Source organism: Schistocerca cancellata, chromosome 4 (genome assembly GCF_023864275.1).
Source record: "Schistocerca cancellata isolate TAMUIC-IGC-003103 chromosome 4, iqSchCanc2.1, whole genome shotgun sequence".
Classification (NCBI taxonomy): Eukaryota; Metazoa; Arthropoda; class Insecta; order Orthoptera; family Acrididae; genus Schistocerca; species Schistocerca cancellata.
The window spans coordinates 473,917,113-474,493,828 of NC_064629.1; the positions used below are offsets into that span (position 1 = coordinate 473,917,113).

Consider the following 576,716-nt stretch of genomic DNA (forward strand, 5'->3'; position numbering starts at 1 on the left):
TCTTTGCCCCAAAGGTACAGGATAATTTACAGCTGTCATGGACTAGCAAAGCATCACCCGATGCATTAATTAACGAACTGTTCTCTAGCCCATACAATGTGCCAAATTTAAAGAAACAAGTCAGTCATAAACTTTAACTATCATGTTGGTCCTATACTATGATGTTGTCTTCTTCAGATGAGGTCACGAACTGGGCAACCTCTGGCTAGCTCAACACTATATTGACCTCAATGTGAGGGCACTGTAGAGCCGACAGGGGAGGCATGGTCTTCAGGAGAACCTCCCATACATCACTGCAGATTGCAGCAAGCCCTCGCTAATTTCTATGCTCTCAATTCACGGTGTCAACTTTCGTGTGGCAACACAATCTCTGTATGACACCACAGAAATCATTCACCCAGAAGAAGCTCACAGGTTGTACATGTGTCATGCTCTGTGATGACACCACATGGCCAGCCTTATAACCGCCTATACCAAACAATTTTGGGTGTTGAAGTATGACAATCACACCTCCGACATTGATACAAACGATACTTCTATGATGGCCTCCATCAACAGGACGATCCAACTGCTCTGCAAGGCAATGCTTGCAATGACTCACCCACACCTGGCTTGTGACTCGTGGACAAGGGATAATTAGACACTGGACCTATGGTTGAAGCTACCCATGCATCTGTGGATGCCCCATCCATGTCAGTGCTACCCAATTCCTCCTTAACTTTAATTATCATTAAATGTGGATTTTGCAGTGTGGCAGAGCGGTTCTAGGCGCTGCAGTCTGGAACCGCGCGACCGCTACGGTCGCAGATTCGAATCCTGACTCGGGCATGGATGTGTGTGATGTCCTTAGGTTAGTTAGGTTTAAGTAGTTCTAAGTTCTAGGGGACTGATGACCTCAGAAGTTAAGTCCCATAGTGCTCAGAGCCATTTGAAGCATTTGTGGATTTTGCTGCTTGTTCCTCCTGGCTTTCTCAGGCAGGCAAGCTCACTATTACCACAGCGGCTACATGTCTGAGCCTCTCGTCAGACGTAGCTATGCCACTGCTACCCTCACCACCAATTCATGATCCACCACTGTGGACAGCCGATGCAGAATTGCCTCCATCACCCACTACCTCACACTAAAGCCGATCCCATCGCCTCCTGCCAAGTCTCACACACCATCTGTACTCGATTTACAGGTAACAACCATTGATAAGTACCGTACCAACAGAGATTTCCATTCGAAGATATCGACCTCACAACACACCCTCCAGTGCTCCGTATTCCGTGAGGTGGGGCGGCTTTGTGGGGGCACCACTACAAATAACTTTTCTGACCAGCGTTCTCATGTAGAGGAGTGGAAAGTCTGTGACTGAAGCTGGTGATTTGTTCTGAGACATGTAATGTGCTGTACACTTGGTATTGTGTTGGAAGTGAATAAATGATTTTTACCAAAATATGCATGCATGAATCTCACCATCCTTGAGTAACAAAATGGTGTTCAGCTATGCATGCACATTAGCAATACCCAATGAAACTCTTAAAATGTTCCATTCTTAATACAAGTGCCTATGAGTAACAGTCACATTGTATAAACATCAAACACACTTGTTCCAGCCCTATTCTCACACCTTGAACTCAGATCGTTATGTATGGAGTTCCTCATGTATCAGCAGTAGAAATATCTTTCTCCATTCTTTATAATACATTGCCTGACAAAAAAAAGTGAAGTATTCAGAAGAGAAAGAGGAAACCCATTGAATCTTCATGTACTGATAGAACATGTGATGCTATTTCAGTGATTACAAAATTGAGTCGAATTTACAAAGGACTTGTCAGTATGAATACACTTATCGGTATGACAATGCACCTCCTCTGACCTCTGAGTACCCATTGATTCTGTTGGACAAGGTGTCATAAAGCTTTTGCATCCTCTCCTGAGGCAAGCTGGCGCACAACTGCTGTAAGTGGTCATTGATATCCTGGATTCTGGCACTGGGACTGAGTTGATGTCTGAGGTGGTACCACATGTGTTCTACCAGGGACGGATTTGGAAATCTTGCTGCTTACAGAAGTGCCTCAACATCACGCAGAAGTTCATATGTGAAGCAGCAATGTCCTGTTGAAAAATGACATCACAATATTGTCGCATGAGAGGTAACACATGAGAATGCACTAAGACCATGACATACTGTTGTGCCATCATAAATGCCTCAATCACTACCTGCCATGACCTGAGATCATACTGATGGCTCACAATGCCATGACACCAGGAGTAATGTCGCAGTTCATCTCCATTACAATGGAAGAACAGGAACTCTCCCCAGGTCACTGCTATTGCCCTTGCCAACAATGGTCATCAGGGGTAGTACAGAACCAAAATTAATTGTTGAACACAATGCAATGCCACACATCATCAGTCCATGCTACCCAGCCATGGCACAACTCCAAATGCAGCCATCTATGTTGTGTTGTTAACAGCAACCTATGTATGGGATGGTAACTTCCTAGTGTGGGTGCTTTTAGTCTCTGTAAATTGTGAGAGATAACACAGGACGTTGTAGGTAGTCCATTACTTATTCTCAAATGACAGATGCTCATGTGAAGGGATGATGATGTGCTTGGTGTTCAGTGAGGCAATCCTCCCTTGTCCTCCTGCAATACGATGCCAGGCCACTGTCACATTCAAATAGCCGTCAGTTTCAACCAGACTTTCAAACTGTCAGGTACTGATAACACTGTCTCACATGAGTATGTGACATCTCTCTGTTCTTCACATTTATCACTCAACATCTGATGCTGTTCACATTCCTTATCTATTCTACCAGGCCTGGTAGCAACACTAAACACAAACAACACTAATACTCTCTGGTGGCCGTTCTACCTATGACTGAGAAGCGCAATTCAGTCATTTACATACACTATGTGATCAAAAGTATCCGGACACTCCCAAAAACATGCGTTTTTCATGTTAGGCGCATTGTGGTGCCACCTATTGCCCGGTACTCCATATCAGCGACCTCAGTAATCATTTGAAGTCGTGAGAAAGCAGAATGGGGCACTCCGCGGAACTCACAGACTTCGAATGTGGTCAGGTGGTTGCGAGTCACTGGTGTCATACGTCTGTTCACGAGATTTCAACACTCCTAAACATCCTTAGGTCCACTATTTCCGATGTGATAGTGAAGAGGAAACGTGAAGGCACACTTATAGCACAAAAGCGTACAGGCCGATCTCGTCTGTTGACTGACAGAGACCGCCGACAGTTCAAGAGGGTCCTAATGTGTAATAGGCAGACATCCATCCAGGTCATCACACAGGAATTCCAAACTGCACCAGGATCCACTGCAAGTACTATGACAGTTAAGTGAGAGGTGAGAAAACTTGGATTTCATGGTCGAGTGGCTGCCCATAAGCCACACATCACGCCGGTAAATGGCAAACGACGCCTCACTTGGTGTAAGGAGCGTAAACGTTGTACGATTGAACAGTGAAAAAACATTGTGTGGAGTGACGAATTACGATACACAATGTGGCGATCCGATGGCAGGGTGTGAGTATGGCCAATGACCGGTTAACATAATCTGCCAGTGTGTGTAGTGCCAACAGCGAAAGTCGGAGGCGGTGGTGTTATGGTGTGGTCCTCTTCTTCATGGAGGGGGCTTGCACCCCTTGTCGTTTTGCGTGGCACTATCACAGCACAAGCCTACATACATGTTTTAAGCACCTTCTTACTTCCCACTGTTAAAGAACAATTCGGGGATAGCAACTGCATATTTCAACACGATCGAGCACCTGTTCATAATGCACGGCCTGTAGCGGAGTGGTTACACGACAGTACCGTCCCTGTAACGGACTGGTCTGCACAGAGTCCTGACCTGAATCCTATAGAACATCTTTGGGATGTCTTGGAACGCCGACTTCGTGCCAGGCTCATCGACCGTCATCGATACCTCTCCTCAGTGCAGCACTCCGTGAAGAATGGGCTGCCATTCCCCTAGAAACCTTCAAGCACCTGATTGAACGTATGCCTGCGAGAGTGGAAGCTATCATCAAGGTTAAGGGTGGGCCAACACCATATTAAATACCAGCATTACCGATGGAGGGCGCTACGAACTTGTAAGCCATTTTCAGCCAGGTGTCCGGATACTTCTGATCACATAGTGTATGTGTTAATGATGTGTATATGTATGAAGTTACATTAATATTCGATCATGTCTTCTGGATGGATCACCTTTTTGTCAGGCAAAACGGTCATTTTTATTACTTCTTCAAAAACCATCATCAGATATTGTGGCCCTTGTATCATGTACAGATAAACGTGAAGCATAAGACTGACGACAGTTTTCCAAGATAATGAATATTTGTCATAATAAATAAAAATTATCGTTGTAACACAGGCATTAAAAACTGTTATAAATCATAAGGTGACACAGTCATTAAAAACTGTTATAAATCATAAGGATCACTGATCCCATGCCACTATGTCACAGTTTTCTTCATTTTGTAGCTGACTAATATGGCTTTAGTAGTAGGTGTGACAGTGTTAGTGTTCGCTTATAGAAAAGACAACTTTAGTAGAAGAACTAGGATTATGAATCTTTCTAAATTGGAAGAGGCTGATAAATATTTCAGTTAGGCTAAGCGCAAATTGAGACGCCTATAGCACGTGTGGCGCGGCGCAGAGCAGCGCGCATTTTTGTAACTTAACAGGTGCAGGTGAGACCGCGCAAATTGCGGTGCGGCGCGACGTGACGCAACTGGGACGCGACACGCGCCTGCGCCAGGTCGCACGGCATTGTATTTGTGGCACAGTTTCTCGCGCCGCGCGCCACGCGAGGACTGTGGGATGGATGAGGCGGGGAGCGGGAAGGCGGTCCTGCCATATGCTCACTTCGGCATAGCGCATTTGGGGAATGCCCATCCGAAAAATAAAACCTTACGGTATACTGAATTTTATTGTCACTGAGTGGTGTTTCGCTTTTTGCCATTTCAGCGCTCCATCTCTTTTCGTTAGTACATAATAGTTTTCAGTTACATATATCTATACAATTCTTTTGTTTTTTTTATTCTTTTGTCAAGAACAACGCACAGTTCAATAACTGGTGAACCATTAGTCACTGGGATTATATCTTCTGCCTCCACAATGTTTTTAGATCGTAAGAAGGGACAGATGATTTATCGTGAGGGTAGTGAATAAGGAAGTAAGGAATATTATAAAATCATGTGATCTAGAAGCAAGGCAGGAAAGTAAAACAAGGTTATCTACTTCTTGCCTCTTATGCTGACGTTTCTTTACAATCCGTTGCAAAAAGTCGAAAAGGCATAATTTCCACAGGTATGACGACTCTGTGCTTCTGGTAAAAGGCGTGCAAGATATGAAGTACGTAAGTTTCACTATCGTTACTTCGATATGGATGTAATAAGAGACATTATATTATGCACATGTGGATATCACATTTCCACTGCATGCTAGAAACAGTCGAGAAGCCCTCACGAATAAGAATATTTTAATTGGCTCGCCGAGACAAGAAAAAGCATTTCAATGGTTGCATACACACTAGCAGCATTAATAAACTAATTATACAACAGGCTACACAAATGAAAAATATGGTCGGTATTATTGCGAACGTATGAGTATCCTGAAAGAGTTTGGTGATTTGATATATTTAATTTGTTGAAACGTATTGCTGACAAAGGCATATCTACTTTCATGACAATGATTAACAACGTGAACTCCCGCCCACAAGGCACACGTGGCTAGCTTAAGCATACCTGTCGCGCGCATTATTCCCAGCTGCTGACAATACACTGACCATTGTGTTGTGCGACAGATCAGTTATTTTTCTGAATAACAACTGTTTTATTCTCGAATCACACATTGTCAGTTTGGCAAGCCATAAGTTAGTAACCAGCATCTGGCGTGTGCCTATCATTCCGGCTGAATGGAACGCTCGCCATTATTTTAATACTGCTAGGGTCAAGAAAAGGAATAAAATCCTTTGGTAAGTTTCCAGTCCAGTCGTTCAGTGTTAAAAATACGATGGGTTACGAGGACTCAACCAAAATTCCAACAGAACTGGCAATTTATTTTTGTGCGAATTGTTAACCTTTCCTCATTCAAGGAAGCATCACCTTTTATGATTAACGGCCACATTTCCCTTGGTGACAGGATTAATTGTACTTCCTTTCCCAAAACACAGCCCAATTTGCACAAACTCATCTTGCAGCAGCTACTGCGACAGAATTCTGAAACAGAGTTCCTCATTAAACAAGTAATTGGCAATCAGCGAGCTGAATAGCTTACAAAAAGCCTCATAGTGTCAGTTTGCAATAACATAAGAGAAGAAATTTCATGTTTATTTTCATCCTAGGAAACTCTTGTTTCACTAGCTGTTGATAACTCCTAAAAAATTGCAGTCATTGGAGTGAAAAAAAAGAAGTAGTACTATTAATGCATCGCCATAGATAAGAAGGTTCCATGTGTGTATGAATTGGCAAAATACTCTCCTCTTTGTTTGCTATAATTCGCCAAAATCTCGTTTAGATCTCTCGAGCGGTTTAGGAGACATGAGGGATGTTGTGAGTAGTTGGACAGAGCAGCTGCCACCCCAATCTCCATTGTTGCCAAATTTATTCAAGATGGCAGATCCAAAATGGCGATGATAGATATGGAAATGTCGCAATGACATCATTGTGGGAAGTTCAAATTTTGGCAGGAAGATAGGTCCACTGGGCTACCTCCACTAACCTATCCCCTCCCCACTCCTCTCCTCAGAAAATGGCGGGAAGTTCAAATCCCATCAGGACAATGCAACACATCATGGCTACCTCCACTAACCTAAGAAAATGGTAGAAAAAAGGGCACTTGGGCTACCTCCATTAACCTAAGTCATCCGACCGCCACCTCTTCCTAGGAATTGACGGGAAAAGGACTCAGCCTGTGCTGGATGGGATGGGCATAAGTCTTTATTTTCAGTCTTTATTTAAACACTTACATCTATTACCTTCATCCAGTGTCTTCACCATGAGGTCTGGAGTCCAACTGACTTAGTACACAGTACTGCCACCAGAGGGCACTGTCATCCCTGCTGTGACATAATCCAAGATGGCGGTCTAGGGAGGAAAATGGCGGGAAAAGGACTCAGCCTGTGCTGGACTGGTGGATAGGATGGATATAAGTCTTTATTTTTAGCCTTTATTTAAACAATTTGAGACAGTAGTTCCATGCACTGTGTCCACCATAAGGTCCGGAGTCCAACTGACCTAGTACGCAGTATTGCCACCAGAGTGCACTTTCATCCCATGGCGGTATGTGGGAAAAATGGTGGGGAAAATGACTCAGCCTGTGCTGGTTTGCTGGAGAGAGGAAGGAGTGTACTTTATTTATTATGGAACAAACTATTTAGGGGTGGATTTGACATAGTACATTTATTACACTGATACAAAACACTTGCCCTGATGTTCTTGGGGTCGCAATACACAGCCCACAGACCTGCAAACTACTTGTAAATAATTGTGTACACTGATGTGCAGAGATGCAAACAACTCGTAAATTGTAAAAATAATGTATGTATAATGCTCTGCAAACATGGCTGCCAATTGTCAACTGTCGAAATACACACCAACAATGGTAAACACATGTGGCCAGGGATGTCTTGTGTATGGGACAAGCATGAGTGCGCCTTGGATTTCTTTAAGGATACAGTTCGCTGGTCTGTCGCGTTTTTTACATGCACTAAGTGTCTGTGCAGTGCATTATTTTCGGCTGTTTAAGCATTCGAGCATGGTGGCAGAGCGTTATATATGCATTATTATGGTGATTTACGAGTTGCTTTCGTGTCTGTAACATTATTTTATGAACAGATCTATAGGCCGTTCAAAATGGTTCAAATGGTTCTGAGCACTATGGGACTTAACTGCTGAGGTCATCAGTCCCCTAGAACTTAGAACTACTTAAACCTAACTACCCTAAGGACATCACACACATCCATGCCTGAGGCAGGATTCGAACCTGCGACCGTAGTGGTCGCGCGGCTCCGGACTGTAGCGTCTAGAACCGCTCGGCCACTCCGGCCGGCTCTCCGTAGGCCATGCAATGCATGATTTCAACAATTGAAGATTAGCAGATGTGATTGCAGAGCATTATACGTGCATTATTTTTACAATTTACGAGTTATTTGTGTTTCTGCACATCAGTGTACACAATAATTTACAAGTAGTTTGCAGGTCTGTAGGCTGTGTATTGTGACCCCAAGAATGTCAGGGTAAGTGTTTTGTATCAGTGTAATAAATATACTATGTCAAATCCACCCCTAAATAGTTTGTTCCATAAGAAATAAAGTACACTCCTTCCTCTCTCCAACAGCCCAGCACAGGCTGAGTCATTTTCCCCACCATTTTTCCTGCAGACCGCCGCCATGGGATGAAAGTGCACTCTGGTGGTAATACTGTGTACTAGGTCAGTTGGACTCCAGACCTTATGGTGGACACAGTGGATGGAGATACTGTCTCAAATTGTTTAACTAAAGGCTAAAAGTAAAGACTTATGTCCATTATATCCAGCACAGGTGGAGTCCTTTGCCCACCAATTCCTAGGGAGAGACTTAGCTTAGTGGAGGTAGCCCAAGTGCCTTTTTTTCCCACCATTTTCTTTGGTTAGTGGAGTAGCCATGGTGTGTTGCATTGTCCTGATGGAATTTGAACTTCTTGCCATTTTCTGGGGGAGGGGATGGGGGAGGGGGGGAGGGGAGGGTGTTAGGTTAGTGGATGTAGCCCAGTTGAACTATCTTCCCACCAAAATTTGAACTTCCCACCTTGATGTCATTGCGACATTGCCATATCAATCGCCAGCATCTTGGATCCGCCATCTTGAATAAATTTGGCAACAATGGAGAGTGGGGCGGCGTCTGCTTTCTCCCACTACTGTTGTGAATATTTCATTCGCATGGGCGTGAGATCAGTAGTGAGCGCGCTACATAGGATCCATCTTGTCGAGATCGGAGGGAGATGGAGACCTCCTCCCAATTCTAAAGAAAAATTAAAATGTTATCTAAATTTCATATGCAGCAACATATGATACAATACGCACCAAACGCCAAATTACAGCGACCCCTATTTTCCAATGCAAACTTATCGAATTTTGCGTAGCATCTTACTAAAATATGTATATCACAATAAGTATAACCATTTGCAAGATGATGGGCACTTCGCCATGAGGCTGACTTACAACGCTACAAGCGAGGCAAAAATCAAATATTTTTACTGAATAGTTTCTGTAAAATCGTTTGAGAAAGATTTCTGGGTGTGCGCTCTTCGTGTCTGCCAGCGCAGAGCATCGCCAACTGGTGCATGCTAAGTATGTGTATGTGTCTCAATGTGCGGTGGACCAGCACGACACGTGTGGAACGTACGTGTCCCGCTGTAGTGTCGTGTCATGTAACACATCCTATATGTGTCTCAATTTGCACTTTGCCTTAATACAAACAAAACAACATACATGCAGATAGAGGCAAATAGATCGCTACAGTCACATAATATCTGTCTCTATCTTTTAAAAGAAGTACAGAGCCATAAAGTCCTTACTGTCATAAACTAACATATTACTAATTCACATTTATTTCATTTTCTACATAATTTATTTACTCCACTACAGTACCAGCACTCTTCTGTTGCTTTGAACTGCTGACCACATTTGCAAATTCCTCACTGTATGCATCAATCTCTGGCCTTGATAACCAGAAAATTGAGTTCACAACTTTCACATATTTATTTATTGTCACCTCTGCATTAGTGTTTAGAGCATGTACATCTGCTAGCCACCTCTTCATAATAAACTTTATTATAAATATGTGAGCCTGCAATTTCACCAGTCCATAAGCAATACACTCACTACCTACATCTGCAGTAGTACCAGATAATCAAAAACATAATCTGAAGCATTATTCCTAACATGAAAATCTTCAACATCATAAACATTGTCATTCACTTCATCTGCACTGTTTCCTTCCACTTATACACCAGCATTAACAATTCCACCAACAGCACATTCAACTTCAGGAACTTTCTTGAGAAAAGCTTGATTTTCAACACATTACGATCTTCATGAAATGTATCTTCCTCCCACTACACATCAGTACCAACAACACTTGAAACAGCACATACAGAAGCAGCCACTTCCTCAGCATTTTTCTTGCTTCAGAGTAGAATCAGTATATGTAACTTAAACATCTGATTTGATATTTTCATTTTCAGCACAAACAAAATTCACATTCATTAAATTATTCAAATTTTCGTCAGTATTACTGTGTACATCATAATTCTCAACATTCAGTCCCTCATTTGCTGTTGCAAATAAGAGTTTTCACAAACGGAATTGAATGAATCCACACTCATCAATAAAATGTAGTAAATGAGATGAATATGCGAATGGAATGAAATGTCCCCACATTCGGTTCCAAAATGTAAGTGTAGGCAGTATTAAAACGGGGAAAGGGTGTAACAAAAATTTCATTTATTACAATGCATCACTTATAAACACAGATTTCTCAGGGCTGATTTGACTGGGCACAGACAGTACTTGGTGATTCAGCATGTAAGGGGGGGGAGGGGGAAGGGCAGGGGGAGCTGCACTGATCAACCATTTTATCTCACTACATGTTGGATTTAGAGGTGCATGAAGCATTATGACATAAGCAGATGGTATGATGTGAACAAAATGTGTGCCGGCCGTGGTGGCCGTGCGGTTCTGGCGCTGCAGTCCGGAACCGCGGGACCGCTACGGTCGCAGGTTCGAATCCTGCCTCGGGCATGGGTGTGTGTGATGGCCTTAGGTTAGTTAGGTTTAAGTAGTTCTAAGTTCTAGGGGACTTATGACCTAAGATGTTGAGTCCCATAGTGCTCAGAGCCATTTGAACCATTTGAACAAAATGTGTCAACTCTAGGTGAACTATTACAGTGCCACATGGCCATTGGTTGACATCTGGCGGTTTTTATCTCCACATCTCCTTGCGTCTGCAGCTTTATGGGAAACACTCAGAGCAGTGTAACCTTCATCTTGTTCATTACTTCCTGCCTAATGATTTTCGTTGTAAAACCAACACCTGGCCATGCAGTGTCATGCAGTGACACTTATCTGCGGTGATTAGCCAGAAGAGGTGGTGTCCAAGCTATTTTTGAAGGGGAGTTAGTTAGGTGGAACACAGCTGAATGTTCAATGATTCAACCATCAGACTGAAAGAAAAACTACGATATGACATCGAAGGATGTCACAGTATCACAACAGACATTAGTATGAATATGGAAATTATACTTAAGGTCAGAAAACTCAGTACAAAAAAAGACCTGTTCCCATTTTACAAACATTGTCTTTTCTGAAATATGTAATGCATCACTAAATCCAGGAAGATTTTCCAGAAAGACAGACATATGACATTTCAAACCCCTCCATGACAAAGAAGGTAGGAGAGAATTCTATAACTACTGACCCATTTCACTACTGACGTCATTTCCCGAAATTTTGGGAAAGTGATGTATTTTATTATCCCACATGAGCAACAGCAATATCCCAGTAAAGCACAGTTTGGATTTCAGAATAACTGCTCAACTGAGGATGCCATACACACGTTTACTCGGCAAATTTTGCAAGCATTAAATAAAAAAATACCATAAACTTTATTTTCTGTGACCTATTTAAGGAATATTACTGTGTGAATCACAATATTATCCTAGATAAACTGAAGTTTAACGGCACTGATGGTACAGCCAATCAAAGGATAATATCATATCTAACAAAAGTTGTACTTAGTAAATTAAAAAAATGTAAGCAGGGGAGATTATTCTGAGTGCTGAGGTCACCTTCGCGGTTACACAAGGCTCTGTCTTAGTTCCACTATAATCTGTGGTCCTCACCCATGATCATCTTGTGGACATTTGTTTAAGGAGTTCAGACATTTTGACTACTTCTTCACAGTATATTTATTCCCTCCTGAAGTTCGTTGTAAATAATCCACTGCAGTTCAAAAGGAACAATGATATACAGGGTGATTATAATCAAAGTGTAACTTTCAAAAACCACTGTAGAAATAACACCACTGGTCAGAATGACGTCAAATTGCAACGGGATATTATCGGAGAAGGGGGAAAATGTATGGCAGAAGAAAAATAGTTACAAAATAAAGCAATAGATAGCGCTTAAGCATTATAATAAAATAGTGGTCGACTACAAATGCCAAATGGATCACATAACAATGCCTAAGGTGTACGTTTGACGTTAAACAAACTGTACTACTCAGTGTGCATGGGTGTACAGGTGTACGTGAGCCCATCCACCACGACAAGGTCATATCACATCAGATGGGTAAAATCGGTTTTAACTGTCCTAAGGCCAAACACGGCATAAAAAGAATCACTTGCATCGATTTTTAACTGTCCGGAGGCCAAATACCACATAAAAAGGATCAGTCACATCGGTTTTTAATTGTCCTGAGGCCAAAACCAGCATAAAAAGCATCAATCAAAATCAAATCAGATTAGTAATTTCCGTGTGACTGGCGCTAAATACGTTCAGTATGCTACCCACAGTTTTCTGCAACAAGTTGAAATCGAGAAACAGCATGTTCCACAACTGTTCGAAGTGTGCGTCCAATGCAGCTAAGTTTACAATCGCAACACTGAACACAACATCTTTCAGCTAGCCCCACAGCCAGAAGTCACACGGATTAAGATCAGGTGATCGGGATGGTCAGGCTGTAAGGAAATGGTTGCTGATAACTCTAGTATTTCCGAAATGGCGCTTCAGCAGCTGCTTAACTGGATTTGCAATGTGTGGAGGTGCGCCATCTTGCATAAAAATTATCCCATCCACACATCCATGCTGTTGGAGAGCTGGAATGACGTGGTTGCGCAAAAGACACGCATAGCACTTACCAGTAACAGTACAGGTAACAGGACCGGAAGCACCTGTCTCTTCGAAAAAATGTGGCCCTATGATAAATGATGCATTAAACCTGTACCACACAGTGACCTTTTCAGGATGAAGTGGTACTGGTTGATTTGCGTGTAGATTTTCCGTTGCCCATATTCGACAGTTCTGTTTATTGACATATCCTGTTAGATGGATGTGAGCTTCGTCTGTGCACAAAATCTCCCACAGCCAATCATTGTCAACTTCCATGCGAGCAAGAAATTCTAAAGCAAAGGTTTCTCTTGCTGGCAGGTCAACAGGAAGCAACTCGTGCACATGGGTAATTTTGAATGGATAGCAAAGAAGAATGTTTCATAGGATTTTACGCACCATGCTCACCGGTATGTCCAATATTCTGGCAATTCTCCATACACTACACGTTTGCGCACCACCACTCGTCTCCTGCATTGCTGTGGCCGCTGCTTCCACTGACGTCAAATCAATTCGTTTTCTCCCTCTACCAGGTTGCACACCAAAAGAATCTGTCTCTTAGAATTCCCGAATCATTTTCTCCAGAATCACGGCAGTCATCGGACCAACGCCTTTTCTCAAACCCTTCAGAGTCCGGAACTTCTGCAGAGTGACGTATGCACAGTCATAATTCTTGTAATTCAGCTTTACAAGCAGAGCGCGATGCTGCATTTAGATAGTCATGGCGAACGTCGCAGATGCGAAAAGAGGGAAAGCCGTGTACTGTGTGTGTGAAATCTTATGGGACTTACCTGCTAAGGTCATCAGTCCCTAAGCTTACACACTACTTAACCTAAATTATCCTATGGACAAACACAAACACCCATGCCCTAGGGAGGACTCGAACCTCCGCCGGGACCAGCCGCACAGTCCATAACTGCAGCGCCTTAGACCGCTCGGCTAATCCAGCACGAAAAGCCGTGTACCCAGCTTATTTGTACCAACTTCAATGGGTCATGTACATGACAGGTATTTTCATTTACGTATTCTGATACATACAGTGCTATCTACTGATCAGTTTTCACACTATTTTTTTCTCCTGTCATACGTTTTCCCCCTTCTCCAATAATCTTCCGTTGCAATTTGACGTCATTCTGATCAGTGGTGTTATTTCTACACCGTTTTGAAAGATTAATTATAATCACCCTGTATGTAATTACAATACCGGAAGGAAAAAATACATTCACTACTCCACAATAAGGCTGTCTTTAGCAAAGAAAGCGGTACACAACGCGGTAAATAAAATATTTGATCATGTACCTAGTCAGCGGTGTGGATCTCCTGCATCGTCCCCTACGTTCCTCGGAGTATGGGACCTCATCATCATCATCATCATCATCACCCAGTGACATCAACTGCCTGACCATGACCAACTGGTGGCCACTGTCTGGCAGAGAACGTAGTTAAATTTTGAAACAAACACACACACTTTCTCCTTGGCAACTCCTTCCATTTCACAGAAGAATTTCTGTTCTTGTAAATGGTCAGTATGTAGCCATATTTACAAACGAACGTATAATGTGAATGTAGAACTCGTTCCACATCATTACTATTAATCGTATCAATGATCCATGGAACACGAAACTAACTAGCTAAATTATCCTCTGGAGCATTCATGGTGTGGATCACCACTCTATATGCTCGATGGAGATGTGAAAATACAGCACTGGATACAGAATTCACTTTACTGTCGTAGAAACACAACATGTAATAGAAGCAGAATCGAAGGTTAATACACGAGAGCAAAGCCTTAAGTCAAAGATCGTAGCTTGTCATAGGAATAGTTTGTTTGGTTATCAATAATCGCCCCCTCTGCCCCCAGCAGTGCTGAGCACAGGGGAGAGAAAGTATGTGTAGGACTGGTGGGAAGACACATAGGAACCGCAGTGCAAGGTTATGTGACCAGCCGTGTCATGGCCAGTCCCTAAGTAGGCACTGCTGGATCATTTCTCAGAGACTGGGCGAAGCAGGAGTGTGTATCTCAGCTATCATGTAGTCCTGCAGCCAACTAGGGGGGGCAAAGGCATCAGCCTGTGTGGGAAAGTTGGACATCTGGCGATTGTGCTTGGCTGAGGTGGAAGCAGTGCGACAGTGATTGATATGCTGTCATTCTCGCTGATAGTAGCTGCAATGTTGCCTTCATTAGCACTGCCCAGTATCTGAAAGGAGCGAATGAGGATAATGTGGGGGGTAGATGGGTTATCATAAAGCCAAAGGGGAGTGGCTATCATTGAGCTGGATAGGGAGGTCTGTGACACTGAAATTGGAGACATCAACTGATAAGATGACTGCATTCATAGATGAAGGCTGCGCGAACACAGGCGAATCATGTAGCCTGAATATCTCTGCTGGAGAAGCTCCACATGCAGCACTTGAGTAGTAAGGCAACGGGGACACCACCCCACTCTGCATTTTTGCGAAATTTATTCATGATGGGGCATCCAAAATGGCGGCCACAGATGCAGCAACATCGCTCTGATGTCATGGCACGAAGCTGAAATTTTGGTGGGAAAATTGCTCAGTTGGGCTACCTCCACTAGCCTAACTCCACCTCCCTTCCTCTACCCCGTCCCCTTGCCTCTCCCGTCAGGAAACTGGTGGGAAAAGGACTTATCTTGTGCTGGGCTGCTCGATAGGATGGATGTAAGTCTTTACAAAATGCAGTGCGGTATATAGTTTATTTAAACAACCTGAGCTACCATTGATGGCGCACTAGACAACAGCTTCATCCAGTGTATTCGCCTTGAGGTCCAGAGGCTAACTGACCTAGTTCACAACACCACCACCAAAGGCGCTGTTGACCCTCACCCACTCCCCTCCCCCCTTCCTACCCTCCTGTGATGTAATCCAAGATGGTGGTCCAGAAAAACTAGGTAGGAATCAATAGCAATGCTGAATCTGGTCTCCTAATAGGCTTCAGCCAATAGGATGGAAGTATCTAGTGACATCATCAAAGGATATATAGGGCGAGCTCAGCAGCTCCATGGCCTCAATCTCAGTCAGCAGCAGAAGAACCATGAAGTGTCAGCAGCAGCATTCGAGATCCAGCACAGTCCTGCACAACAGGAAGAACCTAAAAAGTAAGTATCCTATATCACATCTTTGTCTGTAGTTAGCATTGTTATTGGTTGTTTTCCCTGCATTGGTCTGTATTTGACACTTTCTCCTCCTTGTTCAGTGGTAGGCTTCGACATGTCGAGTTCTGCAGGGGCGAGAAACAACATGTCGATTTTCGACACATCCAGACCCACAGCAACCTCAACCACCATCTTGTTGAGACCTGCACTGACCTCTAGACCTGCAGCAGCAACAACCTCTTGCATGTCTGAACCTGTAGCGACCATGTATGATCTTGTAACGCACATTTCCCACATACTGAAACAGAACAAGAAGCTGTTATTGTCTGTTCCACCCATTGGTTTGGGTGATGAGGATGCCTGGCTGTTATCCATGTCTCGAATGCTACTGGTGGTCCAAAGCAACTGCAACATGGAGGTCAGTACTAGTCACTGACATATGACCCATCCCACCGGAACATACCTGTGGTAGCAGAGGGGGAGAGTGCAGATTCTGTGGATAAGAAGGTTCCTCACATAGCCCACTTGCTGGAGCAAGACAAGGAACTGTTATTGTCTGTCCCACTCATCAATTTATGTGATGAGGACATGTGGTCTGGACAAGAAGCTGTTATTGTCTGTCCCACTCATTGATTTGAGTGATGATGATACACGGCCTGTTCCTGATGTCTCGAATGCTACTGGTGGTCCTAAGCAACATATCGACTGGAGAAGGGTTCTACTGGTGGTTGTAAACAAGTACTGGTCACTGACATATGACCCATCCCAGCAGGACATCCCTGCGCTAGCGTAAGGACAGAGTGCAGGTGCTGTGAATAAGTAGGTATCAGGTGTGCCCACGTTCTTCAGTTCTACATACAACTTAACTCCTAGTGGTACTAAACATGTAAATGTGTGTACAGAAGCACATAATGAATGAGGCTTGCATGTGAGGGTAGAAATTGAAAACGCATCGATAGGTGTTAAAGTGCCTTCTAAGTTCTAAGCTCGACTGACGAAATATGTCATGCAGAGCGCTACATCAATCAGCAGATGACCACACAGACCATTATCCAACTCATACCTCCCCTCCCCCCTGGAAAATCACCTAACTAGTGTGACAATATTTATTAAAATAGTGTATGAACACTCTGCACTATGTATGAAATTGGTGACAAGTGTGTTTGTCTATGGCACACCTCAGTTATGAATGTATACGAAGTGGGTACTACACTAACCCTTGCACTGGAGACAATGCGTCGATGGTTGCCAGGCATAGACTCCGCATACAATGATGTTGTAAACTTTCTACGTGTGCACAGTGCACATGTTGATGATTTGCAACAGTACCTATGTTTCGGCATGAACGCAGAAAGAGAAACAGGTTAAATATGCATGTGAAAAACCAGAATATTGTGAGGTGCCCATCGGTTTGAAGGAGATATGTATGAAATTTACTGCATATCAAAAAGCTTTATTTGGGATATATTGTACAGGCACTAAGAAGATAAAGAAAAAGTCAGATGATTTTTTTGAAATACTTCATCTGATATTCAAATAAATAATGTGTATACATAATCTCAAACTGTGTTTGTGTTTTATTTCACACCTCTCTCATTATAGTCCAAGCATTACACTTACTAATATGATTATTTTCAATGCTGCATCTATAATCATGAAGCTGTGTGCAATTGCCTCAAACACCTTGTCACCAGTTATTATCAAACTGACAAACTGAATGATGCAGTTACTTTTCATAGGTATGGCTACACATATTATTACCATCCTTAGAAGTGTGTCTTTCTATATATGCCAATTACTTGTTGGTACCTGACATAGTCGGTATAATGGCAAAGTGGGTGAAACATCCTTGTCACAAGGACTTTGTTGTAGGTGACTGGTCACATGAAGATGCAACAGGAGACCTGAAGAAGAAGAAGAGGAAGAAGAATGGAATTTTTATTGTTGATAATATATGAGCAATTATTGTAGGTCAATACTGCTGTAGTAAGCCTAATGTTCTCATGTCGCTACTAACACATGCAGACAGAGTCCGATTTCAATATGTTTGTGTATTTTCAAAAACACTGTTTCAGCTTAAAATAAAGTGTCAGCTAATACAGGAGATACTGCGCAGTGTAAAAGGCATTACATACACGACATTCAGTGAAAGCAGTGATATTCCCCACCTGAAAAAGTAAAGCCAAACACTGTGTTCCTATTTGACGATGTTGCTGTGCAAAACCAAGTACAAATTCGAAAATATTTTTGTTGCGGTCGTCATATGAGTGCTGATGTATTTTTCTCTAAGCGAAACATATTCCAGAGTCCCGAAACAATTGGTTAGGGATAAAGCAAACCTCATCATAGACTTCAAACAAGACAATCTCAATTTAAAACACATTTATCAAGCACATGAAGAAACTGACATGTCGTTCAATGATTTTGTAAAGATATGTGCTGATTGCTGGAACATTCACAGTATGGATTTCTCGTTATTGGTGAAACAAGAAAACTGGGTATAGGCGAAATTTGGGTTTCTGGATACAAAGCCTGGTAAGAGGGGTGAGTGCATCAGTATACGCTGCACCATAAACAAATTCGCGCGCATGTCTGGCTCCCAATCCTAGAGAATGGGTGTACACAGGCAGAACATTCGCTTGTACATGGATGCGAAAATTCATGCTATCATGCATAAAGTTGGAGGTGTGCGTGGGGAGCTATAGACGTATTACCAGACTCTTCTGAGAAAGATCGACGCATCAAATGAGTTAGTTAATGAACTCAGTATGAAAGTAACTGACTTAACTGAAAAGGTTGAGGCTATTGAGGGGAAAACAGATGTAGAGGTCCTTGTTAGCAAGTAGAGGGAGCAGCCACATAATAAAAGGAAGAAGAGTGGATTTATAAAAACCTCGATATGTCACCGAAGCAGAAAGTCATTCAGGCGTGGAAAGCCATTCGAGAGAAATTAATGTTGCTAAGGTTAGGGCATATGGATCGACATCAAACACTGAGAGAGATCTTTAAGCGTGTTACTGGATCTCTCAGGCAGCTCTCAGCAAAAACAAAACCACACAATAATGATGGTGCTGACATTGACGAATTCGTTATCCGTTACGCCCCTGGCCAGATAGATAGAACATATAGAGTCAGCAGGGGAAGACTGTACATTCTGGGAATGCAGTCTATAAATGTAACTGATGATACAATACAGATTGGTGATGGGCAGTTTGACAGAACATCTGGCTTAATTAATCTTATTTTCCTAAGACCCATGAAAAAAACATAAATTATTCAGTTAATGATAGAGAAATGTGCAGTGAAATACTGCATTTGACCAATGTATGTAAGATCGCAAAAAGCCAGAGCAACAAGAAATATATAACCATTATAAAACCAATAGCAGCAGCTGTGATGGTATTGAGATTGAGCATAAAGCAGTGAAAAATGGCATCCTACAAAAAAATGCATATATTATGACGACCCCAATGAGCTAATAGATCGACTATGTCTGCTCATGGGATCAGCTGCTGCAGATAATACAGCTCATTCGAATGAGGTTGTTTTAATAACCTTCAAGCTTAGAGAGAGAGGTGTCACTGAATAAGTATGGAGACAGTAGTTCAAGAACTACACAAACCAGCATGCAAAACATACCCTCATAGAGATGTTACGGTTAAAGGTATAGATGGCTTATGGTAGGCTAATCTTGTAGCTATGAGGGAGTACTCACACAAGAATAATGGATTCAAATATACAGTATTTTAATGGTTATTGATGAATACTCCAAATTCACCTTGGCATTACCAGTTAAAACAAAAATGGGGAGAAATTCCGTGGATTGTTTGAGTGTTTGTTGCAGACAGGGATGAACTGATGCCTGGACAACCTCCAAACGATCACGATGGAGAGTTTTACAATATGTATTACAAGACCATGATACAGCGGTATGGAATACATTGCTAGTCACCATTCACACATCTGATATCTGAATAGAAGAATAATAGATTAAATGTGGACGCATTTTAATCTTTACAGCTCATGCAAATGGAAAGATATCCTCCCAGAAATAATTATTCAGTATAACCGAAACAAAGATAGCACAATGAAAATGAGACCAATTGATGTTCGAGATAATGGAGTCATGGATACTATCACAATAAAATGCTGGGTCCACAAAAACAGAAATTTAATGCAGGTGATTTGGTATGTATCTAAAAATGGAAGATAGCATTTGAGAGTAATACCTCCCAAACTGGTCACAGAGATATTTACAGTTTTCAAGGTGCAAAGAACTACTCCTAGAACTTATATCTTTAAGGATAGTAAAGGTGAAGAAATTGCAGGTTGCTTCAAAAACCGAAGAGATGCAGAAAGCTCAGAACCGAATGTGTTTCTCATGGAGAGAGTCATAAGATGTCGAGGAAATACAGTGCTAGTCAAATGGATTGGTTTTCCTGCTACACAAAACAGTTGGACTGAGACTAACGATTTGCTATATAATGTGGCGTGCAGACCACAACTACTGTAGAAGCATAACATGTGTGCTAGGAGACACATTAGAGGAGGTGCTGGTATTCTAGACAAACTGCCAGTGGAATTACACATTCTATTATATGGCTACTGTGGGCCCAGAACAAAGCCTCAAAAACGCTTGGCACAAGGTGACAAGGCGATTAATCTGCTCAACAAAGCGTGTATGGAACGCGATATTGCACATGCTGCAAATAAAAATCTCCCATGTCATCACATTGCAGACAGGGTTTTGGCTAATAAGGCTAAGGCGATACGCAGAAGAAAGGATATTGCTATAGGTCAACGCATTGAAGCATTTGTAATTGGTAAAACCATGCATCGAAAAATTAAGTTGGATTTAGGAGTGTCGAATTTCAAGTGAGTTATGAATGCCGCACATCGTGCCATACAGAAGAAGAAGAAGAATGGGAAGGAAAGGTGTTTGAAGAACTGTATTCTGACAGCAATGTATGCAGCTATAAACGCTCTGAAGCAGAAGGCAGCAGGAATAAGAGGAGGATTGGTTAAAGCACCTCAAGGTCTACCAATACCTAAGATATCTGGTGATACTCTTACATTCCTCATCCCAGTCCTCTCCGCTCTCTCAGAGGTAGGGAACCTTGTTGGTGGCGCTGGAGCTATTACTCGAACATTGAAGGACACGCAAAACATTCCAAGCGCAGTTAGAAGAAGCAAGAAGACATAACTGCATGATGGAAGCCACAGCCATCGGAAAAGGACTATACTTGAGATCGTACAGGAAAGAGCTTGGTGTATTCACAAATAAAACAAAAACCCTACCAAACTGGCACTCACAAATACTGATCTACTCAAGTTTGTTCGAAAAGAATTCAAGATTCCACTGTGTTTTATGTGGGGTATATTACTGAAGACTATGTGGAAAACTGGTGAATGTGGTATTGTGAATTTAGATGTTGCTGGAGGTCCCAGCACCCACTCGTTGTCATATCTTATGAAAAATGCAAATACCGTCTACTACTTCGACCGCACAAAGAAATACAACAATACTTCACTCGCAGAAGACATGTGTTTTGGCACTATCAGGACTTTAATACACACCTCTATGGACATCTATGTATCATGTTTCTCTTGCTTTTACAAAGAAGAAGAATATATATGAGGAAGAGCTTCAAACATTCCTTCATCAGTTGAGGTTCAGATGCAATGTCATGCACTTTGTCTTTAAATGAACGATCATCTGTATTACATACAAATTACTTTCCACCAATTGATTTGAGCAATGGTGAATGGAGTATTGCATTGACTGGACTGGAGACATATAACAGAATCCCAAATATCACCGAGGATAACAGCAAACTGCATCTGGATATTAATGGTGAAAAAGACATTGTGGGAATAGAACCTGGTACATACGATATCGTCGATTTAAATGAAGTTTTAAAACAGTCTGAAAAAGGTATTGAGATATGTGCAAACATCAATACACTTAAATCTGAAATATGGAATGTGAATGCAACGATTGACTTAAACCAGAAAGGTTCAGCAGGGCGCCTACAGGGTTTCACAAAAGGACATGTTTTGAAGAAGGATCCTAGTAAATTTCACAAGTCAGGCCAGACTGTGGACATACTGCCTGTCAGCACAATCCGAGTTGAGTGTAACATTGCAACGAACTCCTATCTCAATGACAGTCTGGTTCATGCTATTTACAGACTCTTCCTCTCTGTTGCAACAGGGTATAATACTGTTGAGACTTCCACCAATGCAGTATACCTTACAGTGACAGTTCAGACATTGGACTATTTGGAGCTGCGTATTGAGTACCAGAATAATCAACTTGTTGACTTTCATGGTGAGGAAATCATTGTGCAATTGCATCTAAGGCAGGATGGCATTCGGTACACAACCAGTGCACGCAATCCACAGGACGTTATTTCACTGCTGAACTGTAAAATAATAACACGTGCAAAATATGAGTTTCTTAAATCAGTTGGCTTGAAACCTCGCAATGAAGTTCTCACCCAATATAACCAGTCCAGCAGAGTATGATGAGCGAATTATACCTCAGGAATACTTCTCACATAAACCTTATGCTTCAAACACATTTAACAAGAATGGTGAAATTGACTGGCTCTGAGCACTATGGGACTTAACATCTGTGGTCATCAGTCCCCTAGAACTTAGAACTACTTAAACCTAACTAACCTAAGGACATCACACACACCCATGCCCAAGGCAGGATTCGAACCTGCGATCATAGCAGTCGTGCGGTTCCGGACTGAGCGCCTAGAACCGCGAGACCACCGCGGCCGGCTGGTGAAATTAGAATTGTCATCCACCACCAGGAACGTGCACACCCTTCCATGCAAAAACTTCATATATTTGGAGGGATCATTCAAGAAAACCTATGGCAGCGCTACAGTGGGATCCAAGCTTACACATAATACTTTAGCATTCCTGTTTGAAGAGATGTGCTATGAACTCAACAGGTCTGAGATCGATGGTACATACAGTTTTGGCATAACATCAACCCTTAAAATATATGTCTTTGCATCACCCACAGATCTGAATGGTTTAGAAAATGCAGGATGGTTTATAGACGATCTGGTGGTTAGAACAGTTGCAGAGTACAAACGATTTACTGCATTTGTATCTCTACTTTGAGGACATGAGGCAGATTATTGTAAATGGTAAACAGGAATCCATTTTGGTACAGAGTGTGATGAATAATAGCTCATACATTCAAGGAGCTCGAGAGAAGAATATGATGACAATCAGCAAGATAATGTGGAAAATGCTTCACATCAGTGTATCAGATACGGAGCATTTGAAGCTTTTAGAAGTTCTGAATTCCAATACATATCTATCACTAACATTCCACTCCTGAGAGGTTTTCGAGTACCCAGTACTACCAACTGAAAGCAGACAAACATGGGCTATTAACCCTCTTTGCAGCTAGACTCCTACATTCATCATAATTGCATTTCAGACTGATAGAAGAGGGAATATAGCAAATGATTCCCCTGTAGTTTACAACTGCCAGTTAACTAATGTCAAAGTCTATATGAATTCAGAATTCCACCCAAATGACAATTTACACCTGCAGTGGGATGACAATGTACAAAGTCTAGCATATGACATGTATGTGAGGTTTCATGCTTCTTACTATGAAACTGCTGAAGAAGAAGGAGGGTGTCTACTCAGTCCAAGGAAATTCAAGGAGCTATCACTGATCATTGTAATACATTTCTCAAAACGGAATGAGATAATTAAGCCTGGAGCTATAGATGTACAAATTGAATTTAAATCTTCAGCAAATTTCCCAGAACACACTGCAGCATATGTTCAAGTTCTACATCATAGTGTCATTAACTACTGCCTGCTCACCAGTGTTCTGCAGTGACCTGTACAAACGAAAAGATGCTGTGTCATACCCAGAGCATTCCACAATGTTATCTGAAAGTGTGAACACCATTGCAGAGGCTCAGGGTTTCTATAATGGTGAGTGTAGGCAGATCATATTTAAAGATGTTGCAGTTGTAACATACACAGAAGTTGCTGGAATAATAGACATTCTCAGCAACCACTGTATTTACTGAGGTCTTTCAAGGATGTGAAGTGCGCTAAAACATGGAAGAGTGCAAAGCGGTTAACACATTTCGACCACTGAATTCACTGGGACGATCCTGGCATGTCCTATAAAGATACTGTGAAGTCGCTTCGATTATTCGACCACATGGACACCATCATCTAAGTGAAGGGGAAGGAGAAGATCTCATGGATGTGTCGAATCTTCAAGTTTACTACTATTCAAAATGGGTTTCCTGCTGTCCATCGATGCAAGAAGAAAATGAGTGAAGATAGTGTAGCTGGGTCTGCTTATGAAAATGCAAAATTAGTTTTAAGCTGGATGAGAAATAAACGAATTTTTATCTCATAATATGTGTATGTATTCATACTGTTTCCACTTTGACAGTATACAGTTCTGTCCAGATACTATGTCTGTGGTTCTCTTCAAGCACATGAGATATAATTTTAGACATGTTTGCTATATGTCTTTGGAAGCACACATGGTCACGTGCCTCCTTCTCCCATGAGCCAATTCATCCTGCACGATAAGTGTAATCCCATGAAACCATTCTGTATACATTTTGTTATCAGTCATCCTAAAATTCACCTCCTTAATAGCACTCATCTTCAGAAAATCTAATTCAGTTGTGTCATGCACATCCCTTACACATACACACAATGCAAAAGGGCATAGTTTTTTAATAACAACAACAAATACGTACAGTAACGATTTTTTCATTTATTCAGTTCACACAGATACAATTCAGTTCATGAGATACAATACAGTTCTTGAGACACATTTCAGTTCTCGAGGTACAATACAGTTCTTCAGGTACAGTATGGTTCTTGAGGTACAACATAGTTCTTGAGGTACAGTTTGACTCTGATATTCCAATGCAGGGACACTTTTAACTTACATACTATAACAGTGACACTCGTTGAGAATACATTTACAAGTGTTTTTACAAACAGCACTGGATGAGAATGCTTACAATATTTCCAAATATACAAATCTATGCTAAAAACTAACATGGGGATACTTTTTTTACTTCTACAACAAAATTCCACAATCCCAGAAGCATAGCTTTTACAATAATTTTGATTTAGTGTGTACACCTAGAAACTAATTTCCACGGCCCAATTACCAAAAATTTTACAAAAATTCTGAGGGACTGTGATATATATATATATATATATATATATATATATATATATATATATATCACAGTCCCTCAGAATATATATATATATATATATATATATATATATATATATATATATACACTAAACATACATTTTTCTTGTTTTTTGTGCTTTTTTCCATACATGGTGTGTGTGTGTGTGTGTGTGCACATGTATATAGTGCACATAAATAAATATTTACACCACACACACACACACACACACACACACACACACACACATACACACACACACACACACACACACACACACAACCACTTACATTATGATAAAGGGGTCACACTACTACTCTGCAGACTCGCTCTCTCTCTCACTCTTTCTCTCTTTCACTCAATCAGAACCGCTCCCCCATCCCTTCTCTCGCTACAAGTGAGAAGCAAGTAGTGTGATTATGGGTGAGTTTCAATCCCATCACAAATGACCCTTTTATCAATATGAGGCAACAGGCCGATTTTAGTCTGCAGCACAGTGTACACTCCATGTCCTCTCGATAGAATACTAGTTTGTCTTATCACATGCACTGCAGACACTGATGTACAGGCACTGCAAATAGTCTTCGACAGAGAGGGTACACGATGCCATGTGATGCACACCCTTAGCCCACCTCTAGGTGGCACCTTCCAATGTGCGATTTGCTTACATTTTTTTATCACAGACCTACAAACTCCACAATTTGCTATCCATTCTCCTCGTCTTTTATACAGCTGATAAGCTTGTTCTGTGGAAGAATGCCACAACGATTATTGGACATGTATGAGGACACATCGAATTCATCACTGTGGTACCTCATTACTTCATATGGATAACAATTCTTCACCCAACAGATGAAGCTGTCTGTATCCATATACAGTAATTTAGGATCTGCAAAATGATTTTCGCCAACTCAGAATGAAAGTGGTACATGTGGAGTTTGGATAGGTCTTGGCCGGCCGGAGTGGCCGAGCGGTTCCAGGTGCTTCAGTCCGGAACTGCGTTGCTGCTATTGTTGCAGGTTCGAATCCTGCCTCGGGCATGCATGTGTGATGTCCTTAGGTTAGTTAAGTTTAAGTAGTTCTAAGTTCTATGATAGGTCTTGTATGCATATCCCCACATAAATAGGTTTTGTAAACTCTGCTGTAGTGTTCACCATCTCCACAACAACCAAGTTCTTAAAAAAATGGCTCTGAGCACTATGGGACTTAACTTCTGAGGTCATCAGTCCCCTAGAACTTAGAACTACTTAAACCTAACTAACCTAAGGACATCACACACATCCATACCCGAGGCAGGATTTGAACCTGCGAACGTGGCAGTCACACGGTTCCAGACTGTAGCGCCTAGAACCGCTCAGGCACACTGGCCGCCATGACTGAGGAGGATCTATTGGGTCAGGCCAGTGGGAACAGCCTGGCTGTACCAACAGCTTCAATGCTGATGCTGCTGTAGGCCTGACCCACTAACCTGACAGGTGGTAGCTTATTGTTAAATCCACAGATGCGGTGCTGGGATGATTGTGGCAGACAAGGTGTTGGCTGTGGCCTCTCACACGGCGACTAGCTGTGTTTTTGCCAGTGCAGCATGGTTCACCAGATGCCACTTTGATTAGGTAGGTTTAGCCCCCACTGCTACCTACATCACGCTCTGCTGCAGCTGTGCAGATGTAGCCAGTGTAGAAGAGATAGAATAACGAAAAAAATTAAGTACAATGTTCCACAAATTGCTTGCTGCTGCTGTAAGAAATAAAAGAAAGAATACAGACTGCATTGTTACATAAGTAGAGTTAATAATTACATTTCACGCTCAGGGTCCATAGCATGAACATTTCATTGGCATTATCAGGTATCTCTACCACCCCTTCAGGGAAGCTATCCTCCTCTAAAAGGGCCACGTCACCCTGCCTTTGCAGCTCTTCGTCTAGAGCCATTTCCCTGACCCTTTCAGGTTTCTCATCCTTGTCAGGGTTAATATGGTGCCTCCGATCCATCTCACCTACAACAATGACAACAACAAAAAGATATATATATACACAGATTTGTTAGAGAAAAAGAAAAATATTCTATACTACAGACGCAAATTACAAAAGGCAGAATTCTTTTTCTCACTTACAAAACTGCTCTGCTGTCTCACTGGGTGCTGGAGACTGCTGCTGCAGTTGGTGAACAGCCTCCAGCTGCCTGTCTAGGAGGTCTAATCCCACTAGAATTGTTGCTGCAGCAAGACGAAACATTTAATTACAGAGCTACTACTACACAAATATCTCTTTTTTTTAATACTTATTTGACTGTTGGTGCTGTGTATTTGCTGCTGGAGGCTGTTCAACAGCGTGTGGGTGGCGTATTTTGTCAGCTTCCAGCATTGCCTCCAGCTCAAGCAGCATTTTCACCATGTGAGCTATAACAAGAACAAGCATGAAATAAGAAATAAACCAACGATATGAAAACAGGTTACTCTACTACCACCATTAAATTTTTTAATACTCACATAGCAGTTCTAGTTGCAGGCTTTCCAAAGGAGGCTGGACCTCAACAGGGAGAGTTTCCTGTGGCCTAGCGCCCTCTTCCTCCTCCTATCTGCCCCTTGCAATCTAGGATAAAATCCTGGAGTTGCATTGTAAAACAAGGAAACGAAACTGAATTACCGATGAGAATTTTTTAACACACTAATTTTTTTTCCTGATTTCTACACAATAACCACATATTTACAAACAAACAAAATTATTTACATATGTGGCAATCCATATTCTTCTTCTTCTTCATCATCTTCTTCTTCTACAATTCTATGTCGTTTTCTGCCCACAATGATGGTAGTCGATGTTGCTGAACGCTTCATTTTCAACAAACTGACACACACAACTAAGGAGCAACCACACTGGCCAACTGACACTGGCAAAATGAGACTGGGTGTGGAAGGGGTAGGGCAGGAACCAGTTAGGAAGCGCGGTTGATGGAAAGCCCAGAACAATATTTTCAGGAGCCAATAGGAGTTCATCATCCCCCCCCCTACCTGCTGATGAGATGAATGCTTGTCTGAGCATGCAGAACAAATTGATGCTGGTCTTACAGCCACAGATTCCATGCACTTTTGCATGTGGGGTTCTGGAAATACCAACTCGTTCCACCGATCTGTTCTTCATGCTGGATGCACTCATTGATGCAGTTGTAGTGTCCCCGCTACCAGTCGCCAGTTCACTCTATGGCGAGCTGCAACTGCTGACAGACATGCCACTTCGCGAGTCCTGGGTTACAACCATGCCACATGTAGCAAACTACTTTGATAATGTATTTAACAAAAATTTTTACATGATGTAGGATCATCTCCAAAGTTTTCACATGGTGTATTTGCGCTTATTTATCTTAGTTTCAATGTATAAACAATATTCCTGCATGATGTATTTTCGAATGTAATTGCATTCCTTTTTTTACACACATTATTTCTGTTCCATGTGCATCTGTGAAGACAGTGCAGTATTTTGTGTGTGAGTGTATTTTAAACAAATTGTTTAAAGAAACATTTGCAAATATACTGAGAGGTCAAATAATTTACCCAATTTGTTTATGCACACAAATATTTCAGTCCAGTTTCGATCTTTTGCAAATGTACTGAGGCTTCAAACACTTTATCTAATTTGTTTATACATGGAAATATTCCATAGAAGTGTCGATCTGTAGTTGTAATTAAAACTGCCTACAGTGCAGGTGTATATTCAATTTGTGAAAGTCATCCCAGCAAATTGTTTGATGATTTATTTATGACACAGCTTGAAGCAAAGTACTGTGCAGCAACCATTTTGAAAGTTTATTTAAAGACACATTCAATTGGATTTAATATCTCCTGAAGCAGCTTGTGTTGGAGGACAAGGGAAGGATGTGGTGTTTCCCACAAAAGAGCGCATAAGTGTCTCAGGAAGGAAGCCTGGGAGGTTTCACAAACGTGTCGCAATCTTTTTACGGCCTGTGTTCAATTGAGGTGGTAAGCATCGCAAAACTGAGGCAAACTACTGTGCAGTGATCTTTTTGAAAGTTTATTTAGAGATATATTCAGTTGGATTCAATAACTCCTGAAGCAGCTTGTGCTCAAGGGCAAAGGAAGGATGTGATGATTCCCACAAAAGCGCTTGAAGTGACTCAGGGAGGAAGGCTGGGAGGTTTCACAAGTGTGCTGTGATCTTTTTAGAGTCAATGTTCAAGTCTGACGGTATTCCTCAGAATAAAACATATAACTACAATGCAAATTGTTTAAATATGCTTGCATCATCTGTAAAGCTCTCTCTCTTTGTGGAGTGGTACATTTAGTTCCTGTGAGATCTTCAAGATAAGTGTGTGAAGATATTCCGCACATTGCTTAAACACCAGATTTAATAACTCACGAGGCAGTTCGTGTTCAGTGACAAGGGTATCTCTGTGCCACAAAGAATGAACATGCGCCAGGGATGAGGAAGGCTGTGGATATTTCCAGCATAACAGGATGTGCTTAGCATGGCCACCATGCAGTTGCTGGTGGCTTGTGTAGAGCGGCCGAGATCATGGAGACTGCACAAGGAAGGTTTTCAGGTGTGTTTAACATGATCTGTGAGAGTGTAACTATGTGGTTCCTTTCACTATCAGAATAAAAAAAGTACCACAAGTGTTTAACATCATCTGAATGGTTTAAAACAACAGCATCAGTTTCGAGGTGTATTACAATTTCAGAAATAAATAAGAATTATTCTTAAACAAATTGTTTGAACAATGCCTTGTGCATGGAATATTAGCCTACAGTCGTGATATCCTCCCAGTCCAGCAGACAGACACAGACTGAGCGAATTCCCGCCATTTTTCCCCAGACCGCCATTTTGGTTTACGTCGCAGGAGGGGGAGGGAGGAAAGTCATCACTGCCCTCTGGTGGTGGTGTTGTGAACTAGGTCAGTTGGCCTCTGGACCTCAAGGTGAACACACTGGATGGAGCTGCTGTCTAGTGCTCAATCAATGGCAACTCAAATAGTTTAAATAAACCATATACCGCACTGCATACAAAATAAAGACATACATCCATCTGATCCTGCAGCACAGCAGAGACAGAGTCCTTTTCTTGTCAATTTCCAAATGGGGGTGGGGAGGAGTGTGGGGTTAGTTTTAACTTTCAGCCATGACATCAGTGTGGCACTGCCACACCTATTGCCATAATCTTGAATAAATTTGGCAATAATGCAAAGTACGGTGGTGTCCCTGTTGCACTACTACTCACTAGGGTCGTGTCGTGCACTGGAAGGGGCAGAAGATAGAATAGAATCGTCATTGCTTGCAGCAAGAACATGGTGATGTGTGTGCTCCAGAGTTGAATCTGTGTTCAGACAAGGGTACTCGTCAGTGTCCAAGCTGATTTAACCCTGTTAACAGAAACGGCTTTATGTTTCCCATTAAGAAGGATTTCAATTGTGTTACTTGCACGGCTGAGTACCCTATGCGGAGTCGAATATGGAGGATGGACAGCTGCCTGCACTGCATCTTGTAGCATAATGAAGTTACAATGTGCCATATCGCTATGTATGAACACTTTCGGCAGTGTGTGAGGATGCAGGGCTTGTGTGTGTACAGTAGCGATGTGTGAGGGGGCATGCTTGACTAGAGCAGGAAGCTCATCCCGAGATGGGAGTCCAGTGTCCTTGACGAACTCTGTAGGTAGCACTAGAAACTCACCACAGAGGATATCAGTGAGAGAGGCATTTCGATTGTCATTGTGAGCTGGGCAGATGACGAGTATGACATACAGCAAGGCCTCTGACCACAAGCCACCTGGCACATGAGAGCTGTTTTAAGTGTACAGTGCCAATGTCCAACTAGTCCACTGCTCTGCAGGTGGTATGCAGTGGTATGGAAACAGTAAACACCATACAAGGTACATAATCTGGCGAAGAGTGGAGACTCGAACTGGCATCCCTGGTTGGCAGTGATGGAAGAAGGACATCCACAGTGTGAAATCCAGGCAGAAGCAAAAGTACACACAACTGAATCAGAAACCATGTCTGAAAGAGGCACGACCTCTGCCTGTATTGTTACCTGATCTATGGCAAAAAGGATATATCTGAACCTCCTGGATGAGAGGAGGCAGCCCACGATGTCGAGGAGCATAGTACGTTGACTTTACCCAGTGAATGTTGAGTATGCTGGCTGACCTTGTTTTGTTGACATGGTATGAATGCATGAACAGTTAAGCAGTAATTACTCTTCATGCTGGATCAAACAAAAAAATTCTGTAAAGAGGCAGATGTAGCCTTGATGCCTAGGTGTGTGGGGGAAAAGCAGTGGAAAACAAAGGTCAGCGCCGAATTAAGGTCCTGTAGAAGATTTTGAAGTCCTGCATCGTCCACTTGGAGATGGGCCAGTTCATCCAAGTCCAGTGGAGAAGTGATGGAATTCACTCGTGATAGATAACCCACAACCATTTTATCTGCCCCGCATATGCACTGAATGTCAGTGAGTGGTTTATGATATGCAAAAATCGTAACTTCGCGCCCTTCAGTGTCATCGCTGATTTACCATAAGACCTTGTAACCTGCGAGTAATTCACAGTGGAAAGCTGATGATTTGCATTGAGAAGCAGTGAGTTTCGTCTAGAGAAACCAAAGGGACTGTTTTGTACCACCAACATGCTGTTGTAGAACTGCACCAATTGAAGTGTTAAGATGGTAGTGTTCAAAAGTGCAGTCTTAAGTGTACTGAACACTTCAATCATTTCATCCGATCACCATATCTTTCATGTCTCAGAAGTGTTCTTGCCTGTCAAGGCATCCATCCACAGGACCTGGAGAGAAGCAGTGTGAGGCAGATGCCGCCAGAAAAAAATTACCATTCTGAAGAACAGTAGCAGATCTTGGTAGATCTCGAGTAATGGCAGGTCACTGAAAAATGCAATGCGGTCCGACATCAGACAGATTGCCTCAGCACTGACGGTGTGACTGAGAAAGGTAACACTAGTGTGGTGCAATTGTGATCTGTCATCGTTAATCTCCACACTATGGTCAGCGAGTGCTTTAAGGACCTGTGTCAAATGTTGTTCGTGCTCCTTGGTAGAGGTGGAGTAAATGAAATGTCCTCAAGATAGGTGTAGCAATAAGCCAAGATATATAAAACAGAGTCAATGAACCTTTCCCAAATCTGATCCACATTTCTCAGGCCATAAGGCATAAAGCAGTATTCAAAGAAGCCAAACAGTGTAATTATTGCTGCTTTGGGGATGTCATCTTCAAACACAGGAATCTGGTATTATGCTTTGTGACAGTCAAGAAAACTAAATGCTCAGACCCTGTTAAGCTATTGGACAAAGTCCTGAATGTGTGGGATGGGTAATTGTCTGTAACAATAAGGGCATTAAGTTTCTGATAGTCACCACACAACCGAAACAAACCATCCTCCTTAAGCACAAGCTGGATATAAGCAGACCAGTTACAGTCTGAAGAGCTTACAATGCCCACACCTAAAAGCTCATAAATAAACACTTTAGCATGATGTAATTTTTTGGTGGGGTGAGGCATCATGCTTTGTAAAGCATGGGCATCATCATTATCCTGTGACAAGTATCGTTAGTGACAGCACATAGTTGTGCAGCTTGAATATGCAAGGAAAGAACACAATTATCATCTCACAAAGAGTTGACACAAGGAGGCAAAACACTTGGAGGAGGGATGGCAGTGACCTTAGCTGGTGGAAGCAGAGGCTCCAGAGGGGATGTGGCAGTTGCAGGGGTCATTTTGGTGGTATGTGTTGGCTGTGAACCAGCAAAGCGGCTGAGTCTCTGTTGAGCACACTCCACTTTCTGCAATATGTCATTGATAAGGTTTGTGAGCTTGGCATTGTGCATGCATACAGCGTTGATCTTGGCGCATTGAGTAGTGAGCTTGAACAATGAGTTAGTGAGGTGAGCCATCAGCGTTGAACACTCAGATAGAGCTAAGAGAAGCTGATCGGATCTCTAGGAAGATGTAGCAGCAGAAGGGCTGAAGGAGCCTGGGATGTGACTTCCTGTCGCATGATGAATCAGTGACGCTGTCTGCAGGTTGAGAGAGAGAGACCAAAGTTTCTTAGCTAGTCAATACCAGGAACTGGGCTATCGATGTCCGCAATGCCAAATGTCCAATTGAACTGCATCTGCAGCGAGCGCTGGAGCCAGAGTTCCACTGTGGTGCAAACATTGATGTGTGAGCTGTTAGCTGTGCAGAGAGCAAGTTTCACAGGAATTAACTGAGTGAACGCACAAGAGGATGGAATGACACTGGTGTCCTCTCCAGTGTCCATGAGAAAACTCATGTTATTGTACTGTGCCGAGACATACAGTCATACGCATGTTGTGGCTGCCATATTCGATGACTGTAGTCCAAAATGGCATCATGCAGGAATGTGGCGAGCCATGGGGCCTAGATCAGTGTATGCATCGAGTTTCTGCAAGCACAGGGAGGGCGACAGTTTCTCACTGCATTACCAAAAGTGACGAGGAACCAGCAGAGTGGGTACTCTGGGTTTGAAAGCAGTGGGGGGAAAGCAGTTGTCAACTGTGTCATCTGTTGTACTGCACTGTGGTTTGCTTCTCTGCCCAGACAGTGAGTCAGAATGACTCGTCAGTGTGCAGGAATCTGAAGCTGGAAGTGTCTGGCATCCGTTGCTAGGTGGCTGTGAGTTACTTTGCTGTGGCATGTCGGCTCTTGCGTGAACTCTACCAGCCTAGTGCATCAGTGCAGTGTGGGTAATGGTGCTGCTGCTACCAACTTTCGCATCTGCTGGAGCATTTGTAGTTGGAAGTAGTTGCCTGACAATTCTGTACACCTTGTCTGCCATTCGAAAGTTGCTGTCCAAAGGCTCGGCGGAGTGGGAGAGGAGTTGCATTTGGAGTTCATGTGGTAGCTTAACGAGCCATAATGTCCAGAGCGCAAAGTCAGGCATGACTTCAGGTCCTACCTGTTCCCATAGGTGCCTCCACAGCTGCGAACGCGATCTTGTGCTGAGGTGTTCTTCGTGGATTTTGTGATGTACAGCTGCCGGTGGACATGACAGGTGTTCAATGATTCTTGCCCTGCTGTAGCACATTTGAGCTGTGCTGTTGGCCCAGTAGTAGGTTGCTGGTAAGATCTGTGTGATCATGTAGGTGACTAACGAAGAAAATAAACCGAGCATCATCATCCAGCATTCCATGCAAGTCTAGAAGGTCGTCCACAAGGGCGAACCAAATCTTTGGATTTCCCTTTTGTAGTTGAGGCTGCTTGGGAAATTTGATTGTGGGAGCATGTTGCATAGCCAACAGTTAACCTTCCATATGCTGTGGAGTGGGCTGTGTTGTAGATGGCTACACTGGTACCTCCCTGGTGGATGATGCAAAATCTTGATTGATGGTGCCATATGAAGTAAGATGAGAATGTGGTGTGTCGCCCGAGGTTCCACGACGCGGCACGAGCGGATGAGAAAATTACCGGCGCGGGTAGAACGACCGTGGTCGCTGAAGGACGAGGCGGCAAGTCGGAAAGCCAAACGGAACATTGCAACACGAATCTGGTATAATTGTCCATCTGTTGTGAACAAGATGTGTCGAGACAAGAGGTTGTGGTATGAATGCCTGTTTCAACTGTCGTGATCTGGGACGACAGAAGGAACATGGTAGCCGCCATCTGGACTGTAGCTGTAGTATGCGGATCCTGCTGTGGCACAGACGAGGTTAGATCAATTCTCGTGTAGCAGACGAGGTTAGATTCGTTGTATGAAGGCCGGTATGGCTAGCACATCCATAACCAATTCAAGCTGGTACTTGGAATGTCGACGTTGCCTGTGCTTCGCAGTCAAAGTCCAATATGTAGGAATGAAAAGCAGGGTCCTAAACACTACACCGTGGGCGATCCATTGTTTGTTGGCCAGTAACGAGTAACTGCAACGCGCGAAACGAAACGGATAATTGCGATCGAAAACGTATTCGAGGGCACCACTATGGATTATAGCTCTCTATTCTCAATGGAGATACAGAAGACACTACTTTAGATACAGAATTCACTTTATAGACGAAGAAACACAATATGTAAACACGAGCACACGTGAAAGTTAATACACGACGGTAGAGACTAAAGTCAAAGATCATACCTCGTCATTGGCGTAGTCTGATTATCGATAGTCGCCAAAGTGGATTCCATTGCAAATTTTATGGAAATCTCTTCTTCAAAGCAGAAATGGTAACTCATGGTCCCATTAGCTTATCTTTATTTTCATTAGAGGCTAAATGTAATTGCTATTAATGAACTGCAATTATTCTATTCAACTAATAGGAGGAAATTCTTCACAATGTGTGGCGTATAGATACAATCACGTTCAAAACTTCCTGTGGAAACAAATATTATATGCTCTCTCCCTAGTTCGATCGGGTAGCGCTTCCTAGTCGATGTAGATGTCCAATATTCGGCACTTATTCTTAGCATAACAATCCAAAAGCTTCTCGTCTATACTGCTCATCGTGCTTATTTTACGTACACGCACGATTATATCGGTACCAAATATGAAAACGTTCACTCGCAAGCAAAAGGCGCTTAACAGCCACTGGACAATAAAGATAGATAGTAATAAATAGGCCAATTTGGATCGAACTAATGAAAAACTTACTTAAATAATAATAACAGTAATAATAATAATAGTAATAATAATAATAGTGAAACGCAGACATTTTAATACCTTCTGTTTCCCGGTTTTCGATGCTTAGGACAGTAATGTTGTTTGACGAAAGTCTATATTTTTACCAAGGTACAAATAGCCGTCAAGCACTCGGACAGTGATGAATGAAATGTATCAGATGTTAGTCATTTTAGTCAGTTAGCACAAAGACCATTTCTTACTTCTTGCTTTGAAAAAACCGCGTCAGCGTGTACACTTCCCCGTAATCTGTGCAAACTGCAAAGGAGCATCTGCGATGTTTGGAAATGAAAAATAAAACAAAATTGTTGCGACCGCACGTTTTCAATTTTGACGCTAATAGTGATGAGAGATAATATAGATGTCATAAAAAATGCCGTAGAAGCTAGAAACTTGCATGAGGACATAAGGTTAACAAAGCTTTGTTTGGTGAGAAAGCTGTAGTCGTGATAAGCTAGTATTAGCGACGTTAGGTACGATGCAGTGTCAAATATAATGCGTTATTGACACGCAAAATTTTCCAATAGTTTCTGTAGGTAATGTAGCGTGAACAGACAGTGATATGGAGATCATGTTCCTCAATACTGAGATGAATGTTACTGAAACAGTAGGTTATGTAAAACTGTTTTGATGTATTTAGCATCATATAATGATGCCCTGAAAAGAATATAAGTGAGACAGTGTTATGAAGATAAAGTTTTGGTACTTTTAGCTGACGTTGGCCAAGTCTGTGTGCTACAATACGCCGTTATTCAATGTTTTACAAGAGACGCTGGACATCTCTTCAGCAGAATGAAGGTAACCTTCCTCAGTATTAAGTTTAGTCAGTATAGTTTTGCAAAAGTGCCACCTACCTTTTTTATAAATGTAATACTAATTTTAATAAATCTACAAATGTTTTATAGTCGATTTCATTTTATACAACGCATTCAGACAGGAGTCTAATTATAGTGGTCAAAAAATAGTTTGGACTGAGGTGAATTTACAATGCAAGCACAAGTACCAAAATATACAGATACACAGAATGAATAAATACCGGTATGCTTTTATGAAGACGAAACCATCTCATCATTTGCCAGAAATGATTTAGAAAAACCACAAAAAATCTGGTTCAGGGTGTTTTGAGAGAGCAAATTTAGTTCTCCCAAATATGAAGTCAATTTCTTGATTGTTGCTCTACTTCATTTAGTTGGTTCCTGTTGTATAATGCTCTTTGATCTACACTAGGTTTGTCCCAAATAACTTACATTATAATAGGCTACATAGTTTTGCCCTTCCTCACTGTGCACACTGAGGACAACTGGTGACTTTTGGACTACAAACCTGTTGCTATGTCGCATTCACTAACTCCAGTCTGTTCAAAAAACTGCCTCAAGCCCAAGTTGTTTCTTTAAACAACTATGCCACATACATGCTGTCATGTTATCCCCTGATACCACCTAAAAATGGAGTTAGCATACAACTATGCCACATACATGCTGTCATGTTATCCCCTGATACCACCTAAAAATGGAGTTAGCATACACTCATCATACTGAGATGTTGAGCTGAGGAGAATGACAGGACATTACTGCCATGCATTATAGACCTTTCCATGTGATTTTCTCGTAGAAGCATTACATTGTGATCATGTTTTGTTATGAAACAGGGTGCTGGAGTTATGCTCATTCATTATCAACCACTAGTAAGAGTCCTGTAAGAAATCTTTAATTTGTAATATTCAGTATGTATGAAGAAAATTCTAGCTGGCATGTTTTCAGACAGATGAGTTTTAGTAATCTGTGTCATCTCCTAGACAATTTATCATACAATTTTATTCCATCATTTAAAATGCTCTTTTGAAGTCTTTTTCTTGCTCTCTTTGCTAAGTGAAAGTCCAAACAGGTTCTTGTTCATTGATTAAGTTTAGAACTGTTAGTGAAATAGGCTACTTTGTAACATTATTCCTGATCTACACACTTGAGGTGTACTCACTGTATAGAGTAAGGATAAGAGGAGTTTTTTTTAATAGGTATTCACAATGAGCAGTTTAAAAATGGTGTTCATATTATGTACCTTCGATCCCCCAAAAAAGACATTGGCTGGTACAAACTACTAATAGACCCCGTAGAGCATAACAGGCTGACGACTTACTTTTTGACAGCATCTTTGTGTGTTCAGTCCATGTTAAATGACAGTCAACATTCATCCCTAAAAACTTTGTGCTCATTTCTGAATATATAGATTGATCAGCTATGCTTAATACAGCAAAGTTTTTTTTCCCTCTCTTTATGCAGAAGTGCATACTGTTGACTATTTTATGTTCACTGTTAATTTTTGAAATAGTGTTCAGTTATCTGAATGTGTACGTCTGGTACTCCTCTCCCTAGTGCTTGCAGTGCAGTATAAGTGGGAAAATGTCCATAATACATTCTTTCAACATTTCTGTATCCACCATACATGACATTTTATTCATTAAGAATATATTTGTATTTAATGCTGAACAGACCTTATCAGTGTGGTTTTCCCATGTCAAAACTGTGTCCACTTCTATTATAGTTCACTTTCTCTAGGTCCGCATTTCTGATTCTCTCTATAACATCCTCAAGTTGACAATTCCCTTGGTTTCAAGTTTTGTGTGTTGTTTTCTTACTGTATAGGCCTATCAATAGGTTATTTTCTCTAAAATATCTTTTTGCCATTTGCATGTCTTCACTGGCTGCCTTTTGCAAATTCTTTACTGAGTCAGTACATAGTATTCAAGTTGTGTTGGCGGCATAAATGATCACCTTTTCATGTACTGCAATGGACATCTGATTTACATACAAGGTAGAGAGCAGAGGTCCTTTGCTAAATCCTGAGCTACTATATATTTAATATCCAGAAAATTAGACAGTTCTCTTAGTACTTCTGCAGTTAAAATTTTATTTCAACACAGGTGCCTGTGTTCATCATAGTTTTTTTTATTTTATTTATTTATTTATTTATTTATTTATTTATTTTTTTATTTATTTATTTATTTATTTATTTATTTATTTATTTTTTTTGTGATATCAGCTGCTTTTCCTCTTATACCATAGCAGTGTAGGTTTTAAATCATCCAGGGCCTCAGTTATGTTTGTTATGAACTCTGGCACTTCAGTCTGTGTGAACCTGCCCTTTCTGAAGACATGTTGTGCTTCGTATAAGATTTTCGTATTCTCAGTGAAAGTTTGTTATTGTGTCTTTATTGTTTTACACTATTTTAGAGAGAACAGTTATGATAGTTATGGGTCTGTAGTTTCCTCGATCTCCTTTATATCCTTCTATTACAGACAGGCTCAGTGTTGCTTCTTTTTAAGCAGTTTGGGAATATTCCTTCCTTCATTACTAAATTTATCAAAAATATCAAGGGTTTGCGAGATACCTAGTGCAGTGTTACGACATTTTTGTTGATATGTCATCCAAACCTGCTTTATTTCTATTTTTTAGTGCTCTAATATATGTGAAACTTCCAATTTGTCTGTAAGAAGTAGATATAAACTGTCAGCCACCCATTTGGTTCTTCCAATGCTCTGTGCTAATTCTATGCTTTGTTTTAGAAGTATGAGGGTTGGAACTTAAATAGTGGCAACTATTTATTCACAACCAATACAAAAGTGTTACATGTTTTCACCTGTTACTGTCCTTCAAAGTAGTCACCAGCATTGTGTAGAACCCATTGCCAGTGATGTGGAAGGTGTAGTATACCGTTAGCAGAGCCGGTTCTGTTGATGGTGCGAATGGAGCGGTCTACTGCCTGTCGAATCTCTGGAACGGTTCTGAAGCGAATGCCATGAAGAGGTTACCTTATCTTTGGAATCAAATCAAAGTCACAAGGACTTAAGTCCGGGCAGTATGGTGGATGGTACAGTGCTTCCCAGTCCCATCGACCGAACAGAGCAGCCACAGCTTGCACTGTATGCACCTGCACATTGTCGTGCAAAATGATGGGTAGTTTGCGCAGAAAGTGTCACCGCCTCTTTCGCAAAGCTGGTCGCAGGTGATGCTCCACTAATGAACAGCAGTACGACTTAAGTCCTTGTATCTTTGATTTGATTTTGAAGATGAAGGAACCACATCGTGGCATTCACCTCATAACTGTTCCAGAGATTCAACTAGCAGTAGACCGCTCCATTCTCACCACCAACAGAACAGACTGTGCTAATGGTATACTACGCCTTCCACATCGCTGGCTACGGGTTCTGCACAGTGCTATTGACTGCTTTGAAGGACAGTAACAGGTGCAAACATGTAACTCTTTTGTATCGGTTGTGAATAAATAGTTGCCACTATTTATGTTCCAACCCTCATATATCCATCATAGGTATACAGTGCTGATTGAAAGTATTACACACTTGTGGATCTGTTACTCATGTCCCCTCCCCTGTCGATATAACTGTTTTAGAGTTGTTAGAAATAGTTTGTATTTTTAATTTTGGTGGCTAGCCTTTCCTTCTCTTACCTTACTAGCATATGAATTCTTCTTGCACCTGTAAGCTTCATAACCAACTTGTCCTTTATTATTCTGGTAATTTTCATATAGCACAGTCAGTTCATATCTTGCTCTTTAATTTCCATAGTGGTCAGTTTCTTCATTCATTATGAAAATAATGGATACTTCAGTGATTTTTTTTTTACGATATTGAACTTTTTAATGCAGTGTTCTTAAATATGACTTTTGTTTTAAGTGCATTACTTTATTTGTTGTGTTTCTTTTCTACCTCCGAATACCAAAAATTTTTGTCATTTTGTGTGGGTTTGCTATGCTATTTCTGATACTGATGATTATTATGCTGTTTCTTCATTTTCCACTGTTGCTTCTGATGCTTCACATGCTGGTGCTTATGTAACTTCTTCCTCATGAGATGCAGCCAGAGATACTTCTTTCTTATACACTGCAAATGCATCCTTGTTTTCTTTTGGAATTAGCGTCGAATCTGTTGCAAGTTTCATTGCTGTCTACTTCTTCAGTTGTTTTATCACTGGGGAATTTCTTTGCCAGCATTTTCTTGCCTTCATGGTTTGTGTGCATGCCCTCCGACAGAACTGGTTGCTTCAGTGAAAGTTGTATGTACAAAACTGCTACAAATCGTCCAAATTATCCTCAATTTTCATTTTGTTCCAACAGTTTCTCTGTTTATACAAGAGTTTTCAATTAAGTCACACTTGGGAAGGGGGGGGGGGGGGATATAAAAGAGAGGAAAAAAGGAAAATTTTGCAAGACAATTTTTTTCTGAAAATTATTTCAGTGTTCTTACTGCAAGGCTACTTTCATTTTTATACACATCATTTCCTTCTCTGATTATGAAACAGTTATACAGTGCTTTTCACTGCAGTTTCACAGCTTTTTAGCCCTGCTCATATTGTAGCTCCAGGTTTTGTAATTCCATTCACTTTATACTTTGTCTGGATATTAGACATGATGGTGGTTAGAAGTTGTTTGTGCAAAGTTTCTACACCTCTGTCCTGGAGAATTTTTGATGCTATATTGTATGCCACTGGCAGAAGTAACACTCCTTTGTAATTGTTGACATTTTGTTTGTCTCCCTTTTTATGTGGTGAGTGAGTTAATGCTATATTCCACTCTTTTGGAATCATTTCAGTTTTCCAGATGTGCTCAAAAAGCATATGTAGACATTTATAATCTATGGTTCTGGCAGTTTCAACAGTTTTGCTGTAAAGGAGCCTTCACCACTTACTTTGTTTTTCATAAATTTCTTGCTCTGTTGGTGGGAAATCTTCCTCCAAATTTTTGTGGTGTTACTAGAAAGTCCAGTTTAACTGTTAGAACTAGATAGTTTAAAGGCATAGCATAAAAAATGGGGTCAACAGAAACATCCGATCTCACGCGTCGGCTTTGACCCGTGACGTAAGGGTGTTGTGGTGCGTGACGTCATTACGGCGTGGAGTTTGGCTTGTGAGTGTGGCGTGTTTGTAGATGTTGCCTCGTTGACGTTACCTTAGTAGGAGTTTTAGGGCCTGTAATATATAGTTTACCTTTTTACTATACTTTTTGTTTTAACGTCGTCTATGAGGCTTTTATCAGTTTGCCATTAGATTGTTCAATCTTTATGGTCTATATGTTTTGTCGCTACTCGTTATGTCTAATGAATCGATATTGTTTTTTTCTTTTTTTTATTTGTTTCTTTTTTTATCTTTTGATTGACCTACACATTGATCTGTAGCGTAGCCCTGAATGCGAGGTTAGGTTGGGAGTTTTTTTTTGGCGGGGAGGGTCGGGGGGGGGGGGGCGCAGCCCCCCCCTGCCTGGGCTTGAGTACCACTTGTTTATTATTATCTTTGTTTGCTATCAATGTTAGCAGATTGTTCTTGTGAAACCTTTGTGTGTGTTGTTTTTCTATGTGTTTTCGTCTTTGTGATACGTATGCAACGTTTTTATATCCGCCATATTGGAATTGTCGTTTATGGTTGTTTCCGCCATATTTGTGACGTCATGGGTCAAAGCCGACGGGTTGGATCGGACGCTTCCGTATTTCCAAAAAATGCTAGTATTTCACAATTTTTCTTTCTTTATTTATTTATTAGAATAACACTTTTTTAGGGTACGATAAATCAATCTTGGTTTTCCTTCTTTGTGTTTAGTTTTTGTTGCTACCAGACTTCTTTCATCTGTAGAGAGTGTCGTTCCTTTTCTACCTGGGTCCCCTTTATTCCTTTTGCAGACCTTTTTCGTTTCTGAAATCCTGCTTTTTGTGTTGCTTCTTTAAAAGATATTTTGTTACCTATTATATCCATTAGACTTCCTGAGTTTTTCATATCTTTGTCAATTTCAGTAAACTATATGGGCTTATTTTTGTAGCTGTTTAGTAAGTTGAAAATCTGCCTTGGTTAGTCTGGTTTTGTCGATTCAGTATATGTGGCTATAAAACTGCAGTTGTCTTTTCCTCGTAACAGTTAGCTTTCCCATTTCCAAATAGAACTCTCTATTTGATCTTAATTTGTGTTCAACATTACTATTACTTCCAGGTCTCAGTATTTTCCTTAGAACTTCAACTTTTCCCAGTTTTTGAAGATCCTCAAATCTTATTATTTAATCCTGTGCTGCCATTATGATCTTTGAAACAAATACTTGGTGCCTGATACCAATTAATTACATGTTCAAAAGTTTGGTAAAAATTTCTAGTATTATTGTTGGCAAAATTTTCTTGTATCTCCATAAAATGAGAATTTTTGAAGGTTCTTTTGATTTTCTGTATTATGTTTGACATTTATTTTCTTTGTTATCTGAGTTGTTCTAAATGATCTCTATTTGACCCTCTCCATTTTTGAGCTCTTTGTTCTGGTGCTTCTTCACACTCTTCATTCCACCTTGTGTTCTATTTATTCTTGGCAAATTATAAAGTTTTCTGTTCTGCTACAGTAATTTTTACATGGAGTTCATGCCACTCAACCTTTTTTTTGTCTTGATTTCTTTGCTTACATTTTTTTGTCTTTCTATTGTAATATTAATTTTAATGGATTCGTATCTGATTACTTTCTTGGTTGTGTTTTTTGTTTTATGTTGAAGAAATCATATTACAATCTTAGAGAGATAATGATCTGAATCAAATTCCTGACTTCTGATTACTTCAACAGTTATAATTTTCTTGATATCCCACTTAGACATGGGCACACGATACTAGATTTAGATTTGCATATATATCCAAGTTTTGGCTTTTTTTGATAGTTTGTGAAAATTGTGGACATCAGTTTTAACTGTAACATTTTGCGTATATTGATCAGTTTTTCTCCATTTCTGTTTGTTCTTAAGTGCGCTGGATATTCACCTGCAGTATTCTTAAATTTCTTTTCCGTCTCAACTTTCATATTGAAGTTGCTGAGGAGTGTTTTGATGTTGTTTTTATGTATGTTGCAGATGAAATAGGACTGGAATTAATAGATTTATAGATTTGTTTTGTGCTTTCAAATTCCTTTATTGAGGCACTCCACTGAAATACATTTCAAATAGCACCATTGTGGCTGAGACAGCCAATCATCTCCCTTGTGTGTGTGCGTGTGCGCATGACATTCCCCAATGCTGATAGAGCATGGCTTGGTCAAGCAGTGGTGTAAAACCACTGGTTCTATCAGTGATGTCCTCTGGGCTTGGCGGCTAAGGCAGTGGCAGTTGAGGCATGGCTGATGTCTCCAGTGACATGGCAGCCATGACCCACTGTAGGAATGCTATGGCTGGTGCGCTGTGTCCCAGGGTTGACGGGCCCCATGGTGGCTTCTTTGTCTTGCCTATCAGAGCAGCCTGCTCTGACACGAGGCCAAACTGCGGACCCCATACAGCATTTTGATGGTACCCCAAGTGTCTCAGCCCTGTTGTGGTAGTGCTGCAATACTAACACAAGAATATTGCAGCACGAAAGTGGTTCAGTATTTTTATGCTCATGGGCTGGGCTTGGTTGGACTTTGCTACACTTTGCGGCATGCGTACTAAACACTTCTGTGGTTGCTGGTGTAGAAAGGCTTCTGCCTACTTCTTCTTAGGTGTTGCTGTGTCAACTATTTCTGCACCCTTCCAGGATGGTTTGCCTCGTACTGCACAATGGCTTTGCTGTGTTTTGTAAGACACATCTGTACCTGCCTGAAGCAGACTTGGCTTAATCCACTTCCTACTTTGTGTGTATGATTGAATATGGTCATTGCTCTATGTTGCCCTCTCTCTTAACAAGACTTGGCCTCTCGTATTGCCTTAACTAAACTGTTCTCACACTAGAATGACAAATCCTGATGGCTAGCCCAATTGGCTGTGTTCCACTTTTCAGGATTACTTGTACCAATAAGTTCCCTTAAACACTTCTGATCCTAGGCCCCTTAGTTTTCTGCTCAATTCAGTTTATAGCTGCAGCTTGTCCTCTGCTGTCTCTGAGGCTATGGGAATCCAATGGACTGGAATTTGAACAGTGACTGGGTGTGGACTTTCTCTTGTGTTTTGCTTTTTGTACATTGTGTTTTGCTTTTTGTACATGTAAACATGGACTACAGTTAGCAGAGTATCTCTGCAGTAGTTGGTATGACAATGATCAATGTTGTTTCCCTCCAGTACTGACACTCTCTGTACAGACTCACATACTCCATCAATGTGTCCAGAAAGATTTCCCTCTCCTGCTCGCTAATGAGTTTTTGTAGAGTGCATTAGCTAGGGTCCCAAAGTCTGGTTTAACATAGTCAGATTCACAGGGAGGAGCACTTCTATGTGTCCCTCTGGCCAATACAATCCAGGCTGTGAAATTCTGAAAAGGGTTACCCCCTAACTGTGGCAGGTAGGTGGAAAGCAGAGCAAAATTATTTCAAATGAAATCCCATTTACCAATAAGCCACTCCCATCTAACTCTAACCTTTTTGATGTCATGAGTTTCCCCTGCTCGAAACTACTGGCGGCGGCTGCTGCTGCTGCTACTGCTACTACTACTACTACTACTACTACTACTACTACTACTACTACTACTACTACATCGAAGGTTGAGTACAACCAATATGCTGTAAGTTCAACTCAGGCCTAATCACTTCCTTCTTGCATTCCGTCTCTGCTTTCTGACCCATTAGTAACTTCACTGCACAGGACTTCTGACCCTTTCTCACTACTCTGTTTGGAAAAACCGTAATCACAACCCTGCAACACTTTCGTAACTCCGTATCTTTCATTTTTACATATTTACTCTTGTTTTATGCATCTAGTAACAACCGTTGTAACTTTACCTGACAAACTTCTTTAACATACCCAACTTAACAGGATATAATTGAATACATATAATTGCTAGACTGGAAAGGAAACTGAAATGCACAACCTTGCCCCATCTGGCCTTGCTTCTTCTGTGCCTAACTTAAAATCAAAGGGTAAATTTTTATGATTAGATTCTAAGACCAACCATAGTTCTGGTGGTAGCTCGTTCTGCACTTCCTGTAGTAGCCCTTCCAGGTACTGTTCCAGTGATGACAAGTTCACTTCTAGCTGGCCCAATACAGCTTGCTGCATAGCTTCTCGTAGCTCTGCTACCTCTCCTGGCACTTCCCACATTCTGGCCTCCAAGGGCTGTAACAGTTTTGTTACCACTACTTCCATGATTCTTCAGCAGTTTCGGCATAGCTCACCACTTCTTGAGGCAGCTAGCACATCCTTCACCAAACTTGCAATTTACATGGTGTGCCACTCACGTGCTCCTTGTTTCCTTTCACCAGTTGTTTTATTACTTCTGTGTGTCATTCAATCTCCTGATGTCCTCCTCATCAGCTGTCCCAAACACAGTTTTGATAAGTCGGCTTCCCACATTGATCCAAACTCTCCTTGTCTTTGTATGCGATACAATCCTGAGGACCTTAGCCATCTCGTCCCTCAACTTCCATAAGACCCGTGTAATCTCATACTCTGCCTCCTGTCAAAAACGGTTGAAGGATTCTTCTAGCTGGCTCACCTCATTTGATTCTCCATATGTTAAACACCATCTGTATCACAGAGCAATGATTGGTGATAATCTCGTCCTTTTGCTAAATGAACAGCACTCCTCCTTCCAGGTGCTGGTTCCACAATGTTTCCACCCTAATGATGACCAGTAGTCCGGTTATGACTCACATCATCTTGTCTCCTGGCGTATCTCACCTGAGGCCAGGGCTACCTATTACCCTTTCCTCTCTATAAAGTTCTCTGGGGCCCCACAGCAGCTAATTTCACTTAAGCTACAACTATATCTAACATGTAAAAAATCACTTAGTCTTATCTCCTAGGTCTTAACCCATATGGACTTCCTATTGTTGCTTTAAATATAACCTCTTGTCTGCTCCTCTGCACCTCCGCACCTCCTTTTCCAGTTTCCCTTTCCAGTCTGTCCCTCCAGTTCATGGGTTAACCTCTGGGCTCCCTCGAAGAGGTTTCAAACTCCTATGTACACAATTGTTTTTATCGTCAGCAACTGAATCTTGCTATTCACTGGACACTTATTTGCCTCGACTTGATATGGCCCTTGATACTTCATAAGAAAATTCTTTGTCTTCCCTTTTGGAGTGTATGAAGTTAATTACATCACTGATTGGCCAACCTTGTGTTGTGGTATTCTTGCTTACGGCTCAGTGCTACCTCTTGCTTTTCCAGTGCCCATGTATTCGTCATGCGTAAACTTTCCAAATTTCCCTTGGGACCCATGCAAACTCCTTAACCGAATCTCCTGTCTTCCCCTTCTTGGTTTTCAACATGTCAAAATGGCATTTTATGACCATGTACCATCTCATATGGTGGCAGTCGCGCGCGCGCGCGTGTGTGTGTGTGTGTGTGTGTGTGTGTGTGTGTGTGTTGAGTTGTATAATATCCTAGCATCTTTCCTATGCGTCTGTGCACTCTTTCGGTTCTCCCATTAACTTGAGTGTCAGAGGACTCATCCTCAGTTTCTTCACACATAACAGCTCACACAGTTCCTTGAACTAATCCAACAAAATGTTGGTTCCCTAGTCTGTTATCATTTCAGGTACCCTGAACTTCAGTATCCAATTGTTTACCTGCAGTTCTGCCACTGTTGCTACCTCTTGGTTTGGTATTTAGACCATTGCCACATATATTGAAAACTGACCTGCAATTGTAAGTACCTGTTTATTCCCTACAGGTATTTTCATAAAAAAGACCTAAAACATCAATCCAAAGAAATTCAAACCATGCTAATGCTTCAGGTAGTCTCCGCAATGGTACTCTTGTTCGACACAAATCTGCTTTATGTGCACACTGTATACAATTCTGTACATACTGGTTCATGTCCATCTTCCTATCCTTCCACCAATACCTCTATGCTACTCTCCTGTTGGTAGACCTACATCCTCCATGAGTTGCTAACACGTGACCATGTGTGTCTTGTAGCACTCTATTCCTCAACTTCACTGGTACCACTGCTTTTGGTCACAACTTGGTTTGTCTGCACAGCAACCAATCGTGCATACAAAACTGTGATTATTTACTATACTGCTTAGACTCCTCATCTGTGCTCTGCACTGTATGCTATTCCTTATTCTCATTGCCACCTATCTGCCACACTGCTAGTTTCCTACTTAAGTCCTCTATGTTTCCATGTTTCATTCTAGGTTTATGTACGACCATAGAATCAAACTTGCTCAGTCTTACCACCCATCATGTCAACCTATTAGATGGGTCCTTCAATCCCAGCAGTCATTTCAGTACTACATGATCTGTTATCACTCAAAACTTTTTCCTGTAGAGATAAGAATTGAAGCATCTGATTCCATAGAGAAGACTCAACATCTCTGTTTCCGTTGTGAAGTAATTCCTGTCTGCTGAGTACAGCTGCCTTGGTGCATAGGTTACCAGGTGCTCTACGTCATCTGTTTCTTGAGACAACCGCACAGCCAAGTACATAGTTGGATGCATCTTATGACAGAATTAATTCTTTAGTGAAATCTGGGAACACTAAGATTGGACTTGATGTTAAAGCTTCTTCAGTCTCTCAAAAGCACATTGACAGTCCTCTGACCAAACAAATTTTGCACCTTTCTTCACTAATTATGCATACAGTCTGACAACATCCACAAATCCCTTTACGAATCTTCAGTAATAGTTTGCAACTGGATGGAATGATTGTTGTTCCTTCACTGACTCGGGCAGGGAAAATCATGTATAGCTTTAATAAACCTTGGGGTCTGTCTTAACCTCATCCCTACTTATTATCTGACCAAGGTATGCCACCTCTTCCAACACAGAATTTCACTTTTCTGTATTCAACATTAAATTTGGTGCCCTCAGTCTCAGGAATACTTACCTTAAGCACTGTATGTGCTGTTTGATATCACTTGTATAGACAATTATATCGTCAAGATACACCAAGCATTGATGTTGTTTCATTCCTCTGAGAATTCTATCTAACAGTCTCTGAAATGTTACAGGTGTGTTCTTTAATTCAAAAGGAATTTTCCTGAATTGATAACAGCCCCATGGTGCAGAAAATGCTGTTTTCGGTCCATCTTCAGAGTGACTTCTAGCTGATGATAGCCACATCTTAAGTCATCACTAAAAATTTTTTTGCACTGGTTTTAATAGTCAACGGTTTCCTTAACGCTTCTGAAAGTGTAGGCGTCCATTATAATCTTAGCATTTAGATGTCGATAATCACAACAAAACCTATACTTCCATGTTGCACTGTTGATTTTTTGGTACAATGACAATTCCTGTCCCTCCCCACCCATCCCCCACCCCAATGGACTATTACTCTCCTCAGTAATCCCAGCCTTCAGCTACTGATCGATAAATTCTGTCAGAACCAGCTGCAGGTACCGCAGAGCTCTGTACGGTTTGCAGTAAATCTGTGATTCATTTCCTGCGTAATATGCATAGCTGGCAATGACCCTTTTGGAAAAAAGCCCTAAATTATAAAAGGAACTCTTCTATTTGTTCCCCACTACTTCCCTTTAGGTGCTTTACCTTCCACCATGATGCAGTTTCAGTGGTGTCTACCAATTTTCTGTGGCTGTTGCCCCTTGTTGTCCTACTTTTCCTCCTCTGGGGTATCCACATTAGTGATCAGCAACCTCTCCATTAACCTTAAATCTGTGATGCTAAAATTATCCACAAATACAGATATCATTTTCTCACCATTTACCTCTTGTATGCATACATCACTTCAGTTTACTAAGCATCTTGCCTTATCCAAGACCTCATTTACTTTGAATGGTTCCACAACACACAAAATTCTTACCAGTAATCTAGACTCAACATTAACGCAAAGTGATCTCCCGGTACCCTCAGGCACAAAATTGTGTGAATCAAGTCTTTGAGTAATTAGTCACAGTTTAAATGGTTTTTCATTGCGATAAACTCACTTTGTGACATTGCTACACTGACAGCATATTTCACCATATGCTGCGAAAAATTGGTTTGGGCACAATGATGATGCAAGAAATCCTACCCCAGAATCATGTCATAGCCCTCACTCATGTGTGGCACAATCTCTGCATATTGCTTGAACTGAACTGTGCCCAGGAAAAAATCAACATGCACCAATCCCAACAGCATGAAATCTTTATCCCACACTCCATGTAATATATACTGCAATGGGTTCCAGTGCTTATGTTCCACCAGATCACAATTGGCAACCGATACATGTGCCCATATGTTCAAAAATATCCTGCAATTCATGTTTCCTACTATTCCTCTGACCGCACAATCCACCTCTGTGATTGACTTCATAGAATCTAATCTTAATGGGAATGGCCATAGGCAGACGTTGGGTTTCCTTTGCTGTTTAATCTCTGGTTCTTCCTTGGTCCTCTACCTCTGAAACTGCTGTGACTTCTGCCTCTATTCCCATTATCCTGAGGCTAGTGACATTGCCTCCTCACATGCCCCATTTGCCCACACCTATAACACCTTATATTGGTTGAGAACACTGTACTTCGGTTTATATGTAAATTTCTTCACATTCTGTTGACAATGTGACAGCTGTGGGCAAATCAGTTGGACCCCGTGTCCGTACTTGTCTTGACATCTCCTGAAGGTAATCCTCTTAAAAACATGTCAAATGCCCTCTGCTCAGCCTCTTGTAAAATAACCTCATTTACCACAGTATTCTGTCCCAACTCATAAGTACACCCATTGATCTTTCTTCTCCTATCTGCAAATTCTTCCATTGATTCCACATGCTTCTTTGTTACCATCACCAACATTTTCTCTAAAATGTCTTGCACTATTCTGTTTCACATACCTCTGGGCTAACCCCTCCTTAAATTCATCAGTCCCTCAATCTAACTCCCTTGAGAGTCTCCGTATACTCTGCGTAAGTTTTTGCTTCCACTGCTAATCTCAATTTTGTGACCCCTAAAAGTTCTGCATCAGACCATCCTTCCATTTCTGCCAAATTTTTAAGATATCCCACAAATGCTTGTACACCCTCAGTTGATTTCCCAGGGAAAGGAGCAACAAAACATGCAGGTGATGAATCTGTACCTCACTGTGGCAATTGCGACTCCATTAGAACACACAACTCCTTATTAACTGCTGTCAGCTGAGATAACCATTCCAACATTATGCAGACTGCCTCTGGTTGTGATACACCTTGCGTCTCTGTCTCTGCAAAAGCCTTGTTCTCTCCAACACTCAGTTTGAAACACCAGTATTCATGAGACAGAGAAACTAAAATATATTAGCCCATTTTGACGGGGCACTCCTAACCATATGTATGTAGCATCTACATGTGAAACATACTGCTGGTACTGATTCTGTACACTGAATGACCTTCTAAATTACAATGTGTACATTTAACAGGTACTAATCAATTGTGGCTCCCATTACCTCTGCAGTGCAACAAATCTACTGACATTTTACTTGTAAAACAATCCACCTTATAGGAAGCATGGCAGCAAGCTTTTTTTTTTCATGAATAAACATTCACCAACAAGTAAATTTTCTGGGTTCAATGTACCATAGACTGTAGGTTCAGACGTTGCTGCAGAAAGGTGACGCCAGTGTCCTGACATGAGTGAAATAGGACTGGAGACGGCAAATTTGTGCTTTCAAATTCCTTTATTGTGGGTCTCCACCGGTACACATTTCCTTCAGCACCAGGGTGGCTTAGGCATCCAATGCCTCCCTCTCGTGTGTGTGTGTGTGTGTGTGTGTGTGTGTGTGTGTGTGTGTGTGTAACACCACGGCTTCCATTAGTGATGTACTCTGTGCTCTGCAGCAGAGGCAGCAGTGGCTGAGGCACAGCTTATGCCTCCAGTGCTGTGGTGGCTATGACCCACTGTAGGAGCACTGTGGCCACGTGCTGTGTCCCAGGGCTCAGCAGGCCCTGCGGTAGCTCTGTGTCTCATATCTCAGGACAGGCTACCCACACATGAGGCCGAGCTGCGGACCCCATACAGCATTCTGGATGGTGCTCCAAGTTTCACAGTCCCATGGTGGTAGTGCTGCGATACTGGCACAATAATATTTCAATACAAAAGTGGCTGGCCTTGCTTCGACTTTACTATGCCTTGTGACACATACACTAAAAACTTCTGCAGTTAATGCTGTGGAAAGGCTTCCACATACGTGCTGCTGTGTCAGTTGTTTCCAGATCCTGCTTGGCTGGCTTGCCTTGAACCGTGTGAATGCTTTGTTGTGTTTTGTAAGGCATAACAATCATGCTTGACTGCAGCTGGCTCGGCTGTAATTTACTTCCTACTTTTGCATTTCTGACCAAGTATGGTTGGTGCACTATGGAGATTTCAGATTCTGAAATATACCAAAATTAATTTACTTTCTGCAGATTTCTTCTGTTGTTATTATTCATGGGTTCATGACAATTTATAAGGTTATAGATTCTGTTCTTGCATGTATTTGTTAACAAGGACATTCATTCTGATTTCGATTTAAATTCTGCTATACTATCCGCAATTTTTTTGTTTACATAAAATACTGTTCCAAACACTGGCATGTTTTCCATTGTTCTTATTGCTAGTTTCTGTTTGTAAAATCTGTTTGTTGTGTATCAACTACGTTCTCATCTAAGAATCTCGCTTCCTGCTCTGCTAAAATTTGTATTTGGTTCTTCTGTGGAAATAATTCTAATTCTGTCTGTTTTCCAATTTTCAGAAGAGAATTTACATTTAATGTTCCAAAGTAGTACGTCTTCTTGAACTAAAACGTAGAAGGTTTTTCAGTATATTCCATCTCTGGGACTCCCCAGAGCCTTAGGTCCCAATGTATTGCAAGAGGTAATGGTGGATACCTCATCAGAGTTAACACCAGTGTAATGCATCCATTGCGTGAACTTTTCATTTTGCGATTTGAAGTAGAAGCAGGGAATCCAGGATTATCCCTGAATTCCCAAAATAAGAACAGGTTGTCAGACTAGATTCTTACTGATTCAACCACCATTAATGTGTGGAACAGGCACTGTTAGGCTACCACCAGTAATATGCTGAACCATCATGCCATCTGCCCATTTTAGCCTTGGACAATAGGCTACCCATTTTGCCAGTTCTGCCATATCCAAGTCCATTATCTCCATCTTTGCTACCATCGAGGTGTTCTCTGTAACCCTGGCAAGGAGCTCTTACATGCTGCTATCAGCTGGGCCTTTTGAACTTAGGTTTTTTAAAAGGTGATCAGCACCTGCTTTCTTTGGACTTGGATTTATTATATTCCTCTTGAAGTCTGAGGGCATTTCACCTGTGATCTTCACTGTAACCCTGGCAAGGAGCTCTTACATGGTACTATCAGCTGGGCCTGCTGAACTGAAGTTTTTTAAAAGGTGTTGCTCCTCTTGTCACTCCTCTTTTATCCTAGCTTATGGCAAACAACCTTGGAACCTTTACGACCCAGGTTGGAGGAGTTTATTATTATCATTATTATTATCATCATCATTCTGTTGTTGTTGTGGTCATCAGTCCAAAGACTAGTTTGGTGCAGCTCTCCATGCTACTCTATCCTGGGCAAGCCTCTTCATCTCCGAGTAGCTACTACAACCTACATCCCACTGAATCTGCTTACTGTACTCATCTCTTGGTCTCCATCTACAATTTTTACCCAGCACGCTTCCCTCCAGTGCTACATTGGTGATCCCTTGATGCCTCAGAATTTGTCCTACCAACCGATCTCTTCTTTTGGTCAGGTTGTACCACAGATTTCTCTTCTTCCCAATTCTATTCTGTTCTGGCATAACCACAAGTGCCGGAACAAAGATGAAGAACCCAAGAGAAGTGAAGGCGATGAAACGACATCAGCCAATGGTGCGCTGATTAGGACCGCACCACAATAGGAGCGGCCTCTACAAGAGGAGAATATAAGTGCTGCTCCTGTCAGCCTTGGACACTTGGTATTTGGACAGTATTAGCATGGCATAGCAGAGTGTGCTACGATATAAATTATTTGTGATCCATATCAATTGCTTACTTGTATACAGCAAAGGACTGTGACTTGTTTGCAAGTTGCCCATCTTTTACGAATCAATTGTTAATCTGCGGTATTGAAATAAAACTACTAATGTTGTTTGCTTGAATTATTGCATAGCATTCCGAGAACGCAGCATCCCTTAGGCACCCTATATGCAACCAGTGGGCAGGACCCCACATATTCAGTACCTCCTCATTAGTTACATGATCTACGCATCTAATCTTCACCATTCTTCTGTAGCACCACATTTCAAATCTTCTATTCTCTTCTTGTCTAAACTGTTTATCATCCATGTTTCACTTCCACACACATGACTACACTTCATACAAATACTTTCAGAGAGGACTTCCTGACAGTTACATCTATACTCAATGTTAACAAATTTCTCTTCCTCAGAAACCATTTCCTCCATTTTCAGTCTACATTTTATATCCTCTCTACTTTGGCCATCGTCAGTTTTTTGCTGCCCAAGTAGCAAAACTCACCTACTACTTTGTGTGTCTCATTTCCTAATCTAATTCCCTCAGCATCACCTGATTTAATTTGACTACATTCCATTATCCTCAGTTTGCTTTTGTTGTTGTTGTTCATATATCCTCTTTTCAAGCTACTGTCCATTCTGTGTAGCTGCTCTTCCAAGTCCTTTACTGTCTCTGCCAACATTGCAATGTCATTGGCAAACCTTAAAATTTTTGTTTCTTCTTCCTCAACTTCAATTCCTACTCCAAATTGTTCTTTTGTTTCCTTTACTGCTTGCTCAGTATACAGATTGAATAACATCGGCGATAGGCTACAACCCTGTCTCACTCTCTTCTCAACCACTGCTTCTGTTTCGTGCTCCTCGACTCTTGTAACTGCCATTTGGTTTCTTTACAAATTGTAAATAGCTTTTCACTTCGTGTATTTTACCCCTGCACTTTTAGAATTTGAAAGAGAGCATTCCAGTCAACAATGTCAAAAGATTTCTCTAAGTATACAAATGCTGTAAACATAGGTTTGCCTTTCCTTAACCTATTTCTATGAGAAGTTGTAGGGTTAGTATTGCCTCATGTGTTCGTACACTTCTCCAGAATCCAAACTGATATTCCCTGAGGTTGGCTTCTACAAGTTTTTCCATTCTTCTGTAAAGAATTCGTGTTAGTATTTTGCGGCTGTGACTTGTTAAACTGACAGGTAGGTAATTTTCACACCTGCCAGCAGCTGCTTTCTTAGGAATTGGTTTTATTATATTCCTCGTGAAGTCTGAGGGTATTTCTCCTGTGTCATGCATCTTCCTCACCAGATGAAAGAGTTTTGTCATGGCTGGCTCTCCCAAGGCTGTCAGTACCTCTAATGGAATGTTGTCTGCTCTCGGGGCCTTGTTATCATTATATTGTTGTTGTTATTATTATTTACTTTGTGGCATTCATTGGACCACTCTAGCCAATTATACAAAGGTTTATACAATTTAGCTCAGTGTTAGTTCAATAAAATAGTTCAATAATACAGTGATTACACAAGGATTATTGTAATTTATTGTTATTTAAAAGGGGATTTTGCTCATCTCTCTGCCCAATATTTCTTCATTCTTCCAGATATTTTCTTTCTTTTTTTCACCTGAGATCACTCTGCCTGTACTCCTTTATTAATCTTCATTTGTAGTATGGTTTGTGTGTCTTGCAGTATTTTGGTTTTCTCTGTTTTATTTTTTAGGTCTCATTTTGTAATTTGAGGTTCTCATACATCTTTACTATCACAAACAGTCTTGCTCACAAATTATTTAATCAGGTGACTGGTTTCAACCACAGCTGTGGTCATCTTCAGACCAATGAGTAAGAACCTCCTTCTGGTGGTAATCACTAGTAGTGAGCTATTCCTCTATGCCCATTTACTTGGTATTGTTTATTTATACACATTTTCTCAATTTCTGCTGTATTTCTTGTTTTGAAGATGATTTCAGCTGCATATGTTATTTCTGGTTGTGTTTGTGTGCTAATGTTGCTCTTGTAGATAAGTTTTTTGTTGTTGTGTGTGTTTTTGGTAATTTGCTTCATTCAGTTCTTTTATTCTGCTTAGCCATGTTGGTTACTCATTTAGAGTGTCTGGTATGATTTAGCTTAAATATTTAGAATTATCAACGATTTTGATTTGCTGCTCGTCGACAGACATTTTGTGTACAAGGGGTGGATCAGTTAATATAATCTTAAGATCAGCAGCAAATACCAAGCAATTTAAACTTATATCTTTTTCTCACTTCCAGTTCTTATATTGTTTGGGTTATCCTGGTACTTGTCTCATTATATATTCCAGTGCACAATTGAACAATAATGGTGATAGACACTCACCTTGTCTTAAGGCTGTTTTTGTGAGGAATGTTTCAGAAATTTCTCCTCTAGATTTGACTTTTTATATGGTGTTGATTAGATTATGTTCTGTTAGTTTAATTAGTTTTGATAATATTATGAAAAGGATAGTTGCTATTCAAACTATAGCAGAGTTGCAGAGAGCACAACAAGAAGTCTGTCAACAAGAAAGCTTCTGGCCAGAAAGGCACACCCCTCTTGCATGTACGCACACACGCACGCAAACGCAACCACAAACACAAACGCAACTTACACACACGTAACCAGAGACTCTGACTGCTGAGACCATGATTCCATCGTGGATTTACCATTGTTTAGTTAGTTTTGGACAGAGTCCTAGATTCCTAAGAACATTTAGTACTGAAGGTCTACAGAGTCGGTCTTATGCCTTCTTAAAGTGTAAAAAAGTTATTGCCCGAGGTTTGTTACATTTCTTGTATTATGCAATAGTTAGTTTTAAACCAGTTATTTGCCTGCACTGCATCTCAATGGTGTGGAAACTCCTGTTCTAGTTGTTCACGATTCTTCTGTACAAGATCTTGGATAAAAATCTTTTAGGTGCAGTCTAGGAGAGAATTTCCCCTGTAGTTGTCTGGATTGCTCTTACCCCACATCTTGTGTAGTAGGTGGATGATGGTCATGGTTCAGTGCTCAGGGCATTGTTCCATTATCCAGACTTTCGTTAGAGCCATATGTAAGGTTGTCTTGATGATCGTGCCATTTGAATCTTTCCACATTGCAACAAATCCTGATCTTCTCCACAGGCTTTATAAATTTTTTGTCCTTAGAGTGCTTTTTCCATTTCTTGGAAAGTTGGAAGATCTAATTTGTTAGGTTTGGTTTTTATTGGGGTACTGGTGTTGATTTGTGAATGGTCTTTGAAGTTCAGAACAGTATTAAATGCTTTTACTAAAATTTCAGCGTTTTCTTTGTTACTGTGTGCTCTTCTTCCACTTTCATCTTTCAGTTCTAATGTAGAGGGCTTATAGTTGTTTCCATGAAGATTTTTTAGCAGTTCCTGAAACTGGTTTTTTGGTAATTATCTTCTACAGAGTTTATTATGTCTTTATGGAATACACTCTTGATCCTTGTAAAGTTTTGTGTGAATTTTTTTCCTTTCATTTTTCAAGTTGATGGCTTTTCCTTCTGTTTTGTATATTTGAAAATTTAACCATGCTTGGTGTTTTTCTTCATGGAAATTATCTCATTCTGTTGTCCGTTGTGTATGTTTTCTTCGTGTGTTCAATGGGGCTACTTTCTCAGCTTGTTTCTTGAGATTTGGTACTAGTTCTTCTGGATCATCTGTTAATATAATGGTTTGTGTAAGTTGTTGGTATTTGTCATTTTTTCTTTCATTAGTTTTTTAACGGAGTGAACTTGATTTTAATTTTAACTGTATAGTGGCCTGAGTCTGTGTCTACTCCTCTCAGTACTTTAACATTTTATATTTCCTTATCAGAATTTCTTTTTATTTGTTCTGTTCACAGTTTGTTTGAGAAGGTCCCTAAATGTATCTGCCTCTTCCTTTGTTTTTGTTAGAATCTTTTTTTTTTTTTTTTTTTCATTTATAGGAGCATAAGTATTTATTAGTGGGTAAGTTTTATTCTTTGTTTTGAAAGTTAAGAGTTGCAGTTCATGGTGATAGTATTATAAAATTGGTTAATCAATCTATTATTTTTATATTCACTATAAATCCTATTCCAAATTGGGAATGTTACATCATACCATCATTATGGTTTCCCATTATAAATTCTGTATCCTTGTGATTCATATTGGTCCTCTATCGTGGTTCTCAATTTGTGGAGCCCCGCTAGAAAATTTTTTTGTTCATTTAAGTCATGTATGAAGTTTTTGAGTTTTCTGTTCATAAGTTGTGAGTTTATGTGTTATGTTGCTATATAAATTATCTGCTTCTGTTGAACCTTTTTTATTTTTGTTAATGTGACTCAGAATTAGAATTTTATTGTGTTATGACATACATACAAAGATTATTGATTTAAGGTACAGGAAACCAATCAGTATAAATAACGTAACAGAGATACATACAAAGTTTCAAAACTAAAATCAATCTTAATGTATAAAAATAATTATAAATTTGTTTCATTGCTCTACACAGGAATCTTCGCCATTCAAAAATGAGTGAATAATAATATTTTTGCACTAGGATGGTGCATAATTTTATCGTCAATAAGCCTATTTCCATACTGTGAAAGTTTTCCGTTTTTAATTTATTATAAATTTTCATAGCCATGTCTATATTGAGAAGTCTGGGAGTAAAGTTTTAGTATATGAGATGGCAACATGATAATATCTATGTTTCTTGTTTTATATATATGTTGCAAATGGTTTTCTATAAATAATTCTGGATTGGTACGGATAAAGACAAACAGTTCATAAATGTAAATACATGGAATGGTTAAAAATTTTAGATCCCAGAACGAAGGTAGTCAAAAGTCTCTAGGTTTAGTATTACACAGTTTTGTAATAATTTTTTTTTTTTGAAATAGTAATATTCTATTTACAGTACTTGCTTTCCCCCCAAAAGATAATCCCATATCTTACAGTAAATTCAAAATATCCATGATAAGCAACTATGCTAGTGTCCATGTCACTTGTGTAGGATAATATTGTCATTGCGAATGCAAGACTCTGTAGCTTGTTTGACAAGTAGCTTATATGAGAAGACAAGGATAAATATTTTTCTAGAAATATGCCCAGGATTTTGACAGAATCTGCTTCCCTAAGTTTCTGATTTTTGTGGGTAGTTTGGAAGTCACTTGATTTTGATTGTTTAGTTTTAAACTGTGTAAGTTGTTTTTTGTGTGTTTAATTTTAATCCATTTACATCAAATGAATGTTTTGCACTATTTATGGTGTCAACAACTGTGGGGAAATTGTTCTGTGGTCTCACTTCCAGTGAGCACACATGTCATCTGCTAATAAACCTGAGTGGGTGTTATATTTGGAGGTAAATAATTTGCCTAAAATAAAAACAAGATTGAACCTAAGATGGAACGTTGTAGGACTCCCTTTGACATAATTTTTCATTCTGAAAAACAGTTCCCTGTAACTGACATTTAATCTACCTTTTGCTTTCTATCTGTTAAATATAAGTTGAACCATTTCAGATTGTTACAGTTTATTCCACATTTTTCTAATTTGTGCAATAGTAGAGAGTGGTTTACACAGTCAAAAGCCATTGTAAGATCACAAGAAAATTCCTGACTTTTTGGGATTTGACCATACATAAGCAAATTTTCCCAAAAAATTTGTTGATGACACATATTGCACTCCTCTGTTTCTGGAACCTGAACTGATTTAATGTGATGATCTTATATTTTGCATGAAATTTTGGATCTGGATTGCAACAAATTTTTCAAATACTTTTGAAACTATTGGCAGATGATTTACTGGTTGGTAGTTTCCTACATCTTCCTTTGAGTCTTTATTAGATGATTACTTTACTACTGCATACTTTAGAGCATCTGGCAAGTATCCTTCTTCATATGATTGGTTTCTTGTTTCAGATGTGTGCCCTGATACTATAATAGAAACTGTTTTAATTTCTCTCATAGATATTTCATCCCATTCAGTCAAATTTTTATTTTTGAGGGAGACTACTGCTTTTTATACATCTTCAGCTCCGTAATTTGTTCAGATTTGTTTAGTACTGTTCTGTCATTCTGATGGAAGATTGAAAGCCTGAGACTGCAGTCGTGTGTGTGTGTGTGTGTGTGTGTGTGTGTGTGTGTGTGTGTGTGTGTGTCGCGCTCGCACGCGCGCATCTAATGTTTACAAAGGCCATTGGCCGTAAGCTTTAAGTCTGAAACACTTTTTGTTGTGCCTGTCTGCGACTCATCATCTCCACTATATGGTGAGTAGCAACTTTCCTTCTCATAATATTGTTACATTCCATCCTGGATTTTCCATTGTTTCATTGAAATAATGTGATATTTCTGAAGGGTTTCCAGTGGTTTTCTCACATATCTTAATTTTGGAAATTGTAGATTGCCGACCATGCTACCAAGTTCAGATTTTATGACTAACCGTACTGTCTTTGATTTAATTGTATCATCCAGAATAAATGTTTTGTGTGCCATTTCTTTTGCTGCCTTTAGCACCTTTCTAAATACAGTTCTATACCTTTTTACACTGATAAGCCAGAACATTGACCACCTGCCTATTATCTGATATGTCCATCTCTGGCACAGATAACAATGACATCCCATTGTGGTGTGGAAACAATGAAGCCTTGGTAGGTTGCTGAAAAAAGTTGGCACCACCACACAAAGCAAAACCAATGTGGTTTCTTGGTGTCAGAGAGGTATCTTTTTTAGGTTAGACTCAGGATTCAGGCACCCTGTTACTATAGAAGTTAAATTTAGGGAAAAACCCCACAAAATGCTTAAGAATGCACAGAAAAGTGAGGTTAGCTTATTTCATCAGAATATTATTGGATTGAGTAATAAGGTAGAAGAGCTGCTTGCCTGTTTGAAAAATTTGGAGAGCTCTGAAAACATAGACATCCTGTGCATATTTGAGCACCACATACCATCAGTCCAAAAACATTGAGACAAGTAGATTTTGTAGTTATCAGCATATAGAAGTATGTGTTTGTTAATTAATAAAAAAGAATAATTTACTTTTAATTGTAGGATGTCCAGTGAAGGAGTCTCAGATTTAAAAACTAAATATCTTAAAAACTAAGATCAATGGATGAGTGCAACAAACGATACATTTATTATAAGAGCCATTAGAATTTTATGCAGAAGTTATACAAAACAGTTTGTTCTGCTAACAGATGGCACTGTAATTGCAATATGTAATGCCTAGAATAGTGTATTGCAGCTCTGAATGATCATTTCCACTGTTGAAATGTGAAAGCAGGTCAGCATGCTAAAGGAAGAGGTAGAAATCATGTATTCCAGTGAACGGCATGTTTTTCTGATACTAAAATACCACAAGGTAGAACACAGTCCTATGGGAACAAGGCACAATTTTCAGACACAATTTAATGTTCCAAAAGGACCTGATGCGAAAACTGGTCACAGCTCTTCACCGAATTCCATTGGACAGACAGGGTGGTTGATGATGTAGCGGGTCTGATGATCTAGCGGGACATGTTGATCACGAGCAAACTGTGGCTACCCCTGAAAATGTTGCCACAGTTTCTGGAATTATTCAGCAAAATCCAGGGAAATATATTGAAGAAATGCAGCTGAAACTGGTTTGAAGCATTCCAGCATACAGAAAATACTGAGACAGAACCTACACATTTGCAATCAAAATTCAAAGCCTCGATCCATACCTGTACAAGCTGTGTGTCAGAGGGCTGACTTGGCGAACCAGATTTTCATGACGATTGATAATGAAGGATTTCATGTTAGTGGCATCTGATTCACAGATGAAACAAACTTCCACCTGAATGGCCCCATGAATAAACAAAACTGGAAATTTTAGGTTTCCAAAAATCCACATTTGTGTGAAGCAAAAGTATTGTATTCTCCCAAAGTTACTGTTTGGGCTACAGAGTAAAGCAGAGGCATCATTGGCCCTTTTTTCATGTGAAAAATGATTACTAGTTATCATTATGTTGCAGTTTTGGAACAGTTTGTTGCCACATTGGAGAATTGACTAGGAACCAAGTGGTGCATGCAAGATGGGGCCAGACCCCATTGCACTGAACATTTGTTTTGCTTTCTTTATGAATACTTGGGAACAGTGTCGTTCCACTGGAGTATTGCAGATTTACTGGTGTAGGTATGGATTGCACTCAATATTTGCCCAATCTGACTCCTTTGGATTTCATTTTGTGGGGCAAATTGAAAGACACTGTCTACTGGAACCCTCCCTCTATGCTGGGTGAGATGGAATTGGCAATCTGTGTCGTATTTGAATCCATTTCCATTGAGTTACTACAGGATGTAATGACCAATTTCATTGTTCATTTGTGCCACTTCCATATGGCAAGTGGTGGTGTGATTGCAGAGATTGCCTGCAGAGAATGAGTTTAATTATGCACACTGATACTGTAAGAGCCACTCAGTTTACAGTGCTTTATGTCAACAGCTTTTCAAACTATTTTGAAACTTTTGTACAACTAACGTATAAAATTCTTACAGATTTCACAGTAAACATACCTTTTGATGCACTCATCTATCAGTCTTAGTTTTCAAGATATTTTACTCTTGAAATCAGGGTCACCTTTGCTAGACACACTGTAGATTCTCAATGGTAAATTTTGAACTGCTTGTGAGAAATACACTCCTGGAAATTGAAATAAGAACACCGTGAATTCATTGTCCCAGGAAGGGGAAACTTTATTGACACATTCCTGGGGTCTGATACATCACATGATCACACTGACAGAACCACAGGCACATAGACACAGGCAACAGAGCATGCACAATGTCGGCACTAGTACAGTGTATATCCACCTTTCGCAGCAATGCAGGCTGCTAATCTCCCATGGAGACGATCGTAGAGATGCTGGATGTAGTCCTGTGGAACGGCTTGCCATGCCATTTCCACCTGGCGCCTCAGTTGGACCAGCGTTCGTGCGGGACGTGCAGACCGCGTGAGACGACACTTCATCCAGTCCCAAACATGCTCAATGGGGGACAGATCCGGAGATCTTGCTGGCCAGGGTAGTTGACTTACACCTTCTAGAGCACGTTGGGTGGCATGGGATACATGCGGACGTGCATTGTCCTGTTGGAACAGCAAGTTCCCTTGCCGGTCTAGGAATGGTAGAACGATGGGTTCGATGACGGTTTGGATGTACCGTGCACTATTCAGTGTCCCCTCGACGATCACCAGTGGTGTACGGCCAGTGTAGGAGATCGCTCCCCACACCATGATGCCGGGTGTTGGCCCTGTGTGCCTCGGTCGTATGCAGTCTTGATTGTGGCGCTCACCTGCACGGCGCCAAACACGCATACGACCATCATTGGCACCAAGGCAGAAGTGACTCTCTTCGCTGAAGACGACACGTCTCCATTCGTCCCTCCATTTACGCCTGTCGCGACACCACTGGAGGCGGGCTGCACGATGTTGGGGCGTGAGCGGAAGACGGCCTAACGGTGTGCGGGACCGTAGCCCAGCTTCATGGAGACAGTTGCGAATGGTCCTCGCCGATACCCCAGGAGCAACAGTGTCCCTAATTTGCTGGGAAGTGGCGGTGCGGTCCCCTACGGCACTGCGTAGGATCCTACGGTCTTGGCGTGCATCCGTGCGTCGCTGCGGTCCGGTCCCAGGTCGACGGGCACGTGCACCTTCCGCCGACCACAGGTGACAACATCGATGTACTGTGGAGACCTCACGCCCCACGTGTTGAGCAATTCGGCGGTACGTCCACCCGGCCTCCCGCATGCCCACTATATGCCCTCGCTCAAAGTCCGTCAACTGCACATACGGTTCACGTCCACGCTGTCGCGGCATGCTACCAGTGTTAAAGACTGCGATGGAGCTCCGTATGCCACGGCAAACTGGCGGTGCACAAATGCTGCGCAGTTAGCGCCATTCGACGGCCAACACCGCGGTTCCTGGTGTGTCCGCTGTGCCGTGCGTGTGATCATTGCTTGTACAGCCCTCTCGCAGTGTCCGGAGCAAGTATGGTGGGTCTGACACACCGGTGTCAATGTGTTCTTTTTTCCATTTCCAGGAGTGTATGTAGTCCTTATATGTTATCTGTCAGTCTGCACCAAACAATAATCGGTGGTTATTTCAGTGTTGATTTTTTAAAGGATTCTGATAGGAAAATGATCTGGAAACCTTATTTGGATCCTGAAATCGAATCTCAGTAATAAACTTTTCAAAAGGGTGGATAAAGACAGTAGGACCCAAACTGACAATGTTTTCTTTGACTAAGCTCAAAACAATGAAGTACATGGCCCAGTCACATTAATGTGACCACCTATAAAAAACCTGATAACTGCCATTTGCAGTGTGGGCGTGCAGAAAGAGTATCAGCGAGGTTCTGGAAGGTACCAACAGGTTTGTGGAGCCGTGCCAACTCCAGTGCTGTAGCCAGCTGTGCTATGTTTCTCAGATGAGGATCATTGGCACGAACAGCTCAATTGAGTTGGTCACACAGACTCTTGATTGGGAATAAATCCAGGGAGTTTGGTGGCCAGAGGAGTACGATAGACTCGTGCTGATGCTCTTCAAACCACACACGTACACTTCGAGATGTGTGACATGTTGCATTGTCCTGATGGTCAGTGACATCATGTAGGGGTGTGCATGATCCCCAAGGGTTGATGTGTATGTGTGTTGATCCATTTCCCCTTCCAGAATGATGAGAAATGCAGAGAATACCACAAAAACATTCCCCAGACCCTTCCGACGATTGTTGCGGGGCCATACACGCCAGTGGCCATCTGTCCAATGAAGCATAAAACATGATTAATCTGAGAAGGCCACCTGTCACCACTCGTTGAATGTCCGGTTGGGGTACTGGCGTGCAAATTCCAGCCTTTGTTGCAATGTACAGCAGTCAGCATGGCTGCATGAACCAGACGCCTGCTGCAGCAACATTCACTGAACAGTCATTGAGGAGACACTGTTGATAGTCCCTTGGTCCATTTTGGTGATCGGCTGCTCAACAGTTGCATGTCTGTTTGCCTGTACACATCTCTGCAGCCATTGTTCACTCCTGTCATCTATGGCCCTTGGTGCACCACACTTGCCTTGGCACTGGTTTTGGATAGCACCATTTTGCCATGCATGCTATATGTTAAACATGTTTGTGTGCAAACCATTTACAAATTTAGCCAGTTTGTAAATACTTCCTCCCCTGGTCCAAAAGTCAATGATCATACCCTTTTGGATGTCCTGCATTGAGACAATGACTGCTCTGTTTTCTGCATCCCCCTGACATGCTTTTTGTACCCTCCACTGCTAGTGCAGCCACCTGTGGCATCTGTGAGTGGTTACTGCCCATTGACATCAATTATAGGTGGGGGTCACATTAATGTGACTAGACCATATAACTGTAACAAATGCTCTCTCTTATCATGATGCACAGTTAGGATAAATAAGATAGTGTTTTGCAGTATTGATACTCTTCAGTAGAAGTCAGTTAAAATGATTAATGACTCCAGGACAAATGTTTCCAAGAATAGCTTAGAAGAGATGACCTGGGATAAAATTTAGAATTTACCAAATGTTGACATAAAATTTAATCTGTTCTATGATAGAATCATATCATTATTGAAAAAATAGCTTCCTATAGAAGCTAATCAGAAAGGATATTAAACAGCCATGTAAAAAACTACAGCTCACTAGAGGGATTAACATACCTTGCTAAAGGAAAAGGGAGGTGGATCTGTTGTCAAGAACAAGTAGAGATTCTGCAGTAGTTGCACACTACAAACCTACTCAACAATTACTAAAAATTCAAGAAACATGTACATTATGTCAGATTACACGATGCTGCGTGAGAAAACTCTGGCCAGCACGCACCGAGCGAGGTGGCGCAGTGGTTAGCACACTGGACTCTCATTCGGGAGGACATCGGTTCAATCCCACATCCGGCCATCCTGTTTTAGGTTTTCCGCAATTTCCCTATATCATATCAGGCAAATGCTGGGATGGTTCCTTTGATAGGGCATGGCCGACTTCCTTCCCCATCCTTTCCTAATCTGATGAGACCGATGATCTCACTGTTTGGTCTCTTTCCCCAAATCCACCCACCCCACTCTGGCCAACGCTATGGCTCTGCTGCAGGACAAGCTTTGAACTAGTCCGTTCTGAGCTTTTATGGTGTATATATGTTTTCACGTGTGTATCTCTGCATAGTAATAAAAGTGTAGACTCACAGTATTTGCACTCACCTTTATTTAACTTGGAAATTCCTCACCTACATGTTTTCTGTAAATTATATTGAAGGTGAGTCACAGGTTGTAAATATGTTTAATAATCATTTTTTAAATGTAGTAAAAGTAAAGGGATAAACAGTTCAAGAGAAAAATCACAGCTCTATGTTGAAAAGCAATTCTCATAAAAATTAAGTTATATGAATGTATCACCAACATCTTCTGATGTTAAGAAAATTGTATATTCTCTAAAAAAATAGAACTCGTGTGGATTTGATGGTGTTTCCATCAAAGTACTAAATATTTGTTCCCATATAATAAACCCTGTCGTTTCTGACATATGTAATGCATCAGTCACTAGTCATCTTTTCAAAAATATTGAAATATACCATTGTTAAACTCCTCTGTAAGAAAGGTGGTATGGGAGATGTCAATAACTACCAACCTGTTTAACTGCTGACATCCTTTGCCAAAAGTTTTTAGAAGGTGATATCTTCTAGAATAGTATACCACCTGAGCAACAATAATATCCTCAGTAAGTCACAGTTTGGATTTCAGAAGAGGTGTTCTACTGAGAATGCCATTTACATGTTCACTCACCAAATTTTACAAGCATTAAATAACAAAAAAGTGCTGGCTATTATTTTCTGTGACCTATCTAAGACATTTGACTGTGTCAGTCACAGTATTTTTCTGGAGAAACTGAGATTTAAGGGGTTGATGGTACAGCCAGTCAATGGATAATATCCTATCTAAACAAAATAGTACAGAAAGCTGTACTGAGTAATTCAACCAATGTAAACATGGGGCTCTATTCTGACTGGCAAAAAATCATGTATCGGGTTCCCCAAGGCTAAATCTTACGTCCGCTATTGTGCGTGATCTACATCTACATCTACATCTACATCTACATCATACTCTGCATACTATGTGGCGGAGGGTACTTCCGGTACCACTAACTGATCCCCCTCTACCCTGTTCTATTCTCGAATGGCACATGGGAAGAATGACTGTTGGTAAGCCTTTGTACTGGCTCCAATTTCTCAAATTTTCTCTTTGTGGTCATTACACAACATGTATGGGGGAGAAAGTAATATGTTGTTCAACTTCTCCTGGAAAGTACTTTCTCAAAATTTGAATAGTAAACCTCATCCTGATGCACAATGCCTCTCTTGTAATGACTGCTAGTGGAGTCTGTTGAGCATCTCAATAATGTTCTTCAGCTGACTAAATGATCCCATGATGAAATGCGTCCTTCTTCATTGGATCTTCTCTCTCTCTCTCTCTCTCTCTCTCTCTCTCTCTCTCTCTCTCTCTCTCTCGTATTAGTCCCAACTGATAAGGATCCCATAGTGATGAACAATACTCAAGAATCGATCGAATAAGTTTGTTATAAGCCACTTTCTTCATGGATGAGTTAAATTTCCTTAAGAGTCTTCCTATGAATCTTAGTTTGGCATCTGCTTTTTGTAGTATTTTTTAAAATGTGGCCATTCCATTCAATGTTGCTCTGGATAGCAACTCCAAGATGTTTTACAGTAGGTACTGGTTCCAGCAGTTTCTCATCAATAGTGTAGTCGTACAGTATTGGCTTTCTTTTACTCTGTGTGCGCAGTATGTTACATTTATTTGCATTCAGGGTTAGCTGCCAGAGCCTGCATTATTAATAATCCTCTGCAGGTCATTCTGCAAATTGATACTGTCTTCTGGCATGTTTATAAACAACTGCATCATCTGCAAACAGACTTAAAGAGCATCCAACTCTTTCATCTAGGTCATTTATTAACAATGTAAACAGTAACGGTCCAGTCACACTTCCTTGGGGTAGTCTGGAAATTATCTATACATCTGTCAATTTTGTTCCATTGAGAGCGACATGTTGAGTTCTACCTACAAGAAAGTCTTGAATCTAGTCACGAATGTAGTCCAATACTTGGTGAGCTAATACTTTTTCACTAAATGACAAGTGCCGGATGGTGTCAAATGTCTTAGTGCTTGTGGAGGAATAGAGCAAGCTGAGTTTCGCGTGATCGCTGTTTTCAGAAGATCTCTGTTTGCAGAATCTATTTTTATTTTTATAGAGGTGATTTTCACTCTCCAAAAGTCATTATTCTTGAGCATAAAACATGTTCCATAATTCTACAGCAGATGGACATCAATGATATAGGTCTATAATTCTGTGCATCTGTCCTGCGACCCTTCTTGAAAATTGGATTTACCTGCACTTTTTTTCCATTCACTAGGTACCATTCATTGCTCCAGCAATGTATGATAAACTGCTGCTAGAAGGGGAGCAAGTTCTTTCATATAATCTTTGTAGAACCTTGTAGGTATCTCATCTGGCCTTGTAGTTTCCTTTCTATTCTGCATCAGTTTTCTCAGTATCTGCCATTTTGACATTTGTACAATGCTTGAAAGGAAGGCTGTGTTGTGATCTTCATCTTCCAATTTTGTAAGACTGAATTCAGTATTTCGGCCTTCTCTGTGTTATCTTGTTTTGACGCTCTCCTTATACTCATTTGCTCTTTGTTCAGCTTTTGTTTGTCAGTCAGGGTATGTCTTTTCTTGTATTCTAATGTTGCACCAACACTATATTAGATTTTCGTCAACCAGGTTTTAATTAGCTTCAAGATGAAGGCAAATACAGACACACTGAAGGACATTGTAAGTAGAACAAGCACATGAAATTGTGTGTTACGTAACTGCACAGTTTAACGGTGAAGTGTTCTTAGCCACTAAAAACATTAGAGTGGCCAAAGCCCCAGCGTGCCAGCTTATACCACTGTTTGCACACAGTGCACTGCTTGCTGTGCCGTTTGTAGTGGCCACTTATGCTGGCTATGCAGGCGTGTGCTGTTTAATTATGCATGCTTACTGTATAGGGTTACAACACTCCATTCCCTTTGGGGAAAAACTGTATCCACTTATGGTGCTGGCCAAACCTACAGGCCCAGACGGTTAAGCCTGGATTGAACAGCTACGAGGCGGGCACTGGCAGTTGGCCGGGAGTAGGCTGGAGTAGATGAAGCAGCATACCAGGCTGGTGGCCCTCAAGCAGTTCCCCCTGGCTATGGTCACCAACGGGAGTGAACCTGTTGAGGGCTTCTTTGGGAGAAGACTGCATGATGTGTTTTTTCATCTGAGTTTTGAAAGTACAGACCAGCTGCTTTGCCTCACCATTTGGCTGAGGGTAAAATGGAGGGGCCGTAACATGCCGAATGCCACTCTTTGTACAAAAAGCTTCAAAATCCTAATGCACAAATTGCGGGCTGTTGTCTGTCACAAGGGTGTACAGTAATCCTTCCTAGGAAAAAGTCTTTGTGAGGGCCATGAACGTAGCCGCTGTGGATGTGGTTGGGCAGCGAACTATATAAGGAAATCTTGAGAAAGCCAAAAGCAGTTACGGAAAGGATGCACATCATCAGGGTAAATATGCTCACAGGAGTGCTGGGCAGTGGGCCACAAGGAAAGAGAGGACCCTGGTGCCATCTGATGGGTGATACATTGTGGCCAGGTTGACACAACATGCATGATTTCATTGTTGGTACCCAGCCAAAACACGCCAGTGGGCTAGCAATTTGGTATGAGAAACACCCCAGTGGTCCAGATGGAGAAGGTGTATGATGTCCCATCACAATGTGAATGGGATCACAACCCAGGGAGCTGACCTTCAGAAGCCAACAGTAACACACTGTCAAGAACTGAGAAGCAATGGTGGAGAAAATAATAATCACACAAAGGATCCAATGCTTGGCATGGTGGTTTATCCAGCCAGCTGTGGTGGGCAAAGTGAACAACCTGATGTGGGACAGGATCAGCTGTGACAGTCACTGAAATTTGAGAACTGGCAGTGGGAAAACCATCCACAATGTTTCAGGCATCAACATCTAAATAGAAATGCCACAGTTCATCCTGATCAAATGCAGGATCATGGCCAATCGGCAACTAAGAAAGAGCATCTGCATAAGCGTGTTGTACTGTGGGGCAGAGTGAACCTGGTAGTTATAGCATGACAAAAATAGAGCCCAGCATTGCAGACGATGGGCCACTTTGTCCAGAAGAGATGCCGAAGGATTTAAAAGAGAAGCCAGAGACTTATCAGTAATCAAATGATACTTAGAACCATAGAGAAAGACATGAAATTTTTTGAGTATGTACACAGTAGCAAAGTCTTCTTTTTCTATCTGGGTGCAAAGTGGTTGTGTCTGATTCAGGGTTTTGGAAGCCGTATGCAATAGGGCTTTCAGAACTGTCTGCCTATCTGTATGCAAGAACAGTCCCAAGATCATACTGGGAGGCATTCATAGCCAAAACCAGATGTTGGTCTGGTTGGAAGATAACTAAGCAACGTGGCGCGTGTAATTTTGACTGCAACAGGGTAAAAGCATACTCACAGCTGGACAGCTAGTGAAAAACAACCCCCATACGTAAGAGAGTATGAAGGGGCTGAGCCACCGTGGCTGCATCAGGAAGAAATTTATCATAGTATGCAATCTTTCTGAGAAAAGCCTGCAGCTCTTTGACATTGATAGGACACAGCAAAACTGTAGTGGCATTGATATGCTGCCGTAAAGGCTTGACAGCAGCATGGAATACTTTTAGGCTTTGAAGCTGCGATAAGACGATAGATAGCTGAAAAAATTGTGATCTGTCCAAGTTATATTTCAACCCATTGGCCTACAATGCCATGAACAACACACGAAGTTTCTGCAAATGTTCATCTGCAGAGGAACCCAAGACCACAAAATCGTCCAGGTAGTTAATGCACCCCGGCACGGAGGCCATGAGTTGCTCTAAAACTCATTGGAAAATTGCAGGGGCACTAGGTATGCCAAATGGCAGGTGCTGATATTGGTATAACCCGAAGGGTGTATTTACTGCAAGGATATGTTTGAAATCATCATCCAGAGGCAGTTGCAAATAGGCTTAATCCAAAGTGTATTTTGTAAAAATATTGGCCCCTAGAAATCTGAGCTAAGAGTTCATCCTACCATGGTAAGGGATAGGTATCAAAAACAGACTGTGAATTCACAGACTTTTAAAATCCCATAGAGCCAAAGGTTACTGTTAGGTTTTTGCGACAGTTACCATCAGAGTAGACTATTCAATAGAGGAGACAGATGTGACAACACTGTAGGATGTAAGTTGACTGACATCTGCTTTGACGTGCTCCTGTAAAGCAATGGGGATGGGACAGGCATGAAAGAATTGGGGGGGGGGGGGGGGGAGACACATCATCATGTTCATTCTGATGTGAGTCTCTAAGTTGGTAGCACACCCTAAACTGTCCAAAACCCAAACAACTGTTTTAGACACTACACCAGTAGAAAACTCTTCCAGCACGGATATTTGTTGTTAGCTGTAACTCACCAGAGAGACCGAGGACAATGCGGGTGATCTGAGATCCACATAAGTTTTAGAATTTAACAGAGTCACTGCTGCACCCTATCTACTTGCATTTGTAACTTCTTGTCCATAACTTGCACGTCAATATAAAGTTTGTTTGGGGTTACCATCACTTGAGAAACACTGTTCACATCCATGATAACGTCTCATGCATGAGATTCACAGTTGCACACAAACACAGTATGTCCCTCTTTTTGCAGTGGTTGCACATTGCCCGGTGCTTTTGCTGTGGACACGTGGCCCGCTTATGTTGAACTAAGCAATAAGAGTACAATGGGGGAGGTGCATGTGACCGATATTGTCACTGCTGCTGCTGCTGCTCAGCATGATGCTGTCCCATGTGATGTGGAGACTCCGGCTGCATGGCTGTGACATCATCTTTCTCCCATGAGCTAATTGACAGTGGCTGAGGAGGAGATGTAACAGCGACTAGTTCACACCAAGTGCCTATCTGATACTCCTGCTTCCCTAGATACTTCAAAAGACTAGGCAATGTTCAAAACCTCTGCAAGAGATGGGTTTTCACATTGTAAAGCCCATTCACAAACTTCTGTACCAAGGACCAAGTGTATTATAGCATCATGAACCATCGAATCAGCATGTGAGGCCCGGTAAGGGCAAATAGGCAATGATGGCTAAGCCCATGAAGTTCCATTGCCCAAGTTCTGTACAACTGTTGTGACCACTTTTGACAACAGTAGAACTCAACATGACCAGCAATAACATAAGTATGATTACAGTCATAATTAGAGAGCAACTGACACATTTCATCAAAAGAGAGACTAGCAGGTTCCTTCAGAGGAGCTAGCTGACGTGGAAAATGATAGACATGAGGAGAAATCCATGAAAGAAAGAAAGCCTTAAATACGTTAGGGTCAGGGACACCAAAAGCTTAGATATGTTGGCAAAGACATTTTTCATATGCCTCCAAATTCTCTACGGATCATCAAATGGAGAAAACAGTGGAGGTGGCTTAAACAGTAGTGAACCCTGGCACATCAACAAAGCTGCCAAATTGTTTAGTGCCATGAAGAGGGCCTGCTACTGGCTGGTGAGAGCTCACTACTCTTCAACAAGAGACTGAAGAATTTCTTCCTGTGACATATCGGTCACAGTGACCCAGAATTGAAATATGTGAAGTAGAATGCCACATTCATCACCAAAAATATTGTCATGTTCCACAAACTCTGTATTAGAATTCCCACCAACCAACTTTTAATTTGCTTCCACATAAAGGCAAATACAGAAACACTGAAGGACACTGTAATCAGAACGAGCACACAAAATCACATGTTGCATAAATGCACAGTTTAACGTTGAAGTGTCCTTAGTCACAAAAAACATTAGGTAGGACGCCCGAGGGCCCGACATGCCGGCTTATATACTGCTGTTTGCACAAGGGCAACACCATCTGTGCTGAGTGAGGCAGCCTCTTTAGGTCGGCCATGCAGTCATGCACTGTTTAACTATGTGCACTCACTGTATAGTGTTACAACATCTTGAATCTGAGATGAAACTCTCTTTCTTTACAGGGCAGTTTTGGAAAATGGCTATTAGATGACGGTGGCTCTTTCCCATCCCTTAAGATCTTGCTTCATACATGTAATCAACACAAATGTTCGATATGTGCCCCTTTAGTGATTCGGCAGACATCAAGCCGATAATCAAGTTCCTCCCACACTCGGCGCAGCATGTCCCCATCAATGAGTTCGAAAGCATCGTTGATGCGAGCTCGCAGTTCTGGCATGTTCCTTGGTAGAGGAGGTTTAAACACTGAATCTTTCACATAACCCCACAGAAAGAAATCGCATGGGGTTAAGTCGGGAGAGCGTGGAGGCCATGACGTGAATTGCTGATGATGATCTCCACCACGACCGATCCATCGGTTTTCCAATCTCCTGTTTAAGAAATGCCGAACATCATGATGGAAGTGCGGTGGAGCACCATCCTGTTGAAAGGTGAAGTCGGCGCTGTCGGTCTCCAGTTGTGGCATGAGCCAATTTTCCGCGGGATACGTGTGAAACTTGCTCGCACGCATTCAACCGTTTCTTTGCTCACTGTAGGCCGACCCGTTGATTTCCCCTTACAGAGGCATCCAGAAGCTTTAAACTGCACATACCATCGCCGAATGGAGTTAGCAGTTGGTGGATCTTTGTTGAACTTCGTCCTGAAGTGTCGTTGCACTGTTATGACTGACTGATGTGAGTGCATTTCAGGCACGACATATGCTTTCTCGGCTCCTGTCGCCATTTTGTCTCACTGCCCTCTCGAGCGCTTTGATGGCAGAAACCTGAAGTGCGGCTTCAGCCGAACAAAACTTTGAGTTTTTCTACGTATCTGTAGTGTGTCGTGACCATATGTCAATGAATGGAGCTACAGTGAATTTATGAAATCGCTTCAATCATTTGTAATAGCCCTGTATAATCATTGCAAATCTTGTGGAGAGTCAAAGTAGTAAGTTTGTATGTTGTACGGAATAATGTTCTGGGATAAGTCATTTTTAAGGAGAGAAGTCTTGTTGTCTTGTGACAGCCAGAGAGAGAGCACCAGCAGCAGCGAGTACTGTTTGTATAAAGCGTTTTTGTACTTATTTGCTGCGCTTAGCTTTTAAACAGTTTTTCTGGGAAAACCTAGCGTAGTTTTCGCGTCTCGTATTTCAGTGAGTGTTTCTTGATTATCAGAGCAGCTCATCAGAAGATTATCTTGGGAATTTGTCACCGTATAGGGTAGGGTAAACATAGTCATGTGTAGGGACTGTGGTTGTTGTGAGCGGACGCAAGGAGAATTGGCCACTCTTCGGGGGCAGGTGGAGGCTTTGTCTGTTAGGCTCATCGAGCTCGAGGCGCGGGCGTCGGCTCGTAGTGGCGTTGGGGCAACTGTGGTGAGACCTATGCCTACTTCGGTGGCCTTGGAATCACATGGAGCCCCTGATGTCACTGCGTCTTCCGGCAGTGAGCATCTTACCGGTCAGCCATCACTCCAGGGTGAATGGCGGACAGTGGTGGGCTCGCGCGTGCCTGGCCGAAAGGCGAAGGTGGGATTTGGCCGCGTGGCAGCTGCCTTACCCCTTTCCAACAGGTACGGGGTGCTTCCTAGTGGTGATGACATCATTTCCGAGCCACCACAGGATGCCTCGCCTGTTGGGCCAGTGGCCGATTCTCCGGCAAGGTCCCGACAGTCACAGAGGGCGGGCCTATTAGTTATAGGGAGCTCCAACGTTAGGCGGGTTATGGAGCCCCTCAGGAAAATAGCGGGTAGGTCGGGGAAGAATGCCAGTGTGCACTCGGTGTGCTTGCCGGGGGGTCTCGTCCGTAATGTGGAGGAGGCCCTTCCGGCAGCTATTGAACGCACTGGGTGTGACCGGCTGCAGATAGTAGCACATGTCGGAACGAATGACGCCTGCCGCTTGGGTTCTGAGGCCATCCTAGGTTCCTTCCGGCGGCTGGCTGATTTGGTGAAGACAACCAGCATCGCACGCGGAGTGCAAGCTGAGCTTAATATCTGCAGCATAGTGCCCAGAGTCGATCGCGGTCCTCTGGTTTGGAGCCGTGTGGAGGGTCTAAACCAGAGGCTCAGACGACTCTGCGACTATAATGGTTGCAAATTCATCGACCTCCGTTATTGGGTGGAGAACTGTAGGGCCCCCCTAGACAGGTCAGGCGTGCACTACACACCGGAAGCAGCTACTAGGGTAGCAGAGTACGTGTGGCGTGCACACGGGGGTTTTTTAGGTTAGAGGGACCCCCCCTTGGGCGAAACGATAAAATACCTGACGGCTTACCAGAGAGGACGTTATCATCGTTGATAAAGAACGTCCGTCCTCAGAGACCAAAAACAGGAAAAGTTAACGTAATATTGGTAAACTGCAGGAGTATCCAGGGCAAGGTTCCTGAATTAGTATCTCTTATTGAAGGAAATAGTGCGCATGGTTAAAACCGGAAGTGAACAGTAACGAAATCCTAGACACAGAATGGAATATATACCGCAAGGATAGGATAAACGCCAATGGTGGAGGAGTATTTATAGCAGTAAAGAATTCAATAATATCCAGTGAAGTTATTAGCGAATGCGAATGTGAAATAATCTGGGTTAAGCTAAGTATCAAAGGTGGGTCAGATATGATAGTCGGATGCTTCTATAGACCACCTGCATCAGCAACCGTAGTAGTTGAGCGCCTCAGAGAGAACCTGCAGAACGTCGTGAAGAAGTTTCGTGATCATACTATTGTAATAGGGGGAGACTTCAATCTACCAGGTATAGAATGGGATAGTCACACAATCAGAACTGGAGCCAGGGACAGAGACTCTTGTGACATTATCCTGACTGCCTTGTCCGAGAATTACTTCGGGCAGATAGTTAGAGAACCAGCTCGTGAAGCTAACGTTTTAGACCTCATAGCAACAAATAGACCGGAACTTTTCGACTCCGTGAATGTAGAAGAGGGTATCAGTGATCATAAGTCAGTGGTTGCATCAATGACTACAAGTGTAATAAGAAATGCCAAGAAAGGAAGGAAAATATATTTGCTTAACAAGAGTGATAGGGCACAAATCGCAGAATATCTGAGTGACCACCATCAAACGTTCATTTCTGAGGAAGAGGATGTGGAACAAAAATGGAAAAAATTCAGAAACATCGTCCAGTCCGCCTTAGATAAGTTCGTACCGACTAAGGTCCAAAGCGAGGGGAAAGATCCACCGTGGTATAACAATCATGTACGAAAGGTACTACAGAAACAAAGAAAGCTTCATCATAGTTTTAAGAGTAGTCGAATCATAGCTGATAAGGAAAAGCTGAACGAAGCGAAAAAGAGCGTAAAGAGAGCAATGAGAGAAGCATTCAACGAATTTGAACATAAAACATTGGCAAACAATCTAAACAAGAACCCTAAAAAGTTTTGGTCATATGTAAAATCGGTAAGCGGATCTGAATCCCCTATTCAGTCACTCGTTGACCACGATGGCACCGAAACAGAGGACGACCGAAGAAAGGCAGAAATACTGAATTCAGTGTTCCGAAACTGTTTCACTGCGGAAAATCGTAACACAGTCCCTGACTTCAGCCGTCGCACGGACGCCAAAATGGAAAATATTGAAATAAACGATATCGGAATTGAAAAACAACTGCTATCACTTCGTAGCGGAAAAGCATCCGGACCAGACGAGATACCCTTAAGATTCTACAGTGATTATGCTAAAGAACTTGCCCCCTTTCTATCAGCAATTTATCGTAGATCGCTGGAAGAACGTAAAGTACCTAGCGACTGGAAGAAAGCGCAGGTCGTTCCCATTTTCAAGAAGGGTCATCAATCATATGCGAATAATTATAGGCCTATTTCGCTTACGTCAATCTGTTGTAGAATAATGGAACATGTTTTGTGTTCTCGTATTATGACGTTCTTAGATAATACAAATCTCCTTCATCATAACCAACATGGATTCCGCAAACAGAGATCATGTGAAACTCAGCTCGCCCTATTTGCCCAAGAAATTCACAGTGCCGTAGACACTGGCGAGCAGATTGATGCCGTATTCCTGGACTTCAGGAAGGCATTTGATACGGTTCCGCACTTACGTTTAGTGAAAAAAATACGAGCTTACGGAATATCGGACCAGGTTTGTGATTGGATTCAGGATTTCCTAGAAGAAAGAACACAACATGTCATTCTTAACGGTTCAAAATCTGCAGATGTAGAGGTAATTTCGGGAGTACCGCAAGGAAGCGTGATAGGACCTTTATTGTTTACAATATACATAAATGACTTAGTTGAAAACATCGGTAGCTCCGTGAGGCTATTTGCAGATGACACTGTTGTCTACAAGAAAGTAGCAACATCAGAAGACTCGTACGTACTCCAGGAAGACCTGCAGAGGATTAATGCATGGTGCGACAGCTGGCAGCTTTCCCTAAACGTAGATAAATGTAATATAATGCGCATACATAGGGGCAGAAATCCATTCCAGTACGATTATGCCATAGGTGGTAAATCATTGGAAGCGGTAACGACCGTAAAATACTTAGGAGTTACTATCCGGAGCGATCTGAAGTGGAATGATCACATAAAACAAATAGTGGGAAAAGCAGGCGCCAGGTTGAGATTCATAGGAAGAATTCTAAGAAAATGTGACTCATCGATGAAAGAAGTAGCTTACAAAACGCTTGTTCGTCCGATTCTTGAGTATTGCTCATCAGTATGGGACCCTTACCAGGTTGGATTAATAGAAGAGATAGACATGATCCAGCGAAAAGCAGCGCGATTCGTCATGGGGACATTTAGTCAGCGCGAGAGCGTTACGGAGATGCTGAACAAGCTCCAGTGGCGGACACTACAAGAAAGGCGTTACGCAATACGGAGAGGTTTATTATCGAAATTACGAGAGAGCACATTCCGGGAAGAGATGGGCAACATATTACTACCGCCCACATATATCTCGCGTAATGATCACAACGAAAAGATCCGAGAAATTAGAGCAAATACGGAGACTTACAAGCAGTCGTTCTTCCCACGCACAATTTGTGAATGGAACAGGGAAGGGGGGATCAGATAGTGGTACAATAAGTACCCTCCACCACACACCGTAAGGTGGCTCGCGGAGTATAGATGTAGATGTAGATCTAAAAAGCAATAAGTGGTGCTTAATCATAACCATATTTTAGACATCTGTTTAAGGAGGAATTTTGACTATTGCTTCAAAGTATATGTATTCTCTCATGAATTTTGTTGTAAATGATCCACCTAAGTTCAAAAACAATGAAGATGTAGGGCCTACATAATTACAATACCAGAAAAAAAATTTGTTATGCCACATTAAGGTTGTCTTTAGCACGAAAAGGGATGCACAATGCTGAAACCAAAAGTTTTGGTCATTTAATCAGTTATATAAAATGTTTGACAGACAGCAAAGAAAAATTTAAAATCAAGCTGAAAATGTTTCTCCTTGACAACTCTTTAGTATTCCGTAGAATAATTTCCATTATCGTAATGTATAAAAGATGGTGGGTAGGAATTATTAACTCACATTGTATTTAAAAAAAAAAAAAACTGTAAATGATCGGCACCTAACCATATTTACCAAAAAATTTGTGATGTGAATATAAAATGACTTGCTCCACATAATAATTACAATTTATCGTGCACTTGATCCATGGAATATGAAACTAGCTATCGCATTACTGGCCAGTTTCACCCTTGACCATTTACAGATGTCTCTGAATACAATACCAAAAGAACAGTAAACAGGTACGACTGAATGGTGAACATCATTTTGCTTGTTAAATGACTTATATGGCGTTGCTGATGTGTGTGTCATAATTAAAAGCTGTTTTGTGCTAATTGTTCACTTTCACTTAGTACTGCTATGTCAGTAGTATCTGTGTATTATAAGTTTTCTTTTTTCAGATAAACAACTCCCAAGTGAAACCTTATTGTTACTTCAGTATACAATGAGAGAAATGCTTTCTGTTGTTTAAATAAAGAAGCATTTTTTCTTATACGTTACCAATACCTGGTTTTTGAGTTGATGCAGTAGGTAGGGCCTACATCCATGGGCTCATTGTGTAATTGTTTTGAAAAGTTTGTACAGAGGTTATGGTTTACATCAGTTTACAGCTATAACATTAAGGGATATTACATTTTATGTGAATTATCATGCAGCCATGCAGGTGTGTGACTGTTTCTCATTTTGTTTTTTTCTGGCAGATTATAGAAAGAATTCCTACATTTGAGATTCTGTGTAGTCTCTTATACATTTTTCTTGTTTCATTTGATAGCTATATGGTTACTTAAACAAGCTAACAGTGATGTACCTCACCAATCCTTGTTCAGTCGTAGTAGTATTACATCTTTGATGATCTTGGCATTGATGAGAGATTACACTGCAGGAAATCTTATGGCAGTTATCGCAGTAACTGTTGTAATATTGTGCAGTAGCATTTGATGTGCTTCCTCCATTATTCAGTGTTTATTTATTCACTGTAGACAAATGCTAGATTTGATGTCTCAGTTTTTCTGTTCCTGACTGATTAATGGTGTGCTTTTGGAGGGTCAAATGAACCTACTAGTACCAGATGTTCACTTCATCCTGTAAGTAATCACATAGTGTTGTGGGCAATATTTTTCATTGTCAGTGTTAGTTTTTGGAATGTAAGTTGTAATGGCAATCTGATGTGTAGTGTAGCCCAAGGTATAGTTGGTGACGGTAATGAATTTGAACAGGAAATCTTAGTTCTTATGAAATACTGATCTGTAGCATAGCCCAAGGCCTACACAAAGCTAAAACGTAACTGCTTGGTTGTGAGTTAGTGAAGTGGTCTCAGAGGCTTCAGTTAATATCTTTCAGATGTACATCTGAGTTATTGTTTGCACACAGCTTGCAGAGCCTGAAGCAGACAAATTGGACAGTTGTGGAAATATTGTGCTTAAAAATGGAATGGACAGCTGTGCTGTACACCTAAAAGCACACCATTAAATGCAAGATTTTTGCTAACATTGAAAAAAAAAAGGCATATATCACAAGTACTTACAGGCCTCAGAAATATGGCACAGAAATGAGAAGATAATCTACTTTTCTGAAAAGAACTCCCTAAGTGCCATTTCAGATCAGTTTCATATTAAACTTTTCAAGTTCATTGGAAATTGGTTGTTCAGTTAACATCAGTTTGATACCTGTGCAATAGGGGCTGTTGGTGCACATTTTACATTATGCCTTGCTAGAGGATTGTCGCTGTCTTTACTAGTGTTATAAATATGTACATTATTGTACTTTAAATTGAGTTGTCTAGTTTTGAAATGTATAGTGATGCCAATATAAGCAATTTCTCAGTCTTCAACAGCATTTTATGTGACTCACTATATTTCAGATTGCACAGAATCCTTACTGCTTTATCTGGGTAAATTCTCTATTCACATGTTTGGCTACAGCACATGATATTTGCATTGGTGGGCCACTGAATTACACCTACATCCCATCTATTTTCTTTGATAATTTATTGGAATAATAGTCAGTCTGATTTGGAATAATGAAGTTTCAGAAAGAGGAAAACTCCTGATGTATAAGAATTATTACTTCCCTATTGTCACCTATGGTGGAGAAACATGGACAATGAAAGAAAGGTACTGGAGCAGACTGCAAGCAGGGGAAATGAAATTTCTCAGAGCAGTTAAGGGAAAAACAAGAATGGACAGAGTAAGGAATGTAGAGATTAGAAAGGACCTCAAACAAGAAAGTATGAGAGAAGAAATTGAAAGAAAGAGATTAAGATGGTATGGGCATGTTAAGAGGATGCATGGGCAGAGACTCCCCAAAATTATGGAAGAACTAAAGATGGATGGGAAACGACCTAGAGGGCGCCCAAGAACACGGTGGAAAATGGGAGTGAGAATATCTGTTGAAAGGAGAGGTGTGACCTGGCAGCAAGTGGAGGAAGAAAAGTGGTGGGAGGACCGAGCCAAATGGAGAGGACTCGTCAGCACCCAGACCCGGCAGTAGCTGGAGCGGGATTCGGATATAGATAGATAGAATAGTCAGAAGTTGCACAATGACATTTGTTGTGCATCATCACTCTTTGACATAATCTTCATTCCGTAAACATATTTTCCTAATTTTTGGCATAAAATAACTGTATTCTCAAGAGAGAGGACTGTCAAATATCACACGAAGGAAGGCAATTGTTATCATTCAATTTTATTTCCATACCATCATCAGATGCAACATCCCATTGAACTCCATCAGGCTGTTGGTTTGGTTGGAAGTACAGAGGCTCATTTTTACCACCAAGGTTTAAGCTTAGGCAGTGGCTTTCAGAATAATTCCTCAAAACATGTTAGACAGCAGAACAGTTCACTGCTAGACCACCTCATTTAATCCCCAGCAAACATCTATTGTTATCCTATAGTTAATTATGCCACAATTGTGCACTGTGGGTTGATCATTTATGTGGAGAGTGAATTTTCAATGCAACATTGCTTGCAGAAGGTACTGACAATTTGCTGACATGAATTTCTCTTCCATTTTTTTGTGTGGACAAAGATTTAGTTCATAATTAACGTCAAAGATTATTGTTTGTAGGGATGACCTATGGGTATAACCTGCAGCTGGAATTGGCAGCCGCATGCTGATGTTGAAACTTGCAGCTATGCTAGAGAATTCCTGGTCCAGTTTGACAATACATGGTGGATGTGTACAGGATAAGTACACCAGATTTGCTTGACGACACTTGCCAAATAGTGCTGCCAATGAAGCCTGGAGGAAGTACTGCATTTCCAAAGTTACCACTCTCTTTCACTTGGTTCACTGCTGAAAATTTTTGTACATTTTCTGACCAAAATGCTATATTTGGACAAAAAAACTTCATGAAATCTTTTAAATGTGGTAGTATAATGTATGATGTAATTAGTTTTATGTTCTTCCAAATTGTCATTTGTGAGCCACAGAAAAGTAGCAATAGCTCTGTAAATAATGAAAAATAGTGCATACCAGTAGCTTTTCTATTCCTTTCAGTATTATCTTTAAATTATTACTTTTTTTGTATACCTTGAAAAGTCATCCTGTAGGTATGAAAAATGAAGACCCCAGAATTGTTCCTTGTGGTACTTAACACCACACTTTCCAGTATGATTTAAAGCCCCTCCCATGCAGATTTATTTATAGCATAATCTATGATTCAGGTTAGGTTGGAAGCTGTAAATTTGATTGTCAGTTTGTGGAGACAACAAATGTGAATAAGAAATAAAGTTTGTACTAACAGATAGATTTTTAGTGTAGCCCGAGTACTTCATTTGTCATTGGGTAGATTTGCTCTATGTTTAATGTGCATTATTGCAACAGGGTGTGAATTCTGCTGTGTGGCTGGTTGGTTCAGCCATTTCTAATTTTGTTATGAAACTGTTGTAGGCAACATTCACTAGATATTATCGCACTGTTCCTTAAAAGTATCTAAAACTGCAAGGTAAATTCAGAAATGCTTTAGTTTATAATAGATAAATATGCTACAAGTATTTTTGCTGAAAATTATGTACATGTATTGTACGTAAAGTAAGAAATATTAAGGAGGATCCAATACATAACTTGTGCTTCACTTTACAAGCACTGTATTTATAAACATCAGCTTCTCTGTGTTGTTTTTTTAGGCATGATTGTAAGAAACTTAGCTATTTATGCAACACGATGAAGTTGCCAATTTATTAAGGAGGAGTTCATAATAAAACTTCGTTAAAGGCACATAATAGATACATGAACAAACATGCACTGCTTTCCTTGCTGTCCTGCTTCAGTGTATGTGTTAGATCACATTTAGTGGATAATGCTAAGTGCTCGTTTCTAAATCATGTTATTTTTTGTTAATACTTCTTCTTTGACAATTGGCTTCTCATTTCAGTCCAGTAATTCTTAAAGCACTTTATATAAGATTGGAATTGAACTGACTGGTCAGTAGTTTTCAACTATGTCTGCACTACACTTTTTGTGCAGTGGCTTGACTGTTGTGGATTTTAATTTAGATGGAAGCATGCATTTTTTAAACTGTTCTTGAACAGGTGACTGACAAGGGGAATGAATGAGCAATAACATCTTATTTTATTTATTTATTCATCCAGGAATTATCACACAGTGATGTTGGATTTGTTGTAACAGTACAGTGTACATACATACAGAATATAGAAGTATGCTTTTATGAGGGCAGGGTGGGTGGTTAGCCAGAAAATCTAAATCAGGGTGGCCAAGCAGAGCAAACTTCATCCTTCCAGAATCTCATTCAGTTGGTCCCTGTTGTATAAAACATACTTTTGCACTTCATCACTGCCCACACTAAGGACACCTGCTGGTGACTCCTGGCCACAAACATGTTGCTATGCCCGTTGTTCAGAAAAATGACTCCAGGTGCCTAAATACACAACTATGCCTCACACAAGTTGTCATGTCCATGTCGTTTGTCCACCTGAAAAACTGAATCAACATCTCCCATGATGAGTGAGATGTTGAAAATAGCTCTGAGCACTATGGGACTTAACATCTGAGGTCATCAGTTCCCCTAGAACTTAGAACTAATTAAACTTAACTAACCTAAGGACATCACACACATCCATGCCCGAGGCAGGATTTGAACCTGGGGCCGTAGCGGTCGCGCTGAGATGTTGAGATCAAGAGAAAGACAAGATGTTACTATCATACACTATAGATCTTCGCACAAGATTTTCTTGTAAAAGCTTAACATTGTGTCCGTGTATTGTAATGTGACAGTGTGTTGTAATTATCCTCTTCTGTTATAAACCCCTATTAAGAGTCCTCAAAGTAATCTTGAGTTGTGTAGTATGCATTATTTATGAAAGATGTTTCAGCTGCCTTTTTAAACAGACATATTTTAGTAATCTTTTTTCATCTTCTTGGACAATTAATTATGTAATGTTATTTCATCATTTAAAATGATGTTTTGAGTTTCTTGTTTATTTTTCTGTGGTAAATCTAAGTCCAAATTGGTTTTTGTTGTATGATTATGTATAGAATTGCTAGTGAAATACTTAGTTACGGTTTCCCTAATTAGCGCAACAGATTTGGTGATGATCCCTCTTAGGATCATCTGTGAATAATTTCTCACAACAAGTGGGCCACTACTTCTAGTTATTATTGTCACAGCACTTTTCTACAGTTTAAAAATGCTGATCATATGTTGTGCCTTCAATCCCCAGAAAAGACGTTGGCTGCTATTCCTCATACACCTAGTGCATCTAGCTTGTTTAGTAGTATTGTGTGGTCAACAACTCCCAGAGCCTTGGAAAAGTCTTAGCATATGCCTGTAACATGGTCATCCTTGTCAAGAGCTTTAAGTACCACTTTCACAAACTCTTTAATGGTTGATATTTTACTTCTCCCACTTAGGAAACAAACAGTGCTTCATTAAGAATGTTGTACTTATTCATGTAACTCACTAGTCTATCTTTCATGATTAATTCAGTTATTCTTAAGAATGCAGGCAGTAATGAAACAGGTGTACAGTTTTCAATACAATCCACATTACCGTTTCTTAATAAAGGCTCAACTTATGTGTGCTTTAGGTATTCTGGGGAAAAACACCAGAACTAAAGGAGATATTTATTATGTTTGTTAATGAGGCTTGTATGCTGTCTATAAACACTTTTGGAACAGAGACTGGAACCTAATCTGTGCCTGGTGGCTTCTAATTTTTTAATATCTGTATTGCCTTCCTGACTTCAAGCTCTTGTTTTGGGGAACATCATTGTGCTTGATGTGTAAGTTGTAATGAGTGCTATAAGTGTTTTAAGAAGACAGTGTTGCAACTTCTCCTCATTACCAGAGGAATAGTCATTTAAAAAATTTCCAACTTCCTGAGGATGTTCTGTTATTCTACCCCCGTTTTGATTTGTTTGTTATACTTGCCTGCCTTTTCCAGTTTCATGTGTGATGACAGCCCATACTACTTTTAAAAAATTTGTTGAATATAATGAGGTAGATGCCAAATGCATCAATTTCCCAAATCATTTCTTAATGGTTGTACAATGGTTTTCTTCCTGTTTTTGAGAGCTTCATTTCACAGCGATGCAAGTCATCTTTTTGGAATGTCTGTGCCAATTCTTGGAGTTGTCATCATCTCCGCTCACTTTTGAAAATCCCACCCATATTGTTTCTAACTTTCATTCCTGTACATAATTTCTCTATTTAGCGTACTTACTCTTCATGCACCACATTTCCATTTTGTCTTCCAATGTGCTGTAAATTAAGTTAGTGCCATTAATTCACATATGTCTACTAGAGATTGCATACTGAATTTAACACTGAATGAAACTTTCTTCGACTCCTTAGCACAGTATCACTACAGGCCCAGACTTTTCAGATCACTCTGAACATGCAGCTGCCACTCATTGTTCAAAAGTATGAAGTCCTCAGTCATATATGAAAGTTTTGAGAATTCTGTGAACAAGAAGATAGGATGTTTGACTGAAAAATTAATAAGTATGTTGTCAAAATATAAGCGGCAATCAAATGCAGATGAGACATATAGAAAAAAAGTAAACTATTCATGCATTGTTGGAGACTAGTGAGCTGTCATAATTTTTATATTAAGAATTGAAAATCTTCGAAGCCAAGACTGCAAATAAATTTTTGTTTCAATGACTAGTTTCAGCTATATGTGAGCCATCTTCAGATCCAAGATATGTAATTGCACATGAGAATACAGCAACTTACAGAAATCACATGTGTATAATACAAAACTCCACATAAATTTGTTGGAAAGTTCAAAAGTAAGTAAGTAATTACTGGATAGAAACCATAAAAAACATTCATCATTATTGTCATTGCCATGACAGCTCAACACATCATTAAAATCTGTTTTAAAATTGAAAACATCCGCACAGAATGTATAGGTAAAACAACTTTACATTGCTTGTAACCGGACGAGTAAAATGAAGGTCATAAAAGTGAAAAAATGTACATAACGATAGTGTAGAGGCAGTGAAAATGAGAAAATATTTACGTAAGTCAAAACTGTGCACTAAAATGAATATGTATGTAAAACATATCATATTACCTAAAGGATTATGCTGTTAAAACTTGGTAACTGACACAATTTAACCAGTGTTATCTCATAGTAGAGACCATTATGAGTGCATTATTACAATGTGATATATGATAACAATACTGCAGTTATTGACCATTACAATGATCAAGAAATGCACATCATGTAACCAAGTGTGACCAGTTCTGCAAGAAGAGGAGACATGTCCACTAAGTTCGATAAGCAGCTTGAGGTGATCATCACTAGATGGTGTTAGCGGTTGGCTACGTAACGTACATAACGACTATAAAATTTAATAGAAATACAGGATATAAATGTATTTATAACAAAATTGTAACCATCTGCACAGTTCACCATAGAACTGAACCAATTGGTCTTTAACTGATAGCATCATGACATGATAATAACAGCCTGCCAAAATTATATAAACCAGGTGTTCCAATTTTATGTAATATTCTACACAACAGGTAATTTACAATCATTAACCATTGTTAGCCATAGTCTCACGATGTTTAAACAGTAAATTATTTACCTTCGTAACAAACCAGAATATAAGGACTATTGTTAACATACAAAATTATGGATCATAAGTGAAGTTGAAATAACGGTACCACAATTTATGTCATAATGATGATAACAAGTAATAACAGATTACTCAGTTACTGAAAAGAAAAAAGATACAAAATATGGAATAATACAAATGACATATTATTAAAGTAACCAAACTGCATATAGCTCAGTAGCTATATACCTACCAAGCACATACATAAAGGTTGCAGAACCTAGGTCAGTGGAATGTATCTTAATCTTACACTCCAGAAAACAATGGCAGTCATTGCTTGAGGGCGAGATGTAATATTGCTCGGTGTCTAACCACAGAAATATAGTTATTGCAACCAGTATCGCAACACAGTCCACAACAAGGTTAACAATCTCAGTTTTTATGTGTATAGACAGAAGTGGCGAGTGAAATTTTGTGCCAAGACCAGGGAACAAAGCCAGGTCTCCTGCTTACTAGGCAGGTGTGCTAGCCACTAAGCCACCTTGGCACAGCGGTTCGCACAACTGCTCGGATTACCCTTGCATGTCTCCCTCCTCGATCCAGATTCTCACTGCCGACACAGTCTAATTTAAATTCCCCCTTATGCACTAACAGAATTCATGGCCTTGGGTACAAATTTTCACTCACCATTTCAGTCTATACACACAAAAATCATATATGTTTGAGACCAGTAAAGTCTCTGAAATTGTGTCATTTCCTTTCTATATGTAGTTATCTGCTATGCAGAATTAACCTGTGAAAATGAGTCTTAGTAGTCATCTAATTCTAGGTAGTGATGTTGCCCGAGGCTAGGTTAAACAGATATAAGGCGAGAACTAATAAGACAAAATATAATGGTATATTGCTGTAGTGTACATAATGTACATGTGTCTGAAAAGAACATGTTGATTATTGGAGAGCTAGGTGTGACTGCACTGATACCTTGATTATTGGCAATTAATGAATAGTAAATCTATTATTAGTGTGCTTATTGCATTTCTGAGCTTTCACAGCCATATAAAACATATGAATACATACTATATGCTGACAGCAGCTAGCACTCGTGAAGATTGATTAAAGTTGTCACTCAGGGCTTAGGTAGTAAGGTTACCCGAAGATCTACATTACCTGTATGAGTGCTACCTGCCTATGAAAACTCAGCAATGTAAATAAGCATACAAATAATATATTTCATACTATGGTCCTCCATTTAACATTTGCCAATAGCTAAAGTATCAATCTATGTTATATCTGACACACACTGCTACTGGATTCTTTTTAAACACATGTACATTACATACAATGCAGATTTACAGGAGTATGTTGTTATACATGGTCCTAGACAAACAAATTAATCATATTAGTTCCTAACTTATACTTGAAATAACGTAGACCTTGGGCCACACCACTGCTTAAAATTAGGTGACAGCTATGACTCATCTTTATGGTTGCTTCGTATATACATATACAAATATGTATATATGTTGTCCTAGGTAGGAGTTTATTCGTATTGCTCTCCTGTTATGTACCTGTTACAGCATACACCTCGATTAACCTTACTACCTATTCAGAGGCTTCCTTTACTAGGATACAGATTTAAAAAAAAAAAAAAAAAAAAAAAAAATCCATCTGAGTCCATAGATGTATCACGGCACTGCACTGAACAGATATTTGAATGTTATGCAGGGACAGTTGAATTTAATGAAACTAAACTTCTAATTTTTGTTGTTTATAGGTCCTCTAACTCTAACTTCAGAGCATTTCTTCTCAAGCTAGAGAGGGTTCTTGTTCCACTTTATAGGAAGTACCAGAAATTAGTTATATGTGGTGACTTCAATATTAATTTTGTATATGATTGTGCAAGAAAAAGGATCCTGGTAGATCTCCTAAATCCATATGATATGACGCAGATATTGTGTTTTTCCCAACTAGGGTGCAGGGGTACAGTAGCACAGCCATAGACAATATTTTTATTCATTCTTCTTTAGTAGATGGGCATTCTGTTTGTAAAAGGGTGAATGGCCTTCCAGACCATGTTGAACAAATTTTAACACTAAAAGACCTTTGTACTCAAACAGGTGTCACATATAATTAATTACTATGTAGGGAAGCTAATCCAACGGTAACAGAGAGTTTTTCAAATCTCGTCAAGGAACAAGAGTGGCAGGACGTTTATGGTGCCCATTACATAGATCACAAATATAATGCTTTCCTTAACACATTTATCATGCTCTTTGAGAGATGCTTTCCACTTGTACATTCTAAACAGGGTACTAGCAGTAAAAGGGAGCCTGGGTGGCTGACTAGTGGGAAAAGGATATCATATAGAACAAAGCAAGAATTATATCAAAATGTTAGAATTAGTCACAATCAAGCTACAGTTGCCCATTACAAACAGTGTTGTAAGGTGCTTAAAAATGTTACTAGGAAGGCAAAGAGTATGAGGTGCACAAAGAGAATAGCTAATTCACAGGATAAAATTAAAACCATATGGCCAGTTGTGAAGGAAGTGTGGGGTCAGCAGCACAAGGTCGACATATAAAGTCAGTTCGTAGTAAAAACTGATAAATCAGATATATGTACAGTATTTAACAATCATTTTCTGAGCATTACTGTTGAATTAAATAAAAATTGAGTTTCTATGGGGAATCATATAACTCTCTTGGCAGATGCCTTTCCAAGATTGATGTCTGAAATACTCCTCTGTGATACAGACAAGGGGGAGATTGAGTCACTAATTAAATCACTGAAGACTAAGGACTCTCACGGATATGATGGAGTGCCTAGCAGAATATTAAAGTACTGTGCTGCACATGTTAGCCCTACTTAGTCATATTTGTAATTTTTCCTTTATGAAAAGTCAGTTTCCTGAACGATTAAAGTACTCAGTAGGAAAGCCGCTTTATAAAAACGGAGAAAGGGACAATGTAGACAATTTTAGACCTATTTCTATGCCATCAGTGTTTGCTAAAGTTTCTGAAAAGGCAGTGTATGTAAGTATAATTCATCATCTTATATCACATAATTTGCTATCAAATGTACAGTTCGGCATTAGAAGCCATTTAACAACTGAAAATGTTATATTCTCTTTCCTCTGTGAGGTACTGGATGGGTTAAACAAAAGGTTTCGAATGCTAGGCATTTTTTTATTTTTTTTTATTTAACTGAGGTGTTTGATTGTGTTGATCACAAAATATTGCTCCAGAAGTTGGACCATTACAGAATACAGGGAGTAGCTCACAATTGGTACACCTCTTATTTTAACAACAGACAGCAAAAGATTATTATTCATAGTGTTGAGATGGCTGTGATGTAGAGTCTGAGTGGGGTACGGTCAAATGGAGGGTGCCCCAGGGATCAGTGTTGGGGCCACTCCTGTTCCTTATTTATATAAATGATATGCCCTCTAGTATCATGGGTAACTCTAAAATATTTCTGTTTGCTGATGACACTAGCTTGGTAGTAAAGGATGTTGTGTGCAACATTGGCTCAGTTTCAAATAGCACAGTTCATGACATAGTTCATGGCTAAACTAACACTAAATCACAGTGAGACTCCGTTTTTACAGTTTCTAATACACAATTCAACAAAACCTAACATTTTAATTTCACAGAATGGACATACAATTAGTGAACCTGAACAGTTCAAATTTCTAGTTTTTCAGATAGATAGTAAACTGTTGTGGAAAGCCCAAATTCAGGATCTTGTTCAAAGACTTAAATGCTGCCATTTTTACTATTTGAATGGTATCTGAAGTAAGTGATTGTTCATCACGAAAGTTAGTCTACTTTGCGTATTTTCATTCGCTTGCGTCATATGGTACTATATTTTGGTGTAACTCTTCCCATTCGGAAAGAATATTTTTGGCTCATAAACGGGTGGTTTGGGCAATAAGTGGTGCAAGTTCGGGAATCTCTTGTTGACCCCTGTTCGTAGACATAGTCTGGGTATGTTGACATTGGCCTCTCTGTATATATTCTTTACTGTCATTTCTTGTTAACTATATCAGCTTATTTCCAAAAATAAACAGCTTTCACTCACTTAATACACGGCTGAAATCCAACTGGCTTTTGGATCAGACTTTCTTAACTCTTGTGCAGGAAGGTGTGCAGTATACTGCTGCATCCATTTTCAGTAAGCTACCACGAGGATTCAAAAACCTTAGCAGTAATTCACATACTTTCAAATCAAAACTGAAGAGTTTCCTCATGGGTCACCCCTTCTATCCTGTTGAGGAGTTCCTTGAAAAATTAAGCTGATTCTTATGTCATATTATTGATTGTGTTTACTGAAACTTATGGCTTGACTTTTTTTGGGTTCATAAACATTTTATTTTTATCTGTTATTACTTTTATGTTGTAATTTCATGTTCTGACACATTCCATGACCTTAAAGATTTGCTCCTCAATTTGGTCCTACGGAACTTGATGTGCAAATAAATAAATTAAAAAAAAAAAACAAAAAAAAACCTAACTCCTGAGTGACAATTTGACTCGATCTTTAAAGCTGCTGTTAGTGCACTTGGCAGGCATCTACCTACTGAGCTATATACAGTTTTATTACTTTTATAATATGTCATTTGTATTATGACACATTTTGTATCCTTTTCCTTTACAGTAATTCAGTAATCTGTTATTATCATCATTATGACGAAAATTGTGGTACCATTATTTCGACTTCATGTATGGTCCATAATTTTGTATGCCAACAATCGTCCTTATACTCTGCTATGTTATGACGACATGTAATTTAATGTTTAAACATCCCGAGACTGTGACTAATGATGGTTAATACTTTTAAATTACCTGTTTGGTAGAATATTACATAAAATTGGAGCACTTGGTTTGTTTAATTTTAGTGGGCTGTTATCGTCATGTCATGTTGTTATCAGTTAAAGCCCTATTTGTTCAATTATGAAGTGAACTGTACTGATGTTTACAGTTTTGTTATAAATACATTAATATCCTCGAGGCATCAAGATTTTGTAACTAGGAGTCTAAAAAGCTGACCTTGCCTAGGGCATTGGACGGGTCACAGGTGGCAGATAGTGAATGTTCTATCAGATAAGGCGGACATCTGTGAATACAGAATAAGCAGTCTCGAACCAAGACAAAACAAAACCAAATCCATATTGCGTCTGTCATGTAGCAAGCAGCAAACTGGTAAGCGTCTGTTCACAAGTGGTGCACCTGAAATTTATATTCTGGAACTACAACCCTTCTAGTCTCAAAAATCTGAGTTCACTCAGTGAGTCTACTCAACTCCTCCTGACTCCAGGTACAATCATCATGGAGCATTCGGTAATCACAGTATTACCCCAGGTGGTCAATCCACCACCAGTATTACTGGCACAACTAGTCTTTCGGATTCTTGGGCAGCCAGGTTAAAACGCAGTATGATCCAGCAGAGGAAGTCGTAGTCCTCTGGTCAACTTAAAAACAAATACTTTTTTGCAACACTTAACATATAAGCACTTTCACAACCAAGTACACTTCATAAATTGAAGATATATTAAAAGAACAGAATATTCAAATTTTGGCACTTCAAGAAACATGAATGATGGGCTACAACACCATTGATTTCAGCAATTATCATCTTTTTAAAAATAAAACTGATAAAAGAATACTTAATTATACACCACATCTGGGAGTTACTTTTGCAGTCTCCAAAAGTATTTTAAATTCAATAATGGAGGTAAAACCCATTAATAATAGACTAATGACAGTGTCTCTTAAATGTGCAAAATAAAGCATACACTTTAATCAGTTCCCATACGCCAATCAGTGAGGATAACTGAAAAAAAAAAACTGAAAAAGTTGATAATTGATAATGCTCGGGGAACATGAGAAAGCATCCTCTCAAAAATTCCCTCAAACTAAGGTAAAACTTTAATGGGTGATTTTAATGCTCAATTAGATAAAGAGAAAAAATATCAGAAAACAGTGGGTGGATTTCCTGTGCATAAAAGGACAAACCAAAGTAGTCAAAGACTTGTTGAAGCATGCAAATATTTTACCTTAAAATTATGTCAAGACATTTTAAGAAGGACCCTTTGAAACAAAACAACTGGCAGGCACCCAGTACATTTATTGGGGAATTTTAAATCGATCATGTAGCAGTTTTGTACCTTAACTACAAAGAAATTTTAAATGTCTGAGTTAGGAAAGGAGCTAATATTTATTCTGACCATTATGTAACGCAAATACAAGTAAAACTTCAACATCAATAACTCTTCAAAACAAAAAATGTTATCCCAAAATTTGACACTGTTGAAATAACCCCAACTCTTACAAGCAAACTTGACAAAAAAAAAAAAACAATCAAACAGTTGGCAAATCCTAAAAGAAAAGTTCATCCAAACAGCGGAGAATTTAATTCCGCTTCAAAAGAAACAAAAACACCTTTTGTGGAACACGGATTGTGAAACAGCAGTTAAGTCTCGGCATGAGACATTCAAGAATTGGAATAGTAACAAAACTGAAAACACGTACAACATCTTTCTAATTGTAAGAAAAGAAACATCTAAATTAATCTGACAGACTAAAGGAAACTATGAAAATGCCCAACTTTTAGAAATCGAAAAAGACTTCCAAAAGAACAACACAGTAAACTTTTTATAAAACATTCAAAGCAAAACTAACCAGTTTTCAACATCAAAGTCTTTGCTTCAAAAATGAAAATGGCAGTTTGGCTCTTAACAACCAGGAAAATTGTAAGGTACTTGCTAATTACGTTGAAAAACTATTAAACTGTCCAGAACCAGCAAATAAATTTCAACCGCAGCAAACTAACAACACAATCAAAATAGCTAAACAAATTAAGAGACTTAAAAACAATAAAGCATCTGGAGGAGATGGCATAATTGCAGAACTACTAAAATCACTACTAAAAACACTGTAAAAGAGATCACTCAAGTAATAGGACATATGTAGCAAACTGAGAAAGTACCTGAGGACTGAAAAACTACCCTAATTGATGTACTGCATAGAAAAGGGGGTAGAACTGATGTTAATAATTACGGAGGAATTTCTTGTCCCCCGCTCACACACAAAATTCTCTCACGATGTTTACCTGATTGAGCCCAAGAACAGTTAAAACCTAAAATTGGTGAATACCAAGCAGGCTTTAGACCAAACAGATCCTGTCCGGAACAAATTCTTAATTTAAAACTAATCCTTAGACTACAAAGCATTTCTAGTAACAATATTGTACGTATATTTGTGGATTTTAAAAAGCCTATGACACAGTATACCATGAATCTCTCTTCCATATTTTAAAGGAACAAGGGCTAGATAATAAAACTCTAACAGTGATTAAGGAAACATTAACTGACACTTGAAGTTAAATTTGTGGCAGAAATTTTGGTGTAAAGACTGGTGTTAGACAGGGAGATGGACTGTTCCCATTACTGTTTATCTGTGTTTTGGGAAAGATAATTACAGAAAGGTGAGAGCAAAAGTCGAGTCAAAATATAGATTAATCAATCAATCAAGTTAGGTAGAAGTAATATTAGAGAGTAGATTGCCCAGCCTTTACAGATAATTTGGCAGTTTTAATTAGGGATTTTACCACAGCTCAAAAACAAATTGAATTTGTTAAAGAAGTTGTGGGAAAAAGTAGGACTAAAAATATCATTAAAAAAACAGAGTATATCACAGGCAACAAACAAACACCAAAGTTTTTGAACATAAAATATGGGAAAATGAAAAGGGTTTCTCAGTTTAAATACTTGGGGGAAATCATACAAGAAGATGGTCTGGAAAAACCTGCAAATTAAGTTTGCTGTCAAAAAATGGCAACTGCATTCAGTCCAGATTAACACAAAATATTTATTATAAAAAAATCACTTTGTAAATTCCGTAAACTTAGGCATTATAGCACTGTAATCAAACTTAAATGTCTTTGTTGGAGCAGAAACTTTAATTTTAAATAGAAAAAGGGATATTTAAGAAATTCAAAAGAAAGAAAGATTATTAGGAAAAAATTAGGCCCCAAAATTACTGATGGAGAAACTTGCAGGCTGAGAAATAATAAGGAAATAGAAGAATACAGAGACATACATGGTGACATGAGAAAACGAAGACTTAAATTTTATGGGCACATTAAAAGAATTGCACCCTCTACATTGACAAAACAAACAGTAGAATTCTACGAAAACATAACTAAGGCCAAAACTCTGCCAGTTAAATAGATCAATTTGATTAAGGAAGATCTTAATGTAGCCGGTATAATTCAGGCAGACGTTACAGATAGAAAAGACAAAAGATATTTGATTGGAAATTTGGTCAAAGGGAAATTACAAAACAGACTGGAACACCGTGGTCTGATGAAAGAAAGAGATCTCATTCTGAAAGGATGAAACAAATTTGGACACAAAGGAAGGCCAACCATCAAAATCAACATTGATTGATTGTACCTTACATGGTCATATTGGTTCCATATGTGAACAATAAACAAACATTTATACCTTGTATTGCTATGAAATTTTATGAGAACTTTAAGTTTTTATGTAAGTTACATAGCACCTAGCTATCATCGCCTCAAGCTGCTTATCGAACTTAGGGACCATCAGTCCCCTCTTAACTGCAGAACTGGCTACACATTTACATGATGTGTATTTCAAATGTTGTCTCGTGATCTTTGTAACAGTCATCAACTGTAATATTATCCTTGTACGCCACATTCTAATAACATACTCATGGTGATCTTTGTTATGAGATAATACAAATACTAATTAAATTGCATCAGTTACAAAGTTGAAATGTCATAACACCTTAGGTAAGATGATACATTTTAAATATGTACTCATTCTAGTGTATAGTTTTTGACTTATATAAATATTTTCTCATTTTTACTGCCTCTTCTATATCTTAAAAATTTACAATTTTTTCAGTTTCATGACCTGCATTCAGCTTGATCGGTTATGAACAATGTAAAGTTGTTTTACCTATACATTTTTTGTGGAAGTTATCAGTATTAAAAAAAGATTTTAATGATGATTTGAGCCATCATGATAATCACACTAATCAAGAATGCTGTTACAGTATGTATTCTGTAATTACTTTTTTACATACTTGTGAACTTTGCTGTAAATTTAGGTGGAGTTTTGTATTTTGGATTTGTAATGCTGCTGTAAGTTGCTGTATTCTCATATGCAATTTTATATCATAGATCTGAAGAGGGCTCATGTGTAGCTGAAACTAGTAAGCAAAATAAAAATTTATTTGCAGTCTTGACCTTACAGATTTTCAATCTTTAATATAACAAATATCTTTCTTCAGGGCACCAAAAATATGGAAATTGCACAGGACTGCATTAAGGGTGTGCAACAGCTTTCCAGCAAAACTTCTGCAACATGTTTGAAACAACTTTGGCAATACATGAAGAAAGACATACATGGCCGTCTATTTTCTGTGGATGAAGAGGTGCACACCTGGGTACAATCGTGGTTCTGTAGGCAACCACAAATATTTTTCCATGAAGGCAGTGACCGTTTTGTCTCCCAGTGGAATAAATGTATTAACAGTTATTGTGATTACTTTTGAAATAATAAAAAGTTTATTTTGTTTCCGTATGTCTTGTTTTCATCTGATTGACCCTTACAGTTACATTCAGTTAAATCCTGTGGGCTGTATTCATGACAACTCACTATGATGTAGAATGAGCCAGTAAATTTATAAATAAGATACATAATCTCTGTGAAAAAATGGCTGCTTGGTGGCCATTTACATAACTGGATATTATTCACATTTTTTACCTATACCGAAATTCATCTACATCTACATTTATACTCCGCAAGCCACCCAACGGTGTGTGGCGGAGGGCACTTTACGTGCCACTGTCATTACCTCCCTTTTGTGTTCCAGTCGCGTATGGTTCGCGGGAAGAACGACTGTCTGAAAGCCTCCGTGCGCGCTCGAATCTCTCTAATTTTACATTCGTGATCTCCTCAGGAGGTATAAGTAGGGGGAAGCAATATATTCAATACCTCATACAGAAACGCACCCTCTCGAAACCTGGCGAGCAAGCTACACCGCGATGCAGAGCGCCTCTCATGCAGAGTCTGCCACTTGAGTTTGCTAAACAACTCCATAACGCTATCATGGTTACCAAATGACGAAACGCGCCGCTCTTCTTTGGATCTTCTCTATCTCCTCCGTCAACCCGATCTGGTACGGACCCCACACTGATGAGCATTACTCAAGTATAGGTAGAACGAGTGTTTTGTAAGCCAACTCCTTTGTTGATGGACTACATTTTCTAAGGACTCTCCCAATGAATCTCAACCTGGTGCCCGCCTTACCAACAATTAATTTTATATGATAAGTAGAATCCAGCTACATACTGTACATACTATTTGTTTAGAAATTCATTTATGGAGTAGGAGGAGTTGTGCTGAAATGATTTAAAACTTTCATTGCTTGCCAGCAACTTTAATTCACAATTTCTGTGGAAGAGTAAGGTTAATTTGAGAGTATTAGAAGCTAGTTTTGTCCATGGTGTTATATTTACAAATGCTACAATTATTTTCAAATTATGACTGATCCTTCAGCAAAAACTTTGTAAGAGAGTAAGTGTAATGTCCCCCCATGAACCATGGACCTTGCCATTGGTGGGGAGACTTGCGTGCCTCAGCGATAGAGATAGCCGTACAACCACAACAGAGGGGTATCTGCTGAGAGGCCAGACAAACGTGTGGTTCCTGAAGAGGGGCAAGAGCCTTTTCAGTAGTTTCAGGGGCAACAGTCTGGATGACTGACTGATCTGGCCTTGTAACACTAACCAAAACAGCCTTGCTGTGCTGGTACTGTGAACGGCTGAAAGCAAGGGGAAACTACAGCCGTAATTTGTCCTGAGGGCATACAGCTTTACTGTATGGTTAAATGATGATGGCGTCCTCTTGGGTAAAATATTCCAGAGGTAAAATAGTCCCCCATTCAGATATCCGGGCGGGGACTACTCAGGAGGGCGTTGTTATCAGGAGAAAGAAAACTGGCGTTCTACAGATCAGAGCATGGAATGTCAGATCCCTTAATTGGGCCGGTAGGTTAGAAAATTTAAAAAGGGAAATGGATAGGTTAAAGTTAGATATAGTGGGAATTAATGACGTTCGGTGGCAGGAGGAACAAGACTTTTGCTCCGGTGAATACAGGGTTATAATTACAAAATCAAATAGGGGTAATGCATGAGTAGGTTTAATAATGAACAAGAAAATAGGAATGCGGGTAAGCTACTACAAACAGCATAGTGAACATATTATTGTGGCCAAGATAGATACGAAGCCCACGCCTACCACAGTAGTAAAAGTTTAGTGAAAGGAGATGAAAATTTAATGGTCACGGGTGGCTGGAACTCGATAGTAGGAAAAGGAACAGAAGGAATCATAGTAGGTGAATATGGAATGGGAGTAAAGGGTGAAAGAGGAAGCTGCCGGGTAGAATTTTGCACAGAGCATAACTTAAACATAGGTAACACTTGGTTCAAGAATCATAAGAGAAGGTTGTGTACATGAAAGAAGCCTGGAGATACTGGAAGGTCTCCGATAGGTTATATAATGGTAAGACAGAGATTCGGGAACCAGGTTTTAAATTGTAAGACATTTCCAGGGGCAGATATGGACTCTGACCACAATCTATTGGTTATGAACTGTAGATTAAAACTGAAGAAACTGCAAAAAGGTGGGAATTTGAGGAGATGGGACCTGGATAAACTGAAAGAACCAGAGGTTGTAGAGAGCTTTAGGGAGAGCATTAGGGAACGATTGACAAGAATGGGGGAAAGAAATACAGTAGAAGAAGAATGGGTAGCTTCAAGAGATGAAATGGCGAAGGTAGCAGAGGATCAAGAAGGTAAAAAGACGAAGGCTAATAGAAATCCTTGGGTAACAGAAGAGATATTGAATTTAAGTGATGAAAGGAGAAAATATAAAAATGCTGTAAATGAAACAGGCAAAAAGGAATACAAACATCTCAAAAATGAGATCGACTGGAAGTGCAAAATGGCTAAACAGGGATGGCTGGAAGACAGATTTAAGGATGTAAAGGCGCATATCACTAGGGGTAAGATAGATACTGCCTACAGGAAAATTAAAGAGACCTTTAGAGAACGAAGAAACACTTGCATGAATATCAAGTGCTCACATGGAAACCCAGTTCTAAGCAAAGAAAGGAAAGTAGAAATGTGGAAAGAGTATATAGAGGGTCTGTACAAGGTGATGTTCTTGAGGACAATATAATATAAATGGAAGAGAATGTAGATGAAGATGAAATGGGAGATATGATACTGCGTGAAGAGTTTGACAGAGCACTGAGAGACCTAAGTCGAAATGAGGCCCCGGGAGTAGACAACATTCCATTAGAACTACTGACAGCATTGGGAGAGCCAGGCCTAACAAAACTCTACCATCTAGTGAGCAAGATGTATGAGATAGGTGAAATACCCTCAGACTTCAGGAAGAATATAATAATTCCAATCCCAAAGAAAGCAGTTGTTGACAGATGTGAAAATTATACCGAACTATCAATTTAATAAGCCACGGCTGCAAAATACTAACACGAATTCTTTACAGATGAATGGAAAAATTGGTAGAAGCTGACCTCGGCGAAGATCAGTCTGGATTCCATAGAAATGTTGGAACACGTGAGGCAATACTGACCCTACGACTTATCTTAGAAAATAGATTAAGGAAAGGCAAACCTACATTTCTAGCATTTGTAGACTTAGAGAAAGCTTTTGACAATGTTGAGTGGAATACTCTCTTTCAAATTCTGAAGGTGGCAGGGGTAAAATACAGGGAGCGAAAGGCTATTTACAATTTGTACAGAAACCAGATGACAGTTATAAGAGTTGAGGGACATGAAAGGGAAGCAGTGGTTGGGAAGGGAGTGAGACAGGCTTGTAGCCTTTCCCTGATGTTATTCAATCTGTATATTGAGCAAGCAGTGAAGGAAACAAAAGAAAAATTTGGAGTAGGTATTAAAATCCATGGAGAAGAAATAAAAACTTTGGAAAAGAGGATATAAGATGAACATCAACGAAAGAAAAATGAGGATAATGGAATGTAGTCAATTTAAATCTGGTGATGCTGCGGGATTTAGATTAGGAAATGAGACACTTGACGTAGTAAATGAGTTTTGCTATTTCAGGAGCAAAATAACTGATGATGGTCGAAGTAGAGAGGATATAAAATGTAGAGTGGCAATAGCAAGGAAAGTGTTTCTGAAGAAGAGAAATTTGTTAACATCGAGTATAGATTTAAGTGCCAGGAAGTCGTTTCTGAAAGTATTTGTATGGAGTGTAGCCATGTATGGAAGTGAAACGTGGACAATAAATAGTTTAGACAAGAAGAGAATATAAGCTTTCAAAATGTGGTGCTACAGAAGAATGCTGAAGATTAGATGGGTAGATCACGTAACTGTGAGTAGGTATTGAGTAGAATTGGTGAGAAGAGAAATTTGTGGCACAACTTGACTAGAAGGAGGGATCGGTTGGTAGGGCATATTCTGAGGTATCAAGGGATCACCAATTTAGTATTGAAGGGCAGCGTGGAGGGTAAAAATCATAGAGGGAGACCAAGAGATGAATACACAAAACAGATTCAAAAGGATGTAGGTTGCAGTAGGTAATGGCAGATGAAGAAGCTTGAACAGGATAGAGTAGCATGGAGAGCACCAAACCAGTCTCTGGACTGAAGACCACAACAACAAGTGTACTGTGAGACTGTTGTTGATATGCATAATACTTGTAAACTGTTGCTTACTTGAAGATTGAGGATGGGTGCCAGATATTTTTACAACATGTTTATGAGCAGTGAATAGTCTGTGCTTTGTGAAACTGCCCACAAAATTATTCCATGTGATATCAATTAATCGCCGTGTACAAAATGAACTAATTCCATTATGCTTTCATGTCCAAAAGCAGCAATTACACCTCAAGCAAATGTTGCAAACACAAGTGTTTGAGAAAATCTGTTATATTTGAGTTTTAGTTCAAGTTATTATGTACATTTACATGCAGGAATTTTGAAAAAACCAATTTTGCATAATTAGTTTCCTCCATACTGTATTGTTATTGATGAAGATATATCATGTGTTGTACATAACTGAATGAACAGTGCTTTTTCTAAGTTAAGCTTATTTTCTAACCACTAATCAGTAAAACTTTTTCTGGCGTAGTCAACATTAACTCATTCTGAAAGCCAAGAAAACTCTACAAAAATAAATAAATTAATTTAAAAAAATTAGCCATGCAAGAAACTAGATTGCCAAATGAAATACATTGCAGATGGCTCAAAAGTAAAAGAGGCAGAAGAATTCTTAAAAATATGTCCCATCTGGGAGTTGCATTTTTAGTTTCACCAGATGCTTTTAGTGCCATAATCAAATTAAAGTGTGTCAGCACTAAATTTATGACAGATTCCTTGGAATGTGCAAATAAAATTTCTGCAATAGTTAATACCAATGAACCAAGAAAATAGATTGTTTATTCACCATTGACCACCTGAGGTGGAATAGGTAATTTACATGGATATCATATAACATTTTCCTTGAATAGTACCTTAAAGCTAAATGAGCATTGCAAATAGTGCCCATAGATGATAACGTACACCATAACATAAGATAAATACATTCAATGACATCACATAATGAAATCCTTAAAAATTCATGTCGATTGATTTTATATTCATAAATTCTGTTATATTGTAAAAAGGACTGATTAGTAACCAGTTTAGTAGCTTGCTCCTGAAGCTACTTATGTGAGCCGACTGAGAAGAAAATGGAAGTTTATTAAATATTTTTAGACTATTGATTAGATGAGAATTCCCTGTTCTTGCCAGCCTGTGTCTAGGTATGTCTAATTTTGTTTTGCCTCTGGTATTATGGTGGTGTATGTTTTCCCTCATTTCAAAATCTGCTATATTGTTTTTTGCATACAATGCTGAGGCGTGTATATAAAGATTAATAACTGTTAATATTTTCAGCTGAATGAACAGTGGCCGGCAGTGCTCTGATCTACCAGAATTGCTCATTTCCCTTATCACTTTCTTCTGAATTTTTAGAACTTCAGTGATGTGAAGAGAGAATCCCCATATCAGCAGTCCATACTCTATATGTGACTAAAAGGGTCCAAAATAAATAACTCTTAAATATTCTTTTGTCATCAGGCTCCTCAGTTTCCACATTAAATATGTAGCTTGAGACAATTTTGTGCAGGTATGGTTGTTGTGTGTTTCCCACGTTAACTTAGTCGACATGAATTCCTAGAATTTTACTGCTTTCACCTCCACTTCTTTTGACAATCCTGGTACAATCTGTTGGTTTTTATCAGGATTGCAAAGCAGTGTATTTGATGAGAACCAATTTAGTGCTGCTTCCAGGCCATCTTGCATCATATCTTGCAGAACTGTTATGGTCTCATGCTGAAGAAGCAAAGTTGTGTCATCACCATAACAAATAACAGTGTTTCAGATGCAATGGGGTAAATCATTGACTGCAATTATAAAAAAGAAGGGCCCAAGGACAGAACCTTGTGGGACTCCTGTCTAAACTTCTAGCAATTGTGAGTCTATGTTTCATAGAATTTGAGTTTAGCAAGTAAGATGATATGAGAAATGCAGTCAAATGCTTTACTTAAATCACATAAAAGAAGTGAGGCTTTATTTTTATTCTCAAAGGCTGTTATTACTTCATTCACAATTGAAAGAACAGCAGTGGTGGTATTTCTTCCCTTGCGGAAGCCAAATTGACTATTAGAGAGTAAGTTATGTGACTCAAAGTAGTAGGTTAGTTGGTTATAAATAAGAGATTCAAATATTTTCAAGAGAATGGGAACTATTGAAACTGGTCAGTAATTTTTGAGATCATGTTTGTCCCCTTTTTTATACACTGGGATAACTTTCGATATGTTTAGAGTTGTAGGGTAGACTCCAAACTCTAGACACCCATTAAACAGAAAGGCCAGTGGTTCACTAATTATATGCACTGTTTTTTTAATTATGTAATTAGACAACCAAGGGTAGTCCATGCTATTGGAGTTTGAGAACTTTGCCACTACCTTTGTAATCTCAGTGGGTGTAATTGTCCTCCATTTAAAGGTATTGTTTGCAGGTTGTTGTTGCTTAAGTAGATCACTTGCATTAGTGTTTGTTGTTTCAATTTTGTTCCTAATATCACTTACAGAGTCCATGAAAAAGAGATTAACTTTATCTGGGTCAAGAGCTATGCTATGTTCATCATTCCTGCAATGCTCTTGTGTAACAACATTCCATGCAGCTTTGCACTTATTAGGAGCCCCTTCAATGTATCTTTCGTATTCTGTTCTTTTTGCCATTCTAAGCTTAGTTCTGTAGGTTCTCTTACATTCAAGATATGCTTTGTACAATTCATCTTTCTGCTCCGTTCCATATTTAAAAGCATTTTTTATACATGTGGTACAGCGATAACATATTTTCCCTCGTATTGGTAAGTTCATCTGTGTACCACTTTATGTTTTTCTTTATAGGTTGGCTTTTATGATTGATTTTTATAAGATGAGAACAACAATACCACAAATCTAAATAAATTTTAATGAAGTTCTCAAAAACAGTTTCAGTTTTATTTATTCCCACTTCACATTATATATATCAGTCCCATTTAATATCTCTGAGTTTCTGAATGAACTTGTTTGCTAGTCTTCCTTCTGCCGTCTAACCCACATTACCTTTTCCTTACCATTGGCACCAGTGTTGGAGGGGAGTCGTTCAGTTTTTGTTTTGGTTGAGTGTGAGGAGTATTGAATCATGGTCTGCAAATCACCCACCTACAATACTGACAGTGTACGAATCCCTATCAAAGTTAACAATGATGTTATCTATACATGCTCCATCACGTGAGGCATTTCTATTGCTACAATATAGATTGAACATTCTGAGGAGGTTGAAAAAATTCTTTGTGTCTTGCTCACAATCATTTCCCATTTCTATATTGAAGTCCCCACAGATAACAATTTTTGATTTAGGTTTTAACAACTTTTCCATTATTAATTCAAATTTCTCAAAGAAAACACACATCACCACTTGGTGATCTGTAGAGACGTACAATAATTAGGTTATGATCCACAAGATTTACACAGGTGAATTCCCAATCCATTTCAGAACAGTATGGGCTAATTTCAATTTTTCTGAATATTGTCCCCTCTTTAACAAAAATGCCTGCCCCCCCCCCCCCCCCAATTTTTTTTCCACTTCCCGACACATTATATCTGCAGCAACATATCCTTGAGGGATAAAGCAATCTACCTCATTACTTCTCAGCCAGTGCTCTGATACACAAACAACATCTAATTTCTTATCAGTGCAGAAATGCTCCAGTTCCAACAATTTATTCCTAATGCTACATAAATTCACTTGCATCACAGTTAATGTTTTGTTAATATGAGAAAGTTTTTTAGTCATATTCTGTGTCATGTCTGGTTCTGTGTCCTGGCGAGGCTCCAAAAATCCTTGAGAAGCTTCTACATTTCGATTACTTTCACGATTTTTGTTTAGAGAAGATATTTTTGATTTGTCACTCCCTACAGACAGTATCAGTTTCCCTTATTTTTAATTAGTTTACAAATATCAATTAGCATTTTACTAAAAGTCATTGAACCAAGTCCATTTAAATGAACACCATCCCTACACAGACATTTGTCACTCAGGAATTTGTTTGGGTCAACGAAAATTCCACCAAGTTCATTGCACTGTTCCCTAATGCCACTGTTTAAATTGTCTATGTGAGTATTACTCACTGATCTTCTTTGTAAAATTCCACTGATTACCAGTCTTGAGCCTGCATAAACAGTTTTAGCACAGCGAATTACATTTCGTGTTTCATTTATTATTTCTTCCTGGCTGTTGCTTCATAATGAATTTGTCCCTGCATGTATTATAACAGCTTTGAAATTTGTCTTAGCACCACTATTATTTCTGGAGTTAGAATCATGCTTTTTGATATTTTTAAAATGTTTTGCGAGTTGTTGAGGTTGAATGCCAGGGCGAACATCGATATCACAGTTCAGAATTACCACATTTTTCAGTATGGAGTCGCCAATAACGAGAAATTAATTTTTGTCAACCTGTTTTGATGAGATACCAGTATTTTTGAGTTTGTTCTTTTTCATGTACGTAATTGTTTTCCAAGTGTATTTGTTTACAGATTTTCCACTCGTTAAGTCCTCTGCATCTTTTTTCACTGAAATTTGCACATGATAATTGTCCCTTATTTTGTATTGTACTTGACAAATAATTTCCACATACACAAGAAACTGTTTCACTTACCAACTTTGCGTTTGCATCTTTCAGAGATTTAATCTCCTTTTTCAGAGATTCAATATCACTTTGTAGCAATTTTATTATTTCATCTTTCGACTTTATTGTACTTAAAAGTTTGACTGTTTCACACTGCAAACAGTCGGAGCAAGACTATGGCAGATCGTCACTTATGAATTTTAGGTTCACTCTAGCGCACTTTTCATGAAGCCAATAGTTGCACTTTACACATAAGATTCCTTTCATAACACGCTTTTTACACTGTTTGCACAATGAACTGTTGTTTTTACTATTTTTGTACGCATGTGATGTGTCATTACACTGTTCAGTCGGCCCCATCTTGTCTCTAAACAAACCCAGGAAAAGTAAATAAATCATGGGAAGTGGTATAAAATACAACCTCTAAAATTTCATGTGAAAATTGTCATAGGCAGTTTTAGTGCACAGCTAAGGAAAGAGAGAAAGAAACTGTTAGAATTTTGTAGAAATTTGAGTCTCAAAACTCATGTCAATCCATTGTAAGAAAAAATCTTTAAAAAAATGGCAATCCGCAACAAGAACATAGTGAATTCCATAATGACTATATTACAATCTGGTGCCTACATCACAAGGAGATTTTTAAATGTTCAAGTATGTAAAGAAGTAGATATTGTCATAGACCGCTAACTAACATAGGTAAAATAAAATTTGAAGCCTCAAAAATTATGACCTTGTGCAAGCTGGGGGGTCCATCAGAGAAGAAGTTATTTGTAAGTACTAAATTTGATACTAATAAAATGCAACAAATACTGTTAAAAACGAATTCCTATCTTTGTCTGCAAGAACTTCACTTTGTAATCTTAGGAAGAATTTCCAGATAGTAGTTCTCCCTGTGGACAAAGGTAACACAACTATTTTTCTGCTGGGAGAAGACTACATAGAAAACATATACAACTCACTTGGGGACATGCTATATTGTAAGATTGACAAGGAACCCACTGCTTGTCTTCATAGAAAAAACTGTTTTGCTTCCCTAAGTCCAGCTGTCTACCCAAGGATGTTGTCCACAGACAAAAGGGATGCACCTCCATGTCTCCCATATTAAATGACCTTCCCAATGTCCATAAAGTAATACAAAAACAAATAAATGGTTCAGAAGAAAATGGAAATCACAAACCATTCTTGGAGCATATACTAAAAGCACTGACTTCTAGACCAGGAGTGATTACTGTAATTACCCTAGTTATTGACTGACCATACATATTTAGCCTCAAAAGTCAAAGCCTTTTGTAGGTAGATGAGAACATGATCTCTATAATTTAACAGATTGTATTAGTTGGTTAAGAGACTTAACAGCTCTGATTTACTTGTTAGCTTTGACATTATACAAGGTGTGATTGGAAAGTTTTAAGAATGGATCCACTACTGCTTACTGGTTTGGCAGGCAGGTACGTGGAGGGTGAGGAGTGAGTCATTGCCTTGTCCTTGAATGCCCTGTGACAGGAAACTGCATTTCCTTTATTCAGTTTGTTGTGGCTGCTGGTTGAGTGCAGGTCTGTTAGGGCTTGTTGCCAGATTCTGTCTGTATGAGAATGGATGTAAAAACAGAGCTACGAGTTTGTGTGAAATTTTGTTTTAAAACTGGGAAATCAGCTTCGGAGACTTACGAACTATTAAAAATATCTTTTGGAGATAATTGTATGAGCCAGTCAAATGTTTTTGTATGTTTCAACAAATTTAAAAGTGGCCGTGAATCGTTTGAAAATGATCCACGGTTCGGCAGTCCTTCCACCTCAAAAACGAATGAAAATGTTATGAAAGTTCGCGACTTAGTGTGCTCTGATTGTCAACTTACAATTAGGGAGATTGCTGATGAACTTAATTTAAATTTCTATGCAGTTCAGTCAATTTTAACTGAAGATCTGAACATGCATCGAGTGTCTGCAAAATTCATTCCAAAAGTGTTGTCAAATAACCAGAGACAATCCCGTCTTGAAGCATGCCAAGAACTGATTAATTGGACTAAAAATGACCCAGATTTGTTAAATAGGGTAATTACAGGTGACGAATTGTGGGTATGTGGATATCATCCTGAAAACCAAGTGCAGTCTTTGCAGTGGAAGACTCCAGGTTAACCACGACTGAAAAAAGCAGGGCAAAGTCAGTTAAAGGTGAAGACAATGTTGGTGATTTTTTTCAATTCTACCAGTATTGTGCATCATGAATTTGCCCCTGGAGGACAGACAATTAACCAGGAATACTACAAATGTGTCCTTGAGCATTTGCGTGAAAAGGTACGGAAGAAAAGGCCTGCGTTGTGGAAAGACAGGAGTTGGATCCTACACCATGACAGTGCTCCGGCTCATCGTGCCTTCTCCATTGAATTTGTGACCAAATTCAAAATTCCTGTGCTTCCACAACCGCCATATTCCCCTGATTTGGCCTCGGCGGACTTTTCACTGAAAAGGAAGCGATTTTACTCAATTGAAGACATCCAGGCAAATACGGAGAGTGTCCTTAACACACTTCAGGTAAAAAAATTTCCAGGAATGTTTCCACAAGTGGAAACACCGCTGGAGTCAGTGTGTTCAGTCAGAAGGGGACTATTTTGAAGGAGATGTATCACAGTAGCATGTAAGTACCACCATTGTGCAATTACAAGCCGATTCATAAAACTTTCCAATCACACCTCATATTCCCTTCTTGCTTAAAGTACCTACTGTTGACTGTCAGTGATTAGCGGCAGGATTGAGGAAGACAACCAAATTATTGAAGCATGTGCTAACTTCTTTGTACTGTTTATTTGATAACCAATATTTTGAGCATATTGATGATGCCCCCACAGGTACCCCTCTCTCACCCATGGTAGCCAAGTTATTTATGGAGGATTTTGACAAAAAATTGCTCGAATCTGCAGTTTTAAAACCTACAGTGTTCTGGATATACATCAACGAGCTATTCATAGTTTGGCATGAAGACGACGTAAAACTGATGGAGTTCCTTGGGCATCTTAACTCTATTCATGAAAATATCAGATTTATCATGGAACATGAAATGAATGGCAGTGTATCAATCTCAGATGTATTAGCTCGACACAAAGAGAATGGATTTCAGGGGCACAGTATGTATTGTAACCCCACTCATACTGATGCATACTTGTAGGCATCTAGCTGCTGCCATCATTCGTAAAATATGACCATATTTAAAACATAGTACATAGGCCCTAAGCCATGCAGTGTCCGATGCTGACAGCAAACAGGCTGAGCTGGTACCCTGGGAAGAGTTATTCAGTAAAAATGGGTGTACTAAACCTCAAATTAAGAGAGCTCTGCAAGCAAAAATACCTGACTAATGAAAGGAAGTGCAAGAAGAAAGTAATGTACTTCATGCGGGAAATGATTCTTCAAAATTGCCAGAATAATAAAGAAGCATAAGGTTGATGAGATCTCCGTACCACCGCCCCAACTCTTCTGGGATTTGTGAAAGATGCTATGCTTGTACAAATATGGAGTGTGTATGAAATTCCTTGTGAGTGTGGTAAATGGTACTTAGGACAAACCATACACACTGTATAAGAACAGTGCATCGAACATGAGTAATACGCCCACCATCTACAGCTCAACAAATATGCAGTGGCAGAACATTACCAGGAGTAGAAGTATGAAACCAGAATTTCCCTACAGATGGTGATAGCTGTCAGTGTATGGTCCATGAGACCATGTCTGCAGCATCATCTGCTTCCTGTAATGGCTGACGACTAATGTCAACGCACAGTAACCCAAGTTCCATACATTGGTATCTGTTTCAAACCTGTAAACATCTCGAGTTTTGTGCCTACGAACTACAATTTGCGGACAGCATTGTTTTTCTGTTATCATTTGAAGAAAACTGCTGCAGACTCACATTGAATGCTTCTCGAAGCTTTCGGCGAACATGTACTTGGGAAAACACAGTGTTTCGAGTGGTTCAAAAACTTCAAAAGTGCCAATTTTGACACAAGAAACGACAAGCATGGGAAACTACTGAAAAAGTTCAAAGACAACGAACTGCAGGCTTTATTGGATGAAGATGATATTCAGACTCAATAGGAACTTGTGGAACAATTGAATGTGATGCAGAAAGCTGTTTCTGTTCGGTTGTAAGCTATGGTAAAGGTGCAGAAAGTAAGAAAATGTGTTCTACATGAACCGATTGAAAGACCACTTGGGAAATGCTACCTGCCAGATACAAAAAGTCATTTCTCCATCAAATAGTTACAAGTGATGAAAAGTGGATATATTCTGAGAATCATAAGTGCCGTAAGTCATACGTGAATCCAGGCAAATCATAGTCATCCACTGCACGACCAAATCACTTTGGAAAGAAGACAATGCTGTGTGTTTGGTGGGATCAGAAGGGTGTCATCTATTATGAGCTGCTAAAACCTAGTGGAACTGTTAACACTGTTTGCTACCAACAGCAAATGATCGATTTAAATCTAGCATTACGTGAAAACTAACCGGAATAGGGAAAAAGGCAGCACAGTCATACTGCTCCATGATAATGCCCCATCACACACAGCAAAATGGGTCAGGGAAACGATTGAGGTATTCAGATGGGCAATTCTAGAGCATGCGGATTATTCTCCAGACTTGGCTCCATCTGATTATCATCTATTTGCATCACTGGTCACACTCTCACTGAACAATGCTTCAATTCATATTAAAGATGTGGAATGATTTCAAAGAGATAGTATCAACGGCAATTGAGAGATACATACCACGTAAATTAGTAAGTGATAGTACTGATCCCCCATGGTACACAAAACAGGTCAGATCACTGTTGCAGAAGCAACGAAAAAAGCATGCCAAATTTAAAAGAATGCAAAATTCCGAAGATTGGCAAAGTTTTGCAGAAGTTCAAAATATAGCACGTGCTTCAATGCAGAATGCTTCTAATAATTTCCACAATGAAACTCTGTCTCAGAATCTGGCAGAAAACCCAAAGAGATTCTGGTCATATATAAAGCACACCAGTGGCAAGACACAATCAATACCTTGACTGCGCGATAACAACGGTGAAGTCACTGATGACAGTGTCACCAAAGCAGAGTTATTAAACATGGTTTTTCTGAAACTCCTTCACCAAAGAAGATGAAGTAAATATTTCCGAATTCCAATCAAGAATAACTGCGAAGATGAGAAACATTGAAGTAGATATCCTCGGAGTAACGAAGTCGATATGCTCGGTGTTGCAAAGCAGCTTAAATCACGTAATAAAGGCAAGGATTATGGTCCAGATGGTATACCAGTCAGGTTCCTTTCAGAGTATGCAGATGCAACAGCTCCGTATTTAGCAATTATATACAACCGCTCGCTCACAGGAAGTTCCGTACCTAAAGACTGGAAAGTTGCTCAAGTCAAACCAATATCCAAAAAGGGAAATAGGAGTAATCCACTGAATTACAGGCCCTTATCACTAATGTCGATTTGCAGTAGGGTTTTGGAACATATACTGTATTCCAACATTATGAAGTACCTCGAAGAAAATGATTTACTGACACACTGTGAGCACGGATTCAGAAAATATCATTCTTGCAGAACACAACTAGCTCTTTATACTCGTGAAGTAATGAGTGCTATTGACAGGGGATGTCAAATTGACTCCATATTTTTAGATTTTCAGAAGGCTTTTGACACCATTCCTCACAAATGTATTCAAACCAAACTGTGTGCCTATAGAATATCGCGTCAGTCGTGCGACTGGATTCACGATTTCCTCCCAGAGAGGTCACAGTTTGTAGTAATAGATGGAAGTTCATTGAGTAAAACAGAAGTAATATCCAGCGGTCCCCAAGGAAGTGTTATAGGCCATCTGTTGTTCCTGATCTGTATTAACGATGTAGGACACAATCTGAGTAGCCCTCTTTGATTATTTGCAGATCATGCTGTCATTTACTGTCTTATACAGTCATCAGATGACCAAAACGAATTGCAAAATGATTTAGATAAGATATCTGTGTGATGCAAAAAGTGGCAATTGACCTTGAATAAAGAAAAGTGTGAAGTTATTCACATGAGTACTAAAAGAAATCTGCTAAATTTTGATTACGCTATAAGTTACACAAATCTGAAGGCTGTAAATTCAACTAAATATTTAGGGATTACAATTACAAATAACCTAAATTGGAACAATCACATAGATAATGTTATGGGTATAGCAAACCAAAGACTGTGATTCATTGGCAGAACACTTAGAAGTTGCAACAGATCTACCAAAGAGACTGCTTACACTACACTTGTCTACTGTATTCTGAGGTATTGCTGTGCGGTGTAGGATCTTTATCAGGTGGGACTGATGGATGATATTGAAAAAGTTCAAAGAAGGGCAGCTCGTTATGTATTATACCGAAATAGGGGAGATAGTGCCACAGACATAATACGTGAACTGGAGTGGCAATCATTAAAACAAAGGCATTTTTCTTTGTGACAGAATCTTCTCATTAAATTTCAATCACCAGTTTTCTCCTCTGACTGCGAAAACATTCTATTGGCACCCACCGACGTAGGGAGAAATGATCATCATGATAAAATAAGAGAAATCAGGCCTTGCACAGAAAACTGTAAGTGCTCGTTTTTCCCACACACCGTTCGAGAGTGGAACGGTAGAGAGACAGCTTGAAGATGGTTTATTGAGCCCTGTGCCAGGCACTTAATTGTGAATAGCAGAGTAATCACATAGATGTAGATGTAGAAAATGTACAAAAGTGGCTCTCTGACTGGTTTGCTTCAAAAGAAGAACTGTGTCTTTGGCTTGGCATTCATAGCCTGCCGGAGAGGTGGGAGAAATGTATAAATAGCAATGGAGATTACTTTGAATAAAATATTGTTTATCAGTTTCAAACAACGGATGTGTAATTATTGCATCCAAATTCCGGTTTCATACTTCTACATCTGGTATACTTCCACTGGCCATGCCATGGAATACGGGAAGTTGGGATACTGAACACAACCTCATCCTGTTGGGATTCAGTGGTCAAGAAGTTATGGAAATACAATTAGTGGACAACCTGCTTGTCCAAGACAAGAGTTTCCAGCTCAACATATCATGGAAACCGCTCATTTCGCATCTGCGTATTCAGAGGAATTCTAACACATACCATCCATTTCAGTAATTAACCACACAATTTGTAAACACTGTGCTTACTATATTTTGTTCTTAGACACGTAATGTTAGCTGTGACTGACGTTCTTGTTGCCATAAGTGTTATCTGTGAGGCACTTGCTTTTATGCCACAGCATTGTATTGAGTGGATTTAAATCTGTCACTGATCTACCTTGAAGATGGCTCTATCAGCCAGAAGCTGTCCTAGATGCATGCCAAAAGATGATGAAATAAATAGAATTTAAATAGAACCTTGACACCAAAACTAAATTGTTTGACAAAGGCAGAAAAAACATCCTTGGCGGAATGGAGATTGTGAAAAGGCATTAAAACTCAACACTAGGCATTCAAAACATGGAGTGTTAACAAATGAGAAAATTCCTATCATGTTCTGGCAACTAGAAAAGAAACTACGAAATTAATTATATGAATGTAATTACAATACACTCTGAAATTGAAGACTTATAAAACTTTTAAAGCAAAGCCAAATAGGTACTAGCCTCAGCAGAATCTCTTCTTTTAACAATGAATATGGATAACTGGCACTTAACAACCAAGAAAAGAGCAGAGAATTTTGCAGAGATTTGAAATGAAATTTCTAAATTGCCCTGAGATCACTGAGAGATTTCCACCAGAGACTTGCCTAAAACCCAGTCCACTTTAACAAGCACCAAATGAAGAGGAAACTTCTGGATAAAAGGTTAACAATTACAAAGTGTCTGGTGAAGATGGTATTATTACAGAACTACTGAAATTAGCTGGCCCAAAAAAGGCCGGCCGTGGTGGCCAAGCGGTTAAAGGCGCTACAGTCTGGAACCGCGCGGCTGCTGCGGTCGCAGGTTCGAATCCTGCCTCGGGCATTGATGTGTGTGATGTTCTTAGGTTAGTTAGGTTTAAGTAGTTCTAAGTTCTAGGGGACTGATGACCTTAGATGTTAAGTCCCATAGTGCTCAGAGCCATTTGAACCATTTTGGCCCAAAAAACTTAAAAGAAACTACAATGATCACGCAGAACATTTGGCAAACAGAGAACATTCCATATGACTGGAAAACTGAATTGATATATCCACTATATAAAAAGGGAGCCAGAGTGAATAAATAATAATTGAAGGATAGTGAACATTAAGTCTCTTCCAGATTCTGGAAGAAAAAGGTCTGAACCTCACTCAAACCACTACAGTTATTAGTGAAACAGCAAATAGTACAAAATCTGAGGTAAAATTCAGGGGAAATATGTTGGAACATTTTGAAATTAAAATTGGAGGAGGACAAGGTGATGGACTCTCTCTAGTACTTTTCTAATCTCTCTCAGAAAACTAGGCCGTGAGTGGCGGGGACTAAAATCAGAGCTGAAAATTGATGAACCAGTCAAGTTTGGAAGAACCAATGTTAGGGTAGACTGCTTTATTTTTGCAGACAACCCGACATTTCTATATCGCGACATTTATATATCACGACATTCAAACAGAACCAAAAACAAAAAGAAGTTCTTAAAGGAATAGCAGGAGGAGCAGGGCTGTAAGTATCATTTGGAAAAAGAAAATCATGTCTAGAAACTACTTGACACCCAAAATTCTAAAAACTAAATACAGGAAAGTTGAGATAATTCCTCAATTCAAATAATTAGATGAAATCATTCAGGAAACTGACCTGGAAAAGACTGGTTGTGAAATTTGTTCTTACAAAATGAAAACAGCCATCAAGCTTACAAAATCCTTCTATGACAAAAAATGCAGTTTAAAATACACCAGACTGAGATACTACAAGACAGCTATAAAAACAGAGTGTCTTTACAGAGCTGAAACACTCATTTTAAACAGAAAAAAGGACACTGAAGAAATCCAAAAGAGAGAACAAAAAGTGTTCATGAAAATTTTGGGACTGAACTTTATTGAAGAAGGACCAAACAAATTAAGATCAAATGGCTTTCTGCAGTAAAAGAAGACAAGAAGGAAGTTGATGTAATACAACTTGATATACCAGACAGAAAAATGTTGAGGCAGCAAATTCATGACTGATCAGTTGGCCTGCAGGCCGGGGTGGCCGAGCGGTTCTAGGCCCTACAGTCTGGAACCGCGCGACCGCTACGGTCGCAGGCTCGAATCCTGCTTCGGGCATGGATGTGTGTGATGTCCTTAGGTTAGTTAGGTTTAAGTAGTTCTAAGTTCTAGGGGACTGATGACCTTAGATGTTAAGTCCCATAGTGCTCAGAGCCATTTGAATCAGTTGGCCTGGCAGAGAAACCCGAGAAGACTTTGAACAACTTGGTTTGGCAAGTGATAAAGAGCCCATTCTGAGAGAGTGAAAGTGAGGTTTTTTTTATTTTACGTAACCACTAATATAAGTAGCAAAACATGCTTCTAGGAGTTTCAAAATTTATGTTTTTTCCTTCTCCTGGAAGGTGAAACACAGGCCAGGTCATTTCTAACCCTATTCTGAAAGAAAAAGGTCTGAACCTCAAACCACTGCAATTATTAATGAAAAAGGCCCCAACATACTTACTTTAGAAGCTCCTCTCTGGTAAGAGATTATGCAGGATTTTGAGTTCACCTGCTTCTTGTTAATCTAGCAGCTTTGTACAGGAATGAAACAGCAGTGGGGTCAAGCTGAGATTTTTCAAGTCTTTGTGATTGGAGGCAGTACAGAAAGACATGGATGTCAGGCTGAAGGAGATAGATATGGTGTTGGTAGTGTTGGTAGGGTTCGCTTGCTGGTCTGTTTTTTATTTCTTCTTGATGCGTTTGCAATGAAATTCATTCATTCATTCATTCATTCTGTTCACAGAAGCTGTACACAGTTGCACAGTTGAGGCTTACTAGATTCTCCAGTCACTTACCAGAACAAAGGGTCCTGTGGCATATAACTTTAAAATTCAGGCATACTCAGCAATGTATGGTGCTACAGACCCTGAACTATGAGAGTGCCAGGTTCTGTTGCTTTAATCGAACCATCGGTTCAAGTACACATCACAATGTAAGTGACATACAGACATAGATAGGTACATGTAGACAGATGCACAATGCAAATGAATAACCATAGCCCAGAGGTATATACAGGCAAGCTTTACAAGTCTTTCTTAGTGCACAAAGTTAATGGAGTCTGACTGCTCACTTAAATAGTATCTGCTGTAGGCCAGTCCATTCGAGGCTGCTGTCATTCACTGGAACTCTCGAACTCTACTTTGTGTTTGGGGCTGTTTGCTTGTAGATGGGATGTGACTGCTGCTTTTTACCACCAACTTGTGATCAGTGATTGTGAAACCAGCAGTTTCCAAATGTGTGAGACCTTTTAATGGGCAAACAAAAGCAGCTTGCACTGTATGTCTCTACCCAAGTTGCTAGTCTTTTAGCTAATATTCATACTTACATAATTTTTCTATTTTGTCAGGCAATCTTTCATGATTCAGCCATTACAACCTATTAAGGGGGGAGATCTAGTATTGTCACCAGATTTTTACATGGATAACAAAATGAACACACCAGCATTGGCCATTCACAGTTGTATGGTTTCATGTCTCCACCACGGGCAATGGGGACAGTGTGTTACCTGGACAGACTTTTTGGCTGCATAGACAATGAGGAAAGTGAGCGCACTTTCCTCATCCAGTTATGTTTATGTATCTGAAGCTTTCTGGTTGCTGACATTACTATTCACGCACTGAGAGATGCTTGTTCTTGGTCTTTTTGTCAGTTTGCTATTCAGGTTTTGGCTTCACATTTGATTTCCTCTCAGTTCTCCTTTTAGATTTATGTACAGTTAGCCACCATCTACTCAGTCTTCTTTGGCTACTTACCATGTTCCCGAGAAACCAAGTTGTGGCGCTCCCCCACTGGGGTAGTCCATTACAGATTTGACGATGAAGCAAAATAGCTCAGAACAATGGATCAACAGTTTCTGGAGCTTTGACAACATCAGATAAAGCTGCAGGAGGAACAGGTACATCTGCAATAACTACTACAGGAGGGTGCAGATGCAGGAGCTGATCAAGCAGACTGTGAATTTTGCACGAACCGTGGGCATGCAGTCTGCTGGTCTTTGCTCACCACCCCTGCCATTTCCTGTGTTTGACAACATTAGAGACTTGGGAGAAACTACCTGCATAGATTTATTCTGCATTGCAAGATAAAAGACATATTAGGTCCTGTAGTCGTGAGCACTCTGTTATTTAGCGGTAGTAGTAGCAGCAGCAGCTTTTATGAAACTTTTCAAATGCTGCGTCCATGCATGGGCCCTGAAGCATTGGAATTTACTGAACTGTGTGATCTGCTGAGTGAACAGTTTTGCCATCAAACTCATATTGTGGCAGCACAGTTGCAGTTTAACGTATATGGGAAGCATAGTGATCAGTCTTGTATGTCCTGGATAGCATATTTGCGAAGTCTCACCTGTAACTGGAATTGTGAATGTATGAACTGTGGAGTCTTGTAAGCCAATTCTTCAGTCGGAGGCATAGTTGTTAGATTGGTGATGGGTGAGAAGGTCCAGTCTAAAGCTATGGAATCATCAGACCCCAAGTTAAGCACAATCACAAATATTACCAAGACATTTGAGGTGTCAACATCAGCTCAAAATGTGATGATTACAATGATTAAAATTATTCTGTGTGTTGCACTGCATCATTATATAAAATACACTAATTATAATTATGTCAGCTCAAAATATGTTTTTGGATAGTTAGCAAATAGCTGAGCCTTCTGCCATGTGCTGGCAACTTAGTCACTTGATGATGCTCAGGTTACGAGTCCTGCATAAGGGAACACTTCTTGCTCCTACGTAGATTGCAGTGGACTTAGTAAACAGACAATACCTAGCCACACGTCTTAATGTAGATCACATTCTATAGGTGATAAGTAAAGTTGCCCCTCAGTGTCGTATTCACCCAATTTGTACTTAAAGTTGCCCCTCAGTGTCGTATTCACCCAATTTGTGCTTAAGTTTTCTTCAGACTATTGGACACACCATGAGAGTCATCAGCTCCCACATTTTTGACACATGTTACATGTCACATGTGACAGCACTTAGCAGCAGTGTGACTGGGCAGGAAAACAGCACTGCAGGCCACTGCACCGGTATTCGTTAATACACAGTGAGCAGTAGAACCTAACCAAGAGTCAGTGTTTGCTTTCACTCCAGTCTGCACAGAACCCAGCCAAGTGCCTAACAAACTCCTAATTGAGTTGGATATCAATGGCATTAAAACCCAATTTCAGGTGAGTAGGGGAGCTGTAGTTACTCCAATTAACCAGGGAACCTATCAGTGTTTGGACAACCCTATCTGGAGCCGTGGCAGTGGCACATAATTTCATATAGACAACGAAAGATTTCTTTGCGAGAGATAATTACTGTATGGGCAAAATACAAGAACTTGGAAGAGCAAATCTCGTAATTAGTCATAAGTTCACAGTTGGATGTAAATATTTTTGGGTTAAATGCATTTGACATGCTTAGTTTCCAACTATTCGATGAAGTGAACCTGGTTTTCAGCTCAGTACCATTCCAGGATCTAGAATTATTAAAGCTATAATCAGTTATTCCAGGCAACATTGAGTTGGGCCAAAGAGTTTGAAGTGTCACTTTTACTCCAGCTGTATGCTGAGCCTAAGTTCCATTGTTCATGGCCAGTTACATTCACAATGTGTGATGCAGTATACATAAAGTTAGAGACATTACTGGACTTGAAGCTCATTGTGCCAGTGTCACTTTGTCAGTGGGTGACTCTCACGGTCATTGTGAAGAGCTGAAATGGGTCCATCAGAATTTTCAGTGATTTTAAGGTCACAAACAATGCGCAAAGTGAGATCAACATTTATGCAGTTCCTTGGCCAGAGAAACTTTTAACGAAGTTAACACGGGGCAGTGATTTTCAAAAACTGATTTGAAGGATGCATACTTGAAATTATTTCTTTGTGTGGACAAGCAGAAAATCCTGGTACTAAATAAGATTTACAGAATGTATGAATACAAGAGGTTGCCTTTTGGAGTTACTTCAGCACCAAGCTCTTTCCAAAGCTATGCAGTGCAACTAACCCTTGAGAGTCTGAAGTGCATAATCTATTTGGGTGAAATTTGGGTAATGGGTACTGCTAGAGAAAAGCACATTCAAAACTTACAAATACTTTATCTCAGCAGTGTGATGTACAGAAATGCAAGTTCTCTGCATCATCTGTGCATTGTATGTGGCATATCTTATGCAGCAAAGGAATTACACCAATGGCAGAGCCGATTGATCCAATCAAGAAGCTGCCAGCCCCGAAAAACTTAAATTAAGTACAGTCATTTCTGGGGAAAGTGAACTACTAAACAGAATACATGCCCCAGGCAGCTCACCTCACCTGACATTCGTTAAGCCATTTGAGGTAGAAAGAAGTTCTGTTCATTTGGTCTCCCGTGTACTTGAAGCATTCTCACTGTTGAAAACATACCTGAAGTCGACCCTGTGCTCAAGTGAAGTTCCCACCAGGCAAGCAACTGACACATCACAATGCGGGGCTGTGGCCGTTCTCTCGCATACGGATGCTGATGGTATGGAGCACTGCATTGCTTTGGCATTTAAGATGCTTTTGCAAGCACAGCAAAATTATTCACAAATTGAGGTGGCAGTGGCATTGGCCACTCTATATAGCATTAAAAACACTCCTCGTTTTAATATATGAGAATAAGTTCCTGTTACTTACTTACCACATACCCCTCATTTCCCTTTTTGATCCATGTTGTCACCTTCCAGACAGAATGGTGCAGTGTTTGCAACATTGGGCTCTGTTCTTGAGCAATTTCTGTTATGACACTCTTTTTTACAATTACTATTATGACACTATTTTTCAGCCCATTGCAGGGCAAGCAAGTGCCAGTGCATTATCATGTTGAGTTTGACCATCCAGAAGCAGTGTCTTTTGCCCTAAACATGACTGTGCACCGCACCTTGTGAGATATCCTGATCACTGCTGGTGAAGTAGCATTGGCTACCAGCCAGGACCCCTTGTCTGTAGAGCTATGTCAGTGGTGCAGATTGGTTGGCCAGAGTGCCTCCTAAAAGGATCAGAACATTGTTATGAAATTATTTTCCAGTGAAACATAAGATGAAAGCTTTAGCGTGGCACCACGTTTATTGGCCCAGGACAGATGGCACAGACCATGTAGTGCATACATATCAGGCCTGTACTTGAACCAAGCATTCCCAATCAAAAGTTTTTCCCCATTGCCCCAGTCTGAACACCTTTGGGAGAGGGTGTGCATCAACTTCTCCAGTTCTTTTTAGGGTACAGTGCGGTTGCTGGTGGTGGATGTGCTCTCTAATTTTCCGTATCTGGCATGCATCTCTTCTGAGAGTGCACACACTGTGATCAGAGCATTTGCTACTATTTTCACTTTTGAGAGAGCGCCCCCCCCCCCCCCCCCCCCACACCATAGTATCAGACAACAGACTTCAGTTTGTTTCGGCAGAATTTAAGACATCCTGCCAATGCAATGGAATGCAGCACCTGACGATCACCTGTTTCCTCTCAGTGTCGAACTCAGAGGTGGAGTGGATGGTCAAAACCTTCAAGATATAAATGAGGAAGGGACTGATGTTAGTGCCCATTGCTGAGCCCTTAACAGCATGTCTTGCAACCTATTGGTCCACCATGGTCAGTGGACAAAGCCTGGCTTAGGTACTGCACAGGGGCAGGCTGCGAGAGCTCTTGGATCCCTTGTGCCCTGCTCTGTAGATCACAAGCCCTGTTTGCATACTCTACTAACAGCTAGGTGCCACTCTTTGGGCTCGCATGATCGTCTGGAAATCGGGGTGTACACCAGGCATCATCGTTCTTGGGCACAAGGGGTGTCAAATGTTACTCGTCACGCCTGGGAAGGAACACCTATTTCATCACCAAAATCAGTTGTGTCCATGACAAATGCTGGAGCCATCCCCACTCCTCAAGCCCGTGCATGGCTCTTCCAAACTCACTGTTTTTAACGACCACATTTTCTGGCCATCCATGCATACTACTGGTGGTTCTAGGTTCGCGCTGTGGACGTGGCCACAGTGCTGTTCCAGCCTGTGCTCACATCATTATTACCAGCAGCAGCAGATGACTGAACTGGTACAGGACTGGCAGCTCATGTAGATTGATTCACTTCCTCCAACATTGACCTCACTGACAGTCTCAATGTCTCAGCTGCAATTGCATCATCCTGTGGAACAGGCAGTGAATGAACAAGATGCCGTGGGGATGTAAACATATGAAATTGAGGTGCCCATGGGAGCCACTGGCAGGCCTACTCACACAATGCTCCCCCTTGCCTCAGCATGCAAAGCACAGGACGTGTCATTTCTGACCTTAAGCACCTATTAAAGAGGAAGTGATTTAGTATCATTACTGGATTCAGTTGTTGAATCCATCAGCATTGGCTGTCTAGAGTTTTAGGATTTCATAGTTGCTAGGAGGAAAGAGAGCTTGCATTTCTTTATCAGTTGTGCTTGTGTGTCTGAAGCTTTGAAGTTGCTGACATTACTATTCACATATGGTGACACATTTGTTTTAGGTAATTTTGTTTGTTTGCTATTCAAGTTTTGTTCATATGCTCTTGGTGATTCTTTTGGCTACATGTTTGGCTTCCTCTCAGTTGTCCTTTCAGGTCTTCAGGACTGTGTATGCTGAGCCATCGTCCACTCAGTTTTTTTTTCTTTCTTTTTTTTTTTGGCTACTCACTGGTATTCATGAGAAACCAGATTGTGGCACTCCCCCACTGGGGTAGTGCATTATGATAGAAGAAACATGCTGTGGTTGAAATCTAGGTTTGCAGAAAACGAAACTGTGATGAACATCCACAACCAGTTATGTGCAATGTATGGTAAAGGTGCAGTTGATAGGACAGCTAGGCAATAGGTAAAGAGAGTCAGTGTTTGTAAGTGCTGAAACTAAGATCACGTCCTGTCACAGCCACTGCTCCTGACATTGTGAATCACATGGCTACCATTCTATTCCATCTGTTCAGACTATTTAAGAATCCTTTACATGGAACACACTTTGAAGTTGATGAAAGCATAATTCATGCAGTGGAAATGTAGCTACAGACACAGGGGAATTGCTTCAACCTTCAGGGAATACATGCTCTTACAGAACACTGGCATAAGACCATAGAAGATGATGGAGACTATGTAGAAAAATAGAAAATAGTACATGTAGAAGAAATGTTGACAGATATCACCAAATTCTAACCTTCAAAAATAGCTATATTCTGAGAAAAAGATGATGGGCTATTATTTATTGAAGGACACTCATACGAGGGGCACGAAGGAAAGCTAAAAACCAATCTGCCGCTTGTTGTACATTGCATGTTACAGAATTATGCAAATATTATTATTATTATTATTATTATTATTATTATTTTGAATACTTTGTTTACTATCCCATCTGTTGTTGCAGCTCTGTTGGATTTGATTATGATGCTTGTATCATCAGTGAAGAGCATTATTTTTGCTTTATCAGTGTAAGATGGGAGGGTAAATTCAATCTCCACTGGAAAAAATTATGAGATCGTTGAGGGATATTTTCTGAGTATTTTGGTGAAGGGGACCTGTGATCTTCCTTCATTCTTCACAGAGTAATTGCATTTAAGGGGACCACAGCCTGCGTATCTAACCCATGTTAATTTAGGCAAGTATTTGACCCATTTCTGAAAAAAACTATTTGATGCAGGACCTTAATATTTTTACTGTATGTTACATGATGCTAATAGAGTCAACTGTACTAAAATCTACTTTATCCATTGTATAGTTTTTAAGAAATACTTTTTTAAATTTATTTACAAAAAACATTTTCTGCAGAAAATATTTTTTTTGTGAACTTCCTAATGGGGGAATATTAATGAATGTAGTACCAGAGGTGGCTTTTATGTTATGCAGAGTCTCTGAAAATTTCATTCATTTATGTATGATAGTTTCTGATTTAATGGGGCATATGTACTGAAGATTTTAGTTTGTGGGAAATTGACTTTAAAGAAAAATTTTTTGAAATTTGTTACTTACAGTTAATTAAAACTGTCCTGATGATGGCCCTTCTTTGGCCTCTAACAGGTCTTCCATCTTCTTTTTCACCTTCTTGGATGTTTGTCTTGCTTTCTTGGCCATATTAGATGCAGACCTGTCTGCATTGGCTATCCTCATTTTATCGCAATGTTGCAGCTCAGTGATCATATTTTCACCAGGATTAATTCCCCGCTTTTTCTGTACCCAACACTTTCCAATATTACCACAGTTGAATGTAATAACAGCATCATGAGCTCCTAGTTTCCTTGTATGCATGCCAACAAATACAGTTTTAGGAAGGTGGTTCCAAATTATGCTGTTGAAACATTTTTTTCGGTTCTGTCTCTGCCCACACAGACATTTCCTTAGAAGGTCAGGATGAGCTAAGTCTCTGAAAATAGGTTTAATTGCTGTAATAACAGCAGCAGGAAGAGAATGCTGGTGAGAATAAGATTCTCCAGTTGCCTGAGCCCTATTGTATTTGCACCACGAATTTTCTCCTGGTGGACACAATCCATGACATGGCTTATCATCAGTAGAGGACTTATGGACGAATATGGCCCAAGCATCTCTCTTCATTGCTTCCAGATTTTCTTTATTTCTCCTAATTGCCTGCTCATAGTATACCTGCAAGCTTTCTATGACAACTACTCGCAATCACACTTGAACAAAACTAACCGCGTGTTTGAAAGCGTGTTGTTTACAAACAGCAGAAACAAAAGAATACTGACCGTTGCATTCCAAGGATAGCCAACACACTTAGGAGTATGGGGAAAAAAAAAACCCTAATGTGCAATGTAGAGGATATAGATCTCAAATATATGCAGAAAAGTGGGTGACAGAAAAGTGGACATGGCACATAAACACACGAGGTAGGAAAACGCTCTTTAAATACATGACAAAATTTTTTTCAGCAAAATCCTTTTCGGAGTACTTACATAAAACCTTACTCTATCAAAATATGATGAAAACCGAAAATCAGATTTTTTTTTCAACCTGAACCATGGTGTGGTCCCCTTAATTTGATATCTCACCTCCCCCCCCTCCCCCCCCCCGCCCTCCCCGCAATTTATTTTGATAGTATGCACTGTGTGTTTTCAGAATGAGATTTTCACTCTGCAGCGGAGTGTGCGCTGATATGAAACTTCCTGGCAGATTAAAACTGTGTGCCCGACCGAGACTCGAACTCGGGACCTTTGCCTTTCGCGGGCAAGTGCTCTACCAACTGAGCTACCGAAGCACGACTCACGCCCGGTACTCACAGCTTTACTTCTGCCAGTACCTCGTCTCCTACCTTCCAAACTTTACAGAAGCTCTCCTGCGAACCTTGCAGAACTAGCACTCCTGAAAGAAAGGATATTGTGGAGACATGGCTTAGCCACAGCCTGGGGGATGTTCCCATCCCTCTCCCCCTCCCCATCCCTCTCCATCTCCCCCTCCCCATCCCTCTCCATCTCCCCCTCACCATCCCTCTCCCTCTCCCCATCCCTCTCCCTCTCCCCATCCCTCTCCCTCTCCCCATCCCTCTCCCTCTCCCCATCCCTCTCTCTCTCTCTCTCTCTCTCTCTCTCTCTCTCTCTCTCTCTCTCTCTCTCTGTCTCTGTCTGTTTCCTACGGTCTTTTGTATGTTAACAGTGCTACACAGCAGTTTGGATAGGTTGAATAATGAACACTGGCCGATATACACCTTGCTTATGGGTTCACTGAATGCTGTGCTAAGCTTTTACTGCAGCAGTGGCAACCAAATCACTGTATGTTGTATCTGTACATAGATGCCTATGAGAAGCTGTAGCCTTCTGTCATAGAATGATTGCATATTACAGATTTTTCACTGTTTTGAAGGTATTTTCACAGAAAGAAAGTTAATTGCGGCAGCAGGAGAAATCATAATTATGTTTTAGCTCTGTAATGAGTCACTATAGACCACATGTCCCTTGTACAAAAGTACTTAGAAAATATCCCTGAACAACCTTGAAATTTTTTAATGGAGTTTGGGTTCACCCCGTATATAGCCAGGGGTAGTCCCTGAATTGAATCCAGTTCAGAAGGCACATAGTGGGAACTGCATGAGCTTTTTAACATGATGCTTTGCTGTGTATCATTTAATATAAAGTGAATCACATCTCATTATGCCTCGCAAGCTACAAAGTTTGTTTCGCCAAAAGAATGCTGTGATTTGCCATGTGAAGGCAGATCACAAAAAAATCCCAATAGGTGAAATGTTGTTATTCGTATATTGTAATACATGTTCAGTGAAATGGTAAATGGCAGGTTTGTGGAGAGACCCTTCCAGAATCCAGATTGTGACTGACTCAGAATCTTAAATTTTCAAATATCCTCAACCATTCTTAAATGTTGTTGATGTTGTTGTGGTCTTCAGTCCTGAGACTGGTTTGATGCAGCTCTCCATGCTCTATCCTGTGCAAGCCTCTTCATCTCCCAGTACCTACTGCAACCTACGTCCTTCTGAATCTGCTTAGTGTATTCATCTCTTGGTCTCCCTCCATGATTTTTACCCTCCACACTGCCCTCCAATACTAAACTGGTGATCCCTTGATGCCTCAGAACATGCCGTACCAACTGATCCCTTCTTCTATTCAAGTTGTGCCACAAACTTCTCTTCTACCCAATCCTATTCAATACCGCCTCATTAGTTATGTGATCTACCCATCTAATCTTCAGCATTCTTCTGTAGCACCACATTTCGAAAACTTCTATTCTCTTCTTGTCTGAACTATTTATCGTCAATGTTTCACTTCCATACATGGCTACACTCCATACAAATACTTTCAGAAATGACTTCCTGACACTTAAATCTGTGCTCGATGTTAACAAATTTCTCTTCTTGAAAAACGCTTTCCTTGCCATTGCCAGTCTACGTTTTATATCCTCTCTACTTCGACCATCATTAGTTATTTTGCTCCCCAAATAGCAAAACTCCTTTACTACTTTAAGTGTCTCATTTCCTAATCTAATTCCCTCAGCATCACCTGACTTAATTCGACTACATTCCATTATCCTCGTTTTGCTTTGGTTGATGTTCATCTTATACCTTCCTTTCAAGACATTATCCATTCCGTTCAACTGCTCTTCCAAGTCCTTTGCTGTCTCTGACAGAATTACAATGTCATTGGCAAACTTCAAACTTTTTATTTCTTCTCCATGGATTTTAATTCCTACTCCGAATGTTTCTTTTGTTTCCTTCACTGCTTGCTCAATATACAGATTGAATAACATCAGGGAAAGGCTACAAGCCTGTCTCACTCCCTTCCCAACCACTGCTTCCCTTTCATGTCCCTTAACTCTTATAACTGTCATCTGGTTTCTGTACAAATTGTAAATAGACTTTCACTCCCTGTATTTTACCCCTGTCACCTTCAGAATTTGAAAGAGAGTATTCCACTCAACATTGTCAAAAGCTTTTTCTAAGTCTACAAATGCTTGAAATATAGGTTTGCCTTTCCTTAATCTATTTTCTAAGATAAGTCGTAGGGTCGGTATTGTCTCACGTGTTCCAACATTTCTACGGAATCCAAACTGACCTTCCACGAGGTTGGCTTCTTCTAGTTTTTCCATTCACCTGTAAAGAATTCGCGTTAATATTTTGCAGCCGTGACCTATTAACCTGATAGTTTGGTAATTTTCACATCTGTCAACACCTGCTTTCTTTTGGATTGGAATTGTTATATTCTTCTTGAAGTCTGAGGGTATTTCGCCTGTCTCATACATGTTGCTCACCAGATGGTAGAGTTTTGTCAGGACTGGCTCTCGCAAGGCTGTCAGTAGTTCTAATGGAATGTTGTCTACTCCCGGGGCCTCGTTTCGACTTAGGTCTTTCAGTGCTCTGTCAAACTCTTCACGCAGTATCATATCTCCCATTTCATCTTCATCTACATCCTCTTCCATTTCCATAATATTGTCCTCAAGTACATCGCCCTTGTATAGACCCTCTATATACTCCTTCCACCTTTCTGCTTTCCCTTCTGTGCTTAGAACTGGGTTTCCATCTGAGCTCTTGATATTCATACAAGTGGTTCTCTTTTCTCCAGAGGTCTCTTTAATTACCGAGCGAGGTGGCGCAGTGGTTAGCACACTGGACTCGCATTCGGGAGGATGACGGTTCAATCCCTTCTCCAGCCATCCTGATTTAGGTTTTCAGTGATTTCCCTAAATCGTTTCAGGCAAATGCCGGGATGGTTCCTTTGAAAGGGCACGGCCGATTTCCTTCCCAATCCTTCCCTAACCCGAGCTTGCGCTCCGTCTCTAATGACCACGTTGTCGTCGGGACGTTAAACACGAACCACCACCACCATCTCTTTAATTTTCCTGTAGGCAGTATCTATCTTAACCCTAGTGAGATAAGCCTCTACATCCTTACATTTGTCCTCTAGCCATCCCTGTGTAGCCATTTTACACTTCCTGACAATCTCATTTTTGAGACGTTTGTATTCTGTTGTGCCTCTTTCATTTACTGCATTTTTATATTTTCTCCTTTCATCAGTTAAATTCAATATCTCTTCTGTTACCCAAAGATTTCTACTAGCCCTTGTCTTTTTACCTACTTGATCCTCTGCTGTCTTCACTGCTTCATCCCTCAAAGTTACCCGTTCTTCTTCTACTGTATTTCTTTCCCCCATTCCTGTCAATTGTTCCCTTATGCTTTGCCTGAAATTCTGTACAACCTCTGGTTTAGTCAGTTTATCCAGGTCCCATCTCACTAAATTCCCACCTTCTTGCAGTTTCTTCAGTTTTAATCTACAGTTCATAACCAATAGATTGTGGTCAGAGTCCACATCTGCCCCTGGAAATGTCTGACAATTTAAAACCTGGTTCCTAAATCTCTGTCTTACCATTATATAATCTGTCTGAAACCTGTCAGTATCTCCAGGCTTCTTCCATGTGTGCAACCTTCTTTTATGATTCTTGAACCAAGTGTTGATTAAGTTGTGCTCTGTGCAAAATTCTACCAGAAGGCTTCCTCTTTCATTCCTTAACCCCATTCCACATTCAGCTACTACATTTCCTTCTCTCCCTTTTCCTTTCCCATTCTTAAATATGTTAGCTTTTAGAAAATGATTAAGAAAGAAGTTACTGTTGAAATAGGTTGATGGTTACTAACATTAACAGGGGTCTCTCCAAGGTATACTTGGCTGTAAAGATACCATGTGAAAGTAATTCGTCAAATATGTGGCTAGCTATGTCAGAACAACATGCATTTAATATTTTGCCTGAAATGCATTCAATACCATGAGAACATTTGCTTTGTGTGTGTGTGTGTGTGTGTGTGTGTGTGTGTGTGTGTGTGTGTGTGTGTGTGTTTTTAAATGTGGGTCAGAAGTTAATAAAATAGTAAGAGTTTTGTAGTTCTAGCTCAGAATTAATTTATTTGTCTGTTTTTGTTTAAGGGTTTCAAAGTATCTGATGCTAAACGTACCAGGAGAGTGGGTGTTGCTTGCTGCTCTTTAGACGAGCTGAAGAAGAAAGGTCGGCTGAAGTTAAACGTAAGTTGAAAATATGATTCATTTTGTATACTTGTAAAGGAACTTGGGGTTATCATTTTTGAGAAACTGAGAGAGAGAATATTTGATATTTTTATGGCAGTAGGAAAAACATTTGTATGAATTTTTTCAACAGATAAATTTCTTAGTTATGTCAAATATAGTCACAACTGCCACCACCACCACCAATACCAATTTCATTATTTTTTACACCTAGCACTTGTTTGCTGCTTTCTACCAGAAAAATGTCCTCCCAATTAATTACCTTGTTTTGTTCATTTCTGTCAGCTTGCCATACTCGTTGTAGGGCACCCATAGTTACAACTGAAACCTGAGCATCACAACTTAAGGTTCCTAGTGAACATATAAATTCAGTAATCTGCATTCACATTCATAAATGCCTCAATGTTGATCATCCTTGTTTAGAACAAGAGAGAATTATTGCATGGGAAATAAACATAATATGCTCCAGGAAAGTGTGTGTTATAGCTTCTAAACCTACACCACTTTCTATTAAAACAGCAGAACCATGAATATGGCATGCAACAAACCTAAAACTGGTGTGAAGTGTACTACGTGTTTGGATATGCAAATGATTAGCACTTCAGTTCAACTGAATAAAGTAGGTAGATGTAACACCATCTATATACATTGTATAAAGAAATATTACATATGAAATTCCCTAATCAGAAATAGCATTAGAATGCTGCTCGTATTTAAGGATACTGTATTATGCCTCATCTGTGAAGGAGAAGCATCTTCCAGCACATTTCTGAATTCAACAGTCCAAGCTGGTGGCCTATTGAGACTGCTGTTTATAATATTGAAAAGGAAAACACTTTGTAATGTTATGCAAAATTAGATCTATTTGCTCACGAACCGACTTTTGGCTTCTCAGGCCATTTTCAGGTGTCACCTGAAGGTGGCATGAGAAGCCACAAGCCAGTTCTTGACCAAATTAATATAATTTTGCATAACATTAGAAAGTGTTTTCTTTTTAAAAGTATTACCATGTTCTGCCAAGTACCAATGGAAAATCCAGTTACTGCTGTTTATTGTTGCGTAGTATTGCAGCTCACGTTGGTTGGGCTCCCACAGCGGTCATTCAAACATGGAATTAATGGTTTCAGAGGAGTCATATTCATCTCAATGCTGGACCTTAATGGTGCCAAACAATTAACACCTGAGAGGGCATATAGTTGTTTTCGGACATTGCAGGATGGCACAGACACATCGCATACCTTGAGTTAGGAAATGAGCTTGTTTGCAGCAAGATAAGTATCCATGCGGACAATGTGACAATGTCTATAGAAACACGGACTTTCACCATGATGACCATCATTACTGCTTCTTTTGAAAAAAATAGTTATTTGCTATCCTCCATGAGGGTCCAGTTTTTATGGCCAGCAGTGTATTTTGGTAAAAATATATGCCACTAAGTAAAGAAGTTACCCACAATTTGACATAAAGTCTGAATCGTGTATATTAGTCAACCGCAGTATTATTGCATCTGAGAGTGAGGGCGCTTTGGTCAGGTTATTGTTAGTTTCAGTTGTGATATTTCACGAGGACATGCTGAATCACTTGATAATATATGCCCAACTGTCCTGAAAGTATTCACAGTGCTGTTTGTTTTCTAGTCAGTACTGTACTTGTTTACTGTAAAGTCACCACATGTTTGGATAAAGGCCACAGGAGGCCAAGTGCAATAATATGTGGCAGCTAGTGTGGACCTTGATGATGATGATTATGATGATGATGATGATTATGATTATTATTATTATTATTATTATTGTTGTTGTTGTTGTTGTTGTTGTTGTTATTTCTACTACTACTACTACTACTAGTACAAGTAGTAGTAGCAGCACCAGCACCACTATTTACTAAGTTGCCCACACAAACGGAAGTTGGTTCACTGCTTCACTCTTCAGCCTAGTCCATGCTCCTTTGAGTTCCTGTTACGTCTGGGGCTTTCTTGATGACTTCCATCAACCTCAGTTTTGGTCTCCCAAGGGCCCCCATCCCTTGTATTTTCCCTTCTAGCACTGCCTTCACCATTCTTTCTTCTCTTCTCAAGACACGCCCCAGCCATTCAATTCTTCTGCTCTTTATTACAGTTTTCACATTTGGTTCCTTAAACACCATGTTGATTTCCATTTTCTCCTTCTAAAAATTACATATTATGACAAATCCAGAGTTTTTTTTTAACTCCTTATTTCCAAAGGTCTTAATTGTTCTCTTTGTTAAACTACTTAAAATAAATGTCACAATGATTTTTTTGTCTCCCATTATAGCTTATTGTGCAATCTGTCCAGGTAGCTGCACATGTTACTGCGACTGCTTCCATGATGGGGAGGTATGCTGGCCCCAGATCAAATTCGCCTGGCAGATTAATGACGAAGGGTCAGGGTGTTGGTCAGCCTGGATGTGGCTTTTCAATGGTTCTACATATCCTGTACATGTATAATGGACTAGTCTCCATGTTCTGCCCTAGAAACATGCTATGCAAATGTTTGGACAACCTTCTCACACTTGCACATGGAATTTTCTGTATAGGATGAACGTTAATAAAACCAACAAACTGCTGGGACAGATTCCTGATTGGAAATTGAGGAGAAAAGTTCCTATGAACATGTGTCTGGAAATACAAATTTGGTAGATGTCGCTGGTGAATGACAGTTCATCTGTCCACATTCCATCTGTTCCTTGTGTGTTGCAGGTTGTGTGATTGATGCAGCATACTGCAAGCAGCAGAATGGTCCAGTATTCATGTTGTGAACAAGTTGAGATGGTGTTTGTGTATGGCCAAGTAGGTGGAAACGGTTGAGAGGCAGCACGGCTATACCATAACAAGTACCCTCACAGACACCAGCCACATCACACAACATTTCAAGCCCTATTTGGGCATTTGTGCAATCAAGTGTCCTTTCAGGCATGTGAACCTACTGGGCGAAGGACTGTGTGTACACCAGATTTGGAGGACCGGGTTCTACAGGATATTGAGATGAACCCTACTACAAGCTCCAGGCAAGTGACCTGCCAACATGGTGTAAGCCAACATACGATTATGTGTATCCTGCATGACAACCACTACTATTCCCTTCACCTGCTATCCCATCAAGGCCACTTTGAACGAGGCATGGGTGCACTGCAGCTCTGTGCTGTGTTCCTGGATGATTTGTTGTCATTGCATGCACACCATCCATTTCCAGTCACGTGTTCGTAGGATCTTTTTTCCTCCATTTCCATTCAGGAATCAATCAATACAGTTTGTTGGTTTTATTAATGTTCACCCTGTATACACAAACAGATTGGGTGTGCTGGTTCTGTCCTAGGGACTGAATACGACAGGGATGACCTTAGCTGTTTCATCTCTGTAAACACTTAGTCAGCATCAGCAGCTTATTGAGCAATACTTTTCATGCCTTTAGAGTAAAATGACTAACTTATAGTCAAACTCCCTCTCCTATAGGCAAAAAGAAAATTGTAATTTAGGTCTACATAAGGTTTTAGTAATGTTTCTAAATGTACAGGGTATGAGGAAAAATGGAGATGGGCAAGCGGACACAAGATACATGACACTCATCTTTGAATGCAATGAACAGTCAGGTGTGAACATACACACAAAACTGTACTTGCTATTCCTGACTTTATGTATTAACTGAATTTAATTAGTTGTTCTGTGTTGTCTGGTATGTAACATGTCTGCTAACATCATTCTTGAACTGCATGGATTCAGGTGACACTTGCTTAGAAGTTATTTAACCTTTTAAATGTCTTAATAAGAAAATTAGGTATAAGGTCTGTGAACTTACCCAGAATGGCATGAAAAACATCAATTTATTAGCAGCTGCAGCTGCTAACTGTAGGAATAAGAGTGGTGCCAGCCAGTACACATTTTTCTTCTTACATGTAGGTAGGCAACACACCAGTTGCACTTACCATTTGGGGCAGACACTATTATGTAAACAATGAGAGTGGAGAAAATATGTAATGTGTTTTTTGCACCTAAATTTAAAGTTTTTGATGTTACCTGTAGTTTATAGCGTAGTCTCTACCATTTCACGGAATGTTATATATGTAATGTAACTTGGTGCTTAGTGTGAGGCAAACTGGAAGTGGAGAAATAACTGGCACATATTCCAGAAACCAGTTTATTCGTACATTGAATATCCTTGTGTTTTATTGTGGTTGAGACATGAACAATGAGCTTCATTTTACTGCCACAAAACATTTAGTTTGCTGGATATTTCTTTTATTGGCTACTTAATTTGAGCTGTTAAGATAGTCCCCTGCATTCTGTTCCTGCCTCACTATGTGAACAGTCAACATTGCTCTGTAAAGTGTACAAATAACAGCACTCTCCTATTCTTAACTTTTACCACTTCAGTTGATGGTGGTTGAAGATGAAGTAGATCTCCAGCTGTTTAGAATCTTGGCAGTTCCTTTGTTGACACTTAATATTATAAAAGTTTTGTGTGTTGTGTTTTATACCTTCCACCCTTGTTGATGGTGAAGTTCTGAATGGCCTTCCCTTTGCAGTGGAAGATTAACATTCATAAATACATTAAGGTGGTTATTACGTGAATGTCTATATGATTTACTAATTTCCTTGTGATTCCTAAATTTTGAGAGCTTCTTTCACTCAGTGACGACAACACATGTACTAACAGTCCTTGAGAAAGAAGGCATTGATTGCATCTATTTTAGAGTCGATGTGTGTTACCAGTTTTGACTTATGGCAGTGAGACTCAGACTTATTGGGAAGAACATTCAAATACCAAGTGTTATTTAGCTGGAAGTGATAAGACACACATTTGGATGTACTAGGAGAGACAGGAAAAGAAACAAATTAAAAAAAAAAAAGAAGACAGAGGTGATGACCCAGTGGAAAGTGGGTAGATGACATTTGGAGACATGCAAGAACAACATGAATGTGAACAGCTGGGTACTGTACTGCATATACAAATGTGCAAGAAACCATTATCCAACAGAAGATGTCAATGCTGCTGCTGCTGATGGTGGTGATGCTGGTGAAGCTGTGAATTGTTCAGTTTAATATACTTCTACAGAGTAGTTTTCAATGATGCTTGATACTCATATGGAAGAAGAAAAATAAATCATTGAGCAGAATTCATGGGTTACTGAGAGATAGGTTATAACAGCAGTAGTCTTACAAACTAATAAATTTGAGTAAAAATCTCTCGGTGTACATGCCATGTCAATTCAGGATAAAACTCCAAGCTTTCGACCACTACCTTCATGGTCGTCGTCAGGGCTAAAACTGACTGTCATAAACTAGCGAGGCTGCCACTTTTATATGTAAAGGACAGCTTCTGATTGGCTGGAATATGTCATAGCAACAGCGATATGGTGTGTTGTGAAGTGGTACAGTCCTGAAGACCATGTGATGTTGACCAGCTGCTGTGTCATACTGTGCCATGTGATGTCATTTGGACATGGCCTGGAGGGGCATGGGGTCAGCTCTCCTGGCTGTTGTTGACATTGAGATCTTTGAGTCACTAGCTCTCAGTCAGGTAGCTCCTCAATTGGCTTGTTGTGACTGAAAGCAACCTGGTCCAGTCCTCCCAACAAAGAAAAATGCTTGGCAGTGCCAGGAATTGAACCACAGTCTTCTGCATGGCAACCATCTACACTGACCACTCAGCTGCAGAGGCAGACACACTTCTTTGGGGCGTGCTTGAATTTACCTCTTCGTCAGTTGACTTGAAGCTACTGTACTTTCCTAGAATCTGAAGAGCAGTACCATAATCTGTGATGATTCTCAGTCCAAGGTATGATACTCTGTTCCTCTTTAAAAATTTTCTCAATTAATTCATGAATATTGTTTAATTCTCCTTATGATCATACTTCTGTTAATAAACATTGGTTTGGTACTGTGTAAAATGCTTTTTGGATAGACATCCTAATTATGTTTGAGTTCAGAATGTGTCCTAAGTTATGACAACAGGTGGACATCAATTAAATTGAGTGGTAGATTTGTGGATCAGATCTGTTACCATTCTCATAGACAAGTGGGGCAGTAGTTCCATATCTTCCATTGTAAAGAAACATCTATTGTAAAGAAATGAAGTTCAGCACTTCTGCTTCTGCTTCTGCCTCTGCTTTTGCTGTTGCTTTGCTACCCTCAGTTGTGGCACCTGTATCATTCATGAGAGCCTAAGCACTTACTTTGATGTCACTGACAGCCTTCACGTATGACCAGAATTTCTTTGGGTTGTGTGGGAGGTCTTTTGGTAAGATTCTGCTGTGACAGTCATTGAAGGCTTCATGCATCACCTTGTTTTACACCTACTGTGCAGTGGCCATTATTTCATTAGAAGTTTCTTTACAGATCCTTAATACTTAAGGGATCAGCTTCATCGTGAACTGTTCTAATAGGTACATATGTATCCAGTTATCTGTTTTCCTAAACTTGAGCTGCAGTTCCCCAACGTATTCACATGCAGGGCCAACAGTTTCGAGCTATTCCTTTAGATATGACACTTCTGCCTCTTTACGTAGATTATTGAAAAGTCTCTCTATTTGTGTTAGTTGCCCTTTGTATTCTGGTGATAACTGTTGCTACAACTGCCTAATAGTCACTGATGCCACAACTGCCTAATAGTCACTGATGCCAGTTTCAACATGGACATCCTAAGAGAGATCACGTGCATTTGTTGCCATTATATCCAATGTATACCTTTCCTTATTATATTTGGTCTAGGTTGTTGTCAAAGAATTCATTTAGTAATGTTTCACAAAATGTCTTATTACACCCAACACTTACAAAACTGTAATTATCCTAACTGATTGTTACATGATTAACGTCATTCCCAATAATAACAGTACAATTTGGGAACATACATACTAGTGAGCTGAGAGTTTCTCTATATCTTTCAGTTACACATGTGGTTCAGTCTGGTGGTCGTAGAAGGATGCAATTTTAAACTTAGAAGTATCCTTAATAACGAGTGTAGGCCAAGCAATTTTGCATGTGGCTTCAGTTTCTATATCTGTGGATTTACGTGTGTTGGTCATCATTTCAGTTTTTAGCTCAGGTGGTTGCTGTGTTTGCAGACAAATTTACTGGGTATCAGTTCCTCTTGTTGTGCAAATAACTGTTTCTTTATATAAACCCAAATATTTTTCGGCATCTTGGGCCATTGCCAGTACACATTCTTTATTCAGTTCTGTAAAATCTAAATGAATTTTAAGTAATAATTATTCTAACAAAATTAGGTGTGAAACCAGTTTTTGCACATTACCCTATTGTGTAGGATGCTCTGTACACTATTGGATTTTGGTAGCTTGTAATGTGTAATTAAATGATATGAATGTTTTTGTCAGTTTTGTAGCCAAGTTACCAAATCATTTTATCTCTTATTTTATAACACTGTTTTGAGATTACTTACAGTTCATTTCCAAATATCCTTTTTCATCTGTTTCCTCACCTGTTGTAGAAATACAAAGTACCCCCCGCCGCCTCTGCACGTACACATGCACGCGAACAGGGCTGGTCGCACAGAAGCAATATTTGTACTGTGTTTTGTAAAGTGCAAAAGTGTTATTTGAGAGTGAAGTTCAGCAAAATATGTGCACTTTCCTACAATAGGTGAGAGAGCAGATAGAACAGGATATTTCGAAACAAACTGGAAGTAGTCTAAAAATATAGTTACAAAATATTTTTATACAACCAAATTACATTTAGAGATTAAATGACTTGTTAACTCACCAACCAAGCTGTCAATAATATAATTTAATTTAACAAGCTACTGATATTCAGCAATGTACAGAGGATCCTACATAATCTAGTTATGTAGAAAAATTAAGGTAATGACAACAACAAGCAAAACCTTTTTTTTTTTTTTGGACCTAATTTTGTTACAATAATTATTATTTAAAACTTGTTTATATTTTACTGAACTGAATAAAGAATACCTACTGATGATGCCACAAAGGTGCTGAAAATTGTTGATGTTTGCATAAAAGGTGGAACTGATACCCAGTAATATTGAGACTCCTGTCTGCTGCAAGAAATACACCAGCTCAGTTTTCCCATTAGTTTATCCTTTTGAGTAATACATACAATTTTTTTCTGAAAGGAGGATGGTTTTATTCAAGATTCCAATACACTATATTATTACCCACTCTTTTGGCTACAAAAACGTATTTTTCAACGTAATTCCGTTCAATGTGACAGCCTTATTCCACCTTACAGGGAGGACTTCTGTGCCCACATGGTACCACTCTACTGGTTGTTGCTGCATCAGTAACCTCCCCATCATCTACATACTGCCCCCCACAGAGCACGTCCTTCATTGGGCCAAACGGATGGAAATTGGAAGATGTGAGAATCGGGATGTAAGGTGGATCAGGAAGGACAGCCCAGTGATGTTTTATGAGCTGTTCTTAGGTGGGCAGTCTTGTGTTAGGCCTTATGTTGTCATGGAAAAGGAGAAGTTTGTTTGCATTTTTGTGATGACAAATACACTGAAGTTGTTTCTTCAATTTCCCGAAGGTAGCACAATACACTTCAGAGTTGATCATTGCGGGGTGCGGCTTTGTACTTTTTCTCTGGAGGGGAGGTGGTGCGGCACCATTCCATGGATTGCCATTTTGTTTGTGGCTCCAAGTGATGAACTGATGTTTCATTATCAACAGAGACGTCCAGTTGTGCAGTGAGGTTGATTGCCTCAAAGGAGTGTGTCTGCACATTCCAACATTGCAGGAATGACAGCTGTGTGCAGCCAGCTGGCATGTGGGAGATTGGACAGGATTGCATGATCTTGTTGTGATGATGACAGACACCTCATCCAACAACTCACCATGCTTTCGTTCACTGTCAGGTTTCTGTAGACATTCTGCAAGTGCTTATGAATATCTGTGATGCTCTTGTTTTTGCCAAAAGAAACTCAATGACAGTTCTCCTCTTGGAATGCACCTCCATTACAGATGCCATTTTGAAGGCTAAGTACAGTGCCACCATCAGCTGGAACTTCACGAAACTATAGGAGCTGAAATAGGAATGCTCCACAATGTACAACTACACATTTCACATTTTTCAACCAAAACTGGGTGAGGAAAAAAAAAGTGTTGCATTACTTATTGAACGTCCCTCTTCTACTTAGTTTTATCCCAGAAATTTCAGTTGTATCTGTTTAGACCGTTAGTCAGCTTTCCATACCTTGGAGTGTTGCATGGTGGATCGGTGATGGTTCTCATAGGTATAGTTAGTTAATAATAATGCCCACTGTTGTGCCTTCTTATCAGGATGTTTCGATTGGGGACTGAACAGTGAAATGAGGGGCCCATGATGGGCGATCAGGCAAAACTTTGTGTCATAGACATTCATGTGAAACTTACTGACACCATATGTGATAGCCAGCGTTCCTTTCTCAATTTGAGAATAATTCCTCTCTGCTGCATTTAATGTTTTAGATGCAAATGCAATGAGCTATTCCAATCTGTTGGCATATTTTTGGGACTCCACGGCACCAGTGCCACAATCTGACATGTCAGTGGCAAGCATTAAATGTTTGCTAGGATGGAACATTGGTCAACAAGGGGCTGATCTAAGGCCCTTCTCAAGTTGCAAAAAAGCCTTCGTATGCCTCTGACCACACAAATTTAACACCTTTACTTTGTCAAATAATGAGTGTAGTTTTCTGAGGTTCTTAGGAGCTGGTAAGTTAGTGACTGTGATCACATGATCCTGTGTGGGTGTGAGCCAATCTTCGCTTAATGTATCGCTTAATGTATGTCCCAGGCAGTTGACACTCGGCTCAAAGAAACTACATTTGTCTAGGCGACAATGCAGCCTGTGTTCATACAGCCACTCTAACATCATTTGTAGGTTTTGCAGGTGGTGCTCATATGTGACCCCAATAATTATCAGTAATTAGTAAGTAATTAACACAGTTGGGGATACCTTGGATGAGTTGTTCAGGGTACCTAGGAATATTGAGGGAGTGCTTGCAACCCCAAATAGCAACCTGTTTTGATGATACATGCTGAATGGCATATTAATCACTAAAATCTTTTTCACCTGATCAACTACAGGCAATTGAAACTAGGTGTCAGTGAGGTCTATCTCTGAAAAACTGTGGCCTCGTGTCAATTTTGCAAAAACAGTGGCCTCTACTCAATTTTGCCATTAATTCCTCCAGCCTAGGAAGTGGATACACATCGATATTTGCTTAAGTGTCAACAGTAGACTTAAAATCACAAATTCTAAGTGATCCATTTGGTGTCCTAACTATGACACTGGGTGTACTCCACTGGCTAGACATTACAGGGGATAAACTCCCATACTTGGAACTGATCTAGTTATGCTCACACATGGCAAAAGACACTGGACGATCTCTACAAAACCTAGGCATAGCAAATTGCTTTAAGGATACTTGGGCCTGCAACCCTGTTGCACAGCCTTGTAGGTTCAAACAGCTTCTTAAATGGTGCACGTAATGTATGAAGCTATGTGAATGGTATCACAGTTGAAACTAGATTCAACTGGTTCTGAGTTTCAAAACTGAAAAGTGCAAACATGAGTAAGCCAAAAATGTTAGTTCTCATCCAAGGATTGACTACTATCAAGGTTAGGTGCAGAGCTATTTTGATACTTGGCTCGGACTATTATCTGAACTTGCAGTGGGATCAGCTGGCCTTTGTGCATCACCATTTTATGCTGAGAGGACCTCAAGTATGGGGAGCCAGTATGTTGGTACAAGCCCTCGTTAATCATAGATGTAGTTACGCCATCATTTCATTAATGTCCAGTTGCAACATGAGCCTCTGCATCCCATCTGTTGCCGCATGTTGTGTGTTGATGGCCCATGATATTGAAGTATGCCAGCTGAGGCAGACACTTGTTAGATGCTCTGGTTTTCAACATGCAAAGCAGATGATGTCATGGAAGGGGCAGTGATGCTATTGATGCTGTGGGCCACAATCGGGACATTACTTGATGGCATGAACTTTATTGGGATCCTTTGACAACAATGGGGAGCAAAACATTTTATGAGCCCCCACTTGCTTTGGTACGTGCTGATGGTGAACAAAGCACATCTGTCAGTGTGCACCTACTGTCAATGAGGCCAGGGTATTGCTAACTACTGTGCTACTGAATGCCATGTCGCTGGACTGCTGGATGAATGAGTGCTTGATAAATTGGTTGATGATGATGATGATGATGATGATGATGATGATGATGATTGGAGGCCATCAGTTGATCATATGATTCAAAATCCTTTGTACTAACTTCTCTGTCAGCAGCAAGCCATGTAATAACATCACGAATTGAGGAATCTGCATAAGATGCGCCACACAGTTTACAGGAAACATCACACTCGTGTGCCAAGCCATGCAATTCTGCAGCCCACCCTTATGTTGCTCAGCATATTGATTAACCTTGAGCCTAGTTGCAGCGAGATGGGTTTGGTGACTGTAATAGTCAGCAAACCACAAACAATAAATAAACTCATACTACTGGGGTCTGAGAGTGGGGGTGGTTCTTGCATAGCTTTTTACTGTTTAGTATGAGAAGACAGTAGGCGTAGACACTGATGCTCAGGGCCATTATTTGATTTATCTTCGTGTGAAGACTAAAACAATGTGAATAGACCTTCCAACTCTACTTGGCATCATTGAAATAAGCAAATGGTGGAGCAGAAACTAGGAAACTGTAGCTGTTGACTGTTGTTGGTTTTGCATCAGTTGTAACAACAATTTCTCCTGTTGCTTGTGTAATTTCCACTGTTTTTCTTGCTGTTGCTGTTGTCGTTGTTGCTGCAACTTCTGGTGCCACGACTTTGGAAACTAGGGCTTCACTGGAATAGTTGCACAGTGAGAAACTACTCATCACCACTTTTCTATACTACTTTATATAGTTTGAACACAGTTGATGACCACTTATACTGGTGGTAATGCAGAGGCAGTGGAACAAACAGGTAATTCCTGAGGTTGATAGCAGAGTTCACAAAGTGAATGACTAACAGAAAACAAGTCCACACATAGCAAAGCTGTTTTAAACATATACGACAGTCCAGGGGGCAATCCAAATCATAAACAAAAATCAGGCAAGGTCAAAATTCTACTGTTCAGTAATGCATAACTGAAGTCTTCAAAGACAAACAAGAGACTGACTTGTAACAGCCAGGCCATGATATGCATGGGCATACATACATCAGCAGCTGGTGTCAGGCAGCTGCTCACTGTGGCAGTGGTGCCTCGCATGGGAGCAAACTGTGACAGTAGTGTGTTGTAGCCTGGGTATCTGTGATGTGTTATCGCTATCAGTACTTGGTGTAGTGGCAACTCCTGACACCGAATGTAACAGCAACACCAAATGTAGCAGGAAGAGGTAGAAGGCACTGCATTAAGACTCATCCAAGCTTTCCAAGTGATTTATTGTTTCCAACTACAGTGCCCCTGTTCCTCTCGATCTTCACTGGGTCCTGCAATGCTGAGGACACCACTTTGCTGTCTACAAAACGGCTTGGTGTGGGATGGCTGCCTGAGCGACCCATGCACGCACTGCTGTGAGTCGGCCTTGTACGACAGCGGAGTTGCAGCATCATCAGGATGCCGGCATTTGACTCAGCGGTCTGCAACCCTGCTGACTCAGTCTCGCTCAGTGTGAGCCGCACGTGGCCAGCTGCATGCTTCTCGCCAGCGTGACTAAGATCGCAGCGACAACAAACACCTGCAATTCAGTGTCCGAATCTGCAGCCCTCGACTCGGGATGCCTCCGGCATGTGTTGGAAGCCAGAACGCCTGTCCACGGTAGCGAGCTGTGGAGTGGCACGCTGCTGTCTGGCTATGGACCCCGTGTCAGCCTCAGAGGGTTGAACCAGTGACCTGCTGTGGACTGGAATGCTGGCGCCCCATCTGCTGCTGCGTGTAGCTGGTGGTGTGACATGCCCCACCAACCAGGAGAGCTGCCACACTTGAATGAAGCTCGTTAGAAACCCGTACCTATTTATATGCAGCTGTGCACCTCTGTTTTGCCATACGTGCTGCTTTGCGTCATGTACTCATAACACACTAGGTTGGTCAGTGCGCCCCTTCTGCCTGTGATTTGCGACATGAAAAACCGCTGTGTATACTGTTGCAGCAATTTGACGGCCCTGTGGCCTCTATTCTACTTTGCAACTGTTGGTATGCGTAATTCACTGCAATCTGGCCCGCACCTGGCTGTAACTTGTGCTCAGAATGTTGCACAAAATTAACTTTCCCATTTCCTAAATGGTGGTGCCGCTACATCCGGCTGGGTGGGAGTCTGAATCACTATCTGATGCTAAAAGTGCCACCAGTCCTCTTATACTGTCAGCTGTGAGCATACTTCAGTGACCATTGTTAGCTGTGACAGTGGAGCATAGTTTATTTTGTTGAACAGAGATCTTGGTTTAATTGTCTGAGTCACAAGGAAGGTACAAATATAGAAAGAAAAAAAAACCCTCAAGCTAGGTGCCAATGAGGTGGATGGCCACAAGGCAAAAATGTTCCTTAGCTGGCAGCCTCTGGGGCATCTGCCATGCTTCAGTTGTATAAGGCTTTCTTGGTAAATGTCATAGATGCTCATGGGATTGTAGCATAAAATCTTACCAGAAATACTCATGACTGGAATTGGGTGCCATCAGACAACACCTACTCCCACCCACAAAGAGAGCTCAGGTGATTAGCCAAATTGAGAAGATGAATTAAAATGATGATAACAGGGAACAGGTTTGCCATAATACCTTCATAGCAATCAACATGGCAGCAGGACCTTAGAAAAGACCTCCCCTTGCTACATTCACATAGGTGTGGAGGGAGTTGCTAAGTCTTTAAAAGGTGTAAAATGACTTCATAATGGTATGCTACTTGCCATCTCCAGCAGTACACTTGAAGAATCAGTAACCCTTTAGACGGAGAGACATAGCATATCTTCAAGGCATTGCCTCCCAGGACTTCGGCCACCAGTAACAGGTAAACAGGTAGACGGTAGACGGCAGGACAGGCGCCACAAGAGGTCCTCCTCGCAGGGGATCTACTTCCCTCTGCTGAGTCACATATGCCAAAATAGATCGTCAAGTGTACATGTGCACTCCGGGTATTGATAGTGGCACAGTTTCACTCATTGACAGTTCCCCACCAATGCTATGGGCCATCTCGTGCCAATTAATCCTAGCTCGTCAGTCAGAACCCAGTAGGAGCTACTACAGCAGCACTTGGAGGACCTCTCCAACACCAACACCAAAAAATATCTCTGACCATCTTCTACTGAGTACACGCTACTTCTTTCTCATGGGAAACTTGGTTGGATTAGTCTCTATGTCCTATGATTGTAATTAACATTGTTGTTTCCAGACACCTGCCTGATAGAAGACTGAGAGGGTTTTGTATTAATTTTTGTGAGAAGAGGTTTTTTTTCTCAGTGTCCTGTTGTTTTGTTAATAAGACTTTCTCTCATTGATCTGAAATGTGTTCTTTCTTAGGCATCTCACTATGTGAGAGATAGCACCACTAGCAGGGACAACCACGTCACACCAAATGTGTAAGCTTCTAAGGAACAGTAATAATAAATTAGTCAACTATTCCATAATGACCAAAGTCCATAACACTTTTAATTTTAGCGAGGGGTAGTTAACTGTATGGATATAATAGAGACGGTTGCCAAAGAATTACAAGGAATGGAAAAATGTGTGTGTCACGGAAGCTAAAAACTATGAGATAATAGTAAACTGTATGTTGGAAAATATTATAACAAGAACATTTGAGTTTAAATTTCAGTACACCTGTATTACATCGACGTATTACTTTGAAAAAGTATGAAGTACTGTCTTTTTGAATCCCATTGTAGGTGATGCACACTGCAAGAAGATAGATGTAACCAAGAACAATAAAACTTCATTTCTGATATGGAGGATGCTCTATAATGTTAGTTTCTGAATAGCAACTGAACAGCTCTGGAATGAGTGCAGCTGAAAGACAGTTCTGATCTGATGAGAAACTGAACTGCTGGATAACAGTTCTTGAAAGTACAGTTTGAGTACACTGTCTGTCACACTAAGGAAATACTGCCATTGGCACAGTCTGTATCTGCTACAGTATTGATGTTTGGGTTCTGACTGGCATGGACTATGCTCTTATGAATGGCACTTGTTGCACACTGATGCTGAATAAGTTAACTGGAACTGAAACTCGCACACTCAGAGACTGACTAGTGACCTGCTGGGTGGTACGTTATAAAGCTGTCTGGCAGAGGAATATTGAGAAGCCGTGCTTGTGTCTCATGGCCTGCAGAGGCGAGCTAGTGCTGGCAACAGCAGCTCTGTGCTTCCTTTAGATACCACAGGCACGATGAATTGCGATTGAATTGCAGCTGCCTTTACAGGGTGCCAACCTGGGGCAGTCTGCTGTGCACTTGGTAGCTGGATTGGAAGGTGTCGGCTACGAATAACTCATCCCTCTTTCATATGGAGAAGATAGATATGTTGTTGGCGGCTGTGTTGTAGGTGACAGCTGAGCACGCAGCATCCCTTTCTCCTACGCAGGAGATGGTGGAGTCATCTCACTGGAGCTGGCAGCAGCAGTAACCTAGATGACATCCATAGTTTTTGCATCGATTCTTTCACAAGGGAGAGACAGTGAAGCCATCATGGGGAAGAAGTGCCTCCTGGAGGAGGGAGCATGTCCTGGCATGAGACAGTAGATCAAGGAACAGGTGCTTACAGCAGGGAGCACTGGAAGCAGTGTCAAAGGCTGGTGGAACAGAGCTAGCCACAAAGAGAAAGACCCAGCCAGTGGAAAACAGAGAGGGGCAGACCTGGGAAATAAGAGACATGCAGGGTCGTCATCAAAAGAGGAATGTCCATGCTGCCGAAGCCGATGTGACCTGATGAGGCCAGGCTTGTGGTAAAACTTCCACAACCAGCAAACCGGAGTGTTAGATAAATGCAACTGAAGATTTGTGAGGCTTTGCAGACCAAAGTCCCAGAGTAGACATGCGGCACACCTCGAGAAGGTGCCTGTGAGTGATGAAATGTGTGACACATTCTTCATTGGGATGAAGCACAAGAGAAGAAGCAGGACTCCAAGGATGTAGGCTGAACATCAGCAACAGGCAGAAAGAATGGCTGAACTGGGGCTGTGTGTCCAGAGGGGCAAGGTGTGGTCAGCAAAAACGGCGGAGGACAGAGTGATGTCACCCTCCGAACAAGAAGGTAAGGTCACAAAGAGGACAGGAGTTGAAGACACAAGAAGCATGAGGGCAGGGCTGATAGAGGAGAGTGTCAAGTAGTTCAGCGGCATGCTGACCGGTGGCGAGAAGGGCACCAGTGGTAGTGGTGCCTGAAGAGGCGATGAGGGTGCTGGCGATGCTGGAGCCAGTAGAGGTACTGTGGCTGTCAGTGATAGTACCAGTGATGCTGGAACCAGAAGAGGAGCCTGTGCCCATGGTGAGAGCACAGACAGTGTAGGAGTAGGTGGCACAGGAGTGGGTGGTGCTGCAGTGGGAGGTATCTCAGCCTGTGGGGCCAGCAATGAAGGGGATGGCGGTGCAGGGGGCATGGGGGCAGAGTCAGAGGTGATGGAACTGGAGGCGAGTGTTCTGTAGGCAGTGGGGTCGGGAGAAAATGTCAGGAACAGCAGAAAGTTAGAAGAGGCGGCCCAGTTCGGCAAGGAAGGCTGGTCAGGAATCCATTGCATTGTCGAACTCTGAAGGGAATGGGGAGGGGGGAGTGTAACTGAGTCCTGGTCTTGGGGAGTGTTAGGACAGGCAAGGTGCTGTTGAAGTTAGTCGGTGGTGCACAGAAGCGAATGCTGTCCTGGGTGAGACGGTGCAGCTGCTGGTCCCATAAGTGGATAAGCTGCAGGAACAATAATTCTGATGTGGAAGTAGCCAAAGAAAATGGGCAAGCAATACCACTAACAAAACACAAAAGATGATCCAATATTGTCAAGAAGCAAGAGAAGTTGGAGCGTGCAGTGAAACAGCACAAGCAAAAACACAGAGACAAAGAAATGAAGCTGTGCTAGCACTACACAGAAATAAGGCAAAACAAGTAAGAATAATACATAGAATCACAGAATGTGAGAGAGCAAAAAATGTGAACACACAAAAGGCAAGGATACCAAGTAAGCAGCCAACTACTACTGGTGGATGCCAGAATGTGTGACAGAACCACAAAACACCGTGTGGAGGGTACATGAACACCGAGGGGAAAACTACCTGGTTGAGCACAAGATACTGGGGATGAAGGCCTAGAAGCAAAACAGTCCTCATACAGACAAGAGTGCTACGGAAAAAGAAACGTTTACCTCTTCACCATTTTTGGATCCCATTGTGGGTGGTGCATGCTACAAGAAGAGAGATGTGCCCAGGCAACCAAGAACAATAGAACTTTGTTTTTGACAAAGAGAATACATTGTAATGTTAGGTTCTGAATAGCAACTAACAAATGCAACTGAAATATTGTCATAATCGGATGAAAAACAGGACTACTTGAGAACAGTTCTTGAAAGTACAGTAAGTGCAGTAGAGTACACAGTCTGATATAGTAAGGAAACACTGCCATAAACAAAGTTCGTATCTGCTACATTATTGATGTCTAGGCTCTGACTGGCATGTTCTGTGCGCTGATGCATGGCACTTGGTGAATGTTGATGTTGAACTCCCAAATGGGGACTGGAATTTGCACACTCGCAGACTGAGTGGTGAGCTTCTTGGTGGCGTATTATGAAGCTGTCCAGTGAAAGAATACTGAGAAGTCATGCTTGTATCATATGCCTGCTAGAGGTGATCTAGTATTGGTAACAGTGGCACCAACAGATGCCAGAGTAGCTGTCACAGGCAGGATGAGTTGTGGGTGCTTTGTCAGGGGGCTACCTGCAGCTATCTTCTGTGTGGTTGGTGGTCAGATCGTAAAGTGCCAGCCACATTTACTACATTCCTCTTTCCTATGGAGGACATGGTGAAGTAATCTCACTCTGTAGTCAGCAGCTGTGTCCTAGGTGACAGCCAAGGATACAGAACTATCCATTGATTGATTTATGTACTTTATTCTTTGTGTAATCTTTTATGAAGAATCGCATAAGCATCCATAATGCTGTAACTGCTTTCGACCAGCTAGTCGGTGGTCATCATCAGCCAGTCAGTAGATTAAAAAGTGAGACAGTCATTATAGAATCTATAAAATCTGCTGAGTGGCCATTTACATAAGGATAAAAGAGAAGAAAATCATACCAAAGGCACATGCTGCAATGGTTTCTGTTGCACTGTAAACAGACTGAAGATAGAGATCACAGTTTTGCAGTCAGATTGAAATCCCCTCTTTGTCTATTAATGCGTGTTTACATTCGTGAAAGAAATATCTACTTCAGCACAAATTTTATAGTTGCATTCATTAGAGAAATGTGATATGATTTTTCTAACTGGTTTTAAGGAAGTTTACAAAATTTAAAGGTGGTTCATAGACATATGATGATGTCGATTGACTATACAAGGAAAGTACTGGCTAGGAGTATTTATGATGTATACTACACCAGTGTAGAAAAGGAGTAAAATAATTAATTAGTTGCATTTGTGTTCCTTAGTAAAAATCAGTATGAGGTGCTTGAAGGTGTGTAGGTGGTGTTATGTTTGTCATGATGTGTAGCTGTTAAAGCACTGTTATCCTGTAGCATGATGGACTGGAGATGATGAGACACAGCAGTTGGATACTACAGCTGCGCACTAGTGGGATGCCAGGAAGGCAGTGCAGTGTGTGTTATGTGAGCAGTCCATCATAGATGTTCAAATACATATTAATGGAGATTTTTTTCTGTCCATTTCATGTTTTATGAGGTTCCTTTCTTCTTGGAAAATCCAATCTATATATTTCATGGTGGTAAACATTCTTGGTTGGTAACTTAACTTTCTTTTGTAAAGTTCAAAAAGTTCATTTGTTTGAATAATTTAGTTATGTACAAAATTGACTATTTTTTAATCTTATTCAGTATTGTGGGCAACCAGTCACATAATGCTGAGTTCCTTCATTATTTGTGACTGCTCTAAGGAAAGGCGAAGAACCCTATGGATACTTGAGTAGAAATAAGCACGTTTATGCCACAGAGGATGACAAGATTAGGCATTTATAATAATGTTGGTACATGTTGGTTTCCTGAATATTTGAAAGGTTTACTTGCCATTTTTCTTGCATATAGTGAAATCACAAACATTTTTTTGTCCTTGTTCTGTTGTCCAAATTATGACTTAGTCTTAGTTTTTGTTAATAAACTAAACATTTTCTTAGTTAGATCCTCAATCTGTGACTTTGAAATAATTATAGAATTGTCTACTTTTCTTTTGTAACGACTATTTATCAGGTCAGATTTTTGTCTGGAGAAGGCTTTTTCTAGGTTTTTAATGAAAAATCTTGGTGAAGTTCCCCACAAGGTAATTTTCCATGACAAGCCCTTCTTTTGTCTGTATTAATTGCTAGTGAACTCAGCAATGCTTTGCAATAGCTAAATATGTATGGGAATTATATATATGTTCTGCTCTCCCCTCCTCTCTCTGTCCACCTTGTCTTCTCCACATCTATCTCTGCCGCCTCCTCCCCTCTCTCATATGTGTCCATCTCCTCCTTCCTCCTCTGCATGTCCATTTCCCTCCCCCTTTTTGTCCATTTTCTCTTCCTCCCTCTTCCTGACCTTGAGCATTGTTTTCATTTTATAGCCAGTGAAACCTTGATTGAGGACAGACGTTTCTTAAAATAAATGGGTAAATCAGTTGGGATCATTTGTTTTTGGGGTATGAGAAATATCTCCTGCTGTTGGATCTGTGAGGATAGTAGCTTCAATGACAGTATTTAGCATAGTTTTAATCTATGAATGGGTAGGATTAAAAGGTTTTGGACAATTCAGGTTCTGTAGAAGCATTCTAATCATAAGCCAGTAAGACATAAATTCAACTTTCCTGTTTTCTGTTAAAGCTGAGTGTGAGGAAGGAGAAAAATAGCACATAGTTTTGTATACAATTTTTGTTTGAAATTGTATATAAGGAGAAAGACTATATGTGGGAGAAACAATTTGTCTAATGGTTGAAGTGCTCTCCTATCAAAATGAAATCTGACAGTAAGAAAGAAAATGTAGTTGCACAGTTTCACAGCACAGCATTTTCTTTCTTATCGTCAGTTTTAAAAGAATACCTGTACTTTGTTGGTAAAAAAACACAGCTTTTGTCTATCTGGACATTTACTAGAATATTGTTTAAAAATTTCAAGTAAATCAGTCAATAAATGTGTGAGGTGGTCGGTAGCAACATTTCCCCCTTATGTAGTATACATGGTGATTCTTGTTAATGTTTGAAAACCCCCAAAGTGATGTGAATGATGCCGAGACAAGTAATTTAATGTAAGGCACATGGGGCTGCAAACGTTGAGAAATATCTGGAAAGTGGATGACAAATGTTGAACATGTGACATTACTGGATGACATACCTTGCCTCGTGCAGTAATTCAGCTTATTGGTCTATCACACCTGATCATCGCAACCCAAGTCAAGTATTTACATCAGTGTGGCTGCGGGCCTATGTGCGTGGCTATAGCTTGAGAGGATCGGAGTTCAAATCTTCCATGTGGCAGGAAGTATTTTGTTAAAATTTGGGTTAGACTATTAGGTGTTTGCATGAGGTAATATTTATTATTTCATTTACCAGTCTCACGGAGCCCGGTGGTTTATTGTAAAGTACAGTGCAACAAAAAATTACCATATTGCATCACAAGTAAATGAGTATAAGCTTTCTAATTGCATTGCTACCAGTAAATGACCTAAGTTTTGTTTACTAAATAAATTCTGTAAACAAAAGGAAGATGAGACAAAAGGAAAGAAACACAAACTAAGAACAGATTTTGCTTGGTTACAGCAAGGACAATAATTTTGTGACTTTTATGTTTACAACATATCAAATTTATAAAGATGTTTGAAAAAAAAAAAAGGGTAGCCTAGCAGTGCAATGTGCAGCTCTGCCCTCTACCAGTGAAGTTAGGATCAACAAGTCCAACTGCTGCACATGCATCATCTGGTGGTCTCACATGTTCAACATGTCATCCACTTTTCAGGTATTTCCTGACATTTGCGGCCCCATGTGTCATGTATTAAAGTAATTGTCTCAGTGTCATTTATGTCACTTCATGTAAAAATTTGAAGAAAGTGAGTCAAGAATTTTTGGGGATCTTTTCTAACAACTTTGCCCATTTATGCAGTACATATATGTTTATATATTGTGTATATTTAAAAAAATGTAGCCTATGTAAGTAGCGGGCCACTTCCCTGTCTGCATCTCTAGACATTGCAGTCTGCTGTATTTGTGAGAGGCTGGATGGATTGTCTCCCAATATGTAGTGGTTAACCAGTTATGTTGAACCTATCACCCATTTGGATTCATGTGATGCTTGAGAAACTGTGGACTCATACTTTCTGCTTCCCTGCATCATTTACTCATAGACAAGGGATGTTTGGTCCTGTCCATGTTGCAACTTTAATGTCATGATTCACCATATTTAATGTGATGATATGGCTTCTAGGCTACAAAACCACTTGTTAAATAAATTGTTTACAAGAGCAGCCAAGTGGTTGTTATTCAAGATATTATTAAATTTTATAATCATGTTTCTTTGAAGAAATGAAATGTGTATGCAAGTATATATATGTAAATGAACATTTTCTTTGCTGTTTTAATGATTCTGAATGATCAGCTTGTTATTTTATGTGTAAAAACTGTGTTAAGAATGTAATTTCATTTTTCAAAAAGTGAGTAGTGCATTTTATTTGCTGAAAAAAGTAAATTACAATGGTACATGTAATAAAAGAAGTTACCTAATGGTTGTGGTTGCAATATAGTTGTGATAAATTATGTCTCGGAATGTTTTATATATTTTACCCTCATGATTCTGTTACGTATCATGTATATTATTGAGTTTTCATTTTGAAGTTAGTTTTCATTTGACACCTAACATTTTGCTCACATAGTCAATCCCAAATTCATGTATAGTGTGTCAAAAGTTTGGGTAGTTCTAAATGCAAAACTCTTTCCAGATTGATGAGGATGTGACAGTCCAGCTAGAAGATGGTACAATTGTTGATGATGAAGACTTCTTTCAGACTGTTAAGGAGCAGTCACTTCTTATTTTACTTAAAGACGGAGAAGATGCCATCACAGGTATAAATGAGATCTACATTTATTGTATGTATCATGAATTATGTAAACCAGTATGTGATTTGGTTCAAATCTGGAAAATAGCTAGGACACACTACTTTACTAAGGAATAAAATTTTATAACTTTTGAGAAATTTATATGAGAAACACATTTTCCTTTTCTGTGTAAGTAACATGTCTATGGAGAGTCATCTACCTATAATATATACTATTAATTGAAGCCAATTCTTTTTGTAGATATCTAATACTTTTGCATAATGAATTCAGCTTGTTCTTCAGGAAGATTATTTTTCTTCTGAAAGAATTGGGTGTGTGATCAGCATTTTGTGGAGAAGAGCTTGTAGAGACAATTAATTATGTGTTGTTTCTTTTTTGTGGAGGTGCTCTCTGCACACTGTTGTGCAGAGATGTGTGTGTTTTGTATGCACAAACATTATTCTGAGGTTTTCTTTATGTTGTTATTGACCACATATTTTACTATTTGTGTTATATTTAGTTTTGTAAATATATTATTGAAGCTACAGTCGAATGAAAAACGTAGCTCCCTTCACTGCTCATTCTGATGATGCTGGTCATGTGGTTGAGAATGTCAATTCGGTAGAGAACTTCATTCAGCAGAAAAATAGTTTGCTTGAAGTTGATGATCTGTCTCTGTGGCATGTAAGTGGTGATAAATATTTTTAGATACCTCCTTATTTTGAAAGTTATATATTTCACTGTCTCAGGTTGCCAAAAAGCAACTGGGACTTTACTTGAAAGTGTCTACTTCACCAAGAAGAATTGCCCACTTAGCATGGTCATGATAATTAGTCAAGATGCGATGGCACAGAGGGGTCTCAGAAACCTAAGACATGGCAAACGGATAGTTAATTGAAATAGAAGGTTCCAGAATTCAACATACAGCAGCATACTTCTTCAAGCATATCAGGTCAGTCATGAAGTATCTTGAATGATACAGAATAAATTATTATGCAATATAGCACAAAAATTCTGCTGGGGAAGGAAAAAAGCAAGCTAAGATTTTCATAAGGTTACACTGAAGACATTCAGGTCTTTGAACACAACTGTTCAACAACCTCTATTATTCCAAAGCACTTGCCAGGTGTAAAATTCCTTTAGTAATGTTTAGTTTTGTGTTTTCCTGTTGCTTATTATTGTATGACATCCTTGTTTTTATGTGGGGCAGTTTACTTTTTTGTATGACTTTTGTAAAGGCTTACTAAATACCCATAAGTTTAGCAAAAGGCATTTAACCCCCGATTCCTGAATCCTACATACATCAGTAAAATCAATTTTTTTTTCTACTGTGAGTGGTAGCATTGAGATAGTCAAGAATAGAAATCCCTATTGCATGACTACAGATAGATTAGAATTCCCATAGCTTTATTTCTAGTTATTATCTCGCCCCCCCCCCCCCACCCCCTCGCCCCCTTCCCTTTTCTCTGTCTCATTCTTTCACTCTTCCTTCCTTCATCTGTACCTCTGTCTTTCTTCATCCTTTGTCTTTTCCATGCCTCTTTATCTTCTGCTGATTTTGCTATATGCATTGCTCCTCTGTCAGATTTGTTTACAGCTTTCGTACACAATCATGGTATTCTTTGGATGATTGTACACACTGCTCTCAACATAGCCTATGTTACATCACTCTGAGCTAGGTGCCTTTAAGACACTCAGCTAGTATTTAGATAAAACAAGATCCAATCACGCTTCTAGCAATCATCATGTAGATTTTCCATAACTTCTCGAAGTTATCTCACTTAAATATAAGAACTGTTCCTTAAATGAGTCTATCAGCTATTTTCTCCCATGTTCTCCTCTTTTGACCTAATGCTCTCTCTCTAAATGGCATTAACTTAAATAGGACATAACTTTAACTAGCTGGCCTCTACAGAGAAATGCAGTTTCACAGTCAAATGTTTTAAAATACAAGTTGAAAATTATTTTTAAATCTGGTCAGGCAAATACAGAATTGGTTCTTTATATAAACACTTGATTATTTTCATCCAAAGTTACTCATCAGGACTGGGGGCGTGCTTCATCTGTTATTGATGTCTTTGTTGAGAGGAAGCAAAATAATAAGGAAACAAGAAGGACCATCTGCACACATTTTTGTGCTGTTAGATGTTGAAGCATTTTTTTCTTTTTAATTCACCTATTTGCTCTTCTCATGTCTTTCTTACAGTAATCATAATCTCCTTCAAGGGACCAAGATTTCAGTTATGCATATAGTCTGTGGCATATCTTATACTTTCTAGTCTGTCTTCACTCTTTAAGTTATTACATTAACAATTCTCCTGTAATCTCCCCTTGTCAATTGATTGTCACACATTTAACATGACCATTATCATGGGTTTTCAATTTTTTCCTGCTGTTGATGTGTATTCATCTCTGCATTATGTATGCAGTGTTTAAGTGAAAATGAAGTTCATTTTCATCTGTGTTGTTTCATGGTAATCTGTTGTATGTAAAAGCAAAACTAACCTACAACACTAGTCCTGTTCATCATGTTTACTGTAAGTGCAATGGTTTTTTAATACCTGTAGTTAGATACTTAAATTGCCTCTAAGCACGTCTTAGTGTCATTGGCCAGACAGAGAGTAACTGCATGTACTGTGTGTGTATCTCATTGAGAAGCATTCTTCCAAACTGCTGCAGAAGGGTACTGCAACTGCCTATGTTGCAAATGGTAACATGTTCTAAGATGGTGATGTTGTACTTAAATAAATACATTTCCTAGGATTATGTGATCAAGGAGTCAGGATGAAGAGATTTTTATGTTAATACGAGGTTCATTCAAGTTCTAAGGCCTCCGATTTTTTTTCTAATTAACTACTCACCCGAAATTGGTGAAACTGGCGTTACTTCTCAACGTAATCACCCTGCAGCCGTACACATTTTTCACAATGCTGACGCCATGATTCCATGGCAGCGGCGAAGGCTTCTTTAAGAGTCTGTTTTGACCACTGGAAAATCGCTGAGGCAATAGCAGCACGGCTGGCGAATGTGCGGCCACGGAAAGTGTGTTTCATTGTTGGAAAAAGCCAAAAGTCACTAGGAGCCAGGTCAGGTGAGTAGGGAGCATGAGGAATCACTTCAAAGTTGTTATCATGAAGAAACTGTTGCGTAACGTTAGCTCAATGTGCGGGTGCGTTGTCTTGGTGAAACAGCACACGCGCAGCCCTTCCCGGACGTTTTTGTTGCAGTGCAGGAAGGAATTTGTTCTTCAAAACATTTTCGTAGGATGCACCTGTTACCATAGTGTCCTTTGGAACGCAATGGGTAAGGATTATGCCCTCACTGTCCCAGAACATGGACACCATCATTTTTTCAGCACTGGCGGTTACCCGAAATTTTTTTGGTGGCGGTGAATATGTGTGCTTCCATTGAGCTGACTGGCACTTTGTTTCTGGATTGAAAAATGGCATCCACGTCTCATCCATTGTCACAACCGACGAAAGTCCCATTCATGCTGTCGTTGCACATCAACATTGCTTGGCAACATGCCACACGGGCAGCCATGTGGTTGTCCGTCAGCTTTCGTGGCACCCACCTGGATGACACTTTTCGCATTTTCAGGTCGTCATGCAGGATTGTGTGCACAGAACCCACAGAAATGCTAACTCTGGAGGCGATCTGTTCAACAGTCATTCGGCGATCCCCCAAAACAATTCTCTCCACCTTCTCGATCATGTCGTCAGACCGGCTTGTGTGAGCCCGAGGTTGTTTTGGTTTGTTGTCACACGATGTTCTGCCTTCATTAAACTATCGCACCCACGAACGCACTTTTGACACATCCATAACTCCATCATCACATGTCTCCTTCAACTGTTGATGAATTTCAATTGGTTTCACACCACGCAAATTCAGAAAACGAATGATTGCACGCTGTTCAAGTAAGGAAAACGTTGCCATTTTAAGTATTTAAAACAGTTCTCATTCTCGCCGCTGGCGGTAAAATTCCATCTACCGTACGGTGCTGGCATCTCTGGGACGTATTGACAATGAACGCGGCCTCATTTTAAAACAATGCGCATGTTTCTATCTCTTTCCAGTCCAGAGAAAAAAAATCGGAGGCCTTAGAACTTGAATGCACCTCGTAATCACCACTGAACACAATTGATTTTACCTTGATGTGTGTTAATTCCAAGATTATTCTTTCATTTGGGTTTATCACTCATTATGTTGTTTTCACAGAGTGAGTACCATGCATCCCTTTCCATTAACATCTGAGCCAGCAGCCCATCTTCAGTCAACACAGAAGTAGCTTGTGTGGATTTGTGTACCTTGGCATCCCTTATATATTTGAAGAAATACTTCAGAGCCATTATCACATTTAAATATTTATTTTGAACTGAACACAGGTTTCAACAGCACTTATCTGTCATCTTCGGATCTGCAACAAGACATACACAAACATTGCATTTGTAAACATATTTTCTGTGTCAAGGTAGAAATGAAATATATAAGTATAATAGTTTACATAATGTTAACATACCTCATCTTTTTCAAAATTATGCCATATATTTTGACAATGTTTAAAAATTTAAATAGCTTGGAAATGCAAGCTCTACCAGCAAACAGATCACAACCAATCAGTATGTCATCCACTAAAGTAGTAACATCAGTGTACAATCAGAACATCCTGACATAACATTTCAACTTGTGTAATATAATTATCCAATGAACAATCTCTAAGACTATATGTTACTTAATGTGTATATGACATCATACAACTTGTAAATTTCATTTTTCTACATATGATATTATGATAGGGCTTTACACGACTCTCATGTTTCCTCTTTTATCTGTATATTTATTTTTAAAACTTGCAAACTTCACAGGTGAAAACCTCTTTTAAAAATGAGACAGACCAAATACGACATGAAAATTTCCTTGTTGATAAGTAGTGTCAGAGATTTCCGGACCAATATATAAACGAGAAAACATGAGATTCACGTAAAATCCTATGGTAAGATCATATTAAGAAAAAAATTTTTACATACTGTATGATGCCATCTAGGTATTACATGACACGTAGTCTTGGAAGTTGTTAATTGTCAGTGAAGTGTTATGGCAGGATGTTGTGATTGTACACTGATGTGCTTTAGTGGTTTGTGATTTTGTGATGCAAGGTACCATAATGAAAAATGATGATGTCACACTTAAATAACATGTGCAAAAATGGGTGAATTGTCAAGAACAAGAAGCTTTAGAAATAAAACAAAGAAATCATGAGAATAAAAATTTGCCTGCCTTATACTATAGTAGTATTTTTTTTAAATTTATACAGAACTTGCAATGTGCAGTGACAAATACATGTAAACAATTAAAAAAACTTTATTGGATTGCTTTTGGATAAATATGACGTACATAACAGCATAAATTTTTTTAGCAGTGTGTTACTTAAATAATGATATTGCTCCTTTATGAAAACTTGTATATTGAAATCTATTACTACTGTACAATCTTTATGGAACATGTGTAATCTTCTTTAACTCTAGATGTGGAGTGTTTTTAATCACTGTACAAATTTCTAATAAACAAATTGTGTAATTATTTAATTTAAATGCAAACAGTAACATCTATTACCATGCTGCCATGTAGTGGACATAAGAGGTAGCTTTTCTGTCACAATCCCCAACTTAGTAGACCTTCAGACAAGCATGTGTGTGGTCGCATGTGATCGGTGAAAGTTGCAGGACAACGTGTTTGTAAATACTATTTTTGTTAATGATATGCTGATTGGTTGCAATTTACCACCCGGTAGAGCTTGCATTTCTGAATTATTTAAATTTTTCAACAGTGTCAAAATATTTGGCATAATTTTGGAAAAGATGCGGTATGTTAACAATATGTAAAATATTACTTATCTACTGGCATAGAAAATATGTTTACAAATGCAGAGTGTGTGTGTGTGTGTGTGTGTGTGTGTGTGTGTGTGTGTGTGTGTTGCAGATCCAAAGATGACAGCAAAATGCTGTTGAAACTGGTCATCAATTCAAAATAAATATTTAAAGTGATCTTGCTTCTGAAGTATGTCTTCAACTATTGCGATCTGTAGATCACTCCTTGATCAGGTCTGTAATATATTCTGCGTCTGTTACTTTCCATATGTTGTAATTTATGTGCCGAGTAGATTCACCTGTGATTTATTATAGAAGTTAAAAAAAATAATGAACTTCCATTTTTCTTCTAAAGATTTAATAACAGTTTTAGAAAGAAACAGAAATCTTTAATTTGTGGAATTAGTCCATCCCCAGAAGACAGTGAAAGAAATTGAAGGAGAGAGCAGGTATTAGAGCTTTGGGTCTAATAGGAAAGGAAGGTCATACCTGGCAAGGGAGACAGAGCGACTGGCATTCATATAGTCACACAGTGTCCTGCAAATGACAAGACCGACAAAGTCGTGGGAAGTCAGTGAGACACTGATGAGAGGTTAAAGATGGTCAATGATAGTAGAATGTGGGGGAGGGGGGCATGAAAAAGCAGTAATTAAATACAATCCTAACTTCCACAATTCTCCTCTGTTGCAGTGTGATCCGTGCTTCTGTTCCTTTCTTCATGCTCTTTTCTCCTTCTCTATTATTTCCTCATTTACAGTACTGCCCTACTTTTTTCAAATTTCTACTTTCTTCTCCTCCTTCCCATCCCATCTTTATCTATATTCTGTCCTCTTTTTGTATTGTTTTCAGCTTCACTAAGGCTGTTTGCCCTTCCTCTGCTAGATTATTCCTGTATGGTATGGCATATTTGCCAGATAGGATTGACGGAGAACATCGAAAAAGTTGAAAGGAGGCAGTTCATTTTGTATTGTCATGATGTAGGGGAGAGAGATCACAGGTATGATACACATATTGATGTGGAAATCATTAAAACAAAGGCGTTTTCCATTGCGGTGAGATCTTTCCATGAAATTTCAGTCACCAACATTCTCCTCCAAATATGAAAATATTTTGTTGACTCTCACCTACATAGGGAGAAACAGTCATTGTAATAAAACAAGAGGTCAACAGGAAGATTTAAGTGTCCATTTTTCCTGTGCACTGTTTGAGAGTGAAATAGAAGAGAACTAGAGTGAAATTGGTTTGATGAACCCTCTGTTCGGCACTTTAGTATGAATTGCAGAGCAGTCATGTAGATGTAGACGTAGGTGTAGAATTTCTCTGGATTTCAGGTGTCAAACTGTTGGACTTCTCTTTGCATGTGAAGTGTCATATAAATGTCTTTTACCTTTTCTGTCAAATCCTCATAATTCTTTTGTTGTAGTTGTCTGTTAAATTAGCACACTCCTACATCTGTCTTCATTATGTTTAGTTGTGCTTGTGGCTCTGCTCTTTGCTTGTATAATTATGACTACTTGTATTGTCTATTGTAATACAGCAGTATGAGTAAAAAATAGATACGCTAAGAAACTGCCCATTAACTGATGTGGGTCCTCTTCATAGTTTCCTTTTCTGTTTCACTTCCAACATTTCTCTCTTTAACTCCTTCTCTCATTTTGTTTATTATTGTGTCAAACTACATGTCTTTGTTCAGATTTATTAACAGGAACATCAAGAACATTATCATATTATTTGACACACACACACACACACACACACACACACACACACACACACACACACACACACACACACACACACACAGAGAGAGAGAGAGAGAGAGAGAGAGAGAGAGAGAGAGAGAGAGAGAGAGTCATGAGGTAGTAAGCATTATTTGAGTGTTACAGTGGAAATGAAAGGTTTTAGCACTGTTACATGGTGAAAGATTTGCCAGCATCATTCGACACAGTTGAAGTTATTAGTGAAGGTGAGTTCAAGGGTAGAGATCTCATATGTGCTAACTGATTCAGTACTGTGAAGCTCTTAACCATCAATTACAACAGTGATCAACCCAAGAACATATTCTTGATGACTGTGGATCTCTTGCTTGAAGTTAGTGCCCCCTGACTCACACTTCTAGGGACTATTTTACCTCCATAATACTATACAGAGTGTTTCTGTAAGAATATGCAAAAAAGTAACAGGACATAGAGGATGCTCCACTGAACAATTTTAATTAGAGAACCTGGGGTCAGAAAAGTCAGCTTATGGAGATATGGAAGTAAATTTGCCTATTGCTTTGTCTAGCATTACTGTTTTCTAGTTTATTTACAACTAACATGCATACAAGTTTACACATACTGTGCTGTTTACTTACATGTACATTCTTTATTTCCTGCAAGGAAAGAAGGACGACGACCCTGATTACTGGGATGTAATGTTGCAGGTTTTGTTTACTTTATTTGTCCATATGATGGCTCTGTTATACTGTATTTCCATTGTCCCCTTCACTGTTTGTGAGAGTATGTGGATATAACATGATGGTGTACCACCTGACTTCAGTGTGGACGTCCGCAGTCATCTCAGTGCTGTTTTTCCTGGATGCTGGATTGGAAGTGGAGGTCCTATTCCATGGCTTGCAAGGTTACCTGACCCACATCCACTTCATTATTTCCTATGTGTGTGAGACCTCCGTGGATATGGAGATGGAATTAGTTGCCAGAATTGTAGCTGCCTGTGATGGGATTTGTACACACCAGGGATATTTGTCAGGGTGTGTCAGGATTTTGTTTGCCAATGTCGTGCTTGCACTGAGGTTGATGGCCATCAATTTCAGCACATTTTGTAAGATACAGTACAAATGGTATGTTCATTGTGTCAGTGATGGTATTTGCAGTTAACTGTAACTAACATAAATAAAATAGTACACAGTAATGTGATTTTATTCCTATCCCCTCAGGCTGGCTTCTCTGATCCCAGGTTCCCTACCTCTAATTCTTCAGTGGAGCATCCTCTATGTGTTGTTAAATGTTTACATGCTCTTACAGAAACACCATGAATACAGTGGGTTGCTATCACCATTAAGCCATAAAGTAGAGCTGTGTGTCCTCATGAAATGTAATAATTGTAGTTTCCCTTTCCTTTAAGATGTTCTGCTGTACCAACACGGCATGGCCATGTTAATGATTTTTAAAGCCTGTATCAGTCTATTACATGGACTATGGTCCCTGCAACTACTGAATGGCTACTGCCTCTCTACAGAATCTGTATACACTCTCTGATCAAAAGTATACAGACACCTATTAGGGGGCATTAATATGGGATGTGTCCACCCTTCACCTTTTTGAGTGCTTGAACTGTTCTGGGGACATATTCAGTGAATGTCTGAATATCTGGGGAGGAGTGGCAACCTATTCTTTCACAAGAGCCAAAACCAGAGAAGGCAGTGCTGTAGGATGCCATAGTGTGGGGCAAAGTTGATGTTCTAACTCATCCACAATATGTTTCATTGGTTTCATGTCAGATCTCTGGGCAGGTCAATCCTTTCCAGTATTGTAACTGTTCACAATCTATTGCCTCACAGATGCTGTGTTATGACAGGATGCACTGTCATGCTTATACAAACAGTCATCTTGTTCAAACTGTTCCACTACTGTAAACAGTATACAATTGTGTAAAATGTGTTAATATCTTTCCACACTTAGCATTTTCTTAAGCACATTAAGGGAACCATACTCGTAACAATTGACCCCCCCCCCCCCCCCCATACTGTACCACCACCTTTTCTGCACTTCACCGACAGCACTACGCATGATGATGGGCAACATTCTCCAGGCATTTACCAAACCCAAACCCTTCCATCGGACTACCACAGGATACATCATGATTCATCACTCCAAATCACTTTTTTGCAGTTGTCTACTGTTCAGTGGCATCACTTTTTATACCATCTCAAGTGCCCCCTTAGCATTGACTACAGATATGTGTGGCTTATGTGGAGCTGCTGGACCATTGTACTCCATTTTTTTAATACCCTACACACAGTCATTGTGCTAGCTGGGTTGCTCATAGCACTTTGGAACTCTCAAGCTAGTCCTTCAACTGATATGCGATCTTTTACATCCACCCTCTGCAATACTTGACAGCCCCAGTCAGTTAGCATGTGAGATCAGCCTCATTCTGGTTTCGTTTTGTTTGTTTCTTCACATTTCCGCTTCACAGTCATATCACCAACAGTTGACTTGGGCATCTGTAGAAGAGTTGAAATGTCCCTGATGGATCTGTTACTCAGGTGGCATCCAATGAGTACTCCACTTTGGAAGTCACTGAGCCTTCCTGACTGACCCATTCTGCTGTTACTGCTTCTCCAATCACATCACAATACTCACCATCTCCTTTTACACTGGCAGGTCTGCCTCTTGTGCCACCTAGTGGTAAATTCCACATTACACTGGGATGTCCAGATACTTTTGATCAGACAGTGTACTAGTTCTCTCTCTCTCTCTCTCTCTCTCTCGCTCTCTCTCTCTCTCTCTCTCTCTCTCTCTCTCATTTCTTTGGTTGTGGTTGTACCTGCAGTACTGCTGTCTATATCACCGAGGTGAAAAAAGTGGATGTTTGAAGTGTGAGACTAGTTTCTGCACAATCTCTTATGATAGTTTGACTAATGATAATCATTTTCTGATGTGGAAGTATAATTCTGCAAGGAATATTTAAAAACAAAAATTACTACACATGGAGGCTTAATCATACCATAAGTTTTAGATATGTAATATTTTTTATTACTTTATACTTCTAACTTTTGCTTTATATTACTGTAAATAATAAGTGTACTAAATTTCATCCCAGCAACATAGTTACAGTTTCAATCTGATGATTATTGACAGTATGATCAGTGGCAAACTTGTAGTGCTGACCAGGACCTCCTGGTAAAGTAAGAATATGTATCATACTTGCTTGTAGAAAGCCATTTCTGCTAATTAATATTGTCATTTGGAATATGGCAACATGTTCACCATTCTGGAATTTTCATTTAAATTACCAAAAAATTGATACATACATATATCATTATTCCTGTTAATTTTATTCAAATAATACTTAATTAAATCAGAAAAAAATCGGACATCATAAATTCATATAACATTCATTCAGACTAGTTTGAATTGAATTTGGGAAAGTTATTTTATTTGCTAATGTATACACAAGAAAGAGTGAGTTTACATTCGTATCGATGTAGAACCAATGATTCAATACATTAAGTTCCTATGTGACTCATAGGTTTATAGAAAAAAGAGATCATAACTTGTGCCACCATTGTGTTACAGGGGCAGAGCTACTGTACAGTGCATTGAAGATGGTAAATATTGAGTTATTACAAGTAGGTGACTTAGCAGAGCAGTTCTTGTCAGAAAACCTTAAGGAAAAAATGCATGTCCTGACATCAGCTGTTGAAAAAGCCAGAAAAATGCAGACCGCAAAAGAACGAAAGGAGAAAGTGGTGAAAAGTCATCGAAAAGATGACCCTGATTGGTTCGTAGGTGGGTAATAACTGAATGTCAGGGTATCTGATTGACTCTCTATAATTTCTTATTCTTTCTTATGCTTACCTAGTCAAATATGGTGAGTCGAGTGTTTCATATTAATTTCATTTCAAATTGGCTTCAAACTGTATACCAAATGGTGTTTATTTTGCTGAGGCAAATTCCCTGTGTGAATAAGAAATGCTAATTTCTTCTAGCATAAATTAATTTGTTATAAACAGCATTGTGGCTGTCTGCTTATGAAAGAATATTAAAATTTTTATTTGAATTCACAAGTCATTTGGTTGTAGTTATTGCAGACAGATTGTAAAGAAATATCAAATCCTTTGTTTCACTGTAATCCAAAGTCTTTGTGATAATTAGATACACGAAGTCTTAAAGTCAGAAGATAAATATGTTTCATAAAATACTGCTGCTTGTAAATTATTTTTTGGATACTTACTACATTAGATAGATTATAACAAGCAGAATAGAACATATACATGGTGCTTGAAACCCACATACAGGCATTTTTTCTTGGGAATGATGCATCAGATCTTTTCTAGGCTAAAATGAGTTTTAGACAAATCAATAAGGGTGAACAGAGTGGTGAACTTTACTTCATGTCGAAGGTACTGCAATATGGAAAAAATAAAGAATTTTCAGAATCTCAGGTGGGAAGATAGGAAAAATTAGTGCAATTGAAAACAGCCCTCAAAACAGATAATTTGTTATTAAAAAAGTAGTTTCGTATTTCATGTCATTTACCAATATTAAATACCAAAAGGAGGAAAAAGAATTTCAGTGCCCTTCTTAATAGAAGATAATATGAAAATCATTTCCCAAATGTTGTTTCAAATGAACCAGTGCTTCAGATGTTAATAAAGAGTATGCTGCAGGAGACTAAATGTTCATTTGAATTTGCTTCTTTGACATTGTTTGATCAGGATCTGAAAACATTTTTGAACAGAGCTAATCTTTGAAGAATACCATTTATTGATTCATTTTTATTTAGTCTTCTAAAATTACATTTTGTACAAAGATTGTACTCTAATGTAGGACAAGTCAATGAATACAGTATTATATAGGCAAAAAGAGAAGAAAAACAAGCAATACCCTAAACAATATAAATACAAGCTACACAATATTGCATTCAAGGTGCAAAAAAGAAACAACAGTATTGCCAACAATGTACATATGAGATACACAATATTATGTACATTGGCATACGAATTACATCATTTACAATATAATACATCTTTTACAAATGTTATAGATCTATAAATTCATTTAAATTATTTACAGTATTGTTTATAAGGGATTGTTTCACTTTTTTCTTGAATACATGAAGGTTGTCAATATAATTTTTTATATTCACTGTGAGCTTATTGTAAATTGTTATATCAGCCTGGATAACTCCTTTTTGTACTATATTGAGAGTAGCTGAGTCTTTCTAAAGGCTTTGCTTCTGTCGTATGTTATTATTGTAAATACCATAGTTCGCTTGGAAAAGTTTTTTTGTCGTTGTTTACAAATATCATCAATAAGTAGGGTGTACTGACTTGCGAGTGTCAGTATCCCAAGTGTCTTGAATAGGTGCCTACAGGGTGTCTGATTTGGAACATCACTGATCAACCTAACATTTTGTTTTTGTATTTTAAAAAACTTTTCCCCTTTTGAAGCATTTCCCCAGAATATTACCCCATTGGAAATCAGAGTGTGGAAATATGCAAAATATGACAGAATTATTGTTCCTCTGTCTCTATGTTATATAATTAATATGGCAAAATTAATGTGTCATAGTATATTGGTGGCAGTCAGAGAATAATACTTTTAAAAAGTATTGTTTGAATTTTGTAGTATCTGATGAGTGCCATCAACATTTAAGAAACTGCCACAGTTATATGTTATCCACATTTCTAGTAGTGTGGGCAAAGCTCAGTGGGAATTGTGTGACTGATCCTCCGCTAAACAGGTATTAACATTTTCATTTCAACCCCAAAGCAAATGTGGATCTCTGTACTGTAAAAGAATTGGTATCACCATTCCCAAATATATTAAACTTCAGCCATTCCCCAACAACTAACTTATGGTCTACATCTACATCTACATGGTTACTCTGCAATTCAAACTTAAGTGAATGGCAGAGGGTTCATCGAACCATTTTCATACTACCTCTCTACCATTTCACTCTCGAATGGTGCATGGGAAAAAGGAACACCAAAATCTTTCCGTTCGAGCTCTGATTTCTCTTATTTTATTATGATGATCATTTCTCCCTACGTAGGTGGGTGTCAACAAAATATTTTCACATTCGGAAGAGAAAGTTGGTGATTGAAATTTCGTAAATAGATCTTGCCGCAATGAAAACCGCCTTTGTTTCAGTGACTGCCACCCCAACTTGTGTATCATGTTAGTGAGACTCTCACCCCTGTTGCACGATAACACAAAATGAGCTGCCCTTGTTTGCACTTTTTCTATGTCCTCCGTCAATCGTACCTGGTAAGGATCCCATACCGCGCAGCAGTATTCCAGCAGAGGACGGACAAGTGTAATGTAGGCTGTCTCTTTAGTGGGTTAGTCACATCTTGTAAGTGTTCTGCCAACAAAGCACAGTCTTTGTTTCAGCTTCCCCACAATATTATCTATGTGGCCTTTCCAATTTAAGTTTCTTGTAACTGTAATTCCTAGGTATTTAGTCGAATTGACAGCCCTTAGATTTGTGCGATTTATCGTATACCCAAAATTTTTCGGATTTCTTTCAGTACCCATGTGGATGACCTCACACTTTTCTTTGTTTAGTGCTAATTGCCACTTTTTGCACCATACAGAAATTCTCTCTAGATCATTTTGTAATTGGAACTGATCATCTGATGACTTTACTAGATGGTAAATTACAGCATCATCTGCAAACAATCTAAGGGGGCTGCTCAGATTATCACCTAGATCATTTATGTAAATCAGGGACAGCAGAGGGCCTGAGACACTACATTGTGGGACACCAGATATCACTTCTGTTCTGCTTGATGATTTACCGTCTATCACTATGAACTGTGACCTCTCTGAGAAGAAATCACGAATCCAGTCACACAACTGAGAGGATACTCCATATGCACGCAATTTGATTAATAGTCACTTATGAGGAATGGTATAAAAAACCTTCTGGAAATCTAGAAATATGGAATTGATCTGAGATCCCTTGTCGACAGCACTCATTACTTCATGGGAATATAGAGCTGCACAAGAATGATATTTTCTGAATCCGTGTCAGTTATGTATCAATAATTCATTTGGGGATAAAGAGTTGCACAAGAATGATATTTTCTGAATCCGTGCTAGTTATGTATCAATAATTCATTTTCTTCAAGGTGATTCATAATGTTCGAGTACAGTATATGCTCCAAAATCCTACTGCAAATTGAGGCCAGTGATATGGGTCTGTAATTCAATGGGTTACTCCTATTTCCTTTCTTGAATATTGGTGTGACCTGTGCTATTTTTCAGTCTTTAGGAACAGAGCTTTTGTCAAGTGAGTGGTTGTATATGATTGCTAAGAAAGGCGCTATTGTGTCTGTATACTCTGAAAGGAACCTGATTGGTATACCATCTGGACTGGAAGACTTGCCTTTCTTAAGTGATTTGAGTTGTTCTGCCGCAACACATAAGATATCTACTTTTATGTCACTCATGCTAACAGCTGTTCTGGTTTCGAATTCTGGAATCTTTACTTCATCTTCTTTCGTGAAGGAATTACGGAGAACTGTATTTAGTAACTCTGTTTTAGTGGCACCATCATCGGTAACATTTCCATCGCTATTGCGCAGTGACGGTATTGACTGTTTTTTGCCGCTGGTGTACTTTACGTATGACCAGAATCTCTTTGGGTTTTCTACCATATTTTGAGACAATGTTTCATTTTGGAAACTATTAAAAGCATTTCGCTTTGGTGTTCGCACTAAATTTCGAGCTTCCGTGAAACTTAGCCAGTCTTGGGGATTTTCCGTTCTTTTGAATTTGACATGCTTTTTTCATTGCTTCTGCAACAGTGTTGTGACATGTTCTGTGTACCATGGTGGATCAGTCCCGTCTCTTACTAACTTATGTGGTATGAATCTATTTATTGCTGTTGATACTGTATCTTTGAATTCGAGCCATATCCGGTGTGGCAATGGAATGTTGTCTATGTTATGGACTTCTTGATGTGCTTTATTAAATGAAATGTTATATTTAAAATACGATGGACAGTCAAATGAATATAATACAGATGGAAAAATAGTAAGTGGACTGTTCATTATTTCAAAAGTAATCACTGCAATTGTTAATACATTGGTCCTACTGTGGGACAAGATGGTAAATTCCTTCATGGAAAAATGTTGGGGTTGCCTATGGAACCTTGATTGTATCCGGCAAATCAACAGCCACAAATATCTTTCTTCGGGGCTCCAAACATGTGGAAACTGCATGGAGAGAGATGGGGAATTAACAGAGGCTGTGTAAGGGCTTCCACGTGAAACATCTGCTGTCGTGTCAGGTTAATAAAAGGTGTCTATACAAGATATTACATGACACTTAATATTTTTAATTTTGTGTGTGTGTGTGTGTGTGTGTGTGTGTGTGTGTGTGTGTGTGTGTGTGTGTGTGTGTGGGTTGGGGAAATTATCCACTTACTACATCCAAAAATTCATCTAATGAGTAGAAGGAGTTACCATTAAGAAATTCTTTTAATTTTCTTTTAAATGCTATATGGCTATCTTTCAGACTGTTGATGCTATTAGGTAAGTGACCAAAGACTTTTGTGGCACCATAATTTACCCCCTTCTGAGCCAAAGTTAGATTTAACCTTGAGTAATGAAGATCATCCTTTCTCCTAGTGTGGTTGCCATGTACATTGCTATTACTTCTGAATTCGTTCAGATTGTTAATAACAAATTTCATAAGTGAATAAATATATTGTGAGGCTACAGTGAAGATCTCTAGCTCTTTAAATAAGTGTCTGCAGGATGATCTTGGATGAGCTCCAGCAATTATTCTGATTACACGCTTTTGTGCAATGAACACTCTTTTACTCAATGATGAGTTACCCCAGAATATGATGCCATACAAAAGCAGAAATAAAAATAGGTGTGGTAGGCTAATTTACTCAGATGTATATCGCCAAAATTTGCAATGACCCTAGTAGCATAAGTAGCTGAACTCAAACGTTTTAGCAGATCCTCAGTGTGTTTTTTCCAGTTCAACCCCTCATCAATGCATACACCTACAAATTCTGAATATTCTACCTTAGTTACCGATTTCTGATCGAAGTCTATATTTATTAATGGTGGCATTCCATTTACTGTGTGGAACTGTATATACTGTGTTTTGTCAAAGTTTAATGAGAGCCCATTTCCAGAGAACCACTTAATGATTTTCTGAAAAACATCGTTTACAATTTCCCCAGTTAATTCTTGTCTGTTGGGTGTGATAGCTATACTTGTATTATCGGCAAAAAGTACCAGCTTTGCACCCTCGTGAACATAGAATGGCAAGGCATTAATATATATTAAGAACAGCAGAGTACCCAAGACCGAACCTTGCTGCACCCCATTCTTGATTGTCCCCAGTTTGAGAAATCACCAGTTTTTTGCATATTGTGTGAACTGCTTACTTCAACTTTCTGCACTCTTACAGTTAGGTATGATTTAAACCATTTGAGAACTGTCCCATTCATACCACAGTACTTGAGCTTATCTAGAAGTATTCCATGATTTACACAATCAAAATCTCAACGGGTGACTTCCGGTTACTCGGAGCATTTAATATTTCATTAGTGAAAGTATATATAGCATTTTCTGTTGAAAAACCCTTCTGGAAACCAAACTGACATTTTGTTAAAACTTTATTTTTACAAAGGTGTGAAGCTACTCTACAATACATTACTTTTTCAAGAATTTTGGATAAGGCAGTCAGAAGAGAGATTGGGTGGTAGTTGTTGACATCAGACATATCCCCTTTTTTATGCAGTGGTTTAACAATGGCATACTTCAGTCTATCTGGGAAAATACCCTGCTTCAGAGAGCTATTACATATGTGGCTAAGAATCCCACTTATTTCTTGGGAACAAGCTTTTATTATCCTGCTGGAAATGCCATCAATTCCATGTGAGCTTTTTTTCTTGAGAGAGTTTATTATCTTCCTAATTTCAGAAGGAGAGGTGGGTGGAATTTCAATTGTATCAAATGGTGTGGGTAAGGCCTCTTCCATTAACAGTCTTGCTTCTTCTAATGAACATTTAGATCCTATTTTCTCTACAACATTTAAAAAATGATTATTCAAAATGTTTTCAACTTCCGGCTTGTTGTCTATCAAGTTTCCATTCGCTTTGATGGTGAAACCATCCAACATCCTGTACTCTTTCATCCTGTACTCTTTCATCCTGTACTCTTTCATCCTGTACTCTTTCATCCTGCACTCTTTCATCCTGCACTCTTTCATCCTGCACTCTTTCATCCTGCACTCTTTCATCCTGCACTCTTTCATCCTGCACTCTTTCATCCTGCACTCTTTCATCCTGCACTCTTTCATCCTGCACTCTTTCATCCTGCACTCTTTCATCCTGCACTCTTTCATCCTGCACTCTTTCATCCTGTACTCTTTCATCCTGTACTCTTTCATCCTGTACTCTTTGTTGTCCTGTCTCCCTTGTAATAATATTCCAAATTGTTTTGGTTTTGTTATCAGAGGTATTAATCTCAGACATGATGCACATGCTTCTGAACTTTTTAATAACCTTTCTTAATGTAGCACAGTAGTTTTTATAATATTTGGCTGTTTCTGGGTTATTACTCTTTCTTTTTGTTGGATACAGTTCCCTTTTGTGGTTACAAGATATTTTTATTCCTTTAGTAAGCCAAGGTTTTTTTGCATGGTTTCTTATAATTAGATTTAACTACTTTCTTGGGGAAACAGTTTTCAAATTCTCTTACAAGTGTATCATGAAATAAGTTATATTTTAAATTAGCATCAGGTTCCTTGTTCACCTCATCCCAATCTAACTGCTGAAGATTTTCTCTGAAATTTCTAATTGTTGAGTCATTAATTGACTGCACGACTTTGGAGGGTAGTTTTGAATTATTGAATGGAGCTATGTCTTATACTGTAACTAGCTGAGCATCATGATCAGAAAGCCCATTCTCAACACGACAAGAATTTATGTTTTTAAACCTATCTTGGTCTATAAAAGTGTTATCTATCAATGTGCTGCTGTCCTTTACTACCTGAATAGGAAAATTAATGACAGATGTCCAATTGAAAAAACCGAGCAAGACTTCCATGTCATTCTTCCTATTAACTCTTTCAGTGAACCAGCATTGAAGTCCCCTATTTGACAGATAGCACAACAAGGCATCCAAGTTTTCCAGGAATAAATGAAAGTTTCCTGAAGGGGACCTATATACTGTTACAATTATAAAAGAGCCCTCCTTCAGTTCAAGTTGACCGGCACATGCTTCTATATGTTGCTCTAGACAAAACATTTTTGTATCTAAGCTTTCTACACAATGATAACTTTGGACATACACTCCTGGAAATTGAAATAAGAACACCGTGAATTCATTGTCCCAGGAAGGGGAAACTTTATTGACACATTCCTGGGGTCAGATACATCACATGATCACACTGACAGAACCACAGGCACATAGACACAGGCAACAGAGCATGCACAATGTCGGCACTAGTACAGTGTATATCCACCTTTCGCAGCAATGCAGGCTGCTATTCTCCCATGGAGACGATCGTAGAGATGCTGGATGTAGTCCTGTGGAACGGCTTGCCATGCCATTTCCACCTGGCGCCTCAGTTGGACCAGCGTTCGTGCTGGACGTGCAGACCGCGTGAGACGACGCTTCATCCAGTCCCAAACATGCTCAATGGGGGACAGATCCAGAGATCTTGCTGGCCAGGGTAGTTGACTTACACCTTCTAGAGCACGTTGGGTGGCACGGGATACATGCGGACGTGCATTGTCCTGTTGGAACAGCAAGTTCCCTTGCCGGTCTAGGAATGGTAGAACGATGGGTTCGATGACGGTTTGGATGTACCGTGCACTATTCAGTGTCCCCTCGACGATCACCAGTGGTGTACGGCCAGTGTAGGTGATCGCTCCCCACACCATGATGCCGGGTGTTGGCCCTGTGTGCCTCGGTCATATGCAGTCCTGATTGTGGCGCTCACCTGCACGGCGCCAAACACGCATACGACCATCATTGGCACCAAGGCAGAAGCGACTCTCATCGCTGAAGACGACACGTCTCCATTCGTCCCTCCATTCACGCCTGTCGCGACACCACTGGATGTGGGCTGCACGATGTTGGGGCGTTAGCGGAAGATGGCCTAACAGTGTGCGGGACCGTAGCCCAGCTTCATGGAGACGGTTGCGAATGGTCCTTGCCGATACCCCAGGAGCAACAGTGTCCCTAATTTGCTGGGAAGTGGCGGTGCGTTCCCCTACGGCACTGCGTAGGATCCTACGGTCTTGGCATGCATCCGTGCGTCGCTGCGGTCCAGTCCCAGGTCGACGGGCACGTGCACCTTCTGCCGACCACTGGCGACAACATCGATGTACTGTGGAGACCTCACGCCCCACGTGTTGAGCAATTCGGCGGTACGTCCACCCGGCCTCCCGCATGCCCACTATACGCCCTCGCTCAAAGTCCGTCAACTGCACATACGGTTCACGTCCACGCTGTCGCGGCATGCTACCAGTGTTAAAGACTGCGATGGAGCTCCGTATGCCACGGCAAACTGGCTGACACTGACGGCGGCGGTGCACAAATGCTGCGCAGCTAGCGCCATTCGACGGCCAACACCGCGGTTCCTGGTGTGTCCGCTGTGCCGTGCGTGTGATCATTGCTTGTACAGCCCTCTCGCAGTGTCCGGAGCAAGTGTGGTGGGTCTGACACACCGGTGTCAATGTGTTCTTTTTTCCATTTCCAGGAGTGTATATGGCAACTCCTCCTCTCACCTTATTCTCTCTACTCATATGTGCAGCTAGTTTATAACCACTGATATTTACCTTTTCCATATCAGACACAATGTGATGCTCAGACAGGCTAGTATATATATTACATTATCAGATTCAATGTCATCTAAACAAACCAGGAGGTAATCTACTTTATTCTTCAATCCCGGAATATTTTGGTGATATATGGTAACATTATTTTTTACTTTACTTTTGTAAGAATCTACTTTTTTCTTTAATCCACTAATATTTTGGTTAAATATGGTAACATTATTATTTACTTTCATGTTGTGAGAATTTGTGAGTTTTGGACCTCTTTAGCACCTGCCTGCCTGAAATTCTCATTGGACGCTGATATTGGTCTAAAAAAGAGGTACATCCGTGAGTACTAGTGTCCCCCCTTATGGATTTTGCTAACAACCCTGCCAGTTTACCCTTCCCTTTTCTATTGAGGTGTAGGCCATGCCTTGTGAAATCCCCCCATCAATAGCCTTGTCAGGAACCAATCCAATGTCTGACAGAGTGGCCACCCTACACAACTGATCAAACTCCATATTTACCCTCCTAGCCATACTATAATCAGGCATGTATTCTGCCTTGAGTAAGTAGTTAATTAATAAGAATGCATTTTTTCCTTTTAAAATTTTGGAATGAGTCTTGAAAGCTTCCATATCCGCAGATTTTGTACATCTGGAGGCAGGTGCGAAACTAATCTTTAGTGAAGAATTTCATCAATTTCATACAAAGTGAATACAGTAAAATGGGAGTGGAATTGATTAGTTGCCTTCTAAGTGTGGTGGAGCAGCGACGCTGTGTTCCAGGCTGACAGGGACCACTTTTTAAAGGTGATTTAGGTGGGGGACAGTCTTTGGTTTATTGAGCAGCATAGTCTGCCTCCTTAGCTGAATAGTCAGAGTGTCTGATTGCCATGCAGTGGGCCTGGGTTTGATGCTTAGCCAAGTCAGAGATTTTCTTCACTCGGGGACTAGCTCTTGTGTTGTCCTCATCATTACGTCAATATCATCAGCACGCAGGTTGCCCTATGTGGCATAAATTGAAAAGACTTGCAACTTTTCGGCCGAATTTTCTCCAGGCGTGGATTCCCAACCATCAATACCATGTTATCATTTCATTACATCTGGACAACATAAATGTGCTGGCATCACAATCAAGAAGTCAGGATGCGTAAGACACACAAGCCTGTCCTTTACACATCCTAACAGTCATATGTCTGATACTTTTCTGTGTGTTTGGACATTTATATCTTTGTAAACAACTTTCCTTCATGCTGTATGCTGTACTGCATCATCTCTAATCACCTTTGGGTGAACACAGGGACTTTGAACGAACTGAAACAGAGTCTGCAATTGGTTTCTTTTGCTTATGGAAATAGCTGTGTGTATGTTCAAGACTTCTTGTGAAATGCTAATAATTTTATCACCTTATGAGGTTGGTTGGGTGTCACTATGGAACAATAGCCAACATGGGTGTGGCTTTTGTTATTTCTACTGAATTGTTTCAGAAAAATTTGGAATATATACCCCACCATAAAACTTTGTTACTGTTTTGTCTTACATTGGCAGTCCCTAAATATGTCCATTTGCAACAAAGTAAAGCCTAGTTTTTACAGCAACACTAAGTTGCAACCGACTGTGCTACGAGCCACAACTCATGCTCATGTTTGTGCAACTTGTTGGTGAAACTAAACACTTCTGGCTTGTTTCGGCATTGGTGACAGTAGTTACACAAGTCTTGGTGTTAGGTTTGTTGATAAAGTATAAACAAACTGAAATATGAAGTGGTTATGAGGAAATTGTTCACCTTTTGGGTGGCTGTGCTATGTGTGGGTGTTGGTGGGAGTTGGGTGGAGTTGATGACAGAAACATGCAGTGATATGTTGCTGCACTTGAGGCCATCATGCATGACCTGAACATGTATGGGTTGGCAGTATCTGAGCTGCAGAGCCGGCCACGGTGGTCTAGCGGTTCTGGCGCTGCAGTCCGGAACCGCGGGACTGCTACGGTCGCAGGTTCGAATCCTGCCTCGGGCATGGGTGTGTGTGATGTCCTTAGGTTAGTTAGGTTTAAGTAGTTCTAAGTTCTAGGGGACTTATGACCTCAGATGTTGAGTCCCATAGTGCTCAGAGCCATTTGAGCTGCAGAGCAAAGTTTGTTCAGTTAGGAGTACCTATATAAATGACTTTTAAAAAAATTACAGGGAGCAAAACATTTGGTTGTGGAACAGCCCTCATCTACAAGACTAAAATGCTGTGGTTCAAGTTGGCTAGTTCTTTTTTAAGGAAAATAGTTGACAAGAGGAGAGGCTACAGAAATCTGGAAAGCTGAATTATCTGTTCAATATTCATTTATTTAACACAACACAGTAGTGCTTCCCATTCACAAATTGTAGTCTAGATTATTAAAGTAACATCTAGGGTCTTTAAGTACAACTCGTTTCAGCAAGGTCACTGAGCAACAGAGCTGATGTCTTTTCTCTATCCAGCCATGAAACCAAACTTTTTTTTTTTATTCTTTGTTCTTAGACAGCAGTTTCATGCAAACAAGCATGAATTCTTCCACAACTCGTACAGCTGCCAGAACTTTCATTTTACCTATGAGTACAGCATCACAAAATGGAATTCACATTGGTGTTGCCATGTGTACAGAGATGTACAAAACCATTTACATGAAACTCTTTTCACGCAACAAGTGGTGCAACCCAGTGTAGTCGTGCAAAGTAGGCTGAAGCGCATACAATTTTCTCACTGTTTTATCTGTGTGTTATTATAGTGCAGCTGTATCCTATCACCCCTGATGATGCTGAATTCAACCTATGAAGCAGCTGTTGACATAACTGGAGATACAGAGATTTATGTTCCTTGGTTAGATATCAGAATCACTGATTAAAATTCTTGGCATGTGGAGATAATTCAAATGCCAAGAATTGCATCCACTCAGGGTACTGATTTACACTATGATTCACTCTGTAAATTAGAAAAAAGAAGTGTACATGTCTTTGTACTGTTGCTGACAGCACAGAAAAGATGGTAGTTTTGATGCAGATGATTATACTCATAATATGGGGAATGTTGGAATCCCATCTGTGCACTTGCTACATCCTGAGGGATTAGTCTGTTTCTAATATGATTTGTCTCAAATACATACATCAGCTCTATGCACAGGAGTGGTTTTCAGATGAGAATGAGATTTAACTTCTCAGCTGGCCTCCTCCTGTGCCAGACCTCAGTCCCCATTGGAAACATATAGACGGAGATGAAATGAACCATTCCAATAATCTGTGATGACCTTTGGAATGTTTCCATAGTTGCCTTGTAGGAGGTGGCAGAAATCAAGAGATTTATTACTCATCTAATAGAGTTGCTTTCTCACAGGATCCAGGGATGCAGAAAGTCATTGAAGTGGAAGGCCTTTGGACAGGATGTTAAGTGGTAAAGAAACAGCATGTAGTGCGCTTTGGAGGGCTGAAAAATCTTGTTAAGAACCCTGAAGTGTTTGTTCTGTTGATTTCATGTTATCCATAGGTTAAACAAATTAATGCAGTAAAACAAAATATTATTTATGAAAGTGAGATTCAGTTTGAATCCTGCTATCGTGCAGTTGCTTGTCAATATGCTAGCTACACCATTGAACTACGAAGTGACTGTTTTAAGTGTAGAGATTTCAGATATTTCTTGCTGCTGTTCTGCCACTGATTCCACCTCACAGCTTCAAGATCATTTCACATCCTAGGAATGAGAGGGAGCAGGTTTTCTTGCTTGCTTTTTTTTAATTGTGCACATGATGAGTGTCAGGCCTAACTTCCTCAATTGCACTCACAGTTACAAGTGTCATTTACTTTTATGAGCAGTACTGTACACTCTGTAATGTGATTGACTGCTGTGTAACATGGTGAGCAGTTCAAATTCAGCCACTGCCACATTTAGTGCAGTTAATAAGACATAACTTCGTAAAAAGTCTGCAGTGAAACAAGGTAATAATAATTTAGGTCTCTCCTGAAAGCTTTAGTATGGGGTTGTTTTATGATACAGTTTTTAAATACAGTGCTAAAAAAAGTTTGGAATACTATCATAAGATGTAGTCTGCAATACTAGAGGTCTCATTGACCTAGGCACTTCATGCGTTACCTGCATTCAGTTAGAGCTCACATACTGGACAGTGTTTATTGCCAGCATGCTTTGTGGCCATTTCTCTGTCATGTTAACATACCACTACCACAGTGGCACACAATGAGCAGTTTGGTATCAACAGCAGCTTCATTCAGTTTGTCTTCACCACCATAGTAACATGCCATGTAGAGACACATAACACTTTGATAGTTAGGTTAGTGACTTTACTTTCAGCAGGTCATACACAGCAAGATGTTGCCAATTGGTTACATTTCACTCAAAGTGGTGTGTCTAAGCTGGGGCGAAAGTACAGAGAGATTGGAAATGTGAACACTATTGTTTGCAGTGGTCGTCCTCATATGACAACACCAATGCAGGATCGTTTCCTCCAACTGTAGGCTCACAGACATCCAAAATCAGCTGCCAGACCAAACAGTGTGTAGAAGATGGCGTCAGGGTGGTCTTCTTTCCAGAAGACCAATGAGATGTTTTGCACTGAACCAGAGGAACCGATTCAGTCGAAGGACCTGGGCTCTTGCATCAACAATGGACCATTTCAATGCAGAATAGAGTAATTTCATGTTTGCCGACAAGACCAGGAATGGTTTCCAAATGGACACTAGACATGTTAGGGTTTGGAGAAGCACCAGGCAGCACCAGGAAGCAGATACATTCAGAAAATCCATCCATTTGCTGGTCTAAATGTAATGTTCTGGGTGGCAGTAATGCTGGGGTGGCAGACCCCTCTGATTCCCACCTACGACAATTTTACTGGTCCCCAGCACCTTCAAGAGAAGGCCCTGCAGATGTGAAGTCGGTGACAGCTTCGTCCTAGTTGATGACAATGCAAGACTGCACCATACTCTAGCAATGTCTTGGTATCTTCAAAGATGCAGCATCAACCAAGTGCATTGGCCAACACAGTCGCCAGACATGAATGCAATTGAGCATGTGTGGGACCTGTTGAAGGTGGCCACTGCACAGTGTCCGAATCCACTTAACAATCTTCATGACCTCACTGAAGCTGCCATTGAGGAATAGGACCTTATACTCCAAGATAAAGTTGATGGTCTCATCCAGATCATGCCTTGCAGAGTGAAAGAACTCATCTGTGTGGAAGGAGGACATATTACTAAAGACTGATAATCATCGTGAGGTAAAGATTTTCACCTTTATTTTTCTTTTCAAAATGTATACTGAGGTGAGAGCCTGCTTTGTTTTGTAATGATTTTTTGTAATTAACCTATATCATTCTTGTTTTCAGAAGGATTTGTGTTTATCTTTGTACAAACTTCAATGGGTTTACTATAAGAAGTCATTGTAATAAACTCTATGATATCCCAACTTTTGATGAGGCATGTGTATATACAATATATGGTGAAAAATCCATCATTTGAGATGCGTTACATGTTTCATAGAGGATGTTACTAATTAAGTAACAACTATACATTATGGTACTCTGTTGTAAATACCAACAAGTCCGTATGAGATTTTATATTTGAGAAATTTATTTCATTTGGAAAATCCTTCATGAGTTTTCTGCTAAACGTTTTGACCATATTGTGTCTCTCATGTGTAAAAATTGATTGTTAAAAATTCCTCCTGCCTCTGAATTATTGTTTGTAATCTTACTGTTTATATCAATAGAGATTCACCTTATTGAGCAACATGTTGTCCTGGTATTTGTTTCTACAGTTAACAATATGCTGTTATTTCTGTTGTCCAAATTAATTACTTCTTATATAATGTGCTTGCTTCTAGATGTTTTAATAAATTTGAGCAATTTTTGTAATATGCACATAAACCAGGTGTTTATTTCTCCTTCCTACAGTAACACTTCAGTCTTCTGTTCGAAAGAGACCCATATCACACTAGGAATTAATGTTCACTTTTTACATGACTTTTTAATGTATTTTCAAATTATTTTACCTGGAAAGCTATTTTAATATCATAACAGACATATCAAGGAATGTGTTATAATTGACATTGGCCTTTATTTTTCTATAAATTTAATCTCTGGCTGTCTCTATTAAGCTTTTTTTTTTTTAATCTTTTGCCTTGGAGTTATTAATTATGCTGTCTTTTGCCATAGTGATGTCTCCATAGTCTAAGTTATTTATGTTAACTAGCTTAGCATCATAATTTAAGAGTCCATTCACTAACAAGTAAGCATATATTTCATTGCTTTTAACATTATTGGCTATGACTGATTATGTCATGGTGGTTCCTTGATCTGCACACCATGAAGTATTGAAACCAAATTGTGTGAACCAAATATTGTTTCTAGTTTAATTATCTTCTCAGAATCTGTTAGAAACTATACAATGAAATCACCACAAAATATTAACTTCTTTTTTATGAAACAGATTATAGATATTACATAGAATTGAGATGTCCAGTAAACTGCAAAAATTTCCGATTACAGAATACTCCCTTTTTCAATCAGCTCACAAGTAAGTTCTGATATGTGCTGAGCCATGTTAAATTTACTTTTCTAACTTTTCAAAACTTATTTGTTTTTATACTTGTGACAACCCTTCTCATTTTCTGAAATTCATTCTCAATGAAAAACTGCTATTATCGCCTCTTATTAGAGTGAGGAACAGTCTATTGTTACATGAAGCAAGGCATATGCTGTGATGAAGATGCTGCAGTGTTTTCTACCCAGTACTTGTAAATTTCCTAAGAGTTCTGTGGAACATTTGTAGAGAATAATTATTGTTTCTTCATTACAGTTTTAGTATTAAGTGTACCTGTACTGTTTATGGGATTTGAAGCAATTCCCTGCAATCTCCATTCAGTGTACAACTTTGCTATTCCAGTTAGATGTTTCCAGTGCTATTGCTGAAAAGTTCTCTTAGTAACTTCCAGATCCACCTGAGAATGTGGATTTGATAGGATACCAATATCCCATAAACAATGCTCAGCAAATGGTCAGACATAGACAGACAGACAGAAGAAGATGACTACCATTATCTTAACAGATCATGATATTCACACAGATATCAGGTATAGTTATAATGGGTTTAGCAAGACATTGAAAGTGAAATTACACCCTTCTCGTAGCTTTTGGCTTCACTTTTTGTACATATGCAAGCCATTTTTGAAAAAGAATCACTGTAAACATCTACAACAATGTTGTTACACTCATATTTAAAAGTGGTATTGAACATCTGTGTTCCTCTAAATCTGTAACGGGAATTGTGTGGATGGTTCCTTTGGAAATACTATGGTCAATATTCTTCCTCATTCTTGTTCTGTACAAGTTTGTGCTCTTTCTCAAATGATCACATCATCTGTGGTAAATTAAACCCTAATCTTGGTTTCATAAGCTTTCCTGGCTAAATGACTTTTGATGTCTTTGTTAGGTTTGCAGCCGGATCTTCAAGTCAAGTTGGCACTCTGACAGCTTGACTTGGAGATCCAACTGAAAACCTGAGACGAGTATAACAGACTTAATCTTCCTTTCCTTTTGTCTTTCTGTCTTTATTCCCATATTTCTTTTCCGTTCTCTTTTCTGATGGTTTTTGGTCTCTCAGAAGGCTCATTTCTCTCCCTGTGATCTTTCTTTCTTTCATATAGAGAGATAAGAGGTATAACAATGATAAGCAGAAAAATTGCAGAGGCACATCTGATACATCAAATTTATGTTTCAGGTATCGATACAAATGCTGATACAAAAGAGAAGTTCTTATTTCAGCGTTCTCAGGATCGAATTAGAGGTTACTTTTACAAAACTCAGACTGCAATTCAGAAATCTGAAATTTATAAAAGAAATAAAGTAGCACGGTCAAAATTAATTGATGCTTGTACAAGTCTTACAAATTACTTGAAGCAAAGACAGTACTTTGGAGTCTACTTTGATAGAACTGCTGAATCAACTCGTCTCTGTACAACATTTGGTGACTTCCAATGTCAAGGGTTGTTTTATTCACCGTGTTGCTCCTACAGTCATGTTATTAACCCTTATGAGAGCAGAGAAGCAAGAATTATGTTTTCAACATGGAATCTTGATCACAGGTGGGCATTTTAGCTGTTTGATGAGGTGTGTGGACTGTTCATTCAATAGAGTTATAACATTGTTGTTTAATTTCTGCAGAATTGAACGCAGCCGAGAGATTGTGCCTGGAATGTTAAAGGCAGCAAAGATAGCAGCCCGAGAAGGATACATGATAAATTCAGAGTATTTTTTTACACTGCTGTTTACTTTAGACAATCTGAAACTTGTGCACGTCTTGTGTCATGACAAAGGCAAACATGAAATGGGATGTGATGAATCTAGGATTGTAATAAAAAATAAATAAAGCGCAAACTGGTCATAAAGAGCAAGTACTGTGTTTATGAAGTGACTCTGATGGTTCAGAATTAAGAGTTATTTCTAATTTATGGAAATTTATGTGAATGTTGTGTATATCTTTCAATTAAAAGTTTTAAAGAAATTTCCCACATTACTTTTTTTATGTATTCCATGAGTGAAGTTCATTTTTTTACTGATTTACTCTACAGATATTGTAATTGTGTATTGGCTGAAATATTCCAACTTATTTATAATGACACTATAAAGGGTGACAGCCCATATAAAATAATTTTCATGTGCTGCGTTGTGTAACTTTGTCCTGTATGTCAACCATTGACAATACAACAATAACTGCAAATCAGTGTGATTGTTTCATTTTTTGTAATGCATATTAGCATAAGTTAGTTGTATATTCAGGTTTCAGGCAACAAAAATGAACTGGTATCACAACTAGATTTAGACCATTATTGGCTGCTAAACCTGTGAAATTCATATGTGTTATAGTGAGAGAGCAACAGGGTGGACTATCCACTGTTTAGAAGTATCGGGAATGTCAACATTCTGGGCCTGTAGCACATAGTGTCTTGTATCTTGTTGACATTTGAGCAGTGTAAAGTCACATTTGGTGGCAAATTTTTTCTTCCATTTATAGTTAAAAATTTCCACTCATTGTGAGACTGCAGTGGTAGTATGCTGGATCTATGTTTTTTTTGTGACTGTACTGAGTGCCCAAGCATGCTGTCTACTGAATTGTTTCATGAGGTCAGCACTGCTTGGCTGGAATGTTTACCAGTTTGAAAGGTTACAGCTGCAATGTTATGAATGTATGGAAATTGTAAAGGAACACGCTTGGCACCCCAGTTGTTATGGTGGTTCTATGCATGTTCCAGAATGAGTATGTAAACAAACAAATTATCTCCTCAGCCTCTCAATTGGCTTGTATCAAGCGAGGTGGCATAGTGATTAAGGTGCCAGACTCGCATACAAAAGGTGTTGGGTAAAAGTATGTCTGGCCATCCAAACTCTTGTTTCCAGTGGTTTGTTTAAATTTCTTCAAGCTGGGATTTTTCCTCTGTAGAGGACAATGCCAACTTCCATTCCTGTCTGTGTTCAATCCAGGGTTGTGCTCTGTTTAATGATCTTGTCATAAATGGAATATTAAACTTTCATTTCCTTTCTTTTCATTGAATGAAACAGCACTGCTGTTCTGTGTGTATTACCATGTAGGTGCATTAAAATGAAAAACTTGTTCATAACATTTGTGTTATAGTCTGCTGCAAAAGACTGTGTGGGATCTTTTTATAGCAAGCATCTATGCTATGCTTACAGGGTGGCATACATAGTGCCCAAAGACATATTGATAATGTTTGGTGAAGTTTGGATTGTGTCCCAACAACAGTCACCTAGATGGACTTTGCCAACTTTCAAACAAAGTTAATGTGAATCCATTCAGAAGCTTCCAACAACATTGGCCACTACCTAAACTGCGGGTTAGAAATTGACTGGTATTTGGCACTACTTCTACAGCACCTGGTTAAAACTTCAGTATCAGTAACAGCATCAATGAGCTAATTACTTCATTCAGATAATACTCAAACGGATTTGATGAAAAAGCATCCATCATGTGACTTAGTGATGATGTTTTACTACTTTCTGTGTATGCAATATAAATTGTTTGTGTCTCTTGAAACACCAAATACTTCCACGACTTTGGTTATGGTAGCACCTCCATACCAGTATCAACAATTTGCCCACATTCGAATTCACGTAGCTCCAAGATAATGCACTAGAAACTAACAGAACACTGCTCTGACCATGACGGGCATGACAATGTCTTGGGGACATTGCACAGATGCCCTTTGTGGTCAAATACAACAGCGCAACCTACAGGTTTGACTAGCATCTACAGGGTTATTACAAATGATTGAAGTGATTTCACAGCTCTACAATAACTTTATTGTTTGAGATATTTTCACAATGCTTTGCACACACATACAAAATCTCAAAAAGTTTTTTTAGGCATTCACAAATGTTCGATATGTGCCCCTTTAGTGATTCGGCAGACATCAAGCCGATAATCAAGTTCCTCCCACACTCGGTGCAGCATATCCCCATCAATGAGTTCGAAAGCATCGTTGATGCGAGCTCGCAGTTCTGGCATGTTTCTTGGTAGAGGAGGTTTAAACACTGAATCTTTCACATAAACCCACGGAAAGAAATCGCATGGGGTTAAGTCGGGAGAGCATGGAGGCCATGACATGAATTGCTGATCATGATCTCCAACACGACCGATCCATCGGTTTTCCAATCTCCTGTTTAAGAAATGCCAAACATCATGATGGAAGTGCGGTGGAGCACCATCCTGTTGAAAGATGAAGTTGGCACTGTCGGTCTCCAGTTGTGGCATGAGCCAATTTTCCAGCATGTCCAGATACACGTGTCCTGTAAGGTTTTTTTTCGCAGAAGAAAAAGGGGCCGTAAAATTTAAACCGTGAGATTGCACAAAACACGTTAACTTTTGGTGAATTGCGAATTTGCTGCACGAATGTGTGAGGATTCTCTACCGCCCAGATTCGCACATTGTGTCTGTTCAGTTCACCATTAAGAAAAAATGTTGCTTCATCACTGAAAACAAGTTTCGCACTGAACGCATCCTCTTCCATGAGCTGTTGCAACCACGCCGAAAATTCAAAGCGTTTGACTTTGTCATCGGGTGTCAGGGCTTGTAGCAATTGTAAACGGTAAGGCTTCTGCTTTAGCCTTTTCCATAAGATTTTCCAAACCGTCGGCTGTGGTACGTTTAGCTCCCTGCTTGCTTTATTCGTCGACTTCCGCGGGCTACGCGTGAAACTTGCCCGCACGCGTTCAACCGTTTCTTCGCTCACTGCAGGCCGACCCGTTGATTTCCCCTTACAGAGGCATCCAGAAGCTTTAAACTGCGCATACCATCGCCGAATGGAGTTAGCAGTTGGTGGATCTTTGTTGAACTTCGTCCTGAAGTGTCGTTGCACTGTTATGACTGACTGATGTGAGTGCATTTCAAGCACGACATACGCTTTCTCGGCTCCTGTCGCCATTTTGTCTCACTGCGCTCTCGAGCGCTCTGGCGGGAGAAACCTGAAGTGCGGCTTCAGCCGAACAAAACTTTATGACTTTTTCTACGTATCTGTAGTGTGTCGTGACCATATGTCAATGAATGGAGCTGCAGTGAATTTATGAAATCGCTTCAATCATTTGTAATAGCCCTGTATATTTAAGTTCAAGTGTAGATTTCTCGCAGTGTTCCCATGTTTCTGTCTAACTCCTGTATGTACCTGTTTGAAATACCTCTATGGTGGGCCAATACTAGAATTAACTGCAAGAGGTATATAGCATGTAAAATAGAGCCAGTGAAATAATTCAGCTGCCATCTATGTTTGACTGCAAGAGGACTATGCCCTGTTGAGCCTGCAATTGGTACCACACCATAAAAAAATCAAAATAGCAGTTGCTAGACTTACTGTTTAACTGAAGCCCACTCATTGCCCTCAGTGTTTTGCACACAACCTCTGCACCAGTTAGTTGCCTCAGTCTGAGCTAATTGATTATGTTCAAACTTGGCCAGTGTCAGAATTCTCTCTAACTCTTGCATCCTGCACAGGCTGACAAAATCTCAGAAAATTTGCTATTGCAATTAAAGTGTATAAGAAGAGTGGAATTAGTGTTGCACTTACCATAATGTATTTCTTTTGCCAAAAACGAAAAAAAGGTCATTAGAAAACAAATTGTAAAGAATTGGTAGGATGGTATGCACTTTCAACTTAGAATATATGAAGGGCTTATGTCAATAGTGGTACAAGTCCATTTGTGTTCATTCTGAGATACAGAGTCCTAAAGTTAAATTAGCACTGAAAAATCTGCATTCAACTTTCGGAACTTGTATCTCAGCATGAACAAAACTGGACTTGTACCACTATTGAAATAAGCCCTTCATATTGTGTTTCCAAAATACAACAGTGATGAGCTGCATTAAATTCTGACTTTTCAGCCAGTATGATATTTGACACAGTGCATGAGGCAGGCAACAGTGGGAGTAGTTCAAAAGTCAAACAGTGGATTAAACAAAATTAAAATTAGCATCACCAACTGAGTCGTACAGACACCTGAACATTTATCATGTGAACACTCTGTTGCCATAAAGATGTCAGTGGTATGAAACCTACCAGGAACTAAATTGTGAGCAAACTGTGCCAACTGCGAGGTGTCATGTAGAAATTACATAGCAACATCAGTAAGTAAACCCCTTAACTTAATGTGCAAGTCATTGTCCGTGCATCTGAGCATTATACCTAGCTTTGCATTAGCCCATTAAATAAGTTGCAGAAATGGAAATAAAAACTTAGTTGTATATCCTTTTGGCATCTTGGTGTACTGTCAGCTTGGTAGATGATTTTGTTATATTTGTGACACCAAGCCAGGCCAGCTCTGGTTCTGATTAATGACACAATGTATTTGGATCCACCCAAGAAATTGAATGGCTATGGGAATACAGCCTTTCTTGGGTTAAAGTGCTCCAGATTTTCCAGCTTCACAAAAAACATTGGCAACTCTGTGATCATCCAGATACGTTTCTGAATTACTCGGCAGATTATCTTGATGAAACATGCCGAGTGATTCTCATATAAGATATGTCACTGAAGTAGCATATGTATTTTTCCAACTCTGATATAGTTGTCTGTCTTTGTAGTAATCTGACAAGAGAAAGGGGTTCATAATATCAGATATGCATATGAGTACTGAATTGAGCTGTGTCCAAACCAACTTGCACACTGCATCTTCCATTTACAGGCAACTACAGTGCTTGACAAAAAATTGAAGCACTCAGAATATGGCCCATTGGCTTTGTAAATTATTAAGAATTTCAATTCTTTGTGACAGATAGAATGGCCATCAGAGTGCATTAGTTATTGTTGTTACCAGGCTGGGTAAGGTACGTAAGGGCTACGAACAGTGTCAGACATTGAGTGATAAGAGTGAAGGACATAGAGATGTTGCATACTCGTGCAACACTCTGTTATCAGCATCTGACATAGTTTGAAAAGGCCCTGGGGACCTCATTGTAGCTCTCCATTTGGCCTACAAGCTGATTTGTGCACTATCCAGATTTGTTGTGCATTTGAATGTGATAGTTAGCAATGGACTCCCTCCAGCATTCTGTATCGTCCCACCCTACTGATCAGAGACTAACAGCGACTGGACTATGGAATTATCATCGTATGCATAGGCTGTCGTTAACATCACTGTTTTTAGTGTCGGAAGTTCCATGCGGCTTTTCGCAGATGATGCTGTAGTATACAGAGAAGTAGCAGCATTAGAAAACTGTAGCGAAATGTAGGAAGATCTGCAGTGGATAGGCACTTCGTGCAGGGAGTGGCAACTGACCCTTAACATAGACAAATGTAATGTATTGCGAATACAGAGAAAGAAGGATCCTTTATTGTATGACTATATGATAGCGGAACAAACACTGGTAGCAGTTACTTCTGTAAAATATCTGGGAGTACGCGTGCGGAACGATTTGATGTGGAATGATCATATAAAATTAATTGTTGGTAAGGTGGGTACCAGGTTAGATTCATTGGGAGAGTCCTTAGAAAATGTAGTCCCTCAACAAAGGAGGTGGCTTACAAAGCACTTGTTTGACCTATACTTGAGTATTGCTCATCAGTGTGGGATCCGTGCCAGGTCGGGTTGACGGAGGGGATAGAGAAGATCCAAAGAAGATTGGCGCGTTTCGTCACAGGGTTATTTGGTAAGCACGATAGTGTTACGGAGATGTTTAGCAAACTCAAGTGGCAGACTCTGCAAGAGAGGCACTCTGCATCGCGGTGTAGCTTTGTGTCCATATTTCGAGAGGGTGCGTTTCTGGATGAGGTATCGAATATATTGCTTCCCCCTACTTATACCTCCTGAGGAGATCACAAATGTAAAATTAGAGAGATTCGAGCGCGCACGGAGGCTTTCAGACAGTCGTTCTTCCCGCGAACCATACGCGACTGGAACAGAAAAGGGAGGTAATGACAGTGGCACATAAAGTGCCCTCCGCCACACACCATTGGGTGGCTTTCGGAGTATAAATGTAGATGTAGCACCAGTTGCCTACATCTACATCTACATAGATACTCTACAAGCCACCATATGGTGCGTGGTGGATGTTACCCAGCACGGGAAAAGCAATTGTCTATATGCCTCCATATCAGCCCTAATTTCTCGTATCTTATCTTTGTGGTCCATATGCGCACTGTATGTTGGAGGCAGTAGAATGATTCTGCAGTCATCTTCAAATGCCAATTCTTTAATTTTTCTTAATAGTGTTTCTCAAAAAGAATGTCACCATCCATCCAGGGATTCCCATTTGAGTTCCTAAAGCACCTCTGTAACACTTGCATGTTTTTCAAACCTACCAGCAACAAATCTAATAGCCTGCCTCTGAATTGCTGCAATGTTTTCCTTTAATCTGAGATAGTACGGATCCCAAGCACTTGAGCAGTACTCGAGAGCAGATTGCGCTAGCATCCTATATGCGGCCTCCTTTACGAATGAACCACAATTTCCTAAAAGTCTCTCAATAAACCAAACTCAATCATTCGAAACCCCCCCCCCCCTCCCCGTTCTCCCCACCACCACCACCACCACCACAATCCTCACATGCTTGTTCCATACCATATTACTTTGCAACATTACACCCAGATATTTAAACAATGTGATTATGTCAAGTAGGACGATGCTAATGGTGTATCTGAACATAATGGGATTGTTTTCCCTATTCATACAGAATAACTTCTTCTTCTTCCTCTTTTTATATATATATATATATAAGGTAAGGTGGGTACCAGGTTGAGATTCATTGGAAGAGTCCTTAGAAAATGTAGTCCCTCAACAAAGGAGGTGGCTTACAAAGCATATATATATATATATATATATATATATATATATAGAGAGAGAGAGAGAGAGAGAGAGAGAGAGAGCTAGCTGCCATTCTTCACACCAACTAGAAATTTTGTCCAAGTCATCTTCTATCCTACTACAGTCACTCAACTTTCACACCTTACCGTACACCACATCATTATCAGCAAACTATGACAGATTGCTGCCCAAGAGAATAATAATGGTTGGATCACCCTTCCCTGGGGCACAATTTTCTTGTCTCTGATGAACAGATTGACTAATTCCAACTTCTCAAAAGTGCCCACGGTGTACTTGGAAGTCCCCAACCACTGACACATCAGCAATACCGTAGACACTGGAAATGAACAGATAATATCAGTCTATAGTAAGGGCATCAAATTTGGTTTCCGTATGATGTGTATGCTACAGCTCTTATTACCTTTCACATTGTGAGCTATTTGTCTTAGCCACAGTGTCTATGAAAGTGTGTTTACTGCTGTGGTACCTTATTAATGGTACTGTTGTGCAGAATGAAAGTAGACTCGCTGGTAGAGTGGTGGGTTCTTGGTTTCCTCTGGGAGAAGATTGAGTGGAACTTTCACACATAAAATACTAGTTCACTTTATTACAACATAGAGCTGAAGATTTACATAACTTGGTGCAGTCCATTTCCACTGGAATGTTCTCAATATTTACAACTGTGAATAAAAACTATCGCTTGATACAAACAGATTTAGAAGACTCTTCACATGAAAAATCACTGACATAATGTTCACATTTAGTTCTGCCTAAGATGTTTAATAATCTGGTGGCCTATCTTTGACGATGCTGTCATCTTGATTGCTGACTGTTAATTGAGTTGAGTGGTCCTCGGGTCACCCATATGTACATCACTGATTGCAGTGGCATAGCAAAGGTCTAGGAGGCATGGCTACGCTGGCATTTCTCACTTGTCGATGTTGTATGCAGCAACTATTGTTTTTTGTGGTTTTGTTGCTAGGTGCGAACCTTGCTGTGACACCCCGTTCTTTGGACCACACCACATGATATGATGTGCTGGGTGCAAATTTTTAAAGTTTGATTCTAGCTGCAGCAAGGCAAGGGAGGCCAGCTTGGTGACATGCTAACCAAGTAAGCCACTGGGCAGTACTGTTGACATTATGTTAAAACAATCCAGCTGGAAGAGCCAAAGCGCATAGAACAGTCAATGTCGCAACACAGTGTGACAACGAGTAAAGTAACATTTTGTAAGTCAGAGCACTTTGCAGGCTACCAAGAAACACACACATTGTAAATCTAGTGGACTTGCCCCCTCACTCCGATCCCTCTGAGTTTGCCTGTGCAGATGCATAGCCATAAGGGTGTAAATAATCAAGCTTAAAGGCTCAAGACATTCACTCATACTGCCATCCTATCTGCATCTTGAACTGGAGAGAATGATGGGCTTTTGAGAGTTAGAAGAAGCCTCAGCTAATCCCTTGTGATGAAGATCTGCCAGCTGCCAGCCCATTGATTAACTTATCAAGTTCAGGCATGAGACATGCTATCCCTGTGGTGTGGCTGTGGGACTTGGGAAACTTCACCAGTGCAGGGAGTTGGTGTACACCTAGCCTCCACCCTCTGAGGTACTTTGGCTGATGGCCTGCAAGCTGTCTACATTCTGGCTAGGGGAGACATGCCCATGTGACCACCAAGCCACCTAGACATCATTGGCCATTGTCCTGGTTGACCCATGGTGGGTGACTGAGGTGTTGCTGCATGTTATCAAACACCTAGTGTTGCCAATTGCACCTGAGCACATGACATGGGGACCATGAGTATATGTGGGTTTGCATAGCCAGCACAACTCCAGAAGATGTGGGTGGGCCTTGCTCATTCTTTGCCTACTGGCAACCCATTCAGCACTGCGAAAGCTGCTGGCCACTACCCAGGACAGTGGACATCATAGGTGCCATTGGGGCATCAGCATATTCCGCAACCAGCTGCATTTTCACGGACACAGGGTGCCTCCAAAGATGGTCACCATAGTCTACAAGGCTGCTGGAAGTAAACATTTGTTAACGCTATCACTGTTTCACTATATGCCTCTCTCTCTCCCTCTCTCTCTCTCTCTCTCTCTCTCTCTCTCTCTCTCTCTCTCTCTCTCACACACACACACACACACCATTTCTGTCAACCATAATGACACATAGCAGCATGGAAATAGGCTGGATCATTACAGATGGTTCCTTTGGTTGTTGCGTTACATCTCCCCCAACAGATTTGAGTAAGTTTTTTTTTTTCATTTCTTGTTTATTCAGCATGATGTGACCATTGGGAATTTCAGTAATCAAATCTTAAGAAAATCTCACTGTGCATAAAGTCTGCTCATGGATAATATTTTTAAAGGAAAAAGTGTTTCATATCTTATTGCTTCTTAATGTTTTGTACCCCATTTCTTTTGTAGTTATTTATTTTGTCATCATAAACATTTGACATAAAGGAATCATCATAAGTGAGTAATTTGCATGAATGTGTTGATAATTTTTTTATCATAGTGGCATATTATGTACTCCAAGCTATAGTCTACCTGAGCAGTTGTCACATGACTAATTTTGCAATTACTGTTTTTAAATATTTTGGCTGTGATAGTCAATTCATACCATATCGAGTTGTCACATAAAGTTCTTCACAAATTTATTTAAGAATGTAAATATTGAGTGGTCCATCTGGAATGTGCACCGCTTGCTACACACTCCATTTATCACAGTCATTTTCCATAGAACATCTAACAACAATAATAAACAGGTCCCAGCACGGTGAAACAGAGGTAGTCACTTCAATGTTAAAACCAGGGTAGCAGCTGGTGGTAGCTACTGTGTGGACGGTAGGCTCAAGAGCCCTGAAGATCAATTTGTTCAGGCACAGACAGACAGCAAGGACAGTTTTCAGAAGAGAACTTCCTCTAAAACCTGATACAACCTATGATGTTGCCAGCTTGTGTAGATTGCTTGATTCAGAGAATAAGGACAGTTGGCATGTTTTGCCATGTTAACGATTCACTAAGAATACAACAGCAAATTGGTGACCCAGTTTAGTGAAAGACAGCACATATTTGTGCATCTGTTGAAGCACTGAGCTGAAGTCTGTTTCTTTTGTGACTGGTGCAGCATCACATAGAAAACCATTAATCATTATTGGAGGGATTCTATCTAGTAATGCAATATACAAACTTATTGAAAGGTGTGACAATACATTGGCATTTTCATGTGTGATGGTGGAATAGTGATGTATTTCTAATGCCAGGATCGTAGCTTAGTGTTAGAATCTTGAGCATTGTATCTTGTAACATTTCAAGCTTGATTGAATATTACTATTAGTGGTTTGTGATTTGTTAGTAAATATAATTTCACTTTATAAATATGTATGTGGAACTTTTTCAAAGCATAGGTAATGCAGGGCAATACTTTCTTGATCTGGGAGTAAGTTCACTGTATTTGTGACAGCATATTGGTAGCCAATGCTGTGGGGAAGCAGTCACCATTATGTTGGGTACTGGGTGCGTAGGAAATCAGGGAAACAAATTGGAAGATGTAGCAGCATGCATGTGCAGCAATCACATGGCTTAATGTTCCATCTTATTATACACTACCACTTCATTGTGGAAGTACAGAGCCATGTATCATTAGAATGAAGAGTTGCTGTAAGTGGCATAAAATAAGTTGTGGCTGTTTAAGTACAGTATTCATTGGTATTGTGTCTCATTTCACACTGATGGAATAACATACTTTTCACTCACAAATGAGTAAGGCCATCTGATGATCCATAGTTTCCTGGTGTGGTGAAGGTAGTTTCCAGTGTTTCGTAGAAACTAAATATCGTATGGCACATTTGAATGGGAGACACCGGATGGGTTGCTCAGTTGTATAATTGAACAGTTTTTCTTTCTTCTCACACAGTGGCACCTTTACTGCATGAAATGTGAGAGTTGTGTCATAAGTATATCTGTTCATTGTTGATGACTGTGATGATGCATGTGTCTAGTGTCATATTTTGTATCTGGTGAGGAGATAGTGAGTGAAACCAAATTCTAGTATGTAACCTACTCAACTTGAACAGCACCCAGGAGGCCACCCAGCTTAACAATTTCATCTAACAGACAGATAACTATCAACAGTGTCACATGCCTTTTCATGAGATATTTATTTCTTACATTATGGCATATGTTAAACAGGTTATATTCATTATTTGCTACATTTTTAGCTGGCTCATACCAAAGACACATTATACACTAATGCTACAGTGTTCATCTATGGGACAATAATGTAGTAGGTGTCACAAAACCAGCTAAGTGCAAAATCTGCACATTTCACATTTTTATTTATGTATGTAAAGAAACACATGGTATTTCCTTTGTGTCAGACAATTCACTTCTGAAACCTAGATCTGTAAACTACACATAAAATGTAATGGGGTAGACAAGGGTAAAAATTTTTTCAGGCTAATTTTTTATTGGCTGAAAATGTTCTATGGAGAGTCTATTTTTAAGATGTCTTCATATAAAGTGTGCCATAAATGTTAAAATATGTTAAAACTGTGATTTACTGCATGGGGGTTTGGTGCATCTGAGTGCTCGAATGCAACCATTGTAATACTATAATAGTTACCGATGGAATAGGGGTCCTGTTAGTTTCAGATAGTATCACAGAGGCCTTTAGTATGAACTAAAATACTATTTTCTGCAAGATTTCTCTTTGTAACATGGTTTGTTTGTGGCAAACAGTCTGAAAGCAAGTGCTTGTCTCATATCTGCATCTAAAAGAGACAAGTATTTTTTATATTATTTTAGTTAGTGCGTGTTATCTCGGAGCAATACAATGAGTTCGTCCGATTTCAACGAGAGTAGTAATAGTATTTCATTATTGAGCAATGAATCGTTTCCTCCGAGACAGATCATTAACAACCAAGCTATCCGTCGCTTAAATTTTGAAAGTGACAGTGATGGTGACGATGAACTATCTCATATTCGCAGTAGAGAATCTGATGAACAGGTTTACTCGTCGTTGTGCAGACTGGGCCGCATGTATTGATGAAAAAGTACCTGTATCTACAAAAGACTTGCACTACGGTGGACAGACAATAGTATAAAAAGGTTTGGGATGGCCAAGCTGTTTATTTGATAATGCAGTAATGAAAGCTTTACCAAATACAACTTGTTGTTGTTGTTGTTGTTGTTGTGGTCTTCAGTCCTGAGACTGGTTTGATAGAGCTCTCCATGCTACTCTATCCTGTGCAAGCTTCTTCATCTCCCAGTACCTACTGCAACCTACATCCTTCTGAATCTGCTTAGTGTATTCAATTCTTGGTCTCCCCCTACGATTTTTACCTTCTATGCTGCCCTCCAATACTAAATTGGTGATCACTTGATGCCTCAGAACATGTCCTACCAAACGATCCCTTCTTCTGGTCAAGTTGTGCCACAAACTCCTCTTCTCCCCAATCCTATTCAGTACCTCCTCATTAGTTATGCGATCTACCCATCTAATCTTCAGCATTCTTCTGTAGCACCACATTTCGAAAGCTTCTATTCTCACTTCCATACATGGCTACACTCCATACAAATACTTTCAGAAATGACTTCCTGACACTAAAATCTATACTCGATGTTAACAAATTTCTCTTCTTCAGAAACGCTTTCCTTGCCATTGCCAGTCTACATTTTATATCCTCTCTACTTCAACCATCATCTGTTATTTTGCTCCCTAAATAGCAAAACTCCTTTACTACTTTAAGTGTCTCATTTCCTAATCTAATACCCTCAACATCACCCGACTTAATTCGACTACATTCCATTATCCTCGTTTTGCTTTTGTTGATGTTCATCTTATATCCACCCTTCAAGACACCATCCATTCCGTTCAACTGCTTTTCCAAGTCCTTTGCTGTCTCTGACAGAATTACAATGTCATCGGCGAACCTCAAAGTTTTTATTTCTTCTCCATGGATTTTAATACCTACTCCGAATTTTTCTTTTGTTTCCTTCACTGCTTGCTCAATATACAGATTGAATAACATCAGGGAAAGGCTACAAGCCTGTCTCACTCCCTTCCCAACCACTGCTTCCCTTTCATGTCCCTCAACTCTTATAACTGCCATCTGCTTTCTGTACAAATTGTAAATAGCCTTTCGCTCCCTGTATTTTACCCCTGCCACCTTTAGAATTTGAAAGAGACTATTCCAGTCAACATTGTCAAAAGCTTTCTCTAAGTCTACAAATGCTAGAAACGTAGGTTTGCCTTTCCTTAATCTTTCTTCTAAGATAAGTCATAAGGTCAGTATTGCCTCATGTGTTCCAGTATTTCTACGGAATCCAAACTGATCTTCCCCGAGGTCGGCTTCTACTAGTTTTTCCATTCGTCTGTAAAGAATTCGTGTTAGTATTTTGCAGCTGTGGCTTATTAAGCTGATTGTTCGGTAATTCTCACATCTGTCAACACCTGCTTTTTTTGGGATTGGAATTATTATATTCTTCTTGAAGTCTGAGGGTATTTCGCCTGTTTCATACATCTTGCTCACCAGATGGTAGAGTTTTGTCAGGACTGGCTCTCCCAAGGCCGTCAGTAGTTCCAATGGAATGTTGTCTACTCCGGGGGCCTTGTTTCGACTCATGTCTTTCGGTGCTCTGTCAAACTCTTCACGCAGTATCGTATCTCCCATTTCATCTTCATCTACATCCTCTTCCATTTCCATAATATTGTCCTCAAGAACATCGCCCTTGTATAGACCCTCTATATACTGCTTCCACCTTTCTGCTTTCCCTTCTTTGCTTAGAACTGGGTTTCGATCTGAGCTCTTGATGTTCATACAAGTGGTTCTCTTATCTCCAAAGGTCTCTTTAATTTTCCTGTAGGCAGTATCTATCTTACCCCTAGTGAGATAAGCCTCTACATCCTTACATTTGTCCTCTATCCATCCCTGCTTAGCCATTTTGCACTTCCTGTCGAGCTCATTTTTGAGACGTTTGTATTCCTTTTTGCCTGCTTCATTTACTGCATTTTTATATTTTCTCCTTTCATCAATTAAATTCAATATTTCTTCTGTTACCCAAGGATTTCTACTAGCCCTCGTCTTTTTACCTACTTGATCCTCTGCTGCCTTCACTACTTCATCCCTCAAAGCTACCCACTCTTCTTCTACTGTATTTCTTTCCCCTGTTCCTGTCAATTGTTCCCTTATGCTCTCCCTGAAACTCTGCACAACCTCTGGTTCTTTCAGTTTATCCAGGTCCCATCTCCTTAAATTCCCACCTTTTTGCAAGTTTCTTCAGTTTTAATCTACAGGTCATAACCAATAGATTGTGGTCAGAGTCCACATCTGCCCCTGGAAATGTCTTACAATTTAAAACCTGGTTCCTAAATCTCTGTCTTACCATTATATAATCTATCTGATACCTTTTAGTATCTCCAGGGTTCTTCCATGTATACAACCTTCTATCATGATTCTTAAACCAAGTGTTAGCTATGATTAAGTTGTGCTCTGTGCAAAATTCTACCAGGCGGCTTCCTCTTTCATTTCTTAGTCCCAATCCATATTCACCTACTATGTTTCCTTCTCTCCCTTTTCCTACACTCGAATACCAGTCACCCATGACTATCAAATTTTCGTCTCCCTTCACTATCTGAATAATTTCTTTTATTTCATCATACATTTCTTCAATTTCTTCGTCATCTGCAGAGCTAGTTGGCATATAAACTTGTACTACTGTAGTAGGTGTGGGCTTCGTATCTATCTTGGCCACAATAATGCGTTTACTATGCTGTTTATAGTAGCTTACCCGCATTCCTATTTTCCTATTCATTATTAAACCTACTCCTGCATTACCCCTATTTGACTTTGTGTTTATAACCCTGTAGTCACCTGACCAGAAGTCTTGTTCCTCCTGCCACCGAACTTCACTAATTCCCACTATATCTAACTTTAACCTATCCATTTCCCTTTTAAAATTTTCTAACCTACCTGCCCGATTAAGGGATCTGACATTACACGCTCCGATCTGTAGAACACCAGTTTTCTTTCTCCTGATAATGACATCCTCTTGAGTAGTCCCCGCCCGGAGATCCGAATGGGGGACTATTTTACCTCCGGAATATTTTACCCAAGAGGACGCCATCATCATTTAATCATACAGTAAAGCTGCATGCCCTCGGGAAAAATTACGGCTGTAGTTTCCCCTTGCTTTCAGCCGTTCGCAGTACCAGCACAGCAAGTCCGTATTTGTTATTGTTACAAGGCCAGATCAGTCAATCATCCAGAGTGTTGCCCTTGCAACTACTGAAAAGGCTGCTGCCCCTCTTCAGGAACCACATGTTTGTCTGGCCTCTCAACAGATACCCCTCCGTTGTGGTTGTACCTACGGTACAGCTATCTGTATCGCTGAGGCACGCAAGCCTCCCCACCAATGGCAAGGTCCATGGTACTTATAAATTATTTACTAGGAATGAAGAATTTGAAAGACATTTTAATTGGAGTGCTATCCCTTTTAGAAGATATGATCATTTTATATGAATTTGTTCTTTAAAACATAAAGATTTAATAATGTGGACACTATTTGATACAATGTGTAAATTACGATATAGAATTAAAATTGTTAATGTAAATTATAAATTATTATCACTTAATCAACCACACAATTACTATCGTAGACATTATAACCATATGCATAAATCTGTTCTATATAATATATTGTGCACAAATTGTTATTTGAATGTTACTGTTAACACTCGTGATGAAGGAAAATTATGAATACTAATAACCATTTTGTAAATACACCTAATAATGTATTATATGTAACTGAGCAACTGACTCAGGATCATTATGGATTTAATACTCAAGAAATAATTTGTATATCAAAGGCTCATTATTTTGAAACTATATTACAAATGAGCGAGATTTTATTTTGTAGAATATGTTTAACTGCTACATTTGCAGAAGGCATTGAAAGTAGTTTCACTAAAGATTTAATACATTCTGTAAATCAAGGAACACAATGTGATTTGTAAAATACTATAAACATATTTTTCTTTTACAGATCTATTGCAGTATTCCAGTTAAAAAAAAATGCTATTACATCCTGTTCATGGATCGAGGACAAACAACCGTTTTATATGATTGCTCAATTTTATTCAACTCAGACGATAAAACATATCAACAGGTCTCAATGGTGGAGAAACAAAAAGAGGTAAATGAAATTGTATGTAAATCCGGATTCAAGCCATTCTTACTTGAATCAAGCTGTAAGGAATCTAATAGTAACATCACAACAACATCTCTACAGACTTACGAAAAGTGGACAACAGGTCCCAAAAAAAAATTTCCTTTGATAACTCGTACGTGTAGTAAAAAATAATTTGACTGTACCAATAGAAATTTTTATGTGGAGATCCGATATATCACTTCATACACTTAGTGATAGATTGTTAGCGAATGTCATTAAACATATTCAAATTGAAACAAGTCATTTGAGTGTACTTCAACTTTATGAATATATATGTAAAGCTGATTGTATTTATTTTGAATCTTATGTTTCTAATTTTAATGATTATTATTATTATGAAAATATTAGTGGAAAAATTGTAAAAGATCTGTTGTGATATCAATTTCAAGATGATGAAGAAGTTATAAGACATTTTATCATTACATTATTTCATATACTTAATAGAAGAAATGGAAAAAGGAATTGTTTAAATTTAATAGCAGAACCAACTTCATTTAAATTCACATTTGTTCAAATGGTTGCATCAGCAATGTTAAATACTGGTTGGTGTAATAAAAATAATAAATATGTATTATTTGGATTACAAGAATGTGCTAGAAAATGACTAATTGTCATGGATGATCCAAATTATGACCCTGGATGTTTTGAACAATTAAAAATAATATTTTCTGGTAATCCTACCAACATACCTATTAAGTTTGAAGGAGATTATACACTAGCTAAAACTCCAGTTATTGTATGTTCAAATTGTGATTATTTTAAAGGTGAGGTATGGGATGAAAGGATTGTATAATAATATTGGAAATCATGAAATACAAGAATTGTCAAAGAATTAAATCCTTATACATTGTATAATTTGTTTATTGAATATGAGTTGCAATGAAAATATACAATAAATGTATTTAATTACATCAATGATGAGTGTCTTTATTTAAATCTTCTATTTCTATACTTTCCACATCTCTATTTTCATGTACTTTGTGTCTTTTTCTGTGGTGCATCTAATACAATGTTGGCATTACCAGTGGTACCTGCAAGTTGCTACTCCTGTACCAGAATCAAATGCTATACCACTGTAAATTGAAGTTACAGTATCACTATCACCTTTCATATAAAGTTCTCCAGAGTGATCTAATGTTTCTACTAAAGTATTGTATGTTTCTGTAGAAAATCCTATTTCAATTGCTGTAGTCATTTTTACAATCACTTTACAATTGACATGACTATTTGAATCTCCTAGTGCATTATTGGGAACTGGATTAATAGCCAGTGTAAAACAAGGGATTAATTTAACACTTGTAGGTCTATTTAAGTGATAACAAGATGAGTTTTCTCAATACCTTGATCTTTATTAAAATAATTAAAATGAACAGACAAAGGCTTTACAGATTGTTGTGCAACTTTTTTCAAATACTCTACTATCAGTATTACAAAAACATCCTGGATAACCATGAGTTCCGAAATAGTATTGTGTTCCATTACCATCAAATCTGTAGGCATGTTTTCTACTCTTAATAATACCAATAGTTGGTTCATATTCATAATTAAATGATATATTTTGATCAACAGCTTTTGAAGCAATACCTACTTCATACAACTTATGTAAATGGTGAACTCCGAATACTTCATGAGTAGCAAATAAATTTCCATTATCATCAGATTTACCATGTGGCATTATAAAAGAATCATAGAAATGCCAATTACATAGAACAGTGAAACATGTAGGATAATCATTCATTGAACTTGAACCCATAAGATATTTTGTATATGACCTTTTGCTGCAATACTATTAATACACATTGGTCTTGTTTGATCAGTGGAAACTTTAACTGATTCATGAGCAATTGCAAGATTTGCACCTTTATTACAAATTAACACTGTAACATGGGTAATACTTCCATTTGCACTTAATGTACTTCCAGTTTGAAAACTTGCTTCTAAACCAACAGGAGTTAAAGATATCCATAATTTCTTTACACATGAATTTTGTGGTGATGAATCAAATTGTGCTTTACTCATATATTGCCTTAATTCATTGGTCATAAACTGGGCTTTAGATGTAACTAGTATTTTAGATACAACTTTGTTATTATTATCACAAGCAACTACATCAAACCATTTATATGCATAACCCCACACAAAAAATATGTGTGTATGTGCTGCAGATTCCTCGACTTGCGCCATAGGGTGGTGGGGTTTCGGGTTCCGCTGGATAGGTCAGGAGTCCACTACACGCAATAAGCAGCTACACGGGTAGCAGGGGTTGTGTGGCGTGGGCTGGGCAGTTTTTTAGGTTAGATGGCCTCGGGCAAGTGCAGAAAGGGCAACAGCCTCAACGGGTGCGGGGCAAAGTCAGGACATGCTGGGACCAAGCAGCAATCGGTATTGTAATTGTAAACTGTCGAAGCTGCGTTGGTAAAGTACCGGAACTTCAAGCGCTGATAGAAAGCACCGAAGCTGAAATCGTTATAGGTACAGAAAGCTGGCTGAAGCCAGAGATAAATTCTGCCGAAATTTTTACAAAGGCACAGACGGTGTTTAGAAAGGATAGATTGCATGCAACCGGTGGTGGAGTGTTCGTCGCTGTTAGTAGTAGTTTATCCTGTAGTGAAGTAGAAGTGGATAGTTCCTGTGAATTATTATGGGTGGAGGTTACACTCAACAACCGAGCTAGGTTAATAATTGGCTCCTTTTACCGACCCCCCGACTCAGCAGCATTAGTGGCAGAACAACTGAGAGAAAATTTGGAATACATTTCACATAAATTTTCTCAGCATGTTATGGTCTTAGGTGGAGATTTCAATTTACCAGATATAGACTGGGACACTCAGATGTTTAGGACGGGTGGTAGGGACAGAGCATCGAGTGACATTATACTGAGTGCACTATCCGAAAATTACCTCGAGCAATTAAACAGAGAACCAACTCGTGGAGATAACATCTTGGACCTACTGATAACAAACAGACCCGAACTTTTCGACTCTGTAAGTGCAGAACAGGGAATCAGTGATCATAAGGCCGTTGCAGCATCCCTGAATATGGAAGTTAATAGGAATATAAAAAAAGGGAGGAAGTTTTATCTGTTTAGCAAGAGTAATAGAAGGCAGATTTCAGACTACCTAACAGATCAAAACAAAAATTTCTGTTCCGACACTGACAATGTTGAGTGTTTATGGAAAAAGTTCAAGGCAATCGTAAAATGCGTTTTAGACAGGTACGTGCCGAGTAAAACTGTGAGGGACGGGAAAAACCCACCGTGGTACAACAACAAAGTTAGGAAACTACTGCGAAAGCAAAGAGAGCTTTACTCCAAGTTTAAACGCAGCCAAAACCTCTCAGACAAACAGAAGCTAAACGATGTCAAAGTTAGCGTAAGGAGGGCTATGCGTGAAGTGTTCAGTGAATTCGAAAGTAAAATACTAGGTACCGACTTGACAGAAAATCCTAGGAACTTCTGGTATTACGTTAAATCAGTAAGTGGCTCGAAACATCATGTCCAGACACTCCGGGATGATGATGGCATTGAAACAGAGGATGACAAGCGTAAAGCTGAAATACTAAACACCTTTTTCCAAAGCTGTTTCACAGAGGAAGACCGCACTGCAGTTCCTTCTCTAAATCCTCGCACAAACGAAAAAATGGCTGACATCAAAATAAGTGTCCAAGGAATAGAAAAGGAACTGGAATCACTCAACAGAGGAAAGTCCACTGGACCTGACGGGATACCAATTCGATTCTACACAGAGTACGCGAAAGAACTTGCCCCCCTTCTAACAGCCATGTACCGCAAATCTCTAGAGGAACAGAAGGTTCCAAATGATTGGAAAAGAGCACAGGTAGCCCCAGTCTTCAAGAAGGGTCGTCGAGCAGATGCGCAAAACTATAGACCTATATCTCTGACGTCGATCTGTTTTAGAATTTTAGAACATGTGTTTTGCTCGAGTATCATGTCATTTTTGGAAACTCAGAATCTACTATGTAGGAATCAACATGGATTCCGGAAACAGCGATCGTGTGAAACCCAACTCGCTTAATTTGTTCAGAAAATATTAGATACAGGCTCCCAGGTAGATGCTATTTTTCTTGACTTCCGGAAGGCGTTCGATACAGTTCCGCACTGTCGCCTGATAAACAAAGTAAGAGCCTACGGAATATCAGACCAGCTGTGTGGCTGGATTGAAGAGTTTTTAGCAAACAGAACACAGCATGTTGTTATCAACGGAGAGACGTCTACAGACATTAAAGTAACCTCTGGCGTGCCACAGGGGAGTGTTATGGGACCATTGCTTTTCACAATATATATAAATGACCTAGTAGATAGTGTCAGAAGTTCCATGCGGCTTTTCGCGGATGATGCTGTAGTATACAGAGAAGTTGCAGCATTAGAAAATTGTAGCGAAATGCAGGAAGATCTGCAGCGGACAGGCACTTGGTGCAGGGAGTGGCAACTGACCCTTAACATAGACAAATGTAATGTATTGCGAATACATAGAAAGAAGGATCCTTTATTGTATGATTATATGATAGCGGAACAAACACTGGTAGCAGTTACTTCTGTAAAATATCTGGGAGTATGCGTGCGGAACGATTTGAAGTGGAATGATCATATAAAATTAATTGTTGGTAAGGCGGGTACCAGGTTGAGATTCATTGGGAGAGTCCTTAGAAAATGTAGTCCATCAACAAAGGAGGTGGCTTACAAAACACTCGTTCGACCTATACTTGAGTATTGCTCATCAGTGTGGGATCCGTACCAGATCGGGTTGACGGAGGAGATAGAGAAGATCCAAAGGAGAGCGGCGCGTTTCATCACAGGGTTATTTGGTAACCGTGATAGCGTTACGGAGATGTTTAACAAACTCAAGTGGCAGACTCTGCAAGAGAGGCGCTCTGCATCGCGGTGTAGCTTGCTCGCCAGGTTTTGAGAGGGTGCGTTTCTGGATGAGGTATCGAATATATTGCTTCCCCCTACTTATACCTCCCGAGGAGATCACGAATGTAAAATTAGAGAGATTAGAGCGCGCACAGAGGCTTTCAGACAGTCGTTCTTCCCGCGAACCATACGCGACTGGAACAGGAAAGGGAGATAATGACAGTGGCACGTAAAGTGCCCTCCGCCACACACCGTTGGGTGGCTTGCGGAGTATAAATGTAGATGTAGATGTAGAATTATAACACTGTTTTGTTTAATTTGTTCTACTGACTTCCATAACTGAAATGGAGTCGATTGTCCAGAACTTATACCATCAGCTGAAGAATCAGTATTACAAGTACCTTGATGTAATTGTTGAGCAGACTGTGGTTGTTATTCTATATCCATTTCCGTGGATGCAGAAGTACTCGGAATTTGTGATCCTTGATCTTGTAACTCGTTATTTATTAAATTAGGTTGATTATCAGATCTTGAAGAAGGTCCTGGTGTAGGCTGGTAGTCTTGTTTAGGATGTTTTGTTTCAGATGGAGTCACACCAAATAATTCAATTAAATGAGGATCTTCTAAAGCATCAAAAAAATCTCTATCTTCAGTAGTTAACTCTAAAGATTCATCTAAAATATCTCTCTTACGTTTTGCGGCATGTTTACAATTAATCTCTTGTATTGCTGACCAAGGTAATTGTTTTTGTTCACCATGAGCGGTATACTTTATAAACTTCCCACGGTTTGACTCCATAACCCATCGTTAACTAAGTAGAACTGACCAGAAGATCCAACAACTCCACTTATCACTTATATACGTGCTCGTGGCCTCACTTGCAATGCAAATTAAGAAATTTTCATAACTGATTACTTGCCAACAACCCCCTGCCACCCACCGACCCTCGGCCATAAAAAATTGTGCCCAATACATTATAGAGAACAGGTTTATACGCATATGGTTATAATGTTTAAGACAGTAATTGTGTGGTTGATTAAGTGATATTAATTTATAATTTACATTGACAATTTTAATTCTATATCGTAATTTACACATTGTATCAAATCGTGTCCACGTTATTAAATCTTTATGTTTTAAAGAACAAATTCGCATAAAATGATCAAATCTTATAAAAGGGATAGTACTCCAATTAAAAAGTCTTTCAAATTCTTCATTTCTAGAAAATAATTTATAAGTTGTATTTGGTGCAGCTTTCATTACTGCATTATCATATATAGTGCAAGTCTTTTGTAGATACACGTTCTTTTTCATCAATACATGCGGCCCAGTCTGCACGACGATGAGTAAACTGTTCATCAGATTCTCTACTGTGAATATGAGATAGTTCATCGTCACCATCACTGTCACTTTCAAAAATTAAGCGACGGAAAGCTTGGTTATTAATGTTCTGTCTCGGAGGAGACGACTCATTGCTCAATAATGAAACACTATTACTCTTCTCATTGGAATCGGACGAACTCATTGTATCGCTCCGAGATAATGTGCACTAATTAAAATACTAAATAATACCTGTCTCTTTTAGACACCCCTGTTTGCAAGTAAACATTTCACTACTCAGCCCAATGACTAAAGCACTTGTTCATCAGGTACTGACGGAAATCGTTATACACTTCCAGTGACTCCGCTTATATACCTGCTCGTGGCCTCACTTGCAATACAAATTAAGAAATTTCCATAACTGATTACTTGTCAACGACCCCCAGCCACTCACCGACCCTTGGCCATGACGTCATGGCCGCCACATAGTGCTACTTCGTGCCTTCGGCAGTGGCAGCTGTGACGTCACAGCCGAGGGTTGGTGGGTGGCTGGGGTCGTTGCCAAATGAGGTCAAATCTTGATACTGTGCCCACAGCAATCGTAACTGAGTATGTCATTGTGTGAACGTGGTACCATGTAGGGGTTGTCTGCTGTAAAGCCCCATATTCAATGATGTGTGCTGAATGGGATGCTCCAAACACTTGTGCATGCTCCAGCATTTACATTTATCTTATCTGCCACTGATCAGAGCCTAGCCTGCTTCATAGAGCAGCGAAGCGTGTGACCTCCACATTGGGTGATGGAATGTGGATGTCCATCACCTTACTATAGCCGTGCTTGTTCCTAGGTGCCAAGCCATATCAATCTGACCCTCATCAAAGTCACTTACATAAGTGGTTTTCCCCATTTCCAGCAATGTTATTGCTAGAATGATTCCTCTTCTCTGTTCCAGTTACATAAGTTCCTTATGACATCACACTGTAATTATCACTAGATGGCATTCAGTCTCGAGCTGGTCAGTGATGATAATGTTTCATAGCATTAGTGTATACACTGAGATATCATGAGATAGTGATATGCACATATACAGATGGTTGCAATATCGCATACGCAGGGTATAAAAGGGTGGTACATTGGTGTAATTGTCATTTGTACTCAGGTGATTCATGTGAAAATGTGATTATGGCCACACTACACAAACTATCAGACTGTGAATGCAGAATGGTTATTGGAGATAGGCACATGGGACATTCCATTTTTGCAGTTGTTGGGGAATTAAATATTCTGAGATCCACAGTGTCAGTAGTGTGCCAAAAATAATACTTTTCAGGTATTATCTCTCATTACGGACAATGCAGAGGCCAGCAGCTTTCACTAAATGACAGAGTAGTGGCATTTGTGTGGAGTTGTCTGTGCTAACAGACAAGCAGTAGTGTACAAAATAACTGCAGAAATCAATGTGGGATGTTAGGGCAGTGCAGCGAAATGTAGTGCTTGTGGGCTATGGCAGCAGACAACTGACGGGGGCGTCTTTGCTAGCAGCATGACACCAACCGCAGTGTCTCTCCTGGTCTCAAGACAATATCAGTTGGACCCTAGATGACAGGAAGAATGAATCCTAGTTTCAGTTGGAAAGAGCTGATAGTAGGCTTTGAGTGTGGCACAGACACCATGAAGTCATGGACCCATGTTGTCAAGAAGGCACTGGTGGTGGCTCCGTAATGGTGTGGGCACTGTTTACATGGAGTGGTCCAGTTCCTCTAGTCCAGCTGAACCAATGGAGACTATTTGCAGCCTTTCATGGACTTCATTTCCCCAAACAATGATGGATTTTTTATGGATGACATAGTGCAATGTCATCATGCCACAATTGTTCACAATTCATTTGAAGAACATTCTGGACAATTTGAGTGAATGATTTAGCCACCCAGATTTCCCAACATGAATCCAATTGAGTATTTACTGGACCCACTAGAGAGGTCAGCTCGTGCACAAAACCCTGCACCAGCAACACTTTCACAGTTTTGGATGGCTTTAAAGACAACATGGCTCAGTATTTCTGCAGGGGACTTCTAGTGACTTGTTGAGTCCATGCCACATTGAGTTGCTTCACTACACCATGCAAAAGGCTGTCTTACATGATATTAGGAGATATTCCATGACTTTTGTCACCTCAGTGGATTGTGAACTGAAGGAACATATCCGTTATGTTTATAGTGGAATCAAAAAACAAACACTGTTGTTTTTAATTTATTTCTGATTTTTATTCTTATTTCAATCTTTGCTCTTAAAGGCAAAATAAACATTGCAATTCATTGAAAAATATACACTTTAAGCTGATTAAAAAAGAAAGTTGTCACATAACTCTCAGTATTTTATCTATATTTGCTTGTCAATATGTGAAACTAGTTATACCAGCATATAATTTGTAACAATCAGTATCACCTTATCTCTGAAATTTTTGTATTTAATGTGACTGTGATTCAGATGACTATGCTTGCAATTTATTTGTCCATATTTCCTAGCATGTTCACAAAATTGAACAGAGAACATTACATATTGTACTTCTATTAAATTAACAGGAAAGACTCAGAATTTTTTACAAACCCAGAGGTGTATAATAAGTGTTTTAATATGTGAACATACTATTTTGGATATTGTAACTGCACACCTCTATCCACTGCACTATGCTAAACTGTGACTTGTGATAAGTGCCTTTTATCTAAGGATTTCCTAAAGGCCTTTGCCACTGATTTGTCAGTAGCAGACATTTAAATATAACAAATTGTTCAAAGTGATGTGTTTGTGATAAATCTTCAGTGTGCTGTTGCCTTGAAACAGCTTAGTGTCATAATACACAAATTATGAAATGAAAACCGTCAAATACATAGGTAAAAATGACGAAAGTTACTAGTTGAGATTCCATGCATTTAAGCATTGCCACTAAAAAGAAAAATGTAAACTTAATGTCAGGCAAAGTCTCTGTCTCTCACACATTTTTCTCATCCCAGAAAATTTAGGTAATTTCTACACACTGCTGATTTTGTTTTACAATTTTGCCCAGTCAGCAGTATACAGGCTCTCCCTTCTAAAGAATCATTAGTTGCGTTTTATCTGGTGTTTCAGCAGATATTTGCAGGTTAGTTTTTGCAGTGTGAAGCTAGAGTCACTCCAAACAAATTCTGCTCATCACATCTTTCATGTGACACCCATTTTCAATGGAAACCATTGGTACATTTCACATTACAATCAAAATAATTTTTAATGCAGACAGGAAGAATAATCAGCATTCCAGCAGTGACTGAGCTGTGCTGCTGCATGGCGGTAGCAGTCAACACAGGTCAGGGCAATACACTGAGTTATGATATCTGTAAAAATAATTAATGAATTTAAAAAACAAATGAGTTTTACACTTACATAATCATTTTATTTACAACTGGACAGTACGTCAATGCTCTGTGAAAGTAAATCTTTTTCACTTTTTCAGAAAAAACAGGCTTGAAAGTTATTAACCAGTGTATTTTATCACAAATCTAGTTACTTTTCCTTCAGAGATAATTGGTTTAGTATATTTGCATCTAGTTTTCTTTCTGTGGGCAAAGACATTCAGCATGCTCACTGCATAAGCCATACTAGTCTATAATAACTTTTGTCAGTAATAGCAAGTGTTTATCAAGTGACAGTTTGTCTCATGTGGGCACTCATGTCCAGAAATAGTTTATGTTTACATACATACTCTCAATTCACTAAGCATTAAATCAATGGAATTCTGTAGATGTACATATTGCTCCACTTGGAAAATCTAGAGCCCCATTTGGACATTGACGCCACTAATTGGCCTAGGATGTAGCATGCAAGTATCAGATATAGCCCTGACATAATCATATGGCATTGTAGAATAAAAGTTAGGTGGTGATGGAAAGAACCACACAGCTGAGACATATTTTACAGGAAAGACAGAAACCGACATGATGATTCTTCATTTATACCTGATACAAGGTCTACTGTTAAGCACTGAAATATGCTCTTCATCTGTGTCTGTGTAGTTCTTCTCCAAGGCCTTTATGACATAATTCATGCAACTACTTTACTGACTGTGCCAACAGTTTTCCTCCTGAAGCAACTTAATATTCTAGCTGCATTGCATGTTTAGTCCAGACAGAGTCTTTTAATTTTTCCATGATATGAACAACTGTGTCATGAAGTGGTACGTCTGGACTGAGGGAGAATATCTGTTGGCAACACTAGAAAAGAAACAGATGCTTAAATTAAGAAATTTAGAATAAAAATGCACCAAAAGTATTGCTACTTTCTGGAGTCTGGCAATGTAGAAAAACCTTACAACATAACTATTAGCACACAGCCCAACAATTGTATATGAACAAATGAATGATTTGTTGCGTAGTACAATATTCACTTGATAGTTTACCTCAAAGGTAAACACTGAATGTACAGTGCAATGACAGTTGCCATGACATCAGCTGCCAACAGCAAAGGAAAACCAATCTAACATAAAATTCTGTCAAATAAATAGATGTCATACAGTGAAAGATCACAATAATTTACTATCCAACTATGATACACTGAGGTAACAAGCCATGGGATACATCATAATATCGTATTGGACCTCCTTTTGCCCAGCGTGGTGCAGCAACTCGATGTGGCATGGACTCAACATGTCGTTGGAAGCCTTCTGCCAAAATATTGGGCTCCCCCCATTGGAGGTTTGAGTCCTCCCTCTGACATGGGTGTGTGTGTGTTGTCCTTAGAGTAAGTTAGTTTCAGTTTGATTAAGTAGTGCATAAACTTAGGGACCGATGACCTCAGCAGTTTAGTCCCATAAGACCTTAACCACAAATTTCCAATTTTTTCCAAAATATTGAGCCATTTTTCCTCTATAGCTGTCCATAATTGCAAAAGTGTTGCCAGTGCCAGGTTTTGTATGCGAACTGACCTATTGATTGTGTCCTATAGATGTTTGGTGGGATTCATTTCAGGTGGTCGGGGTGTCCAAATCATTGGCTCTAAATGTAGAGAATATTCCTCAAAACAATCTTGAACAACTGTGGCCCAGTGACATGGTACATTATTATTCATATAACATTCATCACTGTTTAGGAACATGACATCTGTGAATGGCTGAAAATGGTCTCCATTGGTTCAGCTGGACCAGAGGACCCAGTCCATTCCATGCAAACAAAGCCCACACCATTATGGAGCCACCACCTGCTGGCCCAGTGCCTTGTTCACAATGTGGGCGCATGACTTCATAGGGTCTGTGCCACACTCGACCCCTACCATCAGCTCTTACCAACTGAAATTGTGATTCATCTGACCAGGCCACAGTCTTCAAGTCATCTATGGACCAACCAATATGGTCATGAGCTCAGGAGAGGTGCTTCAGGCAATTTTGTGCTATTAACAAAGTCTGCTACCATATCCCATTAACGCCAATTTCACTGCGCTGTCCTAACTGATATGTTCATCGTGCATCCCACATTGCATTCTGCAGTTCTTTCACGCTCTGTTGCTTGTCTGTGAGGACTGTTAGCTGTACACAAATGCTGCTGCTCTTGGTCGTTAAGTGAAGGCCGTTGGCCACTTCATTGTGTATGGTGAGAGGTAATACCTGAAATTGGTATTCTTGGCACACTCTTGATGCTGTAGACCTCAGAATATTGAAGACCATAAAGATTTCTGAAATGGAATGTCCCATGTGTCTAGCTCCAACAAGCATTCTGCATTCAAAATCTGTTAATTCCCCAATGAAATGCCCTTTTATACTTAAGTGTACACAATACTTCTGCCATTTGTGTATGTGCTTTTCTGTATGCCATGAAATTTGTCACTTCAGTGTGTTATTGCACTTGGCCTCCCATGGCTATTATCGGAAACCTATGTTGGTGGTTGCAGTAAACAAGTACAGTGGTGACTAATGAAAACACATTGCACCATCAATGCTTTCAAGTCCGTTTGGTAGCACTGTGATCAGTGTGGCTGATTGTCAACCAAAGGGTCCCAGGTTCAATTTCCAGCCATGTCAGAGATTTTCTTTGCTTGGGGACAGTCTTGTGTTGTCCTTACATTTGTATCATCATAATTTACATTCAACTGATGGCACGGTTGTAAATGCAAGTCCCGAAATCCAATATCTTAAAGGTCAGTTTTGTATACACTACTAAGAGGTTCAGCATGTCCTCATGAAAATATCATTAGTAGTACAAAGCAGCATTATGCTTAGTCCTGAATATCCCCGACAATGGAAAACGGAGGAAGATGTCATGAAAATGGACACATCAAGGTGAAACAGAGAGCTTATATTCAATGTTGTACACCTAGGCAGAAAGCAGACCTTTACAAAAAGCAATCTTATGGGTGGCAAAAATAGTAGCGAAGTCAGAAAGGACAGTAAAGTACATATTTAAAGGCTATAGAAAGTGGAAGAAACTGGGGGAAGAAGTTAAAACTCTTAGAAAACAAAGGCATTATAAAAAATAGTTTGTCTATATGGCTAAAATGGTTCAAATGTCTCTGAGCACTATGGGACTTAACATCTATGGTCATCAGTCCCCTAGAACTTAGAACTACTTAAACCTAACTAACCTAAGGACAGCACACAACACCCAGCCATCACGAGGCAGAGAAAATCCCTGACCCCACCGGGAATCAAACCCGGGAACCCGGGCGTGGGAAGCGAGAATGCTACCGCACGACCACGAGATGCGGGCAGTTTGTCTATATGACTTTGATAAAGCACTTTCTTAAAGAAAATATTTGGAGTATGATGAGCGGAAAAAAATAACCCCCCATGTTGAGAAAACTGCTTACCATGATAAATATTCAGGGGAGGGGAGGGGAAGGGGATATATTTAGGAAAATTTGTAAGATGGAATTTCGTTTCAAAAAATGTAAAGACAAGAGAAACGACCAAATTGAACGTTCCAGCATCATTGCAAAGTATGCCAAATAGTTGAGATCAATTCAAAATAATGAAAAAGGGTCAAATAACACTGTGGTATTCATGGTGGAAACATGGATACATACACATTTCATAATGAAAAGTGCTTGCAGCAGGAACCAATTTTATGTGTAATTGCTAACAGCAGTGCAAGGCCAGACTATTACCATCCATGCATGCGATGGGTACAAATTAGCTGCACATGTAAGTAGAGATAATATGATGAGAGGAGGAGTTGGCATATATGTCAAAAGCTTCCACAGTGTAAAAAATTTAGAAACTAAAAAATTTTGTGTAGAGCAACAGATGGAAGCATGTGCCACTGAACTTAAACTAAATGATGGCACTTTAATAATTGTAACAGTGTATAGGTCCCCCTCAGGGATTTTCCAGCTATTTCTAGAAAACTTGGATGCTTTGTTGTGCTATCTGTCAGACAGGGGGAAGCAAATTATCATTTGTGGGGATTTCAATGTTGATTCCCTGAAAGAGTGTAATAGGAAGAATGACCTTGTAGTATTACTCACTTCTTTCAATTGAAGCTCCATCATTGATTTTCCTACTCAGATAATAAAGAACAGCAGTACATTGATAGATAACTTTTTTATAGACCAAGATAAGTTTAAGGACATAAATGCTTATCCTGTTGAGATCATGGCGCACAGCTAGTTACAGTACATGACATAGCTCCATGCAGTATATCAAATCAGACTTTCAAAGCAGTGCATTCAATTAACAATATAAATATTGCAAACTTTAGGGAAAGCCTACAGCAGCTAGACTGGGATGAACTGTATAAGGAACCCGATGCAAACTTGAAATATAACTTATTTCACAATACATTTTTAAGGGTATTTCAAAATTGTTTTCCCAAGAAAATAGTTAAACATAATTCCAAGAAAACATATAAAAAACCTTGGCTAACTAAAGGAATAAGAATATCTTGCAACTGTAAAAGAGAACTGTATCTAACAGCAAGAGGGAGTACTGACCCCGAAATTGTTCAATATTATAGAAACTATTGTGCGGTACTAAGAAAAGTTATTAAAAAATCCAGAAGCATGTGTATCATGTCTGAGATCAGTAACTCTGATAATAAAATTAAAGCAATTTGGAATGTTATTGAAAGGGAAACAGGGCAACCAAGAGCACAGGAAGACTTTAGTGCCATAAAACTGAATGACAAGTGCACTAACAAACAATCAGAAATTGAAAATATTTTCAATAATCATTTTTTAAATGTTGCGGAGAAAATAGGATCTAGATCTTTACTAGAAGAGTCAAGCCTACTAATAGAAGAGGCCATACCTGTGCAGTTTGAAACAACTGTAGTTCCACCAACCTCTCCCTCTGAAATCAGTAAAATAATAAACTCACTGAAAAGTAAAAGCTCTTACGGAATTGATGGCATTTCCAGCAAGGTACTTAAAGCTTTTTCCCCACAGATAAGTAGGATTCTCGGCCACGTATGTAATAGCTCTTTGGAGCAGGGTGTTTTCCCCGATAGACTGAAATATGCCATTGTAAAATCATTGCATAAAAAGGGGGATACGTCGGATGTCAACAACTACCGCCCAGTCTCTCTTCTGACAGCTCTATCAAAATTTTTTGAGAAAGTAATGTATTCAAGAGTAGCCTCTCATATTTGTAAAAATGAAGTACTAACAAAATGTCAGTTTGGTTTTCAGAAAGGCTTTTCAACAGAAAATGGTATATACGCTTTCACTGATCAAATATTAAATGCTCTGAATAACCAGACATCACCCATTGGTATTTTTTGTGATCTCTCAAAGGCCTTTGATTGTGTAAATCATGGAATTCTTTTAGATAAGCTAAATCATTATGGTTTGAGTGGGGCAGTGCACAAATGATTTAATTCATACTTAACTGGAAGAATGCAGAAAGTTGAAATAAGTGGTTCATGTAATGTTAAAACAACAGCTGATTCCTCAAACTGGGGGACTATCAAGTACGGGGTCCCACAGGGTTTGGTCTTAGGTCCTGTACTGTTCTTGATATGCATTAATGACTTACCATTCCACATTGATGAAGATGCAAAGTTAGTTCTTTTTGCTGATGATACAAGTATAGTAATAACATCCAAAAACCAAGAACTAAGAGATGTAATTGTAAATGATGTTTATCACAAAATTATTAAGTGGTTCTCAGCAAATGGACTCTCTTTAAATTTTGATAAAACACAGTATATACAGTTCAGAACAGTAAATGGCACAACTCCAGTAATAAATATAGACTTTGAACAGAAGTCTGTAGCTAAGGTAGAATTTTCAAAAATTTTAGGTGTGTCCATTGATGAGAGGTTAAACTGGAAGCAACACATTGATGGTCTGCTGAAACGTCTGAGTTCAGCTACGTATGCTATTAGGGTTATTGCAAATTTTTGTGATAAGAATCTCAGTAAATTAGCTTACTATGCCTACTTTCATCCACTGCTTTCGTATGGCATCATATTCTGGGGTAATTCATCGTTGAGTAGAAAAGTATTCATTGCTCAAAAACGTGTAATCAGAATAATTGCTGGAGCCCACCCACGGTCATCCTGCAGACATCTATTTAAGGATCTAGGGATCCTCACAGTAACCTCATAGTATATATATTCACTTATGAAATTTGTTGTTAATAATCCAACCCAGTTCAAAAGTAATAGCAGTGTGCATAGCTATAACACCAGGAGAAAGGATGATCTTCACTATGCAGGGTTAAATCTGACTTTGGCACAGAAAGGGGTAAATTATGCTGCCACAAAAGTCTTTGGTCACCTACCAAACAGCATCAAAAGCCTGACAGATAGCCAACTAACATTTAAAAATAAATTAAAAGAATTTCTAGATGACAACTCCTTCTACTCATTGGCTGAATTTTTAGATATAAATTAAGGGGAAAAAAAACTTAAACATTAGTGTCATGCAATATTTTGTGTAATGTAATATCTTGTACAGACATCTTTTATTAACCTGACACGTTCCACATCAATACGAAGTGTCGTATTCATGATCTATGGAACAAGTATTAATCTAATCTGAGGAACAATGGGTTTCATAGAGGGAGCAGAGTTAATTTATGACTTGAAATCTAATGCCCAAGATTATCACCATGATATGAATTGGGAATAACTGTCACAAATGGTAACAAGAAATGAGCTTTCACAGATTGTGTATTATAATAAACTGAAGCCTATTTTTAGAGCAAACCAGTATGCAGTTTTAAAGTGTAAGGACTATACTAGGGCTCCCACCATACCACTGTAATTTGAACCATACATAGCTAATTTGGAATACAATGAAACAAAAACTTGCTGACAAAAAACATTTCTCCCAATAACTTAACTACCCTGTAACAAATAACCAAAGAACCTCTATCTAAGATTACCCAGAATGATTGTTTAAGAGCTTGCAAACATGTAAAAATAATTGAAAATGAATATTGGTGCAGAGATGGGTTAATGGAAGGATCAATAGAGAATATAATAATCAGTGTTGGTCTGGAGTGTGAAGTGAATATGAAGCATGGGATGATGACAGTGATATGGAGACTGACATGATGGATGAAATTGGGGTAGATTCCGCTGCAACAGATAGGCCTACAGCAATAAAGAACTTTGCGCCTACGTCTTGTTTGCCAGACCACCCACATCGTAACTCTAATCACCAAAGTTAGTACAGTTTTCTTTGTATAACTGCAGTTGTATGGCCTCCATTCCCTCTACAACCCTTATTATGTGCTGATGCACAATAAACTGACCAAAGGGCCCTCACTCCCAGGTGCAAGAATGTTGTAGTGTGCGCCCGCAGGGAGGAACCATTCGATATGGACAAGCTTTACAAGGATCACGTAAGGGCTCATGGGAGAACATACTTCGATTACAGTCAAACTGGCAGCAAGTGCTACGCCACAGTTAAACACCCAAACTGCTAATAGCACAGCTTAATGCTATGCGGAGTATACTTGTAAATTCGGAGCTCCCACGGGTCCTACGTGAACTAAAAAGTGACATTCTGTGCATACAGGAGCCCTACACTAGACAAGGGCATATCCCCAACTTTCCTCCAAGTGCGGTGACAGTTGCGGAGGGGACAGGCTGCATGGCATCTGTCATAATCCTAAACAAAGAAATACATCCAGTCAAAATTACAGAACTCTGTTCCGAGCACCTAGTTACAGTTGAAGTCACACACAAGGGGGATACTTGGATCATCGCGTCGCTTTACGCCCAATTCTGTCATTGCATCAAACCATACGCAGACCTCATCAGAGATGTTGCGCAATACGCTGGCAACAAAAAACTTCTCATCTGTGCAGACATAAATGCCAGATCAACCCTGTGGCATTCAGACAGAACTGACGACAGAGGTAGAATAATAAATGACATCATCCAAGAAAACAGACTACACGTACTCAACAAGCAAGGACATCACCCGACTCACATCGGACACAATGGTCATTCATCAAACATAGACATCACCCTCGTTAATAACGCCGCCATCAAATACGTACGAGACTGGACCGTACATGACCAGATCACTGCTAGTGACCACAGCATCATCACACTAACCTTAAGTGGCACACCAAACGCCAACACAGAAACACTACCAAAAAGACTATTATTTGACAAAACAGACTGGGACAGGGTCAGACAAAAAATACATGAGCACATACCGCAAGACATCACCGGCAGTGTTGATTACAGAGCACACATGCTGACAGATATCATCACACACACACAGAACACCTGCATACCCACACAAAGAATGACAAAACACCAAAATATTCCCTGGACTACACAATTAACACGACTCAAACAAGACTCAAAACGTAAACGTAAACTTTACCAACGAGCAATTTCAGATGGAGAAAGACAATTACGACTACACGACTACCAGCTTGCCAAGGATAAATATAAACTTGAGCTGAATAAGACCAGGAAAGACCATTGGAACAGCCATGTAGCAGCACAAACACAACTAAACATTTGGGGGGAACCATACAAAATCGTGACAGAGAAAATTAAGAGCCCACTGGTTCTGGGAACGCTGCGACAGGAGGATGGTGAGATGACTAAGGGCTGGAGACGCACAGCGGTGTTCCTGCTGAGCAAACTCCTGCCTGACGACATCGCAGACACAGACACACCACAACATGCAGCGGTGAGACGCGAAGTAGACACAGTATACACCACACCAACCGTCACCTGTCCATTTGCGCAGGAAGAAGTGGCGACAGCGATCTCAGAACTCAAAAACAAAAAGGCGCCTGGACCGGATGGTATCCACTTTGAGGTACTGAAACAAATTGCACCGCAGATCATCCCGTTTCTCACAACGTTGTTAAATGATGCATTAAGGCTGGGCCGTGTGCCTGCAGTGTGGAAGACCTCGAAGGCGGTTATCATCAAAAAGGCTCCAGACAAAGACACATCAGACCCCAAGTCATACAGACCAATTTGCCTTATCAATACACTTGGTAAAGTACAAGAAAAACTACTCTGCAAAAGACTACAAGCACACCGAACACTACGGGGACTGACACCACACCAATATGGCTTCAGGGAAGGGAAATCTATAGACGATGCAATTAACAGAGCACTCCAAATAGTACACGACACACCCTCCAAATACACACTTGCAATTATGATAGACATCTCAGGTGCCTTCGACAACCTCTGGTGGCCGGCCTTGTTCAAGAGGCTCAGACACCTGCAGGTACCGGAGTCTCTGTCTAATAGTTTCATGGACTACTGCAGAGACAGAACGGTCGTTTGGCAAATGGACAACCAGAAAGTGATTAAACAAATTACAAAAGGCTGTCCACAAGGGTCGATCTGCGGCCCCATCTTCTGGGACATAGTTATAGAACCGCTCCTACTGTTACTAGAGGAGCACATCTTGACAGATGGAGCTGTCGCTTATGCTGATGATCTACTCGTCGTAGTTTCAGCAAATAACCGTGCCCAGCTAGAAGAAAGAGCCAATGGAACACTTAGGACAATAACCCAATGGTGCACAGATAATAAATTAAAGATAGCAGGAAACAAAACAACTTATACATTGCTAAAGGGTATCCTGCGCAGGAACCCAATAGTCAAAATCGGGGACACAAACATAAAAAGACTAGCAGTCACACGCTATCTAGGAGTATACATTGATGAACGATTGAACTTCCACGAACACATGCGAATATGCACAAACAAAGCAGAAAAGATACTACACAAACTGGCTAGGCTAAATTCGGAACAATTCAGACTACCCCTGTTAGTGACACGAACATACCATTGCGCTCTCTTTGAGTCAGTACTATGCTTTGCTGCCAGTACGTGGGCCCACAGGTTAAATCTCTCAACCAACAGAACCATTGTACGTCGAGGCCAAAGAAGTGTTCTACTTCGACTAACAGGGGCATTTAACACAACATAAAATGACGCACTATGTGTCGTCATGGGAATTTTCCCCATAGATATCACCATCAGGTACCACGCAGCAATATACTGGCTTAGGATGGGGAGAATAGACCAGGTTCGGCAGATCACTGGTGTACCGATTGAGACAACACGCCAACTCAGAGCATGGCGAGTGGATACCTGGCAGAGCGAGTGGGCCAACAGCGATAAGGGCCGCCGTGTATACAACTTATTCCCTGACATCCGGGAAAGACTAAAACTAAAACATATTGATCCCAGCCACGGTATGGTACATTTCATCACAGGACATGGCCCTTATCCCATGCACCTGTACCGCGTGAGTCTGCAGCAGACTAATAGATGCACATGCGGGGAAGAAGGTTCCCCTGAACATACTGTCTTCTTCTGCGGACAACGCACGAACATAAGACACACAGTACACATAAATCGCCTGAACACACAGAACGAACTACATGCCATAATATGCGACCCGGAAAGGTGGACTGAACTCAACAAACTAACGGACGAAATCTCGAAGATCCAACAAATAGAATACTTGCGCAACAGACCCTACCGAAGGCAAGTCGGTCCAAACAGATGTCACGATGCCCAGGGGGACACAGATATGATTAGCACCACGAGTGATGAAGAAGAAACAGATACAGACCAGGACACCAACACAGATATTGAAGCGTCCAGCGCGGATGATCCATAGTGTCAACCGAGTTAAATTCAAAGAATAGAGTGGAACAACCGACAAGAGGTGCACAAGTCACACACAATCCTAAAAACAGATTGCACCTTATATACAAACAGTTAACAGCATCTCCATGTTCAATAAGAGCTTAAAGCTAGGTACCTCTTCAAGGGACCTACGCCTTCCGTTAAGAGGCAGCACACAGTCTGTGTGGAAGGATCTTAATTGTGGTCCCTCTCTTTTGAGCCCAACCCGACAGATACCTATGGTAGATCGGCGAAAACCACCGCTCAGGCTGTGTTGCTGGCGGGGCCGGAAGGTGCTAACTGCCACACCACGTATCATTGTAAGTCTCATTGGCTCAGTGTGAACTGTTTGTACAACTAACCTACACAGCCTATACCTCAACCTCCACTATACTAAGAACTTCTCATCTGAAGCTTAAAGTTGGGCGCCTCTTCAAGGGACCCACACCCCCTGGTAAGAGGCGGCGCACGTCCTGGATGGAAGGATCTTAATTGTGGTTCCTCTCTTTTGAGCCCAACCCGACGGTTACCTATGGTAGATCGGGGAAAACCACCATTCAGGTCGTGTTGTCGGCGGGGCCGGGAGGTGCTTGCGCCTGATGTACTCTACTAGGAGCCTTGTAGGCTCAACACAAACCGTTAGCATCATTACCTTACTACTTTTACTACGAGTACCCTTTCATTAGCAACTTTGAGCCAAGCACAAAATCAGTTACTCTTGTGGAGAGTCAAAGTAGTAAGTTTGTATGTTGTACGGAATAATGTTCTGGGATAAGTCATCTTTAAGGAGGGAAGTCTTCATATCTAAAAAGCAATAAGTGGTGCTTAATCATAACCATATTTTAGACATCTGTTTAAGGAGGAATTTTGACTATTGCTTCAAAGTATATGTATTCTCTCATGAATTTGTTGTAAATGAAGATGTAGGGCCTACATAATTACAATACCAGAAAAAAAAAATTGTTATGCCACATTAAGGTTGTCTTTAGCACAAAAAGGGATGCACAATGCTGAAACCAAAAGTTTTGGTCATTTAATCAGTTTGACAGACAGCAAAGAAAAATTTAAAATCAAGCTGAAAATGTTTCTCCTTGACAACTCTTTAGTATTCCGTAGAATAATTTCCATTATCGTAATGTATAAAAGATGGTGGGTAGGAATTATTAACTCACATTGTATTTAAAAAAAAAAAAAAAAACTGTAAATGATCGGCACCTAACCATATTTACCAAAAAATTTGTGATGTGAATATAAAATGACTTGCTCCACATAATAATTACAGTTTATCGTGCACTTGATCCATGGAATATGAAACTAGCTATCGCATTACTGGCCAGTTTCACCCTTGACCATTTTCAGATGTCTCTGAATACAATACCAAAAGAACAGTAAACAGGTACGACTGAATGGTGTGTTAAATGACTTATATGGCGTTGCTGATGTGTGTGTCATAATTAAAAGCTGTTTTGTGCTAATTGTTCACTTTCACTTAGTACTGCTATGTCAGTAGTATCTGTGTATTATAAGTTTTCTTTTTTCAGATAAACAACTCCCAAGTGAAACCTTATTGTTACTTCAGTATACAATGAGAGAAATGCTTTCTGTTGTTTAAATAAAGAAGCATTTTTTCTTATACGTTACCAATACCTGGTTTTTGAGTTGATGCAGTAGGTAGGGCCTACATCCATGGGCTCGTTGTGTAATTGTTTTGAAAAGTTTGTACAGAGGTTATGGTTTACATCAGTTTACAGCTATAACATTAAGGGATATTACATTTTATGTGAATTATCATGCAGCCATGCAGGTGTGTGACTGTTTCTCATTTTGTTTTTTTCTGGCAGATTATAGAAAGAATTCCTACATTTGAGATTCTGTGTAGTCTCTTATGCATTTTTCTTGTTTCATTTGATAGCTATATGGTTACTTAAACAAGCTAACAGTGATGTACCTCACCAATCCTTGTTCAGTCACAGTAGTATTACATCTTTGATGATCTTGGCATTGATGAGAGATTACACTGCAGGAAATCTTATGCCAGTTATCGCAGTAACTGTTGTAATATTGTGCAGTAGCATTTGATGTGCTTCCTCCATTATTCAGTGTTTATTTATTCACTGTAGACAAATGCTAGATTTGATGTCTCAGTTTTTCTGTTCCTGACTGATTAATGGTGTGCTTTTGGAGGGTCAAATGAACCTACTAGTACCAGATGTTCACTTCATCCTGTAAGTAATCACATAGTGTTGTGGGCAATATTTTTCATTGTCAGTGTTAGTTTTTGGAATGTAAGTTGTAATGGCAATCTGATGTGTAGTGTAGCCCAAGGTATAGTTGGTGACGGTAATGAATTTGAATAGGAAATCTTAGTTCTTATGAAATACTGATCTGTAGCATAGCCCAAGGCCTACACAAAGCTAAAACGTAACTGTTTGGTTGTGAGTTAGTGAAGTGGTCTCAGAGGCTTCAGTTAATATCTTTCAGATGTACATCTGAGTTATTGTTTGCACACAGCTTGCAGAACCTGAAGCAGACAAATTGGACAGTTATGGAAATATTGTGCTTAAAAATGGAATGGACAGCTGTGCTGTACACCTAAAAGCACACCATTAAATGCAAGATTTTTGCTAACATTGAAAAAAAAAAAGGCATATATCACAAGTACTTACAGGCCTCAGAAATATGGCACAGAAATGAGAAGATAATCTACTTTTCTGAAAAGAACTCCCTAAGTGACATTTCAGATCAGTTTCATATTAAACTTTTCAAGTTCATTGGAAATTGGTTGTTCAGTTAACATCAGTTTGATACCTGTGCAATAGGGGCTGTTGGTGCACATTTTACATTATGCCTTGCTAGAGGATTGTCGCTGTCTTTACTAGTGTTATAAATATGTACATTATTGTACTTTAAATTGAGTTGTCTAGTTTTGAAATGTATAGTGATGCCAATATAAGCAATTTCTCAGTCTTCAACAGCATTTTATGTGACTCACTATATTTCAGATTGCACAGAATCCTTACTGCTTTATCTGGGTAAATTCTCTATTCACATGTTTGGCTGCAGCACATGATATTTGCATTGGTGGGCCACTAAATTACACCTACATCCCATCTATTTTCTTTGATAATTTATTGGAATAATAGTCAGAAGTTGCACAATGACATTTGTTGTGCATCATCACTCTTTGACATAATCTTCATTCCGTAAACATATTTTCCTAATTTTTGGCATAAAATAACTGTATTCTCAAGAGAGAGGACTGTCAAATATCACACGAAGGAAGGCAATTGTTATCATTCAATTTTATTTCCATACCATCATCAGATGCAACATCCCATTGAACTCCATCAGGCTGTTGGTTTGGTTGGAAGTACAGAGGCTCATTTTTACCACCAAGGTTTAAGCTTAGGCAGTGGCTTTCAGAATAATTCCTCAAAACATGTTAGACAGCAGAACAGTTCACTGCTAGACCACCTCATTTAATCCCCAGCAAACATCTATTGTTATCCTATAGTTAATTATGCCACAATTGTGCACTGTGGGTTGATCATTTATGTGCAGAGTGAATTTTCAATGCAACATTGCTTGCAGAAGGTACTGACAATTTGCTGACATGAATTTCTCTTCCATATTTTTGTGTGGACAAAGATTTAGTTCATAATTAACGTCAAAGATTATTGTTTGTAGGGATGACCTATGGGTATAACCTGCAGCTGGAATTGGCAGCCGCATGCTGATGTTGAAACTTGCAGCTATGCTAGAGAATTCCTGGTCCAGTTTGACAATACATGGTGGATGTGTACAGGATAAGTACACCAGATTTGCTTGACGACACTTGCCAAATAGTGCTGCCAATGAAGCCTGGAGGAAGTACTGCATTTCCAAAGTTACCACTCTCTTTCACTTGGTTCACTGCTGAAAATTTTTGTACATTTTCTGACCAAAATGCTATATTTGGACAAAAAAACTTCATGAAATCTTTTAAATGTGGTAGTATAATGTATGATGTAATTAGTTTTATGTTCTTCCAAATTGTCATTTGTGAGCCACAGAAAAGTAGCAATAGCTCTGTAAATAATGAAAAATAGTGCATACCAGTAGCTTTTCTATTCCTTTCAGTATTATCTTTAAATTATTACTTTTTTTGTATACCTTGAAAAGTCATCCTGTAGGTATGAAAAATGAAGACCCCAGAATTGTTCCTTGTGGTACTTAACACCACACTTTCCAGTATGATTTAAAGCCCCTCCCATGCAGATTTATTTATAGCATAATCTATGATTCAGGTTAGGTTGGAAGCTGTAAATTTGATTGTCAGTTTGTGGAGACAACAAATGTGAATAAGAAATAAAGTTTGTACTAACAGATAGATTTTTAGTGTAGCCCGAGTACTTCATTTGTCTTTGGGTAGATTTGCTCTATGTTTAATGTGCATTATTGCAACAGGGTGTGAATTCTGCTGTGTGGCTGGTTGGTTCAGCCATTTCTAATTTTGTTATGAAACTGTTGTAGGCAACATTCACTAGATATTATCGCACTGTTCCTTAAAAGTATCTAAAACTGCAAGGTAAATTCAGAAATGCTTTAGTTTATAATAGATAAATATGCTACAAGTATTTTTGCTGAAAATTATGTACATGTATTGTACGTAAAGTAAGAAATATATAGGAGGATCCAATACATAACTTGTGCTTCACTTTACAAGCACTGTATTTATAAACATCAGCTTCTCTGTGTTGTTTTTTTAGGCATGATTGTAAGAAACTTAGCTATTTATGCAACACGATGAAGTTGCCAATTTATTAAGGAGGAGTTCATAATAAAACTTCGTTAAAGGCACATAATAGATACATGAACAAACATGCACTGCTTTCCTTGCTGTCCTGCTTCAGTGTATGTGTTAGATCACATTTAGTGGATAATGCTAAGTGCTCGTTTCTAAATCATGTTATTTTTTGTTAATACTTCTTCTTTGACAATTGGCTTCTCATTTCAGTCCAGTAATTCTTAAAGCACTTTATATAAGATTGGAATTGAACTGACTGGTCAGTAGTTTTCAACTATGTCTGCACTACACTTTTTGTGCAGTGGCTTGACTGTTGTGGATTTTAATTTAGATGGAAGCATGCATTTTTTAAACTGTTCTTGAACAGGTGACTGACAAGGGGAATGAATGAGCAATAACATCTTATTTTATTTATTTATTCATCCAGGAATTATCACACAGTGATGTTGGATTTGTTGTAACAGTACAGTGTACATACATACAGAATATAGAAGTATGCTTTTATGAGGGCAGGGTAGGTGGTTAGCCAGAAAATCTAAATCAGGGTGGCCAAGCAGAGCAAACTTCATCCTTCCAGAATCTCATTCAATTGGTCCCTGTTGTATAAAACATACTTTTGCACTTCATCACTGCCCACACTAAGGACACCTGCTGGTGACTCCTGGCCACAAACATGTTGCTATGCCCGTTGTTCAGAAAAATGACTCCAGGTGCCTAAATACACAACTATGCCTCACACAAGTTGTCATGTCCATGTCGTTTGTCCACCTGAAAAACTGAATCAACATCTCCCATGATGAGTGAGATGTTGAAAATAGCTCTGAGCACTATGGGACTTAACATCTGAGGTCATCAGTCCCCCTAGAACTTAGAACTAATTAAACTTAACTAACCTAAGGACATCACACACATCCATGCCCGAGGCAGGATTTGAACCTGGGGCCGTAGCGGTCGCACTGAGATGTTGAGATCAAGAGAAAGACAAGATGTTACTATCATACACTATAGATCTTCGCACAAGATTTTCTTGTAAAAGCTTAACATTGTGTCCGTGTATTGTAATGTGACAGTGTGTTGTAATTATCCTCTTCTGTTATAAACCCCTATTAAGAGTCCTCAAAGTAATCTTGAGTTGTGTAGTATGCATTATTTATGAAAGATGTTTCAGCTGCCTTTTTAAACAGACGTATTTTAGTAATCTTTTTTCATCTTCTTGGACAATTAATTATGTAATGTTATTTCATCATTTAAAATGATGTTTTGAGTTTTTTGTTTATTTTTCTGTGGTAAATCTAAGTCCAAATTGGTTTTTGTTGTATGATTATGTATTGAATTGCTAGTGAAATACTTAGTTACGGTTTCCCTAATTAGCGCAACAGATTTGGTGATGATCCCTCTTAGGATCATCTGTGAATAATTTCTCACAACAAGTGGGCCACTACTTCTAGTTATTATTGTTACAGCACTTTTCTACAGTTTAAAAATGCTGATCATATGTTGTGCCTTCAATCCCCAGAAAAGACGTTTGCTGCTATTCCTCATACACCTAGTGCATCTAGCTTGTTTAGTAGTATTGTGTGGTCAACAACTCCCAGAGCCTTGGAAAAGTCTTAGCATATGCCTGTAACATGGTCATCCTTGTCAAGAGCTTTAAGTACCACTTTCACAAACTCTTTAATGGTTGATATTTTACTTCTCCCACTTGTGAAACAAACAGTGCTTCATTAAGAATGTTGTACTTATTCATGTAACTCACTAGTCTATCTTTCATGATTAATTCAGTTATTCTTAAGAATGCAGGCAGTAATGAAACAGGTGTACAGTTTTCAATACAATCCACATTACCGTTTCTTAATAAAGGCTCAACTTATGTGTGCTTTAGGTATTCTGGGGAAAAACACCAGAACTAAAGGAGATATTTATTATGTTTGTTAATGAGGCTTGTATGCTGTCTATAAACACTTTTGGAACAGAGACTGGAACCTAATCTGTGCCTGGTGGCTTCTAATTTTTTAATATCTGTATTGCCTTCCTGACTTCAAGCTCTTGTTTTGGGGAACATCATTGTGCTTGATGTGTAAGTTGTAATGAGTGCTATAAGTGTTTTAAGAAGATAGTGTTGCAACTTCTCCTCATTACCAGAGGAATAGTCATTTAAAAAATTTCCAACTTTCTGAGGATGTTCTGTTATTCTACCCCCGTTTTGATTTGTTTGTTATACTTGCCTGCCTTTTCCAGTTTCATGTGTGATGACAGCCCATACTACTTTAAAAAAATTTGTTGAATATAATGAGGTGGATGCCAAATGCATCAATTTCCCAAATCATTTCTTAATGGTTGTACGATGGTTTTCTTCCTGTTTTTGAGAGCTTCATTTCACAGCGATGCAAGTCATCTTTTTTGGAATGTCTGTGCCAATTCTTGGAGTTGTCATCATCTCCGCTCACTTTTGAGAATCTCACCCATATTGTTTCTAACTTTCATTCCTGTACATAATTTCTCTATTTAGCGTACTTACTCTTCGTGCACCACATTTCCATTTCGTCTTCCAATGTGCTGTAAATTAAGTTAGTGCCATTAATTCACATATGTCTACTAGAGATTGCATACTGAATTTAACACTGAATGAAACTTTCTTCGACTCCTTAGCACAGTATCACTACAGGCCCAGACTTTTCAGATCACTCTGAACATGCAGCTGCCACTCATTGTTCAAAAGTATGAAGTCCTCAGTCATATATGAAAGTTTTGAGAATTCTGTGAACAAGAAGATAGGATGTTTGACTGAAAAATTAATAAGTATGTTGTCAAAATATAAGCGGCAATCAAATGCAGATGAGACATATAGAAAAAAAGTAAACTATTCATGCATTGTTGGGGACTAGTGAGCTGTCATAATTTTTATATTAAGAATTGAAAATCTTCGAAGCCAAGACTGCAAATAAATTTTTGTTTCAATGACTAGTTTCAGCTATATGTGAGCCATCTTCAGATCCAAGATATGTAATTGCACATGAGAATACAGCAACTTACAGAAATCACAGGTGTATAATACAAAACTCCACATAAATTTGTAGGAAAGTTCAAAAGTAAGTAAGTAATTACAGGATAGAAACCATAAAAAACATTCATCATTATTGTCATTGCCATGACAGCTCAACACATCATTAAAATCTGTTTTAAAATTGAAAACATCCGCACAGAATGTATAGGTAAAACAACTTTACATTGCTTGTAACCGGACGAGTAAAATGAAGGTCATAAAAGTGAAAAAATGTACATAACAATAGTGTAGAGGCAGTGAAAATGAGAAAATATTTACGTAAGTCAAAACTGTGCACTAAAATGAATATGTATGTAAAACATATCATATTACCTAAAGGATTATGCCGTTAAAACTTGGTAACTGACACAATTTAACCAGTGTTATCTCATAGTAGAGACCATTATGAGTGCATTATTACAATGTGATACATGATAACAATACTGCAGTTATTGACCATTACAATGATCAAGAAATGCACATCATGTAACCAAGTGTGACCAGTTCTGCAAGAAGAGGAGACATGTCCACTAAGTTCGATAAGCAGCTTGAGGTGATCATCACTAGATGGTGTTAGCGGTTGGCTACGTAACGTACATAACGACTATAAAATTTAATAGAAATACAGGATATAAATGTATTTATAACAAAATTGTAACCATCTGCACAGTTCACCATACAACTGAACCAATTGGTCTTTAACTGATAGCATCATGACATGATAATAACAGCCTGCCAAAATTATATAAACCAGGTGTTCCAATTTTATGTAATATTCTACACAACAGGTAATTTACAATCATTAACCATTGTTAGCCATAGTCTCACGATGTTTAAACAGTAAATTATTTACCTTCGTAACAAACCAGAATATAAGGACTATTGTTAACATACAAAATTATGGATCATAAGTGAAGTTGAAATAACGGTACCACAATTTTTGTCATAATGATGATAACAAGTAATAACAGATTACTCAGTTACTGAAAAGAAAAAAGATACAAAATATGGAATAATACAAATGACATATTATTAAAGTAACCAAACTGCATATAGCTCAGTAGCTATATACCTACCAAGCACATACATAAAGGTTGCAGAACCTAGGTCAGTGGAATGTATCTTAATCTTACACTCCAGAAAACAATGGCAGTCATTGCTTGAGGGCGAGATGTAATATTGCTCGGTGTCTAACCACAGAAATATAGTTATTGCAACCAGTATTGCAACACAGTCCACAACAAGGTTAACAATCTCAGTTTTTATGTGTATAGACAGAAGTGGCGAGTGAAATTTTGTGCCAAGACCAGGGAACAAAGCCAGGTCTCCTGCTTACTAGGCAGGTGTGCTAGCCACTAAGCCACCTTGGCACAGCGGTTCGCACAACTGCTCGGATTACCCTTGCATGTCTCCCTCCTTGATCCAGATTCTCACTGCCGACACAGTCTAATTTAAATTCCCCCTTATGCACTAACAGAATTCTTGGCCTTGGGTACAAATTTTCACTCACCATTTCAGTCTATACACACAAAAATCATATATGTTTGAGACCAGTAAAGTCTCTGAAATTGTGTCATTTCCTTTCTATATGTAGTTATCTGCTATGCAGAATTAACCTGTGAAAATGAGTCTTAGTAGTCATCTAATTCTAGGTAGTGATGTTGCCCGAGGCTAGGTTAAACAGATATAAGGCAAGAACTAATAAGACAAAATATAATGGTATATTGCTGTAGTGTACATAATGTACATGTGTCTGAAAAGAACATGATTATTGGAGAGCTAGGTGTGACTGCACTGATACCTTGATTATTGGCGATTAATGAATAGTAAATCTATTATTAGTGTGCTTATTGCATTTCTGAGCTTTCACAGCCATATAAAACATATGAATACATACTATATGCTGACAGCAGCTAGCACTCGTGAAGATCGATTAAAGTTGTCACTCAGGGCTTAGGTAGTAAGGTTACCCGAAGATCTACATTACCTGTATGAGTGCTACCTGCTGTTAGTATAACTGTCTTACATGCCTATGAAAACTCAGCAATGTAAATAAGCATACAAATAATACATTTCATACTATGGTCCTCCATTTAACATTTGCCAATAGCTAAAGTATCAATCTATGTTATATCTGACACACACTGCTACTGGATTCTTTTTAAACACATGTACGTTACATACAATGCAGATTTACAGGAGTATGTTGTTATACATGGTCCTAGACAAACAAATTAATCATATTAGTTCCTAAAGAAAGATGATGAGACTTACCAAGCAAAAGCGCTGGCAGGTCGATAGACACACAAACAAACACAAACATACACACAAAATCTAGCTTTCGCAACCAACGGTTGCCTCGTCAGGAAAGAGGGAAGGAGAAGGAAAGACAAAAGGATATGGGTTTTAAGGGAGAGGGTAAGGAGTCATTCCAATCCCGGGAGCGGAAAGACTAACCTTAGGGGGAAAAAAGGACAGGTATACACTCGCACACACACACATATCCATCCACATATACAAGACACAAGCAGACATGTCTGCTTGTGTCTTGTATATGTGGATGGATATGTGTGTGTGTGCGAGTGTATACCTGTCCTTTTTTCCCCCTAAGGTAAGTCTTTCCGCTCCCGGGATTGGAATGACTCCTTACCCTCTCTCTTAAAACCCATATCCTTTTGTCTTTCCTTCTCCTTCCCTCTTTCCTGACGAGGCAACCGTTGGTTGCGAAAGCTAGATTTTGTGTGTATGTTTGTGTTTGTTTGTGTGTCTATCGACCTGCCAGCGCTTTTGCTTGGTAAGTCTCATCATCTTTCTTTTTAAATATATTTTTCCCACGTGGAATGTTTCCCTTTATTATATTAGTTCCTAACTTATACTTGAAATAACGTAGACCTTGGGCCACACCACTGCTTAAAATTAGGTGACAGCTATGACTCATCTTTATGGTTGCTTCGTATATACATATACAAATATGTATATATGTTGTCCTAGGTAGGAGTTTATTCGTATTGCTCTCCTGTTATGTACCTGTTACAGCATACACCTCGATTAACCTTACTACCTATTCAGAGGCTTCCTTTACTAGGATACAGATTTAAAAAAAAAAAAAAAAATCCATCTGAGTCCATAGATGTATCACAGCACTGCACTGAACAGATATTTGAATGTTATGCAGGGACAGTTGAATTTAATGAAACTAAACTTCTAATTTTTGTTGTTTGTAGGTCCTCTAACTCTAACTTCAGAGCATTTCTGCTCAAGCTAGAGAGGGTTCTTGTTTCACTTTATAGGAAGTACCAGAAATTAGTTATATGTGGTGACTTCAATATTAATTTTGTATATGATTGTGCAAGAAAAAGGATCCTGGTAGATCTCCTAAATCCATATGATATGACGCAGATATTGTGTTTTTCCCAACTAGGGTGCAGGGGTACAGTAGCACAGCCATAGACAATATTTTTATTCATTCTTCTTTACTAGATGGGCATTCTGTTTGTAAAAGGGTGAATGGCCTTCCAGACCATGTCGAACAAATTTTAACACTAAAAGACCTTTGTACTCAAACAGGTGTCACATATAATTAATTACTATGTAGGGAAGCTAATCCAACGGTAACAGAGAGTTTTTCAAATCTCGTCAAGGAACAAGAGTGGCAGGACGTTTATGGTGCCCATTACATAGATCACAAATGTAATGCTTTCCTTAACACATTTATCATGCTCTTTGAGAGGTGCTTTCCACTGGAACATTCTAAACAGGGTACTAGCAGTAAAAGGGAGCCTGGGTGGCTGACTAGTGGGAAAAGGATATCATATAGAACAAAGCAAGAATTATATCAAAATGTTAGAATTAGTCACAATCAAGCTACAGTTGCCCATTACAAACAGTGTTGTAAGGTGCTTAAAAATGTTACTAGGAAGGCAAAGAGTATGAGGTGCACAAAGAGAATAGCTAATTCACAGGATAAAATTAAAACCATATGGCCAGTTGTGAAGGAAGTGTGGGGTCAGCAGCACAAGGTCGACATATAAAGTCAGTTCGTAGTAAAAACTGATAAATCAGATATATGTACAGTATTTAACAATCATTTTCTGAGCATTACTGTTGAATTAAATAAACATTGAGTTTCTATGGGGAATCATATAACTCTCTTGGCAGATGCCTTTCCAAGATTGATGTCTGAAATACTCCTCTGCGATACAGACAAGGGGGAGATTGAGTCACTAATTAAATCACTGAAGACTAAGGACTCTCATGGATATGATGGAGTGCCTAGCAGAATATTAAAGTACTGTGCTGCACATGTTAGCCCTACTTAGTCATATTTGTAATTTTTCCTTTATGAAAAGTCAGTTTCCTGAACGATTAAAGTACTCAGTAGGAAAGCCGCTTTATAAAAACGGAGAAAGGGACAATGTAGACAATTTTAGACCTATTTCTATGCCATCAGTGTTTGCTAAAGTTTCTGAAAAGGCAGTGTATGTAAGTATAATTCATCATCTTATATCACATAATTTGCTATCAAATGTACAGTTCGGCATTAGAAGCCATTTAACAACTGAAAATGTTATATTCTCTTTCCTCTGTAAGGTACTGGATGGGTTAAACAAAAGGTTTCGAATGCTAGACATTTTTTTATTTTTTTTATTTAAATGAGGTGTTTGATTGTGTTGATCACAAAATATTGCTCCAGAAGTTGGACCATTACAGAATACAGGGAGTAGCTCACAATTGGTACACCTCTTATTTTAACAACAGACAGCAAAAGGTTATTATTCATAGTGTTGAGATGGCTGTGATGTAGAGTCTGAGTGGGGTACGGTCAAATGGAGGGTGCCCCAGGGATCAGTGTTGGGGCCACTCCTGTTCCTTATTTATATAAATGATATGCCCTCTAGTATCATGGGTAACTCTAAAATATTTCTGTTTGCTGATGACACTAGCTTGGTAGTAAAGGATGTTGTGTGCAACATTGGCTCAGTTTCAAATAGCACAGTTCATGACATAGTTCATGGCTAAACTAACACTAAATCACAGTGAGACTCCGTTTTTACAGTTTCTAATACACAATTCAACAAAACCTAACATTTTAATTTCACAGAATGGACATACAATTAGTGAACCTGAACAGTTCAAATTTCTAGTTTTTCAGATAGATAGTAAACTGTTGTGGAAAGCCCAAATTCAGGATCTTGTTCAAAGACTTAAATGCTGCCATTTTTACTATTTGAATGGTATCTGAAGTAAGTGATTGTTCATCACGAAAGTTAGTCTACTTTGCGTATTTTCATTCGCTTGCGTCATATGGTACTATATTTTGGTGTAACTCTTCCCATTCGGAAAGAATATTTTTGGCTCATAAACGGGTGGTTTGGGCAATAAGTGGTGCAAGTTCGGGAATCTCTTGTTGACCCCTGTTCGTAGACATAGTCTGGGTATGTTGACATTGGCCTCTCTGTATATATTCTTTACTGTCATTTCTTGTTAACTATATCAGCTTATTTCCAAAAATAAACAGCTTTCACTCACTTAATACACGGCTGAAATCCAACTGGCTTTTGGATCAGACTTTCTTAACTCTTGTGCAGGAAGGTGTGCAGTATACTGCTGCATCCATTTTCAGTAAGCTACCACGAGGATTCAAAAACCTTAGCAGTAATTCACATACTTTCAAATCAAAACTGAAGAGTTTCCTCATGGGTCACCCCTTCTATCCTGTTGAGGAGTTCCTTGAAAAATTAAGCTGATTCTTATGTCATATTATTGATTGTGTTTACTGAAACTTATGGCTTGACTTTTTTTGGGTTCATAAACATTTTATTTTTATCTGTTATTACTTTTATGTTGTAATTTCATGTTCTGACACATTCCATGACCTTGGAGATTTGCTCCTCGATTTGGTCCTACGGAACTTGATGTGCAAATAAATAAATTAAAAAAAAAAAACAAAAAAAAACCTAACTCCTGAGTGACAATTTGACTCGATCTTTAAAGCTGCTGTTAGTGCACTTGGCAGGCATCTACCTACTGAGCTATATGCAGTTTTATTACTTTTATAATATGTCATTTGTATTATGACACATTTTGTATCCTTTTCCTTTACAGTAATTCAGTAATCTGTTATTACTTATTATCGTCATTATGACGAAAATTGTGGTACCATTATTTCGACTTCATGTGTGGTCCATAATTTTGTATGCCAACAATCGTCCTTATACTCTGCTATGTTATGACGACATGTAATTTAATGTTTAAACATCCCGAGACTGTGTCTAATGATGGTTAATACTTTTAAATTACCTGTTTGGTAGAATATTACATAAAATTGGAGCACTTGGTTTGTTTAATTTTAGTGGGCTGTTATCGTCATGTCATGTTGTTATCAGTTAAAGCCCTATTTGTTCAATTATGAAGTGAACTGTACTGATGTTTACAGTTTTGTTATAAATACATTAATATCCTTGAGGCATCAAGATTTTGTAACTAGGAGTCTAAAAAGCTGACCTTGCCTAGGGCATTGAACGGGTCACAGGTGGCAGATAGTGAATGTTCTATCAGATAAGGCGGACATCTGTGAATACAGAATAAGCAGTCTTGAACCAAGACAAAACAAAACCAAATCCATATTGCGTCTGTCATGTAGCAAGCAGCAAACTGGTCAGCGTCTGTTCACAAGTGGTGCACCTGAAATTTATATTCTGGAACTACAACCCTTCTAGTCTCAAAAATCTGAGTTCACTCAGTGAGTCTACTCAACTCCTCCTGACTCCAGGTACAATCATCATGGAGCATTCGGTAATCACAGTATTACCCCAGGTGGTCAATCCACCACCAGTATTACTGGCACAACTAGTCTTTCGGATTCTTGGGCAGCCAGGTTAAAATGCAGTATGATCCAGCAGAGGAAGTCGTAGTCCTCTGGTCAATTTAAAAACAAATACTTTTTTGCAACACTTAACATATAAGCACTTTCACAACCAAGTACACTTCATAAATTGAAGATATATTAAAAGAACAGAATATTCAAATTTTGGCACTTCAAGAAACATGAATGATGGGCTACAACACCATTGATTTCAGCAATTATCATCTTTTTAAAAATAAAACTGATAAAAGAATACTTAATTATACACCACATCTGGGAGTTACTTTTGCAGTCTCCAAAAGTATTTTAAATTCAATAATGGAGGTAAAACCCATTAATAATAGACTAATGACAGTTTCTCTTAAATGTGCAAAATAAAGCATACACTTTAATCAGTTCCCATACGCCAATCAGTGAGGATAACTGAAAAAAAAAAAAAAACTGAAAAAGTTGATAATTGATAATGCTCGGGAAACATGAGAAAGCATCCTCTCAAAAATTCCCTCAAACTAAGGTAAAACTTTAATGGGTGATTTTAATGCTCAATTAGATAAAGAGAAAAAATATCAGAAAACAGTGGGTGGATTTCCTGTGCATAAAAGGACAAACCAAAGTAGTCAAAGACTTGTTGAAGCATGCAAATATTTTACCTTAAAATTATGTCAAGACATTTTAAGAAGGACCCTTTGAAACAAAACAACTGGCAGGCACCCAGTACATTTATTGGGGAATTTTAAATCGATCATGTAGCAGTTTTGTACCTTAACTACAAAGAAATTTTAAATGTCTGAGTTAGGAAAGGAGCTAATATTTATTCTGACCATTATGTAACGCAAATACAAGTAAAACTTCAACATCAATAACTCTTCAAAACAAAAAATGTTATCCCAAAATTTGACACTGTTGAAATAACCCCAACTCTTACAAGCAAACTTGACAAAAAAAAAACAATCAAACAGTTGGCAAATCCTAAAAGAAAAGTTCATCCAAACAGCGGAGAATTTAATTCCGCTTCAAAAGAAACAAAAACACCTTTTGTGGAACACGGATTGTGAAACAGCAGTTAAGTCTCGGCATGAGACATTCAAGAATTGGAATAGTAACAAAACTGAAAACACGTACAACATCTTTCTAATTGTAAGAAAAGAAACATCTAAATTAATCTGACAGACTAAAGGAAACTATGAAAATGCCCAACTTTTAGAAATCGAAAAAGACTTCCAAAAGAACAACACAGTAAACTTTTTATAAAACATTCAAAGCAAAACTAACCAGTTTTCAACATCAAAGTCTTTGCTTCAAAAATGAAAATGGCAGTTTGGCTCTTAACAACCAGGAAAATTGTAAGGTACTTGCTAATTACGTTGAAAAACTATTAAACTGTCCAGAACCAGCAAATAAATTTCAACCGCAGCAAACTAACAACACAATCAAAATAGCTAAACAAATTAAGAGACTTAAAAACAATAAAGCATCTGGAGGAGATGGCATAATTGCAGAACTACTAAAATCACTACTAAAAACACTGTAAAAGAGATCACTCAAGTAATAGGACATATGTAGCAAACTGAGAAAGTACCTGAGGACTGAAAAACTGCCCTAATTGATGTACTGCATAGAAAAGGGGGTAGAACTGATGTTAATAATTACGGAGGAATTTCTTGTCCCCCGCTCACACACAAAATTCTCTCACGATGTTTACCTGATTGAGCCCAAGAACAGTTAAAACCTAAAATTGGTGAATACCAAGCAGGCTTTAGACCAAACAGATCCTGTCCGGAACAAATTCTTAATTTAAAACTAATCCTTAGACTACAAAGCATTTCTAGTAACAATATTGTACGTATATTTGTGGATTTTAAAAAGCCTATGACACAGTATACCATGAATCTCTCTTCCATATTTTAAAGGAACAAGGGCTAGATAATAAAACTCTAACAGTGATTAAGGAAACATTAACTGACACTTGAAGTTAAATTTGTGGCAGAAATTTTGGTGTAAAGACTGGTGTTAGACAGGGAGATGGACTGTTCCCATTACTGTTTATCTGTGTTTTGGGAAAGATAATTACAGAAAGGTGAGAGCAAAAGTCGAGTCAAAATATAGATTAATCAATCAATCAAGTTAGGTAGAAGTAATATTAGAGAGTAGATTGCCCAGCCTTTACAGATAATTTGGCAGTTTTAATTAGGGATTTTACCACAGCTCAAAAACAAATTGAATTTGTTAAAGAAGTTGTGGGAAAAAGTAGGACTAAAAATATCATTAAAAAAACAGAGTATATCACAGGCAACAAACAAACACCAAAGTTTTTGAACATAAAATATGGGAAAATGAAAAGGGTTTCTCAGTTTAAATACTTGGGGGAAATCATACAAGAAGATGGTCTGGAAAAACCTGCAAATTAAGTTTGCTGTCAAAAAATGGCAACTGCATTCAGTTCAGATTAACAAAAAATGTTTATTATAAAAAAATCACTTTGTAAATTCCGTAAACTTAGGCATTATAGCACTGTAATCAAACTTAAATGTCTTTGTTGGAGCAGAAACTTTAATTTTAAATAGAAAAAGGGATATTTAAGAAATTCAAAAGAAAGAAAGATTATTAGGAAAAAATTAGGCCCCAAAATTACTGATGGAGAAACTTGCAGGCTGAGAAATAATAAGGAAATAGAAGAATACAGAGACATACATGGTGACATGAGAAAACGAAGACTTAAATTTTATGGGCACATTAAAAGAATCGCACCCTCTACATTGACAAAACAAACAGTAGAATTCTATGAAAACATAAATAAGGCCAAAACTCTGCCAGTTAAATAGATCAATTTGATTAAGGAAGATCTTAATGTAGCCGGTATAATTCAGGCAGACGTTACAGATAGAAAAGACAAAAGATATTTGATTGGAAATTTGGTCAAAGGGAAATTACAAAACAGACTGGAACACTGTGGTCTGATGAAAGAAAGAGATCTCATTCTGAAAGGATGAAATAAATTTGGACACAAAGGAAGGCCAACCATCAAAATCAACATTGATTGATTGTACCTTACATGGTCATATTGGTTCCATATGTGAACAATAAACAAACATTTATACCTTGTATTGCTATGAAATTTTATGAGAACTTTAAGTTTTTATGTAAGTTACATAGCACCTAGCTATCATCGCCTCAAGCTGCTTATCGAACTTAGGGACCATCAGTCCCCTCTTAACTGCAGAACTGGCTACACATTTACATGATGTGTATTTCAAATGTTGTCTCGTGATCTTTGTAACAGTCATCAACTGTAATATTATCCTTGTACGCCACATTCTAATAACATACTCATGGTGATCTTTGTTATGAGATAATACAAATACTAATTAAATTGCATCAGTTACAAAGTTGAAATGTCATAACACCTTAGGTAAGATGATACATTTTAAATATGTACTCATTCTATATCTTAAATTTACAATTTTTTCAGTTTCATGACCTGCATTCAGCTTGATGGGTTATGAACAATGTAAAGTTGTTTTACCTATACATTTTTTGTGGAAGTTATCAGTATTAAAAAAAGATTTTAATGATGATTTGAGCCATCATGATAATCACACTAATCAAGAATGCTGTTATAGTATGTATTCTGTAATTACTTTTTTACATACTTGTGAACTTTGCTGTAAATTTAGGTGGAGTTTTGTATTTTGGATTTGTAATGCTGTTGTAAGTTGCTGTATTCTCATATGCAATTTTATATCATAGATCTGAAGAGGGCTCATGTGTAGCTGAAACTAGTAAGCAAAATAAAAATTTATTTGCAGTCTTGACCTTACAGATTTTCAATCTTTAATATAACAAATATCTTTCTTCAGGGCACCAAAAATATGGAAATTGCACAGGACTGCATGAAGGGTGTGCAACAGCTTTCCAGCAAAACTTCTGCAACATGTTTGAAACAACTTTGGCAATACATGAAGAAAGACATACATGGCCATCTATTTTCTGTGGATGAAGAGGTGCACACCTGGGTACAATCATGGTTCTGTAGGCAACCACAAATATTTTTCCATGAAGGCAGTGACCGTTTTGTCTCCCAGTGGAATAAATGTATTAACAGTTATTGTGATTACTTTTGAAATAATAAAAAGTTTATTTTGTTTCCGTATGTCTTGTTTTCATCTGATTGACCCTTACAGTTACATTCAGTTAAATCCTGTGGGCTGTATTCATGACAACTCACTATGATGTAGAATGAGCCAGTAAATTTATAAATAAGATACATAATCTCTGTGAAAAAATGGCTGCTTGGTGGCCATTTACATAACTGGATATTATTCACATTTTTTACCTATACCAAAATTCATCTACATCTACATTTATACTCCGCAAGCCACCCAACGGTGTGTGGTGGAGGGCACTTTACGTGCCACTGTCATTACCTCCCTTTTGTGTTCCAGTCGCGTATGGTTCGCAGGAAGAACGACTGTCTGAAAGCCTCCGTGCGCGCTCGAATCTCTCTGATTTTACATTCGTGATCTCCTCGGGAGGTATAAGTAGGAGGAAGCAATATATTCAATACCTCATACAGAAACGCACCCTCTCGAAACCTGGCGAGCAAGCTACACCGCGATGCAGAGCGCCTCTCATGCAGAGTCTGCCACTTGAGTTTGCTAAACATCTCCATAACGCTATCATGGTTACCAAATGACGAAACGCGCCGCTCTTCTTTGGATCTTCTCTATCTCCTCCGTCAACCCGATCTGGTACGGATCCCACACTGATGAGCATTACTCAAGTATAGGTAGAACGAGTGTTTTGTAAGCCAACTCCTTTGTTGATGGACTACATTTTCTAAGGACTCTCCCAATGAATCTCAACCTGGTGCCCGCCTTACCAACAATTAATTTTATATGATAAGTAGAATCCAGCTACATACTGTACATACTATTTGTTTAGAAATTCATTTATGGAGTAGGAGGAGTTGTGCTGAAATGATTTAAAACTTTCATTGCTTGCCAGCAACTTTAATTCACAATTTCTGTGGAAGAGTAAGGTTAATTTGAGAGTATTAGAAGCTAGTTTTGTCCATGGTGTTATATTTACAAATGCTACAATTATTTTCAAATTATGACTGATCCTTCAGCAAAAACTTTGTAAGAGAGTAAGTGTAATGTCCCCCCATGAACCATGGACCTTGCCATTGGTGGGGAGACTTGCGTGCCTCAGCGATAGAGATAGCCGTACAACCACAACAGAGGGGTATCTGCTGAGAGGCCAGACAAACGTGTGGTTCCTGAAGAGGGGCAACAGCCTTTTCAGTAGTTTCAGGGGCAACAGTCTGGATGACTGACTGATCTGGCCTTGTAACACTAACCAAAACGGCCTTGCTGTGCTGGTACTGTGAACGGCTGAAAGCAAGGGGGAAACTACAGCCGTAATTTGTCCTGAGGGCATACAGCTTTACTGTATGGTTAAATGATGATGGCGTCCTCTTGGGTAAAATATTCCAGAGGTAAAATAGTCCCCCATTCAGATATCCGGGCGGGGACTACTCAAGAGGGCGTTGTTATCAGGAGAAAGAAAACTGGCGTTCTACAGATCAGAGCATGGAATGTCAGATCCCTTAATTGGGCCGGTAGGTTAGAAAATTTAAAAAGGGAAATGGATAGGTTAAAGTTAGATATAGTGGGAATTAATGACGTTCGGTGGCAGGAGGAACAAGACTTTTGGTCCGGTGAATACAGGGTTATAATTACAAAATCAAATAGGGGTAATGCATGAGTAGGTTTAATAATGAACAAGAAAATAGGAATGCGGGTAAGCTACTACAAACAGCATAGTGAACACATTATTGTGGCCAAGTTAGATACGAAGCCCACGCCTACCACAGTAGTAAAAGTTTATATGCCAGCTAGCTCCACAGATGATGAAGAGATTGATGAAATGTATGATGAGATAAAAGAAATCATTCAGATAGTGAAAGGAGATGAAAATTTAATAGTCACGGGTGGCTGGAACTCGATAGTAGGAAAAGGAAGAGAAGGAATCATAGTAGGTGAATATGGAATGGGAGTAAAGGGTGAAAGAGGAAGCTGCCGGGTAGAATTTTGCACAGAGCATAACTTAAACATAGGTAACACTTGGTTCAAGAATCATAAGAGAAGGTTGTGTACATGAAAGAAACCTGGAGATACTGGAAGGTCTCCGATAGGTTATATAATGGTAAGACAGAGATTCGGGAACCAGGTTTTAAATTGTAAGACATTTCCAGGGGCAGATGTGGACTCTGACCACAATCTATTGGTTATGAACTGTAGATTAAAACTGAAGAAACTGCAAAAAGGTGGGAATTTGAGGAGATGGGACCTGGATAAACTGAAAGAACCAGAGGTTGTAGAGAGCTTTAGGGAGAGCATTAGGGAACGATTGACAAGAATGGGGGAAAGAAATACAGTAGAAGAAGAATGGGTAGCTTCAAGAGATGAAATGGCGAAGGTAGCAGAGGATCAAGAAGGTAAAAAGATGAAGGCTTATAGAAATCCTTGGGTAACAGAAGAGATATTGAATTTAAGTGATGAAAGGAGAAAATATAAAAATGCTGTAAATGAAGCAGGCAAAAAGGAATACAAACATCTCAAAAATGAGATCGACTGGAAGTGCAAAATGGCTAAACAGGGATGGCTGGAAGACAGATTTAAGGATGTAAAGGCGCATATCACTAGGGGTAAGATAGATACTGCCTACAGGAAAATTAAAGAGACCTTTAGAGAACGGAGAACCACTTGCATGAATATCAAGTGCTCACATGGAAACCCAGTTCTAAGCAAAGAAAGGAAAGTAGAAAGGTGGAAAGAGTATATAGAGGGTCTGTACAAGGTGATGTTCTTGAGGACAATATAATATAAATGGAAGAGAATGTAGATGAAGATGAAATGGGAGATATGATACTGCGTGAAGAGTTTGACAGAGCACTGAAAGACCTAAGTCGAAACGAGGCCCCGGGAGTAGACAACATTCCATTAGAACTACTGACAGCATTGGGAGAGCCAGGCCTAACAAAACTCTACCATCTAGTGAGCAAGATGTATGAGATAGGTGAAATACCCTCAGACTTCAGGAAGAATATAATAATTCCAATCCCAAAGAAAGCAGTTGTTGACAGATGTGAAAATTATACCGAACTATCAGTTTAATAAGCCACGGCTGCAAAATACTAACATGAATTCTTTACAGATGAATGGAAAAATTGGTAGAAGCTGACCTCGGCGAAGATCAGTTTGGATTCCATAGAAATGTTGGAACACGTGAGGCAATACTGACCCTACGACTTATCTTAGAAAATAGATTAAGGAAAGGCAAACCTACATTTCTAGCATTTGTAGACTTAGAGAAAGCTTTTGACAATGTTGAGTGGAATACTCTCTTTCAAATTCTGAAGGTGGCAGGGGTAAAATACAGGGAGCGAAAGGCTATTTACAATTTGTACAGAAACCAGATGACAGTTATAAGAGTTGAGGGACATGAAAGGGAAGCAGTGGTTGGGAAGGGAGTGAGACAGGCTTGTAGCCATTCCCTGATGTTATTCAATCTGTATATTGAGCAAGCAGTGAAGGAAACAAAAGAAAAATTCAGAGTAGGTATTAAAATCCATGGAGAAGAAATAAAAACTTTGGAAAACAGGATATAAGATGAACATCAACAAAAGAAAAATGAGGATAGTGGAATGTAGTCAATTTAAATCTGGTGATGCTGCGGGATTTAGATTAGGAAATGAGACACTTGACGTAGTAAATGAGTTTTGCTATTTCGGGAGCAAAATAACTGATGATGGTCGAAGTAGAGAGGATATAAAATGTAGAGTGGCAATAGCAAGGAAAGTGTTTCTGAAGAAGAGAAATTTGTTAACATCGAGTATAGATTTAAGTGCCAGGAAGTCGTTTCTGAAAGTATTTGTATGGAGTGTGGCCATGTATGGAAGTGAAACGTGGACAATAAATAGTTTAGACAAGAAGAGAATATAAGCTTTCAAAATGTGGTGCTACAGAAGAATGCTGAAGATTAGATGGGTAGATCACGTAACTATGAGTAGGTATTGAGTAGAATTGGTGAGAAGAGAAATTTGTGGCACAACTTGACTAGAAGGAGGGATCGGTTGGTAGGGCATATTCTGAGGTATTAAGGGATCACCAATTTAGTATTGAAGGGCAGCGTGGAGGGTAAAAATCATAGAGGGAGACCAAGAGATGAATACATAAAACAGATTCAAAAGGATGTAGGTTGCAGTAGGTAATGGCAGATGAAGAAGCTTGAACAGGATAGAGTAGCATGGAGAGCACCAAACCAGTCTCTGGACTGAAGACCACAACAACAAGTGTACTGTGAGACTGTTGTTGACATGCATAATACTTGTAAACTGTTGCTTACTTGAAGATTGAGGATGGGTGCCAGATATTTTTACAACATGTTTATGAGCAGTGAATAGTCTGTGCTTTGTGAAACTGCCCACAAAATTATTCCATGTGATATCAATTAATCGCCGTGTACAAAATGAACTAATTCCATTATGCTTTCATGTCCAAAAGCAGCAATTACACCTCAAGCAAATGTTGCAAACACAAGTGTTTGAGAAAATCTGTTATATTTGAGTTTTAGTTCAAGTTATTATGTACATTTACATGCAGGAATTTTGAAAAAATCAATTTTGCATAATTAGTTTCCTCCATACTGTATTGTTATTGATGAAGATATATCATGTGTTGTACATAACTGAATGAACAGTGCTTTTTCTAAGTTAAGCTTATTTTCTAACCACTAATTAGTAAAACTTTTTCTAGCGTAATCAACATTAACTCATTCTGAAAGCCAAGAAAACTCTACAAAAATAAATAAATTAATTTAAAAAAATTAGCCATGCAAGAAACTAGATTGCCAAATGAAATACATTGCAGATGGCTCAAAAGTAAAAGAGGCAGAAGAATTCTTAAAAATATGTCCCATCTGGGAGTTGCATTTTTAGTTTCACTAGATGCTTTTAGTGCCATAATCAAATTAAAATGTGTCAGCACTAAATTTATGACAGATTCCTTGGAATGTGCAAATAAAATTTCTGCAATAGTTAATACCAATGAACCAAGAAAATAGATTGTTTATTCACCATTGACCACCTGAGGTGGAATAGGTAATTTACATGGATATCATATAACATTTTCCTTGAATAGTACCTTAAAGCTAAATGAGCATTGCAAATAGTGCCCATAGATGATAACGTACACCATAACATAAGATAAATACATTCAATGACATCACATAATGAAATCCTTAAAAATTCATGTCGATTGATTTTATATTCATAAATTCTGTTATATTGTAAAAAGGACTGATTAGTAACCAGTTTAGTAGCTTGCTCCTGAAGCTACTTATGTGAGCCGACTGAGAAGAAAATGGAAGTTTATTAAATATTTTTAGACTATTGATTAGATGAGAATTCCCTGTTCTTGCCAGCCTGTGTCTAGGTATGTCTAATTTTGTTTTGCCTCTGGTATTATGGTGGTGTATGTTTTCCCTCATTTCAAAATCTGCTATATTGTTTTTTGCATACAATGCTGAGGCGTGTATATAAAGATTAATAACTGTTAATATTTTCAGCTGAATGAACAGTGGCCGGCAGTGCTCTGATCTACCAGAATTGCTCATTTCCCTTATCACTTTCTTCTGAATTTTTAGAACTTCAGTGATGTGAAGAGAGAATCCCCATATCAGCAGTCCATACTCTATATGTGACTAAAAGGGTCCAAAATAAATAACTCTTAAATATTCTTTTGTCATCAGGCTCCTCAGTTTCCACATTAAATATGTAACTTGAGACAATTTTGTGCAGGTATGGTTGTTGTGTGTTTCCCACGTTAACTTAGAGTCGACATGAATTCCTAGAATTTTACTGCTTTCACCTCCACTTCTTTTGACAATCCTGGTACAATCTGTTGGTTTTTATCAGGATTGCAAAGCAGTGTATTTGATGAGAACCAATTTAGTGCTGCTTCCAGGCCATCTTGCATCATATCTTGCAGAACTGTTATGGTCTCATGCTGAAGAAGCAAAGTTGTGTCATCACCATAACAAATAACTGTGTTTCAGATGCAATGGGGTAAATCATTGACTGCAATTATAAAAAAGAAGGGCCCAAGGACAGAACCTTGTGGGACTCCTGTCTAAACTTCTAGCTATTGTGAGTCTATGTTTCATAGAATTTGAGTTTAGCAAGTAAGATGATATGAGAAATGCAGTCAAATGCTTTACTTAAATCACATAAAAGAAGTGAGGCTTTATTTTTATTCTCAAAGGCTGTTATTACTTCATTCACAATTGAAAGAACAGCAGTGGTGGTATTTCTTCCCTTGCAGAAGCCAAATTGACTATTAGAGAGTAAGTTATGTGACTCAAAGTAGTAGGTTAGTTGGTTATAAATAAGAGATTCAAATATTTTCAAGAAAATGGGAAGTATTGAAACTGGCCAGTAATTTTTGAGATCATGTTTGTCCCCTTTTTTATACACTGGGATAACTTTCGATATGTTTAGAGTTGTAGGATAGACTCCAAACTCTAGACACCCATTAAACAGAAAGGCCAGTGGTTCACTAATTATATGCACTGTTTTTTTTAATTATGTAATTGGACAACCAAGAGTAGTCCATGCTATTGGAGTTTGAGAACTTTGCCACTACCTTTGTAATCTCAGTGGATGTAATTGTCCTCCATTTAAAGGTATTGTTTGCAGGTTGTTGTTGCTTAAGTAGATCACTTGCATTAGTGTTTGTTGTTTCAATTTTGTTCCTAATATCACTTACAGAGTCCATGAAAAAGAGATTAACTTTATCTGGGTCAAGAGCTATGCTATGTTCATCATTCCTGCAATGCTCTTGTGTAACAACATTCCATGCAGCTTTGCACTTATTAGGAGCCCCTTCAATGTATCTTTCGTATTCTGTTCTTTTTGCCATTCTAAGCTTAGTTCTGTAGGTTCTCTTACATTCAAGATATGCTTTGTACAATTCACCTTTCTGCTCCATTCCATATTTAAAAGCATTTTTTATACATGTGGTACAGCGATAACATATTTTCCCTCGTATTGGTAAGTTCATCTGTGTACCACTTTATGTTTTTCTTTATAGGTTGGCTTTTATGATTGATTTTTATAAGATGAGAACAAGAATACCACAAATCTAAATAAATTTTAATGAAGTTCTCAAAAACAGTTTCAGTTTTATTTATTCCCACTTCACATTATATATATCAGTCCCATTTAATATCTCTGAGTTTCTGAATGAACTTGTTTGCTATTCTTCCTTCTGCCGTCTAACCCACATTACCTTTTCCTTACCATTGGCACCAGTGTTGGAGGGGAGTCGTTCAGTTTTTGTTTTGGTTGAGTGTGAGGAGTATTGGATCATGGTCTGCAAATCACCCACCTACAATACTGTCAGTGTACAAATCCCTATCAAAGTTAACAATGATGTTATCTATACATGCTCCATCACGTGAGGCATTTCTATTGCTACAATATAGATTGAACATTCTGAGGAGGTTGGAAAAATTCTTTGTGTCTTGCTCACAATCATTTCCCATTTCTATATTGAAGTCCCCACAGATAACAATTTTTGATTTAGGTTTTAACAACTTTTCCATTATTAATTCAAATTTCTCAAAGAAAACACACGTCACCACTTGGTGATCTGTAGAGACTTACAATAATTAGGTTATGATCCACAAGATTTACACAGGTGAATTCTCCATCCATTTCAGAACAGTATGGGCTAATTTCAATTTTTCTGAATATTGTCCCCTCTTTAACAAAAATGCCTGCCCCCCCAATTTTTTTTCCACTTCCCGACACATTATATCTGCAGCAACATATCCTTGAGGGATAAAGCAATCTACCTCATTACTTCTCAGCCAGTGCTCTGATACACAAACAACATCTAATTTCTTATCAGTGCAGAAATGCTCCAGTTCCAACAATTTATTCCTAATGCTACATAAATTCACTCGCATCACAGTTAATTTTTTGTTAATATGAGAAAGTTTTTTAGTCATATTCTGTGTCATGTCTTGTTCTGTGTCCTGGTGAGGCTCCAAAAATCCTTGAGAAGCTTCTACATTTCGATTACTTTCACGATTTTTGTTTAGAGAAGATATTTTTGATTTGTCACTCCCTACAGACAGTATCAGTTTCCCTTATTTTTAATTAGTTTACAAATATCAATTAGCATTTTACTAAAAGTCATTGAACCAAGTCTATTTAAATGAACACCATCCCTACCCAGACATTTGTCACTCAGGAATTTGTTTGGGTCAACGAAAATTCCACCAAGTTCATTGCACTGTTCCCTAATGCCACTGTTTAAATTGTCTATGTGAGTATTACTCACTGATCTTCTTTGTAAAATTCCACTGATTACCAGTCTTGAGCCTGCATAAACAGTTTTAGCACAGCGAATTACATTTCGTGTTTCATTTATTATTTCTTCCTGGCTGTTGCTTCATAATGAATTTGTCCCTGCATGTATTATAACAGCTTTGAAATTTGTCTTAGCACCACTATTATTTCTGGAGTTAGAATCATGCTTTTTGATATTTTTAAAATGTTTTGCGAGTTGTTGAGGTTTAATGCCAGGGCGAACATCGATATCACAGTTCAGAATTACCACATTTTTCAGTATGGAGTCGCCAATAACGAGAAATTAATTTTTGTCAACCTGTTTTGATGAGATACCAGTATTTTTGAGTTTGTTCTTTTTCATGTACGTAATTGTTTTCCAAGTGTATTTGTTTACAGATTTTCCACTCGTTAAGTCCTCTGCATCTTTTTTCACTGAAATTTGCACATGATAATTGTCCCTTATTTTGTATTGTACTTGACAAATAATTTCCACATACACAAGAAACTGTTTCACTTACCAACTTTGCGTTTGCATCTTTCAGAGATTTAATCTCCTTTTTCAGAGATTCAATATCACTTTGTAGCAATTTTATTATTTCATCTTTCGACTTTATTGTACTTAAAAGTTTGACTGTTTCACACTGCAAACAGTCGGAGCAAGACTATGGCAGATCGTCACTTATGAATTTTAGGTTCACTCTAGCGCACTTTTCATGAAGCCAATAGTTGCACTTTACACATAAGATTCCTTTCATAACACGCTTTTTACACTGTTTGCACAATGAACTGTTGTTTTTACTATTTTTGTACGCATGTGATGTGTCATTACACTGTTCAGTCGGCCCCATCTTGTCTCTAAACAAACCCAGAAAAAGTAAATAAATCATGGGAAGTGGTATAAAATACAACCTCTAAAATTTCATGTGAAAATTGTCATAGGCAGTTTTAGTGCACAGCTAAGGAAAGAGAGAAAGAAACTGTTAGAATTTTGTAGAAATTTGAGTCTCAAAACTCATGTCAATCCATTGTAAGAAAAAATCTTTAAAAAAATGGCAATCCGCAACAAGAACATAGTGAATTCCATAATGACTATATTACAATCTGGTGCCTACATCACAAGGAGATTTTTAAATGTTCAAGTATGTAAAGAAGTAGATATTGTCATAGACCGCTAACTAACATAGGTAAAATAAAATTTGAAGCCTCAAAAATTATGACCTTGTGCAAGCTGGGGGGTCCATCAGAGAAGAAGTTATTTGTAAGTACTAAATTTGATACTAATAAAATGCAACAAATACTGTTAAAAACGAATTCCTATCTTTGTCTGCAAGAACTTCACTTTGTAATCTTAGGAAGAATTTCCAGATAGTAGTTCTCCCTGTGGACAAAGGTAACACAACTATTTTTCTGCTGGGAGAAGACTACATAGAAAACATATACAACTCACTTGGGGACATGCTATATTGTAAGATTGACAAGGAACCCACTGCTTGTCTTCATAGAAAAAACTGTTTTGCTTCCCTAAGTCCAGCTGTCTACCCAAGGATGTTGTCCACAGACAAAAGGGATGCACCTCCATGTCTCCCATATTAAATGACCTTCCCAATGTCCATAAAGTAATACAAAAACAAATAAATGGTTCAGAAGAAAATGGAAATCACAAACCATTCTTGGAGCATATACTAAAAGCACTGACTTCTAGACCAGGAGTGATTACTGTAATTACCCTAGTTATTGACTGACCATACATATTTAGCCTCAAAAGTCAAAGCCTTTTGTAGGTAGATGAGAACATGATCTCTATAATTTAACAGATTGTATTAGTTGGTTAAGAGACTTAACAGCTCTGATTTACTTGTTAGCTTTGACATTATACAAGGTGTGATTGGAAAGTTTTAAGAATGGATCCACTACTGCTTACTGGTTTGGCAGGCAGGTACGTGGAGGGTGAGGAGTGAGTCATTGCCTTGTCCTTGAATGCCCTGTGACAGGAAACTGCATTTCCTTTATTCAGTTTGTTGTGGCTGCTGGTTGAGTGCAGGTCTGTTAGGGCTTGTTGCCAGATTCTGTCTGTATGAGAATGGATGTAAAAACAGAGCTACGAGTTTGTGTGAAATTTTGTTTTAAAACTGGGAAATCAGCTTCGGAGACTTACGAACTATTAAAAATATCTTTTGGAGATAATTGTATGAGCCAGTCAAATGTTTTTGTATGTTTCAACAAATTTAAAAGTGGCTGTGAATCGTTTGAAGATGATCCACGGTTTGGCAGTCCTTCCACCTCAAAAACGAATGAAAATATTGTGAAAGTTCGCGACTTAGTGTGCTCTGATTGTCAACTTACAATTAGGGAGATTGCTGATGAACTTAATTTAAATTTCTATGCAGTTCAGTCAATTTTAACTGAAGATCTGAACATGCATCGAGTGTCTGCAAAATTCATTCCAAAAGTGTTGTCAAATGACCAGAGACAATTCCGTCTTGAAGCATGCCAAGAACTGATTAATTGGACTAAAAATGACCCAGATTTGTTAAATAGGGTAATTACAGGTGACGAATTGTGGGTATGTGGATATCATCCTGAAAACCAAGTGCAGTCTTCGCAGTGGAAGACTCCAGGTTAACCATGACTGAAAAAAGCATGGCAAAGTCAGTTAAAGGTGAAGACAATGTTGGTGATTTTTTTCAATTCTACCAGTATTGTGCATCATGAATTTGCCCCTGGAGGACAGACAATTAACCAGGAATACTACAAATGTGTCCTTGAGCATTTGCGTGAAAAGGTGCGGAAGAAAAGGCCTGCGTTGTGGAAAGACAGGAGTTGGGTCCTACACCATGACAGTGCTCCGGCTCATCGTGCCTTCTCCGTTGAATTTGTGACCAAATTCAAAATTCCTGTGCTTCCACAACCGCCATATTCCCCTGATTTGGCTTCGGCGGACTTTTCACTGAAAAGGAAGCGATTTTACTCAATTGAAGACATCCAGGCAAATACGGAGAGTGTCCTTAACACACTTCAGGTAAAAAAATTTCCAGGAATGTTTCCAAAAGTGGAAACACCGCTGGAGTCAGTGTGTTCAGTCAGAAGGGGACTATTTTGAAGGAGATGTATCACAGTAGCATGTAAGTACCACCATTGTGCAATTACAAGCCGATTCATAAAACTTTCCAATCACACCTCATATTCCCTTCTTGCTTAAAGTACCTACTGTTGACTGTCAGTGATTAGCGGCAGGATTGAGGAAGACAACCAAATTATTTAAGCATGTGCTAACTTCTTTGTACTGTTTATTTGATAACCAATATTTTGAGCATATTGATGGTGCCCCCACAGGTACCCCTCTCTCACCCATGGTAGCCAAGTTATTTATGGAGGATTTTGACAAAAAATTGCTCGAATCTGCAGTTTTAAAACCTACAGTGTTCTGGATATACATCAACGAGCTATTCATAGTTTGGCATGAAGACGACGTAAAACTGATGGAGTTCCTTGGGTATCTTAACTCTATTCATGAAAATATCAGATTTATCATGGAACATGAAATGAATGGCAGTGTATCAATCTCAGATGTATTAGCTCGACACAAAGAGAATGAATTTCAGGGGCACAGTATGTATTGTAAGCCCACTCATACTGATGCATACTTGTAGGCATCTAGCTGCTGCCATCATTCGTAAAATATGACAATATTTAAATCATAGTACATAGGCCCTAAGCCATGCAGTGTCCGATGCTGACAGCAAACAGGCTGAGCTGGTACCCTGGGAAGAGTTATTCAGTAAAAATGGGTGTACTAAACCTCAAATTAAGAGAGCTCTGCAAGCAAAAATACCTGACTAACAAAAGGAAGTGCAAGAAGAAAGTAATGTACTTCATGCGGGAAATGATTCTTCAAAATTGCCAGAATAATAAAGAAGCATAAGGTTGATGAGATCTCCGTACCACCGCCCCAACTCTTCTGGGATTTGTGAAAGATGCTATGCTTGTACAAATATGGAGTGTGTATGAAATTCCTTGTGAGTGTGGTAAATGGTACTTAGGACAAACCATACACACTGTATAAGAACAGTGCATCGAACATGAGTAATACGCCCACCATCTACAGCTCAACAAATATGCAGTGGCAGAACATTACCAGGAGTAGAAGTATGAAACCAGAATTTCCCTACAGATGGTGATAGCTGTCAGTGTATGGTCCATGAGACCATGTCTGCAGCATCATCTGCTTCCTGTAATGGCTGATGACTAATGTCAATGCACAGTAACCCAAGTTCCATACATCGGTATCTGTTTCAAACCTGTAAACATCTCGAGTTTTGTGCCTACGAACTACAATTTGCGGACAGCATTGTTTTTCTGTTATCATTTGAAGAAAACTGCTGCAGAATCACATTGAATGCTTCTCGAAGCTTTCGGCGAACATGTACTTGGGAAAACACAGTGTTTCGAGTGGTTCAAAAACTTCAAAAGTGCCAATTTTGACACAAGAAACGACAAGCATGGGAAACTACTGAAAAAGTTCAAAGACAACGAACTGCAGGCTTTATTGGATGAAGATGATATTCAGACTCAATAGGAACTTGTGGAACAATTGAATGTGATGCAGAAAGCTGTTTCTGTTCGGTTGTAAGCTATGGTAAAGGTGCAGAAAGTAAGAAAATGTGTTCTACATGAACCGATTGAAAGACCACTTGGGAAATGCTACCTGCCAGATACAAAAAGTCATTTCTCCATCAAATAGTTACAAGTGATGAAAAGTGGATATATTCTGAGAATCATAAGTGCCGTAAGTCATACGTGAATCCACGCAAATCATAGTCATCCACTGCACGACCAAATCACTTTGGAAAGAAGACAATGCTGTGTGTTTGGTGGGATCAGAAGGGTGTCATCTATTATGAGCTGCTAAAACCTAGTGGAACTGTTAACACTGTTTGCTACCAACAGCAAATGATCGATTTAAATCTAGCATTACGTGAAAACTAACCGGAATAGGGAAAAAGGCAGCACAGTCATACTGCTCCATGATAATGCCCCATCACACACAGCAAAATGGGTCAGGGAAACGATTGAGGCATTCAGATGGGCAATTCTAGAGCATGCGGATTATTCTCCAGACTTGGCTCCGTCTGATTATCATCTATTTGCATCACTGATCACACTCTCACTGAACAATGCTTCAATTCATATTAAAGATGTGGAATGATTTCAAAGAGATAGTATCAACGGCAATTGAGAGATACATACCACGTAAATTAGTAAGTGATAGTACTGATCCCCCATGGTACACAAAACAGGTCAGATCACTGTTGCAGAAGCAACGAAAAAAGCACGCCAAATTTAAAAGAATGCAAAATTCCGAAGATTGGCAAAGTTTTGCAGAAGTTCAAAATATAGCACGTGCTTCAATGAAGAATGCTTCTAATAATTTCCACAATGAAACTCTGTCTCGGAATCTGGCAGAAAACCCAAAGAGATTCTGGTCATATATAAAGCACACCAGTGGCAAGACACAATCAATACCTTCACTGCGCGATAACAACGGTGAAGTCACTGATGACAGTGTCACCAAAGCAGAGTTATTAAACATGGTTTTCTGAAACTCCTTCACCAAAGAAGATGAAGTAAATATTTCCGAATTCCAATCAAGAATAACTGCGAAGATGAGAAACATTGAAGTAGATATCCTCGGAGTAACGAAGTCGATATGCTCGGTGTTGCAAAGCAGCTTAAATCACGTAATAAAGGCAAGGATTATGGTCCAGATGGTATACCAGTCGGGTTCCTTTCAGAGTATGCAGATGCAACAGCTCCGTATTTAGCAATTATATACAACTGCTTGCTCACAGGAAGTTCCGTACCTAAAGACTGGAAAGTTGCTCAAGTCAAACCAATATCCAAAAAGGGAAATAGGAGTAATCCGCTGAATTACAGGCCCTTATCACTAATGTCGATTTGCAGTAGGGTTTTGGAACATATACTGTATTCCAACATTATGAAGTACCTCGAAGAAAATGATTTACTGACACACTGTGAGCACGGATTCAGAAAATATCATTCTTGCAGAACACAACTAGCTCTTTATACTCGTGAAGTAATGAGTGCTATTGACAGGGGATGTCAAATTGACTCCATATTTTTAGATTTTCAGAAGGCTTTTGACACCATTCCTCACAAATGTATTCAAACACAAACTGTGTGCCTATAGAATATCGCGTCAGTCGTGCGACTGGATTCACGATTTCCTCCCAGAGAGGTCACAGTTTGTAGTAATAGATGGAAGTTCATTGAGTAAAACAGAAGTAATATCCAGCGGTCCCCAAGGAAGTGTTATAGGCCATCTGTTGTTCCTGATCTGTATTAACGATGTAGGACACAATCTGAGTAGCCCTCTTTGATTATTTGCAGATCATGCTGTCATTTACTGTCTTATACAGTCATCAGATGACCAAAACGAATTGCAAAATGATTTAGATAAGATATCTGTGTGGTGCAAAAAGTGGCAATTGACCCTGAATAAAGAAAAGTGTGAAGTTATTCACATGAGTACTAAAAGAAATCTGCTAAATTTTGATTACGCTATAAGTTACACAAATCTGAAGGCTGTAAATTCAACTAAATATTTAGGGATTACAATTACAAATAACCTAAATTGGAACAATCACATAGATAATGTTATGGGTATAGCAAACCAAAGACTGTGATTCATTGGCAGAACACTTAGAAGTTGCAACAGATCTACCAAAGAGACTGCTTACACTACACTTGTCTACTGTATTCTGAGGTATTGCTGCGCGGTGTGGGATCTTTATCAGGTGGGACTGATGGATGATATTGAAAAAGTTCAAAGAAGGGCAGCTCGTTATGTATTATACCGAAATAGGGGAGATAGTGCCACAGACATAATACGTGAACTGGAGTGGCAATCATTAAAACAAAGGCATTTTTCTTTGTGACGGAATCTTCTCATTAAATTTCAATCACCAGTTTTCTCCTCTGACTGCGAAAACATTCTATTGGCACCCACCTACGTAGGGAGAAATGATCATCATGATAAAATAAGAGAAATCAGGCCTTGCACAGAAAACTGTAAGTGCTCGTTTTTCCCACACACCGTTCGAGAGTGGAACGGTAGAGAGACAGCTTGAAGATGGTTTATTGAGCCCTCTGCCAGGCACTTAATTGTGAATAGCAGAGTAATCACATAGATGTAGATGTAGAAAATGTACAAAAGTGGCTCTCTGACTGGTTTGCTTCAAAATAAGAACTGTGTCTTTGGCTTGGCATTCATAGCCTGCCGGAGAGGTGGGAGAAATGTATAAATAGCAATGGAGATTACTTTGAATAAAATATTGTTTATCAGTTTCAAACAACGGATGTGTAATTATTGCATCCAAATTCCGGTTTCATGCTTCTACATCTGGTATATTTCCACTGGCCATGCCATGGAATACAGGAAGTTGGGATACTGAACACAACCTCATCCTGTTGGGATTCAGTGGTCAAGAAGTTATGGAAATACAATTAGTGGACAACCTGCTTGTCCAAGACAAGAGTTTCCAGCTCAACATATCATGGAAACCGCTCATTTCGCATCTGCGTATTCAGAGAAATTCCAACACATACCATCCATTTCAGTAATTAACCACACAATTTGTAAACACTGTGCTTACTATATTTTGTTCTTAGACACGTAATGTTAGCTGTGACTGACGTTCTTGTTGCCATAAGTGTTATCTGTGAGGCACTTGCTTTTATGCCACAGCATTGTATTGAGTGGATTTAAATCTGTCACTGATCTACCTTGAAGATGGCTCTATCAGCCAGAAGCTGTCCTAGATGCATGCCAAAAGATGATGAAATAAATAGAATTTAAATAGAACCTTGACACCAAAACTAAATTGTTTGACAAAGGCAGAAAAAACATCCTTGGCGGAATGGAGATTGTGAAAAGGCATTAAAACTCAACACTAGGCATTCAAAACATGGAGTGTTAACAAATGAGAAAATTCCTATCATGTTCTGGCAACTAGAAAAGAAACTACGAAATTAATTATATGAATGTAATTACAATACACTCTGAAATTGAAGACTTATAAAACTTTTAAAGCAAAGCCAAATAGGTACTAGCCTCAGCAGAATCTCTTCTTTTAACAATGAATATGGATAACTGGCACTTAACAACCAAGAAAAGAGTAGAGAATTTTCAGAGATTTGAAATGAAATTTCTAAATTGCCCTGAGATCACTGAGAGATTTCCACCAGAGACTTGCCTAAAACCCAGTCCACTTTAACAAGCACCAAATGAAGAGGAAACTTCTGGATAAAAGGTTAACAATTACAAAGTGTCTGGTGAAGATGGTATTATTACAGAACTACTGAAATTAGCTGGCCCAAAAAAGGCCGGCCGTGGTGGCCAAGCGGTTAAAGGCGCTACAGTCTGGAACCGCGCGGCTGCTGCGGTCGCAGGTTCGAATCCTGCCTCGGGCATGGATGTGTGTGATGTTCTTAGGTCAGTTAGGTTTAAGTAGTTCTAAGTTCTAGGGGACTGATGACCTTAGATGTTAAGTCCCATAGTGCTCAGAGCCATTTGAACCATTTTGGCCCAAAAAACTTAAAAGAAACTACAATGATCATGCAGAACATTTGGCAAACGGAGAACATTCCATATGACTGGAAAACTGAATTGATATATCCACTATATAAAAAGGGAGCCAGAGTGAATAAATAATAATTGAAGGATAGTGAACATTAAGTCTCTTCCAGATTCTGAAAGAAAAAGGTCTGAACCTCACTCAAACCACTACAGTTATTAGTGAAACAGCAAATAGTACAAAATCTGAGGTAAAATTCAGGGGAAATATGTTGGAACATTTTGAAATTAAAATTGGAGGAGGACAAGGTGATGGACTCTCTCTAGTACTTTTCTAATCTCTCTCAGAAAACTAGGCCGTGAGTGGCGGGGACTAAAATCAGAGCTGAAAATTGATGAACCAGTCAAGTTTGGAAGAACCAATGTTAGGGTAGACTGCTTTATTTTTGCAGACAACCCGACATTTCTATATCGCGACATTTATATATCACGACATTCAAACAGAACCAAAAACAAAAAGAAGTTCTTAAAGGAATAGCAGGAGGAGCAGGGCTGTAAGTATCATTTGGAAAAAGAAAATCATGTCTAGAAACTACTTGACACCCAAAATTCTAAAAACTAAATACAGGAAAGTTGAGATAATTCCTCAATTCAAATAATTAGATGAAATCATTCAGGAAACTGACCTGGAAAAGACTGGTTGTGAAATTTGTTCTTACAAAATGAAAACAGCCATCAAGCTTACAAAATCCTTCTATGACAAAAAATGCAGTTTAAAATACACCAGACTGAGATACTACAAGACAGCTATAAAAACAGAGTGTCTTTACAGAGCTGAAACACTCATTTTAAACAGAAAAAAGGACACTGAAGAAATCCAAAAGAGAGAACAAAAAGTGTTCATGAAAATTTTGGGACTGAACTTTATTGAAGAAGGACCAAACAAATTAAGATCAAATAGAAGAATTCTGTGGGCGTATTAAAAAAAAAAAAGTAGAACCAACTAGACTGGTTGTGGAATTCTGTGGAATTCACAGCAAAGCAAAAATTTAAACAATTAAATGGCTTTCTGCAGTAAAAGAAGACAAGAAGGAAGTTGATGTAATACAACTTGATATACCAGACAGAAAAATGTTGAGGCAGCAAATTCATGACTGATCAGTTGGCCTGCAGGCCGGGGTGGCCGAGCGGTTCTAGGCCCTACAGTCTGGAACCGCGCGACCGCTACGGTCGCAGGCTCGAATCCTGCTTCGGGCATGGATGTGTGTGATGTCCTTAGGTTAGTTAGGTTTAAGTAGTTCTAAGTTCTAGGGGACTGATGACCTTAGAAGTTAAGTCCCAGAGTGCTCAGAGCCATTTGAATCAGTTGGCCTGGCAGAGAAACCCGAGAAGACTTTGAACAACTTGGTTTGGCAAGTGATAAAGAGCCCATTCTGAGAGAGTGAAAGTGAGGTTTTTTTTATTTTACGTAACCACTAATATAAGTAGCAAAACATGCTTCTAGGAGTTTCAAAATTTATGTTTTTTCCTTCTCCTGGAAGGTGAAACACAGGCCAGGTCATTTCTAACCCTATTCTGAAAGAAAAAGGTCTGAACCTCAAACCACTGCAATTATTAATGAAAAAGGCCCCAACATACTTACTTTAGAAGCTCCTCTCTGGTAAGAGATTATGCAGGATTTTGAGTTCACCTGCTTCTTGTTAATCAAGCAGCTTTGTACAGGAATGAAACAGCAGTGGGGTCAAGCTGAGATTTTTCAAGTCTTTGTGATTGGAGACAGTACAGAAAGACATGGATGTCAGGCTGAAGGAGATAGATATGGTGTTGGTAGTGTTGGTAGGGTTCGCTTGCTGGTCTGTTTTTTATTTCTTCTTCATGTGTTTGCAATGAAATTCATTCATTCATTCATTCATTCTGTTCACAGAAGCTGTACAGTTGCACAGTTGAGGCTTACTAGATTCTCCAATCACTTACCAGAACAAAGGGTCCTGTGGCATATAACTTTAAGATTCAGGCATACTCAGCAATGTATGGTGCTACAGACCCTGAACTATGAGAGTGCCAGGTTCTGTTGCTTTAATCGAACCATCGGTTCAAGTACACATCACAATGTAAGTGACATACAGACATAGATAGGTACATGTAGACAGATGCACAATGCAAATGAATAACCATAGCCCAGAAGTATATACAGGCAAGCTTTACAAGTCTTTCTTAGTGCACAAAGTTAATGGAGTCTGACTGCTCACTTAAATAGTATCTGCTGTAGGCCAGTCCATTCGAGGCCGCTGTCATTCACTGGAACTCTCGAACTCTACTTTGTGTTTGGGGCTGTTTGCTTGCAGATGGGATGTGACTGCTGCTTTTTACCACCAACTTGTGATCAGTGATTGTGAAACCAGCAGTTTCCAAATGTGTGAGACCTTTTAATGGGCAAACAAAAGCAGCTTGCACTGTATATCTCTACCCAAGTTGCTAGTCTTTTAGCTAATAATCATACTTACATAATTTTTCTATTTTGTCAGGCAATCTTTCATGATTCAGCCATTACAACCTATTAAGGGGGGAGATCTAGTATTGTCACCAGATTTTTACATGGATAACAAAATGAACACACCAGCATTGGCCATTCACAGTTGTATGGTTTCATGTCTCCACCACGGGCAATGGGGACAGTGTGTTACCTGGACAGACTTTTTGGCTGCATAGACAATGAGGAAAGTGAGCGCACTTTCCTCATCCAGTTATGTTTATGTATCTGAAGCTTTCTGGTTGCTGACATTACTATTCACGCACTGAGAGATGCTTGTTCTTGGTCTTTTTGTCAGTTTGCTATTCAGGTTTTGGCTTCACATTTGATTTCCTCTCAGTTCTCCTTTTAGATTTATGTACAGTTAGCCACCATCTACTCAGTCTTCTTTGGCTACTTACCATGTTCCTGAGAAACCAAGTTGTGGCGCTCCCCCACTGGGGTAGTCCATTACAAATTTGACGATGAAGCAAAATAGCTCAGAACAATGGATCAACAGTTTCTGGAGCTTTGACAACATCAGATAAAGCTGCAGGAGGAACAGGTACATCTGCAATAACTACTACAGGAGGGTGCAGATGCAGGAGCTGATCAAGCAGACTGTGAATTTTGCACGAACCGTGGGCATGCAGTCTGCTGGTCTTTGCTCACCACCCCTGCCATTTCCTGTGTTTGACAACATCAGAGACTTGGGAGAAACTACCTGCATAGATTTATTCTGCATTGCAAGATAAAAGACATATTAGGTCCTGTAGTCGTGAGCACTCTGTTATTTAGCGGTAGTAGTAGCAGCAGCTTTTATGAAACTTTTCAAATGCTGCGTCCATGCATGGGCCCTGAAGCATTGGAATTTACTGGACTGTGTGATCTGCTGAGTGAACAGTTTTGCCATCAAACTCATATTGTGGCAGCACAGTTGCAGTTTAACGTATATGGGAAGCATAGTGATCAGTCTTGTATGTCCTGGATAGCATATTTGCGAAGTCTCACCTGTAACTGGAATTGTGAATGTATGAACTGTGGAGTCTTGTAAGCCGATTCTTCAGTTGGAGGCATAGTTGTTAGATTGGTGATGGGTGAGAAGGTCCAGTCTAAAGCTATGGAATCATCAGACCCCAAGTTAAGCACAATCACAAATATTACCAAGACATTTGAGGTGTCAACATCAGCTCAAAATGTGATGATTACAATGATTAAAATTATTCTGTGTGTTGCACTGCATCATTATATAAAATACACTAATTATAATTATGTCAGCTCAAAATATGTTTTTGGATAGTTAGCAAATAGCTGAGCCTTCTGCCATGTGCTGGCAACTTAGTCACTTGATGATGCTCAGGTTACGAGTCCTGCATAAGGGAACACTTCTTGCTCCTATGTAGATTGCAGTGGACTTAGTAAACAGACAATACCTAGCCACACGTCTTAATGTAGATCACATTCTATAGGTGATAAGTAAAGTTGCCCCTCAGTGTCGTATTCACCCAATTTGTGCTTAAGGTTTCTTCAGACTATTGGACACACCATGAGAGTCATCAGCTCCCACATTTTTGACACATGTTACATGTCACATGTGACAGCACTTAGCAGCAGTGTGACTGGGCAGGAAAACAGCACTGCAGGCCACTGCACCGGTATTTGTTAATACACAGTGAGCAGTAGAACCTAACCAAGAGTCAGTGTTTGCTTTCACTGCAGTCTGCACAGAACCTAGCCAAGTGCCTAACAAACTCCTAATTGAGTTGGATATCAATGGCATTAAAACCCAATTTCAGGTGAGTAGGGGAGCTGTAGTTACTCCAATTAACCAGGGAACCTATCAGTGTTTGGACAACCCTATCTGGAGCCGTGGCAGTGGCACATAATTTCATATAGACAACGAAATATTTCTTTGCGAGAGATAATTACTGTATGGGCAAAATACAAGAACTTGGAAGAGCAAATCTCGTAATTAGTCATAAGTTCACAGTTGGATGTAAATATTTTTGGGTTAAATGCATTTGACATGCTTAGTTTCCAACTATTCGATGAAGTGAACCTGGTTTTCAGCTCAGTACCATTCCAGGATCTAGAATTATTAAAGCTATAATCAGTTATTCCAGGCAACATTGAGTTGGGCCAAAGAGTTTGAAGTGTCACTTTTAGTCCAGCTGTATGCTGAGCCTAAGTTCCATTGTTCATGGCCAGTTACATTCACAATGTGTGATGCAGTATACATAAAGTTAGAGACATTACTGGACTTGAAGCTCATTGTGCCAGTGTCACTTTGTCAGTGGGTGACTCTCACGGTCATTGTGAAGAGCACAAATAGGTCCAGTCCGCCGCTCGTGGTCTCGCGGTAGCGTTCTCGCTTCCCAAGCACGGGGTCCCGGGTTCGATTCCCGGCGGGGTCAGGGATTTTCACCTGCCTCGAGATGACTGGGTGTTTGTGTTGTCCTCATCATTTCATCATCATCCAGGAAAGTGGTGAAATTGGACTGAGCAAAGATTGGGTAATTTTACGGGCGCTGATAACCACGCAGTTGAGCGCCCCACAAACCAAACATCATCATCATCATCATCACAAATGGGTCATCAGAATTTTCAGTGATTTTAAGGTCAGAAACGATGCGCAAAGTGAGATCAACATTTATGCAGTTCCTTGGCCAGAGAAACTTTTAACGAAGTTAACACGGGGCAGTGATTTTCAAAAACTGATTTGAAGGATGCATACTTGAAATTATTTCTTTGTGTGGACAAGCAGAAAATCCTGGTACTAAATAAGATTTACAGAATGTATGAATACAAGAGGTTGCCTTTTGGAGTTACTTCAGCACCAAGCTCTTTCCAAAGCTATGCAGTGCAACTAACCCTTGAGAGTCTGAAGTGCATAATCTATTTGGGTGAAATTTGGGTAATGGGTACTGCTAGAGAAAAGCACATTCAAAACTTACAAATACTTTATCTCAGCAGTGTGATGTACAGAAATGCAAGTTCTCTGCATCATCTGTGCATTGTATGTGGCATATCTTATGCAGCAAAGGAATTACACCAATGGCAGAGCCGATTGATCCAATCAAGAAGCTGCCAGCCCCAAAAAACTTAAATTAAGTACAGTCATTTCTGGGGAAAGTGAACTACTAAACAGAATACATGCCCCAGGCAGCTCACCTCACCTGACATTCGTTAAGCCATTTGAGGTAGAAAGAAGTTCTGTTCATTTGGTCTCCCGTGTACTTGAAGCATTCTCACTGTTGAAAACATACCTGAAGTCGACCCTGTGCTCAAGTGAAGTTCCCACCAGGCAAGCAACTGACACATCACAATGCGGGGCTGTGGCCGTTCTCTCGCATACGGATGCTGATGGTATGGAGCACTGCATTGCTTTGGCATTTAAGATGCTTTTGCAAGCACAGCAAAATTATTCACAAATTGAGGTGGCAGTGGCATTGGCCACTCTATATAGCATTAAAAACACTCCTCGTTTTAATATATGAGAATAAGTTCCTGTTACTTACTTACCACATACCCCTCATTTCCCTTTTTGATCCATGTTGTCACCTTCCAGACAGAATGGTGCAGTGTTTGCAACATTGGGCTCTGTTCTTGAGCAATTTCTGTTATGACACTCTTTTTTACAATTACTATTATGACACTATTTTTCAGCCCATTGCAGGGCAAGCAAGTGCCAGTGCATTATCATGTTGAGTTTGACCATCCAGAAGCAGTGTCTTTTGCCCTAAACGTGACTGTGCACCGCACCTTGTGAGATATCCTGATCACTGCTGGTGAAGTAGCATTGGCTACCAGCCAGGACCCCTTGTCTGTAGAGCTATGTCAGTGGTGCAGATTGGTTGGCCAGAGTGCCTCCTAAAAGGATCAGAACATTGTTATGAAATTATTTTCCAGTGAAACATAAGATGAAAGCTTTAGCGTGGCACCACGTTTATTGGCCCAGGACAGATGGCACAGACCATGTAGTGCATACATATCAGGCCTGTACTTGAACCAAGCATTCCCAATCGAAAGTTTTTCCCCATTGCCCCAGTCTGAACACCTTTGGGAGAGGGTGTGCATCAACTTCTCCAGTTCTTTTTAGGGTACAGTGCGGTTGCTGGTGGTGGATGTGCTCTCTAATTTTCCGTATCTGGCATGCATCTCTTCTGAGAGTGCACACACTGTGATCAGAGCATTTGCTACTATTTTCACTTTTGAGAGAGCGCCCCCCCCCCCCCCCCCCCACACCATAGTATCAGACAACAGACTTCAGTTTGTTTCGGCAGAATTTAAGACATCCTGCCAATGCAATGGAATGCAGCACCTGACGATCACCTGTTTCCTCTCAGTGTCGAACTCAGAGGTGGAGTGGATGGTCAAAACCTTCAAGATATAAATGAGGAAGGGACTGATGTTAGTGCCCATTGCTGAGCCCTTAACAGCATGTCTTGCAACCTATTGGTCCACCATGGTCAGTGGACAAAGCCTGGCTTAGGTACTGCACAGGGGCAGGCTGCGAGAGCTCTTGGATCCCTTGTGCCCTGCTCTGTAGATCACAAGCCCTGTTTGCATACTCTACTAACAGCTAGGTGCCACTCTTTGGGCTCGCATGATCGTCTGGAAATCGGGGTGTACACCAGGCATCATCGTTCTTGGGCACAAGGGGTGTCAAATGTTACTCGTCACGCCTGGGCAGGAACACCTATTTCATCACCAAAATCAGTTGTGTCCATGACAAATGCTGGAGCCATCCCCACTCCTCAAGCCCGTGCATGGCTCTTCCAAACTCACTGTTTTTAACGACCACATTTTCTGGCCATCCATGCATACTACTGGTGGTTCTAGGTTCGCGCTGTGGAAGTGGCCACAGTGCTGTTCCAGCCTGTGCTCACATCATTATTACCAGCAGCAGCAGATGACTGAACTGGTACAGGACTGGCAGCTCATGTAGATTGATTCACTTCCTCCAACATTGACCTCACTGACAGTCTCAATGTCTCAGCTGCAATTGCATCATCCTGTGGAACAGGCAGTGAATGAACAAGATGCCGTGGGGATGTAAACATATGAAATTGAGGTGCCCATGGGAGCCACTGGCAGGCCTACTCACACAATGCTCCCCCTTGCCTCAGCATGCAAAGCACAGGACGTGTCATTTCTGACCTTAAGCACCTATTAAAGAGGAAGTGATTTAGTATCATTACTGGATTCAGTTGTTGAATCCATCAGCATTGGCTGTCTAGAGTTTTAGGATTTCATAGTTGCTAGGAGGAAAGAGAGCTTGCATTTCTTTATCAGTTGTGCTTGTGTGTCTGAAACTTTGAAGTTGCTGACATTACTATTCACATATGGTGACACATTTGTTTTAGGTAATTTTGTTTGTTTGCTATTCAAGTTTTGTTCATATGCTCTTGGTGATTCTTTTGGCTACATGTTTGGCTTCCTCTCAGTTGTCCTTTCAGGTCTTCAGGACTGTGTATGCTGAGCCATCGTCCACTCAGTTTTTTTTTCTTTCTTTTTTTTTTTGGCTACTCACTGGTATTCATGAGAAACCAGATTGTGGCACTCCCCCACTGGGGTAGTGCATTATGATAGAAGAAACATGCTGTGGTTGAAATCTAGGTTTGCAGAAAACGAAACTGTGATGAACATCCACAACCAGTTATGTGCAATGTATGGTAAAGGTGCAGTTGATAGGACAGCTAGGCAATAGGTAAAGAGAGTCAGTGTTTGTAAGTGCTGAAACTAAGATCACGTCCTGTCACAGCCACTGCTCCTGACATTGTGAATCACATGGCTACCATTCTATTCCATCTGTTCAGACTATTTAAGAATCCTTTACATGGAACACACTTTGAAGTTGATGAAAGCATAATTCATGCAGTGGAAATGTAGCTACAGACACAGGGGAATTGCTTCAACCTTCAGGGAATACATGCTCTTACAGAACACTGGCATAAGACCATAGAAGATGATGGAGACTATGTAGAAAAATAGAAAATAGTACATGTAGAAGAAATGTTGACAGATATCACCAAATTCTAACCTTCAAAAATAGCTATATTCTGAGAAAAAGATGATGGGCTATTATTTATTGAAGGACACTCATACGAGGGGCATGAAGGAAAGCTAAAAACCAATCTGCCGCTTGTTGTACATTGCATGTTACAGAATTGTGCAAATGCAAATATTATTATTATTATTATTATTTTGAATACTTTGTTTACTATCCCATCTGTTGTTGCAGCTCTGTTGGATTTGATTATGATGCTTGTATCATCAGTGAAGAGCATTATTTTTGCTTTATCAGTGTAAGATGGGAGGGTAAATTCAATCTCCACTGGAAAAAATTATGAGATCGTTGAGGGATATTTTCTGAGTATTTTGGTGAAGGGGACCTGTGATCTTCCTTCATTCTTCACAGAGTAATTGCATTTAAGGGGACCACAGCCTGCGTATCTAACCCATGTTAATTTAGGCAAGTATTTGACCCATTTCTGAAAAAAACTATTTGATGCAGGACCTTAATATTTTTACTGTATGTTACATGATGCTAATAGAGTCAACTGTACTAAAATCTACTTTATCCAGTGTATAGTTTTTAAGAAATACTTTTTTAAATTTATTTACAAAAAACATTTTCTGCAGAAAATATTTTTTTTGTGAACTTCCTAATGGGGGAATATTAATGAATGTAGTACCAGAGGTGGCTTTTATGTTATGCAGAGTCTCTGAAAATTTCATTCACTTATGTATGATAGTTTCTGATTTAATGGGGCATATGTACTGAAGATTTTAGTTTGTGGGAAATTGACTTTAAAGAAAATTTTTTTGAAATTTGTTATTTACAGTTAATTAAAACTGTCCTGATGATGGCCCTTCTTTGGCCTCTAACAGGTCTTCCATCTTCTTTTTCACCTTCTTGGATGTTTGTCTTGCTTTCTTGGCCATATTAGATGCAGACCTGTCTCTATTGGCTATCCTCATTTTATCGCAATGTTGCAGCTCAGTGATCATATTTTCACCAGGATTAATTCCCCACTTTTTCTGTACCCAACACTTTCCAATATTACCACAGTTGAAAGTAATAACAGCATCATGAGCTCCTAGTTTCCTTGTATGCATGCCAACAAATACAGTTTTAGGAAGGTGGTTCCAAATTATGCTGTTGAAACATTTTTTTCGGTTCTGTCTCTGCCCACACAGACATTTCCTTAGAAGGTCAGGATGTGCTAAGTCTCTGAAAATAGGTTTAATTGCTGTAATAACAGCAGCAGGAAGAGAATGCTGGTGAGAATAAGATTCTCCAGTTGCCTGAGCCCTATTGTATTTGCACCACGAATTTTCTCCTGGTGGACACAATCCATGACATGGCTTATCATCAGTAGAGGACTTATGGACAAATATGGCCCGAGCATCTCTCTTCATTGCTTCCAGATTTTCTTTATTTCTCCTAATTGCCTGCTCATAGTATACCTGCAAGCTTTCTATGACAACTACTCGCAATCACACTTGAACAAAACTAACCGCGTGTTTGAAAGCGTGTTGTTTACAAACAGCAGAAACAAAAGAATACTGACCATTGCATTCCAAGGATAGCCAACACACTTAGGAGTATGGGGGAAAAAAAAACCTAACGTGCAATGTAGAGGATATAGATCTCAAATATATGCAGAAAAGTGGGTGACAGAAAAGTGGACATGGCACATAAACACACGAGGTAGGAAAATGCTCTTTAAATACATGACAAAATTTTTTTCAGCAAAATCCTTTTCGGAGTACTTACATAAAACCTTACTCTATCAAAATATGATGAAAACCGAAAATCAGATTTTTTTTTCAACCTGAACCATAGTGTGGTCCCCTTAATTTGATATCTCACCTCCCCCCCCCCCTGCCCTCCCCGCAATTTATTTTGGCACCTGTATTGCACTGAAAATATGTGCATAAGAGTGCAAGTGCTGATAGTATGCACTGTGTGTTTTCAGAATGAGATTTTCACTCTGCAGCGCGGAGTGTGCGCTGATATGAAACTTCCTGGCAGATTAAAACTGTGTGCCCGACCGAGACTCGAACTCGGGACCTTTGCCTTTCGCGGGCAAGTGCTCTACCAACTGAGCTACCAAAGCACGACTCACGCCCGGTACTCACAGCTTTACTTCTGCCAGTACCTCGTCTCCTACCTTCCAAACTTTACAGAAGCTCTCCTGCGAACCTTGCAGAACTAGCACTCCTGAAAGAAAGGATATTGCGGAGACATGGCTTAGCCACAGCCTGGGGGATGTTTCCAGAATCCCCCAGGCTGTGGCTAAGCCATGTCTCCGCAATATCCTTTCTTTCAGGAGTGCTAGTTCTGCAAGGTTCGCAGGAGAGCTTCTGTAAAGTTTGGAAGGTAGGAGACGAGGTACTGGCAGAAGTAAAGCTGTGAGTACCGGGCGTGAGTCGTGCTTCGGTAGCTCAGTTGGTAGAGCACTTGCCCGCGAAAGGCAAAGGTCCCGAGTTCGAGTCTCGGTCGGGCACACAGTTTTAATCTGCCAGGAAGTTTCACTGTGTGTTTTGTTTGTTAGCAAAATTGTTCCATTCACTTACCATATTTGCAGTTCACAACAGTAATGCCCACACCATTTCACTCTTGGACACCAAGCTTGCATTACGGACTGCTTGTAATTCTCTTCCCCCCCTCCCTCTCCCCCTCCCCCTCCCGCTCCTCCTCCCTCTCCCCCGCCCTCTCCCCCTCCCTCTCCCCCTCCCTCTCCCTCTCCCCATCTCTCTCCCTCTCCCCATCTCTCTCCCTCTCCCCATCTCTCTCCCTCTCCCCATCTCTCTCCCTCTCCCCATCTCTCTCCCTCTCCCCATCTCTCTTTCTCTCCCCGTCTCTCTCTCTGTCTCTGTCTGTTTCCTACGGTCTTTTGTATGTTAACAGTGCTACACAGCAGTTTGGATAGGTTGAATAATGAACACTGGCCGATATACACCTTGCTTATGGGTTCACTGAATGCTGTGCTAAGCTTTTACTGCAGCAATGGCAACCAAATCACTGTATTTTGTATCTGTACATAGATGCCTATGAGAAGCTGTAGCCTCCTGTCATAGAATGATTGCATATTGCAGATTTTTCACTGTTTTGAAGGTATTTTCACAGAAAGAAAGTTAATTGCGGCAGCAGGAGAAATCATAATTATGTTTTAGCTCTGTAATGAGTCACTATAGACCACATGTCCCTTGTACAAAAGTACTTAGAAAATATCCCTGAACAACCTTGAAATTTTTTTAATGGAGTTTGGGTTCACCCCATATATAGCCAGGGGTAGTCCCTGAATTGAACCCAGTTCAGAAGGCACATAATGGGAACTGCATGAGCTTTTTAACATGATGCTTTGTCGTGTATCATTTAATATAAAGTGAATCACATCTCATTATACCTCGCAAGCTACAAAGTTTGTTTCGCCAAAAGAATGCTGTGATTTGCCATGTGAAGGCAGATCACAAAAAAATCCCAATAGGTGAAATGTTGTTATTCGTATATTGTAATACATGTTCAGTGAAATGGTAAATGGCATGTTGTGTGGAGAGACCCTTCCAGAATCCAGATTGTGACTGACTCAGAATCTTAAATTTTCAAATATCCTCAACCATTCTTAAATGTTGTTGATGTTGTTGTGGTCTTCAGTCCTGAGACTGGTTTGATGCAGCTCTCCGTGCTCTATCCTGTGCAAGCCTCTTCATCTCCCAGTACCTACTGCAACCTACGTCCTTCTGAATCTGCTTAGTGTATTCATCTCTTGGTCTCCCTCCATGATTTTTACCCTCCTCACTGCCCTCCAATACTAAACTGGTGATCCCTTGATGCCTCAGAACATGCCGTACCATCTGATCCCTTCTTCTATTCAAGCTGTGCCACAAACTTCTCTTCTACCCAATCCTATTCAATACCGCCTCATTAGTTATGTGATCTACCCATCTAATCTTCAGCATTCTTCTATAGCACCACATTTCGAAAGCTTCTATACTCTTCTTGTCTGAACTATTTATCGTCAATGTTTCACTTCCATACATGGCTACACTCCATACAAATACTTTCAGAAACGACTTCCTGACACTTAAATCTGTGCTCGATGTTAACAAATTTCTCTTCTTGAGAAACGCTTTCCTTGCCATTGCCAGTCTACGTTTTATATCCTCTCTACTTCGACCATCAATAGTTATTTTGCTCCCCAAATAGCAAAACTCCTTTACTACTTTAAGTGTCTCATTTCCTAATCTAATTCCCTCAGCATCACCTGACTTAATTCGACTACATTCCATTATCCTCGTTTGCTTTGGTTGATGTTCATCTTATACCTTCCTTTCAAGACATTATCCATTCCGTTCAACTGCTCTTCCAAGTCCTTTGCTGTCTCTGACAGAATTACAATGTCATTGGCAAACCTCAAAGTTTTTATTTCTTCTCCATGGATTTTAATTCCTACTCCGAATGTTTCTTTTGTTTCCTTCACTGCTTGCTCAATATACAGATTGAATAACATCAGGGAAAGGCTACAAGCCTGTCTCACTCCCTTCCCAACCACTGCTTCCCTTTCATGTCCCTCAACTCTTATAACTGCCATCTGCTTTCTGTACAAATTGTAAATAGCCTTTCACTCCCTGTATTTTACCCCTGCCACCTTCAGAATTTGAAAGAGAGTATTCCACTCAACATTGTCAAAAGCTTTTTCTAAGTCTACAAATGCTTGAAATATAGGTTTGCCTTTCCTTAATCTATTTTCTAAGATAAGTCGTAGGGTCGGTATTGCCTCACATGTTCCAACATTTCTACGGAATCCAAACTGACCTTCCACGAGGTTGGCTTCTTCTAGTCTTTCCATTCACCTGTAAAGAATTCGCGTTAGTATTTTGCAGCCGTGACCTATTAACCTGATAGTTTGGTAATTTTCACATCTGTCAACACCTGCTTTCTTTTGGATTGGAATTGTTATATTCTTCTTGAAGTCTGAGGGTATTTCGCCTGTCTCATACATGTTGCTCACCAGATGGTAGAGTTTTGTCAGGACTGGCTCTCGCAAGGCTGTCAGTAGTTCTAATGGAATGTTGTCTACTCCCGGGGCCTCGTTTCGACTTAGGTCTTTCAGTGCTCTGTCAAACTCTTCACGCAGTATCATATCTCCCATTTCATCTTCATCTAAATCCTCTTCCATTTCCATAATATTGTCCTCAAGTACATCGCCCTTGTATAGACCCTCTATATACTCCTTCCACCTTTCTGCTTTCCCTTCTGTGCTTAGAACTGGGTTTCCATCTGAGCTCTTGATATTCATACAAGTGGTTCTCTTTTCTCCAGAGGTCTCTTTAATTACCGAGCGAGGTGGCGCAGTGGTTAGCACACTGGACTCGCATTCGGGAGGATGACGGTTCAATCCCGTCTCCAGCCATCCTGATTTAGGTTTTCCGTGATTTCCCTAAATCGTTTCAGGCAAATGCCAGGATGGTTCCTTTGAAAGGGCACGGCCGATTTCCTTCCCAATCCTTCCCTAACCCGAGCTTGCGCTCCGTCTCTAATGACCACGTTGTCGATGGGACGTTAAACACGAACCACCACCACCATCTCTTTAATTTTCCTGTAGGCAGTATCTATCTTAACCCTAGTGAGATAAGCCTCTACATCCTTACATTTGTCCTCTAGCCATCCCTGCGTAGCCATTTTACACTTCCTGACAATCTCATTTTTGAGACGTTTGTATTCTGTTGTGCCTCTTTCATTTACTGCATTTTTATATTTTCTCCTTTCATCAGTTAAATTCAATATCTCTTTTGTTACTCAAAGATTTCTACTAGCCCTTGTCTTTTTACCTACTTGATCCTCTGCTGCCTTCACTGCTTCATCCCTCAAAGTTACTCGTTCTTCTTCTACTGTATTTCTTTCCCCCATTCCTGTCAATTGTTCCCTTATGCATTGCCTGAAATTCTGTACAACCTCTGGTTTAGTCAGTTTATCCAGGTCCCATCTCACTAAATTCCCACCTTCTTGCAGTTTCTTCGGTTTTAATCTACAGTTCATAACCAATAGATTGTGGTCAGAGTCCACATCTGCCCCTGGAAATGTCTGACAATTTAAAACCTGGTTCCTAAATCTCTGTCTTACCATTATATAATCTGTCTGAAACCTGTCAGTATCTCCAGGCTTCTTCCATGTGTGCAACCTTCTTTTATGATTCTTGAACCAAGTGTTGATTAAGTTGTGCTCTGTGCAAAATTCTACCAGAAGGCTTCCTCTTTCATTCCTTAACCCCATTCCACATTCAGCTACTACATTTCCTTCTCTCCCTTTTCCTTTCCCATTCTTAAATATGTTAGCTTTTAGAAAATGATTAAGAAAGATGTTACTGTTGAAATAGGTTGATGGTTATTAACATTAACAGGGGTCTCTCCAAGGTATACTTGGCTGTAAAGATACCATGTGAAAGTAATTCGTCAAATATGTGGCTAGCTATGTCAGAACAACATGCATTTAATATTTTGCCTGAAATGCATTCAATACCATGAGAACATTTGCTTTGTGTGTGTGTGTGTGTGTGTGTGTGTGTGTGTGTGTGTGTGTGTGTGTGTGTGTGTGTGTGTGTGTGTTTTAAATGTGGGTCAGAAGTTAATAAAATAGTAAGAGTTTTGTAGTTCTAGCTCAGAATTAATTTATTTGTCTGTTTTTGTTTAAGGGTTTCAAAGTATCTGATGCTAAACGTACCAGGAGAGTGGGTGTTGCTTGCTGCTCTTTAGACGAGCTGAAGAAGAAAGGTCGGCTGAAGTTAAACGTAAGTTGAAAATATGATTCATTTTGTATACTTGTAAAGGAACTTGGGGTTATCATTTTTGAGAAATTGAGAGAGAAAATATTTGATATTTTTATGGCAGTAGGAAAAAAATTTGTATGAATTTTCTCAACAGATAAATTTCTTAGTTATGTCAAATATAGTCACAACTGCCACCACCACCACCACCACCACCAATACCAATTTCATTATTTTTTACACCTAGCACTTGTTTGCTGCTTTCTACCAGAAAAATGTCCTCCCAATTAATTACCTTGTTTTGTTCATTTCTGTCAGCTTGCCATACTCGTTGTAGGGCACCCATAGTTACAACTGAAACCTGAGCATCACAACTTAAGGTTCCTAGTGAACATATAAATTCAGTAATCTGCATTCACATTCATAAATGCCTCAATGTTGATCATCCTTGTTTAGAACAAGAGAGAACTATTGCATGGGAAATAAACATAATATGCTCCAGGAAAGTGTGTGTTATAGCTTCTAAACCTACACCACTTTCTATTAAAACAGCAGAACCATGACTATGGCATGCAACAAACCTAAAACTGGTGTGAAGTGTACTACGTGTTTGGATATGCAAATGATTAGCACTTCAGTTCAACTGAATAAAGTAGGTAGGTGTAACACCATCTATATACCTTGTATAAAGAAATATTACATATGAAATTCCCTAATCAGAAATAGCATTAGAATGCTGCTCGTATTTAAGGATACTGTATTATGCCTCATCTGTGAAGGAGAAGCATCTTCCAGCACATTTCTGAATTCAACAGTCCAAGCTGGTGGCCTATTGAGACTGCTGTTTATAATATTGAAAAGGAAAACACTTTGTAATGTTATGCAAAATTAGATCTATTTGCTCACGAACCGACTTTTGGCTTCTCAGGCCATTTTCAGGTGTCACCTGAAGGTGGCATGAGAAGCCACAAGCCAGTTCTTGACCAAATTAATATAATTTTGCGTAACATTAGAAAGTGTTTTCTTTTTAAAAGTATTACCATGTTCTGCCAAGCACCAATGGAAAATCCAGTTACTGCTGTTTATTGTTGCGTAGTATTGCAGCTCACGTTGGTTGGGCTCCCACAGCGGTCATTCAAACATGGAATTAATGGTTTCAGAGGAGTCATATTCATCTCAATGCTGGACCTTAATGGTGCCATACAATTAACACCTGAGAGGGCATATAGTTGTTTTCGGACATTGCAGGATGGCACAGACACATCGCATACCTTGAGTTAGGAAATGAGCTTGTTTGCAGCAAGATAAGTATCCATGCGGACAATGTGACAATGTCTATAGAAACACGGACTTTCACCATGATGACCATCATTACTGCTTCTTTTGAAAAAAATAGTTATTTGCTATCCTCCATGAGGGTCCAGTTTTTATGGCCAGCAGTGTATTTTGGTAAAAATATATGCCACTAAGTAAAGAAGTTACCCACAATTTGACATAAAGTCTGAATCGTGTATATTAGTCAACCGCAGTATTATTGCATCTGAGAGTGAGGGCGCTTTGGTCAGGTTATTGTTAGTTTCAGTTGTGATATTTCACGAGGACATGCTGAATCACTTGATAATATATGCCCAACTGTCCTGAAAGTATTCACAGTGCTGTTTGTTTTCTAGTCAGTACTGTACTTGTTTACTGTAAAGTCACCACATGTTTGGATAAAGGCCACAGGAGGCCAAGTGCAATAATATGTGGCAGCTAGTGTGGACCTTGATGATGATGATGATTATTATTATTATTATTATTATTGTTGTTGTTGTTGTTTCTACTACTACTACTACTACTACTACTAGTACAAGTAGTAGTAGTAGCACCAGCACCACTATTTACTAAGTTGGCCACACAAACGGAAGTTGGTTCACTGCTTCACTCTTCAGCCTAGTCCATGCTCCTTTGAGCTCCTGTTATGTCTGGGGCTTTCTTGATGACTTCCATCAACCTCAGTTTTGGTCTCCCAAGGGCCCCCATCCCTTGTATTTTCCCTTCTAGCACTGCCTTCACCATTCTTTCTTCTCTTCTCAAGACACGCCCCAGCCATTCAATTCTTCTGCTCTTTATTACAGTTTTCACATTTGGTTCCTTAAACACCATGTTGATTTCCATTTTCTCCTTCTAAAAATTACATATTATGACAAATCCAGAGTTTTTTTTTTTTAACTCCTTATTTCCAAAGGTCTTAATTTTTCTCTTTGTTAAACTACTTAAAATAAATGCCACAATGATTTTTTTTGTCTCCCATTATAGCTTATTGTGCAATCTGTCCAGGTAGCTGCACATGTTACTGCGACTGCTTCCATGATGGGGAGGTATGCTGGCCCCAGATCAAATTCGCGTGGCAGATTAATGACGAAGGGTCAGGGTGTTGGTCAGCCTGGATGTGGCTTTTCAATGGTTCTACATATCCTGTACATGTATAATGGACTAGTCTCCATGTTCTGCCCTAGAAACATGCTATGCAAATGTTTGGACAACCTTCTCACACTTGCACATGGAATTTTCTCTGTAGGATGAACGTTAATAAAACCAACAAACTGCTGGACAGATTCCTGATTGGAAATTGAGGAGAAAAGTTCCTATGAACATGTGTCTGGAAATACAAATTCAGTAGATGTCGCTGGTGAATGACAGTTCATCTGTCCACATTCCATCTGTTCCTTGTGTGTTGCAGGTTGTGTGATTGATGCAGCATACTGTAAGCAGCAGAATGGTCCAGTATTCATGTTGTGAACAAGTTGAGATGGTGTTTGTGTATGGCCAAGTAGATGGAAACGGTTGAGAGGCAGCACGGCTATACCACAACAAGTACCCTCACAGACACCAGCCACATCACACAACATTTCAAGCCCTATTTGGGCATTTGTGCAATCAAGTGTCCTTTCAGGCATGTGAACCTACTGGGCGAAGGACTGTGTGTACACCAGATTTGGAGGACCGGGTTCTACAGGATATTGAGATGAACCCTACTACAAGCTCCAGGCAAGTGACCTGCCAACATGGTGTAAGCCAACATACGATTATGTGTATCCTGCATGACAACCACTACTATTCCCTTCACCTGCTATCCCATCAAGGCCACTTTGAACGAGGCATGGGTGCACTGCAGCTCTGTGCTGTGTTCCTGGATGATTTGTTGTCATTGCATGCACACCATCCATTTCCAGTCACGTGTTCGTAGGATCTTTTTTCCTCCATTTCCATTCAGGAATCAATCAATACAGTTTGTTGGTTTTATTAATGTTCACCCTGTATACACAAACAGATTGAGTGTGCTGCTTCTGTCCTAGGGACTGAATACGACAGGGATGACCTTAGCTGTTTCATCTCTGTAAACACTTAGTCAGCATCGGCAGCTTATTGAGCAATACTTTTCATGTCTTTAGAGTAAAATGACTAACTTATAGTCAAACTCCCTCTCCTATAGGCAAAAAGAAAATTGTAATTTAGGTCTACATAAGGTTTTAGTAATGTTTCTTAATGTACAGGGTATGAGGAAAAATGGAGATGGGCAAGTGGACACAAGATACATGACACTCATCTTTCAATGCAATGAACAGTCAGGTGTGAACATACACACAAAACTGTACTTGCTATTCCTGACTTTATGTATTAACTGAATTTAATTAGTTGTTCTGTGTTGTCTGGTATGTAACATGTCTGCTAACATCATTCTTGAACTGCATGGATTCAGGTGACACTTGCTTAGAAGTTATTTAACCTTTTAAATGTCTTAATAAGAAAATTAGGTATAAGGTCTGTGAACTTACCCAGAATGGCATGAAAAACATCAATTTATTAGCAGCTGCAGCTGCTAACTGTAGGAATAAGAGTGGTGCCAGCCAGTACACATTTTTCTTCTTACATGTAGGTAGGCAACACACCAGTTGCACTTACCATTTGGGGCAGACACTATTATGTAAACAATGAGAGTGGAGAAAATATGTAATGTGTTTTTTGCACCTAAATTTAAAGTTTTTGATGTTACCTGTAGTTTATAGCGTAGTCTCTACCATTTCACGGAATGTTATATATGTAATGTAACTTGGTGCTTAGTGTGAGGCAAACTGGAAGTGGAGAAATAACTGGCACATATTCCAGAAACCAGTTTATTCGTACATTGAATATCCTTGTGTTTTATTGTGGTTGAGACATGAACAATGAGCTTCATTTTACTGCCACAAAACATTTAGTTTGCTGGATATTTCTTTTATTGGCTACTTAATTTGAGCTGTTAAGATAGTCCCCTGCATTCTGTTCCTGCCTCACTATGTGAACAGTCAACATTGCTCTGTAAAGTGTACAAATAACAGCACTCTCCTATTCTTAACTTTTACCACTTCAGTTGATGGTGGTTGAAGATGAAGTAGATCTCCAGCTGTTTAGAATCTTGGCAGTTCCTTTGTTGACACTTAATATTATAAAAGTTTTGTGTGTTGTGTTTTATACCTTCCACCCTTGTTGATGGTGAAGTTCTGAATGGCCTTCCCTTTGCAGTGGAAGATTAACATTCATAAATACATTAAGGTGGTTATTACGTGAATGTCTATATGATTTACTAATTTCCTTGTGATTCCTAAATTTTGAGAGCTTCTTTCACTCAGTGACGACAACACATGTACTAACAGTCCTTGAGAAAGAAGGCATTGATTGCATCTATTTTAGAGTCGATGTGTGTTACCAGTTTTGACTTATGGCAGTGAGACTCAGACTTATTGGGAAGAACATTCAAATACCAAGTGTTATTTAGCTGGAAGTGATAAGACACACATTTGGATGTACTAGGAGAGACAGGAAAAGAAACAAATTAAAAAAAAAAAGAAGACAGAGGTGATGACCCAGTGGAAAGTGGGTAGATGACATTTGGAGACATGCAAGAACAACATGAATGTGAACAGCTGGGTACTGTACTGCATATACAAATGTGCAAGAAACCATTATCCAACAGAAGATGTCAATGCTGCTGCTGCTGATGGTGGTGATGCTGGTGAAGCTGTGAATTGTTCAGTTTAATATACTTCTACAGAGTAGTTTTCAATGATGCTTGATACTCATATGGAAGAAGAAAAATAAATCATTGAGCAGAATTCATGGGTTACTGAGAGATAGGTTATAACAGCAGTAGTCTTACAAACTAATAAATTTGAGTAAAAATCTCTCGGTGTACATGCCATGTCAATTCAGGATAAAACTCCAAGCTTTCGACCACTACCTTCATGGTCGTCGTCAGGGCTAAAACTGACTGTCATAAACTAGCGAGGCTGCCACTTTTATATGTAAAGGACAGCTTCTGATTGGCTGGAATATGTCATAGCAACAGCGATATGGTGTGTTGTGAAGTGGTACAGTCCTGAAGACCATGTGATGTTGACCAGCTGCTGTGTCATACTGTGCCATGTGATGTCATTTGGACATGGCCTGGAGGGGCATGGGGTCAGCTCTCCTGGCTGTTGTTGACATTGAGATCTTTGAGTCACTAGCTCTCAGTCAGGTAGCTCCTCAATTGGCTTGTTGTGACTGAAAGCAACCTGGTCCAGTCCTCCCAACAAAGAAAAATGCTTGGCAGTGCCAGGAATTGAACCACAGTCTTCTGCATGGCAACCATCTACACTGACCACTCAGCTGCAGAGGCAGACACACTTCTTTGGGGCGTGCTTGAATTTACCTCTTCGTCAGTTGACTTGAAGCTACTGTACTTTCCTAGAATCTGAAGAGCAGTACCATAATCTGTGATGATTCTCAGTCCAAGGTATGATACTCTGTTCCTCTTTAAAAATTTTCTCAATTAATTCATGAATATTGTTTAATTCTCCTTATGATCATACTTCTGTTAATAAACATTGGTTTGGTACTGTGTAAAATGCTTTTTGGATAGACATCCTAATTATGTTTGAGTTCAGAATGTGTCCTAAGTTATGACAACAGGTGGACATCAATTAAATTGAGTGGTAGATTTGTGGATCAGATCTGTTACCATTCTCATAGACAAGTGGGGCAGTAGTTCCATATCTTCCATTGTAAAGAAACATCTATTGTAAAGAAATGAAGTTCAGCACTTCTGCTTCTGCTTCTGCCTCTGCTTTTGCTGTTGCTTTGCTACCCTCAGTTGTGGCTCCTGTATCATTCATGAGAGCCTAAGCACTTACTTTGATGTCACTGACAGCCTTCACGTATGACCAGAATTTCTTTGGGTTTTGTGGGAGGTCTTTTGGTAAGATTCTGCTGTGACAGTCATTAAAGGCTTCATGCATCACCTTGTTTTACACCTACTGTGCAGTGGCCATTATTTCATTAGAAGTTTCTTTGCAGATCCTTAATACTTAAGGGATCAGCTTCATCGTGAACTGTTCTAATAGGTACATATGTATCCAGTTATCTGTTTTCCTAAACTTGAGCTGCAGTTCCCCAACGTATTCACATGCAGGGCCAACAGTTTCGAGCTATTCCTTTAGATATGACACTTCTGCCTCTTTACGTAGATTATTGAAAAGTCTCTCTATTTGTGTTAGTTGCCCTTTGTATTCTGGTGATAATTGTTGCTACAACTGCCTAATAGTCACTGATGCCAGTTTCAACATGGACATCCTAAGAGAGATCACGTGCATTTGTTGCCATTATATCCAATGTATACCTTTCCTTATTATATTTGGTCTAGGTTGTTGTCAAAGAATTCATTTAGTAATGTTTCACAAAATGTCTTATTACACCCAACACTTACAAAACTGTAATTATCCTAACTGATTGTTACATGATTAACGTCATTCCCAATAATAACAGTACAATTTGGGAACATACATACTAGTGAGCTGAGAGTTTCTCTATATCTTTCAGTTACACATGTGGTTCAGTCTGGTGGTCGTAGAAGTATGCAATTTTAAACTTAGAAGTATCCTTAATAACGAGTGTAGGCCAAGCAATTTTGCATGTGGCTTCAGTTTCTATATCTGTGGATTTACGTGTGTTGGTCATCATTTCAGTTTTTAGCTCAGGTGGTTGCTGTGTTTGCAGACAAATTTACTGGGTATCAGTTCCTCTTGTTGTGCAAATAACTGTTGCTTTATATAAACCCAAATATTTTTCGGCATCTTGGGCCATTGCCAGTACACATTCTTTATTCAGTTCTGTAAAATCTAAATGAATTTTAAGTAATAATTATTCTAACAAAATTAGGTGTGAAACCAGTTTTTGCACATTACCCTATTGTGTAGGATGCTCTGTACACTATTGGATTTTGGTAGCTTGTAATGTGTAATTAAATGATATGAATGTTATTGTGAGTTTTGTAGCCAAGTTACCAAATCATTTTATCTCTTATTTTATAACACTGTTTTGAGATTACTTACAGTTCGTTTCCAAATATCCTTTTTCATCTGTTTCCTCACCTGTTGTAGAAATGCAAAGTACCCCCCGCCGCCTCTGCACGTACACATGCACGCGAACAGGGCTGGACACACAGAAGCAATATTTGTACTGTGTTTTGTAAAGTGCAAAAGTGTTATTTGAGAGTGAAGTTCAGCAAAATATGTGCACTTTCCTACAATAGGTGAGAGAGCAGATAGAACAGGATATTTCGAAACAAACTGGAAGTAATCTAAAAATATAGTTACAAAATATTTTTATACAACCAAATTACATTTAGAGATAAAATGACTTGTTAACTCACCAACCAAGCTGTCAATAATATAATTTAATTTAACAAGCTACTGATATTCAGCAATGTACAGAGGATCCTACATAATCTAGTTATGTAGAAAAATTAAGGTAATGACAACAACAAGCAAAACCTTTTTTTTTTTGGACCTAATTTTGTTACAATAGTTATTATTTAAAACTTGTTTATATTTTACTGAACTGAATAAAGAATACCTACTGATGATGCCACAAAGGTGCTGAAAATTGTTGATGTTTGCATAAAAGGTGGACCTGATACCCAGTAATATTGAGACTCCTGTCTGCTGCAAGAAATACACCAGCTCAGTTTTCCCATTAGTTTATCCTTTTGAGTCATAAATACAATTTTTTTCTGAAAGGAGGATGGTTTTATTCAAGATTCCAATACACTATATTATTACCCACTCTTTTGGCTACAAAAACGTATTTTTCAACGTAATTCCGTTCAATGTGACAGCCTTATTCCACCTTACAGGGAGGACTTCTGTGCCCACATGGTACCACTCTACTGGTTGTTGCTGCATCAGTAACCTCCCCATCATCTACATACTGCCCCCCACAGAGCACGTCCTTCATTGGGCCAAACGGATGGAAATTGGAAGATGTGAGAATCGGGATGTAAGGTGGATCAGGAAGGACAGCCCAGTGATGTTTTATGAGCTGTTCTTAGGTGGGCAGTCTTGTGTTAGGCCTTATGTTGTCATGGAAAAGGAGAAGTTTGTTTGCATTTTTGTGATGACAAATACACTGAAGTTGTTTCTTCAATTTCCCGAAGGTAGCACAATACACTTCAGAGTTGATCATTGCGGGGTGCGGCTTTGTACTTTTTCTCTGGAGGGGAGGTGGTGCGGCACCATTCCATGGATTGCCATTTTGTTTGTGGCTCCAAGTGAGGAACTGATGTTTCATTATCAACAGAGACGTCCAGTTGTGCAGTGAGGTTGATTGCCTCAAAGGAGTGTGTCTGCACATTCCAACATTGCAGGAATGACAGCTGTGTGCAGCCAGCTGGCATGTGGGAGATTGGACAGGATTGCATGATCTTGTTGTGATGATGACAGACACCTCATCCAACAACTCACCATGCTTTCGTTCACTGTCAGGTTTCTGTAGACATTCTGCAAGTGCTTATGAATATCTGTGATGCTCTTGTTTTTGCCAAAAGAAACTCAATGACAGTTCTCCTCTTGGAATGCACCTCCATTACAGATGCCATTTTGAAGGCTAAGTACAGTGCCACCATCAGCTGGAACTTCACGAAACTATAGGAGCTGAAATAGGAATGCTCCACAATGTACAACTACACATTTCACATTTTTCAACCAAAACTGGGTGAGAAAAAAAAAGTGTTGCATTACTTATTGAACGTCCCTCTTCTACTTAGTTTTATCCCAGAAATTTCAGTTGTATCTGTTTAGACCGTTAGTCAGCTTTCCATACCTTGGAGTGTTGCATGGTGGATCGGTGATGGTTCTCATAGGTATAGTTAGTTAATAATAATGCCCACTGTTGTGCCTTCTTATCAGGATGTTTCGATTGGGGACTGAACAGTGAAATGAGGGGCCCATGATGGGCGATCAGGCAAAACTTTGTGTCATAGACATTCATGTGAAACTTACTGACACCATATGTGATAGCCAGCGTTCCTTTCTCAATTTGAGAATAATTCCTCTCTGCTGCATTTAATGTTTTAGATGCAAATGCAATGAGCTATTCCAATCTGTTGGCATATTTTTGGGACTCCACGGCACCAGTGCCACAATCTGACATGTCAGTGGCAAGCATTAAATGTTTGCTAGGATGGAACATTGGTCAACAAGGGGCTGATCTAAGGCCCTTCTCAAGTTGCAAAAAAGCCTTTGTATGCCTCTGACCACACAAATTTAACACCTTTACTTTGCCAAATAATGAGTGTAGTTTTCTGAGGTTCTTAGGAGCTGGTAAGTTAGTGACTGTGATCACATGATCCTGTGTGGGTGTGAGCCAATCTTCGCTTAATGTATTGCTTAATGTATGTCCCAGGCAGTTGACACTCGGCTCAAAGAAACTACATTTGTCTAGGCGACAATGCAGCCTGTGTTCATACAGCCACTCTAACATCATTTGTAGGTTTTCCAGGTGGTGCTCCTATGTGACCCCAATAATTATCAGTAATTAGTAAGTAATTAACACAGTTGGGGATACCTTGGACGAGTTGTTCAGGGTACCTAGGAATATTGAGGGAGTGCTTGCAACCCCAAATAGCAACCTGTTTTGATGATACATGCTGAATGGCATATTAATCACTAAAATCTTTTTCACCTGATCAACTACAGGCAATTGAAACTAGGTGTCAGTGAGGTCTATCTCTGAAAAACTGTGGCCTCGTGTCAATTTTGCAAAAACAGTGGCCTCTACTCAATTTTGCCATTAATTCCTCCAGCCTAGGAAGTGGATACACATCGATATTTGCTTAAGTGTCAACTGTAGACTTAAAATCACAAATTCTAAGTGATCCATTTGGTGTCCTAACTATGACACTGGGTGTACTCCACTGGCTAGACATTACAGGGGATAAACTCCCATACTTGCAACTGATCTAGTTATGCTCACACATGGCAAAAGACACTGGACGATCTCTACAAAACTTAGGCATAGCAAATTGCTTTAAGGATACTTGGGCCTGCAACCCTGTTGCACAGCCTTGTAGGTTCAAACAGCTTCTTAAATGGTGCACGTAATGTATGAAGCTATGTGAATGGTATCACAGTTGAAACTAGATTCAACTGGTTCTGAGTTTCAAAACTGAAAAGTGCAAACATGAGTAAGCCAAAAATGTTAGTTCTCATCCAAGGATTGACTACTATCAAGGTTAGGTGCAGAGCTATTTTGATACTTGGCTCGGACTATTATCTGAACTTGCAGTGGGATCAGCTGGCCTTTGTGCATCACCATTTTATGCTGAGAGGACCTCAGGTATGGGGAGCCAGTATGTTGGTACAAGCCCTCGTTAATCATAGATGTAGTTACGCCATCATTTCATTAATGTCCAGTTGCAACATGAGCCTCTGCATCCCATCTGTTGCCGCATGTTGTGTGTTGATGGCCCGTGATATTGAAGCATGCCAGCTGAGGCAGACACTTGTTAGATGCTCTGGTTTTCAACATGCAAAGCAGATGATGTCATGGAAGGGGCAGTGATGCTATTGATGCTGTGGGCCACAATCGGGACATTACTTGATGGCATGAACTTTATTGGGATCCTTTGACAACAATGGGGAGGAAAACATTTTATGAGCCTCCACTTGCTTTGGTACGTGCTGATGGTGAACAAAGCACATCTGTCAGTGTGCGCCTACTGTCAATGAGGCCAGGGTATTGCTAACTATTGTGCTACTGAATGCCATGTCGCTGGACTGCTGGATGAATGAGTGCTTGATAAATTGGTTGATGATGATGATGATTGGAGGCCATCAGTTGATCATACGATTCAAAATCCTTTGTACTAACTTCTCTGTCAGCAGCAAGCCATGTAATAACATCACGAATTGAGGAATCTGCATAAGATGCGCCACACAGTTTACAGGAAACATCACACTCGTGTGCCAAGCCATGCAATTCAGCAGCCCACCCTTATGTTGCTCAGCATATTGATTAACCTTGAGCCTAGTTGCAGCGAGATGGGTTTGGTGACTGTAATAGTCAGCAAACCACAAACAATAAATAAACTCATACTACTGGGGTCTGAGAGTGGGGGTGGTTCTTGCGTAGCTTTTTACTGTTTAGTATGAGAAGACAGTAGGCGTAGACACTGATGCTCAGGGCCATTATTTGATTTATCTTCGTGTGAAGACTAAAACAATGTGAATAGACCTTCCAACTCTACTTGGCATCATTGAAATAAGCAAATGGTGGAGCAGAAGACTAGGAAACTGTAGCTGTTGACTGTTGTTGGTTTTGCATCAGTTGTAACAACAATTTCTCCTGTTGCTTGTGTAATTTCCACTGTTTTTCTTGCTGTTGCTGTTGTCGTTGTTGCTGCAACTTCTGGTGACACGACTTTGGAAACTAGGGCTTCACTGGAATAGTTGCACAGTGAGAAACTACTCATCACCACTTTTCTATACCACTTTATATAGTTTGAACACAGTTGATGACCACTTATACTGGTGGTAATGCAGAGGCAGTGGAACAAACAGGTAATTCCTGAGGTTGATAGCAGAGTTCACAAAGTGAATGGCTAACAGAAAACAAGTCCACACATAGCAAAGCTGTTTTAAACATATACGACAGTCCAGGGGGCAATCCAAATCATAAACAAAAATCAGGCAAGGTCAAAATTCTACTGTTCAGTAATGCATAACTGAAGTCTTCAAAGACAAACAAGAGACTGACTTGTAACAGCCAGGCCACGATATGCATGGGCATACATGCATCAGCAGCTGGTGTCAGGCAGCTGCTCACTGTGGCAGTGGTGCCTCGCATGGGAGCAAACTGTGACAGTAGTGTGTTGTAGCCTGGGTATCTGTGATGTGTTCTCGCTATCAGTACTTGGTGTAGTGGCAACTCCTGACACCGAATGTAACAGCAACACCAAATGTAGCAGGAAGAGGTAGAAGGCACTGCATTAAGACTCATCTAAGCTTTCCAAGTGATTTATTGTTTCCAACTACAGTGCCCCTGTTCCTCTCGATCTTCACTGGGTCCTGCAATGCTGAGGACACCACTTTGCTGTCTACAAAACGGCTTGGTGTGGGATGGCTGCCTCAGCGACCCATGCACGCACTGCTGTGAGTCGGCCTTGTACGACAGCGGAGTTGCAGCATCATCAGGATGCCGGCATTTGACTCAGCGGTCTGCAACCCTGCTGACTCAGTGCCGCTCAGTGTGAGCCGCACGTGGCCAGCTGCATGCTTCTCGCCAGCGTGACTAAGATCGCAGCGACAACAAGCACCTGCAATTCAGTGTCCGAATCTGCAGCCCTCACCTCGGGATGCCTCCGGCATGTGTTGGAAGCCAGAACGCCTGTCCACGGTAGCGAGCTGTGGAGTGGCACGCTGCTGTCTGGCTATGGACCCCGTGTCAGCCTCAGAGGGTTGAACCAGTGACCTGCTGTGGACTGGAATGCTGGCGCCCCATCTGCTGCTGCGTGTAGCTGGTGGTGTGACATGCCCCACCATCCAGGAGAGCTGCCACACTTGAATGAAGCTCGTTAGAAACCCGTACCTATTTATATGCGGCTGTGCACCTCTGTTTTGCCATATGTGCTGCTTTGCGTCATGTACTCATAACACACTAGGTTGGCCAGTGCGCCCCTTCTGCCTGTGATTTGCGACATGAAAAACCGCTGTGTATACTGTTGCAGCAATTTGACGGCCCTGTGGCCTCTATTCTACTTTGCAACTGTTGGTATGCGTAATTCACTGCAATCTGGCCCGCACCTGGCTGTAACTTGTGCTCAGAATGTTGCACAAAATTAACTTTCCCATTTCCTAAATGGTGGTGCCGCTACATCCGGCTGGCTGGGAGTCTGAATCACTATCTGATGCTAAAAGTGCCACCAGTCCTCTTATACTGTCAGCTGTGAGCATACTTCAGTGACCATTGTTAGCTGTGACAGTGGAGCATAGTTTATTTTGTTGAACAGAGATCTTGGTTTAATTGTCTGAGTCACAAGGAAGGTACAAATATAGAAAGAAAAAAAACCCTCAAGCTAGGTGCCAATGAGGTGGATGGCCACAAGGCAAAAATGTTCCTTAGCTGGCAGCCTCTGGGGCATCTGCCATGCTTCAGTTGTATAAGGCTTTCTTGGTAAATGTCATAGATGCTCATGGGATTGTAGCATAAAATCTTACCAGAAATACTCATGACTGGAATTGGGTGCCATCAGACAACACCTACTCCCACCCACAAAGAGAGCTCAGGTGATTAGCCAAATTAAGAAGATGAATTAAAATGATGATAACAGGGAACAGGTTTGCCATAATACCTTCATAGCAATCAACATGGCGGCAGGAACTTAGAAAAGACCTCCCCTTGCTACATTCACATAGGTGTGGAGGGAGTTGCTAAAAGGTGTAAAATGACTTCATAATGGTATGCTACTTGCCACCTCCAGCAGTACACTTGAAGAATCAGTAACCCTTTGGACGGAGAGACATAGCATATCTTCAAGGCATTGCCTCCCAGGACTTCGGCCACCAGTAACAGGTAAACAGGTAGACGGTAGATGGCAGGACAGGCGCCACAAGAGGTCCTCCTCGCAGGGGATCTACTTCCCTCTGCTGAGTCACATATGCCAAAATAGATCATCAAGTGTACATGTGCACACCGGGTATTGATAGTGGCACAGTTTCACTCATTGACAGTTCCCCACCAATGCTATGGGCCATCTCGTGCCAATTAATCCTAGCTCGTCAGTCAGAACCCAGTAGGAGCTACTACAGCAGCACTTGGAGGACCTCTCCAACACCAACACCAAAAAATATCTCTGACCTTCTTCTACTGAGTACACGCTACTTCTTTCTCATGGGAAACTTGGTTGGATTAGTCTCTATGTCCTATGATTGTAATTAACATTGTTGTTTCCAGACACCTGCCTGATAGAAGACTGAGAGGGTTTTGTATTAATTTTTGTGAGAAGAGGTTTTTTTTTGTCAGTGTCCTGTTGTTTTGTTAATAAGACTTTCTCTCATTGATCTGAAATGTGTTCTTTCTTAGGCATCTCACTATGTGAGAGATAGCACCACTAGCAGGGACAACCACGTCACACCAAATGTGTAAGCTTCTAAGGAACAGTAATAATAAATTAGTCAACTATTCTATAATGACCAAAGTCCATAACACTTTTAATTTTAGCGAGGGGTAGTTAACTGTATGGATATAATAGAGTCGGTTGCCAAAGAATTACAAGGAATGGAAAAATGTGTGTGTCACGGAAGCTAAAAACTATGTGATAATAGTAAACTGTATGTTGGAAAATATTATAACAAGAACATTTGAGTTTAAATTTCAGTACACCTGTATTACATCGACGTACTACTTTGAAAAAGTATGAAGTACTGTCTTTTTGAATCCCATTGTAGGTGATGCACACAGCAAGAAGATAGATGTAACCAAGAACAATAGAACTTCATTTCTGATATGGAGGATGCTCTATAATGTTAGTTTCTGAATAGCAACTGAACAGCTCTGGAATGAGTGCAGCTGAAAGACAGTTCTGATCTGATGAGAAACTGAACTGCTGGATAACAGTTCTTGAAAGTACAGTTTGAGTACACTGTCTGTCACACTAAGGAAATCCTGCCATTGGCACAGTCTGTATCTGCTACAGTATTGATGTTTGGGTTTTGACTGGCATGGACTATGCTCTTATGAATGGCACTTGTTGCACACTGATGCTGAATAAGTTAACTGGAACTGAAACTCGCACACTCAGAGACTGACTAGTGAGCTGCTGGGTGGTACGTTATAAAGCTGTCTGGCAGAGGAATATTGAGAAGCCGTGCTTGTGTCTCATGGCCTGCAGAGGCGAGCTAGTGCTGGCAACAGCAGCTCTGTACTTCCTTTAGATACCACAGGCATGATGAATTGCGATTGAATTGCAGCTGCCTTTACAGGGTGCCAACCTGGGGCGGTCTGCTGTGCACTTGGTAGCTGGATTGGAAGGTGTCGGCTACGAATAACTCATCCCTCTTTCATATGGAGAAGATATATATGTTGTTGGCGGTTGTGTTGTAGGTGACAGCTGAGCACGCAGCATCCCTTTCTCCTACGCAGGAGATGGTGGAGTCATCTCACTGGAGCTGGCAGCAGCAGTAACCTAGATGACATCCATAGTTTTTGCATCGATTCTTTCACAAGGGAGAGACAGTGAAGCCATCATGGGGAAGAAGTGCCTCCTGGAGGAGGGAGCATGTCCTGGCATGAGACAGTAGATCAAGGAACAGGTGCTTACAGCAGGGAGCACTGGAAGCAGTGTCAAAGGCTGGTGGAACAGAGCTAGCCACAAAGAGAAAGACCCAGCCAGTGGAAAACAGAGAGGGGCAGACCTGGGAAATAAGAGACATGCAGGGTCGTCATCAAAAGAGGAATGTCCATGCTGCCGAAGCCGATGTGACCTGATGAGGCCAGGCTTGTGGTAAAACTTCCACAACCAGCAAACCGGAGTGTTAGATAAATGCAACTGAAGATTTGTGAGGCTTTGCAGACCAAAGTCCCAGAGTAGACATGCGGCACACCTCGAGAAGGTGCCTGTGAGTGATGAAACGTGTGACACATTCTTCATTGGGGTGAAGCGCAAGAGAAGAAGCAGGACTCCAAGGATGTAGGCTGAACATCAGCAACAGGCAGAAAGAATGGCTGAACTGGGGCTGTGTGTCCAGAGGGGCAAGGTGTGGTCAGCAAAAACGGCGGAGGACAGAGTGATGTCACCCTCCGAACAAGAAGGTAAGGTCACAAAGAGGACAGGAGTTGAAGACACAAGAAGCATGAGGGCAGGGCTGATAGAGGAGAGTGTCAAGTAGTTCAGCGGCATGCTGACCGGTGGCGAGAAGGGCACCAGTGGTAGTGGTGCCTGAAGAGGCGATGAGAGTGCTGGCGATGCTGGAGCCAGTAGAGGTACTGTGGCTGTCAGTGATAGTACCAGTGATGCTGGAACCAGAAGAGGAGCCTGTGCCCATGGTGAGAGCACAGACAGTGTAGGAGTAGGTGGCACAGGAGTGGGTGGTGCTGCAGTGGGAGGTATCTCAGCCTGTGGGGCCAGCAATGAAGGGGATGGCGGTGCAGGGGGCATGGGGGCAGAGTCAGAGGTGATGGAACTGGAGGCGAGTGTGCTGTAGGCAGTGGGGTAGGGAGAAAATGTCAGGAACAGCAGAAAGTTAAAAGAGGCGGCCCAGTTCGGCAAGGAAGGCTGCTCAGGAATCCAATGCATTGTCGAACTCTGAAGGGAATGGGGAGGGGGGGGGGGGGGGAGTGTAACTGAGTCCTGGTCTTGGGGAGTGTTTGGACAGGCAAGGTGCTGTTGAAGTTAGTCGGTGGTGCACAGAAGCGAATGCTGTCCTGGGTGAGATGGTGCAGCTGCTGGTCCCATAAGTGGATAAGCTGCAGGAACAATAATTCTGATGTGGAAGTAGCCAAAGAAAATGGGCAAGCAATACCACTAACAAAACACAAAAGATGATCCAATATTGTCAAGAAGGAAGAGAAGTTGGAGCGTGCAGTGAAACAGCACAAGCAAAAACACAGAGACAAAGAAATGAAGCTGTGCTAGCACTACACAGAAATAAGGCAAAACAAGTAAGAATAATACATAGAATCACAGAATGTGAGAGAGCAAAAAATGTGAACACACAAAAGGCAAGGATACCAAGTAAGCAGCCAACTACTACTGGTGGATGCCAGAATGTGTGACAGAACCACAAAACACCGTGTGGAGGGTACATGAACACCGAGGGGAAAACTACCTGGTTGAGCACAAGATACTGGGGATGAAGGCCTAGAAGCAAAACAGTCCTCATACAGACAAGAGTGCTACGGAAAAAGAAACATTTACCTCTTCACCATTTTTGGATCCCATTGTGGGTGGTGCATGCTACAAGAAGAGAGATGTGCCCAGGCAACCAAGAACAATAGAACTTTGTTTTTGACAAAGAGAATACATTGTAATGTTAGGTTCTGAATAGCAACTAACAAATGCAACTGAAATATTGTCATAATCGGATGAGAAACAGGACTACTTGAGAACAGTTCTTGAAAGTACAGTAAGTGCAGTAGAGTACACAGTCTGATATAGTAAGGAAACACTGCCATAAACAAAGTTCATATCTGCTACATTATTGATGTCTAGGCTCTGACTGACATGTTCTGTGCTCTGATGCATGGCACTTGGTGAATGTTGATGTTGAACTCCCAAATGGGGACTGGAATTTGCACACTCGCAGACTGAGTGGTGAGCTTCTTGGTGGTGTATTATAAAGCTGTCCAGTGAAAGAATACTGAGAAGTCATGCTTGTATCATATGCCTGCTAGAGGTGATCTAGTATTGGTAACAGTGGCACTGTGGCACCAACAGATGCCAGAGTAGCTGTCACAGGCAGGATGAGTTGTGGGTGCTTTGTCAGGGGGCTACCTGCAGCTATCTTCTGTGTGGTTGGTGGTCAGATCGTAAAGTGCCAGCCACATTTACTACATTCCTCTTTCCTATGGAGGACATGGTGAAGTAATCTCAATCTGTAGTCAGCAGCTGTGTCCTAGGTGACAGCCAAGGATACAGAACTATCCATTGATTGATTTATGTACTTTATTCTTTGTGTAATCTTTTATGAAGAATCGCATAAGCATCCATAATGCTGTAACTGCTTTCGACCAGCTAGTCGGTGGTCATCATCAGCCAGTCAATAGATTAAAAAGTGAGACAGTCATTATAGAATCTATAAAATCTGCTGAGTGGCCATTTACATAAGGATAAAAGAGAAGAAAATCATACCAAAGGCACATGCTGCAATGGTTTCTGTTGCACTGTAAACAGACTGAAGATAAAGATCACGGTTTTGCAGTCAGATTGAAATCCCCTCTTTGTCTATTAATGCGTGTTTACATTCGTGAAAGAAATATCTACTTCAGCACAAATTTTATAGTTCATTCATTAGAGAAATGTGATATGATTTTTCTAACTGGTTTTAAGGAAGTTTACAAAATTTGAAGGTGGTTCATAGACATATGATGATGTCGATTGACTATACAAGGAAAGTACTGGCTAGGAGTATTTATGATGTATACTACACCAGTGTAGAAAAGGAGTAAAAATAATTAATTAGTTGCATTTGTGTTCCTTAGTAAAAATCAGTATGAGGTGCTTGAAGGCGTGTAGGTGGTGTTATGTTTGTCATGATGTGTAGCTGTTAAAGCACTGTTATCCTGTAGCATGATGGACTGGAGATGATGAGACACAGCAGTTGGATACTACAGCTGCGCACTAGTGGGATGCCAGGAAGGCAGTGCAGTGTGTGTTATGTGAGCAGTCCATCATAGATGTTCAAATACATATTAATAGAGATTTTTTTCTGTCCATTTCATGTTTTATGAGGTTCCTTTCTTCTTGGAAAATCCAATCTATATATTTCATGGTGGTAAACATTCTTGGTTGGTAACTTATCTTTCTTTTGTAAAGTTCAAAAAGTTCATTTGTTTGAATAATTTAGTTATGTACAAAATCGACTATTTTTTAATCTTATTCAGTATTGTGGGCAACCAGTCACATAATGCTGAGTTCCTTCATTATTTGTGACTGCTCTAAGGAAAGGCGAAGAACCCTATGGATACTTGAGTAGAAATAAGCACGTTTATGCCACAGAGGATGACAAGATTAGGCATTTATAATAATGTTGGTACATGTTGGTTTCCTGAATATTTGAAAGGTTTACTTGCCATTTTTCTTGCATATAGTGAAATCACAAACATTTTTTTGTCCTTGTTCTGTTGTCCAAATTATGACTTAGTCTTAGTTTTTGTTAATAAACTAAACATTTTCTTAGTTAGATCCTCAATCTGTGACTTTGAAATAATTATAGAATTGTCTACTTTTCTTTTGTAACGACTATTTATCAGGTCAGATTTTTGTCTGGAGAAGGCTTTTTCTAGGTTTTTAATGAAAAATCTTGGTAAAGTTCCCCACAAGGTAATTTTCCATGACAAGCCCTTCTTTTGTCTGTATTAATTGCTAGTGAACTCAGCAATGCTTTGCAATAGCTAAATATGTATGGGAATTATATATATGTTCTGCTCTCCCCTCCTCTCTCTGTCCACCTTCTCTTCTCCGCATCTCTCTCTGCCGCCTCCTCCCCTCTCTCATATGTGTCCATCTCCTCCTTCCTCCTCTGCATGTCCATTTCCCTCCCCCTTTTTGTCCATTTTCTCTTCCTCCCTCTTCCTGACCTTGAGCATTGTTTTCATTTTATAGCCAGTGAAACCTTGATTGAGGACAGACGTTTCTTAAAATAAATGGGTAAATCAGTTGGGATCATTTGTTTTTGGGGTATGAGAAATATCTCCTGCTGTTGGATCTGTGAGGATAGTAGCTTCAATGACAGTATTTAGCATAGTTTTAATCTATGAATGGGTAGGATTAAAAGGTTTTGGACAATTCAGGTTCTGTAGAAGCATTCTAATCATAAGCCAGTAAGACATAAATTCAACTTTCCTGTTTTCTGTTAAAGCTGAGTGTGAGGAAGGAGAAAAATAGCACATAGTTTTGTATACAATTTTTGTTTGAAATTGTATATAAGGAGAAAGACTATATGTGGGAGAAACAATTTGTCTAATGGTTGAAGTGCTCTCCTATCAAAATGAAATCTGACAGTAAGAAAGAAAATGTAGTTGCACAGTTTCACAGCACAGCATTTTCTTTCTTATCGTCAGTTTTAAAAGAATACCTGTACTTTGTTGGTAAAAAAACACAGCTTTTGTCTGTCTGGACATTTACTAGAATATTGTTTAAAAATTTCAAGTAAATCAGTCAATAAATGTGTGAGGTGGTCGGTAGCAACATTTCCCCCTTATGTAGTATACATGGTGATTCTTGTTAATGTTTGAAAACCCCCAAAGTGATGTGAATGATGCTGAGACAAGTAATTTAATGTAAGGCACATGGGGCTGCAAACGTTGAGAAATATCTGGAAAGTGGATGACAAATGTTGAACATGTGACATTACTGGATGACATACCTTGCCTCGTGCAGTAATTCAGCTTATTGGTCTATCACACCTGATCATCGCAACCCAAGTCAAGTATTTACATCAGTGTGGCTGCGGGCCTATGTGCGTGGCTATAGCTTGAGAGGATCGGAGTTCAAATCTTCCATGTGGCAGGAAGTATTTTGTTAAAATTTGGGTTAGACTATTATGTGTTTGCATGAGGTAATATTTATTATTTCATTTACCAGTCTCACGGAGCCCGGTGGTTTATTGTAAAGTACAGTGCAACAAAAAATTACCATATTGCATCACAAGTAAATGAGTATAAGCTTTCTAATTGCATTGCTACCAGTAAATGACCTAAGTTTTGTTTACTAAATAAATTCTGTAAACAAAAGGAAGATGAGACAAAAGGAAAGAAACACAAACTAAGAACAGATTTTGCTTGGTTACAGCAAGGACAATAATTTTGTGACTTTTATGTTTACAACATATCAAATTTATAAAGATGTTTGAAAAAAAAGGGTAGCCTAGCAGTGCAATGTGCAGCTCTGCCCTCTACCAGTGAAGTTAGGATCAACAAATCCAACTGCTGCACATGCATCTTCTGGTGGTCTCACATGTTCAACATGTGTCATCCACTTTTCAGGTATTTCCTGACATTTGCGGCCCCATGTGTCATGTATTAAAGTAATTGTCTCAGTGTCATTTATGTCACTTCATGTAAAAATTTGAAGAAAGTGAGTCAAGAATTTTTGGGGATCTTTTCTAACAACTTTGCCCATTTATGCAGTACATATATGTTTATATATTGTGTATATTTAAAAAAATGTAGCCTATGTAAGTAGCTGGCCACTTCCCTGTCTGCATCTCTAGACATTGCAGTCTGCTGTATTTGTGAGAGGCTGGATGGATTGTCTCCCAATATGTAGTGGTTAACCAGCTATGTTGAACCTACTATCATCCATTTGGATTCATGTGATGCTTGAGAAACTGTGGACTCATACTTTCTGCTTCCCTGCATCATTTACTCATAGACAAGGGATGTTTGGTCCTGTCCATGTTGCAACTTTACTGTCATGATTCACCATATTTAATGTGATGATATGGCTTCTAGGCTACAAAACCACTTGTTAAATAAATTGTTTACAAGAGCAGCCAAGTGGTTGTTATTCAAGATATTATTAAATTATATAATCATGTTTCTTTGAAGAAATGAAATGTGTATGCAAGTATATATATGTAAATGAACATTTTCTTTGCTGTTTTAATGATTCTGAACGATCAGCTTGTTATTTTATGTGTAAAAACTGTGTTAAGAATGTAATTTCATTTTTCAAAAAGTGAGTAGTGCATTTTATTTGCTGAAAAAAGTAAATTACAATGGTACATGTAATAAAAGAAGTTACCTAATGGTTGTGGTTGCAATATAGTTGTGATAAATTATGTCTCGGAATGTTTTATATATTTTACCCTCATGATTCTGTTACGTATCATGTATATTATTGAGTTTTCATTTTGAAGTTAGTTTTCATTTGACACCTAACATTTTGCTCACATAGTCAATCCCAAATTCATGTATAGTGTGTCAAAAGTTTGGGTAGTTCTAAATGCAAAACTCTTTCCAGATTGATGAGGATGTGACAGTCCAGCTAGAAGATGGTACAATTGTTGATGATGAAGACTTCTTTCAGACCGTTAAGGAGCAGTCACTTCTTATTTTACTTAAAGACGGAGAAGATGCCATCACAGGTATAAATGAGCTCTACAGTTATTGTATGTATCATGAATTATGTAAACCAGTATGTGATTTGGTTCAAATCTGGAAAATAGCTAGGACACACTACTTTACTAAGGAATAAAATTTTATAACTTTTGAGAAATTTATATGAGAAACACATTTTCCTTTTCTGTGTAAGTAACATGTCTATGGAGAGTCATCTACCTATAATATATACTATTAATTGAAGCCAATTCTTTTTGTAGATATCTAATACTTTTGCATAATGAATTCAGCTTGTTCTTCAGGAAGATTATTTTTCTTCTGAAAGAATTGGGTGTGTGATCAGCATTTTGTGGAGAAGAGCTTGTAGAGATAATTAATTATGTGTTGTTTCTTTTTTGTGGAGGTGCTCTCTGCACACTGTTGTGCAGAGATGTGTGTGTTTTGTATGCACAAACATTATTCTGAGGTTTTCTTTATGTTGTTATTGACCACATATTTTACTATTTGTGTTATATTGAGTTTTGTAAATATATTATTGAAGCTACAGTCGAATGAAATACGTAGCTCCCTTCACTGCTCATTCTGATGATGCTGGTCATGTGGTTGAGAATGTCAATTCGGTAGAGAACTTCATTCAGCAGAAAAATAGTTTGCTTGAAGTTGATGATCTGTCTCTATGGCATGTAAGTGGTGATAAATATTTTTAGATACCTCCTTATTTTGAAAGTTATATATTTCACTGTCTCAGGTTGCCAAAAAGCAACTGGGACTTTACTTGAAAGTGTCTACTTCACCAAGAAGAATTGCCCACTTAGCATGGTCATGATAATTAGTCAAGATGCGATGGCACAGAGGGGTCTCAGAAACCTAAGACATGGCAAACGGATAGTTAATTGAAATAGAAGGTTCCAGAATTCAACATACAGCAGCATACTTCTTCAAGCATATCAGGTCAGTCATGAAGTATCTTGAATGATACAGAATAAATTATTATGCAATATAGCACAAAAATTCTGCTGGAGAAGGAAAAAAGCAAGCTAAGATTTTCATAAGGTTACACTGAAGACATTCAGGTCTTTGAACACAACTGTTCAACAACCTCTATTATTCCAAAGCACTTGCCAGGTGTAAAATTCCTTTAGTAATGTTTAGTTTTGTGTTTTCCTGTTGCTTATTATTGTACGACATCCTTGTTTTTATGTGGGGCAGTTTACTTTTTTGTATGACTTTTGTAAAGGCTTACTAAATACCCATAAGTTTAGCAAAAGGCATTTAACCCCCGATTCCTGAATCCTACATACATCAGTAAAATCAATTTTTTTTTTCTACTGTGAGTGGTAGCATTGAGATAGTCAAGAATAGAAATCCCTATTGCATGACTACAGATAGATTAGAATTCCCATAGCTTTATTTCTAGTTATTATCTCGCCCCCCCCCCCCCCCCGCCCCCTCCCTTTTTCTCTGTCTCATTCTTTCACTCTTCCTTCCTTCATCTGTACCTCTGTCTTTCTTCATCCTTTGTCTTTTCCTTGCCTCTTTATCTTCTGCTGATTTTGCTATATGCATTGCTCCTCTGTCAGATTTGTTTACAGCTTTCGTACACAATCATGGTATTCTTTGGATGATTGTACACACTGCTCTCAACATAGCCTATGTTACATCACTCTGAGCTAGGTGCCTTTAAGACACTCAGCTAATATTTAGATAAAACAAGATCCAATCACGCTTCTAGCAATCATCATGTAGATTTTCCATAACTTCTCGAAGTTATCTCACTTAAATATAAGAACTGTTCCTTAAATGAGTCTATCAGCTATTTTCTCCCATGTTCTCCTCTTTTGACCTAATGCTCTCTCTCTAGATGGCATTAACTTAAATAGGACATAACTTTAACTAGCTGGCCTCTACAGAGAAATGCAGTTTCACAGTCAAATGTTTTAAAATACAAGTTGAAAATTATTTTTAAATCTGGTCAGGCAAATACAGAATTGGTTCTTTATATAAACACTTGATTATTTTCATCCAAAGTTACTCATCAGGACTGGGGGCGTGCTTCATCTGTTATTGATCTCTTTGTTGAGAGGAAGCAAAATAATAAGGAAACATGAAGGACCATCTGCACACATTTTTGTGCTGTTAGATGTTGAAGCATTTTTTTTTTCTTTTTAATTCACCTATTTGCTCTTCTCATGTCTTTCTTACAGTAATCATAATCTCCTTCAAAGGACCAAGATTTCAATTATGCATATAGTCTGTGGCATATCTTATACTTTCTAGTCTGTCTTCACTCTTTAAGTTATTACATTAACAATTCTCCTGTAATCTCCCCTTGTCAATTGATTGTCACACATTTAACATGACCATTATCATGGGTTTTCAATTTTTTCCTGCTGTTGATGTGTATTCATCTCTGCATTATGTATGCAGTGTTTAAGTGAAAATGAAGTTCATTTTCATCTGTGTTGTTTCATGGTAATCTGTTGTATGTAAAAGCAAAAGTAACCTACAACACTAGTCCTGTTCATCATGTTTACTGTAAGTGCAATGGTTTTTTAATACCTGTAGTTAGATACTTAAATTGCCTCTAAGCACGTCTTAGTGTCATTGGCCAGACAGAGAGTAACTGCATGTACTGTGTGTGTATCTCATTGAGAAGCATTCTTCCAAACTGCTGCAGAAGGGTACTGCAACTGCCTATGTTGCAAATGGTAACATGTTCTAAGATGGTGATGTTGTACTTAAATAAATACATTTCCTAGGATAATGTGATCAAGGAGTCAAGATGAAGAGATTTTTATGTTAATACGAGGTTCATTCAAGTTCTAAGGCCTCCGATTTTTTTTCTAATTAACTACTCACCCGAAATCGGTGAAACTGGCGTTACTTCTCAACGTAATCACCCTGCAGCCGTACACATTTTTCACAACGCTGACACCATGATTCCATGGCAGCGGCGAAGGCTTCTTTAGGAGTCTGTTTTGACCACTGGAAAATCGCTGAGGCAAAAGCAGCACGGCTGGTGAATGTGCGGCCACGGAAAGTGTGTTTCATTGTTGGAAAAAGCCAAAAGTCACTAGGAGCCAGGTCAGGTGAGTAGGGAGCATGAGGAATCACTTCAAAGTTGTTATCATGAAGAAACTGTTGCGTAACGTTAGCTCAATGTGCGGGTGCGTTGTCTTGGTGAAACAGCACACGCGCAGCCCTTCCCGGACGTTTTTGTTGCAGTGCAGGAAGGAATTTGTTCTTCAAAACATTTTCGTAGGATGCACCTGTTACCATAGTGCCCTTTGGAACGCAATGGGTAAGGATTATGCCCTCGCTGTCCCAGAACATGGACACCATCATTTTTTCAGCACTGGCGGTTACCCGAAATTTTTTTGGTGGCGGTGAATCTGTGTGCTTCCATTGAGCTGACTGGCACTTTGTTTCTGGATTGAAAAATGGCATCCACGTCTCATCCATTGTCACAACCGACAAAAGTCCCATTCATGCTGTCGTTGCGCATCAACATTGCTTGGCAACATGCCACACGGACAGCCATGTGGTTGTCCGTCAGCTTTCGTGGCACCCACCTGGATGACACTTTTCGCATTTTCAGGTCGTCATGCAGGATTGTGTGCACAGAACCCACAGAAATGCTAACTCTGGAGGCGATCTGTTCAACAGTCATTCGGCGATCCCCCAAAACAATTCTCTCCACCTTCTCGATCATGTCGTCAGACCGGCTTGTGTGAGCCCGAGGTTGTTTTGGTTTGTTGTCACACGATGTTCTGCCTTCATTAAACTATCGCACCCACGAACGCACTTTTGACACATCCATAACTCCATCATCACATGTCTCCTTCAACTGTCGATGAATTTCAATTGGTTTCACACCACGCAAATTCAGAAAACGAATGATTGCACGCTGTTCAAGTAAGGAAAACGTCGCCATTTTAAGTATTTAAAACAGTTCTCATTCTCGCCGCTGGCGGTAAAATTCCATCTGCCGTACAGTGCTGGCATCTCTGGGACGTATTGACAATGAATGCGGCCTCATTTTAAAACAATGCGCATGTTTCTATCTCTTTCCAGTCCAGAGAAAAAAAATCGGAGGCCTTAGAACTTGAATGCACCTCGTAATCACCGCTGAACACAATTGATTTTACCTTGATGTGTGTTAATTCCAAGATTATTCTTTCATTTGGGTTTATCACTCATTATGTTGTTTTCACAGAGTGAGTACCATGCATTCCTTTCCATTAACATCTGAGCCAGCAGCCCATCTTCAGTCAACACAGAAGTAGCTTGTGTGGATTTGTGTACCTTGGCATTCCTTATATATTTGAAGAAATACTTCAGAGCCATTATCACATTTAAATATTTATTTTGAACTGAACACAGGTTTCAACAGCACTTATCTGTCATCTTCGGATCTGCAACAAGACATACACAAACATACTATTTTTCTTGACTTCCGGAAGGCGTTCGATACAGTTCCGCACTGTCGCCTGATAAACAAAGTAAGAGCCTACGGAATATCAGACCAGCTGTGTGGCTGGATTGAAGAGTTTTTAGCAAACAGAACACAGCATGTTGTTATCAATGGAGAGACGTCTACAGACGTTAAAGTAACCTCTGGCGTGCCACAGGGGAGTGTTATGGGACCATTGCTTTTCACAATATATATAAATGACTTAGTAGATAGTGTCGGAAGTTCCATGCGGCTTTTCGCGGATGATGCTGTAGTATACAGAGAAGTTGCTGCTTTAGAAAATTGTAGCGAAATACAGGAAGATCTGCAGCGGATAGGCACTTGGTGCAGGGAGTGGCAACTGACCCTTAACATAGACAAATGTAATGTATTGCGAATACATAGAAAGAAGGATCCTTTATTGTATGATTATATGATAGCGGAACAAACACTGGTAGCAGTTACTTCTGTAAAATATCTGGGAGTATGCGTACGGAACGATTTGAAGTGGAATGATCATATAAAACTAATCGTTGGTAAGGCGGGTACCAGGTTGAGATTCATTGGGAGAGTGCTTAGAAAATGTAGTCCATCAACAAAGGAGGTGGCTTACAAAACACTCGTTCGACCTATACTTGAGTATTGCTCATCAGTGTGGGATCCGTACCAGGTCGGGTTGACGGAGGAGATAGAGAAGATCCAAAGAAGAGCGGCGCGTTTCGTCACTGGGTTATTTGGTAACCGTGATAGCGTTACGGAGATGTTTAATAAGCTCAAGTGGCAGACTCTGCAAGAGAGGCGCTCTGCATCGCGGTGTAGCTTGCTGTCCAGGTTTCGAGAGGGTGCGTTTCTGGATGAGGTATCGAATATATTGCTTCCCCCTACTTATACTTCCCGAGGAGATCACGAATGTAAAATTAGAGAGATTAGAGCGCGCACGGAGGCTTTCAGACAGTCGTTCTTCCCGCGAACCATACGCGACTGGAACAGGAAAGGGAGGTAATGACAGTGGCACGTAAAGTGCCCTCCGCCACACACCGTTGGGTGGCTTGCGGAGTATCAATGTAGATGTAGATGTAGATTGCATTTGTAAACATATTTTCTGTGTCAAGGTAGAAATGAAATATATAAGTATAATAGTTTACATAATGTTAACATACCTCATCTTTTTCAAAATTATGCCATATATTTTGACAATGTTTAAAAATTTAAATAGCTTGGAAATGCAAGCTCTACCAGCAAACAGATCACAACCAATCAGTATGTCATCCACTAAAGTAGTAACATCAGTGTACAATCAGAACATCCTGACATAACATTTCAACTTGTGTAATATAATTATCCAATGAACAATCTCTAAGACTATATGTTACTTAATGTGTATATGACATCATACAACTTGTAAATTTCATTTTTCTACATATGATATTATGATAGGGCTTTACACGACTCTCATGTTTCCTCTTTTATCTGTATATTTATTTTTAAAACTTGCAAACTTCACAGGTGAAAACCTCTTTTAAAAATGAGACAGACCAAATACGACATGAAAATTTCCTTGTTGATAAGTAGTGTCAGAGATTTCCGGACCAATATATAAACGAGAAAACATGAGATTCACGTAAAATCCTATGGTAAGATCATATTAAGAAAAAAATTTTTACATACTGTATGATGCCATATAGGTATTACGTGACACGTAGTCTTGGAAGTTGTTAATTGTCAGTGAAGTGTTATGGCAGGATGTTGTGATTGTACACTGATGTGCTTTAGTGGTTTGTGATTTTGTGATGCAAGGTAGCATAATGAAAAATGATGATGTCACACTTAAATAACATGTGCAAAAATGGGTGAATTGTCAAGAACAAGAAGCTTTAGAAATAAAACAAAGAAATCATGAGAATAAAAATTTGCCTGCCTTATACTATAGTAGTAATTTTTTTTAAATTTATACAGAACTTGCAATGTGCAGTGACAAATACATGTAAAAAATTAAAAAAACTTTATTGGATTGCTTTTGGATAAATTTTTTTAGCAGTGTGTTACTTAAATAATGATATTGCTCCTTTATGAAAACTTGTATATTGAAATCTATTACTACTGTACAATCTTTATGGAACATGTGTAATCTTCTTTAACTCTAGATGTGGAGTGTTTTTAATCACTGTACAAATTTCTAATAAACAAATTGTGTAATTATTTAATTTAAATGCAAACAGTAACATCTATTACCATGCTGCCATGTAGTGGACATAAGAGGTAGCTTTTCTGTCACAATCCCCAACTTAGTAGACCTTCAGACAAGCATGTGTGTGGTCGCATGTGATCGGTGAAAGTTGCAGGACAACGTGTTTGTAAATACTATTTTTGTTAATGATATGCTGATTGGTTGCGATTTACCACCCGGTAGAGCTTGCATTTCTGAATTATTTAAATTTTTCAGCAGTGTCAAAATATTTGGCATAATTTTGGAAAAGATGCGGTATGTTAACAATATGTAAAATATTATACTTATCTACTGGCATAGAAAATATGTTTACAAATGCAGTGTGTGTGTGTGTGTGTGTGTGTGTGTGTGTGTGTGTGTGTGTGTTGCGTTGTGTTGCAGATCCAAAGATGACAGCAAAATGCTGTTGAAACTGGTCATCAATTCAAAATAAATATTTAAAGTGATCTTGCTTCTGAAGTATGTCTTCAACTATTGCGATCTGTAGATCACTCCTTGATCAGGTCTGTAATATATTCTGCGTCTGTTACTTTCCATATGTTGTAATTTATGTGCCGAGTAGATTCACCTGTGATTTATTATAGAAGTTAAAAAAAAAGTAATGAACTTCCATTTTTCTTCTAAAGATTTAATAACAGTTTTAGAAAGAAACAGAAATCTTTAATTTGTGGAATTAGTCCATCCCCAGAAGACAGTGAATGAAATTGAAGGAGAGAGCAGGTATTAGAGTTTTGGGTCTAATAGGAAAGGAAGGTCATACCTGGCAAGGGAGACAGAGCGACTGGCATTCATATAGTCACACAGTGTCCTGCAAATGAGAAGACCGACAAAGTCGTGGGAAGTCAGTGAGACACTGATGAGAGGTTAAAGATGGTCAATGATAGTAGAATGTGGGGGAGGGGGGCATGAAAAAGCAGTAATTAAATACAATCCTAACTTCCACAATTCTCCTCTGTTGCAGTGTGATCCGTGCTTCTGTTCCTTTCTTCATGCTCTTTTCTCCTTCTCTATTATTTCCTCATTTACAGTACTGCCCTACTTTTTTCAAATTTCTACTTTCTTCTCCTCCTTCCCATCCCATCTTTATCTATATTCTGTCCTCTTTTTATGTTGTTTTCAGCTTCACTAAGGCTGTTTGCCCTTCCTCTGCTAGATTATTCCTGTATGGTATGGCATATTTGCCAGATAGGATTGACGGAGAACATCGAAAAAGTTGAAAGGAGGCAGTTCATTTTGTATTGTCATGATGTAGGGGACAGAGATCACAGGTATGATACACATATTGATGTGTAAATCATTAAAACAAAGGCGTTTTCCATTGCGGTGAGATCTTTCCATGAAATTTCAGTCACCAACATTCTCCTCCAAATATGAAAATATTTTGTTGACTCTCACCTACATAGGGAGAAACAGTCATTGTAATAAAACAAGAGGTCAACAGGAAGATTTAAGTGTCCATTTTTCCTGTGCACTGTTTGAGAGTGAAATAGAAGAGAACTAGAGTGAAATTGGTTTGATGAACCCTCTGTTTGGCACTTTAGTATGAATTGCAGAGCAGTCATGTAGATGTAGACGTAGGTGTAGAATTTCTCTGGATTTCAGGTGTCAAACTGTTGGACTTCTCTTTGCATGTGAAGTGTCATATAAATGTCTTTTACCTTTTCTGTCAAATCCTCAAAATTCTTTTGTTGTAGTTGTCTGTTAAATTAGCACACTCCTACATCTGTCTTCATTATGTTTAGTTGTGCTTGTGGCTCTGCTCTTTGCTTGTATAATTATGACTACTTGTATTGTCCATTGTAATACAGCAGTATGAGTAAAAAATAGATACGCTAAGAAACTGCCCATTAACTTATGTGGGTCCTCTTCATAGTTTCCTTTTCTGTTTCACTTCCAACATTTCTCTCTTTAACTCCTTCTCTCATTTTGTTTATTATTGTGTAAAACTACATGTCTTTGTTCAGATTTATTAACAGGAACATCAAGAACATTATCATATTACTTGACACACACACACACACACACACACACACAGAGAGAGAGAGAGAGAGAGAGAGAGAGAGAGAGAGAGAGAGAGAGAGAGAGAGAGAGTCATGAGGTAGTAAGCATTATTTGAGTGTTACAGTGGAAATGAAAGGTTTTAGCACTGTTACATGGTGAAAGATTTGCCAGCATCATTCGACACAGTTGAAGTTATTAGTGAAGGTGAGTTCAAGGGTAGAGAACTCATATGTGCTAACTGATTCAGTACTGTGAAGCTCTTAACCATCAATTACAACAGTGATCAACCCAAGAACATATTCTTGATGACTGTGGATCTCTTGCTTGAAGTTAGTGCCCCCTGACTTACACTTCTAGGGACTATTTTACCTCCATAATACTATACAGAGTGTTTCTGTAAGAATATGCAAAAAAGTAACAGGACATAGAGGATGCTCCACTGAACAATTTCAATTAGAGAACCTGGGGTCAGAAAAGTCAGCTTTTGGAGATATGGAAGTAAATTTGCCTATTGCTTTGTCTAGCATTACTGTTTTCTAGCTTATTTACAACTAACATGCATACAAGTTTACACATACTGTGCTGTTTACTTACATGTACATTCTTTATTTCCTGCAAGGAAAGAAGGACGACGACCCTGATTACTGGGATGTAATGTTGCAGGTTTTGTTTACTTTATTTGTCCATATGATGGCTCTGTTATACTGTACTTCCATTGTCCCCTTCACTGTTTGTGAGAGTATGTGGATATAACATGATGGTGTACCACCTCACTTCAGTGTGGACGTCCACAGTCATCTCAGTGCTGTTTTTCCTGGATGCTGGATTGGAAGTGGAGGTCCTATTCCATGGCTTGCAAGGTTACCTGACCCACATCCACTTCATTATTTCCTATGTGTGTGAGACCCCAGTGGATATGGAGATGGAATTAGTTGCCAGAATTGTAGCTGCCTGTCATGGGATTTGTACACACCAGGGATATTTGTCAGGGTGTGTCAGGATCTTGTTTGCCAATGTCATGCTTGCACTGAGGTTGATAGCCATCAATTTCAGCACATTTTGTAAGATACAGTACGAATGGTATGTTCATTGTGTCAGTGATGGTATTTGCAGTTAACTGTAACTAACATAAATAAAATAGTACACAGTAATGTGATTTTATTCCTATCCCCTCAGGCTGGCTTCTCTGACCCCAGGTTCCCTACCTCTAATTCTTCAGTGGAGCATCCTCTATGTGTTGTTAAATGTTTACATGCTCTTACAGAAACACCATGAATACAGTGGGTTGCTATCACCATTAAGCCATAAAGTAGAGCTGTGTGTCCTCATGAAATGTAATAATTGTAGTTTCCCTTTCCTTTAAGATGTTCTGCTGTACCAACACGGCATGGCCATGTTAATGATTTTTAAAGCCTGTATCAGTCTATTACATGGACTATGGTCCCTGCAACTACTGAATGGCTACTGCCTCTCTACAGAATCTGTATACACTCTCTGATCAAAAGTATACAGACACCTATTAGGGGGCATTAATATGGGATGTGTCCACCCTTCACCTTTTTGAGTGCTTGAACTGTTCTGGGGACATATTCAGTGAATGTCTGAATATCTGGGGAGGAGTGGCAACCTATTCTTTCACAAGAGCCAAAACCAGAGAAGGCAGTGATGTAGGATGCCATAGTGTGGGGCAAAGTTGATGTTCTAACTAATCCACAATATGTTTCATTGGTTTCATGTCAAATCTCTGGGCAGGTCAATCCTTTCCAGTATTGTAACTGTTCACAATCTATTGCCTCACAGATGCTGTGTTATGACAGGATGCACTGTCATGCTTATACAAACAGTCATCTTGTTCAAACTGTTCCACTACTGTAAACAGTGTACAATTGTGTAAAATGTGTTAATATCTTTCCACACTTAGCATTTTCTTAAGCACATTAAGGGAACCATACTCGTAACAATTGAACCCCCCCCCCCCCCCCCATACTGTACCACCACCTTTTCTGCACTTCACCGACAGCACTACGCATGATGATGGGCAACATTCTCCAGGCATTTACCAAACCCAAACCCTTCCATCGGACTACCACAGGATACATCATGATTCATCACTCCAAATCACTTTTTTGCAGTTGTCTACTGTTCAGTGGCATCACTTTTTATACCATCTCAAGTGCCCCCTTAGCATTGACTACAGATATGTGTGGCTTATGTGGAGCTGCTGGACCATTGTATTCCATTCTTTTTAATACCCTACACACAGTCATTGTGCTAGCTGGGTTGCTCATAGCACTTTGGAACTCTCAAGCTATTCCTTCAACTGATATGCGATCTTTTACATCCACCCTCTGCAATACTTGACAGCCCCAGTCAGTTAGCATGTGAGATCAGCCTCATTCTGGTTTCGTTTTGTTTGTTTCTTCACATTTCCGCTTCACAGTCACATCACCAACAGTTGACTTGGGCATCTGTAGAAGAGTTGAAATGTCCCTGATGGATCTGTTACTCAGGTGGCATCCAATGAGTACTCCACTTTGGAAGTCACTGAGCCTTCCTGACTGACCCATTCTGCTGTTACTGCTTCTCCAATCACATCACAATACTCACCATCTCCTTTTACACTGGCAGGTCTGCCTCTTGTGCCACCTAGTGGTAAATTCCACATTACACTGGGATGTCCAGATACTTTTGATCAGACAGTGTACTAGTTCTCTCTCTCTCTCTCATTTCTTTGGTTGTGGTTGTACCTGCAGTACTGCTGTCTATATCACCGAGGTGAAAAAAGTGGATGTGTGAAGTGTGAGACTAGTTTCTGCACAATCTCTTATGATAGTTTGACTAATGATAATCATTTTCTGATGTGGAAGTATAATTCTGCAAGGAATATTTAAAAACAAAAATTACTACACATGGAGGCTTAATCATACCATAAGTTTTAGATATGTAATATTTTTTATTACTTTATACTTCTAACTTTTGCTTTATATTACTGTAAATAATAAGTGTACTAAATTTCATCCCAGCAACATAGTTACAGTTTCAATCTGATGATTATTGACAGTATGATCAGTGGCAAACTTGTAGTGCTGACCAGGACCTCCTGGTAAAGTAAGAACATGTATCATACTTGCTTGTAGAAAGCCATTTCTGCTAATTAATATTGTCATCTGGAATATGGCAACATGTTCACCACTCTGGAATTTTCATTTAAATTACCAAAAAATTGATACATACATATATCATTATTCCTGTTAATTTTATTCAAATAATACTTAATTAAATCAGAAAAAAATCAGACATCATAAATTCATATAACATTCATTCAGACTAGTTTGAATTGAATTTGGGAAAGTTATTTTATTTGCTAATGTATACACAAGAAAGAGTGAGTTTACATTCGTATCGATGTAGAACCAATGATTCAATACATTAAGTTCCTATGTGACTCATAGGTTTATAGAAAAAAGAGATCATAACTTGTGCCACCATTGTGTTACAGGGGCAGAGCTACTGTACAGTGCATTGAAGATGGTAAATATTGAGTTATTACAAGTAGGTGACTTAGCAGAGCAGTTCTTGTCAGAAAACCTTAAGGAAAAAATGCATGTTCTGACATCAGCTGTTGAAAAAGCCAGAAAAATGCAGACCGCAAAAGAACGAAAGGAGAAAGTGGTGAAAAGTCATCGAAAAGATGACCCTGATTGGTTCGTAGGTGGGTAATAACTGAATGTCAGGGTATCTGATTGACTCTCTATAATTTCTTATTCTTTCTTATGCTTACCTAGTCAAATATGGTGAGTCGAGTGTTTCATATTAATTTCATTTCAAATTGGCTTCAAACTGTATACCAAATGGTGTTTATTTTGCTGAGGCAAATTCCCTGTGTGAATAAGAAATGCTAATTTCTTCTAGCATAAATTAATTTGTTATAAACAGCATTGTGGCTGTCTGCTTATGAAAGAATATTAAGATTTTTATTTGAATTCACAAGTCATTTGGTTGTAGTTATTGCAGACAGATTGTAAAGAAATATCAAATCCTTTGTTTCACTGTAATCCAAAGTCTTTGTGATAATTAGATACACCAAGTCTTAAAGTCAGAAGATAAATATGTTTTGTAAAATACTGCTGCTTGTAAATTATTTTTTGGATACTTACTACATTAGATAGATTATAACAAGCAGAATAGAACATATACATGGTGCTTGAAACCCACATACAGGCATTTTTTCTTGGGAATGATGCAGCAGATCTTTTCTAGGCTAAAATGAGTTTTAGACAAATCAATAAGGGTGAACAGAGTGGTGAACTTTACTTCATGTCGAAGGTACTGCAATATGGAAAAAATAAAGTATTTTCAGAATCTCAGGTGGGAAGATAGGAAAAATTAGTGCAATTGAAAATAGCCCTCAAAACAGATAATTTGTTATTAAAAAAGTAGTTTGGTATTTCATGTCATTTACCAATATTAAATACCAAAAGGAGGAAAAAGAATTTCAGTGCCCTTCTTAATAGAAGATAATATGAAAATCATTTCCCAAATGTTGTTTCAAATGAACCAGTGCTTCAGATGTTAATAAAGAGTATGCTGCAGGAGACTAAATGTTCATTTGAATTTGCTTCTTTGACATTGTTTGATCAGGATCTGAAAACATTTTTGAACAGAGCTAATCTTTGAAGAATACCATTTATTGATTCATTTTTATTTAGTCTTCTAAAATTACATTTTGTACAAAGATTGTACTCTAATGTAGGACAAGTCAATGAATACAGTATTATATAGGCAAAAAGAGAAGAAAAACAAGCAATACCCTAAACAATATAAATACAAGCTACACAATATTGCATTCAAGGTGCAAAAAAGAAACAACAGTATTGCCAACAATGTACATATGAGATACACAATATTATGTACATTGGCATACGAATTACATCATTTACAATATAATACATCTTTTACAAATGTTATAGATCTATAAATTCATTTAAATTATTTACAGTATTGTTTATAAGGGATTGTTTCACTTTTTTCTTGAATACATGAAGGTTGTCAATATAATTTTTTATATTCACTGTGAGCTTATTGTAAATTGTTATATCAGCCTGGATAACTCCTTTTTGTACTATATTGAGAGTAGCTGAGTCTTTCTAAAGGCTTTGCTTCTGTCGTGTGTTATTATTGTAAATACCATAGTTCGCTTGGAAAAGTTTTTTTGTCGTTGTTTACAAATATCATCAATAAGTAGGGTGTACTGACTTGCGAGTGTCAGTATCCCAAGTGTCTTGAATAGGTGCCTACAGGGTGTCTGATTTGGAACATCACTGATCAACCTAACATTTTGTTTTTGTATTTTAAAAAACTTTTCCCCTTTTGAAGCATTTCCCCAGAATATTACCCCATTGGAAATCAGAGTGTGGAAATATGCAAAATATGACAGAATTATTGTTCCTCTGTCTCTATGTTATATAATTAATATGGCAAAATTAATGTGTCATAGTATATTGGTGGCAGTCAGAGAATAATACTTTTATAAAGTATTGTTTGAATTTTGTAGTATCTGATGAGTGCCATCAACATTTAAGAAACTGCCACAGTTATATGTTATCCACATTTCTAGTAGTGTGGGCAAAGCTCAGTGGGAATTGTGTGACTGATCCTCCGCTAAACAGGTATTAACATTTTCATTTCAACCCCAAAGCAAATGTGGATCTCTGTACTGTAAAAGAATTGGTATCACCATTCCCAAATATATTAAACTTCAGCCATTCCCCAACAACTAACTTATGGTCTACATCTACATCTACATGGTTACTCTGCAATTCAAACTTAAGTGAATGGCAGAGGGTTCATCGAACCATTTTCATACTACCTCTCTACCATTTCACTCTCGAATGGTGCATGGGAAAAAGGAACACCAAAATCTTTCCGTTCGAGCTCTGATTTCTCTTATTTTATTATGATGATCATTTCTCCCTACGTAGGTGGGTGTCAACAAAATATTTTCACATTCGGAAGAGAAAGTTGGTGATTGAAATTTCGTAAATAGATCTTGCCGCAATGAAAACCGCCTTTGTTTCAGTGACTGCCACCCCAACTTGTGTATCATGTTAGTGAGACTCTCACCCCTGTTGCACGATAACACAAAACGAGCTGCCCTTGTTTGCACTTTTTCTATGTCCTCCGTCAATCGTACCTGGTAAGGATCCCATACCGCGCAGCAGTATTCCAGCAGAGGATGGACAAGTGTAATGTAGGCTGTCTCTTTAGTGGGTTAGTCACATCTTGTAAGTGTTCTGCCAACAAAGCACAGTCTTTGTTTCAGCTTCCCCACAATATTATCTATGTGGTCTTTCCAATTTAAGTTTCTTGTAACTGTAATTCCTAGGTATTTAGTCGAATTGACAGCCCTTAGATTTGTGCGATTTATCGTATACCCAAAATTTTTTGGATTTCTTTCAGTACCCATGTGGATGACCTCACACTTTTCTTTGTTTAGTGCTAATTGCCACTTTTTGCACCATACAGAAATTCTCTCTAGATCATTTTGTAATTGGAACTGATCATCTGATGATTTTACTAGACGGTAAATTACAGCATCATCTGCAAACAATCTAAGGGGGCTGCTCAGATTATCACCTAGATCATTTATGTAAATCAGGGACAGCAGAGGGCCTGAGACACTACATTGTGGGACACCAGATATCACTTCTGTTCTGCTTGATGATTTACCATCTATCACTATGAACTGTGACCTCTCTGAGAAGAAATCACGAATCCAGTCACACAACTGAGAGGATACTCCATATGCACGCAATTTGATTAATAGTCACTTATGAGGAATGGTATAAAAAACCTTCTGGAAATCTAGAAATATGGAATTGATTTGAGATCCCTTGTCGACAGCACTCATTACTTCATGGGAATATAGAGCTGCACAAGAATGATATTTTCTGAATCCGTGTCAGTTATGTATCAATAATTCATTTGGGGATAAAGAGTTGCACAAGAATGATATTTTCTGAATCCGTGCTAGTTATGTATCAATAATTCATTTTCTTCAAGGTGATTCATAATGTTTGAGTACAGTATATGCTCCAAAATCCTACTGCAAATTGAGGCCAGTGATATGGGTCTATAATTCAATGGGTTACTCCTATTTCCTTTCTTGAATATTGGTGTGACCTGTGCTATTTTTCAGTCTTTAGGAACAGAGCTTTTGTCAAGCGAGTGGTTGTATATGATTGCTAAGAAAGGCGCTATTGTGTCTGTATACTCTGAAAGGAACCTGATTGGTATACCATCTGGACTGGAAGACTTGCCTTTCTTAAGTGATTTGAGTTGTTCTGTCGCAACACATAAGATATCTACTTTTATGTCACTCATGCTAACAGCTGTTCTGGTTTCGAATTCTGGAATATTTACTTCATCTTCTTTCGTGAAGGAATTACGGAGAACTGTATTTAGTAACTCTGTTTTAGTGGCACCATCATCGGTAACATTTCCATCGCTATTGCGCAGTGACGGTATTGACTGTTTTTTGCCGCTGGTGTACTTTACGTATGCCCAGAATCTCTTTGGGTTTTCTACCATATTTTGAGACAATGTTTCATTTTGGAAACTATTAAAAGCATTTCGCTTTGGTGTCCGCACTAAATTTCGAGCTTCCGTGAAACTTAGCCAGTCTTGGGGATTTTCCATTCTTCTGAATTTGGCATGCTTTTTTCATTGCTTCTGCAACAGTGTTGTGACATGTTCTGTGTACCATGGTGGATCAGTCCCGTCTCTTACTAACTTATGTGGTATGAATCTATTTATTGCTGTTGATACTGTATCTTTGAATTCGAGCCATATCCGGTGTGGCAATGGAATGTTGTCTATGGTATGGACTTCTTGATGTGCTTTACTAAATGAAATGTTATATTTAAAATACGATGGACAGTCAAATGAATATAATACAGATGGAAAAATAGTAAGTGGACTGTTCATTATTTCAAAAGTAATCACTGCAATTGTTAATACATTGGTCCTACTGTGGGACAAGATGGTAAATTCCTTCATGGAAAAATGTTGGGGTTGCCTATGGAACCTTGATTGTATCTGGCAAATCAACAGCCACAAATATCTTTCTTCGGGGCTCCAAACATGTGGAAACTGCATGGAGAGAGATGGGGAATTAACAGAGGCTGTGTAAGGGCTTCCACGTGAAACATCTGCTGTCGTGTCAGGTTAATAAAAGGTGTCTATACAAGATATTACATGACACTTAATATTTTTAATTTTGTGTGTGTGTGGGGGGGGGGGGGGGGGGGGAAATTATCCACTTACTACATCCAAAAATTCATCTAATGAGTAGAAGGAGTTACCATTAAGAAATTCTTTTAATTTTCTTTTAAATGCTATATGGCTATCTTTCAGACTATTGATGCTATTAGGTAAGTGACCAAAGACTTTTGTGGCACCATAATTTACCCCTTCTGAGCCAAAGTTAGATTTAACCTTGAGTAATGAAGATCATCCTTTCTCCTAGTGTGGTTGCCATGTACATTGCTATTAGTTCTGAATTCGTTCAGATTGTTAATAACAAATTTCATAAGTGAATAAATATATTGTGAGGCTACAGTGAAGATCTCTAGCTCTTTAAATAAGTGTCTGCAGGATGATCTTGGATGAGCTCCAGCAATTATTCTGATTACACGCTTTTGTGCAATGAACACTCTTTTACTCAATGATGAGTTACCCCAGAATATGATGCCATACAAAAGCAGAAATAAAAATAGGTGTGGTAGGCTAATTTACTCAGATGTATATCGCCAAAATTTGCAATGACCCTAGTAGCATAAGTAGCTGAACTCAAACGTTTCAGCAGATCCTCAGTGTGTTTTTTCCAGTTCAACCCCTCATCAATGCATACACCTAAAAATTCTGAATATTCTACCTTAGTTACCGATTTCTGATCGAAGTCTATATTTATTAATGGTGGCATTCCATTTACTGTGTGGAACTGTATATACTGTGTTTTGTCAAAGTTTGATGAGAGCCCATTTCCAGAGAACCACTTAATGATTTTCTGAAAAACATCGTTTACAATTTCCCCAGTTAATTCTTGTCTGTTGGGTGTGATATCTATACTTGTATTATCGGCAAAAAGTACCAGCTTTGCACCCTCGTGAACATAGAATGGCAAGGCATTAATATATATTAAGAACAGCAGAGGACCCAAGACCGAACCTTGCTGCACCCCATTCTTGATTGTCCCCAGTTTGAGAAATCACCAGTTTTTTGCATATTATGTGAACTGCTTACTTCAACTTTCTGCACTCTTACAGTTAGGTATGATTTAAACCATTTGAGAACTGTCACATTCATACCACAGTACTTGAGCTTATCTAGAAGTATTCCATGATTTACACAATCAAAATCCCAACGGGTGACTTCCGGTTACTCGGAGCATTTAATATTTCATTAGTGAAAGTATATATAGCATTTTCTGTTGAAAAACCCTTCTGGAAACCAAACTGACATTTTGTTAAAACTTTATTTTTACAAAGGTGTGAAGCTACTCTACAATACATTACTTTTTCAAGAATTTTGGATAAGGCAGTCAGAAGAGAGATTGGGTGGTAGTTGTTGACATCAGACATATCCCCTTTTTTATGCAGTGGTTTAACAATGGCATACTTCAGTCTATCTGGGAAAATACCCTGCTTCAGAGAGCTATTACATATGTGGCTAAGAATCCCACTTATTTCTTGGGAACAAGCTTTTATTATCCTGCTGGAAATGCCATCAATTCCATGTGAGCTTTTTTTCTTGAGAGAGTTTATTATCTTCCTAATTTCAGAAGGAGAGGTGGGTGGAATTTCAATTGTATCAAATGGTGTGGGTAAGGCCTCTTCCATTAACAGTCTTGCTTCTTCTAATGAACATTTAGATCCTATTTTCTCTACAACATTTAAAAAATGATTATTCAAAATGTTTTCGACTTCCGGCTTGTTGTCTATCAAGTTTCCATTCGCTTTGATGGTGATACCGTCCAACATCATGTACTCTTTCATCCTGTACTCTTTCATCCTGTACTCTTTCATCCTGTACTCTTTCATCCTGTACTCTTTCATCCTGTACTCTTTCATCATCCTGTACTCTTTCATCATCCTGTACTCTTTCTTCATCCTGTACTCTTTCTTCATCCTGTACTCTTTCTTCATCCTGTACTCTTTCTTCATCCTGTACTCTTTCTTCATCCTGTACTCTTTCTTCATCCTGTACTCTTTCATCCTGTACTCTTGGTTGTCCTGTCTCCCTTGTAATAATATTCCAAATTGTTTTGGTTTTGTTATCAGAGGTATTAATCTCAGACATGATGCACATGCTTCTGAACTTTTTAATAACCTTTCTTAATGTAGCACAGTAGTTTTTATAATATTTGGCTGTTTCTGGGTTATTACTCTTTCTTTTTGTTGGATACAGTTCCCTTTTGTGGTTACAAGATATTTTTATTCCTTTAGTAAGCCAAGGTTTTTTTGCATGGTTTCTTATAATTAGATTTAACTACTTTCTTGGGGAAACAGTTTTCAAATTCTCTTACAAGTGTATCATGAAATAAGTTATATTTTAAATTAGCATCAGGTTCCTTGTTCACCTCATCCCAATCTAACTGCTGAAGATTTTCTCTGAAATTTCTAATTGTTGAGTCATTAATTGACTGCACGACTTTGGAGGGTAGTTTTGAATTATTGAATGGAGCTATGTCTTATACTGTAACTAGCTGAGCATCATGATCAGAAAGCCCATTCTCAACACGACAAGAATTTATGTTTTTAAACCTATCTTGGTCTATAAAAGTGTTATCTATCAATGTGCTGCTGTCCTTTACTACCTGAATAGGAAAATTAATGACAGATGTCCAATTGAAAAAACCGAGCAAGACTTCCATGTCATTCTTCCTATTACACTCTTTCAGTGAACCAGCATTGAAGTCCCCTATCTGACAGATAGCACAACAAGGCATCCAAGTTTTCCAGGAATAAATGAAAGTTTCCTGAAGGGGACCTATATACTTTTACAATTATAAAAGAGCCCTCCTTCAGTTCAAGTTGACCGGCACATGCTTCTATATGTTGCTCTAGACAAAAAATTTTTGTATCTAAGCTTTCTACACAATGATAACTTTTGACATACACTCCTGGAAATTGAAATAAGAACACCGTGACTTCATTGTCCCAGGAAGGGGAAACTTTATTGACACATTCCTGGGGTCAGATACATCACATGATCACACTGACAGAACCACAGGCACGTAGACACAGGCAACAGAGCATGCACAATGTCGGCACTAGTACAGTGTATATCCACCTTTCGCAGCAATGCAGGCTGCTATTCTCCCATGGAGACGATCGTAGAGATGCTGGATGTAGTCCTGTGGAACGGCTTGCCATGCCATTTCCACCTGGTGCCTCAGTTGGACCAGCGTTCGTGCTGGACGTGCAGACCGCGTGAGACGACGCTTCATCCAGTCCCAAACATGCTCAATGGGGGACAGATCCGGAGATCTTGCTGGCCAGGGTAGTTGACTGACACCTTCTAGAGCACGTTGGGTGGCACGGGATACATGCGGACGTGCATTGTCCTGTTGGAACAGCAAGTTCCCTTGCCGGTCTAGGAATGGTAGAACGATGGGTTCGATGATGGTTTGGATGTACCGTGCACTATTCAGTGTCCCCTCGACGATCACCAGTGGTGTACGGCCAGTGTAGGTGATCGCTCCCCACACCATGATGCCGGGTGTTGGCCCTGTGTGCCTCGGTCATATGCAGTCCTGATTGTGGCGCTCACCTGCACGGCGCCAAACACGCATACGACCATCATTGGCACCAAGGCAGAAGCGACTCTCATTGCTGAAGATGACACGTCTCCATTCGTACCTCCATTCACGCCTGTCGCGACACCACTGGAGGTGGGCTGCACGATGTTGGGGCGTGAGCGGAAGACGGCCTAACGGTGTGCGGGACCGTAGCCCAGCTTCATGGAGACGGTTGCGAATGGTCCTCGCCGATACCCCAGGAGCAACAGTGTCCCTAATTTGCTGGGAAGTGGCGGTGCGGTCCCCTACGGCACTGCGTAGGATCCTACGGTCTTGGCGTGCATCCGCGCGTCGCTGCGGTCCGGTCCCAGGTCGACGGGTACGTGCACCTTCCGCCGACCACTGGCGACAACATCGATGTACTGTGGAGACCTCATGCCCCACGTGTTGAGCAATTCGGCGGTACGTCCACCCGGCCTCCCGCATGCCCACTATACGCCCTCGCTCAAAGTCCGTCAACTGCACATACGGTTCACGCCCACGCTGTCGCGGCATGCTACCAGTGTTAAAGACTGCGATGGAGCTCCGTATGCCACGGCAAACTGGCTGACACTGACGGCGGCGGTGCACAAATGCTGCACAGCTAGCGCCATTCGACGGCCAACACTGCGGTTCCTGGTGTGTCCGCTGTGCCGTGCGTGTGATCATTGCTTGTACAGCCCTCTCGCAGTGTCCGGAGCAAGTATGGTGGGTCTGACACACCGGTGTCAATGTGTTCTTTTTTCCATTTCCAGGAGTGTATATGGCAACTCCTCCTCTCACCTTATTCTCTCTACTCATATGTGCAGCTAATTTATAACCACTGATATTTACCTTTTCCATATCAGACACAATGTGATGCTCAGACAGGCTAGTATATATATTACATTATCAGATTCAATGTCATCTAAACAAACCAGGAGCTAATCTACTTTATTCTTCAATCCCGGAATATTTTGGTGATATATGGTAACATTATTTTTTACTTTACTTTTGTAAGAATCTACTTTTTTCTTTAATCCACTAATATTTTGGTTAAATATGGTAACATTATTATTTACTTTCATGTTGTGAGAATTTGTGAGTTTTGGACCTCTTTAGCACTTGCCTACCTGAAATTCTCATTGGACACTGATATTGGTCTAAAAAAGAGGTACATCCGTGAGTACTAGTGTCCCCCCTTATGGATTTTGCTAACAACCCTGCCAGTTTACCCTTCCCTTTTCTATTGAGGTGTAGGCCATGCCTTGTGAAATCCCCCCATCAATAGCCTTGTCAGGAACCAATCCAATGTCTGACAGAGTGGCCACCCTACACAACTGATCAAACTCCATATTTACCCTCCTAGCCATACTATAATCAGGCATGTATTCTGCCTTGAGTAAGTAGTTAATTAATAAGAATGCATTTTTTCCTTTTAAAATTTTGGAATGAGTCTTGAAAGCTTCCATATCCGCAGATTTTGTACATCTGGAGGCAGGTGCGAAACTAATCTTTAGTGAAGAATTTCATCAATTTCATACAAAGTGAATACAGTAAAATGGGAGTGGAATTGATTAGTTGCCTTCTAAGTGTGGTGGAGCAGTGACGCTGTGTTCCAGGCTGACAGGGACCACTTTTTAAAGGTGATTTAGGTGGGGGACAGTCTTTGGTTTATTGAGCAGCATAGTCTGCCTCCTTAGCTGAATAGTCAGAGTGTCTGATTGCCATGCAGTGGGCCTGGGTTTGATGCTTAGCCAAGTCAGAGATTTTCTTCACTCGGGGACTAGCTCTTGTGTTGTCCTCCTCATTACGTCAATATCATCAGCACGCAGGTTGCCCTATGTGGCATAAATTGAAAAGACTTGCAACTTTTCGGCCGAATTTTCTCCAGGTGTGGATTCCCAACCATCAATACCATGTTATCATTTCATTACATCTGGACAACATAAATGTGCTGGCATCACAATCAAGAAGTCAGGATGCGTAAGACACACAAGCCTGTCCTTTACACATCCTAACAGTCATATGTCTGATACTTTTCTGTGTGTTTGGACATTTATATCTTTGTAAACAACTTTCCTTCATGCTGTATGCTGTACTGCATCATCTCTAATCACCTTTGGGTGAACACAGGGACTTTGAACGAACTGAAACAGAGTCTGCAATTGGTTTCTTTTGCTTATGGAAATAGCTGTGTGTATGTTCAAGACTTCTTGTGAAATGCTAATAATTTTATCACCTTATGAGGTTGGTTGGGTGTCACTATGGAACAATAGCCAACATGGGTGTGGCTTTTGTTATTTCTACTGAATTGTTTCAGAAAAATTTGGAATATATACCCCACCATAAAACTTTGTTACTGTTTTGTTTTACATTGGCAGTCCCTAAATATGTCCATTTGCAACAAAGTAAAGCCTAGTTTTTTCAGCAACACTAAGTTGCAACCGACTGTGCTACGAGCCACAACTCATGCTCATGTTTGTGCAACTTGTTGGTGAAACTAAACACTTCTGGCTTGTTTCGGCATTGGTGACAGTAGTTACACAAGTCTTGGTGTTAGGTTTGTTGATAAAGTATAAACAAATTGAAATATGAAGTGGTTATGAGGAAATTGTTCACCTTTTGGGTGGCTGTGCTATGTGTGGGTGTTGGTGGGAGTTGGGTGGAGTTGATGACAGAAACACGCAGTGATATGTTGCTGCACTTGAGGCCATCATGCATGACCTGAACATGTATGGGTTGGCAGTATCTGAGCTGCAGAGCAAAGTTTGTTCAGTTAGGAGTACCTATATAAATGACTTTTAAAAAAATTACAGGGAGCAAAACATTTGGTTGTGGAACAGCCCTCATCTACAAGACTAAAATGCTGTGGTTCAAGTTGGCTAGTTCTTTTTTAAGGAAAATAGTTGACAAGAGGAGAGGCTACAGAAATCTGGAAAGCTGAATTATCTGTTCAATATTCATTTATTTAACACAACACAGTAGCGCTTCCCATTCACAAATTGTAGTCTAGATTATTAAAGTAACATCTAGGGTCTTTAAGTACAATTCCTTTCAGCAAGGTCACTGAGCAACAGAGCTGATGTCTTTTCTCTATCCAGCCATGAATCCAAACTTTTTTTTTAATCTTTGGTCTTAGACAGCAGTTTCATGCAAAAAAGCATGAATTCTTCCACAACTCGTACAGCTGCCAGAACTTTCATTTTACCTATGAGTACAGCATCACAAAATGGAGTTCACATTGGTGTTGCCATGTGTACAGAGATGTACAAAACCATTTACATGAAACTCTTTTCACGCAACAAGTGGTGCAACCCAGTGTAGTCGTGCAAAGTAGGCTGAAGCGCAGACCGTTTTCTCACTGTTTTATCTGTGTGTTATTATAGTGCAGCTATATCCTATCACCCCTGATGATGCTGAATTCAACCTATGAAGCAGCTGTTGACATAACTGGAAATACAGAGATTTCTGTTCCTTGGTTAGATATCATAATCACTGATTAAAATTCTTGGCATGTGGAGATAATTCAAATGCCAAGAATTGCATCCACTCAGGGTACTGATTTACACTATGATTCACTCTGTAAATTAGAAAAAAGAAGTGTACATGTCTTTGTACTGTTGCTGACAGCACAGAAAAGATGGTAGTTTTGATGCAGATGATTATACTCATAATATGGGGAATGTTGGGATCCCATCTGTGCACTTGCTACATCCTGAGGGATTAGTCTGTTTCTAATATGATTTGTCTCAAATACATACATCAGCTCTATGGACAGGAGTGGTTTTCAGATGAGAATGAGATTTTACTTCTCAGCTGGCCTCCTCCTGTGCCAGACCTCAGTCCCCATTGGAAACATGTAGACGGAGATGAAATGAACCATGCCAATAATCTGTGATGACCTTTGGAATGTTTCCATAGTTGCCTTGTAGGAGGTGGCAGAAATCAAGAGATTTATTACTCATCTAATAGAGTTGCTTTCTCACAGGATCCAGGGATGCAGAAAGTCATTGAAGTGGAAGGCCTTTGGACAGGATGTTAAGTGGTAAAGAAACAGCATGTAGTGCGCTTTGGAGGGCTGAAAAATCTTGTTAAGAACCCTGAAGTGTTTGTTCTGTTGATTTCATGTTATCCATAGGTTAAACAAATTAATGCAGTAAAACAAAATATTATTTATGAAAGTGAGATTCAGTTTGAATCCTGCTATCGTGCAGTTGCTTGTCAATATGCTAGCTACACCATTGAACTACGAAGTGACTGTTTTAAGTGTAGAGATTTCAGATATTTCTTGCTGCTGTTCTGCCACTGATTCCACCTCACAGCTTCAAGATCATTTCACATCCTAGGAATGAGAGGGAGCAGGTTTTCTTGCTTGCTTTTTTTTAATTGTGCACATGATGAGTGTCAGGCCTAACTTCCTCAATTGCACTCACAGTTACAAGTGTCATGTACTTTTATGAGCAGTACTGTACACTCTGTAATGTGATTGACTGCTGTGTAACATGGTGAGCAGTTCAAATTCAGCCACTGCCACATTTAGTGCAGTTAATAAGACATAACTTCGTAAAAAGTCTGCAGTGAAACAAGGTAATAATAATTTAGGTCTCTCCTGAAAGCTTTAGTATGGGGTTGTTTTATGATACAGTTTTTAAATACAGTGCTAAAAAAAGTTTGGAATACTATCATAAGATGTAGTCTGCAATACTAGAGGTCTCATTGACCTAGGCACTTCATGCGTTACCTGCATTCAGTTAGAGCTCACATATTGGACAGTGTTTATTGCCAGCATGCTTTGTGGCCATTTCTCTGTCATGTTAACATACCACTACCACAGTGGCACACAATGAGCAGTTTGGTATCAACAGCAGCTTCATTCAGTTTGTCTTCACCACCATAGTAACATGCCATGTAGAGACATATAACACTTTGATAGTTAGGTTAGTGACTTTACTTTCAGCAGGTCATACACAGCAAGATGTTGCCAATTGGTTACATTTCACTCAAAGTGGTGTGTCTAAGCTGGGGCGAAAGTACAGAGAGATTGGAAATGTGAACACTATTGTTTGCAGTGGTCGTCCTCATATGACAACACCAATGCAGGATCGTTTCCTCCAACTGTAGGCTCACAGGCATCCAAAATCAGCTGCCAGACCAAACAGTGTGTAGAAGATGGCGTCAGGGTGGTCTTCTTTCCAGAAGACCAATGAGATGTTTTGCACTGAACCAGAGGAACCGCTTCAGTCGAAGGACCTGGGCTCTTGCATCAACAATGGACCATTTCGATGCAGAATAGAGTAATTTCATGTTTTTCGACAAGACCAGGAATGGTTTCCAAATGGACACTAGACATGTTAGGGTTTGGAGAAGCACTAGGCAGCACCAGGAAGCAGATACATTCAGAAAATCCATCCATTTGCTGGTCTAAATGTAATGTTCTGGGTGGCAGTAATGCTGGGGTGGCAGACCCCTCTGATTTCCACCTACGACAATTTTACTGGTCCCCAGCACCTTCAAGAGAAGGCCCTGCAGATGTGAAGTCGGTGACAGCTTCGTCCTAGTTGATGACAATGCAAGACTGCACCATACTCTAGCAATGTCTTGGTATCTTCAAAGATGCAGCATCAACCAAGTGCATTGGCCAACACAGTCGCCAGACATGAATGCAATTGAGCATGTGTGGGACCTGTTGAAGGTGGCCACTGCACAGTGTCCGAATCCACTTAACAATCTTCATGACCTCACTGAAGCTGCCATTGAGGAATAGGACCTTATACTCCAAGATAAACTTGATGGTCTCATCCAGATCAGGCCTTGCAGAGTGGAAGAACTCATCTGTGTGGAAGGAGGACATATTACTAAAGACTGATAATCATCGTGAGGTAAAGATTTTCACCTTTATTTTTCTTTTCAAAATGTATACTGAGGTGAGAGCCTGCTTTGTTTTGTAATGATTTTTTGTAATTAACCTATATCATTCTTGTTTTCAGAAGGATTTGTGTTTATCTTTGTACAAACTTCAATGGGTTTACTATAAGAAGTCATTGTAATAAACTCTATGATATCCCAACTTTTGATGAGGCATGTGTATATACAATATATGGTGAAAAATCCATCATTTGAGATGCGTTACATGTTTCATAGAGGATGTTACTAATTAAGTAACAACTATACATTATGGTACTCTGTTGTAAATACCAACAAGTCCGTATGAGATTTTATATTTGAGAAATTTATTTCATTTGGAAAATCCTTCATGAGTTTTCTGCTAAACGTTTTGACCATATTGTGTCTCTCATGTGTAAAAATTGATTGTTAAAAATTCCTCCTGCCTCTGAATTATTGTTTGTAATTTTACTGTTTATATCAATAGAGATTCACCTTATTGAGCAACATGTTGTCCTGGTATTTGTTTCTACAGTTAACAATATGCTGTTATTTCTGTTGTCCAAATTAATTACTTCTTATATAATGTGCTTGCTTCTAGATGTTTTAATAAATTTGAGCAATTTTTGTAATATGCACATAAACCAGGTGTTTATTTCTCCTTCCTACAGTAACACTTCAATCTTCTGTTCGAAAGAGACCCATATCACACTAGGAATTAATGTTCACTTTTTACATGACTTTTTAATGTATTTTCAAATTATTTTACCTGGAAAGCCATTTTAATATCATAACAGACATATCAAGGAATGTGTTATAATTGACATTGGCCTTTATTTTTCTATAAATTTAATCTCTGGCTGCCTCTATTAAGCTTTTTTTTTTTTTTTTTTTATCTTTTGCCTTGGAGTTATTAATTATGCTGTCTTTTGCCATAGTGATGTCTACATAGTGTAAGTTATTTATGTTAACTAGCTTAGCATCACAATTTAAGAGTCCATTCACTAACAAGTAAGCATATATTTCATTGCTTTTAACATTATTGGCTATGACTGATTATGTCATGGTGGTTCCTTGATCTGCACACCATGAAGTATTGAAACCAAATTGTGTGAACCAAATATTGTTTCTAGTTTAATTATCTTCTCAGAATCTGTTAGAAACTATACAATGAAATCACCACAAAATATTAACTTCTTTTTTATGAAACAGATTATAGATGTTACATAGAATTGTGATGTCCAGTAAACTGCAAAAATTTCCGATTACAGAATACTCCCTTTTTCAATCAGCTCACAACTAAGTTCTGATATGTGCTGAGCCGTGTTAAATTCACTTTTCTAACTTTTCAAAACTTATTTGTTTTTATACTTGTGACAACCCTTCTCATTTTCTGAAATTCATTCTCAATGAAAAACTGCTATTATCGCCTCTTATTAGAGTGAGGAACAGTCTATTGTTACATGAAGCAAGGCATATGCTGTGATGAAGATGCTGCAGTGTTTTCTACCCAGTACTTGTAAATTTCCTAAGAGTTCTGTGGAACATTTGTAGAGAATAATTATTGTTTCTCCATTACAGTTTTAGTATTAAGTGTACCTGTACTGTTTATGGGATTTGAAGCAATTCCCTGCAATCTCCATTCAGTGTACAACTTTGCTATTCCAGTTAGATGTTTCCAGTGCTATGGCTGAAAAGTTCTCTTAGTAACTCCCAGATCCACCTGAGAATGTGGATTTGATAGGATACCCATATCCAATAAACAATGCTCAGCAAATGGTCAGACATAGACAGACAGAAGAAGATGACTACCATTATCTTAACAGATCATGATATTCACACAGATATCAGGTATAGTTATAATGGGTTTAGCAAGACATTGAAAGTGAAATTACACCCTTCTCGTAGCTTTTGGCTTCACTTTTTGTACATATGCAAGCCATTTTTGAAAAAGAATCACTGTAAACATCTACAACAATGTTGTTACACTCCTATTTAAAAGTGGTATTGAACATCTGTGTTCCTCTAAATCTGTAACGGGAATTGTGTGGATGGTTCCTTTGGAAATACTATGGCCAATATTCTTCCTCATTCTTGTACTGTACAAGTTTGTGCTCTTTCTCAAATGATCACATCATCTGTGGTAAATTAAACCCTAATCTTGGCTTCATAAGCTTTCCTGGCTAAATGACTTGTGATGTCCTTGTTAGGTTTGCAGCCGGATCATCAAGTCAAGTTGGCACTCTGAAAGCTTGACTTGGAGATCCAACTGAAAACCTGAGGCGAGTATAACAGACTTAATCTTCCTTTCCTTTTGTCTTTCTGTCTTTATTTCCATATTTCTTTTCCGTTCTCTTTTCTGATGGTTTTTGGTCTCTCAGAAGGCTCATTTCTCTCCCTGTGATCTTTATTTCTTTCATATAGAGAGATAAGAGGTATAACAATGATAAGCAGAAAAATTGCAGAGGCACATCTGATACATCAAATTTATGTTTCAGGTATCGATACAAATGCTGATACAAAAGAGAAGTTCTTATTTCAGCGTTCTCAGGATCGAATTAGAGGTTACTTTTACAAAACTCAGACTGCAATTCAGAAATCTGAAATTTATAAAAGAAATAAAGTAGCACGGTCAAAATTAATTGATGCTTGTACAAGTCTTACAAATTACTTGAAGCAAAGACAGTACTTTGGAGTCTACTTTGATAGAACTGCTGAATCAACTCGACTCTGTACAACATTTGGTGACTTCCAATGTCAAGGGTTGTTTTATTCACCATGTTGCTCCTACAGTCATGTTATTAACCCTTATGAGAGCAGAGAAGCAAGAATTATGTTTTCAACATGGAATCTTGATCACAGGTGGGCATTTTAGCTGTTTGATGAGGTGTGTGGACTGTTCATTCAATAGAGTTATAACATTGTTGTTTAATTTCTGCAGAATTGAACGCAGCCGAGAGATTGTGCCTGGAATGTTAAAGGCAGCAAAGATAGCAGCCCGAGAAGGATACATGATAAATTCAGAGTATTTTTTTACACTGCTGTTTACTTTAGACAATCTGAAACTTGTGCACGTCTTGTGTCATGACAAAGGCAAACATGAAATGGGATGTGATGAATCTAGGATTGTAATAAAAAATAAATAAAGCACAAACTGGTCATAAAGAGCAAGTACTGTGTTTATGAAGTGACTCTGATGGTTCAGAATTAAGAGTTATTTCTAATTTATGGAAATTTATGTGAATGTTGTGTATATCTTTCAATTAAAAGTTTTAAAGAAATTTCCCACATTACTTTTTTTATGTATTCCATGAGTGAAGTTCATTTTTTTACTGATTTACTCTACAGATATTGTAATTGTGTATTGGCTGAAATATTCCAACTTATTTATAATGAAACTATAAAGGGTGACAGCCCATATAAAATAATTTTCATGTGCTGCGTTGTGTAACTTTGTCCTGTATGTCAACCATTGACAATACAACAATAATTGCAAATCAGTGTGATTGTTTCATTTTTTGTAATGCACATTAGCATAAGTTAGTTGTATATTCAGGTTTCAGGCAACAAAAATGAACTGGTATCACAACTAGATTTAGACCATTATTGGCTGCTAAACCTGTGAAATTCATATGTGTTATAGTGAGAGAGCAACAGGGTGGACTATCCACTGTTTAGAAGTATCGGGAATGTCAACATTCTGGGCCTGTAGCACATAGTGTCTTGTATCTTGTTGACATTTGAGCAGTGTAAAGTCACATTTGGTGGCAAATTTTTTCTTCCATTTATAGTTAAAAATTTCCACTCATTGTGAGACTGCAGTGGTAGTATGCTGGATCTATGTATTTTTGTGACTGTACTGAGTGCCCAAGCATGCTGTCTACTGAATTGTTTCATGAGGTCAGCACTGCTTGGCTGGAATGTTTACCAGTTTGAAAGGTTACAGCTGCAATGTTATGAATGTATGGAAATTGTAAAGGAACATGCTTGGCACACCAGTTGTTATGGTGGTTCTATGCATGTTCAAGAATGAGTATGTAAACAAACAAATTATCTCCTCAGCCTCTCAACTGGCTTGTATCAAGCGAGGTGGCATAGTGATTAAGGTGCCAGACTCACATACAAAAGGTGTTGGGTAAAAGTATGTCTGGCCATCCAAACTCTTGTTTCCAGTGGTTTGTTTAAATTTCTTCAAGCTGGGATTTTTCCTCTGTAGAGGACAATGCCAACTTCCATTCCTGTCTGTGTTCAATCCAGGGTTGTGCTCTGTTTAATGATCTTGTCATAAATGGAATATTAAACTTTCATTTCCTTTCTTTTCATTGAATGAAACAGCACTGCTGTTCTGTGTGTATTACCATGTAGGTGCATTAAAATGAAAAACTTGTTCATAACATTTGTGTTATAGTCTGCTGCAAAAGACTGTGTGGGATCTTTTTATAGCAAGCATCTATGCTATGCTTACAGGGTGGCATCCATAGTGCCCAAAGACATATTGATAATGTTTGGTGAAGTTTGGATTGTGTCCCAACAACAGTCACCTAGATGGACTTTGCCAACTTTCAAACAAAGTTAATGTGAATCCATTCAGAAGCTTCCAACAACATTGGCCACTACCTAAACTGCGGGTTAGAAATTGACTGGTATTTGGCACTACTTCTACAGCACCTGGTTAAAACTTCAGTATCAGTAACAGCATCAATGAGCTAATTACTTCATTCAGATAATACTCAAACGGATTTGATGAAAAAGCATCCATCATGTGACTTAGTGATGATGTTTTACTGCTTTCTGTGTATGCAATATAAATTGTTTGTGTCTCTTGAAACACCAAATACTTCCACGACTTTGGTTATGGTAGCACCTCCATACCAGTATCAACAATTTGCCCACATTCGAATTCACGTAGCTCCAAGATAATGCACTAGAAACTAACAGAACACTGCTCTGACCATGATGGGCATGACAATGTCTTGGGGACATTGCACAGATGCCCTTTGTGGTCAAATACAACAGCGCAACCTACAGGTCTGACTAGCATATACAGGGTTATTACAAATGATTGAAGTGATTTCACAGCTCTACAATAACTTTATTGTTTGAGATATTTTCACAATGCTTTGCACACACATACAAAATCTCAAAAAGTTTTTTTAGGCATTCACAAATGTTCGATATGTGCCCCTTTAGTGATTCGGCAGACATCAAGCCGATAATCAAGTTCCTCCCACACTCGGTGCAGCATGTCCCCATCAATGAGTTCGAAAGCATCGTTGATGTGAGCTCGCAGTTCTGGCATGTTTCTTGGTAGAGGAGGTTTAAACACTGAATCTTTCACATAAACCCACAGAAAGAAATCGCATGGGGTTAAGTCGGGAGAGCATGGAGGCCATGACATGAATTGCTGATCATGATCTCCACCACGACCGATCCATCGGTTTTCCAATCTCCTGTTTAAGAAATCCCAAACATCATGATGGAAGTGCGGTGGAGCACCATCCTGTTGAAAGATGAAGTCGGCACTGTCGGTCTCCAGTTGTGGCATGAGCCAATTTTCCAGCATGTCCAGATACACATGTCCTGTAAGGTTTTTTTTCGCAGAAGAAAAAGGGGCCGTAAAATTTAAACCGTGAGATTGCACAAAACACGTTAACTTTTGGTGAATTGCGAATTTGCTGCACGAATGTGTGAGGATTCTCTACCGCCCAGATTCGCACATTGTGTCTGTTCACTTCACCATTAAGAAAAAATGTTGCTTCATCACTGAAAACAAGTTTCGCACTGAACGCATCCTCTTCCATGAGCTGTTGCAACCACGCCGAAAATTCAAAGCGTTTGACTTTGTCATCGGGTGTCAGGGCTTGTAGCAATTGTAAACGGTAAGGCTTCTGCTGTAGCCTTTTCCATAAGATTTTCCAAACCGTTGGCTGTGGTACGTTTAGCTCCCTGCTTGCTTTATTCGTCGACTTCCGCGGGCTACGCGTGAAACTTGCCCGCATGCGTTCAACCGTTTCTTCGCTCACTGCAGGCCGACCTGTTGATTTCCCCTTACAGAGGCATCCAGAAGCTTTAAACTGCGCATACCATCGCCGAATGGAGTTAGCAGTTGGTGGATCTTTGTTGAACTTCGTCCTGAAGTGTCGTTGCACTGTTATGACTGACTGATGTGAGTGCATTTCAAGCACGACATACGCTTTCTCGGCTCCTGTCGCCATTTTGTCTCACTGCGCTCTCGAGCGCTCTGGCGGGAGAAACCTGAACTTTATGAGTTTTTCTACGTATCTGTAGTGTGTCGTGACCATATGTCAATGAATGGAGCTGCAGTGAATTTATGGAATTGCTTCAATCATTTGTAATAGCCCTGTATATTTATGTTCAAGTGTAGATTTCTCGCAGAGTTCCCATGTTTCTGTCTAGCTCCTGTACGTACCTGTTTGAAATACCTCTATGGTGGGCCAATACTAGAATTAACTGCAAGAGGTATATAGCATGTAAAATAGAGCCAGTGAAATAATTCAGCTGCCATCTATGTTTGACTGCAAGAGGACTATGCCCTGTTGAGCCTGCAATTGGTACCACACCATAAAAAAAATCAAAATAGCAGTTGCTAGACTTACTGTTTAACTGAAGCCCACTCATTGCCCTCAGTGTTCTGCACACAACCTCTGCACCAGCTAGTTGCCTCAGTCTGGGCTAATTGATTATGTTCAAACTTGGCCATTGTCAGAATTCTCTCTAACCCTTGCATCCTGCACAGGCTGACAAAATCTCAGAAAATTTGCTATTGCAATTAAAGTGTATAAGAAGAGTGGAATTAGTGTTGCACTTACCATAATGTATTTCTTTTGCCAAAAACGAAAAAAAGGTCATTAGAATACAAATTGTAAAGAATTGGTAGGATGGTATGCACTTTCAACTTAGAATATATGAAGGGCTTATGTCAATAGTGGTACAAGTCCATTTGTGTTCATTCTGAGATACAGAGTCCTAAAGTTAAATTAGCACTGAAAAATCTGCATTCAACTTTCGGAACTTGTATCTCAGCATGAACAAAAATGGACTTGTACCACTATTGAAATAAGCCCTTCATATTGTGTTTCCAAAATACAACAGTGATGAGCTGCATTAAATTCTGACTTTTCAGCCAGTATGATATTTGACACAGTGCATGAGGCAGGCAACAGTGGGAGTGGTTCAAAAGTCAAACAGTGGATTAAACAAAATTAAAATTAGCATCACCAACTGAGTCGTACAGACACCTGAACATTTATCATGTGAACACTCTGTTGCCATAAAGATGTCAGTGGTATGAAACCTACCAGGAACTAAATTGTGAGCAAACTGTGCCAACTGCGAGGTGTCATGTAGAAATTACATAGCAACATCAGTAAGTAAACCCCTTAACTTAATGTGCAAGTCATTGTCCGTGCATCTGAGCATTATACCTAGCTTTGCATTAGCCCATTAAATAAGTTGCAGAAATGGAAATAAAAACTTAGTTGTATATCCTTTTGGCATCTTGGTGTACTGTCAGCTTGGTAGATGATTTTGTTATATTTGTGACACCAAGCCAGGCCAGCTCTGGTTCTGATTAATGACACAATGTATTTGGATCCACCCAAGAAATGGAATGGCTATGGGAATACAGCCTTTCTTGGGTTAAAGTGCTCCAGATTTTCCAGCTTCACAAAAAACATTGGCAACTCTGTGATCATCCAGATACGTTTCTGAATTACTCGGTAAATTATCTTGATGAAACATGCCGAGTGATTCTCATATAAGATATGTCACTGAGGTATCATATGTATTTTTCCAACTCTGATATAGTTGTCTGTCTTTGTAGTAATCTGACAAGAGAAAGGGGTTCATAATATCAGATATGCATATGAGTACTGAATTGAGCTGTGTCCAAACCAACTTGCACACTGCATCTTCCATTTACAGGCAACTACAGTGCTTGACAAAAAATTGAAGCACTCAGAATATGGCCCATTGGCTTTGTAAATTATTAAGTATTTCAATTCTTTCTGACAGATAGAATGGCCATCAGAGTGCATTAGTTATTGTTGTTACCAGGCTGGGTAAGGTACGTAAGGGATACGAACAGTGTCAGACATTGAGTGATAAGAGTGAAGGACATAGAGATGTTGCATACTCGTGCAACACTCTGTTATCAGCATCTGACATAGTTTGAAAAGGCCCTGGGGACCTCATTGTAGCTCTCCATTTGGCCTACAAGCTGATTTGTGCACTATCCAGATTTGTTGTGCATTTGAATGTGATAGTTAGCAATGGACTCCCTCCAGCATTCTGTATCGTCCCACCCTACTGATCAGAGACTAACAGCGACTGGACTATGGAATTATCATCGTACGCATAGGCTGTCGTTAACATCACAGTTTTTAGTGATGAATCACGGATATGCACTACCACAGACAACAGACATTGATGAGTATGGCAGAGACCTGGGGAGAGTTCCCATTCTTGCAACATTCTGGAGAGGCACAGAGGAATTACCTTGGTGTTATGGTGTGGGCAGCTATTGAGTATGACTTCAGGTCACAGCTGGTAGGGATTGACATCACGCATCCACATGTGTTACTTATGTGACACTATCTTTGTGTCATTTTTCAACAGGACGGTACTTTTTGACACATGGTTAATGTGTCTATGAATTGTCTGTGTTAAAATCAAACAATGGAAAATCCAGAATGTAATGTAACAATATTATGAGAAGGAAAGTTGGTGTGTGTGTGTGTGTGTGTGTGTGTGTGTGTGTGTGTGTGTGTGTGTGTGTGTGTGTCAGATCTGCCCCTGATAGCATGTGTATAGTACCAGCTCAGACATGAACTGTAGTGCCGCCAGTATCTAGGCTATCAAGGACCAGTTACGACAATAGCAGGCCAGCTGCCTCAGGAGAGAGTACAGTGGCTTTGACACTCTTCCCCACTATGTCAGTACATGCATCTAGGCTGGGGTAAGGGGGTGGGAGGTGGATGAAACATCATACTGTTAAATGTACTCATGCTGCCAAGTTCTTTGTGAATTTGACTCAGTTTTGTAATCATTGAAATAATATCGCATATCCTCTCAGCCCATGAAGTTTCATTTTATTTCATCATCTCTTCCTTGTTCATTTACGTTTTAGGCAGTCGGTGTATATTAACATTGTTCTGAAATGATAAAGTCACTCAATTTAAACACTATTTTATTTCACACAGAGCAAGTTATGTGCCCTAATCCTTTGTTATAATTCACATTAAGAATACACCAGTTATTTAGTTACTTCACCTGAAATTAAGATTTCATCTGCTATCCAACTTCCAACAAGTCATCTGTATAGAAATCAGTTTTCCATGTACTGCTAATGGCTGCCGTAGAGGTCTGCAATCTTCAAGTTGCTCATTTCTCAAGATTTTTACAATTAGTTTAACAAAATTATTTCTTATAAATATCAGTTACTGTAGTGACTCAAGTATTTCTTCTTATCACTTTCAAACTATTTATTCTTTAAAATTAATTTTTTGTTTGCACTTGTGGGCCTTTGCCATTCACAATATATATAAATGACCTAGTAGATAGTGTTGGAAGTTCCATGCGGCTTTTCGCAGATGATGCTGTAGTATACAGAGAAGTAGCAGCATTAGAAAACTGTAGCGAAATGTAGGAAGATCTGCAGTGGATAGGCACTTGGTGCAGGGAGTGGCAACTGACCCTTAACATAGACAAATGTAATGTATTGCGAATACAGAGAAAGAAGGATCCTTTATTGTATGACTATATGATAGCGGAACAAACACTGGTAGCAGTTACTTCTGTAAAATATCTGGGAGTACGCGTGCGGAACGATTTGATGTGGAATGATCATATAAAATTAATTGTTGGTAAGGTGGGTACCAGGTTGAGATTCATTGGAAGAGTCCTTAGAAAATGTAGTCCCTCAACAAAGGAGGTGGCTTACAAAGCATTTGTTCGACCTATACTTGAGTATTGCTCATCAGTGTGGGATCCGTGCCAGGTCGGGTTGACGGAGGGGATAGAGAAGATCCAAAGAAGATTGGCACGTTTCGTCACAGGGTTATTTGGTAAGCACGATAGTGTTACAGAGATGTTTAACAAACTCAAGTGGCAGACTCTGCAAGAGAGGCACTCTGCATCGCGGTGTAGCTTTGTGTCCATATTTCGAGAGGGTGCGTTTCTGGATGAGGTATCGAATATATTGCTTCCCCCTACTTATACCTCCTGAGGAGATCACAAATGTAAAATTAGAGAGATTCGAGCGCGCACGGAGGCTTTCAGATAGTCGTTCTTCCCGCGAACCGTACGCGACTGGAACAGAAAAGGGAGGTAACAACAGTGGCACATAAAGTGCCCTCCGCCACACACCATTGGGTGGCTTTCGGAGTATAAATGTAGATGTAGCACCAGTTGCCTACATCTACATCTACATAGATACTCTACAAGCCACCATATGGTGCGTGGTGGATGTTACCCAGCACGGGAAAAGCAATTGTCTATATGCCTCCATATCAGCCCTAATTTCTCGTATCTTATCTTTGTGGTCCATATGCGCACTGTATGTTGGAGGCAGTAGAATGATTCTGCTGTCATCTTCAAATGCCAATTCTTTAATTTTTCTTAATAGTGTTTCTCAAAAAGAATGTCACCATCCATCCAGGGATTCCCATTTGAGTTCCTAAAGCACCTCTGTAACACTTGCATGTTTTTCAAACCTACCAGCAACAAATCTAATAGCCTGCCTCTGAATTGCTGCAATGTTTTCCTTTAATCTGAGATAGTACGGATCCCAAGCACTTGAGCAGTACTCGAGAGCAGATTGCGCTAGCATCCTATATGCGGCCTCCTTTACGAATGAACCACAATTTCCTAAAAGTCTCTCAATAAACCAAACTCAATCATTCGAAACCCCCCCCCCCCCCTCCCCGTTCTCCCCACCACCACCACCACCACAATCCTCACATGCTTGTTCCATATCATATTACTTTGCAACATTACACCCAGATATTTAAACAATGTGATTATGTCAAGTAGGACGATGCTAATGGTGTATCTGAACATAATGGGATTGTTTTCCCTATTCATACAGAATAACTTCTTCTTCTTCCTCTTTTATATATATATCTGCCATTCTTCACACCAACTAGAAATTTTGTCCAAGTCATCTTCTATCCTACTACAGTCACTCAACTTTCACACCTTACCGTACGCCACATCATCATCAGCAAACTATGACAGATTGCTGCCCAAGAGAATAATAATGGTTGGATCACCCTTCCCTGGGGCACAATTTTCTTGTCTCTGATGAACAGATTGACTAATTCCAACTTCTCAAAAGTGCCCACGGTGTACTTGGAAGTCCCCAACCACTGACACATCAGCAATACCGTAGACACTGGAAATGAACAGATAATATCAGTCTATAGTAAGGGCATCAAATTTGGTTTCCGTATGATGTGTATGCTACAGCTCTTATTACCTTTCACATTGTGAGCTATTTGTCTTAGCCACAGTGTCTATGAAAGTGTGTTTACTGCTGTGGTACCTTATTAATGGTACTGTTGTGCAGAATGAAAGTAGACTCGCCGGTAGAGTGGTGGGTTCTTGGTTTCCTCTGGGAGAAGATTGAGTGGAACTTTCACACATAAAATACTAGTTCACTTTATTACAACATAGAGCTGAAGATTTACATAACTTGGTGCAGTCCATTTCCACTGGAATGTTCTCAATATTTACAACTGTGAATAAAAACTATCGCTTGATACAAACAGATTTAGAAGACTCTTCACATGAAAAATCACTGACATAATGTTCACATTTAGTTCTGCCTAAGATGTTTAATAATCTGGTGGCCTATCTTTGATGATGCTGTCATCTTGATTGCTGACTGTTAATTGAGTTGAGTGGTCCTCGGGTCACCCATATGTACATCACTGATTGCAGTGGCATAGCAAAGGTCTAGGAGGCATGGCTACGCTGGCATTTCTCACTTGTCGATGTTGTATGCAGCAACTATTGTTTTTTGTGGTTTTGTTGCTAGGTGCGAACCTTGCTGTGACAGCCCGTTCTTTGGACCACACCACATGATATGATGTGCTGGGTGCAAATTTTTAAAGTTTGATTCCAGCTGCAGCAAGGCAAGGGAGGCCAGCTTGGTGACATGCTAACCAAGTAAGCCACTGGGCAGTACTGTTGACATTATGTTAAAACAATCCAGCTGGAAGAGCCAAAGCGCATAGAACAGTCAATGTCGCAACACAGTGTGACAAAGAGTAAAGTAACATTTTGTAAGTCAGAGCACTTTGCAGGCTACCAAGAAACACACACATTGTAAATCTAGTGGACTTGCCCCCTCACTCCGATCCCTCTGAGTTTGCCTGTGCAGATGCATAGCCATAAGGGTGTAAATAATCAAGCTTAAAGGCTCAAGACATTCACTCATACTGCCATCCTATCTGCATCTTGAACTGGAGAGAATGATGGGCTTTTGAGAGTTAGAAGAAGCCTCAGCTAATCCCTTGTGATGAAGATCTGCCAGCTGCCAGCCCATTGATTAACTTATCAAGTTCAGGCATGAGACATGCTATCCCTGTGGTGTGGCTGTGGGACTTGGGAAACTTCACCAGTGCAGGGAGTTGGTGTACACCTAGCCTCCACCCTCTGAGGTACTTTGGCTGATGGCCTGCAAGCTGTCTACATTCTGGCTAGGGGAGACATGCCCATGTGACCACCAAGCCACCTAGACATCATTGGCCATTGTCCTGGTTGACCCATGGTGGGTGACTGAGGTGTTGCTGCATGTTATCAAACACCTAGTGTTGCCAATTGCACCTGAGCACATGACATGGGGACCATGAGTATATGTGGGTTTGCGTAGCCAGCAAAACTCCAGAAGATGTGGGTGGGCCTTGCTCATTCTTTGCCTACTGGCAACCCATTCAGCACTGCGAAAGCTGCTGGCCACTACCCAGGACAGTGGACATCATAGGTGCCATTGGGGCATCAGCATATTCCGCAACCAGCTGCATTTTCACGGACACAGGGTGCCCCCAAAGATGGTCACCATAGTCTACAAGGCTGCTGGAAGTAAACATTTGTTAACGCTATCACTGTTTCACTATATGCCTCTCTCTCTCTCTCTCTCTCTCTCTCTCTCTCTCTCTCTCTCTCTCTCTCTCTCTCACACACACACCATTTCTGTCAACCATAATGACACATAGCAGCATGGAAATAGGCTGGATCATTACAGATGGTTCCTTTGGTTGTTGCGTTACATCTCCCCCAACAGATTTGAGTAAGTTTTTTTTTTCATTTCTTGTTTATTCAGCATGATGTGACCATTGGGAATTTCAGTAATCAAATCTTAAGAAAATCTCACTGTGCATAAAGTCTGCTCATGGATAATATTTTTAAAGGAAAAAGTGTTTCATATCTTATTGCTTCTTAATGTTTTGTATCCCATTTCTTTTGTAGTTATTTATTTTGTCATCATAAACATTTGACATAAAGGAATCATCATAAGTGAGTAATTTGCATGAATGTGTTGATAATTTTTTATCATAGTGGCATATTATGTACTCCAAGCTATAGTCTACCTGAGCAGTTGTCACATGACTAATTTTGCAATTACTGTTTTTAAATATTTTGGCTGTGATAGTCAATTCATACCATATCGAGTTGTCACATAAAGTTCTTCACAAATTTATTTAAGAATGTAAATATTGAGTGGTCCATCTGGAATGTGCACCGCTTGCTACACACTCCATTTATCACAGTCATTTTCCATAGAACATCTAACAACAATAATAAACAGGTCCCAGCACGGTGAAACAGAGGTAGTCACTTCAATGTTAAAACCAGGGTAGCAGCTGGTGGTAGCTACTGTGTGGACGGTAGGCTCAAGAGCCCTGAAGATCAATTTGTTCAGGCACAGACAGACAGCAAGGACAGTTTTCAGAAGAGAACTTCCTCTAAAACCTGATACAACCTATGATGTTGCCAGCTTGATTCAGAGAATAAGGACAGTTGGCATGGTTTGCCATATTAACGATTCACTAAGAATACAACAGCAAATTGGTGACCCAGTTTAGTGAAAGACAGCACATATTTGTGCATCTGTTGAAGCACTGAGCTGAAGTCTATTTCTTTTGTGACTGGTGCAGCATCACATAGAAAACCATTAATCATTATTGGAGGGATTCTATCTAGTAGTGCAATATACAAACTTATTGAAAGGTGTGACAATACATTGGCATTTTCATGTGTGATGGTGGAATAGTGATGTATTTCTAATGCCAGGATCGTAGCTTAGTGTTAGAATCTTGAGCATTGTATCTTGTAACATTTCAAGCTTGATTGAATATTACTATTAGTGGTTTGTGATTTGTTAGTAAATATAATTTCACTTTATAAATATGTATGTGGAACTTTTTCAAAGCATAGGTAATGCAGGGCAATACTTTCTTGATCTGGGAGTAAGTTCACGGTATTTGTGACAGCATATTGGTAGCCAATGCTGTGGGGAAGCAGTCACCATTATGTTGGGTACTGGGTGCGTAGGAAATCAGGGAAACAAATTGGAAGATGTAGCAGCATGCATGTGCAGCAATCACATGGCTTAATGTTCCATCTTATTATACACTACCACTTCATTGAGGAAGTACAGAGCCATGTATCATTAGAATGAAGAGTTGCTGTAAGTGGCATAAAATAAGTTGTGGCTGTTTAAGTACAGTATTCATTGGTATTGTGTCTCCTCACACTGATGGAATAACATACTTTTCACTCACCAATGAGTAAGGCCATCTGATGATCCATAGTTTCCTGGTGTGGTGAAGGTAGTTTCCAGTGTTTCGTAGAAACTAAATATCGTATGGCACATTTGAATGGGAGACACCGGATGGGTTGCTCAGTTGTATAATTGAACAGTTTTTCTTTCTTCGCACACAGTGGCACCTTTACTGCATGAAATGTGGGAGTTGTGTCATAAGTATATCTGTTCATTGTTGATGACTGTGATGATGCATGTGTCTAGTGTCATATTTTGTATCTGGTGAGGAGATAGTGAGTGAAACCAAATTCTAGTATGTAACCTACTCAACTTGAACAGCACCCAGGAGGCCACCCAGCTTAACAATTTCATCTAACAGACAGATAACTATCAACAGTGTCACATGCCTTTTCATGAGATATTTATTTCTTACATTATGGCATATGTTAAACAGGTTATATTCATTATTTGCTACATTTTTAGCTGGCTCATACCAAAGACACATTTTAGTGAGATACACTAATGCTACAGTGTTCATCTATGGGACAATAATGTAGTAGGTGTCACAAAACCAGCTAAGTGCAAAATCTGCACATTTCACATTTTTATTTATGTATGTAAAGAAACACATGGTATTTCCTTTGTGTCAGACAATTCACTTCTGAAACCTAGATCTGTAAACTACACATAAAATGTAATGGGGTAGACAAGGGTAAAAATTTTTTCAGGCTAATTTTTTATTGGCTGAAAATGTTCTATGGAGAATCTATTTTTAAGATGTCTTCATATAAAATGTGCCATAAATGTTAAAATATGTTAAAACTGTGATTTACTGCATGGGGGTTTGGTGCATCTGAGTGCTCGAATGCAACCATTGTAATACTATAATAGTTACCGATGGAATAGGGGTCCTGTTAGTTTCAGATAGTATCACAGAGGCCTTTAGTATGAACTAAAATACTATTTTCTGCAAGATTTCTCTTTGTAACATGGTTTGTTTGTGGCAAACAGTCTGAAAGCAAGTGCTTGTCTCATATCTGCATCTAAAAGAGACAAGTATTTTTTATATTATTTTAATTAGTGCGTGTTATCTCGGAGCAATACAATGAGTTCGTCCGATTTCAACGAGAGTAGTAATAGTATTTCATTATTGAGCAATGAATCGTTTCCTCCGAGACAGAACATTAACAACCAAGCTATCCGTCGCTTAAATTTTGAAAGTGACAGTGATGGTGACGATGAACTATCTCATATTCGCAGTAGAGAATCTGATGAACAGGTTTACTCGTCGTGCAGACTGGGCCGCATGTATTGATGAAAAAGTACCTGTATCTACAAAAGACTTGCACTACGGTGGACAGACAATAGTATTAAAAGGTTTGGGATGGCCAAGCTGTTTATTTGATAATGCAGTAATGAAAGCTTTACCAAATACAACTTGTTGTTGTTGTTGTGGTCTTCAGTCCTGAGACTGGTTTGATGGAGCTCTCCATGCTACTCTATCCTGTTCAAGCTTCTTCATCTCCCAGTACCTACTGCAACCTACATCCTTCTGAATCTGCTTAGTGTATTCAACTCTTGGTCTCCCCCTACGATTTTTACCCTCCACGCTGCCCTCCAATACTAAATTGGTGATCCCTTGATGCCTCAGAACGTGTCCTACCAAACGATCCCTTCTTCTGGTCAAGTTGTGCCACAAACTCCTCTTCTCCCCAATCCTATTCAGTACCTCCTCATTAGTTATGCGATCTACCCATCTAATCTTCAGCATTCTTCTGTAGCACCACATTTCGAAAGCTTCTATTCTCTTCTTGTCCAAACTATTTATCGTCCATGTTTCACTTCCATACATGGCTACACTCAATACAAATACTTTCAGAAATGACTTCCTGACACTGAAATCTATACTCGATGTTAACAAATTTCTCTTCTTCAGAAACGCTTTCCTTGCCATTGCCAGTCTACATTTTATATCCTCTCTACTTCGACCATCATCAGTTATTTTGCTCCCCAAATAGCAAAACTCCTTTACTACTTTAAGTGTCTCATTTCCTAATCTAATACCCTCAACATCACCCGACTTAATTCGACTACATTCCATTATCCTCGTTTTGCTTTTGATGATGTTCATCTTATATCCACCCTTCAAGACATCATCCATTCCGTTCAACTGCTCTTCCAAGTCCTTTGCTGTCTCTGACAGAATTACAATGTCATCGGCGAACCTCAAAGTTTTTATTTCTTCTCCATGGATTTTAATACCTACTCCGAATTTTTCTTTTGTTTCCTTTACTGCTTGCTCAATATACAGATTGAATAACATCGGGGAGAGGCTACAACCCTGTCTTACTCCTTTCCCAACCACTGCTTCCCTTTCATGTCCCTCAACTCTTATAACTGCCATCTGCTTTCTGTACAAATTGTAAATAGCCTTTTGCTCCCTGTATTTTACCCCTGCCACCTTTAGAATTTGAAAGAGAGTATTCCAGTCAACATTGTCAAAAGCTTTCTCTAAGTCTACAAATGCTAGAAACGTAGGTTTGCCTTTCCTTAATCTTTCTTCTAAGATAAGTCATAAGGTCAGTATTGCCTCATGTGTTCCAGTATTTCTATGGAATCCAAACTGATCTTCCCCGAGGTCGGCTTCTACTAGTTTTTCCATTCGTCTGTAAAGAATTCGTGTTAGTATTTTGCAGCTGTGGCTTATTAAGCTGATTGTTCGGTAATTCTCACATCTGTCAACACCTGCTTTCTTTGGGATTGGAATTATTATATTCTTCGTGAAGTCTGAGGGTATTTCGCCTGTTTCATACATCTTGCTCACCAGATGGTAGAGTTTTGTCAGGACTGGCTCTCCCAAGGCCGTCAGTAGTTCCAATGGAATGTTGTCTACTCCGTGGGCCTTGTTTCGACTCAGGTCTTTCAGTGCTCTGTCAAACTCTTCACGCAGTATTGTATCTCCCATTTCATCTTCATCTACATCCTCTTCCATTTCCATAGAATTGTCCTCAAGAACATCGCCCTTGTATAGACCCTCTATACACTCCTTCCACCTTTCTGCTTTCCCTTCTTTGCTTAGAACTGGGTTTCCATCTGAACTCTTGATGTTCATACAAGTGGTTCTCTTATCTCCAAAGGTCTCTTTAATTTTCCTGTAGGCAGTATCTATCTTACCCCTAGCGAGATAAGCCTCTACATCCTTACATTTGTCCTCTATCCATCCCTGCTTAGCCATTTTGCACTTCCTGTCGATCTCATTTTTGAGACGTTTGTATTCCTTTTTGCCTGCTTCATTTACTGCATTTTTATATTTTCTCCTTTCATCAATTAAATTCAATATTTCTTCTGTTACCCAAGGATTTCTACTAGCCCTCGTCTTTTTACCTACTTGATCCTCTGCTGCCTTCACTACTTCATCCCTCAAAGCTACCCACTCTTCTTCTACTGTATTTCTTTCCCCCGTTCCTGTCAATTGTTCCCTTATGCTCTCCCTGAAACTCTGCACAACCTCTGGTTCTTTCAGTTTATCCAGGTCCCATCTCCTTAAATTCCCACCTTTTTGCAGTTTCTTCAGTTTTAATCTACAGGTCATAACCAATAGATTGTGGTCAGAGTCCACATCTGCCCCTGGAAATGTCTTACAATTTAAAACCTGGTTCCCGAATCTCTGTCTTACCATTATATAACCTATCGGAGACCTTCCAGTATCTCCAGGTTTCTTTCATGTACACAACCTTCTCTTATGATTCTTGAACCAAGTGTTACCTATGTTTAAGTTATGCTCTGTGCAAAATTCTACCCGGCAGCTTCCTCTTTCACCCTTTACTCCCATTCCATATTCACCTACTATGATTCCTTCTCTTCCTTTTCCTACTATCGAGTTCCAGCCACCCGTGACTATTAAATTTTCATCTCCTTTCACTATCTGAATGATTTCTTTTATCTCATCATACATTTCATCAATCTCTTCATCATCTGTGGAGCTAGCTGGCATATAAACTTTTACTACTGTGGTAGGTGTGGGCTTCGTATCTATCTTGGCCACAATAATGCGTTCACTATGCTGTTTATAGTAGCTTACCCGCATTCCTATTTTCCTATTCATTATTAAACCTACTCCTGCATTACCCCTATTTGACTTTGTGTTTATAACCCTGTAGTCACCTGACCAGAAGTCTTGTTCCTCCTGCCACCGAACTTCACTAATTCCCACTATATCTAACTTTAACCTATCCATTTCCCTTTTCAAATTTTCTAACCCACCTGCCCGATTAAGGGATCTGACATTACACGCTCCGATCCGTAGAACACCAGTTTTCTTTCTCCTGATAATGACATCCTCTTGAGTAGTCCCCGCCCGGAGATCCGAATGGGGGACTATTTTACCTCCGGAATATTTTACCCAAGAGGATGCCATCATCATTTAATCATACAGTAAAGCTGCATGCCCTCGGGAAAAATTACGGCCGTAGTTTCCCCTTGCTTTCAGCCGTTCGCAGTACCAGCACAGCAAGGCCGTATTTGTTATTGTTACAAGGCCAGATCAGTCAATCATCCAGACTGTTGCCCTTGCAACTACTGAAAAGGCTGCTGCCCCTCTTCAGGAACCACATGTTTGTCTGGCCTCTCAACAGATACCCCTCCGTTGTGGTTGTACCTACGGTACAGCTATCTGTATCGCTGAGGCACGCAAGCCTCCCCACCAACGGCAAGGTCCATGGTACTTATAAATTATTTACTAGGAATGAAGAATTTGAAAGACATTTTAATTGGAGTGCTGTCCCTTTTAGAAGATATGATCATTTTATATGAATTTGTTCTTTAAAACATAAAGATTTAATAATGTGGACACGATTTGATACAATGTGTAAATTACAATATAGAATTAAAATTGTTAATGTAAATTATAAATTATTATCACTTAATCAACCACACAATTACTATCGTAGACATTATAACCATATGCGTAAACCTGTTCTATATAATGTATTGTGCACAAATTGTTATTTGAATGTTACTGTTAACACTCGTGATGAAGGAAAATTATGAATACTAATAACCATTTTGTAAATACACCTAATAATGTATTATATTTAACTGAGCAACTGACTCAGGATCATTATGGATTTAATACTCAAGAAATAATTTGTATATCAAAGGCTCATTATTTTGAAACTATATTACAAATGAGCGAGATTTTATTTTGTAGAATATGTTTAACTGCTACATTTGCAGAAGGCATTGAAAGTAGTTTCACTAAAGATTTAATACGTTCTGTAAATCAAGGAACACAATGTGATTTGTAAAATACTATAAACATATTTTTCTTTTACAGATCTATTGCAGTATTCCAGTTAAAAAAAATGCTATTACATCCTGTTCATGGATCGAGGACAAACAACCGTTTTATATGATTGCTCAATTTTATTCAACTCAGACGATAAAACATATCAACAGGTCTCAATGGTGGAGAAACAAAAAGAGGTAAATGAAATTGTATGTAAATCCGGATTCAAGCCATTCTTACTTGAATCAAGCTGTAAGGAATCTAATAGTAACATCACAACAACATCTCTACAGACTTACGAAAAGTGGACAACAGGTCCCAAAAAAAAATTTCCTTTGATAACTCGTACGTGTAGTAAAAAATAATTTGACTGTACCAATTAATAAAGTAATAGAAATTTTTATGTGGAGATCCGATATATCACTTCATACACTTAGTGATAGATTGTTAGCGAATGTCATTAAACATATTCAAATTGAAACAAGTCATTTGAGTGTACTTCAACTTTATGAATATATATGTAAAGCTGATTGTGTTTATTTTGAATCTTATGTTTCTAATTTTAATGATTATTATTATTATGAAAATATTAGTGGAAAAATTGTAAAAGATCTGTTGTGATATCAATTTCAAGATGATGAAGAAGTTATAAGACATTTTATCATTACATTATTTCATATACTTAATAGAAGAAATGGAAAAAGGAATTGTTTAAATTTAATAGCAGAACCAACTTCATTTAAATTCACATTTGTTCAAATGGTTGCATCAGCAATGTTAAATACTGGTTGGTGTAATAAAAATAATAAATATGTATTATTTGGATTACAAGAATGTGCTAGAAAATGACTAATTGTCATGGATGATCCAAATTATGATCCTGGATATTTTGAACAATTAAAAATAATATTTTCTGGTAATCCTACCAATATACCTATTAAGTTTGAAGGAGATTATACACTAGCTAAAACTCCAGTTATTGTATGTTCAAATTGTGATTATTTTAAAGGTGAGGTATGGGATGAAAGGATTGTATAATAATATTGGAAATCATGAAATACAAGAATTGTCAAAGAATTAAATCCTTATACATTGTATAATTTGTTTATTGAATATGAGTTGCAATGAAAATATACAATAAATGTATTTAATTACATCAATGATGAGTGTCTTTATTTAAATCTTCTATTTCTATACTTTCCACATCTCTATTTTCATGTACTTTGTCTCTTCTTCTGTGGTGCATCTAATACAATGTTGGCATTACCAGTGGTACCTGCAAGTTGCTACTCCTGTACCAGAATCAAATGATATACCACTGTAAATTGAAGTTACAGTATCACTATCACCTTTCATATAAAGTTCTCCAGAGTGATCTAATGTTTCTACTAAAGTATTGTATGTTTCTGTAGAAAATCCTATTTCAATTGCTGTAGTCATTTTTACAATCACTTTACAATTGACATGACTATTTGAATCTCCTAGTGCATTATTGGGAACTGGATTAATAGCCAGTGTAAAACAAGGGATTAATTTAACACTTGTAGGTCTATTTAAGTGATAACAAGATGAGTTTTCTCAATACCTTGATCTTTATTAAAATAATTATAATGAACAGACAAAGGCTTTACAGATTGTTGTGCAACTTTTTTCAAATACTCTACTATCAGTATTACAAAAACATCCTGGATAACCATGAGTTCCGAAATAGTATTGTGTTTCATTACCATCAAATCTGTAGGCATGTTTTCTACTCTTAATAATACCAATAGTTGGTTCATATTCATAATTAAATGATATATTTTGATCAACAGCTTTTGAAGCAATACCTACTTCATACAACTTATGTAAATGGTGAACTCCGAATACTTCATGAGTAGCAAATAAATTTCCATTATCATCAGATTTACCATGTGGCATTATAAAAGAATCATAGAAAGGCCAATTACATAGAACAGTGAAACATGTAGGATAATCATTCATTGAACTTGAACCCATAAGATATTTTGTATATGACCTTTTGCTGCAATACTATTAATACACATTGGTCTTGTTTGATCAGTGGAAACTTTAACTGATTCATGAGCAATTGCAAGATTTGCACCTTTATTACAAATTAACACTGGAACATGGGTAATACTTCCATTTGCACTTAATGTACTTCCAGTTTGAAAACTTGCTTCTAAACCAACAGGAGTTAAAGATATCCATAATTTCTTTACACATGAATTTTATGGTGATGAATCAAATTGTGCTTTACTCATATATTGCCTTAATTCATTGGTCATAAACTGGGCTTCAGATGTAACTAGTATTTTAGATACAACTTTGTTATTATTATCACAAGCAACTACATCAAACCATTTATATGCATAACCCCACACAAAAAATATGTGTGTATTAATAATTATAACACTGTTTTGTTTAATTTGTTCTACTGACTTCCATAACTGAAATGGAGTCGATTGTCCAGAACTTATACCACCAGCTGAAGAATCAGTATTACAAGTACCTTGATGTAATTGTTGAGCAGACTGTGGTTGTTATTCTATATCCATTTCCGTGGATGCAGAAGTACTCGGAATTTGTGATCCTTGATCTTGTAACTCTTTATGTATTAAATTAGGTTGATTATCAGATCTTGAAGAAGGTCCTGGTGTAGGCTGGTAGTCTTGTTTAGGATGTTTTGTTTCAGATGGAGTCCCACCAAATAATTCAATTAAATGAGGATCTTCTAAAGCATCAAAAAAATCTCTATCTTCAGTAGTTAACTCTAAAGATTCATCTAAAATATCTCTCTTACGTTTTGCGGCATGTTTACAATTAATCTCTTGTATTGCTGACCAAGGTAATTGTTTTTGTTCACCATGAGCGGTATACTTTATAAACTTCCCACGGTTTGACTCCATAACCCAACGTTAACTAAGTAGAACTGACCAGAAGATCCAACAACTCCACTTATCACTTATATATGTGCTCGTGGCCTCACTTGCAATGCAAATTAAGAAATTTTCATAACTGATTACTTGCCAACAACCCCCTGCCACCCACCGACCCTCGGCCATAAAAAATTGTGCCCAATACATTATAGAGAACAGGTTTCTACGCATATGGTTATAATGTTTAAGACAGTAATTGTGTGGTTGATTAAGTGATATTAATTTATAATTTACATTGACAATTTTAATTCTATATCGTAATTTACACATTGTATCAAATCGTGTCCACGTTATTAAATCTTTATGTTTTAAAGAACAAATTCACATAAAATGATCAAATCTTATAAAAGGGATAGTACTCCAATTAAAAAGTCTTTCAAATTCTTCATTTCTAGAAAATAATTTATAAGTTGTATTTGGTGCAGCTTTCATTACTGCATTATCATATATAGTGCAAGTCTTTTGTAGATACACGTTCTTTTTCATCAATACATGCGGCCCAGTCTGCACAACGATGAGTAAACTGTTCATCAGATTCTCTACTGTGAATATGAGATAGTTCATCATCACCATCACTGTCACTTTCAAAAATTAAGCGACGGATAGCTTGGTTATTAATGTTCTGTCTCGGAGGAGACGATTCATTGCTCAATAACGAAACACTATTACTCTTCTCATTGGAATCGGACGAACTCATTGTATCGCTCCAAGATAATGTGCACTAATTAAAATACTAAATAATACCTGTCTCTTTTAGACACCCCTGTTTGCAAGTAAACATTTCACTACTCAGCCCAATGACTAAAGCACTTGTTCATCAGGTACTGACAGAAATCGTTATACACTTCTAGTGACTCCGCTTATATACCTGCTCGTGGCCTCACTTGCAATGCAAATTAAGAAATTTCCATAACTGATTACTTGTCAACGACCCCCAGCCACTCACCAACCCTTGGCCATGACGTCATGGCCGCCACATAGTGCTACTTCGTGCCTTCGGCAGTGGCAGCTGTGACGTCACAGCTGAGGGTTGGTGGGTGGCTGGGGGTCGTTGCCAAATGAGGTCAAATCTTGATACTGTGCCCACAGCAATCATAACTGAGTACATTATTGTGTGAACGTGGTACCACGTAGGGGTTGTCTGCTGTAAAGCCCCATATTCAATGATGTGTGCTGAATGGGATGCTCCAAACACTTGTGCATGCTCCAGCATTTACATTTATCTTATCTGCCACTGATCAGAGCCTAGCCTGCTTCATAGAGCAGCGAAGCGTGTGACCTCCACATTGGGTGATGGAATGTGGATGTCCATCACCTTACTATAGCTGTGCTTGTTCCTAGGTGCCAAGCCATATCAATCTGACCCTCATCAAAGTCACTTACATAAGTGGTTTTCCCCATTTCCAGCAATGTTATTGCTAGAATGATTCCTCTTCTCTGTTCCAGTTACATAAGTTCCTTATGACATCACACCTGTAATTATCACTAGATGGCATTCAGTCTCGAGCTGGTCAGTGATGATAATGTTTCATAGCATTAGTGTATACACTGAGATATCATGAGATAGTGATATGCACATATACAGATGGTTGCAATATCGCATACGCAGGGTATAAAAGGGTGGTAAATTGGTGTAATTGTCATTTGTACTCAGGTGATCAATGTGAAAATGTGATTATGGCCACACTACACAAACTATCAGACTGTGAATGCAGAATGGTTATTGGAGATAGGCACATGGGACATTCCATTTTTGCAGTTGTTGGGGAATTAAATATTCTGAGATCCACAGTGTCAGTAGTGTGCCAAAAATAATACTTTTTAGGTATTATCTCTCATTACGGACAATGCAGAGGTCAGCAGCTGTCACTAAATGACAGAGTAGTGGCATTTGTGTGGAGTTGTCTGTGCTAACAGACAAGCAGTAGTGTACAAAATAACTGCAGAAATCAATGTGGGATGTTAGGGCAGTGCAGCGAAATGTAGTGCTTGTGGGCTATGGCAGCAGACAACTGACTTGCTAGCAGCATGACATCAACCGCAGTGTCTCTCCTGGTCTCAAGACAATATCAGTTGGACCCTAGATGACAGGAAGAATGTGGCGTGGTCAGATGAATCCTAGTTTCAGTTGGAAAGAGCTGATAGTAGGCTTTGAGTGTGGCACAGACACCATGAAGTCATGGACCCATGTTGTCAAGAAGGCACTGGTGGTGGCTCTGTAATGGTATGGGCACTGTTTACATGGAGTGGTCCAGTTCCTCTAGTCCAGCTGAACCAATGGAGACTATTTGCAGCCTTTCATGGACTTCATTTTCCCAAACAATGATGGATTTTTTATGGATGACATAGTGCAATGTCATCATGCCACAACTGTTCACAATTCATTTGAAGAACATTCTGGACAATTCGAGTGAATGATTTAGCCACCCAGATTTCCCAACACGAATCCAATTGAGTATTTACTGGACCCACTAGAGAGGTCAGCTCGTGCACAAAACCCTGCACCAGCAACACTTTCACAGTTTTGGATGGCTTTAAAGACAACATGGCTCAGTATTTCTGCAGGGGACTTCTAGTGACTTGTTGAGTCCATGCCACATTGAGTTGCTTCACTACACCATGCAAAAGGCTGTCTTACATGATATTAGGAGATATTCCATGACTTTTGTCACCTCAGTGGATTGTGAACTGAAGGAACATATCCGTTATGTTTATAGTGGAATCAAAAAACAAACACTGTTGTTTTTAATTTATTTCTGATTTTTATTCTTATTTCAATCTTTGCTCTTAAAGGCAAAATAAACATTGCAATTCATTGAAAAATATACACTTTAAGCTGATTAAAAAAGAAAGTTGTCACATAACTCTCAGTATTTTATCTATATTTGCTAGTCAATATGTGAAACTAGTTATACCAGCATATAATTTGTAACAATCAGTATCACCTTATCTCTGAAATTTTTGTATTTAATGTGACTGTGATTCAGATGACTATGCTTGCAATTTATTTGTCCATATTTCCTAGCATGTTCACAAAATTGAACAGAGAACATTACATATTGTACTTCTATTAAATTAACAGGAAAGACTCAGAATTTTTTACAAACCCAGAGGTGTATAATAAGTGTTTTAATATGTGAACATACTATTTTGGACATTGTAACTGCACACCTCTATCCACTGCACTATGCTAAATTGTGACTTGTGATAACTGCCTTTTATCTAAGGATTTCCTAAAGGCCTTTGCCACTGATTTGTCAGTAGCAGACATTTAAATATAACAAATTGTTCAAAGTGATGTGTTTGTGATAAATCTTCAGTGTGCTGTTGCCTTGAAACAGCTTAGTGTCATAATACACAAATTATGAAATGAAAACCGTCAAATACATAGGTAAAAATGACGAAAGTTACTAGTTGAGATTCCATGCATTTAAGCATTCCCACTAAAAAGAAAAACGTAAACTTAATGTCAGGCAAAGTCTCTGTCTCTCACACATTTTTCTCATCCCAGAAAATTTAGGTAATTTCTACACACTGCTGATTTTGTTTTACAATTTTGCCCAGTCAGCAGTATACAGGCTCTCCCTTCTAAAGAATCATTAGTTGCGTTTTATCTGGTGTTTCAGCAGATATTTGCAGGTTAGTTTTTGCAGTGTGAAGCTAGAGTCACTCCAAACAAATTCTGCTCATCACATCTTTCATGTGACACCCATTTTCAATGGAAACCATTGGTACATTTCACATTACAATCAAAATAATTTTTAATGCAGACAGGAAGAATAATCAGCATTCCAGCAGTGACTGAGCTGTGCTGCTGCATGGCGGTAGCAGTCAACACAGGTCAGGGCAATACACTGAGTTATGATATCTGTAAAAATAATTAATGAATTTCAAAAACAAATGAGTTTTACACTTACATAATCATTTTATTTACAACTGGACAGTACGTCAATGCTCTGTGAAAGTAAATCTTTTTCACTTTTTCAGAAAAAACAGGCTTGAAAGTTATTAACCAGTGTATTTTATCACAAATCTAGTTACTTTTCCTTCAGAGATAATTGGTTTAGTATATTTGCATCTAGTTTTCTTTCTGTGGGCAAAGACATTCAGCATGCTCACTGCATAAGCCATACTAGACTATAATAACTTTTGTCAGTAATAGCAAGTGTTTATCAAGTGACAGTTTGTCTCATGTGGGCACTCATGTCCAGAAATAGTTTATGTTTACATACATACTCTCAATTCACTAAGCATTAAATCAATGGAATTCTGTAGATGTACATATTGCTCCACTTGGAAAATCTAGAGCCCCATTTGGACATTGACGCCACTAATTGGCCTAGGATGTAGCATGCAAGTATCAGATATAGCCCTGACATAATCATATGGCATTGTAGAATAAAAGTTAGGTGGTGATGGAAAGAACCACACAGCTGAGACATATTTTACAGGAAAGACAGAAACCGACATGATGATTCTTCATTTATACCTGATACAAGGTCTACTGTTAAGCACTGAAATATGCTCTTCATCTGTGTCTGTGTAGTTCTTCTCCAAGGCCTTTATGGCATAATTCATGCAACTACTTTACTGACTGTGCCAACAGTTTTCCTCCTGAAGCAACTTAATATTCTAGCTGCATTGCATGTTTAGTCCAGACAGAGTCTTTTAATTTTTCCATGATATGAACAACTGTGTCATGAAGTGGTACGTCTGGACTGAGGGAGAATATCTGTTGGCAACACTAGAAAAGAAACAGATGCTTAAATTAAGAAATTTAGAATAAAAATGCACCAAAAGTATTGCTACTTTCTGGAGTCTGGAAATGTAGAAAAACCTTACAACATAACTATTAGCACACAGCCCAACAATTGTATATGAACAAATGAATGATTTGTTGCATAGTACAATATTCACTTGATAGTTTACCTCAAAGGTAAACACTGAATGTACAGTGCAATGACAGTTGCCATGACATCAGCTGCCAACAGCAAAGGAAAACCAATCTAACATAAAATTCTGTCAAATAAATAGATGTCATACAGTGAAAGATCACAATAATTTACTATCCAACTATGATACACTGAGGTAACAAGCCATGGGATACATCATAATATCGTATTGGACCTCCTTTTGCCCAGCGTAGTGCAGCAACTCGATGTGGCATGGACTCAACATGTCGTTGGAAGCCTTCTGCCAAAATATCGGGCTCCCCCCATTGGAGGTTTGAGTCCTCCCTCTGACATGGGTGTGTGTGTGTTGTCCTTAGAGTAAGTTAGTTTCAGTTTGATTAAGTAGTGCATAAACTTAGGGACCGATGACCTCAGCAGTTTAGTCCCATAAGACCTTAACCACAAATTTCCAATTTTTCCCAAAATATTGAGCCATTTTGCCTCTATAGCTGTCCATAATTGCAAAAGTGTTGCCAGTGCCAGGTTTTGTATGCGAACTGACCTATTGATTGTGTCCTATAGATGTTTGGTGGGATTCATTTCAGGTGGTCGGGGTGTCCAAATCATTGGCTCTAAATGTAGAGAATATTCCTCAAAACAATCTTGAACAACTGTGGCCCAGTGACATGGTACATTATTATTCATATAACATTCATCACTGTTTAGGAACATGACGTCTGTGAATGGCTGAAAATGGTCTCCATTGGTTCAGCTGGACCAGAGGACCCAGTCCATTCCATGCAAACAAAGCCCACACCATTATGGAGCCACCACCTGCTGGCCCAGTGCCTTGTTCACAATGTGGGCGCATGACTTCATAGGGTCTGTGCCACACTCGACCCCTACCATCAGCTCTTACCAACTGAAATTGTGATTCATCTGACCAGGCCACAGTCTTCAAGTCATCTATGGACCAACCAATATGGTCATGAGCTCAGGAGAGGTGCTTCAGGCAATTTTGTGCTATTAACAAAGTCTGCTACCATATCCCATTAACGCCAATTTCACTGCGCTGTCCTAACTGATATGTTCATCGTGCATCCCACATTGCATTCTGCAGTTATTTCACGCTCTGTTGCTTGTCTGTGAGGACTGTTAGCTGTACACAAATGCTGCTGCTCTTGGTCGTTAAGTGAAGGCCGTTGGCCACTTCATTGTGTATGGTGAGAGGTAATACCTGAAATTGGTATTCTTGGCACACTCTTGATGCTGTAGACCTCAGAATATTGAAGACCATAAAGATTTCTGAAATGGAATGTCCCATGTGTCTAGCTCCAACAAGCATTCTGCATTCAAAATCTGTTAATTCCCCAATGAAATGCCCTTTTATACTTAAGTGTACACAATACTTCTGCCATTTGTGTATGTGCTTTTCTGTATGCCATGAAATTTGTCACTTCAGTGTGTTATTGCACTTGGCCTCCCATGGCTATTATCGGAAACCTATGTTGGTGGTTGCAGTAAACAAGTACAGTGGTGACTAATGAAAACACATTGCACCATCAATGCTTTCAAGTCCGTTTGGTAGCACTGTGATCAGTGTGGCTGATTGTCAACCAAAGGGTCCCAGGTTCAATTTCCAGCCATGTCAGAGATTTTCTTTGCTTGGGGACAGTCTTGTGTTGTCCTTACATTTGTATCATCATAATTTACATTCAACTGATGGCATGGTTGTAAATGCAAGTCCCGAAATCCAATATCTTAAAGGTCAGTTTTGTATACACTACTAAGAGGTTCAGCATGTCCTCATGAAAATATCATTAGTAGTACAAAGCAGCATTATGCTTAATCCTGAATATCCCCAAGAATGGAAAACGGAGGAAGATGTCATGAAAATGGACACATCAAGGTGAAACAGAGAGCTTATATTCAATGTTGTACACCTAGGCAGAAAGCAGACCTTTACAAAAAGCAATCTTATGGGTGGCAAAAATAGTAGCGAAGTCAGAAAGGACAGTAAAGTACATATTTAAAGGCTATAGAAAGTGGAAGAAACTGGGGGAAGAAGTTAAAACTCTTAGAAAACAAAGGCATTATAAAAAATAGTTTGTCTATATGGCTAAAATGGTTCAAATGTCTCTGAGCACTATGGGACTTAACATCTATGGTCATCAGTCCCCTAGAACTTAGAACTACTTAAACCTAACTAACCTAAGGACAGCACACAACACCCAGCCATCATGAGGCAGAGAAAATCCCTGACCCCGCCGGGAATCAAACCCGGGAACCCGGGCGTGGGAAGCGAGAATGCTACCGCACGACCACGAGATGCGGGCAGTTTGTCTATATGACTTTGATAAAGCACTTTCTTAAAGAAAATATTTGGAGTATGATGAGCGGAAAAAAATAACCCCCCATGTTGAGAAAACTGCTTACCAAGATAAATATTCAGGGGAGGGGAGGGGAAGGGGATATATTTAGGAAAATTTGTAAGATGTAATTTCGTTTCAAAAAATGTAAAGACAAGAGAAACGACCAAATTGAACGTTCCAGCATCATTGCAAAGTATGCCAAATAGTTGAGATCAATTCAAAATAATGAAAAAGGGTCAAATAACACTGTGGTATTCATGGTGGAAACATGGATACATACACATTGCATAATGAAAAGTGCTTGCAGCAGGAACCAATTTTATGTGTAATTGCTAACAGCAGTGCAAGGCCAGACTATTACCATCCATGCATGCGATGGGTACAAATTAGCTGCACATGTAAGTAGAGATAATATGATGAGAGGAGGAGTTGGCATATATGTCAAAAGCTTCCACAGTGTAAAAAACTTAGAAACTAAAAATTTTTGTGTAGAGCAACAGATGGAAGCATGTGCCACTGAACTTAAACTAAATGATGGCACTTTAATAATTGTAACAGTGTATAGGTCCCCCTCAGGGATTTTCCAGCTATTTCTAGAAAACTTGGATGCTTTGTTGTGCTATCTGTCAGACAGGGGGAAGCAAATTATCATTTGTGGGGATTTCAATGTTGATTCCCTGAAAGAGTGTAATAGGAAGAATGACCTTGTAGTATTACTCACTTCTTTCAATTGGAGCTCCATCATTGATTTTCCTACTCAGATAATAAAGAACAGCAGTACATTGATAGATAACTTTTTTATAGACCAAGATAAGTTTAAGGACATAAATGCTTATCCTGTTGAGAATGGTCTTTCAGATCATGGCGCACAGCTAGTTACAGTACATGACATAGCTCCATGCAGTATATCAAATCAGACTTTCAAAGCAGTGCATTCAATTAGCAATATAAATATTGCAAACTTTAGGGAAAGCCTACAGCAGCTAGACTGGGATGAAGTGTATAAGGAACCCGATGCAAACTTGAAATATAACTTATTTCACAATACATTTTTAAGGGTATTTCAAAATTGTTTTCCCAAGAAAATAGTTAAACATAATTCCAAGAAAACATATAAAAAACCTTGGCTAACTAAAGGAATAAGAATATCTTGCAACTGTAAAAGAGAACTGTATCTAACAGCAAGAGGGAGTACTGACCCCAAAATTGTTCAATATTATAGAAACTATTGTGCGGTACTAAGAAAAGTTATTAAAAAATCCAGAAGCATGTGTATCATGTCTGAGATCAGTAACTCTGATAATAAAATTAAAGCAATTTGGAATGTTATTGAAAGGGAAACAGGGCAACCAAGAGCACAGGAAGACTTTAGTGCCATAAAACTGAATGACAAGTGCACTAACAAACAATCAGAAATTGAAAATATTTTCAATAATCATTTTTTAAATGTTGCGGAGAAAATAGGATCTAGATCTTCACTAGAAGAGTCAAGCCTACTAATAGAAGAGGCCATACCTGTGCAGTTTGAAACAACTGTAGTTCCACCAACCTCTCCCTCTGAAACCAGTAAAATAATAAACTCACTGAAAAGTAAAAGCTCTTACGGAATTGATGGCATTTCCAGCAAGGTACTTAAAGCTTTTTCCCCACAGATAAGTAGGATTCTCAGCCACGTATGTAATAGCTCTTTGGAGCAGGGTGTTTTCCCCGATAGACTGAAATATGCCGTTGTAAAATCATTGCATAAAAAGGGGGATACGTCGGATGTCAACAACTACCGCCCAGTCTCTCTTCTGACAGCTCTATCAAAATTTTTTGAGAAAGTAATGTATTCAAGAGTAGCCTCTCATATTTGTAAAAATGAAGTACTAACAAAATGTCAGTTTGGTTTTCAGAACGGCTTTTCAACAGAAAATGGTATATACGCTTTCACTGATCAAATATTAAATGCTCTGAATAACCAGACATCACCGATTGGTATTTTTTGTGATCTCTCAAAGGCCTTTGATTGTGTAAATCATGGAATTCTTTTAGATAAGCTAAATCATTATGGTTTGAGTGGGGCAGTGCACAAATGATTTAATTCATACTTAACTGGAAGAATGCAGAAAGTTGAAATAAGTGGTTCATGTAATGTTAAAACAACAGCTGATTCCTCAAACTGGGGGGGCTATCAAGTACGGGGTCCCACAGGGTTTGGTCTTAGGTCCTGTACTGTTCTTGATATGCATTAATGACTTACCATTCCACATTGATGAAGATGCAAAGTTAGTTCTTTTTGCTGATGATACAAATATAGTAATAACATCCAAAAACCAAGAACTAAGTGATGTAATTGTAAATGATGTTTATCACAAAATTATTAAGTGGTTCTCAGCAAATGGACTCTCTTTAAATTTTGATAAAACACAGTATATACAGTTCAGAACAGTAAATGGCACAACTCCAGTAATAAATATAGACTTTGAACAGAAGTCTGTAGCTAAGGTAGAATTTTCAAAAATTTTAGGTGTGTCCATTGATGAGAGGTTAAACTGGAAGCAACACATTGATGGTCTGCTGAAACGTCTGAGTTCAGCTACGTATGCTATTAGGGTTATTGCAAATTTTTGTGATAAGAATCTCAGTAAATTAGCTTACTATGCCTACTTTCATCCGCTGCTTTCGTATGGCATCATATTCTGGGGTAATTCATCGTTGAGTAGAAAAGTATTCATTGCTCAAAAACGTGTAATCAGAATAATTGCTGGAGCCCACCCACGGTCATCCTGCAGACATCTATTTAAGGATCTAGGGATCCTCACAGTAACCTCATAGTATATATATTCACTTATGAAATTTGTTGTTAATAATCCAACCCAGTTCAAAAGTAATAGCAGTGTGCATAGCTATAACACCAGGAGAAAGGATGATCTTCACTATGCAGGGTTAAATCTGACTTTGGCACAGAAAGGGGTAAATTATGCTGCCACAAAAGTCTTTGGTCACCTACCAAACAGCATCAAAAGCCTGACAGATAGCCAACTAACATTTAAAAATAAATTAAAAGAATTTCTAGATGACAACTCCTTCTACTCATTGGCTGAATTTTTAGATATAAATTAAGGGGGAAAAAAAACTTAAACATTAGTGTCATGCAATATTTTGTGTAATGTAATATCTTGTACAGACATCTTTTATTAACCTGACATGTTCCACATCAATACGAAGTGTCGTATTCATGATCTATGGAACAAGTATTAATCTAATCTGAGGAACAATGGGTTTCATAGAGGGAGCAGAGTTAATTTATGACTTGAAATCTAATGCCCAAGATTATCACCATGATATGAATTGGGAATAACTGTCACAAATGGTAACAAGAAATGAGCTTTCACAGATTGTGTATTATAATAAACTGAAGCCTATTTTTAGAGCAAACCAGTATGCAGTTTTAAAGTGTAAGGACTATACTAGGGCTCCCACCATACCACTGTAATTTGAACCATACATAGCTAATTTGGAATACAATGAAACAAAAACTTGCTGACAAAAAACATTTCTCCCAATAACTTAACTACCCTGTAACAAATAACCAAAGAACCTCTATCTAAGATTACCCAGAATGATTGTTTAAGAGCTTGCAAACATGTAAAAACAATTGAAAATGAATATTGGTGCAGAGAATGGTTAATGGAAGGATCAATAGAGAATATAATAATCAGTGTTGGTCTGGAGTGTGAAGTGAATATGAAGCATGGGATGATGACAGTGATATGGAGACTGACATGATGGATGAAATTGGGGTAGATTCCGCTGCAACAGATAGGCCTACAGCAATAAAGAACTTTGCGCCTACGTCTTGTTTGCTAGACCACCCACATCGTAACTCTAATCACCAAAGTTAGTACAGTTTTCTTTGTATAACTGCAGTTGTATGGCCTCCATTCCCTCTACAACCCTTATTATGTGCTGACGCACAATAAACTGACCAAAGGGCCCTCACTCCCAGGTGCAAGAATGTCGTAGTGTGCGCCCGCAGGGAGGAACCATTCGATATGGACAAGCTTTACAAGGATCACGTAAGGGCTCATGGGAGAACATACTTCGATTACAGTCAAACTGGCAGCAAGTGCTATGCCACAGTTAAACACCCAAACTGCTAATAGCACAGCTTAATGCTATGCGGAGTATACTTGTAAATTCGGAGCTCCCACGGGTCCTACGTGAACTAAAAAGTGACATTCTGTGCATACAGGAGCCCTACACTAGACAAGGGCATATCCCCAACTTTCCTCCAAGTGCGGTGACAGTTGCGGAGGGGACAGGCTGCATGGCATCTGTCATAATCCTAAACAAAGAAATACATCCAGTCAAAATTACAGAACTCTGTTCCGAGCACCTAGTTACAGTTGAAGTCACACACAAGGGGGATACTTGGATCATCGCGTCACTTTACGCCCAATTCTGTCATTGCATCAAACCATACGCAGACCTCATCAGAGATGTTGCGCAATACGCTGGCAACAAAAAACTTCTCATCTGTGCAGACATAAATGCCAGATCAACCCTGTGGCATTCAGACAGAACTGACGACAGAGGTAGAATAATAAATGACATCATCCAAGAAAACAGACTACACGTACTCAACAAGGAAGGACATCACCCGACTCACATCGGACACAACGGTCATTCATCAAACATAGACATCACCCTCGTTAATAACGCCGCCATCAACCACGTACGAGACTGGACCGTACATGACCAGATCACTGCTAGCGACCACAACATCATCACACTAACCTTAAGTGGCACACCAAACGCCAACACAGAAACACTACCAAAAAGACTATTATTTGACAAAACAGACTGGGACAGGGTCAGACAAAAAATACATGAGCACATACCGCAAGACATCACCGGCAGTGTTGATTACAGAGCACACATGCTGACAGATATCATCACACACACACACAGAACACCTGCATACCCACACAAAGAATGACAAAACACCAAAATATTCCCTGGACTACACAATTAACACGACTCAAACAAGACTCAAAACGTAAACGTAAACTTTACCAACGAGCAATTTCAGATAGAGAAAGACAATTATGACTACACGACTACCAGCTTGCCAAGGATAAATATAAACTTGAGCTGAATAAGACCAGGAAAGACCATTGGAACAGCCATGTAGCAGCACAAACACAACTAAACATTTGGGGGGAACCATACAAAATCGTGACAGAGAAAATTAAGAGTCCACTGGTTCTGGGAACGCTGCGACAGGAGGATGGTGAGATGACTAAGGGCTGGAGACGCACAGCGGTGTTCCTGCTGAGCAAACTCCTGCCCGACGACATCGCAGACACAGACACACCACAACATGCAGCGGTGAGACGCGAAGTAGACACAGTATACACCACACCAACCGTCACCTGTCCATTTGCGCAGGAAGAAGTGGCGACAGCGATCTCAGAACTCAAAAACAAAAAGGCACCTGGACCGGATGGTATCCACTTTGAGGTACTGAAACAAATTGCACCGCAGATCATCCCGTTTCTCACAACGTTGTTAAACGATGCATTAAGGCTGGGCCGTGTGCCTGCAGTGTGGAAGACCTCGAAGGCGGTTATCATCAAAAAGGCTCCAGACAAAGACACATCAGACCCCAAGTCATACAGACCAATTTGCCTTATCAATACACTTGGTAGAGTACAAGAAAAACTACTCTGCAAAAGACTACAAGCACACCGAACACTGCGGGGACTGACACCACACCAATATGGCTTCAGGGAAGGGAAATCTATAGATGATGCAATTAACAGAGCACTCCAAATAGTACACGACACACCCTCCAAATACACACTTGCAATTATGATAGACATCTCAGGTGCCTTCGACAACCTCTGGTGGCCGGCCTTGTTCAAGAGGCTCAGACACCTGCAGGTACCGGAGTCTCTGTATAATAGTTTCATGGACTACTGCAGAGACAGAACGGTTGTTTGGCAAATGGACAACCAGAAAGTGATTAAACGAATTACAAAAGGCTGTCCACAAGGGTCGATCTGCGGCCCCATCTTCTGGGACATAGTTATAGAACCGCTCCTACTGTTACTAGAGGAGCACATCTTGACAGATGGAGCTGTCGCTTATGCTGATGATCTACTCGTCGTAGTTTCAGCAAATAACCGTGCCCAGCTAGAAGAAAGAGCCAATGGAACACTTAGGACAATAACCCAATGGTGCACAGATAATAAATTAAAGATAGCAGGAAACAAAACAACTTATACATTGCTAAAGGGTATCCTGCGCAGGAACCCAATAGTCAAAATCGGGGACACAAACATAAAAAGACTAGCAGTCACACGCTATCTAGGAGTATACATTGATGAACGATTGAACTTCCACGAACACATGCGAATATGCACAAACAAAGCAGAAAAGATACTACACAAACTGGCTAGGCTAAATTCGGAACAATTCAGACTACCCCTGTTAGTGACACGAACATACCATTGCGCTCTCTTTGAGTCAGTACTATGCTTTGCTGCCAGTACGTGGGCCCACAGGTTAAATCTCTCAACCAACAGAACCATTGTACGTCGAGGCCAAAGAAGTGTTCTACTTCGACTAACAGGGGCATTTAACACAACATAAAATGACGCACTATGTGTCGTCATGGGAATTTTCCCCATAGATATCACCATCAGGTACCGCGCAGCAATGTACTGGCTTAGGATGGGGAGAATAGACCAGGTTCGGCAGATCACTGGTGTACCGATTGAGACAACACGCCAACTCAGAGCATGGCGAGTGGATACCTGGCAGAGCGAGTGGGCCAACAGCGATAAGGGCCGCCGTGTATACAACTTATTCCCTGACATCCGGGAAAGACTAAAACTAAAACATATTGATCCCAGCCACGGTATGGTACATTTCATCACAGGACATGGCCCTTATCCCACGCACCTGTACCGCGTGAGTCTGCAGCAGACTAATAGATGCACATGCGGGGAAGAAGGTTCCCCTGAACATACTGTCTTCTTCTGCGGACAACGCACGAACATAAGACACACAGTACACATAAATCGCCTGAACACACAGAACGAACTACATGCCATAATACGCGACCCGGAAAGGTGGACTGAACTCAACAAACTAACGGATGAAATCTCGAAGATCCAACAAATAGAATACTTGCGCAACAGACCCTACCGAAGGCAAGTCGGTCCAAACAGATGTCACGATGCCCAGGGGGACACAGATATGATTAGCACCACGAGTGATGAAGAAGAAACAGATACAGACCAGGACACCAACACAGATATTGAAGCGTCCAGCGCGGATGATCCATAGTGTCAACCAAGTTAAATTCAAAGAATAGAGTGGAACAACTGACAAGAGGTGCACAAGTCACACACAATCCTAAAAACAGATTGCACCTTATATACAAACAGTTAACAGCATCTCCATGTTCAATAAGAGCTTAAAGCTAGGTACCTCTTCAAGGGACCTACACCTTCCGTTAAGAGGCAGCACACAGTCTGTGTGGAAGGATCTTAATTGTGGTCCCTCTCTTTTGAGCCCAACCTGACAGATACCTATGGTAGATCGGGGAAAACCACCGCTCAGGCTGTGTTGCTGGCGGGGCCGGAAGGTGCTAACTGCCACACCACGTATCATTGTAAGTCTCATTGGCTCAGTGTGAACTGTTTGTACAACTAACCTACACAGCCTATACCTCAACCTCCACTATACTAAGAACTTCTCATCTGAAGCTTAAAGTTGGGCACCTCTTCAAGGGACCCACACCCCCTGGTAAGAGGCGGCGCACGTCCTGGATGGAAGGATCTTAATTGTGGTTCCTCTCTTTTGAGCCCAACCCGACGGTTACCTATGGTAGATCGGGGAAAACCACCGTTCAGGTCGTGTTGTCGGCGGGGCTGGGAGGTGCTTGCGCCTGATGTACTCTACTAGGAGCCTTGTAGGCTCAACACAAACCGTTAGCGTCATTACCTTATTACTTTTGCTACGAGTACCCTTTCATTAGCAACTTTGAGCCAAGCACAAAATCAGTTACTCTTGTGGAGAGTCAAAGTAGTAAGTTTGTATGTTGTACGGAATAATGTTCTGGGATAAGTCATCTTTAAGGAGGGAAGTCTTCATATCTAAAAAGCAATAAGTGGTGCTTAATCATAACCATATTTTAGACATCTGTTTAAGGAGGAATTTTGACTATTGCTTCAAAGTATATGTATTCTCTCATGAATTTGTTGTAAATGAAGATGTAGGGCCTACATAATTACAATACCAGAAAAAAAAAATTGTTATGCCACATTAAGGTTGTCTTTAGCACGAAAAGGGATGCACAATGCTGAAACCAAAAGTTTTGGTCATTTAATCAGTTATATAAAATGTTTGACAGACAGCAAAGAAAAATTTAAAATCAAGCTGAAAATGTTTCTCCTTGACAACTCTTTAGTATTCCGTAGAATAATTTCCATTATCGTAATGTATAAAAGATGGTGGGTAGGAATTATTAACTCACATTGTATTTAAAAAAAAAAAGAACTGTAAATGATCGGCACCTAACCATATTTACCAAAAAATTTGTGATGTGAATATAAAATGACTTGCTCCACATAATTACAATTTATCGTGCACTTGATCCATGGAATATGAAACTAGCTATCGCATTACTGGCCAGTTTCACCCTTGACCATTTTCAGATGTCTCTGAATACAATATCAAAAGAACAGTAAACAGGTACGACTGAATGGTGTGTTAAATGACTTATATGGCATTGCTGATGTGTGTGTCATAATTAAAAGCTGTTTTGTGCTAATTGTTCACTTTCACTTAGTACTGCTATGTCAGTAGTATCTGTGTATTATAAGTTTTCTTTTTTCAGATAAACAACTCCCAAGTGAAACCTTATTGTTACTTCAGTATACAATGAGAGAAATGCTTTCTGTTGTTTAAATAAAGAAGCATTTTTTCTTATACGTTACCAATACCTGGTTTTTGAGTTGATGCAGTAGGTAGGGCCTACATCCATGGGCTCATTGTGTAATTGTTTTGAAAAGTTTGTACAGAGGTTATGGTTTACATCAGTTTACAGCTATAACATTAAGGGATATTACATTTTATGTGAATTATCATGCAGCCATGCAGGTGTGTGACTGTTTCTCATTTTGTTTTTTTCTGGCAGATTATAGAAAGAATTCCTACATTTGAGATTCTGTGTAGTCTCTTATGCATTTTTCTTGTTTCATTTGATAGCTATATGGTTACTTAAACAAGCTAACAGTGATGTACCTCACCAATCCTTGTTCAGTCATAGTAGTATTACATCTTTGATGATCTTGGCATTGATGAGAGATTACACTGCAGGAAATCTTATGGCAGTTATCACAGTAACTGTTGTAATATTGTGCAGTAGCATTTGATGTGCTTCCTCCATTATGATGTGCTTTTGGAGGGTCAAATGAACCTACTAGTACCAGATGTTCACTTCATCCTGTAAGTAATCACATAATGTTGTGGGCAATATTTTTCATTGTCAGTGTTAGTTTTTGGAATGTAAGTTGTAATGGCAATCTGATGTGTAGTGTAGCCCAAGGTATAGTTGGTGACGGTAATGAATTTGAATAGGAAATCTTAGTTCTTATGAAATACTGATCTGTAGCATAGCCCATGGCCTACACAAAGCTAAAACGTAACTGTTTTGTTGTGAGTTAGTGAAGTGGTCTCAGAGGCTTCAGTTAATATCTTCAGATGTACATCTGAGTTATTGTTTGCACACAGCTTGCAGAACCTGAAGCAGACAAATTGGACAGTTGTGGAAATATTGTGCTTAAAAATGGAATGGACAGCTGTGCTGTACACCTAAAAGCACACCATTAAATGCAAGATTTTTGCTAACATTGAAAAAAAAAGGGCATATATCACAAGTACTTACAGGCCTCAGAAATATGGCACAGAAATGAGAAGATAATCTACTTTTCTGAAAAGAACTCCCTAAGTGCCATTTCAGATCAGTTTCATATTAAACTTTTCAAGTTCATTGGAAATTGGTTGTTCAGTTAACATCAGTTTGATACCTGTGCAATAGGGGCTGTTGGTGCACATTTTACATTATGCCTTGCTAGAGGATTGTCGCTGTCTTTACTAGTGTTATAAATATGTACATTATTGTACTTTAAATTGAGTTGTCTAGTTTTGAAATGTATAGTGATGCCAATATAAGCAATTTCTCAGTCTTCAACAGCATTTTATGTGACTCACTATATTTCAGATTGCACAGAATCCTTACTGCTTTATCTGGGTAAATTCTCTATTCACATGTTTGGCTGCAGCACATGATATTTGCATTGGTGGGCCACTAAATTACACCTACATCCCATCTATTTTCTTTGATAATTTATTGGAATAATAGTCAGAAGTTGCACAATGACATTTGTTGTGCATCATCACTCTTTGACATAATCTTCATTCCGTAAACATATTTTCCTAATTTTTGGCATAAAATAACTGTATTCTCAAGAGAGAGGACTGTCAAATATCACACGAAGGAAGGCAATTGTTATCATTCAATTTTATTTCCATACCATCATCAGATGCAACATCCCATTGAACTCCATCAGGCTGTTGGTTTGGTTGGAAGTACAGAGGCTCATTTTTACCACCAAGGTTTAAGCTTAGGCAGTGGCTTTCAGAATAATTCCTCAAAACATGTTAGACAGCAGAACAGTTCACTGCTAGACCACCTCATTTAATCCCCAGCAAACATCTATTGTTATCCTATAGTTAATTATGCCACAATTGTGCACTGTGGGTTGATCATTTATGTGCAGAGTGAATTTTCAATGCAACATTGCTTGCAGAAGGTACTGACAATTTGCTGACATGATGTGTGGACAAAGATTTAGTTCATAATTAACGTCAAAGATTATTGTTTGTAGGGATGACCTATGGGTATAACCTGCAGCTGGAATTGGCAGCCGCATGCTGATGTTGAAACTTGCAGCTATGCTAGAGAATTCCTGGTCCAGTTTGACAATACATGGTGGATGTGTACAGGATAAGTACACCAGATTTGCTTGACGACACTTGCCAAATAGTGCTGCCAATGAAGCCTGGAGGAAGTACTGCATTTCCAAAGTTACCACTCTCTTTCACTTGGTTCACTGCTGAAAATTTTTGTACATTTTCTGACCAAAATGCTATATTTGGACAAAAAAACTTCATGAAATCTTTTAAATGTGGTAGTATAATGTATGATGTAATTAGTTTTATGTTCTTCCAAATTGTCATTTGTGAGCCACAGAAAAGTAGCAATAGCTCTGTAAATAATGAAAAATAGTGCATACCAGTAGCTTTTCTATTCCTTTCAGTATTATCTTTAAATTATTACATTTTTTGTATACCTTGAAAAGTCATCCTGTAGGTATGAAAAATGAAGACCCCAGAATTGTTCCTTGTGGTACTTAACACCACACTTTCCAGTATGATTTAAAGCCCCTCCCATGCAGATTTATTTATAGCATAATCTATGATTCAGGTTAGGTTGGAAGCTGTAAATTTGATTGTCAGTTTGTGGAGACAACAAATGTGAATAAGAAATAAAGTTTGTACTAACAGATAGATTTTTAGTGTAGCCTGAGTACTTCATTTGTCATTGGGTAGATTTGCTCTATGTTTAATGTGCATTATTGCAACAGGGTGTGAATTCTGCTGTGTGGCTGGTTGGTTCAGCCATTTCTAATTTTGTTATGAAACTGTTGTAGGCAACATTCACTAGATATTATCGCACTGTTCCTTAAAAGTATCTAAAACTGCAAGGTAAATTCAGAAATGCTTTAGTTTATAATAGATAAATATGCTACAAGTATTTTTGCTGAAAATTATGTACATGTATTGTACGTAAAGTAAGAAATATTAGGGAGGATCCAATACATAACTTGTGCTTCACTTTACAAGCACTGTATTTATAAACATCAGCTTCTCTGTGTTGTTTTTTTAGGCATGATTGTAAGAAACTTAGCTATTTATGCAACACGATGAAGTTGCCAATTTATTAAGGAGGAGTTCATAATAAAACTTCGTTAAAGGCACATAATAGATACATGAACAAACATGCACTGCTTTCCTTGCTGTCCTGCTTCAGTGTATGCGTTAGATCACATTTAGTGGATAATGCTAAGTGCTCGTTTCTAAATCATGTTATTTTTTGTTAATACTTCTTCTTTGACAATTGGCTTCTCATTTCAGTCCAGTAATTCTTAAAGCACTTTATATAAGATTGGAATTGAACTGACTGGTCAGTAGTTTTCAACTATGTCTGCACTACACTTTTTGTGCAGTGGCTTGACTGTTGTGGATTTTAATTTAGATGGAAGCATGCATTTTTTAAACTGTTCTTGAACAGGTGACTGACAAGGGGAATGAATGAGCAATAACATCTTATTTTATTTATTTATTCATCCAGGAATTATCACACAGTGATGTTGGATTTGTTGTAACAGTACAGTGTACATACATACAGAATATAGAAGTATGCTTTTATGAGGGCAGGGTAGGTGGTTAGCCAGAAAATCTAAATCAGGGTGGCCAAGCAGAGCAAACTTCATCCTTCCAGAATCTCATTCAATTGGTCCCTGTTGTATAAAACATACTTTTGCACTTCATCACTGCCCACACTAAGGACACCTGCTGGTGACTCCTGGCCACAAACATGTTGCTATGCCCGTTGTTCAGAAAAATGACTCCAGGTGCCTAAATACACAACTATGCCTCACACAAGTTGTCATGTCCATGTCGTTTGTCCACCTGAAAAACTGAATCAACATCTCCCATGATGAGTGAGATGTTGAAAATAGCTCTGAGCACTATGGGACTTAACATCTGAGGTCATCAGTCCCCCTAGAACTTAGAACTAATTAAACTTAACTAAACTAAGGACATCACACACATCCATGCCCGAGGCAGGATTTGAACCTGGGGCCGTAGCGGTCGCGCTGAGATGTTGAGATCAAGAGAAAGACAAGATGTTACTATCATACACTATAGATCTTCGCACAAGATTTTCTTGTAAAAGCTTAACATTGTGTCCGTGTATTGTAATGTGACAGTGTGTTGTAATTATGATCTTCTGTTATAAACCCCTATTAAGAGTCCTCAAAGTAATCTTGAGTTGTGTAGTATGCATTATTTATGAAAGATGTTTCAGCTGCCTTTTTAAACAGACATATTTTAGTAATCTTTTTTCTTCTTCTTGGACAATTAATTATGTAATGTTATTTCATCATTTAAAATGATGTTTTGAGTTTTTTGTTTATTTTTCTGTGGTAAATCTAAGTCCAAATTGGTTTTTGTTGTATGATTATGTATTGAATTGCTAGTGAAATACTTAGTTACGGTTTCCCTAATTAGCGCAACAGATTTGGTGATGATCCCTCTTAGGATCATCTGTGAATAATTTCTCACAACAAGTGGGCCACTACTTCTAGTTATTATTGTTACAGCACTTTTCTACAGTTTAAAAATGCTGATCATATGTTGTGCCTTCAATCCCCAGAAAAGACGTTTGCTGCTATTCCTCATACACCTAGTGCACCTAGCTTGTTTAGTAGTATTGTGTGGTCAACAACTCCCAGAGCCTTGGAAAAGTCTTAGCATATGCCTGTAACATGGTCATCCTTGTCATGAGCTTTAAGTACCACTTTCACAAACTCTTTAATGGTTGATATTTTACTTCTCCCACTTATGAAACAAACAGTGCTTCATTAAGAATGTTGTACTTATTCATGTAACTCACTAGTCTATCTTTCATGATTAATTCAGTTATTCTTAAGAATGCAGGCAGTAATGAAACAGGTGTACAGTTTTCAATACAATCCACATTACCGTTTCTTAATAAAGGCTCAACTTATGTGTGCTTTAGGTATTCTGGGGAAAAACACCAGAACTAAAGGAGATATTTATTATGTTTGTTAATGAGGCTTGTATGCTGTCTGTAAACACTTTTGGAACAGAGACTGGAACCTAATCTGTGCCTGGTGGCTTCTAATTTTTTAATATCTGTATTGCCTTCCTGACTTCAAGCTCTTGTTTTGGGGAACATCATTGTGCTTGATGTGTAAGTTGTAATGAGTGCTATAAGTGTTTTAAGAAGACAGTGTTGCAACTTCTCCTCATTACCAGAGGAATAGTCATTTAAAGAATTTCCAACTTCCTGAGGATGTTCTGTTATTCTACCCCCGTTTTGATTTGTTTGTTATACTTGCCTGCCTTTTCCAGTTTCATGTGTGATGACAGCCCATACTACTTTAAAAAAATTTGTTGAATATAATGAGGTGGATGCCAAATGCATCAATTTCCCAAATCATTTCTTAATGGTTGTACAATGGTTTTCTTCCTGTTTTTGAGAGCTTCATTTCACAGCGATGCAAGTCATCTTTTTTGGAATGTCTGTGCCAATTCTTGGAGTTGTCATCATCTCCGCTCACTTTTGAGAATCCCACCCATATTGTTTCTAACTTTCATTCCTGTACATAATTTCTCTATTTAGCGTACTTACTCTTCGTGCACCACATTTCCATTTCGTCTTCCAATGTGCTGTAAATTAAGTTAGTGCCATTAATTCACATATGTCTACTAGAGATTGCATACTGAATTTAACACTGAATGAAACTTTCTTCGACTCCTTAGCACAGTATCACTACAGGCCCAGACTTTTCAGATCACTCCGAACATGCAGCTGCCACTCATTGTTCAAAAGTATGAAGTCCTCAGTCATATATGAAAGTTTTGAGAATTCTGTGAACAAGAAGATAGGATGTTTGACTGAAAAATTAATAAGTATGTTGTCAAAATATAAGCGGCAATCAAATGCAGATGAGACATATAGAAAAAAAGTAAACTATTCATGCATTGTTGGAGACTAGTGAGCTGTCATAATTTTTATATTAAGAATTGAAAATCTTCGAAGCCAAGACTGCAAATAAATTTTTGTTTCAATGACTAGTTTCAGCTATATGTGAGCCATCTTCAGATCCAAGATATGTAATTGCACATGAGAATACAGCAACTTACAGAAATCACAGGTGTATAATACAAAACTCCACATAAATTTGTAGGAAAGTTCAAAAGTAAGTAAGTAATTACAGGATAGAAACCATAAAAAACATTCATCATTATTGTCATTGCCATGACAGCTCAACACATCATTAAAATCTGTTTTAAAATTGAAAACATCCGCACAGAATGTATAGGTAAAACAACTTTACATTGCTTGTAACCGGACGAGTAAAATGAAGGTCATAAAAGTGAAAAAATGTACATAACAATAGTGTAGAGGCAGTGAAAATGAGAAAATATTTACGTAAGTCAAAACTGTGCACTAAAATGAATATGTATGTAAAACATATCATATTACCTAAAGGATTATGCTGTTAAAACTTGGTAACTGACACAATGTAACCAGTGTTATCTCATAGTAGAGACCATTATGAGTGCATTATTACAATGTGATACATGATAACAATACTGCAGTTATTGACCATTACAATGATCAAGAAATGCACATCATGTAACCAAGTGTGACCAGTTCTGCAAGAAGAGGAGACATGTCCACTAAGTTCGATAAGCAGCTTGAGGTGATCATCACTAGATGGTGTTAGCGGTTGGCTACGTAACGTACATAACGACTATAAAATTTAATAGAAATACAGGATATAAATGTATTTATAACAAAATTGTAACCATCTGCACAGTTCACCATACAACTGAACCAGTTGGTCTTTAACTGATAGCATCGTGACATGATAATAACAGCCTGCCAAAATTATATAAACCAGGTGTTCCAATTTTATGTAATATTCTACACAACAGGTAATTTACAATCATTAACCATTGTTAGCCATAGTCTCACGATGTTTAAACAGTAAATTATTTACCTTCATAACAAACCAGAATATAAGGACTATTGTTAACATACAAAATTATGGATCATAAGTGAAGTTGAAATAACGGTACCACAATTTTTGTCATAATGATGATAACAAGTAATAACAGATTACTCAGTTACTGAAAAGAAAAAAGATACAAAATATGGAATAATACAAATGACATATTGTTAAAGTAACCAAACTGCATATAGCTCAGTAGCTATATACCTACCAAGCACATACATAAAGGTTGCAGAACCTAGGTCAGTGGAATGTATCTTAATCTTACACTCCAGAAAACAATGGCAGTCATTGCTTGAGGGCGAGATGTAATATTGCTCGGTGTCTAACCACAGAAATATAGTTATTGCAACCAGTATTGCAACACAGTCCACAACAAGGTTAACAATCTCAGTTTTTATGTGTATAGACAGAAGTGGCGAGTGAAATTTTGTGCCAAGACCAGGGAACAAAGCCAGGTCTCCTGCTTACTAGGCAGGTGTGCTAGCCACTAAGCCACCTTGGCACAGTGGTTCGCACAACTGCTCGGATTACCCTTGCATGTCTCCCTCCTCGATCCAGATTCTCACTGCCGACACAGTCTAATTTAAATTCCCCCTTATGCACTAACAGAATTCTTGGCCTTGGGTACAAATTTTCACTCACCATTTCAGTCTATACACACAAAAATGTTGTTTGAGACCAGTAAAGTCTCTGAAATTGTGTCATTTCCTTTCTATATGTAGTTATCTGCTATGCAGAATTAACCTGTGAAAATGAGTCTTAGTAGTCATCTAATTCTAGGTAGTGATGTTGCCCGAGGCTAGGTTAAACAGATATAAGGCAAGAACTAATAAGACAAAATATAATGGTATATTGCTGTAGTGTACATAATGTACATGTGTCTGAAAAGAACATGTTGATTATTGGAGAGCTAGGTGTGACTGCACTGATACCTTGATTATTGGCGATTAATGAATAGTAAATCTATTATTAGTGCGCTTATTGCATTTCTGAGCTTTCACAGCCATATAAAACATATGAATACATACTATATGCTGACAGCAGCTAGCACTCGTGAAGATCGATTAAAGTTGTCACTCAGAGCTTAGGTAGTAAGGTTACCCGAAGATCTACATTACCTGTATGAGTGCTACCTGCTGTTAGTATAACTGTCTTACATGCCTATGAAAACTCAGCAATGTAAATAAGCATACAAATAATATATTTCATACTATGGTCCTCCATTTAACATTTGCCAATAGCTAAAGTATCAATCTATGTTATATCTGACACACACTGCTACTGGATTCTTTTTAAACACATGTACGTTACATACAATGCAGATTTACAGGAGTATGTTGTTATACATGGTCCTAGACAAACAAATTAATCATATTAGTTCCTAACTTATACTTGAAATAACGTAGACCTTGGGCCACACCACTGCTTAAAATTAGGTGACAGCTATGACTCATCTTTATGGTTGCTTCGTATATACATATACAAATATGTATATATGTTGTCCTAGGTAGGAGTTTATTCGTATTGCTCTCCTGTTATGTACCTGTTACAGCATACACCTCGATTAACCTTACTACCTATTCAGAGGCTTCCTTTACTAGGATACAGATTTAAAAAAAAAAAAAAAAAAATCCATCTGAGTCCATAGATGTATCACGGCACTGCACTGAACAGATATTTGAATGTTATGCAGGGACAGTTGAATTTAATGAAACTAAACTTCTAATTTTTGTTGTTTGTAGGTCCTCTAACTCTAACTTCAGAGCATTTCTGCTCAAGCTAGAGAGGGTTCTTGTTTCACTTTATAGGAAGTACCAGAAATTAGTTATATGTGGTGACTTCAATATTAATTTTGTATATGATTGTGCAAGAAAAAGGATCCTGGTAGATCTCCTAAATCCATATGATATGACGCAGATATTGGGTTTTTCCCAACTAGGGTGCAGGGGTACAGTAGCACAGCCATAGACAATATTTTTATTCATTCTTCTTTACTAGATGGGCATTCTGTTTGTAAAAGGGTGAATGGCCTTCCAGACCATGTTGAACAAATTTTAACACTAAAAGACCTTTGTACTCAAACAGGTGTCACATATAATTAATTACTATGTAGGGAAGCTAATCCAACGGTAACAGAGAGTTTTTCAAATCTCGTCAAGGAACAAGAGTGGCAGGACGTTTATGGTGCCCATTACATAGATCACAAATGTAATGCTTTCCTTAACACATTTATCATGCTCTTTGAGAGGTGCTTTCCACTGGAACATTCTAAACAGGGTACTAGCAGTAAAAGGGAGCCTGGGTGGCTGACTAGTGGGAAAAGGATATCATATAGAACAAAGCAAGAATTATATCAAAATGTTAGAATTAGTCACAATCAAGCTACAGTTGCCCATTACAAACAGTGTTGTAAGGTGCTTAAAAATGTAACTAGGAAGGCAAAGAGTATGAGGTGCACAAAGAGAATAGCTAATTCACAGGATAAAATTAAAACCATATGGCCAGTTGTGAAGGAAGTGTGGGGTCAGCAGCACAAGGTCGACATATAAAGTCAGTTCGTAGTAAAAACTGATAAATCAGATATATGTACAGTATTTAACAATCATTTTCTGAGCATTACTGTTGAATTAAATAAACATTGAGTTTCTATGGGGAATCATATAACTCTCTTGGCAGATGCCTTTCCAAGATTGATGTCTGAAATACTCCTCTGTGATACAGACAAGGGGGAGATTGAGTCACTAATTAAATCACTGAAGACTAAGGACTCTCACGGATATGATGGAGTGCCTAGCAGAATATTAAAGTACTGTGCTGCACATGTTAGCCCTACTTAGTCATATTTGTAATTTTTCCTTTATGAAAAGTCAGTTTCCTGAACGATTAAAGTACTCAGTAGGAAAGCCACTTTATAAAAACGGAGAAAGGGACAATGTAGACAATTTTAGACCTATTTCTATGCCATCAGTGTTTGCTAAAGTTTCTGAAAAGGCAGTGTATGTAAGTATAATTCATCATCTTATATCACATAATTTGCTATCAAATGTACAGTTCGGCATTAGAAGCCATTTAACAACTGAAAATGTTATATTCTCTTTCCTCTGTGAGGTACTGGATGGGTTAAACAAAAGGTTTCGAATGCTAGGCATTTTTTTATTTTTTTTTTTATTTAAATGAGGTGTTTGATTGTGTTGATCACAAAATATTGCTCCAGAAGTTGGACCATTACAGAATACAGGGAGTAGCTCACAATTGGTACAACTCTTATTTTAACAACAGACAGCAAAAGGTTATTATTCATAGTGTTGAGATGGCTGTGATGTAGAGTCTGAGTGGGGTACGGTCAAATGGAGGGTGCCCCAGGGATCAGTGTTGGGGCCACTCCTGTTCCTTATTTATATAAATGATATGCCCTCTAGTATCATGGGTAACTCTAAAATATTTCTGTTTGCTGATGACACTAGCTTGGTAGTAAAGGATGTTGTGTGCAACATTGGCTCAGTTTCAAATAGCACAGTTCATGACATAGTTCATGGCTAAACTAACACTAAATCACAGTGAGACTCCGTTTTTACAGTTTCTAATACACAATTCAACAAAAACCTAACATTTTAATTTCACAGAATGGACATACAATTAGTGAACCTGAACAGTTCAAATTTCTAGTTTTTCAGATAGATAGTAAACTGTTGTGGAAAGCCCAAATTCAGGATCTTGTTCAAAGACTTAAATGCTGCCATTTTTACTATTTGAATGGTATCTGAAGTAAGTGATTGTTCATCACGAAAATTAGTCTACTTTGCGTATTTTCATTCGCTTGCGTCATATGGTACTATATTTTGGTGTAACTCTTCCCATTCGGAAAGAATATTTTTGGCTCATAAACGGGTGGTTTGGGCAATAAGTGGTGCAAGTTCGGGAATCTCTTGTCGACCCCTGTTCGTAGACATAGTCTGGGTATGTTGACATTGGCCTCTCTGTATATATTCTTTACTGTCATTTCTTGTTAACAATATCAGCTTATTTCCAAAAATAAACAGCTTTCACTCACTTAATACACGGCAGAAATCCAACTGGCTTTTGGATCAGACTTTCTTAACTCTTGTGCAGGAAGGTGTGCAGTATACTGCTGCATCCATTTTCAGTAAGCTACCACGAGGATTCAAAAACCTTAGCAGTAATTCACATACTTTCAAATCAAAACTGAAGAGTTTCCTCATGGGTCACCCCTTCTATCCTGTTGAGGAGTTCCTTGAAAAATTAAGCTGATTCTTATGTCATATTATTGATTGTGTTTACTGAAACTTATGGCTTGACTTTTTTTGGGTTCATAAACATTTTATTTTTATCTGTTATTACTTTTATGTTGTAATTTCATGTTCTGACACATTCCATGACCTTGGAGATTTGCTCCTCAATTTGGTCCTACGGAACTTGATGTGCAAATAAATAAATTTAAAAAAAAAAAAAAAAAAAAAAAAAAAAAAAAAAAAAAAAAAAAAACCTAACTCCTGAGTGACAATTTGACTCGATCTTTAAAGCTGCTGTTAGTGCAGTTGGCAGGCATCTACCTACTGAGCTATATGCAGTTTTATTACTTTTATAATATGTCATTTGTATTATGACACATTTTGTATCCTTTTCCTTTACAGTAATTCAGTAATCTGTTATTACTTATTATCGTCATTATGACGAAAATTGTGGTACCATTATTTCGACTTCATGTATGGTCCATAATTTTGTATGCCAACAATCGTCCTTATACTCTGCTATGTTATGACGACATGTAATTTAATGTTTAAACATCCCGAGACTGTGACTAATGATGGTTAATACTTTTAAATTACCTGTTTGGTAGAATATTACATTAAATTGGAGCACTTGGTTTGTTTAATTTTAGTGGGCTGTTATCGTCATGTCATGTTGTTATCAGTTAAAGCCCTATTTGTTCAATTATGAAGTGAACTGTACTGATGTTTACAGTTTTGTTATAAATACATTAATATCCTCGAGGCATGAAGATTTTGTAACTAGGAGTCTAAAAAGCTGACCTTGCCTAGGGCATTGGACGGGTCACAGGTGGCAGATAGTGAATGTTCTATCAGATAAGGCGGACATCTGTGAATACAGAATAAGCAGTCTCGAACCAAGACAAAACAAAACCAAATCCATATTGCGTCTGTCATGTAGCAAGCAGCAAACTGGTCAGCGTCTGTTCACAAGTGGTGCACCTGAAATTTATATTCTGGAACTACAACCCTTCTAGTCTCAAAAATCTGAGTTCACTCAGTGGGTCTACTCAACCCCTCCTCACTCCAGGTACAATCATCATGGAGCATTCGGTAATCACAGTATTACCCCAGGTGGTCAATCCACCACCAGTATTACTGGCACAACTAGTCTTTCGGATTCTTGGGCAGCCAGGTTAAAACGCAGTATGATCCAGCAGAGGAAGTCGTAGTCCTCTGGTCAACTTAAAAACAAATACTTTTTTGCAACACTTAACATATAAGCACTTTCACAACCAAGTACACTTCATAAATTGAAGATATATTAAAAGAACAGAATATTCAAATTTTGGCACTTCAAGAAACATGAATGATGGGCTACAACACCATTGATTTCAGCAATTATCATCTTTTTAAAAATAAAACTGATAAAAGAATACTTAATTATACACCACATCTGGGAGTTACTTTTGCAGTCTCCAAAAGTATTTTAAATTCAATAATGGAGGTAAAACCCATTAATAATAGACTAATGACAGTTTCTCTTAAATGTGCAAAATAAAGCATACACTTTAATCAGTGCCCATACGCCAATCAGTGAGGATAACTGTAAAAAAAAAACTGAAAAAGTTGATAATTGATAATGCTCGGGAAACATGAGAAAGCATCCTCTCAAAAATTCCCTCAAACTAAGGTAAAACTTTAATGGGTGATTTTAATGCTCAATTAGATAAAGAGAAAAAATATCAGAAAACAGTGGGTGGATTTCCTGTGCATAAAAGGACAAACCAAAGTAGTCAAAGACTTGTTGAAGCATGCAAATATTTTACCTTAAAATTATGTCAAGACATTTTAAGAAGGACCCTTTGAAACAAAACAACTGGCAGGCACCCAGTACATTTATTGGGGAATTTTAAATCGATCATGTAGCAGTTTTGTACCTTAACTACAAAGAAATTTTAGATGTCTGAGTTAGGAAAGGAGCTAATATTTATTCTGACCATTATGTAACGCAAATACAAGTAAAACTTCAACATCAATAACTCTTCAAAACAAAAAATGTTATCCCAAAATTTGACACTGTTGAAATAACCCCAACTCCTACAAGCAAACTTGACAAAAAAAAAAAAAAAAAAACAATCAAACAGTTGGCAAATCCTAAAAGAAAAGTTCATCCAAACAGCGGAGAATTTAATTCCGCTTCAAAAGAAACAAAAACACCTTTTGTGGAACACTGATTGTGAAACAGCAGTTAAGTCTCGGCATGAGACATTCAAGAATTGGAATAGTAACAAAACTGAAAACATGTACAACATCTTTCTAATTGTAAGAAACGAAACATCTAAATTAATCTGACAGACTAAAGGAAACTATGAAAATGCCCAACTTTTAGAAATCGAAAGAGACTTCCAAAAGAACAACACAGTAAACTTTTTATAAAACATTCAAAGCAAAACTAACCAGTTTTCAACATCAAAGTCTTTGCTTCAAAAATGAAAATGGCAGTTTGGCTCTTAACAACCAGGAAAATTGTAAGGTACTTGCTAATTACGTTGAAAAACTATTAAACTGTCCAGAACCAGCAAATAAATTTCAACCGCAGCAAACTAACAACACAATCAAAATAGCTAAACAAATGAAGAGACTTAAAAACAATAAAGCATCTGGAGGAGATGGCATAATTGCAGAACTACTAAAATCACTACTAAAAACACTGTAAAAGAGATCACTCAAGTAATAGGACATATGTAGCAAACTGAGAAAGTACCTGAGGACTGAAAAACTGCCCTAATTGATGTACTGCATAGAAAAGGGGATAGAACTGATGTTAATAATTACGGAGGAATTTCTTGTCCCCCGCTCACACACAAAATTCTCTCACAATGTTTACCTGATTGAGCCCAAGAACAGTTAAAACCTAAAATTGGTGAATACCAAGCAGGCTTTAGACCAAACAGATCCTGTCCGGAACAAATTCTTAATTTAAAACTAATCCTTAGACTACAAAGCATTTCTAGTAACAATATTGTACGTATATTTGTGGATTTTAAAAAGCCTATGACACAGTATACCATGAATCTCTCTTCCATATTTTAAAGGAACAAGGGCTAGATAATAAAACTCTAAGAGTGATTAAGGAAACATTAACTGACACTTGAAGTTAAATTTGTGGCAGAAATTTTGGTGTAAAGACTGGTGTTAGACAGGGAGATGGACTGTTCCCATTACTGTTTATCTGTGTTTTGGGAAAGATAATTACAAAAAGGTGAGAGCAAAAGTCGAGTCAAAATATAGATTAATCAATCAATCAAGTTAGGTAGAAGTAATATTAGAGAGTAGATTGCCCAGCCTTTACAGATAATTTGGCAGTTTTAATTAGGGATTTTACCACAGCTCAAAAACAAATTGAATTTGTTAAAGAAGTTGTGGGAAAAAGTAGGACTAAAAATATCATTAAAAAAACAGAGTATATCACAGGCAACAAACAAACACCAAAGTTTTTGAACATAAAATATGGGAAAATGAAAAGGGTTTCTCAGTTTAAATACTTGGGGGAAATCATACAAGAAGATGGTCTGGAAAAACCTGCAAATTAAGTTTGCTGTCAAAAAATGGCAACTGCATTCAGTTCAGATTAACACAAAATATTTATTATAAAAAAATCACTTTGTAAATTCCGTAAACTTAGGCATTATAGCACTGTAATCAAACTTAAATGTCTTTGTTGGAGCAGAAACTTTAATTTTAAATAGAAAAAGGAATATTTAAGAAATTCAAAAGAAAGAAAGATTATTAGGAAAAAATTAGGCCCCAAAATTACTGATGGAGAAACTTGCAGGCTGAGAAGTAATAAGGAAATAGAAGAATACAGAGACATACATGGTGACATGAGAAAACGAAGACTTAAATTTTATGGGCACATTAAAAGAATCGCACCCTCTACATTGACAAAACAAACAGTAGAATTCTACGAAAACATAACTAAGGCCAAAACTCTGCCAGTTAAATAGATCAATTTGATTAAGGAAGATCTTAATGTAGCCGGTATAATTCAGGCAGACGTTACAGATAGAAAAGACAAAAGATATTTGATTGGAAATTTGGTCAAAGGGAAATTACAAAACAGACTGGAACACTGTGGTCTGATGAAAGAAAGAGATCTCATTCTGAAAGGATGAAATAAATTTGGACACAAAGGAAGGCCAACCATCAAAATCAACATTGATTGATTGTACCTTACATGGTCATATTGGTTCCATATGTGAACAATAAACAAACATTTATACCTTGTATTGCTATGAAATTTTATGAGAACTTTAAGTTTTTATGTAAGTTACATAGCACCTAGCTATCAACGCCTCAAGCTGCTTATTGAACTTAGGGACCATCAGTCCCCTCTTAACTGCAGAACTGGCTACACATTTACATGATGTGTATTTCAAATGTTGTCTCGTGATCTTTGTAACAGTCATCAACTGTAATATTATCCTTGTACGCCACATTCTAATAACATACTCATGGTGATCTTTGTTATGAGATAATACAAATACTAATTAAATTGCGTCAGTTACAAAGTTGAAATGTCATAACACCTTAGGTAAGATGATACATTTTAAATATGTACTCATTCTAGTGTATAGTTTTTGACTTATATAAATATTTTCTCATTTTTACTGCCTCTTCTATATCTTAAATTTACAATTTTTTCAGTTTCATGACCTGCATTCAGCTTGATGGGTTATGAACAATGTAAAGTTGTTTTACCTATACATTTTTTGTGGAAGTTATCAGTATTAAAAAAAGATTTTAATGATGATTTGAGCCATCATGATAATCACACTAATCAAGAATGCTGTTATAGTATGTATTCTGTAATTACTTTTTTACATACTTGTGAACTTTGCTGTAAATTTAGGTGGAGTTTTGTATTTTGGATTTGTAATGCTGTTGTAAGTTGCTGTATTCTCATATGCAATTTTATATCATAGATCTGAAGAGGGCTCATGTGTAGCTGAAACTAGTAAGCAAAATAAAAATTTATTTGCAGTCTTGACCTTACAGATTTTCAATCTTTAATATAACAAATATCTTTCTTCAGGGCACCAAAAACATGGAAATTGCACAGGACTGCATGAAGGGTGTGCAACAGCTTTCCAGCAAAACTTCTGCAACATGTTTGAAACAACTTTGGCAATACATGAAGAAAGACATACATGGCCATCTATTTTCTGTGGATGAAGAGGTGCACACCTGGGTACAATCGTGGTTCTGTAGGCAACCACAAATATTTTTCCATGAAGGCAGTGACCGTTTTGTCTCCCAGTGGAATAAATGTATTAACAGTTATTGTGATTACTTTTGAAATAATAAAAAGTTTATTTTGTTTCCGTATGTCTTGTTTTCATCTGATTGACCCTTACAGTTACATTCAGTTAAACCCTGTGGGCTGTATTCATGACAACTCACTATGATGTAGAATGAGCCAGTAAATTTATAAATAAGATACATAATCTCTGTGAAAAAATGGCTGCTTGGTGGCCATTTACATAACTGGATATTATTCACATTTTTTACCTATACCAAAATTCATCTACATCTACATTTATACTCCGCAAGCCACCCAACGGTGTGTGGCGGAGGGCACTTTACGTGCCACTGTCATTACCTCCCTTTTGTGTTCCAGTCGCGTATGGTTCGCGGGAAGAACGACTGTCTGAAAGCCTCCGTGCGCGCTCGAATCTCTCTAATTTTACATTCGTGATCTCCTCGGGAGGTATAAGTAGGAGGAAGCAATATATTCAATACCTCATACAGAAACGCACCCTCTCGAAACCTGGCGAGCAAGCTACACCGCGATGCAGAGCACCTCTCATGCAGAGTCTGCCACTTGAGTTTGCTAAACATCTCCATAACGCTATCATGGTTACCAAATGACGAAACGCGCCGCTCTTCTTTGGATCTTCTCTATCTCCTCCGTCAACCCGATCTGGTACGGATCCCACACTGATGAGCATTACTCAAGTATAGGTAGAACGAGTGTTTTGTAAGCCAACTCCTTTGTTGATGGACTACATTTTCTAAGGACTCTCCCAATGAATCTCAACCTGGTGCCCGCCTTACCAACAATTAATTTTATATGATAAGTAGAATCCAGCTACATACTGTACATACTATTTGTTTAGAAATTCATTTATGGAGTAGGAGGAGTTGTGCTGAAATGATTTAAAACTTTCATTGCTTGCCAGCAACTTTAATTCACAATTTCTGTGGAAGAGTAAGGTTAATTTGAGAGTATTAGAAGCTAGTTTTGTCCATGGTGTTATATTTACAAATGCTACAATTATTTTCAAATTATGACTGATCCTTCAGCAAAAACTTTGTAAGAGAGTAAGTGTAATGTCCCCCCATGAACCATGGACCTTGCCATTGGTGGGGAGACTTGCGTGCCTCAGCGATAGAGATAGCCGTACAACCACAACAGAGGGGTATCTAATGAGAGGCCAGACAAACGTGTGGTTCCTGAAGAGGGGCAACAGCCTTTTCAGTAGTTTCAGGGGCAACAGTCTGGATGACTGACTGATCTGGCCTTGTAACACTAACCAAAACGGCCTAGCTGTGCTGGTACTGTGAACAGCTGAAAGCAAGGGGAAACTACAGCCGTAATTTGTCCTGAGGGCATACAGCTTTACTGTATGGTTAAATGATGATGGCGTCCTCTTGGGTAAAATATTCCAGAGGTAAAATAGTCCCCCATTCAGATATACGGGCGGGGACTACTCAGGAGGGCGTTGTTATCAGGAGAAAGAAAACTGGCGTTCTACAGATCAGAGCATGGAATGTCAGATCCCTTAATTGGGCCGGTAGGTTAGAAAATTTAAAAAGGGAAATGGATAGGTTAAAGTTAGATATAGTGGGAATTAATGACGTTCGGTGGCAGGAGGAACAAGACTTTTGGTCCGGTGAATACAGGGTTATAATTACAAAATCAAATAGGGGAATGCATGAGTAGGTTTAATAATGAACAAGAAAATAGGAATGCGGGTAAGCTACTACAAACAGCATAGTGAACACATTATTGTGGCCAAGATAGATACGAAGCCCACGCCTACCACAGTAGTAAAAGTTTATATGCCAGCTAGCTCCACAGATGATGAAGAGATTGATGAAATGTATGATGAGATAAAAGAAATCATTCAGATAGTGAAAGGAGATGAAAATTTAATAGTCACGGGTGGCTGGAACTCGATAGTAGGAAAAGGAAGAGAAGGAATCATAGTAGGTGAATATGGAATGGGAGTAAATGGTGAAAGAGGAAGCTGCCGGGTAGAATTTTGCACAGAGCATAACTTAAACATAGGTAACACTTGGTTCAAGAATCATAAGAGAAGGTTGTGTACATGAAAGAGACCTGGAGATACTGGAAGGTCTCCGATAGGTTATATAATGGTAAGACAGAGATTCGGGAACCAGGTTTTAAATTGTAAGACATTTCCAGGGGCAGATGTGGACTCTGACCACAATCTATTGGTTATGAACTGTAGATTAAAACTGAAGAAACTGCAAAAAGGTGGGAATTTGAGGAGATGGGACCTGGATAAACTGAAAGAACCAGAGGTTGTAGAGAGCTTTAGGGAGAGCATTAGGGAACGATTGACAAGAATGGGGGAAAGAAATACAGTAGAAGAAGAATGGGTAGCTTCAAGAGATGAAATGGTGAAGGTAGCAGAGGATCAAGAAGGTAAAAAGACGAAGGCTAATAGAAATCCTTGGGTAACAGAAGAGATATTGAATTTAAGTGATGAAAGGAGAAAATATAAAAATGCTGTAAATGAAGCAGGCAAAAAGGAATACAAACATCTCAAAAATGAGATCGACTGGAAGTGCAAAATGGCTAAACAGGGATGGCTGGAAGACAGATTTAAGGATGTAAAGGCGCATATCACTAGGGGTAAGATAGATACTGCCTACAGGAAAATTAAAGAGACCTTTAGAGAACGGAGAACCACTTGCATGAATATCAAGTGCTCACATGGAAACCCAGTTCTAAGCAAAGAAAGGAAAGTAGAAAGGTGGAAAGAGTATATAGAGGGTCTGTACAAGGTGATGTTCTTGAGGACAATATAATATAAATGGAAGAGAATGTAGATGAAGATGAAATGGGAGATATGATACTGCGTGAAGAGTTTGACAGAGCACTGAAAGACCTAAGTCGAAACGAGGCCCCGGGAGTAGACAACATTCCATTAGAACTACTGACAGCATTGGGAGAGCCAGTCCTGACAAAACTCTACCATCTAGTGAGCAAGATGTATGAGATAGGTGAAATACCCTCAGACTTCAGGAAGAATATAATAATTCCAATCCCAAAGAAAGCAGTTGTTGACAGATGTGAAAATTATACCGAACTATCAGTTTAATAAGCCACGGCTGCAAAATACTAACATAAATTCTTTACAGATGAATGGAAAAATTGGTAGAAGCTGACCTCGGCAAAGATCAGTTTGGATTCCATAGAAATGTTGGAACACGTGAGGCAATACTGACCCTACGACTTATCTTAGAAAATAGATTAAGGAAAGGCAAACCTACATTTCTAGCATTTGTAGACTTAGAGAAAGCTTTTGACAATGTTGAGTGGAATACTCTCTTTCAAATTCTGAAGGTGGCAGGGGTAAAATACAGGGAGCGAAAGGCTATTTACAATTTGTACAGAAACCAGATGACAGTTATAAGAGTTGAGGGACATGAAAGGGAAGCAGTGGTTGGGAAGGGAGTGAGACAGGCTTGTAGCCTTTCCCTGATGTTATTCAATCTGTATATTGAGCAAGCAGTGAAGGAAACAAAAGAAAAATTCGGAGTAGGTATTAAAATCCATGGAGAAGAAATAAAAACTTTGGAAAAGAGGATATAAGATGAACATCAACAAAAGAAAAATGAGGATAGTGGAATGTAGTCAATTTAAATCTGGTGATGCTGCGGGATTTAGATTAGGAAATGAGACACTTGACGTAGTAAATGAGTTTTGCTATTTCGGGAGCAAAATAACTGATGATGGTCGAAGTAGAGAGGATATAAAATGTAGAGTGGCAATAGCAAGGAAAGTGTTTCTGAAGAAGAGAAATTTGTTAACATCGAGTATAGATTTAAGTGCCAGGAAGTCGTTTCTGAAAGTATTTGTATGGAGTGTGGCCATGTATGGAAGTGAAACGTGGACAATAAATAGTTTAGACAAGAAGAGAATATAAGCTTTCAAAATGTGGTGCTACAGAAGAATGCTGAAGATTAGATGGGTAGATCACGTAACTATGAGTGGGTATTGAGTAGAATTGGTGAGAAGAGAAATTTGTGGCACAACTTGACTAGAAGGAGGGATCGGTTGGTAGGGTATATTCTGAGGTATCAAGGGATCACCAATTTAGTATTGAAGGGCAGCGTGGAGGGTAAAAATCATAGAGGGAGACCAAGAGATGAATACATAAAACAGATTCAAAAGGATGTAGGTTGCAGTAGGTAATGGCAGATGAAGAAGCTTGAACGGGATAGAGTAGCATGGAGAGCACCAAACCAGTCTGAAGACCACAACAACAAGTGTACTGTGAGATTGTTGTTGATATGCATAATACTTGTAAACTGTTGCTTACTTGAAGATTGAGGATGGGTGCCAGATATTTTTACAACATGTTTATGAGCAGTGAATAGTCTGTGCTTTGTGAAACTGCCCACAAAATTATTCCATGTGATATCAATTAATCGCCGTGTACAAAATGAACTAATTCCATTATGCTTTCATGTCCAAAAGCAGCAATTACACCTCAAGCAAATGTTGCAAACACAAGTGTTTGAGAAAATCTGTTATATTTGAGTTTTAGTTCAAGTTATTATGTACATTTACATGCAGGAATTTTGAAAAAACCAATTTTGCATAATTAGTTTCCTCCATACTGTATTGTTATTGATGAAGATATATCATGTGTTGTACATAACTGAATGAACAGTGCTTTTTCTAAGTTAAGCTTATTTTCTAACCACTAATTAGTAAAACTTTTTCTGGCGTAATCAACATTAACTCATTCTGAAAGCCAAGAAAACTCTACAAAAATAAATAAATTAATTTAAAAAAATTAGCCATGCAAGAAACTAGATTGCCAAATGAAATACATTGCAGATGGCTCAAAAGTAAAAGAGGCAGAAGAATTCTTAAAAATATGTCCCATCTGGGAGTTGCATTTTTAGTTTCACTAGATGCTTTTAGTGCCATAATCAAATTAAAGTGTGTCAGCACTAAATTTATGACAGATTCCTTGGAATGTGCAAATAAAATTTCTGCAATAGTTAATACCAATGAACCAAGAAAATAGATTGTTTATTCACCATTGACCACCTGAGGTGGAATAGGTAATTTACATGGATATCATATAACATTTTCCTTGAATAGTACCTTAAAGCTAAATGAGCATTGCAAATAGTGCCCATAGATGATAACGTACACCATAACATAAGATAAATACATTCAATGACATCACATAATGAAATCCTTAAAAATTCATGTCGATTGATTTTATATTCATAAATTCTGTTATATTGTAAAAAGGACTGATTAGTAACCAGTTTAGTAGCTTGCTCCTGAAGCTACTTATGTGAGCCGACTGAGAAGAAAATGGAAGTTTATTAAATATTTTTAGACTATTGATTAGATGAGAATTCCCTGTTCTTGCCAGCCTGTGTCTAGGTATGTCTAATTTTGTTTTGCCTCTGGTATTATGGTGGTGTATGTTTTCCCTCATTTCAAAATCTGCTATATTGTTTTTTGCATACAATGCTGAGGCGTGTATATAAAGATTAATAACTGTTAATATTTTCAGCTGAATGAACAGTGGCCGGCAGTGCTCTGATCTACCAGAATTGCTCATTTCCCTTATCACTTTCTTCTGAATTTTTAGAACTTTAGTGATGTGAAGAGAGAATCCCCATATCAGCAGTCCATACTCTATATGTGACTAAAAGGATCCAAAATAAATAACTCTTAAATATTCTTTTGTCATCAGGCTCCTCAGTTTCCACATTAAATATGTAACTTGAGACAATTTTGTGCGGGTATGGTTGTTGTGTGTTTCCCACGTTAACTTAGAGTCGACATGAATTCCTAGAATTTTACTGCTTTCACCTCCACTTCTTTTGACAATCCTGGTACAATCTGTTGGTTTTTATCAGGATTGCAAAGTAGTGTGTTTGATGAGAACCAATTTAGTGCTGCTTCCAGGCCATCCTGCATCATATCTTGCAGAACTGTTATGGTCTCATGCTGAAGAAGCAAAGTTGTGTCATCACCATAACAAATAACAGTGTTTCAGATGCAATGGGGTAAATCATTGACTGCAATTATAAAAAAGAAGGGCCCAAGGACAGAACCTTGTGGGACTCCTGTCTAAACTTCTAGCAATTGTGAGTCTATGTTTCATAGAATTTGAGTTTAGCAAGTAAGATGATATGAGAAATGCAGTCAAATGCCTTACTTAAATCACATAAAAGAAGTGAGGCTTTATTTTTATTCTCAAAGGCTGTTATTACTTCATTCACAATTGAAAGAACAGCAGTGGTGGTATTTCTTCCCTTGCGGAAGCCAAATTGACTATTAGAGAGTAAGTTATGTGACTCAAAGTAGTAGGTTAGTTGGTTATAAATAAGAGATTCAAATATTTTCAAGAAAATGGGAAGTATTGAAACTGGCCAGTAATTTTTGAGATCATGTTTGTCCCCTTTTTTATACACTGGGATAACTTTCGATATGTTTAGAGTTGTAGGATAGACTCCAAACTCTAGACACCCATTAAACAGAAAGGCCAGTGGTTCACTAATTATATGCACTGTTTTTTTTAATTATGTAATTGGACAACCAAGAGTAGTCCATGCTATTGGAGTTTGAGAACTTTGCCACTACCTTTGTAATCTCAGTGGATGTAATTGTCCTCCATTTAAAGGTATTGTTTGCAGGTTGTTGTTGCTTAAGTAGATCACTTGCATTAGTGTTTGTTGTTTCAATTTTGTTCCTAATATCACTTACAGAGTCCATGAAAAAGAGATTAACTTTATCTGGGTCAAGAGCTATGCTATGTTCATCATTCCTGCAATGCTCTTGTGTAACAACATTCCATGCAGCTTTGCACTTATTAGGAGCCCCTTCAATGTATCTTTCGTATTCTGTTCTTTTTGCCATTCTAAGCTTAGTTCTGTAGGTTCTCTTACATTCAAGATATGCTTTGTACAATTCACCTTTCTGCTCCGTTCCATATTTAAAAGCATTTTTTATACATGTGGTACAGCGATAACATATTTTCCCTCGTATTGGTAATTTCATCTGTGTACCACTTTATGTTTTTCTTTATAGGTTGGCTTTTATGATTGATTTTTATAAGATGAGAACAAGAATACCACAAATCTAAATAAATTTTAATGAAGTTCTCAAAAACAGTTTCAGTTTTATTTATTCCCACTTGACATTATATATATCAGTCCCATTTAATATCTCTGAGTTTCTGAATGAACTTGTTTGCTATTCTTCCTTCTGCCGTCTAACCCACATTACCTTTTCCTTACCATTGGCACCAGTGTTGGAGGGGAGTCGTTCAGTTTTTGTTTTGGTTGAGTGTGAGGAGTATTGGATCATGGTCTGCAAATCACCCACCTACAATACTGACAGTGTACAAATCCCTATCAAAGTTAACAATGATGTTATCTATACATGCTCCATCACATAAGGCATTTCTATTGCTACAATATAGATTGAACATTCTGAGGAGGTTGGAAAAATTCTTTGTGTCTTGCTCACAATCATTTCCCATTTCTATATTGAAGTCCCCACAGATAACAATTTTTGATTTAGGTTTTAACAACTTTTCCATTATTAATTCAAATTTCTCAAAGAAAACACACGTCACCACTTGGTGATCTGTAGAGACTTACAATAATTAGGTTATGATCCACAAGATTTACACAGGTGAATTCCCCATCCATTTCAGAACAGTATGGGCTAATTTCAATTTTTCTGAATATTGTCCCCTCTTTAACAAAAATGCCTGCCCCCCCAATTTTTTTTCCACTTCCCGACACATTATATCTGCAGCAACATATCCTTGAGGGATAAAGCAATCTACCTCATTACTTCTCAGCCAGTGCTCTGATACACAAACAACATCTAATTTCTTATCAGTGCAGAAATGCTCCAGTTCCAACAATTTATTCCTAATGTTACATAAATTCACTTGCATCACAGTTAATGTTTTGTTAATATGAGAAAGTTTTTTAGTCATATTCTGTGTCATGTCTTGTTCTGTGTCCTGGTGAGGCTCCAAAAATCCTTGAGAAGCTTCTACATTTCGATTACTTTCACAATTTTTGTTTAGAGAAGATATTTTTGATTTGTCACTCCCTACAGACAGTATCAGTTTCCCTTATTTTTAATTAGTTTACAAATATCAATTAGCATTTTACTAAAAGTCATTGAACCAAGTCTATTTAAATGAACACCATCCCTACCCAGACATTTGTCACTCAGGAATTTGTTTGGGTCAACGAAAATTCCACCAAGTTCATTGCACTGTTCCCTAATGCCACTGTTTAAATTGTCTATGTGAGTATTACTCACTGATCTTCTTTGTAAAATTCCACTGATTACCAGTCTTGAGCCTGCATAAACAGTTTTAGCACAGCGAATTACATTTCGTGTTTCATTTATTATTTCTTCCTGGCTGTTGCTTCATAATGAATTTGTCCCTGCATGTATTATAACAGCTTTGAAATTTGTCTTAGCACCACTATTATTTCTGGAGTTAGAATCATGCTTTTTGATATTTTTAAAATGTTTTGCGAGTTGTTGAGGTTGAATGCCAGGGCAAACATCGATATCACAGTTCAGAATTACCACATTTTTCAGTATGGAGTCGCCAATAACGAGAAATTAATTTTTGTCAACCTGTTTTGATGAGATACCAGTATTTTTGAGTTTGTTCTTTTTCATGTATATAATTGTTTTCCAAGTGTATTTGTTTACAGATTTTCCACTCGTTAAGTCCTCTGCATCTTTTTTCACTGAAATTTGCACATGATAATTGTCCCTTATTTTGTATTGTACTTGACAAATAATTTCCACATACACAAGAAACTGTTTCACTTACCAACTTTGCGTTTGCATCTTTCAGAGATTTAATCTCCTTTTTCAGAGATTCAATATCACTTTGTAGCAATTTTATTATTTCATCTTTCGACTTTATTGTACTTAAAAGTTTGACTGTTTCACACTGCAAACAGTCGGAGCAAGACTATGGCAGATCGTCACTTATGAATTTTAGGTTCACTCTAGCACACTTTTCATGAAGCCAATAGTTGCACTTTACACATAAGATTCCTTTCATAACACGCTTTTTACACTGTTTGCACAATGAACTGTTGTTTTTACTATTTTTGTACGCATGTGATGTGTCATTACACTGTTCAGTCGGCCCCATCTTGTCTCTAAACAAACCCAGAAAAAGTAAATAAATCATGGGAAGTGGTATAAAATACAACCTCTAAAATTTCATGTGAAAATTGTCATAGGCAGTTTTAGTGCACAGCTAAGGAAAGAGAGAAAGAAACTGTTAGAATTTTGTAGAAATTTGAGTCTCAAAACTCATGTCAATCCATTGTAAGAAAAAATCTTTAAAAAAATGGCAATCCGCAACAAGAACATAGTGAATTCCATAATGACTATATTACAATCTGGTGCCTACATCACAAGGAGATTTTTAAATGTTCAAGTATGTAAAGAAGTAGATATTGTCATAGACCGCTAACTAACATAGGTAAAATAAAATTGGAAGCCTCAAAAATTATGACCTTGTGCAAGCTGGGGGGTCCATCAGAGAAGAAGTTATTTGTAAGTACTAAATTTGATACTAATAAAATGCAACAAATACTGTTAAAAACGAATTCCTATCTTTGTCTGCAAGAACTTCACTTTGTAATCTTAGGAAGAATTTCCAGATAGTAGTTCTCCCTGTGGACAAAGGTAACACAACTATTTTTCTGCTGGGAGAAGACTACATAGAAAACATATACAACTCACTTGGGGACATGCTATATTGTAAGATTGACAAGGAACCCACTGCTTGTCTTCATAGAAAAAACTGTTTTGCTTCCCTAAGTCCAGCTGTCTACCCAAGGATGTTGTCCACAGACAAAAGGGATGCACCTCCATGTCTCCCATATTAAATGACCTTCCCAATGTCCATAAAGTAATACAAAAACAAATAAATGGTTCAGAAGAAAATGGAAATCACAAACCATTCTTGGAGCATATACTAAAAGCACTGACTTCTAGACCAGGAGTGATTACTGTAATTACCCTAGTTATTGACTGACCATACATATTTAGCCTCAAAAGTCAAAGCCTTTTGTAGGTAGATGAGAACATGATCTCTATAATTTAACAGATTGTATTAGTTGGTTAAGAGACTTAACAGCTCTGATTTACTTGTTAGCTTTGACATTATACAAGGTGTGATTGGAAAGTTTTAAGAATGGATCCACTACTGCTTACTGGTTTGGCAGGCAGGTACGTGGAGGGTGAGGAGTGAGTCATTGCCTTGTCCTTGAATGCCCTGTGACAGGAAACTGCATTTCCTTTATTCAGTTTGTTGTGGCTGCTGGTTGAGTGCAGGTCTGTTAGGGCTTGTTGCCAGATTCTGTCTGTATGAGAATGGATGTAAAAACAGAGCTACGAGTTTGTGTGAAATTTTGTTTTAAAACTGGGAAATCAGCTTCGGAGACTTACGAACTATTAAAAATATCTTTTGGAGATAATTGTATGAGCCAGTCAAATGTTTTTGTATGTTTCAACAAATTTAAAAGTGGCTGTGAATCGTTTGAAGATGATCCACGGTTCGGCAGTCCTTCCACCTCAAAAACGAATGAAAATATTGTGAAAGTTCGCGACTTAGTGTGCTCTGATTGTCAACTTACAATTAGGGAGATTGCTGATGAACTTAATTTAAATTTCTATGCAGTTCAGTCAATTTTAACTGAAGATCTGAACATGCATCGAGTGTCTGCAAAATTCATTCCAAAAGTGTTGTCAAATGACCAGATACAATCCCGTCTTGAAGCATGCCAAGAACTGATTAATTGGACTAAAAATGACCCAGGTTTGTTAAATAGGGTAATTACAGGTGACAAATTGTGGGTATGTGGATATCATCCTGAAAACCAAGTGCAGTCTTCGCAGTGGAAGACTCCAGGTTAACCATGACTGAAAAAAGCATGGCAAAGTCAGTTAAAGGTGAAGACAATGTTGGTGATTTTTTTCAATTCTACCAGTATTGTGCATCATGAATTTGCCCCTGGAGGACAGACAATTAACCAGGAATACTACAAATGTGTCCTTGAGCATTTGCGTGAAAAGGTGCGGAAGAAAAGGCCTGCGTTGTGGAAAGACAGGAGTTGGGTCCTACACCATGACAGTGCTCCGGCTCATCGTGCCTTCTCCATTGAATTTGTGACCAAATTCAAAATTCCTGTGCTTCCACAACCGCCATATTCCCCTGATTTGGCTTCGGCGGACTTTTCACTGAAAAGGAAGCGATTTTACTCAATTGAAGACATCCAGGCAAATACGGAGAGTGTCCTTAACACACTTCAGGTAAAAAAATTTCCAGGAATGTTTCCAAAAGTGGAAACACCGCTGGAGTCAGTGTGTTGAGTCAGAAGGGGACTATTTTGAAGGAGATGTATCACAGTAGCATGTAAGTACCACCATTGTGCAATTACAAGCCGATTCATAAAACTTTCCAATCACACCTCATATTCCCTTCTTGCTTAAAGTACCTACTGTTGACTGTCAGTGATTAGCGGCAGGATTGAGGAAGACAACCAAATTATTTAAGCATGTGCTAACTTCTTTGTACTGTTTATTTGATAACCAATATTTTGAGCATATTGATGGTGCCCCCACAGGTACCCCTCTCTCACCCATGGTAGCCAAGTTATTTATGGAGGATTTTTACAAAAAATTGCTCGAATCTGCAGTTTTAAAACCTACAGTGTTCTGGATATACATCAACGAGCTATTCATAGTTTGGCACGAAGACGACGTAAAACTGATGGAGTTCCTTGGGCATCTTAACTCTATTCATGAAAATATCAGATTTATCATGGAACATGAAATGAATGGCAGTGTATCAATCTCAGATGTATTAGCTCGACACAAAGAGAATGGATTTCAGGGGCACAGTATGTATTGTAAGCCCACTCATACTGATGCATACTTGTAGGCATCTAGCTGCTGCCATCATTCGTAAAATATGACCATATTTAAATCATAGTACATAGGCCCTAAGCCATGCAGTGTCCGATGCTGACAGCAAATAGGCTGAGCTGGTACCCTGGGAAGAGTTATTCAGTAAAAATGGGTGTACTAAACCTCAAATTAAGAGAGCTCTGCAAGCAAAAATACCTGACTAACGAAAGGAAGTGCAAGAAGAAAGTAATGTACTTCATGCAGGAAATGATTCTTCAAAATTGCCAGAATAATAAAGAAGCATAAGGTTGATGAGATCTCCGTACCACCGCCCCAACTCTTCTGGGATTTGTGAAAGATGCTATGCTTGTACAAATATGGAGTGTGTATGAAATTCCTTGTGAGTGTGGTAAATGGTACTTAGGACAAACCATACACACTGTATAAGAACAGTGCATCGAACATGAGTAATACGCCCACCATCTACAGCTCAACAAATATGCAGTGGCAGAACATTACCAGGAGTAGAAGTATGAAACCAGAATTTCCCTACAGATGGTGATAGCTGTCAGTGTATGGTCCATGAGACCATGTCTGCAGCATCATCTGCTTCCTGTAATGGCTGATGACTAATGTCAATGCACAGTAACCCAAGTTCCATACATCGGTATCTGTTTCAAACCTGTAAACATCTCGAGTTTTGTGCCTACGAACTACAATTTGCGGACAGCATTGTTTTTCTGTTATCATTTGAAGAAAACTGCTGCAGAATCACATTGAATGCTTCTCGAAGCTTTCGGCGAACATGTACTTGGGAAAACACAGTGTTTCGAGTGGTTCAAAAACTTCAAAAGTGCCAATTTTGACACAAGAAACGACAAGCATGGGAAACTACTGAAAAAGTTCAAAGACAACGAACTGCAGGCTTTATTGGATGAAGATGATATTCAGACTCAATAGGAACTTGTGGAACAATTGAATGTGATGCAGAAAGCTGTTTCTGTTCAGTTGTAAGCTATGGTAAAGGTGCAGAAAGTAAGAAAATGTGTTCTACATGAACTGATTGAAAGACCACTTGGGAAATGCTACCTGCCAGATACAAAAAGTCATTTCTCCATCAAATAGTTACAAGTGATGAAAAGTGGATATATTCTGAGAATCATAAGTGCCGTAAGTCATACGTGAATCCACGCAAATCATAGTCATCCACTGCACGACCAAATCACTTTGGAAAGAAGACAATGCTGTGTGTTTGGTGGGATCAGAAGGGTGTCATCTATTATGAGCTGCTAAAACCTAGTGGAACTGTTAACACTGTTTGCTACCAACAGCAAATGATCGATTTAAATCTAGCATTACGTGAAAACGGAATAGGGAAAAAGGCAGCACAGTCATACTGCTCCATGATAATGCCCCATCACACACAGCAAAATGGGTCAGGGAAACGATTGAGGCATTCAGATGGGCAATTCTAGAGCATGCGGATTATTCTCCAGACTTGGCTCTGTCTGATTATCATCTATTTGCATCACTGGTCACACTCTCACTGAACAATGCTTCAATTCATGTTAAAGATGTGGAATGATTTCAAAGAGATAGTATCAACGGCAATTGAGAGATACATACCACGTAAATTAGTAAGTGATAGTACTGATCCCCCATGGTACACAAAACAGGTCAGATCACTGTTGCAGAAGCAACGAAAAAAGCATGCCAAATTTAAAAGAATGCAAAATTCCGAAGATTGGCAAAGTTTTGCAGAAGTTCAAAATATAGCATGTGCTTCAATGCAGAATGCTTCTAATAATTTCCACAATGAAACTCTGTCTCAGAATCTGGCAGAAAACCCAAAGAGATTCTGGTCATATATAAAGCACACCAGTGGCAAGACACAATCAATACCTTCACTGCGCGATAACAACGGTGAAGTCACTGATGACAGTGTCACCAAAGCAGAGTTATTAAACATGGTTTTCTGAAACTCCTTCACCAAAGAAGATGAAGTAAATATTTCCGAATTCCAATCAAGAATAACTGCGAAGATGAGAAACATTGAAGTAGATATCCTCGGAGTAACGAAGTCAATATGCTCGGTGTTGCAAAGCAGCTTAAATCACGTAATAAAGGCAAGGATTATGGTCCAGATGGTATACCAGTCAGGTTCCTTTCAGAGTATGCAGATGCAACAGCTCCGTATTTAGCAATTATATACAACTGCTTGCTCACAGGAAGTTCTGTACCTAAAGACTGGAAAGTTGCTCAAGTCAAACCAATATCCAAAAAGGGAAATAGGAGTAATCCGCTGAATTACAGGCCCTTATCACTAATGTCGATTTGCAGTAGGGTTTTGGAACATATACTGTATTCCAACATTATGAAGTACCTCGAAGAAAATGATTTACTGACACACTGTGAGCACGGATTCAGAAAATATCATTCTTGCAGAACACAACTAGCTCTTTATACTCATGAAGTAATGAGTGCTATTGACAGGGGATGTCAAATTGACTCCATATTTTTAGATTTTCAAAAGGCTTTTGACACCATTCCTCACAAATGTATTCAAACACAAACTGTGTGCCTATAGAATATCGCGTCAGTCATGCGACTGGATTCACGATTTCCTCCCAGAGAGGTCACAGTTTGTAGTAATAGATGGAAGTTCATTGAGTAAAACAGAAGTAATATCCAGCGGTCCCCAAGGAAGTGTTATAGGCCATCTGTTGTTCCTGATCTGTATTAACGATGTAGGACACAATCTGAGTAGCCCTCTTTGATTATTTGCAGATCATGCTGTCATTTACTGTCTTATACAGTCATCAGATGACCAAAACGAATTGCAAAATGATTTAGATAAGATATCTGTGTGGTGCAAAAAGTGGCAATTGACCCTGAATAAAGAAAAGTGTGAAGTTATTCACATGAGTACTAAAAGAAATCTGCTAAATTTTGATTACGCTATAAGTTACACAAATCTGAAGGCTGTAAATTCAACTAAATATTTAGGGATTACAATTACAAATAACCTAAATTGGAACAATCACATAGATAATGTTATGGGTATAGCAAACCAAAGACTGTGATTCATTGGCAGAACACTTAGAAGTTGCAACAGATCTACCAAAGAGACTGCTTACACTACACTTGTCTACTGTATTCTGAGGTATTGCTGCGCGGTGTGGGATCTTTATCAGGTGGGACTGATGGATGATATTGAAAAAGTTCAAAGAAGGGCAGTTCGTTATGTATTATACCGAAATAGGGGAGATAGTGCCACAGACATAATACGTGAACTGGAGTGGCAATCATTAAAACAAAGGCATTTTTCTTTGTGACGGAATCTTCTCATTAAATTTCAATCACCAGTTTTCTCCTCTGACTGCGAAAACATTCTATTGGCACCCACCTACGTAGGGAGAAATGATCATCATGATAAAATAAGAGAAATCAGGCCTTGCACAGAAAACTGTAAGTGCTCGTTTTTCCCACACACCGTTCGAGAGTGGAACGGTAGAGAGACAGCTTGAAGATGGTTTATTGAGCCCTCTGCCAGGCACTTAATTGTGAATAGCAGAGTAATCACATAGATGTAGATGTAGAAAATGTACAAAAGTGGCTCTCTGACTGTTTTGCTTCAAAAGAAGAACTGTCTTTGGCTTGGCATTCATAGCCTGCCGGAGAGGTGGGAGAAATGTATAAATAGCAATGGAGATTACTTTGAATAAAATATTGTTTATCAGTTTCAAACAACAGATGTGTAATTATTGCATCCAAATTCCGGTTTCATGCTTCTACATCTGGTACATTTCCACTGGCCATGCCATGGAATACGGGAAGTTGGGATACTGAACACAACCTCATCCTGTTGGGATTCAGTGGTCAAGAAGTTATGGAAATACAATTAGTGGACAACCTGCTTGTCCAAGAAAAGAGTTTCCAGCTCAACATATCATGGAAACCGCTCATTTCGCATCTGCGTATTCAGAGGAATTCCAACACATACCATCCATTTCAGTAATTAACCACACAATTTGTAAACACTGTGCTTACTATATTTTGTTCTTAGACACATAATGTTAGCTGTGACTGACATTCTTGTTGCCATAAGTGTTATCTGTGAGGCACTTGCTTTTATGCCACAGCATTGTATTGAGTGGATTAAAATCTGTCACTGATCTACCTTGAAGATGGCTCTATCAGCCAGAAGCTGTCCTAGATGCATGCCAAAAGATGATGAAATAAATAGAATTTAAATAGAACCTTGACACCAAAACTAAATTGTTTGACAAAGGCAGAAAAAACATCCTTGGCGGAATGGAGATTGTGAAAAGGCATTAAAACTCAACACTAGGCATTCAAAACATGGAGTGTTAACAAATGAGAAAATTCCTATCATGTTCTGGCAACTAGAAAAGAAACTACGAAATTAATTATATGAATGTAATTACAATACACTCTGAAATTGAAGACTTATAAAACTTTTAAAGCAAAGCCAAATAGGTACTAGCCTCAGCAGAATCTCTTCTTTTAACAATGAATATGGATAACTGGCACTTAACAACCAAGAAAAGAGTAGAGAATTTTGCAGAGATTTGAAATGAAATTTCTAAATTGCCCTGAGATCACTGAGAGATTTCCACCAGAGACTTGCCTAAAACCCAGTCCACTTTAACAAGCACCAAATGAAGAGGAAACTTCTGGATAAAAGGTTAACAATTACAAAGTGTCTGGTGAAGATGGTATTATTACAGAACTACTGAAATTAGCTGGCCCAAAAAAGGCCGGCCGTGGTGGCCAAGCGGTTAAAGGCGCTACAGTCTGGAACCGCGCGGCTGCTGCGGTCGCAGGTTCGAATCCTGCCTCGGGCATGGATGTGTGTGATGTTCTTAGGTTAGTTAGGTTTAAGTAGTTCTAAGTTCTAGGGGACTGATGACCTTAGATGTTAAGTCCCATAGTGCTCAGAGCCATTTGAACCATTTTGGCCCAAAAAACTTAAAAGAAACTGCAATGATCATGCAGAACATTTGGCAAACAGAGAACATTCCATATGACTGGAAAACTGAATTGATATATCCACTATATAAAAAGGGAGCCAGAGTGAATAAATAATAATTGAAGGGTAGTGAACATTAAGTCTCTTCCAGATTCTGAAAGAAAAAGGTCTGAACCTCACTCAAACCACTACAGTTATTAGTGAAACAGCAAATAGTACAAAATCTGAGGTAAAATTCAGGGGAAATATGTTGGAACATTTTGAAATTAAAATTGGAGGAGGACAAGGTGATGGACTCTCTCTAGTACTTTTCTAATCTCTCTCAGAAAACTAGGCCGTGAGTGGCGGGGACTGAAATCAGAGCTTAAAATTGATGAACCAGTCAAGTTTGGAAGAACCAATGTTAGGGTAGATTGCTTTGTTTTTGCAGACAACCCGACATTTCTATATCGCGACATTTATATATCACGACATTCAAACAGAACCAAAAACAAAAAGAAGTTCTTAAAGGAATAGCAGGAGGAGCAGGGCTGTAAGTATCATTTGGAAAAAGAAAATCATGTCTAGAAACTACTTGACACCCAAAATTCTAAAAACTAAATACAGGAAAGTTGAGATAATTCCTCAATTCAAATAATTAGGTGAAATCATTCAGGAAACTGACCTGGAAAAGACTGGTTGTGAAATTTGTTCTTACAAAATGAAAACAGCCATCAAGCTTACAAAATCCTTCTATGACAAAAAATGCAGTTTAAAATACACCAGACTGAGATACTACAAGACAGCTATAAAAACAGAGTGTCTTTACAGAGCTGAAACACTCATTTTAAACAGAAAAAAGGACACTGAAGAAATCCAAAAGAGAGAACAAAAAGTGTTCATGAAAATTTTGGGACTGAACTTTATTGAAGAAGGACCAAACAAATTAAGATCAAATAGAAGAATTCTGTGGGCGTATTAAAAAAAAAAAAAAAAGTAGAACCAACTAGACTGGTTGTGGAATTCTATGGAATTCACAGCAAAGCAAAAATTTAAACAATTAAATGGCTTTCTGCAGTAAAAGAAGACAAGAAGGAAGTTGATGTAATACAACTTGATATACCAGACAGAAAAATGTTGAGGCAGCAAATTCATGACTGATCAGTTGGCCTGCAGGCCGGGGTGGCCGAGCGGTTCTAGGCCCTACAGTCTGGAACCGCGCGACCGCTACGGTCGCAGGCTCGAATCCTGCTTCGGGCATGGATGTGTGTGATGTCCTTAGGTTAGTTAGGTTTAAGTAGTTCTAAGTTCTAGGGGACTGATGACCTTAGAAGTTAAGTCCCAGAGTGCTCAGAGCCATTTGAATCAGTTGGCCTGGCAGAGAAACCCGAGAAGACTTTGAACAACTTGGTTTGGCAAGTGATAAAGAGCCCATTCTGAGAGAGTGAAAGTGAGGTTTTTTTTATTTTACGTAACCACTAATATAAGTAGCAAAACATGCTTCTAGGAGTTTCAAAATTTATGTTTTTTCCTTCTCCTGGAAGGCGAAACACAGGCCAGGTCATTTCTAACCCTATTCTGAAAGAAAAAGGTCTGAACCTCAAACCACTGCAATTATTAATGAAAAAGGCCCCAACATACTTACTTTAGAAGCTCCTCTCTGGTAAGAGATTATGCAGGATTTTGAGTTCACCTGCTTCTTGTTAATCAAGCAGCTTTGTACAGGAATGAAACAGCAGTGGGGTCAAGCTGAGATTTTTCAAGTCTTTGTGATTGGAGACAGTACAGAAAGACATGGATGTCAGGCTGAAGGAGATAGATATGGTGTTGGTAGTGTTGGTAGGGTTCGCTTGCTGGTCTGTTTTTTATTTCTTCTTCATGTGTTTGCAATGAAATTCATTCATTCATTCATTCATTCTGTTCACAGAAGCTGTACACAGTTGCACAGTTGAGGCTTACTAGATTCTCCAATCACTTACCAGAACAAAGGGTCCTGTGGCATATAACTTTAAGATTCAGGCATACTCAGCAATGTATGGTGCTACAGACCCTGAACTATGAGAGTGCCAGGTTCTGTTGCTTTAATCGAACCATCGGTTCAAGTACACATCACAATGTAAGTGACATACAGACATAGATAGGTACATGTAGACAGATGCACAATGCAAATGAATAACCATAGCCCAGAGGTATATACAGGCAAGCTTTACAAGTCTTTCTTAGTGCACAAAGTTAATGGAGTCTGACTGCTCACTTAAATAGTATCTGCTGTAGGCCAGTCCATTCGAGGCTGCTGTCATTCACTGGAACTCTCGAACTCTACTTTGTGTTTGGGGCTGTTTGCTTGTAGATGGGATGTGACTGCTGCTTTTTACCACCAACTTGTGATCAGTGATTGTGAAACCAGCAGTTTCCAAATGTGTGAGACCTTTTAATGGGCAAACAAAAGCAGCTTGCACTGTATATCTCTACCCAAGTTGCTAGTCTTTTAGCTAATATTCATACTTACATAATTTTTCTATTTTGTCAGGCAATCTTTCATGATTCAGCCATTACAACCTATTAAGGGGGGAGATCTAGTATTGTCACCAGATTTTTACATGGATAACAAAATGAACACACCAGCATTGGCCATTCACAGTTGTATGGTTTCATGTCTCCACCACGGGCAATGGGGACAGTGTGTTACCTGGACAGACTTTTTGGCTGCATAGACAATGAGGAAAGTGAGCGCACTTTCCTCATCCAGTTATGTTTATGTATCTGAAGCTTTCTGGTTGCTGACATTACTATTCACGCACTGAGAGATGCTTGTTCTTGGTCTTTTTGTCAGTTTGCTATTCAGGTTTTGGCTTCACATTTGATTTCCTCTCAGTTCTCCTTTTAGATTTATGTACAGTTAGCCACCATCTACTCAGTCTTCTTTGGCTACTTACCATGTTCCTGAGAAACCAAGTTGTGGCGCTCCCCCACTGGGGTAGTCCATTACAAATTTGACGATGAAGCAAAATAGCTCAGAACAATGGATCAACAGTTTCTGGAGCTTTGACAACATCAGATAAAGCTGCAGGAGGAACAGGTACATCTGCAATAACTACTACAGGAGGGTGCAGATGCAGGAGCTGATCAAGCAGACTGTGAATTTTGCACCAACCGTGGGCATGCAGTCTGCTGGTCTTTGCTCACCACCCCTGCCATTTCCTGTGTTTGACAACATTAGAGACTTGGGAGAAACTACCTGCATAGATTTATTCTGCATTGCAAGATAAAAGACATATTAGGTCCTGTAGTCGTGAGCACTCTGTTATTTAGCGGTAGTAGTAGCAGCAGCTTTTATGAAACTTTTCAAATGCTGCGTCCATGCATGGGCCCTGAAGCATTGGAATTTACTGGACTGTGTGATCTGCTGAGTGAACAGTTTTGCCATCAAACTCATATTGTGGCAGCACAGTTGCAGTTTAACGTATATGGGAAGCATAGTGATCAGTCTTGTATGTCCTGGATAGCATATTTGCGAAGTCTCACCTGTAACTGGATTTGTGAATGTATGAACTGTGGAGTCTTGTAAGCCGATTCTTCAGTTGGAGGCATAGTTGTTAGATTGGTGATGGGTGAGAAGGTCCAGTCTAAAGCTATGGAATCATCAGACCCCAAGTTAAGCACAATCACAAATATTACCAAGACATTTGAGGTGTCAACATCAGCTCAAAATGTGATGATTACAATGATTAAAATTATTCTGTGTGTTGCACTGCATCATTATATAAAATACACTAATTATAATTATGTCAGCTCAAAATATGTTTTTGGATAGTTAGCAAATAGCTGAGCCTTCTGCCATGTGCTGGCAACTTAGTCACTTGATGATGCTCAGGTTACGAGTCCTGCATAAGGTAACACTTCTTGCTCCTATGTAGATTGCAGTGGACTTAGTAAACAGACAATACCTAGCCACACGTCTTAATGTAGATCACATTCTATAGGTGATAAGTAAAGTTGCCCCTCAGTGTCGTATTCACCCAATTTGTGCTTAAAGTTGCCCCTCAGTGTCGTATTCACCCAATTTGTGCTTAAGTTTTCTTCAGACTATTGGACACACCATGAGAGTCATCAGCTCCCACATTTTTGACACATGTTACATGTCACATGTGACAGCACTTAGCAGCAGTGTGACTGGGCAGGAAAACAGCACTGCAGGCCACTGCACCGGTATTCGTTAATACACAGTGAGCAGTAGAACCTAACCAAGAGTCAGTGTTTGCTTTCACTCCAGTCTGCACAGAACCTAGCCAAGTGCCTAACAAACTCCTAATTGAGTTGGATATCAATGGCATTAAAACCCAATTTCAGGTGAGTAGGGGAGCTGTAGTTACTCCAATTAACCAGGGAACCTATCAGTGTTTGGACAACCCTATCTGGAGCCGTGGCAGTGGCACATAATTTCATATAGACAACGAAAGATTTCTTTGCGAGAGATAATTACTGTATGGGCAAAATACAAGAACTTGGAAGAGCAAATCTCGTAATTAGTCATAAGTTCACAGTTGGATGTAAATATTTTTGGGTTAAATGCATTTGACATGCTTAGTTTCCAACTATTCGATGAAGTGAACCTGGTTTTCAGCTCAGTACCATTCCAGGATCTAGAATTATTAAAGCTATAATCAGTTATTCCAGGCAACATTGAGTTGGGCCAAAGAGTTTGAAGTGTCACTTTTACTCCAGCTGTATGCTGAGCCTAAGTTCCATTGTTCATGGCCAGTTACATTCACAATGTGTGATGCAGTATACATAAAGTTAGAGACATTACTGGACTTGAAGCTCATTGTGCCAGTGTCACTTTGTCAGTGGGTGACTCTCACGGTCATTGTGAAGAGCACAAATGGGTCCAGTCCGCCGCTCGTGGTCTCGCGGTAGCGTTCTCGCTTCCCAAGCACGGGGTCCCGGGTTCGATTCCCGGCGGGGTCAGGGATTTTCACCTGCCTCGAGATGACTGGGTGTTTGTGTTGTCCTCATCATTTCATCATCATCCAGGAAAGTGGCGAAATTGGACTGAGCAAAGATTGGGTAATTGTACGGGCGCTGATAACCACGCAGTTGAGCGCCCCACAAACCAAACATCATCATCATCATCATCACAAATGGGTCCATCAGAATTTTCAGTGATTTTAAGGTCACAAACGATGCGCAAAGTGAGATCAACATTTATGCAGTTCCTTGGCCAGAGAAACTTTTAACGAAGTTAACACGGGGGCAGTGATTTTCAAAAACTGATTTGAAGGATGCATACTTGAAATTACTTCTTTGTGTGGACAAGCAGAAAATCCTGGTACTAAATAAGATTTACAGAATGTATGAATACAAGAGGTTGCCTTTTGGAGTTACTTCAGCACCAAGCTCTTTCCAAAGCTATGCAGTGCAACTAACCCTTGAGAGTCTGAAGTGCATAATCTATTTGGGTGAAATTTGGGTAATGGGTACTGCTAGAGAAAAGCACATTCAAAACTTACAAATACTATATCTCAGCAGTGTGATGTACAGAAATGCAAGTTCTCTGCATCATCTGTGCATTGTATGTGGCATATCTTATGCAGCAAAGGAATTACACCAATGGCAGAGCCGATTGATCCAATCAAGAAGCTGCCAGCCCCAAAAAACTTAAATTAAGTACAGTCATTTCTGGGGAAAGTGAACTACTAAACAGAATACATGCCCCAGGCAGCTCACCTCACCTGACATTCGTTAAGCCATTTGAGGTAGAAAGAAGTTCTGTTCATTTGGTCTCCCATGTACTTGAAGCATTCTCACTGTTGAAAACATACCTGAAGTCGACCCTGTGCTCAAGTGAAGTTCCCACCAGGCAAGCAACTGACACATGGCAATGCGGGGCTGTGGCCGTTCTCTCGCATACGGATGCTGATGGTATGGAGCACTGCATTGCTTTGGCATTTAAGATGCTTTTGCAAGCACAGCAAAATTATTCACAAATTGAGGTGGCAGTGGCATTGGCCACTCTATATAGCATTAAAAACACTCCTCGTTTTAATATATGAGAATAAGTTCCTGTTACTTACTTACCACATACCCCTCATTTCCCTTTTTGATCCATGTTGTCACCTTCCAGACAGAATGGTGCAGTGTTTGCAACATTGGGCTCTGTTCTTGAGCAATTACTGTTATGACACTCTTTTTTACAATTACTATTATGACACTATTTTTCAGCCCATTGCAGGGCAAGCAAGTGCCAGTGCATTATCATGTTGAGTTTGACCATCCAGAAGCAGTGTCTTTTGCCCTAAACGTGACTGTGCACCGCACCTTGTGAGATATCCTGATCACTGCTGGTGAAGTAGCATTGGCTACCAGCCAGGACCCCTTGTCTGTAGAGCTATGTCAGTGGTGCAGATTGGTTGGCCAGAGTGCCTCCTAAAAGGATCAGAACATTGTTATGAAATTATTTTCCAGTGAAACATAAGATGAAAGCTTTAGCGTGGCACCACATTTATTGGCCCAGGACAGATGGCACAGACCATGTAGTGCATACATATCAGGCCTGTACTTGAACCAGGCATTCCCAATCAAAAGTTTTTCCCCATTGCCCCAGTCTGAACACCTTTGGGAGAGGGTGTGCATCAACTTCTCCAGTTCTTTGTAGGGTACAGTGTGGTTGCTGGTGGTGGATGTGCTCTCTAATTTTGCGTATCTGGCATGCATCTCTTCTGAGAGTGCACACACTGTGATCAGATCATTTGCTACTATTTTCACTTTTGAGAGAGCCCCCCCCCCCCGCCCCCCCCCACACCATAGTATCAGACAACAGACTTCAGTTTGTTTCGGCAGAATTTAAGACATCCTGCCAATGCAATGGAACAATGGAATGCAGCACCTGACGATCACCTGTTTCCTCTCAGTGTCGAACTCAGAGGTGGAGTGGATGGTCAGAACCTTCAAGATATAAATGAGGAAGGGACTGATGTTAGTGCCCATTGCTGAGCCCTTAACAGCATGTCTTGCAACCTATTGGTCCACCATGGTCAGTGGACAAAGCCTGGCTGAGGTACTGCACAGGGGCAGGCTGCGAGAGCTCTTGGATCCCTTGTGCCCTGCTCTGTAGATCACAAGCCCTGTTTGCATACTCTACTAACAGCTAGGTGCCACTCTTTGGGCTCGCATGATTGTCTGGAAGTCGGGGTGTACACCAGGCATCATCGTTCTTGGGCACAAGGGGTGTCAAATGTTACTCGTCACGCCTGGGCAGGAACACCTATTTCATCACCAAAATCAGTTGTGTCCATGACAAATGCTGGAGCCATCCCCACTCCTCAAGCCCGTGCATGGCTCTTCCAAACTCACTGTTTTTAACCACCACATTTTCTGGCCATCCATGCATACTACTGGTGGTTCTAGGTTCACGCTGTGGACGTGGCCACAGTGCTGTTCCAGCCTGTGCTCACATCATTATTACCAGCAGCAGCAGATGACTGAACTGGTACAGGACTGGCAGCTCATGTAGATTGATTCACTTCCTCCAACATTGACCTCACTGACAGTCTCAATGTCTCAGCTGCAATTGCATCATCCTGTGGAACAGGCAGTGAATGAACAAGATGCCGTGGGGATGTAAACATATGAAATTGAGGTGCCCATGGGAGCCACTGGCAAGCCTACTCACACAATGCTCCCCCTTGCCTCAGCATGCAAAGCACAGGACATGTCATTTCTGACCTTAAGCACCTATTAAAGAGGAAGTGATTTAGTATCATTACTGGATTCAGTTGTTGAATCCATCAGCATTGGCTGTCTAGAGTTTTAGGATTTCATAGTTGCTAGGAGGAAAGAGAGCTTGCATTTCTTTATCAGTTGTGCTTGTGTGTCTGAAGCTTTGAAGTTGCTGACATTACTATTCACATATGGTGACACATTTGTTTTAGGTAATTTTGTTTGTTTGCTATTCAAGTTTTGTTCATATGCTCTTGGTGATTCTTTTGGCTACATATTTGGCTTCCTCTCAGTTGTCCTTTCAGGTCTGTGTATGCTGAGCCATCGTCCACTCAGTTTTTTTTTTTTTTTTTTTTTTTTGGCTACTCACTGGTATAAACCAGATTGTGGCACTCCCCCACTGGGGTAGTGCATTATGATAGAAGAAACATGCTGTGGTTGAAATCTAGGTTTGCAGAAAACGAAACTGTGATGAACATCCACAACCAGTTATGTGCAATGTATGGTAAAGGTGCAGTTGATAGGACAGCTAGGCAATAGGTAAAGAGAGTCAGTGTTTGTAAGTGCTGAAACTAAGATCACGTCCTGTCACAGCCACTGCTCCTGACATTGTGAATCACATGGCTACCATTCTATTCCATCTGTTCAGACCATTTAAGAATCCTTTACATGGAACACACTTTGAAGTTGATGAAAGCATAATTCATGCAGTGGAAATGTAGCTACAAACACAGGGGAATTGCTTCAACCTTCAGGGAATACATGCTCTTACAGAACACTGGCATAAGACCATAGAAGATGATGGAGACTATGTAGAAAAATAGAAAATAGTACATGTAGAAGAAATGTTGACAGATATCACCAAATTCTAACCTTCAAAAATAGCTATATTCTGAGAAAAAGATGATGGGCTATTATTTATTGAAAGACACTCATACGAGGGGCACGAAGGAAAGCTAAAAACCAATCTGCCGCTTGTTGTACATTGCATGTTACAGAATTGTGCAAATGCAAATATTATTATTATTATTATTTTGAATACTTTGTTTACTATCCCATCTGTTGTTGCAGCTCTGTTGGATTTGATTATGATGCTTGTATCATCAGTGAAGAGCATTATTTTTGCTTTATCAGTGTAAGATGAGAGGGTAAATTCAATCTCCACTGGAAAAAATTATGAGATCGTTGAGGGATATTTTCTGAGTATTTTGGTGAAGGGGACCTGTGATCTTCCTTCATTCTTCACAGAGTAATTGCATTTAAGGGGACCACAGCCTGCGTATCTAACCCATGTTAATTTAGGCAAGTATTTGACCCATTTCTGAAAAAAACTATTTGATGCAGGACCTTAATATTTTTACTGTATGTTACATGATGCTAATAGAGTCAACTGTACTAAAATCTACTTTATCCATTGTATAGTTTTTAAGAAATACTTTTTTAAATTTATTTACAAAAAACATTTTCTGCAGAAAATATTTTTTTTGTGAACTTCCTAATGGGGGAATATTAATGAATGTAGTACCAGAGGTGGCTTTTATGTTATGCAGAGTCTCTGAAAATTTCATTCATTTATGTATGATAGTTTCTGATTTAATGGGGCATATGTACTGAAGATTTTAGTTTGTGGGAAATTGACTTTAAAGAAAAATTTTTTGAAATTTGTTACTTACAGTTAATTAAAACTGTCCTGATGATGGCCCTTCTTTGGCCTCTAACAGGTCTTCCATCTTCTTTTTCACCTTCTTGGATGTTTGTCTTGCTTTCTTGGCCATATTAGATGCAGACCTGTCTGCATTGGCTATCCTCATTTTATCGCAATGTTGCAGCTCAGTGATCATATTTTCACCAGGATTAATTCCCCGCTTTTTCTGTACCCAACACTTTCCAATATTACCACAGTTGAATGTAATAACAGCATCATGAGCTCCTAGTTTCCTTGTATGCATGCCAACAAATACAGTTTTAGGAAGGTGGTTCCAAATTATGCTGTTGAAACATTTTTTTCGGTTCTGTCTCTGCCCACACAGACATTTCCTTAGAAGGTCAGGATGAGCTAAGTCTCTGAAAATAGGTTTAATTGCTGTAATAACAGCAGCAGGAAGAGAATGCTGGTGAGAATAAGATTCTCCAGTTGCCTGAGCCCTATTGTATTTGCACCACGAATTTTCTCCTGGTGGACACAATCCATGACATGGCTTATCATCAGTAGAGGACTTATGGACGAATGTGGCCCAAGCATCTCACTTCATTGCTTCCAGATTTTCTTTATTTCTCCTAATTGCCTGCTCATAGTATACCAGCAAGCTTTCTATGACAACTACTCGCAATCACACTTGAACAAAACTAACCGCGTGTTTGAAAGCGTGTTGTTTACAAACAGCAGAAACAAAAGAATACTGACCGTTGCATTCCAAGGATAGCCAACACACTTAGGAGTATGGGGAAAAAAAAAAACCCAACGTGCAATGTAGAGGATATAGATCTCAAATATATGCAGAAAAGTGGGTGACAGAAAAGTGGACATGGCACATAAACACACGAGGTAGGAAAATGCTCTTTAAATACATGACAAAATTTTTTTCAGCAAAATCCTTTTCGGAGTACTTACATAAAACCTTACTCTATCAAAATATGATGAAAACCGAAAATCAGATTTTTTTTTTCAACCTGAACCATGGTGTGGTCCCCTGCATTTGATATCTCACCTCCCCCCCCCCCCCCCCCCCTGCCCACCACGCAATTTATTTTGGCACCTGTATTGCACTGAAAATATGTGCATAAGAGTGCAAGTGCTGATAGTATGCACTGTGTGTTTTCAGAATGAGATTTTCACTCTGCAGCGGAGTGTGCGCTGATATGAAACTTCCTGGCAGATTAAAACTGTGTGCCCGACCGAGACTCGAACTCGGGACCTTTGCCTTTCGCGGGCAAGTGCTCTACCAACTGAGCTACCGAAGCACGATTCACACCCGGTACTCACAGCTTTACTTCTGCCAGTACCTCGTCTCCTACCTTCCAAACTTTACAGAAGCTCTCCTGCGAACCTTGCAGAACTAGCACTCCTGAAAGAAAGGATATTGCGGAGACATGGCTTAGCCACAGCCTGGGGGATGTTTCCAGAATCCCCCAGGCACTATAGACCACATGGCCCTTGTACAAAAGTACTTAGAAAATATCCCTGAACAACCTTGAAATTTTTTTAATGGAGTTTGGGTTCACCCCGTATATAGCCAGGGGTAGTCCCTGAATTGAACCCAGTTCAGAAGGCACATAGTGGGAACTGCATGAGCTTTTTAACATGATGCTTTGCTGTGTATCATTTAATATAAAGTGAATCACATCTCATTATGCCTCGCAAGCTACAAAGTTTGTTTCGCCAAAAGAATGCTGTGATTTGCCATGTGAAGGCAGATCACAAAAAAATCCCAATAGGTGAAATGTTGTTATTCGTATATTGTAATACATGTTCAGTGAAATGGTAAATGGCATGTTGTGTGGAGAGACCCTTCCAGAATCCAGATTGTGACTGACTCAGAATCTTAAATTTTCAAATATCCTCAACCATTCTTAAATGTTGTTGATGTTGTTGTGGTCTTCAGTCCTGAGACTGGTTTGATGCAGCTCTCCAAGCTCTATCCTGTGCAAGCCTCTTCATCTCCCAGTACCTACTGCAACCTACGTCCTTCTGAATCTGCTTAGTGTATTCATCTCTTGGTCTCCCTCCATGATTTTTACCCTCCACACTGCCGTCCAATACTAAACTGGTGATCCCTTGATGCCTCAGAACATGCCGTACCAACTGATCCCTTCTTCTATTCAAGTTGTGCCACAAACTTCTCTTCTACCCAATCCTATTCAATACCGCCTCATTAGTTATGTGATCTACCCATCTAATCTTCAGCATTCTTCTGTAGCACCACATTTCGAAAGCTTCTATTCTCTTCTTGTCTGAACTATTTATCGTCAATGTTTCACTTCCATACATGGCTACACTCCATACAAATACTTTCAGAAACGACTTCCTGACACTTAAATCTGTGCTCGATGTTAACAAATTTCTCTTCTTGAGAAACGCTTTCCTTGCCATTGCCAGTCTACGTTTTATATCCTCTCTACTTCGACCATCATTAGTTATTTTGCTTCCCAAATAGCAAAACTCCTTTACTACTTTAAGTGTCTCATTTCCTAATCTAATTCCCTCAGCATCACCTGACTTAATTCGACTACATTCCATTATCCTCGTTTTGCTTTGGTTGATATTCATCTTATACCTTCCTTTCAAGACATTATCCATTCCGTTCAACTGCTCTTCCAAGTCCTTTGCTGTCTCTGACAGAATTACAATGTCATTGGCAAACCTCAAAGTTTTTATTTCTTCTCCATGGATTTTAATTCCTACTCTGAATGTTTCTTTTGTTTCCTTCACTGCTTGCTCAATATACAGATTGAATAACATCAGGGAAAGGCTACAAGCCTGTCTCACTCCCTTCCCAACCACTGCTTCCCTTTCATGTCCCTTAATTCTTATAACTGTCATCTGGTTTCTGTACAAATTGTAAATAGACTTTCACTCCCTGTATTTTACCCCTGCCACCTTCAGAATTTGAAAGAGAGTATTCCACTCAACATTGTCAAAAGCTTTTTCTAAGTCTACAAATGCTTGAAATATAGGTTTGCCTTTCCTTAATCTATTTTCTAAGATAAGTCGTAGGGTCGGTATTGCCTCACGTGTTCCAACATTTCTACGGAATCCAAACTGGCTTCCACGAGGTTGGCTTCTTCTAGTTTTTCCATTCACCTGTAAAGAATTCGCGTTAGTATTTTGCAGCCGTGACCTATTAACCTGATAGTTTGGTAATTTTCACATCTGTCAACACCTGCTTTCTTTTGGATTGGAATTGTTATATTCTTCTTGAAGTCTGAGGGTATTTCGCCCATCTCATACATGTTGCTCACTAGATGGTAGAGTTTTGTTAGGCCTGGCTCTCCCAATGCTGTCAGTAGTTCTAATGGAATGTTGTCTACTCCCGGGGCCTCGTTTTGACTTAGGTCTTTCAGTGCTCTGTCAAACTCTTCACGCAGTATCATATCTCCCATTTCATCTTCATCTACATCCTCTTCCATTTCCATAATATTGTCCTCAAGTACATCGCCCTTGTATAGACCCTCTATATACTCCTTCCACCTATCTGATTTCCCTTCTGTGCTTAGAACTGGGTTTCCATCTGAGCTCTTGATATTCATACAAGTGGTTCTCTTTTCTCTAGAGGTCTCTTTAATTACCGAGCGAGGTGGCGCAGTGGTTAGCACACTGGATTCGCATTCGGGAGGATGACGGTTCAATCCCGTCTCCAGCCATCCTGATTTAGGTTTTCCATGATTTCCCTAAATCGTTTCAGGCAAATGCCGGGATGGTTCCTTTGAAAGGGCACGGCCGATTTCCTTCCCAATCCTTCCCTAACCCGAACTTGCGCTCCGTCTCTAATGACCACGTTGTTGACAGGACGTTAAACACGAACCACCACCACCATCATCTCTTTAATTTTCCTGTAGGCAGTATCTATCTTAACCCTAGTGAGATAAGCCTCTACATCCTTACATTTGTCCTCTAGCCATCCCTGCGTAGCCATTTTACACTTCCTGACAATCTCATTTTTGAGACGTTTGTATTCTGTTGTGCCTCTTTCATTTACTGCATTTTTATATTTTCTCCTTTCATCAGTTAAATTCAATATCTCTTCTGTTACCCAAAGATTTCTACTAGCCCTTGTCTTTTTACCTACTTGACCCTCTGCTGCCTTCACTGCTTCATCCCTCAAAGTTACCAGTTCTTCTTCTACTGTATTTCTTTCCCCCATTCCTGTCAATTGTTCCCTTATGCTTTGCCTGAAATTCTGTACAACCTCTGGTTTAGTCAGTTTATCCAGGTCCCATCTCACTAAATTCCCACCTTCTTGCAGTTTCTTCAGTTTTAATCTACAGTTCATAACCAATAGATTGTGGTCAGAGTCCACATCTGCCCCTGGAAATGTCTGACAATTTAAAACCTGGTTCCTAAATCTCTGTCTTACCATTATATAATCTGTCTGAAACCTGTCAGTATCTCCAGGCTTCTTCCATGTGTGCAACCTTCTTTTATGATTCTTGAACCAAGTGTTGATTAAGTTGTGCTCTGTGCAAAATTCTACCAGAAGGCTTCCTCTTTCATTCCTTAACCCCATTCCACATTCAGCTACTACATTTCCTTCTCTCCCTTTTCCTTTCCCATTCTTAAATATGTTAGCTTTTAGAAAATGATTAAGAAAGAAGTTACTGTTGAAATAGGTTGATGGTTATTAACATTAACAGGGGTCTCTCCAAGGTATACTTGGCTGTAAAGATACCATGTGAAAGTAATTCGTCAAATATGTGGCTAGCTATGTCAGAACAACATGTATTTAATATTTTGCCTGAAATGCATTCAATACCATGAGAACATTTGCTTTGTGTGTGTGTGTGTGTGTGTGTGTGTGTGTGTGTGTGTGTGTGTGTGTGTGTGTTTTAAATGTGGGTCAGAAGTTAATAAAATAGTAAGAGTTTTGTAGTTCTAGCTCAGAATTAATTTATTTGTCTGTTTTTGTTTAAGGGTTTCAAAGTATCTGATGCTAAACGTACCAGGAGAGTGGGTGTTGCTTGCTGCTCTTTAGACGAGCTGAAGAAGAAAGGTCGGCTGAAGTTAAACGTAAGTTGAAAATATGATTCATTTTGTATACTTGTAAAGGATCTTGGGGTTATCATTTTTGAGAAATTGAGAGAGAAAATATTTGATATTTTTATGGCAGTAGGAAAAAAATTTGTATGAATTTTCTCAACAGATAAATTTCTTAGTTATGTCAAATATAGTCACAACTGCCACCACCACCACCAATACCAATTTCATTATTTTTTACACCTAGCACTTGTTTGCTGCTTTCTACCAGAAAAATGTCCTCCCAATTAATTACCTTGTTTTGTTCATTTCTGTCAGCTTGCCATACTCATTGTAGGGAACCCATAGTTACAACTGAAACCTGAGCATCACAACTTAAGGTTCCTAGTGAACATATAAATTCAGTAATCTGCATTCACATTCATAAATGCCTCAATGTTGATCATCCTTGTTTAGAACAAGAGAGAACTATTGCATGGGAAATAAACATAATATGCTCCAGGAAAGTGTGTGTTATAGCTTCTAAACCTACATCACTTTCTATTAAAACAGCAGAACCATGAATATGGCATGCAACAAACCTAAAACTGGTGTGAAGTGTACTATGTGTTTGGATATGCAAATGATTAGCACTTCAGTTCAACTGAATAAAGTAGGTAGATGTAACACCATCTATATACCTTGTATAAAGAAATATTGCATATGAAATTCCCTAATCAGAAATAGCATTAGAATGCTGCTCGTATTTAAGGATACTGTATTATGCCTCATCTGTGAAGGAGAAGCATCTTCCAGCACATTTCTGAATTCAACAGTCCAAGCTGGTGGCCTATTGAGACTGCTGTTTATAATATTGAAAAGGAAAACACTTTGTAATGTTATGCAAAATTAGATCTATTTGCTCACGAACCGACTTTTGGCTTCTCAGCCCATTTTCAGGTGTCACCTGAAGGTGGCATGAGAAGCCACAAGCCAGTTCTTGACCAAATTAATATAATTTTTCATAACATTAGAAAGTGTTTTCTTTTTAAAAGTATTACCATGTTCTGCCAAGCACCAATGGAAAATCCAGTTACTGCTGTTTATTGTTGCGTAGTATTGCAGCTCACGTTGGTTGGGCTCCCACAGCGGTCATTCAAACATGGAATTAATGGTTTCAGAGGAGTCATATTCATCTCAATGCTGGACCTTAATGGTGCCAAACAATTAACACCTGAGAGGGCATATAGTTGTTTTCAGACATTGCAGGATGGCACAGACACATCGCATACCTTGAGTTAGGAAATGAGCTTGTTTGCAGCAAGATAAGTATCCATGCGGACAATGTGACAATGTCTATAGAAACACGGACTTTCACCGTGATGACCATCATTACTGCTTCTTTTGAAAAAAATAGTTATTTGCTATCCTCCATGAGGGTCCAGTTTTTATGGCCAGCAGTGTATTTTGATAAAAATATATGCCACTAAGTAAAGAAGTTACCCACAATTTGACATAAAGTCTGAATCGTGTATATTAGTCAACCGCAGTATTATTGCATCTGAGAGTGAGGGCACTTTGGTCGGGTTATTGTTAGTTTCAGTTGTGATATTTCACAAGGACATGCTGAATCACTTGATAATATATGCCCAACTGTCCTGAAAGTATTCACAGTGCTGTTTGTTTTCCTTAGTCAGTACTGTACTTGTTTACTGTAAAGTCACCACATGTTTGGATAAAGGCCACAGGAGGCCAAGTGCAATAATATGTGGCAGCTAGTGTGGACCTTGATGATGATGATGACGATTATGATGATGATGATGATAATGATGATGATGATTATTATTATTATTATTATTGTTGTTGTTGTTGTTGTTGTTGTTGTTATTGTTTCTACTACTACTACTACTAGTACAAGTAGTAGTAGTAGCACCAGCACCACTATTTACTAAGTTGCCCACACAAACGGAAGTTGGTTCACTGCTTCACTCTTCAGCCTAGTCCATGCTCCTTTGAGCTCCTGTTATGTCTGGGGCTTTCTTGATGACTTCCATCAACCTCAGTTTTGGTCTCCCAAGGGCCCCCATCCCTTGTATTTTCCCTTCTAGCACTGCCTTCACCATTCTTTCTTCTCTTCTCAAGACACGCCCCAGCCATTCAATTCTTCTGCTCTTTATTACAGTTTTCAAATTTGGTTCCTTAAACACCATGTTGATTTCCATTTTCTCCTTCTAAAAATTACATATTATGACAAATCCAGAGTTGTTTTTTTTTTAACTCCTTATTTCCAAAGGTCTTAATTTTTCTCTTTGTTAAACTATTCAAAATAAATGTCACAGTGATTTTTTTGTCTCCCATTATAGCTTATTGTGCAATCTGTCCAGGTAGCTGCACATGTTACTGTGACTGCTTCCATGATGGGGAGGTATGCTGGCCCCAGATCAAATTCGCCTGGCAGATTAATGACGAAGGGTCAGGGTGTTGGTCAGCCTGGATGTGGCTTTTCAATGGTTCTACATATCCTGTACATGTATAATGGACTAGTCTCCATGTTCTGCCCTAGAAACATGCTATGCAAATGTTTGGACAACCTTCTCACACTTGCACATGGAATTTTCTCTATAGGATGAGTGTTAATAAAACCAACAAACTGCTGGGACAGATTCCTGATTGGAAATTGAGGAGAAAAGTTCCTATGAACATGTGTCTGGAAATACAAATTCGGTAGATGCCGCTGGTGAATGACAGTTCATCTGTCCACATTCCATCTGTTCCTTGTGTGTTGCAGGTTGTGTGATTGATGCAGCATACTGCAAGCAGCAGAATGGTCCAGTATTCATGTTGTGAACAAGTTGAGATGGTGTTTGTGTATGGCCAAGTAGGTGGAAACGGTTGAGAGGCAGCACGGCTATACCATAACAAGTACCCTCACAGACACCAGCCACATCACACAACATTTCAAGCCCTATTTGGGCATTTGTGCAATCAAGTGTCCTTTCAGGCATGTGAACCTACTGGGTGAAGGACTGTGTGTACACCAGATTTGGAGGACCGGGTTCTACAGGATATTGAGATGAACCCTACTACAAGCTCCACGCAAGTGACCTGCCAACATGGTGTAAGCCAACATACGATTATGTGTATCCTGCATGACAACCACTACTATTCCCTTCACCTGCTTTCCCATCGAGGCCACTTTGAATGAGGCATGGGTGCACTGCAGCTCTGTGCTGTGTTCCTGGATGATTTTTTGTCATTGCATGCACACCATCCATTTCCAGTCACGTGTTCGTAGGATCTTTTTTCCTCCATTTCCATTCAGGAATCAATCAATACAGTTTGTTGGTTTTATTAATGTTCACCCTGTATACACAAACAGATTGGGTGTGCTGCTTCTGTCCTAGGGACTGAATACGACAGGGATGACCTTAGCTGTTTCATCTCTGTAAACACTTAGTCAGCATCAGCAGCTTATTGAGCAATACTTTTCATGCCTTTAGAGTAAAATGACTAACTTATAGTCAAACTCCCTCTCCTATAGGCAAAAAGAAAATTGTAATTTAGGTCTACATAAGGTTTTAGTAATGTTTCTAAATGTACAGGGTATGAGGAAAAATGGAGATGGGCAAGTGAACACAAGATACATGACACTCATCTTTGAATGCAATGAACAGTCAGGTGTGAACATACACACAAAACTGTACTTGCTATTCCTCACTTTATGTATTAACTGAATTTAATTAGTTGTTCTGTGTTGTCTGGTATGTAACATGTCTGCTAACATCATTCTTGAACTGCATGGATTCAGGTGACACTTGCTTAGAAGTTATTTAACCTTTTAAATGTCTTAATAAGAAAATTAGGTATAAGGTCTATGAACTTACCCAGAATGGCATGAAAAACATCAATTTATTAGCAGCTGCAGCTGCTAACTGTAGGAATAAGAGTGGTGCCAGCCAGTACACATTTTTCTTCTTACATGTAGGTAGGCAACACACCAGTTTCACTTACCATTTGGGGCAGACACTATTATGTAACAATGAGAGTGGAGAAAATATGTAATGTGTTTTTTGCACCTAAATTTAAAGTTTTTGATGTTACCTGTAGTTTATAGCGTAGTCTCTACCATTTCACGGAATGTTATATATGTAATGTAACTTGGTGCTTAGTGTGAGGCAAACTGGAAGTGGAGAAATAACTGCCACATATTCCAGAAACCAGTTTATTCGTACATTGAATATCCTTGTGTTTTATTGTGGTTGAGACATGAACAATGAGCTTCATTTTACTGCCACAAAACATTTAGTTTGCTGGATATTTCTTTTATTGGCTACTTAATTTGAGCTGTTAAGATAGTCCCCTGCATTCTGTTCCTGCCTCACTATGTGAACAGTCAACAGTCAACGGCACTCTCCTATTCTTAACTTTTACCACTTCAGTTGATGGTGGTTGAAGATGAAGTAGATCTCCAGCTGTTTAGAATCTTGGCAGTTCCTTTGTTGACACTTAATATTATAAAAGTTTTGTGTGTTGTGTTTTATACCTTCCACCCTTGTTGATGGTGAAGTTCTGAATGGCCTTCCCTTTGCAGTGGAAGATTAACATTCATAAATACATTAAGGTGGTTATTATGTGAATGTCTATATGATTTACTAATTTCCTTGTGAGTCCTAAATTTTGAGAGCTTCTTTCACTCAGTGATGACAACACATGTACTAACAGTCCTTGAGAAAGAAGGCATTGATTGCATCTATTTTAGAGTCAATGTGTGTTACCAGTTTTGACTTATGGCAGTGAGACTCAGACTTATTGGGAAGAACATTCAAATACCAAGTGTTATTTAGCTGGAAGTGATAAGACACACATTTGGATGTACTAGGAGAGACAGGAAAAGAAACAAATAATAATAAAAAAAAAAGACAGGGGAGATGACCCAGTGGAAAGTGGGTAGATGACATTTGGAGACATGCAAGAACAACATGAATGTGAACAGCTGGGTACTGTACTGCATATACAAATGTGCAAGAAACCATTATCCAACAGAAGATGTCAATGCTGCTGCTGCTGATGGTGGTGATGCTGATGAAGCTGTGAATTGTTCAGTTTAATATACTTCTACAGAGTAGTTTTCAATGATGCTTGATACTCATATGGAAGAAGAAAAATAAATCATTGAGCAGAATTCATGGGTTACTGAGAGATAGGTTATAACAGCAGTAGTCTTACAAACTAATAAATTTGAGTAAAAATCTCTCGGTGTACATGCCATGTCAATTCAGGATAAAACTCCAAGCTTTCGACCACTACCTTCATGGTCGTCGTCAGGGCTAAAACTGACTGTCATAAACTAACGAGGCTGCCACTTTTATATGCAAAGGACAGCTTCTGATTGGCTGGAATATGTCATAGCAACAGCGATATGGTGTGTTGTGAAGTGGTACAGTCCTGAAGACCATGTGATGTTGACCAGCTGCTGTGTCATACTGTGCCATGTGATGTCATTTGGACATGGCCTGGAGGGGCATGGGGTCAGCTCTCCTGGCTGTTGTTGACATTGAGATCTTTGAGTCACTAGCTCTCAATCAGGTAGCTCCTCAATTGGCTTGTTGTGACTGAATGCAACCTGGTCCAGTCCTCCCAACAAAGAAAAATGCTTGGCAGTGCCAGGAATTGAACCACAGTCTTCTGCATGGCAACCATCTACACTGACCACTCAGCTGCAGAGGCAGACACACTTCTTTGGGGCGTGCTTGAATTTACTTCTTCGTCAGTTGACTTGAAGCTACTGTACTTTCCTAGAATCTGAAGAGCAGTACCATAATCTGTGATGATTCTCAGTCCAAGGTATGATACTCTGTTCCTCTTTAAAAATTTTCTCAATTAATTCATGAATATTGTTTAATTCTCCTTATGATCATACTTCTGTTAATAAACATTGGTTTGGTACTGTGTAAAATGCTTTTTGGATAGACATCCTAATTATGTTTGAGTTCAGAATGTGTCCTAAGTTATGACAACAGGTGGACATCAATTAAATTGAGTGGTAGATTTGTGGATCAGATCTGTTACCATTCTCATAGACAAGTGGGGCAGTAGTTCCATATCTTCCATTGTAAAGAAACATCTATTGTAAAGAAATGAAGTTCAGCACTTCTGCTTCTGCTTCTGCCTCTGCTTTTGCTGTTGCTTTGCTACCCTCAGTTGTGGCTCCTGTATCATTCATGAGAGCCTAAGCACTTACTTTGATGTCACTGACAGCCTTCACGTATGACCAGAATTTCTTTGGGTTTTGTGGGAGGTCTTTTGGTAAGATTCTGCTGCGACAGTCATTGAAGGCTTCATGCATCACCTTGTTTTACACCTACTGTGCAGTGGCCATTATTTCATTAGAAGTTTCTTTGCAGATCCTTAATACTTAAGGGATCAGCTTCATCGTGAACTGTTCTAATAGGTACATATGTATCCAGTTATCTGTTTTCCTAAACTTGAGCTGCAGTTCCGCAACGTATTCACATGCAGGGCCAACAGTTTCGAGCTATTCCTTTAGATATGACACTTCTGCCTCTTTACGTAGATTATTGAAAAGTCTCTCTATTTGTGTTAGTTGCCCTTTGTATTCTGGTGATAATTGTTGCTACAACTGCCTAATAGTCACTGATGCCAGTTTCAACATGGACATCCTAAGAGAGATCACGTGCATTTGTTGCCATTGTATCCAATGTATACCTTTCCTTATTTTTTTTGGTCTAGGTTGTTGTCAAAGAATTCATTTAGTAATGTTTCACAAAATGTCTTATTACACCCAACACTTACAAAACTGTAATTATCCTAACTGATTGTTACATGATTAACGTCATTCCCAATAATAACAGTACAATTTGGGAACATACATACTAGTGAGCTGAGAGTTTCTCTATATCTTTCAGTTACACATGTGGTTCAGTCTGGTGGTCGTAGAAGTATGCAATTTTAAACTTAGAAGTATCCTTAATAACAAGTGTAGGCCAAGCAATTTTGCATGTGGCTTCAGTTTCTATATCTGTGGATTTACGTGTGTTGGTCATCATTTCAGTTTTTAGCTCAGGTGGTTGCTGTGTTTGCAGACAAATTTACTGGGTATCAGTTCCTCTTGTTGTGCAAATAACTGTTTCTTTATATAAACCCAAATATTTTTCGGCATCTTGGGCCATTGCCAGTACACATTCTTTATTCAGTTCTGTAAAATCTAAATGAATTTTAAGTAATAATTATTCTAACAAAATTAGGTGTGAAACCAGTTTTTGCACATTACCCTATTGTGTAGGATGCTCTGTACACTATTGGATTTTGGTAGCTTGTAATGTGTAATTAAATGATATGAATGTTATTGTGAGTTTTGTAGCCAAGTTACCAAATCATTTTATCTCTTATTTTATAACACTGTTTTGAGATTACTTACAGTTCGTTTCCAAATATCCTTTTTCATCTGTTTCCTCACCTGTTGTAGAAATGCAAAGTACCCCCCGCCGCCTCTGCACGTACACATGCACGCGAACAGGGCTGGACACACAGAAGCAATATTTGTACTGTGTTTTGTAAAGTGCAAAAGTATTATTTGAGAGTGAAGTTCAGCAAAATATGTGCACTTTCCTACAATAGGTGAGAGAGCAGATAGAACAGGATATTTCGAAACAAACTGGAAGTAATCTAAAAATATAGTTACAAAATATTTTTATACAACCAAATTACATTTAGAGATAAAATGACTTGTTAACTCACCAACCAAGCTGTCAATAATATAATTTAATTTAACAAGCTACTGATATTCAGCAATGTACAGAGGATCCTACATAATCTAGTTATGTAGAAAAATTAAGGTAATGACAACAACAAGCAAAACCTTTTTTTTTTTTTTTTTTGGACCTAATTTTGTTACAATAATTATTATTTAAAACTTGTTTATATTTTACTGAACTGAATAAAGAATACCTACTGATGATGCCACAAAGGTGCTGAAAATTGTTGATGTTTGCATAAAAGGTGGACCTGATACCCAGTAATATTGAGACTCCTGTCTGCTGCAAGAAATACACCAGCTCAGTTTTCCCATTAGTTTATCCTTTTGAGTAATAAATACAATTTTTTTCTGAAAGGCTGAAAGGAGGATGGTTTTATTCAAGATTCCAATACACTATATTATTACCCACTCTTTTGGCTACAAAAACGTATTTTTCAACGTAATTCCGTTCAATGTGACAGCCTTATTCCACCTTACAGGGAGGACTTCTGTGCCCACATGGTACCACTCTACTGGTTGTTGCTGCATCAGTAACCTCCCCATCATCTACATACTGCCCCCCACAGAGCACGTCCTTCATTGGGCCAAACGGATGGAAATTGGAAGATGTGAGAATCGGGATGTAAGGTGGATCAGGAAGGACAGCCCAGTGATGTTTTATGAGCTGTTCTTAGGTGGGCAGTCTTGTGTTAGGCCTTATGTTGTCATGGAAAAGGAGAAGTTTGTTTGCATTTTTGTGATGACAAATACACTGAAGTTGTTTCTTCAATTTCCCGAAGGTAGCACAATACACTTCAGAGTTGATCATTGCGGGGTGCGGCTTTGTACTTTTTCTCTGGAGGGGAGGTGGTGCGGCACCATTCCATGGATTGCCATTTTGTTTGTGGCTCCAAGTGATGAACTGATGTTTCATTATCAACAGAGACGTCCAGTTGTGCAGTGAGGTTGATTGCCTCAAAGGAGTGTGTCTGCACATTCCAACATTGCAGGAATGACAGCTGTGTGCAGCCAGCTGGCATGTGGGAGATTGGACAGGATTACATGATCTTGTTGTGATGATGACAGACACCTCATCCAACAACTCACCATGCTTTCGTTCACTGTCAGGTTTCTGTAGACATTCTGCAAGTGCTTATGAATATCTGTGATGCTCTTGTTTTTGCCAAAAGAAACTCAATGACAGTTCTCCTCTTGGAATGCACCTCCATTACAGATGCCATTTTGAAGGCTAAGTACAGTGCCACCATCAGCTGGAACTTCACGAAACTATAGGAGCTGAAATAGGAACGCTCCACAATGTACAACTACACATTTCACATTTTTCAACCAAAACTGGGTGAGAAAAAAAAAAGTGTTGCATTACTTATTGAACGTCCCTCTTCTACTTAGTTTTATCCCAGAAATTTCAGTTGTATCTGTTTAGACCGTTAGTCAGCTTTCCATACCTTGGAGTGTTGCATGGTGGATCGGTGATGGTTCTCATAGGTATAGTTAGTTAATAATAATGCCCACTGTTGTGCCTTCTTATCAGGATGTTTCGATTGGGGACTGAACAGTGAAATGAGGGGCCCATGATGGGCGATCAGGCAAAACTTTGTGTCATAGACATTCATGTGAAACTTACTGACACCATATGTGATAGCCAGCGTTCCTTTCTCAATTTGAGAATAATTCCTCTCTGCTGCATTTAATGTTTTAGATGGAAATGCAATGAGCTATTCCAATCTGTTGGCATATTTTTGGGACTCCACGGCACCAGTGCCACAATCTGACATGTCAGTGGCAAGCATTAAATGTTTGCTAGGATGGAACATTGGTCAACAAGGGGCTGATCTAAGGCCCTTCTCAAGTTGCAAAACAGCCTTCGTATGCCTCTGACCACACAAATTTAACACCTTTACTTTGCCAAATAATGAGTGTAGTTTTCTGAGGTTCTTAGGAGCTGGTAAGTTAGTGACTGTGATCACATGATCCTGTGTGGGTGTGAGCCAATCTTCGCTTAATGTATCGCTTAATGTATGTCCCAGGCAGTTGACACTCGGCTCAAAGAAACTACATTTGTCTAGGCGACAATGCAGCCTGTGTTCATACAGCCACTCTAACATCATTTGTAGGTTTTGCAGGTGGTGCTCCTATGTGACCCCAATAATTAGTAAGTAATTAACACAGTTGGGGATACCTTGGATGAGTTGTTCAGGGTACCTAGGAATATTGAGGGAGTGTTTGCAACCCCAAATAGCAACCTGTTTTGATGATACATGCTGAATGGCATATTAATCACTAAAATCTTTTTCACCTGATCAACTACAGGCAATTGAAACTAGGTGTCAGTGAGGTCTATCTCTGAAAAACTGTGGCCTCGTGTCAATTTTGCAAAAACAGTGGCCTCTACTCAATTTTGCCATTAATTCCTCCAGCCTAGGAAGTGGATACACATCGATATTTGCTTAAGTGTCAACAGTAGACTTAAAATCACAAATTCTAAGTGATCCATTTGGTGTCCTAACTATGACACTGGGTGTACTGCACTGGTTAGACATTACAGGGGATAAACTCCCATACTTGCAACTGATCTAGTTATGCTCACACATGGCAAAAGACACTGGACGATCTCTACAAAACTTAGGTATAGCAAATTGCTTTAAGGATACTTGGGCCTACAACCCTGTTGCACAGCCTTGTAGGTTCAAACAGCTTCTTAAATGGTGCACGTAATGTATGAAGCTATGTGAATGGTATCACAGTTGAAACTAGATTCAACTGGTTCTGAGTTTCAAAACTGAAAAGTGCAAACATGAGTAAGCCAAAAATGTTAGTTCTCATCCAAGGATTGACTACTATCAAGGTTAGGTGCAGAGCTATTTTGATACTTGGCTCGGACTATTATCTGAACTTGCAATGGGATCAGCTGGCCTTTGTGCATCACCATTTTATGCTGAGAGGACCTCAGGTATGGGGAGCCAGTATGTTGGTACAAGCCCTCGTTAATCATAGATGTAGTTACGCCATCATTTCATTAATTTCCAGTTGCAACATGAGCCTCTGCATCCCATCTGTTGCCGTATGTTGTGTGTTGAAGGCCCATGATATTGAAGCATGCCAGCTGAGGCAGACACTTGTTAGATGCTCTGGTTTTCAACATGCAAAGCAGATGATGTCATGGAAGGGGCAGTGATGCTATTGATGCTGTGGGCCACAATCGGGACATTACTTGATGGCATGAACTTTATTGGGATCCTTTGACAACAATGGGGAGGAAAACATTTTATGAGCCTCCACTTGCTTTGGTACGTGCTGATGGTGAACAAAGCACATCTGTCAGTGTGCGCCTACTGTCAATGAGGCCAGGGTATTGCTAACTACTGTGCTACTGAATGCCATGTCGCTGGACTGCTGGATGAATGAGTGCTTGATAAATTGGTTGATGATGATGATGATTGGAGGCCATCAGTTGATCATATGATTCAAAATCCTTTGTACTAACTTCTTTGTCAGCAGCAAGCCATGTAATAACATCACGAATTGAGGAATCTGCATAAGATGCGCCACACAGTTTACAGGAAACATCACACTCGTGTGCCAAGCCATGCAATTCAGCAGCCCACCCTTATGTTGCTCAGCATATTGATTAACCTTGAGCCTAGTTGCAGCGAGATGGGTTTGGTGACTGTAATAGTCAGCAAACCACAAACAATAAATAAACTCATACTACTGGGGTCTGAGAGTGGGGGTGGTTCTTGCATAGCTTTTTACTGTTTAGTATGAGAAGACAGTAGGTGTAGACACTGATGCTCAGGGCCATTATTTGATTTATCTTCGTGTGAAGACTAAAACAATGTGAATAGACCTTCCAACTCTACTTGGCATCATTGAAATAAGCAAATGGTGGAGCAGAAACTAGGAAACTGTAGCTGTTGACTGTTGTTGGTTTTGCATCAGTTGTAACAACAATTTCTCCTGTTGCTTGTGTAATTTCCACTGTTTTTCTTGCTGTTGCTGTTGTCATTGTTGCTGCAACTTCTGGTGCCACGACTTTGGAAACTAGGGCTTCACTGGAATAGTTGCACAGTGAGAAACTACTCATCACCACTTTTCTATACTACTTTATATAGTTTGAACACAGTTGATGACCACTTATACTGGTGGTAATGCAGAGGCAGTGGAACAAACAGGTAATTCCTGAGGTTGATAGCAGAGTTCACAAAGTGAATGGCTAACAGAAAACAAGTCCACACATAGCAAAGCTGTTTTAAACATATACGACAGTCCAGGGGGCAATCCAAATAATAAACAAAAATCAGGCAAGGTCAAAATTCTACTGTTCAGTAATGCATAACTGAAGTCTTCAAAGACAAACAAGAGACTGACTTGTAACAGCCAGGCCACGATATGCATGGGCATACATACATCAGCAGCTGGTGTCAGGCAGCTGCTCACTGTGGCAGTGGTGCTTCGCATGGGAGCAAACTGTGACAGTAGTGTGTTGTAGCCTGGGTATCTGTGATGTGTTCTCGCTATCAGTACTTGGTGTAGTGGCAACTCCTGACACCGAATGTAACAGCAACACCAAATGTAGCAGGAAGAGGTAGAAGGCACTGCATTAAGACTCATCCAAGCTTTCCAAGTGATTTATTGTTTCCAACTACAGTGCCCCTGGTCCTCTAGATCTTCACTGGGTCCTGCAATGCTGAGGACACCACTTTGCTGTCTACAAAACGGCTTGGTGTGGGATGGCTGCCTCAGCGACCCATGCACGCACTGCTGTGAGTCGGCCTTGTACGACAGTGGAGTTGCAGCATCATCAGGATGCCGGCATTTGACTCAGCGGTCTGCAACCCTGCTGACTCAGTGCCGCTCAGTGTGAGCCGCACGTGGCCAGCTGCATGCTTCTCGCCAGCGTGACTAAGATCGCAGCGACAACAAGCACCTGCAATTCAGTGTCCGAATCTGCAGCCCTCGCCTCGGGATGCCTCCGGCATGTGTTGGAAGCCAGAACGCCTCTCCACGGTAGCGAGCTGTGGAGTGGCACGCTGCTGTCTGGCTATGGACCCCGTGTCAGCCTCAGAGGGTTGAACCAGTGACCTGCTGTGGACTGGAATGCTGGCGCCCCATCTGCTGCTGCATGTAGCTGGTGGTGTGACATGCCCCACCATCCAGGAGAGCTGCCACACTTGAATGAAGCTCGTTAGAAACCCGTACCTATTTATATGCGGCTGTGCACCTCTGTTTTGCCATACGTGCTGCTTTGCGTCATGTACTCATAACACACTAGGTTGGCCAGTGCGCCCCTTCTGCCTGTGATTTGCGACATGAAAAACTGCTGTGTATACTGTTGCAGCAATTTGACGGCCCTGTGGCCTCTATTCTACTTTGCAACTGTTGGTATGCATAATTCACTGCAATCTGGCCCGCACCTGGCTGTAACTTGTGCTCAGAATGTTGCACAAAATTAACTTTCCCATTTCCTAAATGGTGGTGCCGCTACATCCGGCTGGGTGGGAGTCTGAATCACTATCTGATGCTAAAAGTGCCACCAGTCCTCTTATACTGTCAGCTGTGAGCATACTTCAGTGACCATTGTTAGCTGTGACAGTGGAGCATAGTTTATTTTGTTGAACAGACATCTTGGTTTAATTGTCTGAGTCACAAGGAAGGTACAAATATAGAAAGAAAAAAAAAACCCTCAAGCTAGGTGCCAATGAGGTGGATGGCCACAAGGCAAAAATGTTCCTTAGCTGGCAGCCTCTGGGGCATCTGCCATGCTTCAGTTGTATAAGGCTTTCTTGGTAAATGTCATAGATGCTCATGGGATTGTAGCATAAAATCTTACCAGAAATACTCATGACTGGAATTGGGTGCCATCAGACAACACCTACTCCCACCCACAAAGAGAGCTCAGGTGATTAGCCAAATTGAGAAGATGAATTAAAATGATGATAACAGGGAACAGGTTTGCCATAATACCTTCATAGCAATCAACATGGCGGCAGGACCTTAGAAAAGACCTCCACTTGCTACATTCACATAGGTGTGGAGGGAGTTGCTAAGTCTTTAAAAGGTGTAAAATGACTTCATAATGGTATGCTACTTGCCACCTCCAGCAGTACACTTGAAGAATCAGTAACCCTTTAGATGGAGAGACATAGCATATCTTCAAGGCATTGCCTCCCAGGACTTCGGCCACCAGTAACAGGTAAACAGGTAGACGGTAGACGGCAGGACAGGCGCCACAAGAGGTCCTCCTCGCAGGGGATCTACTTCCCTCTGCTGAGTCACTATGCCAAAATAGATCGTCAAGTGTACATGTGCACACTGGGTATTGATAGTGGCACAGTTTCACTCATTGACAGTTCCCCACCAATGCTATGGGCCATCTCGTGCCAATTAATCCTAGCTCGTCAGTCAGAACCCAGTAGGAGCTACTACAGCAGCACTTGGAGGACCTCTCCAACACCAACACCAAAAAATATCTCTGACCATCTTCTACTGAGTACACGCTACTTCTTTCTCATGGGAAACTTGGTTGGATTAGTCTCTATGTCCTATGATTGTAATTAACATTGTTGTTTCCAGACACCTGCCTGATAGAAGACTGAGAGGGTTTTGTATTAATTTTTGTGAGAAGAGGTTTTTTTTTTGTCAGTGTCCTGTTGTTTTGTTAATAAGACTTTCTCTCATTGATCTGAAATGTGTTCTTTCTTAGGCATCTCACTATGTGAGAGATAGCACCACTAGCAGGGACAACCACGTCACACCAAATGTGTAAGCTTCTAAGGAACAGTAATAATAAATTAGTCAACTATTCCATAATGACCAAAGTCCATAACACTTTTAATTTTAGTGAGGGGTAGTTAACTGTATGGATATAATAGAGACGGTTGCCAAAGAATTACAAGGAATGGAAAAATGTGTGTGTCACGGAAGCTAAAAACTATGTGATAATAGTAAACTGTATGTTGGAAAATATTATAACAAGAACATTTGAGTTTAAATTTCAGTACACCTGTATTACATCATCGTATTACTTTGAAAAAGTATGAAGTACTGTCTTTTTGAATCCCATTGTAGGTGATGCACACTGCAAGAAGATAGATGTAACCAAGAACAATAGAACTTCATTTCTGATATGGAGGATGCTCTATAATGTTAGTTTCTGAATAGCAACTGAACAGCTCTGGAATGAGTGCAGCTGAAAGACAGTTCTGATCTGATGAGAAACTGAACTGCTGTTCTTGAAAGTACAGTTTGAGTACACTGTCTGTCACACTAAGGAAATACTGCCATTGGCACAGTCTGTATCTGCTACAGTATTGATGTTTGGGTTCTGACTGGCATGGACTATGCTCTTATGAATGGCACTTGTTGCACACTGATGCTGAATAAGTTAACTGGAACTGAAACTCGCACACTCAGAGACTGACTAGTGAGCTGCTGGGTGGTACGTTATAAAGCTGTCTGGCAGAGGAATATTGAGAAGCCGTGCTTGTGTCTCATGGCCTGCAGAGGCGAGCTAGTGCTGGCAACAGCAGCTCTGTACTTCCTTTAGATACCACAGGCATGATGAATTGCGATTGAATTGCAGCTGCCTTTACAGGGTGCCAACCTGGGGTGGTCTGCTGTGCACTTGGTAGCTGGATTGGAAGGTGTCGGCTACGAATAACTCATCCCTCTTTCATATGGAGAAGATAGATATGTTGTTGGTGGCTGTGTTGTAGGTGACAGCTGAGCACGCAGCATCCCTTTCTCCTACGCAGGAGATGGTGGAGTCATCTCACTGGAGCTGGCAGCAGCAGTAACCTAGATGACATCCATAGTTTTTGCATCGATTCTTTCACAAGGGAGAGACAGTGAAGCCATCATGGGGAAGAAGTGCCTCCTGGAGGAGGGAGCGTGTCCTGGCATGAGACAGTAGATCAAGGAACAGGTGCTTACAGCAGGGAGCACTGGAAGCAGTGTCAAAGGCTGGTGGAACAGAGCTAGCCACAAAGAGAAAGACCCAGCCAGTGGAAAACAGAGAGGGGCAGACCTGGGAAATAAGAGACATTCAGGGTCGTCATCAAAAGAGGAATGTCCATGCTGCCGAAGCCGATGTGACCTGATGAGGCCAGGCTTGTGGTAAAACTTCCACAACCAGCAAACCGGAGTGTTAGATAAATGCAACTGAAGATTTGTGAGGCTTTGCAGACCAAAGTCCCAGAGTAGACATGCGGCACACCTCGAGAAGGTGCCTGTGAGTGATGAAACGTGTGACACATTCTTCATTGGGATGAAGCACAAGAGAAGAAGCAGGACTCCAAGGATGTAGGCTGAACATCAGCAACAGGCAGAAAGAATGGCTGAACTGGGCCGCGGAGGACAGAGTGATGTCACCCTCCAAACAAGAAGGTAAGGTCACAAAGAGGACAGGAGTTGAAGACACAAGAAGCATGAGGGCAGGGCTGATAGAGGAGAGTGTCAAGTAGTTCAGCGGCATGCTGACCGGTGGCGAGAAGGGCACCAGTGGTAGTGGTGCCTGAAGAGGCGATGAGGGTGCTGGCGATGCTGGAGCCAGTAGAGGTACTGTGGCTGTCAGTGATAGTACCAGTGATGCTGGAACCAGAAGAGGAGCCTGTGCCCATGGTGAGAGCACAGACAGTGTAGGAGTAGGTGGCACAGGAGTGGGTGGTGCTGCAGTGGGAGGTATCTCAGCCTGTGTGGCCAGTAATGAAGGGGATGGCGGTGCAGGGGGCATGGGGGCAGAGTCAGAGGTGATGGAACTGGAGGTGAGTGTGCTGTAGGCAGTGGGGTCGGGAGAAAATGTCAGGAACAGCAGAAAGTTAGAAGAGACGGCCCAGTTCGGCAAGGAAGGCTGGTCAGGAATCCAATGCATTGTCGAACTCTGAAGGGAATGGGGAGGGGGGGGGGGGGGGGGAGTGTAACTGAGTCCTGGTCTTGGGGAGTGTTAGGACAGGCAAGGTGCTGTTGAAGTTAGTCGGTGGTGCACAGAAGCGAATGCTGTCCTGGGTGAGACGGTGCAGCTGCTGGTCCCATAAGTGGATAAGCTGCAGGAACAATAATTCTGATGTGGAAGTAGCCAAAGAAAATGGGCAAGCAATACCACTAACAAAACACAAAAGATGATCCAATATTGTCAAGAAGCAAGAGAAGTTGGAGCGTGCAGTGAAACAGCACAAGCAAAAACACAGAGACAAAGAAATGAAGCTGTGCTAGCACTACACAGAAATAAGGCAAAACAAGTAAGAATAATACATAGAATCACAGAATGTGAGAGAGCAAAAAATGTGAACACACAAAAGGCAAGGATACCAAGTAAGCAGCCAACTACTACTGGTGGATGCCAGAATGTGTGACAGAACCACAAAACACCGTGTGGAGGGTACATGAACACCGAGGGGAAAACTACCTGGTTGAGCACAAGATACTGGGGATGAAGGACTAGAAGCAAAACAGTCCTCATACAGACAAGAGTGCTACGGAAAAAGAAACGTTTACCTCTTCACCATTTTTGGATCCCATTGTGGGTGGTGCATGCTACAAGAAGAGAGATGTGCCCAGGCAACCAAGAACAATAGAACTTTGTTTTTGACAAAGAGAATACATTGTAATGTTAGGTTCTGAATAGCAACTAACAAATGCAACTGAAATATTGTCATAATCGGATGAGAAACAGGACTACTTGAGAACAGTTCTTGAAAGTACAGTAAGTGCAGTAGAGTACACAGTCTGATATAGTAAGGAAACACTGCCATAAACAAAGTTCATATCTGCTACATTATTGATGTCTAGGCTCTGACTGGCATGTTCTGTGCTCTGATGCATGGCACTTGGTGAATGTTGATGTTGAACTCCCAAATGGGGACTGGAATTTGCACACTCGCAGACTGAGTGGTGAGCTTCTTGGTGGCGTATTATAAAGCTGTCCAGTGAAAGAATACTGAGAAGTCATGCTTGTATCATATGCCTGCTAGAGGTGATCTAGTATTGGTAACAGTGGCACTGTGGCACCAACAGATGCCAGAGTAGCTGTCACAGGCAGGATGAGTTGTGGGTGCTTTGTCAGGGGGCTACCTGCAGCTATCTTCTGTGTGGTTGGTGGTCAGATCGTAAAGTGCCAGCCACATTTACTACATTCCTCTTTCCTATGGAGGACATGGTGAAGTAATCTCACTCTGTAGTCAGCAGCTGTGTCCTAGGTGACAGCCAAGGATACAGAACTATCCATTGATTGATTTATGTACTTTATTCTTTGTGTAATCTTTTATGAAGAATCGCATAAGCATCCATAATGCTGTAACTGCTTTCGACCAGCTAGTTGGTGGTCGTCATCAGCCAGTCAGTAGATTAAAAAGTGAGACAGTCATTATAGAATCTATAAAATCTGCTGAGTGGCCATTTACATAAGGATAAAAGAGAAGAAAATCATACCAAAGGCACATGCTGCAATGGTTTCTGTTGCACTGTAAACAGACTGAAGATAGAGATCACGGTTTTGCAGTCAGATTGAAATCCCCTCTTTGTCTATTAATGCGTGTTTACATTCGTGAAAGAAATATCTACTTCAGCACAAATTTTATAGTTACATTCATTAGAGAAATGTGATATGATTTTTCTAACTGGTTTTAAGGAAGTTTACAAAATTTAAAGGTGGTTCATAGACATATGATGATGTCGATTGACTATACAAGGAAAGTACTGGCTAGGAGTATTTATGATGTATACTACACCAGTGTAGCAAAGGAGTAAAAATAATTAATTAGTTGCATTTGTGTTCCTTAGTAAAAATCAGTATGAGGTGCTTGAAGGCATGTAGGTGGTGTTATGTTTGTCAGGATGTGTAGCTGTTAAAGCACTGTTATCCTGTAGCATGATGGACTGGAGATGATGAGACACAGCAGTTGGATACTACAGCTGCGCACTAGTGGGATGCCAGGAAGGCAGTGCAGTGTGTGTTATGTGAGCAGTCCATCATAGATGTTCAAATACATATTAATGGAGATTTTTTTCTGTCCATTTCATGTTTTATGAGGTTCCTTTCTTCTTGGAAAATCCAATCTATATATTTCATGGTGGTAAACATTCTTGGTTGGTAACTTATCTTTCTTTTGTAAAGTTCAAAAAGTTCATTTGTTTGAATAATTTAGTTATGTACAAAATCGACTATTTTTTAATCTTATTCAGTATTGTGGGCAACCAGTCACATAATGCTGAGTTCCTTCATTATTTGTGACTGCTCTAAGGAAAGGCGAAGAACCCTATGGATACTTGAGTAGAAATAAGCACGTTTATGCCACAGAGGATGACAAGATTAGGCATTTATAATAATGTTGGTACATGTTGGTTTCCTGAATATTTGAAAGGTTTACTTGCCATTTTTCTTGCATATAGTGAAATCACAAACATTTTTTTGTCCTTGTTCTGTTGTCCAAATTATGACTTAGTCTTAGTTTTTGTTAATAAACTAAACATTTTCTTAGTTAGATCCTCAATCTGTGACTTTGAAATAATTATAGAATTGTCTACTTTTCTTTTGTAACGACTATTTATCAGGTCAGATTTTTGTCTGGAGAAGGCTTTTTCTAGGTTTTTAATGAAAAATCTTGGTAAAGTTCCCCACAAGGTAATTTTCCATGACAAGCCCTTCTTTTGTCTGTATTAATTGCTAGTGAACTCAGCAATGCTTTGCAATAGCTAAATATGTATGGGAATTATATATATGTTCTGCTCTCCCCTCCTCTCTCTGTCCACCTTCTCTTCTCCGCATCTCTCTCTGCCGCCTCCTCCCCTCTCTCATATGTGTCCATCTCCTCCTTCCTCCTCTGCATGTCCATTTCCCTCCCCCTTTTTGTCCATTTTCTCTTCCTCCCTCTTCCTGACCTTGAGCATTGTTTTCATTTTATAGCCAGTGAAACCTTGATTGAGGACAGACGTTTCTTAAAATAAATGGGTAAATCAGTTGGGATCATTTGTTTTTGGGGTATGAGAAATATCTCCTGCTGTTGGATCTGTGAGGATAGTAGCTTCAATGACAGTATTTAGCATAGTTTTAATCTATGAATGGGTAGGATTAAAAGGTTTTGGACAATTCAGGTTCTGTAGAAGCATTCTAATCATAAGCCAGTAAGACATAAATTCAACTTTCCAGTTTTCTGTTAAAGCTGAGAGTGAGGAAGGAGAAAAATAGCACATAGTTTTGTATACAATTTTTGTTTGAAATTGTATATAAGGAGAAAGACTATATGTGGGAGAAACAATTTGTCTAATGGTTGAAGTGCTCTCCTATCAAAATGAAATCTGACAGTAAGAAAGAAAATGTAGTTGCACAGTTTCACAGCACAGCATTTTCTTTCTTATCGTCAGTTTTAAAAGAATACCTGTACTTTGTTGGTAAAAAAACACAGCTTTTGTCTGTCTGGACATTTACTAGAATATTGTTTAAAAATTTCAAGTAAATCAGTCAATAAATGTGTGAGGTGGTCGGTAGCAACATTTCCCCCTTATGTAGTATACATGGTGATTCTTGTTAATGTTTGAAAACCCCCAAAGTGATGTGAATGATGCTGAGACAAGTAATTTAATGTAAGGCACATGGGGCTGCAAACGTTGAGAAATATCTGGAAAGTGGATGACAAATGTTGAACATGTGACATTACTGGATGACATACCTTGCCTCGTGCAGTAATTCAGCTTATTGGTCTATCACACCTGATCATCGCAACCCAAGTCAAGTATTTACATCAGTGTGGCTGCAGGCCTATGTGCGTGGCTATAGCTTGAGAGGATCGGAGTTCAAATCTTCCATGTGGCAGGAAGTATTTTGTTAAAATTTGGGTTAGACTATTATGTGTTTGCATGAGGTAATATTTATTATTTCATTTACCAGTCTCACGGAGCACGGTGGTTTATTGTAAAGTACAGTGCAACAAAAAATTACCATATTGCATCACAAGTAAATGAGTATAAGCTTTCTAATTGCATTGCTACCAGTAAATGACCTAAGTTTTGTTTACTAAATAAATTCTGTAAACAAAAGGAAGATGAGACAAAAGGAAAGAAACACAAACTAAGAACAGATTTTGCTTGGTTACAGCAAGGACAATAATTTTGTGACTTTTATGTTTACAACATATCAAATTTATAAAGATGTTTGAAAAAAAAAAAAAGGGTAGCCTAGCAGTGCAATGTGCAGCTCTGCCCTCTACCAGTGAAGTTAGGATCAACAAGTCCAACTGCTGCACATGCATCATCTGGTGGTCTCACATGTTCAACATGTGTCATCCACTTTTCAGGTATTTCCTGACATTTGCGGCCCCATGTGTCATGTATTAAAGTAATTGTCTCAGTGTCATTTATGTCACTTCATGTAAAAATTTGAAGAAAGTGAGTCAAGAATTTTTGGGGATCTTTTCTAACAACTTTGCCCATTTATGCAGTACATATATGTTTATATATTGTGTATATTTAAAAAAATGTAGCCTATGTAAGTAGCTGGCCACTTCCCTGTCTGCATCTCTAGACATTGCAGTCTGCTGTATTTGTGAGAGGCTGGATGGATTGTCTCCCAATATGTAGTGGTTAACCAGCTATGTTGAACCTACTATCATCCATTTGGATTCATGTGATGCTTGAGAAACTGTGGACTCATACTTTCTGCTTCCCTGCATCATTTACTCATAGACAAGGGATGTTTGGTCCTGTCCATGTTGCAACTTTAATGTCATGATTCACCATATTTAATGTGATGATATGGCTTCTAGGCTACAAAACCACTTGTTAAATAAATTGTTTACAAGAGCAGCCAAGTGGTTGTTATTCAAGATATTATTAAATTTTATAATCATGTTTCTTTGAAGAAATGAAATGTGTATGCAAGTATATATATGTAAATGAACATTTTCTTTGCTGTTTTAATGATTCTGAATGATCAGCTTGTTATTTTATGTGTAAAAACTGTGTTAAGAATGTAATTTCATTTTTCAAAAAGTGAGTAGTGCATTTTATTTGCTGAAAAAAGTAAATTACAATGGTACATGTAATAAAAGAAGTTACCTAATGGTTGTGGTTGCAATATAGTTGTGATAAATTATGTCTCGGAATGTTTTATATATTTTACCCTCATGATTCTGTTATGTATCATGTTTATTATTGAGTTTTCATTTTGAAGTTAGTTTTCATTTGACACCTAACATTTTGCTCACATAGTCAATCCCAAATTCATGTATAGTGTGTCAAAAGTTTGGGTAGTTCTAAATGCAAAACTCTTTCCAGATTGATGAGGATGTGACAGTCCAGCTAGAAGATGGTACAATTGTTGATGATGAAGACTTCTTTCAGACCGTTAAGGAGCAGTCACTTCTTATTTTACTTAAAGACGGAGAAGATGCCATCACAGGTATAAATGAGCTCTACATTTATTGTATGTATCATGAATTATGTAAACCAGTATGTGATTTGGTTCAAATCTGGAAAATAGCTAGGACACACTACTTTACTAAGGAATAAAATTTTATAACTTTTGAGAAATTTATATGAGAAACACATTTTCCTTTTCTGTGTAAGTAACATGTCTATGGAGAGTCATCTACCTATAATATATACTATTAATTGAAGCCAATTCTTTTTGTAGATATCTAATACTTTTGCATAATGAATTCAGCTTGTTCTTCAGGAAGATTATTTTTCTTCTGAAAGAATTGGGTGTGTGATCAGCATTTTGTGGAGAAGAGCTTGTAGAGATAATTAATTATGTGTTGTTTCTTTTTTGTGGAGGTGCTCTCTGCACACTGTTGTGCAGAGATGTGTGTGTTTTGTATGCACAAACATTATTCTGAGGTTTTCTTTATGTTGTTATTGACCACATATTTTACTATTTGTGTTATATTTAGTTTTGTAAATATATTATTGAAGCTACAGTCGAATGAAAAACGTAGCTCCCTTCACTGCTCATTCTGATGATGCTGGTCATGTGGTTGAGAATGTCAATTCGGTAGAGAACTTCATTCAGCAGAAAAATAGTTTGCTTGAAGTTGATGATCTGTCTCTATGGCATGTAAGTGGTGATAAATATTTTTAGATACCTCCTTATTTTGAAAGTTATATATTTCACTGTCTCAGGTTGCCAAAAAGCAACTGAGACTTTACTTGAAAGTGTCTACTTCACCAAGAAGAATTGCCCACTTAGCATGGTCATGATAATTAGTCAAGATGCGATGGCACAGAGGGGTCTCAGAAACCTAAGACATGGCAAACGGATAGTTAATTGAAATAGAAGGTTCCAGAATTCAACATACAGCAGCATACTTCTTCAAGCATATCAGGTCAGTCATGAAGTATCTTGAATGATACAGAATAAATTATTATGCAATATAGCACAAAAATTCTGCTGGAGAAGGAAAAAAGCAAGCTAAGATTTTCATAAGGTTACACTGAAGACATTCAGGTCTTTGAACACAACTGTTCAACAACCTCTATTATTCCAAAGCACTTGCCAGGTGTAAAATTCCTTTAGTAATGTTTAGTTTTGTGTTTTCCTGTTGCTTATTATTGTATGACATCCTTGTTTTTATGTGGGGCAGTTTACTTTTTTGTATGACTTTTGTAAAGGCTTACTAAATACCCATAAGTTTAGCAAAAGGCATTTAACCCCCGATTCCTGAATCCTACATACATCAGTAAAATCAATTTTTTTTTCTACTGTGAGTGGTAGCATTGAGATAGTCAAGAATAGAAATCCCTATTGCATGACTACAGATAGATTAGAATTCCCATAGCTTTATTTCTAGTTATTATCTCGCCCCCCCCCCCCCTGCCCCCTCCCTTTTTCTCTGTCTCATTCTTTCACTCTTCCTTCCTTCATCTGTACCTCTGTCTTTCTTCATCCTTTGTCTTTTCCTTGCCTCTTTATCTTCTGCTGATTTTGCTATATGCATTGCTCCTCTGTCAGATTTGTTTACAGCTTTCGTACACAATCATGGTATTCTTTGGATGATTGTACACACTGCTCTCAACATAGCCTATGTTACATCACTCTGAGCTAGGTGCCTTTAAGACACTCAGCTAATATTTAGATAAAACAAGATCCAATCACGCTTCTAGCAATCATCATGTAGATTTTCCATAACTTCTCGAAGTTATCTCACTTAAATATAAGAACTGTTCCTTAAATGAGTCTATCAGCTATTTTCTCCCATGTTCTCCTCTTTTGACCTAATGCTCTCTCTCTAGATGGCATTAACTTAAATAGGACATAACTTTAACTAGCTGGCCTCTACAGAGAAATGCAGTTTCACAGTCAAATGTTTTAAAATACAAGTTGAAAATTATTTTTAAATCTGGTCAGGCAAATACAGAATTGGTTCTTTATATAAACACTTGATTATTTTCATCCAAAGTTACTCATCAGGACTGGGGGCGTGCTTCATCTGTTATTGATCTCTTTGTTGAGAGGAAGCAAAATAATAAGGAAACAAGAAGGACCATCTGCACACATTTTTGTGCTGTTAGATGTTGAAGCATTTTTTTTTTCTTTTTAATTCACCTATTTGCTCTTCTCATGTCTTTCTTACAGTAATCATAATCTCCTTCAAGGGACCAAGATTTCAATTATGCATATAGTCTGTGGCATATCTTATACTTTCTAGTCTGTCTTCACTCTTTAAGTTATTACATTAACAATTCTCCTGTAATCTCCCCTTGTCAATTGATTGTCACACATTTAACATGACCATTATCATGGGTTTTCAATTTTTTCCTGCTGTTGATGTGTATTCATCTCTGCATTATGTATGCAGTGTTTAAGTGAAAATGAAGTTCATTTTCATCTGTGTTGTTTCATGGTAATCTGTTGTATGTAAAAGCAAAAGTAACCTACAACACTAGTCCTGTTCATCATGTTTACTGTAAGTGCAATGGTTTTTTAATACCTGTAGTTAGATACTTAAATTGCCTCTAAGCACGTCTTAGTGTCATTGGCCAGACAGAGAGTAACTGCATGTACTGTGTGTGTATCTCATTGAGAAGCATTCTTCCAAACTGCTGCAGAAGGGTACTGCAACTGCCTATGTTGCAAATGGTAACATATTCTAAGATGGTGATGTTGTACTTAAATAAATACATTTCCTAGGATAATGTGATCAAGGAGTCAAGATGAAGAGATTTTTATGTTAATACGAGGTTCATTCAAGTTCTAAGGCCTCCGATTTTTTTTCTAATTAACTACTCACCCGAAATCGGTGAAACTGGCGTTACTTCTCAACGTAATCACCCTGCAGCCGTACACATTTTTCACAACGCTGACACCATGATTCCATGGCAGCGGTGAAGGCTTCTTTAGGAGTCTGTTTTGACCACTGGAAAATCGCTGAGGCAAAAGCAGCACGGCTGGTGAATGTGCGGCCACGGAAAGTGTGTTTCATTGTTGGAAAAAGCCAAAAGTCACTAGGAGCCAGGTCAGGTGAGTAGGGAGCATGAGGAATCACTTCAAAGTTGTTATCATGAAGAAACTGTTGCGTAACGTTAGCTCAATGTGCGGGTGCGTTGTCTTGGTGAAACAGCACACACGCAGCCCTTCCCGGACGTTTTTGTTGCAGTGCAGGAAGGAATTTGTTCTTCAAAACATTTTCGTAGGATCCACCTGTTACCATAGTGCCCTTTGGAACGCAATGGGTAAGGATTATGCCCTCGCTGTTCCAGAACATGGACACCATCATTTTTTCAGCACTGGCGGTTACCCGAAATTTTTTTGGTGGCGGTGAATCTGTGTGCTTCCATTGAGCTGACTGGCACTTTGTTTCTTGATTGAAAAATGGCATCCACGTCTCATCCATTGTCACAACCGACGAAAGACCCATTCATGCTGTCGTTGCGCATCAACATTGCTTGGCAACATGCCACACGGGCAGCCATGTGGTTTCCGTCAGCTTTCGTGGCACCCACCTGGATGACACTTTTCGCATTTTCAGGTCGTCATGCAGGATTGTGTGCACAGAACCCACAGAAATGCTAACTCTGGAGGCGATCTGTTCAACAGTCATTCGGCGATCCCCCAAAACAATTCTCTCCACCTTCTCGATCATGTCGTCAGACCGGCTTGTGTGAGCCCGAGGTTGTTTTGGTTTGTTGTCACACGATGTTCTGCCTTCATTAAACTATCGCACCCACAAACGCACTTTTGACACATCCATAACTCCATCATCACATGTCTCCTTCAACTGTCGATAAATTTCAATTGGTTTCACACCACGCAAATTCAGAAAACGAATGATTGCACGCTGTTCAAGTAAGGAAAACGTCGCCATTTTAAGTATTTAAAACAGTTCTCATTCTCGCCGCTGGCGGTAAAATTCCATCTGCCGTACGGTGCTGATATCTCTGGGACGTATTGACAATGAACGCGGCCTCATTTTAAAACAATGCGCATGTTTCTATCTCTTTCCAGTCCAGAGAAAAAAAATCGGAGGCCTTAGAACTTGAATGCACCTCGTAATTACCACTGAACACAATTGATTTTACCTTGATGTGTGTTAATTCCAAGATTATTCTTTCATTTGGGTTTACCACTCATTATGTTGTTTTCAAAGAGTGAGTACCATGCATCCCTTTCCATTAACATCTGAGCCAGCAGCCCATCTTCAGTCAACACAGAAGTAGCTTGTGTGGATTTGTGTACCTTGGCATTCCTTATATATTTGAAGAAATACTTCAGAGCCATTATCACATTTAAATATTTATTTTGAACTGAACACCGGTTTCAACATCACTCATCTGTCATCTTCGGATTTGCAACAAGACATACACATACATTGCATTTGTAAACATATTTTCTGTGTCAAGGTAGAAATGAAATATATAAGTATAATAGTTTACATAATGTTAACATACCTCATCTTTTTCAAAATTATGCCATATATTTTGACAATGTTTAAAAATTTAAATAGCTTGGAAATGCAAGCTCTACCAGCAAACAGATCACAACCAATCAGTATGTCATCCACTAAAGTAGTAACATCAGTGTACAATCAGAACATCCTGACATAACATTTCAACTTGTGTAATATAATTATCCAATGAACAATCTCTAAGACTATATGTTACTTAATGTGTATATGACATCATACAACTTGTAAATTTCATTTTTCTACATATGATATTATGATAGGGCTTTACACGACTCTCATGTTTCCTCTTTTATCTGTGTATTTATTTTTAAAACTTGCAAACTTCACAGGTGAAAACCTCTTTTAAAAATGAGACAGACCAAATACGACATGAAAATTTCCTTGTTGATAAATAGTGTCAGAGAAAACATGAGATTCACGTAAAATCCTATGGTAAGATCATATTAAGAAAAAAAGTTTTACATACTGTATGATGCCATCTAGGTATTACGTGACACGTAGTCTTGGAAGTTGTTAATTGTCAGTGAAGTGTTATGGCAGGATGTTGTGATTGTACACTGATGTGCTTTAGTGGTTTGTGATTTTGTGATGCAAGGTAGCATAATGAAAAATGATGATGTCACACTTAAATAACATGTGCAAAAATGGGTGAATTGTCAAGAACAAGAAGCTTTAGAAATAAAACAAAGAAATCATGAGAATAAAAATTTGCCTGCCTTATACTATAGTAGTAATTTTTTTTAAATTTATACAGAACTTGCAATGTGCAGTGACAAATACATGTAAAAAATTAAAAAAAACTTTATTGGATTGCTTTTGGATAAATATGACGTACATAACAGCATAAATTTTTTTAGCAGTGTGTTACTTAAATAATGATATTGCTCCTTTATGAAAACTTGTATATTGAAATCTATTACTACTGTACAATCTTTATGGAACATGTGTAATCTTCTTTAACTCTAGATGTGGAGTGTTTTTAATCACTGTACAAATTTTTAATAAACAAATTGTGTAATTATTTAATTTAAATGCAAACAGTAACATCTATTACCATGCTGCCATGTAGTGGACATAAGAGGTAGCTTTTCTGTCACAATCCCCAACTTAGTAGACCTTCAGACAAGCATGTGTGTGGTCGCATGTGATCGGTGAAAGTTGCATGACAACGTGTTTGTAAATACTATTTTTGTTAATGATATGCTGATTGGTTGCGATTTACCACCCGGTAGAGCTTGCATTTCTGAATTATTTAAATTTTTCAACAGTGTCAAAATATTTGGCATAATTTTGGAAAAGATGCGGTATGTTAACAATATGTAAAATATTATACTTATCTAGTGGCATAGAAAATATGTTTACAAATGCAGAGAGTGTGTGTGTGTGTGTGTGTGTGTGTGTGTGTGTGTGTGTGTGTGTGTGTGGCGTTGTGTTGCAGATCCAAAGATGACAGCAAAATGCTGTTGAAACTGGTCATCAATTCAAAATAAATATTTAAAGTGATCTTGCTTCTGAAGTATGTCTTCAATTATTGCGATCTGTAGATCATTCCTTGATCAGGTCTGTAATATATTCTGCGTCTGTTACTTTCCATATGTTGTAATTTATGTGCCGAGTAGATTCACCTGTGATTTATTATAGAAGTTAAAAAAAAAGTAATGAACTTCCATTTTTCTTCTAAAGATTTAATAACAGTTTTAGAAAGAAACAGAAATCTTTAATTTGTGGAATTAGTCCATCCCCAGAAGACAGTGAAAGAAATTGAAGGAGAGAGCAGGTATTAGAGCTTTGGGTCTAATAGGAAAGGAAGGTCATACCTGGCAAGGGAGACAGAGCGACTGGCATTCATATAGTCACACAGTGTCCTGCAAATGACAAGACCGACAAAGTCGTGGGAAGTCAGTGAGACACTGATGAGAGGTTAAAGATGGTCAATGATAGTAGAATGTGGGGGAGGGGGGCATGAAAAAGCAGTAATTAAATACAATCCTAACTTCCACAATTCTCCTCTGTTGCAGTGTGATCCGTGCTTCTGTTCCTTTCTTCATGCTCTTTTCTCCTTCTCTATTATTTCCTCATTTACAGTACTGCCCTACTTTTTTCAAATTTCTACTTTCTTCTCCTCCTTCCCATCCCATCTTTATCTATATTCTGTCCTCTTTTTGTGTTGTTTTCAGCTTCACTAAGGCTGTTTGCCCTTCCTCTGCTAGATTATTCCTGTATGGTATGGCATATTTGCCAGATAGGATTGACGGAGAACATCGAAAAAGTTGAAAGGAGGCAGTTCATTTTGTATTGTCATGATGTAGGGGAGAGAGATCACAGGTATGATACACATATTGATGTGGAAATCATTAAAACAAAGGCGTTTTCCATTGCGGTGAGATCTTTCCATGAAATTTCAGTCACAAACATTCTCCTCCAAATATGAAAATATTTTGTTGACTCTCACCTACATAGGGAGAAACAGTCATTGTAATAAAACAAGAGGTCAACAGGAAGATTTAAGTGTCCGTTTTTCCTGTGCACTGTTTGAGAGTGAAATAGAAGAGAACTAGAGTGAAATTGGTTCGATGAACCCTCTGTTCGGCACTTTAGTATGAATTGCAGAGCAGTCATGTAGATGTAGACGTAGGTGTAGAATTTCTCTGGATTTCAGGTGTCAAACTGTTGGACTTCTCTTTGCATGTGAAGTGTCATATAAATGTCTTTTACCTTTTCTGTCAAATCCTCATAATTCTTTTGTTGTAGTTGTCTGTTAAATTAGCACACTCCTACATCTGTCTTCATTATGTTTAGTTGTGCTTGTGGCTCTGCTCTTTGCTTGTATAATTATGACTACTTGTATTGTCCATTGTAATACAGCAGTATGAGTAAAAAATAGATACGCTAAGAAACTGCCCATTAACTTATGTGGGTCCTCTTCATAGTTTCCTTTTCTGTTTCACTTCCAACATTTCTCTCTTTAACTCCTTCTCTCATTTTGTTTATTATTGTGTAAAACTACATGTCTTTGTTCAGATTTATTAACAGGAACATCAAGAACATTATCATATTACTTGACACACACACACACACACACACACACACACACACACACACACACACACACACAGAGAGAGAGAGAGAGAGAGAGAGAGAGAGAGAGAGAGAGAGAGAGAGAGTCATGAGGTAGTAAGCATTATTTGGGTGTTACAGTGGAAATGAAAGGTTTTAGCACTGTTACATGGTGAAAGATTTGCCAGCATCATTTGACACAGTTGAAGTTATTAGTGAAGGTGAGTTCAAGGGTAGAGAACTCATATGTGCTAACTGATTCAGTACTGTGAAGCTCTTAACCATCAATTACAACAGTGATCAACCCAAGAACATATTCTTGATGACTGTGGATCTCTTGCTTGAAGTTAGTGCCCCCTGACTTACACTTCTAGGGACTATTTTACCTCCATAATACTATACAGAGTGTTTCTGTAAGAATATGCAAAAAAGGAACAGGACATAGAGGATGCTCCACTGAACAATTTTAATTAGAGAACCTGGGGTCAGAAAAGTCAGTTTATGGAGATATGGAAGTAAATTTGCCTATTGCTTTGTCTAGCATTACTGTTTTCTAGCTTATTTACAACTAACATGCATACAAGTTTACACATACTGTGCTGTTTACTTACATGTACATTCTTTATTTCCTGCAAGGAAAGAAGGACAACGACCCTGATTACTGGGATGTAATGTTGCAGGTTTTGTTTACTTTATTTTTCCATATGATGGCTCTGTTATACTGTATTTCCATTGTCCCCTTCACTGTTTGTGAGAGTATGTGGATATAACATGATGGTGTACCACCTCACTTCAGTGTGGACGTCCGCAGTCATCTCAGTGCTGTTTTTCCTGGATGCTGGATTGGAAGCGGAGGTCCTATTCCATGGCTTGCAAGGTTACCTGACCCACATCCACTTCATTATTTCCTATGTGTGTGAGACCCCCATGGATATGGAGATGGAATTAGTTGCCAGAATTGTAGCTGCCTGTGATGGGATTTGTACACACCAGGGATATTTGTCAGGGTGTGTCAGGATCTTGTTTGCCAATGTCGTGCTTGCACTGAGGTTGATAGCCATCAATTTCAGCACATTTTGTAAGATACAGTACGAATGGTATGTTCATTGTGTCAGTGATGGTATTTGCAGTTAACTGTAACTAACATAAATAAAATAGTACACAGTAATGTGATTTTATTCCTATCCCCTCAGGCTGGCTTCTCTGACCCCAGGTTCCCTACCTCTAATTCTTCAGTGGAGCATCCTCTATGTGTTGTTAAATGTTTACATGCTCTTACAGAAACACCATGAATACAGTGGGTTGCTATCACCATTAAGCCATAAAGTAGAGCTGTGTGTCCTCATGAAATGTAATAATTGTAGTTTCCCTTTCCTTTAAGATGTTCTGCTGTACCAACACGGCATGGCCATGTTAATGATTTTTAAAGCCTGTATCAGTCTATTACATGGACTATGGTCCCTGCAACTACTGAATGGCTACTGCCTCTCTACAGAATCTGTATACACTCTCTGATCAAAAGTATACAGACACCTATTAGGGGGCATTAATATGGGATGTGTCCACCCTTCACCTTTTTGAGTGCTTGAACTGTTCTGGGGACATATTCAGTGAATGTCTGAATATCTGGGGAGGAGTGGCAACCTATTCTTTCACAAGAGCCAAAACCAGAGAAGGCAGTGATGTAGGATGCCATAGTGTGGGGCAAAGTTGATGTTCTAACTAATCCACAATATGTTTCATTGGTTTCATGTCAAATCTCTGGGCAGGTCAATCCTTTCCAGTATTGTAACTGTTCACAATCTATTGCCTCACAGATGCTGTGTTATGACAGGATGCACTGTCATGCTTATACAAACAGTCATCTTGTTCAAACTGTTCCACTACTGTAAACAGTATACAATTGTGTAAAATGTGTTAATATCTTTCCACACTTAGCATTTTCTTAAACACATTAAGGGAACCATACTCGTAACAATTGACCCCCCCCCCCCCCCATACTGTACCACCACCTTTTCTGCACTTCACCGACAGCACTACGCATGATGATGGGCAACATTCTCCAGGCATTTACCAAACCCTAACCCTTCCATCGGACTACCACAGGATACATCATGATTCATCACTCCAAATCACTTTTTTGCAGTTGTCTACTGTTCAGTGGCATCACTTTTTATACCATCTCAAGTGCCCCCTTAGCATTGACTACATATATGTGTGGCTTATGTGGAGCTGCTGGACCATTGTACTCCATTCTTTTTAATACCCTACACACAGTCATTGTGCTAGCTGGGTTGCTCATAGCACTTTGGAACTCTCAAGCTATTCCTTCAACTGATATGCGATCTTTTACATCCACCCTCTGCAATACTTGACAGCCCCAGTCAGTTAGCATGTGAGATCAGCCTCATTCTGGTTTCGTTTTGTTTGTTTCTTCACGTTTCTGCTTCACAGTCACATCACCAACAGTTGACTTGGGCATCTGTAGAAGAGTTGAAATGTCCCTGATGGATCTGTTACTCAGGTGGCATCCAATGAGTACTCCACTTTGGAAGTCACTGAGCCTTCCTGACTGACCCATTCTGCTGTTACTGCTTCTCCAATCACATCACAATACTCACCGTCTCCTTTTACACTGGCAGGTCTGCCTCTTGTGCCACCTAGTGATAAATTCCACATTACACTGGGACGTCCAGATACTTTTGATCAGACAGTGTACTAGTTCTCTCTCTCTCTCTCTCTCTCTCTCTCTCTCTCTCTCTCTCTCATTTCTTTGGTTGTGGTTGTACCTGCAGTACTGCTGTCTATATCACCGAGGTGAAAAAAGTGGATGTGTGAAGTGTGAGACTAGTTTCTGCACAATCTCTTATGATAGTTTGACTAATGATAATCATTTTCTGATGTGGAAGTATAATTCTGCAAGGAATATTTAAAAACAAAAATTACTACACATGGAGGCTTAATCATACCATAAGTTTTAGATATGTAATATTTTTTATTACTTTATACTTCTAACTTTTGCTTTATATTACTGTAAATAATAAGTGTACTAAATTTCATCCCAGCAACATAGTTACAGTTTCAATCTGATGATTATTGACAGTATGATCAGTGGCAAACTTGTAGTGCTGACCAGGACCTCCTGGTAAAGTAAGAACATGTATCATACTTGCTTGTAGAAAGCCATTTCTGCTAATTAATATTGTCATCTGGAATATGGCAACATGTTCACCATTCTGGAATTTTCATTTAAATTACCAAAAAATTGATACATACATATATCATTATTCCTGTTAATTTTATTCAAATAATACTTAATTAAATCAGAAAAAAATCAGACATCATAAATTCATATAACATTCATTCAGACTAGTTTGAATTGAATTTGGGAAAGTTATTTTATTTGCTAATGTATACACAAGAAAGAGTGAGTTTACATTCGTATCGATGTAGAACCAATGATTCAATACATTAAGTTCCTATGTGACTCATAGGTTTATAGAAAAAAGAGATCATAACTTGTGCCACCATTGTGTTACAGGGGCAGAGCTACTGTACAGTGCATTGAAGATGGTAAATATTGAGTTATTACAAGTAGGTGACTTAGCAGAGCAGTTCTTGTCAGAAAACCTTAAGGAAAAAATGCATGTTCTGACATCAGCTGTTGAAAAAGCCAGAAAAATGCAGACCGCAAAAGAACGAAAGGAGAAAGTGGTGAAAAGTCATCGAAAAGATGACCCTGATTGGTTCGTAGGTGGGTAATAACTGAATGTCAGGGTATCTGATTGACTCTCTATAATTTCTTATTCTTTCTTATGCTTACCTAGTCAAATATGGTGAGTCGAGTGTTTCATATTAATTTCATTTCAAATTGGCTTCAAACTGTATACCAAATGGTGTTTATTTTGCTGAGGCAAATTCCCTGTGTGAATAAGAAATGCTAATTTCTTCTAGCATAAATTAATTTGTTATAAACAGCATTGTGGCTGTCTGCTTATGAAAGAATATTAAGATTTTTATTTGAATTCACAAGTCATTTGGTTGTAGTTATTGCAGACAGATTGTAAAGAAATATCAAATCCTTTGTTTCACTGTAATCCAAAGTCTTTGTGATAATTAGATACACCAAGTCTTAAAGTCAGAAGATAAATATGTTTTGTAAAATACTGCTGCTTGTAAATTATTTTTTGGATACTTACTACATTAGATAGATTATAACAAGCAGAATAGAACATATACATGGTGCTTGAAACCCACATACAGGCATTTTTTCTTGGGAATGATGCAGCAGATCTTTTCTAGGCTAAAATGAGTTTTAGACAAATCAATAAGGGTGAACAGAGTGGTGAACTTTACTTCATGTCGAAGGTACTGCAATATGGAAAAAATAAAGTATTTTCAGAATCTCAGGTGGGAAGATAGGAAAAATTAGTGCAATTGAAAATAGCCCTCAAAACAGATAATTTGTTATTAAAAAAGTAGTTTGGTATTTCATGTCATTTACCAATATTAAATACCAAAAGGAGGAAAAAGAATTTCAGTGCCCTTCTTAATAGAAGATAATATGAAAATCATTTCCCAAATGTTGTTTCAAATGAACCAGTGCTTCAGATGTTAATAAAGAGTATGCTGCAGGAGACTAAATGTTCATTTGAATTTGCTTCTTTGACATTGTTTGATCAGGATCTGAAAACATTTTTGAACAGAGCTAATCTTTGAAGAATACCATTTATTGATTCATTTTTATTTAGTCTTCTAAAATTACATTTTGTACAAAGATTGTACTCTAATGTAGGACAAGTCAATGAATACAGTATTATATAGGCAAAAAGAGAAGAAAAACAAGCAATACCCTAAACAATATAAATACAAGCTACACAATATTGCATTCAAGGTGCAAAAAAGAAACAACAGTATTGCCAACAATGTACATATGAGATACACAATATTATGTACATTGGCATACGAATTACATCATTTACAATATAATACATCTTTTACAAATGTTATAGATCTATAAATTCATTTAAATTATTTACAGTATTGTTTATAAGGGATTGTTTCACTTTTTTCTTGAATACATGAAGGTTGTCAATATAATTTTTTATATTCACTGTGAGCTTATTGTAAATTGTTATATCAGCCTGGATAACTCCTTTTTGTACTATATTGAGAGTAGCTGAGTCTTTCTAAAGGCTTTGCTTCTGTCGTGTGTTATTATTGTAAATACCATAGTTCGCTTGGAAAAGTTTTTTTGTCGTTGTTTACAAATATCATCAATAAGTAGGGTGTACTGACTTGCGAGTGTCAGTATCCCAAGTGTCTTGAATAGGTGCCTACAGGGTGTCTGATTTGGAACATCACTGATCAACCTAACATTTTGTTTTTGTATTTTAAAAAACTTTTCCCCTTTTGAAGCATTTCCCCAGAATATTACCCCATTGGAAATCAGAGTGTGGAAATATGCAAAATATGATAGAATTATTGTTCCTCTGTCTCTATGTTATATAATTAATATGGCAAAATTAATGTGTCATAGTATATTGGTGGCAGTCAGAGAATAATACTTTTATAAAGTATTGTTTGAATTTTGTAGTATCTGATGAGTGCCATCAACATTTAAGAAACTGCCACAGTTATATGTTATCCACATTTCTAGTAGTGTGGGCAAAGCTCAGTGGGAATTGTGTGACTGATCCTCCGCTAAACAGGTATTAACATTTTCATTTCAACCCCAAAGCAAATGTGGATCTCTGTACTGTAAAAGAATTGGTATCACCATTCCCAAATATATTAAACTTCAGCCATTCCCCAACAACTAACTTATGGTCTACATCTACATCTACATGGTTACTCTGCAATTCAAACTTAAGTGAATGGCAGAGGGTTCATCGAACCATTTTCATACTACCTCTCTACCATTTCACTCTCGAATGGTGCATGGGAAAAAGGAACACCAAAATCTTTCCGTTCGAGCTCTGATTTCTCTTATTTTATTATGATGATCATTTCTCCCTACGTAGGTGGGTGTCAACAAAATATTTTCACATTCGGAAGAGAAAGTTGGTGATTGAAATTTCGTAAATAGATCTTGCCGCAATGAAAACCGCCTTTGTTTCAGTGACTGCCACCCCAACTTGTGTATCATGTTAGTGAGACTCTCACCCCTGTTGCACGATAACACAAAACGAGCTGCCCTTGTTTGCACTTTTTCTATGTCCTCCGTCAATCGTACCTGGTAAGGATCCCATACCGCGCAGCAGTATTCCAGCAGAGGACGGACAAGTGTAATGTAGGCTGTCTCTTTAGTGGGTTAGTCACATCTTGTAAGTGTTCTGCCAACAAAGCACAGTCTTTGTTTCAGCTTCCCCACAATATTATCTATGTGGTCTTTCCAATTTAAGTTTCTTGTAACTGTAATTCCTAGGTATTTAGTCGAATTGACAGCCCTTAGATTTGTGTGATTTATCGTATACCCAAAATTTTTTGGATTTCTTTCAGTACCCATGTGGATGACCTCACACTTTTCTTTGTTTAGTGCTAATTGCCACTTTTTGCACCATACAGAAATTCTCTCTAGATCATTTTGTAATTGGAACTGATCATCTGATGATTTTACTAGACGGTAAATTACAGCATCATCTGCAAACAATCTAAGGGGGCTGCTCAGATTATCACCTAGATCATTTATGTAAATCAGGGACAGCAGAGGGCCTGAGACACTACATTGTGGGACACCAGATATCACTTCTGTTCTGCTTGATGATTTACCATCTATCACTATGAACTGTGACCTCTCTGAGAAGAAATCACGAATCCAGTCACACAACTGAGAGGATACTCCATATGCACGCAATTTGATTAATAGTCACTTATGAGGAATGGTATAAAAAACCTTCTGGAAATCTAGAAATATGGAATTGATTTGAGATCCCTTGTCGACAGCACTCATTACTTCATGGGAATATAGAGCTGCACAAGAATGATATTTTCTGAATCCGTGTCAGTTATGTATCAATAATTCATTTGGGGATAAAGAGTTGCACAAGAATGATATTTTCTGAATCCGTGCTAGTTATGTATCAATAATTCATTTTCTTCAAGGTGATTCATAATGTTTGAGTACAGTATATGCTCCAAAATCCTACTGCAAATTGAGGCCAGTGATATGGGTCTATAATTCAATGGGTTACTCCTATTTCCTTTCTTGAATATTGGTGTGACCTGTGCTATTTTTCAGTCTTTAGGAACAGAGCTTTTGTCAAGCAAGTGGTTGTATATGATTGCTAAGAAAGGCGCTATTGTGTCTGTATACTCTGAAAGGAACCTGATTGGTATACCATCTGGACTGGAAGACTTGCCTTTCTTAAGTGATTTGAGTTGTTCTGCCGCAACACATAAGATATCTACTTTTATGTCACTCATGCTAACAGCTGTTCTGGTTTCGAATTCTGGAATATTTACTTCATCTTCTTTCGTGAAGGAATTACGGAGAACTGTATTTAGTAACTCTGTTTTAGTGGCACCATCATCGGTAACATTTCCATCGCTATTGCGCAGTGACGGTATTGACTGTTTTTTGCCGCTGGTGTACTTTACGTATGCCCAGAATCTCTTTGGGTTTTCTACCATATTTTGAGACAATGTTTCATTTTGGAAACTATTAAAAGCATTTCGCTTTGGTGTCCGCACTAAATTTCGAGCTTCCGTGAAACTTAGCCAGTCTTGGGGATTTTCCATTCTTCTGAATTTGGCATGCTTTTTTCATTGCTTCTGCAACAGTGTTGTGACATGTTCTGTGTACCATGGTGGATCAGTCCCGTCTCTTACTAACTTATGTGGTATGAATCTATTTATTGCTGTTGATACTGTATCTTTGAATTCGAGCCATATCCGGTGTGGCAATGGAATGTTGTCTATGTTATGGACTTCTTGATGTGCTTTACTAAATGAAATGTTATATTTAAAATACGATGGACAGTCAAATGAATATAATACAGATGGAAAAATAGTAAGTGGACTGTTCATTATTTCAAAAGTAATCACTGCAATTGTTAATACATTGGTCCTACTGTGGGACAAGATGGTAAATTCCTTCATGGAAAAATGTTGGGGTTGCCTATGGAACCTTGATTGTATCTGGCAAATCAACAGCCACAAATATCTTTCTTCAGGGCTCCAAACATGTGGAAACTGCATGGAGAGAGATGGGGAATTAACAGAGCTCTTTAAATAAGTGTCTGCAGGATGATCTTGGATGAGCTCCAGCAATTATTCTGATTACACGCTTTTGTGCAATGAACACTCTTTTACTCAATGATGAGTTACCCCAGAATATGATGCCATACAAAAGCAGAAATAAAAATAGGTGTGGTAGGCTAATTTACTCAGATGTATATCGCCAAAATTTGCAATGACCCTAGTAGCATAAGTAGCTGAACTCAAACGTTTCAGCAGATCCTCAGAGTGTTTTTTCCAGTTCAACCCCTCATCAATGCATACACCTAAAAATTCTGAATATTCTACCTTAGTTACCGATTTCTGATCGAAGTCTATATTTATTAATGGTGGCATTCCATTTACTGTGTGGAACTGTATATACTGCGTTTTGTCAAAGTTTAATGAGAGCCCATTTCCAGAGAACCACTTAATGATTTTCTGAAAAACATCGTTTACAATTTCCCCAGTTAATTCTTGTCTGTTGGGTGTGATAGCTATACTTGTATTATTGGCAAAAAGTACCAGCTTTGCACCCTCGTGAACATAGAATGGCAAGGCATTAATATATATTAAGAACAGCAGAGGACCCAAGACCGAACCTTGCTGCACCCCATTCTTGATTGTCCCCAGTTTGAGAAATCACCAGTTTTTTGCATATTATGTGAACTGCTTACTTCAACTTTCTGCACTCTTACAGTTAGGTATGATTTAAACCATTTGAGAACTGTCCCATTCATACCACAGTACTTGAGCTTATCTAGAAGTATTCCATGATTTACACAATCAAAATCCCAAAGGGTGACTTCCGGTTACTCAGAGCATTTAATATTTCATTAGTGAAAGTATATATAGCATTTTCTGTTGAAAAACCCTTCTGGAAACCAAACTGACATTTTGTTAAAACTTTATTTTTACAAAGGTGTGAAGCTACTCTACAATACATTACTTTTTCAAGAATTTTGGATAAGGCAGTCAGAAGAGAGAATGGGTGGTAGTTGTTGACATCAGACATATCCCCTTTTTTATGCAGTGGTTTAACAATGGCATACTTCAGTCTATCTGGGAAAATACCCTGCTTCAGAGAGCTATTACATATGTGGCTAAGAATCCCACTTATTTCTTGGGAACAAGCTTTTATTATCCTGCTGGAAATGCCATCAATTCCATGTGAGCTTTTTTTCTTGAGAGAGTTTATTATCTTCCTAATTTCAGAAGGAGAGGTGGGTGGAATTTCAATTGTATCAAATGGTGTGGGTAAGGCCTCTTCCATTAACAGTCTTGCTTCTTCTAATGAACATTTAGATCCTATTTTCTCTACAACATTTAAAAAATGATTATTCAAAATGTTTTCGACTTCCGGCTTGTTGTCTATCAAGTTTCCATTCGCTTTGATGGTGATACCGTCCAACATCATGTACTCTTTCATCCTGTACTCTTTCATCCTGTACTCTTTCATCCTGTACTCTTTCATCCTGTACTCTTTCATCCTGTACTCTTTCATCCTGTACTCTTTCATCCTGTACTCTTTCTTCATCCTGTACTCTTTCATCCTGTACTCTTTCATCCTGTACTCTTGGTTGTCCTGTCTCCCTTGTAATAATATTCCAAATTGTTTTGGTTTTGTTATCAGAGGTATTAATCTCAGACATGATGCACATGCTTCTGAACTTTTTAATAACCTTTCTTAATGTAGCACAGTAGTTTTTATAATATTTGGCTGTTTCTGGGTTATTACTCTTTCTTTTTGTTGGATACAGTTCCCTTTTGTGGTTACAAGATATTTTTATTCCTTTAGTAAGCCAAGGTTTTTTTGCATGGTTTCTTATAATTAGATTTAACTACTTTCTTGGGGAAACAGTTTTCAAATTCTCTTACAAGTGTATCATGAAATAAGTTATATTTTAAATTAGCATCAGGTTCCTTGTTCACCTCATCCCAATCTAACTGTTGAAGATTTTCTCTGAAATTTCTAATTGTTGAGTCATTAATTGACTGCACGACTTTGGAGGGTAGTTTTGAATTATTGAATGGAGCTATGTCTTATACTGTAACTAGCTGAGCATCATGATCAGAAAGCCCTTTCTCAACACGACAAGAATTTATGTTTTTAAACCTATCTTGGTCTATAAAAGTGTTATCTATAAATGTGCTGCTGTCCTTTACTACCTGAATAGGAAAATTAATGACAGATGTCCAATTGAAAAAACCAAGCAAGACTTCCATGTCATTCTTCCTATTACACTCTTTCAGTGAACCAGCATTGAAGTCCCCTATCTGACAGATAGCACAACAAGGCATCCAAGTTTTCCAGGAATAAATGAAAGTTTCCTGAAGGGGACCTATATACTGTTACAATTATAAAAGAGCCCTCCTTCAGTGCAAGTTGACCAGCACATGCTTCTATATGTTGCTCTAGACAAAACATTTTTGTATCTAAGCTTTCTACACAATGATAACTTTTGACATACACTCCTGGAAATTGAATCACACTGACAGAACCACAGGCACATAGACACAGGCAACAGAGCATGCACAATGTCGGCACTAGTACAGTGTATATCCACCTTTCGCAGCAATGCAGGCTGCTATTCTCCCATGGAGATGATCGTAGAGATGCTGGATGTAGTCCTGTGGAACGGCTTGCCATGCCATTTCCACCTGGTGCCTCAGTTGGACCAGCGTTCGTGCTGGACGTGCAGACTGCGTGAGATGACGCTTCATCCAGTCCCAAACATGCTCAATGGGGGACAGATCCGGAGATCTTGCTGGCCAGGGTAGTTGACTTACACCTTCTAGAGCACGTTGGGTGGCACGGGATACATGCGGACGTGCATTGTCCTGTTGGAACAGCAAGTTCCCTTGCCGGTCTAGGAATGGTAGAACGATGGGTTCGATGACGGTTTGGCTGTACCGTGCACTATTCAGTGTCCCCTCGACGATCACCAGTGGTGTATGGCCAGTGTAGGTGATCGCTCCCCACACCATGATGCCGGGTGTTGGCCCTGTGTGCCTCGGTCATATGCAGTCCTGATTGTGGTGCTCACCTGCACGGCGCCAAACACGCATACGACCATCATTGGCACCAAGGCAGAAGCGACTCTCATCGCTGAAGACGACACGTCTCCATTCGTCCCTCCATTCACGCCTGTCGCGACACCACTGGAGGCGGGCTGCACAATGTTGGGGCGTGAGCGGAAGACGGCCTAACGGTGTGCGGGACCGTAGCCCAGCTTCATGGAGACGGTTGCGAATGGTCCTCGCCGATAGCCCAGGAGCAACAGTGTCCCTAATTTGCTGGGAAGTGGCGGTGCGGTCCCCTACGGCACTGCGTAGGATCCTACGGTCTTGGCGTGCATCCGTGCGTCGCTGCGGTCCGGTCCCAGGTCGATGGGCACGTGCACCTTCCGCCGACCACTGGCGACAACATCGATGTACTGTGGAGACCTCACGCCCCACGTGTTGAGCAATTCAGCGGTACGTCCACCCGGCCTCCAGCATGCCCACTATACGCCCTCGCTCAAAGTCTGTCAACTGCACATACGGTTCATGTCCACGCTGTCGCGGCATGCTACCAGTGTTAAAGACTGCGATGGAGCTCCGTATGCCACGGCAAACTGGCTGACACTGACGGCGGCGGTGCACAAATGCTGCGCAGCTAGCGCCATTCGACGGCCAACACTGCGGTTCCTGGTGTGTCCGCTGTGCCGTGCGTGTGATCATTGTTTGTACAGCCCTCTCGCAGTGTCCGGAGCAAGTATGGTGGGTCTGACACACCGGTGTCAATGTGTTCTTTTTTCCATTTCCAGGAGTGTATATGGCAACTCCTCCTCTCACCTTATTCTCTCTACTCATATGTGCAGCTAGTTTATAACCACTGATATTTACCTTTTCCATATCAGACACAATGTGATGCTCAGACAGGCTAGTATATATATTACATTATCAGATTCAATGTCATCTAAACAAACCAGGAGCTAATCTACTTTATTCTTCAATCCCGGAATATTTTGGTGATATATGGTAACATTATTTTTTACTTTACTTTTGTAAGAATCTACTTTTTTCTTTAATCCACTAATATTTTGGTTAAATATGGTAACGTTATTATTTACTTTCATGTTGTGAGAATTTGTGAGTTTTGGACCTCTTTAGCACCTGCCTACCTGAAATTCTCATTGGACACTGATATTGGTCTAAAAAAGAGGTACATCCGTGAGCACTAGTGTCCCCCCTTATGGATTTTGCTAACAACCCTGCCAGTTTACCCTTCCCTTTTCTATTGAGGTGTAGGCCATACCTTGTGAAATCCCCCCATCAATAGCCTTGTCAGGAACCAATCCAATGTCTGACAGAGTGGCCACCCTACACAACTGATCAAACTCCATATTTACCCTCCTAGCCATACTATAATCAGGCATGTATTCTGCCTTGAGTAAGTAGTTAATTAATAAGAATGCATTTTTTTCTTTTAAAATTTTGGAATGAGTCTTGAAAGCTTCCATATCTGCAGATTTTGTACATCTGGAGGCAGGTGCGAAACTAATCTTTAGTGAAGAATTTCATCAATTTCATACAAAGTGAATACAGTAAAATGGGAGTGGAATTGATTAGTTGCCTTCTAAGTGTGGTGGAGCAGCGACGCTGTGTTCCAGGCTGACAGGGACCACTTTTTAAAGGTGATTTAGGTGGGGGACAGTCTTTGGTTTATTGAGCAGCATAGTCTGCCTCCTTAGCTGAATAGTCAGAGTGTCTGATTGCCATGCAGTGGGCCTGGGTTTGATGCTTAGCCAAGTCAGAGATTTTCTTCACTCGGGGACTAGCTCTTGTGTTGTCCTCATCATTACATCAATATCATCAGCACGCAGGTTGCCCTATGTGGCATAAATTGAAAAGACTTGCAACTTTTCGGCCGAATTTTCTCCAGGTGTGGATTCCCAACCATCAATACCATGTTATCATTTCATTACATCTGGACAACATAAATGTGCTGGTATCACAATCAAGAAGTCAGGATGCGTAAGACACACAAGCCTGTCCTTTACACATCCTAACAGTCTGATACTTTTCTGTGTGTTTGGACATTTATATCTTTGTAAACAACTTTCCTTCATGCTGTATGCTGTACTGCATCATCTCTAATCACCTTTGGGTGAACACAGGGACTTTGAACGAACTGAAACAGAGTCTGCAATTGGTTTCTTTTGCTAATGGAAATAGCTGTGTGTATGTTCAAGACTTCTTGTGAAATGCTAATAATTTTATCACCTTATGAGGTTGGTTGGGTGTCACTATGGAACAATAGCCAACATGGGTGTGGCTTTTGTTATTTCTACTGAATTGTTTCAGAAAAATTTGGAATATATACCCCACCATAAAACTTTGTTACTGTTTTGTCTTACATTGGCAGTCCCTAAATATGTCCATTTGCAACAAAGTAAAGCCTAGTTTTTACAGCAACACTAAGTTGCAACCGACTGTGCTACGAGCCACAACTCATGCTCATGTTTGTGCAACTTGTTGGTGAAACTAAACACTTCTGGCTTGTTTCGGCATTGGTGACAGTAGTTACACAAGTCTTGGTGTTAGGTTTGTTGATAAAGTATAAACAAACTGAAATATGAAGTGGTTATGAGGAAACTGTTCACCTTTTGGGTGGCTGTGCTATGTGTGGGTGTTGGTGGGAGTTGGGTGGAGTTGATGACAGAAACATGCAGTGATATGTTGCTGCACTTGAGGCCATGTATGGGTTGGCAGTATCTGAGCTGCAGAGCAAAGTTTGTTCAGTTAGGAGTACCTATATAAATGACTTTTAAAAAAATTACAGGGAGCAAAACATTTGGTTGTGGAACAGCCCTCATCTACAAGACTAAAATGCTGTGGTTCAAGTTGGCTAGTTCTTTTTTAAGGAAAATAGTTGACAAGAGGAGAGGCTACAGAAATCTGGAAAGCTGAATTATCTGTTCAATATTCATTTATTTAACACAACACAGTTGTGCTTCCCATTCACAAATTGTAGTCTAGATTATTAAAGTAACATCTAGGGTCTTTAAGTACAATTCCTTTCAGCAAGGTCACTGAGCAACAGAGCTGATGTCTTTTCTCTATCCAGCCATGAATCCAAACTTTTTTTTTTAATCTTTGGTCTTAGACAGCAGTTTCATGCAAACAAGCATGAATTCTTCCACAACTCTTACAGCTGCCAGAACTTTCATTTTACCTATGAGTACAGCATCACAAAATGGAGTTCACATTGGTGTTGCCATGTGTACAGAGATGTACAAAACCATTTACATGAAACTCTTTTCACGCAACAAGTGGTGCAACCCAGTGTAGTCGTGCAAAGTAGGCTGAAGCGCATACCGTTTTCTCACTGTTTTATCTGTGTGTTATTATAGTGCAGCTATATCCTATCACCCCTGATGATGCTGAATTCAACCTATGAAGCAGCTGTTGACATAACTGGAGATACAGAGATTTCTGTTCCTTGGTTAGATATCAGAATTACTGATTAAAATTCTTGGCATGTGGAGATAATTCAAATGCCAAGAATTGCATCCACTCAGGGTACTGATTTACACTATGATTCACTCTGTAAATTAGAAAAAAGAAGTGTACATGTCTTTGTACTGTTGCTGACAGCAAAAAAAAGATGGTAGTTTTGATGCAGATGATTATACTCATAATATGGGGAATGTTGGGATCCCATCTGTGCACTTGCTACATCCTGAGGGATTAGTCTGTTTCTAATATGATTTGTCTCAAATACATACATCAGCTCTATGGACAGGAGTGGTTTTCAGATGAGAATGAGATTTTACTTCTCAGCTGGCTTCCTCCTGTGCCAGACCTCAGTCCCCATTGGAAACATATAGACGGAGATGAAATGAACCATGCCAATAATCTGTGATGACCTTTGGAATGTTTCCATAGTTGCCTTGTAGGAGGTGGCAGAAATCAAGAGATTTATTACTCATCTAATAGAGTTGCTTTCTCACAGGATCCAGGGATGCAGAAAGTCATTGAAGTGGAAGGCCTTTGGACAGGATGTTAAGTGGTAAAGAAACAGCATGTAGTGTGCTTTGGAGGGCTGAAAAATCTTGTTAAGAACCCTGAAGTGTTTGTTCTGTTGATTTCATGTTATCCATAGGTTAAACAAATTAATGCAGTAAAACAAAATATTATTTATGAAAGTGAGATTCAGTTTGAATCCTGCTATCGTGCAGTTGCTTGTCAATATGCTAGCTACACCATTGAACTACGAAGTGACTGTTTTAAGTGTAGAGATTTCAGATATTTCTTGCTGCTGTTCTGCCACTGATTCCACCTCACAGCTTCAAGATCATTTCACATCCTAGGAATGAGAGGGAGCAGGTTTTCTTGCTTGCTTTTTTTTAATTGTGCACATGATGAGTGTCAGACCTAACTTGCTCAATTGCACTCACAGTTACAAGTGTCATTTACTTTTATGAGCAGTACTGTACACTCTGTAATGTGATTGACTGCTGTGTAACATGGTGAGCAGTTCAAATTAAGCCACTGCCACATTTAGTGCAGTTAATAAGACATAACTTCGTAAAAAGTCTGCAGTGAAACAAGGTAATAATAATTTAGGTCTCTCCTGAAAGCTTTAGTATGGGGTTGTTTTATGATACAGTTTTTAAATACAGTGCTAAAAAAAGTTTGGAATACTATCATAAGATGTAGTCTGCAATACTAGAGGTCTCATTGACCTAGGCATTTCATGCGTTACCTGCATTCAGTTAGAGCTCACATACTGGACAGTGTTTATTGCCAGCATGCTTTGTGGCCATTTCTCTGTCATGTTAACATACCACTACCACAGTGGCACACAATGAGCAGTTTGGTATCAACAGCAGCTTCATTCAGTTTGTCTTTACCACCATAGTAACATGCCATGTAGAGACATATAACACTTTGATAGTTAGGTTAGTGACTTTACTTTCAGCAGGTCATACACAGCAAGATGTTGCCAATTGGTTACATTTCACTCAAAGTGGTGTGTCTAAGCTGGGGCAAAAGTACAGAGAGATTGGAAATGTGAACACTATTGTTTGCAGTGGTCGTCCTCATATGACAACACCAATGCAGGATCGTTTCCTCCAACTGTAGGCTCACAGGCATCCAAAATCAGCTGCCAGACCAAACAGTGTGTAGAAGATGGCGTCAGGGTGGTCTTCTTTCCAGAAGACCAATGAGATGTTTTGCACTGAACCAGAGGAACCGATTCAGTCGAAGGACCTGGGCTCTTGCATCAACAATGGACCATTTCAATGCAGAATAGAGTAATTTCATGTTTGCCGACAAGACCAGGAATGGTTTCCAAATGGACACTAGACATGTTAGGGTTTGGAGAAGCACTAGGCAGCACCAGGAAGCAGATACATTCAGAAAATCCATCCATTTGCTGGTCTAAATGTAATGTTCTGGGTGGCAGTAATGCTGGGGTGGCAGACCCCTCTGATTTCCACCTACGACAATTTTACTGGTCCCCAGCACCTTCAAGAGAAGGCCCTGCAGATGTGAAGTCGGTGACAGCTTCGTCCTAGTTGATGACAATGCAAGACTGCACCATACTCTAGCAATGTCTTGGTATCTTCAAAGATGCAGCATCAACCAAGTGCATTGGCCAACACAGTCGCCAGACATGAATGCAATTGAGCATGTGTGGGACCTGTTGAAGGTGGCCACTGCACAGTGTCCGAATCCACTTAACAATCTTCATGACCTCACTGAAGCTGCCATTGAGGAATAGGACCTTATACTCCAAGATAAACTTGATGGTCTCATCCAGATCAGGCCTTGCAGAGTGGAAGAACTCATCTGTGTGGAAGGAGGACATATTACTAAAGACTGATAATCATCGTGAGGTAAAGATTTTCACCTTTATTTTTCTTTTCAAAATGTATACTGAGGTGAGAGCCTGCTTTGTTTTGTAATGATTTTTTGTAATTAACCTATATCATTCTTGTTTTCAGAAGGATTTGTGTTTATCTTTGTACAAACTTCAATGGGTTTACTATAAGAAGTCATTGTAATAAACTCTATGATATCCCAACTTTTGATGAGGCATGTGTATATACAATATATGGTGAAAAATCCATCATTTGAGATGCGTTACATGTTTCATAGAGGATGTTACTAATTAAGTAACAACTATACATTATGGTACTCTGTTGTAAATACCAACAAGTCCGTATGAGATTTTATATTTGAGAAATTTATTTCATTTGGAAAATCCTTCATGAGTTTTCTGCTAAACGTTTTGACCATATTGTGTCTCTCATGTGTAAAAATTGATTGTTAAAAATTCCTCCTGCCTCTGAATTATTGTTTGTAATCTTACTGTTTATATCAATAGAGATTCACCTTATTGAGCAACATGTTGTCCTGGTATTTGTTTCTACAGTTAACAATATACTGTTATTTCTGTTGTCCAAATTAATTACTTCTTATATAATGTGCTTGCTTCTAGATGTTTTAATAAATTTGAGCAATTTTTGTAATATGCACATAAACCAGGTGTTTATTTCTCCTTCCTACAGTAACACTTCAGTCTTATGTTCGAAAGAGACCCATATCACACTAGGAATTAATGTTCACTTTTTACATGACTTTTTAATGTATTTTCAAATTATTTTACCTGGAAAGCTATTTTAATATCATAACAGACATATCAAGGAATGTGTTATAATTGACATTGGCCTTTATTTTTCTATAAATTTAATCTCTGGCTGCCTCTATTAAGCTTTTTTTTTTTAATCTTTTGCCTTGGAGTTATTAATTATGCTGTCTTTTGCCATAGTGATGTCTCCATAGTGTAAGTTATTTATGTTAACTAGCTTAGCATCACAATTTAAGAGTCCATTCACTAACAAGTAAGCATATATTTCATTGCTTTTAACATTATTGGCTATGACTGATTATGTCATGGTGGTTCCTTGATCTGCACACCATGAAGTATTGAAACCAAATTGTGTGAACCAAATATTGTTTCTAGTTTAATTATCTTCTCAGAATCTGTTAGAAACTATACAATGAAATCACCACAAAATATTAACTTCTTTTTTATGAAACAGATTATAGATATTACATAGAATTGTGATGTCCAGTAAACTGCAAAAATTTCCGATTACAGAATACTCCCTTTTTCAATCAGCTCACAAGTAAGTTCTAATATGTGCTGAGCCGTGTTAAATTTACTTTTCTAACTTTTCAAAACTTATTTGTTTTTATACTTGTGACAACCCTTCTCATTTTCTGAAATTCATTCTCAATGAAAAACTGCTATTATCGCCTCTTATTAGAGTGAGGAACAGTCTATTGTTACATGAAGCAAGGCATATGCTGTGATGAAGATGCTGCAGTGTTTTCTACCCAGTACTTGTAAATTTCCTAAGAGTTCTGTGGAACATTTGTAGAGAATAATTATTGTTTCTTCATTACAGTTTTAGTATTAAGTGTACCTTTACTGTTTATCGGATTTGAAGCAATTCCCTGCAATCTCCATTCAGTGTACAACTTTGCTATTCCAGTTAGATGTTTCCAGTGCTATTGCTGAAAAGTTCTCTTAGTAACTCCCAGATCCACCTGAGAATGTGGATTTGATAGGATACCCATATCCAATAAACAATGCTCAGCAAATGGTCAGACATAGACAGACAGAAGAAGATGACTACCATTATCTTAACAGATCATGATATTCACACAGATATCAGGTATAGTTATAATGGGTTTAGCAAGACATTGAAAGTGAAATTACACCCTTCTCGTAGCTTTTGGCTTCACTTTTTGTACATATGCAAGCCATTTTTGAAAAAGAATCACTGTAAACATCTACAACAATGTTGTTACACTCCTATTTAAAAGTGGTATTGAACATCTGTGTTCCTCTAAATCTGTAACGGGAATTGTGTGAATGGTTCCTTTGGAAATACTATGGTCAATATTCTTCCTCATTCTTGTTCTGTACAAGTTTGTGCTCTTTCTCAAATGATCACATCATCTGTGGTAAATTAAACCCTAATCTTGGCTTCATAAGCTTTCCTGGCTAAATGACTTTTGATGTCTTTGTTAGGTTTGCAGCCGGATCATCAAGTCAAGTTGGCACTCTGAAAGCTTGACTTGGAGATCCAACTGAAAACCTGAGACGAGTATAACAGACTTAATCTTCCTTTCCTTTTGTCTTTCTGTCTTTATTTCCATATTTCTTTTCCGTTCTCTTTTCTGATGGTTTTTGGTCTCTCAGAAGGCTCATTTCTCTCCCTGTGATCTTTCTTTCTTTCATATAGAGAGATAAGAGGTATAACAATGATAAGCAGAAAAATTGCAGAGGCACATCTGATACATCAAATTTATGTTTCAGGTATCGATACAAATGCTGATACAAAAGAGAAGTTCTTATTTCAGTGTTCTCAGGATCGAATTAGAGGTTACTTTTACAAAACTCAGACTGCAATTCAGAAATCTGAAATTTATAAAAGAAATAAAGTAGCACGGTCAAAATTAATTGATGCTTGTACAAGTCTTACAAATTACTTGAAGCAAAGACAGTACTTTGGAGTCTACTTTGATAGAACTGCTGAATCAACTCGTCTCTGTACAACATTTGGTGACTTCCAATGTCAAGGGTTGTTTTATTCACCGTGTTGCTCCTACAGTCATGTTATTAACCCTTATGAGAGCAGAGAAGCAAGAATTATGTTTTCAACATGGAATCTTGATCACAGGTGGGCATTTTAGCTGTTTGATGAGGTGTGTGGACTGTTCATTCAATAGAGTTATAACATTGTTGTTTAATTTCTGCAGAATTGAACGCAGCCGAGAGATTGTGCCTGGAATGTTAAAGGCAGCAAAGATAGCAGCCCGAGAAGGATACATGATAAATTCAGAGTATTTTTTTACACTGCTGTTTACTTTAGACAATCTGAAACTTGTGCACGTCTTGTGTCATGACAAAGGCAAACATGAAATGGAATGTGATGAATCTAGGATTGTAATAAAAAATAAATAAAGCACAAACTGGTCATAAAGAGCAAGTACTGTGTTTATGAAGTGACTCTGATGGTTCAGAATTAAGAGTTATTTCTAATTTATGGAAATTTATGTGAATGTTGTGTATATCTTTCAATTAAAAGTTTTAAAGAAATTTCCCACATTACTTTTTTTATGTATTCCATGAGTGAAGTTCATTTTTTTACTGATTTACTCTACAGATATTGTAATTGTGTATTGGCTGAAATATTCCAACTTATTTATAATGAAACTATAAAGGGTGACAGCCCATATAAAATAATTTTCATGTGCTGCCTTGTGTAACTTTGTCCTGTATGTCAACCATTGACAATACAACAATAATTGCAAATCAGTGTGATTGTTTCATTTTTTGTAATGCATATTAGCATAAGTTAGTTGTATATTCAGGTTTCAGGCAACAAAAATGAACTGGTATCACAACTAGATTTAGACAATTATTGGCTGCTAAACCTGTGAAATTCATATGTGTTATAGTGAGAGAGCAACAGGGTGGACTATCCACTGTTTAGAAGTATCGGGAATGTCAACATTCTGGGCCTGTAGCACATAGTGTCTTGTATCTTGTTGACATTTGAGCAGTGTAAAGTCACATTTGGTGGCAAATTTTTTCTTCCATTTATAGTTAAAAATTTCCACTCATTGTGAGACTGCAGTGGTAGTATGCTGGATCTATGTATTTTTGTGACTGTACTGAGTGCCCAAGCATGCTGTCTACTGAATTGTTTCATGAGGTCAGCACTGCTTGGCTGGAATGTTTACCAGTTTGAAAGGTTACAGCTGCAATGTTATGAGTGTATGGAAATTGTAAAGGAACACGCTTGGCACCCCAGTTGTTATGGTGGTTCTATGCATGTTCCAGAATGAGTATGTAAACAAACAAATTATCTCCTCAGCCTCTCAATTGGCTTGTATCAAGCGAGGTGGCATAGTGATTAAGGTGCCAGACTCACATACAAAAGGTGTTGGGTAAAAGTATGTCTGGCCATCCAAACTCTTGTTTCCAGTGGTTTGTTTAAATTTCTTCAAGCTGGGATTTTTCCTCTGTAGAGGACAATGCCAACTTCCATTCCTGTCTGTGTTCAATCCAGGGTTGTGCTCTGTTTAATGATCTTGTCATAAATGGAATATTAAACTTTCATTTCCTTTCTTTTCATTGAATGAAACAGCACTGCTGTTCTGTGTGTATTACCATGTAGGTGCATTAAAATGAAAAACTTGTTCATAACATTTGTGTTATAGTCTGCTGCAAAAGACTGTGTGGGATCTTTTTATAGCAAGCATCTATGCTATGCTTACAGGGTGGCATCCATAGTGCCCAAAGACATATTGATAATGTTTGGTGAAGTTTGGATTGTGTCCCAACAATAGTCACCTAGATGGACTTTGCCAACTTTCAAACAAAGTTAATGTGAATCCATTCAGAAACTTCCAACAACATTGGTCACTACCTAAACTGCGGGTTAGAAATTGACTGGTATTTGGCACTACTTCTACAGCACCTGGTTAAAACTTCAGTATCAGTAACAGCATCAATGAGCTAATTACTTCATTCAGATAATACTCAAACGGATTTGATGAAAAAGCATCCATCATGTGACTTAGTGATGATGTTTTACTGCTTTCTGTGTATGCAATATAAATTGTTTGTGTCTCTTGAAACACCAAATACTTCCACGACTTTGGTTATGGTAGCACCTCCATACCAGTATCAACAATTTGCCCACATTCGAATTCACGTAGCTCCAAGATAATGCACTAGAAACTAACAGAACACTGCTCTGACCATGACGGGCATGACAATGTCTTGGGGACATTGCTCAGATGCCCTTTGTGGTCAAATACAACAGCACAACCTACAGGTTTGACTAGCATCTACAGGGTTATTACAAATGATTGAAGTGATTTCACAGCTCTACAATAACTTTATTGTTTGAGATATTTTCACAATGCTTTGCACACACATACAAAATCTCAAAAAGTTTTTTTAGGCATTCACAAATGTTCGATATGTGCCCCTTTAGTGATTCGGCAGACATCAAGCCGATAATCAAGTTCCTCCCACACTCGGTGCAGCATATCCCCATCAATGAGTTCGAAAGCATCGTTGATGCGAGCTCGCAGTTCTGGCATGTTTCTTGGTAGAGGAAGTTTAAACACTGAATCTTTCACATAAACCCACAGAAAGAAATCGCATGGGGTTAAGTCGGGAGAGCATGGAGGCCATGACATGAATTGCTGATGATGATCTCCACCACGACCGATCCATCGGTTTTCCAATCTCCTGTTTAAGATATGCCAAACATCATGATGGAAGTGCGGTGGAGCACCATGCTGTTGAAAGATGAAGTCGGCACTGTCGGTCTCCAGTTGTGGCATGAGCCAATTTTCCAGCATGTCCAGATACACGTGTCCTGTAAGGTTTTTTTTCGCAGAAGAAAAAGGGGCCGTAAAATTTAAACCGTGAGATTGCACAAAACACGTTAACTTTTGGTGAATTGCGAATTTGCTGCACGAATGTGTGAGGATTCTCTACCGCCCAGATTCGCACATTGTGTCTGTTCACTTCACCATTAAGAAAAAATGTTGCTTCATCACTGAAAACAAGTTTCGCACTGAACGCATCCTCTTCCATGAGCTGTTGCAACCACGCCGAAAATTCAAAGCATTTGACTTTGTCATCCGATGTCAGGGCTTGTAGCAATTGTAAATGGTAAGGCTTCTGCTTTAGCCTTTTCCATAAGATTTTCCAAACCGTCGGCTGTGGTACGTTTAGCTCCCTGCTTGCTTTATTCGTTGACTTCCGCGGGCTACGCGTGAAACTTGCCCGCACGCGTTCAACCGTTTCTTCGCACACTGCAGGCCGACCCGTTGATTTCCCCTTACAGAGGCATCCAGAAGCTTTAAACTGCGCATACCATCGCCGAATGGAGTTATCAGTTGGTGGATCTTTGTTGAACTTCGTCCTGAAGTGTCGTTGCACTGTTATGACTGACTGATGTGAGTGCATTTCAAGCACGACATACGCTTTCTCGGCTCCTGTCGCCATTTTGTCTCACTGCGCTCTCGAGCGCTCTGGCGGGAGAAACCTGAAGTGCGGCTTCAGCCGAACAAAACTTTATGACTTTTTCTACGTATCTGTAGTGTGTCGTGACCATATGTCAATGAATGGAGCTGCAGTGAATTTATGAAATCGCTTCAATCATTTGTAATAGCCCTGTATATTTATGTTCAAGTGTAGATTTCTCGCAGAGTTCCCACGTTTCTGTCTAACTCCTGTACGTACCTGTTTGAAATACCTCTATGGTGGGCCAATACTAGAAATAACTGCAAGAGGTATATAGCATGTAAAATAGAGCCAGTGAAATAATTCAGCTGCCATCTATGTTTGACTGCAAGAGGACTATGCCCTGTTGAGCCTGCAATTGGTACCACACCATAAAAATATCAAAATAGCAGTTGCTAGACTTACTGTTTAACTGAAGCCCACTCATTGCCCTCAGTGTTTTGCACACAACCTCTGCACCAGCTAGTTGCCTCAGTCTGAGCTAATTGATTATGTTCAAACTTGGTCATTGTCAGAATTCTCTCTAACCCTTGCATCCTGCACAGGCTGACAAAATCTCAGAAAATTTGCTATTGCAATTAAAGTGTATAAGAAGAGTGGAATTAGTGTTGCACTTACCATAATGTATTTCTTTTGCCAAAAACGAAAAAAAGGTCATTAGAAAACAAATTGTAAAGAATTGGTAGGATGGTATGCACTTTCAACTTAGAATATATGAAGGGCTTATGTCAATAGTGGTACAAGTCCATTTGTGTTCATTCTGAGATACAGAGTCCTAAAGTTAAATTAGCACTGAAAAATCTGCATTCAACTTTCAGAACTTGTATCTCAGCATGAAGAAAAATGGACTTGTACCACTATTGAAATAAGCCCTTCATATTGTGTTTCCAAAATACAACAGTGATGAGCTGCATTAAATTCTGACTTTTCAGCCAGTATGATATTTGACACAGTGCATGAGGCAGGCAACAGTGGGAGTAGTTCAAAAGTCAAACAGTGGATTAAACAAAATTAAAATTAGCATCACCAACTGAGTCGTACAGACACCTGAACATTTATCATGTGAACACTCTGTTGCCATAAAGATGTCAGTGGTATGAAACCTACCAGGAACTAAATTGTGAGCAAACTGTGCCAACTGCGAGGTGTCATGTAGAAATTACATAGCAACATCAGTAAGTAAACCCCTTAACTTAATGTGCAAGTCATTGTCCATGCATCTGAGCATTATACCTAGCTTTGCATTAGCCCATTAAATAAGTTGCAGAAATGGAAATAAAAACTTAGTTGTATATCCTTTTGGCATCTTGGTGTACTGTCAGCTTGGTAGATGATTTTGTTATATTTGTGACACCAAGCCAGGCCAGCTCTGGTTCTGATTAATGACACAATGTATTTGGATCCACCCAAGAAATGGAATGGCTATGGGAATACAGCCTTTCTTGGGTTAAAGTGCTCCAGATTTTCCAGCTTCACAAAAAACATTGGCAACTCTGTGATCATCCAGATACGTTTCTGAATTACTCGGCAAATTATCTTGATGAAACATGCTGAGTGATTCTCATATAAGATATGCCACTGAGGTAGCATATGTATTTTTCCAACTCTGATATAGTTGTCTGTCTTTGTAGTAATCTGACAAGAGAAAGGGGTTCATAATATCAGATATGCATATGAGTACTGAATTGAGCTGTGTCCAAACCAACTTGCACACTGCATCTTCCATTTACAGGCAACTACAGTGCTTGACAAAAAATTGAAGCACTCAGAATATGGCCCATTGGCTTTGTAAATTATTAAGAATTTCAATTCTTTCTGACAGATAGAATGGCCATCAGAGTGCATTAGTTATTGTTGTTACCAGGCTGGGTAAGGTACGTAAGGGATACGAACAGTGTCAGACATTGAGTGATAAGAGTGAAGGACATAGAGATGTTGCATACTCGTGCAACACTCTGTTATCAGCATCTGACATAGTTTGAAAAGGCCCTGGGGACCTCATTGTAGCTCTCCATTTGGCCTACAAGCTGATTTGTGCACTATCCAGATTTGTTGTGCATTTGAATGTGATAGTTAGCAATGGACTCCCTCCAGCATTCTGTATCATCCCACCCTACTGATCAGAGACTAACAGCGACTGGACTATGGAATTATCATCGTATGCATAGGCTGTCGTTAACATCACTGTTTTTAGTGATGAATCACGGATATGCACTACCACAGACAACAGACATTGATGAGTATGGCAGAGACCTGGGGAGAGTTCCCATTCTTGCAACATTCTGGAGAGGCACAGAGGAATTACCTTGGTGTTATGGTGTGGGCAGCTATTGAGTATGACTTCAGGTCACAGCTGGTAGGGATTGACATCATGCATCCACATGTGTTACTTGTGTGACACTATCTTTGTGTCATTTTTCAACAGGACGGTACTTTTTGACACATGGTTAATGTGTCTATGAATTGTCTGTGTTAAAATCAAACAATGGAAAATCCAGAATGTAATGTAACAATATTATGAGAAGGAAAGTTGGTGTGTGTGTGTGTGTGTGTGTGTGTGTGTGTGTGTGTGTGTGTGTGTGTGTGTGTGTGTGTGTGTCAGATCTGCCCCTGATAGCATGTGTGTAGTACCAGCTCAGACATGAACTGTAGTGCCGCCAGTATCTAGGCTATCAAGGACCAGTTACGACAATAGCAGGCCAGCTGCCTCAGGAGAGAGTACAGTGCCTTTGACACTCTTCCCCACTATGTCAGTACATGCATCTAGGCTGGGGTAAGGGGGTGGGAGGTGGATGAAACATCATACTGTTAAATGTACTCATGCTGCCAAGTTCTTTGTGAATTTGACTCAGTTTTGTAATCATTGAAATAATATCGCATATCCTCTCAGCCCATGAAGTTTCATTTTATTTCATCATCTCTTCCTTGTTCATTTACATTTTAGGCAGTCGGTGTATATTAACATTGTTCTGAAATGATAAAGTCACTCAATTTAAACACTATTTTATTTCACACAGAGCAAGTTATGTGCCCTAATCCTTTGTTATAATTCACATTAAGAATACACCAGTTATTTAGTTACTTCACCTGAAATTAAGATTTCATCTGCTATCCAACTTCCAACAAGTCATCTGTATAGAAATCAGTTTTCCATGTACTGCTAATGGCTGCCGTAGAGGTCTGCAATCTTCAAGTTGCTCATTTCTCAAGATTTTTACAGTTAGTTTAACAAAATTATTTCTTATAAATATCAGTTACTGTAGTGACAAGTATTTCTTCTTATCACTTTCAAACTATTTATTCTTTAAAATTAATTTTTTGTTTGCACTTGTGGGCCTTTGCCATTCACAATATATATAAATGACCTAGTAGATAGTGTCGGAAGTTCCATGCGGCTTTTCGCAGATGATGCTGTAGTATACAGAGAAGTAGCAGCATTAGAAAACTGTAGCGAAATGTAGGAAGATCTGCAGTGGATAGGCACTTGGTGCAGGGAGTGGCAACTGACCCTTAACATAGACAAATGTAATGTATTGCGAATACAGAGAAAGAAGGATCCTTTATTGTATGACTATATGATAGTGGAACAAACACTGGTAGCAGTTACTTCTGTAAAATATCTGGGAGTACGTGTGCAGAACGATTTGATGTGGAATGATCATATAAAATTAATTGTTGGTAAGGTGGGTATCAGGTTGAGATTCATTGGAAGAGTCCTTAGAAAATGTAGTCCCTCAACAAAGGAGGTGGCTTACAAAGCACTTGTTCGACCTATACTTGAGTATTGCTCATCAGTGTGGGATCCGTGCCAGGTCGGGTTGACGGAGGGGATAGAGAAGATCCAAAGAAGATTGGCGCGTTTCGTCACAGGGTTATTTGGTAAGCACGATAGTGTTATGGAGATGTTTAGCAAACTCAAGTGGCAGACTCTGCAAGAGAGGCACTCTGCATCGCGGTGTAGCTTTGTGTCCATATTTCGAGAGGGTGCGTTTCTGGATGAGGTATCGAATATATTGCTTCCCCCTACTTATACCTCCTGAGGAGATCACAAATGTAAAATTAGAGAGATTCGAGTGCGCACGGAGGCTTTCAGACAGTCGTTCTTCCCGCGAACCATACGCGACTGGAACAGAAAAGGGAGGTAATGACAGTGGCACATAAAGTGCCCTCCGCCACACACCATTGGGTGGCTTTCAGAGTATAAATGTAGATGTAGCACCAGTTGCCTACATCTACATCTACATAGATACTCTACAAGCCACCATATGGTGCGTGGTGGATGTTACCCTGCACGGGAAAAGCAATTGTCTATATGCCTCCATATCAGCCCTAATTTCTCGTATCTTATCTTTGTGGTCCATATGCGCACTGTATGTTGGAGGCAGTAGAATGATTCTGCTGTCATCTTCAAATGCCAATTCTTTAATTTTTCTTAATAGTGTTTCTCAAAAAGAATGTCACCATCCATCCAGGGATTCCCATTTGAGTTCCTAAAGCACCTCTGTAACACTTGCATGTTTTTCAAACCTGCCAGCAACAAATCTAATAGCCTGCCTCTGAATTGCTGCAATGTTTTCCTTTAATCTGAGATAGTACGGATCCCAAGCACTTGAGCAGTACTCGAGAGCAGATTGCGCTAGCATCCTATATGCGGCCTCCTTTACGAATGAACCACAATTTCCTAAAAGTCTCTCAATAAACCAAACTCAATCATTCGAAACCCCCCCCCCCCCTCCCCGTTCTCCCCACCACCACCACCACCACAATCCTCACATGCTTGTTCCATATCATATTACTTTGCAACTAATGGTGTATCTGAACATAATGGGATTGTTTTCCCTATTCATACAGAATAACTTCTTCTTCTTCCTCTTTATATATATATATATATATATATATATATATATATATATATATATATATATATATATATATATATATATATATATATAATAGAGGGAAACATTCCACGTGGGAAAAATATATCTAAAAAGAAAGATGATGAAACTTACCAAACAAAAGCGCTGGCAGGTCGATAGACACACAAACAAACACAAACATACACACAAAATTCTAGCTTTCGCAACCAATGGTTGCCTCGTCAGGAAAGAGGGAAGGAGAAGGAAAGACAAAAGGATATGGGTTTTAAGGGAGAGGGTAAGGAGTCATTCCAATCCCGGGAGCGGAAAGACTTACCTTAGGGGGAAAAAAGGACAGGTATACACTCGCACACACACACATATCCATCCACACATACACAGACACAAGCAGACAAATGTCTGGTGGGTACCAGGTTGAGATTCATTGGAAGAGTCCTTAGAAAATGTAGTCCCTCAACAAAGGAGGTGGCTTACAAAGCATATATATATATATATATATATATATATATATATATATATATATATATATATATAGAGAGAGAGAGAGAGAGAGAGAGAGAGAGAGAGAGAGAGCTAGCTGCCATTCTTCACACCAACTAGAAATTTTGTCCAAGTCATCTTCTATCCTACTACAGTCACTCAACTTTCACACCTTACCGTACACCACATTATCATCAGCAAACTATGACAGATTGCTGCCCAAGAGAATAATAATGGTTGGATCACCCTTCCCTGGGGCACAATTTTCTTGTCTCTGATGAACAGATTGACTAATTCCAACTTCTCAAAAGTGCCCACGGTGTAACTGGAAATGAACAGATAATATCAGTCTATAGTAAGGGCATCAAATTTGGTTTCCGTATGATGTGTATGCTACAGCTCTTATTACCTTTCACATTGTGAGCTATTTGTCTTAGCCACAGTGTCTATGAAAGTGTGTTTACTGCTGTGGTATCTTATTAATGGTACTGTTGTGCAGAATGAAAGTAGACTCGCCGGTAGAGTGGTGGGTTCTTGGTTTCCTCTGGGAGAAGATTGAGTGGAACTTTCACACATAAAATACTAGTTCACTTTATTACAACATAGAGCTGAAGATTTACATTACTTCGTGCAGTCCATTTCCACTGGAATGTTCTCAATATTTACAACTGTGAATAAAAACTATCGCTTGATACAAACAGATTTAGAAGACTCTTCACATGAAAAATCACTGACATAATGTTCACATTTAGTTCTGCCTAAGATGTTTAATAATCTGGTGGCCTATCTTTGACGATGCTGTCATCTTGATTGCTGACTGTTAATTGAGTTGAGTGGTCCTCGGGTCACCCATATGTACATCACTGATTGCAGTGGCATAGCAAAGGTCTAGGAGGCATGGCTACGCTGGCATTTCTCACTTGTCGATGTTGTATGCAGCAACTATTGTTTTTTGTGGTTTTGTTGCTAGGTGCGAACCTTGCTGTGACAGCCCGTTCTTTGGACCACACCACATGATATGATGTGCTGGGTGCAAATTTTTAAAGTTTGATTCCAGCTGCAGCAAGGCAAGGGAGGCCAGCTTGGTGACATGCTAACCAAGTAAGCCACTGGGCAGTACTGTTGACATTATGTTAAAACAATCCAGCTGGAAGAGCCAAAGCGCATAGAACAGTCAATGTCGCAACACAGTGTGACAAAGAGTAAAGTAACATTTTGTAAGTCAGAGCACTTTGCAGGCTACCAAGAAACACACACATTGTAAATCTAGTGGACTTGCCCCCTCACTCCGATCCCTCTGAGTTTGCCTGTGCAGATGCATAGCCATAAGGGTGTAAATAATCAAGCTTAAAGGCTCAAGACATTCACTCATACTGCCATCCTATCTGCATCTTGAACTGGAGAGAATGATGGGCTTTTGAGAGTTAGAAGAAGCCTCAGCTAATCCCTTGTGATGAAGATCTGCCAGCTGCCAGCCCATTGATTAACTTATCAAGTTCAGGCATGAGACATGCTTTCCCTGTGGTGTGGCTGTGGGACTTGGGAAACTTCACCAGTGCAGGGAGTTGGTGTACACCTAGCCTCCACCCTCTGAGGTACTTTGGCTGATGGCCTGCAAGCTGTCTACATTCTGGCTAGGGGAGACATGCCCATGTGACCACCAAGCCACCTAGACATCATTGGCCATTGTCCTGGTTGACCCATGGTGGGTGACTGAGGTGTTGCTGCATGTTATCAAACACCTAGTGTTGCCAATTGCACTTGAGCACATGACATGGGGACCATGAGTATATGTGGGTTTGCATAGCCAGCAAAACTCCAGAAGATGTGGGTGGGCCTTGCTCATTCTTTGCCTACTGGCAACCCATTCAGCACTGCGAAAGCTGCTGGCCACTACCCAGGACAGTGGACATCATAGGTGCCATTGGGGCATCAGCATATTCCGCAACCAGCTGCATTTTCACGGACACAGGGTGCCCCCAAAGATGGTCACCATAGTCTACAAGGCTGCTGGAAGTAAACATTTGTTAACGCTATCACTGTTTCACTATATGCCTCTCTCTCTCTCTCTCTCTCTCTCTCTCTCTCTCTCTCTCTCTCTCTCTCACACACCATTTCTGTCAACCATAATGACACATAGCAGCATGGAAATAGGCTGGATCATTACAGATGGTTCCTTTGGTTGTTGCGTTACATCTCCCCCAACAGATTTGAGTAAGTTTTTTTTTTCATTTCTTGTTTATTCAGCATGATGTGACCATTGGGAATTTCAGTAATCAAATCTTAAGAAAATCTCACTGTGCATAAAGTCTGCTCATGGATAATATTTTTAAAGGAAAAAGTGTTTCATATCTTATTGCTTCTTAATGTTTTGTATCACATTTCTTTTGTAGTTATTTATTTTGTCATCATAAACATTTGACATAAAGGAATCATCATAAGTGAGTAATTTGCATGAATGTGTTGATAATTTTTTATCATAGTGGCATATTATGTACTCCAAGCTATAGTCTACCTGAGCAGTTGTCACATGACTAATTTTGCAATTACTGTTTTTAAATATTTTGGCTGTGATAGTCAATTCATACCATATCGAGTTGTCACATAAAGTTCTTCACAAATTTATTTAAGAATGTAAATATTGAGTGGTCCATCTGGAATGTGCACCGCTTGTTACACACTCCATTTATCACAGTCATTTTCCATAGAACATCTAACAACAATAATAAACAGGTCCCAGCACGGTGAAACAGAGGTAGTCACTTCAATGTTAAAACCAGGGTAGCAGCTGGTGGTAGCTACTGTGTGGACGGTAGGCTCAAGAGCCCTGAAGATCAATTTGTTCAGGCACAGACAGACAGCAAGGACAGTTTTCAGAAGAGAACTTCCTCTAAAACCTGATACAACCTATGATGTTGCCAGCTTGTGTAGATTGCTTGATTCAGAGAATAAGGACAGTTGGCATGTTTTGCCATGTTAACGATTCACTAAGAATACAACAGCAAATTGGTGACCCAGTTTAGTGAAAGACAGCACATATTTGTGCATCTGTTGAAGCACTGAGCTGAAGTCTGTTTCTTTTGTGACTGGTGCAGCATCACATAGAAAACCATTAATCATTATTGGAGGGATTCTATCTAGTAATGCAATATACAAACTTATTGAAAGGTGTCCCCCCCATGAACCACGGACCTTGCCGTTGGTGGGGAGGCTTGCGTGCCTCAGCGATACAGATGGCCGTACCGTAGGTGCAACCACAACGGAGGGGTATCTGTTGAGAGGCCAGACAAACATGTGGTTCCTGAAGAGGGGCAGCAGCCTTTTCAGTAGTTGCAGGGGCAACAGTCTGGATGATTGACTGATCTGGCCTTGTAACATTAACCAAAACGGCCTTGCTGTGCTGGTACTGCGAACGGCTGAAAGCAAGGGGAAACTACAGCCGTAATTTTTCCCGAGGACATGCAGCTCTACTGTATGATTAAATGATGATGGCGTCCTCTTGGGTAAAATATTCCGGAGGTAAAATAGTCCCCCATTCAGATCTCCGGGCGGGGACTACTCAAGAGGACGTCGTTATCAGGAGAAAGAAAACTGGCGTTCTACGGATCGGAGCGTGGAATGTCAGATCACTTAATCGGGCAGGTAGGTTAGAAAATTTAAAAAGGGAGATGGATAGGTTAAAGTTAGATATAGTGGGAATTAGTGAAGTTCGGTGGCAGGAGGAACAAGACTTTTGGTCAGGTGATTACAGGGTTATAAATACAAAATCAAATAGGGGTAATGCAGGAGTAGGTTTAATAATGAATAAAAAAAATAGGAGTGCGGGTTAGCTACTACAAACAGCATAGTGAACGCATTATTGTGGCCAAGATAGACACAAAGCCCATGCCTACTACAGTAGTGCAAGTTTATATGCCAACTAGCACTGCAGATGATGAAGAAATAGATGAAATGTATGACGAGATAAAAGAAATTATTCAGGTAGTGAAGGAAGACGACAATTTAATAGTGATGGGTGACTGGAATTCGTCAGTAGGAAAAGGGAGAGAAGGAAACATAGTAGGTGAATATGGATTGGGGGGAAGGAATGAAAGAGGAAGCCGCCTTGTAGAATTTTGCACAGAGCATAACTTAATCATAGCTAACACTTGGTTCAAGAATCATGAAAGGAGGCTGTATACATGGAAGAAGCCTGGAGATACTGACAGGTTTCAGATAGATTATATAATGGTAAGACAGAGATTTAGGAACCAGGTTTTAAATTGTAAGACATTTCCTGGGGCAGATATAGACTCTGACCACAATCTATTGGTTATGAACTGCAGATTGAAACTGAAGAAACTGCAAACAGGTGGGAATTTAAGGAGATGGGACCTGGATAAACTGAAAGAACCAGAGGTTGTAGAGAGTTTCAGGGAGAGCATTAGGAAACAATTGACAGGAATGGGGGAAAGAAATACAGTAGAAGAAGAATGGGTAGCTCTGAGGGATGAAGTGGTGAAGGCAGCAGACGATCAAGTAGGTAAAAAGACGCGGGCTAATAGAAATCCTTGGGTAACAGAAGAAATACTGAACTTAATTGATGAAAGGAGAAAATATAAAAATGCAGTAAATGAAGCAGGCAAAAAGGAATATAAACGTCTCAAAAATGAAATCGACAGGAAGTGCAAAATGGCTAAGCAGGGATGGCTAGAGGACAAATGTAAGGATGTAGAGGCTTGTCTCACTAGGGGTAAGATAGATACTGCCTACAGGAAAATTAAAGAGACCTTTGGAGAAAAGAGAACCACTTGTATGAATATCAAGAGCTCAGATGGCAACCCAGTTCTAAGCAAAGAAGGGAAAGCAGAAAGGTGGAAGGAGTATATAGAGGGTTTATACAAGGGCGATGTACTTGAGGACAATATTATGGAAATGGAAGAGGATGTAGATGAAGATGAAATGGGAAATAAGATACTGCGTGAAGAGTTTGACAGAGCACTGAAAGACCTGAGTCAAAACAAGGCCCCGGGAGTAGACAACATTCCATTAGAACTACTGATGGCCTCAGGAGAGCCAGTCATGACAAAACTCTACCATCTGGTGAGCATGATGTATGAGACAGGCGAAATACCCTCAGACTTTAAGAAGAATATAATAATTCCAATCCCAAAGAAAGCAGGTGTTGACAGATGTGAAAATTACCGAACTATCAGTTTAATAAGTCACAGCTGCAAAATACTAACGCGAATTCTTTACAGACGAATGGAAAAACTGGTAGAAGCCGACCTCGGGGAAGATCAGTTTGGATTCCGTAGAAATGTTGGAACACGTGAGGCAATACTGACCTTACGACTTATCTTGGAAGAAAGATTAAGAAAAGGCAAACCTACGTTTCTAGCATTTGTAGACTTAGATAAAGCTTTTGACAATGTTGACTGGAATACTCTCTTTCAAATTCTGAAGGTGGCAGGGGTAAAATACAGGGAGCGAAAGGCTATTTTCAATTTGTACAGAAACCAGATGGCAGTTATAAGAGTCGAGGGGCATGAAAGGGAAGCAGTGGTTGGGAAAGGAGTGAGACAGGGTTGTAGCCTCTCCCCGATGTTATTCAATCTGTATATTGAGCAAGCAGTAAAGGAAACAAAAGAAAAATTCGGAGTAGGTATTCATGGAGAAGAAGTAAAAACTTTGAGGTTCGCCGATGACATTGTAATTCTGTCAGAGACAGCAAAGGACTTGGAAGAGCAGTTGAACGGAATGGACAGTGTCTTGAAAGGAGGATATAAGATGAACATGAACAAAAGCAAAACGAGGATAATGGAATGTAGTCAAATTAAGTCGGGTGATGCTGAGGGAATTAGATTAGGTAATGAGACACTTAAAGTAGTAAAGGAGTTTTGCTATTTAGGGAGTAAAATAACCGATGATGGTCGAAGTAGAGAGGATATAAAATGTAGACTGGCAATGGCAAGGAAAGCGTTTCTGAAGAAGAGAAATTTGTTAACATCGAATATAGATTTAGGTGTCAGGAAGTCGTTTCTGAAAGTATTTGTATGGAGTGTAGCCATGTATGGAAGTGAGACATGGACGATAACTAGTTTGGACAGGAAGAGAATAGAAGCTTTCGAAATGTGGTGCTACAGAAGAATGCTGAAGATAAGGTGGGTAGATCACGTAACTAATGAGGAGGTATTGAATAGGATTGGGGAGAAGAGAAGTTTGTGGCACAACTTGACTAGAAGAAGGGATCGGTTGGTAGGACATGTTCTGAGGCATCGGGGGATCACAAATTTAGCATTGGAGGGCAGCGTGGAGGGTAAAGATCGTAGAGGGAGACCAAGAGGTCAATACACTAAGCAGATTCAGAAGGATGTAGGTTGCAGTAGGTACTGGGAGATGAAGAAGCTTGCACAGGATAGAGTAGCGTGGAGAGCTGCATCAGGCCAGTCTTAGGACTGAAGACCACAACAACAACATTGAAAGGTGTGACAATACATTGGCATTTTCATGTGTGATGGTGGAATAGTGATGTATTTCTAATGCCATGATCGTAGCTTAGTGTTAGAATCTTGAGCATTGTATCTTGTAACATTTCAAGCTTGATTGAATATTACTATTAGTGGTTTGTGATTTGTTAGTAAATATAATTTCACTTTAGTAAATATAATTTCACTTTATAAATATGTATGTGGAACTTTTTCAAAGCATAGGTAATGCAGGGCAATACTTTCTTGATCTGGGAGTAAGTTCACTGTATTTGTGACAGCATATTGGTAGCCAATGCTGTGGGGAAGCAGTCACCATTATGTTGGGTACTGGGTGCGTAGGAAATCAGGGAAACAAATTGGAAGATGTAGCAGCATGCATGTGCAGCAATCACATGGCTTAATGTTCCATCTTATTATACACTACCACTTCATTGAGGAAGTACAGAGCCATGTATCATTAGAATGAAGAGTTGCTGTAAGTGGCATAAAATAAGTTGTGGCTGTTTAAGTACAGTATTCATTGGTATTGTGTCTCATTTCACACTGATGGAATAACACACTTTTCACTCACCAATGAGTAAGGCCATCTGATGATCCATAGTTTCCTGGTGTGGTGAAGGTAGTTTCCAGTGTTTCGTAGAAACTAAATAACGTATGGCACATTTGAATGGGAGACACCGGATGGGTTGCTCAGTTGTATAATTGAACAGTTTTTCTTTCTTCGCACACAGTGGCACCTTTACTGCATGTAATGTGAGAGTTGTGTCATAAGTATATCTGTTCATTGTTGATGACTGTGATGATGCATGTGTCTAGTGTCATATTTTGTATCTGGTGAGGAGATAGTGAGTGAAACCAAATTCTAGTATGTAACCTACTCAACTTGAACAGCACCCAGGAGGCCACCCAGCTTAACAATTTCATCTAATAGACAGATAACTATCAACAGTGTCACATGCCTTTTCATGAGATATTTATTTCTTACATTATGGCATATGTTAAACAGGTTATATTCATTATTTGCTACATTTTTAGCTGGCTCATACCAAAGACACATTTTAGTGAGATACACTAATGCTACAGTGTTCATCTATGGGACAATAATGTAGTAGGTGTCACAAAACCAGCTAAGTGCAAAATCTGTACATTTCACATTTTTATTTATGTATGTAAAGAAACACATGGTATTTCCTTTGTGTCAGACAATTCACTTCTGAAACCTAGATCTGTAAACTACACATAAAATGTAATGGGGTAGACAAGGGTAAAAATTTTTTCAGGCTAATTTTTTATTGGCTGAAAATGTTCTATGGAGAGTCTATTTTTAAGATGTCTTCATATAAAGTGTGCCATAAATGTTAAAATATGTTAAAACTGTGATTTACTGCATGGGGGTTTGGTGCATCTGAGTGCTCGAATGCAACCATTGTAATACTATAATAGTTACCGATGGAATAGGGGTCCTGTTAGTTTCAGATAGTATCACAGAGGCCTTTAGTATGAACTAAAATACTATTTTCTGCAAGAGTTCTCTTTGTAACATGGTTTGTTTGTGGCAAACAGTCTGAAAGCAAGTGCTTGTCTCATATCTGCATCTAAAAGAGACAAGTATTTTTTATATTATTTTAATTAGTGCGTGTTATCTCGGAGCAATACAATGAGTTCGTCCGATTTCAACGAGAGTAGTAATAGTATTTCATTATTGAGCAATGAATCGTTTCCTCCGAGACAGATCATTAACAACCAAGCTATCCGTTGCTTAAATTTTGAAAGTGACAGTGATGGTGACGATGAACTATCTCATATTCGCAGTAGAGAATCTGATGAACAGGTTTACTCGTCGTTGTGCAGACTGGGCCGCATGTATTGATGAAAAAGTACCTGTATCTACAAAAGACTTGCACTATGTTGGACAGACAATAGTATTAAAAGGTTTGGGATGGCCAAGCTGTTTATTTGATAATGCAGTAATGAAAGCTTTACCAAATACAACTTGTTGTTGTTGTTGTGGTCTTCAGTCCTGAGACTGGTTTGATGGAGCTCTCCATGCTACTCTATCCTGTGCAAGCTTCTTCATCTCCCAGTACCTACTGCAACCTACATCCTTCTGAATCTGCTTAGTGTATTCAACTCTTGGTCTCCCCCTATTATTTTTACCCTCCACGCTGCCCTCCAATACTAAATTGGTGATCCCTTGATGCCTCAGAACATGTCCTACCAAACGATCCCTTCTTCTGGTCAAGTTGTGCCACAAACTCCTCTTCTCCCCAATCCTATTCAGTACCTCCTCATTAGTTATGCGATCTACCCATCTAATCTTCAGCATTCTTCTGTAGCACCACATTTCGAAAGCTTCTATTCTCTTCTTGTCCAAACTATTTATCGTCCATGTTTCACTTCCATACATGGCTACACTCAATACAAATACTTTCAGAAATGACTTCCTGACACTGAAATCTATACTCGATGTTAACAAATTTCTCTTCTTCAGAAACGCTTTCCTTGCCATTGCCATTCTACATTTTATGTCCTCTCTACTCCTTTACTACTTTAAGTGTCTCATTTCCTAATCTAATACCCTCAACATCACCCGACTTAATTCGACTACATTCCATTATCCTCGTTTTGCTTTTGTTGATGTTCATCTTATATCCACCCTTCAAGACACCATCCATTCCGTTCAACTGCTTTTCCAAGTCCTTTGCTGTCTCTGACAGAATTACAATGTCATCGGCAAACCTCAAAGTTTTTATTTCTTCTCCATGGATTTTAATACCTACTCCGAATTTTTCTTTGGTTTCCTTTACTGCTTGCTCAATATACAGATTGAATAACATTGGGGAGAGGCTACAACCCTGTCTTACTCCCTTCCCAACCACTGCTTCCCTTTCATGTCCCTCAACTCTTATAACTGCCATCTGCTTTCTGTACAAATTGTAAATAGCCTTTCGCTCCCTGTATTTTACCCCTGCCACCTTTAGAATTTGAAAGAGAGTATTCCAGTCAACATTGTCAAAAGCTTTCTCTAAGTCTACAAATGCTAGAAACGTAGGTTTGCCTTTCCTTAATCTTTCTTCTAAGATAAGTCATAAGGTCAGTATTGCCTCATGTGTTCCAGTATTTCTACGGAATCCAAACTGATCTTCCCCCGAGGTCGGCTTCTACTAGTTTTTCCATTCGTCTGTAAAGAATTCGTGTTAGTATTTTGCAGCTGTGGCTTATTAAGCTGATTGTTCGGTAATTCTCACATCTGTCAACACCTGCTTTCTTTGGGATTGGAATTATTATATTCTTCTTGAAGTCTGAGGGTATTTCGCCTGTTTCATACATCTAACTCACCAGATGGTAGAGTTTTGTCAGGACTGGCTCTCCCAAGGCCGTCAGTAGTTCCAATGGAATGTTGTCTACTCCGGGGGCCTTGTTTCAACTCAGGTCTTTCAGTGCTCTGTCAAACTCTTCACACAGTATCGTATCTCCCATTTCATCTTCATCTACATCCTCTTCCATTTCCATAATATTGTCCTCAAGAACATCGCCCTTGTATAGACCCTCTATATACTCCTTCCACCTTTCTGCTTTCCCTTCTTTGCTTAGAACTGGGTTTCGATCTGAACTCTTGATGTTCATACAAGTGGTTCTCTTATCTCCAAAGGTCTCTTTAATTTTCCTGTAGGCAGTATCTATCTTACCCCTAGTGAGATAAGCCTCTACATCCTTACATTTGTCCTCTATCCATCCCTGCTTAGCCATTTTGCACTTCCTGTCGATCTCATTTTTGAGACGTTTGTATTCCTTTCTGCCTGCTTCATTTACTGCATTTTTATATTTTCTCCTTTCATCAATTAAATTCAATATTTCTTCTGTTACCCAAGGATTTCTACTAGCCCTCGTCTTTTTACCTACTTGATCCTCTGCTGCCTTCACTACTTCATCCCTCAAAGCTACCCACTCTTCTTCTACTGTATTTCTTTCCCCCATTCCTGTCAATTGTTCCCTTATGCTCTCCCTGAAACTCTGCACAACCTCTGGTTCTTTCAGTTTATCCAGGTCCCATCTCCTTAAATTCCCACCTTTTTGCAGTTTCTTCAGTTTTAATCTACAGGTCATAACCAATAGATTGTGGTCAGAGTCCACATCTGCCCCTGGAAATGTCTTACAATTTAAAACCTGGTTCCTAAATCTCTGTCTTACCATTATATAATCTATCTGATACCTTTTAGTATCTCCAGGGTTCTTCCATGTATACAACCTTCTATCATGATTCTTAAACCAAGTGTTAGCTATGATTATGTTGTGCTCTGTGCAAAATTCTACCAGGCGGCTTCCTCTTTCATTTCTTAGTCCCAATCCATATTCACCTACTATGTTTCCTTCTCTCCCTTTTCCTACACTCGAATTCCAGTCACCCATGACTATCAAATTTTCGTCTCCCTTCACTATCTGAATAATTTCTTTTATTTCATCATACATTTCTTCAATTTCTTCGTCATCTGCAGAGCTAGTTGGCATATAAACTTGTACTACTGTAGTAGGTGTGGGCTTCGTATCTATCTTGGCCACAATAATGCGTTCACTATGCTGTTTATAGTAGCTTACCCGCATTCCTATTTTCCTATTCATTATTAAACCTACTCCTGCATTACCCCTATTAGACTTTGTGTTTATAACCCTGTAGTCACCTGACCAGAAGTCTTGTTCCTCCTGCCACCGAACTTCACTAATTCCCACTATATCTAACTTTAACCTATCCATTTCCCTTTTCAAATTTTCTAACCTACCTGCCCGATTAAGGGATCTGACATTACACGCTCCGATTCGTAGAACACCAGTTTTCTTTCTCCTGATAATGACATCCTCTTGAGTAGTCCCCGCCCGGACATCCGAATGGGGGACTATTTTACCTCCGGAATATTTTACCCAAGAGGACGCCATCATCATTTAATCATACAGTAAAGCTGCATGCCCTCGGGAAAAATTACGGCCGTAGTTTCCCCTTGCTTTCAGCCATTCGCAGTACCAGCACAGCAAGGCCGTATTTGTTATTGTTACAAGGCCAGATCAGTCAATCATCCAGACTGTTGCCCTTGCAACTACTGAAAAGGCTGCTGCCCCTCTTCAGGAACCACATGTTTGTCTGGCCTCTCAACAGATACCCCTCCATTGTGGTTGTACCTACGGTACAGCTATCTGTATCGCTGAGGCACGCAAGCCTCCCCACCAACGGCAAGGTCCATGGTACTTATAAATTATTTACTAGGAATGAAGAATTTGAAAGACATTTTAATTGGAGTGCTATCCCTTTTAGAAGATATGATCATTTTATATGAATTTGTTCTTTAAAACATAAAGATTTAATAATGTGGACACGATTTGATACAATGTGTAAATTACGATATAGAATTAAAATTGTTAATGTAAATTATAAATTATTATCACTTAATCAACCACACAATTACTATCGTAGACATTATAACCATATGCGTAAACCTGTTCTATATAATGTATTGTGCACAAATTGTTATTTGAATGTTACTGTTAACACTCGTGATGAAGGAAAATTATGAATACTAATAACCATTTTGTAAATACACCTAATAATGTATTATATTTAACTGAGCAACTGACTCAGGATCATTATGGATTTAATACTCAAGAAATAATTTGTATATCAAAGGCTCATTATTTTGAAACTATATTACAAATGAGCGAGATTTTATTTTGTAGAATATGTTTAACTGCTACATTTGCAGAAGGCATTGAAAGTAGTTTCACTAAAGATTTAATACGTTCTGTAAATCAAGGAACACAATGTGATTTGTAAAATACTATAAACATATTTTTCTTTTACAGATCTATTGCAGTATTCCAGTTAAAAAAAAAAAATGCTATTACATCCTGTTCATGGATCGAGGACAAACAACCGTTTTATATGATTGCTCAATTTTATTCAACTCAGACGATAAAACATATCAACAGGTCTCAATGGTGGAGAAACAAAAAGAGGTAAATGAAATTGTATGTAAATCCGGATTCAAGCCATTCTTACTTGAATCAAGCCGTAAGGAATCTAATAGTAACATCACAACAACATCTCTACAGACTTACGAAAAGTGGACAACAGGTCCCAAAAAAAAATTTCCTTTGGTAATTCATACGTGTAGTAAAAAATAATTTGACTGTACCAATTAATAAAGTAATAGAAATTTTTATGTGGAGATCCGATATATCACTTCATACACTTAGTGATAGATTGTTAGCAAATGTCATTAAACATATTCAAATTGAAACAAGTCATTTGAGTGTACTTCAACTTTATGAATATATATGTAAAGCTGATTGTGTTTATTTTGAATCTTATGTTTCTAATTTTAATGATTATTATTATTATGAAAATATTAGTGGAAAAATTGTAAAAGATCTGTTGTGATATCAATTTCAAGATGATGAAGAAGTTATAAGACATTTTATCATTACATTATTTCATATACTTAATAGAAGAAATGGAAAAAGGAATTGTTTAAATTTAATAGCAGAACCAACTTCATTTAAATTCACATTTGTTCAAATGGTTGCATCAGCAATGTTAAATACTGGTTGGTGTAATAAAAATAATAAATATGTATTATTTGGATTACAAGAATGTGCTAGAAAATGACTAATTGTCATGGATGATCCAAATTATGACCCTGGATGTTTTGAACAATTAAAAATAATATTTTCTGGTAATCCTACCAACATACCTATTAAGTTTGAAGGAGATTATACACTAGCTAAAACTCCAGTTATTGTATGTTCAAATTGTGATTATTTTAAAGGTGAGGTATGGGATGAAAGGATTGTATAATAATATTGGAAATCATGAAATACAAGAATTGTCAAAGAATTAAATCCTTATACATTGTATAATTTGTTTATTGAATATGAGTTGCAATGAAAATATACAATAAATGTATTTAATTACATCAATGATGAGTGTCTTTATTTAAATCTTCTATTTCTATACTTTCCACATCTCTATTTTCATGTACTTTTTCTCTTTTTCTGTGGTGCATCTAATACAATGTTGGCATTACCAGTGGTACCTGCAAGTTGCTACTCCTGTACCAGAATCAAATGATATACCACTGTAAATTGAAGTTACAGTATCACTATCACCTTTCATATAAAGTTCTCCAGAGTGATCTAATGTTTCTACTAAAGTATTGTATGTTTCTGTAGAAAATCCTATTTCAATTGCTGTAGTCATTTTTACAATCACTTTACAATTGACATGACTATTTGAATCTCCTAGTGCATTATTGGGAACTGGATTAATAGCCAGTGTAAAACAAGGGATTAATTTAACACTTGTAGGTCTATTTAAGTGATAACAAGATGAGTTTTCTCAATACCTTGATCTTTATTAAAATAATTAAAATGAACAGACAAAGGCTTTACAGATTGTTGTGCAACTTTTTTCAAATACTCTATTATCAGTATTACAAAAACATCCTGGATAACCATGAGTTCCGAAATAGTATTGTGTTCCATTACCATCAAATCTGTAGGCATGTTTTCTACTCTTAATAATACCAATAGTTGGTTCATATTCATAATTAAATGATATATTTTGATCAACAGCTTTTGAAGCAATACCTACTTCATACAACTTATGTAAATGGTGAACTCCGAATACTTCATGAGTAGCAAATAAATTTCCATTATCATCAGATTTACCATGTGGCATTATAAAAGAATCATAGAAAGGCCAATTACATAGAACAGTGAAACATGTAGGATAATCATTCATTGAACTTGAACCCATAAGATATTTTGTATATGACCTTTTGCTACAATACTATTAATCCATATTGGTCTTGTTTGATCAGTGGAAACTTTAACTGATTCATGAGCAATTGCAAGATTTGCACCTTTATTACAAATTAACACTGGAACATGGGTAATACTTCCATTTGCACTTAATGTACTTCCAGTTTGAAAACTTGCTTCTAAACCAACAGGAGTTAAAGATATCCATAATTTCTTTACACATGAATTTTGTGGTGATGAATCAAATTGTGCTTTACTCATATATTGCCTTAATTCATTGGTCATAAACTGGGCTTCAGATGTAACTAGTATTTTAGATACAACTTTGTTATTATTATCACAAGCAACTACATCAAACCATTTATATGCATAACCCCACACAAAAAATATGTGTGTATTAATAATTATAACACTGTTTTGTTTAATTTGTTCTACTGACTTCCATAACTGAAATGGAGTCAATTGTCCAGAACTTATACCACCAGCTGAAGAATCAGTATTACAAGTACCTTGATGTAATTGTTGAGCAGACTGTGGTTGTTATTCTATATCCATTTCCGTGGATGCAGAAGTACTCGGAATTTGTGATCCTTGATCTTGTAACTCGTTATGTATTAAATTAGGTTGATTATCAGATCTTGAAGAAGGTCCTGGTGTAGGCTGGTAGTCTTGTTTAGGATGTTTTGTTTCAGATGGAGTCCCACCAAATAATTCAATTAAATGAGGATCTTCTAAAGCATCAAAAAAATCTCTATCTTCAGTAGTTAACTCTAAAGATTCATCTAAAATATCTCTCTTACGTTTTGCGGCATGTTTACAATTAATCTCTTGTATTGCTGACCAAGGTAATTGTTTTTGTTCACCATGAGCAGTATACTTTATAAACTTCCCACGGTTTGACTCCATAACCCATCGTTAACTAAGTAGAACTGACCAGAAGATCCAACTCCACTTATCACTTATATACGTGCTCGTGGCCTCACTTGCAATGCAAATTAAGAAATTTTCATAACTGATTACTTGCCAACAACCCCCTGCCACCCACCGACCCTCGGCCATAAAAAATTGTGCCCAATACATTATAGAGAACAGGTTTATACGCATATGGTTATAATGTTTAAGACAGTAATTGTGTGGTTGATTAAGTGATATTAATTTATAATTTACATTGACAATTTTAATTCTATATCGTAATTTACACATTGTATCAAATCGTGTCCATGTTATTAAATCTTTATGTTTTAAAGAACAAATTCGCATAAAATGATCAAATCTTATAAAAGGGATAGTACTCCAATTAAAAAGTCTTTCAAATTCTTCATTTCTAGAAAATAATTTATAAGTTGTATTTGGTGCAGCTTTCATTACTGCATTATCATATATAGTGCAAGTCTTTTGTAGATACACGTTCTTTTTCATCAATACATGCGGCCCAGTCTGCACAACAATGAGTAAACTGTTCATCAGATTCTCTACTGTGAATATGAGATAGTTCATCGTCACCATCACTGTCACTTTCAAAAATTAAGCGACGGATAGCTTGGTTATTAATGTTCTGTCTCGGAGGAGACGACTCATTGCTCAATAATGAAACACATTACTCTTCTCATTGGAATCGGACGAACTCATTGTATCACTCCGAGATAATATGCACTAATTAAAATACTAAATAATACCTGTCTCTTTTAGACACCCCTGTTTGCAAGTAAACATTTCACTACTCAGCCCAATGACTAAAGCACTTGTTCATCAGGTACTGACAGAAATCGTTATACACTTCCAGTGACTCCGCTTATATACCTGCTCGTGGCCTCACTTGCAATGCAAATTAAGAAATTTCCATAACTGATTACTTGTCAACGACCCCCAGCCACTCACTGACCCTTGGCCATGACGTCATGGCCGCCACATAGTGCTACTTCGTGCCTTCGGCAGTGGCAGCTGTGACGTCACAGCCGAGGGTTGGTGGGTGGCTGGGGGTCGTTGCCAAATGAGGTCAAATCTTGATACTGTGCCCACAGCAATCATAACTGAGTACGTCATTATGTGAACGTGGTACCACGTAGGGGTTGTCTGCTGTAAAGCCCCATATTCAATGATGTGTGCTGAATGGGATGCTCCAAACACTTGTGCATGCTCCAGCATTTACATTTATCTTATCTGCCACTGATCAGAGCCTATTCTGCTTCATAGAGCAGCGAAGCGTGTGACCTCCACATTGGGTGATGGAATGTGGATGTCCATCACCTTACTATAGCCGTGCTTGTTCCTAGGTGCCAAGCCATATCAATCTGACCCTCATCAAAGTCACTTACATAAGTGGTTTTCCCCGTTTCCAGCAATGTTATTGCTAGAATGATTCCTCTTCTCTGTTCCAGTTACATAAGTTCCTTATGACATCACACCTGTAATTATCACTAGATGGCATTCAGTCTCGAGCTGGTCAGTGATGATAATGTTTCATAGCATTAGTGTATACACTGAGATATCATGAGATAGTGATATGCACATATACAGATGGTTGCAATATTGTATACGCAGGGTATAAAAGGGTGGTACATTGGTGTAATTGTCATTTGTACTCAGGTGATTCATGTGAAAATGTGATTATGGCCACACTACACAAACTATCAGACTGTGAATGCAGAATGGTTATTGGAGATAGGCACATGGGACATTCCATTTTTGCAGTTGTTGGGGAATTAAATATTCTGAGATCCACAGTGTCAGTAGTGTGCCAAAAATAATACTTTTCAGGTATTATCTCTCATTACGGACAATGCAGAGGCCAGCAGCTTTCACTAAATGACAGAGTAGTGGCATTTGTGTGGAGTTGTCTGTGCTAACAGACAAGCAGTAGTGTACAAAATAACTGCAGAAATCAATGTGGGATGTTAGGGCAGTGCAGTGAAATGTAGTGCTTGTGGGCTATGGCAGCAGACAACTGATGGGTGTGTCTATGCTAGCAGCATGACATCAACCACAGTGTCTCTCCTGGTCTCAAGACAATATCAGTTGGACCCTAGATGACAGGAAGAATGTGGCGTGGTCAGATGAATCCTAGTTTCAGTTGGAAAGAGCTGATAGTAGGCTTTGAGTGTGGCACAGACACCATGAAGTCATGGACCCATGTTGTCAAGAAGGCACTGGTGGTGGCTCTGTAATGGTATGGGCACTGTTTACATGGAGTGGTCCAGTTCCTCTAGTCCAGCTGAACCAATGGAGACTATTTGCAGCCTTTCATGGACTTCATTTTCCCAAACAATGATGGATTTTTTATGGATGACATAGTGCAATGTCATCATGCCACAATTGTTCACAATTCATTTGAAGAACATTCTGGACAATTCGAGTGAATGATTTAGCCACCCAGATTTCCCAACACGAATCCAATTGAGTATTTACTGGACCCACTAGAGAGGTCAGCTTGTGCACAAAACCCTGCACCAGCAACACTTTCACAGTTTTGGATGGCTTTAAAGACAACATGGCTCAGTATTTCTGCAGGGGACTTCTAGTGACTTGTTGAGTCCATGCCACATTGAGTTGCTTCACTACACCATGCAAAAGGCTGTCTTACATGATATTAGGAGATATTCCATGACTTTTGTCACCTCAGTGGATTGTGAACTGAAGGAACATATCCGTTATGTTTATAGTGGAATCAAAAAACAAACACTGTTGTTTTTAATTTATTTCTGATTTTTATTCTTATTTCAATCTTTGCTCTTAAAGGCAAAATAAACATTGCAATTCATTGAAAAATATACACTTTAAGCTGATTAAAAAAGAAAGTTGTCACATAACTCTCAGTATTTTATCTATATTTGCTAGTCAATATGTGAAACTAGTTATACCAGCATATAATTTGTAACAATCAGTATCACCTTATCTCTGAAATTTTTGTATTTAATGTGACTGTGATTCAGATGACTATGCTTGCAATTTATTTGTCCATATTTCCTAGCATGTTCACAAAATTGAACAGAGAACATTACATATTGTACTTCTATTAAATTAACAGGAAAGACTCAGAATTTTTTACAAACCCAGAGGTGTATAATAAGTGTTTTAATATGTGAACATACTATTTTGGACATTGTAACTGCACACCTCTATCCACTGCACTATGCTAAATTGTGACTTGTGATAACTGCCTTTTATCTAAGGATTTCCTAAAGGCCTTTGCCACTGATTTGTCAGTAGCAGACATTTAAATATAACAAATTGTTCAAAGTGATGTGTTTGTGATAAATCTTCAGTGTGCTGTTGCCTTGAAACAGCTTAGTGTCATAATACACAAATTATGAAATGAAAACCGTCAAATACATAGGTAAAAATGACGAAAGTTACTAGTTGAGATTCCATGCATTTAAGCATTCCCACTAAAAAGAAAAATGTAAACTTAATGTCAGGCAAAGTCTCTGTCTCTCACACATTTTTCTCATCCCAGAAAATTTAGGTAATTTCTACACACTGCTGATTTTGTTTTACAATTTTGCCCAGTCAGCAGTATACAGGCTCTCCCTTCTAAAGAATCATTAGTTGCGTTTTATCTGGTGTTTCAGCAGATATTTGCAGGTTAGTTTTTGCAGTGTGAAGCTAGAGTCACTCCAAACAAATTCTGCTCATCACATCTTTCATGTGACACCCATTTTCAATGGAAACCATTGGTACATTTCACATTACAATCAAAATAATTTTTAATGCAGACAGGAAGAATAATCAGCATTCCAGCAGTGACTGAGCTGTGCTGCTGCATGGTGGTAGCAGTCAACACAGGTCAGGGCAATACACTGAGTTATGATATCTGTAAAAATAATTAATGAATTTAAAAAACAAATGAGTTTTACACTTACATAATTATTTTATTTACAACTGGACAGTACGTCAATGCTCTGTGAAAGTAAATCTTTTTCACTTTTTCAAAAAAACAGGCTTGAAAGTTATTAACCAGTGTACTTTATCATAAATCTAGTTACTTTTCCTTCAGAGATAATTGGTTTAGTATATTTGCATCTAGTTTTCTTTCTGTGGGCAAAGACATTCAGCATGCTCACTGCATAAGCCATACTAGACTATAATAACTTTTGTCAGTAATAGCAAGTGTTTATCAAGTGACAGTTTGTCTCATGTGGGCACTCATGTCCAGAAATAGTTTATGTTTACATACATACTCTCAATTCACTAAGCATTAAATCAATGGAATTCTGTAGATGTACATATTGCTCCACTTGGAAAATCTAGAGCCCCATTTGGACATTGACGCCACTAATTGGCCTAGGATGTAGCATGCAAGTATCAGATATAGCCCTGACATAATCATATGGCATTGTAGAATAAAAGTTAGGTGGTGATGGAAAGAACCACACAGCTGAGACATATTTTACAGGAAAGACAGAAACCGACATGATGATTCTTCATTTATACCTGATACAAGGTCTACTGTTAAGCACTGAAATATGCTCTTCATCTGTGTCTGTGTAGTTCTTCTCCAAGGCCTTTATGACATAATTCATGCAACTACTTTACTGACTGTGCCAACAGTTTTCCTCCTGAAGCAACTTAATATTCTAGCTGCATTGCATGTTTAGTCCAGACAGAGTCTTTTAATTTTTCCATGATATGAACAACTGTGTCATGAAGTGGTACGTCTGGACTGAGGGAGAATATCTGTTGGCAACACTAGAAAAGAAACAGATGCTTAAATTAAGAAATTTAGAATAAAAATGCACCAAAAGTATTGCTACTTTCTGGAGTCTGGAAATGTAGAAAAACCTTACAACATAACTATTAGCACACAGCCCAACAATTGTATATGAACAAATGAATGATTTGTTGCATAGTACAATATTCACTTGATAGTTTACCTCAAATGTAAACACTGAATGTACAGTGCAATGACAGTTGCCATGACATCAGCTGCCAACAGCAAAGGAAAACCAATCTAACATAAAATTCTGTCAAATAAATAGATGTCATACAGTGAAAGATCACAATAATTTACTATCCAACTATGATACACTGAGGTAACAAGCCATGGGATACATCATAATATCGTATTGGACCTCCTTTTGCCCAGCGTAGTGCAGCAACTCGATGTGGCATGGACTCAACATGTCGTTGGAAGCCTTCTGCCAAAATATTGGGCTCCCCCCATTGGAGGTTTGAGTCCTCCCTCTGACATGGGTGTGTGTGTGTTGTCCTTAGAGTAAGTTAGTTTCAGTTTGATTAAGTAGTGCATAAACTTAGGGACCGATGACCTCAGCAGTTTAGTCCCATAAGACCTTAACCACAAATTTCCAATTTTTTCCAAAATATTGAGCCATTTTGCCTCTATAGCTGTCCATAATTGCAAAAGTGTTGCCAGTGCCAGGTTTTGTATGCGAACTGACCTATTGATTGTGTCCTATAGATGTCTGGTGGGATTCATTTCAGGTGGTTGGGGTGTCCAAATCATTGGCTCTAAATGTAGAGAATATTCCTCAAAACAATCTTGAACAACTGTGGCCCAGTGACATGGTACATTATTATTCATATAACATTCATCACTGTTTAGGAACATGACATCTGTGAATGGCTGAAAATGGTCTCCATTGGTTCAGCTGGACCAGAGGACCCAGTCCATTCCATGCAAACAAAGCCCACACCATTATGGAGCCACCACCTGCTGGCCCAGTGCCTTGTTCACAATGTGGGTGCATGACTTCATAGGGTCTGTGCCACACTCGACCCCTACCATCAGCTCTTACCAACTGAAATTGTGATTCATCTGACCAGGCCACAGTCTTCAAGTCATCTATGGACCAACCAATATGGTCATGAGCTCAGGAGAGGTGCTTCAGGCAATTTTGTGCTATTAACAAAGTCTGCTACCATATCCCATTAACGCCAATTTCACTGTGCTGTCCTAACTGATATGTTCATCGTGCATCCCACATTGCATTCTGCAGTTATTTCACGCTCTGTTGCTTGCCTGTGAGGACTGTTAGCTGTACACAAATGCTGCTGCTCTTGGTCGTTAAGTGAAGGCCGTTGGCCACTTCATTGTGTATGGTGAGAGGTAATACCTGAAATTGGTATTCTTGGCACACTCTTGATGCTGTAGACCTCAGAATATTGAAGACCATAAAGATTTCTGAAATGGAATGTCCCATGTGTCTAGCTCCAACAAGCATTCTGCATTCAAAATCTGTTAATTCCCCAATGAAATGCCCTTTTATACTTAAGTGTACACAATACTTCTGCCATTTGTGTATGTGCTTTTCTGTATGCCATGAAATTTGTCACTTCAGTGTGTTATTGCACTTGGCCTCCCATGGCTATTATCGGAAACCTATGTTGGTGGTTGCAGTAAACAAGTACAGTGGTGACTAATGAAAACACATTGCACCATCAATGCTTTCAAGTCCGTTTGGTAGCACTATGATCAGTGTGGCTGATTGTCAACCAAAGGGTCCCAGGTTCAATTTCCAGCCATGTCAGAGATTTTCTTTGCTTGGGGACAGTCTTGTGTTGTCCTTACATTTGTATCATCATAATTTACATTCAACTGATGGCATGGTTGTAAATGCAAGTCCCGAAATCCAATATCTTAAAGGTCAGTTTTGTATACACTACTAAGAGGTTCAGCATGTCCTCATGAAAATATCATTAGTAGTACAAAGCAGCATTATGCTTAATCCTGAATATCCCCAAGAATGGAAAACGGAGGAAGATGTCATGAAAATGGACACATCAAGGTGAAACAGAGAGCTTATATTCAATGTTGTACACCTAGGCAGAAAGCAGACCTTTACAAAAAGCAATCTTATGGGTGGCAAAAATAGTAGCGAAGTCAGAAAGGACAGTAAAGTACATATTTAAAGGCTATAGAAAGTGGAAGAAACTGGGGGAAGAAGTTAAAACTCTTAGAAAACAAAGGCATTATAAAAAATAGTTTGTCTATATGGCTAAAATGGTTCAAATGTCTCTGAGCACTATGGGACTTAACATCTATGGTCATCAGTCCCCTAGAACTTAGAACTACTTAAACCTAACTAACCTAAGGACAGCACACAACACCCAGCCATCACGAGGCAGAGAAAATCCCTGACCCCGCCGGGAATCAAACCCGGGAACCCGGGCGTGGGAAGCGAGAATGCTACCGCACGACCACGAGATGCGGGCAGTTTGTCTATATGACTTTGATAAAGCACTTTCTTAAAGAAAATATTTGGAGTATGATGAGCGGAAAAAAATAACCCCCCATGTTGAGAAAACTGCTTACCAAGATAAATATTCAGGGGAGGGGAGGGGAAGGGGATATATTTAGGAAAATTTGTAAGATGGAATTTCGTTTCAAAAAATGTAAAGACAAGAGAAACGACCAAATTGAGCGTTCCAGCATCATTGCAAAGTATGCCAAATAGTTGAGATCAATTCAAAATAATGAAAAAGGGTCAAATAACACTGTGGTATTCGTGGTGGAAACATGAATACATACACATTGCATAATGAAAAGTGCTTGCAGCAGGAACCAATTTTATGTGTAATTGCTAACAGCAGTGCAAGGCCAGACTATTACCATCCATGCATGCGATGGGTACAAATTAGCTGCACATGTAAGTAGAGATAATATGATGAGAGGAGGAGTTGGCATATATGTCAAAAGCTTCCACAGTGTAAAAAACTTAGAAACTAAAAATTTTTGTGTAGAGCAACAGATGGAAGCATGTGCCACTGAACTTAAACTAAATGATGGCACTTTAATAATTGTAACAGTGTATAGGTCCCCCTCAGGGATTTTCCAGCTATTTCTAGAAAACTTGGATGCTTTGTTGTGCTATCTGTCAGACAGGGGGAAGCAAATTATCATTTGTGGGGATTTCAATGTTGATTCCCTGAAAGAGTGTAATAGGAAGAATGACCTTGTAGTATTACTCACTTCTTTCAATTGGAGCTCCATCATTGATTTTCCTACTCAGATAATAAAGAACAGCAGTACATTGATAGATAACTTTTTTATAGACCAAGATAAGTTTAAGGACATAAATGCTTATCCTGTTGAGAATGGACTTTCAGATCATGGCACACAGCTAGTTACAGTACATGACATAGCTCCATGCAGTATATCAAATCAGACTTTCAAAGCAGTGCATTCAATTAACAATATAAATATTGCAAACTTTAGGGAAAGCCTACAACAGCTAGACTGGGATGAAGTGTATAAGGAACCCGATGCAAACTTGAAATATAACTTATTTCACAATACATTTTTAAGGGTATTTCAAAATTGTTTTCCCAAGAAAATAGTTAAACATAATTCCAAGAAAACATATAAAAAACCTTGGCTAACTAAACAAACTTGAAATATAACTTATTTCACAATACATTTTTAAGGGTATTTCAAAATTGTTTTCCCAAGAAAATAGTTAAACATAATTCCAAGAAAACATATAAAAAACCTTGGCTAACTAAAGGAATAAGAATATCTTGCAACTGTAAAAGAGAACTGTATCTAACAGCAAGAGGGAGTACTGACCCCGAAATTGTTCAATATTATAGAAACTATTGTGCGGTACTAAGAAAAGTTATTAAAAAATCCAGAAGCATGTGTATCATGTCTGAGATCAGTAACTCTGATAATAAAATTAAAGCAATTTGGAATGTTATTGAAAGGGAAACAGGGCAACCAAGAGCACAGGAAGACTTTAGTGCCATAAAACTGAATGACAAGTGCACTAACAAACAATCAGAAATTGAAAATATTTTCAATAATCATTTTTTAAATGTTGCGGAGAAAATAGGATCTAGATCTTCACTAGAAGAGTCAAGCCTACTAATAGAAGAGGCCATACCTGTGCAGTTTGAAACAACTGTAGTTCCACCAACCTCTCCCTCTGAAATCAGTAAAATAATAAACTCACTGAAAAGTAAAAGCTCTTACGGAATTGATGGCATTTCCAGCAAGGTACTTAAAGCTTTTTCCCCACAGATAAGTAGGATTCTCAGCCACGTATGTAACAGCTCTTTGGAGCAGGGTGTTTTCCCCGATAGACTGAAATATGCCATTGTAAAATCATTGCATAAAAAGGGGGATACGTCGGATGTCAACAACTACCGCCCAGTCTCTCTTCTGACAGCTCTATCAAAATTTTTTGAGAAAGTAATGTATTCAAGAGTAGCCTCTCATATTTGTAAAAATGAAGTACTAACAAAATGTCAGTTTGGTTTTCAGAAAGGCTTTTCAACAGAAAATGATATATACGCTTTCACTGATCAAATATTAAATGCTCTGAATAACCAGACATCACCGATTGGTATTTTTTGTGATCTCTCAAAGGCCTTTGATTGTGTAAATCATGGAATTCTTTTAGATAAGCTAAATCATTATGGTTTGAGTGGGGCAGTACACAAATGATTTAATTCATACTTAACTGGAAGAATGCAGAAAGTTGAAATAAGTGGTTCATGTAATGTTAAAACAACAGCTGATTCCTCAAACTGGGGGGCTATCAAGTACGGGGTCCCACAGGGTTTGGTCTTAGGTCCTGTACTGTTCTTGATATGCATTAAAGACTTACCATTCCACATTGATGAAGATGCAAAGTTAGTTCTTTTTACTGATGATACAAGTATAGTAATAACATCCAAAAACCAAGAACTGAGTGATGTAATTGTAAATGATGTTTTTCACAAAATTATTAAGTGGTTCTCAGCAAATGGACTCTCTTTAAATTTTGATAAAACACAGTATATACAGTTCAGAACAGTAAATGGCACAACTCCAGTAATAAATATAGACTTTGAACAGAAGTCTGTAGCTAAGGTAGAATTTTCAAAAATTTTAGGTGTGTCCATTGATGAGAGGTTAAACTGGAAGCAACACATTGATGGTCTGCTGAAACGTCTGAGTTCAGCTACGTATGCTATTAGGGTTATTGCAAATTTTTGTGATAAGAATCTCAGTAAATTAGCTTACTATGCCTACTTTCATCCACTGCTTTCGTATGGCATCATATTCTGGGGTAATTCATCGTTGAGTAGAAAAGTATTCATTGCTCAAAAACGTGTAGTCAGAATAATTGCTGGAGCCCACCCACGGTCATCCTGCAGACATCTATTTAAGGATCTAGGGATCCTCACAGTAACCTCATAGTATATATATTCACTTATGAAATTTGTTGTTAATAATCCAACCCAGTTCAAAAGTAATAGTAGTGTGCATAGCTATAACACCAGGAGAAAGGATGATCTTCACTATGCAGGGTTAAATCTGACTTTGGCACAGAAAGGGGTAAATTATGCTGCCACAAAAGTCTTTGGTCACCTACCAAACAGCATCAAAAGCCTGACAGATAGCCAACTAACATTTAAAAATAAATTAAAAGAATTTCTAGATGACAACTCCTTCTACTCATTGGCTGAATTTTTAGATATAAATTAAGGGAGAAAAAAAACTTAAACATTAGTGTCATGCAATATTTTGTGTAATGTAATATCTTGTACAGACATCTTTTATTAACCTGACACGTTCCACATCAATACGAAGTGTCGTATTCATGATCTATGGAACAAGTATTAATCTAATCTGAGGAACAATGGGTTTCATAGAGGGAGCAGAGTTAATTTATGACTTGAAATCTAATGCCCAAGATTATCACCATGATATGAATTGGGAATAACTGTCACAAATGGTAACAAGAAATGAGCTTTCACAGATTGTGTATTATAATAAACTGAAGCCTATTTTTAGAGCAAACCAGTATGCAGTTTTAAAGTGTAAGGACTATACTAGGGCTCCCACCATACCACTGTAATTTGAACCATACATAGCTAATTTGGAATACAATGAAACAAAAACTTGCTGACAAAAAACATTTCTCCCAATAACTTAACTACCCTGTAACAAATAACCAAAGAACCTCTATCTAAGATTACCCAGAATGATTGTTTAAGAGCTTGCAAACATGTAAAAATAATTGAAAATGAATATTGGTGCAGAGATGGGTTAATGGAAGGATCAATAGAGAATATAATAATCAGTGTTGGTCTGGAGTGTGAAGTGAATATGAAGCATGGGATGATGACAGTGATATGGAGACTGACATGATGGATGAAATTGGGGTAGATTCCGCTGCAACAGATAGGCCTACAGCAATAAAGAACTTTGCGCCTACGTCTTGTTTGCTAGACCACCCACATCGTAACTCTAATCACCAAAGTTAGTACAGTTTTCTTTGTATAACTGCAGTTGTATGGCCTCCATTCCCTCTACAACCCTTATTATGTGCTGATGCACAATAAACTGACCAAAGGGCCCTCACTCCCAGGTGCAAGAATGTTGTAGTGTGCGCCCGCAGGGAGGAACCATTCGATATGGACAAGCTTTACAAGGATCACGTAAGGGCTCATGGGGGAACATACTTCGATTACAGTCAAACTGGCAGCAAGTGCTATGCCACAGTTAAACACCCAAACTGCTAATAGCACAGCTTAATGCAATGCGGAGTATACTTGTAAATTCAGAGCTCCCACGGGTCCTACGTGAACTAAAAAGTGACATTCTGTGCATACAGGAGCCCTACACTAGACAAGGGCATATCCCCAACTTTCCTCCAAGTGCGGTGACAGTTGCGGAGGGGACAGGCTGCATGGCATCTGTCATAATCCTAAACAAAGAAATACATCCAGTCAAAATTACAGAACTCTGTTCCGAGCACCTAGTTACAGTTGAAGTCACACACAAGGGGGATACTTGGATCATCGCGTCGCTTTACGCCCAATTCTGTCATTGCATCAAACCATACGCAGACCTCATCAGAGATGTTGCGCAATACGCTGGCAACAAAAAACTTCTCATCTGTGCAGACATAAATGCCAGATCAACCCTGTGGCATTCAGACAGAACTGACGACAGAGGTAGAATAATAAATGACATCATCCAAGAAAACAGACTACACGTACTCAACAAGGAAGGACATCACCCGACTCACATCGGACACAACGGTCATTCATCAAACATAGACATCACCCTCGTTAATAACGCCGCCATCAACCACGTACGAGACTGGACCGTACATGACCAGTTCACTGCTAGCGACCACAACATCATCACACTAACCTTAAGTGGCACACCAAACGCCAACACAGAAACACTACCAAAAAGACTATTATTTGACAAAACAGACTGGGACAGGGTCAGACAAAAAATACATGAGCACATACCACAAGACATCACCGGCAGTGTTGATTACAGAGCACACATGCTGACAGATATCATCACACACACACAGAACACCTGCATACCCACACAAAGAATGACAAAACACCAAAATATTCCCTGGACTACACAATTAACACGACTCAAACAAGACTCAAAACGTAAACGTAAACTTTACCAACGAGCAATTTCAGATAGAGAAAGACAATTACGACTACACGACTACCAGCTTGCCAAGGATAAATATAAACTTGAGCTGAATAAGACCAGGAAAGACCATTGGAACAGCCATGTAGCAGCACAAACACAACTAAACATTTGGGGGGAACCATACAAAATCGTGACAGAGAAAATTAAGAGCCCACTGGTTCTGGGAACGCTGTGACAGGAGGATGGTGAGATGACTAAGGGCTGGAGATGCACAGCGGTGTTCCTGCTGAGCAAACTCCAGCCCGACGACATCGCAGACACAGACACACCACAACATGCAGCGGTGAGACGCGAAGTAGACACAGTATACACCACACCAACCGTCACCTGTCCATTTGCGCAGGAAGAAGTGGCGACAGCGATCTCAGAACTCAAAAACAAAAAGGCGCCTGGACCGGATGGTATCCACTCTGAGGTACTGAAACAAATTGCACCGCAGATCATCCCGTTTCTCACAACGTTGTTAAACGATGCATTAAGGCTGAGCCGTGTGCCTGCAGTGTGGAAGACCTCGAAGGCGGTTATCATCAAAAAGGCTCCAGACAAAGACACATCAGACCCCAAGTCATACAGACCAATTTGCCTTATCAATACACTTGGTAAAGTACAAGAAAAGCTACTCTGCAAAAGACTACAAGCACACCGAACACTACGGGGACTGACACCACACCAATATGGCTTCAGGGAAGAGAAATCTATAGACGATGCAATTAACAGAGCACTCCAAATAGTACACGACACACCCTCCAAATACACACTTGCAATTATGATAGACATCTCAGGTGTCTTCGACAACCTCTGGTGGCCGGCCTTGTTCAAGAGGCTCAGACACCTGCAGGTACCGGAGTCTCTGTATAATAGTTTCATGGACTACTGCAGAGACAGAACGGTTGTTTGGCAAATGGACAACCAGAAAGTGATTAAACGAATTACAAAAGGCTGTCCACAAGGGTCGATCTGCGGCCCCATCTTCTGGGACATAGTTATAGAACCGCTCCTACTGTTACTAGAGGAGCACATCTTGACAGATGGAGCTGTCGCTTATGCTGATGATCTACTCGTCGTAGTTTCAGCAAATAACCATGCCCAGCTAGAAGAAAGAGCCAATGGAACACTTAGGACAATAACCCAATGGTGCACAGATAATAAATTAAAGATAGCAGGAAACAAAACAACTTATACATTGCTAAAGGGTATCCTGCGCAGGAACCCAATAGTCAAAATCGGGGACACAAACATAAAAAGACTAGCAGTCACACGCTATCTAGGAGTATACATTGATGAACGATTGAACTTCCACGAACACATGCGAATATGCACAAACAAAGCAGAAAAGATACTACACAAACTGGCTAGGCTAAATTCGGAACAATTCAGACTACCCCTGTTAGTGACACGAACATACCATTGCGCTCTCTTTGAGTCAGTACTATGCTTTGCTGCCAGTACGTGGGCCCACAGGTTAAATCTCTCAACCAACAGAACCATTGTACGTCGAGGCCAAAGAAGTGTTCTACTTCGACTAACAGGGGCATTTAACACAACATAAAATGACGCACTATGTGTCGTCATGGGAATTTTCCCCATAGATATCACCATCAGGTACCGCGCAGCAATGTACTGGCTTAGGATGGGGAGAATAGACCAGGTTCGGCAGATCACTGGTGTACCGATTGAGACAACACGCCAACTCAGAGCATGGCGAGTGGATACCTGGCAGAGCGACTGGGCCAACAGCGATAAGGGCCGCCGTGTATACAACTTATTCCCTGACATCTGGGAAAGACTAAAACTAAAACATATTGATCCCAGCCGTGGTATGGTAGATTTCATCACAGGACATGGCCCTTATCCCACGCACCTGTACCGCGTGAGTCTGCAGCAGACTAATAGATGCACATGCGGGGAAGAAGGTTCCCCTGAACATACTGTCTTCTTCTGCGGACAACGCACGAACATAAGACACACAGTACACATAAATCGCCTGAACACACAGAACGAACTACATGCCATAATACGCGACCCGGAAAGGTGGACTGAACTCAACAAACTAACGGATGAAATCTCGAAGATCCAACAAATAGAATACTTGCGCAACAGACCCTACCGAAGGCAAGTCGGTCCAAACAGATGTCACGATGCCCAGGGGGACACAGATATGATTAGCACCACGAGTGATGAAGAAGAAACAGATACAGACCAGGACACCAACACAGATATTGAAGCGTCCAGCGCGGATGATCCATAGTGTCAACCAAGTTAAATTCAAAGAATAGAGTGGAACAACCGACAAGAGGTGCACAAGTCACACACAATCCTAAAAACAGATTGCACCTTATATATAAACAGTTAACAGCATCTCCATGTTCAATAAGAGCTTAAAGCTAGGTACCTCTTCAAGGGACCTACGCCTTCCGTTAAGAGGTAGCACACAGTCTGTGTGGAAGAATCTTAATTGTGGTCCCTCTCTTTTGAGCCCAGCCCGACAGATACCTATGGTAGATCGGGGAAAACCACCACTCAGGCTGTGTTGCTGGCGGGGCCGGAAGGTGCTAACTGCCACACCACGTATCATTGTAAGTCTCATTGGCTCAGTGTGAACTGTTTGTACAACTAACCTACACAGCCTATACCTCAACCTCCACTATACTAAGAACTTCTCATCTGAAGCTTAAAGTTGGGCACCTCTTCAAGGGACCCATACCCCCCTGGTAAGAGGCGGCGCACGTCCTGGATGGAAGGATCTTAATTGTGGTTCCTCTCTTTTGAGCCCAACCCGACGGTTACCTATGGTAGATCGGGGAAAACCACCGTTCAGGTCGTGTTGTCGGCGGGGCCGGGAGGTGCTTGCGCCTGATGTACTCTACTAGGAGCCTTGTAGGCTCAACACAAACCGTTAGCGTCATTACCTTACTACTTTTACTACGAGTACCCTTTCATTAGCAACTTTGAGCCAAGCACAAAATCAGTTACCTCTCTATTGTATATCGTAAATAGTTTAGTAGGCTGGACATGGAGGTCTTAGTCTTAGTTTCTAGCTTTAACGTACCCTAATCTCTTCTAGTTAAGGTAGTTTTTAGGATAGTAGATGTTAAAGGCATGGTGAGCAGCGGCCAGCGTCTTGAGGTTCATTCCAAGACCCGGGCCGCCGCCCCCACCCAGGTGACGGGCAATATTATACCTATAACTTCTCTATTCAGTTCTCTTCCTTCCTTCTTTCTAAATATTTAATTTCGTTTTGTTTATTAATATCTTACTTGATTTTGTATTAGTTATACATTTTTCTAATGCTGCACAAAAAAAAAAAGATATCAAATGGATCTAAACAGAGCCCGCCTCCACGTGGCGGGACACGGGCAACGGTGTGAGTGGGGACGGGAGCCGGTGTGGTGTTACTTTCAGTCACTGCGGACCCCGGACCCAGTCACAGCGGCTAAGTGGCAATATACGACCCACCATAAGAAATTAGACGGTGGGTCATAAAATATAAGCAGCTAGTGGAAAAAAAAAAAAAAAGTGAAAAAAGTTGACTTATATGAAACATCTGATGCGACTTATGTACTGCTTGTTTAGAGAAACGAAGGCATGGCATCATCTCTGATTCAAACATACAACCTCTAAGTTTGATCAATGTCAACTTTGCAGAACAACTAAGAACATATTGTGCTGTGTTTGGTTGGTTCCGTTTTTTCATCACAATGTGTTGATCCAGAAACTATGAGTTAAGCTGAAGCATTTACTACAGAAAATAGTAGCTCAGCTCCCACTTTTGCTTTTGCATCTGTGAACAATGTGATTAACCATTTTTACACAAATTTATGTTTTTATATAAATAACACTACAAAACACACACACTCACTCACTCACACACACACACACACACACCCACACAGTTTGGTTTCCCAAATATGATGGTGTGCAGAAGCCACTGGCTTCACAATCACTGCATCAGGTTATTTTCATAGTGTGTAACTTCTTTTTTATTGATGTCCTGTGAATGAACATTTTACCACTATTGTGTCTGCCTCTTCTCATTTCCCTGATGGGACACTTTTTATGGCCTAAAACCTGCACTAAAACCATAGTGGTAGTAGCAACACCTCCCTTTGTTGTTATATCTTGATCAGCTTCTGCACATGTTATGAGAATGTTGTCATCTTTCTTTGCTGTTTTCTCTCAAATGACTTTCTAGTTCCTCGGTTCATGTGTGCAGCCCATGTAAGTTAACTCTAACATAGAATCAGCAACATGGAATTGACTGAACATTATGAACTGATCACATTTCTGCCATTCAGTCTGCCACAGGAGCCAATTTGTGTACACCTTCTTCAGAGATAGTTAAATACTTTCAAAATCGCTGGTAAGTTTGACTATAAACTTTACACTCACATTTCTGCCAGTACGATCTTTCATTTTCAGCAGTGGTGTTGGTTTTAGATCACCTCAATGCAGTTAACTGACTAATCTTTTTATTTGGTGCTGCTTACTTTCCCGGAACACTGTTAAGAACCTATCTTCACCTAAGAAATATCTTTTTCACTTGCAGTGACAATCAGATCCAAGATGTTTTCAACAAACTGTGGCTCTAGTTTTGCTAGTAAATAACTAAATTTCATAGTTTCAATTGTTATGCCAATGATACGATATTGTGCTTCAGCTTGGTACAAAAAAATACCTGTGTTTCAGCCCAAAATTGTGGAATTTCACACTGACCTTGTACACTTCAACTTTCCCTGGAGCTGCAGAATTTTCATTCGAGATGTCCATGGTCAAAGTTTTTCTGTCATTCCTTCTTCTCATTGTCAGGCTTACCATCTGAGGTGGTTTATTCTTTATGTTTAGCATGTAATCTAACCAAAACAAACACTGTTTTCCACTGCAACACTTTTTATTTCATAACTCTATTTTTACAACCTTTCCTCTTAAAAAATAAAATGTAGATGCAGTAACAACAAGGAGAGAACAAGATAACCTTTAAATGATCTTTGGTGTCATATTACAGCTGACACTATATTACATATTGTATTCTGCTGACATCAGCATCAGCATTCCTGAAATCACTGATATCAGCACCAACAATCCTAGAATTCCCTCTTACCCATGGTCAGTGGCAATAAATATGTGTGTCAACATCGTGATGTTGGCCAATAGTAGGGGGACACTGGATTTTAACTTTTATAATTCAACTGTGTAAGCACCATTATTTGCATTCTGCACTTTGTAGTGAGATGACCAATAGCAATCAGCCAGGCAGAAGAAGACTGACAGTAAGTATTCCTTTTGTAATAAGAATATAGTTATTTTTAGCAAAACCCACCAATTTGCATGCATGCATCACAGCATTCCAACATGGCATGAGAGCAGCAGCTGACTTTGTAATGCTGTACTTCTTCCATGCAAGACTTAGCGAACTCATGAAATGTATTTGCAAATTGTGAATATGGTACCAGCACAGCTATACAAATTGCTGGAAAAAAGTGAAAATTTGTGCCAGGCCAGATCCTGAACCTGGATATTCTGCCTAATGTGAACAATCACTTGATAAACATTGTTATCCGAGCATGCTTCATGGACAGACCCATATGCCCATATTTCCCAGTGTCTGCTTCGCATAGTGCTTGCACAATTATGAGAGTCTTGCACAGGGAGAAACTTATTTAGTATTCTTGTCAGACTGCCTTGGTTTTGGTATGAAATACATTAGTGCAGTATCAGTATTTGACAGTATCTGTAAAGTCTGATGCAATGTTCCTTTGGACATGCATGCATGTCTAAAGGATTGTTGCATCAAACATTACAGACACTACAAATCTAGAGGGTGACCTGAATGTCTGTTAAAATTGGAAAATTCAGTACTTCAGGGAATAATGTAGGTAGAGAGGTAAAAACTATCACACATGCTTGAAATGACATGGGGCTTTATTGAAACCAAAAAACAAAATCTGTAAAAATGACCAACAGATGGCCCTTTACATGATACAAAAGAAATAGTTAGCATGATTTTTAGCAGAGATGAGGTTCTTTACAACAAATGCTCAAAAGTCTGCCGTCATTCATCAACAAAACCTGTAGTCGAGGGACAATGTTGTGAATAGCATATGAGCAGATACAGTGAAAAATTGCCATCAGATATTGTCTTTAAGCATCGCTAATGTTTTTGGATGATTGCAATAGACTTGCAACTTCAGGTAACTCGACAATCAATAATCACAGGGATGGAGGTCTGGGGATCTGGGAAGCCAAACACAATGGAAGAGATGGCTCACCAAATGATGTACACAAGAGATCTTCCACATGTATAGCAATATGAGGTGGAGTGCCATCTTGTATAAAAGTCATATCTTCCATCAGATCTTTATCAGCCAAGCTAGGAATGATGGGATTCTGTAACATATCACCGTACCTTGCACCTATCACACTGACAGTTTGAAAAGTAGCAGCTGCATTTCATCAAAGAAAAAGGGACTGATCATGACAAGTGTGGTAAATTCACACCACACCATGACATCTCATCATGCAAGGGGGTTTCGATTACAGGTCTAGGATTTTTGGTAGTCAAAATTCTGCATTTGTGGACATTGACAGACTCTCTGAGTGTGAAACAGGCTTTTTCAGCCCACAACACATTAGACAACCAGTTGTTATATTCCCTCATTTTTTGAAGCGCCCACACTGAAAATGCTCTCTGCATCACAAAATCAGTGGCTGACAGTTCATGATGAAACTGAATTTCTTATGGATAGCATTAGAGGGTACGTGTTAGTGCTCTCCAAACAGTAGTTCATGGAATGCCAGAGCTAGTGTGACTTCATGAGTATTGACTTATTTGTACAGAGATAAACTCATTAAAGTACGAACTGTCCAAGCAGCAGTAGCATTTGTGTCTGGTCGTCCACCATGGGGTGGATTGTCTAACAATCCATGGCTTCAAACTTTATGGTCATCATCTTCACAGCGAGACCTGTAAGACCTTTACCTGTTCAAGTACCATTCCTATGGCAACAGTATCATAAAGCTGCAGTAGTGGGTTCTCCATTCTGATAGTAAAGCTTCACTAACAATGTTTTTTCCTGTAAAGTCAACATGCCACAAGTACTGGCACATCTGCCTCCCTCTGTTACTACAGCACATTTTATACATGATTCTTATGTGGCATCACTGACATCACTAAAATTTATTAGCCAGTTTTCACCCTTGTTTTTGGTTTCAGTAAAACTCCATGACACTTCAGGCATGTGTGTCAATTTTTACCTCCCTACTTACATTATTCCATCAGTTAGTGCATTTTCAAATGTCAGTGGTCTTTTAGCTCAGACTGTACTAAGAAAACTAGTTTGTTTTTTTGCATTGCATGTTTGTTATACTGATGTGCTAACCAGTTGTGATAAATTAATAATGTTATGACCTCTGCACAAACTATATATTTAATGTGTTTGTACTTAGGTTTTATTATTGTTGCAACCCCTGATCCAGTGCTGGTCAAACTGCTGAACCAGAAGATGGATGTTTTCTGTGAAGTACTACTGCCTCAGGAGTGGCAGCCGCTGTCCACAGGCTGTCTTCCCAATGTACTGGGCCTGTTGTCATTCAACTATTCAGTGACACAGACACAGCAGCAACCATCCACAGCCCAAAGGGCTTGCTAGCAGAACTGCTGGACCAGGATATGGAGATGTTTCATGACCTACTACTGCCTAAGCCACAGCAGCAACCTTCTACATCAAGACAGGACAGTTTATTTGGACTGCAAAGTGAGGGATATAGTATTGCAATACGTGGCTAATACTGTAATTGTGTGTTATATCACATTCTGAGGTGACAAAAGTCAGGGTATAGAGATATACCCATATACAGATGGCGGCAGTATCACATACCCAACACAAGGTGTGAAAAGGCAGTGCATTGGTGGAGCTGTCATTTGCACTCAGTGATTCATCTGAAAAGGTTTTTGGTGGGATCATCATGACTGCACAATAGAAATTAAAAGACTTTGAATAACGTAGTTGAAGCTAGATGCATGGGATGTTCTTTTACGGAAATTGTTAGGGATTCAATATTCCAAGATCCACAGTGTCAAAGTGAGCTAGGGTTGCCACAGGTTCTGGAAATTAAGTAATATCAGGGAATTTCAAACACATCAGACAAATATCAGGGAAATTTTTAAAAAAGCAGTGGAAAAACCTCGTTTTTGCCTCAGCAGGTGAAATGATTTGTTTACTGAGGTGTCGCGCATCATCGCTGGCTGGGTGCAACGGAGTAAGTGTGCCGCTTCCCTAGTCCCTCATTCCTACTGCTTTTGCCCTTGCTACCACAGCTTGCAGTCAGTGCTGCCACAACTTGCAGTCAGTGCTGCCACAACTTCTTGCCACTAGCCTAGCAGCTGCCGACGAGAGGCAGGGAGGTGTGAGTAGTAGATAATTTGGGTCTGATTGGCAGAGACTGTAGACGCAGCAGCTGGAGACGGTGGTCATGTGTGCATGTGTTGTGTCTGAGTGAGTGTGTGAATGTGTGTGTGCTCTCATTTTCTTACAAAAGCTATGGCTGAAAATATAGTTGTGAGAGTGCGATTATTTTTTTTTTTTTTTTTTTTTTTTTGTACATGCCTGTCTGCGGCTCTGCAATCATCTTTATAGCGAGTTTGTGTGGTCCTGCCCACCCGTCTCATATATGGTACCTAAAGGATGCTGCGTTCTCGGAATGCTATACAATAATTCCAGCAAAATCACATTAATAGTTTTTATTACAAATAAGAAGATTGACAATACTTAACTTTGAATTTACAACTGTGTTGCAAGCGATGGGCGACATGCAAACAGTCAAAGTCCTTTGCTGTATACAAGGTCCATGTAAGCAACTGATATGGAACACATGTCACTGCTATCATAGCGCTCTCCTAGTACTATACTAATACTGCCTGGCTGAGGCTGGCAGGTGCGACACTTATATTCTCCTCGACTAGAGGGCATCCTGTCGTGGTGCGGTTCTTGTCAGCAGGCTATTGTCTGACGTCGTCTCACCACCTTCTTTGCTCTTGCGATCTTCGTCTTTGTGCCAACGCTTGTTGATACGCCAAAAAATTCCTCCCCCCCCTTTCCTCCCCCCACCCAAAGCGACGGACCGTTGTCATGTAAGGAGTGCAACCACGGCAGGGGAAGCAGGAGAGTGGGTGCAACGTAGGGGCCGGAAGCTGTAGCTGCAGGGGACGTCAAGCTTCCGACCGTGCCCTGCCATCCGCCTGTGCTCTGGCGGAAACGTCCCTGATGCCATGGGCGACATGCAAACAGTCAAAGTCCTTTGCTGTATACAAGGTCCATGTAAGCAACTGATATGGAACACATGTCACTGCTATCATAGCGCTCTCCTAGTACTATACTAATACTGCCTGGCTGAGGCTGGCAGGTGCGACACTTATATTCTCCTCGACTAGAGGGCATCCTGTCGTGGTGCGGTTCTTGTCAGCAGGCTATTGTCTGACGTCGTCTCACCACCTTCTTTGCTCTTGCGATCTTCGTCTTTGTGCCAACGCTTGTTGATACGCCAAAAAATTCCTCCCCCCCCCTTCCTCCCCCCACCCAAAGCGACGGACCGTTGTCATGTAAGGAGTGCAACCACGGCAGGGGAAGCAGGAGAGTGGGTGCAACGTAGGGGCCGGAAGCTGTAGCTGCAGGGGACGTCAAGCTTCCGACCGTGCCCTGCCATCCGCCTGTGCTCTGGCGGAAACGTCCCTGATGCCATGAACCAGATGAAGAAGGCAGCGACTGCTGCAATGTGGGCGAGTCCATCTCCATCTGTAGGACGAGAGGAGGAGGCAAAGGCGCCGTCTCCATGAGGTCATCGCGTGGTATCGTGAGGACACCCTCTGGCGACTGCTGTGGCCGCGCTGTCTTGTGGACCCGTGAATCTGGGTGAAGAGACACTGGACGGTCATCGTTCCCATGACTAAGGTGTAATTGATTTTGATGGCGGCGGTGCAAGCCGGACCTGAAATGAGATACATGCAAGCGCCAAGTCGACGGACGATCTCGCCTCGCGCCCACTGTCTGCTGTCGCTACTTCGGCGCCGGATGTTGAGGAGGGTGGAGCAGTTGGAGCAGTGTCCGATGGCGGCAGCCGTGAAGCAATTCTGCCGGCGATGGTCCATCTCATGGGTGCGAACGATATGAGGCGAGAAACAGTTGCAGTGCTTGATTCCTGGTTTGTGTGGAGCGATGTTTGGCCATCTGCGGCTTGAATTTTCTGACAAAACGCTTCGCTTCACCGATTGACTGTGGATAGAACGGTGCACTAGTGAGATGCTGTATGCCATTGCGTTCATAGAATGTTTCAAATTCATTTGTTTGACACTATGACTTCAGGTAAACCTTTGAGGCAAAAAATCTATGATGTTGTTGAGTTCATTAGCACAGCTAAAGGAAATTTGCTATACAAGTCAAACACAATCAACCAACGGGTGTTCCAAAAAGGTCCCGTAAAGTCTATGTGCACACGTTGCCATGGCGATTGCGGCTTAGGCCAAGCAAAGAATTTTTATGGCGGAGCGGACTGATTTTCCACGCATGCGTGACACTGTGACGTCATCTGTTCTATTTGGGTGTCCATACTCTGCCAAGCACAGTGTCGACGCGCGAACTGTTTCGTATGAACAATCCCCCATTGTTCTTGATGAAGTAACTGCAACACTTCTTTTTGCAAAGGTTTAGGGGTCAACACACGTGACTGTCAACTGTCATTTTGAACAAGAATAACACCTTTCTGTACAGCGAGGCTATGCCGACGTGCGAAGTATCGGTGCGCTACAGCGTTATTGATGCTATTCAATGGACAAGGCCAAGATGTGCGAATGAATTTTAGCAAAACGTTCAAATCTGGATCAGCTTCTGTGGCCTGTGCAATTTTCCTATAGTTCAGAAGGAAAGATTGAAGCAATTCAGTATCCTGAGCATCGATGTGACAAGATGCAGCAGAAGTGTGAAAGTCTGTATCAGGGCCAATCGGAAGACACAAACTGCGTCCGCGTTACCATGTTTAGCTGTCGGACGATACACAATCTAGTAATGGTATTGAGACAGGAACAAAGCTCATCTTTGCAATTTTTGGGCGGTTCCTACAGGAACCAATTCGTCGGATGAAACAAGCACTGCAAAGGCTTGTGATCTGTTACTAAAGTAGAATTTTCTGCCATATAAATAGTAGTGAAATTTGGTGACACCATACACAACAACCAAAGCCTCTTTTTCAATTTGTGAATAGTTACATTGAGCTTTGGACAACCCTTTTGATGCGAAAGCAATAGGTCTGTCGTTATCGCCAATTTTGTGCGAAAGTACTGCATCGATTCCGTAAGAGGAAGCGTCAGCTTGCAATACAACTGGTTTGTCAGGATCAAAGTGATCTAAGCATCGATCACTGAGCAATGCAACTGTAAGCTTTTGAAAAGCAGCAGCAGCTGCTGCTGCTGTCCAAACAAAGGGGACATTCTTGCGACGCAATGAAGCTGCGGTTTGTACAGCATTCAGTATGAACCCAATTTAATAGTTCATTTTCCCTAAGACTGACTGCTATTCTGTGACATTGTGAGGAACTGCAAGTCTCGTATGGCTTACAAATGCGACTGCAGAGGATGTACACCTTGACTGTTTATGACATGACCAAGATACTGCAACCCAGGTTTTAAAAAATCACACTTTTCCAGTCTACACTTTAGGCCCACATCAGATAACACACGAAACAAAGCATGCAAATTTGCAATATGTTCTTCAGGTGTACGATCTGCCACTGCAATACCGTCCAAATTGTTTGAATAGTTTGGCACTTGTGCAGTCATCTGTTCCAAATACCATTGTAAAATGGCGGGTGCGGGAGCACTGCCAAAAGGCAAAGGCAAATATTTAAACAATCCCAAATGTGTATTTATTACAAACACTTTTTGAGACTCTTCATCGAGCAGAATTTGAAGATACGCGTCGCGCAAATCAATTTTAGAAAACTAGCGTCCAGTGTCTAATTTGTCCATGAGATCTTCTGGGCGTGGAAATGGATAAGTATCAATCACAGTTTGTGGGTTGGTTGTAGACAATGTCAACACAGAGGCGAATGCGACCCCAACGTTTGGGGAGCAATACCAGTGGACTTACCCACTGACTAGCTGACATGGGCGCAATAACTCCGCGATCTTGCAATTCTTTAAGTTCAGCCGCGACTTTGTCCCGTAATGCAATGGGAACAGTTCTGGCCCAGCAAAATTTTGGCTGAGCATTGTCTTTCAGAATAATAAGAGCAACAATATTGTTAGCTCTGCCTAAACCTTCAGAAAAGAGTTCCGGGAATTCTTTTGGCAAGTTAGCTACAGTGCCTTTTGCGTTGAATGCAGACACTGACAACACACTGTCCTGAATGTTAAAACCAAACAAATCAAAAGAAGCAAGACCAAATATGTTCTCACACTCGCTTGATTTTAGCAGAGTAAAAGTCACAGTTAGCGTATGCGAGCGATACATGGCAGGCAAAGTACATGTTCCGAGAACGGGAATGTCGTGTCCATTATAAGCCGTCAGTTGCGTGCTAGTTTTAGACCGGTGTGGGCAGCCTAACAGTTCATATATACAACGATTGAGCAATGTGACAGAGGCACCTGTGTCCAACTGAAATTTCACACGTGTCCCACAAATAAGTAATTGAACATAAAGCTTGTTTGACTAGCGTACCACTGAAGAAACTGCACGCTTACTAGTTTTGCTACTGCCTGCTGCAGACTTGGAATAGACTGCTTTAATGATATGGGCCTTGTGACTAGATTTTTGTGAGTGGGCCGAATTCTTATGTTTGTTCTGTTACAATCAAACGGATTTTACATGTCCTTTCCTACCACAAGCGTAACACTGAGCTTGTCGGGAGGGGGGCAATCTTAGCGATTGTGCCATGAATAACACCTATGGCAAGACTTAATTCTGTTCGCCTTCGTAGCCGCCTGTTTAGTGAAGTGCTTATGCGGCATGGAACGTTGTTTACTCGGCGTGGCTAGCGCAAGTCACCGGTGCGGAATGGTGCGATCACCAACAAGGGACTCACCTGACAAATACGAGGCGTGCTTTTTAAGTAATTACTGTTTTGAAATTAAAAAAAAGGACGTGGTAAGATCTCAATAATTTTATTTTTACCTGAAAGACTGTACCTTAATCTATTTTTCTACATAATTTCCGTCAATATTGAGGCACTTGTCATAACGTTGTACCAGTTTTTGAATACCCTCCTCATAGAAGTCTGCCGCCTGACTTGTTAACCACTGCATCACCACTGTTTTGACTTCGTCATCGTCGTGAAGACGCTGACCGCCCATGTGTTTCTTCAGGTGCAGGAACAGATGGTAGTCACTGGGCGCAAGATCGGGGCTGATCTAGAGTTTCCCATCGAAAAGATGTGATGATATCTTTGGTCTGATTCGCCACATGCAGACGGACATTGTCTTGCAGCAAAACGATGCCCTTGCTCAACTTACATGGACTGTTGCTTTGACTCTAGTGTGACGTTGGCCACCCATGTTTCATCGTCCGTAACAATTTGGCTTAAGAAATCATCACCGTCGGTGTGGTGCCGCCCAAAGAAAGTCAATGCACTGTCTAAACGTTTAGTTTTGTGCACATCCGTCAACATTTTCGGTACCCAACGTGCGCACAATTTTCGGAAATTCAAGTGCTTGGTCACAATGTCATACAAAACTGTACGAGAAACATTAGGAAAGTCATCCCGCAAGGAGGAAATCGTAAAGCGTCTGTTTTCTCTCACTCTATTGTCCACTTCCTGCACCAAACTTTCATTAACGACCGAAGAACGCCCACTCCGTTGTTCATCATGCACATTTGTGCGGCCATCTTTAAATGCTCTCACTCACTTTCTTACCATTCAATCACTCATAATGTTTTCCCCGTAAATTGCACAGACCTCATGATGAATATCAATCGCTTTTAGGCCTTTAGCACTAAGAGATATTATAACAGCCCGTACTTCACAGTCGGTGGGACTCACGGTTATCGGAGGCATCTTAAACACTCAGTATACAACGTAAACAAGGAGGAATCAGACTGTAATGGCGTCAGTGCGTAGATTAAGGTACATGCTTTCATGTAAAAGTAAAATCATTGAGATATCTTAGCACGTCTATTTTAAATTTCAAAGTAGCTGGCTGCTCAAATGTATGAGCTGACAAGGCACCGGAATCGTACTGATCTATTATATGCACTACCTGCTGAAACGATGGATCGGACTGTAGCAGAATTTGTTCTCTGAGTTTAATATCAGGTAAATTGTACACGATCGCATCACACAACTTAACGTCTGAATATAAAGTACCGCAAACACATTTGATTTTTGCATTTCTTTGTCATACGTTGCAAATCTGTTACCCACTCGTGATAAGTTTGTTCTGACCGTTTTTTGCAATTTAAGAGTTGATACTGAGCTGATATCACATTCACTTGTTGGTCATAATAGTCCCACCTGTTCATAACTAAGTTCACTCAGAGTGGCGTTAGGGAAAAGTTTTTGTAAGAGCCTAAACACTGCAGTTCCTACTTTTGATGTTAGATAGGGAAGTTTCACAGTACCTAGTACATTGTGAGCTAGCATATGGGCATTGAACTGGTGCAGACACTGGAACCATTCCTCGTCTTGTTCACGAAACTGTCGAAAAGGTGGTATAGCAGTAGGTGTTGCTTGTTCCGGCTGGCTTGCAGCGTTGGCCAGTAGCTGCTACACCGTGTTGAGTAACATGGAGATCTGTTGAGTCTGGAACTGAAACATCTGCATTAGCTGTGTGGCATCTAACGCTTGCGGCTGTGGCGCTGAGCCAGGGGGCTGGACAGGAGGGGTGGGCACTTTTGAACACAAATTCAACAAGCAGACAAGACAAGTTAGCAAAGAAAATACCAGATATTTTTTCGAAATATCTGGTATTCCCCCTCTCCCCCCTTGCAATAAACGTGCACATAGTAGGCACAAATACGAACATTTGCATATAAAGGGCCGGTAGGGAAGTCATCAGGTCTGATGAAGTCAAAACCTGATGAGTAGACACCTATCGAAACGACGTGGTATCTGGACCGCGCCACCCGCCTGGAAATCCGAGAGTTTTTCGCCGACGATAGATGTGTATGGCCATTGGATGGTATGGCTCGCATCGTTACTGTGCCTGTAGTGGGTCCTGGATGTTGCTGCTTGACACACTCCGGTATTTGCTGCGCTTCATGTTGACGCCACACTCGTACACGACCATCAGTAATGCCACGCAATTTGCCCCTCCACTTGACCTTTAATTACCTCATTATTAGCATAGTTTCCAGGAAAAGGTCCTGGTTCTCCTGACTGACACTTCTGGTGGCACGTTGGTCCTAATTGTGCAGCGGTCGCCCTGTGAACATCAATGGCTCCTTAGGTATGACGATGCAGACGGGATCTATGTACCATTGGCCTACGGTACTGGGACGACTAGTATGTACCTCTGTTTTTGACCAACGGCACCACACTGATCGCAGGTGACACCTCAAGACAATCGTGTTGAGCAATCTATTCGAATCTATTCCTTCACACGTGCATTTGAGCCCGTGTAAGCTCCTAATATACCCTCTTTGAAATTCAATTAATCACACGAGTTGTGAGCATCGATAACGTCATGCCATGTCTAACGTGGTTGCTAAGCAGCACAATTCTCGAAACGACTGATCGCTCTTTCAACAACTTAACTGCAGTTTTTATGGGCTCTGCGTTTTCATGTTCAATTCATCAACTATGTCTACAGCACTGAACTTTGATACATTATCTTTACAACCTTGTTAAGAAATGGTATTTGATCTCTAGAGGTGTTCATTTTTCCTTTTCTACTAATGTATAACAAGAACAATACCAACCATTTTAAACCACTCTGGAGCCTATTTGAAAGGAACTTCTTATATCTTCTTGTACTCATCATGGACTCGGGACAGCGGCTGGTCAAACAGTACGTAGAAAAATACAAATGACATCAATCAGTTCTTATTTATTTTTATTTGAGCAACTAGTTTCGGCATTTCGCAGGTGCCGTCTTCAGGCTTCTGTACATAAGAAGATCAACAAGTATACAATGTGATGTATTTATTGTGTATAACACAAGATAATAATACAGATACAAAGCAAGACCGGAAAAGGTCGCTGTACTATTCAAAATGTAACATAAACTGATATAAATAGTTAAATGTGCACACAAACCACACTATAAAAGAACATGCTCACATAATGGCTGGCATTCATACACTAACACATTACACATAAAAGACAACTAATAGAAACTATAAACAATATGCGTTGTGATATAACCTATCAAATGGATGAAATGATCATAAATCAGAACGCATACTAGTAGAGAGGTGCATTGCTTTTTACAGAAGGTAAGACACATTCCAGTATTACGGGTAAAAACAATCCTAATTCTAAAAAGAAAGCCATTATAGTTCCTGTAAGACGTAAAGTTACAACATGTGAAGCATATCGTGGTGCTAATTACCTATGACCCATGTGTTATACGCCATTCATGAACATAACTGAAATAGCAGTCATACTGTCAGAGAAAACCTATTCAGTGGCAAACCCAATACTCCTGATATTACTATAAGAGGAACGGTATATAGTGAACTAACGTGGAGGAACTCATGAACCTGAACGGCATAAAATTTTATACCAGACCAACAGCTATACGCTAAGTGTATCTTTAACATCGAGGAATCTGAACTAACCGAAGGACAAATACTAAGGGCGGACTAACGAGAAGCTCCAGACACCACATCAACCAGAGAGGGAACTTACTTAAAATATATTGTTACATCGTTGAAGATGATTGTATAAGTGCTATTTCTCTTGGGAAATACTAACATACCAATGCCATGTTTTGCAGAAACAACAACGAAAATGAATCCAAATATAAATTTAAGGTACGAGGTATGCACATAACAGAACGGAGTTGTGAGGAAGGATGTGGAGAAGGAATAACAGTCTGACTTCCATTTGTTTGGTCCAATGGAGGATGCACTCCACAGGAAGCAGTACGTGAATGATAGGAAAGTTATTAAGGCAGCAAGATGTTGGCTCTGGCGTCGATCAGTAGAGTGATACCATGCGGACACGCAGGCCTTCCAAGTAACGTGGCGCAAGGTCGTCACATCGAACTGACATTATGCTGAAAAATAGGATTTTGTAACGAAAAGAATGTGGAATAATATGATGTACTGGAATCCTGGATAAAACTAGCCTGCTTTCAGGAAAAAAAAATGTGTTCGGTTACTTATTGAAAGCCCCTGCTAATCAACTGAAAGGTTGCATTATATTTTTGATATACCCATCGCTATTAATAGTTTGGTGTAGAGAGAACGGTTCAGTAATTCGTTTTGCACTAATAGTACACCATATTTCACCTGAACACAGTTACGCAATTGGGACCCAACTACCATTTTTCAGATATCTTTTTTTCTGTTGCAAACTGTGGTGGGGTAAGTCTAGTATGTCACGCAAAATAAAACCAACCCCATTCCATAACGTGCTGCTCTCTTGAGAGGTCTGAATTAATTACCAATTGCTGTATCCATGTGGTAGTGATTTGCAATATGGAACCAAATCCATGTTACAATGTCACACGTATTGCTTGTTTGTGTATTGAGTTTGAACATAAGCAATTAACTGGTAATTACGAGGAGTGTGTTCTCTTGTATGTTATTGTTTAAAAAGACATACTGTTGTCATCCAGAGGAAAGTCTTTAGTGTCTCTGTGTTCGGTAGAAAATACTGAAAGCAGTCATTTTGAGGTTAGTATAGCCATGTTGTACTTTAAACATATAATGGTTATTAGATGCAATATTATATAAGATTTTAATTAATAACATTAATCACTAAGTTATCTTAAAAACTGTGAATAAATAATTACAAGCCACGGAATATTTTAATACGAACGCCTGTTTCATTGTAATTGTTTTTTTTTTAGTCGATGACTAACATGACATTAGTGTGCAGCTATGGACCAAGGTGTGAAGATGGAACTGTACATACAAATACAAATATTGTTAACGGCTTGAATGATATGTTTGTTAAAACTTTATCTCATTCGTATGTAATGTTATTAATATGTTGGCTTCAAATGATGAATAACTGAACTAAAAATGTGGTTTATATGCAACTTCCTTTCAGGTGCTTTTGCCCTAGGATGGAAATTCAGCTTCAGTTACCATAATTTACATAAACGAGTGCTCTTTCAAATAATGAGTACAGCACAGACGATGAAAGTGAAAATAGAGTTGTTAATGACCACGGAGAGAAAGAGAGACCCAAGAAATGGAGACTGAAGAAGTTCAGAGATTATCAAGACAGGAAAAAAAAAACAGAAGAAATATCAACAAGTGCTATATTAATGTGTCGAAGCGAACTATAGAACTAAAAGTGTTCCGAGATTATTTATGTAACTGCAGGAAAAATTCAATGAGAAAATAAGCATTGAGCAGAGAAAAGACAGTTTTAATAAATTTTGCAACACCGGTGATTGTAACATCCAAACATCACTGTTATATAGTTCAACAACCTGCTATCTGCCGACAAAGAGAGAGTGACAACAGTAAGCGGAGTTACAGCAGAATATACAGATTCAATGAAACCGAAGTTTGTAGGGACTTCTTCTGTCAGAAATTACAGATTACAACGAAAAGAGTGAATATCCTATTGGTGAAGCAACGTTCAAGAATATCATTTTTAGATCAAAGGAAAAATGATGGTGTGAACAACACAATAACAGATCTGCAGTCTCAGGATGTAATGGAACATATAGAAAAGTTCCCAAATATGTAATTCACTACAATAGGAACAATACATGTTCAAAATACCTTCCACCAGACTTAATTGTAAAATGTTTGACTTATATACAAGAGTCTACGATAACATCGTTTTCTTCTAAATACAAAAATATTTTGTCTCAAACTTCAGTTACAGAAGGAAAGGCATAAAGATACTTGTAATGAATGGAAAAAGCCACTCCACAGATAATGAAGTTAGTAGGGAGCAGCTCGAGGTGGATCGTCAGATGCATGTAATAAAGCAGAGAAAGCATAAAAGTTACAGAACAGGATATTGTAACATCAACAATACATGAAAAAACGGAGACGATCACACTTGGGTCGGAAAAAAACTCTGCTTGTATAACTGCGAAATCCACACAGGGAAAAATAACGAAGCTCACAGTTATGTGTGGGTTGAACGAGTTTCTGGTTGTGGAGTTCAAGAAGTAGGATCTTGTCTGAGGAGGGACATTCTTAACAATGTTAGTCAAAAAGTTATGTCACTAATTTTGTGGTCTTATTCTTGTGGAGGACAAAATTTCTTGTTTCCGGTCATTAATTCTTACCGAATGACAGCGACTTTGGTGATACAGAAAGCACACTAAAAATGCAACAAAGGCTGTATACCCCAGATGATTACATCACTGTCATGCAACAAGCCGGAAAAAACATACTTTTCAGAACTATAGGCTGGTAACAGAAAACTTCTGAAGTACTTCACCGTTAGAAAAACGTAGTCAACAGAAAGCATGACATATGCAACAGCAAAGTTAACTGGCTGGAACTTCGTCAAATGAGAATAGACATTCTACAGGCTGCCCAAAGTCTTCGGCATCATTGACAGCATTCTAGGTACGTTTATGGCCAATGGTAAACCAGAATCACCGCAAAAATTGCGGGACATAAAATCGATAGTGTATCTCATTCCAGGACATTCTAGGTAGTTTTACGAAAACTTAACTTCAGACGCTGTTATTGTTGATGATGTTGATGACAATGATGGTAAACTTTGTTTCACTTTGGAGTAGTTTTCAAGCATGTCAGCATGTAACAGAATCATATGAGCATAAAGTATTTTTAAAATTAACAATAGCAATAATAATGTTAACTGAAGTGTTGAGGTATCCATTCTCATAAAATTATGCAAAAATCGTAAAATGTTAGTGAATTTGGTATAATGTTTCTACTATTTTTTATTACTTCCACATTTTGCTACTTTTACATTCACATTGCGAATAAAAATTTGTTCAAACATGAATTCTGAAGTACAGTTATTTCGATTATGTAAATGTTGCCTCATTTTCCTTCTTCCCAACTACAAACCTCAAGAACCAATTCCCTGTGTTAAATTTTAAGATAAGCAATAAGGAACCAGCTCCAATTTCGGTCCCCTACGCTAGATGGATCATTAATGTTGATACCTGTTAATCTTATAGAGCATTAGAAATCTTTATATTGCGACAGTTGCTTTTAGGATAATGTTAGATTTGAATTATGTTTGTAAAATTGTGCTTTAACAGCTCCATCTCAAAATTTATATTTTGGGGTTGGTTCCATATTGCATAACCACGTCCACTTTTCATATCACACAGAGGCTCTTGATATAACTGCTGAGGATTTTTAGAACTTCATCGTCGATTGTTTTGCAAGTTCACGTAACTGATAACTGCAGCCATGTTGTATCAGAAAATTGAGCATTTCATGACCAACCTACCTATCATGCACGAACTGCCAGAGGCAGTGTTAGTACTGGCTTCGGGCAACAGTACCTGAAGCGGTCAATCGATGCACCACCGTTACTTTGAAAGTTTTCGATTTGAGTTTGAGCTTTGCGCGCAGGCACTAATGATACAAGACTCTGAAGCGATAAATTTCCTTGGGCTTATCTCCAATGATGCTCGTAACTCGTTTAGTTTATTATCTGTTAAAACACTTGATTTTCTAGACCTTCTTTTGTGTAACATGGATCCAGTCTCTTAAAATTTCTTTAGTAATCTGCGTATAACTGAATTATTTGAAGTGCATTCAATGGGAAATTTCCGTATGAAGGTAAGCTGATATTCCACTTGCGACTCTGTTCTGGTATAGGTCAACATAATGAGCACTCAACAATCGTTGATTCTTCGTGCATATAATAGCGGATGGCAACTACACACACACACACAAACACACATACACATACACTCTCACACATACTTGATCCCATTCTAACAGCTGGTTATCGTCGATTACTGGAGCAATGAAGGATTCAGAGCGACTGGTAAAAGGCGCAAATATTTAGGTTTTCGAGAGTGATCGTCGGACAATGCTTATAATCATAGGAACAAATCGCTGACGCCAGTCTGTTGTGGAACTAGGGATAAAGTTTTATGCTAACGTATTATGATTTTTTTGGAAGACGAAGATCTCCAACATGAATATCAACACAAATTCCGCAAGCAGGTTTGTGAAGCTCAGCTCGCTCTGTTCATCCATGGTATTAAAAGTGACCATAGACAACGCACAGGTTGATGATTTGTTCCTTGAATTCCGGATAGAATTCGATACAGTTATACGGTGTAACACAGTGAGCAGAACACGAACTTAACCAAATATAGGTCTACATTTTTGATTGACTGTAAGACTTCAGGGCTAATACTACTCGGTACCTCCTTCTTAAGGGGGGATGTAAGTAAAACTGACAAAAATCTTCTTTTTTTTTTTTTGCAGTGAGATAGTCCTGTAACATGTTGGAAGTATTGTCTCCAATTTTCAGAGTTTAATTCGTGCTACAAATAATGTAAATGCCACCTAGTTTCAACTAATGCGTAGTGAAATGCCCCCATTTCTTCGCGATTCTGCCTTGTTAGTGAAATTTTATTATTTCCTGCCATCAGAGAAGGCATCTGTAGAGAATAAAATAATTTTGATGTATTAAGAAATGGACACATGATGGAACACAGAATCCGAACGGATGCTTTAATAACCTCATTTAGAAGTGACGCCTAAAGGCAACTTTTTGCTCATCTACTGTTATTAAAATTTTATCACATGATAATGCTGATAAATATGGGCTCTTATGAGACTAGGATTTTATTCAGGTTGCTTCACTGAAAACCTGTTGAAGAAGATTGATGATGTACGTATTACTAGTCCTGAAATGTCACTGAAGGATGTTGCCAAAAGAGAACGTCAGAAGAATCATAACAGAAGAAAAAGATCTATAGGGATACCAAAAAGACTAATTATATGACTCTGGCCAATATTAAGGTACTTAATAAATTCTAATAAAATTCTTTTTTCTGCATTTCCCGCAACTTGTGAACCATTGCAGATAGAATGATGAAATTTGCTGCAGAGTTTGTACAGATTATAACACAATTTACTGTGGTACAAAATTTCTCACATTCAATTACCGTCAAATTTATTTAAATTTTTGTGAAACAAAAATTGCTGTGTATCACCCATACAAATTTAAGAAATTGTAGCGAGACCCTAAAACTGATGTTAAAAAACTAGTACACAAATTTGTTTACCTAATTACTGAGAACAGCTTATCACATTTTGAAAGTGATAAGAAAAGTAACATTTGAGAAAATGTTTCTCATTTGACAGTATGTGTTCTAAAAGTATCCTTATTTTATTATGACGATCGTTTCTCCCTATGGAGGTCGATGACAGTAAAACATTTTCACATTCGGAGAACAAAGTTGGTGATTGAAATTTCGTGAGAAAGTTCCGCTGCAACGAAAACCACCTTTGTGTAAGTGATATCCGTCCCAAATCCTACATCATGTACGTGACACTGTCTTCCCTATTTCGCGATAATACAAAACGTGGTGCTCTTCTTTGAACTTTCACCATGTACTCCGTTAATTCCATCTGGTAAGGATCCCAGACCACGCAGCAGTACTCCAAAAGAGAACGGACAAGCGTAGTGTAGACAGTCTCTTTAGAACAGTGCTTAACAACTGGCCGGTTTTGAGCGCGAGTACTCGCGTCTGCTCAGGCACGTGCTCGCGAGCAGGTGCAAGGTCGTGGAGTAGAGAGGGAGGGGAGGGAGGGGAAATGTGCGCGCACGTATGAATAGGACTGCAGCGTGCCTATTGAATTCGCGCCGACTGTGTAACGTTAAAAGTACTACGATCAGCTCTAACAGTCACTTCGCTGGTTAAGAATCATGGCAAGTCGCCGTTGTGTAACCCCAACCATGCTTTCGCAGTTCAACCCCCATTGGGAGGAATTGTATCTGTTTATAGAAAAAGATGGTGTTGCAAAATGTTTAGTATGTCACAAAACGCTGAATTCTTTTAGGAAATTTAATTTACAGCGACATTATATGTCGTACCACGCGAAAGACTACGGAAGTGGAAAATGTGATGGACCAAATCGTGCACAGGAAGTTATTAAACTTAAAAGGAAGCTATCCGAAGAAGATGTGAATGACGAAGAAAAATCAACTGAGGCAGCTCTCAGAGTGAGCTACAAAATTGCTTTGTTTTTAGCAAATTCCCTGCGCCCCTTCACTGATGGCGATTTAATAGAAGATGTTTGGTAGTTGCAGCGGAACATTTGTGTCCATCTCAAGTTGAACAGTTTCGGATTGTGCCATTATCTGACATGACCATTATGTGTCGCATACAGGACATGGCAGACGACGTCCAGAGCCAGCTTGCGAATATTTATAAAGATTTTATGCCGTATTCTCTAGCTCTGGACGAAAGTGTTGATATCACTGGAACAGCGCAGCTTTCCATATTTATTAGAGGTGTTAATAAAAATCTTCAGGTGAGGAAGGAGCTCCTCGATGTAGTAGCCATGAAGAACACTACAACTGGAGGTGATATTTTAAGTAGTGTTGAAGAAAGTGTTGAAAATATAGGATTGTCGTGGAATTCTTTAGTTTCAGTGTCTACAGACGGTGCACCAGCAATGACAGGGAAAAAATTAGGTTTCGTTGCGCTGTTGAAGGAGAAAATGCAAAAACTGACCGTGCCGAATGAAATAAGGGGCGTTCACTGTGTGATCCACCAGGAAAACTTATGTGCAAAGAGTATCACTCTAAAAAATGTGATGAGTGTTGCTGTTCGTACAACCAATTATATAAGGAAGCATGGGCTACAACACAGACAATTTAAAAGCTTTCTTGAGGATGTAGAAAGCCAGTATGGTAGCCTGCCTTATTACAGCGAGGTCCGCTGGCTTAGTCGTGGCGAATTATTAAATCGAATTTTTGCCTATTAGATGAGATAAATATGTTCATGGAAATAAATAACATGTGTGTTCCTGAATTGAAAAAGCCTTCATGGAAATGTGATCTCGCGTTCTTAGCAGATTTAACTAGCCATCTGAATGCTTTGAACATTTCACTACAAGGTAAAGATCTGCTAATTACTCATTTCATAGATCGAATACGAGCTTTTAAAATGAAATTGACACTTTGGGTGACTCACCTGGAAACAGGAAATCTAGCTCATTTTCCTAAATTGTCATCCATGCAAGATGTTCACAAAGACTGTGAACGTTATTCACATAGTTTAGTTGCCCTTAAGGAAGAATTTGATCAACGCTTTCAAGATCTGACAGCACTAGACAGTGATTCTGATCTGTGCTCCTCTCCATATTCAGCGAATATTGAAGAGGTTCGTCCTGAGCTGCAACTATAAATTATTGACCTGCAGTGTGACAGAGAATACAGAGACAAATTTCAGAACAAGAAAAACATTTTAGAATTTTACAGACACTTCCCTCAGGATAGATTTCCTCATTTGCACAAACTGGCGGCTACAATAATAATCAATGTTCGGTTCCATGTATGTTTGTGAATAACTGTTCTCTGCAATGAAATGTAACAAGACAGCTGGCCGGTGTGGCCGTGCGGTTCTAAGCGCGTCAGTTTGGAACCGCGTGGCCGCTACGGTCGCAGGTTCGAATCCTGCCTCGGGCATGGATGTGTGTGATGTCCTTAGGTTAGTTAGGTTTAAGTAGTTCTAAGTTCTAGGGGACTGATGACCTCAATAGTTAAGTCCCATAGTGCTCAGAGCCATTTGAACCATTTTTTTGTAACAAGACGCGCCTGAGAAACGCATTGTCTGATCGAAATTTAAACTGCATGCTGCGCCTACGATGCACAAGAACAATTACTCCGAACATAGACGCAATTGTGAAGGGCAAAAACTGCAAGATAACAGAGAATCCCACACTTCAGTGACACCTTTTATTGTGTAACAGTTCACAAATTAATACGAATGTAGAGGCATACACTAAGCTAATAAAATTATGTGGTACGTCTACATTCTCCTTTATTTGTTTCATTTGTCACAGTAATAATTCGTGAGTGATATCGCTGCAGGTGGCCGCGGATTTGCGTTGACTGGCGGCAGCTGTTGTGTTCCCCACGTGACTCTCCCCACTCTCCGCTCTGGTCTGGTAGTGGGGGTAGCGTGCTCGCGCTGCTCCGTGCTCGGGCCTTGCTGCTCACAGCTTGCTCCGCGAACACGTATGTTGTGAAGCCCTGCTTTAGAAGACCTGTCACATTTTCTAAGTGTTCTGCCAATAAAATGCAGTCTTTGGTTTGACTTCCCCACCACATTTTCTCTGTGTTCTTAACAATTTAAACTGATCCTAATTGTACTTTTTAGGTATTTAGTTGACTTTTCGGCCTTAGATTAGAGCCGGCCGCGGTGGTCTAGCGGTTCTGGCGCTGCAGTCCGGAACCGCGGGACTGCTACGGTCGCAGGTTCGAATCCTGCCTCGGGCATGGGTGTGTGTGATGTCCTTAGGTTAGTTAGGTTTAAGTAGTTCTAAGTTCTAGGGGACTTATGACCTAAGATGTTGAGTCCCATAGTGCTCAGAGCCATTTGAACCATTTGAACCTTAGATTAGACTGACTTATCGTGTAACCGAAGTTTAACGGATTCCTTTTAGCACTGAAGATGACCTCACACTTTTCATCAGTTGGGGTCAATTGCCAACTTTGCTAAATCGTTCTTCTTTTGTCTCTTGATGAGTTTACTAGACGATAAACGACAGCATCATCTGCAAACAACCTAAGCCGGCTGCTCATATTGTCACTACCTCACTCTATTGTGTGGAATTACTCTAATTGTGTGGAATTTAGAGGGGCCATTTACGGAAGCGACCCTTAGAAGCTACCTTAGCGAAATGACGTAACAAAGAAAAGGTGGAAGCTGACGGTGTGCAGCGCGTTTCTGGCCAGCTTCATTATGTGTCCCAGTACCACGTTGTCGGTACAGTGATTGATGCTGGCAGTGCTAAAGAGCCTTCCAACTTTGCACCTGCTGTAGAAAAGCGTTCTGGTTGCGAGTATCGCGCAGCCAACGCTCAGTACATACCGGCCGCTTCTTTCTTTGTGGTTTCCCGATAGCCGCGCCACATCGAGCGACCACAAAGCTGGGCTCGTCTTCGGCTGGTGTAGCTTTCACGCACCCGCGCCGGTAATGGTAACGTAAGTTTTCCTTGGCTTCCTTAAATAACTTCAGGCTAATGTCAAACAAGTTCCTTCCTCCAATGAGGCCGGGATGGATTGCTTATTTCATCTACGTGAAATTCGTGCTCTTATTTCATCTCTATCAGCCTTATTCTCTACCGTTTTTACGTTCAGCAGTTGAGACTGTTTCCTGATCAGAATCTGGAAATAACAGTGTAACCAAATACTCGAAATTTTTACCGAGTGAGGTAGCGCTGTGGTTAGCACAGTGGATTCGCATTCGGGAGGACGACGTTTCAAACCCGCGTCCGGCCATCCAGATTTAGGTTTTCCGTGATTTCCCTAAATCGCTTCAGGCAAATGCCGAGATGGTTCCTTTCAAAGGGCACGACCGATTTCCTTCCTATCCTTGACACAATCCAAGCTTGTCGTCGGGACGTTAAACCCAATCTTCCTTCTTTCATTCGAAATCTTTGATTAGAGCTCAGTAGCAGTGAATATAATTAAAATTAGTGGATTTTTCTTCTAGTATGAGCAAATTCGCGCGAAGTGATTTAGGGAAAATGATACTAGGTTAAAATGGATGGCTATACGCCTATCTGAATAACGTTCCTCTCGAGTACGAGTGCAGCACATTAACTCTGCCGTGCAATCCTCCATTGCAGTAGTCAGCTGTTAATATTGCTTCTCTGGCGTTTTTAATCAGTCCTGAGGCTGCAAATGCACGCAGTCCATTCGAGTGGGTACTCCCTACTGGTGCTGTGCCCTGCGTGCATTTGCAGCCTCAGGACTGAATGAAAACGACAAAGAAGCGACAGTAACAGCTGTCCACTGCAGTGAACAACTGCACAACAGGATTAATTATTGTGTCATTTCATTGCGTCATTCATTTCCGAGTGACCCGAAACGAATACAATATTACGCATTACACATACCATGAAAATATGGATGAGATTCTTCTATAACTTCTACACACGCTTTGCAGATGAAAAATAATTGAAAGACACATGATAGAGCTACACAAAAGTTTCAGCGATGTTTACTGTAAATAATTTTATTTTGCAAAAAAAGCAAGTGTAGCTGTGGATACACAACTTTGCTGTTATAACATGATCATTAATTGAGGTATAAAATCCTGAAAAATCCTAGAAATTTTTAGAAACAAATACTTTCCAGTCTCAGTCAACGCTCAGATAATTAGAATTAATCAGTTTTTTTCATATAGGAAAGAAAGAAGAAGGAAAAAAGAACTGAGTAATTACTTCCCTTGAAACACACAGATGAATACATTGCTTTAATGTATTACGCATACAAATGTAATATTTCATCCGAAATTAGTTAGAGGAATTTTAGAGACATAATTCAGAAATTGTTTTGACATATACGAAGATTCGTTTATTCTCAAGCCACTGCTAAGAAAAGAAGGGAGAGCTGGAAGGTGTAAAGAGCTATTACAAGGAAAGAAACTTGAAGTCAATGTTATGGGAAGGGAAAAGGAGGCAGATGAAGATGAGATGGGAGTATGACACTGTGAGAGGAATTTGACAGTAGACCTAAGTCGAAACAAGGCACTTGGAGTAGACGAAATTCCCTCACAATTTTTGAGATCGTTGGGAAAACTAGCTATGACAGAACTATTCCATCTGGCATTCAATATACATGACACAGGCGAAATATTCTCAGGTATCAAGAAGTATGTATCATTCCAATTCCAAAGGAGATAGCTGCTGGTAGGTGTGAACATAAGCGGTCGGTCAGTTTAATAAGTGATGGTCACATAATACTAACACAAATTACTTACAGAGGAAAGGTAAGACTGACAGAAGGTGACCTCTGCTAGAATCAGTTTGGGTTCCGGAGTAATGTAAGAATCCGCAAGACAGCACTGACACTACGGCTTATCTTAGTAGATAGCTTGAAAAAGACCACATATATTTATAGCATTTGTGGATTTACCGAAATTCTGAAGGTCAAAAGGATGAAACACAGGGAGTGAAACGTTGTCTACAGCTTATATAGAAAACAGACTGCAGTCATGAAAGAGAGGCAGTAAGTGAGGAGGGAGTAATTGACTCTGCACCTTGATCAAGAAGCAAATCAAATCGTGAGAAATTTAGATAGGGAACTGAAGTTCAAGGAGAACACACAAAACCTTTGTGGTTTACCGATGATTCTGTCAGAGACTACAAAGGGCTTGAAATATCAGTTGAACGGAATGGATAATATCTTGAAAAGAGATTATAAGATGAACATCAACAGAAGTAAAACAACAGTAATGAAATCGAATTAATTCAGATCATGCTGGGGAAATTAGGTTCGGAACTGAGGCACTGAAATTAATTTGGGGAGAAAAAAAACTGCCGAAGAGAGTATGTAAAATACAGACTTATAACAGGAAGATGAGAGAGAACGACTTATAACGTCTAATACAAATTAATTTGTTAAGTAGTCTTTTCTAAAGTTATCTGTCTGAACTGCGTAGCATTATACCGAAATGAAAATGGGTAATGAGCAGTATAAACAAAATAGAGTATAAAATTTTGAAATCTGATGGTACAGAAGAAATTTAGATCGGTAGACGAATAACAAATGAGAAAGTACTGAATGAAGTCGTGGAGAAAAGAAATTTATGGCACAACCTGACTAAAAGAAGGAGTCGGATGCTAGGACCCATCTTAAGGTATGACGAAATAGTTACATTTGTTATGGAGGGATAAAAGTTGTAGAGGAACACCAAAACTGGAATATAGTAAGCACGTTGAAGTAGATGTAGGTTTTATTAGATTTGTAGAAGTGAAGAATGAATAAACTACTGTGAAGAGCTACAGCCAACCAATTTTCGGACTGAAGACCACACCGATAACAACATATGGTAGCTTTCAAAACGAGACAATAAACAATATGACCCTATTGGACCAGAGTATAGCTGTCGATAAAGTCTGCCACAAAACTGTACCAATTACAAAGAATGTTTAGCAATGTTCGGTTCTTGCCCTCTTTTCATACGTTGTATATATAAATTATCTGCCCTCAATCCTTTCTTGTGAAACAGTACTGTAGGCAGATGATATAACATTGGGTGCTGAGAACACCGATCTCTTTGAGGAGCTGCAACAGAACAAAGTAGTAGCAAAAGATACGTGTACACATGGTTTGTAGCGAATTTTCTAGACGTGAAAGAAAACAAACCTGAAGACATATTTCATTTAAATATTACCAAACAAGACACTGAATCGTATAAGCTTCTTGGTTCCCGTATTTATCGGAGACTCAGATGAAATGCTCACCCTGATAAACGACGTTCCACGTTCTCAAGTGTTATCCGTCTAGTGAATAAGCTGAGATGCCACATAATCAAAACACTTCTATCATGCTTTCGTCCATTTTCAACTGACTTATGATATTCTTTCATAGGGCAACTCCAATGGATCGAAAACTGTCTGTAAATTGCTTAAAAAGGCTGTCACACGCATTTTTCCAGTTGCCATCCGTGAATAGCATAACGGTATTTTAAAGAGCTTAACATTATGACTGACCCTAGATAGTATGTTTATATTAGTATTGTTCATATTAAGGAAATACACAGTAAGTGCTCTTTAAGAATGTAAGTGCATCAAAAACGAGGGACGGACGCATGGTTAATTTGTCTGATGACAAGCTATCAAAACTTTACAATAGTTACAAACATCTTATCCTTGCTCTCTTTAAAAGTTCCTCAAAAGTATCTCATTTAATGCCTGTGGGAAAATTCATAAAAACAGTAGCAAAATATACTGAAGGAAAAAATCTTTACACCAAATGATAATTAATGTAGAGTAATGAAATTTCGGGAATATACTTGTATCGGTCACATATTTCAGTGATTAACGTTGTAAGATCAAAGGTTAATGCAAGGCCGGCCGGGGTGGCCGAGCGGTTCTAGGCGCTACAGTCTGGAACCGCGCGACCGCTACGGTCGCAGGTTCGAATCCTGCCTCGGGCATGGATGTGTGTGATGTCCTTAGGTTAGTTAGGTTTAAGTAGTTCTAAGTTCTAGGGGACTGATGACCTCAGATGTTAAGTCCCATAGTGCTCAGAGCCATTTGAACCATTTGAACCTAAAAAGCTCCGGGAAACTGCCAGGATGGTTCCTTTGAAAGGGCACGGCTGACTTCCTTCCCCATCCTTCCCTAATCCGATGAGACCGATGACCTTGCTGTCTGGTCCCCTCCCCCAAACAAACCAACCAGTTATTGTGACCGAGCATAGAAGTCATGACTGAATCCTAGGGAATGTTTGACTCCAAAGACGTTAAACATGTCTTTATCCGTGTGCGACTACAACTCTCACAGGTTTATCATTCATGGTGTATCTGTAATCATGCAGTGTGAGGAAGCAAGTGCAGTAAGAAGTAAGACTGAAATCAATTTGTATACATTGAAGGAACGGGAGGGTCTCAACAGTCGTGTCTGGAAAAAATTTCTGATGGTTGTAGACAAATACTGCAAGTCTACTGGATACCTGCCGTACATAAACTGCTCTACATTATTGTATTACCTATCTTAATTGAGTCAATTGAAGAAACACTGTTCTAAGAAATCTCACACTAATACGGCTTTTTCAGGGATACAGACAGTAACAAAAAATTGTACAAAAGAAAGGTGTCTTACAATAAATGGGACCTTTGATGAGGTTTCTGGTGAAGGTTTCAAAGAACCAGACCAAGAATTAACAGACGTCGGTGTACGTTATGGAGAAGTCAGCGTATGAGATAGCACGCCCCTCGGGTAAAAAGGATACCACATAACAATCGGAATTTTGTAAGTTTTTACACCCGTATTTACGGTACGTGAATATCAGAGCTCACATATCAATAGCACAAAGCTTTTAGATGTAACTCTCAAGAATTCTCGAGAAAATTAACTGTGAAGTATGTCCGATGGTTGTTAATTCCCTAATGTAAGAACGATTTCTCCATAGGCAGCATGGTGCTGATGTGGAATACTTGCTTACCATGGGGGTGGCCTGGGTTCGATTGTGAGCCATACTATATTTTTAAACAAAGATGTGTATTCTACATGCATTTCTGTGAAGAGTAAAATACATAAAGTAGCAAACAAAATTAACTTTTAATGTGCATCTTTAACTGAAACAAACTTTATTAACAACCATTTATAAAAGGTGGGTAATCAGGAATTTATACACCCACGACAGAATTAAAGGATCGCTTCTTCGAAATCTCTTAACTCTCGCGAATTACGATGCTTAACTTCTAAATTTAGCTTGAAGGTGCGTGCAACCTTCCTCTGCAATGATGCAAAAGCGTGGCCCTCAGGCTTGGCGACGCTTCACACAGCAAGGTGTCGACGCAGGCGAAAACAAGTCCACAGCTCAGAAGTTCATGTGACGTGGAAGGTCGGTTAATGATATCACATTAGCACCAAACTTCACCAAAATTTTGTTCAAACGATCTATCACACGAGTTAAGGTCGTCACATCCCATCTTACCCTCATTTCACCCCTTCTTTTGACACATCTAAGAGGGAAATCAGAAACTTGAGGCATAGCTTTGAGATCAGTCGGTTTTCTTGTGAGTGACCGCGTAAAACATTTCAGACACTTCGCTGCTCAGAATCGGTGCGAAAAGACCTCACGTAGTGGCATAAAGGGCTACAATGACAACACTTCCTTCCTTGGGTCGTTGATTCCCACACATTTCGCGGTGGAAAACGACAGATCGCAGTCCGATGAGCAATAAGAAGACGTTCTTCACTGCCTTTGACACTGTTGACACCTTCAGACGTTTCAACCCTACTCTGAGGACATTGTGGGGCTGCATCCCCATCGAACGTGATCGCACCCATTTGGAGCGCAGCGCGACAGCAATTTCTGCTCTCGTGTACAGGTTGGAATCACTAGTGACCCTTTAAAACCATTCAACAAAATTTGGACGTGATCCCAAGATGCAAAGAATGCTTATGCTTTTCAGCGCTCCAATTTTGTGTCCTCCTGCGGCGTGATCAAAAATGGCTCCGAGCACTATGGGACTTAAAAAATGGTTCAAATGGCTCTGAGCACTATGGGACTAAATATCTGTGGTCATCAGTCCCCTAGAACTTACAACTACTGAATCCTAACTAACATAAGGACATCACACACATCCATGCCCGAGGCAGGATTCGAACCTGCGACCGTAGCGGTCACGCGGCTCCAGACTGACGCGCCTAGAACAGCACGGCCACACCGGCCGGCTATGGGACTTACGAGGGTTATTCCAAAAGTAAGGTCCGATTGATTGCCAAATTGAAACCACAGTGAACATCAGAAATGTTTTACTTGTAACAATTAGCTACACCTTTCAGCTACTTCTCTACGTAGTCGCCGTTCTGACTTAGACTTTTGTCATAGCGTTGTACCAACTTTTCAATAGCCTTATCATAGAAGGCAGCCGCCAGTGCTTTCCGCCAATTCTCCACGCTGGCCTACACCTCGTTGTCTGTGTCAAAATGTTGTCTTCAAAGACAGCGGTTCATGTGACCAGAGATGAAACTCAGGGGGAGACAATTGCGGACTGTATTGTGGGTAATCTAACATTTCCATTTGAAAACGATGCAGGAGCATCTTCATTGCCCCTGCAGAATGCGGCTGAGAATTGTCGTGAAGACGAAACAGCACGACAGTTATGTAATGTTGGCTGCATAGCTTCAGGCGAAATTTCTCACCAGGCCCTCGTACTTGGCGGCAGACACTATTTTCTAGACATCTTTACGCACTCACTGCGAGCTCAGAAATGAGAAGAGCGACGTGATGCTAACTGGGGTTATACTAGAGACACTACCCAACACATCTGTGCAAAGCTTTATCGGATTTTCATAGTCGTTTCCATTTCGCGACCGATCGGACCTTACTTTTGCAATAACCCTCGTAACTGCTGAGGTCATCAGTCCCCTAGAAGTCAGAACTACTTAAACCTAACTAACCTAAGGACATCACACACATCCATGTCCGAGGCAGGATTCAAACCTGCAACTGTATCGGTCGCGCGGTTCCAGACGGAAGCGCTTAGAGCCGCTCGGCTACTGCGGCCGGCGCGGCGTGATCATGCGACATTAACACACGCGTGAATAAAACGGCAAAGGGTCCCTCTAAGACTCCCTAGTTCGGCAAACCCTCCGTGGCACTCACCCACAGTTACTGAGAATTTTAAAAATGTGCCTTTACTGACAGAACTTGTGACGACGTCCTAGGCGCTTGCAGACCGGCAGCCCCTTTGCACACTCCAGCTCCGGATGGCCTGTTATCAGTCGCACAAGCAGGAGTGTAAGGCGAAAGAGCAGCAGCGTAGCCGTGGACTCTCGGGTCGGGTTCTCTCTGCACAGGTACGTATCTAACGTGCTCAACAAAGTCGGCTGGGTGGCAAAGAAGGTTTTGCCGAACTGGGGTGTCTTAGAAGGACAGTTTTCCGTTTTATTCACGCGTTTATCAACGATAATGATCACACCATAGGGGGACGAGAAATAGCAGTGATGGAAAAGCATAAAAACCCTTTGCTTCTCCCGATCACGTTCAGATTTGGTCGAATGGAGTTGAACGGTCCCTAGTGGTTCCGTATCGCACAAGAGAGCAAAAATTGTGGCCGCGCTGCACTCATAACGCGTGCGATCACGTTCGATTGGGATGCAGCCCCACCGTGTCCGTAGAGAAGGGTTGAAACGTCCGAGGGTGTCAGCAGCGTCAAAGGTAGTCAAGAACGTCGTCCTGTCGTTTTCGACCGCGAAAGGGGTGGTTTCATTGAGGTCCTTCATACCCCTCCCTGCGGCCTTTTCATACAGATTCTGATCGGCAGTGTGTCTGGAAAGTTATACTCGGCCACTCACAAGAAAACCGCGTTATTTTAACGCTGTGCACTTACGAAGGAGGGCTATTTGAGATCCTTGGTGATACTGTTGATAGAAGAAGAGCGACGTGTTTCCTTACAGGTTCAATTAGACTCTGCACCAGAGGCATTCTACACCACGGTATCATTTATTGTTAAACTTGCGAGAGCGTACATTCCTAAAATAGTCAGCCAATATATATTGTTTCCTCGTAGGAACATCTCACGAAAAGATCATGACGACAAACTTGGAGATTCTAACTCACTGGGAAGCTTACCAAGTCTTTCTTGCGGCGAATCACTCGCGAGCGGAGCGGCAAAGGCGGGAGTGATGATAGTTCACAAACTATCCTCCGCCACACATCGTATGTTGGCTTGCGGAGTATCTGTCAGAACAGACTGAACATACTGTGATAGAAGTGCACGTGTAATGTCTGAGGGTTGTATCACTCTGTACATTGTCTTGTACATTGTAATACATAATAATGAACTGCATGACGATACACATGAGATCACATGATTTTGTCGCTGAGCAGTGGGTTCACTCGGTCAAGGTAGCTAATTTGATGCCTGACATCAAAAACTTGTTACTTCATTCTGTGGCTTCTAATACGGAGCAAACATTGTTCTCAGCTTCCATATGTCAAAGAGCTTCTCGTCTGCCTTTTTACCAGCCGAGCGTGTGTGCATGTTTTATCTGTGTGTGTTTGTGTGTGTGTGTGTGTGTGTGTGTGTGTGTGTGTGTGTGTGTGTGTGTGCGCGTGTGTGTGTGTGTGTGTGAGTGTGTGTGTGTGTAATTTTCACTCTGCAGTGGAGTATACGCTGATACGAAACTTACTGCCGGTTTAAACTAAGTATCTGACCGAGGCTCGAATTCGGCGGACGCCTTTCCCTGACAAGTGTTCTACCGGCTGAGCTACCCAAGCTCGACCCGTCCTCACAGCTTTAATTGCGCCAGAACCTCATCACCTAGCTTCCGAATTCCGCAGAAGCTCTCCTGCGAACCTTGCAGGACTAGCACGCCTGGAAGAAAGGATACTGAGGAGACATATCTTAGCCACAGCCTGGGAGACGTTTCCAGAACAAAATTTCCACTCTGCAGCGTAGTATGCGCTGATATGAACCTTCCTGGCAGATTAAAACTGTGTGCCGGAGCGAGACTCTGAGTCGGTCAAGTACTCTACCGAAATTTTTTTATTTTTTTATGTTTTAACACTTTAAAAAGGAAGCAACTGAAACTAAACAAAGTCCACTTGTTTTTTTATATAAGATATCACTCACCGGATATTCCCTGTGGAAATGATACTTTTTCTCGAATAACTAAGGCAAAGAGGGAAAAAAGGGAAATCTCTGCTTGTGGCGGAGTATAAGAGCGTTCCTCTGCAGTGCTTCTGACTCCGACTACGTCGTCTCGTAGAACTGGAGGAGATAGCCGATTCGTTATCGTCACTGTATTCCTCTTCATCGTGTCATCAGCTTCTCATACACAGGGTGTTTCAGTTGCACGGAGGATTTCTTAACGCACTCGCCAGAAAAATAGACAAATATTGTTTTTATTTAGGCTTGCGGGAAATCGCCGTATGTCATTCGTGCGTATAGTTCCAGAAGTCCAGCACATTCTTCGGACTGTCGCGAAGCAGATAATGTACTGCTTGGGTTCGTAGCCATGTCGCCGTGTTCGTCGTGGCTCGTGGGTTGTATCTGTCCGGAGAAAGAACAGTCGTAGGGTCAAAGGCTTGTTGTCCAAGGCGGAGAAGGAAGGCAATCTTCTTCGTGACTAGATACCACACTTTCTCAGAGGGGTCGCAACTAAGACGATGAGCGTCGTCGTCTCTAACCAGACACACCGGGCGCAAAGGGGAGTATAGCATACTGACGGCGTGGACGCGGATCCGGTGACTAGTTTACTGTTAAGTACCAGGTACCATGTTCTTCTTGTTTCTGCGTCAGCCGTCAAGGGTTGTCTGGCGAACTGTCCGCCATATCACAGACTAGTGGACTATGGGCTGCGGTGTTTCCACAGGATAGCGGAGCGCCTGCTCGTTAGTATTCGGTAGATATCGCACGCTGTTGATATCGCATACTGTTGATAGAAGAAGAGCAACGTGTTTCCTTGCCGCTGTTGATATCGCATACTGTTGATAGAAGAAAAGCGACGTGTTTCCTTACCGGTTCCATTAGACGCTGCGCCAGAGGCATTCTTCACCACGATGTCATTTATTGTTAAACTTGTGAGAGCGTACATTCCTAAAATAGTCAGCCAATATATATTGTTTCCTCTTAGGAACATCTCACGGAAAGACCATGATGACAAACTTGGAGATTCTAACTCACTAGGAAGCTTATCAACAGTCTTTCTTGCGGCGATAGATCTGTCATATCGTAGCTATATTCAAGACAAAAATCTCCGATACGATAAAATGGTTGGGAAATGTTCACCATCACCGGCGCAGTTCAAGAAGCTGGTGCCATTTGGTCTGTCAAGAGCCCCTACAGACGCGGCTGTTGTCTACCCTAAGTTTCCAATATCGCGCTCAAATAACGTGCCACCGTTCGATCGTGAACGAGTACGAGCTCAAGGACTTCTCTACCAACGGGCAGGGTCAAGGCATCGTATCGGATACTGAAGAATAATCCCTCGCTGACGAAGTATCCAAATGCTGCCAGTATGCGTCGAGCGATCGTCTTCGGCATCAGAAGTATCTGTGCTTAATGGGGTGTACATGATGCCAAGTAGGTCTTTACGTAGGCAACCCGTCAGTCTAAGGCGCGAGTCATTGGCTCTGACAGCATTCCGGATTGCTTGGAATAGCAATTGAAATAGACTGCCGCCGTGTATCGTACGCCATGCGTGAACACGATCGATAGACGGTTAGTACTGCCCGTATCTGGAATGCAACGCAGTCAGCGTTAGTCCAGTACCAGTATTTAGAGCGACAGATTTGTCCACGTTCATTTGGCTACTTGTAGTGACACCGTATCTATTGATCAAATTCAACACCGCATTCGTGTCGTTGCCAGTCCTCATCACCAGTAATAGGTTGGCGTCATACGCCTTGCAATAAAAATGTGTCGCCGCAACTTCTGTCAAGCCTTGGCGAAGACTGCTGGGAAGTGGTTCAAGGACCAGTGCATATATGATCGTGGATAACGGACATTCTTGCCGGATCGATCTCGTAATAGTAAAGGACCCTACGAATTAGCGGTTAACAAGCATTTTAGAGATGGCTCCGTGTAGTAACCGCATCACCGAGGTGATGTAGGGCCGAAGAAACTTCATTTGTGTCAACACTTTCGTAATGTACGCATGGCTGACCCTGTCAAAGGCATGGTCGAAGTCATGCATATCAGAGCTTTTGGCAGGCGACACGATTTCGCAAGTACGATCGAATCGCGGTATACTGACTGATCTACACAAGCACGTCTTACGACCGGTCCTCACAGCTTTACTTCCGCAGTACCTCATCTGCTACCTTTGCAGGAGAGCTTCTGTGAAGTTTGGAAGGTATTTATAAAGAGTTGCCTTTCATCACACTGGGAGGTAATTTCTGCATTTATTTACGATCGTCCAACAACGATCCGTCCTGTAATCACAATCTGACTGAGATGCTGATCTTGCCTGGCAAATCCTTTATGTACACTGACGGAAAAAATCGCAATACAAAAAATAATTAATGTAGAGTAATGAGATTTTCAGAAAATATTTTTCTAGGTTCAAATGGCTCTGAGCACAATGGGACTTAACATCTGAGGTCATCAGTCCCTTAGACTTAGAACTACTTAAACCTAACTAACCTATGGACATCACACACATCCATGCCCAAGGCAGGATTCGAACCTGCGACAGTAGCAGCAGCGCGGTTCCGGACTGAAGTGCCTAGAACCGCTCGGCCACATCGGCCAGCATTTTTCTAGGTAACATATGTAAGTGATTAACATTGCAAGATAGCAGGTTAATGTAAGCGTGAGATAAGCCATTGCAAATGTGAAACGCTGGTACATTTATAACCGGTATAACCGCCAGAATGTTGAAAGCAACCATACAAACGTTCATGCATTGTGTTATATAGATGCCGGATGTAAGTTTGTGGGATGGAGTTCCATGCCTGTTGCATTTGATCGGTCTGTGCAGGGACGGTTAATGCTGTTTGTTGTCGACCGATAAATTCCCGTATGTCCTCGTGTGGAGACAAATCTGGTGATCGAGCAGGTCAAGGCAAAAGATCGACACTTAAAAGAGAATGCTGGATTTCAATGGCGATATGTGGGCGAGCGTTATCCTGTTGGCAAACATACCCTGGAATCTCTTCGTGAGTGGTAGCACAACAGATCGAATTATCAGACAGACGTACAAATTTGCTGTCAGGGCACGTGGGATAACCACGAGAATGCTTCTGCTACCATACGAAATCGCACCCCAGACCATAACTCCAGGTGTAGGTCCAGTGTGTCTAGCACGCAGACAGGTTGGTAGAAGGCCCCAGCTAGCTTCCTTATAACCAATACACGGCAATCACCGATGTAGAACCAGCTTTCATTAGGAAGCAGAACAGATCTCCATCCTGCCCTCCAGCGCACTCTTGCTTGAAACCGTTGAAGTCGCAAACGGCGGTGGTTTGGTGTCAGTGGAATGCGCGCTACAGGGCGTCTGCCTAGGAGCTGTCCTTGAAGTAACCGATTTTTAGCTACTCTTTGTGTCACTGTGGTGCAAAGGCTGCTCAAAGTGCTGCTGCAGATGGAGTACGATGTGCTAGAGTCATACGCTGAACACGATGGTCTTCCCTCTCGGTAATGCCACTTTGCCGTCCGGAGCTCGGTCATCTTGGGATCGTACATTCTCGTGACAACCGCTGCCATCAAGGATGTACAGAGGCTAGATTCCTGCCATGTCTTTTTGCAATATCGCAGATGGAATAGCGAGCTTCTCGTAGTCCTATTAAACAACTTCTTTCACACTCCGTGAAGTGCTGATAGTGGTGTTTTTGTCGCCTTAAAGGCGTTCTTGGCTAATAACAGCTCACCATGTCCAGTCTCAAAAGGTAACTAACGCACACGACCGTAAAAGCATGTATTTAAAGCAAACCTGATTTGTGAAGCCATGGGGCCTACTAGCGCGACTCTTATGGGAATGGCGAGAAATCTGAACAGACTTCACCTTTCAGATGTACACTCCTGGAAATTGAAATAAGAACACCGTGAATTCATTGTCCCAGGAAGGGGAAACTTTATTGACACATTCCTGGGGTCAGATACATCACATGATCACACTGACAGAACCACAGGCACATAGACACAGGCAACAGAGCATGCACAATGTCGGCACTAGTACAGTGTATATCCATCTTTCGCAGCAATGCAGGCAGCTATTCTCCCATGGAGACGATCGTAGAGATGCTGGATGTAGTCCTGTGGAACGGCTTGCCATGCCATTTCCACCTGGCGCCTCAGTTGGACCAGCGTTCGTGCTGGACGTGCAGACCGCGTGAGACGACGCTTCATCCAGTCCCAAACATGCTCAATGGGGGACAGATCCGGAGATCTTGCTGGCCAGGGTAGTTGACTTACACCTTCTAGAGCACGTTGGGTGGCACGGGATACATGAGGACGTGCATTGTCCTGTTGGAACAGCAAGTTCCCTTGCCGGTCTAGGAATGGTAGAACGATGGGTTCGATGACGGTTTGGATGTACCGTGCACTATTCAGTGTCCCCTCGACGATCACCAGTGGTGTATGGCCAGTGTAGGAGATCGCTCCCCACACCATGATGCCGGGTGTTGGCCCTGTGTGCCTCGGTCGTATGCAGTCCTGATTGTGGCGCTCACCTGCACGGCGCCAAACACGCATACGACCATCATTGGCACCAAGGCAGAAGCGACTCTCATCGCTGAAGACGACACGTCTCCATTCGTCCCTCCATTCACGCCTGTCGCGACACCACTGGAGGCGGGCTGCACGATGTTGGGGCGTGAGCGGAAGACGGCCTAACGGTGTGCGGGACCGTAGCCCAGCTTCATGGAGACGGTTGCGAATGGTCCTCGCCGATACCCCAGGAGCAACAGTGTCCCTATTTGCTGGGAAGTGGCGGTGCGGTCCCCTACGGCACTGCGTAGGATCCTACGGTCTTGGCGTGCATCCGTGCGTCGCTGCGGTACGGTCCCAGGTCGACGGGCACGTGCACCTTCCGCCGACCACTGGCGACAACATCGATGTACTGTGGAGACCTCACGCCCCACGTGTTGAGCAATTCGGCGGTACGTCCACCCGGCCTCCCGCATGCTCACTATACGCCCTCGCTCAAAGTCCGTCAGCTGCACATACGGTTCACGTCCACGCTGTCACGGCATGCTACCAGTGTTAAAGACTGCGATGGAGCTCCGTATGCCACGGCAAACTGGCTGACACTGACGGCGGCGGTGCACAAATGCTGCGCAGCTAGCGCCATTCGACGGCCAACACCGCGGCTCCTGGTGTGTCCGCTGTGCCGTGCGTGTGATCATTGCTTGTACAGCCCTCTCACAGTGTCCGGAGCAAGTATGGTTGGTCTGACACACCGGTGTCAATGTGTTCTTTTTTCCAACGCGCCTACCAACTTTCATGTCACACGACTTCTTCTTTGTGTTGAGATTTCTTTGCCGTCAATGTATTTTGGGGTAGCTCCACAATCCGAACAGATAATTTTGAAAATTGAAATTTGTGCCGGCCGCGGTGGTCTAGCGGTTTTAGGCGCTCAGTCCGGAACCGCGCGACTGCTACGGTCGCAGGTTCAAATCCTGCCTCGGGCATGGATGTGTGTGATGTCATTAGGTTAATTAGGTTTAAGTAGTTCTAAGTTGTAGGGGACTGATAACCACATATGTTAAGTTCCATAGTGCTCAGAGCTATTTAAACCATTTTTTTGAAATTTGTGGTAAGTTGCTATGGGACCAAACTGCTGAGGCTTACGCACTACTTAATCTAACTTAAACTAACTTACGCTAACAACAAAACACACACCCATGCCCGAGGGAGGACTCTAACCTCAGACGGGAGTAGCCACGCGAGCCGTGGCAAGGCGCCTAAGACCGCACAGCTACCCCGCGCGGCCGAACAGATTGTTTTTAGAGTGCAGAAGAATGTAATAAGACTCATTTGTGGCGTAAATCTAAAAATCAGTATTACGCGCAAGTGTTCTGAATATGTCTGTTATATTATGATTTCTGACAAGTTCCATACTTACGAGCATCCTCTCATTTTTGGATCTATGGAATGAAAAATAAACCTAATCTAATTTAAGGAAAACAATTTATTTATTCACTGCACGCTTCTTCCGTCAGTGTGTATTGACACTCTTACCACACTGCCTACTAATAACGAAAATACAAGCATATGATCTATTTTTCGTGATGTACGTAGGCTCATCTGGTGCTAAACTATTAGTGCTCCTGTTACGTGACCGTGGGGGCACACCCAATGCTACTTTCGTTTCTTCTATAAATTACATTATCACTAGTCGGCGTGATTATCAGTCTTGATCTCAGCCTTCATCGGTATTTGCCAGGGAAGCGGAACAAATGAGAAGTAATAATTCTACCAGAAATACGGTACTGTACTGTGTAGAGCGAAACAGACATGCCACATTTACAATCTCGATATCTCGTGCAGGACTGCCCGCATTTTTGCAGAATTTCCTAGAAGAAGTTTACGAAAGCTAATTTTTCGTCGGTTTTAAAACACTACAGAAAAGGTTGTTAATCAGTATTATTGGCTGTTCGAGACGAAGCGGTTTATGTCAACGCAATTACAGTTCTAAGAATCACAGGTCGTTCTGGCCGTCTATTACCCCAGTAACATTTGAGAGCTACTTGACGGTACGTGTCCCGCCGGAGTGTGAATGCGTGCTTTCTTTCATTGTGTGGGGGACCTGATACGGATAACTGCTGGCAGCAACGCTGGGCCCCCGACCACGCTCTGCTGTTTCGCAGGACTGGGTTATAAAGTTGTTTACTGGAACTTACTGCAACGATTCTCACTCTCAAGTTATGGCTCATCTACATTTATTTGTTCAGAAGCGAACAGTTTCTCTCACTGCCATACTGAGAATTTCCGTAGACTGCCGATTCTATCGTATATTGGTGGCTCGACGTGGGGATATGATCGTGTTCGTAAAGGAACATGCTTGTTGCAACATAGGTCACGTTCCAGATACACAATAGGCGTAACGTTTCAAATATTGGTTATGAGAAATGGTTGTTTTCTGTGTGATTTTGCTGACAGTATAGTAGAGCTCGTTTATTACCTACATGAAATCATTTCTGTTTTCAGAGGATCTTACTTCGCTTCTCACTATAGCACAGAGGCCTCGGATCGTTGATATATTCTACAGGTACTTTTGAGCACTAAATGACTTATGAATGTTAACGTAACGTCGCACCGATTTGTGTGAGACGTCTTCGAATTGTTTAGGTACATTTTTATGGTCAAAATAAAATTAATTTATTGTTGTTGTAACGCGTGACCGAGTTCTGAACTAGAATGGAGAGCATATTGGTCAGTACATACAGCTGACACAACTGCGGTGTAACCACTTACAGCCTGTTCACTACCTTTTCTCGTGAGATGATTACCTATCAATTTCCGGATGTTGGCGCCACTGGAGTAACATTTTCTTCGCAGACTACTCTCTGACGTCATTTTCTCACACTATCGCGTATGAGTGTTGACTTTGCTACTACCAATGTAAATTGTTCATTGACTGCCGCAGGGTGTTACATGAATTATTGTTTCCAACAAAGAAAACCCTGAATATCTGTCAACTGCTGCTTTTACAAATATTGTAAAACTATAGTAAATACGTAACGACAAAGACTTCTGCCTGATACAGTGAATCACCAAAGAAACTGGTACAGACTTGCGTATTCAAATACAGAGATATGTAAACAGGCCGAATACGGCGTTGTGGTTGGCAAAGCCCATATAAGTCAACAAGTGCCTGGCGCCGTTGCTAGGTCGATTATTGCTGCTACAATGGTAGGTTATCAAGATTTAAATGAGTTTGAACGTGGTGTCATAGTCGGTGCGCGAGCGATGGGACACAGAACTCCCAGGTAGCGATGAAGTGGGGCCCGCACAACCATTTCACGAGTGCACCGCGACTATCAGGAATCAGGTAAAACATCAAATCTCCGACATCGCTGCGGCCAGAAACAGATCCTGAAACAACGGCAGCAACGACGACTAAAGAGAATCGTTCAACGTGACAGAAGTGCAACCATTCCACAAACTGCTGCAGATTTCAGTGCTGAGTCATGAACAAGCGTCAGAGAGCGAACCATTCAACGAAAAATCGTCGATATGGGCTTTAGGAGCCGACGGCATATTCGTGTACCCTTTATGACTGCACGAGACAAAGCATTACGTCTCGCCTGGGCTCGTCAACACCGACATTGGGCTGTTGATGACCGGGAACAAGTTTCCTGGTCAGCCAAGTCTCGTTTCAAATTGTATCGAGCTGATGGACGTGTACGGGTATGGAGACAAACTCATGAATCCATCGACCTTGCATAACAGCAGGGGACTGTTCAAGCTGGTGGAGGCTCTGTAATGGTGTGGAGTGTGTGCAGTTCGAGTTGTATGTGACCCCTGATTTGTCTAGACATGACTCTGACGGGTCACACGTACGTAAGCATCCTGTCTGATCACCTGCGTCTGTTCATGTCCATTGTGCATTCCGACAGACATGGGCAATTCCAGCAGGACAATGCGACACCCCACACATCCTGAATTGCTAAAGAGTGACTCCAGGTAATCCCTTCTGAGGTTAAGCACTTCCACTAGCCACCAAACACCTCAGACATGAACATTATTTACTATATCTGGGATACCTTGCAACGTGCTGTTAAGAAAATACACTCCTGGAAATGGAAAAAAGAACACATTGACACCGGTGTGTCAGACCCACCATACTTACTCCGGACACTGCGAGAGGGCTGTACAAGCAATGATCACACGCACGGCACAGCGGACACACCAGGAACCGCGGTGTTGGCCGTCGAATGGCGGTAGCTGCGCAGCATTTGTGCACCGCCGCCGTCAGTGTCAGCCAGTTTGCCGTGGCATACGGAGCTCCATCGCAGTCTTTAACACTGGTAGCATGCCGCGACAGCGTGGACGTGAACCGTATGTGCAGTTGACGGACTTTGAGCGAGGGCGTATAGTGGGCATGCGGGAGGCCGGGTGGACGTACCGCCGAATTGCTCAACACGTGGGGCGTGAGGTCTCCACAGTACATCGAAGTTGTCGCCAGTGGTCGGCGGAAGGTGCACGTGCCCGTCGACCTGGGACCGGACCGCAGCGACGCACGGATGCACGCCAAGACCGTAGGATCCTACGCAGTGCCGTAGGGGACCGCACCGCCACTTCCCAGCAAATTAGGGACACTGTTGCTCCTGGGGTATCGGCGAGGACCATTCGCAACCGTCTCCATGAAGCTGGGCTACGGTCCCGCACACCGTTAGGCCGTCTTCCGCTCACGCGCCAACATCGTGCAGCCCGCCTCCAGTGGTGTCGCGACAGGCGTGAATGGAGGGACGAATGGAGACGTGTCGTCTTCAGCGATGAGAGTCGCTTCTGCCTTGGTGCCAATGATGGTCGTATGCGTGTTTGGCGCCGTGCAGGTGAGCGCCACAATCAGGACTGCATACGACCGAGGCACACAGGGCCAACACCCGGCATCATGGTGTGGGGAGCGATCTCCTACACTGGCCGTACACAACTGGTGATCGTCGAGGGGACACTGAATAGTGCACGGTACATCCAAACCGTCCATAGTTCTACCATTCCTAGACCAGCAAGGGAACTTGCTGTTCCAACAGGACAATGCACGTCCGCATGTATCCCGTGCCACCCAACATGCTCTAGAAGGTGTAAGTCAACTACCCTGGCCAGCAAGATCTCCGGATATGTCCCCCATTGAGCATGTTTAGGACTGGATGAAGCGTCATCTCACGCGGTCTGCACGTCCAGCACGAACGCTGGTCCAACTGAGGCGCCAGGTGGAAATGGCATGGCAAGCCGTTCCACAGGACTACATCCAGCATCTCTACGATCGTCTCCATGGGAGAATAGCAGCCTGCATTGCTGCGAAAGGTGGATATACACTGTACTAGTGCCGACATTGTGCATGCTCTGTTGCCTGTGTCTATGTGCCTGTGGTTCTGTCAGTGTGATCATGTGATGTATCTGACCCCAGGAATGTGTCAATAAAGTTTCCCCTTCCTGGGACAATGAATTCACGGTGTTCTTATTTCAATTTCCAGGAGTGTATGTCCACCCCCTCTAACTCTTACGGATTTATGGACGGCCCTGCAGGATTCATGGTGTCATTTCCCTCCAGCACTACTTCAGACATTAGTCGAGTCTATGCACGTCGTGTTGCGGCACTACGGCGTGCTCGCGGGGTCCCTACACGATATTAGGTAGGTGTACCAGTTTCTTTGGCTCTTTAGTGTATATTGACACTGCATATATTCGTTTCTAGTATTAACTCCTGGGCGTAAACTAACTTAACTTGCATTTTGAGTTTCTAAAGGTAGTAGAACATCTATTAGACACTTTGTGGTATTTGTAGGAGTTGCTTGATGACAGTGTAACAGACACCTTTTCACACTCATGTCTTTTCTTCATTTGTATGTTTAAACTGAGTAGTAAGTGTCCTCTGTGAAAATGAGAACCGAATCACTGCTCTTATCACTTCGCCAAATGTTATATGTACAGCTTAATCCTTTCAGACCTTCTGGTTTACAATTGCGTGTATTAGATTTTAGTGAGTTTTAGCTCCAACAGAAGTACTTTTTGTCGATGAAAACCTAAGGTACACATTTGTGGATGTTCAACCTTTTCATCATGCGCAAATACTGCCAACTGTTGGGCATCACCATGAAAATATCAGCAAGTAAACGCAGCAGTGCGCAGCAGCTCGTGACCACCAGAATACACGGATGTCGTTGATTCGCTATTTTCCACCTTATAGTCGAATGCTGGTTTGTTATTTTGCATGGTAATTATTGAATTATCATTTTACTATTTATTAGAACAGAAAGTATTCCTTAACTAGTTATTTTAGTCCATAAAATAAAGCCAAGTGTACAAAGAATATTTTTAAAACGCATACGTATCTTTGTATAGATTTTGCAACTAAAATCATTAAAAATCACATAAGGCCATTACCACATGAAGAAATATTTTCTTTCCTCTAGAAAAAATTCAGGTCTGAAAGGGTTAACTTAGAGTACAGCGTAAATGCAATTCATTGACACTTCTTAACCTACAAGACTAGTATTAATTTCACCTAAAATCTGCTACTTCTTTACGATACAATACAAGGAAATCAATAATCAAGTAAAACTCATCCTCAGTAAAACCACTGACTACCACGCTTTGTGGCTAACAAGCGCCTCAGAGCCAGAGGCAGCACACCGTACATTTTAAAATTGAAACTGAAACATTTTTTGTAGGGTTTATCTATTTACAGGATTCAAGTGGAACATATTGCATAGATAAAAAACAAACATAGCATTTACACTGTTGAAACATTACATTTCTACCATATGCGAACAAAGACCACGCCACCTATGTTGTAACAATTTCGTATTTAATTGAGCAGTCAATGCTTCATTCCTGACAACACACATTTGCTGTCGGAGCGCAGGGAGTGAGGGACATCCCTAGTCCTCAGAACTATAGACATCATATTCTGGTAAAATGTCGGTAACCCATTTCACTCTCTCGAAGCCCTTCACGAAGACACGCGACTCGACTGGAGAAGCTGAGCGTATACAACTCAACATGCCAGCTGAGGCCATGCTGTGCCGGTGGTGATTCACCATTAACCATTTTGTAGAACTTAAGCCAGCTCATGGTCGAGCACTGTCAAGTCCAACATAAAAGCATAGGAATGGAATCATGCTACACTGATCACCATCGATCATCCGATATGCTATTTCTTCTGCAACAAACCAATTGTCTGTAGTGCGAAACCGTGGAAGTGAACGAACACGTCGAAAATGGTTCTACTTTCAGACTAATGATGATGACGCTGCTGGTGCTGCTATCAACACTCAGATGTGCTTTTATAGCTGGATAACTGTCCGCTACGATAGCTGAGTGGTCAGCGTGACGGATTGCCACACTGCGGGCCCGGGTTCGATTCCCGGCTCGGTCGGGGCTTTTCTTCGCTCCGGGACTGGGTGTTGTGTTGCCTTCATCATCATTTCATCGCCATCCGGTGCGCAGGTCGCCCAATGTGGCGTCGAATGTAATAAGACCTGCACCAAGGGGGCCGGACCTGCCCCGTACGAGGCCTCCCGGCCAAAGACGCCAAACGCTCATTTCCATTTCCATAGCTAATTACGTCTACGGGAGCGCGTCGAACACCGCTTGCTCACTGTTGCCCTATGCACTGGGGTGACAAAAGTCATGGGATATCGATTTGCACATTTACAGATGACAGTAGTGTAATGTATAACGCATTGGCGGTGCTATCATTTGTACTTGTGTGATTCATGTGAAAAGGTTTCCGACGTGATAATGGCCGCACGAGGAGAATTAACAGACTCTGAACGTGGATGTAGACGCATGGGACAGTTAATTTCAGAAACGTGAGGGAATTCAATATTCTGAGATCCACAGTGTCAAGAGTGTGCCGAGAATACCAAATTTCAAGCATTACCTCCCACCATGGATAACGCAGTGGCCGACGGCCTTCACTTAACGACCGAGAGCAGCGGCGTTTCGGTAGAGTTGTCAGTGCTGACGTACAAGCAACACTGAGTGAAATAACTTCAGGAATCAGTGAGGGACGTACGGCGAACATATCCGTTAGGACAGTTCGGCGAGATTTGGCGTTAATGGGCCTAGGCAGCAGTCGATCGATGCGAGTGCCTTTGCTAACAACTCGACATCGCCTGTACTGCCTCTTCTAGACTCGTGAGCATAACGGTTGGACCTTAGACGACTGAAAAATCGTGGCCTGCTCAGATCAGCCCCGATTTCAGTTATAACAGCTGATGGAAGGGTTCGAGCGTGACGCAGACCCCAAGAAGCCATAGATCCAAGTTGTCAACACGGCACTGTGTAAGATGGTGGTGGTTCCATAAAAGTATGGGCTGTGCTTACATTGAATAGACTGAGTCCTATAGTTTTAACCGAATCGATCGTTGATTGGAAATGGCTATGTACGGGTAGTTGGAGACCGTTTGCAGCCATTCGTGGACTTCAGGTTCCCAAACAACGATGGAATCTTTATGGATGACAATGCTCCATTTCACCGGGCTGTAGTTGTTCGTGATTGGTTTGCAGAACAATCATGGACAATTGGAGCGAATGATTTGGCCACCCAGATCGCCCGAAATGAATCACATGGAATATTTATGGGACATAAACGAGAGGTCAGTTCATGCACAAAATCCTGCAATACAACACTTTCGCAATTATGGACGGCTATAGAAGCAGCATGGCTCAGTATTTCTGCAGAGGACTTCCGATGACAAGTTAAGTTCATGCCACGTTGAGTTTCTGACTTTTGTCACCTCCTCAATGTAAAGGCGGTAAGGGGGCGCGTGTCCCCTCCGCCACACAGATCCAGCTTGTGTGTGTTTTATGCTTATGTAGGTGATAGAAGCAAGGTCGCCTAGTTCGGTTACTACAGTGCCGACAACAACAGTATTTACCGACACCTGCATGTGGTGGAGTAATGTAGATTAGGAACAGCAGAGGACCTATAACACTTCTTTGGGGAACGCTCGAGATTGCTTCTATTGTATTTGATGTTTTTCCGTTGATCACAAAGTACTGTGCACTTTCTGAGAGGAAATAACGGATCCAGTCGCACAATTGAAGCGATACTCCGTAGGCACACAAGTTGGTTAGAAGTCTCTTGTGAGGAACGGTCTCAAAAGCCTTCTGGAAATCTAGAAATATAGAATTAATTTTTGATACCCTGTTGATAGCACTCATTACTTCGTGCCAATAAAGAGCTAGATGTGTTCCAGAAGAACGATAATTTCTGAATCCATGATGACTGTATATCAATAGATCTTTACCTTCGAGGTAAATAATAATGTTCGAACACAGTACATGTTCCAAAACCTTACTGCAAATGGACGTTAGTGATATTGGTCTGTAGTTCAGCGGTTTATTCCTGTTTCATTTATTGAGTATTGGTGTGACCTATGCAGCTTTCCAGTACGAATCCTTCGCTGAACGAGCGGTTCTATACGACTGCAAAGTCTGAGGCTATTTTATCAGAGTATTCTGAAAGGAAGCTAATTGGTATGCAATCCGGGCCGGAGGATTTGTTGCCTTTATTAAGTGCTTTAAGGTGCTTCGCTACAGCGAGGATATTTACTTGTGAGTTACTCATTGGGAATTGTTCTTGATTGGAATTCTGGAATGTTTACTTCGTCTTCTTTGGTGAAGGAATTTCGGAAAACTGTGATTGGTTCAAATGGCTCTGAGTACTATGGGACTCAACATCTGAGGTCATCAGTCCCCTAGAACTTAGAACTACTTAAACCTAATTAACCTAAGGACATCACACACATCCATGCCCGAGGCATGATTCGAACCTGCCACCGTAGCGGTCGCGCGCTTCCAGACTGCAGCGCGTAGAACCGCTCGGCCATCCCGGCTGGCTACTGTGATTAATAATTCCGCTTTACTGGCGCTGTCAGCGGTAATGTTGCCGTTGGTTGATAAATACTACAGTTACTTTTGAGCACTATACTGCTTGAGGGCGTTACGCTGGTGTGTGACTTCGTCCAGTCGTTTGGGGCAACAATAATTTGTTATAACAAATACCCGAGCACTGGGCAGTTATGTGGTGTGTGTGAGACGATTACGTTATATAGACGTGATGCATGTGTGACGTCGTCGTATCGTTCGAGTACTGTAAATTGATTTCCCGTGATAACAGATATCGGAGTATTCAACATGCTGCTCGAAAGCAATTAGGAGCTCCACCTTTGACGATGACGTCGACGGACGGCGAGGCGCGAGAATTATAAGAGAGCACTGATGCGAAATACAACACGTGCGCGTTGTGTGTGTTCCTGGTACGATACAAAAGCTCACGCGTGGATGGCGTCGTGCAGGGTGAAGGGAATTCATGCTGACAAACACACACACACACACACACACACACACACAAGCGCACACGCACACATACACTCAGAAATTAAAATTTGCACGCCATTGGCCATGCATTAGAGCAGTGGCGTTCGGGAGGAGGAGGCGGGGTTAATGCAAAATTTGCAGGAACGTAGGGGGAAGGGGAGGGCAGGAGGTCTGGTCCCTCCCCCCCCCCTTCTCCTTGAGCGTTGCAGCACTCTGGTGCTGTTCTCCAAATCTTTGAACAGGGTTCACTCAACGGTCGCGTTATTGTGACACTGTACTTCTTCTCCACGTGCGTATTTTCAGAGGTGCTTTGGGCCCTGACTTTAGTTTTATGGATGACAATGACCCCACTGAACTGCGCAGATGCATGGGCCTTTGCCGGCCGTTGTGGCCGAGCGGTTCTAGGCGCTACAGTCTGGAACCGCGCGCCCGCTACGGTCGCAGGTTCGAATCCTGCCTCGGGCATGGGTGTGTGTGATGTCCTTAGGTTAGTTAGGTTTAAGTAGTTCTAAGTTCTAGGGGACTGACGACCTCAGATGTTAAGTCCCATAGTACTCAGAGCCATTTGAACCATTTTGAACCATGAGCCTCTCGAAGGAGATATTATTCGGCGAACAGTCTGGCCTGCCTGATCCCAGACTTAAATTCCACCGAGCTCGTCTGGGGTGCCTCGGGGAGCCGTATTGCAGTACGTTCACATGCACCAACATCCAGCAGTTGTCAACCACGCTGGTGGAGGAATGGAACGCCCTTCCACAAGAACACCTTGCAACCCATGTGGCCCCCATGGCAGCACGTTGAAGAACATTCACTGCGATCCGTCATGATCACAAGTCCTATTAAGAATCATGTCCTACCTTCCGTAATGTTTGAAAGACCATCATGCGTCGCGGTAACTTCGGTGTGATTATTATCTTTCAATAAAAGTGTCATCTCTTTTCGTCTCAATGTGTATGTCTTTCAGTTATCTTCTTCACTGCCGGCCGTTGTGGCCGAGCGGTTCTAGGCGCTTCAATCTGGAACCACGCGACAGCTAGGGTCGCACGTTCGAATCCTGCCTCGGGCATGGATGTGTGTGATGTCCTTAGGTTAGTTAGGTTTAAGTAGTTCTACGTTCTAGGGGACTGTGACCTCAGAAGTTAAGTTCCATAGTGATCAGAGCCATTTGAACCATTTATTTTCTTCACTTTACTATAGCAATAATATCTATGTATGGCCCAAGTTTCATCGAGATATGTTACTTGGGAGTGGAAAATTATGCGAAAGACCGAGCGAGGTCCGCAGTGGTTAGCACACCAGACTCACATTCGCGAGGACGACGGTTTAAACCCATGTCCGGCCACTCTGTTTCCAGTTTTCCGTGATTTCCCTAAATCGCTTAAGGCAGATGCCAGGATGATTCCTTCGAAAGGACGTGGTCGCTTTCCTTCTCCATCCTTCCCAATCCGAACTTGTGCTCCGTCTCTAATGACCTCCTTCTCAACGGGACGGTGAACGCTAATCTACTTCTCCATCATGCGGAAGTTACTTTCGTCCTTAATCTTTGCATATCACTGAAATTGCCGTCTCTTTAAATCACTTAGTTGATTTACAGTTTAGAACCGAAATATACCTTCAACCAGTAGCCACGATGATGCTGAAAGGGGTAGCATATATTTGTTCTGGATACTCGTGATTCGATAATTTAAACATGATGAAAAAATGAGGATATATTTGCTAAATATCACGTTAGAAGTAGAAAAAGGTAAAAGTTGATCACAGGATATTTGGCACGATATTTTCCACGACAAGTAATTGCAGTATTTTGAAAACAGAGATACAGTTTTAAAAATGTAACAAATCGGAAAATCTCTTCCAAAGTTACAAAATAATTAATGAGTGATATGATTCTCAGTAGCTGCTACACATCCTCTCAGTGACTTAGTGTAGTCAGTATGAGGTGCTTCAGTATTTTTTTGACTGTCGTTCGGATGACTTAGGAGATAGGAGAACGTCTGATGGAGTCCTTGGTGGTAGCTGATGGCTAGCAGTTCGTCCTTCCAACCAGCTCCAGACACTGCTACACCATTCTCATCCGACGATCCATATTTTGGTTTTCCGTGCTTACCCTACACAGCTAAAGACAAATGTTAGTATGTTCCTTTGAAAAGTGCATTACCTGCTTCCCTCCACAATTCGAGGTTCTACTTCGTTTCTAATTGCTAGACGTCGATGGGACGTTAAACCCTAATCTTCCCTCCTTTCTTTTTACATCATCGGAGCTAGAGAGTCCATTTGATATACACCTTCCCCTGCAAGAAATTCATCCAGGGTAATAGCTCTATGTAGTCGAACATTATCATCTATGAAGAAGAAGTATCGTTTCTGTTCATCTGATGCTGACTCCGTTGTAAATGCGTCCGTCTCTCTAATGTCAAGAGCAGCACACATACTGCCGGATGGCTCGCACATTATCCAAGTACTCTGAGGAAGAGACTCACAGTTTACTAGAGAACTGGAATCCTTGTGACAGCCGTAACTTCTGAAATGAAATGTCTTGCACGTATTCTTAGATTTTTCTTGCAGTAAAGGCCAGATGTCGGTGTTGTTGTAGAGTGGTTATCTTTCGTACGTCTTATTGGTGTAAGACGAACATTTCCCTGAGTCGGATCTGTCACGAAAGCCTTAAAGTGACACTTTGTGTCACAGTCAAATCTTCTAATATTATAGTCTTCGTATGAACTTCTTCAGTGAGCCCAAGTATTGTACCCTGGAAAACAGTCTAAATATCGTCTTTGTGAGAGTACATTGCGAAGTTCGCTAACAAAACACTCTCTGCTGGCGACGAAATGTAAAACCGATTGTCACATTACTGTTCCTTATCTTTCAGTCAAATTTCGCTTCAGAATAGGGATAAGTTTTATCATGTACTGATAGAACCATTCAATTTGTGAAAAAAATTGATTGTAATTTACTCTGATTAATCATCTTTGCTACTCTTATTTTCTATTTTTCCAGATTACGTATGACTTCCATGTAGTTGTGTAGGCCCATGTGATTTTCTATAGCGATAAAACAGTTAACTGAAGAAAGTTCTCTCTATGATGAAAGGCAAGGAGTACAGACCCAGCACTCAAGTATTTCGATTTTAAACTGTTAAGAGAGTTGTTTGTTTATACAAGTAGCTCTTTATGTAAACAGGGTGTCCCGGGAAATGACAGGAAAGAAAATTCGAAGCAAATATGTCTAGTAAACATGGGCTCTAAAATGCGTACCTCAAGAGCTAGGAGCACTGGTTCAGTAGAAGAGATGTGTTTCACATTAGCGAAGATGAGCAAGTGCTTATAGCTCTTAAGGAATGGGTATTCTTGAATATTGACCATTCCTCCTGGAAAGCTCTCTATGTTCGGGGATGAAAGAACACCGTTACCGATTATTGCCCTAAGCAAAAATATTGTCGGAAATACCGTGCACGTTGTTCAAATGGTTCAAATGGCTGTAAGCACTATGGGCCTAAACATCTGAGGTCATCAGTCCCCTAGACTTATAACTACTTAAAACTAACTAACCTAAGGACATCACACACATCCATTCCCGAGGCAGGATTCGAACCTGCGACCGTGCATGTTGTCTTCCGGCAGTCCCGGACTACACCTCTGAACCTGTTAAAAATCACATGCCGAAAGATAACCAAAACATAAGTCCAATAGTTACGACTCCAATAATTCTGTTGAGGGACTATGTTGAAGTGCACATCGTAATGACCATCAGGTTCTTTTATACCTAGTATAAAGAGCGTTTATGGTGCAGAAAAAGTAAGTTTATGGACAAACTGAAGTAAAAATATCACAAGAGATACTCACTTGAATATTGGGAAAGGATCAGGATCAGTATCAATAGATATCTCATCAATATCAAGGAATACTTCCTTATACAACAGAAACTGCACACACAAAACAATGTTAGAAGTCAGGTAAGAATGTTCTCATAGGGTATGGAATACCTGATTACTATTCAGTTGCAGCAATAATTAAAACCAAGGCACAAAGAGCTACAAATATTTACTGGTTCTGTAAGACGTATAAGGAGGGAGTTATCTGATTTCTCAGACAGGATCTAGCGTCATTTGGATCAAGCAATGATCATTTATAGTATCAGTGGTTTAAGTTCAAACTGAAATGAAGTGTCGTGTAGCTAGGGCCTAGCGTCGGATCAGGCAGTGAACATTTATAGTATCCGTGGTTTAAGTTAAAACTGAAATTAAATGTCGTTTGGCTACGGCTTCCCGTCGAGTAGACCAGTAGTCTGTTTGACGGCACTTTGGCGACTTGCGTGTCGATGCGAATGATATGATGATGAAGACAACACAAGACCCATTCCTGTAGCGGAGAAAATCTCCGACCCACCCAGGAATCGAACCCGAGCCCTTTGTGTAGCATTCTGCCACGATGACTTCTCAGCTAAGGTGGTCAACAAGTTGAAACTAATAGTCAGTCAGGATCTAGAAAAAACATGTACCCAATAGAATAATTGAATATGTTGCAGAATTTGTCTAATATAAGACATTATCAGAAAGGTTCTTAAGAAACTACGGCTGCTACACAATAAGTACAAAACCAAATATCAATCGGAAAATGGATAGATATTACCAACCGAAAGAGAGAACGGCAAAACAAAAGCCGATATGTCGAATTCTGTCTTCGAATGTTCCTTCACAAAGGAAGTCTAAGGGTTCATCATCATTCAATAGCCGTACCGCCCCTGTTGTGACAGACATAATGTTGGAACCATTGAATCCTGACTCCGTCTAAACAGGCCTCACGAGGCCCAACGGTACCGACCGACCGCCGTGTCACCCACAGCATATAGGCGTAATTGGATGAGGATATGGAGGGACATGTGGTCAGCACACCACTCTCCCGGTCGTTGTCAGTTTTCTTGTCAGGAGTTGCTACTTCTCAGTTAAATAATTTCTCAGTTGACCTCACAAGGGCTTGCCAAAAACGCTCGGTGGACCTGGACGGTCACCCATCAAACCCGTCAGCGCTTAACTTCTGTGATCTGTCGGGAACAGGTGTTACCATTGCAGTAAGGCCGTTGGTTAGCTAAAATTACTAACACTCAATAATGTTCTAGAGCCCCGATGGACACTCTGTCAGTATCTGTACAGAATTTGAGGGTTAATTTGATCTACTCTAGACCATAATTTGCCGTAGATTCATTTTACAAGTTCATGTTCCCCGTGCGTGTAAAAGAGCACAGGTCACACGCACTTATAAAAAGGAACGTAGAATTGATCTACGGAAGTACACTGCATATATTTGTAGCAGAATCCTGGAATATATTGTCAGTTCATACATTACTATCTGTCCCGAGACTAATTTTTCACTCAGCGGAGGATGCACTGATTTTGAACGCTAGTCTACTTTATGGAAGCCTCCTCATCTCTGCTTAACTACTGCATCCATTTTATCCTGTTTTCGATTATCAAGCCTTTGACTCCCTGGCCCTAACCCCCAACCCTTTGCCATCCCCCCCCGCCCCACACACACACACATGCTCCATTAGCGAACTGACAAATTCTCTATGCCTCGAGATGTGTCGCAACAATATTTCCCTTCTGTTCGTGAAGTTGTCCGTAAATTTCTTATGTCCCATTATTACATACCTGGAAAAAATCTTCTCCCTGAAAATCAGAGTGTATTCGGAAAAAATCGATCATATGCAAATCACCAGGCGCTCTTTACACAAGTATCCTTAGCGCCATAACGACTCGGTTATCTAGACTTCTGAAAAGCTTTTGATTCGGTACCACTTCGGCATGTTCTAAATAAAACGCATTTCTATGGATATGTAACAAGTAGAGTTGTAAAACTACCGTAGGCTACCGTAAGTAAGCGTTGACTACGGTAATTTTCCTAGTAGTTTTGATCAGTTAAGGTCGCACCCGCGTTACCTGTACGTTGGGTATGTCGCATACCTACCGGGCGTTACCTCATGACAATCGCTTTCTTTACGTATGCGATCAGTGTCTTAATAGATTCCCCTAAAACCCGAAGTGGTGAACCGTTTAGAAACTGGGTGAGGATATATTAAGGGGCGGCAAATCTACGGACCATTTTTATTCTACATAGTTACCCACCGACAGTTACTTAAGAATAAACAGTATTTATAGAAAAACTGAAATTGTCATTGTTTAATTCAGGTGTGTTCGAAAATTATTGATCTGTAACGTGAAACAGAGGGATGTAATAGTAAAAATAAAGAAAACAATAGAAGTATATCATATAGCGCTGGAAAACGCAATTTTCTCAACAAAAATTAAAAAAAAAACACAGAACAAAAATACGTCAAACACAGCTTCACTACTTCGTCGAACTTACATAAAGTATGTTCCTGTTATTCATAAACAGTTTTCGCATATATTAATAATAACAAGAAACTCTTGCCCTTGCCGGCCGCGGTGGTCTAGCGGTTCTACGCGCTCAGTCCTGAACCGCGCGACTGCTACGGTCGCAGGTTCGAATCCTGCCTCGGGCATGGATGTGTGCCATGTCCTTAGGTTAGTTAGGTTTAAGTAGTTCTAAGTTCTAGGGGACTGATGACCACAGATGTTAAGTCCCATAGTGCTCAGAGCCATTTGAACCATTTTGAACTCTTGCCCTTGATCACGATGCAGAATATTGTATTGAGTACATAATAACAACAATAATTATATATATTTTTTATATTTGTGCACGTAAATTGTACTTACATCAAAAGTGATTGCTTTAGTTACACAAAAACGCAGAATTTATGCGATCAGTACATTTTTACTACTTATAAAATGCAACTTGTATTCTGTAAGGATATAAAATACACAGTGGACTAACAATAAATGATGTGCGGTTCTCATTATGTGCAAAATGACCAACCAACCAAAAAAACAAGAAATAACGAAGAGAAGTAGTCGGCTCCCATTTTCTCTCTTGCACATTTAGTTATGTTTTTTCCCTACCAATTCCACCAATATTGCCGGCAATTCTACAGTTTACCACGTCATTTATGAAATGTACCAACACTACCGTAACGTAATTTTGGCAGAGCGCAACTTTAGTAATAAGTCCTGCTACTGGATCGAAAATTTCCTGCCAAGCAGGACACAGTACGTTATCCAGGACGCTCGAAGAAAGACGCAAACATTTCGCGAGAAGCTGCTTAGAAAGCTTCAAGAACTGCTTTTAAGGGAATAAACCTCGAATGTTCTTCAGTCCTCCAAGTAAGTGTCCAGTAACAATCGCTCACGTAAAATTAGTCAACTGATGGTTCGCAAAGAATCATAAAACAGTCATTCTTTCCTCTCGCAGTTCATTACTCATTCATATATGGTATGATAAAAAGTTATCTCTACTATGCAGTTCGGAGTGATTTGTACACAAATACACAAGAACACGAAGTAATGAAAAATAAAAGAAGGTAGGATAATACAAGTTACATAGAAAATTCTTGCACACTCCGAGGCAGGGAATGTATTTGATAGGCTGGCAGTACCCACAATCTTACTACAGGTGGAACACGTGTAAGTAGGCTGTTTAGGTTTTTATGTTGGTAACGTCACCTGGCGCTCTGTATGAAAATCACTGGCTGTGCTGTGTGCAGTCTGTGGCTGGTGGGCATTGTTGAAACAGTAGCTATTGTAGTGTTGGGCAGTTGGATGTTAACAGCGCGTAGCGTTGCGCTGTTGGAGGTGAGCCGCCAGCAGTGGTGGATGTGGGGAGAGAGATGGCGGAGTTTTGAGAGCGGATGATCTGGACGTGTGTCCATCAGATACAGTAAATTTGTAAGACTGGATGTCATGAACTGATATATATATATATATATATATATATATATATATATATATATCTTTTGAACACTATTAAGGTAAATACATTGTTTGTTTCCAGAATGAGATTTTTCACTCTGCAGCGGAGTGTGCGCTGATATGAAACTTTCTGGCAGATTAAAACTGTGTGCGCGACCGAGACTCGAACTCGGGACCTTTGCCTTTCGCGGGCAGGTGCTCTACCAACTGAGCTACCGAAGCACGACTCACGCCCGCTACTCACAGCTTTACTTCTGCCAGTACCTCGTCTCCTACCTTCCAAACTTTACAGAAGCTCTCCTGCGAATATCAGCGCACACTCCGCTGCAGAGTGAAAAATCCCATTCTAGAAACATCCCCCAGGCTGTGGCTAAGCCATGTCTCCGCAATATCCTTTCTTTCAGGAGTGCTAGTTCTGCAGTTTCGCAGGAGAGCTTCTGTAAAGTTTGGAAGGTAGGAGACGAGGCACTGGCAGAAGTAAAGCTGTGAGTACCGGGCGTGAGTCGTGCTACGGTAGCTCAGTTGGTAGAGCACCTGCCCGCGAAAGGCAAAGGTCCCGAGTTCGAGTCTCGGTCGGGCACACAGTTTTAATCTGCCAGAAAGTTTCACATTGTTTGTTCTTTATCAAAATCTTTCATTTGCTAACTATACCTATCAGTAGTTAGTGACTTCAGTAGTTAGAATCTTTTATTTAGCTGGCAGTATTGGCGCTCGCTGTATTGCAGTAGTTCGAGTAATGAAGATTTTTGTGAGGTAAGTGATTCATGAAAGGTATAGGTTATTGTTAGTCAGGGCCATTCATTTGTTGGGATTATTGAAAGTCAGATTGCGTTGCGCTGAATATATTGTGTGTCAGTTTAGTGATGATCAGAATATGTAAAGAGAGAAATGTCTGAGTACGTTCAGTTTTGCTCAGCTGTTTGAAAATCAAATAACGTAAGGGGTTTACCAGCACAGTAATTCATTAATTTTTCTAAGGGGACGTTTCACACGTTGTGTTTGCAGTTGCAGGCGGTGGATTCGAGGTAGATAAATATACTGCAAAGACATACAGGTGTATGGGTAAAATTTACATACTTTTATTTACAATATTCACATGTACCCAAAACTGGCAATGAAAAATACTTAACGTCTGCTGTCGGATTTACAACTGTCCCTCTTTGGTTCTGAATAGTTGCTTCTTACTCATGGCTGAGGCGCTGGCGTCGATGGGAGGCTTCCATTACTCTGCATGTCTTCTCCGCGTCTCCTGCCGGATTTGTGCCTGGGCCAACTTATAAAGAGACGCGGAAGGAATTATTTGCTCGATTGTGAGCCTGGTCATTAGCGGCGACCTCGTTCTTCATACGTAGCGCCACCCACCGAATTCGTGGCTGCTGGCGGAGAGACCGGAGAGCGCGCTGCGTCCTGTTCCGGCCAACCTGGAATTATTATAGTTGGCTTACATCTACATCTACATCTACGTCTACATGGATACTCTGCAAATCACATTTAAGTGCCTGGCAGAGGGTTCATCGAACCACCTTCACAATTCTCTATTATTGCAATCTCGTATAGCGTGCGGAAAGAACGAACACCTATATATTTCCGTACGAGCTCTGATTTCCCTTATTTTATCGTGGTGATAGTTTCCCACTATGTAGGTCGGTGTCAAAAAAATATTTTCACATTCGAAGAAGAAATTTGGTGATTGGAATTTCGTGAGAAGATACCGTCGCAACGAAAAACGCCTTTCTTTTAATGATGTCCAGCCCAAATCCTGTATCATTTCTGTGACACTCTCTCCTATATTTCGCGATAATACAAAACGTGCTGCCTTTCTTTGAACTTTTTCGATGTACTCTGTTAGTCCTATCTGGTAAGGCTCCCACACCGCTCAGCAGTATTCTAAAAGAGGCGGACAAGCGTAGTGTAGGTAGTCTCTTTAGTAGATCTGTTGCATTTTCCAAGCGTCCTGCCAATAAAACGCAGTCTTTAGTAAGCCTTCCCCACAAGATTTTCTGTGTGTTCCTTCCAATTTAAGTTGTTCGTAATTGTAATACCTAGGTATTTAGTTGAATTTATGGCTTTTAGATTAAACTGATTTATCGTGTAACCGAAGTTTAACGAATTCCTTTTAGCACTCATGTAGATGACCTCACACTTTTCGTTATTTAGGGTGAACTGCCAATTTTCGCACCGTTTACATATCTTTTCTAAATCTTTTAGCAATTTGTTTTAATCTTCTGATGACTTAATTAGTCGATAAACGACAGCGTCATCTGCCAACAATCTAAGACGGCTGCTCAGATTATCTCCCAAATCGTTAATATAGATAAGAAATAGCAAATGGCCTATAGCACTACCTTGGAAAACGCCAGAAATCACTTCTGTTTCACACGATGACTTTCCGTCAATTACTACGACCTGTGACCTCTCAAACAGAAAATCACGGATCCAGTCACATAACTCAGACGATAGTCCATAAGTACGCAATTTCACCACAAGCCACTTGTGTGGTGCGGTGTCAAAAGCCTTCCGGAAATCCAGAAATACCGAATCGATCTGAAATCCCTTGTCAATAGCACTCAACACTTCATATTAATAAAGAGCTATTTATGTCTCATAGGAACGATGTTTTCTAAAACCATGCTGACTGTGTGTCAATAGATAGTTTTCTTCGAGGTAATTCATAATGTTTGAACACAATATATGTTCCAGAATCCTGCTGCATATCGATTTTAACGATATGGGCCTGTGGCCGACCGGTGTGGCCGTGCGGTTCTAGGCGCTAAAGTCTGGAACCGCGCGACCGCTACGGTCGCAGGTTCGAATCCTGCCTCGGGCATGGATGTGTGTGATGTCCTTAGGTTAGTTAGGTTTAAGTAGTTCTAAGTTCTACGGGACTGATGACCGTAGATGTTAAGTCCCATAGTGCTCAGAGCCATTTGATATGGATATGTAATTTAGTGGATTACTCCTACTATATTTCTTGAATATTGGTGTGACCTGTGCAACTTTCCAGTCTTTGTGTACGGATGTTTCGCCGAGCGAACGGTTGTATATGGTTGTTAAGTATGTAGCTAATGCATGAGCATACTCCGAAAGGAACCTAACTGGTATACAGTGTGAACGAGAAGACTTGCTTTTATTAAGTGGTTTAAGTTGCTTCACAACTCCGGGGATATTTACCTCTACGTTACTCATGTTTGCAGCTGTTCTCGCTTCGAATTCTGGAATATTTACATTCGTCTTCTTTTGAGAACGCACTTCGGAAGGCTGTGTTTAGTAACTCAGCTTTGGCAACACTGTCTTCGGTAGTAACTACATTCCTATCGCTCATAGAAGGCAATACTTGTTTCTTGCCGCTAACATACTTCACATAGGACCAGAATCTCTTTGAATTTTCTGCCAGGTTTCGTTGTGGAAAGCATCTTGCATTGAAGTCTGCGCTAAATTTCGAGCTTCTGTAAAAGATCGCCAATCTTGGGGATTTTGCGTCTGTTTAAATTTGGCATGTTTGTTTCGTTGTTTCTACAACAGTGTTCTAACCCGTTTTATGTTCCAAGGAGGATCAGCTCCGTCGTTTGTTAATTTATTTGGTATAAATCTCTCAACTGCTGTCGATAGTATTTCTTTAAATTCAAGCCACATCTGGTCTACACTTCTATTATTAATTTGGAATGAGTGGAATTGTCTCTCAGGAAGGCGTCACGTGAATTTTTATCTGCTTTTTTGAATAGGTTTATTTTTCGCTTATTTTTGGAAGATTTGGGGATTACAATGTTCAGTCTCGCTACGGCACCCTGTGTTCACTAATCCCTGTATCGGTTTTGATGCTCTTTATTAACTCAGGATTATTTGTTGCTAAGAGTTCAAGTGTGTTTTCACAACCGTTTACTATTCGCGTGGGCTCATGAACTAACTGCTCGAAACTTAATTCGGAGCAACGCGTCATGTGCGGTTGGCATAAATATTGCCAGTTACGCAGAATAGTGAACAACTGCAGGAGACAAAGCAGTTATACTGGGTGTTTCCGTATGAGCGTGCAAAAATTTAACAGGACATAGAGGATGCTGGACTGAGCAGTTTGACTTAGGCAACCTGGTGTTGGAGAAGCCAGTTTAAAGAGATATGGAAGTAAACATGTCTACCACTTTTTCTAGCATTACTGTTTTCCAGTAACATGTGTACAAGTTTACACGTATCTTGCTGTTTATTTACATGTACATTCTTTATTTTCTGCAGGGAAACAAGGAGGACGAACCTGGTTACTAGGAAGTCATGATACAGGTTTTGTTTACTTTACTTCTCTATGAGATGGCTCTGTTGTGTCATATTTAGACTGTCCCATGACAGGACGTGCTATAAATCAACGGCAGACCTACTCCATACTCAGTGCTGTTCATAGACGTACAGTACAATACGATGGAGCAGTACCGGTACAGTTCCGCAGACTCACTGACATGCACCTTGTGTATGGGGAAGCTGCTGAAAGGCTGTACAGGGAACGACTTCCTAACAGGCATCATCCGTCACGAAGAGAGTTTATTTATCGACTAATACGGGAGACTGGTTCATTGGAAAGAAGAAAGGAGGAAACTAGAAGTATGAGAACCACTCGCACACTCATCAGAACCTTGTTCGCCGATTTTATGCTTGCATTGGCCGGCCGGGGTGGCCGAGCGGTTCTAGGCGCTACAGTCTGGTACCGCGCGACCGCTACGGTCGCATGTTGGAATCCTGCCTCTGGCATGGATGTGTGTGATGGCCTTAGGTTAGTTAGGTTTAAGTAGTTCTAAGTTCTAGGGGGCTGATGACCTCAGAAGTTAAGTTCCACAGTGGTCAGAGCCATTTGAACCATATGCTTGCATTGAGGTTGATGGCCATCAGTTTCAGCACATTTTGTAAGGTACGGTACAAATGGTACGTTCACTGAGTCAGTGACAGGATTTGAAGTTAACTGTAACTAACGTAAATATAAAAGTACAGAGTAATGTGATTTTATTTCCATTACCTCCTTAAGCTGGCTAATCGGACCCCAGATTCCCTAGCTCAAATTGTTCAGTGGAGCATCGTCTATGTCCTTGTTAAATTTTTGCACACTCTTACGGAAACACACTGTATACACATTTTATCAACATTAAAATGAATTAGTATTGCAATATAGTACAAAACTGCTGGAAAGTAATGAAAAATATATGATCTGATAACGTTCTTCTGCGTTGTAGACCACGCTACGTTGGAAAATGATTCAACTACGTTTCTGTTATTGTTGGAAGTAGCGTTCATCCAGTTGTGTAACACTACTGCGGAACACAACTTTAACTCTAGTATATTGTCTTCACTCCTGCCCCTATAATTCCTTAAGGAGAGTGTAAATAGTAATCGTCAGATAACTGGATATTATAGATAGATAAACACACACCATATCCCACCATTACCCACAGCAGAACAATTCGGTATTACACATTCTCACCAAGAGTGCTGACAGAATATGCAACGCTGATAGCATAATGTCAGAATTACAGCAGCTTCGTACTACCATCAGATCTAACGCGTACAGTGAAGAAATCATTAATACTTAGCGTGCGGCTAGCGTAACGTTACGATGGTGCTTGGGAAATGAGAACGTGCGGCGGACATAATGTTACGTCACGCCAGTTACGACGATTTTCCGCGCCTTCAAACATCTTTTTACGGCTCCCAGAATCACCTGTGTGGTCTGCAGGCTTTGTTGATGAAAGTAGTGGTATCATTTGAACAATTCATCGTTTTTGAAACCTTTGTTATTGTCTCTTGCTTAGTAGGCATTAGGTGCTGTTCGAGTTCCCTCTGTTTCGTGCGTTTTGTGTGCTTTCTGTTGATGTGTTCAAAATGTGGAGCGAAGAGTAGAAACGTTTGGAGAAAATGATCTACAAAGTTCTTGACGAGTCTACTGATGATGGACACAAAGTATCTGATGACGTTTTAGATTATAAGTTATCTGAAAGACGTAATCATTCTATTCATTTCTGAAGATGAATAGCTGCATACTTTTAGCGTATTATTTTCATAGATTGTGTTGTTATGAAGGATTCTCCTTCCGGTATATCAGGAAATGAATGTACTGCGTATCTGTCCATGTTTAAATTTGCATCATACTGTACTCCGTTGTAAATGTAAAACTTGGCTTTGGTCTTGTGTTTTTTTGTGTTTCTTTAGATGTAAACAGGCTGCAAAAGAAATATAAACACGAAGATAACGTGTTTGATTACATATTTGAATACTACAAATGCTTTTCAATTTTTTGTGAAATGAAAGTTGAGAATCTAATAAACCTGGATATGTTTTGAAATTCGACGAGTAAGCATTAACGCGATATTTCACAGCAACCAAAAAATTAGAGGCCTGCTGAGACCAAAAACGATGCTGTCGATACACTGCACACACCAGAATTTTATGAGGTCAGTCGCAACTGATTTGGTATGGTTAGTTTAAAGGGTGGCGGATATCACTCCTATGGTCACCCCGTTACCTACCGGGACGGAGTAAGTGTGCCCGAACTGTCTGACCGCAGTGTTTTTTATCTGAAAGTGGGCGAAATTCTTCTATTGTTGTTGTTTCGTTCTTCAGTCCGAAGACTGGTTTGATGCTGCTCTCCATGCTACTTTATCCTGTGGAAGCCTCCTGATCTGCAAATAAATGTTACAACTTACATTTTTCCGAACCTGCTTACTGTATTCCTCTCTTGGTCTCCCTCTACGATTTGTATCTCCCACGCTTCCTTCCATTACTGAATTGGTGACCCCTTGACGTCTCAGAATATCCTATTAACTGATCCTTCTTCTAGTTAGGTTGTGCCACAAATTTCTTTTCTCCCCAATTCTATTCAGTACCTTCTCATTAGTTACGTGATCTACCCACCTAATCTTCAGCATTCGTCTGCAGCACCACATTTCCAAAGCTTTTATTCTCTTCTTGTCTAAACTGTTTACCGTCCATGTTTCACTTTCCATATTAACTACACTGTTTGCAAATACTTTCAGAAAATAATTCCTAACACTTAAATCGATATTCCATGTTAACAAATTTCTCTTCTTTAGAAACGCTTTTCTTGCCGTTGCCAGACTACACTTTATATTTCCCCTTCTTCGACCATCGTCATTGTTTCGCAGCCCAAATAGCAAAACACATGTACTACTTCAAGTCTGGTTTCTTAATCTAATTACCGAACGAGGTGGCGCAGTCGTTTGCATACTGGACTCGCATTCGGGAGGACGACGGTTCAATCCCGCGTCCGGCCATCCTGATTTAGGTTTTCCGTGATTTCCCTAAATCGCTCCAGGCAAATGCCGGGATGGTTCCTTTGAAAGGGCACGGCCGACTTCCTTCCCCGTACTTCCCTAATCCGATGAGACCGATGACCTCGCAGTTTGGTCTCTTCCCCCAAAACCCGGCGGGGTCAGGGATTTTCACCTGCCTCGAGATGACTGGGTGTTTGTGTTGTCCTCATCATTTCATCATCATCCAGGAAAGTGGCGAAATTGGACTGAGCAAAGATTGGGAAATTGTACGGGCGCTGATGACCACGCAGTTGAGCGCCCCACAAACAAAAACATCATCATCATTCCCCCAAAACAACCAACTCTTAATCTAATTCTCTCAGTATCGCCTGATTTAATTCGACTACATTCCACTATCCTTATTTTCCTTTGATTGATGTCGTTTCCAGTCACATTCCATTCTATTCAACTGCTATACCAAGACCTCTTATGTCTCCGCACGTCAAAGTTTTTTCCAGAATGGAATTCTCACTCTATAGCGGAGTATGCACTGATATGAAACTTCCTGGTAGATTGAAACTGTGTGCCGGACCGAGACTCGAACTGGGGATCTTCGCCTTTAGGGAACAATGCCATGTGTAAGCAAAATCCTTTCCTCCGGGAGTGCAAGTTCTGCGAGTTTCGCAGGAGAAATTCTATGACGTTTAGAAGGTAAGACACAAGGTTCTGCGGTAAGCGAAGCAGCGACGACGGGTCCTGATTCGTGCTTGGGTAGCTCAGTCGGTAGAGAGATTGCCAGCGAAAGGTAAAGGTACCGAGTTCGAGTTTCAAGTCAGGCACACAGTTGCAATCTCCCAGGAAGTTTTTTTAAAAGTTCACAACCCGTTGCAGAGTGAAATTTTCATTTTGGGAACTATGTTTCTCCCGCCCCCCGCTCCTCAGCCCGTGGCTAAGCCATGTCTCCGCAATACCCTTCTCTCCGGAGTGCTAACTCTATAAGTTTCGCAGGGGGGGTTCTGTGAAGTTTGGAAGGTAGGAAACGAGGTAATGGCGAAAGTGAAGATGTGAATACGGTCTGCGAGTCGTTTTTATGTATCCCATTTGGTAGAGCGCTTTCCCATGAAAGGCGAAAGTCCCGAGTTGAAGCCTCAATCTGCGGACAGTTTCAGTCTGCCTGGAAGTGTCATATCGGCGTACAATCCGCTGCAGAGATAGAATTTCATTTTGGACCCCCCCCCCCCCCCCAACAAACTGCGAGTGCTTGTACTGTAAGTTTCGCAGGAGAGCTACTCAGAAGTCTGGAAGGTTGCAGCGAGCTACTGGTGGAATGAAGCTGTGAGGAATAGCTGTGAGTTGTGAGTCGTGCCTGGGTAGTTCAGTCGGTAATGATCTTACCCGAGACTCAATCTTGGTGCTGCACACAGTTTAATTCTATCTGGATGTTTCATGTCAGCGAACTCTCAGCTGTAGAGCACGTGTGAAGTTCGGAAGGTGTCGCACGAGGTACGGTAGGAAGTGGAGCTGTTAGGACGGCCCGTGAGTCGTGCTTGGTTAGCGCATTCGGTAGAGCAATTGTCCGCGAAAGGCGAAGGTCTCGTGTTCGAATCACGATATGGCACACAGTTACAATCTGCAAGGACGTGTCATATCACCTCAGACTCCGCTGCGGAGAGAGAATTTCGTACTGGAAACAATCCCCCAACCTGTGGGCTCGCCATGCCTCCGCAATATCCTTTCTTCCAGGGGTGCAAGTTCTGCAAGTTTCGCATGAGAGATAGGACACGAGATTATGGCGTAAGTATAGTAGTGAGGTCTGGATGTGATACGTGCTTGGGTTAGCTCAGTAGGTGGAGGAATTACCCGGGAAATGTGAAAGTCCCGAGATCGAGTCTCGGTCCAGTACACAGTTTCAGTCTGACAGGAAGTTACATATCAGGGCATACTCCACTGCAGTGTGAGATTTTCATTCTGGAAACAACCCCCCCCCCCCCCAGCCAGGTATCCCCAGTATCCATCCTTCCTGAAGTTGTAGTTCTGCAAATTTCGCTGGAGAGCTTCTGTCAGGTTTGGCATGTAGGTGATGAGGAATTGGCGGAAATGAATCTGTGAGGGCGGGCCGTGACTCGCACTTGGGTAGCTCAAACGTTAGACCGTATGTCGCATGTTCGAGTTTCGATCTGGCACTCAGTTTCAGTCTATCGGAATGTTTCATATCATCGCACTCTCAACAGCAGAGTGAAAATTTCCTTCTTCGCGCTTTCTCGGGAAACGCAAAAACACCGACGTCGGTTCTCGGTCCGGCACACAGTTTCAGTTCGCAATGCAGTTTAATATCAGCGTACATTCCGTTGCAGAGTGAGAATTTCATTCTGGAAAGAACCCCATGGACATGTCAGCACAGTATACTTGCTTCCAGGAGTACTGGTCCTGCAAGTTCTGCAGGAGAGCTTCTGTGAATTTAGGAAGGTACGAGACGAGGTACTAGCGAATGTGAAGCTGTGGAGATTTGCCGTCAGTTGTGCTTGCGTAACTTCGTCCGCAGAGCGCTTGCACGCGGAAGGCGAAGTTCCTGAGTTTCAGTGTCGGTGAGGCACACAGTTTCAATCTGCCACGAAGCTTCATATCAGCGCACCCTCCGCTGCAGTGTGATAATTTGCTTATGGAAACCCCCAGGCTGCGGCTAAGCCATGACTGCGCAGTATCCTTCCTTCCAGGGGTGCTAGTTTTGCAAATGTCGCCGGAGAGCTTCTGTGAAGTTTGGAAGGTAGGACACGAGGTAATGGAGGAAGTGAAGTTATGAGGAAGGGGCCGTGGTTTGTGCTTGGGTAGCTGAGTGACTAGCGCGCTTGCCTGAGAAATGGAAGCGTCTAGATTTCGAGTCTGAGTCCGACACAGATTTTCAGTATACAATCAAGATTCATATGAGCGCACGCTACGCTGCAGTGCGATAATTTATTTTTGGAAACAACCCCATAGGTTGTGTCAAAGCCATATGTCAGTAGTATCCTTTCTTTCAGGAGTGCACATCCTGCAAGTTCCGCAGGAGGGCTTCTGTTATATTTGAAATTTAGGACACGAGATAGGGTTGGATATCAATCTGTGACGGAGGGCATGGAGTCATGCTTGGGTTGCTCAGTCGGTAGCGCGCTTACACGGAAAGGTAAAGTCCCAAGTTCGAGTCTCGTTCCGGCACACAGTTTCAATCTGACATGAGGTTTCATATAAGCGCACACTCTGCTACAGAGTGAGAATTTCCTTCTGGAAACAGCTCCCCAGGCTGTGGCTAAGCCATGCCTCTGCAACATTCTTTCATGCAGGAGTACTAGATCTGTCAGTTTCGCAGGAGAACACCTGTGAAATTTGGACGGTAGGTCACGAGGTACTGGAGGAAGAGAAGGCGTTGGGATGGGCTGTCAGTATTGCTTGGTTAGCTCACTCGGTAGAGCACTTGTCCACGTGAGGCACAGGTCCAGAATTCGAATCTCAATCTGGCACACAGTTTCAATCTGCCAGGAAGTTTCCCATCGGCACACTCTTCGCTGCATAGAGAGAATTTCACTCGGCAACAATTATCGGGCCGTATCTCGGAGTGCGGGGCATGTAAGGTTTGTTCGAGGGCTGCTGTGAAGCCAGAAATCTAGTAGTCGAGGTACTGGAGGAAGTGAAGCTGAGAGGACGGGCCGTGAGTCGAGCTTCGGTAGGTCAGTCCGTAGAGCGCTTGGTCGCGATAGGTAAAGTCCCGGAGTTCGAGTCTCAGTCCAGCACACAGTTCCAATCTGCTAGGATGTTTCACATCTGCTCACACTCCGCTGTACCCGCGATATAATTTATTCAGGATGTGCTAGTTCTACAAGTTTTCCAGTGAGCTTGTGTGAAGTTTGGAAGGTAGGGGACGAAATGCTGGCGAAAGCGAAATCGCACTTGTGTGGCTCACTATATTGAGCGCTTGATCGAGGAAAATAAAAGTCCAGAGTTCGAGACGTGGCCCGGCACACAGTTTCTATCTGCCATGAAGTTTCATATAAATACACACTCCGCCGCAGAGTGAGAATTTCATTCTCGAAAGAACATCCCAGCCTGTAGCTTAGCCATGTCTCCACAATATCCTTTTTTCGAGCAGTATTAGTTCAGCAAGTGTGGCAGGAGAGCTATATCTCGGCATATTCTTTCTTCCAGGAGTGCTAGTTCTACAAGGTTCGCACAAGAGTTTCTGTGGAGTTTGGAAGGTAGAAGACGAGGAACTGGAAGAATTGAAACAGTGAGGACGGATCGTGTGTGGTGTTTGTGTAGCTCAGATTGTCGAGTTCCTCTCCGCAAAAGGCAAAGGTCCCGAGTTCGAGTCTTGGCCCGGAATACACAGTTTTAATTTGCCAGGAAGTTTCATAACAGCACACACTCCGGTGGAGAATGAAAATCTCATCCTCTAAACATCCGTCAGGCCGTAGCAAAGCCGTGTCTCCGCATATCCTTTGTTCCAGGACTGCTAGCACTGCAAGGTTAGCTGAAATGATTCTGTGAAGTTTGGAAGGTAGGAGACGAAGTACTGGCAGGATAGAAGCTGTGAGAACGGGTCGTGAGTCGTGCATGGGTAGCTCAGATGGTAGAGTGCTTGCTCGCGAAAGGCAAATGTCCCGACTTCGAGTCTCGGTCCGGCACGCATTTTTAATCTGACAGGTAGTTTGATAACAGCGCACACTACGCTGCTGATGTAAATCTCATTCTGGAAACATTACCCAGGCTGTATTTAAGCCATGTTTCTACATATCCTTTCTTACAGTAGTGCTAGAACAGCTTCTGTGAAATTAGGAAGGTAGGAGATGAGGCACTGGCAGATTTGAAGCTGTGAGGACAGGTCGCGAGTCGTGCTTGGGTAGTTCTGTTTGTAGAGCGCATGTCCGCAAAAGCCAATGGTCCCGAGTTCGAGTCTCGGTCTGGGACACAGTCTTAATCCGCCTGTAAGTGCCATAACAAAGCACACTCCGCTGCAGAGTGCAAAGCTCATTCTGGAAACATTCCCCAGGCTGTGGCAGTGGCATGTCTTCACATATCCTTTCTTCCAGGAGTGCTCGTTCAGCAACGTTCGCAGAAGATCTTCTTTGAAGTTCTGAAGGTGGGAGACGAGGTACAGTCAGAATTGAAGATGTGAGGAGCATACTGTTTTAATCTGGCATGAAGTTTCATAACACCACACACTTCGCTGCAGAGTGAAAATATGATTCTGGAAACATCCCTCGCTGTGTCTACGCCATATATCCGTATATTCTTTATTCCAGGAGTTGTAGTTCTGCAAAGTTCGCAAAAGAGCTTCTGTGAAGTTTGGTAGGTAGGAGTCGAAGTACTGGCAGAATTGAAGCTATGAGGGCGGATCGTGTGTGTTGCTTTTGTAGCTCCGATGGTAGAGTTCCTGTCCGCAAAAGGCAAAGGTCCGGAGTTCAAGTCTTGGCCCAGAATACACAGCTTTAATCTGCCAGGAAGTTTCATAGCAGCGCACACTCCGCTGCAGAGTGAACATCTAATTCTGTAAACATACCCCCAGGCTGTGGCTAAGCCATGTCTACGTATATTCTTTCTTATAGGAGTGCTAGTTCTCCAAGGTTCGCAGAACAGCTTCTGTTAAATTTGGAAGTTAGTAGACAAGGTACTGTCAGAATTGAAGCTGTGAGGATTGGACGTGAGTCGTGTTTGGGTAGCTCAGATGGTAGAGCACTTGCCCGGGAAAAGCAAATGTGTCGAGTTGTAGTCTTGGTCCGGCATACAGTTTTAATTTGCCACGAAGATTCATAACCGCGCACACTCCGCTGCAGAGTGAATATCTGATTCTGGAAACATTCCCCAGGCTGTGGCTAAGCCATGTCTCCAGATATCCTTTCTTCCAGGAGTACTAGTTCTGCAAGGTTCGCAGAAGAGCTTTTGTGAAATTTGAAAGGTAGGAGACGAGGTACTGACAGAATTGAAGCTGTGAGTACGGGTCGAGAGTCGTACTTGGGTATCTTAAATGGCAGCGCGCTTGGAAGCGAAAGGAAAGGTCTCGAGTTCGAGTCTCCGTCAGGAAAACACAGTTTTAATCTGCCTGGAAGTTTCATTACAGCCCACACTCCGCTATAGAGTGCAATGCTCATTCTCGAAACATCCTCCAGGCTGTGGCTAAGCCATGCCTCCACATATCCTTTTTTTCCAGGAGTGCTAGTTGTGCATGTTTCGCAGAAGAACTTCTTTGATGTTTGGAAGGTGCAAGACAAGGTACTGGCATAATTGAAGCTGTGACAACGGGTCGTGAAACGAGCTTTCGTAGCGCAGATGGTAGAGCGCTTGCCCGAGAAAGAGAAAGGTCGCGAGTTTGAGTCTGAGCCCGGCACACAATTTAAATCTGCCAGAAAGTTTCGTAACAGCGAAAACTACGCTGCTGAGTGAACATTTCATTATGGAAGCATCCTCAGACTGTGGATAAAACATTTATCCCATATTCTTTCTTCCAGGAGTGCTAGTTATACAAGGTTCGCAGAAGAGCTTCTGTGAAATTTGAAAATTAGGAGACGAGGTACTGGCAAAAGTGAAGCTGTGATTATGGGTCGGGAGTCGTTCGTGCGTAGGTTAGATGGTACATCGCTTGAAGGGGAAAGGCAAAGTTCCTGATATCGAGTCTTGGCCTGGCACACAGAGTTTTAAAATGCTAGGAAGTATTATTACCGCGCACACTCCGTTACAGAATGAAAAGCTCATTCTGGAAACATTTCCCATTCTGTGGCTAAGCCATGCCTCCACATACTCTTTCTTCTATAATTGCTAGTTCTGCAAGGTTCGCAGAAGAGCTTCTGTGTAATTTGGAAGGTGAGAGACGAGGTACTGGCAGAATTGATGCTATGAGGACGGGCTATGAGTGGTGCCTGGTTAGCTCAGATTTTAGAGCTCTTGCCCGCAAAAGGCAAAAGTCCCGAGTTCGAGTCTCGGTCTGGGAACAGTTTTAATCTGCCTGTAAATTTCATAACAGCGTCCACTCCACTGCAGAGTGCAAAGCTCATTCTGGAATCATCCCCCAGGCTGTAGCTAAGCATTGTCGAAACATGTCCTTTTCCAGGAGTGCTAGTTCAGAAATTTACACAGAAAAGCTTCTGTGAAGATGGAAGATAGGAGACTTGGTACTGGCAGAAATGAAGCTGTGAGGACCGGTCGTGAGTTGTGCTTGGGTAAATCACATGGTAGAGCGATTGCTCGAGAAAGGAAAAGGTCGCGAGATCGAGTCTCGTTCCATCACACAGTTTTAATCTTCCAGGAAGTTTCATAAAAGCGCACACTCCACTGCAGCGTGAAAATCTCATTCTGGAAGCATGCCCAGACTGTGGATAAGCCATACCTCTACATATCCTTTCTTCAAGCAGTGATAGTTCAGCAAAGTTCGCAGAAGAGCTTCTTTCAAGTTTGGTACGAGGTAGACGACGTACTGGCAGAATTGAAGTTGTGAGGACGGGTCGTGAGTTGAGCTTGATAGCTCAGATGGTAGAGCTATTGCCCGCAAAAGGAAAAGGTCCCGGGCTCGAATCCTGGCCTGGAATACACAGTTTCAATCTGCCAGGAAGGTTCATTACAGGGCAAACTCCGCTGCAGAGTGAAAATCTCATTCTGTAAACATCCGCCAGGCTGTGGCAAAGCCATGTCTTCGCATATCCTTTCTTCCAGGACTGCTAGCTCTGCTAGGTTCGCAGGAAAGTTTTCGTGAAGTTTGGAAGGTAGGAGACGAGGTACTGGTAGAACTGAAGCTGTGAGGGTGGTTCGTGAGTTGTGCTTGGGAAGCTCAGATGGTAGGGCTCTTGCCCGCAAAAGGCAAAGTTCCCGGGTTCGAATCCTGGTCAGGAATACACAGTTTCAATCTGCCAGGAAGGTTCATAACAGGGCACACTCCGCTGCAGAGTGAAAAATCTCACTCTGTAAACATCCACCAGGCTGTGGCGAAGCCATGCCCTTGCATATCCTTTCTTCCAGGACTGCTAGGTCTGCAAGGTTCGCAGAAAACTTTCTGTGAAATTTGGAGGTTATGAGACGAGGTACTGTCAGAAATGAAGTTGTGAGGAGACGTCGCGAGTCGTGTTTGGTTAGTTCAGATGGTAGACCGCATGGACGCAAATGTCAATGGTCCCGAGTTCGACTCTCGGTCCGGGACACAATTTCAATCCGCCTGCAAGGTTCATAACAGCGCACACTCCGCTCGGGAGCGCAAAGCTCATTCTCGAAACATTCCCTAGGCTGTGGCTAAGCCATGTCTCCACATATCCTTCCTTCCAGGAACGCTAGTTCAGCAAGGTTCGCAGAAGAGCTTCTTTGACGTTGTGAAGGTGGGAGACTAGGTACTAGCAGAATTGAAGGTGCGAGAATGGATCGTGTGTGGTGTTTGGGTAGCATCGATGGTAGAGCGCTTTCATGCAAAAGGCAAAGGTCCCGAGTTCGAGTCTCGGTGTGGCACACTGTTTTCATCTGCCAGTAAGTTTCATAACACCACACACTTCGCTGCAGAGTGAAACTAGGATTCTGTGAAACATACCTGACTGTATCTAAGCCATATCTACGTATGCTCATTATTCCAGAAGTTCTAGTTCTTTTAAGTTTCCCAGAAGAGTTTTAGTGAAGTTTGCAAGGTAGGAGTCGAAATCCTGGCAAAATTGGAACTGTGAGGACGAATTGTGTGGTGTTTGTGTAGCTCAGATGGTAGAGCTCCAGTTCGCAAAAGAAAAAGGTCCGAAGTTCGAGTCTCAGCCCAGCACACACAGTTTTAATCATCCATTAAGTTTCATAACAGCGCATCCTCCGCTGCAGAGTGAAAAGCTAATTCTGAAAACATCCAACAGGCTGAGGCGAAGCCAAATCTCCATATATCCTTTCTTCCAGGTGTGTTAGATCTGCTGCAAGGTTCGAGAAAGAGCTTCTGTGAAGTTTGAAAGGTAGGAGACGAGGTACTGGCAAAAGTGAAGCTGTGATTATGGGTCGCGAGTCGTGCTTCTGTAGCTTAAATTTCAGTGTGCTTGCAAGGGAAAGGCAAGGTCCCGAATTCGAGTCTCCGCCCGGCACACAGTTTGAATCTTCCAGGAAGTTTCATAACAGCGCACACTCCACTGCAGCGTGAAAATCTCATTCTGGAAGAATCCCCACGCTGTGGCTAGGCTATACCTCTTCATATCCTTTATTCCAGGAGTGATAGTTCTGCAAGGTTCGCGAAAGAGCTTCTGTGAAGTTTGGAAGGTAGGAGACGAGGTACTGGCAGAATTGAAGCTGTGAGGGTGGATCGTGTGTTGTGCTTGTGTAGCGCAGATGGTAGAGCTCCTCTCCGCAAAAGGCAAACGTCCCGAGTTCGAATCTTGGCCGGAATACACAATTTTAATATACCAGGAAGTTTCATAACAGTGCACACTCCGTGCAGAATGAAAATCTCATTCTGTAACATCAGCCAGGCTATGGCAAAGCGAAGTCTCCGCATATCCTTTCTTCCAGGAGTGTTAATTCTGCAAGGTTCACAGAAGAGCTTCTGTGAAGTTAGGATGGTAGGAGACGAGATACTGGCAGAATTGAAGCTGTGAGGACAGGACGCGAGTCGTGCTTGGGTAGTTCAGATAGTAGAGCGCATATCTGCGAAAGTCACAGTTCGCGAGTTCGAGTCTCGGTCCGGCTCACAGATTTAATCTGCCTGGAAGTTTCATAACAGCACACATTCCACTGCAGAGTGCAAAGCTCATTCTGAAAGCATCCTCGGGCTGTGGCTAAGCCATGCCTCTACATGTCCTTTCTTCGAGGAGTGCTAGATCTGCAACGTCTGCAGAAGAGCTTCTTTGAAGTTTGGTATGGGGAAGTCGACGTACTGGCAGAATTGAAGCTGTAAGGACGGGTCGCGAGTTGAGCATGTGTAGCTCAGATGGTAGAGCTCTTGCCAGAAAAATGCAAAGGTCCCGAGCTCGAGTCTTGGCCCGGACTACACAGTTTTAATCTACCAGGAAGAGTCATAAAAGCGCACACTCCAGTGCAGAAAGGAAATCTTATTCTGCAACATCCGCCAGGCTGGGGCAAAGCCATGTCTCCGCATATCGTTTCTTCCAGGACTGCTAGCTCTGCAAGGTTCGTAGAAACGCTTCTGTGAACTTTGGAAGGTAGTACAAGAGGTACTGTCAGAATAGAAGCTGTGAGGATGGGATGTGTGTCTTGCTTGGTTAGGACCGATGGTAGATCGCATGCCCGCGAGACGAAAAAGTCCCGAGTTCGAGTCTCGGTCCGGCACACACTGCTAATCTGCCACGAAGTTTCATAACCACGCACACTCCACTGCAGAGTGAAAATTTCATTCTGGAAACATTCCCCAGGCTGTGGCTAAGCCATGTCTCCACATACCCTTTCTTCCAAGGGTGCTAGTTCTGCAAGGTTCACAGGAGAGCGTCTGTAATGTTTGGCAAGTAGGAGTTGAGGTTTTGGCCGAAGTAACGCTGTGCGGACGGTGCGTGAGTCGTTCTTGGGTAGCTCAGATGTTAGAGTGCTTGCTCGCGAAAGGAAAAGGTCCCGACTTCGAGTCTCGGTCCGGCACACAATTTTAATCTGACGGGTAGATTCATAACAACGCATAATACGCTGCTGATTGAAAATCTAGTTCTGGAAACATTCCCCAGACTGTAGTTAAGCCATGTCTCCTCGTATCATTTCTTCCAGTAGTGCTAGTTGTGCATGGTTCGCAGAAGAGCTTCTGTGAAATTAGGAAGGTAGAAGACGAGGTACTGGCAGAATTGAAACTGTGAGGACGAGTCGTGAGTTGAGCTTGAGTAGCTCAGATGGTAGAGCTCTTGCCCGCAAAAGGCAAAGGTCCTGAGTTCGAGTCTTGGCCTGGAATACACGGTTTTAATCTGCCAGAAAGTTTCATAACAGCGCACACTCCGCTGCAGAGTGAAAATCTCACTCTGTAAACATCCACCATGCTGTGGCGAAGCCATGTCCCTGCATATCCTTTCTTCCAGGAGCGCTAGGTCTGCAAGGTTCGCAGAAAACTTTCTGTGAAATTTGGAGGTTATGAGACGAGGTACTGGCAGAAATGAAGTTGTCAGGAGACGTCGCGAGTCGTGTTGTTTGGTTAGTTCAGATGGTAGACCGCATGTACGCAAATATCAATAGTCCCGAGTTCGACTCTCGTTCCGGGACACAGTTTTAATCTGCCTGTAAGTTTCATAACAGCGCACACTCCGCTGCAGAGTGCAAAGCTCATTCTCGAAACATTTCCCAGGCTGTGGCTAGGCCATGTCTCCACATATCCTTTCTTCCAGGAATGCTAGTTCAGCAAGGTTCGCAGAAGAGCTTCTTTGACGTTCTGAAGGTGGGAGCCTTGGTACTAGCAGAATTGAAGGTGCGAGGACGGATCGTGTGTGGTGGTTGAGTAGCACCGGTGATAGAGCGCTATCATGCAAAAGGCCAAGGTCCCGAGTTCGAGTCTCCGTTCGGCACACTGTTTTAAGCTGCCTGGGAGCTTCATAACAGCACACATTTCGGTGCAGAGTGTAAATATGAATCGCGAAACGTCACTGCCTGTATCTAAGCCATATCTCCGAATATTCTTTCTTCCGGGAGTTCTAATGAGAGCTTCTGTGAAGTTTGGAGGGTAGGAGACAAGTACTGGCAGAATTGAAGCTGTGAGGAGGGGTAGGAAGTCGTGCTTGGGTAGCTCAGATGGTAGAGCGCGAAAGGCAAAGATTCTGAGTTCGAGTCTCGGCCCGCCACACACTGTTTTAAAATGTTAGAAAGTTTTATAACAGCGCACACTGCGCTGCTGAGTGAAAAGCTCGTTGTGGAAACAACCCCCAGGCTGTCGCTAAGCCATGTTTCCGCATATACTTTCTTCCAGGAGTGCATGTATTGCAAGTTTCGCAGAAGAGCTTCTTTGAAGTTTGGAAGGTAGGAAACGAGATATTGGTAGAACTGAAGCCGTGAGGACGGGTCATGACTCGTGCTTGGGCAGCTCAGAATGTTTAGCACTTGCCCGCGAAAGGCAAAGTTCTCGAGTTCGAGTCTCGGCCCGGCACACACAGTTTTTATCTGCCACATAGTTTCATAACAGCGCACACTCCGCTGCTGGGTGAAAAGTTCATTCTGAAAACATCCCTCAGGCTGTGGCTAAGCCATGTCTCCGCATATCCTTTCTGCCAGGAGTGCTAGTTCTGCAAAAATGGTTCAAATGGCTCTGAGCACTATGGGACTTAACTTCTAAGGTCATCAGTCACCTAGAACTTAGAACTACTTAAACATAACTAACCTAAGGACATCACACACATCCATTACCGAGGCAGGACTCGAACCTGCGACCGTAGCGGTCGCGCGGTTCCCGACTGTAGCGCCTAGAACCGCCCGGCCACACCGGCCGTTCTAGTTCTGCAAGTTTCGCTTAAGAGCCTCTGTGAAGGTGGGAAGGTAGGAGACGAGGTACTGGCAAAAGTGAAGGTCTGGGGAGGGGTTGTGAATCGTGCTTGGGTAGCTTAGATGGCAGAGCGCATGCCTGCGGAAGGTAAAGGTCCCGAGTGCGAGTCTCGGTCCGGCACACAATTTTAATCTGCCAGGATGTTTCATAACAGCGCACACTCCGCTGCAGAGTGAAAATTTCATTTTCGATAGTAAGGATATTGGTCTGTAATATTGCAAGTTCGTGTGCATTTCAGTACCTGTATCTTCATCTACTCAATTTTCTTTGCAGTCTTTCTGCAACTGCTCTGTATAATTATTACTACATCGGCAGAAGGGCCAGGTGATGTGTCAGTGACTAGTATGGTTTGCAGTGTCATTTTGCAGTACCTTATAGGAAACGGTAATTCGTGAGCGCAAATATCTAAATGTTTGTGGATGGTTTAGTAAATGTCCTTCTGTGACTTATCCCTACATGCAGGGACAAGCATACAACCAGTATACAAGTGCAATGCGTGTCAGCAAACTCTCTCTGTCTCTCTCTCTGTCTCTCTCCCTCCCTCTCTCCCCCCTGTCTCTCTCTCTGTCGTTCACACACACACACACACACGCACACACCATACAGGTGTCGGGAACTGCGTAATTGTCCACCTTGCCGACACACAGTACATTTACCTTGTTTGAATGTAGCTCTGACCTTACACATACACGCTCGTCCAAAGCAGGCCAGGAATTGTACACTGAAGGGCCAAAGAAACTAATATAGGAATGCGTATTAAAATACAGAGGTGTATACAGGCAGAATACGGCGCTGCGGTAGACAACGTCTATATAAGACGACAAGTGTCTGGCGCAGTTGTTAGATCGATTACTGGTGTTACAATGGCAGGGTATCAAGATTTAAGTGAATTTGAACGTGGTGTTATAGCCGGCGCACGAGCGACTGGATGCAGCATCTCTGAGTTAACGAAGAAATGGGGATTTTCCCGTATGACCATTTCACGAGTTTATCGTGAATATCAGGAATCCAGTAAAAAATCAAATCTCCGACACTGCAGCGACCGGAAAGAAGATCCTGCATGAACGGGACGAACGAAAACTGAAGAGAATCGTTCAACGTGACAGAAGTGCAACCGTTTCGCAAATTGCTGCAGGCTTCAGTGCTGGGTCACCAACAAGTGTCAGCGTGAGAGCCATTCAACGAAACATCATCGATATGGGCTTTCGAAGCCGAGGCCCAACTCGTATACTCTTCATGATTGCACGACATAAAGCTTTACGCCTCGCCTGGACCCGTCGTCTCGTTAAATTGTATCGAGCACATGGACGTGTGCAGGTACGGAGACAACCTCGTGAATTCATTGTCCCTGCATCCTGTCTGATCACCTACATCTATTCATATCCGTAGTGCTTTCTGACTGACCTGGGCAATTACAGCTGGACAATGCGACACCCCACACGTGCAGAGTTGCTACAGTGTTGTTTCAGGAACATTCTTCTGAGTTTAATCACATCCGCTGGCCACAAAGTTCCTAAGACATGAACATTACTGTCTGGGATGCCTTGCAACTAGCTGTTCAGAAGAGATCTCCACCCCCCCTCACTCTTACGGATTTATGGACAGCCCTGCAGGATTCATGGTGTAAGTTTCCTGCAGCACTACTTCAGACATTAGTAGAGTCCATGCCACGTCCTGTTGCGGGACTTCTGCGTGCTCGCCGAGTCCCTACAAGATATTAGACAGGTGAACCTGTTTATCTGGCTCTTCAGTGTATCTTTTATCAGAACCCAGCAGCTTTACGAAAGCTTTCCTTTCTTCCCCTCGTATGATATTTATTGTGTTACCCTATCGATCTGGACAGAGCCAAAATTTAACTAACTTTTGTTTCCGAGAAAAGTGATACTCTCTTTATGTATGATTTCACACAACTGTCAGAGGCTACCTTAAGGGTTTCAGAATGATACTTCTTTATTTCTAGCTATAAATATTGTTAGGAAAACTCTGATGTGATAGATTAATGTTCCACCTCTCATTATGATGGTCTGTATCGGTTGTAGAAAAGGGTTTCGTGGTGATATAAAATTACCGTATTACTTTTTTTCATTTTCAGACGATAATTCTGTTAAAAATCACATTTAATGTATTGTGTGTTTTCATTTTCACACAATGAGTGAGTCACAAAACTTATTTCACTTTGGGACACGCAGTATAACTAAAACCGACCCATAAGGATTTGTATTTACATGCAAATAGCTGCCACCGTCCGCAGACGGTGGGTGTACTCAGAACTCTGGTGCACAAATCACACGTCATTGCTGACGATAGCAGTCTGGAGGCTGAGTTTCTACACTTGAGAAAAGTTTTTGAAGCCAACGGGTACTCTCCATAGCAGATACGTAAGGCACTACAAATGAAACCAACAGTGCATATAAGAAATGCAGAATAAGACACGGAAAGTCTTAAATCCATGGCTTTTCTGTCATACATGGGGACACCATCGTCGAAAGTAGGGCGGATCTTCAGTAAACACAAAGTCAAAGTGATTTTTCGCCCTCCACCAAAGACAGCAGCACTCCTGGGTTCCGTTAAAGATAATTTAGTGCTTCGGAAGGCTGGGGTTTACAAGATCCCCTGTGAGTGTGGCCATTCACGCATCGTACAGACGAGAGGTACAGTCCATGAGATGCACAGAGCAGCGTATGTACATCCGGCTCTTACAACCTAATAAATTTGCGGTGGCAGAGCACTGTATTGACACTGGGCAATCCAATGTGTACGATAACGTCGAAATTTTAACCTCAACCTCATCTTTCTGAGACTCAGTAGTGAAAGAAGCAATTGAAATTCGGTTGGCGACGAATTTAATTAATAGAGATAGCGGCTTCAGTTTGGACAAATCACGGAATCCGGCACTTTCTGTAATAAACTCACAAAGACGTCGCGACGGTGCAGCTCGCAGTGATAGTTCGATATCACCGTGTGGATCGACCGCGCAGCAGTAGATCTAATTCTAATGCTTATGTTATGCCTCTTTGCCGCCGATCAATGTCTCTGGCGCCTTGCGTGTCTGTGGCTACATGCGCAGTGGCGCAGTCCGCAGGTCTAAAAGGAGGGAGCAAGTGCTGGAGAGTTAGTCACCTCGGCCCACTCTAAACATGGCTGCATGGTATACAGCCGAAATATTAGAAGAAGAAGAAGTGAAATTTATGAGGCCGTATGCGTGAAATTTTATGGAACTATGCTGTGTCTGCTTTTTATATTGAAACCTTGAATATCAAATCATTTATGTACACTTTAAGGCAAAAAAAGGGAATATTCAGAATGGGACGGAAATCAGTAGATGTGATGAACATGAACAGAAAAACAAATGATTACAGTTTCAGATAAAGTGGCTAATTGACGCAAGAGATTCACAAATCGAGCAAGTCCATAACGCGTTTGACCACCTCTGTCCCTTATGCAGCAGTTAATCTGCTTGGCAATGACTGACAGAGGAGATAGAGAAGTTCCAAAGAAGAGCGGTGCGTTTCGTCACAGGGTTATTTGGTAAGCGTGATAGCGTTACGGAGATGTTTAGCAAACTCAAGTGGCAGACTCTGGAAGAGAGGCGCTTTGCATCGCGGTGTAGCTTGCTGTCCAGGTTTCGAGAGGGTGCGTTTCTGGATGAGGTATCGAATATATTGCTTCCCCTTACTTGTACCTCCCGAGGAGATCACGAATGTAAAATTAGAGAGATCGAGCGCGCACGGAGGCTTTCCGGCAGTCGTTCTTCCCGCGAACCATACGCGACTGGAACAGGAAAGGGAGGTAATGACAGTGGCACCGTTGGGTGGCTAGCGGAGTATAAATGTAGATGTAGATGTAGATGTAGACAGAATTGTTGGATGTCCTCCTGAGGCATATCGTCCCAAGATCTGTCCACCTGGCGCGTTATATCGTCAAAATCCCGAGCTGGTTGGAGGGCCTTGCACATAATGCTCCAAACGTTCTCAGCTGGGGAGAGATCCGAGGACCCAAGGTAGGGTTTGATAAGCACGATGACAAACAGTAGAATCTCTCGCCGTGTGCCAGCGGGATTATCTTGCTAAAATGTGAGCCCAAGGCGGCTTGCCATGAAGGGTAACAAAACGGAACGTAGAATATTGTCGACATGCCGCTGTGCCTTAAGGATGCCGCGGATGACAACCAAAGGAGTCCTGCTATGAAAAGAGATGGTGCTCCAGACCATCGCTCCTTGATGTCGGTACGTATGGTGGGCACCAATCAGTTGTCTGGGGCATCTCTAGACACGTCTTCGCTATCAGCGAGACTCAGTTCGAAGTGACACCCATCAATGAAGACGATTCTACTCCAGTAGAGGCCGCATATGCCCGGGCTTGTTCCTGTACATCAATGGCAATGGACGCAAGAGGTACCGTGAGCTCAGTCCTCCTTCTGTGAGCCGCCTATTAATGGTCCTTGTGGTCACTGAAGCACCAGTTGCACGTTGGCTCGATGATAATGATGGATCCGGGGCTCTGAGTGCCTCTCTGACGATTGATCGGTTGTCTCGTTCTGTCGTCTCTCTAGGTCTACCGGTTCCTTCTTGAATCGTCGAATAGTGGCATCGTTCCTATTCAAATGTCGAGCGCTTCGTCGATTACTCCAACTGGCTTCTTTAAGTCCGACTACTCGTCCTTTTACGAATGCTGACATCTGCGTATATTGTCCACGCGCCTGTACGCGAGGCATAATTACTATTGAACTGCGTACACGGAACGAAATTCGCATAGAATTTATACTGAGGTATCGACATGTTCTCTGTTTAGTATCCTTGCCTGCTGCGCGGTGAAACTGCGCTGCAGCGTTACGCATTAACCCAACGACTGCCAAAGCTTACAGTTTTGCATTTTCCGTAGACATCTCTATGAATATCAGTTTCTGATCAATGTACATAACTCCATCGTGGTGAGTCTTTTTTTTTTGTGTCAGCGTGTACTTCTTAACACCAGTAGGCCGACTAACTGCCCACTGGCTTGTATGCGGGCAGGGGACTAAGGAGTCAGTATCTTCTGCCTGTCTTAATTGCCCAGTGCATCACCTGAGCTGTTCTCTGTCGAACGTTGTCTGAGATGTTTCTGTGGGGAAATTAACAGCTGGCATTAAGTACTCTAGCTGCATTGGTGCACTATATGCAACGCTGCGACCATGGAATGCCAGTTCTTTCTCTCTCTATTTCATTTTTACATCACGTATATGAGCAGTCCCTGCCTGGAGATCAGAGTGGGGGACTTTTTTACCACTGAAATATTTTACCCAAGAGGATGCCATCGACATTAATGTATACAGAAGAAATGCATGCTCTCCAGAAGAAAAAACGCCTGTAGTTTCCTCTTGCTTTCAGCTATTTATAGTACCAACAAAGCAATGTTACCTAGTTGTGCAAGGCCAGACCAGTCAATAATGCAGACTGTTCCACCTGGAACCACTAGAAAAACTGTTGACCTCTTCAGAAATCACGAATTAGAGTTAGTCTGACTTCTTCCCAGATAGTCTTCTGACGAGGTTGCACCTACGGTATGGCTGTCTGTATCGTTCAGGCACGCAAGCAACTCCATCACGGCGAGGTCCGTGGTTCATGGGGATGTTGGTGAGGGGAGGGGGAGGTGCCTCTATGATACAAAAAGCCGTACCATAGGTGCAACAACATTGGAGGGGTATGTGTGGAGAGGCCATAAAAACATATGGTCCATGAAGAGGGAAACAGCCTTCTCACTAGTCTGACTTATCTGGCCTTGTAACAATATCCAACATGGATCTTGCTACGTTGATACTGCGAGAGGCTGGAAGTAAGGGTAAACTACTGTCAGTATGTTTCCCGAGGACGTGCAGCTCTACTGTATGGCTTAATGATGATGGCATCCTCATTGGTAAAAGTCTCCTATTCGGATATCCGGGCGAGGGCTACTCATAAAGAAAACTCCCAACTGCACCCCCTCAGATTTAGTGGTAATGTGGGTCAGCGAATAGCCCGTCGAAAACTGAAGACAGATCAGGCATGCAAGCAATGTCTTTGTCGTCGTGCAATGTCCGTTTGCAACAGGGAGGTGTAAGGAAGGGACCTATAATGATAGTTGATTCTGCACAACTACTGAATTAGCAGCCGAAAGGAAGTGGCTTTTGAATGGAAACCGCAAACGTTTGATGTTAAGGCGACAAATCAACCGAATCCTCCCCCAGGTAACACGTTTGGAACGTCATACACAGCATTAGAGACAGTATGGGGGTTATATTATAGGAATCTCTTACGACACACCTAATTTGTAAGCCTGGTGTGTGATGATGATGACTTTTGGTTTGTGGGTCATCAGCTCGGTCATCAGCGCCCGTACAAAGTCCCAGTTTTTACATAGTAAAAGTTTTACACAATCTAATCTTGCCACTGTCACGAATGATGATGACGAAATGATGAGGACAGCACAAACACCCCGTCCCCGGGCAGAGAAATACCCCAACCCGGCCGGGAATCGAACACAGGACCTGGTGATCCAGAGGGAGCAACGCTAGCCGCTAGACTATGAGCAGTGTTTTCTCGCCCGATTTGGCTGTTGGTATGAATGTGAATGTGATCACTCTCAAGGAAATTATGAAAACATGATAGTTTGTCACATAAGCCGCGACAAATGAACGTAACAGTTTCACAATCACACAGTTTCTCTGTGCTCTGTCAAAACATATGTTTTTAACGTTTTTGAAGTTCCGTTCCGTTTTGGAAGTTTTGCCTCTTGAATTCCTTTGTTGTAAAATAGCTCACACCTGTCTATTTGTTGTTTTCATTGCTGTGAGACGTCTGTGTGGTATCTCGCCTGCTCTCATTCATCACGTTTACGTACTTGCGACGGAAACGTATTCTTACCACATCACCTATTTTTTATAACTAGTGTATAGTATGACAACTGCCAAGACTACAGAAAGAGAACAAACATTTGAATGAGCGGGCGGACAGTTCATAATGTCGTGAAAAAAATAAAAGTCACGAAAGAGATGCCCAACAAGAAGGTAAGTCGGACAAGATGGAAACCGCTCTGCTAGAATAGAAACGTGAAAAATGATATGTTTCCGACACCACTTCTCATGACGAGTACTAACAGCGATAATGGATAAGACCAGATGAACGCAGCACAGGCATTCAAAATCGCCGAACTGAACACTCATAACGTACGCTCCTCTTTGCATCTACAGCACTTGAAAGACTCCCTATATGCAACCAACGTTGATATAGTGCTGTTACAGCAAGTAACAGACAGTAGATGGGAGGAGTTACGTACGCACAACGCCATAACCAACCCTGAGGTATCGGTGTAGAACGGGGAATAGCCAATTTCACGAAAGGAGGTATCTGTGTCAAACAAACAGGAAAACTGGCAAATTGTAGAGGAACTGAGGCAACTATTAATAACGTTCGGATTATCAACGTTTACGCATCGTCTGGCTACAATACCAGGAGCGTTAGAGCGGAATTTTTTAAAAGTGAGATCGTTCCTCTTTTCAGTAATAATCAAGACCACACACACTTAGCCGGTGATTTTAATTCTATTGTCAGTCCGAAAGAGCAAACGATGAATTTCAGTAAATCCATAGAACTGGAGCGTATAGTCCATGAGTTGCAAATAACCATACGTGGAAACACAGCACTTGACTTCACCTGCTGTACCAGTTATTCGGCATGCAGGCTGGACAGAATTTATGAATTAGCCGATTTAAAACATCATGCCCTCGAGTCTGAAGTGTGGCCCACTAGTTTCTCAGATCATGCTGCGTATATCGGTACAGTTAATTTGAAAGAAAAAAGACTTAGGAATTTATGGAAACTATAAATATCTCACATCTAGTAGAACCTAATGCCGCGTGGCGTTTACCAAATAATGGAAAGAATACGAAAGCGGAATTCCGTTATACAGTTCTACCATACCTTCGTAGATGCGGTGTGTGAAGATAAATATATGAAAAATGGTGACTGAATACTCACAACGGAAAAGTTTTTGGCAAGAAAAAAAGGCTGAGTTTTGTTTTGACTGTCTTAAAGACTTGTACATCCTGTACGCACGAGTAATAAAGGATTCAGAAAATCAAAGCAAAAATTTTAGCTCTGAGAAGGCAGCAGGCGGAAGTTTTCAGAATAAGCACAAGTGTACAGACTACCATAAAGGGGGAAGAAACAGCTATGTAAAGTCTTGCACGTAAAATCCGACCGCCGACCGGCCGCTGCAGAGACTAACTCGGAGTCGTTCAACTGCGGCGGCTAATATAACCGGCTGCCTCTCAGAATTTTAAGTGTGGCGCTATGCACGATCTGGCAACATTGTAGGTTACGGAAGTGTATGAAGGAGATGCTGTCATTATTCGTGAGCTGTTACAGAGCTGTATTTGCTTGTGGTATAATGGCAAGTAGATACAAAGACGCGAGTTCGAGGTCCCTCGATGACTTACTGTTTTAAGTCGTATTTCGGGTGTCTACTAAAGTTATGTCTGACGATACCTCAAAGTAAATTCGTTCCACTGTCTGACACATCAGTAACAGGAAAGAGTTCCAGAAACAATTGTGCCAAACAGCTCGTGGCTGCATTGAGATCAGAACAATTCACGCTCGAGTCTTTCCTTGCCGTACAGCGGCCACCGGCTACCAGCAACCGGCCACACGCCAAACCAACACCTAACGCCAGGTGTCGTCCGACCACCGACGATATGAGTGTATTTATCAACTTATTGTCGTTATCTTATATGAGGTTCTAGTATTTATCTTGCAGCTACGTATTTGAATTTGCAAGCTTGAAACTTATGAACATAGTTGAGGAGTTGTAAAATAGGGTCGCAAGTAGAAAAGAGATGTAACATCTAAGACACATTCTTCGTTTTACGTTCAGTAGAGTGGTGAAGGCAGCATAGGCAGCTCGTAACCTTTTTATCGAGTATAGGATGATTGATTTTGGGAAAACATGTCAGAAAAGAAAGTTGGATCTGGTATGAATGATTTTCCACATTCAGGAAGTATCGATAACAGACATATGTGATGAACTGCGACCATTCAAACGCTCGCGATCTTTGCAGTCAACAGGTAAGGTTGATAAGTCGAGAGTAGGAGTACTGCGTGCTCTAATTCAAAGCAACAAAAGTCAAAGGATGACTATGACAGCATTTTGCATGAACGTCTTTAGTTAACTCATGGGCAATTTCTATGCAGTATTGTTACTGGTGAAGAGCTGTGATGCTTATATGTTAACTTTTTGAGAAGAAATTAGTGGCTGAGCCCTATCAAAAGACATATATGACAGAAAAGAGCAGTCTGAACGTAATATTTTGGATCCGATGGCTCAGACATGTGGCTGGGCACTGCAAACCCTCCCTTAGGGCAGGCCTATCGCAGCTGCTATTCGTTGGTAATAACTGAGACACATTTCGATCGCAGTGTAATAGAAACAAGCTACAAAGCTGCATCACATGCTGATTTCATAAGCAAAAGTATCCAGCAGTTTGTTTTAAAGCTCATCCATCACGAACTTTTTTCTCTGATCTGATCCCCTCAACTGTCTGTTACACTCATCGAAAAACCAACAAAAAATACCTTTCTGGACGAAAATATACTTGAAACCTAGTTTAATACATCCTTAACTCAGATAAAATAGGATTCTAAAGGCGTGTAAACTTTCTGAGAATTGTCAGGCTGTTTTAGATAATGTAAGAGAGTAATCTGTTGGTTATTAATTTCCCTTTCATGTACAATAATGGGAAACCCTATTAGATTATGCATTGTACTAATACAAATGAAATACTGCTCACCACGAAACCCTTACATCGAAAGTCTACTGTAATAAAACACAAGGTATCTGTAACACGTACGAGGCAATATCGGCACGTATTACCAAGATACTACTCACTGGACTTCAAAGCGGTCTTGTTTACTTGCTTTCCTGTGCCACGCCCAAGTAGTATAGAAATGTGGCGGTTCATAAAAAAATAAATAAGATTTCCTTAGCGATTTTCTAAAGGCTGTCTTGTGCTCTGTCACAAAAGCGATAAGAATCTGGCCTTTCAATGAGACTGGAGCCGTGAACCACAGCAGCCTTTGTCCAATGTCAAACACGTTGCATCACAGCTATCGAAGAGCAGGTGCGTCTGCCTTATTGCCCCAGTGATGGCTTCAACGGCTCAATCGCAACGTAAATGACGATATTAACTGCAGTTTCCGCGTGGAACGACTTTCCTGGACTCAAAACCACAAATCTGATAATCTTATTTCACACCTTATTTGCAAAATAGGTTATTAAATGAAAATGATGCGAACAGATCTAATGAATTTAGCAGGATAATTCTGGGGCACTCAGGGAGTAACTTGTCCTTCACAGAGTCTCCAAACATATCCTACGTTGTTTCCAAGATTCAGTTATACTACTAATGCAAAGAAAACCACCGGACGTCTTCGAAGTGCAGCGAAGTGACTACAGTTTCTGTTCCAAAGACGCGGCTGCCGAAAGTTGGAATACCAAAACCATATGTCACTGAGACTTATTCGCATTTTTGTAATTAGGTTTACGGACTAGAGAAACATCATACATCAATAACTGTCACAATTATTTGGGTTTCCTGTCTTAAACTTATGGAAAAGTAAAAATTCATCATCAGACGTGATTCTCATTTCTGGAGCAAGTCTAATGTTTATATCATCAACGTTATGAATAGAGAAAACATCTTTTTTATAATTATAGACTGAGAAAATGAGAAAATATTATTATAAAGACAGCTGTCAGTGACACTGTGGAATGAAGAGACTACACAGCATCGATTGCAAAACGTAAATATCCCCAGGAAGATTTCGTAATCTACGAATAATAAAGATCTAATATAGAAAACCTACTGTACAGGAAACAACACGGAATGACAGAATATGTGGACTGAAAAAGCTATTGAAAATTACACCAGTCACAGCTAGTGAGGCATCAAGAAAGTGAATATTCTCTCATTGATGTAGTAGAGGCAAAGGTGGAAAGAAACAGATTTACCACAAAATAAATGACAAGAGACATTGTAATTTACTCGTAAAATAACCTTCTTGCAGTCTAAAACGTAATTTCCCGTCTAAAGGTCTCTTATTTCGCACGAATTGTCGAGAATGTTTCATCATAGTTGCACTTAAATATCCAGTTCTGGAAGTCCGTAGATTATCACTCAGTTGGCAAAGATTTTTCGGATGGCATTTTCTATGTAATTGTTTCTTTAGACAATACTAGTGATCTGCAAACGCTTGTATTATTATCTTTAGCGGCATCCTTTCCTTAGTCATTGTTTTATGATGGCGTTAATTCGTGTCAGATGCATGTGAATCAGAGTGTAGTATCTATATACTAAAATGACTAATGGTCAATAGGCTATGTTTCAGAGCAGTGGAGGCAGGACTGCAGCGAACTTATTGCTTAACTATCTGTAACATATAAAACACGTGTGGTGAGCGTCTTTTCAGTTGCATAGCAGACGGTAACATTTGTTAAGGAATTGTCTGTTAAATTAATATAATTACCGCAAGAAAGAATCTTA

The 576,716-nt window shown here is 39.9% G+C and overlaps 2 protein-coding genes and 1 long non-coding RNA gene across 22 annotated transcripts; 1 reads left to right on the forward strand and 2 right to left on the reverse strand.

The window, feature by feature from the left end:
* Positions 1-25,464: 25,464 nt before the first annotated feature.
* On the reverse strand, positions 25,465-29,859 carry LOC126184935 (uncharacterized). Its single transcript, XR_007536907.1, has 3 exons — positions 27,706-29,859; positions 27,331-27,615; positions 25,465-27,213 (listed from the first exon to the last, which is right to left on the reverse strand). It is a non-coding gene; the product is annotated as an uncharacterized LOC126184935 (long non-coding RNA).
* A 6,202-nt stretch (positions 29,860-36,061) lies between these two features.
* On the forward strand, positions 36,062-473,101 carry LOC126183424 (DNA fragmentation factor subunit beta). Of its 20 annotated transcripts, none has more exons than XM_049925382.1 (7): positions 36,062-36,657; positions 95,649-95,792; positions 265,615-265,710; positions 287,705-287,828; positions 299,983-300,195; positions 316,686-317,049; positions 451,057-451,600. In XM_049925382.1, exons 1-7 carry the CDS (start codon positions 36,652-36,654, stop codon positions 451,259-451,261), a joined length of 1,152 nt encoding a protein of 383 aa, XP_049781339.1. In that variant the 5' UTR covers positions 36,062-36,651; the 3' UTR covers positions 451,262-451,600. The 20 variants fall into 20 exon arrangements, with proteins under 20 accessions (XP_049781339.1, XP_049781337.1, XP_049781338.1 ...); XM_049925380.1 differs by lacking the exon at positions 451,057-451,600 and adding an exon at positions 317,129-317,674 and having other exon boundaries at positions 36,074-36,657; XM_049925381.1 differs by lacking the exons at positions 299,983-300,195; positions 316,686-317,049 and adding exons at positions 434,552-434,764; positions 450,614-450,977 and having other exon boundaries at positions 36,080-36,657; positions 451,057-451,595.
* Positions 190,849-472,012, reverse strand: LOC126183423 (uncharacterized). The gene is made up of 2 exons (XM_049925377.1): positions 468,918-472,012; positions 190,849-191,106 (listed from the first exon to the last, which is right to left on the reverse strand). Exon 1 carries the CDS (start codon positions 471,114-471,116, stop codon positions 469,602-469,604), a length of 1,515 nt encoding a protein of 504 aa, XP_049781334.1. The 5' UTR covers positions 471,117-472,012; the 3' UTR covers positions 190,849-191,106; positions 468,918-469,601.
* Positions 473,102-576,716: the final 103,615 nt, after the last annotated feature.

Coding starts and splice junctions, on each gene's coding strand:
- LOC126183424 (XM_049925382.1), top strand. Junction 95,793..265,614: donor TATTTTCTGTGGATGAAGAG/GTGCACACCTGG, acceptor TTTTTGTTTAAG/GGTTTCAAAGTATCTGATGC. Junction 287,829..299,982: donor CGGAGAAGATGCCATCACAG/GTATAAATGAGC, acceptor ATTGTGTTACAG/GGGCAGAGCTACTGTACAGT.
- LOC126183423 (XM_049925377.1), bottom strand. CDS start 471,116: ATGATGATGGCGTCCTCTTGGGTAAAATATTCCGGAGGTAAAATAGTC.